Raw genomic sequence first — 498,919 nt, forward strand, 5'->3', positions numbered from 1 at the left:
TGGAGAGGGTTCAGAGGAGGGCAGCAAAGATGATCAGGGGACTGGAAACAAAGCCCTGTGAAGAGAGACTGAAAGAACTGGGCATGTTTAGCCTTGAGAAGAGAAGACTGAGGGGAGATCTGATAGCACTCTTCAAGTACTTGAAAGGTTGTCACAGAGAAGAAGGCCAGGATCTCTTCTTGATCATCCCAGAGTGCAGGACATGGAATAATGGGCTCAAGTTGCAGGAAGCCAGATTCCGGCTGAACATCAGGAAAAACTTCCTGACTGTTAGAGCAATACAACAATGGAACCAATTACCTAGGGAGGTGCTGGGCTCTCCCACACTGGAGGCGTTCAAGGCGAGGCTGGACAGCCATCTGTCAGGGATGCTCTGACTTGGATTCCTGCATTGGGCAGGGGGTTGGACTCGATGGCCTTGTAGGCCCCTTCCAACCCTACTATTCTATGATTCTATGTGAAAATGTACCTTTTTTGCTGCAGCAAAATACAGCCACCCCTCTAGAATCTGGCACCAGGAGTAATTTCAGTACTTCAGGTTTCCCCCATGTTCCATTTACTGGGCCATTGGCTCCTAGCACTATCACTGGGCCAGTCACTGACTCCCAGCCTAACTTCCTTCACAGGGTTGTTGTGAGGATAAAATGGAGAGGAGGAGGCCCATATAGGCCATCTTGAGCTCCTTGCAAGAGGGGAAAAAGCGGGATATAAATGTAATCGTCAAAAGGCATTGTGCTGTTATTCCGTCTTTCCCTTCTTAACAGATTTTTTGTGATAAGAAAAAAGATGGAAGCAGCAGTGGGAAAACATGGGAGAGTTACAAATGGAAGACATCATCTGTACTGGACCTCCATGGTTGAAACAGGGCAACTGCACATAATAAAGAGCTTTATCTGAAAGCACTCTTCATTAGAGAAATCTGCCCTGTCTAGCTTGGCTCAAGGCTCCCAGGGGAGCTGATCAGAAGCGGCTGCACTTGCTAGAAGGGTGAAGCAGAGTCAAGTCCAGCTAGGCAGGATGGCAAGGCAAAGCAAGGTCAGGCCAGACAGGGTCTTTCAGGTTCCTGGACAGATCATTATGGCAGGTATGGGCTGGAAGTCACTCAAGAAGAGCAGTTGTCTCAGCAATAGGCAGAAGTGTTATGAAGGCAGGTCTGAACCCTCTCTTAACTCTGCCCTCTCTGAGGAGCTGTCTATTCCTTAAATGGCCGTCGGCAGATTCAGCAGCTGCTGGCTGCTACGGTGTGGGGGCGGTGAGGACTATATCAGAGGGGTGCCCGCTTCAGTCTGGTAACGCCACATTGCCTGGACGGTCCTGGAGTAACACAGGCCTCCTCTCCCTCTGGTTGCTCCTCTGAGCCAGAGGTGAGATTGAAGCCAAAGACAGAATCTGCGTGTATTGTCCTGCCCTCAGACCTGCCAGTGTAATCCATATGTATCCCATCTGTTACGAAGTATGCTTTAATTTACATAGACATGCATCTCACATGCATGTAAACCAAACACATACCTGAGGGATCTTTTGGCGTTGAACTCTGGGCACTTGGGAAAACCTGATACCCCCCAAAAAGTTGATAGAGTCAGAGACCACAACAAGGTCTTTGAAAGCAAATCTTTATTAAAGGGGAATTTTAAATGAATTAAAATCACACATCAGGGAAATTAGAAGTATACATTTGGGGAATTAGATTCATACATTAACACTCAGAAGGTTAAAGATAAGTATCTAAATTCAATAGCGAAGTACCTTGGAATCCATAGAAGTGTGTGTGTGTGTGTGTGTGTGTGTGTAGGAGAGAGAAAGTCTGGGGGGGACTTTCAGTTTGGGATGATTTGAATGGGGGATTAACAGATTGGGTGGATTGAGAGAGTTTTAGAGCAAATGCAGGGTTTGGGGAGAAAGTGGATGGAGAAAGAGCTAAAGCCTAGGAGTTTTGGAGTTTGGTATTGGGTGGAATATTAGGAAAAGGGAAGAAAAGAGAGAAGGGGAAGAAAAGATGATGCAAGGATTTATCTCTGCTTATCTGCTGGCTTGTGAAGGGAAGGGAAGCTCTGTTGACTTCCTTCTCTGGGAAAGAAGGGGAGAAGAAAGGGAGGAAAAGGGGGTTGCTCTTCTGAGCAGAAAGAAGGGTCCTCTTTCCTTCTTTCCCTCCTGCTTGTTCTGTGAATTTGGGTTGCTGTTTTTATCCTTTTTCTCTCAGGATGTAATAATCAGAACAAAACAAGTCTTTCTTCCAAGATTACTCATGGATGTTGTAAAATGGATTTTTAGGTGTCAGACATTAAGGGAAGAAAGAAGACAATGGGATTCTCTTTCTTTCCTGATGTGAGGAAAGGATGGGAGTTGATGGGTGCATATCTCCGGCTTTCACAGGTCCAGGTGAGCAAGATAGCCAGGGGGATCTTGATGATGGTCTTAAGCAAAGGTGACAAAAGAGTCATGTAGGCATGCTTGCTTACACAGTATTGGGTTTTCAGGGTCTTACAGCTTTAAAAGGCATTGAATTATTTATTTTTCTTTCTATTTGGCTTAAACAGGAAGGTTAGAAATCAGCATAAAATATTTTCATGGTGGGGGCTTCTGTAGTTGTCCTGAGGCAAGACCTGAAATTTGCAAGTGTTAACACAGAGGAATTAAGGCAATCAGAGCACAGTGGCTGGCCAGAAGGTTTATTCAAGAAGTCTGCATCTCCTTCCTCTTGGGTTGTGCAAGGCCTTAACATCCTATGGGACCTGTTTTTCTGCCCTTCTCCAAGACCAAAAAACCTTAGTCCCCGTCCAGATACAGCCCACATTTTCCCAGATCAGCAGAATTTGGGGGTACTTCGTAACACATCAGATCCTCCCTGTCCTGCATACCCCCACACAAACAAATAACTTAGTGGACAGACTGGCAGAGGAGGGGCTGCCCCAACCAACAGCAGGAAAATTATATGCATATCTTTTTGGGTGGGGAGGGTCCAACTGAGACAAAAAAATTACAGTGATGGAGGGTTCAGTGTGACATGGGGAGGGCTCAAAAATATTCAGCACTTGGGGCTTTAAAAAACTTGGTGTTCAATAGTGCTTACTCCGAAAGTCGGCGTGCATCAGATTGCAACCCTCTTGGCCAGGCTTCGAAAAATCAAAAAGGGATTTGTGGTCCCTCCTTTCTTGGCTCATACAAAATAAAGCTGCACACTGAGTACTTTTACTTGGGAAAAAACCCTTTGAACTCTGCTCTACCTCCTTCCAAGGGAACATACATGGGAGACCAGGCTGCAAGCCAGCCTTCCATAGATTCACATAACATTTCTCTCCTGGGTGTGGTGGCAGTCTACTTATGCTGACAAGGCTGCACAATTCTTACTATTCTCCTTTTCTTCCTCCAGCTTTTAATCTTTTTAATGATTCGATATCTGTACTAGACTGCAAGCCCATTTGGCCAAGGCCTGTTTTCTTGTACGTTATGTGTCCAGTGTCCTGTTTTTCAGATGCTCGAAATATAATAAAGTGAGATTCTCTTACTGTGTTGTGGCTAATTTTAACTCCTGCTTGGAATTAGCTACTACTTGCAAGGTCAGTCGTTGCTGTTCCTGGGCAGTATCCAATGTTGCCGCTCCACTTACACAATTGACATAGTGCTAGCTTATGCAACCCCTAGTCCTACACCAATAGCACAAGCTGGCGTGCCACTTTTCCCTGGAAAACCCTTTGTACCACCTTACACTATTGGTGTAGCACTAGAGGTCACTTACACTAGCGCTGCGTTAATTGTGGAAATGGAAAGCAGTATTGGATACTGCCCCCCGTTTCCAGTAACACCTTCCTAGAAACATTCGTGAATACACATATATGAAGCTGTGTTAAAAGGTGGGAGCAGGCTAGTTTCTCACAAAATGAATAGGCAGAATAGTGGCTGCACCTTTTGCCTCATCTCTCAGGTCCTATGAGAGCTAGAGATTTGCTTTCTTTTTTGATGAAACCCGGGAACCTGGAGGTTACGACTCATCCCCAAGGGGATGAGTTGCCCCTTCTTCCTGCTTCCTCCGGATGTCCATGAGCATGGATGAAATTTGGAATGGCTCTCCTCATAATGTGACAGTTCACCATGTCTCCCTTTCCCTTATGTTCTCTTTCCGCACTTTCCCAGCCTTTGTGGGTAAAAACATAGGTTTTAAGGTGCTTTCACATACCAACACTTGCACTGGAAAAATGAGAAACCAAGAGAAACCAAAACTGACAGATTTGTCCATCCATAGGTCCTCCTAATATTTAATACTTGACATTAAGTCATTTAGAGCTGCGAGAAAAAAGGATCCTATAAGGTAGGCAATGAAGTTCTCAACCCTCATGGTGGTCCATCAACCAAAACATTTGAACTGGCAGGCTTACAGACCTGTAGTGAATTGCTATAATTGACTGTTTTCCCTTTACCCTACTGATGGGGCTGGATTTCATTATAAACGGGAGGAGGAGGAGGCTGCCCATGTACCAAGAATGCTGAAGGGAGTGCTGCAGGTGACACAAGGACAGCAATAGTGTATGCCTCTTTGGGGAAGGAAGAACACAGCTAACCTGTCCATGTAGCAACCATGGAGTAACAAACACAGTGCTTCCTACACAACCACAGGCCTTTCCTGCCTCCTCATTCATATGACTGCCTCCTCACAGCATTAGATAAATCTATACCTGCAAGGGTGGAGTAGCTTCTCTAAATCAATATAATACAACAGAAAAAATAGTATGGTGAATTAGAACAGATAGTCAACTGTAGGAATGTACAGTATGTCTCTTGTTTGTTTATTTATTATTATTTATTACATTTATATCCTGCCCTTTTTCCTACGTAAGGAACCCAAGGCAGCGTACATAATCCTCCTCTCCATTTTACCCTCATAACAACAACCCTGTGAGGTAGGTTGGGCTGAGAGTCTGTGACTGGCCCAAAGTCACCCAGTGAGCTTCCATGGCCAAGTGGGGACTAGAACCCGGATGTCCTGACTCCCAGTCCAACACTCTGACTACTACACCACACTGGCTCTCTTGTTTGGAACATTTCTTTCTTGGAAACCTCATCTGTTGCTGTAGGGCCCTAAGCACGCAGATAATATCTTTTGAAACACATGTCTGGGAATTACAATTCACATTTATTTTCATAAACATATACCACTCTTCAGTAAGTACCCCCAAGGCAGTTCACAAAAGGGCAATAAAATGCAAAAGGCACAATAACTCAACAATGGTCAAGAATACGGCAGAAAAAGATATAGCAGCATTAAACTAGTCACATCAGATGCTAAAATCTCAGCAGATGTTTAAAAGGCCCAGGAAAATAAAAAGGGCTTGGCCTGGGCCCATCAATTTAGGCACCGGGAAAATCTCCCTGGGGAGAGAGTTCCACAAATGGCCGCCACAACGGCAAATGCCTTCTCCCCACTTGCCACCTGCCTCATCTTAGAGCCCAGGCAGGTTGCGAAGGAAGCAGAAGGTCCTTTGGGCACTCAGGTCAAGCCACATACGTCTCTAAAGGTCAGCGCCAGCACTTTGAATTAGACGGTGGTGGTTATCCTGCAAAGCCAGGCCTCCCTTCACTTGTTTTCATACACACGTTTTCAACATACGGCATACCCGAAGTGCAGTACCTCAAGTCTGGGGGCAAAGCCAGCCCTCTGGGGGCAAAGCCAGCCCTCCGGGGGTCCCCAGAAGGCCACTCCCCTTGGCCCCATCCTCTTTCCCCCAACCAAAGTGGTTTCCCAGATTTTGGCCCCTGGGCCTGATCAGCGGAGGCTGGTAGCTCCGATGTCAGTGGGGCTGTGAATCCACTCTGGGTTATTGTCTTTCAGTGACTAGGCCTCTGGAAACACAGGCATCGAAACACTTCTATGAGAAGAGAGGTGTCAACCTGAGCCCTTCCCAGGACCAAGCCACAACAGTTGCCCTGCTGGCATCTCCACCCTTTATCCTCTTCCAAGATCTGGAACAAAAAACATCCCAGGGGATAAGCTGATGTTACAATGTCCCCATTCACCATTCCATAATAATAATTATTATACGCGGAGATTATCACTGTTGCATAAGCAGGGCTAATCGCACCCACATAATGTCACAACTGTACCAAGAGCAGGCCTGATTTCCACAGTCTTTCCACCTCCAAATGGAGGCACAAGAACTGAGTATTATGCACACAAAAATGTATGCATGCTACATCCATTGCACGTGGGTGGGCCTTATAACCCCCCCCCGTCCCCGCCCCCGCCCAAATGCACACAGGTCACATTTCCTGTGCACTGGCCAGGCATGCTCTGAACATTCTTTGAAAAATAAGTTGAGCCAGGACCCAAGACTCACAGTGTAGACATGTGCCAAAGGCCACTATGGTCATGGTGGATGCATTGGGCAGCATTCACACAAAGGCTGTTTCACACAACGAATATCCCAGCATCTCTGCTTACCCCTAAGCAGGGAGGCTATTATTTCCTGGCCACCTGGAATCTGAAGTAAAGACTTCCAGAGGGGTAGCTGTGTTAAGTCTACTGCAGCAAAAAGGGCAAGAGCCTTGTCGTTTGCGAGCCTTTGTTAGTCCTTCAGGTGCCACAAGACTGTTGGATTTTGCAGGGCATCAAGATGGGAGATCACGTACCCTGCACTTAAATATCACCCTCCTGCTCTCAGGGCAATCATGTGAAGCATCACTAAGAGTGTTCTTATGAAGGTGGGCAAAGGCCTGGGAGCCCTGGCTTCAAATTCCTACATGGTCATGGACTCACTCAGCCTTGAGACTTAGAGCTGGTGTGAGGTCAGACAAGATAAAGCCGGGCTAGGCAATCTGTGGCCCTCTAGATGTTTTAGCCTACAACTCCCATCAGCCCTAGCCAACATAGCCAATGGTGAGGGATGAGGGAATTTGTAGGCCAAAGCATATGGAGGGCCAAAAGTTGCCCACCCCCAAGATAAAGATTATAAAGCTCTCTACACACTGTACATGTTACATACCCGACAAATATTCATGGCTTGCATTGGGGGACATACAACAAAATGTTGCCGTGTATCCTCACCTCTTTCCATTTCTTTTCTTTTCCAACAGACATCCAGCCTTCCACAGCTACTGAGCATGCCAAGTCCTCATTGGGCTGAGGATTTTTTCCCAAGGGGCAGGGCTCCATTAGGCTTTGCCAGGAGCTGCTGATCTATTTGGAGCTGCTCTTTGTGTTGAACCACGGAACCGCAAGTGGCCGCGTTCACAGCAAAGTACCTTCATGTCCTGGACTGACTCCACCCACCCAGGCTGGCTACTGAGTTCTTCCGGGCAGGAGGGAGTGCAAAGCTCTTGCTTGAGCAGCAGTGGTCTTCCTGGATCCTGCCTCCTGGTTAGTTCTCTGCAGCACAGGCTGGTGGCTCCAGTCTCAGGGGGGCGGTGAATCCACTCCAGGGTTCAGTCAGAACCAGTCAGAACTCTCAAGGAGATATCCAAGGTGCTTCCGCACCTTGCGAAAGGTTGTAGTCCGACACATGTTGAGAGCACCAGAGTAGGGAAGTCTGCTCTAGTCTCTCTTTGGAATTATTTTCTTAAAGGAGGAATGCTAATCCCCAGGTCAGTAGTAGAGTGTCTTCGGCATGCTATGGTGACTTTGACGGGGAAACCTTGCCTACTTCCTGGGCACTGCCATGGGGAAACCCATGGAATCTTCAGCCCATCGAGAGCCTGCTGCTGGTCACCCAGGGTAGGACTGCAGAGAGCTCAAGCCAAAACATTGTAGGTACAAGAGCAGCTGCAGAGCATATGGTTTCATGCAGACGGTCCCAGGCCCAATCCCCCCAGCATCTCCAGGTAGTTCTTCACCTTTTTGCATGCCAAAATGGCCCATCCCGAAAGTTTCCAAGTACCCCTAATATGGGACAATTGAGGGGGCCTGTCACAGGTTTTTTACGCCCTTCCCCTCAGCTGTGATGCAGCCTTCATTGCCAGCAAAGCAGGAGCGAACCACGAATTGATCCACACATGGAAGCTTTCCTGAATGAGCCTTTCAGGTTCACAAATAGGTGAAATTCACATTTTTAACTCACTTCCTATCATATTTCCATACAAAGGACACAAACTGCCACAGCAATGACAGTTCCTGTAAACTTTGAAGTAATTAGCACAACTATGATACTACAATCAAACCTGGAGAAGCAGGAAGAATCTAGGATATCTATTCTCTCTAGCAAATCTCTCCCTTGCCCCATTTGGTGACCTGGGAGAAGACGAGTTGGTGGAAGGACAGAGTTTAATGGGTTAGCTGAAGAGCAGAGTTTATCTGAACAGAAGAGTTAAATATGTGGAATGGCTCAGCCCCAGAACTTGTTGCTGGATTGGGCCCAGGAATATATGCAGTAATAATTAAGAATAGTGCCAAATGCATGCACAGAGAGCCTTCCCCTCATTCCCAGTATCTTCCACCTACCACCACACAGGATCAAACAGCAGGGATTCCAGGGCAAATAAGACCTTCCTGGGTGGGTGGATCAATGCCTAAATCAGAGGCGGTCAGCCTTTATGGCCCAGACGACTACATGTGTGTTGGGTGGGCAGCCTGGAGCCACTCACGTGTGCAGGCACGTACAAACGCGCACACACAAAACATACACACGCATGCATACATGTGCACACAGACACCCATACACATTCCTCCCCCCCTCACCACGCCCAACCACACATCCTGATCTAGGTCACCGGGATGGGGAGGAGGTTTTAACCTTGCCTGCATCCTGGTGCAGAATTTTACCCTTCTGCTGGGCTTGGCCAGGGAACAGACACCAACTTTTTGTTTGAGCAGATGTTTATTACCAGAACACCAAGCTGTGGTGCAGTCAAGCATTGCCAACGTGGCCCCTTGGGACTGAACCCAGAACAAGAAGAGACTTTGCTATTTACGCAAACAAGTAAACAAGGCACATGACGTGAGCTTTTGTCAGTATTTGGTGCAGTGCTAAGTCAAGGGGCTATAAACTTCCTTCAAAGGAAGTTTTCTGGTTTCCAGAGACAAGGGCGCTGCTAGACATTGTGGCTGATGTGCAGTAAGTTAATCAGCCGCCGTCCTCTAGCACTCATTCCATCACTACGTCCTTTTGCCTACGTGACTCTGAGCACCTCAGCAACACATCCCCATGCTAACAATGCAAGTGGCATTTTTTCTACTTCATTCCCAATGATGTGGAGTAGGACTGCTGGGATGGTGGTAGTTAAAGCCACCCCTCCATCACAGTGACCCTGCTAACATTGCTCTCCACACCCACAGTGATCCTGCTGGGGAAGAAGGTACGTGGAGATGCATGCCTTCTTTCCCAGCATCCTTGGCTCTGCTGAGAAACAGGGTGCATGAGGGCAATCATCCCCACACACCTCTCCCAGCTGGATGCTGGGGCTGTTTCGCAGGAATCCAATTCTGCTGGGACTCAGTGTGCACCCCCCGGCATGTGTTTGTGATGGCAGCAGTGTGTGTATGTGTGTGCACATGTGGGAGAATTGGGTGCTGCCTTGTCCATCCGACCTAAATTCAAGCACTGTTCCAAGCCACTCTGATACCTCTTTTGGACCTCAACTTTGATTTATTGCATTATTTCATTTATTACATTTCCATACTGCCCAATATCCAAAGCTCCTTGGATGATTTAAGGTGAGGATTGCCCTGTCATGTTCCATGGCCTCAGACCCATAAAAACACCATGGAGGAGCATGAAGGAGATGACTCTGAAGGAGTTGTCATCCTCTATGTGGAGGCCAAAGGGCGTTGCTTTTCTGAACATTTCGGATTCAGAAGACTCACTTCCAGGACAGCCCTCATCACCCCAAGAAGCCAACAGCGCACAACGAGGCAGCAGCCCTTTAAGGGCACAGGCAGGGCCTCAGAGGAGTGGGGCTAGGGATGTGCAAACCAGCAAAATGCAAGCTCACCACAGTTCTCTGAATTTCTTCACAAAGCTCATTCTGACTCGGGTCCGTATCAGATTGCGAGCTTTTTCTTTTTGCATGAAAATCTGTGCGTATTTTCCCAAATGTACGCATCAATTGTGCACATCTCTGCAATATATGCATCTTCTCCTATTGATTGAAGAATATTTGTTGCATTTTTCAAAAGTATGCATTTTTCATGCGCATTTGTCAAATGTACACATGCTGTCAAACGCATTTATTTTGGTCCGCAAATCACACTGCAAACTCAGGAATGTAAGGACTTCAACTGCAGATTGCATCAGAGTCCATGTTCAATCTGGAAGGTATGAACTGGGTGAATTATGATAAAAAAAACCCAAGCTGAAATGAATTTCTCATACAGCCTCCATACAACATTCTGGCCAGCATTCAGAAGACCAGTACCCTTCGCTGAAGCAACAGCTCCCTTTCCACAGGTGCTCTTTTTCTCACATGCTCTGTCCAAGGTGCTGACCACTTCTGTCTTTTCTAAGCCAAATCCTGTCTTGACCTGAACTTACTGGATGTGACTCCACTTTGCTGGCTGTTATGCTGACCTACCAGTAGGTGCACCTGCTGGACGTGCGCTTCCCTCAGCCCACCCTTCTTCAACCCATCTTTCCAATAGCAGAAAACTAGATTTTAGAAGTAATAGCCAACAAATTTATCAGTCTAATTGATGAGATTGTTTTCTTAATATAAAGGGACTAGGATCCAGATCAACCCTAGGATGCCAGATCCAGATCAAAACCAGTTTACCTGACTAATCTATGAAGGAAAATATCTTTGCAAGGACTGGGACCCAGCCATCAGTATTTCTAAAAAAAAACTTCCAGGGGAAATATCCTTTCCTGGGGCCTGGCTATTCATTAACCTTGGTACCAGCTCGCACACTTCGCCTACTGGGACCAGAGGTCAGGTGTGTCCCTTTAGGAAAACAGCTAGGGTGGAGCCTTCTATTTGCTCTGCTTGACAATGAAAGATCTTATTTTTCCACCTTCCTCTCATTACAGAATCATGAATAAGATGTCACTGCTAATTGGACTGATTAAATAGGCGCGTACAGTTCAGGCCCACCAATAAATTGGGAAGCCAAAGGGCAAAAGATCTGTTTGGGTGCTTATAAACTCTTTGGTTTAGTAGCAGAACGTGGAAGGTTGATGTAAGCAGGCTGCTTGACTGTCGCGCAGGCACTGTAGGCTCCTTATAGTATTTGGCAGCCACCGATATGGTCTCTTTAAGAAACTCTGCCTAAACAAAGCAAGGCAGAGGCGGGGAAGCCGACAGCACAAAACCATCTTGCCTAAAAACTCTGCTGGTCACATATGTAAGGCACCATTCTCATAAAACTGCACCTATTCAGAAGCCCCAGGTCGGGCAAGCACGAATTTAATTATATAGGCATATGCCAGGCATGATGTAACCCTGCTAATACAGGCTTGCCTAAAGGGGTACCCCAAATGCACTTTTCGTTGCAGAATTTACACAGATGTAGACCTACAGCATAATCCTCCAGCAACATTGTTTTCTCTCACCAGCATAACGTCCCCAAATTTCATCCTCTTACCACTTACCCATTTCTATCTGGAAAAAAATGCCCAACAGGCATACAGTAATCCCCAGAATCTATTGATTTTTCCATTGGGGTGCCTTCATGTCCTAAAGACCAGGCAACATACCAAGAGTATAAAAACATCCCATGTGTTTTCCAAAGAAAACTGGGCAAGTACTCTTAGTACTCTGGGCATCAGTGGGTTGACACAAACCATGGGATTTCATTGGGGAACATTTACCTCACCAGAGAAAGATTTGTTATTGTGGTAGAAAAATACCCCTCAACACCAAAAACCATTTGAGTTCTCAGCAAGAAAAGCTTTACCCAAAGTTGTACCTTGACAGTTTATTATATTTTTCTAATATTTCAAGTTTAAACATGCTTCTGACACCATAGACACATTTCTGGTTGTGAGGCATTTCACCACCACAGAATACCTTGTAAAATGGTAGTAAAATCCATGTTTGAGTATATTTCTTATGACTGTTGGATCACTGGCCCAGGTGCAAGACCGAGAATTTCTCAACTTTGAGGAAAGGTCACCATTTTGAATAGCAATAGGCTCTGCATTTTCTTGATTAGTATGCCCACCCCAAATTGCCTCTTTTGACATATACAATAACTCTGGCAAAAGTTTCTGAACCCAATTTCCCCCCCACTCAGAATTTCTATTGATGCTACCTGCGTATCACTGTCATGTCAGGCCGGACACCTGTTGTGTCTTTGAAGCTTTTCTAAAAATAGTAGTTTCCTACATGCTTAATTTCTTGACCGCATAATCTGACTGTGCGGCTTGACTCACTTTCACAAGTTACCTAGTGTGTATGCAAGTTATTTCCTGCTTTCTGCCTGTGGCACACTTGGAAGGCTGGGGCATGTCCTCATCTTTGGTGGCCTGATACCATGCCTGGATGGGCACTGCAGGGCGGCAGATAAGCACAAGTGACAGCTGTACCCAGCTGAAATCAGAGCATTTTCAGTACGTGCCACTTCCTGGCCCACTCTTCAGGCCCCAATTGTTCATTTCAAGAGTTAGCAAACCCACTGGTGCCACCTGGCCCTGGACTCCAACACCACAGCAAGGCAGCTCTTGTCTGGATCATGACCTGCTTTTATTGAGCCATCGAAACTACCGCAGAGTCAATTTCAGTCTCTCCTCCCTTATCTGGATGTCCACAGAGTAGCTCGGACCACATCACACTTGCATGGGATTCGATACTGGGGGAGGAACTGGTGCCAGAACCCCACAATGGTTCCCGCAAAAGCCAGTTTCATCTAAGAGGCTCCTTCTGTTCATCTGTGGCTCCCATAAGCATTTTTGGAGGGCGGACACTCCCTCCACATCACCCATCGCCCCCAGAAGTCACAGCACAGCTGCTGACATCCCTCGGGCAAAAAACGTGACGTTCTTGTCCTGGATCTTATACTGGAAAACCCGGAGGAGGTCCTGCTTGGCTTTGGTCTCCCATGAGCTCTGTTGGACAATTGTTAACTGTAACAAAGAAGGGGTAGGGGGAGACTTTCAGCTTAGATCTGCTTCAGCTTCTTTCTTAAAGGGCCGAAGAACTATAAATGCAGCCAGAAGTAACCCACCTCATCCAAAGGTTCGGGGTGGGTCTCCCCATACATATAAATATAAAAACAGAGCCAAAATACTTTCAGCTGTAGGATGGCAACATTAAAATGATCCTTTCCCAAAGTTTGTTGAGAGGATGAATGAGATAAAGTTGTATAATTTACCTTCTTCTGACTAGTTTACCCAATGAAAGTTTGGTGATGGATTGTGTATGACAAAGGTGGCAACTTGTGGACCTCCAGAAGTTGTGGGCCACCACTCCCATCAGCACCTGCCAGCTGTAGCTGATGGGAGTTGTGGGCCACCACTTCTGGAGGGCCACAAGTTGCCCGCCCCTGGTCTATCAGATAAGGTTCCACAGATTACTGAAGAGGTAGGTGGCTGATTTTCTTCCAATTGCTGACTGACTGCATTAGCTAAACTGGAGAAACAGTATTTCTTGGGTTCTGTTGTGTTCTGCATTTTAACTTGAATGGGTCTTATGACTGTAATAAAGAGATAATGATAATAATTAAGAATGAGATAAATACTGTAAGGATGCAATCCTATGCATGTTTAGACAGAAAAAAGACCTACAACTCCCAGCATTCCCCAGCCAGCTTGGCTGGCTGGGGAATGCTGGGAGTTGTACGACTTTTTTCTGTCTAAACATGCATAGGATTGCACCCTAAATGCACACACAGCCAACAAAAGAAGCTACATATATTTTAAATACCAACCCCTTGCTCTATGCAGAAAATCCAGAACTAAGAAATCCAGGACAGATGGCTGCCCAGGCCAGGTTGCCTGAGGACCTCAATGCGGGAGAAGAGCCGGGGGCAGAACAACTCACCTGCCCATGAACGTCCTTACAGAAGCCGGTCGCCAGCCCTTCTGCCCTCAGGACCCAGCTGCTCTGATGATGGAGGGCCTTCACCAGCAGCTCATTCTCCTCATCTTCTGAGTCGTCGTTGTGCTGCACCATTACCACCAGGTTCCCCTGAGCCAGAGAACAGCACAGTGAGTGAGCTGGTGACACTCAAGCCCAGTTTTTAGAACAGATCAGGAGACACTCGCAAGACAGTTCCCAGACCACATCATATCTCCACCCGCCTGGGTTTTAAACTTTTGAACGTAATCTGCTGATAACCCATCAGGCCTGGGTGTTTCATTTTCTTCACTAATGTTACTTCTGGATTTCTTCTTGTCCCTCTTCTGACTGGTAGTCTAATACTCTGTTTTGGAGAGGAGGGGGGGCTAGCTGGTGAGCCAGAATCCTGTCAGGCTTATTGTGACTTTCAAACAAACCCTCTTGGTTCTCTTTGCAGGAAGCCCTGCTCTGTAACTCCTCGTTATCCAAAATCAGACTGTGAATTACTAGGACTGGGGCTTTCTCTGTTGTGGCCCCCGTCCTGCGGAACTCGTCACCCCTTAGGAACCAATGCCACTGGTCCTCGCTCTACCATCACAAAAGCTGGAGGTGGTACAGCACCAGACTGATGACAGTGCAACAGCGCAAAAAAAGGACTCTGAGGGCAACAAAGGGGCCATCAAAGGCTAACACTTCAGGAAAAAAGCAATGCGGGCAAAGCACAGGGTGCTGTGGGGATGTGCCAGAGGGATGGCACCATCATCTGCTGGCTCCACTGCAGCCCTATTGATCTGTAGAGCTGTTGCGCCAGAGACCTTATGAAATCCTTCCTAAAGGATACTGGCCAAGCTTTGCACAACAGGGAAAGCAAGTGCAGAAGAAAAGGCTGGGTCAGAGGGTCAGGTGAAGAGTCCCACAGAGGCCAAGATCATGGCGGGGAAGGGAGAAAAAAGACTGGGGCAGGAGCCGAAAGGGGCTGAGCTGAGAATTACCATACTAGGAAGAGGAGAAAGGGCCGGCCGTGTGGGATGACGTGTCCATGCATCTGCGGGCATGGGTCGGGAGTTGGGGGGAGATCTATGTTCAAGTTGATTATTTGCCAAGGGTGATGTGGCTTAAAACATTTCAGAAGCCAAAAGACCTGGAGGAAGAGCTGCCTGCAAAGATACCAGGAAAGGACCACCTAGCCTCGTAATGACAGACTTGGGTGGGCACAGTGGAGGCTGGTGGCTCCGATGTCAGTGGGGCAGTGAATCCACTCTGGGTTGAAGCCATTAGTCCATCAAGCCCAATATTGACTCTCTCCAGGTCTTGCCCCTTCGCAGCACCTGCTGCCCATGTAGGAGATGCTTGGACTGGACCCAGAGCCTTCCTCATGCACAACATGCCCTTGTGCTCCCCCACTGAGCGATGGGCCTTTCCCTAAAGCAGCCTGCCCCAACCTGGTGCCCTCCAGATGTGAAGGACTTCAACCCCCATCCGCCCCAGTCACAGTGGAGGCTGGTGGCTCCGATGTCAGTGGGACAGAGAATCCACTCCGGGTTTCACTCAGCCATCAGCCTCCCCTGGGAGAGACCCTCCAGAGCCATTACCACTCACACCAGAGAATATGGGGTGAGAGCAGCCTTCCCCAACCTGGTGCCCTCCAAATGTGGCAGAATGCAGTTCCCATCATTCCCATGGCCAATGGCCATGCTGGCTCAGAATGATGGGGGAGTTGCAGTCCGGCACAGCTGGAGAGTGCCAGCTTGGGGCTCGATGGAGGAACAGCTGACCTGAGCATGAGGCAACTTCCTACAAAGGTCTGGAAATGTTAGTAAGTCGCCTGAGATCGGCAGGAGAGGAGCAGGAAAAGCTGCAAGGGGGGACTCAAGAGCGAAGTGGGATGTGAAATTGCCCAGTGCTTTATTTTTCTGCAGAAATTTTTCCGTTTCGTATGTCCGTTAGTAACAATGAATGGATGCTAATTGCAAATACAACGTTAGGCAAATTTGGCTGTTTCCATGTTGCAGATGCGTTGCTGTCAGAAAATCATGCATAGCTATTTGGGTTGCTAAAATGTATGCACGCGTTAACTGTTTTCAGTACTTCTGTTTTTATCTAACATTTAAACATGATACTGTCTTAAAATTTTTACATGTATTCCATTTAAAAGGTCTACATAATATAACATTTAAATCACAGTAAGTGTGCTTTAATTTTTCCCTCTAGCATTTCAGGTCAAATACTTGTGGTGTGCTGGGGACAAAAAATTAGCTTCTTTTTTTTTTTACTAAACATGCTGAATTAGATCACTCTCTAGGGCTCCAAAAAATTTCAAAGGCAAACAGAATTTTTCCCGATGCAAATTAATCTAATCTGCATTGGACTTTTTTTCTGGAAAATCCACATCACTAGTACTCAAGAGAAAGATCTCTAGATGAACAGGGCTTTCCTCCAAACCACAGCTACAGTGGCCTAGCAAAAGACAGCAGTGTAATACCTGGAAAACATGGAAAAATTCAAGGATATATATAGTCACCATGATACCTTAAGCTGAACATTCACTGCGACCCTGCAATAATGGATGAAATCGAGAGCGTCCGTTGGCCTCACCCCCAGGCTCAGGAAGACACTGAGGTTGTCCACGAGAAGCACAGGGCACTTCCACATGTCACCACCAGCAGCTGGGCTGAGGGCTCTCTGAACAAACTCGTAGAGTGCTTTCAGGCTGGATCCATCTCCACTGCAAAGGATGGAGGGAAGAGAGACGAGGTTACCAGTCAAAGGTAACCTTGGAAAACAGGAGGTAACCGTGGGAAACCCTTTGGGAAACAGGAAATGGCTGCCATTTCTTCTACTCCTGGTCCCAACCTTCTTAGTTGGCACTGGGATGGACCACCCGACCGCCATTTGACGGCTAGTTCCACCATATCGCCTGGGCCTGGCAGCTGTCGCTGACCTACATTTTTCATTCCCACATAATTAATACCATGGGTGGACCATTTTCATGTCAGATGCCAAGGTTTTGGGGGAACACAGTGTATTTACTGTACGGTTTGGTTCATATATGCTTATACGTTCAGTTTATATGTTCAGTTCAATAATGGCCATGTGCAGAAGATCACACCTGTCGAACTCCAGATCCATAAAAAACTACCCTCTTTTGCCCCCGTGCTCACAGTCATCAGCGCAAAAGAGAATGACTTCTCCACTGAAATGTAGGCACTGAAGAACTAAAAAAAAACCAAATGGAAAATCCAGCCCCTTTGTCTCTCTCCTTCAGGGTAGCTAAGGAGCAATCAAGAATGACTGAAGGATATTAAGGAGTGAATCATCAGGCCGGTGGCTTCGATGTCAGTAGGGCAGTGAATCCATTCTGGGTATCGAGTCCTTGGGGAGCTCCTTGAGAGTTCTGACTGGTTCTGATTGAAACCTGCAGCAGATTCACTGCCCCACTGACATCGGAGCCACCAGCCTCCACTAAGGGGCCTTGAGTCTGCACCGGGGGTCCACAAACTGGTTCCCATCAGATGTTTTGGATTAAAACTCCCATAATCCCTGGACATTGGCCATGCGGGCTGGGAATGAGGGGAGTTGTAGTCTAAAACATCTGGAGGGCACCAGATTCCCTACCTGTGGTCTACACCCTATGGTTGTTGGCTCCTCACTCGCAATCTCTGGGAGGTTCCCCCAATCCTAGACCCCTCGGATATAATGGCTGGTTAACAGCCTCCATGCAGAAGTTCCACATTTATCACATGTGCATTCTATGAACATAAGAAGAGCCAAGGGTCCATCCAGTCCAGCATTCTGTGCACACAGTGGCCAACCAGCTCCCTGTGGGTAGCCCACAAGTAGGACATGAGTGCAACAGCACTCTCGCGCACATGTTCCCCATCCTGCTGTTTCTCCAAGTACCTCAGTGTAGCATGTTTATTCCTCCCTCCCATTTAATAATTTTTTAACAGATCTATATACCGCTTCACCATATCTGAATAATAACTCTAAGCAGTTTACAAAGAAAGACTGAAATGCAATAAATGCATAATATACTCAGAAACACTTATTAAAAACATTAGAACCAAATGCTCAAAACCCCATAATTACCAAACAATTCTCACAACAATCCTGCAAGGTAGGCAGGGCTGAGAGACTGCAACCGACTCAAGGTCAACTGGAGAAGCTTCATCACTTAGCCAGGCTTTGAGCCCTGGTCCATGCAGTTCAAGCCCCATATTCCATCCACCACAACGCTACTGGCTTTCAAACAGCCATTCTGCACTGGATTTTTCCTCAGAGCCTTTAGAGCACAGCCACTCATTTGTGGATGGGGGCGACGGGGGGGGGGTCTTCCTCATGACTGGCTCTCAGGGTCACCCTTTTTCTGCTGAATCCAGCTCTTCCTAGCTAGTAAACTCAAACGGGGCTACCTAGATACATACGTATACACGCACACGCTTATAGAACAGGTGGCGTGGGCAGACCCAGACCCAGGCTTTGGAGGGCCCTTGGGCAAGACACCATCAATGGGCCCGTCTCTCAGCAAATCTGCCTTCTCACCAGCTATGATTGCTCCTCAGCCGCTCTCTCTTCATTGCTACCACTTGCTTGCTTGACAGACAGAGAGCCAGAGGGCAAGCAGCAAGTCCGGGGGGTCCTTGTCAGTGGGCCCCGGCTGGGATGTGGGCCCAGGGCAGGTGCCCAATCCTGCCTGCCCTTGACACCAGTCCTGCGTATGGTGCCCCGCCCCTGACACAGCCAGAAACTAAGGCCAGTCACCTGATGAAGTGGAAAGGGCTGGCTTCACCTGACTGCCGCTGCTCACCAAACAAGATGTCGTTTGAAGATTTCAGCCCCTCTAAGAACACAAGCTGGCCTCGTTCTTTGGCTGCAGTTAGACTGGTTCCCTGGAAAAAGAGAAGAGGCCAGATCCAAACCTCTGTTGCAACTAGGAATGTTGTCCCTGGCTCCTCCAGGGCGTACTTGGGAGCCAGAACCTTCACACCGTTTGCGTTTCCCCATCCACCACTGCCAGTCACCTGGAGATGGTGAGTGTCGATGTGATAACCCAGTTATGCTCTCTACATTGTGGCCCGCCCCACGGCTTAATGGCCCAGAGCATCGCTGTTATGGGTGCCTGTCTATAAAATGTTTGCAATAAATTGACGTTTCAACTGCAACTTAAAGGGCACCAGGCAGAAATGTCAGATTTTCGGTGCATCTCAAGTGAGGCGAAGCTGATGGCGACCAGAGATGGATAAGCTCAACAGAGACATTTTAATCTATAATTGAAAAAAAGAGGATGTGTGCCTGTCTGTCCATCTATCCGTCAGCACCAGAGCTCCAAGACCGTGAAACCTAGATATTTGAAAGTTGGCATGCATACAAAGGGGACCCTAGGGGCATACACCTCAGGGTTATTTTGTTTTTAAGATGCGTGAGTGAATTTTAATGTGTCCATGCTATTGAAGCCTGGTGTGTCGATTCCACATGCACAATATGTAAATAGGAAAGGTTTGTATAGATGCATGGTGTCTAGTATGTATCTGGAATGATTGAGAGACGAGTGTGAGGCGGGGGTTTGGCAGAGTGTGGTCAAGAATGACAGTTTGGCAAGTGGAAGAAAGGGGGAGTGGCTGAGTGAGAGTGGAACACAGCGTAACTGGATAAGAGCTTGTGCAGAAAAAGGTGAAGGGAGTGCTTCTAGAGTCAGGTAAGTCTGGGAGGAAGGTAGATTGCGAACAGCTAGATAAGTCTGAGATTAGATTGGGGGATAAGAGTGAGAACATCTAGTGAGACAGTCTGTGGGTTAGGGAGTGTGTCAGATAGCGTGAGAGAGGGTGTGGGAGGTTCTGAATACAGCACTAAAAGCAGAGTTATATTGTTCCCCTCTTTTAATCATCATTCCTGATATCCTTGCCTCATCCCAATGCAGTTCCTATTTCCAGTCCTGCTGTACCAAATAAACCTTCTTTGTTTTCAATTTTAAAAGACAGTTTCCTTTTTAGTTGTTAGGAAGGGTTTTGTGGAATCGTCCCCACGTGCCGGATGCTTGGTCTGTGCTACCAAAAAGGAAGAAAGCTGCTCTAAAAGGGTTCTTGGTGGCAGCAACTGAGAGAGTGGTGAAGCATCACAAGAGGGTTGTGGGTGAGAGCCTAAAGGTGGCAGGGTGAGGAGAGACACTGACCAAAGCACCTGACCTGGTGACTAGAAGTAGGATCATGAGGTGGTCAAAAAGGCCTCAGGTCCTCACACCTGGATAACATCTTCAGCCACTAGGCAAGACTTCCCTAACCAGTGCATAGCTTTGCCGTCCATGCAGTCTGAAGCCATGAGAGATTAGTAGGATGGGGAATATACACCCCCCCACCTCCGCAGTATGCTGGACAGACCCCTCCCTAGGGGTGCCAGTCGGGGTGGCTTCACTCAGGCGGGGTGGGCACAAAGTGTCCAGCATTTGACAGCTGCGTCGCTTTGCTTGAAGGCTTCCCTGTATCAAACTCAGGGCTATTCCAACCCATGCAAAGTCAAGTGTGTTCGCTAGCTCATGAATAGAATAAAATAAAATCCTGGTGGCTTACCAGCTTTTGGGCCACAATGCTGTAGTGACTGAACGACTGGACAAGGGCCACAAAACAGACTTTACAGCCAGCTGGAAAAGACGACAAAAACAGACTTTTCCTTGTTATTAGGCATTCCCGTCGCCAAGGTCATTACAGTACAGAACCAAGTAACAAAACATTGCTTCAAAAAGGCTTTCTAAGAAATGGGAGCTACTGTGCCTTTGTCTTTGCCATCGTCATCATCTACGTTCAAGGCTTTCCCACTCTCATGGGGTTGGATCCAGATTAATACTGGGTCAACTCCCTTTCCACGGCCACCCCTCCAGCCTTCTGCAAATGCTATGCAGAGACCCTCCTCAATGGGGTGAGCTGCAGTGTGGCGGGGATGGGATGATCCCAAAAAACCGAGTGGAGGGACCTTCCGCAATCGGAGCCTTTGCTCTCACAGAACGTCCCTTTCTCTTGCAGCAGGCAGATCCTGGATCCCACCCTTTTGTAAGGACTCAAATCCTGCACTGAACAATGAAGTTTGATTCTTGTTCCCAGTTCCTTACTGGCATAGTGTTTCAAAACACAGCTCAACTCATTAGACATAATACGGAACTAACGTTTATCTCCCCCTGCACCACAAAATAACCTTTGGACTACCCTACATCGCGATATATCTGCATGCAAGGAGAGGGCTTTGCTGCACCCAAGGAGGCCAAAAAATGCGAGATGGGACAGCCCCCTGTGGTCCTGTGCTGCTGTGTAGTGCGAACAGTCCAGGATTACATGCGATGAGCCCACGCTGGAATTTCTCCCCACACTTAAGTTAATCCCACATTCAGTACAAGAGATGTTTATTCCTTTTTAAAAAAATGTACTTGCCCAAATTCACATGCTTTGTACCAAACCAAACCATGGCTGTTGAGTGTTTGGATGACTGAAAACACACAGACAATGTCTGCAAGAGTCAGCCACGCTTGGGACGCACTTCTTCCCCTTCCATGGCTCCTTCCCTCCTTCCTGTGTGATTTCCAGCCATGTTCCCTGGCTGATGGATTTCTTCTGCCTCTCCCTTGCACCTGAGCCTGCATACAGCTACAGTCAGGAGACATTTGGTTAAGTATCGGTGCCTGGCATCTCCTTAACAAAGCTTAGATGGTTGGTCCTATTCCTTAGCTGTGCTGGCTGGGAATGATGGGAGCTGCAGTCCAACACATCTGGAGGTCCCCAGATTGGGGAAGGCTGCCACATTTTGAGACTGTGGACTCATTTTTTCTTGGCATGGAATGGGGTAATGCAAGGAGGGGCCATGGCTCCTGGTACGACGCTATGGTTGCATGTGGAAAGTCCCAGCGCTACTGCACACAGTGGGACTGGCTTCTGAGTAAACATGCAATGGATTACACTGTGTGTCCCTGGCATCTCTAGTTAAACTTTAATTTGGGGAGAGGTGAGTAAGCAGGCCAGATGCAAAGTGCATCTCCCTGCAGGCCCCATTCACAGACTCAAAGGATCTGAAGGAGCAGGGCTGGGAGAGAAATTCTGCCCAAGACTTTGGTGATTTGCTCCCAGCCAACATGACCACACAGGAGGGAGAGAAGAAGCCATAGAAGGGAAGAAGCGCGTCCCAAACTTGGCAGTCTCTTGCAGACATTGCCTGTGTGTTTTCAGTCATCCAAACACCATGGCCCCATCAACAGGTAAAGCCAGCTCAGGGCTAGGCAAGGTGGAAGGCCCATAGCTCGGTGGTGGAGCACACACTTTACATGAAAACAGTTCCAGGTTCAATCACCTGCATCTCCAGGTAGGGCTGCCTGAAGCCCTGGAGAGTGTCTGGCAGTCCACTATAGGATCCATCTTCCAACATCATGCCTCCAACTTTTGGCTGACTGTATACCAAGAATTGAACTTTATTCTCTTTCCATTGGTCTATGATTACCAGAGACGTGGCCTTTTCAGCTGTGGCACCCTGTTCTTTTAATGCCCTCCCCAGGGAGGTTCATGGCGCCAGCTGTGCAATCTCTTTTGCACAGGGCAAAGACATTTTTATTTCTCCAGGCCTTCTAGCATGGGATGTGAAGCAGCTGCATAGGTTTCAAGTGCTCAGCTGACTTTTTATGCTGAACTCTCTGTGCTCTGTGCTGTCCTGTTTTGTGTTTAATTGCAATTTTATATGGATGTTTTACCATTGCATTGTAGACCACCTGTTTGTTTTACTGAAGGGCAGCCTAAACACAAACCCTTTTCATAAATAAGAAAATAAACACACACACACACACACACACACACACACGATATTCCAGACTTCTGCCCCCAAAGAGGTGTATAGATTACATACCTAAGTTCACACACAACACACACACACACACACACAAAACACCTGCCCCATCAGGAAAGGAAGTTCAAACTCATGCTACCATTCTTTCTGTGATATTTGCAACCAACCTGCAACCAGCCTTCTATTTGCAACCAACTACTTTACAACCTTCTATTTGCAACCAATGATTTTGCAACCATTTGCAACTTATTATTTGCAACCAACCATTTGCAACCAACCTGCCCCATCAGGAAAGGAAGTTCAAACTCATGCTACGGTTCTTTTTATATTTGCATCAGGTTTGTCCTAGCCTCAATGCAGTTTTACATGTTTAAAAATAGTTTCCCTGCATACCTTTCAAATAAAAGGAGAGGAAATGGTGGACCAGGAAGCTGGCATCTGTCTTGCTGGCACACAGCAGAGTCAGTTTGCCCTGAAAAACGGTATAAGCAAATAAAGGAGATAGGATATTACAATCCCAAACATGAGTGGATGCAGTCCCACAGTGCTTGGAAGTCATGCAAAAAGCCCCCTTTCCCATCACTGGGCCTCACTTTGGTCCCTGCGATTTGACACTGGACCAACATTCTGACATAAGGCAGTGCCCTATGATCCATTGTGGACAGACAAATGAATTTGGAGGCAGAGTTTCAAGTCTCTGCTCTGCCATAAAGCTCATGAGGTTGTTAAAGGCAAGTCTCTCTCAGTTCTTCATCTGTAGTCTTCCTCACAGGGTTGTTGTGAGGACAGAACCGAAGACTGCAAAGTACTTTGTGATTACAACACATAAGTGATATTAAAAAGTAGCATGAGGCCTGGACACCGGGAGGCTGCATGGAGAGGTAGCTGGAGCCAACACAGAGCCATGGTGGGAGGCAGCACATCCATCCCAGAACTAGTGAGCAGAAGCAGAAGGAGCCAGCTCCAGGGATGCAGAGATCGGCAGAGTGGGCAAAGCAGCAGGGTTTTTCTCTGTATTTCCAAGGATGGAAGCATTGTGATACAACATTCCCAACCTGGCGCCCTCCAGATGTGTTGGACTACAATTTCTATCACCCCTAGCCAACATGGCCATTTTTAATATCCACATGAAACATCTGGGAGAAATCGTGCGGATGTTTGCGCTGAAGCGTCATCAGTATGCGGCTGATACTCTGCTCTACCTCTCGTTTCCATCTACACATCCCAGGGAGGCTGTGGAACACTTGAACTAGGGTCTGGAGATGGTTTGGGGGTGAACAAGCTGAGATGTAATCCAGACAAGACGGAGACATTGTGGAACAGGAAACCAACTACCCTGGATGAAGGTTTGCATCTGCTCTTAGATGTTGCACTCCCTGTGAAACACCAGGTATGTCGTCTGGGGATCCTCCTGCACTTTGTGCTAACTGGGGAAGCCCAGGTAGCTGCAGCATCCAGGAGTATGTTTCACCAGCTCAGGCTGGTACAACAGCTGCAGCCCTTTCTAAATAGGACAGATCTTACTGCAGTTATCTATGCACTAGTGACAATCAGGCTGGACTACTGCAATGAGTTCTACATGGGGCTGCGTTTAAAGACAGTTTGGAAACTTAAACTGGTGCAGAACGCAGCCACCCGACTGTTGGTGGAGGCGAGGCGGTCAGATTATATGACATTTAAAATGCAGCAGCCATCTCCAAGCCCCCTTTAAAAATGCTGGGTTTTGCCTTTAGCTGGTTGGAACCAAGTTATTTGAAGGACCACCTCCAACCCTATCAGCCTGCCTGCAAGAGGTTTTCTCACTCGCCCACCTTTGAGGGTAGGTAAGTGGGCAAATATATGAGAGAGGGTCTTTTCTGTGATGGCCCCACTTCTCTAGAATGGGTTGCCATCTGGGGTGCATCAGAGAGACAGTGTAGTGTGGTGGTCAGAGTGTTGGATTGGGATTCAGGAGGTCCGGGTTCTAGTCCCCACTCGGCTGTGAAGTTCACTGGGTGACTTTGGGCCAGTCACTGACTCTCAACCTACCCTACATCACAGGGCTGTTGTGAGGATAAAATGGAGAAGAGGAGGAGGACCATGTATGCTACCTTGCAAGAGGAAAAAAGGTGGGATATAAATGTAATAAAACATTTGGAAACTTTCAGGAAGGCCCTGAAGGCTTACTTTTTTTCTCTGGCCTTTCTCTATATTTTATTGGACCGTTCTTGGATGTTAGCCGTAACTGTATTTTAGATTCTAGGTGGTTTCTAGTCTGGACCAGGTGGTTTTATTGCTGGTGTTGGTTGATTTTATTCATTGTTGCTGTTTTATCATTGCATGGGATTTTATTGTGTATAATGGCCGTGCTGGTTGGGAATGATGGGAGTTTTAGTCCAACACTTGCTGAGGGCACCAGGTTGGGGAAGGCCGCTTTAAACCCACAGGCACACACGTTTCCAACTTGGGAGCTGCTAGAAGGCAGCTGGTTCCATGCTACAGCTTTATGATAGGAAAGAGGGCCATCCATCAGCCAGAGAACCAAGGGCCACCTCCCAGAAAGAACATCATGGCAAGAGGGAGGCCACCTAGCCCCGTACATCCAGCAGAGAAGGAACAACTGCAAGGAGCGAGTTCCGCCCTCCCCTGCTAGAAAGAAGACCTAAAGGGCGCGATCCTATGCAGGTTTAGGATTGCGCCCTTAGAACGTTAAATCTAAGAATACGCGCCTGAGTTTCGCTCCCTGTTTCTTTCCTCCTCCCTCCCAATCCCTTTTCCTTTCGTGCTGTGGCTTTTAGCTTGTTCGCCTGAGGGCCTGTCTCATTATTAATCTTTGTAAGCCGTTCTGGGAGCCCTGAGGGCCAGAGAAAACTGGCTGAACAGCAGGATAAAAATGCTGCAAATTAGTTAATTAATTACAGGACATTTCCTTAGCCGACGCCGGGGGGGAAGGACTACAAATCCCGGCATGCCCCGCTCCCAAGTGAAGCGCGCGCTGCCTCTTGGGAGCGAGCTCGACGCCTCGTTCTAAGCGCCCTCTGCGGCGGGCGCAGAACGGGAGCCGAGGGGGGCCAAGCCGGGCCTTCTAGAACGCGCTCCTCACCTGCTCCGGCTTCTCGACGGAGACCCCGAGCAGCTCGTTCAGCTCCGCGAACATCTTTTCTCGGAGCTACGGCGTCCGCCGAGGGGTGAAAAGGCCCCGCTCTGCAGGGTGCGCGGGCGACGACGGGCTGGGGCGGCGGGTTAGCGTACGACGCATGCGCCTCTCCGTCTGTCTCCGCCGCGCAACCCCTTCGGCGCTGATCGAGCTTGAGTCGCTCGCCGCCTGCCGGCGACTTGTTAGTGGTGTGGGCGGGCGCCTAGGAAAGAGAGTTGAGAGGGCGGGCAGGAAATTGTGCAGGAAGAGATTTGGGGGAATGCCAAGTTTCATTTTCATGGGAGTTACTCCCGAGTAAGCCTGCTGGGGGTGCATAGGCTTCAAAGCCGAGATAATGCAGGTATACTCGAAAGTAAGCTCAAGTAATGTCAACGGTCTTTACTCCCAGGGGAATGTGCATATTTTCTTGGGAGTAAGAGCCCCTGAGCTCGGTGGGAGTTACTTCTGAGTAAACGTGATGTAATAAGAGTGGGCTGCTCAGCTTGAAGAATTTATCCCAACCTTCCAGATGCTTTGGACTTCAACTCCCATCAGCCCAGCCAGCATGGCCAATGGTCAGGAATGCTGGGAGTTATAGTCTAGCACATCTGGAGGGCACTAGGTTCATAGAATAGTAGGGTTGGAAGGGTCCTACAAGGCCATCGAGTCCAACCCCCTGCTCAATGCAGGAATCCAAGTCAGAGCATCCCTGACAGATGCCTGTCCAGCCTCATCTTGAATGCCTCCAGTGTGGGAGAGCCCACCACCTCCCGAGGTCATGGGTTCCACTGTCATATTGTGTGGTGTAGTGGCAAGAGTGTTGGACTAGGAGCTGGGAGATCCGGGTTCTAGTCCCCACTCAGCCATGGAAGCTCACTGGGTGACTTTGGGCCAGTCACACACTCTCAGCCCAACCCACCTCACAGGGTTGTTGTTGTGAGGATAAAATGGAGAGGAGGAGGATAATGTAAGCCACCTTGGGTTCCTTGCAAGAGGAAAAAAGGCGGGGTATAAATGCAATAAATAAAAAAATAAAAAATAAATTGCTCTAACAGGAAGTTTTTCGTGATGTTCAGCCGGAGTCTGGCTTCCTGTAACTTGAGCCCATTATTCTGTGCCCTGCACTCTGGGATGATCGAGAAGAGATCCTGGCCTTCCTCTCTGTGACAGCCTTTCAAGTACTTGAAGAGCGCTATCCTATCTCCCCTCAGTCTTCTCTTCTCAAGGCTAAACATGCCCAGTTCTTTCAGTCTGTCCTTATAGGGCTTTGTTTCCAGTCCCCTGATCATCTTTGCTGCCCTCCTCTGAACCCTCTCCAGTTTGTCTGCATCCTTCTTAAAGTGTGGTGCCCAGAACTGGACACAGTACTCCAGATGAGGCCTAACCAGTGCTGAGTAGAGGGGAACTAGTACTTCCCGGGATTTGGAAGCGATGCGTCTATGAATGCAGCCCAAAAGAGCATTGGCCTTTTTTGCAGCCACATCACATTGTTGGCTCATATTCAGCTTGTGATCGACAACAATTCCAAGATCCTTCTCGCTTGTAGTGTTGTTGAGCCACATATCCCCCATCTTGTAAGTGTGCATTTGGTTTCTTTTTCCTAGGTGCAGAACTTGGCATTGATCCCTATTCAATGTCATTCTGTTGTTTTCTGCCCAGTGCTCCAGTCTATCCAGATCACTTTGAATTTTGTTTCTGTCTTCCAAGGTACTAGCTATCCCACCCAATTTTGTGTCATCTGCAAATTTGATCAGCATTCCCTGCACCTCCTCCTCCAAGTCATTAACAAAAATGTTGAAGAGCACTGGGCCCAGGACTGAGCCCTGCGGTACCCTGCTCAATACCTCTCCCCATTTGGGAAGATTCCATTGATAAGCACTCTTTGAGTCCGATTCTGTAGCCCACTGTGGATCCACTGGATCGTTGTTTCATCTAGCCCACTTTGAGCTAGTTTGCTCATCAGGATATCATGGGGCACTTTGTCGAAAGCTTTGCTGAAGTCGAGGTATATTATGTCCACAGCGTTCCCACAGTCCACAAGGGAGGTTACTTGATAAAAAATCAGACCAGTTTCTTCTGGCAGGATTTGTTCTTGACAAATTCATGTCAGCTTCGAGTAATCACTGCATCATTTTCAAGGTGCTTACGGATCGATTGCTTTATCATCTGCTCCAGAATTTTCCCAGGGATTGATGTCAGACTGACTGGTCTGTAGTTCCCAGGTTCCTCCTTTTTACCCTTTTTGAAGACAGGGACAACATAGCCCTCCTCCAGTCATCTGGCCCTTCCCCCGTCCTCCATGATTTCTCAAAGAGAATAGACAGCGGTTCTGAGAGCTCTTCTGCCAGTTCCTTTATGACTCTAGGATGCAGTTCATCTGGCTCTGGAGATTTGAACTCATTCAAAGTCATTAGGTGTTCCTTGACCGTATACCTATGAATCTCAAGCTGCAATCCTGCCCCTTCAGCCTGGACTTTGCCTTTGCCAGGGGGCTCATAGACCCTCTTTCTGGAGAAGACTGAGCCAAAGTAGGAATTGAGCACTTCTTTGTCATCGGTTATCATTTTGACATCCTTATTTAATAGTTGCACCACCATTTCTTTCCTCTGTCTTTTACTATGCACTGAAGAAAGTCTTTTTGTTACTTTTTGCATCCCTCGCTAACCTCAGCTTGCTCTCAGCTTTAGCCTTCATGACGCCATCCCTGCAATTTTGTGCTACCTGCCTGTACTCTTCCTTTGTTACTTGGCCTTCCTTCCACTTCCTATATGTGTCCTTTTTTGTTTTCAGGTCATCCCTAAGTTTTTTGTGAAGCCACACTGGCTTCTTCTGTTGTCTTCCACCTTTTCTTCTTGTTGGAATTGTTTGTAATTGTGCCTTGAGAATTTCCTTTTTAAAAAACTCCCACCCATCTTGGACTCCTTTTCTTGTTACAGTCACTTGCCATGGGACCTTACTTATCAAGGTTGGGGGAGGCTGTTTAAATGTAAGCCCCCTTGAAATCAAAGGGGTTTCATTCCAAGTAGATATGGCTTAGGCTGGGAGTGGTGCATATGTGATGTGGCTGTCTGAATGGTCCAAACCAGGTCTGGCCCTTCATCCGGCTTTCCCCAACCTGGCGCCCTCCAGATGTGTTGGACTACAACACCCATCATTCCACCATGGCCAATAAAAGTATTTCCATTTTATCTGTCCTGAATCTCCCACCGATCACCTTCGTGGGATGACCACTTTGGGTTCCAGTATTAGGAGAGAGGGAGGAAAATGTCTCCCTATCCCAGTGAAGGCTGGTGGCTCCAGTTTTGGTGGGGCTGTAAATCCATCCTGGGTTTCAGTCAGAACCTACCAGAACTCTAAGGGAGCTATCCAAGTTGCTGGATCTATTTTGGGGATAGGGGTCAGCACCTTTGAGAGCTCCTTTAGAGTTCTGGCTGGTTCTGACCGAAACCCAGAATGGATACACAGCCCCATTGAAATCAGAGCCACCAGCCTCCACTGCCCTCTCCACTTTCTCCACGCCATGCATAATGGTGTACACCTGAATCATGTCTCCTCGTATCACCTTTTCTGGAAGCCAAACAGTCCCAGACGTAACTTCCTCACAGAAGTGCTCTAGTCCCTTGATCATTTTATGGTGCAGTCCTAAGCATGTTGGGTCCTTGGTCTGATCCAGTAAGGCTCTTCTTATCTTATGTTTATTTATTTATTTACAATATTTATATACTGCTCCACATCAAAGATCTCGGAGTGGTGAACAGCAAGATAAAATAATAAAATCCCACAATGAAAACATTTTAAAAGAACAGATACTGAACATAGTAAACCGCAGCTGATCACTCAGGGAAAGCCTCTCAGAATAACAACATCTTCAGGAGGCATTGAAAGCAACACAACGTTGATGCCTGCCTGACCTCCAAAGGCATGGAATTCCACAGGAAGGGGGCCACCACGCCGAAGGCTCTTTTCCTGGTGGACTCCAACCAGGCCATAGGTCCATGTCGAACCACCAGGAGCAAGCCCTCCAATGATCTCAGTGACCTGGCAGGTTGGTAAGGGAGAAGGTGCTCTCTTGGGTATCCTGGTTCCAAGTTGTTAGGGCTTTGTACACTAGTACTAGAACCTTCAACCTGGCCCGGTAGTGAATAGGCAGCCAGTGCAGTTCCCTCAGCAAAGGAGTGACATGCTGGAAAGGGGCAGCTCCCGGCAACAGCTGAGCTGCTGCGTTCTGCATGAGCTCCGGCTTCCAGAGCAAGCTCAAGGGCAGTCCCACAGAGAGTGCATTGCAGTAATCCAGTCTTGAGGTTACTAGGGCCTGTACCACTGTGGCCAAACTATCCCTGTCCAGGAGAGGCTGTAGTTGGCGAACCAGCCGAAGCCGAAAGGTCCTGGTGGCAGCGAAATCCAGTGTGTATGAGAGAGAAGGTGGTTCCTGCTGGAGATGAAAAAGGCCTTAGAGAAGGGGAATTCTCACTAGGTGAAGGCATGTTAAGCTCTACAATATCCTTTTTTTGGTGCATTGACCAGAACCGTACACAGTATTTCCATGCGTGGTCCACCGCAGATTTGTCATACGGCAGCACGATCCATCTTTGCGTTTTGATCTTCAGTTCCTTGTCTAATCATGTCCAATGTGGGATTTGCCTTTCTCACAGCAGCTGCACGCCGGGTTGCCTTCATGCCCTGCTTGCGAGCTTTCAGGGGAAACAGGTTCACAGGCTACATGGACCATCACAGACGGCTGCAGGTTCAGTCCCCAGCCTCTTCTGATAAAAGTAGGGCCCTGTGACATGCCTGTCTCCTTCTGTTCCAGCAGGGGGCAGCCTACATAAGCAGATCCTTTGGGAAGCTGGGAAATAGGAAGGAATCAAAGGAGGGTGGGAGAGATCTAAGGAGGAGAGGCATTGGATACCATAGGGATTCAGTAAAACCAGTGAGATGGAGCTGTGAAATGCCCCTCCTATGAGGTACAAATTCACGTATACAAAAAGGGGCATCTATTGCAGGGGTGTCAAACCTCTTTTAGCCCGAAGGCCAAATGACTGCTGGGGAGAGAAACAGCAAATGGGGGGGCGGGGAATGGAGCGGAGTGCTTGGAATCCTGAACAGGGAGCACGCCACACCACACCGCAACATTTTGTTGCAGTTTCCACTAGCCACTTCGAAGCCAGGCACCAAGAGTAACAAGGGTATGTAGCCAAAGGAGGCCCGATCCAAATCTATCTTACAAGAGCGTAAAACAGACTTCTCCAACCTGGTTCCCTGCAGATGTGTTGGTACTGGATTCCTCATCAGCCCCAGCCAGCATCGCCAATGGGCAGAGATTATGTGAGTTGTAGTCCAACACATCTGGGGAAGGCTGAGGAAGGTTGCCCTGGACTGTACCAACTAGGAATGCCATGAGACAATTCCCCAAACTCCAAAGCATTTCTTAGTCGGCTCCCTTGCTGAGATGAGGCGGCCTTGGCAACGTGGGGACCACCATGCTCTGTGCAACTAGCTCGCAGTGCACAAGGGATCCGTGGAGGCTGGTGACTCCGATGTCCGTGAGGCAGTGAATCCGCTCCGGGTTTCTGTCGGCTCTGCTCAGAACTAAAGGAGCTATCCAAGGTGTTCCGCACCTTGGAGAGCTCCTTTAGAGCTCTGACTGGTTTTGAGTGAAACCCGGAGTGGATTCACCGCCCCGCAGACATCAGACCCAGCAGCCTCCACTGCAAGGGAGAGATTCCAAAATGTCTCCACCAATTTTAAAATGGCAGCCCTAGTGATGAGTGAGACATGGGCAAGATTTTGTGGGCCTATCCATCATGCTGGGCAGTTCCTGTGTGACTAATCCCCTGGTTTCCCAAGCATCTGCAGTTCCATGGAGTTCAAGTCCCTTTGGGTTCCAAACCGGACCACCTCCCCTCTCTGTGGCTGCCTGCCATTTATTTTATTTTATTTATTACATTTATATCCCACCCCTTTCCTCCTTAAGGAACCCAAGGCAACATACATAATCCTCCTCCTCTTCATTTTATCCGCGCAACAACCCTGTGAGGTAGGTTGGGCTGAGAGTCTCTGACTGGCCCAAAGTCACCCAATGAGCTTCCATGGCCGAGTGGGGACTAGAACCCAGATTTCCCGGATTCCAGTCCAACACTCTAGCCACTACATCACATTGGCTCTCACCGGCTCAGCCATGTGGTCTGAGGTTTGGAATTCTTCCGTTCTGCTCACCTGAAGCCATGGAAGGACAAGACGCTGATCCTTTGACCCCTTTCCCTCCTTGTTTAAAATAGCTTTTCCTGGCCTTTCCCTACAGCCTAATTCGGCACTCTTCCCTGCTGGGGACGGGGGCCGCGGGCAGAGCCAGGGAAAGAGAAGGGACTGACTTTGTTGGTTTTGATCTTGCTATGTGTGTGTCTGAGAGTGGCACAGACAAACAGATCTGGTTCATATGCCAGCTCCTTCCTTCCCACAGTCTTTTTTCCCCACCCTTCTTTCCTCAGCCAGCCCTTAGCTTCTCACAAAAGCAGGCAAGCCTCTCTCCCTTTCCTGGGCCAACTAACCAAGCATTGACATTTAATAGCCTGGCCATTTCAAAGTGATGAAACCTTCTGGTGACAATGTGCAACTTGCCACAGGGAGCGGCAAGGCAATTCATCCAAGGCAAAGTGGGGGGAGCGGGGGGGCTGATCCATGCAAACATTTTGCGACGCAGAGGGAGGGGCACTCTGGATAAACTGGGCCTGTATCACGTGTGCTCACTTCCCAGCCACACTCGGTGGCAGTGGGGATTTTTCCCAAACATGAGGCTTGATTTGCACAGCTGTGGCTTGCCCTCCGTCTTGCCTCTGGCGGATGCCCTGCTGCGGTGTAGCAGAGCCAGGGGTCACAGGGACATTCTGATTAGCGGGGATGCGGATGCCATCAGAATTCCCTGTTCCCTCTGAGCACAACTGCAATCCTCACAGGAGCTGGAGGGGGTGGGGGGACATGAATTTTCCCAGCAGCAATATATAATTCCTTGATGCACTGCAAAGTATTTGGGGGTGGTTTGGCCTTGAAGGGGCAGTTGGGACCCATTAGCTGTATGAAAAGACCTTCCGGTGGAGATGAAAACTGCGAGAACAGGCTTGCTTGTATGGGTCAACACAGCTGCCTGCAGTTTTGGGACTCTCCTTGGGAGTGTAGCTATGGGGACTGTCACGATGAGAGTCTGCACTGCAAAATGTACCACTCCACCACTGATGCTCTGCCTAATGCTGGTCAGTTTGATAATCTCGACTTCTTTGTTCTTCTTCTTCTTTCGTTTCAATGTCAAATTGCGAAGCCATCCTCAGCCCTGGGAGGAGAGAAATCCCCCCTTCCACATGACCTGAACTTGCAGGCTGTGGTGGTGGCTCACAAATGTTGACACATCACAATATGCCGGGGGGTCTCAAAGGTACCACTGCACCCTCCCTACCCCTGGCTTCCTGTAGGTACAGATGTACAAGGCCGCTCTTCTGGATGTGTCAGGGAAAGAGGCCCATCGCACACTTTGATGGCTGTGCTGGAGAACAGTCAATACTGAGCCGGGCTCTGGTTCCCCGCTGCTGACCACCAAAGCACAGCGTGAGGCCTTGGGCATTGTGACGCAAGGAGGGAGGTTCGCCAGAGGTCCTGGCTTTGTTCCCTTCACTGCCGTCATCCATTCAAAAAGGCAAATGCTGCAAGCTGCTCAATGCATGGGGGCGGTGGTGGGGCAGCCTTAATGAGACCCACAAGTCCCACCCTTGACTTCTTTCCATTTTAGCCCAATGATGCCCTCAGCCACCTGGGAACCTTCGAAAAACAGTGTTTTTATTTCCTTTAAAGCACTGTGACACTACCCCATCAGCCAAAAGGGCTCCCAGTGCAGCTTGCAAAGTTACGTTGTACAGCAGTCCCTGCCCACACAGGCTTACAGTCTAAATGGCACACAAGGCAAAGGGGGGGAGGGGGGAGGATCAAGCTCAGGCTCCCAAAGGCCTCGTTCTTATCATATCCAGCTGGGATGGAAGCAGTTCAGGCAGCCTGCTGGAGTGGCTTCCACGAGGTGGCAGTGGAGGGTGGACCAAAGGCAGCTGTAGCTGAGGATGCTGCCACAGAAAGGGGGCCAGCCCCCTTCCCCCGCCCCCGTCCCTCTGCCCGCTGCAGCCCATTTTAATTAAAACATTGATCCTGGGTGGATCTGCATACAGAGTTTGAATAAACCAAGCAGTGTAGACCTGGAGACCAGACTTCCCTCCTCTGAAAGTCATGGTGGAGAGTTGGGGGCCGGCGTCCCCCCCCCCCAACACACACCACCTGTAATTCTAGCACTGGCTCTATGCCACCATCACAGGCTGGGGAGGAGACACATGGAACTGGGAAAGGTAAGCCAAGGAGCACCGGGAACACCTAAGAGGGCATTCCTTACACCTGAGAAAGCAAGGGTTGCCTCGCTGGATCACTCTGCATCCAGCAGCAATCGTTGGCCATCCAGATGCCTCTGGAAATTCTCCTGCAGAGCATGGTCATCCTGCGGTTGGCTCCCAGTAGCTGAGATATACTGCCTCCAGACATGGAGGTTCCATTTAGCTAACAGCCATGGACACATCGATCCTCCACATTGTTCCTCAGCATTGCCCAATTGCTGTTAAGGGCTGTTGCAGGTGGCAATGCCGGAGGTGCCTCAGGAGTTCCCCCGGGAGCAGCCAGCCCTTGTGGGAGCGGAGCTGCGATCGGGGCGGCAGTGCTGAGGGAGGTGGCGGGGGGGTGTTGTCCTTTCCCACCCACCACTTTCCTGATCGGGAATTGCCTCCGGAAGCTGCTGCTGCCCCCGGAGGAGAAAGGGAAGCCCTTGCCCCTGGCAGCGGAGGCTGGTGACTCTAACGTCAGCAGGGCGGCGAGCGGGCTCCGGGTTTCAGTCGGAACCAGTCGGGACACTCAAGGAGCTCTCCGAGCCAGCCTCCGCTGGCCACTGGCATACCTGGGGGGGGGGTTCTCTGGGCTTATTCTGTGATGTGGGAAGAGGTAGCTTTGCTTTGTCTGCCCATGTACGCTGCTGAGCATCTGCAAACAAGTGATCAGAGTTCTAGAATTCTACAAAAGAGGCAAAGGAAAGGTTTCCCTCTCACTCTCTCTCTCTCCCATCCATCTATACAAATAAGAGGATTGGTGTCTGTCCATCCATCCGTCAGCGTCATAGCTCCAAGACCGTGAAACCTAGACACCTGAAACTTGGCATGCATGCTAAGTGGAGCCTAGAGGTCTGCACCTTGGGGTAATTTTCTTTTCAAAACACATTAATTTTAATTAATTTAAATTGTCCATGTGGTTGAAGCCTGCAGCAACATCTTCCCTAACCAGTGCCTAGCTTTGCAGTCCATGCAGCTTGAATCCATGAGGAATTAGCAGGCCGAGGGATGCAGTTATACACCTGCCCCCTGCCTCCTGTGGTGGGGCAGCCCCACTCAGAGGAATGGAGTGGACAGACCCCTCCCTTACGGGGTTGTAGAGGTGCCCAGTGGCAGGCACCGTGCCTAGGGGTGCCAGTGCGTGTGGCTTCACTCAGACGGGGAGGGCAAAATGTGTCCAGCTCTGTTGTTGTTCAGTCGTTCAGTCGTGTCCGACTCTTCGTGACCCCATGGACCATAGCACGCCAGGCCTTCCTGTCCTGTGCTCTCTCCCGGAGCGTGCTCAAGTTCATATTCATTGCATCCGTGATGCTATCTAGCCATCTTATCCTCTGCCGTCCCCTTCTCCTTTTGCCTTCAGTCTTTCCCAGCATCAGGGTAAGAGGACATCTTTTTTTGGTGTTAGTTCTAGAAGGTGTTGTAGGTCTTCATAGAACCGATCAACCTCAGCTTCTTCGGCCTCAGTGGTTGGGGCATAGACTTGAATTACTGTGATGTTGAATGGTTTGCCTTGGATTCGTACTGAGATCATTCTATCATTTGCATAAATTTGCTTGAAGGCTTTGCTGCTTCAAACTAAGGGCTGTCCCAGCCCATACGAAGCCAGTAATCTCATAAAGTGCAAGCTGTCCTTTTTCTAAACCAAAGACACTTACAGGATGTTGTCCTGCCTTATCTTGGAAACCACTGGGAAAGGATATCCCTTCTGTCTGCCTAGTCAGCTTATTCCATAACCGAACTACTCTCATATGCTAGAATTTCCCCTACAATTTAGTCTGTGTATCAGATCGTGCATTATTTGATCCCATTGCTTTGTTCAGTCTTCAGTGGATTGTGGCAATCACCCCCCCCCCCGCCCTTCTTGGTAAGAACTGCTTAAAGTGTTAAGCTCCTTTACTGCAAACACACCCACTTCTTTCAGCCTTTCCTCGTGGGATTTGTGTTTCAGACCCTTTGACATCTGCTGAAGCCTGTGCCACTTCTCACTACACCTTGGTCGGTTTTATTTTATATTCAAATATTTATAAGCTGCCTTTCAGTGCAAATGCCCTCCCAAGGCGGTTTCCAGAAGAAAGTTAAGATGCAACGAAGCACCCAAATGAAAGGCAATGCAAAGAAAAACACGCACCCGGTGGTACCCAGGGGTAAGCACAGGACTCCACATGTGGTCCTGTCAGTGCTGAGGAGAATGCGACTGTTGATGGGGTGACCAGCTACACGTTGCTAAAAGAGAGGACATGTATCACTAAAAATGAGGATTCATTTTCATAAAATTTGCATAGGCTAATTCGGACTTCCCCAACCAGATGCCATCTAGATGTGTTAGGCTACATCTCCCATAATCCCTCAGCCAGCATTATGGGAATTGTAGTTCAACACTTATGAAGGGTGCCAGGATGGGGAAGGATCATATATATCTTATATATATAAATTCAAAGTCAAGAGTTAGATGGGCATCCCTTCTTGACTGCCTTCTTGTTGGCTGATTCTCATGAAACACACTTCGTTGGAAGCTCTTGACACACAGATTCCATGAACAACAACAGTTTTCACTATAATGCAAAGTTGGGAGTTTATTTATGTTCATAAAGCTTTTTTTTGCTTTTTTTTTTTTAAAGAATTAGGCTATCTTCTATAACAATGTATTATAAAGTTTTATTTTTAATATCAAAATGTCAAGTATAATTAAACAAATATAATTAATTACAAATGGGAGCAAAATGAAATATGAACACAAAAAAAGTCTCTGTACACCTTTATAAACACAGGTGCAGGCCAAAGTACAATGATATGCCAGTAACATACGGCCTGTAAACAAATCATGAAGGGATTAAGAGACATTTACACTTTGAATGTTTCAACAAATGCAGTTAGTTAAATTAAACCTTTCATTAGATTTGATTTTTCTCCATGAACTGTGTTCATGGGGAACCAATTATTGTGTGTGTGTGTGTGTGTGTGTGTGTGTGTGTAGATAGATGGATGGATGGATGGATGGATGGATGGATGGATGTAAATAGAAATGCTGTACTTCTCCCCAAAGAGACGTGTTTCCAGGTGCTAACTGCTGATGGGCAACCTCATGGCCCTCTCCTCTTCCTTCTTAGGGTTCTCTTGAACTTGGACTGGCCAGCCTTTCAAATAGAGGACAACTTCAAACAGTGGAGAGTTCCCTGTAAAGTAGGACACATGGTCTGGTCTTGGAGACCAATAGTTGCACCACCCTGAAAACATCCAGTCTCATCTGATCTTGGAAGCTAAGCAGGGCTGGGCCTGGTTAGCACTTGGATGGGAGGCCACCTGGGAATACTGGCTGCTGTAAGGGAGTGGCTGCAGCTCAGTGACAGAGCCCCTGCTTTGCATGCAGGAGATCCCAGGTTTGATCCCCAGCTTCTCCAAGGAAGGCTAGGAAGGTTCCTGCCTGAAGCCCTGGGGAGCCGCTGCCAGTCAGTATCGACAATACTGGGCTAGATGGACCAAGGGTCTGACTCTGTATAAGGCAGTTTCCCATGTACCTGTTAATGCTACTGAAAATGGTGCTGGGCTTTTGGTCCACAATATCCCATCAGTTTCTGCTTTATTTCTTAGGTCAAATTCAGCGTTAAATCATCAGAGACAATGACACAAAGACTGGCAGGACCTTGGGGGAGGGGGCATCTTTATGTCCCAAATCAGAAGGACTAAATCACAGGGGGCAGGGAAGGGAGATAAACACAGGCCACCACTTCCTGAGATGCCCACCCCCCTACTATTGGGTGGGAGAGTTGTAGCTTCAGTGTACCGAAATAAGACCTCTCCAAGCAGTTACTGAGGAGTCATGTAATGTTTGTGAACATTTTAGCTGCTGAGAAGTGTGTGTGTGTGTGTGTGTGTGTTTTAATGTCAGCACACAGGTCTAGAGATAAATGGTGCTGTGTGCTCTTGGTGGGACGCAACAGAGAAGGAAATGACTGCTGTCCCAGTATGTGTGTTAGACTGCATTATGTTAGACTGTTGGATACCTGGTCATTCTGTGTGAACAGAATGCTGGACTAGATGGATCCTTGGTCTGATCTAGCAGGGCTCTTCTGATGTTCTTATGTGTGCAAATCCTGTGTGTATGTGAATGGCGTGTGTGAATAGTGGGTGTCCATCATTATTGTGTGATAATAATGTGAATAGGGAAATGTGTGAGAGATGGAAGATGAAAAAGGGCCATACTGTCATGACCCCCAGTCCAGTGTGTAGCAGAGGATTCTGCTGAGGACAAGGCACAGACTACTTCTTTGGGGGTAGGATAGTCAGTGCCTTATTCAGGGCCCTTCCTGCAAGACAACACAGCCCTGCCATCTCTTTTGATGCAGAGGATAAGTTGCCTGCAAAACCTCCATTTCCCCAGCCTTTCGGACTTTTTAGGCTACAAAACCAGGTAAGGGCCCTTTCACAGTCCACTCAGCTCCTTCAGAAGAGGCAGAGCCGACTGCACTACAGGTCTTGTCTGCCTATATAAGGCTCCAGTTGTTTTCAGCTCTCTGCTGAGACAACATCCCCCTATTGCCCTAGTGGGAGAGAGTTCCAGCCAGCAGGACCCACTGGGAGCTATCCAAGGTCCTGTCTTCCTCCTGCTTTGATCTGGCTACCAGCTTTCATAGAATCATAGAATAGTAGGGTCCAACCCCCTGATCAATCGAGTCCAACCCCCTGCTCAATGCAGGAATCCAAGTCAGAGCATCCCTGACAAATGGCTGTCCAGCCTCGTCTTGAAGGCCTCCAGTGTGGGAGAGCCCACCACCTCCCCAGGTAATTGGTTCCATTGTTGTATTGCTCTTACAGTCAGGAAGTTTTTCCTGATGTTGAGACGGAATCTGGCTTCCTGTAACTTGAGCCCATTATTCCGTGTCCTGCACTCTGGGATGATCAAGAAGAGATCCTGGCCTTCTTCTCTGTGACAACCTTTCAAGTACTTGAAGAGTGCTATCAGATCTCCCCTCAGTCTTCTCTTCTCAAGGCTAAACATGCCCAATTCTTTCAGTCTCTCTTCATAGGGCTTTGTTTCCAGTCCCCTGATCATCTTCGTTGCCCTCCTCTGAACCCTCTCCAGTTTGTCTGCATCCTTCTTAAAGTGTGGTGCCCAGAACTGGACATAGTACTCCAGATGAGGCCTAACCAGTGCTGAGTAGAGGGGAACTAGTACTTCCCGGGATTTGGAAGCGATGCTTCTATGAATGGAGCCCAAAAGAGCATTTGCCTTTTTTGCAGCCACATCACATTGTTGGCTCATATTCAGCTTGTGATCGACAACAATTCCAAGATCCTTCTCGCTTGTAGTGTGGTTGAGCCACGTATCCCCCATCTTGTAACTGTGCATTTGGTTTCTTTTTCGTAGGTGCAGAACTTGGCATTTGTCCCTATTAAATGTCATTCTGTTGTTTTCTGCCCAGCGCTCCAGTCTATCCAGATCACTTTGAATTTTGTTTCTGTCTTCCAAAGTATTAGCTATCCCGCCCAATTTGGTGTCATCTGCAAATTTGATCAGCATTCCCTGCACCTCCTCCTCCAAGTCATTAATAAAAATGTTGAAGAGCACTGGGCCCAGGACTGAGCCCTGCGGTACCCCACTCGTTACCTCTCCCCAGTTGGAGAAGGTCCCATTGATAAGCACTCTTTGAGTCCGATTCTGTAGCCAACTGTGGATCCACCGGACCATTGTTTCATCTAGCCCACTTTGAGCTAGTTTGCTCATCAGGAGATCATGGGGCACTTTGTCGAAAGCTTTGCTGAAGTCGAGGTATATGATGTCTACAGCATTCCCACGGTCTACAAGGGAGGTTACTTGATCAAAAAATGAGATCAGATTTGTCTGGCAGGACTTGTTTTTGACAAATCCATGTTGGCTTCGAGTAGTCACGGCATTGTTGTCAAGGTGCTTCCAGATGGATTGCTTTATGATCTGCTCCAGAATCATACAGACTGGTCTGTAGTTCCCAGGTTCCTCCTTTTTACCCTTTTTGAAGATAGGGACAAAGTTAGCCCTCCTTCAGTCATCTGGCACTTCCCCCGTCCTCCATGATTTCTCAAAAAGAATAGACAGCGGTTCTGAGAGTTCTTCTGCCAGTTCCTTTATGACTCTAGGATGCAGTTCATCTGGCCCTGGAGATTTGAACTCATTCAAAGTAATGAGGTGTTCCTTGACCATATGCCTGTCGATCTCAAGCTGCAATCCTGCCCCTTCAGCCTGTACTTCGCCTTTGCCAGGGGGGTCATAGACCCTCTTTTGGGAGAAGACTGAGCCATAGTAGGAATTGAGCACCTCTGCCTTTTCTTTGTCATCTGTTATCATTTTTCCATCCTTATTTAATAGATGAACCACCATTTCTTTCCTCTGTCTTTTACTATGCACGTAGCTGAAGAAAGCCTTTTTGTTTTTTTTAGCATCCCTCGCTAACCTCAGCTCATTCTCAGCTTTAGCCTTCCTGACGCCATCCCTGCAATTCTGTGCTATCTGCCTGTACTCTTCCTTTGTTACTTGGCCTTCTTTCCACTTCCTATGTGTGTCCTTTTTTGTTTTCAGGTCATCCCTAAGCTTTTTGTGAAGCCACATTGGCTTCTTCTGTTGTCTTCCACCTTTTCTTCTTGTTGGAATTGCTTGTGATTGTGCCTTGAGAATTTCCTTTTTTAAAAGCTCCCACCCATCTTGGACTCCTTTTCTCGCTAGCATCGCTTGCCATGGGACCTTCCTGATCATTGTTCTGAGTTTATGAAAATCAGCTTTCCTAAAATCCAGGGTACGCGTTTGACTACACTCGGCTTTTGCTTCCCTTAGAACCAAGAACTCAAGTACAACATGGTCCCTTTCCCCCAGAGTTCCCGTAACTGCTACTTTATCCACTAAGTCATCTCTGTTGGTTAGGATCAAGTCAAGGATAGCCAATCCTCTAGTTCCTTCCTCTACTTTCTGTAGGAGGAAGTTATCCGCCACACAAGTTAGGAATTTCCTGGAGGGGCCATGTTTTGCAGAATTTGTCTCCCAACAAATATCAGGGAAATTGAAGTCCCCTGTTACTACTACATCATGCTTCCTTAAAACATTGGCTATTTGCTTTTCAAAATTTTTGTCCTCGTCTTCTCCTTGATTGGGTGGCCGGTAGTAGACTCCGACCACCAGGTTCCTTTTATTCTTTGCTCCATTTATTTCAACCCAGATGCTCTCGATGGGGCTACCAAGCTCCTCCTCCTGTATTTCTGTGCAGAGATATGTATTTTTCACATACAGTGCAACCCCACCTCCCTTTCTGTTCCTCCTGTTCTTTTTGAACAAGTTATATCCTTCAATTGCTGTATTCCAGTCATGAGAGTCATCCCACCAAGTCTCAGTTATACCTATCAGGTCATAATTTCCCTCTTGTATTAAGAGTTCAAGTTCATTCTGTTTGTTTCCCATACTCTGGGCATTAGTATATAGACATCGAAGACCATGTGCTTCATAGTCTGGCTTTCTTCCTACATGTGTCTGAAGACTATTATTGGGCACTATCAGAGCTGTTCTCTCCATTGCGGTGCATGCGCCTATGTCCATTGTTACCCCCAACATTACATCTCCCTTCCCCGTAGGATTCAGTTTAAAGCCCTCCTGATGAAGTTCTTCATGCTGTGGCCAAACACATTCTTCCCATCCTTTGTGAGGTGCAACCCATCCCTAGCCAACAACCCATCTTCCAGGAAGTATAGCCCGTGGTCCCAGAATCCAAATCTCTCTCGTCAGCACCACCTTCGTAGCCAGTCATTCACCTGGAGTATTTTTCGTTCCCTTTCTATCCCTCTTCTAACTACTGGAAGGATGGATGAGAAAACTATCTGGGCCCCAAAGTTCTTGAGTTTCCTTCCCAAAGCTTCAAAGTCTGACGTGATCTCTTCGTAGCTCCGCTTGGCGGTATCATTTGTTCCCACATGGATGAGAAGAAAGGGATACCTGTCAGTGGGCTTTATGAGTGCAGGCAACCTTTCAGTCACGTCTCTATCTGTCCTTCCGGGAGACAGCATACCTGGCGAGTCCATGGGTCTTCGCGACATACTTGGGTCTCGATCCCACGCAGCACTCCTGTCTCCCACTACTACCACTCTTCTCTTCTTCTTCTTGTAGGCCTGGGTTTCATCGCCTCTGTTTGACTGACCTTTAGCCTCTTGCTCACTCTCATGTTGGTTCCCCTGTGGTTCTTCCTCTGCAGGCTGTCCTCCAGTCTCATCCGCAAGTACCTGGAATCGGTTCCACAGCTCCACTGCTTCCACTGGTGCAGAGTGGCATCTAGTTCTTCTTCTCCTAACTGTCACCCTTTTCCAAGGAGTATCCTCTATTCCATTTTTCTTCACCTCAGCATTTCCCACTGCCTCATCTTGCTGTTGCTCTTCAAGCTTCTGGTCTTCCCTTTGCTGCTGTAGTTCCCCGATTCTGTCCAAGAACTCTTCGTGTTCTCTTATTCCCTGGCAGGTCGACAGTCGCCGCTCCAGTCCACTTACTTTTTCCTCCAGCAGCATGATCAACTTGCACTTGTTGCAGGTGTAGGCCATGTGGTTCTCAGGCAAGAAAACAAACATTGCACACACCTTGCAGGTCACCACCACTGGAGAGTCCTGTCCTTCCATTGCCTCTTTTCCCTTTTTGTGTCTAGCTTTGTGATTGTTCTAGACTAGCCTGTGCCTGCTCCTCTACTCAGTAGAGGTTAAAAGCAGAGTCCCACTGGTGTGAAAGTGTGTGCTCTTAGCCTCTGTCTCCTTTGTCTCCTTTGTCTCTTCAACCACTGCAACTCCCCTGGCCAACTCCTGTTTGCTCCCCCTGTTCGCTCGCTCTGTTCGCTCGCTCTCTGGGAGCTTGCCTGCTTCTGTAGTCACTGGACCAGCTGGAGCAGCTTGCAGCCCAAAAGAGCAGTTGCCTTTTTTGCAGCCACATCACATGGTTGGCTCATATTCAGCTTGTGATCGACAACAATTCCAAGATACTTCTCGCTTGTAGTGTGGTTGAGCCACGTATCCCCCATCTTGTAACTGTGCATTTGGTTTCTTTTTCGTAGGTGCAGAACTTGGCATTTGTCCCTATTAAATGTCATTCTGTTGTTTTCTGCCCAGCGCTCCAGTCTATCCAGATCACCTTGAATTTTATTTCTGTCTTCCAGGGTATTAGCTATCCCGCCCAATTTTGTGTCCTCTGCAAATGACACAGCTCACAAGGTTTCCCTGTGAGCCTTAAGGAACCACAGAATGGGACAATAGCTCAGTGGTGGAGTACATGCTCTGCAATCATGCAGAAGGCCCTAGTAACTCTGGTTGAAAAAGATTCAGGATTCATGGGAGACCAAACTGCATGTACAAGTCTGGCCTGGCAGATTCCCCATTGTTTTAGGCCAGGGGTGAGCAACTTGTGGCCCTCCAGATTTTTTTTGGCCTACAACTCCCATCAGCCCTAGCCAGCATAGCCAATACTGAGGGATCATGGGAGTTATGGGCCCCAAAATCTAAACTCCAAAAATTGCCCAGCCCTGTTGGGCCAATGGGTCTCAATGGCCAGCAGATATTGGAACAGATGTCTCTTCTCCCACTTTCCCTGAGGGGTGTGCTAATGCAGAGGTCTGTCTATGTGTAAGCAAGAAACCAAAGGACAAGCGGCAGTTTTTGGACTGAGCCTGAAAGAGACAGAGAGCGTGCTGAGTTGCTCTTGGCAAGAATCCTTTGGTGCTGGTGGTTCCCCTAAAAATCTGATGGGGAGCAGAAATCTGTTAAGAGTGCTAATGCTGTGAACCTTATGCTCAGCCTATATATCGGTTGGATCCAGATTAAGGTGCATGCAATTGGGCTGGCGGGAGTGGAATTCCCCTACCCCTTTCTCCCCACAGCAGCCCCTCCAGCCTTCTGAAATGCTGCACATCGGGCAGGGCACCCCTGTCTAATCAGGTGAGCGGGCGGGGGGGGGAGATTCCCCAAAATCGAGCAGAGGCACCTTCTGTGAGCAGAGCCCTTCTGTCAACAGAAGGCAATTCCTGGATCCAACCCAGTATGTGTAAATAAACCATGCATCACAACACCACCATCAGTCCCCAGTGACCTCATTCCAAGGAAATTAATTATTTAAGGGGAAATGATTAGCCTCCTGGAGTTCTCACCACTCAAGAGAAGTGGTGGAGGGAACTCTGAACAAGATGTTCACAATGGAGTAAGGGGAGGGATTGTAGAAACACACGCCTGAATCTACACAGGTCTCCACTTGTACCCCCCTTGGTCATTTGGTTTAAGAAATCTCAACGTATTGATTGTATAGTTTTAGTCCATAATTGATTAACTGGGTAAATCTGTATGCGAAGGAAACGAATGATTGTTCCAGAGAGAGAAAACATCCTTTGTTTTCAGATGATGCATGTAGGTACCACCTATGTTAAAAACCTTTAATGCAAACGGCCAGTGGTAAGCGCCATCTTAGAAGAGGTGTGTAAGAGAAGGAGGGTTGCCCCCTCCTTCTTTTACACACCTCTTCTAAGATGGTGCTTACCATTGGCTGTTTGCATTAAAGGTTTTTAACATATTAATATAAAGGGAATAAAGTGTGGGTGGGGAGAATGGATGGAAGGAGGAGGGACCAAAACCCTCTGCAAGTGATCAGTTCAGATCTCTGGCAAAAGTGATTGGTCCCTCCTCCTCAGGTTGCTGGGTCTAGAGGAAGAAGGGAAGAGAGAGAGAGAGAGAGGATAGGGGGTGTCAGAAAGAGTCAGGAAAATGGGTTAGAGGGAGAGAAAGAAGAGAGGATGCATTGTCAGAAAATGTGAGAATGAGGGGGAAAGGGGTGTCAGCAAGAAAGAGCGAGAGAGAGAGAGCATGGGGGTGTCAGAAAGAGAAAGGGGGTGTCAGTGAGAGAGAGAGAGAGAGAGAGAAAGTGTTGTCAGAAAGTGTGAGAGCAAAGGGGAAAGGGTGACAGAAAGAGAGAGAGCATAGGTGGTGTCAGAAAGAAAAGGGGGTGTCAGAGAGAGAGAGAGAGAGAGAGAGAGAAAGCGGGGAGAGAAAGGGGTGTCAGCAAGTGTGAGAGTAAGGGGGGAAAGAGTGGCAGGAAGAGAGAGAGAGAGAGAGAAGATTGCCCCTCCCATGTTTGGTCCAGGCTGCAGCCACAACCCGCACGCAAGCCCCCACAGATTCCCCTTGAAGGAATGCCGTCCCTGACAGAAAAAAAAGGTTCCCCTGCTCTACCGGGTTAACCAAGCAAACATCGCATCCCTGCTCGCTAGTTTCTGCTTCCCTCCGTAAATGGATGCGTGCGGTTTCGCAAATGATTTAAAGAATATGCCCGATTGTTTGAAGATGGGCTGAGCCTCGTCGTGCCAGCGCCACTCCGGGAGGCCAAAGTCCTCGCACAGGTCCCCGCCTTGTCGGGAGTGTGTGTGTGTGTGTGTGTGTGAGAGAGAGAGAGAGAGAGAGAGAGAGAGAGAGAGAGAGAGAGGCGGCGGGGCGCGCGGCCTTGGCGCTGCCCGGGAGGCGGCCGGCCGGAGGGGCGCCCCGCCGGGGGCCGGCGCGGAGCAGCCCCAGCCCGGCGCCGCTCCGGATCTGGCCCGGGCAGCAGCGGAGCAGCGGCGGGGCTGGGGGCGGCGGGGCCGGCCTGCCGCTGCCTGGCCGGCGCCGAGGCCGCGGGCGCCCCGCTGGCCCCGCGGGGAAGGATCGGCGCCAGAGCCGGCGGAGCTCCCGTGGAGGAGGGGCCCGCGGCTCTCGAGCGGGCGCCCGGCCAGCCGCGCCAGCTGCAGCCTTCCCGGGGAGGGACCGCCCGGGCACGGGGAGGCCGGGTCAGCGCAGCGCGCTCCGCCGGGGCTTCCCGGGCGGCTCGTCTCGGAGCGGCGCGCGGCAGTTCGGCCGCTGAGCGGGGCAGCCCGGCGCCACCGTGTCACGCCTGGGCGCGGAGAGCCGCGCCGGCCGTCGGTACGTTCTCGGGCCAGGTTCAAGGGGATGCTGTTGCCGTGTGGGACCCTGAAGAGCTCGCGTCTCCTATGTCGAGGCCATCGGAAGGAGCGCCCGCTGCCACATCAGCCTGCCCCTTCACTGAGACCTGCAGGCCAGGGCCTCGCGGTTGCCCCAACACCCGCGCAGGCACGTCTGATGGCAACCGGGCGGAGGGCCGCTGGGGCAGTGGCACTCTGCCTTTGGAACCCTCTCCCCCGCGCAGTGTGGCGGGCACCATCCTTGCTGGTGCTTCAGCACCCGTTGAGAACTCATCTGTACACCCAGGCCCTTGCTGATTTCAATACCTAATGTAGTACATTCTCTTTGTTGTTGTTATCTGGGGATTGCATTCGAATTGCTGTTTTAATGCATTTTGTACACCACCCTGGGATAATGGAGGGCATTATATACAGTTTTTAAATAAATACATGATGCCAACCCCACCCCCACCACATCAGACACCAGTTCCTGCCTTCATCTACCCCACCCCCACCCTTCTTCGCGGTGCTGCCTGAAGCGGGTTGCTTCACCTTGCAGCGACATGAGGTCAGCCCCAGGGCGGGGCCTGTACACATTTGAACCCCTGCAGCCCCAATCCATCCATGATTTAATCTCATGACTTTTCCAGCAGCCAGACTGTTGCTCGAGGCTGTGTGATCTCTGCAGAGGTGCAAATGAACCCACAGGCTTGCAGATGGATGGATGGCCCCAGGATCTCTCTATTGCAATGCATCCAAGAAGGCTCCAGTGTAGCAGAGAGGTTGGCACTTTACATTGCCAAAGAGAAGGGGAGCTGCAGGAATGGCAAGCCGAGGTCAAGCTGCCCTGTGTTGAGAATCCCAAATCTTTAATCTCCACGCAGCAAGTTTGTTATTGTGGACGCATCCGTGTCTAGGCCGTCTTAATCACACTGAAGACAATGGGGCCACGGGCTTTCTTTGTGACACAGGCTGGGATCAGATGACTTGCCTGCTTCTTTGCAAGCACTCTCCAGAGACTGTGTATTTTAATTCTGGGGGGTGGGGGAAACCCCTCTGGCTGGGGGGATGCTGTGAGTTGTAGTCCAAGACATATGGAGAGCACCAGGCTGGGAGAGGCTGAGTTAAGCAGTCTGCATCTCTGGCTGTAAGATTTATTAATCTAATCAGGGCTTCTCCAAAGTAGGGTCAGCAAAAGGGGAATTCATTTACGAGGGGCTCGCATCAGCACCCAGCTCCTTAGGAACTGTGGGGAGGAGGGAGGGAGGGAAGCTTGAGGCCAGCAAGAACATCCTCCTAGTTGCTTAGGCGGGTGGGAGTGTCTGACACGGACATGTTTATAGGGGTGAAGGCTGGGGTGTGTGTGTCAAACCTCTTTCAGGCCAAGGGTCGAAATCCCACTCTGATAAGCTCTTGGGGGCCACAGTCCAGTAGTGGTGGGGGCAACCCCCCCATTAATACCAAAAATACCAGCATATTTTAGCTTAACGCTGTTACTGTCAGCAGGTAAGCCTTAGGAGAGGCATTGCAGCCTTTTAGAATTGGGGGGGGGGGACGACACTGCACAAAAGCTGGCAAGCCACCACATGATCAGTGGGGGCGGGGGATGGGGGACAGAGGAAGAAGGCATGACCATCTAGGATATGGATCTGGCCTGAGGTCCAACACCCCAAGTTAAGGAGCATAATCTGACCTACTCTGACCTATCGGTGCTAGGAAGCTGCCTTCCCCTGCCTCCCTGCAGCTCCCGCCTCTGGCAGGCTTTGGGTGGTGGCACCCAAGAGGCATTTCCCACTGGACATCACGTTACTGCAACACCTCCGTTCTCCAAGTGCTGATCCCTATGCAGCCCCTAAAACAGCACCATCCGCACACAAGAGGAAGGCATTGGCAGGGCTGGGAAAACTCCAAGGTCTGCAGAAGTACAAAAATCTTTAGGGGGAAAAACCCCTGGGGTAAAAGCTCCCCAAAGACAGCCCAGTGAAGCCCTGAACATGCTCAGTGGGCGTGGAAGGCAGACTGACTGTGTGTGTGAGAGAGTGATGGGGGAGGAGGGGGAGGGAGAAAGAGAAAACAAGCGCAGGGATGGATTGAAGTGGCTGGAAATCCTGAACAGAAGCACTCCATGCTGCAATATTTTGTTGCAGCTGCCCCTTGTTATTCAGGTGATCAATTCAAGACATGCTGCAGGTTCCAGACATTAATCAAACAGGACACCCCACTTGAGGCTCAGGGCAATATACAGTTGCTCAGTTACACTATATAGCTTGGCTTATTTGCTCGAGCCATCTGAATCCTGTTCTTCCTTTAATTGTGTTGTAAGACTTCTTTTTCACACCAGAAAGTCCTCTGGTGTCTTACAGTGCAAACCTATGCATGTCTACTCAGAAGTAAATCCTGCTGGGTTCAATGAGACATACTCCCAGGTATGTCTGTACAGGATGGCAGCTTTAATGACTAATGACTCTATTGTAGTCCAGAGCTCCCTGAAAATGCTACAAAGGGAATCAGGAAACCCTGCAGAATGGGGGTAGCTGTGGTGTCGGGGGGGAGGGGAAACCCAAAATTAGAGAAAGGGACCTTCTACCCGCGGAGCTCTTCCTCTTGTGGAAGGCAGATCCTTAGATGATTTTGTATGACGCCTAGAGGATTTGTTTCATAAGGCATCTAAATGCATAGCTAACTATTACAAGTGTGCTTGTTGCTGTTCAGAAGACAAAATTAATGATGGGAGTTTTGCACAAGGAAGCTTACAGCAGGTGCTAGATAGACAGACAAAACTAGGATGGTGGGAAGGTGGAGGAGAAGCTGGTGTGTCTGTGGGAAGTAAAACTGAGACGCAGTGGGGCGTTGGTGGGTTCGACGTTTTGCAAAGGGGGTGTCTTCCTAGCGCTATGTTGGTGCTGCCCACAAACCTGGTTTGAATGCTCTGCTGCAATCGGATCACCTCACTGCCACAGCAAAGCCAGTTTGGTGTGTTTACAGAAGAACCAGGCAGCCTCAAACCGCCTTGCTGCAAGGGAGCTGACCAAAGTTCTGATTCCAGCGCACCCAGTAGGGTTAGTTCTCCACGCACAGAAAAGTAGATCCTGAGAAGAGGATTCGAACTGAACATTCTCCCCCTGACATGGTAGGTTTCTTTCTATAGGGTATTTATTTGCTTGGAGGAGCATTCAGTCATGTCTCCAAGTGCTGTGACTGCACTGGAAAGGTGAGATATAAAATTTCTAAATAAATAAATATGCGTCCCCATCTGCAATCTGAAGTGGTACAACCCAGACACAGCTGGAATGCCTCAGTGAGGGCTAGAGCCTATGGTCAAGCAGCGTTTCCACTGAGGTTGGGCTTACCAACACTGATGTAACTGTTGCCTGTGGAGACTGGTACTGTGGATGTCCCATATTAACACATCTGGTTGTTTAAAACATTTTGGACCACTTTTCCTCAAAAAGAGTGCAAAAAGGCTTATGATCTGTAAGAACACAAAACAGCAACATCATATAATTAGAAAAATCCCCTCCCCCCCTGGGCAGCAAATATGAAGAGCATTGGAATAAAAGTACCTATAAGAATTGCCCACTAAAACCATTTCCATCAGAGTTAAAATGCCGGAGGGGTCAAAGGCCAAAAGGTTTTCACAGTGTCGTGAAAAGGAACTAATTTATGAGGTGGGGGCAATATCCTGGCTCTGATCAGAGGCATTTGGGCCATGCAGAGGCAATTTTGGGTTTTCAGTCTCCCTGGAACTTTCCCACCTCCCACCTCAGACTCTGCTCTACAAATTCCAGATGGCAATTATGCCAGCTCCATTTCATCTTTTCCTGTATTACTCCTCACAGAAACAAGGCTAAATTTGCAGAGCTGCACACATTACGATCGAGGGAAAGGCGTGGGAAGAGATGCTACGGTGGCCGACCACCTGTTTGCAGTCAGAAGGTGCAAATGAAATGAGCTGTCGCACGTTACATTCACAACATTTCTGCACTTCCCACATTATCAGGTGGCGGCGGTGGATGCCGTTGTTAAAAGGGGAGGAGTGATGCTTCTGTTCAACCTGATGGTGGCATTTTTAGACCCGGAACTCCACATCCATTACCAGGCCTGTGTGTATTATTTTTTCCAGGGGTGGGGGGACATCGCGGTCAGCAAAATAAATAGTTACTGAGAAAGCAGGAGGAGGTGAGCGATATAAACAATGCACATTGTGCCAAGTTGCGTAAATATACTCATGTTTTGCAAGTCATGAAAAAAGAGGCAAGCACTATGCAGGGAACTGAAGCTCCACCCCTTGTGATTGGGTTCCGCCTCCCACTGAGCTTCTGAGATTTTTAGCAGGCATGGCTAGTTCTCACCTTAAGGGCTAGAAACGTGGGATGGCTTTGTTTTTAAAACAAAAGCTGTGGGTTTCTGGAAGCTGACTACTAATTTATGGGACTGGAACACACAATTGTGGAATAACTACAGACGATGCCTACAGCCATTCCCATCGCAAATCAGAAATGCATAACATTGTAGACAAGGCTGATAAATTGCCACTGAGGAAGTAATGGATCTCACATGTCGCTATGCATCGATTTGGGTATGGAAGTGATTTGTGACAGTGCATCGAGGGCCCTGATCCAGAGGGCATTAGTCACACTTAAAAAACCCTCTGAAATCAATGTGCTGTACGTGGGGTAACCCTTGAAGACGGTTCGGAAGCTGCAGCTGGTACAGAACGCGGCGGCTCGCCTGATTAAAGGCAGCCGCCAGCAAGGTCACAACACTCCAGTGCTGAAGGAGTTGCACTGGTTACCAGTTGTTTTCCAGGCCAAATTCAAGGTGTTGGTTTTGACCTTTAAAACCCTATATGGTTCCGGCCCAGCCTATCTTAAGGAGTGCCTCCAGCAACACCAGACAGGCTGCTTAACAAGATCAGCCTCGGATGGCCTTCTCTCTGTCCCATCAGCCAGGACAGCTAGACTGGTGGGGACGAGGGAGAGGGCCTTCTCTGTGGTGGCCCCCACTCTGTGGAACTCCCTCCCTAGGGAACTCCGCCATGCCCCTCTTTAATGAGCTTCCGTCGTGCATTAAAAACATGGTTGTTCAGGCAGGCATTTGGGGTGGGTTAGGGTATTCTAGAAAATGTTTTTATTGTAGAATTTTATTGTTTTAAACTGTTTTATTATATGCTGTACAATGCCCAGAGTGGCTGGGTGACTGGCCAGATGGGCGATTAATAAATTTAATAAATAAATAAATAAATAAATAAGTCTCCAAACATGATTAACTTGGCCTGCATTGGACTCCAGGTCTTTACGGTAGACAAGAAGCTAAAGGGTTTGGCCTGCATCCATTGGGTTGCAGCCAATGTTAGTCGAACGGAACTCCCATTCCTTTCAGTGGGTCTGTTCTAAGTGGGATTCACACTGGGTACAACCCCTTAGGTTTAAGGGGCTAGGAAGGGTCTGGGTCTCGGAATGAGAACTGCGACTGCCAGGGAAAAGAGCCTTCCTCTCTGTGCCACTGCAGCAGCCAGCCAGTAGAGGGAGCTACTGGCACATTACCTGTTGTACCCGGGCAGCAATAATGCCAGCCGCCTACCGATTCGGTGGTGGTCAGGTGACACACGCGACCAATGGCATATCATCTGGCCCTATAAAGCTGCAGAAATTGCCCCCAGCTCTCAATTTGAGCAACTTGCCTCTAGTGTAGCACAGCTTCACCCAACTGGATAGTGTCCTCCAGGTATTTTAGACTTCAAGTCCCATCAGCCTCAGCCAGCATGGGCAATGGTCAGGAATGCTGGGAGTTGTAGTCCCAAACACCTGGAAGGCACTAGGTTAGGTGGACCACATGTGGGCAACTCGTGGCCCTCGAGATCTGCGGTGTAGAGGTGCACCTTGAGGTGCAGGCACTCATCATGACAGTCCCTGTAGCCACACCCCCAAGGAGAGGCCACGCCAGTTCTAGGAAATTTCCTCTGAACCAAGAGCAGGTCCTTGCAAAGCGAATGGGTCTTAATTGCTCATTCCAGACCGAGCCACCCCAAAGTACTTTGCATCGCAACCAGGACCAATGTATTGCTGCTGGGGATGCCCGTTCCTCCACAGCGGCTGTGAAGGGTGCAGCTAAGCCCAGAGGGAACAGGGACGTCTGGCGGGGCTGGCAGGTGACATTAGCGTCCCCGCTAATCAGTCCGTGCCGGCACTGGCTCCACTACACCACTGCGCCAGATATTTTGGCCTAGAACTCCCATCAGCCTTAGTCAGCACAGCCAATGGTGAGGGACGATGGGAGTTGTAGGCCAGAACAACTGGATGGCCACACTTTGCCCACCCTTGGTGTCAGGGCCGGCCCAAGGCATTTTGCTGCCTGAGGCAACGGACAAGATGGCGCCCACTCTATACTACGTCCAGAAGCCGACCGGACAGGCCGCTGAATCTTACTTCAACAGTAGTAAGGGGATAGGGCCCCCACCCCACCCCGAGGCAGCAGTCTAACTTACGGGTGCAGGGCAGGCTGTGCGGCACATACATTTCTTTCCCCCAAGAAAGGAGAATGCCAAGGAGGCTCAGGAGGAACGGCTGGGGGGGTTGCCTACTGCTCCCAGCAGCTGCTGCCTGAGACAGTTGCCTCACTCTGCCTCATGGCAGGGCTGGCCCTGCCTGGTGTAAGGATGTTTTTCCCCCTTGGTTTTTTAAAGTTAGCATAGAGATATTATGAGGGGTATGCATCTATGGGGTGGGGGCACAGCTTATGTGGTGCAGGGGAGCTTAAGGGCTGTGAGAGCTTATTAGCATGGCATGCTGAAGGGGGCTCAAGGGATAGAGCTTATAAGTGGGGGTAACACTATAGGGCTTAAGGGGGCAAGTAGGGAAACACTGAGGCACAGATCCAATGTATCAGAAGCTTATTCGAAGCAATACATTGGCTGATAAGAAATGTTTTATTGCTCTTCGAATTGTGTGAGGCCTTGTATGTACGAAAGTGACCAGTCAAAAGTTATAAAAAGGAATGCAGATGCTGCAGAATCAGCTTTCTCCTTGTCCAGAATCGCTGATATTGTAGTTTTAGATCTCCCTGTGTCTAGACAGGACCAAAGTATAAAGCGATTCATTAACCGCAAGAAAGCAGAACTTAGGCCCATTTCAGAGGCAACACTTTACGTCAAGGAGAGCGATGACTTTAGGGACAAAAGGGTGGACTTTCTGGGAATAGGATGACCTAAAAGATTTTGTGGACCGACAGATTTGAAGATTTTAGAATATACATTAAGGAGGTCACCAATTTCAAAAATGTTTTACGCTTAAGCATGATGGGACCTGGGGTCCCCTCCTCCTGACTGCAGGGCCTCAATGGAGGTCCTGTATTGTGAGAAGGTTCCCTTTGCCAGGGAGAGAAGAGCTTTCCTTTACTGGTAAATGGTGGCGTGAGCGCTGCCCAGACAGCCGCTAGTGTGGCACGTGTGTGTTCAACTTTTGCGTTCATCCTTTAATGCATGCATTTAGCTTATGTTGTTGTTTAGTCCTTATTTGTAGAATTTAAGTGAATGTGAGTGTTAGCATTCTAACGTGAGTCCTCAAAGGAACCTCACCTACAACATCATGGCCAAGCTGAGGCTGTTTGGAGTAAGTGTGCCTATATCCAACACCAGGGACCCTGAAATCCGAGCCTCCAGTCTTTCCCTTCCACTGGTGGAGATACACAAGATCAGCCCTTGCCCACCTGGTACCTTCCTGATGTGCTGGACTGCAATAATTCCATACTTCACCAAGCAAAGGCCATGCTGGCTGGGGATTATGGGCGCTGCATTAGGCTGCTCAGAACGCTCTCAGATTGCTTGCATCTGTTTACCTGCCTGTCAGTTCACCAGCCCATAGGCCTACTAGCTAATTTGCCTCCTTCTTTAGTACCTGCCTTTCTCATCTCCCCACCTTGACTCCTCCAGCCCACCTCCCCGGTGTCAACTTTTCCCTGTCTGATTCCTGAGGCAGGTGTGCCACCAGGACACCCTGCCACGCCTCACAGCAAGTGACACATGGCAGCGGCTTAACTTTTAAAAAATGGGTTTTTATTTTATTATTATTAATAATTATTATTGTTATTATTTCAACATCTTTAATTTTTTTCACATTTTAAACTTGTTTCTCAAAAAAGGCTGGGTAAAGTACAAAAAAAAGTCAGTCGAGTCACAGCAAAGGTTTAGAAATCACAGAAGTGAGTGAGGGACGGGACGGTGTGGGGGTGACAGGAGCAAGCTAACCCAGGCAATATACAGACAGGGACATACCATACAATCCAACGCACACAATTCATCGAGGAAAACTTGAGGAGTCATTGTCTTGTCTATTATTATTTCTTTTCTTTTCTTTTTCTGTACAAAATACACCAAAGCATGCTATGAAGTCAGGGGAGAAAACAGAACAATTACGAGAAATGAGATTTGTACAAGAGGAAATGGCTCCCATGCTCTTGCTCCTTTTTCAAAATCCAGCTCCTTCTCTCGCTTCATGTCAGGTTGTTCTGCAAGCAATTCACCTCAGAGTCATCCGGGTCCCCTTTCCCATTGTCGAGCTTGGGTGACACGGAGTTCTGAATGTTAAAGGATTCCTCTTCTTTTAGGCAGGATTTCAAGGGGTCTTGAAGCTTGTGAGGTGCATTGGGGTCATCCTAAATGGAGTGGGGGTCAGGGAGGGGAGGGGGCATGAGAGAGGGAAGGAGTCAGCACTAGCAGAGATGGGAAAAGAATCTTCCTCTTCCCTCCCCACCTCTTTTTCCTTTGGTGTTGTGTCTTTTTAGATTGTGAGCGTGTGGAAAGGGGCTGTCTTGTTTTTATTAATTGTATTAGCACACGTCAGCCACTCTGGGAGCCTTTGTGGATGAGAAGGGAGATAAAAATGCTTTAAGGGCACAATCATATGCATGGCTGGGGAGTGCTGGGAGTTGTAAGACTTTTTTTTCTGTCTAAATATGCATAGGACTGCACCCTAAATAAATAAGTAATAAATAAAAGAAACTTTATTATTGTTATTATTCTTATTGTTAATTTACTTTTTAGATACCTTTCTAAAAAAGACTCTATCTTACCACAAAATTAAAACATCCAAAATTTAAAACAGCTAGAAACAGCTATCCCCTAAACTACCACCGACCCATAATGAGGATGCCAGTGAGAGCCAGTGAGAGCCAGGGAGATCTGAGTTCAAACCTCGACGCTGTCATGAAGCTCACTGGTGTGTCTTGGGCACGGGTTAGATTTATCCAAGCCAGAGAAAAATTCAGGGCTTCTAAATGTTCATCTCTACTTCAAGGTAAATGTTACAAGTTCCCGAACCGATCAAGCAAGCTTCACGGGCAACTTCAGTTCCCGGCACCTGGGTGAAGGGTACTGCCGAGGGAAAATAAGGCAAATAAGGAAAATAATGGGGGCCAGCATGACTGCGTGAACAACAGGCTCGATGTTCTGGGGCGTGTCAATGAAATCAGGTATAGTCCAAACAGAGCACCCCGAACCGTTGCAAAGGATCCAGAGAGGCCCATCCCAGCTCAATCAGCACATCCATGTGAAGCGGCTAAGTATCTCGCGCCAGTCCCACAATAGTACTTGAATGCGGACAGAGCAGAGAGAATGAGGAAGGGCGGAAGGCAGGCCAGGCTTCGTCCAGCTCGGGTGGGCTGGATGCGGGCGTGTGGCCGAACCTCGCAGAGTAAGGAGAGTTATGGGGTGGGGGAGAAGCAACTCAAAAGATTTAAATCAGGTGTGTTGAACCTCTTTCTCTTTGAGGGCCGAATTCAATTCCAGAGAAGCTCTCGGGGGCCACACTCCAGTGGTGGGTGGGGCCAAAGGCAAAGGGGCGGGTTGAAAAATACCCCACATACCAGCATCTTTGAGCTTAAAGCTCTGACTGCCAGTCACGAAGCCGAATTGGGCGTGAGTTTCTGCACCCCTGGTCTAAACGCTAGAAGGCCGAATGTTGTCAAAACTCCTTTGGTGACGGAAGAGAATCCGCGCTCAGAACCCAAGGAGCATGCAAAAGATGCATTTGCTGCTTTAAAACGTGGCAAAAACTATCCTGCTGAGGACAGAACTGGAGCATGGTGCTTACTACAGCACAGATAACATATATGGCACAGGAGCGGACCCTGCTGCGAACCACTGCTGCAAATACAGACTGTAATTTGACATCATCGGGCCTTGGAAGAGGCTGACATTTCAAAACTACTCAGCAGAGCCTAGCCCTACATCAGCCTTCCCCAACCTGGCACCCTCCAGATGTTTTGGACTCCGGCTCCCAGCATTCCTGACTATTGGCCATGCTGACTGGGGCTGATGGGAGTTGAAGTCCAAAACATCTGGAGGGCACCAGCTTGATCAGGAGTTAAATGCCTTCTGGAAGAGGGCAGTCTTGACCTGTGTAAAGTGAAGAGGCCAGGTGGATCTCCCTGGGAAGGGCATTCCGAAGATGGGGCCACTACAGAGAAGGCTCTTTCCCTCATCGTCACTCATTGCGCTATTGTGGGTGGTGGCACCCAGGGAATTGCCTCTGAAGACAAAGAACAGCAGCGTGGCTCTTGTGCAATAGAAGTCCCCTTCAGAGAGAAGCCAAGTAGGTCGATATGCGTTTTCACAAACTGGTTAAAATGTCCGCTTGTTTCTTGGGGAATTTGGAGAAGACTCCTTTGATCGTCAGGCCAGCCCGTGAGTCTTGCTTTAGCAGCTGCCACTGAATTTTAATCAAAATCAATGAGCATGTGCATGTTTTGTTTTTTTCAAACTATGCTTTTATTGTCATTGTTGTCCAGGACTTTTAAATCTCTGTTTTTAATTTGGATTTGATCTGGTCAGGTTGCTGTTGTGTTTTGTTTATTTCAGTTGTCCTATTGATGCCTACTTAGAAATAAATGCCATTGGGTTCAATGGGGCTTACTCCCAGGTAAGTGGGTACAGAGCAGCAGTCTTTATTAGTATAAATTTTATATTGGAAACTGCTCAATCTTCCCTTTTTTTCTTTCTTACATGAAGAGCAGGCTATCAAATTCCTTAAATAAATGAATATTTTTAAATACTAGAAGTAAAAGAAATGAAATAGAGCAGTCCATTTCTACCAAGTCCTGGCTGCTCAAACCAAAGCTTTAGAACAGCAGCCCCAACCACGAGTATCTTCCAGAAGTGTTGGACTACCACGTCGGCCACGCTGGCTGGGAATGATGGGTGTTGCAGTCCAATGCTTCTGCAGGGCACTCGCCTGGGGACAGCTGCTTTCGGAGATGCGCTCACGCTCCAGCATGGTTCTGGTTCTCTGTGCATGCTCTTGCGTTCTCAAGTCGTCCCCCACTCCCACCCCCACCCCGCAACAATGATAGCAGTGCAGAAGGGCAGTCAGCAAAGGCATAGCTGCCCGTGCCCCCTAATCCTTTCCCCCAATCCCAGCCCCCTCCTCTGCACTGCCTCAGCCAGAAATGTGCGGTCGCTCACACGCAGACAGACAGACACCACGGCAGACAAGCTGGGCTCAAGCCCGGATGAGGATGGACACAGCGAGGTGGGCAGGTGGGCTGGGGAGCGGGAAACATGGAGGGAGAAGTGCATGGAGCAGTTACCACTCAAAGCAACAACTGCGCCAGTCGAGAGAAGTGGCTTTGCGGTACGGCACACAGATCTGGACTAGGGTGTCCGGGTGTCCTGCTTTACAGAGGGCTGTCCTGAGATCGATTGCATTCAAATCATCGTTGCTATTTCTGTATTTGCATTTTTATGTCTACATTAGCATATGCAAATGTTACACAAATTGGTGTCCACTTTTATCCTCTTTTGAGGGGGATATGCTTTCTCTTTTTGGCAATGTGTAAGTGGCCACGCTAGACGCACCCCCCCCACACACACACACACACCGCCCCTGCTCAGTAAGAGACACCATCCAGGACACTGGGGGTGGCAGGGCACTGCTCAATGGGTGGTCTTGAACCAGGCCCCCGAGGGCACACCGGCACTCTCCAGAAGGCTGTTATTCGGAGTGATCCCAGAGGGCTGTTATTCGGAGTGATCCGAAAGAGACTCTCAGGGACCAGGAGTCCATCTACGACAAGGAGCCCATCTGCAGGCTGGAGAATCTGCCGCTCAAGTGGTGCTGACCCCTTTACGTGAGTTACTTTTAGGCCACCTTTAAGGGAAGAAACTTCTCACAGCCTGTGTAACCTGCGTGTGGCCTGGAGAGCTCGCTTGAAGGGAGTGGGGTGCCGCCAGTCTGCATAAGGCAACAGCACAGGAGCCTCCTTCGGCCCCAGGGCCAGATTCTGCTTTGGAGACGCTCTCAGGGGCTGCATTCTCGTGGTGGGTAGGGCCGGAGGCAAAGGGGGTGGGGCAGAGGCAAGGCAGCGGGGCCAAACTACAAAAATCCAGCATGCTGTGGTTTACAGCTCTGATTGTCAGCAACTCAGACTTAGGAGAGGCATTTCAACCTTTTAGAATGGGGGGCGGGAACACCCCATGGTAGACCTTTTTCTCCCTCTCCCATAACCCTAGGACCCAGCACCCCATGAAGCTGATACATGGGAGATTTAGGACAGATGAAAGGGAGGCCTTCCTCACTGCGTGCAGAGTGAAACGATGGGATTCCTCTTTAGTGACGGCCACCCCTTTGGATGGCCTTAAAAGTGGATTGGACAAATTCCTGGAGGGGGAGCAAGCCCTTAATGGCTACTCGTCCTGACGGCTCTATGCTCCCTCCAGGATCAGAGGCAGGATGCCTATGTGCACCAGTTTCTGGGGATTGTGGGCAGGAGGCATTATTGCTCTCCTGTCCTGCTTGTGGGCTTCCCGTTGGGACATCTGGTTGGCCATTGTGAGAACAGAATGCTGGACTAGTTGGGCCTCTGGTCTTACCCAGCCAGGCTCTTCTTATGTTCTATATGGCAGGGAACCACCAGATCCCTGGTCTCAGTTAGTGGTATCAGAGAAATTGGCAGTGGATTCAAATGAATTTGGATTTCTCCAAATCTGACCTGTGGATTCCACAGGGAACGGGCTTTTTCTGAGTCATGCAGATTCCACCAACTTGAGGACCAGTATTTAACTTTTGGGGAGGAGTTGCACTAATTTGCATTAGCACTGATTGGCATTAGCACAAGTGCACACTTGAGCAAACACACTAATCTGCATTAGTTAATCCGTATTACCACTACTGCACATTAACTAATGCAGATGGGCATATTTGTGCAAGCATTTGCATTAATGTGAATGAGCAGAAGTGCAATGACGTTCTGTTTAAAACAAAGCCGATTCTGTCAATTAGCACACAAAACATCGATGGAGGGTACTTAACAAAATCTGCACATCCCTAGTCCCATGGATGGCGCACATCAGCAGGGGCGCTCACCGGTGTTGGTCCGGAGCAGGTGGGGAGGGGGAATGGGGGCAGGGGAGGGCGGAAGGCAGAGCCTGAGGCATGCAGAAGGGGAAGACGTGAAGAAGACAAGTTACCTGACAGATAATGTTATCATAGTAAGCCAATGCACGGGCATGAGGGGAGAGGTTACACGGGGTGTCGCAAAATTTCCTTACATTTGGGTGGGAGCCCTCGGCAATTGTGGACAGCGAGAAGTTGTCATTGTGCAGTTCGGAAGGAGCTCGGTATCTGCCGGTGGGGAGAGGAGATAAAACCAGGAGAGGGAGAGAGAGGAGAATCAGAAACGCCTGTGACGCTGCCTAGCCATTCCTTCCAGGCCGCTCCGCACACGACAGCCGGAGCTCAGGAGGTTGTCAACCAAGGCTGGCGCCCAGGTCGAGCACCTGTGCCCATGCCCCATCGGGGCCATTGGCAAGCACCCCTGGAGCGGCCCCTTCTCCTCACCGCTACAAGCTGCTCCCTCACCCTGGCCCGGACAGCGGCGGGGGCGAGGAGGAGGAGCAGGAGGTGCTGCGGCCTCCTGGCTCCCTGGCCCTCAAGCAAGCAAGCGGGGCAAGACGCGAGACCAGGATGGGGAGCGGGAGCGGTGAAAGGCGGGGTGCCTCAGTGAGGGAGGGGGCTGGCTGAGGGTGTCTCACCCTCAGAAACCTGGAGCTGGCCCTGGTTTTAACCCCAGGGCTGCTTCTCAGTGCGATGGCTCAGGGCTGGAGCATATGAAGTCATGAAAGAGAGTGCCTCTGAGCAGGTGCAGAGCACCTCCCGCTCACTTCTAATCAGACATTTCATGTCATTTAAGTGTGGCTTCCGCAAGGGAACATCCCAGGCCAGTTAGGAAAAGCCTCCTGCCAACTCTTCTGCTTTGACATACCTAACTGCATACATTTGACACCATTTGTGTCCTCTTTTAATTCATTTTGACTGAAATGGTTAGAATGTATTTTGATTAAAATAATTCATTTTTTTATTATGGAGGGATGTGATGAAAATCATAGCGATGTTCACTACTGTTGAGGACCATAATTGGTTCAGGGCTGCCTTAAGAAATAGGGTACAAAGATATTTTTAAAAGATCACATGGGGTGGGGGGTGTGTGGAACCAGTTTATTGCCTCCAATGTGCTAGAAGGACCAGAACAGAACAACTAGAAGGGACCTTTCATGTATCATGTCCAGTCAAGTCTTGGATCCCTCAAAGTTCTTGCTGCTTTCACCATTTTGGGGAGAATATTACACCTTTAGAGAGGAAAATTCTTGTCCTGTACGTCTTTTACAAAATGTCTGAAAACCCGCTCAACGAATTCCTTTGTTCTTAATTGTTCTACCTGGAAGTTAAAATGAATTACTTATTTATATATATATAAAGAAAAGAAAGAAAATGTGTGTCTCGGCTTAACAATATCTTCTTTCCCTCCTCCTTTATTTACTGTCCATATCCCACCAAATCCCACAGGCTCAGAACAACTCATGGCAATTTCACCTAAGTCATCACTGGCCCCAGAGGGCCAGCAATGGCTATGGATGGCAAACGGCATTTGTGTGGGACACACAGGCGTTGGGCGCAGGATGAGGAAGTGGCCATTCCCTGCCAGTTGGGGCTGGGCGGGGCCGGGGGGGCTCCTTCCCTGGAGGCGCCTGGTTGGCCGTTGCCAGAAGCCGACTGCACGCTTCCACTGCCGGATCCAGGCAGGCGCGGCTCGTGTTCTCACCCGTTCTGAGGCTAAGCTACTTTTGCAGTGCCGGCCCCCCTGCCCCCGCTGACCCGTGGCCCAGAAGATGCCAGTGCTGGAATCTTTCCTTTCCAAGACCCTCCCCCCCCCCCGTCCCCTCTGAAGGACAATCCACCATCTGCTGTTGCCAGGCTAAGAGGCCCACATGCTGAGAGGCAGCTGAGAAGGTTTCCCACCTCGGGAAAGCTCTTTAAGGGGCTGGGGGGGGATTGCGGCTGTGCACTCAGGCGGCTTCTGGGGCCCATTAGCATTTGTTAGCCGCTCGCAGAAGACAAGGGAGCGCGTCGCAGGCACTGACACGCAGGCCGCTCCCATGACCCTGCAGAAGGGGGAGCCAGTCCCTCGGGAGGGAGGGCTGCGCGGTTCCCAGGCCGGCTCCCTCCACACGGTGTGCTGCGAACGGCTGGGGGGCCATCTCCACGGGGTGGGCCGTGAGCCCGCCAGCAGCCCCAAACCTGGAAGGCTTCCCCACGGAGCATGGCTGGATTGCAGCGACAACGTGGCCGGGGACGATGGGAGTGGGAGTCCAGCCCGACTGGGCTGGGAAGGCGGTCTGAGGATGATAAGCCGCCGGCGCGGCGCGGGGGTGCGCGTCGAACCTCCTTCGGCCCCGGGGCTGCATTCCATTTCAGAGGCGCGCTCGGGGGCCGCAGCCCTGCGGTGGGCGGGGCCAAAAAGGGGCGGGCCAAAAGGCCCAAAGAGCCCGTGTCACTTAGCTTAAGGCTCTGACTGCCAGTGCCGAAGCCTCAAGGGAGGCAGTTCAACCTCTTAGGCTTGCGGTGGGGACTGCACCAAAGCCACACAGCTGTGGGGAATGGGGTGTGTGGCCAGGAGAAGGGGGCGCCCCCATCCGGGGAGTACCGGAGGGCCAAAGCTGGACGCTGGGCAGGCTGGAGCAGTGGCGGCTGGTGGCTCCAATGCCAGCGGGGTGGAGAATCCACTCCGGGTTTCAGTCAGAACCAGTCAGACCTCTAAAGGAGCTCTCCAAGGTGCTCTGCACCTTGGAGAGCTCCTTTAGAGGTCTGGCTGGTTCTGACTGAAACCCGGAGTGGATTCCTCGCTAGACTGGGAATCATTGGGACGGGTCGGGGGGCCAGGACGGAGCAAGCCCCTCATGAAGGTAGGCAAGAAACCTTGGAGCCTCTTCCTGGATAAAGCAGGATGCCGTGATCAAGGACTGAGGGAAAACGGAGCTGTGCAGAGAGCGGAATAAAGAGGAAATGCTACTTGGCTGTCTCATTAAAACATCCAAACTGCGGGTCACCCAGTGACAAGGAGGGGTGGCTGGTTCCAGAGGCGGCGGCGCCCACGGAAGCCCTTCTGCTCACAACCCGTGATTAAGTGAAGTCACCGAGGGGATTCATGACAGCGAGGTGCCCTAACAACCACAAGTGCAGAGGGCTTTGGAGGACAAATCCAACCAGTTCAGAGCTGTTTGTTCAAAAGCAACCTTCCCAGCCCTCTGGCACCCTCCAGACGTGTTGGACTACATCTCCCATGGTCCCCAGGCAGTATGGGGGTTGTAGTCCAACATGGCCGGAGGACGCTAGACTGTGGGACACTAGCCGGCAGCATCAGCAGCTAATGACCACAAGACCCTGCCAAACCAATTGGACTTCAGCACCTCCCCCCACCCCAGGGTGGTCCAAAGTTCTGCACCATGGAAAGCAACACTCTGCAACCAGCTGATGATGCCAGGTGGGCGGAGCCGCATTATTTCCGTGACTGCGCAAGAAGACAGAATCTGCAAACTGGGCAGGGGGCTGCTGCATTAGACTCGGAGCGCCGGAGAGCGCTCTGGATTCAGATCCCTGCTCAGCTCCAAAGCTCCCCTTGAGCCAGTCCCACTCTCTCAGCCTGGCCCATCTCCCAGGGTTGTTGTGAGGATGGGAAGCGGGGAGGAGCTGTGCACGCCACCCTCCTGCACTCCTTGGAGGAAGAAGGGTGGGGCTGAAAAATGTGAGCCGACCAACCAATAAACCTTACTGTTTACATCACCCTTCCCCCACCAGGTGCTCTCCAAAGGCATTGGATTACAGCTCCCATCATCCTGCCTGGGGACAATGGGGTTTGTATTCCAATGGAACTGGAGGGTGCTAGGGTGGGGAAGGCTGGTTTATGTAATCTCTTCTGGGCTTGCTGGTCGCTGTGAGAGGCAAGAAGCTCAACCGGGAACGGAAAAGGCGCCTCCTGCTCTTCAAACTTTATTCAGCCACCAGCCTGAGATTTCTGCTGGTCTGGCCTGAGCACCTTCAGGTATAAATTTGAGTCCATCCCAGTTGGACCTTTGCTTTTAAAACCAAATGAATGCCGAGATTCCCAAGAAGATGAATTCTGCATGCAACACATTGTTTCTGTGGGATTTTCCATGCAAAATCCTGGCACACGAACAGTGCTGACAATAGCTAAATGGAACCTCCACAAGCAGAAAGGGTGTACCTCTGATTCCCAGATGTCGGGTGCAAACAAGAGGAGACACCTCTGTCCTGCTCGTAAATGTTCGCAGGAATCTGCCTGGCCGGTGCTGGAGACAGTACAATGGGTTAGATGGACCTTTGGTCTGAGCCAGGATGACAATTCCAATGTTCTTTAATGTCAAGAAGCTTTGAAAAACAATGAATCACCGTCCATATAGCCAGAAAGGAGAAGCTGGCCGGGACTCTCAATGGGGGGGGGGCAGAGCTTTGTCCGAAGCAGACCCACCATCACTGCGCACTTTCCTAATACTGCTGGACCATTTGGCTCCTGGCGCTTGACATTAGCAGTGTCAGGGTGACGAAAAAGCGACACCCCTGAGATCTGACGACACCCATTTTATCTGGCTGCACGCCCGAGGCACAAGCGAAACGGAACGCCTCTTCTGGGCTGCGTACGTACCCTTGTCTCCCAGGGGGGCAGCTCTTGCTGGGGAAATGTTTGAGACCAGACAGAGCCAAGCGCTCCTCAATAATTACTGCCGGCACTTTACAAAACAGTAATTAAGCGCTCATTAGGGGCCTGGCCTGGCCAGGCCCAGGAGGAGAGAGGAGCCGGAGACAGGAATCCGCCAGGCTTTTTCATCGCCAGCAGCAACGTGGGGCACGTGAGCTCGTGCTCTCTGCCAGATCCAGACGCGCACTGGGCAGCCTAGTGACGGGGGGGGGGGTGAACGGCAGCCAGCACCTCGCTCCCTGGCCTTCCCTGGGAAGGTTTATCCAGCCTCCCTCCACCATCGGCCGCACCGGCTGGGAATTATGGGAGAGGTAGGCCAACCCATCTGGAGCACACCAGGATGAGGAAGGCCAGATAAGCATAACATTACATCTGCACCATTCTGGCTGGGGGATGCTAGGATTTGTAGTCCAACACAGCAGAAGGGCCCCAGGCCGGGGAAAGTTGCTATACTGGAATAACAACGTTGGCCTACCTTTCAAGGGTGTTGCGAGAATGACTGTGCTGTGGCACTAAGAACAAGCACGATGTAAACACTAAGGACGGGCCGACACGTGCAGGTTCTCCACTCTGCCAGAGTTATCGCTCGATTACTCGACGATTCCCGGCTCTTGGCCAACTGCTTGAAATGGCAATTTCTCTGCACTAGTGGGGAAAGTTGGGTGCGTGATGCAGAAACCAGCCCTGCGTTGCAGCAGCGACAGCAAGAACAGGATTTGGGATCGGCGCACAAGACGCAGCACGTTGTCTCAACAGCTGTTACAACAACCTGTAAGGTAGTCTGGTCTTATCGTAAGACTAACAGTGGAGGAAGCGGAGGCTTAGAGAACGTGATCCGCCTCAGGGTACCTTAGGGAGTACTTGGCAAAGGCGAGACGGCAGCCCCAGAGACACACATTCACAGCTCAGTCTATGAACCCAGCTGCCCCAAGCCAGTGCTGGAGATGGTGGCTGGGGATGGTGGGAGTTGTAGTCCAACACGTCAGGGGGACATCAGGTTGGGGAAGCTGACTTAGCTCCACACTACAACCATAAGACAGGGGTGTTGAACATCTTTCCGCCTCAGGGCCAAATGCCATTTTGGAGCAGCTCTCAGGGGCTGCATTCCAGGGGTGGGCGGGGCTAAAGGCAAAAGGGGCGGAGCCAAAAATACCAGCCTATTTTAGATTAAAGCTGTTACTGCCAGTGACTAAGCCAGAGAATCCCCTAATGATCAGCAGTCAGAGGAGAGGAGAAACCTTCCAAGACCAGAATCGGACCGCAGCAGTGGAGGCTGGTGGCTCCGATGTCAGTAGGGTGGTGAATCTTCTCCGGGTTTCAGTCAGTACTCTAAAGGAGCTCTCCAAGGTGCTTCCGCACCTTGGAGAGCACCTTTAGAGTACTGACTGAAACCCGGAGCGGATTCACCGCCCCACTGACATCGGAGCCACCAGCCTCCACTGGACTCCTGGCCTGCCAGATTTGGCCCTCGGTCCTGAGGTTGAACACCCTTGCTATGAGAGCGGCCCTGCTGGATCAGGCCAAGGGCCCAACTAGTTCAGCATATTGTCCTCCAACTCTGGCCCGCCAGACGGTTCCGGGAAGTCTGCAACGACAGCAGCTCCGGCCTCAGCTTCGACTCCACCACAGCTCTTAGGAGACGAGTTGGGCACTGTGCACAGATGGCCAGGATGGCACCGTGACCTCACCTCCCCCAGCCCTGCCACTCTGTTTCACTTTGCCCTCCCGTCTGCGATGGCACCCAGGAAATTTACAGCCTGGCGAGAGGCAAAGCGTCAGCAGGCAGAGGTGTTCCATCTTGCTGCGCGCACACTTGGCGTTTTTCCCAGGAGCCAGAAGGCTCCCCCCATAAATCACAGCTTTGGGCAGGGAGAGGCTTTCCCCCTCCAAGCAGGGAACCCACTCAGAGCGGGCGAGCAGGTGTGACGACTGTGGGTGCCAGCAGGCCCAGGAAGCCTTTCCTAAAGTGCCACTCCTCCTGCACATGGCGCATGTGCGCAAAGGGCTGTGTTTGCAAGGGATGAGGCCGTGGGAGGTTCCCCTGTTGAATTTCTGCCTGGCCCACAGTTGTTAAAAAGAGCAAAGCCTCTGCCCACACAAAAAGCTGGCCACCCTGTCATCCATCGGCATGCCAGGGCTTGGGGCCGGGATTCCAGCTAGGCTAGCGGCCATCCACCACACACCGGGTCAGCAGGTTTCATAAATGAGTTAGAACTATGTTGGGCGGGGGAGGCCAAGAGGTCCACCAATCCCAGCCCTGCTCGAGGGCAGAGCCCTCCCCAAATCACCCCCTTTGGGACAAATGGACAGCAGAACAAAACCAGGCGATCTGCTCCAAGCTACCCCCGGAGCTGGGGTCACTCCAGCCAGCTCCAGGGGTCAGTCAAGGCAAAGTCTCTAGACACTCTGCTGCCATTCCAGAGAGCCAAGCTTCATGGCATGGGAAGCAAGCCCAGGGATAGCAGTGCAGAACCACGGCGGGAGCTCTCTCCGGGACTCCCAGATGCAGCCGTTGGTGAGGCCCTAGGCACATGTGCCTGCAGCACTCGCAGCACGGCCCAGCGAACTGCTGCAGAGAGCCATTAACGTTACGAGATGGCCCGGCAACAAGAAGTGGCAGGGGTGCATGCCCGCTTCCTAACCCCATCGCTCTCATTCAGGGCTCCAGCCCTGCCTTCTTCCGCAGGCCAGTCCTTCCCCCGCCCCCAGTTTTCCATTTGCCCAGTCCTCACTGGGCTGGGTTTGGGGGAGGGGGGGTTCCCCCCTCAGTTTGTACTTCTACAAACCTTACAATCCCCCTTAGCAAGCCGATACCTCCCTCTTCTTTTGAAGTGGCCCCATTTTGGCTCCATTTCTGTCGGCACTCACCACTGAGTGCGGTATTAAGGAGCAATTCCTTTTTAAAATCGTGACAAGATTTTCTGTTTGCAGTGCTCAAAGCAACTTTCGATGTGGATGTTTCCACACCCTGCCAGAAATGTATGGATTTTTGCCATGTCGCTCCACCCATCAGGAGGGACGTTTCTATGACAGATTAGTGCCTGCTGGAACCTACGTTACTGACAGGGTACATTCAATGCAGCGGCGGAGTGGAGCGCCACGAGGCCCCTGGCATGCAGCTCCCAGCAGCGTGCGACGGAATCAGACCTCAGCATGAAGCAAAACATTCATGGGTCACTGGGATGAACGGGAGACTTGAGACTTGAGGCAGCCCATGTTTGGGCAGCTGCCCCACCATGCCCAGCCTTCCTCCTGACATGGTAGCTGGGGAGGTCACAGGACTGCCGGGGCCTGTCTAGACAATCCCTGCCCACCCCTGCAGCTTGGGAGGAGGGCTGGCTGCTCGTCACACTTTCTGGGGGCGACGCCACACTCGCCTTGGCGAGCAGATCTGCTGATGCCCAGGGGTGAAAAATGCACACGGTGCCACGCCTCCTTCTTGGCTGTGGCAGCCCAGGACATTCCGAGGCCAGGGATCGATCGGGGCTGGTGCCCAAGGTCGGCAGCACTGGGCACTGGCTGGGGCCCAGGAGCAGATCCACCGCCAGTCCCTGGAGCCTCCTCACGCTGCCGCCGCCCGCCTACCCTGTCCCAGCCAGCCCGCCAGCAGAAGAGCGAGGAGGAGGGGTGCTGACCTCAGCCTGCCCTGGCCTCACACTCGCAGAGGGGTTGTGGATTGGGGCCCGAGGGAGAGGCAGGCGAGCAGCGAGGCACCCAAGCTGGGGCAGGGGCCCTACGGAGAGCATCTTGCGCAAGTGCTCCCCAAGACCCGGAACCGGCACTTCTGTATCACACTGCATTATACTGTGTTCTTTTAACCCTCTGTAAAGTATTTTATTCTTTGAGTTATTGGATTTGTAGCCTGCCGTTCTACCAAGAAAAATGTCAATACGAATACAATTGGATTGTATTTTCTTCTTTTAGCTATCTGTAATCCGCCCAGGGAAGCCTTGTTATTGGGCAGATTAAAAATACGATCCAGTTCAGGAAAGAGTTCTGGGCTCTGCTCTGTTCTCCAGATGGCTATCTGGGGGTTGGGTATCTGGCCGCACAGACTGAACTCCTAGCGGACGGTCATTCTCTGTCCACGACATGGGCACGGCCCACCCGCCCTCTCCCCACCCTTTTGCCCAGGGGAGGCTGCTGGCTCCAATGTCCGTGGGGCGGTGCATCTGCTCCGGGTTTTGGCCAGCGCCAGTCAGAACTCTAAATGAGCTATGGGAGGTGCTTCACAAGCTTTCCAAGAGGCTCCTGTAGAGTTCTGACGGATGCTGACCAAAACCCGGAGCGGATTCACGCCCCCCGTGGTGTCGGCACCAGCAGGCTCTACGGCTGTTGCCCACCCCAGAGTTCCCCGCTCACTTGGTCTTGCGCAGCTTGCTGTTCTCGGTTTTGAGCAGGTAGAGCTTTTTGGCAAAGAAGACCGTCATCATGAAGAGAAGCAGGACCACCAGTGCGGCGGAGCCCACGGCCACGCACATCACCTGGAAGTCGGTGATGATGGACTCGCAGCGGATCCCCTTGTGCCAGATGTAGTCTTGGGTGTTGCACCTGCAGCGGGACACAAGTGAGGGCTGCTCAGCTGAGGGACAGCCCAGCCCCCTTCCCCAGGCCCCGAGTGCCATACCCTCCTCCAACTAAAACAGAAACCTCCACATGCAGAGACGGTCTACCTTAGGAACAGGTACTGGGGCGGATGCTACTTGTTTGCATGCGTCCCTGGGACATCTGGCTGGCCGTTGTCAGAGGGGATGCGGACCTAGACGGGCCTTTATAGCACACTTCAAGTGCTCCAGCCTCTTCCTATACATTATTTCAGTAAATCCTACAATAGCCCTGTAAGGTAGGCCAGTGTTGTTTCTGCACACTGTGTATGGTTAAACTATGGAATTTGTTTCCACAAGATGCTGTGATGGCCACCAACTTGGGCAGCTTTAAAGGGGTCAGAGAAATTCATGGAGGAGAAAGCTATCGATGGCTACTAGTCCTGATGGTTATGTGCTACTTCCAGTATCAGAGGCAGGATGCCTGTGTGTGCCAGTCACTGGGGAACATGGGTGGGAGGGTGCTGTTGCACTCGTGTCCTGCTTGTGGTTTCCCACAGGAGCCGACTGGCCACTGTGCGAACAGGATGCAGGATTAGATATGCAGAGCATTTGGTCTGATCCAGCAGGGCTCTTCTCACGTTCTTATTACCCGCGTAACACGCCCAGCGTGGGGAGGGACTCAGCTGCAAGGGACAGCAGCTCCAGCCACTTCGCGACTCTCAGCCAGGCGTGTGAAGTGCCTCCTCTGGAAATGTTGCTTCTGAGTTGATGCCGACAAGCAGGAAAGCAATGGGCACCGTGACTAGCCACTGGCAGCTCACTCACACACGCGGGTCGCACCTCTGGGGCCACCCTCCATGCGCGAGCAGGTGCCACAGCAGCAGCAGCAATACCATCTAGCATTTGCTGAACGTACGTAGCACACACGTTTCTTCCCGATCCCTCACATAACAACAGCATCTGAAGGCAGGGCAGGATTCTCATCCTCGTCTTGCTCTGGGCCGGGAGCGCGATGTGAGGCTGGCTTTCTGGAGACCGTCCAGTAAGTTCATGGCACGGATAGGGACCACGGTCTAAATGTAAATGTGGGAGGGGGATGTTGGGAGTTGTAGTCCAGCACCTTGGGAGGGCAGCATGCTGGGGAAGGCTGGCCTAAAAGGACCAGTCGAGCAGCAACACAACCCCAGGGCAGCAGAGGCCTCTGGAAGTCCACGTTTCCCATCGTCTGCTCTGCCGGGCAGCCGTTCCAATCGACCGCACATCGACTAGCAGGAGAATACATGAATTGCAGCCAAGCAACAGGGAAACTGGGAAGAGATGAAGCAGAGGAGAGTCGGGCCCAGACCGGACGGCATGGGAAGTCTGGCCAGCTTGTGGGGGTGCCGCCTCCCTTTTGGCAGAGCCTCCATGCCCTTAGCACAGGAGCCCCTTTCACCCCAGGGGCCAAATTCACTTCCAGAGAAGCTCTTGGGGGGCACATTCCAGTAGTGGTGGGCGGAGCCAAAGGCAAAGGGGTGGGGCCAACATTACCAAGAAATACAAAACATACCAAGATATTTTTGCTTAGAACTCTGACTGATGGCAACTCAGCCTCCGGAGAGGCATTTGAACCGTTCAGTATCAGGAAAAAAACTAGACAAAAGCCGGGAAACCACCAAAAGATTGGCAGCTGGGGGAAAGGGGTGGGGCCAAGTGAAGGGGTGTGGCCACCTGGGAAACCCTGGAAGGCCAAATTTGGCCCCAGGCCTGAGGTTTCAACCCCCCTGGTTCAGTGGCTGCATAGCAAAGAGAAAACACGAAGAGCCAAGACGGATGGGATAAGGGAGGGCTCCTTGTCCCTCAGATGCTCCTGGGAAGCCCCTGCAGGCCATGCGGGTAACAGCTCTCCTCCCTTCCTTAAGCCCAGCATAGACTGCCTATAAACATGGAAGCTCCATTTAGTTATCACCAGTAGCTGTTTTACAGGCCTGTCCTGCATGCGAGGGGCAGCTCTTCCTGCTTAGGGGCTGTTCCACTGCGCGGCCGTTTGTCTTTTAATTATGTCTATTATGGGTCGTTTTACTTTTAGACGTTCCGACTTCTAAATTGTGTTGGTTTTGTATACATCAGGGGTGTTGAACCCCTTTGAGCTCAAGGGCCAAATTCCACTGCAGAGAAGATCTCGGGGGCCACATTCCAGCAAGAGGGCCGGGGTCAAATATCCCAGCGTCATTTAGCTTAAAGCTCTGACTGCCAGTAACTAAGCCTTGGGACAGGCCCTGCATCCTTTCAGAATGGGGGGAAAACTGCACTAAAGCTGGGAAACTACCCAATCACTGGTGCTTGTACAGAAGAGGAAGGGGGCGAGGTGATCTGGGGACCCCAGAAGGCCAAACTGGGACCCTGAAAGGGCCAGATTTGGCCATGGCCTGAGGTTCAGCACCCGTAGTATATATGCTTCACATTGCCAGTTTCATACACACACAACATTCAAGCATTATAATTCTTAGACTTCCAGGTTAAATCTTTTTTTAATAAAAAAAAAAAATAGCTGGAGCAATTTTGTTTTAATTTTGCTCCGAACGAGATTGTATTTCACTTGATTAGATTTTATGTCTCATTTTCTGATTATCCCGTTCTTTATGTGTAGTATACAGTGCCTCTGAAGAGGATTTTCTAAAACGTGCTTAAGGCTTAGCCTTAAATAGAAATCTTTCTTTCATCGTCTGGAATTCTCCCCCTCCCCCATCTTTTCTTTCTGTTAAAAGTCTTCCCAGAAAGATAACAACCCTATCATTCGATCTGAACTTCTTAAATGATGCAGTGGTACCAGCGCCAGAATCTGAGAGGGGCTCCTGTAACCTCAAGAATTTCTAGAGGGGTAACCGTGTTAAGTCTGTTGCAGCACCAATGACAAGAGGCTTGTGGCATCCTGAAGCCTGATACATATCTCATGGTGTTACCCAGAAGAGAAAATGCTACCGGGTCTTGAACCGCACCACTGCAATGAGGAAAGCCACATTCTCTCCTCAACAATGTGATTCACTGTGGGAGATTCATATTTTCTCCAACACATTTCCAAACATCGCTGGGGGAAAATGCAATTCTGCTTGGAAGTGCCAGTTGCCAGACACGACTGATCTTGTTCAGTCCTCGTAACATTCCCCCCCACCCCCGCGTGGCAGGTGAGGCCTGTCAATGCTTTCCGGCCAAGTGAGGAAGTGGACTGGGTTTTTCCTGGGCCCAAACCCCGTGTCTATTTATTTATTTGGCAGATTTCTATCCCACTTTTTCAAGAACAATTTTTAGGGTCACTTACAAGAGAAAACAACATTAATTAGTCGCTCGCAAACACAGTTAAAACCCAACTGAAGTGCAACAGCAGCAACATAAAACTGCAGTAAGGCAAGAGTCAGCACAGCAATAAAAACAGGAACAGCAAATAAAACCTGAGTGGTGACCATTATTACGAGCCTGGCCAAATAGTCTCAGCCTGCCGCCTAGAAACCCCTTGCCAGGAAAGAGCGCCTCAACGTCAGGGGCCACCAAGAAGGCCTTCGCCTGACAGCAGGGGTGCTGGAAGAAGGGCCTCCAGTCCACAATTACTGGGCTGGTTCTAGCCACTGGCCCACACAGAGACCCACAGCTCTCACCCTAAGAGGACCCTTGTCTCGCCAGGCAATGGTGGATACACCCTCCTAAGGAGGAGGCGCAAGGGAGGGACTTGTATCTCCAGAAACCCAGCGTGACCAAGGGACGCGCCGAACCCATGAACATGCCTATAAATATATAAGTCGGACCTGCAACAAAAAGGTGCAGTGCAGGGGGCTCCTGTTCAGGATTCCAGCCACTTCATTCCATTCCTGCACCCGGCCAGAATGTCGGGCAGCATTTCATGGCCACCAAGCACGGTCATGGGGTTGTTTTCCCCACACTTAGGGGATTTTCCCCCTAAAGATTTGTTATACTTATGCAAATCCTGGGGTTCCCCCAGCCTGCTGATATGCCCATCTTTTGTATGGGTGGTGCTGTTTTGGCTACATAAGCATCGGCACTCACAGCCTGAACATTGGGAATAAAGGGACCTGCAACAGAATTTTGCAGTATATCCTCACCTCCAAACAGGAGCATTCCCTGTTTCTGGCCAGCCATGCTCCCCAACAGCCATTTTCCATTTTTTGTTCTCCAGCTGACACTCCGCACTCCGTGGTAACTGAGCATGCTGGGCTTGGGTTTTTTGGAGGGGAGACGGCCCCTTGGGGTTTTTTTCAAAGACAATTTGTACTTTATTCCTCTGAGTGTGCTGACCCCTCCCCTCTTGTTTCTCAATGTCCCCATGTGAGTTCCATTTCTGTCGGCGCTCACCACCTGAGTTTGCTGTTAGAGGGAGTGCTGATATATGGCCTGGTCTGCATAGGGATCAGAATAAGGTGGGAAAGAGTTCTGGGGTGATAGCATTCTGGACTGTACCACTTCAGGCTGCTGCAAAAGATGCCCCTTTGGAAGGTTCTGTGATATAAACCAAAACCAAACTCCCTGTAAAGTCAAAACTCAAAAACAAAACACCCAGCACATCAACAGTAGGCTAGGTGAAAACTCTCTCTCTCTGATGTACTAGATTGCCTTTCGCAACCTGCTGCCCTTCTGATGTGTTAGACTACTACTGATGTGTTAGGCCAGCTATGGCAGACACTGGGTTGAGGAAGGCTGCAATACACTATGCATTCAAAAAGGTGATCACTAGCATGAATTAAGTCTGGACGTCTGATCACCTCAGAACTGAACTCGCTCATTCTGCTGCCTGTGTGTACTGTCCCATTTTTTGGGTGAGGGGAGAGTAAGGGGCCCTTCATGAAATCCACAAGTCCCAATCCCTGACTCCCTTCAGGTTTGGCCAAACCATGCCCTTTCCATCGCCTTTGAAGAACTGTAGCTAAGGGGGCCTTTGCAAAAGATAAGGGGCCCAGACCCTCTTTCAGCCCCCTGTAATTTGAGCACTGGGCACAGGTATAGAACTGTGGCCCAGATGAGTCCTTGGATTCAAACTCACTTCCCACATGCTCCAGGCTTCGTCTGCTGGGTCACATGCCACACATCTCCCCCGGGGAAGCCGATCTACTGCTGACGCATCCAGGGTGCACCTTTGCGCCTTGCACCCAGACCCTGGCCCGTCGCTGGCTGGTGCGGCTTCCCCGTGGCGCTGTGTGCCAGAGCGCATTAGCGACAGGGAACGTCGTCCCATCAGCACAGCTCTGACCTAATTCCAGCTCTGCTGAGCAGCACGGCCCTGTGGGGGCCGAAAGAGGCCGGGGAAGTCCTCTCCTCGCCTGCCTGGCACATGGAACCGAAATGCCAACGGCCGTGAGGGCAGAGGGCGTGAGCCCGTAACGTTTAATATTGTATTATTCTGATCCTTTTATTTTATGTTGCTGTCGCTTGGTTTTACGATTGTCAGCTGCCCAGAGGGCATCTGCCAGTTGGACAGTACACAAAACTAATAAATACATAAGTAAACCCATGGACGGACCCGTGGCACAGACGGTCACAGCCTCTCCAGGGGTCAGTCATTCAGGCCAGTAGGGGCCAAGGGTCTGGAGAGCATAAGGCTGCCCTCTCAACAGCTCCGTCTCACCTACAGCCCCACTCCGAGGCACAGGGCTTCTGTGCCCCCCTCCCCCAACATAAAGAGCAAGAATGGGAACGCCAGCATGGGCCACTGTAGAATCATGGGTTAGGATACTGAGCTATGAACTAGGGACAGCATAAGGAGAAACCTGCCAGATTGGTCCAAGGGTCCATCTGGTCCAGCATCCTGTCTCTGACAGAGGACAGCCAGATGCCTCCAGAGAGGCCCACCGGCTGGCCTGGATGAAGCAGCTTTGCTTATCCCCAACATCTGGTACTTGCAGAGAAAGTGCCTCTGATCCCAGCAGTTTTAGCTACCATGGCTAAGATTTGTTGATGGACCTCCCACCACCAGCTCCTTCTTCTCTTTGCATTTGCCCAGTCCCCTGGGAGAGCCATCTAAGGAGTCACCATCCCTGCGGCTTGCAGCAGCAAGTTCCACATATTCATTACATCAGTCCATCAGCCTTGGACTGCAACTCCCATCATTCCCAGCCAGTATAGCTGTTGGCTGCATTACGTGTTGCGTGAAGAAATCATTCCTTTTACCTGTTCTGCATCTCTTTGCCAGTTTCACTGAATAACCTTGAATGGTGGTGTAATGGGAGAAGAAGGAAAATGTCTCTCCGGCCTCTTTCTCCACACCCTGCATGATTTCATAACCCTCTCTATAGTCTCACGCTTGCCGTCACGCTCAACTTCAACCTCCTTATCAGAAAGATGGAGCTACTGAAATGAACCTACCATACAGGGTTGTTGTAAAAAGTACTGACAAGGCACGCGATGCGCTTCGCTTGGAGAGCTCGTATCCTGCCGGTCCCTATGTAGCCAAAGCAGCACCACCCGTGCACAGGAGGGAGGGCAGGGTACCTGATGTTGCTGTACTTCAGCTCCCATCATCCCTGATCACAGACCGCTGTGGCTATGGCTGATGGGGGTTGGAGTCCAACAACATCTGGATGGCCACAGGTGTCAGGGTGGACATGGAGCCCATAGAATCCCAGAGTAGTTCTGATTCTGAGGAAGAGCAGTCGCTCCTGGGAAAGGAGCGCGCTCCTCTTTCCCAGGACCAACAGCTGACGGAGATTCCTCCCACCAGCATTCCTAGCTTAGATAGCAGTCCAGGGAGTGACAGAGCGCGGGAAGCAGACTTGGTGAATGCGCGACGCAGACGCAGAGAGCGGCGCCAGATGGAGGGCGCGGAAAGGAGGCGCAGTGCCCGGTTGGCGCGCAAACAACGGCTGCGCCCAGAGGCTCCAAGGGAAAAGGGGAGGGACTCTCCCTAGTCCTTAAGTTCAGGGGTCTGCCAGTAATCCCCTTTCAAACGGGGACCAACTGTTCCAACGTAGGGCACAGGTGCTGTGCTGCTCAGATCTAGTTGCAATCAGTGTAGTTGTTAAGTTGTAAAAGAGGAATAAAGCTTCGAAAGGAATCCCTTTGTCAGTGTCTGGACTTGGCTACTGGATGAGACTGAGAGAGGCCTCCGAGGAGCCCGTGACAACAGGATCCTCCAGATATTTTTGTGGCAGGGTGGTGGGCGCGTGATCCAGCAGGGGAGGGCCGTCTGGGGAGGACCCCACAACACCCCTCCTCCCCATCCCAACCCTGGAATGGCACTGCTGCCAGCCGCTGCTGCCAGCACTGAGCCAGCAGGGCCAAGGGTCTGACTCCGCTGAGGCAGCGTCTGATGTTCCGATGTTTCTAAGTAAGCCCACTGAGTTCAATGGGACTTACTCCCAGGTAAGCAAATATGAGATTGCAGCCTAAGGCTGGGGGTAAATCCCACTGAGTTCAATGGGACTTTCTTCTGAATGCATGGGATTGTGCTGTGAGACTCCCTTTGTCGCAGACCAACGAGAGAGCCTGACTTGGAAGTTCTTCTAACGAGGGACGCAGCCCAGTGGTGGAGCCCTTGCTTTGCATGCAAAAGGTCCGAGGTTCGAGCCAACACTGTGATGTGGCTGCAGAAAAGGCCAATGCTCTTTTGGGCTGCATTCATAGAAGCATCGCTCCCAAATCCCGGGAAGTGCTAGTTCCCCTCTACTCAGCACTGGTTAGGCCTCATCTGGAGTACCGTGTCCAGTCCTGGGCACCACACTTTAAGAAGGATGCAGACAAACTGGAGAGGGTTCAGAGGAGGGCAACAAAGATGATCAGGGGACTGGAAACAAAGCCCTACGAGGAGAGACTGAAGGAACTGGGCATGTTTAGCCTTGAGAAGAGAAGACTGAGGGGAGACAGGATAGCGCTCTTCAAGTCCTTGAACGGTTGTCCCAGAGAGGAAGGCCAGGATCTCTTCTCGATCATCCCAGAGTGCAGGACACGGAAAATGGGCTCAAGATACAGGAAGCCAGATTCCAGCTGAACATCAGGAGAAAATTTCTGACTGTAGCCATGAAATTAAAAGACGCTTGCTCCTTGGGAGGAAAGCTCTGGCAAACCTAGACAGCATAGTAAGAAGGAGAGACATCACCTTGCCAACAAAAGTCCGTCTAATCAAAGCTATGGTTTTCCCAGTAGCAATGTATGGCTGTGAGAGCTGGACTATCAGGAAGGCTGAGCGCCGAAGAATTGATACTTTCGAAGTGTGGCGCTGGAGAAGACTCTTACGAGTCCCCTGGACTGCAAGGAGGTCAAATCAGTCCATCCTAAAGGAAATCAACCCTGAGTGCTCATTGGAAGGACAGATACTGAAGCTGAAGCTCCAATATTTTGGCCACCTAATGCGAAGAGAAAACTCCTTGGAAAAGACCCTGATGCTGGGAAAGACTGAAGGCAAAAGGAGAAGGGGCCGGCAGAGGATGAGATGGCTAGATAGCATCACCGATGCAATGAATATGAACTTGAGCACGCTCCGGGAGAGAGCGCAGGACAGGAAGGCCTGGCGTGCTGTGGTCCATGGGGTCACGAAGAGTCGGACACGACTGAACGACTGAACAACAACAACAAAGAGCAACACGACAATGGAACCAGTTACCTAGGGAGGCGGTGGGCTCCCCCACCCTGGAGGCATTCAAGACGAGGCTGGGCAGCCATCTGCCAGGGATGCTCTGGCTTGGACTCCTGCATTGAGCAGGGGGCTGGACTCGATGGCCTTGTGGGCCCCTTCCAACCCTACTATTCTATGATCCCTGGCTTCTCCAGGCAGGGCTAGGAAAAAGCCTACCTGAGACCCTGGAGAACCGCTGCTGCCGGTCAGTGTCGACAACACTGGGCCAGATGGACCAAGCAGGGTCTGACTCAGCATAAGGCAGCTTCCGGTGTTCCTCTGCTCCTAGCGGCCCGCATTTCACCTGCTCTCTGACCAGGGAAGATCGGGTTCTTTCCAATGAACAGGTGGATGTGGGAGCCAGAGGCCTTGTGGCCGGTTGGAGTTAACGGAGATGCCTCCGTGACTCCACTCGACACTCGCTCCCTATGCACTGAGGAGCAAGTTCCATCAAAGCCCACCGTTTCCCCAAAGTCTTTCAGTCAGCCCCTAAGTTTTCAAACGGTGAGGTGGGAGCAGGCGCTGGGGAGGTGAATGATCCGCTGCTGCTGCTGCTGCTGCTGCTGCTGGCAGACAGGCAACACTGGAGGGTGCCCCTCCCACTTCTTAGAAGGAGCGTTGTTCGAAAGATTGCCTTAGCACCCGAGTCCTCGCTCCCGAGCAAAACAGAGATGACCCTTGTGCGGACTGCCTTTCATCCACCCGTCCCACCTTCCCTCTACTCCTCCTTTAACCACGCCCATTTATCAGCCCCCCATCTTTGGCCACACCCCTTCTTCAAAGAAAGAGACAGGAAGCAATGCTATACAATGCAGAAAGGCATCCCTGAGCATGTACAGAGCGCTTCTCCCTAGTCACTGAACCACTGCCACTTCTCCCCACAATGTCAAGAATTCTCCTGCCAGGTCTGAAAGCCTGAGCACCACTCCTTCTTGGAGGAGACCGAGCCCCGCGCCCTGGAGGAACACAAGCAGGCTCCCTGGGCCACAGCTGGAACCTCCACGGGATGAAGGTCACGCTTCCCTGTTCCAGAAGTTCAGCACAACCTCACTGTCCTTTGGCAGCATTCTGGGGATGCTGTCCCAATGTTCTTAAAACACGCAGAAGCCAGGACGAGTACTCCCCTACCACTAAACTTCATGCTGGTTCCCTGCACCTGTCCATATCTGCTCACTTTCACCACTGATGAACACTGAGGCCTGGTCTACATGGGTAGCCAAATGAGGCGGTAGAATTCCGAGGTGGTGCCGCTTCAGGCTTTAGGCTTCAGGCTGCAGGTGTATGTGTATTGCGGGGGGGGGGGGGTGATTACATGTTTTAATCCTTGTCCTTATCAAGATAAAACAGATCCCTGCAAGCAGAGAACTAGCTCATCAAGGAGTGGGCTAAGTGATCTTCATCACAAACCTGCTAGCTTTTCTTATTTGCAAGGAGTTGTGTGTGTCTCTTACACAGGGCAGGTATGCTCATAAACAGCATCTCCCCACAGCCCCATGATTTGAAATGACACCAGGACAGGCCCACAACATTTTGCCACCTGGAACAAAGGCTAAGATAACAGACCCCCCTCCCATTCCACATACAAAACCCGCAGTTGAATCTTTCTTCAACGTCAGTAATGGCACAGCATCCTCCACCCTACCTGAGGGCAGCAGACCAGCTTAGGGGGCACAACGCAGGCTTCATGGGGCGCAGATCCCTCCTCCAACACTTTGCTGCCACCTCCCAGCATCTTCTGCCTGAGGCATCCAGCTCACTTTACCTAATGGTGGGGCCGGCCCTGAACAGCACAATCCACTCCGATCACCTCAGGCTTAGACCATCCTCACTCTGCAGCATGCCGTAGGCATCTGCCACCCTCCAAAACCTGAGCGCGGGTGGGCGTGGCCCATCCCTGCTCCAACCTTTCTTGCCGCTCCCCTCTCCCATGCCAGGGAAGACCCCCCATGCACCCCACTTCAAGGGAGCTGCTCACCTGCAGAAGGCTCCCAAATTCTCCACCAAGTAGCACTGTCCCCCGTTGTGGCAGTAGCTGGGGAAGGTCTCGCACACAGATCTGCAGGAGGCGTTGTGTCGCACGTACCCACTCCGGCACTCGGTGCCATTCTCGACGCTGCTCGAGTCCCTGCCTGGTTCCGCCGGACGGGGCCTGGGGGTGGCCACACCGCTCCCCCCGGAGATGATGAACGGTGGGATAAGGTAGCGGCGGCTGGTGGGCTCTGCTTCCTGAACCACGGTCTGGATTCTGGGGGTAGCCAGAGTGGGGATCCGGTAGTCATTCTCGTCCACCAGGTCCCTGGCCAACCCGCCGCCCCCATCTTCCTCCTCCTCCTCCTCCTCCTCCTCCTCCTCCAGGTCCTCCTCATCCCCATCTGCATAGAAGGAGGTGGTGGGGTAGAAATCGGACTCGTCGAAGGGTGTGAAGTCGTCATAGAGGTCGTGGAGAGACCACGGCATCCCTTTGTCATCCGAAGGCTTCCTCCTAGTGGAGTCTGGACCGGGCCCCCCCAGGCCCTCCCCATCAAACAGGTCATAGTAATCAATGTCGATGATCTCAGAGGCCAAGGGGTCTGAGGAAGGCTTGGGGCTCTGGGCGGCCTTGCCCGGAGGCGTGGCCGCCGACTCGGGTGTCGGTACATCGTGCCAGGTCTGGTCAGTGAGGCCTTGTGTCCCCTCAGCCAGTGTGCTGCTGGAGGAATCCACCCACAACTCCAGAGGCTCCTCCTTTGGGGCCGGGTTTTGGTCCAGAACCTGTCCTGCCTTGCTTGATGTCTGGATGGGGCTGCTCGCCGTGGGAGCCGGTAGCCCTGCAACCCCAGACGGGTCAAGCAGAAGGTCTGTCTCGGCAGAATCGTGGCTGAGGCCTTGTCCCAGGGTTGAGCTGGTTTCTGTTGTCAGTGGAAGGGAGGGGGGGACCGTGGTCCATTCGGCAAAACCTCCCTGGCCCGGGGAGGTCTTGGCATGCTGGTCCCCACTCCCGGCTTCCTCTTGGCTTTCTGGGATGGGGGACGGGCTCCCCGGGATGCCCTTCGGGTCAAAGAACTTCCAGGTCCCGTCCTGTCCCTGGACTGGCTGAGCAAAGCCCATGACCGCAGACAGTGCTTCCATGGGCCCCTTGGCATCATCGTGGGGTCGACCCAGCCAAGGCTCCCAGGGCTGAGCGCTATCCTGCTCTGTCCCTCCTGGGCAGCCCAAACAGAGGCCCGACTTGTTCTCCTCTTCGTCAAGCTCCCCAGAAAAGTACCTCCTGGAGATGCCTGCCCCAGGGGGGCTGCTGGCGGCTGGGGCATCAGAAGTGCCAGCAACGTCCCCTCCACCTCCGCCACCACCGCCAGGGAGAACAGCAGGTGGCTTGAGATGGGATGCCTTTGCTCCAGCTGCCTGCGAAGAGGCCTCAGCTGCAGAGGCATTTCCCCCTGGCCAAGCACCACTCTTCGGAGGTGCGGGACGGTCCTTCCCCGACTGCTCTCTGTTTACAGTGGCCGGCGGCCGGCTGCCCTTCCAGGCAGCTCCTTGGATGTCTGTGGTGTTTGGGGCTTTCGGGTGTTGTTCCGAGGCTGGAGGGAAGAAAGAAGAGAAAAGCAGAGATGTGACTCCTGGGATGTGGGCAGCACAGCACGGAGGTGCCCTCATCCCTACAGGTGCATTGCCAGGGCCCCATCCTCTCGTTCACTCACACCCGCCAGTCATCCCATGACACCCCTCTGCTTTCCCAAACCTGAAACACCCCCCCGACAATCTCAGTGACACTTCGAGCCCAGTGGGGTTTTCCCAATCAGGGGGGAAAAGAAGGCTTCCTTCCTTCCTTCCTTGCCACAGCATCCATGGCAAAAATAGCACCTGCCTCAGCCCCCAGTCCGTTCCCACACATTCTCACTCTCTGATTCATCTTTTTCTCCATCCCCCTCATTTCAAGTGTAGTAGAGCAGAATTAACCACTGGGAGGCACCGGGCTGCGAGGCAGAGAGGGGGCCTCGTTGTAGTGACTGAGGTGTAAATATGGGAAACTTCCCTTTGTGGTTCCAGTTTCCTCTGCTAGCACAGCATCTCCAAGCCCCCCCAAGGAAGGCACCATTTTCACGGTCAGGGAGAAATCCTTGGGCGAGGGTGGTGGTGGTGGTGGGAGTTCTCTTGCACACCCCCTCCCCCAGCATTTTGATGTTGGCTTCTCAGGGAAAGATCGTTTCCAGGGCTTCAGACAAAGCGAAGGGATTGGAGTGAGATAAATTCCAAGAGAAAAGAAGGAAAGAAGGTTTTGGGGTGAGTTGGGAAAACCACCTTCGCCCCCCTAAAAAAGTGGGCGGGGGGCTGGGCACAAGGCGCTGAAGGAACAAGTCGATGCGCTGCTGATGTGACTGGGGTGTGTGCCTGCAAAAAGAGGACTGCAGCCAAACCTAGGCTGATCCAGTCATCCCAGAGAACAGCCATCAGCTCTGTGCCCAGTTCGAGAGTCCCTAAAGGGGCACCTGCGTGACCATTGCTGGATCCTGGGCTGGATGGACCTTGGTCGGATCCAGCAAGCCTGTTACAGCAAAAACCGTACATTATATCATCCCCGGTGCGTAAGGCTGGAGTAGCTGGTTTTAGTGGCCCTGTGACCTTAAAATCTATAGATTTACACATCTGAACCTGACAGCAGCGGCCAGATTAATTCCTTCTGTCCCTCCCCAAAAGCGCCTGAGGGGACTTTACAGGAACTATACAGACATTTTCTGCCATCATCTGTTGTAATTCAATCAAATAAAAGGATCCCTCTAAAAAAAATGTTGGTCCATTGATGGAGGAAGAGGCAAAGAAAGGCGGAGGGTGTCTATGCCCTGCGCCCCTGCCACGCCTCTGGTCCGCCTGCAACGGAATCGCCAGGAGCGCTCCGGTTTGATCCCGCATTTCACTGCGATTCTGTCCCGTCCCCCCAAGAGAGAGAAAATAGCCCGGGGTGGGGGCGAGAGAGGCGAGCGTGTGGATTTTGTAACACGTGTCTTGCATGACAACTACGCCGCCTCAAAACGCTCCCATCATGTCCCCCCTTACAGGGGGTTCGCCCTACAAGGGGCTGGGGGGGAGAGAAAAGGGAAAAATTCGCGGGGAAGGGGCTCCCTCCCCGCCCAATTTCCTCAGCCCCCCCCCCCCGCTTTTGCAGGGCTGTCTGCCTCTGCCCCTGCCCAGCTGGGTCTGGAGGGAAGAACCTTCCCCGCCCCTCCGCTTCCGCGAAGCCCCCCCGAAAGCGTCGGTCCGCCGCGCGGGTGCCGCCCCGCCCCGCCCCGCCCGGCCGGACTGCTCGTTTCTGCGAGGCCGGCAGCGCCCCGGGCCGGGCGGAGGCGCGCGGCCCCTGCCCGGCCGTGTGCCCGGAAGGAGGGCAGCGGGAGGAGCCGCGGGCGGCCCGCCGCGCGCGCCGCTTACCCGCCAGGAGCGCCGCCAGGGCCAGCAGCAGGGCGGCGGCGGCGGGGGCCCGCGGGGCGGCGGCGAGCGGGCGCCCCATCACTGCGCCGTCGGCGGCGGCCCCGCGCCGCGTCCCGCCGCCTCGGCCGAAGGCGCTCGCCCGGCTGCGCTGCTCAGCGCCGGCGGCAGCCCCGCGGCATGGCGCGCCCCCGCCTCAGGCCCGCGCCGGCTCCGCGCCCCGCCGCCCGCCGCCCATCGCCCTGCCCGCCGCCGCCGCCGCCGCCCGCAGCAGCAGCGCCCGCCTCCCCGCCCGCCTCCCTCCCCGCCTCCGCGCTCTCGCCGCCGCCGAGCCAGGGGGCGGGGACGGGGGCGGGCGGGGGCGGGGAGGCGCGTCGGGGAGGGATCGCGCTTGCAGAGGGGGAGATGCGTGTGAGCCGGGGGGGCATCTCGGGTGGACAGGTGGGATGGAGCGGCCCAGACCTGGGCAGCAGCCTCCCCCAACCCGGGGTCGCACCAGATGTGCTGGACTGCAGAACCCACCATCCTCAGCCAGCATGGCCTGGCTGAGGATGATGGGGGCTGTAGTCCGACACGTTCATGTATTTGTTCCATTCATATTTATGTATTACATTCCTATTCCGCCCAACAGCCGAAGCTCCAGCCTTTTTCCCCTCTTGTTGGCTTACACGGTCCCCCTCCTCTCCATTTTCATCATCACAACAACCCTGTGAGGGGGGTGAGGCTGAGAGTCGGGGACTGGCCTAAAGCCCCCAGTGAGCTTCATGGCCAAATGGGGACTAGAACCCAGATCTCCTGAGTCCCAGTCCAGCACTCTCACCACTGCACCACACCGAAGTGCCTCCAGGTAGGGCGAGGCTGCTTCATGTTAGAGGCCCTTCATGGAATGGGTGGGCGAGAGAGAGTGAGAGCTGAGAGTTGCTTTGGCAGGAGATGCTTTGGCAGACCTTTCCTCCTCCGATGGACCCTCCCGCTCTCTCAGTCAGAGATGGAGGCAAAGGGCTCTCTTCCCACCTCTGTGTGAGCAGCACCAGCAGAGCAGATGAATAGCCACAGGGGAATAGTCTACAACGGCCTCCAAGCACAGGGTGGGAGGGGATTTCGGAGCCCTTTGCCTTCGCTGATCTGGGAGCGAGGCCTTGGCTGGAGCCAAAGTTGCCTGTCTTTCATCCCAGGCCCAATTCAAAATAGGGGCCTGGCTAAAAAGCAATCACCGGGCAAGCAGAGGTGGTTTCCAGAGCAGGCCCATTCTTGAGCAGAGGTGTTGATTCCTCCCTAGGGTAAGAGGGCTAAGGGTAAGAGGACACAGACAGGATGGGCTAAGAATCTCCCTCTTGGATCAGGCCCAGGGCGTGGAATAAAGCTTTGGAGCAAGATCAGTGGAGGTCTTTTGGAGAGTCTTGCACTAGCATAGCCTTTCCCAATCTGGTGCCCTCCAGATGTGTTGGATGCAACTCCCAGTATCCTGACTGAGGGATTCTGGGAGTTGTAGTCTAACGGATCTGGAGGGGAAGGCTGCACTAGGGAGTAAGCCTGATGGAGATTAGTGGGAACAGGACCTACTCCTGAGTCAACAGGCCTGGGGTCGTGCTGCAGGAGTCCCATAATACACGAAAGGGAGTGTGCCAGTGGGGCGCAGCAGTTGGTTCACTTGGAACAGGAGCAAGGAAACATGTAGAGCTGTTTCAAGTGAGACCGACAGCAGTGTTAGAACACCTGGGCCAAGCAATGCATACAGAGCTGCAACGCCATCATTCCCGGTGCTCTGTGCTCCACAGGGCCTAGTGCTATGTAGCATTTCCACGCAAAGAACATTATATAGATCCAACGGTTGCTCATGAACAACACGCCGGTTCGAGATGCGCCAGGAAGCCTCCCTTCCCTTCTGATTTCCGTTTTGGTTGCGTGTGGACATGGCGCGCAGCCTGACCCTTGTGCCGTGGGAGCGTGTGTCACAGCCACATGCCCGCGATGCAGGTGCTAGCTTTGCACCGCCCAGCCTCCACTGCCTGCTTCCGCCACATGAGCAGCTCTCTGCTGTGTGTGTTTTGCCCGAATACAGAAGACAGGTCAGGATGATTATTTTCCGTGAATCTGGGACAGCCAGATTCCCTCCATCCTCCCTCAGCAAGGCCGGCTGCCCAGCCAACAGCGTTCATATGGGTTCTTGCTGCCCCTGCTGGGCAAGCACTCATCTGTGATTCATTGCTGGGTTGCTCCAACTGGCTCTTGTTCCTGCATCCAGAGTGGAGCAGACCAGAATGAGGGGTTGCAGTGCTGATTGGGGAGGGGGGGGGAGGCTGTTGGCATGGTAGGGCGGGAATGCGGGCCCACAAGTTTTATCCCTCCAAAAGCAAAAGTTATTCTTTGCAGCATAAATGCACAAGAAAATGTGCCCCAATACAGCTACGCACCGTAAGCTCCGCCTTCACACCCCTGTCAGCCCCCCCCCCCCCCCGTCCTGCCTTCCTAGCTGCTGAAAGTTTCTACCCAAGAGGCAGTGTGGTGCGGGACAGAATTCTCCTCCTCCCAACTTGGGAGAGGTGGACTTGACCATTGAAGGGCAGACTTTAATGCTGTAGGACAGCTTTCCCCAACCTGAGGCCCTCCAGATGTGTTAGCCCAACCCATCTGGAGGGCCCCAGGTTGGGGAAGGCTGCCACAGGAAAACCTGGAGTGATGCAGGCAAAAAGACTAATTCCATGTTAGTCATAATGAAGAAAGGAATTGAAAATAAAATGGCCAAGATCATACTTCCCTCATACAACTCTTTGGTGCGACCACACTTGGAATGCTGTGTACAGTTCTGGTCACCACACTGAATAAAGGATATTGTAGAATGGGAAAAAGTACAGAAAAGGGCATCTAACATGATCAACAGGCTGGAGCAACTCCAACTCCCCTATGAGAAAAGGTTACAACATCTGGGACTGTTTAGCTTAGAAAAAAGGTGAGTGAGGAGAAACATGATAAAGATGTTCAAAATTATGCATCGTGCAGAGAAAGTGGAGAGGGAGACATTTTTCTCCATCTCTGGTAATACTAGAACCCAATGGGGTCATCCCATGAAGCTGATTCAGGACAGATAAAAGGAAATACTTCTTCACACAGCACATAGTTAAACTATGGAATTTGCTACCACAAGATGTGATGATGACTACAATTTGGATGGCTTTTAAAGGGGATTGGACAAATCCCTGGAGGAGGAGGCTATCGATGGCTACTAGTCCTGATGGCTCTGTGCTCCCTCCAGTACCAGAGGCAGTGCGCCTGTGTACACCAGTTGCTGGGGAACCTGGGCGGGAGGGTGCTGTTGCACTCGCGTCCTGCTTGTGGGTTTCTTGTGGGCTCTGTCTGAACAGAATGCTGGACGAGATGGACCTTGGTTTGATCCAGCAGGGCTCTGCTTATGTTCAGGGAGACTGACAGGCCTTTGGTCAGCACCAGGCCCATCAGGCTCAAGACAAGCACTAGCCTCATGGAGCAGCAGGAGCAGCTCTATTCCCCTTCCAATCCGCTTCGTGGGGTGGCTCCTGCTGGGCTCTGGCATTAGGGGAGCAGTGCCTCCCTCTCCACTTCCTCCGCATCTGGCATAATTCTCTGCCCCTCCATCATGTCTCCCAATGGAGGAGGGAAAGCAGGCTGTACAAGGGCAGGGATATCCTGTGGAGTCCCAGCCAACCCAAGAGGGAAGAGGAAGAGTTTCAGCTGCCAGCAGTTCCAAGGTCGGGTGCAGCTGAAGGGCAGAGGGGAGGGTTTTCATATGTTGCTGCGAGTGCCAGGCACTCAGGGCCAGCCTCGCCTGCGCGCTCATGCCATTTCTCTGGCTCAGCAGCCTCTCTTCCTCGCTTGGAGGCCGATCCCCTGGGAGCCTTCCGGACCCTTGCCAGAGTGGATCCTCCTCGATTATTAAACAGCTAGTTGAAACCCGAGCCCAGCAACACTTTTGATTTTCGGCCCCTGCTCTGGCCGCAAACTTCTCGCACGGCTCCAAGCACCTTGGGCTGCTCAAGGGCCAGGTGGCTCTCCTTCGCCATTTCTTCTGTATTTAATTTATTATTATTTTGTTCATTTATTACATTCCTATACTGCTCAGCAGCCAAGGCTGCTGGGTGAGGCAGCTGTGGAATGCCACGCTTCTACAGAGCGGGCTACATCCATCACAGGCAGAGAGGCCCTAGCTTGGCCAGCAGATGCTCGGAGCTGCTTTCCTTCTGCCCATCTGCATCACCTCCCACTGCTGGATTAGACCAGAGGTCCACCTAGCCCAGCACTGGGTCTGGCACACAAGACAGAAGCTGCAGAATATTCTTCCCCCTTGTTAAGAGCCGGCAGTTTTTAGTCCAGTGGTGGAGGCCTTACTTTGAGCACCCCGAATTCCATCACTGGTATCTCCAGTTAAAAGGAGCCGAAGGGCTGGGGTGGGTGAACTCCTCTTAGAGGGCCACTGGGACTCTTGAGCAGACAGTTCTGGGCCACATAGCCCAGGAGTCTGACACAGTGTAAGTCAGCTGCTCGTGTCTGATGTGTGCATGATGCAGAGAGAGCAGCCCCCATTAGGAATGGGGAGAACCGGGGCATGGCTGGTGCTCACTGGGGCTGGCGGGGTGGAAGACAGGGCAGCTGCTCAGTAGTCTACCGAGGTTGCTGGAGGGCAGAAGACAGTGTGTGGAACTCAGCAGCTGCATGCTGGGCGTTGGAGCAAAAGTGCCTGTTCAGGGGATCGCTCTGCCACAAGCGGGACCGGGACCACTGCCCCCTTGCCCCCGCTAGACAGCCGCCTCTGGTCTGAAGGCATACAGGGCTGAAGCTAAGCAGGTTTGGCTCTGGTCAGTGCCTGGACGGGTGTCCTTACTGGGACCTGCATGTGCATGGTTGCCTTGAGTTCCACAGAAGAAAGGTGGAGCATAAATACAGTAACCAGGAGTGGAAGCTATTCCGGCTTAAGAGAATAAGCCGGGATCTCATGCACAGGGATCCATGAGATATTCTGTTTGTAAAACGTGCCCATCATTGCAGAACACTACAGCTTCAACTTGACACTCATTCCTGGCTTTTTAAACCTGTGTCCCTAGGGGCTAAGCAGAAAGAAAACACCTGTCGAAAGGGTGTGAGGGTATCACGGTGCAAGTGATCTACTAAACAGGCTACACAAAGAAAGCAAAGGAGGTAAGGGTATGTGCATGAAAGAGAAGGAACCCTCGCTGAGAAGGGAGGACTATTGATTATAGTTCCCTAGAAAGCATCTTTAGACAGACCATGAAACACACCATAAAGCCCTCCCCCGCGCACGCGCGCGCGCACACGCACACACACACACACACAGCCTGCCCTGAGAACCCCAGACCCACGCTTTGCAAAGGCAGCCACAAAGCACACCCCACCATGACAAAGGGAGCGGATGCCCTCGTTTCTTAAATAAATCTGGGGAAGAAGCTCTCCCTTTCCTATACAGAGGGGCCCATCACTCCGTGGCAGAGCACGTTTTGCATGCAGAAAGCACTGGCTACATCCCTGGAATCCCCAGTTCAAAGGGTCAGGTTGCAGGGGTTGGAAAAGACCCTCCTCTCTCGGCCTGAGTCTCTGGAGAGCTGCTGCCAATCAAAAGAGGGAATACTAAGCTGGATGGACAAATAGTCTTGTCTTGGTATGAGGCAGCAAACAGCCCCCAGAGCACATCAATGTACGATGTCCAGCCATGCCCTAAAACAAGCTTCCCCAAATTTCACGACGACATAGAAACTGCCATGCAGGGTTGGACAAAGGTTCATCTTGTCCAGCCTTCCCCCACCTTGTTGTTGTTCAGTTGCCCTCCATGTGTTGGACTACATCCCCCAGTATCCCCAGCCAGCCATGTTGGATGGGGATGCTGGGAGATGTAGTCCAACACACCTGGAGAGCACCAGGTTGGGGAAGGCTGATCTTGTTCAACTTTGTTTTGCTTCTGGGACGCTCACAAGATAGGTATGAGCATCAGAGCCCTGCTGGATCGGGCCAAGGTCCACCTAGTCCAGCATTCTGTTCACACAGTGGCCAACCAGCTGCCCACAGGAAACCCACGAGCAGGACATGAGTGCCACAGCACCCTTCCACCCATTTTCCCCAGCAACTGGTGTACATAGGCTTAATGCCTCTGGTACTTGGAGGTAGCACGTAGCTATCAGGACTAGTAGCCATTGATAGCCTTCTCCTCCAGGAGGTAAGAGTCTGCCACTGTCGTCCTGTCTATGGAAAGTACAATAGCTCCATTTAGTTGTCATGGATAGGCCTTTAATGAATTTGTGTAAAAAGATTTAAAGCCACCTATGCTAATGCAGTTATGTGTCATGTCGTGTGAAGCACTTTTATTAGCCTCGAACCTACTGCTGATCATTTTCACTACCTGGGAAGCAAAAACCAAACGGCTGGTATTAGGCCAGCATGTGATTTGAGCAGTCATAAGCATGTAGTAGCACTCAGCTCACTCCTGTGTGGCTAAGCAACAGGTGGCTCTTCCCACTGTTAAAGGTGCCACAAGTTTTAATATTGCCATGCCACACGTGGCTATTCCACCTTCTGGTAGGTGGGCTTGAGATCCAGGTGAAACACCAGAAGAGCGAGGTAGGTAGGTTTATCAGAAGTAGCAAAAATGGGTATTAGTTGGCTGGAAAGATGGGACAGGATTTTTAGCTTCTTCTCAAGGTGGGAGGGGATACGAGACCATGCCAATGGGGAATCTCCCAAGAGTTTTTGAAACAGGAGGAAAATCAGTACATTTCTAACTCCTTCCAGCAGGAACCCTAGTGGGTATTTCGATCCAACTACCCAGCCAGCAGCCCCCCCCCCCCCGTTAATCTTAATGTTTCTGAGATGCTCAGGCTTGGATTTTGTCAAGTCTCCAAATGAAGAGGTGCTTCAAAGTTGGCCATCTTCAAGCACTACTTTTCTCTGTGCTTTTGGTGTCCAAAGCTGGCCCCGTGGAAAAAAGATTTTGGATCAAAATGGGATGAGAATGCATCAGTGTGGCTCACTGGCTCCTCTCTCTACGGTTGTAGTCCCTAAACCAAGCACCCCCAGAGGATGTCTTGTGTTTTACAAACACCTCTACTACTGAAATGATTCTCTTATTTAATTTTCTGAGTGGGGTGCTGGATAGATCACGTACACTTAAACCTAATGTGAGCGTTTACCTGGACAACAAAGCATTCTTGTATTGAACCTCCTAAGCTCTCTGATGGAGGTATTGCTGAGCAGCTGAAAAGCTGTGTGAATTAGGAGTGGTGACTCACAGTAGCAAGAAGCCCAATTGTGAAGAAGGCTTGTTGCATTGCACATGGCGGCACAGACAATGGGCAGCGCTGTTCCTAGAGAGCTGAGCAAGGGCTGGGCTTGGGGTGGCCAAGAGCCTGAGTGGCTGACATGAATATCAAATCAGAAGAGACCCCCACTTGCTGCCTCCTCCTGCCCTCCCATTCAACAGCTCATTGTCCATGGCACCAGGACTTGGTCTCTCAAAGCAAAGGATTAGTTCCGTCCGGGAGCCGAGGTGCTCAGCATCTTAATGACTGCAGCCAAATTAAGTTTCAAGCAGAGATGAGAAGAGGGAAGAGCCTTAGCCAGTTTAGTAATGATGCTACTCTTATTCTCCGTAAAACACATTCACAGATGGGGGGGCGGGGGAGAGGAGCTACCAACTCCCGCCTCCTGTGTTAGGTCCCCATACTACAGCACAGGGGTTGCAGTAAGATGCAAGAGAGGAGAAAAAGTTTTAAATGGGAAGTAAAAGAACTGATGGGTGAGTAGTAACAAAGCTGGGACAGCTCAAGAGCCCCTCTTGTGCCCAGCCCCACTGACCTCTTTCTTTCTGAAGCCAGGTTTATTAGAAGCACGGACAGCCCAGGCATTGCCTGCCTCTACTAGTAACACAACACGACATGGCCACTGTCTGATCTTCCCCTGCAACCCTTTTGAGCATGTAATGAACGGTGCCTGACAGGGAGGTAGATGGGAACGAGGTACAATCCACCGAGAAGTTCTCTTACACAAGACGCCTTGAAACGAACAGGAACTGCGCAACACGAATAGGTGACTTGTGTCCTGCGGGATAGCATTTGGGTTGAGTGCAGTCATTCATTTCAACTCATTCCCAGAATCAGAACCAACCTGCTTGTTCATCTCCAAATAAATACACTGACCACACATTTAGTTGTTAAAAAAAAAACACCCGCATTTTTATTTCACAAAATTGAGTGGCTGTGCTGCAGGAACAAATGTCTCTCTCCCCCTCCCCCCCCCCCCAATACAGGACAAGATTGGAGAAAAAACCACAAATATCCCACCTCTTCTTTTTCATGTGTACAGAAACCCAATCGTGTTAACAATTCAAGGGTATGCTGCAGGACACAGTTAACAGAGTAAAAAAAGGCAAGTTCTCTATTTAGAACCCTGACATTTGAAGTGGATCTTGCTAAAAACAACCTGAGGTTATTAGTCTAAAAGGACCATGTTCAGAATCTCAATTCCATGCTGCTCCGAAGACAATGGGGATGGGACGGGAGGGAAGTGGGAGAGTTTCCTTTCTGAGTGTGTCTTCTGGGGAGGGGTGGGAGGGGGGAAGGCAGAGACAGACCATTCGTAAGGCATGGGGCTCCCCATTCACCCCTGGCCCAAGAATGAGCTGATGAAATATATTGTGCCCTTGGTGCCTTCAGCGACAGGGCTACGTTTGAGTGGAAACCTGGTGGGACAGAACAAAACTATTGCCCTCATCTCTAGATTGCCTGAGCATCTGATTTTTGCAATCCTTGCATCTGGAGCGCAAAGGCAGCCCAGAGAGGGGTCCTGTGGGAGAAGGTGGTGCAGTTTTCAGGGCAACCTTTGCTCTTGCAAAGATTGAGGCAAATAACTACTACAGACAACCCTTCTTCGTATACAGGCATATTAAGAAGGACCTGTTTCCCCCCATATGTGAGCAAATGAGGGGTGATGCAGTGAAGTTGCACACTGGATCTCCCCCCCCCCCATCCATTTCTAGAAAGGGCTGGGAAGTCACTAGGGCGGCCCCAACCAAAGTTGAAGTCACGCATTTATATGAGAACTCCTTTGCAAGCTGAACGGAGGGAAGACAGACTGGCAACTGGATGCCGAGGGAACGCTGAAGACCTGGGCGAGGAGCAGGGGTGCAGTGATCCAGGACCTGGTCTGTACTAGTCGTAAATGGATGGCTCTCCTCACCCCCCCCGCCCCACAGTATCCAAGCGCAAGTGTTATCCCTGCCAGAGTCCAGTGAATAGCTGGAATGTGTCAAAGACAGGCATGCTGGGATTGTGGGGCGCAGGGAGAAGTGTGTGTGAGCGAGTAAGGAAGACAGGAGTGTTGTTTCCCAATTCCCATCCAGACTGTTACAGAAAGGAAACAAGCACTCGGTTTGCTGGACCTGCTCCCCACGCAGCTGTTTGCAAGAGGTAGTTCTAATAGCTGCACACCCAGCCATTCCGACAAGATCCCATAACCTAGCACTTAGCACTGCTGTCTACAGCGAAAGGAACAACACAATATACGCTCCAAGAAAGGAGAGAAAAGGAAGTGGGTTTTATTTCTTCTGCGGCTACTGTAGTGACCTATTTAGAAAACAGGGATGGGGGAAGGAAGATAATGTGGTGCACCAACCACCCCTCCCACTGAAAAGGCTGGAGCAGGAAACACTCACACCGCTGCAGCGGGCTTCTGCCAATTGATTCAGCTCCTGGCTCTTGTCAGGCGAGATCAATATTTCCTTTTAATAAGTTTGCAAAGCAACCCTAGGGCTCCACAAGCCTCCTGAATAATTGCCCACCTGCAGCAACTCTGGTCCGCATTAACCAGGATGCTTGGGCCAGGGTGGTGCTGAAGTCTTCCTTTGCCCCCCGCCCTTCTACTCTCGTGACCAAGTTGTAGTATCTTGGTGCTGAGCCTCACAGACTGAAGGGATCCAACCAACCCTAATCAGCTCCCAGTTATGCCAAATCTACCATGTGGGGAAACAGAAAGAAGCCAGAGACTGAAAGCGCAAAGCACCAAGATGAGGCAGTGCCAGCTCTGGTGTGGTCCTGGCAGGAAAGCGAGACACAAACTGTTGCTGCTGCACCTGGCTCCAAACTACATGGGCTGCAAGTCTGGGTGTGCACCAAGGGGAACAGAGGCCAGGAGAGGAAGGAGCAGGAAACTGAGGAGCGATGTTTTTGGTTGCCACTGTCACAGCTTGTGAAGTTCCTTGTTGCTGGACCACTCAGGGAGCTGTGGAAGCTGCTGGTGCTCCGGCAGGAGGCGGAGTTGCCCCATCCACTGGAGGGGGCGCCTGCTGGGGTGGTGGCGGATCTGCAAAGGAACATATTAAATACAGAATTAGAACAGGCAGCTTGAAACTTACTGTGTATTCCTGTCCTACGATGAGTCCCAAGGGCCATCTTTTCAGCTGGGATGACGCCACCACTAGCCCAGCTGGAATGTGGGGCAAATTTTCTGGCTGAGAGGCCCCCGCCACTCTCCCAGTCCAGAACTGGGACAGCAGGAAAACTCTGTACCTCTTTTGCTGAACTTTATCAACACGAATGTTTGATCAACGGACAAAGCTGTCCAACTTAATGATAAATCGTGGAGGCAAGCAAGGAACATCCTGCAGGGCCCCACCCACCTCTCCTACACAGGCATGCGAGTGAAGACAAGCCACAACATCCATCACTGGGAGGGCAAGTGGCTCTTGGACATACAGAAGAAAAGGAATTTACAGGAACTAGAAATTCCTCTCTGCCAGGTGTCCAGAGGGCAGTCTTTACATTCTGGATATACAAAACCAGCTGCATCCTCAAGACTGCTCCTTGGACAATTAGGGGGATCCTCTGCCCAAAGACTGCATTGGCCAAGGACATTGTTTATTATTGTATTGTAAACTGTATTGTTATCCTTCTTTTCAGAAAATTACTGTCTCCCAAAGCACTTTACATCAATACAAAGAGAGAGGCCTGCCATCAGGCTTACAGACTAACATGGCAAGACACACGAGGGAAGGTGAGCAGAGAGAGATCAGTTGGACCAAGAGAGCCCCTCCATCTGCAAACTGAAGTGGTACAAGCCCAGCACATGTTGACCACTTCAGTGAAAATCAGGACTCGGTGAACTGGTTATTGGACCTTTTGTATATTGTCCTGTAAGCGAGGCTTAGCTTCAGTCTTATCTGGAGTTTAAAGCAGCTAGTGAGGGCTTCCCACTCATTAAAAGATGGGCTGTAAAGCTACCCTCTCTTCTGGCTACTCTTCACTCAAAGTAACTCCTACTCTAGCCCAGCCTCCCCCAGCCTGGTGCCCTCCATGTGTTGGACTACATCTCCCATCACCCTCCAGCCATCATGGCCATTGGCTGGGCTAGTCTACTAGTTACAGCAGATCTGGTTGCTGATACATGTTTGGCCCTTGAGGCAAGAAGTCTACCTATGCTTAGAAGCCACTAAGGACAAGCAAAACGTTCTTATGGATGTGATCTTTCAAGGCTCTGAGGTTTTCTTCAGCAAAAGCAAACCAACAAACCAAAACTACACTCATTTCTGTGTGTGTCCTGCTTTTTGTAGGGAGATCAAAAAGCTAGAAAGCTGAGAAACAAAATAAAAAGTGTAAAGAAGCCAGCAGGAAAGAGACTCTGGAAAGCTCTAAACAAGAATGCTTTATATCCAAAAGACAGGGCCAATCCGGGGGGGCAGGGGAGACATCCTCACCTAGTAAAGTCAGAAGACCAGGAGACTGCATTACCCAGATGTACAGGCTGCCCTCTGAACAGGGCAGCCTGTACATCTGGGAGAGAAAGAGGCTTTTAAAGTAAAAGCATGTTCTTTTACAAATCAAATTCACAAAAGGCGAAAGAGGAAGTGTCTCAAGCCACCACATGCTAGGAGGACTTTTGAAAAGGATGCCTCCTACTGGTCAGGGAGGGATTGCTGGATGTTTTAAAAAGGAAGGCCTCATAACTTAAAGGAAGGCTGTGCATTTCCAAGATCAGACAGGCACAATGGCTCTCTGAACTGGAGAGGGACCTGCAGTAAGGAAACCCATGTGGGCTCTTCCACTTACACAACCCATTTGGAGAAGCCAGGGGTCCCCGGGGTCCCATGATATTTCCTGCCATTGGTGCTGCACTAGATGGGGGAGCGCTGCTGCTGCTGCTGCTGCTGGAGAGAGTGCTGGCTGCTCCAGCTGGCATTATCCGGCCTGGTGCGGACTGCCCGGGCATCACGGAGCCTGGACCAAGGATCTGACCTGTGGGAGGGAAAGATGGTGATTACTGGGTGGAAGGCTGTAATGCAGAGCCAGCTGGGGGATTATGGGAGTTGCAGTCCGTCACATCTGGAGGGCACCAGGCTGGGGAAGGCTGCTGTAATGGAACAGCCTTGGGAATCTATATAAGTTCTAGGCAACAAAACTGCATTCACTAGAGTCCTTGAAGGGGGCTGCAAAGTAGAGTGGAAAGGAAGAAAAACTCAAGGAACAAAAAACGAATACACCAGCTACCTCAAACGTGACACCCACATTGTGCAACTGTACACAATCCAGTTCTAGCTAAGCATCTTCTGCAGCGGCTGGGCTCCTCCAGCACTGAAAACACAATCGGGGTGTCTCTACACACACTTACCGACAGTCAACAAAAGCCCTCTCAGAAGGACTGGTTGGGCTTCCTCAGTAATTCCCACCTGCTCGCACCACTCCCCCGAGGATCCACAGTCACGCCTTGTGCTCATATTCCGTGGTTGAGACTGGGTAGGTAACACCGTCACCCAGCTGTAGATGGATGAGAAACACCAACTGCACAAGTGCTCAGAAAATAGGGACCTGTTGGTGCTGCAGCTGCAGCAAATACCTTCTTCTCATGAGAGAGGGGAAAGTTTCCATGCAAAAGGAAGAGAGGCGCTCTAGGTATTGTGCTGAAGGAAGACCTGAGTTCATGTCAGAGCTGCTTTGTTTGTCTGAGATTATTAATATAGCATCATCAATGTACACGTCAGAGAACATCAGCGAAAACGTTCTAGGGCCCAGACACCTTGCAATGCAAAGGGAAGACAAAGAAGAGGGAGAGGGGGCACACCTGGAGAACGAGGTACCAATGTGTGCAAATGCACTTGTCAGGCGCTTCAGCTTTGCCGCAGTGGCAGGGCCGAAGTCAAAGACAGGTATGGTCAAGTACCTGCTGAGGGCCCACGCCCCAGGAGGGGCCCACTGACAAGAGCCTCCTGGAGTCGGTCCTCCTCTTCACCATGGCAGCCTGCTTGTTCACCTGCCTCTTGTCTGGGCCAGACAACACCGGTGGGGGCGAGGAGCCGCAGATGCTGTGGCCTGCTTGCTCCCTGGCGCTCTGCCTGCCAAGCAAGCAAGTGGAAGCAATGACGAGAAAGAGGAGGAAGAGAAACAGCAGCTGGTGACAGTGGCTGTGAGAAAGTAGACTCACAGAGGGAGGGGGCCCATGGAGGGTGTCCTGCCCAAGGACCCTCAAAAACCTGGAGCCGGCACTGCTCAGTGGGGAATGACAACTAAGGGGCAGGGAGCTAGCCTTCACAAAAGAATCAGGTTTTGAAGTAGGTAAGTGGCAACGCTGGGAAGTTTGGGGGAGAGTTCCAGGCATAAGGGGCAGCAAGGGGGAATGGCTGGAGTTATTATCTAAGAGCCACTAACCTCCACCAGGTAATTGTGGGAATGGTTTAAAACTATTGCTCATGAATAATCACACCATGTGCTGTTCAGGTACAGCCTGAAGTGGCATTTTACTTATGGCAACAATTGCCCAGTGAGGAGATTCTGATGAAACCACTGTGTGAGAGGCAGGTCCACAGCCCAATTATTTTTAATTTCACATGGGCTGCAGGTATTTATAAATGTAAGCTAGGATTCCTCGGAAAGGGGGCCCTTAGCCTGGCTATCCCCAGGTAATTAAGACTGAGGCAAGGGGAAGAACAAGACGTTGAACTTCTTCACCATCACACCCGCTGAGCACTTTGGTCTCTTCTAGCCAAGGATGCCTATTATAAATGCATTAAGGCCGTGGTGGGATCTGAAGCCAAGGAAATTCCTTGCTAAGCTGATGAGGTGAGTGCTGCGTGCCAAGTTATCGACTGCCAATCCTAACACCCACTTATGGCCTGTTACTTTGACAGTTTTATTAGTATCTTGTTAGCATCGAGCACTTTTTGCTTTCCTCATTAAAACACCAAGCCTATCTAGAGACATAAAAGCCGGAAGCTTGGGAGAAAGCTCCCATACCTCATATGTGCAACAGCACAAGTTCCCCAGCAGCTGAATTTTCCTCACTACGAATTAGGCAGGGCCCCCCCAGAACCCCAGGTGAACTGAACAGATCCCAAGGACTGAATGTCCCCTTTAGGTAGGAGTGCTCACAGCTGAGTGTGAAGAGCCCATAAACTAGTTTGGGGGTGGAGGCATGAAGACTCACAGCTGAAATGAGCAAATGGGATTAAGAAGGTCCAGCTGGGCTCCTAACTTTCCTCTATCTAAGACAAGCTTCCCCAACCTGGTACTGTCGAGAAGTGTTGGACTGCAATTCCCATCATCTCCAGCCAGCATGGCCATATTTTATCAGTCCAACTACTCCTTGCCCAGCACTCTAGACAGCTTGCCACATATCCCACCAAAGAGAAACCCAAATTCTTAGTTATGAACATACTTCATATAATTTGTTCCATTTTGTTCTGTGCCAAGGACTGGGGTGGTGATGGTGGGTAAGAGGAGAAGCAGAAGGGGGCATCATTCTCCTGAGAACAGGAGAAAGGGCAGAGAAAGGCGTCAGTTACTAAAGGCCTGCTTCTCTGTTGATCGACTGGAGAAGTTTTTATTTTGAAGGCATCCTTTTGATTAGGCATTTGCAATCATATTAACACACCCAACTGGCTGACTTTTGGTATTTAACAAAAGTGAGATAAATCTTAAGGAGGTTTTATTGTTAGGGAAAGTTGCCTCCTACAAGCTCCACCAACCTTTTTCTCTAAAGCAGTGGCCTTTCATCTGCCTAGCCCTCAAACTTTCTGAAGTAGAGACAGATCTTCCCCTCACTGAGGAGCTCCAAATCCTAGCAGCCCACTCCACTCAAGGGAGTAGGCTGGTTTCCCAGGAGCCTTTGTCAATTCAGTTTTCTTCCTGCTACCGTTAATGGAATTGGAATTCTGCTATGCTATGCCTATATAGACACACATACACCCACACCCACCCTTCTCCATAGTAGGGTTCAGCAACTGGAATTTTTAGCTGTGCAGACTATTTGAGTCTTGAGGCAGCCAAAGATATAAGCAAAACTATGGCATTAGTGCAGCAAGGCAGACTGAAGATCTCTACCCACAGACTGGGCAAAGTTTCGCCGAAGGATTTCCCAACCAGCGATGAGACGGATTGCGAAGCCCATCCACGCACACGTGGAGCACACAGCCTCCCGCCGGTGCTCTTCAGTGCACAGCTATGACATTTCTGTCATTTGCTTAAGGAGCAGCAGCAGCAGCTGACCAGAAACTCAGTGAAGAGCAGAGACTCACCTAAGCAAAAACGGCTTCCACTCTGATGAATGTGGCAAGCGTTTCCTCCTCTAACAGAGACCCAGGGAGCGCCCCCCCCGCCCCCCCGGCTTTTGCTACTGAATCACTGATGCCCTCAACATTCCAGACTATCCGACTGGGTGAACACAGGGCACGTCACCCTGTGCCACAGCAGAAACTTCCCGTGAAACCTTTTCCATCAAGTTCAGTGGGAATTACCCAGGTTAGCTCACTCCCCTCCCCGTGTCAGGAGAGCAGACAGCAAATGCAGTGAAGTGTCACCCTCCGTCGGCACGCATAGGGTAAATTAACTGATGCTGGCATCTGCCTGCCTGTCTTGCTCCAGCTCGTTCTCATGAGAGCTGAGTTAAAGTCACAAGGCCAGATCGGGGCTGGCAGCAAGAGGACACACCAACCCATGGGGTTTCCAGCCTGATGCAGGCACAGCACCCCATCAGAATTCAAGCCAGCCAGGTCAAAATGTGAAGAAATTAGGCAAGGCCAGGGGTTAATAGGGTGGTCCAGTTACAAGTCCAATACACAGGAGATGCCACACCCTACGTGAGACCTGCTTGATCTCAAAAAGACCTGAGTGGAGACTATAACCCTAGGTGTAAGTAGAGATCAGAGGCTGTATTGCCTCTGAATTCGCCCCTGTGAAATTTCAGTTGCCAGCTCAAGGAGGAAGGCTCCAACAGAAGGGAGTCCCTGCATCTTTCCTGCAGAGCAGACTGTGATCTGGTTCGCATGTAATGGTGGCAAATCATGGGTTAATGAACCCATGATTTGCTGTGGCGCATGCTGCTGTCTCTTTAAATATCCAACCTCCAAATGGAGGTTGCTCTGTGATGTCCAAACCCAGACACTACGGGTTAATCGTGGGTTAAACAACCTCTCTCCAGTCCTCTTCCCACCAGAGAATGAGCAGTACAAATTGCGCCTTAGATTCAACTGAGGCAACTTCCTTCCTTTCATTCAAGAGGCACCTTTTGTGAAGGCTTTAGATGCAGGACGTCACGTATTAGGACAGGAGGCCTGACCATAATATGGCCTGACCATATAAAATGAGCTAAAATGAGGGTATGGCCTGAATTGTGGTAACTCAGGTTATTGGCAGGCACCTTGGCTTGGTTCCTGACAGCAGCCCCAGGGAAACATCTGGGTAATTTATCGCTCCAGGAGAATGGGGGGAGCGCAACTGTCCTGGCTGTTACACAAAACTCAGGCCATGCTGGTCTATGGCTTTCTGACTCCCAACTGCTGTTCCAGGCAAACCCCAAAATGCTTCAGTCCATGATTTCAGTTTGTCTTCAGCATCCTGGCTGTTTATCCCCACCCCAAGGAGCTGTAAATGTTTCAGGTCTGGATTACACAATTTCTCTTCTCAAGAACTTCTAAGGGCATCCATTGGGGCCCAGCTCTCCCTCTGCTAAACTGACAGATTCGTTCCAGGTAATTTAGCATTGGACACACATAATCTGCATTAACCTGGCAGGTGCCAGAATACTGATTGTACTATACACTTGATTCAGAAATTGTTACCTCCAAATACAAAAAAAACCTAGAGTCAATTATTTAAAATTATTTATACAGAGACTTTGAAGTCCTAATAATTACTTAGGCTTCCTTTTCTAGGAGTATTAACTTTTCTACCAGGACATTTTCAAAGTGATTGCTCCAACCACAGGGGCCAGAAACTTCTCTCAGCCTCACATGTGAAGTATGGGAAAACAATACTGACTGACCTTACAGGTGTTTTAAGAATTACTCGGTGCCTGTGAAGTGCTTTGAATTCTCTGAAAGTGCTATTTAAGGGCATTATTCTACCCTCTCCCTCCCCAGGAGAAAGGGAGTAAGCAAAAAGCTTGGGATGCACTACCCTGCCCCAAACCTGAGCTGGGAAAAGCTGAGCTGTATTTCACTGGCGACTGTGTCCATTTTCTGCCTGCCAATTTCCAAACCTACATGGCAGCGCCCAACAAAATGGCTTCCCACCTTCCTGCTAACATTATTCTTTTAGCAGAGACGTGATGATCTGTTAAGGCAAGAGATGCTCGCAGAAAACTCTCCAATCACAGCTGCTTTCAACCTGACAAATAACACAGCAGAGACCATCCAAGCCGGCGGGGGAGAACCCAACTAAAAACATGAATTAAGCATTTGGGCATTCCAGGCAGCAGGATGGGGGGTGGGGGGGGGGACGGACGACAAAAAAACAAATATTGCTCTTGGGGACGAAGCGAAAAATATAGCTTGAAACTCACAGAGGCTAAAGCAGAAAAAGCGGTGAAGCGTGACCTACCTAAGGGAAGGGAAAGCTTAAAGAAAAAGGAAAAAAAACCCTAACAGCAGATGTTTCAGGAGGTAAGGTGGGAAGACTCACTACTGCAAGAGGCAGGCTACTGAAAAATCCTTCCACATTTAGCAATTTTCCTTACCCAGCCTCTGAAGACATACGGAACAACAACACTCTTGCATATGCGGTATGACACAGACGTGGTCTTTGGGTTCGGCAGAAAGCCTGAGTGTGGACAGGCCCTTGGGGACTGTCCTGACACGTTTACTGACTGCTCCCCTCTGTTAACAGCCACGGGTTGCATTTTGTGAAGTGGAGGAGGCCGGGCAGAAGGCTTGGGAGGTCTCCAAGCGTTCCTGGATCAGCACATGCCCAGCCCCAACATTCAGGATGGTGTCCACGTAGTTTATTTATTTAAAACATTTCTATCCTGCCTTTCCCGAGCTCACGCTAGATTACAAAAACCAACCGTAAAAACAAATGTATATTACATCAAACCACTTAGTGCTTTCTTCAGTGTGCAAAATACTTACAAACATGCTTTCTTTAATCTTTACTCTCCTCTGAGATAATCTCATTCTCATATTACAGACGGGGGAGCTGAGCGCTAGTCACTTATTTAAAGTAACCCTGCAAGTTTATGGCTGAGCTGAGTTGAAATTGGGGGCTTTTTGCTCACAGCTCTCATGCTTAGCCAATACACTGCCCCCCCCAATCTGATCCTCAAAGGATGAAAAGCAGCTAGCTGCCAACCATCCACCCCACCCAACAGTGATATTCTAAGGTTGAGCCGAAAAGTAGTGCTGTGTGTGGTAATAATCCACTTAGATACAAAGGAAGCTCTCTATACAAACGCAAATGTGTCTGCTGGAGCAGGGAGGGCATGCAACCACAGAGGAGCCCTGTCTGCAGGGAAACACAGCGCCATTGGACATGGCTGCACTCCCCCATGCCCCAAATTATGAATGGATCCCTCAAAGCAGGACTGGAAGTCTAACACCACCAGCCAAGCTCCAGAATCTACCCTTTCTGCAGCACGTCCTCCCCAGGAGACCCACCGAATCGCAGCGCCAGGCCCTGAATAATTAAGCACAGCAGCTAATTTAGCACTGAGTCTCAAGCTTCCCGCTCCGCCTGCCGAGTGCATTTCCATCACTTTTCCCCAGCATGGTAAGCCATTCTCTGCTGGTCAGAGAGGCACCAAGTCCGACTGCCCCCCTGCCCCTCAAATGCACCGCGAGGGTATTTTCTGGGCCACGATCAACCAGACACGACGTCCTGGAGGCTCAGGCTGTAGCTTCTTCTGAACACACAACACAGCAGGTAACATTATTTTGCAAGACCAATGATGCTGTGACATAGAACAGACTAAGCACATGCCATGACCACACTGATTACTTTCAAATAGTTATGGTTCCTAAATAAAATATTTTTGTCAGGATTTACCAAGTACTGAAATTCCGTTGAATGTCTTCCACTGACATAAAAAGCCTCAACAGCTCAATGTGGTTAAAGCAGCCTTCCTCAGCCTTGTGCCCTGCAGATGTATTGGACTGCAACTTCCATAATTCCCAGCCAACATGGCCAATGGGAATGGTTGGTGAAGGCTGGGTTGGAACATCCTCAGGCATCCACAGGAGAGCTGATGCCCCCTGACTAACTCCCTTTACTGCTAATTCCAGCATCGACAGCTTTTTGCAGAGCCAGGTGTTAACTGCTGGTGCTACTATGCTACAGTTGAGCTAATGGAAACCACCTGAACTTGCTACCTCCAGCAGCAACCAGGGTTGGTCTGAAGTGGCTGCACTGTACATTTGGAGGGGTACATCCAGGATTCCTTTAATGTTTGCAGCAAAAGACAGTGGGACACAACTCCCAATGGTGTGGACCCAAAGACTGCTGGCCAGAAAAGTGGCTTCACTGGGACTCAAAACAAGTTGCTTGGGTTGCGTCTATAGTTGGGCTTGTGCTGATGGTAATTTACAGTGCAGTACAAGACAAACTGCCTTTCCCACTGCTGTGCCAATGGTTTTTACCAGTCAACCTTGAATGCTCTAATAAGCCAGTCTTCAGACAATTCTACTGCTGATCTCATCCTGACAAAACAGGATATAGGACACTCATCTTGCCTCTTGCATTCCAAATTGAGAGGGGCAAAACTGATTTCAATCAGCTAAAAAGACAACGTTTAATTTAAAATGTAAAAACCCTGAGGTTTTAACCTGGTGCTGAAAGGAGTACCTCCCACGGGAGGATATTCCAGAGTCAGGATGCCACCATAGAGGAGACCCTTCTCTTTTGTAGATGATAAATGTATTTCATTCACAGATGGAATATACAGAAGGGCCTTATGACCTTAACGCACAGGCAGGTTGATATGGGAGGAGGTGTCCAGATATTGAGGCCCCAACCTGATTAGGGTTTTAGTGTCTAGTTTGGTGCCTTTCTGTTCTGAGCATATGAAAATTTTGCAGCTAGCAAGCCTGCGATACAGTTTAAAGTAAAACTGCCCCACTGTTTGCTGATGGAAGGGTGCAAGAGATCTCCCTCCTGAGGGCAAGCCCACAGCACACACTAGATTTGGAAGAGAAGAGAGCCCACTTTGGTTCATCACCCAATCAGCTGTGATACAGGGATGGGACACTTCTTTTGAGTTTAACTAGCTGACTGATATTCCTAAGTCAATGAAGCATCTCTTCTGGAGACTGTCACTCAGTGATTCAGAGGAGTTTGTGGCACATCTTCTGTAATGATGTGGAAGGATCTCCAAGATTATATGGTTCAATGTGAAATCAGAAAGCTTTGAACTGGTTCTGTAAAAGGACTGGTTCCTTCAACACTGCCTCACTCTGTCCAGGTGCTTCCCACCTTCTTTTGCCACCATGCTCTTTTGCCTTGCCTCTGACTGCTGCTTCTAGACCTCCAGTTTATCTCAGTGTCTTCTCTGTGCATCTGATGGCCTGTGTAGGATGAGCTTGTGCCTCATCCATTCACCTGCAAAGAGCCTGCCAGAAAGAGCTATAGCTTGCCTGGCTGGTGGATTTCTGCAAGAGTGATCCAGACTGCCTGATGGGATGGGGACGCCACTAGCAGTGATTTAGCTGTGACTTGGGAGCCTTCACAATTGTCATAAGAACAAAGTAACAGAAGAAGAGCCCTGCTGGATCAGACCAAGGGTCCATCTAGTCCAGCATTCTGTTCACACAGTGGCCAACCAGCTGTCAACCAGGAACTCACAAGCAGGATATGAGCGCAACAGCACCCTCCCACCCGTGTTCCCCAGCAACTGGTGTACATAGGCTCACTGCCTCTGGTACTGGAGGTAGCGCATAGCCATAAAGACTAGTAGCGACTGATTGCCTTTTTCTCCTGGAATTTGTCCAAACCCCTTTTAAAGCCATCCAAATTGGTGGCCATCATGACATCCTGTGGTAGCGAGTTTCATAGTTTAAATATGCACTGTGTGAACAAGTCTTTCCTTTTTATCTGTCCTGAATCTCCCAGTCAGCTTCATAGGATGACCTCTGGTTCTAGTATTTTGAAAGAGGGGAAAAAATGTCTCCCTGTCCACATTATGCATAATTTTGTAGACCTCTATCATGTCTCCCCTTACCCTCCTTTTTTCCTAAGCGAAACAATCCCAGCTGTTGTAACCTTCTCTCATAGGGGAGATGCTCCAGCCCTTTGATCATTTTAGTTGCTCGTTTCTGCACCTTTTCCAGCTCTACAATATCTTTTTTTAGGTGTGCTGACCAGAACTGTATACAATATTTCAAGTGTGGTCGCACCACAGATTTGTATAAGAACAGTATGATATTGGCAGTTTTATTCTCAATTCCTTTTCTAATTATGCCTAACATGGAGTTTCCTTTTTTTTACAGTGGCCACACACTGGGATGACATCTTCACTGAGCTGTCCACCACAACCCCAAGATCTCTTTCCTGGCTGGTCACTGCTAGCTCAGATCCCATCAGGCTATACTTGAAGTTGGGATTTTTTGCCCCAACGGGCATCAATTTACACTTGCTTACACTGAACTGCATTTGCCATTTAGATGCCCATTCTCCCAGTCTGGAGAGGTCCTTTTGGAGCTCTTCACAATCCCTTTTTGTTAACCACCCTAAATAATTTGGTGTCACCCACAAACTTGGCCACTTCACTGCTCACTCCTAATTCCAGATCATTTATGAACAAGTTGAAAAGCATTGGTCCTAATACAGATCCCTGTGTGGGACCCCACTATTTATTGCCCTCCACTGGGAGAATTTACCATTTATTCCTACTCTCTGCTTTCTGTTCTTTAACCAGTTACTGATCCATAAGAGGACCTGTCCTCTTATTCCATGACTGCTAAGTTTGCTTAGGAATCTTTGGTGAGGGACTTTGTCAAAAGCCTTTTGAAAGTCCAAGTAAAGAATGTCTACCAGATCACACCTGTCTACATGTTTAGTAACACTCTCAAAGTACTCTAAAAGGTTAGTGAGACAGGACCTATCTTTGCAGAAGCCATGTTGATTCTTTTTCAGCAGGGCTTGTCCTTCTATATGCTTACTAATGCTTACTGGATTGGGCTTTAGCAGGTAGTTCGGACACACAATTGAGGGAGCTGCTTGTTGGGGGGGGGGGCTTGGAGGGAAGTTCAGAGCGCTGAACTGTCCAGCCTTAGTCCCCAGAATCAGGCTATAATTAAATAGGGAAGGGTTCCCTTTTGAGCTTTCCTCCTCCTGGGCTTGTTGGGCATCTTTCAAGTATGATAGTATTAAGTATGATAAAGTGTTGATATGAGTAAAATATTTAGTTTTCCACAGCCAAACAGGCCTTCCTTCTAATGCTAGCTGGACTGCCCCCCCCCCCCGGGGGGGGAGGAGAATGTCTTGTATCAAGCTGTTTCTGCTGGATGCAGTCATCACATGGGGGCATTTTGTGTTCCTGGTTGTCTGGCTGTAACTGCCAGAATTGCTTTTCCTGGACAAACACTTGTACATGGGGGTATTGGAATAATCCTTTGCTTTGGATTACTGTTTTAGTATTTCCTTAGCCAGGTCAGAACAGCGCCGTTTATTCCTGATAAAAAATCCACTGGTTAGAGGCTTACTCACACAGTTCATTTGTGGTTATGACTGAGAACAGATCTGTCATGATTTCTCTGTGATATTCACATATTACACTTCTAAGTTCAGACCTCTCATTACCCTGTTGGGCAGGTGATGTTAGCTTAAAGCTGTTCACTGAAGAGAAATTAGTAACTAGAATATGTAAACGTTGTGGCTGGCTGGCTAGATGCCTCATTTGTTGACACTACATTATATCCCGCTGCATACTAAAGCACAACCTGTGAACAGAGCTAGTTATAATAAACAGAAAACTGACACGCATGGCTGAAAGTGCCAGCTCCTGCTTTCTAAAGCTGTAGAAGTGTCTGTGCAAATACAGGATCCATACTTGTGAAAGCATAAAAGGCCACTCAAAGATAATTAGTTATAGATAATCAACCTATCTTAAGGCCTGGTTAAGTATTCTGTCCTGTAGTTCTCTGGGTGTGTGTGTGTTACTGTATTTATGTTTAAGATATATACTATTTTTATAGTAACAATTATCTGAATTTTGCCCTGAAATCCTCTTCTGTATGAAGGTGTGGTCTATACATTTTTTGAAAAATCAATAAAACTTTCAAAAAGTTCACGGCCAGCCTTTAAGCTAAGATCCTAAGGGGAGATGAGAGCAAGTCCCTTTCTCTCTCTCAAAAAAAAAAGAGTGGTGGCAGGGGGAAAGAGGGTAGTCAAACAAAAACTAAACATACTACAGCACCCATTACAATTAATAATGTATACTGAATTTTCAGCACACAAGCATCTTTGCAACCTGTGTTGTTCATTTCCTTGACATTGTTCTGAGGAAGATACTTGTCACCACCACTCATTTGGACAATCACAGACCACCATTAAGTCTGTGCCAGTAATTCAGGGGAAGAAGGTTACTAACAGGGCATTTTCCCGACTATGCCTTCATTCCATGTTTTAATTAGTTTTGCTAGAGGACTTGTATTTGATATTGCTGCAGACTACTGGGGTACTGGAGCAAAAGAGGTTGAGCAAGATAAATCCATCCAGCTCAATTGCTCATGCTTTCTGACATCACAAACCTGAAAGCACAGCACAACTGATGAGAGGAGACAGGCCTGAACATTTAACACCACACAACTGTTTATCCAGAAAGAAGTGCACACTTGATACGAGTTACCTCTCCTGCCCATCTCACTTCGGCTACTGCCCTATCAGAATGGCCTCCTAATCTTGCTATGGTGCTCTTTGCTGCCTCCACATTTTAACTACTTGGAAGCACATCCTTCTCTTTATCCAGATGCCAGACTTCAACGTTCTGTAAAATCCATTCCCATATTGCCTACTCCTGCATCCCCTAAAGTTCTGTTCATCTTTCTTTCTGGAGAATAAGCCATTTTAGTCTCTGGAGGTCTGCAACATCTTGCCAAAAGAGCATTCCTAATTTCAGCCCAAAGTATCCTGGATGTCTGTACCAACAGAAAGCAGTCTAGATGAACACTTGCACACAAACCGTTCACATATGAACAGCCCTGGCCCATCTGGCACTGGTGCTGCTGGGGAAGGGCGAGATCAACATGCCCTCCTGCTTCAGGAAACCAAGGCGCCATGTGCCACTCTCTTTGCCTTTAAGCGCAGTTCTTGGCATACACAAGAGTTTAGTTGCTTGTCTTAAGGTACTTTCAAGAAGTGATGTGCTGTTTAATTCATGCCTGAGAGGTTCTGCGAAAAGGCTCAACGAACGTCTCTTGAGGCGATGCCTCTGGTACAATATTTTTACGGCAGAGCTTAGAGTCAGAGTGCTTCCACACCCCTTTAGTGCTTTCAAATTTGACTTCATGCAGCCAAGCAGACTCTGCCCTGGTACACATGCATATCACGCCTCATCTAGCATGGGGCAGCTAAGCAGCCACAACAGGATTGCAGCCCCTGCTTGGAACCTCACTGCTCTCAAAGTGTACTTTGACCCATCTCCCTCTTCAAGCCTCCGGACTACTGCCAGATTGGCTGATGAGAAGCAGCAGGATAAAAAAGTAGCCCTCTTACAAAAAATCAGCAAATGAAAGACCTCAGCTGAAATCCCGAAAGGCTAGAATGGAGACTTGTCATGTAAGCGAGCCAGTCAATCTGAAGCCAGCCACAAGGAAAGGTGCCCTGCTATATTGTTGCATATCTATATACAGCTATCACAGCATACTGTTTCATGCATCTGATGAAACGGGCTGTAGTCCACATGAGCTGATGCCATAATACAACTGTTAGTCTTTGATTTCTGAAAGAAACTTTGTTATGAAGCATTACTTGTGAAGGCATCCAATAAAAAAGGAATGTCATTTAGAATTTATAATGCATTATTGACTATAGATGACTTTATAATGAATTTATGAATACTTGAGGACAATGGCCCAATGTTTCCTAGTCCTTTAAACCACCCTTCTCCAAGCTGGCACCCTCCAGATGTGTAGGACTACAATTCCCATCATCCTCAGCCAGCATGGACATTGGGGGAAGCTGCTATAGACCTAGGACTTGAATGGTTTGTGTCCTATGAACAATGAATGACATTCTCCGGTCCATTATTTGAGAACTTCGGCTATTGGGCAGTATAGAAATGAAATGAATAAATAAAATATCTGGCTGCTTAAGAACACTCAGATCTCATGAGTGGGGGCTTCAGGATGCAGTAAAGCCCCCTCTCAGTTATATCTTTATGACCCATTTATTTCCCAGGTTTTGCCATAATGGGCTATGTGCAATGTCAGTTCTACTTTGAGTACACCCACTGAAATGAATAGGACTAACATTGGATACACCCCAATGCTACAAATTCTGGAGGGGAAATGCAAAAAATGAAAAACTGCTGACAGAATAATCACACTTATCTCAGTTTCTTGTGAGCCCATCATTTCCAGCACAGACTCGAGTCCACTTTAACTCTCCCTGATAAGGAAGATGTCCAGCCCTTACCTGGCTGTGTGGGGTGAGGAGGAGGCATTTGGTGGTGCATCATGGAATAGGGAGGAGGTTGCTGGTGGGACATCAAGCCTGGATAATTGGCTGTTCCAAGAGGGTTCATGCCAGGACCGCTGGAATGCTGGTGTGACTGCTGAGCATTCTGGCTATGCTGCTGCTGTTCTAGTTGCTGGCGTGCTCGTAACTCAGCGTACTTTAGCTGCTCCATGTGGAAGTTCTGGCGTTCTGTCAGCAGCTGCTGCCTCTGCTGCTCCAGCTATAGAAAGAGGAGCGAGATTCACATCATAAACATATCAATTAGTGCCAAGCCATACAAGCCCATCATTCTTTCCTTCCACACAATTGTCTTTACAGCATTTCTCGATGATCGCGTAAAATAAGGCTCAGAAACATCCTCCAGTCAGGCACATGTTGGCTTTTACATTAAGCACCTCGAAGTACAGTGTAAGACAGGAAGAGGATAAGGACAGCCCAAGTGCGATTCATTTGATGCCCAGGACAAAGCCTGATCGCAGCGTCCCCACCCCATATGTATCACAGGGACACTTTCTCCCATGCTGAGATGAAAGGAATCACAGTAGGCAAGACTGTTGGCATTTGCAACTGGGAAGGGCTACCTCAAAGTGGCCTTCAGGCTGCAAGGGTCAGGCTGTCTAACCCAAGGTGGAACATTCTCTGCTGCACCATAAAACTGCAAATGCTGTGTACCAAGACAAGGATAGACAGATCTGACAGTGAGATTGTTGTTGTTGTTCAGTTGTTCAGTCATGTCCGACTGAGATAGTTATGTGCAAATCACAAAAAGTAAAGCAAATCTGCACAGATCTGCTTGCTTTGCATAAATTTTAAATAATGTCATTATTATAATCGTCGTCATCATCAAAAGGATAACAAATGGCAGGCAAGTGGGCTGAAGGGCGGGGGCAAAGAAGAGCAACTCAGGGGAAGACAATGACCAGATACTCCCCTGGGTATTCTAAAAATTTTATCTGAAGCTTCAATGAAAACAGAAAACACACCTACACAAGAACTGAAGATATAAAATGCTGCATAAAATTATCCTGAATTTTGTTCATGCACAAAGAAATCCCCAGTACATGGAGAAGGTACAAGCCAGGTCTAACCCACTGTACATTCAACTGAAATAATGGCTGATGGAATTCCTGTGCATGATGTGTGTTGGATCTCAATATGGGTTCAAATTCATTGGGTAGCTTTATACATGTAAAAGCCAGTTGCTTAAAATGTTATCCTGCAATGAGAAATATTAACAAAGCACGGTAGAGGTTTGTAAAGCACCGCACCTGTTAAAAGGATAAAGGAATTGTAAAAGAACAAAACCCCCCGATATCACTGCCAACTATACATTAATGCACGCTGTCACAATTTCTGGATTAACAAGGCTCTTATTTACGTAATCTTGACTTGAGCACAATTAGGGCTGACAACACTAAAATGGCTTTGGTTCATACATTAAATCATGTTATGTATAAATCTGTCGACTTCCCTTCTCTACTCCCCACTTCCCAACAGTAAGGAGGAAGCAACCTTTATTATGGTATGAAAAGGTTTGGGCAACTCACATACAACAAAAAACAAAAGCTGTATTTTTAGCCACTAGGAGCTTTTTGGAAGGAAATTGGCAAACATCTCTCAAAGGGAAAGAAGTCAGCATGTGGTGAGAGTGGCTGCAGCACAGTATTTCCCTTAATGATAAGGAAATCCAGGGAGAACCTCCCCCTTAGCAACAGCCCTTGCCTTATGTGCCAATCGGCAAAGGGTTTTGTTTGCATGCAGGCAGCTGGCGGGGGTGGGCAGGACAGACATATATTCTCAGCTCCTCTGCTGTGTGATTCAAGAAAAGAACAAAAACTCCTGCCGACGCATAGCTGGGGCAGAAGGATGCCGTTTGTCATATTCCAATCCGTTGATACATCTGATGACTGCCAGCAGGAAAATGTGGATTTTGTTAAACTCACCTGTGAGGGGACAGGACAGAGGAACCTAGAAATTACTATGGCTCAGAATTCTGACAACTACTCTCCCTTAAGCATTACCTGTCCCTTCAAAAGAATGGCACTATCATAGCAAAGAATTCCTCCTAATGTGCACACAGACAGCTGTTATCTTAGCAATCTGGTGTTCTGCTGCAGCACTGCTGATCTTCCCAGTCCTGGGCAAGCTGGCTTGCTGGGTATATTGTGGGATGTCCTGAGAGAGAGGAGCTACTAGCCTTTGGCCCAGGATGCCTGCCATGCTTCGACTGCCTTCCTCAGCAGCAAACCAGGAGCAGAGGCAGTCACCCTCTAGGAAAGCCCTTGTAATGTCTAAACAGAGAAGCGAAACAACCAATAGGGTTAATGTCAACCGTCTCAATATGGAGGGAGGTCTTTCCCAGCAGGGCACAAGATCCTCCTTGCCCCTAACACTCCTAGCCGCTTCAGCTCTTGTGGCTGCTTGCCCTCTGGCCAGCTGGGATCTACAGCAGGGATGCATCCACAACTGAAAGGAGGAACCGGGGGGCTTGGGCTGGTGGCAGGCCCTGTAATGCCCAACTATGCTGACAACATGCAGCTTTCCTCACTTATACCCTCTTACCATCTCACCAAAGCCTGAGTCTACACACCTCTCCAAAGCTTTTTCAGAGATCCATTCAGGCTGACATTTGGAAGTTAGGAGTGTGTGTGTGAGAACAAATTTCTAATGACATATCCCAGGACTCACAAAACTGCAGCTAACCTAAGAAGAGCCATGCTGGGTCAGACCAAGGGTCCATCTAGTCCATTGCTCCGTTTCCACAGCAGCCAACCAGATGCCTTCAGGAAACCCTGAAGCAGAGCACGAGTGCGACAGCACCCTCTTAGTCCTGTTCCCCAGCAACTGGTATAAAGAGGCATATTGCCTCTGATACTGGAGGTAAGCATATAGCCATTATGACTAGTAGCCATTGATAGCCTGATCCTCTAGGAATTTGCCTTTCCCCTTTTAATGCCATCTAAGTTGGAGGCCATCACTACACCTTGTGGTAGCAAATTCCATAGTTTAACTCCGAGCTGTGTGAAGAAGTCCTTCCTTTTATCTGTCCTGAATATCCCACCAATCAGCTTCATTGAATGACCCTGGGTTCTGGTATTATGTGAGAGGGAGAAAAACTGCTTTCTACCTATTTCTTCATGCCATGCATAATTTTATACATCACTCTCATGTCCTCCCTTACTCACTGTTTTTCTAAGCGAAAAAGACCAAAATGTTGTAAACTTCCCTTATAGGGGAGTTGCTCCAGCCCCTTGATTATTTTGGTTGCCCTTTTCTGCACTTTTTCCAACTCTACAATATCCTTTCTGAGGTGCAATGACCAGAACTGTACACAGTGTTCCAACTGTGGTCATGCTATAGATTTTGTATAAAGGCATTATGATACTGGAAGTTTTATTTCTGACTCCTTTCCTAATGATCCCCAACATGGAATGTGTCCTTTTCAGAGCAGCAACGTATTGGGTCAATATTTTCACTGAGCTATCCACCACAACCCCAAGATCTCTTTCCTGGTCAGTCACTGCCAGCTCAGACCCTAAGAGCATATACACAATTAGGGTGGTTTTTTTTGCCTCAATGACTTTACACTTGCTTACACTGAACCACATTTGCCATTTTAATGCCAATTTCTCCAGCTTGAAGAGATCCCTTTGGAACTCTTTGCTGTCCCTTTTTGGTTTAATTTCCCTAAATAATTTGCCATTGTGAACAAACCTGGCCACCTCACCGCTGACCCCTAACTCCAGATCATTTATGAACAAGTTAAAAAGCACAGGTTCCTATACAGATCCTTGGGGGACCCCAACATTTTTACCCCTCCATTGTGAGAAATGCCCATTTATTCTACTCTGAGGTTGTTCAGACAATTAGTGGGGAAGCAACACAGTGTCATTTCTTTCCCCTGCTGGTCGCATGACCAGGATTACCCAAATTACCTGTGCTGGGTTGCTGTGTCATCTGAACCTGGTGCGCAGCACGGGCATAGTGACTTTTCATCCACCCTACAACCCCTACTGGAAGCTATAGGTTGTAGGGTGGGTGAAAGGTCACTACACCCGCGTCACGCTCAGATGACATGGCAACCTGCAATGCGGGCACAGGTTATTAGGGTAATCCTGGTCGCATGACTGGCACACGGGGGCAACAACCAACATTCCGTTGTTACCCCCACTGATCATCCGAACACGGTCTCTCTCTGCTTCCTGTTCTTTAACCAGTTACCTATCTATGAGAGGACTTCTCCTCTTATCCCATGACTACTAAGTTTGCTCAGGTGTCTTTGGTGGGGGACTCTGTCCAAAGCCTTTGAGAATCCAAGTGAACAATGCCTACCGGATCATCTATGTCGACGTCCTTGTTGACATTCTGCAAGAATTCTAAAAAGAATTAACTTTGCAGAAGCCATGTTGATTCTTCTTCAGCAAGACCTGTCCTTAGATGTACTTGATAATTTTATCTTTTACACTTTTACAATTTTAAATTTTAACACTTTTCACTAATTTACCCAGAACAGATGTTAAGCCAACCAGCTTGTAACTTCTCAGGTCCCCCCATGATCCCTTCTTAGTAACTTAAAAACTTTGTACTCTCTAGTCATCTGGTACAGAGGCTGATCTTAGGGGTATGTTATATATATTTACATCAGCAATCTCACGTTTGGTTTAAGAATTCTCAGATGGATGACATCTGGGCTTGGTGATGTTTGTTTTCAGTGTATCAATAATACCTAGAAATGCAGCTCTTGTCACAACTATTTGCCTCAGTTCCTCAATACCTTATGTTGTATTGTAGATGAACCCTGGGAATTTGGGAAAAGAGGCTTGACGAAGAGGAAGGCTGTCTGGGAGCCAAAATAGCATACTCCATTTTGCACCAACTATCTTGGGATTCTTCATTTCCAAAATCCTACTTTAGTTTATCACATGCCACAAGCAAAGTACAGGCAAGTTCGACGGGCATGTTGTCATACAGGTGCATGACTGGTTTAAGAAATCACTCCATAAATACACATGCAATCATATGCTTAAAAAAACAGAGATATACTTATCAAAGCAAATACAATTATGGGTGTGTGTGTGTATGCCACTGGCTGTACTTCCTGAATGGGTAGTGCCCCACTTTTGTCAAACCCCTTGAATTACAGCGGAAAGTCCTGACTTCGCTCCCATCTGGGTGTGTTTCCTTTCAACTTCAATGTGGTGGTGTACAGAGGCCAAATGCCAAAACAGTTATCCTTGTTCCAATATTTCTGGCCCTGACTGTAGTTATCAGCAAACTACGGGATTGATGCAGGATAGAGTTAGTAGGAGGTTGGGTGCACACCTGAAACAGCTCACTGGTACTTGGGTTTAATATCGATTTAGTGCATTTTTGTCCTGCCTTTCTGTCATCATGGAATTCAAGGCGGCACATACAAGAGGGTTCAAAGGCGGTCTCCCATCCATGCACTGACCAAATTCAGACCCGCTTAGCTTCAGCAATGTGGCTGCATCATTTGCGCTCAAGGTCATGTTCTGGGACTCAGAAATAAAACCTGCATTTGGACACTGATGAAGAGCTAACATGAACAGAGCCCTCGACCTGCAAAACCCCTGAGTTCTCAGAGGAGGGCATGCATTTAAATAAACAGCACGCTCCCAGTCTTACCGCCTCTTTCTCTCTATCCATGATTGTTTCCAGTTCCTCAAAGTGACGGAGTTTGATCTCCAGTTTCTTCATTTGTGTTTCCACCAGAAGGGCCACCAAGGACTTGATCTTCCTTTCCTCAACTGCTGCTAGATGCTGAGGAAATACACACATTTTACCAACATGTAAACTATACAATTAAGTGCTCTGCAGTATCAAACAATTAGGAAAGGCGGCCTAGGTGTTTCATTTCTACAAAACATTTATTATGCTTTCATGTTCCATCTTTTAACCTGACAACAGTATTCATTCCTGAAGCCTTACTGGCAAGGCCTTCTTGGTGGCACCACCCTGGCTGTGGAACTCCCTTCTAGCAGAGACTCGGCTGTCCAGAACACTGCTGTCATTTAGGTGCCTGTTGAAGACATGTTTATTTGTACAAACTTTTGTTGGACTATAGGCAAGTGCTTTATTTCTCTGATTGACTGTGTTGATGGTTCCATTGTATTATAGTAGATATTTGTGATTTTGATGTTATGGCTTTAAATGCTGTTTATGGGCTAGACTGCATTTTATGTAGGTTGCTAGCCATCCATGGCTCTTCGTGAGGAAGGGCGAGATATAAACCAAATAAATAAATATCTGATCTTGCTTTAAAATCTGTGAATTAGCTGGTGCTGTGAACTAGTTGATACTGAGATTATATCAGGATGCAACAGGAAAGGCAGGTGTGAAGCCTTATTTCTGTGTTGTCTATAGTGCTGCTGTAGTATTTGCCTGGGAAAACGTTCAATGCCAAGATTTCAGAGTGGGCAAAAGTAGCCATAGGCATATCCTCCTCTACCAGAGGTACTGACCTATAGCCTACTAAATAATTAAATCTGAAACTACATAACTACTTTAAGCGGGAGCTTATTACAACAAGGGAATAGATTAGATTTCCACTAATGTCATAACCACTTATTCTGATGTTACCACAAATTGAACAATTCATGTTTACACGTCCTGAAAGATGAATCTGACATTCAAGCTATGAGGACCTCTGGGACAGTTGTCATGCTGACCTGGCATTATTGGGGTACATTTTGATAAAAATGTCTGACTCGCATCCCAGACACATAGCTTGCTGAAGGACATAAAACTTTTCCAGATATTTCTAATGCAAATCAAGAGGGAGATTGGTTGCCCTACCATTCTGTTTTGGAGTGTGCAGGTTCTAATTGTATGAAACGACTCCCTCTTTTATGAGCTCAGAGTGCATGTGTCATTATGGAGTTCAAAATCATCAGTCAACTCCCATTCTCTTTAACAGCATATCTGTCTCCAACGTGCAATGAAAAGGAAGCTTAGCTAGAGCAAGAGATCCCCATCTGTCTGGATGAGAAGGTCAGATGTCTGACAACTTGTTTTTTATACAAGGTCTGTAAGGCGTCCCAATGATAAGTCAAGGTTTTAGAGATGGTAGATTTGAGGAGCAAGCAAGCAGGCATTGCCCCCAACCAAGTCAGGCTGTGAGAGTACCCCCACTCGAAGACCTACCTTTGCCCAAAGAGCTCGAACATACTCTTTTGCCTTGGATTTTCCCATCTTCTCTCTTCCCTTCTTAGCGTTCATATTTCAGTTTTTAAAAAAGGAGGGCATGGTTCACTTGGTGGCAATGTGAGAGGGGGCCTTCTCAGCAGCTGCTCCTCGGCTGTGGAACTCCATGCCAAAGGAGGCCAAGTTGGCTCCCTCTCTGTTGTCCTTTTGTCAGCAGGCAAAGACATTTTTATTCAAGCAGGCCTTTGGCATGTAAGCTGGTCTGTTGGGTTGGGTGCTGTTTTTATTCTGTTGTTGTGCTTTAACTGTGTTTTTAATGTGTTTGTTTTATTATTATTATAATCAAGTTTTTATTTTTAAAATAAAAATAGTTCCTATGCTCATTAGCTGCCTTGAGTACTATTTGCTTGGTGGAAAGGCAGGGTATAAATACATTAATTAAATAATAAATCACAGTGCCGTTCCGTGAAGGCGTCACCATATGAGAATAAAGTGATTGGCAAATGCAGTCCAACCACACTTTTTAAGGAAGCAAAACCCAAGAAGCCAACAGTGGGAGAAGTGCATGAACTTTGGCAAAGGGCGGGAGGTGCTCTGTTCATTAGCTTGGAAGCCAGAAAACTAAGGGCCTTCCAACCCTACTATTCTATGATTCTAAGAATGGAACAGGAGAAGAATTGCTATTTTGTGGACAGCACTGAAAAATGAGGAAATTTCTTCTCCTGTTGTGTAAGTACTACACAAGAGTTTGCTTCAGCCACATATTGGAATGTGTTAACCTCCTCCTAAGTGACTGTTAATGGGCTTGTGAGGAAGGAATGCTCAGCTCAATTCTTGAGTCTTCAAACTACCAAAAGAAACAGCCCATCAAACACTGAAAAAGAAGCTGACAAACTTTCTGGAAGGGCTCTCTCAGTGTGCCTTTTAGTAAGCCTACAATAACAGCCTTAAAGTATTCAGAAGGAAAGAAATTTCACTTAACAATAACATTCGTACAGCTGAAGCTGAGGAGCACAAACAGCGCATTTTAAGGCACAAGAAATAGAAACAAGCCCAGTGCTTTGTAACAACGGCATCATTTGAAAAGCACTCCCCGAACAACACCGGAAATCAGATGCAGTGGAAATCAGATGCACGTGACAAACCTTGGCTTTGGTTGCAGCCGAGGCCAGAGCAGCAGCTGCGGCTGTCGCAACGTTCCCTTCAGAGATTTCGTGCTCCACTCTCCTTTTCCCAGAGTTGCCTTCCTTGTCTTTGCAAACATCAAGGTTCTCCTTGTTCTCTTCTGCCTCCTTCTCATCTAAACAAAATGCTCCCAGTTAGCTTCACACATCGCTTTGTTACCACTGGGGTCATTATCACTGCATCCTGATAATTCTAGCATAAAAGAGCACGAGCCACACTTTCAACTTTGTTGTCAAGAATACACCACTCTCCTGCAACTGCTGCCTTGTATGCTCTCCTTAGAAGATCTAAGGAAATGGACACCTTGTGACTCTCTCTACATCGGCCCTAAAATTAAAAAAATAATGCATTGCGTTCATTGCACCCATCCAAAATGTTCCCTTCCAACTGAGAAAGTAAGCCAGTCACTTATAGGTTAAAAGAAGGAAACCGCTGCACTGAGGCTTGGGTTTCCTAATGCCTGTGCTTCCTAATGGCACCCAGAACCAGCTCAAAGGGCACCTTTGCCTCCCTTGGCTCACTTCCTGGACTTGTGGACTAATTTGACCATCATCCTGGACTTATTAGCAAAGTGAATGATGCTATTTTCAGCAAGGGCTTTGCTATTGTGCCTTCTTCTCACTGTGCAAATTGATAACCTCCCTCTGCGTCAGTGCTAAAAGCATAAAGAAAGCTATTCAGATTTTTTTTGAAAGCAAGATTCAAATACAACAGACTCAATTCAAGTTTGGAAGGGCAGCAAGTGCCCAGGCTGCCCACCTATTCTTCCAGATTAGGGCTGAACCAATGGCTCAGCAACAGGAAGTAACATGCCCCATTCATATTAGCCTGGGCTGCTTTAGCTCAGCATCCATCTCCTGAAGTATACAACCAAGATGAAAAGAGTTCCTAATTGAAGCATGAAAGGATTTCAAATCAAGATTTAGTGCCTGAGCTAGGCTTATGAGAGGAGGCCGAAAATTTACTGCTGCACTCCAAAGAAGAGGAAGACATCTGTTACAGCTAAATTTATGGCACATTGGTAGAACAACAGGGAATGCCTTTTAAAGCAGATGCACAGCTGGGAGGGTGAAGCCGCAATTCTCTACCTGGTTTGGAATCTGAAAGGACTTCGCCTTCTTGCTCCTTTTCTGCATTTCTCTCCTCTTCTCCTTCTTGTACCTTGTTTCCATCTCCTATTTCATTTTCTGTTTTCTTTTCTACCTAGAATGAGTGAAAGGAGAAAAAACAAATAACCTCCAACACAATTTTAAGGTTCCCTCAAAGTAGTGTTTTTTAAAGATTCAGCTTGATAACAGTGGCCTACAACTAACAGTTAGCAAGCATGAAAATAAATGACAGCTTCCAGAAAGGACAACAGCATATTAGAAATGGGTAACTTTAACTGCCAGAGGCACAAATCGCAAGTGATTTCATACAAAAGAGGAGGGTGGTGGCAATTGTTCCCTTGTTGAGAAAGACTCCAATCTCTTCCCAAAGTCTGGGCTGGGAGAAGAAACGCCTTGCAGTCCTCAGCTACTGTTCATTCAGTTTCTCTCAACTGTGTTAGCCTCTGATCAAAGCGGGACTGAATATAATGAATAACAAATTCAACCTGTCATATGCATGAGTATGTACACACACGCACATACTGAATCATCCAAATCATAAAAGGATTCCATATTTTAGACTGGCACTTTAAAGAAAATCAATTATTTCTGCTACCAGTGCATATGAAGCTACAAACTAAATAATGTGGAACAGGGGGTACACTCTCTACACTTTGTGGGCTCTGCAACTATATTCCATATTCACAATCATATCCCTACCTAGCCGAAACCATATTCCCTGTAGTCTGGAAGAGGAGAAAAATAGTTTTGGCACTTCACACCTGTCTCCTCAGTAGCAAATGAAAAGAACATATTCCTATGGTGTTAATTTAGAATAAAGTGTATTCTTAATTTAAAAATAAAGTGTATTCTTAATAATTTAAGAATAAAGCGTATTCTTAATTTTTGTTTCAGATGGAAAAGTCTTTCCATTGTGATTTTGTGAAGCTGGACTTTTCCCCCACTGAGACGCCTCCAGTATCTACCACATTAAAAATATTAATGAGCTATTAATTCAGACTCATTCAATCATTGAAGGCCTGCATGATAGAAAATCTCGCTTGAAGTTGTCAGACCTTAACTTTTTCTGCCTGTGGTCCATCTGTCTCTGTCTCCATTTTTTCTTCTTCAGCGCCATCTGTAAGGCAGAATGCCAACACTTAATATGAAGTAGCCCACATAATAATAGGAATGGTTTACTGATATAACCCATCACAGGACTAGTGGAAGTTCCTTTCTTCAGAGCACTTCCATAAAACATCACTACAAAGAGCAATGTGTTCACGGCTCAAACCCTGATTCTGCCTTGGGTTAAACAAATCAAGTCTTCAAATCAGAACAGTTTTAAAAACTATCCTGACCTGGGGAGCAGCACTGCTCACTTATGCAATAATTTATTTATTTAAAAGATTTAAACCCTGCCTGCCCTGACAAGGCAGCTTACAATATTATAAAGAGATGAACATACAAATTACAATTACACATACAGCAGCAGCAGCTAATCATTTTTAAGCACCAACTGCAGAGTGGAATAAATGTGTCTTCAGGTTTGTTTTTTAAGCCAACGGTGATAATGCCATGCGTACTTCCCTGGGGAGGGAGCTCCAAAGATGTGGGACCATCATTGAGAAAGCCCCATCTCTGGTACCCACCAGCCTAATGGCTCTTGCCGGTGGACCAGAGAGTATGGCCTCTGATGCTGATCTTAATGTTTGGGCAGGCCCATACAGGTGTAGGCAGTCATTCAGATAACATGGTCCCAAATCATTTAGGGGTTTAAAGCCCAAGCCGATCATGAACAGCTCCAGCCTTTGTGAGAGGGTGGTTGCATCTGTCAAAGCAGTAATTCTGGACTGCTCATCCTAAAGGTAGGTAGCAGGTAGGCAGATTGAAGTTTATGGCACAGCAGCTATCCTAGGCCACACTGCACCACACACTAGTTTTATTGCAAATGCAGAACTCTTTTGCCAGTGACATGTTCCCAATAATTCAAATTTTTAATTCAAGTCTTTAAAAACAGAGAGCCAACCAATTTAGCTCAGGAACACAAATAAAATTTGTCCGTGCCGTCAACATTATCACCCAGAATCGAGGCCAAGTTTGGATCATGAAACTGGGTATATAAAAAGGCCTGCCATGCACTTAACTGTGGATGCTCCAGCAAGATGTTTTTAATAGTGAGGGGAACACTATAAGGGATGTACTTGGGTGGGGTCTCCCCCTCAATAGATAGGTAGCAACTCTGTGCCCAATCCTTAACTCAGCTGGGACAATGTCCTTCCTTTGGTTTTTAAAGTGATGCATTTTACCACAACTGAAGTACTGACCTCAATTCAAGAAGCTTATGGTTGGTCTGCCCTCTCTAGAGCTCTTGCTACTGATCCAGCAGCTTGGACTCAAAAGATGGGGGTAAAAATCACTTGATGGTACTTTTGTATGTTTAAAAGCAAGGTTGCTTCATCCTAATGCAACATGGTATCTAGTAAACAGCATTTCTTCCTTGTGCCCTGAAAGGTTGGGGTGGCGGAAATGCACTAAAACAAAACGTTTGCACTTTCCTTTTCGGAATCTTTTCTTATAGAGCCTGTAATCTAAACACTCCAAACTGCCTTTCAGCTTCTCTAACTTCAAAACGCCACCGTGGTATTTGACCTGAAATCAGTTTAAAGGCAAATTCTGACTAGTATTGCACAGGAGTGTACACCAAGGCAAGGAATTCTCTGTATGGTTTCCTTTCAAATTACTCTTGTGCTTAACCTCCAAATGGCCTCTGGTGAGTTTACTCTGTAAACTCTGGTGAGTTTACAAGGAAGGATGAGGGGTTTGATGGGGCATCTCACCTGTCCATTAATGACTGCAAAATATGCAGTAGCCCATGGGGTTTGATGGGGCTGCAGATGCCCCCCAGGACCTGGAGCCTGTGGCCAGTCATCATGACTCCACTTGGCCCCAATCACCTGCTGAGCCCTGACAGGTTCTCCTCTATCCTCTGTCCTCACAGAAGTCTTACCTAGCTGTTCACCATCTTCCCTCCACACCAACAGCAGCTTTAGGAGAGGACAGCACAGCATTTTCCATTTACTGCTACCCTCTACCCACACATACCTTGAAGACCCCCAGATGTTGTTGGACTCCAACTCCCAGAAGACCCAGCCAGCATGGACAATGGTCAGCAGTGATGGGAGCTGTAGTCCAACAACATTTGGAGGATCACAAATTCCCCTGTGCTGCCCTAGAGAGAAGCTGTGAGAAGGTCATGTTCTCAGAAGTCAGTCACTCCCATACATGTTACTCTCTCCAAAAATTAACTTTCCTCCTGCAGTGGACCAGTTTACTGAGAACAACTCGATGTGGGCCCCACTGAATTGAGGCATGCATAGGAAGAGATGTTCCTGGCAGATTGCTCCGATTATAATTTTACTAATGGAAATAAACACGTGGAGCTTGGCAATGCAAACCTACAACAACACTGGAAGCATCCCTCAATGTGTTCCTTAACATCCAGCTCCTGGAAGCTTGAAGTAAGCTACAGGGATCTGTAATTATTCTTCTGAAGCATCGGGTCCCAGCTTCTGTTGGGAGGCTTGGATGCAAAAACCCAACTCTGCCAACGAGAATAGATTAAGCAAATTATGTGCGTTTATGCACATTTTCTTAATTGCCATAATTTATAGACCCAGGATTGAATGTCTTGGCACAGGGTAAACAGTCCTAAGTAATTGCTACTCAACACCTCCACACAGCCTGTAAAATAAGTTAATTAGAGATATAAAACTCTCACAGCGATCAATTAGAAGAACATCTCAAGGCAAAGACTTGTTAATGGGTAGTTCAGGGAAGCTTCCCTTAGTCAGGCCCTCTGTGTTCTCAACAGTGTTTCATATTATGCTTACAACAGAATGGGCAGTGCCTGGGAGCGTTTGGGTCTCTGAGTGGAAAGTCGTCTCCCTCAGGGCCCTGGGTCGTTCAAGTGGTGCACTCATAGAATCACAGAATAGTACAGTAGGGTTGGAAGGGGCCTACAAGGCCATCGAGTCCAACCCCCTGCTCAGTGCAGGAATCCAAGTCAGAGCATCCCTGACAGATGGAAGGGACTCCTACTCCTTTACCTCCTTCTTTCCAGAACTGATCCAGCCAGTTGCCCCCACCCCCGCAAGAGACTGCAGTTTGCCTGCCCTTCCCCCTTTTCAGTAAAACCTGCTCCCCAGGTGGCAGCTGCTCATCTCTCTACCAGCCACTAGATTCCCTTATATTCCCCCTGTCAAGATCCCTTGGCGTTACCTGCTGCTTCTTAGGTCTACCTGCAGAGCTACTTCGGCTGTCTGCCCACTCTGTCACCTCCGCCCACTTCTGGCTCTATGTCTTGTGCTGTGCTGCCCCATATTCTTGCAGTCATCTCTCCTCCTCTAGCAGGATCAGCACCGGGAGGGACCTGGTGAATCATCTAGTATAAAACCGTATCCCAAGCAGGACAACCTGCACAGAAACATGAAGACACTTGGACAAAATAAATCTCCATTTGCCAAGCCACTTCTCTCTAAGAGCATAAGAGCCCTGATGGATATGGACCAAGGGTCCATCTAGTCCAGCATTCTGTTTACACAGTGGCCAACCAGCTGCCCACAGGAAATCCACAAGCAGGACATGCTTGCAATGGCACCCTCCCGCCCATGTTCCCCAACAACTAGCATAAAGAGGCTAGTAGGCCTTGATAGCCTACTTATAGGCCTTGATAGCCTTCTCCTCCAGGAATTTGTCCAAACCCCTTTTAAAGCCTTCCAAAATTGGTGGCCGTCACTACATCTTGTGGAAGTGAATTCCATCGTTTAATTCTGTGCTCTCTCATCTTTCAAATTTCATGTGTTTAGCCAAGCCTTTCAGGAAGCCCCCTGCCCTGCTCTTTCAATGTCAGCTGATCCCCCACCACTCACCCACCCCTTATCCCTGTCTTCTAGGTAAGGACCGGGTAATTCTGTGCTAGTACTGAAAGATAAAAATGGAAATATGACATTACCCTACCCCAACCAAGCCACCCATCCCCCGTCTGTCCTTTGCCCCTTGTGTTCCTGAGCTGCAGAAGCACATGCCCAAGGAAGGGAACATCTCTTACTTCTGTCACAAAAGAGCCCTAACCCATTGTCTAGGGGGTTAGATCTCCAGATATTTTGGACTTTAAATCCCAGCGTTCCTGACCACTGGCTATGCTGGCAGGGGCTGGGGGGAGTTGAAGTCCTAAACATCTGGATAATCTACCTTCTGCCCACCCCGGTCTAGGGTTGCCCAGTGGTGCAGCTGGCCACAAATATTTTACAACAACCCTGTAAGAGGAGGTAAGAATAAAAGCTGCCCTGAGCAATTTGGGGGATGCATAAATGATAAAGGCCCTGAATTGAGGTTTTCTGCAATGGAAAATATCTGGATCTGATGTTCAGTGTAGAGCCCGCTATCTACTGCAGCTCAAACCTGTTATGCTCCAAATAAATGAATTTGCAGGCTCTTCTTCCCCACTTCCTGGAAGAAACCTTGAAGCTCAATGAAAGCCTCAGATATAGCACAGCCACTGGGAGCTTTGCAGACAGAAACAATGGAGTTGCATCCAGGCTTCCAGCACAGCACTAGCTCAGATGCAAGAAGCCACGAGCCACGAAAGGAATAAAGATTTTGTGACAAGTCACTAAGTAAAACAGAGGCTGCAGGGAAGAGACACAACCAGTACTCCCATTTATAATGGACGTCAAACAAGCAGACGTCACACAAATGCAGCTGTGCTCCTGCTTTAATGAATTGCTTTTCAAGAATGGGCCGATTCATATCATCCATTTTATCTAATAGTATGATGGCTGCATGAAGATTGTACCTGTCCACGCGGGTAAGTTACCACTTGAGAGCTTCCAGTCATGTGAAATTAAATATTTTCTTCACCTGTCCCTGCAAAGATCACAGTAATGCAGTCTGCTATTTCCATGAGGCATTCACTACAGACCAGTTCCTAATGCGGAGCTGTTGCACTGGGAAAGGAAATGGGCAGGCTTCTTGTACCTACTTGTCATGTACAAACCCCATACAGGAGCCTCCCCAACCTGGTGCCAATCTATAGTAACTGGCTATGGATAAAGGGAGTTGTAGTCCAACACATCGGGAGGGCACCAGGTTGGTGAAGTCTGCTTTGTTAGTGGCCAACGCTGTTGCGCAGTCCCGATGGGAACTGTGCATAATACAGACTTGTTGTTTGCATACATTACCTATTTGTTACACGCAAAACATCTCTACATGTAAAGCGTGACCCTTAGCCCATGCTGCCTTCTCATGGCTCTGCTGAACGACTCAAAGATGGGAGCTGGACTTGCCAGCTAGCAAAACAAATGCAGCAGCTCCTACAGGGCAGAACTGCAAATAAAGTATTACAAGCAGCTCCCAGGCCAGACTCCACCATGTTCCATCGTATAAACACAGCTTTTTGTTTTAGACAAAAATGAGTGGGGATGGCTGCTAGTTTACTCCTCAACTGCATTGATCAACCCGAAGGTGCATCGCCAAAGAAAGCATTTTTAGCTCTCTAGAACAATGAAGTTTTAAGTAAAATCCATCCGTTTTCATTGTACAAATATGTGAGGTGTATTTTGGGCAGGCATATGCCATGCAGCTCTGCTGTTGCACATTTGTACCACCCTAAGCATGCACGGGCTCAGTAGAGGCCTGTTCCCTCTGGTGAAAAACTGTTTCGACAGGCACTGCAGACCATCAAGTGACCCAACTCAATCTTGCCAAGCCTCTCCCCCAGAGAGAACCATCTCCTCCCACCCTAATTTATTCCATTAGTCACAGATCAATATAAATCACATTACGTGTCTAACGTTAGTTATAGAACTCAGTTCATTTCTGTCATTCAGAAATAATCTGCACTCCGTGTATTATCATTTCAGCCTGGGTAAGGGTCTGCAGTCTGCATTTGCAGGTAATGGGTGAAAGGGGAAACTAATTGATCAGCACCCAACACTAATGACGTTAATTGACTTCACTGCTAGATACACCACATACAGGCAACTTCACCTCCTGTTCCCTCAAAGCTTATTCATCAGACTAAGAAATCCTGCACTGTGGATACTCTGGACCATATTCCCTTACAATATATAAACATTACTAAAATGTTCGCAGAGGGCTAAGCCCAGCGGCTGAGCACATGCAAAAGCCCTCTAGTTCAAATCCCTGACATCTCCAGTTGAAACACAGATCTCAGGTAGCAGAGTTCTGCCTGGAACCTTGGAAAGCCATCCCCAACCCAGTGCCTTTCAGATGTGTTGGACTAGAAGACCCATGATCCCCAATGAACATAGCTATTGGCCATGCTAGCTGGGGATGATCAGAGGTGTAATTTGACAGATCTGGAAGGCACCAGGTTGGGGAAGGCCACTTAAGACAATGGGGTTAGGACCACTAACGGTCTCATTCTGTGTAAGGCAGCTCCAACAGTGTATTTGCTAGCCAGTCATGTGCTACTCACAACCTCAGGTGTTCACCTGAAGCCAAGGAGAGAGGAAGATGGGAAATGAAACCAGAAAAGATGCTTACAACAGTGTGGAGCCCTGAGCTTGGAGGACACCGTTCAATATTACTGCAGCATGTCTGAAGGCCCCTGTTCTCTAACACTGGGATAGAGGGTGACAGTGAAGCAGTTGCTACTGAAGTATGAACTGTGATCTGTGTGGGGGTAAGAGTCTGATCGACACTGGGAGAAGGAAGAGGACAGCAGCAATCTGTAAACTCGAAATATCAAGCAACTACTGACAATTTTGGAAGGCAGCAGTTCAGTCTTTAGTGACAAAAAATGTTGAGAAGCCACAGCTGAAGAAGGCTCAAAGTACTCACATGTTCATTAGTCAGATTGCATGCTCCCCTTTACCATGCCTGCAGACGTGTTAAAGCAGAGAATACAACCTACAAATAGAATAGTGTGCTGTGGACACAGCATTGCAGCAGTAGGGTCTTAGTAGGAGATTGAATTAAAAGGATGGGGCTCTATAATTATATTTTGACAAAGTGGTAAACTTCTACCTGTTTTATTGTGTACGCATAAGATGGAAGTATGCCCTACCATACTCTCAAGCTGCAGACACCAACACAACATTTCTCCTCAAACATCACATTCTGTTGAATTGTACAATCTGCTTATATGTGGGAGCTATCATTTTGCCCCCAAATTTACCATTTCCTGGACTTGCACCTGTCACTTACTCATCTATTCTAGTGTGGTATTTGGGCTATTATTCTAAATGGGGAAAAATCCAATAGTCTTATTCAAACCCTTAAGCATAAACGGAAAACCTCATACTATGAAAGCCTGTCCTGGGAATAAATATGGCACTTGCAAGACAGTCCAATCCCCCTGAAGTACATCTTTAACATTTTTTTTCACATCTTACAGATCCTCAAGTGAAGTATTAATGGTAATTCTAACTCTTCCATTGGGATCAGACATTTCATTTTTCTCAAATTGATAAATAATGTAGGAAATAATGATTACAGGGTATGGATTTTAATGTGATGCTTGGAGTCACAACTACATATGGGTCTTTTTCATCAGTCAAGGACCAGAAATGAATACTGTGACTCTTACGTTAAAAACCCAGTCCTCTTACTTACACACCCCTCAAGGTTTTTTCCAAGGCTGGCCATGTTCTATTATGTGACCACTGGAAGCGATGAGCAGCTTTCCTTCAATTGTGATTACTTCTGATAGATATAAAAAGAAATTGCAGGTAAGCTTAATGGGCTGAAGCCTCTGGTGTCAACCCTCGGGACTTACCAAGCTTCTCTGGTTCATCTGGGGTTGTTCCGGCAATGCAGCTGCTCTCTAGCCCGTATGTGGGATCCACTTTTCCAGAGACTCTCGCTGCCTCCTGCACTTTCTTGACATGGGCCTCAACCAGTTCCAATGGCACCTCCTCTCGGACCCGGGAAAATTCCTCTATCAAAGAATCAAAGTTTGTTTATTATATTTTTGATCTGCTAAAATGTTTGTACTTAGTGGCAAGGGTTTTCAAAGTTATGTATCAATAAAACAAAAAAACTTAAATATGTCCCTTCCAGATGATCTGATTGCAAGTTTTACTATCACTGCTGCTTTTGTTCACCGACTATTTATTGAACAAGGGAGCTGTGAGTCAGAAACCAAAACCAAATAAACCACGAGGTGTGAGAGTAGGGGATAAAAGGAGCTGACAGCAGGTTAACAAAAGTTAACCGGACAAGTTAGCAGATTAGCAGAACAAAGGGAGATGTGGAAAAAGAGATTGAGTCAGGGCAGACAGCGGACCCCCAAAATTAATGACTAGAAGCTTGAAGCAGAATCAACAGGGAAGCACTGCAAGTCTCTAAAGAGGGGACAGGAAGAGGGAGACATAAAAGGAAGGTAATTTTAGCACTGGCATTTTGAATTGACTGATCAGGAAAGATGACAGGTAGAGAAGCTTATGGGGAAGGGTGCTCACAGCTGATAGTGACAAAGTTGCTGGAAAAGAAGAGTAATTTTCAAGTTTTTCTGACCTCATTAAATCTTTAAAAAGCAACATCACACAAACGCACACCAATCTCCCTCCCTCCCAACTTTAATGCACATATTGCTATTGTAGAGCAATTAATAATACAAAGACGACTTTATTCACAAATCTTCTGTGAAGCATCTTGAGAAAGGCTTCATAAAAACAGAACCAAGGTTGGGGGATGACAGGAAAACTTGAAGTATTCATAATAGGTGAGGTAAGGGCTTCTTCAAGTTATTTGTTGAGCTACAATGATGACAAATTAATGCTTGGCATTTAGGCAGCACTTGGCTCAGGCAGTGCTTTACTAACATTAACCAATTAAAGATAAATGACAGGAGGCAACAGATGGGAGAAAGCATGAAAGCAGGCTTCAATCCGTTTCCCTGATCAGGCCTGCCAGCCTGTGTACAGGAGCAGTTTTGTTCAAACCTTCCAAAGAATGAATTAGTATCTTTTCAGACAATTCCTATCTAAGTATCTTTGGTGAATATATGATGGATGAACCAAGGAAATATTGGAGGCTTTTCTTTAAGGCTAAGATTAAGTCAGCACCAAGCATGGAATTAAGACCTTCTCGGATGAGATTGTAAGGGGGAAAAGAAGGTGACACCATACCTAAAGCTGCTTTAGCTGCAGCAGATGCCACCCGGGGATCCACAACAGATGCCAGAAAAGCCACTGTGCTCATCACTGGGTTTCCAGACTGGCTGAAAGGCACAGGCTGGTAAGCCAAAGGGCCCAGGGAGGCATCTGAGTTCTCCAAGTAAGGATCCTCGATGGGAAGCCGCAGGAAGTGGAGAATGCACTCGTCCTGGGTGCGGCTTCCTACATGTTCAGAAACTTTATTCCAGTCATCTTTGTACATTTCCAAAGCCTAAAAAAGAGGGAAAATCAAGATTTGAGAGAGACAGACACACATCACCAATGCAAATGGATTCATAAATGTTTAACTGCAAAATATACCAGGAGAAGAGCAGCAACTAAACACTTGCTCAAATAATCAAAAACAATTTTCAGTCCTGTTGAGATTAGAAGCAAGTGTTAGAAATGTTGGCTTACATAGAACCAGTTTTTCAAAAATGATATTTTAATAGATTTTCTTTAATTTTCACACAGCATTAAAAAATAGCAAATGTATATAAATAGAAACAATTTAAGATCTGAGAAATCACAGCAATATATACTCCAGAAAGGTGAGTGCAAGATAGTCATACAAGCAGCTGGAAAGCAAATTACACATGTCAAAGCTGTTACACATCCAAACAAAACAACATACATTCTGGAGATCTGTTTGGCAGTAGGATTCATTAATGTAAGAGATAAATGGGAACCATCTTTCTATAAAGCAAGCAGTGAGAGTGAACCAAACCACTGAAGACATATTATCTGCTGTTTGAGCTTATCCCTAAGCGCCACTCCCCACAGTCTTTGGTGGCACTGGGCCACCAGTGAAAGTTCTGAATTCTTCCAGTGGCAAGAAATTTCTAGCCTGATTGCCAACAGAGGCACATAGCCACTCTTCATTCCACAGTCCTGGTTATGAAACCTGAGAGAAGGAAATGAGCTCTGCCATTAAGCTGACTGCTACTCATCTTAAGAATTCATGCCTATAACTAGCTGATTTATTAAAAGACAAAGCAGATGGGATGGTACCTTCCATGCAAGTTCCCTTCCCACCCATCTACTGGGCATATTTTCCTCAACGGTACATATCGAAAGAAACTGAAACAATACACACTGTAAACCAATGGGATTCAGCATGCACAAAACATGCTTCCTTGGATTGCAGCACAGCTCACACAACTGTTAAAAACTAAACAGGGAGAAAAATAACTAAAAAAAATTATGTGCAAGTAATTGCAGACAGTTTATTTGAAGTAGCCCTGAGAAGGGACAAGTGTCCGAGTGGAGAAAAACACCTGTAAAACAGGGATGGGGAACATATGGCCCACCAGATGTTGTTGGACTGCAACCCCCATCATTCCTCACCACTGGCGAGGCTGGCTAGGGCTGATGGGAGCTGCAGTCCAACAACATCTGGAGGGCCACATGGTCCCTCCCCTGCTGTAAACGAAAGGAGTCAGGGACTGGACAAAGGAGCTGGAAAGGAACTGACAGTTGTGCCAAATCAGATTTTCTTCCTTGCTTATAATGCAAACAGACAAGTTATCAGGTTTTGTTAGCAACCCCGAGGGCTAGAAACCCACTGGATGTGGCAGGGGCCAACAAATGAAGCTGGGGGCTCCCAAATTTCTGTTCAACATAGACTGCACCCTCTATGCAGTGTGATCACAGCCATGCAAATTTCCAGGATCCTGCTGATGGGGCATAGTATCCTGATATTGTGCCCCATACATTTTTGTACTAATTCTACCTCTTTAATGATAAACTGGCCCATACGCTAATTTTCCCCATGTCAACATTTATTTCAACATTTACATTCATAACTACTTGTGTTCTGTTCAGCTAATAATGTTTACTTTTCTGTCATGTGGAATTTTCTTTTTCATACCTATGTAAAATAACTATATGAAACCATCTGCTAAGATCTGACAATGATTAATCTTGGGGGAGGGGATAATTCTGCTCCTTGCCAAACAGTCCAGAGGCAGGCAGGCAAGAGACAGCGTGGAAATTTATTTTTTTTAAGCTCTGTGGCATATGTATTTGCTCAAAGGCACTGTAAGGATTTCTAGGGGACTTGCTTTATACACAAGAGGTTTAAACACAAACCAAGATCCTTTTTATTATTTCATCTAGATGTTTAACACAAAAATGAAAGGAAAAAGTAATTGCATACAGAGCACGGAATTGTAACACATATTCGGGCTCTCTTTGTCAGATGAATTAGTTGAATGGTCCTCCTATGAATTAGCAGTTTGGAAGCTTCTTTCTCATCTTGCCTAGCAACAGTCCAATTTGAACCAAGTACTTCCCATATCACTGTCTCCTCCTTTCAAATATGGAACATTTAAGATCAACTGACTTCTCTGGGTTGCTATTAAACCACATTATTATACCTTTCTGGAAATCACTTCTCTATGCTCTTCACACTATTAGCAACAATAAAACTAACATACAAGGCTGATGTAAATTATCTTATCAACATGAATTCTTAAACAATCAGACACTGTCAGGTGCATTAAATGGTATTATTCTACATATTACATTCCTGTGTAGATAATCAAAGCAGTGTCAACTTTTCCTGTTTCCTATGCAAGTAGAATCATATCATGCTATTCTATGCAACAACAGTGTTCCAACTTTTTATACTGGAATTCAGAAAGATACAATGGGATGCACCATTTCCAAGACAAATCACACAACGCTTTTTGCCAGTAGCCTAACCTCCAGGCATTTATTACGGGAGAGGCTTTACTGTAAGGCTTACGCCTCAAGGCACACCATGCCACTACATCTCACACAGTAAGTAAAGTTTGCTGTACAGAACCACCTCTCTATGGTGTGGGTGAAATTTGCCACTCAATGGTGAATCTTGAGATAACTAATACGATGCAGCTCTCCTCAGCATAAATGCATGTCTAATTTGTTTCCATCTAAGGAAAAAGGGAAAGGCTGTGTGTGCCACAAATAGCTGACTGCAGTAAACAGAAGCTGCATATACTGTGAATTTTTTCAGGCATCAGTGTTAGGAAGAGAGCTGGAACCTTAGGGAGTGCCTTCTCCCCTACGTTTCACCAAGGTTGGCCGTAGAATCCCTGTCCAAATGTCTGGAGACGGTGAGTGGCTGGATGGGGAGGAATAGGCTGAAGCTGAACGCTGACAAGACTGAGGTACTTTTGGTGGGAGACAAGAGGAGGCTAGGGGATGTTGACCTGGTGTTGAATGGGGTACGGCTACCCTTGAAAGACCAGGTCCGCAGCCTGGGGGTCATTTTGGACTCCCAGCTGTCCATGGAGGCTCAGGTGTCAGCTGTGAGCCAGACAGTGCTGTATCAACTCCATCTGATACGGCGGCTGCGCCCCTTCCTTCCTGACCATCTGCTCCCATCGGTAGTACATGCCCTGGTCTCCTCTCGTTTAGACTACTGTAATGCGCTCTACGTGGGGTTACCCTTGAAGACGGTTCGGAAGCTGCAGCTGGTACAGAATGCGGCGGCTCGCCTGATTAAAGGCAGCCGCCGGCGAGATCACATCACTCCAGTGCTGAAGGAGTTGCACTGGTTACCAGTTGTTTTCCGGGCCAAATTCAAGGTGTTGGTTTTGACCTTTAAAACCCTATATGGTTCCGGCCCAGCCTATCTTAAGGAGCGCCTCCAGCAGCACCAGACAGGCCGCTTAACAAGATCAGCCTCGGATGGCCTTCTCTCTGTCCCATCAGCCAGGACAGCTGGACTGGTGGGGATGAGGGAGAGGGCCTTTTCTGTAGTGGCCCCCACTCTGTGGAACTCCCTCCCTAGGGAACTCGGTCATGCCCCCTCTTTAATGAGCTTCCGTCGTGCATTAAAAACGTGGCTGTTCAGGCAGGCATTTGGGGTGGGTTAGGGTATTTTTGAAAATGTTTTTATTGTAGAATTTTATTGTTTTATTGTATGTTGTACATCGCCCAGAGTGGCTGGGTGACCAGCCAGATGGGCGATTAATAAATTAAATAATAAATAATAAAAATAAATAAATACGTCCTAGTCCACCGCCTAAGGTCCTCTGAGGGCTCTCTGCTGCAGCTGCCTAATGTGAGATTGGCAGCCACATGCAAGAGGACCTTTTCCTTCGCCACCCCTCAGTTGTGGAATGATCTGCCAGTTGAAATGCACCTGCTGACCTCATTGAAGGTTTTTAAACAGGCATTAAAGACTTTATTATTCCGGCAGGCGTGGCACAGAGTGTTAGGTGGCAGTATTGCAACCGAAACTCTCCCCATGACCTGAGTTCGATCCCAGCGGAAGCCGGGTCTCGGGTAGCTGGCTCAGGTCGACTCAGCCCTCCATCCTTTCAAGGTCGGTAAAATGAGTACCCAGCATGCTGGGGGAAAGGTAGTCACAACAGGGGAAGGCAATGGCAAACCACCCCGCTATAGTCTGCCATGAAAACGCCAGCACAAGCAGGTGTCCCTCTAGGGGTCAGTAATGACCCGGTGCTTGCACAGGAGAAACCTTTCCTTTTTCCTTCCTTTTGCTGACTTTAGTATACTATTTTAAAGCAGTTTTAAGCTGTGTTTTATTGTTGGATTTTTTTAAAAAATTGTTTTTAGTTCAAAATTGTTTTTAGTTATATGTTGTTTGTCCATGTTTTTATGTAAATGGTTTTTAAACTCTGGATATTGTATTTTAATGTTTTAACTCTTATAAATCACCCAGAGAGCTTCAGTTATGAGGCGGTATAGAAATGTAAAAAATAATAATCCCACTTATTTATTTATTTGATTTATACACCGCTGAACATATTTAAAAGTATCCAAAAGCAGTAAGCAAATACCACCAGAAAGAAAGGGTCAAGAAGATTTGATGAAACCAAGTGAAAGCACTACACTAATTTTATCACAGGACCAGGGACTGATCTAGCTGAGCAAGAGGGAGTTTATAAGTGTCATATAGGATTGTGTACACTTATACACTGTAAGTGTCAGTATTGGAGCAATCAACAAAGGAGTGTGGAGAACTATAATAAACAGAGCAGAAGTTTAAGGCTGTGCTTTGCTCTTCATCAAGACCATTTTTAAAGGCTTCATCTTAAGACCAAACACACCCCTCAGCACTCCTCATAACTCAGGGGCTTTTGCAAAATCACCACCCACCCTCATGAAGACCACTACACAAATGATTCAGAGGCAAGCAGTATGAAGCTTATGTGGATTTAGGTCTGATCTTCTGAAATATCTAAGGCAAATTCTATTCAACAAAGAAAAGGTTTATTGAAGGAAAACTGAAGGGAACACAAAATCATTCACAAGAAAGCATAACTTTGTGTGCACACATGTGTATTTAACATTGTCCTAACTTAGATGCTGGAGGCTAAAGAACATGGGATAACATTAAGCTGGACAGCTCTCCCTTGCTCTCCAATTCCATCCTTGAATTCTCTTACTTAGGTGTGGAGCCACTCTGTTCCATAGACAGGAATCCTCCATGGTGTGGGCTGAAATATGCCTTGTGGGGTCAAGGTCAACAGTAAACAACTCCACTATCCTAGTCACTGAAATCTCATTAGCTCCAAGTCCTCTAAATAATGCCCCATCTCCCCTTTGGATGTGGATATTGATTTTAGGATCCCCATCCTGGCTGCCATCACAAGACTAAATGTAAAGAGAAAGAGGATGCTTCACTATTAGGAAAGCAACCAGACCACCCACAGTGAAGAAACATGCTGGGCATGGTGATGGAGAATATTAGCGGCAAATTACATTTCTGTTGGTGTCTCCTTAGTAGTTTGAACCCCAGGGAAACATGTCGTGAAGTTTGTCCTTGCTCTGTTTGCCTTCCATGTTTTTTATCTCTATCTTTCCTTAGCAATGACCAGAGGGTGGTTGGGCTCAATTATTCAGATGGTTGTGCTTTTTTCATAGGATACAGTTATAACCCTTAGGCAGCCTCTTCCCCATCCTGTTACCTCCCAGATGTGATGGGCGCCAGGTTGGGGAAGGCTGCTGTAAGGGGTGATATATTTGTCCTGTGACAAGGGGAAAAACTGAGCCTATTCCAGCTGCTTTCCTGAAACTGAAGGTTTGCTTAGCCTGTAGGAGATGTTGCACTCCTAACATGAGCTGGACTAGGAAAGACCAAATCTGTAAGCCCCTGCCAGCTACACGACTTGATTTATTCAAGGACAGCACATGCTTTGCAGCCAAGGAAGAAGCTGCCTGCCCTGTCAGGAGTCAGTGGCTACCATTTCCCTATTAACACACCCTGGCAAGAGGGCTTCTGGCTTGCTCAAATACGGAAGCCAGCCAGCAACCTCCACATTTGTATTACGCCATGACATCTGTGAATATAGATCTTGGAAGGCTTCGGTGTTGAAGAAATACAGGGAAAATTAGCCCTACTCAGAGAAACAACACAGCTGGTGTTTACTAGTAGACTGAGGCTGAACAATGAAAAATATGCAAGGGTCGTAATGCTGCAAAGGTGCCCCAGGAGGCTGTACCCCAACAGAGGAATAATTTCAAAGCACAGATGAATTGCAGTGAACCATTCTGTCAAGTTTCCCAGAAGACTCCGATTTCACCACTCAGCATGGTGACTGCCAGGGCACAAGCTCGCAGCAGATCCTGAACAAGTCTTGGTGACATTAAGTAGCATACATTTGTGAGCTCTAGCCAAACGTGGGAACTGCAGATGGATCCGCAGATACTGAAGAACCACTGAATGTCCCTAAGAAGGCCAAAACTGGTCAGTGCCTCCTGGTCAGCCATGCCTTTTTGGGCGGAGCAACTCCACCTGCTGCTGCTCCCTGCCACAGACCTGCCTCACCCATTTAACTGGCGGCCTTTCTCCACATGAGCCTGCCCAAAACATTTGTTCATCAGAGGATCTCTTCTGGACCCCCCACCATTTGAACTTAGGTGGGTGGTGACTAGGGAGAGGACTTTTTGGGTTGTGGCTAGAGATGAGAAGGCCCGGAAGAAGGGAAAAAAAGAAAAATTCAGAACAACAAAATTCAGAACAACAAGCTATTTTCCCCTGGTCCCCCCACCCCAAGAGCTTCGTTTGTTTGTTTTTCTGAGAAGCTGAACAGCTTTGGATTATGAAATATTTCTTTTAGAATTTAAGTCAAGGTGTTTATATATTGTTACCCTAGAAAGACTAGAGAGGTAAAATGTCTGTAAATAATGAAGCCATGGGGGAAAATATTTTTTTTTAATCTTCTCTGTAAGATTCCCAACATGGGGATTTCTTCTATCCCTTATTAAAAATATTGTATATTTCACTGACAGGCATTTAGGATGCTACAAGTCATGCTCAGTTTCCCAACATGTGAGAAGAATCACCGTATCATAATATGGAAGAAATCATACATTCTTGACAATTTGAGTTTTGTTCTACAGAGTCCTGTGATTCCGGGCTTGTTCTGATTAGATGCTGTAGCAGTCAATGACCGCAGTTCTAATCTAAACCTCACATGTGAAAAAAACATTGTAGGTTATCCCACCACTGTCACCAGATGCAACATAATAGCATGTTGGTTATTCCATCTTTCTTTTTAAAAAAATTAACTTTGAACCTTGAGTCCATAGCACTCACTGCCACAGTTTTTAATAAAGTTCTCAATTAGAGACCTCACTGCTAGGGAATGCTGCCTCAGCTATAAAACCGTTAACTACTGCCACTAGAAGAAACCCGCTCTACCAAAAAGAAACTCAGTAGTCTGGCTCCTATGCCGTTGGCATGGGATTAACATTACTGCTAGAGACAACCTTTCAAAAAGACCAAAAAGATGGAAATTATTTACAAAAGTGAATAAGATGTCACTCTTCAAGTAATAGGTTGAGATTGTTTAAAGGTTCTTAAATTAAATATAGGGGGCCGCGGTGGCTTGGTGGTTAAGACGCTGAAATGCAGACTGGAAGGTCGGCAGGACAGCAGCTCGAGACCCGAGTGCTGCGTGATGGAGTGAGCTCCCGTCTTCAGTCCCAGCTTCTGCCAACCTAGCAGTTCGAAAGCAAGAAATTGCAAGTAGATAAATAGGTACCGCCTCGGCGGGAAAGGTAACAGTGTTCCGTGCACCTCGGTGTTCAGTCATGCCGGCCACATGACCACGGAAGTGTCTTCGGACAGCACTGGCTCTTCGGCTTAGAAACGGGGATGAGCACCGCACCCTAGAGTCGGACACGACTGGTTGGGGACACCTTTACCTTTTTTAAATTAAATATGGTTGCTTACCATTCCTAAGACGAGTCTTTCCTACCTAAATACAATCTCAATAGCTTTTTCTTCAGGTCAAATTTCCCTAAGCTCAACCCCACAAAAGGGAACAAGTTTAGGAATTTCCCTAACTTCCTTACAAATAAGAACAAATGCTGCGCACCAGTCTTCCTCTGCCTAGAGTTCTTCTTGCTTCTAGTATGATTCAGATGTTTCAGGGACTACTTGCAGAAGAACTAATAAACTGTCATGTATAACTCGGTTTGCTCATAAAATTATGAATTGTATATTAAATTGAAAAGTATAATTTGTTCAGACAATAATTACAAATTTACTGAGTTCACCTTTAAATGTTTTTAAGTATAATGATAATCTTATGAGCAACCCAAGTTATATATAATATAACTCTAGGAACATAAAGACTGCTTTATGTTCCTAAAGCAGCATTCTCCAACCCCGGTGCCCTCCAGATGTTTTGGACTATAATGCCCAGTATTCCTGACCACTGGCCATGCTGCCTGATGCTGAGGGGAGATGAAGTCCAAAATACCTGGAGGGCACCAGCTCGGGGAAGGCTGTCCTAAAGCAGCTAAGTGACTTTCGATCTGTAAGGAGTAAAAAAAAAAAAAAGAGAGAGAGAGAGAGAATTGCTTATCCACCCCCCCCCCCTTTTCTGGAAAAAAACCATTTTTCCCAAGGCTGAAAAATTTCCAGAAATTTTACATCTGTAGCTGTAGCGCTTTATATTTGGAACATCCACCACAGTTTACCTGGAGCCAGCTTGGATGCCTTCACAGTAATATATACGCATATATATGGCCCGATTTGCAAGATCACAGGGTGGTTAACAAAGCATGGTGGCCTGTTAACCACCCTACATGTGCCAGTTGTGTGCCAGCTGATTTGCCAGGCACGGCTTCTTGTGTCGTCCAAATCCAGTGAGGGTGGCTTTCTGGGGTGGTTAAGAAATCACCCAGAACCCATGGTCTGTTGTAGGGTTGCAGGGTGGTTTGTTAACCACCTCAACAAGCCACCTGCTGCAGGGGCTTGAATCAGCAACCTGGCATCCACAGGCACTGCAACCCACTGTGGATAATAAGCCATGGTTGGGTGCAGGGATTGTGCAAACCAGGTCATTTGGTTGCCTGGGCATTTCAGCATGTTTTAGTATTGTGTTTATAGCTCTGCTGGATTTTACTGATGTTATGGCTATGCTTTTCATATTCTGCATGAGATTTTATTGCCTTTCTTTCTTTCTTTCTTTCTTTTTTATTTTATTTATTTCATTTCTATACCGCCCAATAGCCAAAGCTCTCTGGGCGGTTCACAAAAATTAAATCCAAGCAACACACAATAAAACAATTTAAAATATACAGAACATTAAAACCACAATATAACAATAATATATGTTTAAATTGTACATTGCCCAGGAGTTCATCTCCCAGGGTGGCCTATCGATAAAATACATTCCAGTATACATGTAAGCAGCTTTGAGACAAAACCCCTGGCTTATTTCCCAGACCACAGCAAATAAGAGTTATCTCTACAATATTACATCATCAAATGTCTTAAGTGTTATCTTACATTTATTCATAAGAACACAAGAGCAGCCATGCTGAATGTCTAGTCCAAGATTCTGTTTACTCAGTGGCCAACCAGCTGCCCCACAAGCAGGACATGAGTGCAACAGCACCCTCTTCCTCACATTCCCCAGCAACTAGTGTAGGTAGGCATACTGCCTCTGTTACTGGAGGCAGCATACAGCCATCAGGACTAGTGCCCATTGATAGTCTTATTCTCCATGAATATTTCAGATTCATTCACAATTACAAGAAAACACCACATGGAATACTGTAGCCACACAGCCAACAACCAAGCGCTCTTGCTTTCTTAGTGGGCTTATACTGATCAAGGGACTGCTAATGTTGGCTTTGCTCTGTAGCTAGCCAATATATGAAGTGGCCACCGAACTTCCTCCTCTGTATCCTGTGGCCTACAGAGGTCTTGGAGTGGAGGGTAGGGACCTCTCTGTCGCTGCATCTACCTCCTCCACAGCTCTGAGTAAGATGAGGGACCTCTTTGACATTCATATAGAATCTAGAAGAGGAGATCTGTGTGCTGCTGGGCATCTGTGCCAGGACATGGGCCGTCGCACTGGGGACTGGATTTGTAGAAGCCCGATATTGATATACATGAACTTGCCTCCATAAAATGAAGCAGAAAATCCTGTCATCTTAGAATTGGTGCTTCTGTATGTCAGAAATAGCTATGCTTCAAGCGCCAACATTAGCAGCTTCCTCTGACAGGCTCCAGCATTGCTAGAAAGCTGTAAGCGTCACCAGAAACTCACAAAGGGTCACTTTGGCAGGTGCAACCTCTTTCACAGAAATTGTTAGCAAGATCTAATTTGCTGTGACTTGCACAGTAAAGACAAGTATAAGTGCAAGATTTACATGTTCTGACATATACAGCAACGTTTCAGATTTCAGAGGTTCAGATGCTAGTGATGTGAATTAGAAATCCATTTAGAAAGTTCTTGCTCATTTGGGATGAGCTGCCACCATCAATTGTACAATGCAGGCTCTCAAAAGTCTGTTTGTTCTATGCAAGCGACCTCCCAACACAGAGACAAGTGTATCCGATTTAAGTTAGGAACTAGATTGTATTTCAAATTTCACTCAGCAGCTGGCTTTTCTCTGCATTCCCTCTAATCACGATTCCCAGTTCTACAGTTTCTTACCTCAAGTAGCAGCAAAGTCTCTTGCTCTGTCCATTCTCGCCCAGCACTAGCACTTTTGCTCTGAAAAAAGGAGGGGGAAACCTATTTACTTATCGACCCAATGCACAGATGAGTAAAAGACTGTTCTCCTGGAGAAGTGGGACCGGTGGAACTGTTCACTCTGCGCAGCCAAACATGCTCTTCATAGATCTTACTTGGAGCCAGGGGCCAACCTAAGTGCAAAACAATCCAAGTGATGCCCATGCAATCTGCGAAGGGAAGTCCACGAACTCATGCATGATGAAGAGAAGGCTGGAGCCCACCTTTCTGACTGCAGCTGCTTGGGTCAGCCATGCTTGCACCTGAGGCATGAATCTCCTGTTGCAGTCAAGATCTCCTTAGCAGGAAGGCTGACCAGAGTAAAGCAGGGGTAGGCAACCTGGTGCCGTCCAGATGTTTTGGAATAAAACTTCCATAATCCTTGATCATTAGCCATGCTGACTAGGGCTTATAGGAGATGTAATTCAACACATCTGGAGGCCACCAGGCTGCCTACCCCTGCTTTATGCCCTGGAGTAGGGCATTAGCTATTTCCAAGGTAACCTATTTGTATAAAGGAAGAACGGCTTCATGTACCTTATTTCCCTTACAAACTCAAAAGAGTAAAGTGAGCTGCAGGAGGCCTTCTTTTAAAGTGATCCCAGAGAGGAGAGCAATCCGATGGAAAGACCGTAGGACTGCAGAGAAGGAAGGAGCATACAAGGATCATCTCACAACACTGAGATTGCAGTGATGCGGGATACCCTTGTTAACTCAAGTACTAAGAACAGATTAGTTTATTTTCAATTCTCTGCAATGAGGAGATAACAGGAATGAGCAAGTTGCACCATGCAGTGATGACTGTAATGAAGGGATCCAGACAAGCCCATATAAGAAAATAAGTCATGGTGCTGGGAAAGGAGAGCAAATGCCTCCATCTGCTTGTTTGCCTCCCAATCTGGCAACCAGAAGGATATTTAGATTGCACATAAATCTCCCAGAATTCTTTCCAGGTTTTCATAACTACTGAGTGCTCAGAGAAAATATCATCCCAGTCTTAAAACTACCATCAACACTCAATGTAGATATTTCAGAAAATGTTTATACCACTTTTCATCAAACAAAAAACAAACAAAGCAGTTCATAAAAGGGAGATCAATAGGTACTCATGTAACAGCTCTCTGAGCCAAACACACAACATTTGAAGGTCTGAATATATCGAAACTCAGATTTGTACACGGTACACAAGCCTCACTGAAGGCAAGGGTCTGTATATTAAACAGTAGTTAAGCATTTCCCTTGAGCTGTAATGACAATGGATAACAATTCAAGACGTTCTTCGATCACATGCATAACGTAAGAACATAAGAAGAGCCACAGTGGATCTGATCAACAGTCCATCTAGTCCAGCATTCTGTTCACACTGTGGCGAACCTCCTGCCTGTGGGAAATCCAAGGACATGAGTGCAACACCAACCTCCCGCTCGTTTTCCCCAGCAACTCGTATACATAGACATAACACCTCTGATACTGGAGAAAGCATACAGCCATAATCACTAGCAGCCAATGATAGTCCCATCTTCCAGGAATTTGTGTAAGCTCTTTTTTAAAGCCATCCAAATTGGTGGCCATCACTACATCTTGTGGTACTGAATTCAATAGTTTAACTATGTATTGTGTGAAGAAGTACTTCCTTTTACCTGTGCTAAAACTTGTACCAATCAGCTTCATGGGAGGATCCCGAGTTCTAGGATTATAGAGAGGGAGAAAAACATCTCCCTATCCACTTTCTCCACCCCATGAATAATTTTGTACACCTCTATCATATCTTTCCTCCACACCTATAACACCTTTGGGGATTTTCTGGAAGAGAGAGAGAAAATCTAGTGCCTTGCCTTTGCTAATGTTTTCTTCGAGTAAATGTCTGTGCGAAGCCCAAAGTTCTGTAGGTCAGTAGGTTTTTCCTTGTTTTTCTCAGGAAAACTTAACATTTGCTGAGCGGCTGGGATCTAAACAAAGAAATGTAAAATGATTAGAACAGGAGGGATGACAAGAAAGTATCAGAACAGCCAGACCTGGGGTAGGCAACCTGGTGCCATCCAGATGTTTTGCATTATAATGCCCATCATCTACAATCAGCATGGCCAGTGGTCGAGGATTATTCGGTGTTGTAGTCTGAAGAAGTCTGAATAGCCTGAATCTGCAGGCCTCCAGGCAGGGATTGTCTTAAGAAATATATTTGTAAGCCACCTTGGAAGCCTTTTTTGGCTCAAAGGAGAGATAAAAATGCTATAAACAAACTCCCACCCTCTCCAGCCAGCAAGGCCAATGAGCTAGCTTTATTTGTCGTCATCCAAAATATCAGGAAGGCACCAGGTTAGGGAAGGCTGCCTTAACATTTCCACAACTTTTTCCAAGTAGGGAAAAGGTAACGCAGATGTCCCTTCTCAAGAACCACTTTCTACTTACTGTCTACAAGAATTGGTCCCACAGAGAACAGGGTGATGCTACAAATTTTACAGAAACACAGACTGTACCAAAGCAAGTGGGAATGGGACAGCATGCTGAGCTCAAGAATTATTGTGCACAGATTAGGTTTATACTAGCAATGTTTGAAGGATATTTACCTGAGGTGCACGTAGGTGAAGAGGCATGAGTCCAGAGGGCGTGTCAGCAAGCACATTGAAGTGTGGTGTGGGAGGAGGACCCATGGCCATGGGACGGCTTTCTGGATCCACCTGATAATTAATAAGCCCCCACTGTTCCAGAAAGGCATGCACCCTAGGTGGAGACATCACAAGAGAAATAGACAGACTAGAGTCATACCCCAAAAGCTTCCATTTGTACAGAAGGAACCTTTTCCCTCTAAGCCTAACTGTGGTTAATCATCTTCTCCTTGTGTGCTGCCACCTCCCATAAAATCCCCCCTGTAGTGCTGCAGTTGGGCTTAGGGGGAAAAGGTCCCATTCACATGAATGGGGCCTTTTTTCTAAGCTTAATTGCTGCAGGGGGAGGAGGGAGACACAGAAAAAAGGGGGTGGCAGAAAGAAAATGGCTGGCCCACTGCCAGCTCTGGCCACAGCCACTGCTGACTCCAGCCTGCCTACACCTAGTACCTGTCCATTCCACCCCAAGGTTCCCCCACCTCTGCAGTACAGAATGACCAAGCTGAATACCAGCACACTGGTGAGCCAGCCCTGCAACATCCTACAATCTGATAGCAGGAAACAAAAGACACTGCACAGATTTTCAATAGAAGCCATTAAACTGCACTCCAGCACCTAGTGAAATCAATTGTCAGTTTCAACTACTGGGATGCCAGACACCACACTATCTAGATTGAAAAGCTGAATCTGTACCTACAGAAATGCTTTTGGAAGAGACCTCTTGTGCTGGCTTCAGAATGATAGTTTGATTGTTGTTTTTTACTATCTACTCAAGCTGCTTCTATGGTTCTTCCAGAAGGAGAGAGAGCTAGCTCAAGACACTTTGGTGCCAAAGGACAAAATCCACATGGCTTTGCGTTAACTTACCCAAGGATGCAACCTGCTGGGACCATGCTCTTGCGCACCTCTTGTTTATTTCACTGGGGACTGTGCAGAAGAATTTCCCCCACAGGATGCACCCCCTTGTGCCCTTGGCAAGTCTGTCTCGCACTCCGCTGCCCTCCACGGCCCATGGAGTCTGATCCTTGAGGCTGGCAGAGCACCGTGTCAGGGCCACCTATCTGCTGAAGGCTGCCAGAAGTCCCTCTGTGCTTGCTTTTAGGCAAAAGACACTATTTTTGTGCCAGGCTTTAATTGGAATTTTACCCCTGCTATTTTGGTTTTATCCTACTCTGCTTTTTGTGGCTTTATGGCTATATTACGTTGTTGTTATGCTCTACTGATATTATTATATTGTTGCTTATCGTTAAAATGGTGTTTTAATCTTTGTGAGCTGCTTCAGCCAAAAGGTGGGACATAACCATTTTAAATCAATAAAAATAAAGCAATTTTATTCAATGAGGATTCAGTAGGAAGGCACTACGTAAAGCTGACATGGTAAAACGCAACTTCCTATTAGCCAATGTGCGCCTCCTGCTTGAGCTGGGCCACAGGACATTGCTGAACGGGAAGGGTCAGAAGAAACAGTGAGTACTGGGGAAGCCGTTTGCCAAGCACATCACTGCCATCAAGGACTCAGAACCGTGTCAGCCTTCCCCAACCTGGTGTCCTCCAGATGCACTGGACTGTAACTCCTATCATTCCCAGCCAGCATGGCCACGAGGAAGGCTGATGCGCATCATGGCTGGGGAGCGAGTGGGTTGATCGTACCAGATGGTCTCTACCTTTCCAACCAGCCCCCATTATTTCTGGGATAGACACTCTGCCTCTGACCTGGCCCCATCCCCATTGGCTATGGCAGCCAGGTGTGGTGTCTGAAAGGAGATGACAGGACCTGACTCAAGGAGTACCCTGTAGGAAAGGCAATAAGGGACAGAAGCAGGAATAGCCTCTTCCTTCCATTCGCCATATTGCCTTGGAGATGCTCTGCACATGAATGTTCTCCACGCTAGGTTGCTAGATCGAGGGCATGTAAGAAATGCATGCCCATATTTGTGCACCGAGCACATCCTCTTGATGTGGTCTACTTTCAAGCATCCCCTTTCCTCCATATTTTCTCCACCCCTTGTGCTGTCACACAACAGGATTTTTTTTTTTAAAGCAAAAAACAGGTGATATTAAAAAAACAACAACTTTTGCTGGATTTAAGACACTTTTCCATCCGTAGTCAAGGGCAGCAAGACATACCTCATTACTGCACAAACATCTCCAGTCAAGTTCCTTCTGCAGGCAGTGCTAGTCAAGTACTCTTGAGGGTTTAAGCGATAGGTATCGATCATGAAATTGCGGTAAGCTAGGTATCTGGAAAGAAATCCACAGACATGTTATGGATGTGCTCCCCCCACCCCCATGTGTCACTTGAGAAACGCATCCAAACCGACCAGGCTTTTTTAGTCCTCCATCCTTCAATGCAAACATACCTCCATCCCACTCAGTACTGACTCCTACTTTCCTTTGCCACACTGATCTGCCTCTAATTAAAGTGACAAACACACTGATTTTGCCTGCTCCAGTTCACTGGAGCATTTAATAGAAGCCAAGTCACACATTTCACGTAGAAAAGCAGAATTCTTTCACAGAAAGGAAATCAGCAGAACAATCAGTTTCCTTCCATCCAAATATAGAATATCAAACTGTGGGAGACCTGATAGGTCATCTGGCTCAAACCTTTGTCAAACACGTTCCTGTCAGCCCTTGTTTGCAATACTGCACAGAACCATACTCCAATCAGCCCCAGCTAGCATGGCCAGTGTGCAGGGGTGATGGGAGTTGTAGTCCAACATCTGGAGGATCACAGGTCCTCCACCCCTACTTTACCGCAGAGTGGGCAGACTTCAGGCTTACAGGATCTACTTTTTTTTTGCCACAACCCCAAGATCCAACAATCAGACCTAAATGAAGAATAGTGGCTTAGGGGCTGGGCACACACTTTGAAATTAATGAACAGGGTACCTCTGAGCAAATGGTCAACCTAGGATTCGTTTTTAGTACCAAAAATGAGCTCTCAGTTCTTTGACCCACAAACCCACACCTGGTTTCCCCGCAAGCATTCTTTATTTCAGCAGCCTAATTTGGGGAGGAGGAACCATTTTTCATTTGCTGCTATTGTTAAACAAGTGGAAGTCAGAAACCTTTACCAACCTACCGCAAATCAGTTAGCGGTGTACCAGTAGGTCCCAAACTGACCTTCTGCCTACCCCTGCATTAGAGTATATCAGATACTTAAGAGATTCTCTCATTTTATCTTCAGCCACTTGGTAAGGTCAGAGTAAAAAAAGAGAAGCTTGCCAAACACCATCTGGTGAAATTCATGGTTGAGCAGGGATCTTGAGTTGGGGTCTCCCATACACAGGCTCACCACTGCACCTCACTACGTCTTAAAGCAGGGACAGGGAACTTGTGGACCTCAGGATGTTTTTGGACTCCAGCTCCCATCAACCCCAGCCAGCATGGCCAATGGTCAGGGTTTATTATTTATTCATTGCATTTATATCCCGCCTTTTTTCTTCCAAGGATAATGCAAGTTGTAGCCCAAAAACATCTGGAAAGCACCAGGTTGCCTACTCCATACTAGAATGTTTCCTCTGAAAACTGTCATCACATGAGATCATCTACCAACAACCCTAGACTTCTTTTTTTTAAAAAAAAGGAAGACAAAAAACATTTATTTTGAAGGCAAAAAATACTAATTGTACAGAATGCTTCTTCAGTGCCCATTATTCAGCCTTGGTTGATCTAAATGTCAGAATTTTCAGGAAATGAGCGGGTAATTGATCAGACACTTGATAAACTGTGAAGGTACGTGATTTCTTTACTATTAATAGAGTGATGATATTATCCATTCAGTGGTGTCCGACTTTTGGCGATTCTATGGATCATCTCTCTCCACGTATCCTGATCTTGTACTATTTCTTTGAGCTGTTCCATGCTCTGGTTGGTATCAATTTTGATGGTATCTAGCCATCTTGTTCTTTGGCGGCCAGGTTTCCTTTTGCCGCTAACCAATCCGAGCATAACTGCTTTTTCTAGTGAGTTCCTCCTCATAACATGGCCAAAATAAGTCAGTACTTGCTTATTTGTTGTCTTAGCTGTCCAAGGAATGTGCAGGAATACTAATAGAGTACTTAGTTAATAAATAATTAATAGAGTACTTAGTAATAAAGACTGGGGTTGTGTAAAATTGATAATGCATGTTATGTCCTCTACCATGAAGACTGGTAAAGGAGATATTGACAGGAATCTTATGCATCTGCTGGGAGTTGTAGGACTTTTTTCTGTCTAAACATGCATAGAATTGTGCCCAATCTGCTTGTGGGCTTCCCAGAGGAATCTAGTTGGCCACTATACAAAACAGGATGCTGAACTACATACACCTCTGATTTGATTCAGCAGGGCTTTCCTTATGTTCTTAACCAAGCTAAGAATTTCAGGGCAGTCAGAAAAAGGAACACCTATTTCAGGACCGGTCTACAGAGGGGCAAAACAAACATATTTTCTGAATGTTTGAACACTTTTCTGAACACTCTCACCTAGGTTAAAACAAAACTAATTACCATTATGCTCAAATAGCTATGACTGACTTTAATTATTGACTAAAGGGAAAAGAGAAATTAAGCATTAAAATCTTTATGCACAGCTATGCTGTCATGTGTCAACTTCCTGGGTGTCCTTCCTTATCAATAGAGCACATGTCTCCAGGCATCTGAAAAAGCCGTTTTGGCTCAGTGGTGCAAAGAGACACCAAGGAGGGCCCCTCTGGTGCTGAAATGCGCTGGCCATTCCAAGGCCACTTCCTCTACACAGCAAACTTGAGAGGGTTTTATGCATGGAAGAGCAGCAGGGGAGGGCTGCCTAGGACTCAGCCTGCTTCTTTTTGCAGTCTTCCATGCATAGCAAAAAGAAAAAAAAGGAACAACAAAAAGATAAAGGGAGATCACTGCACACGCTGAGAAAAAGGAGAAGGACAAGGGGACAAAGAAGGCAGTGGAAACTTCCAGGAGCAAGAAAGAAAGAAAGAAAATTGCTTAGGCTCCTGACGTTGTCCATCAGCTATTTCCCTTGTGTAAGGCATAAAATACAAGAAAGGGTTGTCTCACTTAATGATGCATCTCCTAAACACTCCTTTTCCAACAGAAGAAACAAACTAATAGAAAGTATAGCCCAGGTGAACCTCTGACTCTTACCACCTCCCTCCGGGTCTCTAATGTCTCAAAAGACTCCTACCTAGTTACTACAGATGCTTAAGCATTCCTTTGGATGCAAGCCAGAGGCCTGGAAGCAAAATCTCCAGGCACAGTCTTCTACGGAGGCAGCTTTTTTTCCCATATTACCGGATTTAATACCCCAAGTCTACAGCCTCAGGCACAGTATCCTCTATCTGGAGTTCCAACCTACTCTGGAGGCTTAGGCCAGGCAAAAAGAATCCAAAGCCATTCAAGTATAATTTTGAGGGGAGGAAACCTGATACTGGAATTGAACTTTTATAGCATAGAAACATGAAGGATGCTAGGTGCCCAATAACAAAAGTTTGTAGCTCTGTTATGCAGGACAGAAGACTAGTCAGTTTACAAGCCTGATCAATAATCTAATGAATCACAAAAGGGAGGGAAGGGGCAGATCCCTTATCCAAAAGGAAAGAATCCTGATGGCTCCTCTGCTGCTATCCAAAACCTTTGATGTTTATTGGTCATTACTGGGGAAGGATTCTTAGAAAAACCTGACACCCCAAAATTGAGGACTGCTTGCAAAGTAATAGTTGTACTCACTTTATTTGTATACCACTTTTTTGTATACACAATGGTCAAAGCAAAAATTACAATCTATACTATCAAGTTCTGCACTCAAATTATTAAATGCTCTTATATGCATTTAAGATTTTGTGGAATGATCTAAAAACTGAAGCTTTCTCTTTGCTTGTAGACTAACAGGATGTCAGCATGGCACTTGCCAAGCTAATATTGTGGCTTCCAGTCACAGGAAACTTCATTTAGCAAAAACAACCAAGAGACATGTGGAACCTGAAAGAACCTGAAAATAGATTTATTCTGCCATATGCTTTCATGGGCACTGTCTACTCCATCAGGCACATCAGAGTAAGACTGATAACGCAGGGCTCCTGATCGCAGGGAGGATTCAATGCACATTCATCTGAACCTTCAGCTCAATGCAGGAGGGCTGGGGACGGAGCTGTCACATGTGGGGAAGCTGTGGGTGGGGCTGGTGTGTCCCCCCACACGTGTTCTTTGAACACCTGCATAGGACTTCAGTGTCCTTTCCTTTGGAGAGTGTTTAAAAAGATTCCTAAACTACATCCCTGCAGAATTATTTCCAGGGCAGCAAAACTTTCTTCAGTACTTTAATTTCATAAGCTAGTTTCGCCTTTTCCCCTCTCAGTTTGCTGTGCCAAACTAGTTTTTTTAAAAGAATTTACCAATCCTCCATAGACCTAAGCCTCTGACCACTTAACAGACTGGAATCAAGGCCATCCTTAGGTTGGTAAAACTTATCTGTTCTCTAGCAACAGAGAAGTATCCAAAGGACACCTTTGGGCTTTAAATGTTTTTTCAATAGCATTCCAAAAATAGCCCAAAAAAGTTTAGGTCAGACAGAAACCAGAATTTATTTCAAGAACTTGTGAATATATATTTTTCTCCCCCCTCCCCGCCTTTAAAAAAAAAAAACCTGTGTGAGGTAGATACCTGTATGACAATTACCGACACCTCTGAGAATGATGCAGTCAGAGTAGACAATACAGAGCTAAATGGATCAATGGTCTGGCTGAGGATAAGACAGCTTCATATTTATTTATATTTAAAACATTTAATATCCACTCTTCAGCCACGGCTCTAAGCCATTATTTATAAAACAAAAATACAAGTAAATCCAGCACTGACAAATTACAGCAGGTAGCTAAAAATCCAGCATAAAACAGATAAAAGCTAAAAGGTTCATGCTGGGTTCTTTAGTTGTTGGACAAGTGTATACCAAATCTGGCACGTCCTCCAAATCGGCAATGCTTGGCTGATAGCCCTAGACCAATCTAGGGTGGCATTAACAAGGAGAAGAGATATGCTGCAGTGTCTCAGTAACTTCTGAGGGCAGCTATGCTGCTGGCACAAGACATGGAGGCTTTAAGCTTGTTTGTGCCACTGCAAGCAATCCCTGGATAACAAATTAACAAGTTTAGCCAAGGCCCCAAGAGGACCACAAAATACTATTTGTTTTTGAGAACAAGGGAGCCTGTGGTTACAGCCAATGTCCACCAGGCAGAAGGCTCCTGAAGCTGTTTTTCCATCTCTCATTTGCCAAGGAAGGAGGTAGAATATTGGGCACCACAGAGGTTTCAGTTCAAGGCTTACCTCGGTTGCAACATTTATTTATTTATTTACAACATTTGTATACCACTCCACATCTAAACAGATGGAGCAGTGAACAACAAGACATAAAATGAACAAAAGATAAAAAGAAGAAGAATGAAACATATTGAAACTATTGTTTAAAAAACATAGCGCCAATAACACTGAGGCTGGTCAACCAAGGAAGGCTTCCTGGAAAAGAGCTGTTTTCAGGAGGTGCCAAAAACAACCCAGTGTTGGTGCCTGCCTGACCTCCAGAGGCAGGGAGTTCCATAGGAAGGGGGCCACCACAATGAAGGCTCTTCTCCAGGTGGGTCATAGATCCATGTGGAACCACCAGGAGCATCCCATGTGATGACCTCAGTGATTGGGCAGGTTGGTAAGGGAGAAGGCATTCTCTCAAGTATCCTGGTTCCAAGTTGTTCAGGGCTTTGTACAATAACACCAGCCTTGTATTTAATAATTTATCTACTTGCCATAGGTGACCAAGAATCTCATGCAGGCAAGTGAATATGCTGGCAGAGGAGAGATGGAACACTCTTTTCCTCCTTTGCCAGCCCACTAGGTAAAAGGCAACCTTTTTTTTACTGGTCTGTTAAGAGGCTAGTAGCCTGTGTTTCTATGCTAGCTGTGGAGGGGGGGCTTCCCCTCCTCTGTGCCTAACATGGAAATGCAAGCTATTAACCTCTTAGTAGGCTAGCAAAATTTTTTGCAAGCTAGCAACTTTTGTGAGCTTATTTACAAGGCTGCTTTGTTGCCCATTCCCACTCACCATACTCTGGCAATCAGGAGTATACCACTGGTTCATGCCCCCCCCCTCCTCTGACATTTCAATTTTTTAGCTTTGGAGGTAACTATGGTTACGTACGTATTGGCATTTCCACTAACCTTAGTGCCAGACCACAGTTTGCAACCACACTTAGTAGGAGGATTGAACATTCTTGTTTGGGCCAATTGTGCTTTGTGAAAATGCCATTGCAAATGTAATGCTAATCAGTTGCCTCACAGTGAGAGAATGCACGGTGCTCCAAAACAAGGTTAAGAGATTTGGCAGTGTTATATGTGCACCTAGCCATAATGACCTTGAGTGAACTGACTGCACTGAAATTGAATCTGTGTTAAGCAAAGAGAAGAGCACACCACATGGCTCCATTTTTCTGCTTTTACTTACATTTCTGGAGTCTTTGATTTGTTTTTCCCATTGAAGAATTCCGGAAGAGCACGGCGTTCAATTACATGAATGCTATTAGAAAGCAAACAGAATATGGTCAGACTGTAGAACAATTCTACTCTACCTCCCAAATGCACACTATGAGCTATGCAATCACTAATAACATGACACCCCCCTCCCTCCCTATCTCTCACTCACACATGCGCACACACACACAGATTAATTAAGCAATCCAGGCTCTGAAGAGAAAAACAATTTATATAAAAGCAACTTTAAAATAGTTATTTAACTTTAAAGCTTTAAGACTACTAAGGGACACAAGACTCTTGAGATTCTGCAAAAACAACAACCTTTTTGTATCTGTAGCTGCGAGCAATTAAATGTAGAAAAAGATGCAATATTGGTCACAACTATAAAATTGATTTACTATTCTAAAGCTATATACCAAAACATTGTAATTGTAGAATTGTGGGAGATATGGCATGCACAGAGAAGAGAACCACTTGCTTTACACATACATGATATGTAGGAGATAACAGAAATGTTAAAGCTAAGAAATAAATAAAACCAGTTTTTCTTTCCTGTGGGTGGGGGGATCATCTCAACATATACAGATTTTGATCTTTCAGCTCAGCTCCCAATTCCTTTAATAAACTGAGCACTTCTGTGATTTATATGCAATATGTCACAATGCAGAGTGTTCTGGATATAATCCCTTTACCATCAATTGAATTATGAAATGAATTTTCTATTTCAGAGAATAATCGAAATGCTACTTCATTTTTTTTAAGATCAGCTGAAAATAATTGAGTAATATGAGCTTTCTTCCTCAAATTAAATAGTCTCTGCGAGAAACTGCTGTTAATACAAGTGCACATTTTAAAGGTCTTCAAATGCAGTCTACTTTAAATGTCCTCAATTGCTCCTCTCCCACTAAAGTGATATATAGAAACATCTCTCCAGATTTAGGCAAATATCCAAAGGACCATGTGTCAGGAACCTTTTTGCCTGAGGGACCTTGACCACTACCTTTTGACACAGGGTCAGAAGAACACAGAAGTCCTGTTTGATCAGACCAAAGCCCCATCTAGACCAGCCTCCTGTTTCCCTCAGTGGCCAACCAGATGCCTCTGGGGAAGCCCACAAGCAGGATAGGAGGGCAATTGTCCTCTCCTGCTGCTGTTTCTTAGCAATGCATATGGAGAGGCATACTGATCCAGAAGGTTGCGTATAGACATCATGACCAGTAGCCATGGATAGCCTTGTCCACCATGAATTTGTCTAATCCTTTTAAAGCCAAATTCTGTCAATTAACTATGCACCACGTGAAGAAATACTTCCTTTTGTCTGATCTGAATCTCCTACCAACTAGCTTCATTGGATGACCCCAAAATGCCTCTTTTGGGATTTACCACATAATTGTTTCACTGGTTTTGTTGAAATTTTACAAGAAATAATAATTCAAAAATTATAATGGTTTCATTTGTTACTAGCATGATGAGTTTCCCGGGATATCCAATTTGCTAACAAGCGCTACTGGTGTTGTGCAAGCCTTTTTCTCTGCTAGTGCAACATCAATAGTGCTAGCAGACCGTTGGATCCTTCCTTGTATTTGGAAGGTCAAATCATAGCTTTGATTCTAAACTACAGATATCATAATCCATGGTTGGGCATGATGCCTGAACTGAGCATGGTTTTATTGATGCTACTGCTGTTTGTATTTATTTATTTGTGGTAGCTGGTTTTTATGAATGGAATTGTTTTATGACTTAAGTTGTTTCTACAGCACTTTGAAGACTTATTAGAGGAAAAGTCACCCAAAACTATTTTAAAGAAATTGTCCCTAGCATAAAAAGCTGTAAACTGAAACGAAAAGCAATTAAAAATGGCTACTAATTATATTAGCAGGGTGAGTAGCAAAGATACCTAAACATTCTACCCTTAGGAAGAAAAGGAATATTAAATCTGGCATGTTGTGTCTGACTGCTGAAGCATAGTATTTAACATTTAAAAGATGCACTGTTGAAGTGAGGGCAAGCAGGCAGACGTGGATGTAAAAATTCCTCCTCCTTTTTGGCAGCAAGATGACGCAAGTCTCAGAACAGCAATTATACTAGACCAATTTGCATTTGATTTGAAGGTAGCGTCTAGCCTAGTTACGAGTGTTTAAGCATGCTTTGGATACGAAAATACTTTCCCCAGACAGCTATCAGAGTAGCTGTGTCTGTATATGTCAGAGCAGCACACTTCGGGCCCAGAAGATTCTCAGACATAATTTTATTCCTCCCTCTAAAACTGTGTGAGGAAGACAAGGCCAACAGCACAGAAGAAGCAAAAATGCTGATCAAAATTTGGGGTGAGCATTCAGTGCACCATTCGATTTCCTAGAAAGGAATTAATATGGAGGAAAAAATTCTACTTGATATACCCCAATCCCACAGTGAGCAGTTTGCTATGGCAACTTCAATGGACAGAGAAGGTCTACCCTGACCCTTGTGTAGGAAAATAAATCAGTCTAACAAAATCCAATGTGGGAGGACTCAGGTTCTGGGGCCTGACACATAACACATATTAAGCACTGAGGTAGGTTCCTCTACTGTTACAGCTGGGAAAGTGACCTCACCACATGAGCTTGACTATCGAATATGCTGGATTAATCCTATTCTCTGGTCCTGCATTTCACAGAACCAGCTCCAAAGGGTAGATGAGTGATGGCTCATCTAGTCCAATCTGTAACCAAAAGCATAGCACCCTCCATATAAAAATCATGGAGTGGGGAACCATGGGCCTGCCAGAGCCTTCTGTTCCAGCCCACCCCTGAAATGTGGCAATGATGCTTCTGAAAAACTCCCATTAGAAGCAATGAGAAATTTTCCCTACAAGTAGTTGCCACAAGGGGTGGGGACCATCACTGCGACTGCAGCTTGGGAAGGAAAGGTGGATGCACTTCATGTGCTGCAATGTTGACAAAGTTCCCGCACAACTCCTACTGGAGCCACAGGGAGTCTTCTTTCACGCCTAACTGCTGTGCGAGAGGTGTGTGTGATTTTCGCTGAGATTGCAGTGCGAGGGGAGGATTAACCTTCAAAATCATGCTGTGATTTTGAAAACTGTCCCACCCACCTCGCACCAGCAAGCAGGCTTGAAAAACGTCTCCCAATGGTTCCAATGGGAGACATTTTCAAGCCTACCTGCTGTGAGAGGGGGAGGGGTGCGTGCATGTGTGTGTGTGTGTGTGTGTGGGGGGGGGACTGGTGGTGGCTACACCTACCTTTTGCTGCTCTCACCACCACCAATGACATTACTAAAGCATCCCTGTATGGTATCTACCCAACCCATTTGAACATCTGCAAGAACAGAAATTCTATCACTTCTCTAAGCAGTTTGTTCCACTAATGAACAGTCCCTCCAGTCTGGAAGCTGTTAACCTAGACCTGCCTTTATATGATTTAAACTAGTATATGGAAACTTTATAATACTTAAATCTGCAAGGGGAAAATAAATGCATACAAAAATGCATCAGGCTTCCTGTCAAACTAAAGAGCTGCAGTCCACAGCCATACACTGGTCTTGGTCCATCCTATCAAGACAGAAAGTAAGGTGGCCAGGCATTAAGTCTAGGTAAGTTTACTATTCTTGGGTTAGACCCAGGACAAATGACCTTTTTTCTAGAATTGTTTGTAACAAATGTTGTATACATGCCTATCCTGCGTATTCATTTTGTAGCTATCTCAACTGAAAAAACAGCCACGTAAAGTGTCAAAGGCTGCAAATACCAGAATTAAGCATTTGTTCCTGTGATGTACATCATGGAGGGGCCTCAGAGAATGATCTTAGCTGTGGGCAGGTTCATGTAGGAGCAGCAGTCACCCAGAGTAGCCCCTGGACCCATGACAATTTTGAGGTGGTTGAACCTGCTGAACCCCCTTCTTCCCTGCTCTAGAACTTACCAGTTATAGTCAAACCAGGATGCATAGCTGGGGATAATAATGTGATTAGTCTGTTCTGTGACATTGTCTTCTCCTGTATCTATTGAGCGGTTCTGGTCACCTTTGTTGGGATCTTCATCTTCCTGGAGGACGAAAGACATGAAGTTATTTTGGAAGTAAGCAATTGGCTGAAGACAGCACACATACAAAGGGAAAACCAGTTACCATGACCGTTGGCTAACATACAACCAATTTGTGTAACAAGACAGAACCAACTGTTGAAGCCATCTGTCCTTCAGGAAAGGTATAATGGGATTGAACAGAACACCCATAAAGGTCTCCTCCAAGGAGGAAGTATTTGTGTGCCAGGGAGACTAAATTATATGGTTAAGATAGCAATTGGCTGGAGCTCTTTTTGTGATAGTTCCAGAGGGATAAACCGGCTAAGATTAAACATTCACAAAGTATATCCATAACTTCATTGAGGCACAAGCAGAATAGGAAGTGAATCCAGAGCTTGCTTAAAAATCAGCAGCTGTGCATTCCTTACCGTTGATTCCACCTTTGATTCCTTGCTCTCAACTGCTTATGTGGCTGGTGCTGGCAATATAAGCTAAGGGTCTTTATATTGGAGCCTAATGATGAGTAATCAGGTGTTAAGTAGTTCTGTCTGAGTAAAGTGTCTTCCTTTTGCCAACAGGTGCTATGTCAGTGAAATAATCATGGGATACTACTTTGTTAAAAACCTTTATGTTTTCTTTTTGATTCCTATACCGAATAAATGCTTCTTGTTTATGTTAATATTTCTAGAATATTCTGTGTCCCTGTGATTGCCCAGTGCTTTGGTTATGCTACTGGTAAAAAGCAGTAGATACAGCTGTACAGTGGATGGGACTGGAAAGCCTGAAGGTTAAAGTCGAGTAACTGAGACAAAGATCCTTAAACCACATAATGTCATCTCAGACTTCCACTGGCTTGAGATAAATAAGGAATCCAGTGAATGATGAGTGACTCCAGGCTTTCCACCATGGTAAAAATGGTACACTCAACTCATTAGGAAATCTAGAATACAGCACAGCAAAGAATGTCTACAGTGGGGCAACAAGGTAAAGACACAAAACCACTAATTCCTTTCTTTCCCCATTTGAATGGCCCACGTAAAGTTCACACAGCAATTAAGCTTCCTGGGAGACATGTGTGTTGTTGCAAATGGTGGCAGCAGCAACAGGACCATCTCTTTTCTGGTAAACACCCACTTAGGACCTGGCAAGTCAACCTCCTGAGAATCTCTGTGAAGCCAGAGGGAGATCTTCAGCATCTCTACAGCTACAATGTTTTGTACAACTGAGGGAAAAGGAAGAGTCTGCTTTCAAAGGTGCCATTTAACTCCTGCCAGAGACTACCTAGCCACATAAACTTCAGTTAACCCAAGAACCCCCCCCCCACTCCAAATATGTAAATAAACATTCCTGTTGGGAATCATAAAATTAAATCACTGGAAGGCAGATTGTGAGTTCATTTCCTAACCACTCTTCTCTAAATGAAAAGCTGAGTGTTACCTTTCCTCCTGTAGCCACCGCCTCCTCATCCTGCTCATCTGCAAGACAAGAACAGAGAGAGGAATTCAACTCATCTACACCACTAACACTCCTTTACAACTATATAATCACAAGTGGACCTGCAAGAAAAAGTTGCTGTATGGAGTGCTCCCTGTTCCAGCTTCCTGCTATTCCTAGTTTTCATTTCCCCTGGTACCAGTTAGGCAGCATTCTGTAGCTAGTGAGCATGATCAGTCCTCGTTGGTATCTTGCATGTGGGGGTGGCTGGATGGTAGTGGGTTGTTCTAAATCTTTTTTGTACTTTTTGAACTTCTACAAACAAAAGCTCTCCCCCAAGCCTGGTGATACCTCCCTCTTGTGTGTGGGTGGTGCTGTTTTGGCTATATAAGCAATAAGACTCACAGCCTGAACACTAGAAAAACAGGGAATGCCTAAATGTCAACAGGGCAGTGTTTGGCGCAAAAATAGGAGAAGAAAAATGTGCCTACGCCATTGCTGCAGCATAACCAGAGGTCTTAACCAATGCTGACCCTGTCAACAGAGGAAAGATGAGGATAAGCGCTGCAGATGAGGACATCGTACACTGGTAATTATTGAAAGACTTCATATAAGATAGCTCGTATTTACTGGCTTAAACAACAGCCTTGACTGTTAGAAAAGGGACTGTGTCATGTAAGACTCAGGAGAGCTCAAGCAGAAGGCCAACTCACCACCGTCATGCCTGTTGCAGATTCAGCTGGGAGTGACCCCTTTCCTGCCTACAGTGGGCATTGTAGGGATTAGTGGCCCTGTGGGGAGCAGAGGAGAGATGCCCAGGTGAAATCTGAGGCTAAGCAAGTTTTGTCTTGTGAAGCTCTACATGGCCTGTTCTACCATCTTCTCAGTAATGCCTCTCCTGCTATGAGGCCATTTGCCCATTAACAGCAGTAGGAGAAGCAATCCCTCCAGAAGATAAAGCAAATTGGGTTTTAATGTAGGGCCTTTTTGAGTTGCCCCAGATTTGTTAATACTCTGCCTAGAAGCACATGCCTCAGCCATAATCTGCAGATATTTAGGAAACAATGTAAGGCCTTCTTGTAAACATCTTACCCGATTTGTTTTCATTAAAAAGATTTGGTTCTTAAATCCTTCAGAAAAGGGGATGGCAACTTATGGCCCTCCAAGATGTTTTGGCCTACAATTCCCAGCATCCCTCAACCATTGGCTATGCTGGCTAGGAATTGTTGGCCAAAACATCTGGAGAGCCACAAATTGCTCACTCCTGCTTTAGAAGTAAGTGAGTACCAAGTGCCAGTTTATTTTGTAAGGCTGTGATTTGTAACTGTCAGACAAGTTACATAGGTTCAGTTAGTGTTAGTAGTATTGTTTTAGGGAACTATGAGCTGCCCTACACATTCTTTCAGCCAGACAGGACGTAAAAAGACTCGCCATTGCATTTTGTCAGCTATTTTATCAAGGACTAGTCCCTCCCCCACCATTTTTAAATGCCTAACAGCAAAAGGCAGTTACCAAAAAAGTGGTAATGGATGTCAGTTGTTTGGCAGCCTTTGGGAGACTTCTTTCTTCTGCTTCCTCCTTTAGAATGAGCACCCTGAATGGAATAAGGTTCAGCCTCTACATAAAATTGCTATTACACACCCTTGGAAAAGACTGAGTTACAAGGCCAGGAAAATATAGTTGCCAGTCTTAAAGAAGAGGGAAGAATTGTTAATTAAAAACCACGCGGTCATACCTAGGTCTGCCACTGTCCCTCCTTTCACTGGAGTGTTTTCACTGTCTTTCTTTGGATTTACTGTAAAATTAAAGAAGATTGGAAATATGTTAAGCTGTGCATCCTCTACTATAACAGTGCATAGGGCTGTTACACTGTGCAATGCCTGCCTAATCACCGCCCGACTCACCCTATAGCCAGCCATATGACTATGAACTGCATGTTTTCATTGGGTTGGATCTAGATTAAGGCACGCACAACCAGACTAGGGGAAGTGGACTTCCCCGCCAGTCCCACAGCAGCCCCTCCAGCCCTTAGAAAATGCTACACAGAGGGTTGGGGGACCCTGCTCAATGGGATGAGCTGTGCTGTGGGGGGGAGAGAGAAGGGGGATTCCTGAAAATCAGGAAGAGGCACCTTCTGTGAGCAGAGCTCTCCCACTCACAGAAGGCAGATCTTGGATCATGCCCAGTACCTGGATTTGCATAAAATAAGCAGCATCAAAAAATAACAAACGTACTTTGCATTGAGTTGATTTATTCAATCTGCTAAAGAGCACAGAGAGGTTATCCCATTTATCCTTAATACTATGAGCTAGATTGGGCTGTGAGACAGTGACTGGCCCAGGATCATCCAGCAAGCTTCTTGTTGTGTATCCCCAGCCCCAGTCAACATACCCATTAGTCCAGACTGGTACTGAGCTAGGACAGACTACACATAAGCTGAGGCGAGGTGACAGAGGCCACCATCTGTGTGATCCAAGTCCAGCTTGTTTGCAAATCTAGAAATTTGGGGGGAGGCTGCCTTACTATTCCAGAACTCTATATCCTTAAGAAACCTTTAGGAACTTTATCACAGCCTTCTAGCCACACTTTCTTTAGGTGGCTACCTTGAAAAGCAACTTCTTTAATGGAAGGCTGAACCATTTTGACTGTCAAGGGCCATTTCCCAGGACCTCAGAGTAGAGGCTGCTAAACATCTTTGCCTCTGACTGCATGTTGCAACTTCTGGGACAGAACTGCGAGAACAGCAGCCTGTCACACTTGGACTACATAGGGGAAGCCTTTGCAGTGAGAGATCGCAGCTTTAACCGTGCACTTTTCTGTTTTGTGGCTTGAGACTGAAGTGCCACACAATGCAGAGAAAGCAGGTTGTACTGTAGACATGAGCAGCTGCTGTGCATTCATGCCGTGCTCCTCCTTTGCTAGCCCAATGAGCCATTTTTAAATTCCATGCTTATGACCAAAATGGGGGAGCCCACAAGGGCACAATATCGGTAGTAAACAGCAAAACATAATAGCAAAGAAAGAAGCAGGAGCCACTTCCTTGCTCCAGATCTGCAGGACAGCAAGGAGGAGACCATGGCCATCAGTGTGGAAGCAAGATTCCTGCATCTGTATGTGTGTTCATGATATGCTAAATTAACTGTTCACTTCACTGATCTCTCAACAGCAGTTCAGAAGAGGTCAACTGGAGCCATGCTCCCTGCAAGCCCAAGAGGGCACTGCTGTCAGCCCACGGCCCAAACTGATTTGCTTTCTCAGAAGACTTCTTTCTGAATTAACAGCACTGAGCTTTTATTCTTGCCTATTCTGGAAATTGTCCTTTTCCTAGGCAATAGGCAAGACACAGCTCACTGTGCCCACTGCTACACACATTCCTCACAGCTACTACTGCCTTGATTCCATTTTGGACTAAACATGATGATGGTAGATAACACTTGCTGCCTTCAGAAACCAAACATGCAGCTCCAAGACCAGCCAAGTATTATGGCAGTACTTGTTTTCAACATACACTGTGCTGAGGAAATACACTCCTCTCTCCAAGACCTAGTGTATAAAAAACCAAATGCAATCCCCCAATATGTTCAGAGGAAACACATTTGTGTTGGTAGCTGGGGAATCATCAGCTGGGAGAAAAGAAGATCTTGGAGAAGGGCTGTGTCACGGGCTCCTTGGAGGCCTCTGTCAGTCTAATCCAGTAGCCAAGTCCAAACACAGACAAAGGGATTCTTTTCGAAGCTTTATTCTTCTTTTACAACTTAACAATTTTACTGTTAGCAACTAGATATGAGCAGCAGAGTACCTATTCCCTAAGTTGGAACAGTTGGTCCCTGTTTGAAGGAGAATCACTGGCTGAACCTGAACTTACGGGCTAGGGAGAGTCCCTTCCCTTTTCCCTTGGATCCTCTGGGCGCAACCGTTGTTTGCACGCCAACCGGGCACTACGCCTCCTTTCTCCACCCTCCATTTGGCGCCGCTCCCTGTGTCGGCGTCACGCATCCAGCAAGTCTGCTTCCCGCGCTCTCTCACTCCCGGGACTGCTATCTATGCTAGGAATGCCGGTGGGAGGAATCCCTGTCAGCTGTTGGCCCTGGGAAGGATGAGTGCGCTCCTCTCCCAGGAGCAGCTGCTCTTCCTCAGAATCAGAACTACTCTGGGATTCTATGGGCTCAGTGTCCACCCTGACAGGCTGATCAGTTAACCATGAACCAATGATGGGTCTGAAAATGCAGACAATATGGCAATTTTAGAAAAGAAAGGGAAGCACTGGATAGCTGCCTTGCTTCAAGAGATTCAAGAATAGGAGAGCTGGATGCTGAGCCAGGCACTTTGCAGCAGGTCAAATTGAGCTGGGACTTGAAAATGTTGCTTTAAGACTCTTAAGATGAACATTTACATTCAAATAGGTAAAGGAAAGACTGCCTTTAATTTTCAAAATAATCTTTGAAATGGTTAGGGACTTGAATCATTCCTACTACCATGGGGGCACAGCATCTGAACACCAAGGAGTGAGAACAGCGCCATTATGGAGATTCCTCCGTGCAGAAAGCAAGACTGGATTAAGACCTGTGGAAGTGGTCGCTGACACCCAGTTATTCACTGAGTGGATTTAAACACAGTGAATTGATATTTGTAAAAGGACCAGCTCAGTTCCAGCAAGACTATCCAGAAACATCAACCAAACAGTATCAGACAAATGCAGGGCTTGAAAGCCAATTAAAGTCTTGGGGCAAGACATGGTACGGATGTTAGACACAGCTGAGTCATGCAGTTAATATTTGGAACACCGTACCATTTTTAGGCAGTACCACTTCTTCTATGTTAGGCACTGGGGTTGGATCCTCCATGTCCTTGGTAAGATCTTCTTGCTCATCGTCTTCCTTTTGCCCTCGCCTTTTCCCGTACAGACTTGCTTGTCTATGACAAATTAACCACAAATAACCATCTTTCCCAACAGTTATCTGTATCAGCTACATTCTGTGCTATCATAATATTGTGCCTCACCTATATATGGGCAAAGCCAATGTCCCCATTGGAACCCTCTGGGGCAGGGATATTGCCCTGGGCAGGCCAAGGCTATATGTGACCATCTGTTGTACGACCCTGCTATTGCTACAAAAAAGGCTGCTCAAATGTTTCACACTTGCTTCACAGAAAGTGTAAAAACTGTATGTAGATCATTCCATGTAATGATCACTTTCACTACAGGCACATACGGCATACACATGCATACATTTTTTACTGTTATATGTTACTAGTATTTATTACATTTCTTAGATGCCATTCTCAAAAAAAGGCTCAAGGTGACATGACAAAATTAAAACATACAAAATTTAAAACAGTTAAAGCCATTACCCACAAAATACAAAAATACAATAACTGCATAATACAGCTAGAACATCAGTGACAACCATAAATACAGTCAACTGATTCATTAAAACAGTCCATCATGTGACAGGGAATAGAGGAAAGTCTTAACCTAGCACTGAAAAGATGACAATGTCAGTGTCAGGTGGATCTTGATGGGGAGAGCATGCCATAAAGCAGGCCACCACCAAAAAGGTCCTCTCCCTTGTTGTCATCCTCTGAACCTCCTTTGGAGGAGGCACCAGGAGAAGGGCCTCAGATGTTGATCATAGGGCACAGGTAGATACGGGAAGAGTGCTCCATCGGGTATTGCAGCTCCAAGCCATATAAGGCTTCATGGATTAAAACTAGCAACTTAAAACTGACCTTGAGAACACATAGGCAGCCAGCGCAAGCAGGCTACAATCAGTATTATATGCTCAGACCTTCTGATCCCCGTTATCAATCCGGCTGCTGTGTTTTGCACAAGCAGCAGTTTCTGAACCATCTTCAAAGGGAGCCCCACATAGACCGTACTGCAGTAATCTAACCTGAAGGTTACCAGAACTACTGAAGCCAGTTTATCTCTGTCCAAATAGGGGCATAGCTGAATCACTAGCTGACATTGATAGAAGACACTCCATACCACTGAGGCCACCTGAGCCTCAAGGGACAGTAATGGATCCGGGAGAAACCCCAAGTTATGAATCTGCTCCTTCAAGAGGAGTGAAACCCCACCGAGAACAGTCTGAACACCATTCATCCAGTCAGAAAAACTACCCACTAACAGCATCTTGGTCTTGTCTAGACTGAGCTTCAGTTGATTACCCCTCATCCAGCCCATGGTTGCGGCCAGGCACCAATCTAGCACCTCCACAGCCTCACCTGGCAAAGAAAAGGAGAGACAGACCTGTGTGTCATCAGTGTACAAGATCAGATGACACAAAATTGGGCGGGATAGCTAATACTTTGGAAGACAGAAACAAAATTCAAAGTGATCTGGATAGACTGGAGCGCTGGCCAGAAAACAACAGAATGACATTTAACAGGGATAAATGCCAAGTTCTGCACCTAAGAAAAAGAAACCAAATGCACACTTACAAGATGGGGGATACGTGGCTCAACAACAGTGCAAGTGAGAAGGATCTTGGAATTGTTGTCGATCACAAGCTGAGTATGAGCCAACAATGTGATGTGGCTGTAAAAAAGGCAAATGCTCTTTTGGGCTGCATTAATAGAAGCATCGCTTCCAAATCCCGGGAAGTACTAGTTCCCCTCTACTCAGCACTGGTTAGGCCTCATCTGGAGTACTGTGTCTAGTTCTGGGCACCACACTTTAAGAAGGATGCAGACAAACTGGAGAGGGTTCAGAGGAGGGCAACAAAGATGATCAGGGGACTGGAAACAAAGCCCTATGAGGAGAGACTGAAAGAACTGGGCATGTTTAGCCTTGAGAAGAGAAGACTGAGGGGAGATAGGATAGCGCTCTTCAAGTCCTTGAAAGGTTGTCACAGAGAGGAAGGCCAGGATCTCTTCTCGGTCATCCCAGAGTGCAGGACACAGAATAATGGGCTCAAGTTACATGAAGCCAGATTCTGGCTGAACATCGGGAAAAACTTCCTGACTATTAGAGCAATACGACAATGGAACCAATTACCTAGGGAGGTGGTGGGCTCTCCCACACTGGAGGCATTCAAGATGAGGCTGAACAGCCATCTGTCAGGGATGCTCTGAATTGGATGCCTGCATTGAGCAGGGGGTTGGACCCGATGGCCTTGTGGGCCCCTTCCAACCCTACTATTCTATGATTCTATCAGATAGGGCTCTGTGACTGCATTCAACTGCAACAGAGAGGTCTGTGGTGGAAGAGGCAGAACCAGAGTGCGAGTCCCTCTCGACTTTCATGCATACAAAAATTGAACGCCTGAAGCGGGCTAAAGAACCCTCATAATCCTTTACTGCTACCTTTTAGCTATGCAAAGTATCACTGGACATGGTGCCCAAGTGTAATTCAATTAACTTTCCACAGGAAGAGTAAATTAACTTAGACTGAAACCTTGCACAGCAGCAAGAGGGCAGATCTAAGCGATTCAGTATTGGAGCATGGGGAGGCTGAGGTTCAATATCCGCAGTGACTTGCCTGATCATCCCAACACAAGAACGCAAGACAACTCAAGTTGAGTGCATTTCCCCACCCCACCATCAACACAAAAACATCACTTGTGCTCTGGACCCTGTTTGATAGAATAAATATCCAGCAGGGCCTGTAAAACTGAAAGGCTTGCTGGAGGCAGTGCTGTCAAGCAGGTTGTGGTGGGGGTGGATTAGTCCCTTAAATCTGGGGTCAAAAAAACCTGGAGAACATCCAAAATAACCCTATGGAATGAAGAGACAAAGTCTCAGGACGTTGAAAATATATAGTTTTATTCCTTCTTCAGGGGTCAAATTCTACAAAAAATGCCTGCAGAGATCTCTGAAAAGATATGTCTCCAAGATGAATCCTGCAACCTATCTTTTCAGAGATCTCTGCAGGCATTTTTTTTTTTTTTAGAAACATGGACTCCTGCAGAAGGCCCATATACAGTCAGGGCCAGAAATACTGGAACAAGGATAACTGTTTTGGCAGTTGGCCTCCGTATACCACCACACTGAAGTTGAAAGGAAACACACCCAGATGGGAGCGAAGTCAGGACTTTCAGCTGTAATTCCAGGGGTTTGACAAAAGTGGGGCACTACCCATTCAGGAAGTACAGCCAGTGGCATACACACACACCCATCGTTGGTGGCTCATAAGTAATGGAACAAACCAACATCATTTCAAACTTAAGGATCGCCTTTAATACCTGGATGAAAATCCTTTACAGTCAATGACTGCCTGAAGTCTGGAACCCATGGACATGACCCAATGCTGAGTTTCCTCCCTCGAGATACTTTGCTAGGCCTTTACTGTAGCTGCCTTCAGCTGCTGCTTGTTTATGGGTCTTTCTGCCTTCAGTCTTGTCTTCAGTAAGTGAAAAGCATGCTCTATTGGGTTGAGATCAGGTGACTGACTTGGCCATTGAAGAACATCCCACTTCTTTGCCTTCAGAAACTCTTGGGTAGCTTTTGCTGTATTTTTTGGGTCATTAGCCATCTGCAATATGAAGTGGCGTCCTATCAGTTTGGCGGAATTCGGCTGAATCTGAGCAGAAAGTATAGCCCTATACACTTCAGAATACATCCTGCTGCTTTTATCAGCAGTCAGGTCATCGATAAACACCAGTGACCTGGCTCCATTGGCAGCCATACATGCCCATGCCATAACACTGCCTCCACCATGTTTGACAGATGACGTGGTATGCTTTGGATCATGAGCTGTTCTTTTCCTTCTCCATACTTTTCTCTTCCCATCATTCTGGTACAAGTTAATCTTGGTTTCATCAGTCCAAAGAATCTTATTCCAGAACTGGGCTGGCTTTTTTAGGTGTTTGCTGGCAAAGGCTAATCTGGCCTGTCTGTTCTTGAGCGTTACCAGTAGTTTGCACCTTGTTGTGAAGCCTCTGTATTTACATTCATAAAGCCAGCTATTGACTGTAGATGTTGACAATGACATGCCTACCTCCTCAAGAGCATTCTCGACCCGGCTAGATGTTGTGAAAGGGTTCCTCTTCACCATGAGCAGAATTCTGCGGTCATCCACTTTAGTTGTCTTCTGTGGTCTTCTAGGCCTTTTGCTGTTGCTGAGCTTACCAGTTAATTCCTTCTTTTTCAAGATGTTCCAAACCGTTGCGTTGGCCACTCCCAATGATTTTGCTATCTCTCTGATGGGTTTGTTTCTTCAGCCTAATGATGCCCTCTTTCACTCACATGGACACCTCTTTGGACCTCATGTTGGGAGCTCCAGTGAACAGCTACCAAATGCAAATGTAACACTCAGAACCACCTCCAGGCCTTTTATCTGCTTCATTGGTCATGGGGTACCCAGGAATCAGGCCACACCTGGCCATGCAGCTGCTTGTCGGCCATTCGTTCCATTACTTATGAGCCACCAACGATGGGTGTGTGTGTATGCCACTGGCTGTACTTCCTGAATGGTTAATGCCTCACTTTTGTCAAACCCCTTGAATTACAGCTGAAAGTCCTGACTCAGCTCCCATCTGGGTGTGTTTCCTTTCAACTTCGATGTGGTGGTGTACAGAGGCCAACGGCCAAAACAGTTATCCTTCTTCCAATATTTCTGGCCCTGACTGTATATGATACAGGGCCGAAATGTGTTGGGCCACTTCAGGGAATAAAACTATTTTTTTTCAACATCCTGAGACTTTGTCACTTCACCCCATTGGGCCCTTTACATCCAACAGTGGGCTTGAGTATGGAATTTTTGTAGCTAGAATGTTGTCCCATGGAAATTTGGAATTAAAGTTAACTTTGAGCCTTTGGCATGTTAATTTGGGTATGCCCAGTGAGAGTGGAGGATACCTTCTTAATAGGAAAGTTTTGCATGATGAGAGTGGGCTACCTTTTATTTTGACAGAAAGCTCCATGATAGTTGTCTTCCTATTTTCTCATACTGCTGTCCCAGTTCCTTATGGATCAATATTTGGACAGTAACAGTAGTCATTTTGTTGCTGTTCTGGCACTCAGATGGGGCTGGGAGAGATTACTGATTGCAAGCAAGTGCATTCTCCATTTGTTGCATATGGGGAGGGCTGATAAGTTATGATATAATCTAAAGGGCTGTTTTGGTGCGTATTGCCGATACCTAGTGGGATGAGGCAGGGGAATATGCTTGAACCCAGCTGCTTTCAACAGAGTCAGTGGAAATGAAAGGCAGGTTTGCTGTGGTCCATAAGGACACAATCACTCTAAATGCTCAGGCCAAGACACAGTTCATTTTGAGTATGTGTACCTGCTGCTGAGGAATCAGGAAAGAATAAGGCTTCTGTTGCTGTATTGTATCAACCACCCAGCTGCTTAAGTCTCCATGACTGAACTGACAGAGGAAGACACTGATGTGGTGTTGAGGACTCCCAGGCTTATAAGCTCGGAGGGGATGGGGGACAAAACAAGCCCTCCTTAAAAGGTGCAGCTCAAGTATTCATGTGCCAGGACTTCCGGTTGGGACCGATGTTGCTCTGGTATCTTCCCACAGGGTTCCGTGGGAGCTTTCTCAAACAGCTTTTTAAAAGGTTGAAAAACCTTTTCATCTCCCCCCTGGAATGGAAAGTGGGGGCAAGGCAACAGCTCTGGACAACATCTTGGAGAAAGGTAACTCCCACACGCTAGTGGGGGGGCTGGATTCCAGGATTATCTTCCCAGAGCTTTACCAACGCAAAAAGCTGTACTGAGACTCCTATTTTATAGGAGAAAACAGGGCTGACGTGTTCCATATAATTTATGCTTTAAGAAATACCAAGACTCTTTGAGGGATGATTTTAACAATATTTGAGAACATCTGAGGACCTGTAAGATCTGCTTGAGAGAAACATGTCTGCGCCAAGGAGAAGGAGCTTGCATCTACTCCTCCCGAATCCTCTGTGTCAAAAGTGTCAAGAAGAGAAGATAGAGGTGAATTATTTATGCTGATAGAGACCTTATCTTCGTAATTTACGGAGCAAGTCAAGAGGCTGGATTTAATCCAAAATTCCATCACCGCCCTGCAAGGAACTGCAGATTTGATTAATGTGTCATGGGAAAAAATGGAGTCGAAAGTTAATGAGCTTGAAGACCGTGTGGCTGGAAACGAAACCACAACACAAATTTATTTTTAAAACACCTCTGATAGAATTTCTCAACTGGAGGCCTTCATGAAGAGATCCAACGTACGTATTTTGGGGATTAAAAATTTGCCTAATGATGTAAAATTGCTTGCTTTTGTGGACAAACTTTTGCATGAAAAACTCCCTATCCCATCTGATTATTTACTTGATATTGAGCAGGCATTTCGTGTGCCAAATGATAAAGGGACTGATTACACCATCGTAGCTCAATTTGCAAAAGTCTCCACAAAGAATTTTATCCTGCATCTAGCTAGGGAGGCTCGAAGCCTTTCCTGGAAACAAGATAAAGTTATGTTGTTTCCAGACTACATCAAAGAGGTGGCAAATAAAAGAAAGCAATTTATCAAAGCAAAGAGCTTGGCAAAACAAATGAATTTACAATACTACTTAAAATATCCTGCTACTCTTTGTATTGTGTCTGAAGGTCAGATGAAGAAGTTTCAAAATCATGAAATGGCGGAGGCTTGGGTGAATGTAAAAAAGCGTGAGAATTTTGTTATAACCCCATGAACTGGAGTCTTTAAACAAGCTTTGTTAACTGTTTCTATTTAGCCTATATGATCCAGGCTAACTCAGAAGATAAATGATTATATATATATTTGCTTACTTTCTTTCATTTCTTATTTTTTCTTGCTTTTATCTTAAAATACATAATATATCTAGTATAAAATATATTACTGAATGTTGAAGGTTTATATTAAGTTTTATTATTACATAATATTTTATATATATATATATATATATATATATATATAAAATAATTACTAATAATACAAGGCTTTTGGGAATGAATTCTAGACTTTTTTTTATATAAGATTGATGATATGATATAGAAATGTAAGGTTGTTTATTAAATTGTAAGATTGTTGTTATGTCTTTAACATAGAACGACATTGGAGACTGGGGGGTGTTGGAGCGTAAATTCAATTCATTAGGAGGGAGGGAGAGGGAGGGGGAGCGAGGGGGAAGGAATTATCTTTTTTTTTTCTTCACTTCTTTTCCTCCTCCCTTTTCCCTTTATCTTTATCTTTTTCTCTTTCTTCTTTCTTCTCTTTTTGTTATTGTGGTGTCCTCATCAGAATATTGTATTCCTGGGAAATTGAAGCATTGATGAGGTTGTTGGTAATTTGGGTACAGTTTATTTCATCCATATAAAATAAATAAAAATATATTTTTAAAAAAGTATTCACGGCTGCCACAGGCCTCACATGGGCTGCAGCTCATACAGTGGATTTTTTTTTTGTACTGGACAAAAAGGGGTGATGGAGGGCTTATAGTTTCTCCTTTGTTATGATCACATCAGTAACTGGTTAAGACGGGGCTTATTCTATTTCTGAACCTTTGCAGGAGTGATGGACTAATTAGGACAGCTGGTCCCCAGATCAATCAGTGGATCCAGATGATTTTGAAACGGCCTTAGGAGAATGTCTGGCTCGCTGATCAATATTGTGCCCATGTTTGAGGACTCCTGTGGTAGGGAACTCAGGCAACTAGCAACAGTTCCTCATCACATGAATGCCTGAGGTCCCGTGATCCAAAAGAGATGTTGACTTTGGGGGGGGGGGGGATGCAACCCAGTGCTGACCTGGATGTGAGGAATATGCCAGTTCTACATGGGGGTCACACACCTCTTTTACAGAACAGGTTAGCAGCTTGGGAGTACTTCTGGTTCTGGTGTTTTCATGATGTCTGGGGGAGGTATTCTTTATAACAGCTGCACCTGTCTTTCATGCTCTGTGAAGATATTAACTTGACTACTGCAATGCACTGCACATAGTGCTATCTCTGAAAACAGTGTGGAAATTTCTGCTGGTCTGGAATGTGGCAGTGCAGTTTTTGTCTAGGTCTGATTCTGGAACTCAGATGTATAACCTCTGCTGGCTACCCATTCATAACTGGGTTATATTCAAGGTGCTCTTTTTTTTTTTTACTTTTAAAGCCCTCAATAGCCTATGCTCAGGATACCTTAGGGAATGCTTCATCCCATATACAGCCTTAACTACCATGAAAAGGCTGCTGTCCTAACCAATCATCTTTTATTCTTTGAACTGAGTATATTGTGATGATGTGAACTGTAGCTGTTAACTACTTAAAGAATACGGCAGAAAAGCAGCCCATAAATTTAAATATAAATGATGCAGTGTGCAATAGTTTAAATTTAGCTTCTAGAAAAAAGCAGCTGTATTTAAGTTTAGCAACTGCAAAATTAGACAACTGTATTAAGTTAATCAAGTTACATCACGATAGACTCTGCCATATAAAAAGTGAATTTGCTTATTAATGGTCTCTGCATGTCAACTGTGAAGCAGTCATTAGATTGGAAGTAATGACTGCACCAAGTTTGCTTCCACTGGCAGGAGGCACATTCCCCTTCGGTGACCAAGGAAGGAAGCGCAATGTGCAGCATCAAAGGTTCATGCAATCCACTCAAGGAGATGGCATGTTAACAGGCCACTGAAACATTGAGTCAAGTTGCGCTGCTGGCTTATTTCTCCCCTCCTCTCCCCCAAAGAGTTCAGAAAGAGAAATCATCTCAAGCGGCAGGAGCCTCCAGCTACTTACCCCTTCTTTCCAGCTTTTTTCCTCGGTTCCACGGGGGTGGGAGGAGGTGGTGGTGAAGGAGAGTGCTTTCTTTTTCTGGCACCTGTGGCAGCCTTTCTATCTCGCCGTTCAGGGCTACGGACCGGCTGTTCAGAGAATGGAAATTATCAGCACCAGTCATCCATTTGCTGTGACTCAACGTAACCTGCACAGTACTGCACTGCCAGCTTTTACTATCCTTGCCAGGCACATGTGGCTTCAGAGGGAAGCTGTCACTACCCTGAGAATGCTTCCTCCTCCCCGCAATAACATTCTGCCAATTGGGGGAGGGGGAGGGAGAAGACCTAGCACAATGCTATGACTGCTCCTGATCTCCCCACTCTCCCCCATTCCAATTTGGCAGTTTCATGCTATGATTTTCATCTTCTTTTCTTTTTCTATTTGGACACTCACTGAATCATATGGTATATGATTTGTTTAAGAGTATTCTTTAAATTATACTCTTCCATTTTTTCTGTAGTTCATCTTGCACATTATTGTATCATTTCTTAAATCCAGTATTTTAATTACAACACTTACAGATTTCATTTACTGAGTTTGTGTGCTGCATTAAGTCTTTACATTTTAGAATTATTGGGTTATATTACATTTCTGTTGGAATGTAAGATCAATGAATCAAGGTAAGCTGGAGGTGGTCAAACATGAGATGGCAAGATTGAACATCGACATCTTGGGAATCAGCGAACTAAAATGGACAAGCACAGGCGAATTTAACTCAGGTGACTATTATATCTACTACTGTGGGCAAGAATAGGGATGTCAGAGAATTCCACCACGGATCTCAGTGAGGCTGAATGCCAGTGTGTTCGGCCCCCTGAAATCCGTGGTGGAATGCCTGCCACCCCCCCGCGGATGCCTCCTGGGAAGAGACTTACCTGGGGCGGATGTTCCGGACAGCGGCGGCTCCGGCTGGTCTTCTGACTGGCCACCGCCGCCATTTGCAGTCTGGTCTTCTTCTTTCTTTTTTTTACATAGATGTGATAGCCTACGTAAAGACTTACGTAGCCCATCACATCTGGGTTAAAAAGAAAAAACGCATACGCAAATGGCGGCGGCTACAGCTGCCGCCATTTGTGTTCCTTATTTTTCGCCATCTTAGTCTACGTAAATATTTACGTAGACTAAGACAGTGAAAAATAAGGAACGCAAATGGCGGCAGCCGTAGCCGCCACCATTTGCGTACGCTTTTTTTACCCAGACGTGACAGGCTACGTAAGTCTTTACGTAGCCTATCACGGTTGAATACAGGGACGCAAACGGCGGCGGCTACGGCAGCCGCCATTTGCGTCCCTGCTACCCAGTGGCCGGATGTCCGGCTGCTGGCAGCTCTGCGGAATCACCGCGGAGCGGAGCCAGCCAGGCAGGACTCCAGGGGGAGGGACAGAGCGCGTCCCCCTCCCGTCGAGCATTCCAGGGGGAGGGACGGAGCACCTCCCCCCACACCACGAAGCAGATCCACGAAAACAGTAAGTAACTTTCGTACATCCCTAGGCAAGAATCCCTTAGAAGAAATGGAGTAGCGCTCATAGTCAACAAAAGGGTGGGAAAAGCAGTACTGGGGTACAATCTCAAAAATGATAGAATGATCTCAGTACAAATCCAAGGCAAACCATTCAACACCACAGAAATTCAAGTCTATGCCCCAACCACTGAGGCCGAAGAAGCTGAGGTTGATCGGTTCTATGAAGACCTCCAACACCTTCTAGAACTAACACCAAAAAAAGATGTCCTCTTCATCATAGGGCATTGGAATGCTAAAGTAGGAAGTCAAGAAATCACCGGGATAACAGGCAAGCATGGCTTTGGTGTACAAAATGAAGCAGGACAAAGGCTAATAGAGTTTTGCCAAGAGAACACGCTGATCATAGCAAACACTCCTTTCTAACAGCACAAGAGGCGACTCTACACATGGACATCACCAGATGGTCAATATCGAAATCAGATTGATTATGTACTTTGCAGCCAAAGATGGAGCAGCTCTATACAGTCAGTCAAAACAAGACCTGGAGCTGACTGTGGCTCAGATCATGAGCGTCTTCTTGCAAAATTTTGGCTTAAATTGAAGAACGTAGGGAAAACCACTAAGCCATTCAGGTATGACCTCAATCATATCCCTGATGAATATACAGTGGAGGTGAGGAATAGATTTGAGGGATTAGACCTGATAGACAGAGTGCCTGAGGAACTATGGACGGAGGTCCGTAACATTGTTCAGGAGGCAGCAACTCATTCCATCCCAAAGAAAAAGAAATGCAAGAAAGCCAAGGGGCTGTCTGATGAGGCTTTACAAGAAGCTGAGGAAAAAAGGGAAGTGAAAAGCAAGGGAGAAAGGGGAAGATATATCCAACTGAATGTAGAGTTTCAGAGAATAGCAAGGAGAGACAAGAAGGCCTTCTTAAATGAACAATGCAAAGAAATCAAGGAAAACAATAGAATGGGAAAGACTAGAGATCTTTTCAAGAAAATTGGAGATCTCAAGGGAGCGTTTTGTGCAAAGACGGGCATGATAAAGGACAAAGAAGGCAGGGACCTAACAGAAGCAGATGAGATTAAGAAGAGGTGGAAAGAATACACAGAAGACCTATACAGGAAAGATCTGAATGTCCCTGATAGCCATGATAGTGCGCTCACTGAACTTGAGCCGGACATCCTAGAGAGTGAAGTCAAGTGGGCCTTAGGAAGCATTACTAACAACAAAGCTAGCGGAGATGACAGTATTCCAGCTGAGCAATTTCAAATCCTAAAAGATGATGCTGTTAAAGTGCTGCACTCAATATGCCAACGAATTTGGAACACTCAACAGTGGCCACAAGACTGGAAAAGGTCAGTTTACATTCCAATTCCAAAGAAGGGCAACGCCAAAGAGTGTTCAAACTACCGCACAATTGCGCTCATTTCACATGCCAGCAAGGTGATGCTCAAAATCCTACAAGCTAGGCTTCAGCAGCATGTGAACCGAGAACTACCGGAAGTACAAGCTGTGTTTCGAAGAGGCAGAGGAACTAGAGATCAAATCGCTAATATTCGCTGGACAATGGAGAAAGCAAGAGAATTCCAGAAAAACATCTCTTTCTGCTTCATTGACTATGCTAAAGCCTTTGATTGTGTGGATCACAACAAACTGTGGCAAATTCTGAAAGAGATGGGAGTACCTGACCACCTTACCTGTCTCCTGAGAAACCTGTACGAGGGTCAAGAAGCAACAGTACGAACCAGACATGGAACAACTGATTGGTTCCAAATTGGGAAAGGAGTACGACAAGGCTGCATATTGTCGCCCTGCTTATTTAATTTATATGCAGAGTACATCATGAGAAACGCCGGGTTGGATGAATCACAGGTCGGAATTAAGATTGCCGGGAGAATGATCAACAACCTCAGATACGCAGACGATACCACCCTAATGGCAGAAAGCAAAGAGGATCTCTAGAGCCTCTTGTGAGGGTGAAAGTGGAGAGTGCAAAAGCTGGTCTGAAACTCAACATTAAAAAAAAAATCAACCCTGAGTGCTCATTGGAAGGACAGATACTGAAGCTGAAGCTCAAATATTTTGGCCACCTAATGCGAAGAGAAAACTCCCTGGAAAAGACCTTGATGCTGGGAAAGATTGAAGGCAAAAGGAGACGGGGATGAGAGGATGAGATGGCTAGATAGCATCACCGATGCAATGAATATGAATTTGAGCACACTCCGGGAGAGAGCGCAGGACAGGAAGGCCTGGCGTGCTATGGTCCATGGGGTCACGAAGAGTCGGACACGACTTAACGACTGAACAACAACAACAACTACATTTCTGTAACTTAACACGTATATATACATTTCTAAAACATTCACAGCATTGTGCAAATGTTTTCTAATTTCTCAATTAAATTTAATTAAACTTCCTTCACTGTTTGGCATTCCCAAGAATCCCAAAAGGTTAAAAATCCAGTTTTGAAAATGCTTCAGGCCACCATCTGTTTTTAAATATCCTTTGGGAAAACTGTTCCCACACATTTAACCATTTGTATAATTATTGAGTATATACCTTTATCCAAGCAATAGTTTTTGACTCAGAGTGGAATGCCACTGGCTCAGCCCAAAGCTCTGACACAGGTATGGAGATCCTGCCCATTAATGTCAAGGCTGGGGAAGTTTTATGTTTGCGAAAAGAGAAGGCCAGCATTTAGTCCTAAAATTCAGAGAAACTCAGGAGGATGGCATGATTTTTCCAGATCAGCGTTTGCAGCCTCAATATGCCTATTCAGAACCAGGCATATGCTAGGCCTTTAGGCACTCATCTGTGACCCTTAGGCACACAGGCCTAGTTCAGGCAGATAGCAGATGAAGTTTGTACTCCTTTGAGGTTGCAGACAGCACACGCTCTACGAAAGAATTCCCTCAGTGCACAATGAAAAACAGCACACCAGGGAGAAGGCTAGGCTGAAACTCTGACATACATACTACTGACTGTAAAAACCGACCCCAATCAAAAGGATCCAGGCAAAAGGACAGATCTGAAACCATTTTCTCAGTTCCAGCAGACTAGAAGATGGGAAATGGGTGGGTAAACATAGGGTCAACAGAACTGTCTCCTGACTGCCCCTGAGCCAGCTCCACTTAGATTGCTGTCCTGCCCTTCCAGAGAACATTTCAGTCATAGATGCACACCCACATTATTTCCAGAAGGACACTGCCATTTCCTGGAGGCTCAGCCAGCCCCACTATAATAGCTTTGAGTCAAAGAAAGAACACACAACTGATACTGCTCTGCATGAACAGTGCATGAACCACTACAAGTGTCAGGGAAGTCTTACTTCTTCACTCTTCATATTCATATAGATCCGCTGGCGAAAGCTGACCAGCTTCTTGTTTTCATCCACCTCATAATCTTCTTCATTCATCCATTCATTGAACACATCTGTGTCCAGAATCCATTTGGCATGAACCTACAACAGTAAATGCAAAGACACGTTCAGAATAATTCCCTCATACTGATGTTGCCACATACAGTGAATTCTGGAGGGAATCTCCTCTGAATTTGGAAATACATGCTTACAAATGGTTATTTGACTTCTACCTGCTTTATGAACCATGCAAGAAGCCACACAGAAGACAATGGCATTCCTTACTTCTGTCACCCCCTCTCACGCTGCCTTCTGTCTCCTCCCACTTCTGTCTATATCCTATCCAGTGACTTACTATTTCTGAAACAGCCTCCCCACATTCTGTATATGAAGCAATCCTCTTTGCCTTCAAGGTACCTCTTCTGGAAGTGCCTAGAGGTTTTTGGTACCAAGACTGGTGCACGTGCTGATCAGGGAGGAAGAGATTAAAAGCAACTGTAGTTACATAATGGAACTTGCTGGTGCTTGAAAATCAACTTGCACTGATGGTTTCTGCAGGATTCGGATGGAAAGAGCTCTTGCCTGAATTATGTCTGCACCTGCTGGTACAACTCTAAATTCTATGACCACTTTACAATGTCTAGTACCATAACACTTCTCAGTTGCTACTAATAGAGGCCACTTATTATTGGCAGTGTCTGAACTATAGCCTTGATAACGTAACTGTGACTTGTGAGAACTAAAGGTACTTAAGAACAAAACTTTAGAAATTCCTCTGTGTAACTAACAAAATACATTTACAGTTGCAGAAAAGACTATTTATGGAGATCCTGGACCGCATCCATTCTACCTCAGTGTGGGAAGGGCTGCAGGTCAGCGGTAGAGATTCTCTTTCCATGCAGAAGGTCCCAGGTTTGATCTCCAGCATCTCCAATTAAGGCTACAAAAAGTTCCTGCCTGAAACCCTGGAGAGCAGCTGCCAGTTAGTGTTGACAATACTGAGCTAAACCAAGGGACTAACTCAATATAAGGCAACCTGCTCTGTCACAGAGGTCATCACATGGCATGTTCCTGGTGGTTCCACTTGGACCGATGGCCCGGTTGGAGTCCACCAGAAAAAGAGCCTTCAGTGTGGTGGCCCCATTCCTGTGGAACGCCCTGCCTTTTGAGGTCAGGCAGGTGCCAATGTTGTGTTGCTTTCAGTGCCTCCTGAAAACATTGTTATTTCAAGAGGCCTTCCTTGAGAGACTAGCCATGGTTTACTAAATTTGGTCTTATCAGAACTTGTTTCTCTTAAAATGTTGTAATTGTTTTAACATGGTGTTTTATTCTTTTCTCTTTTTTGGCTGTTCATTACTCTGAAATCTTTTGATATGGAGCAGTATATAAATAATGTAAATAAAAATAAACTTCCTGTGTTCCTAATATTGCCTCTACCCACATTCAGAATGAGAAGATTGGGAGATGACCAAAGGATAATTTTCTCCAAGAAAAGGAAAAACTGGAAGGAGAGAAGAGGGCAGGAGGAGAAATTAGGACGAAACATCTAGGAGACTTCTAAGGAATAGCCACAGCTCAGGGGTTCAGGCACATGCAGTTCAGGCAGAAGGTCTCAGTTCAGTCCCCAAAATCTCCAGTTAAAATCTCAGGTAGCCCTACAAGCACCACCTGAGACGTTTGCGAGGACAGTGTTTCTGTATAAGCCAACTGTGCATGTTCATACAATTTAGATGGGGATAGTCCACCATATCCAGTTCAGCGTGAGCGAGGGGGCAAAAGGAATGGGGAAATAGAGAAGCATCTACCTCTGTACAGCTTTCTTGAGTATAACCTACTGCAAAAGCAAATACTTTCAAGTTTCTTTTGCTTTTTAAAATGTAAGATGGGAGTCTGAGAGCAGTTGATACGGCATCAGGTAAGTGAGCCCAGTCTTCCCAGCCCATTGAAGCAGCCATCTCCTCTATACTTTCACCTTAATTCTCATCACACAATACTCCTCTTCTGCTGATGATAGGGAAATGAATTTATGAATCTAGGAAGAATGTTTCATGCTGTCACACAAATAAGTAGAGCAATTATCTGAAAAGAAACACTTCTATTGTAACGGTTTCCTTATTTTCTCTTAACAAATGAAATCAGCCTCAAACTGATTTTCAGATTTGTGCTGCACAAAGACCTGTAATCATTCTGAAGGGATTAATAAGGCTGCCAGTGTTGTTCTGCCTCTATGTTCAACAGACCCCAGAAAATTATGAATCTTGTCATAATTAATATGTGCTCCAAACCTTTATTCAAACTGACCTCCTCCTGCCTAACAAACGAGTTCTTATTTCCAGTATTAGGGCTTTTAAAAGACATGCCAGCCCTTAAAACAGCAAGCTTTTGTAATACAATAAAATGCATTTACCAATTTATTATATCCTTCATTCAAGGCTCTCAATGGAAAATAACCGTTTATGAAATGCCATTTCAATATTGTAGTGATGTGATGACCTATGTAGAGTTGAAGTCCAGATAAATCTCTCCTGCCTTGCTTTCGTCTATCTCTACCAGGAGAGAAGAGAGGTTTCTATCCCTTCCCTCAGATGTCTCTCTCACACTCCCTGCAGAAAGAAGCTGCAAATGCCTTCTAGCGCAATGGCTGCAAGAGGGCTCCTGGCTCTGGACTGGAGCCGTTGCAGTCTGGAATGCCTGCATAAAATTTGACCACCCCTCCTTCAGACAGAGAAGCAACCACAAGCAAATAGTATGCCTCTAGAAGCAGAGCTCTGACAAGATGCACAAATTCTCAGGTGCTCCCTTAGACAATATAATTTTAGCCATGGCAATTTCCCACAATTACAAGGCATTATTCCTTCAACCAGAACATTTATTATCTAGCAGATAATGCTGCACCTTGGGACATAGGTTCACTTGTTTGCTCAAGCTATGAATGCTCTGGGTGACCCTTGCTAAGTCTCATATACACAGCTTCCCCTCTGTGAAATGGGAATACACGATCTACTTCAGTGTTGCAAGACTAATCCTGGTGCAAAACTCTGCAGCTTGCTTATTATAGAGGTGGGCTGCAGAAAACATATCACACTAGTTCCCAAAATGCTTCTGGTCTCAGTTCATGTAATAAATGTCTTGAGCCTCTATACCTAATGAATCATCTTCTTCTATATGCATCTCCCTATCCATCTATATAATTATCATCTGCAGGCGATGTCCTGCTCTACCCCATCATTTCAGATATGAAAACAGGAGGAGTGCACAGTACAGCTTCCTTGGTAGTGGTGGCTCAACTGTGGGCTGCCCTTCTCAGATATATCTTTGCTTAGTTTCTGCCACATCAACCTTTTTAATTTTCAACGGCTTTGCAGTAAAAGGCCCAATTTTAACTGCCCCTTTCTGCACTTTTTACATATGTGCTTTGTACTGTTTTGTAACACGGTTTAAAAATATTGGTTTTATTTAATACTGCTTGCACATCATATGCATTGTGATAAATACTAGTAAACAAATAAACAGATAAACACATTAGTAAACAAAGAAAGGGGCCTTTTCCTGCTTCACTTATATCACTGGAATAATGATTTTCTTTCTTACATGGTTGGCTTTAGTAAGGGAGGTGGTAATTTTAAATCTAGTATTTGCCATCTTTCTTACTTTGCCTGTGTGAAACAAGGTATTGGATTCTTTTAAAGACAAATACACACGGGGATTAAATATTCTGAAACTATTATCACTTCAGAGCAACTGTGAGAAGAACACACTCTCACCTTCCATGGTTTTTCTGGAATTGGAGGTTCTTCGATTTCTGCTTCTATATCAGTAGCATGAACCCAAGTGTCATAGCTAAAAGTAAAAGTGAAGATGTGAATTCGTTCCTCACGCATAACAGCACTAGTATAATAGAACTGTCAAATGATTTTGTTTCAAGTGATTTTGCATCATGTTCACTGTATGGGTTTTTTTTTCTTTAACCCCCCCCCCCCTCATTTATTTGATAGGAGGTATGCTTACTATTCCAGGTATACACAAAACTGCCAGAAAATGGGTCAGATTGCATGAAAATTGGGATCAGAGTGTTGAAATAAGTGTCATGTAGCAGATTCAGTGCTAATATATGTAATGTGATATATTCTTTGGACAAGGCAGTAGAAACCCAGCGCTTCAGTAAAAGCCCTTCCCAGCCACTACTTCAATGGAACAGCTACTCACATTACAGAACCCAGCACCCACAGACCAAAGGGTGCAAGAACTGACTCAGGGGAATATAATGTGTGCCTGTGTAGCAAGTAGTAAGTTTCAGTCAATTATACGAGAGTTTACTTCTATTTTCACTGTGGATTTCTCAAGATCTCCATCTATCCATATTTACTTCTCTCAATAGGAGATGGTTCAAAACATAACTTGCAAAGCCAAATCATGGTTTGTTGTGATATGGGAACCAACACCTAACCAAGAAAAACAACATACGGTTTGTGAACATCCACCAGACCAGGTTCTGAAACCACAACCTGAACCTGATTTGTACACCACAGTTTGAAGGTGTTGTTACAAACCATGGCTTGGGATGTTGGGGCAGCTTCTTCCAGTAGTTGCCAATCCTGGGACCCCAGATGGTTTGGACTGCAACTCCCACCATCATCAACCAACACAGCCAATGGCCAGGGATGATAGGACTTGTAGTCCATTATCACTTGGGGATCCAAGGTGATCTAGGGATTCTCAGGGAAGGTGAGGGAAGAGGGAAAATACATAAAGGCTTGCTGTCTGGAACACTAATCATGGTTTGGAGTCTACACTATAGTTAGTGCAAACAATGGTTTGGTGTTACCTCTGAACCAGCCCTTGTATTTTCAAATGTCAGGATATTTCATTGCTCTAACAATAGATGGACACAATGGCAATTTTCTGGGCAAATGTCAGAACACCCAGAAACCTTACATTTCAAACAGTTGGGAAAGAATTTCTCCATTCTTTCTGGTAAGCAAGGGGGACAATATCTGAAAAAAGGACATCAGCTTTCCATTCATTGTCATTACCTGTCTGGGAAATACCCCCAATGCACAAGAACCTGCTTGTCTTTTTTCATCACAGGTCTTAGCCACTCATCTGCAAAAGAAAGAAATGCCATCATGGTCAGAAAATAATCTAGTTAAAGTCACCCCAACCTTACAAGCATCAGAAGAACATTCACTTGTCAACCCAAGGAAGGTTAACAAGAGGCTGCATTGCAGATCAATTTCCTTAATGGAATATCCAACTACAGAGGGTTCAGGGTAAACAACAAGACAGAATTAGCAAATAACGGATGCTGAGACTGGTTTGAATAGCTCATTTCTGACTATTCAGGTAAGAGTTGCACAAGGGTTAAAAAATGTCAGCACACTTGACATTAGACTAAAAAAGGGCAGAGAGCACATCCCATGCACATAGTGAGAAGAAGATACGTTGCCATTCTGTCTAATGCATGTCACAGGTTTGTGACACGTGCCTGCCAGAGCATGCCAAGGGATGCGACCCTGAGTGCCTCCTGCAGTATTCTCAACAATCCTTTCTTATAAAACGTCGAAATTGCTTGCAAAGGCTTCGGTTCTCAAGAAGCAACGGAACCTCCAATTACTCGGGTGGAGCTAATAAATCTGGCTAAAGTTCATTACAGAAATGGTCAAAAAGTAAGTGGGACGTTGCTTTTGCCATATTGAGGACAGTTATCAAAGTTGCATCTCAACACCTCACCCCCACTTTTTTGTCTACAAACCCTATTCAGCAAGATTTTAAACTGTACTTTAATGACGTTTCCACTGTGTTAGCCAGTTGGGGTTCCTGAAGGGGATATACATTCTAAATAAATGTACAGCAGCTTTTCAAGGTCAAAGGCATTTTACATTAAAAAGGATCCTGTGGATTCTGCACTTTGATATTGTTAACTGCTTTGTGCAATTTTGAATTTGTTAGCTCGCCTTGAACATGCCAAAAGGCAGGCCTTAAATACTTCCAGTCAATAATAACTGTGCTTTTAACCAGCAATTCTGAAAGATCTTTAACAAGAATATCTCACAATCTTGTAACGCAAAAGTATTTGAGATCAAAGAAGGTAAATATACACATTTGCATAGCTTTAGCTGCACTACATTATTCTGATAATAATCTAGTAATCATTAAGCAGGGTTGGGGGAAGTACTGGGATAGCACACACTGGGGGGGGGGGTGTCAGGTCATGGAGAGTTCAGAGGGAGGAGAGGGAACTTCAACACACCAGCTCCAGCTATTGCTTCCAGCCAACTTCCGCATTTGTGACCTTACTCTGGGTCCTAGTGCCTGCTTGGTCCCTTCCTCCTGACACCTGTTTCCTCAATTAAAACTGCTTTACCCCTCAGGACTTTCTCAGGTTGAGAACCAGGCCAAAGCAGCATCAGTCTGCTTGCTACATTTGCTCTTTCATTGTTATTGTTCAGTCGTGTCCGACTCTTCGTGAACCCATGGACCATAGCACACCAGGCCTTCCTGTCCTGCGCTCTGTCCCGGAGCGTGCTCAAGTCCATATTCATTGCATCAGTGATGCTATCTAGCCATCTCATCCTCTACCATCCCCTTCACCTTTTGCCTTCAGTCTTTCCCAGCATCAGGGTCTTTTCCAGAGAGTTTTCTCTTCGCATTAGGTGGCCAAAATATTTCAGCTTCAGCTTCAGGATCTGTCCTTCCAATAAGCACTCAGGGTTGATTTCCTTTAGGACTGACTGATTTGACCTCCTTGCAGTCCAGGGGACGCGTAAGAGTCTTCTCCAGCACCACAGTTCGAAAGCATCGATTCTTTGGTGCTCAGCCTTCCTTATAGTCCAGCTCTCACAGCGATACGTTACTACTGGGAAAACCATAGCTTTGATTATATGAATCTTTGTCGGCAAGGTGATGTCTCTGCTGCTTACTATGCTGTCTAGGTTTGCCATAGCTTTCCTCCCAAGGAGCAAGCGTCTTTTAATTTCATGGCTACAGTCACCGTCTGCGGTGATCTTGGAGCCCAAGAAAATAAAATCTGTCACTGCTTCCATTTCTTCCCCTTCTATATGCCAGGAAGTGATGGGGCCAGATGCCATGATCTTCGTTTTATTAATGTTGAGTTTCAAACCAGCTTTTGCACTCTCCTCTTTCACCCTCAACAAGAGGCTCTTGAGATCCTCTTCGCTTTCTGCCATTAGGGTGGTATCGTCTGCGTATCTGAGGTTGTTGATCATTCTCCCGGCAATCTTAATTCCGACCTGTGATTCATCCTACCCGGCGTTTCTCATGATGTACTCTGCATATAAGTTAAATAAGCAGGGCGACAATATGCAGCCTTGTCGTACTCCTTTCCCAATTTTGAACCAATTGGTTGTTCCATGTCTGGTTCTTACTGTTCCTTCTTGACCCTCATACAGGTTTCTCAGGAGAAAGGTAAGGTGGTCTAGTACTCCCATCTCTTTCAGAATTTGCCACAGTTTGATTATTATTTATTTATTATTTTATTTTATTTCTATACCGCCCAATAGCCGAAGCTTTCTGGGCGGTTCCCAGAGTTCGTTGTGATCCACACAATCAAAGGCTTTAGCGTAGTCAATGAAGCAGAAAGAGACGTTTTTCTGGAATTCTCTTGCTTTCTCCATGATCCAGCAAAAGTTGGCGATTTGATCTCTAGTTCCTCTGCCTCTTCGAAACACAGCTTGTACTTCCGGTAGTTCTCGGTTCACATACTGCTAAAGCCTAGCTTGTAGGATTTTGCGCATCACCTTGCTGGTATGTGAAATGAGCGCAACTGTGCGGTAGTTCGAACACTCTTTGGCGTTGCCCTTCTTTGGAATTGGAATGTAAACTGACCTTTTCCAGTCTTGTGGCCACTGTTGAGTGTTCCAAATTCGTTGGCATATTGAGCGCAGCACTTTAACAGCATCATCTTTTAGGATTTGAAATTGCTCAGCTGGAATACTGTCATCTCCGCTAGCTTTGTTGTTAGTAATGCTTCCTAAGGCCCACCTGACTTCACTCTCTAGGATGTCCGGCTCAATTTCAGTGAGCGCACTATCATGGCTATCAGGGACATTCAGATCTTTCCTGTATAGTTCTTCTGTGTATTCTTTCCACCTCTTCTTAATCTCATCTGCTTCTGTTAGGTCCCTGCCTTCTTTGCCCTTTATCATGCCCGTCTTTGCACAAAACATTCCCTTGAGATCTCTGATTTTCTTGAAGAGATCTCTAGTCTTTCCCATTCTATTGTTTTCCTTGATTTCTTTGCATTGTTCATTTAAGAAGGCCTTCTTGTCTCTCCTTGCTATTCTCTGAAACTCTACATTCAGTTGGATATATCTTCCCCTTTCTCCCTTGCTTTTCACTTCCCTTCTTTCCTCAGCTACTTGTAAAGCCTTCTCAGACAGCCACTTGGCTTTCTTGCATTTCTTTTTCTTTGGGATGGATTGAGTTGCTGCCTCCTAAACAATGTTACGGACCTCCGTCCATAGTTCCTCAGGCACTCTGTCTATCAGGTCTAATCCCTCAAATCTATTCCTCACCTCCACTGTATATTCATACGGGATATGATTGAGGTCATACCTGAATGGTTTAGTGGTTTTCCCTACGTTCTTCAATTTAAGCCAAAATTTTGCAAGAAGCAGCTCATGATCTGAGCCACAGTCAGCTCCAGGGCTTGTTTTGACTGACTGTATAGAGCTTCTCCATCTTTGGGTGCAAAGGACATAATCAATCTGATTTCGATATTGACCATCTGGTGATGTCCATGTGTAGAGTCGTCTCTTGTGCTGTTGGAAAAGAGTGTTTGCTACGATCAGTGTGTTCTCCTGGCAAAACTCTATTAGCCTTTGTCCTGCTTCATTTTGTGCACCAAGGCCATGCCTGCCTGTTATCCCAGTGATTTCTTGACTTCCTACTTTAGCATTCCAATGCCCTATGATGAAGAGGACATCTTTTTTTGGTGTTAGTTCTAGAAGGTGTTGGAGGTCTTCATAGAACCGATCAACCTCAGCTTCTTCGGCATCAGCGGTTGGGGCACAGACTTGAATTACTGTGATGTTGAATGGTTTGCCTTGGATTCGTACTGAGATCATTCTGTCGTTTTTGAGATTGTACCCCAGTACCGCTTTTCCCACCCTTTTGTTGACTATGAGTGCTACTCCATTTCTTCTAAGGGATTCTTGCCCACAGTAGTAGATATGATGGTCACCTGAATTAAATTCGCCCACTCCTGTCCATTTTAGTTCGCTGATTCCCAACATGTCGATGTTCAATCTTGCCATCTCATGTTTGACCACCTCCGGCTTACCTTGATTCATTGATCTGACATTCCAGGTTCCTAAACAATATTGTTCTTTACAGCATCGGATTTTCTTTTCACCACCAGACACATCCACAGCTGAGTGTCCTTTCGGCTTTGGCCCAGCCGCTTCACTCTTTCTGGCGCTACTTGGAAATACCCTCTGCTCTTCCCCAGTAGTATATTGGACACCTTCCGACCTGAGGGGCTCATCTTCCAGTGTCATCTCTTGTAGCCTTGGGATACGTTCCATGGGGTTTTCTTGGCAAGAATACTGGCGTGGGTTGCCATTTCCTTCTCCAGTGGACCACATTTTGTCAGAACTCTCTGCCATGACCTGTCCGTCTTGGGTGGCCCTACACGGCATAGCTTATGGCTTCCCTGTGTTATGCAAGCCCCTTCGCCACAACAAGGCAGTGATCCATGAAGGGGGCTCTTTCATTAGAGCTCTGAATATCCAGCCAAGAGTTTTTGGAATCTGCACTCAGACTAGCTCAAAAGAATTGTGCTTTCTTCCAGAGAAAGGAAGCAGAATGCAGCTTTTAAGTGATACTTCATTCCCAGAAAAAGGAACCGCTGTTTTTGAAGTGAGAAATTCTATCCTCCCCTGAGGAAAGAAGCAGGCTGATACCGCAGAATTTCAAGGCCACGCAGGTCTCATAAGAGTCTAGACATAAATGTGCTTGTCATTGCTGAAACAGCAGCAAATAACTCCTCTGCCAACTGCCTTCAAAACTATAAACCTTTTGCGCACACTGCATGATAGCGAAGTTTTGATATGCAACTGCTTTTAAGGGGATACTAACAACATTTGGGGGCAAGAGGAGATTTTTTTAAACTGACTAAAAGCAGTATTTTCCACTTGCCAAAGGAAAAAAAATGATACCATAAAATACATCAGCATAGAGGAACCTACCCAGATCAGCTAAGTATATTTAGAACCAGGGCACGGAGGAGCTTCCCCCCGCCCCCAAGGATGGGTGATGTAAAGATGAGAAGACCTCCACTCTCCCAGGGGGAATGAACTTAGTCTGAGGTGCTCTGTGACCCACGCAGCAAGGACAGGGGGAGATGGACACAGTGCAGGCACACATCATTCTTCATGCTGTCATTACAACAGCTCTACTTGTGCTTATGCAAAGAGAAGTGATGGATGGTGACCAGAACAAAAGATTACTTTAGGTAGCACCCAAATTTCATTCAAGCTTTTCTGGGAGCTACATGTAACGATGGCTTAAATAGAGCAATTAATCTCATATCCAATATAAAACACATGGGCAAACTCACAAAGAATTCAGCGCACAGGAAAATTCAGTGCAGACATCACCAGATTGCAACACACGCACACTGTGCAAGGAAGCCGCCGGAGCACTGCACGGAAGGCTCTGCATTCTGCAGGGATAATACTGCCATCTACTGGACTCCTGGTGTGGTAATAATCTATTATTCATTTACTAAATCTGTATGGCTGCCCATCAACACATGCTCTCTGAGCTGCTAAAAGAATGAAATCTAGTGAAACTGAGGGCATTTACACACATGCAGACCTGCACGCGTAGACCGTTTTAACAGCATCAGGATACTATCCATCTAGGGCTCCAAAAGTTCAATTCAGAGTGTCACTGGATTTGTGCGAACCATGGTTAATATCAGAACTAATATAACCCTAATATCAGAAACCACATTCCTGGTTTCTCAGCTCTAGCTAAAAGCCAGCAGGATGTTAGGTCAGCTCTGACCCTTCCTTGCCTTCTTGCCTGACGTTTATGACAAATCACAAGGACCTCAGGTTGGGCTGCTTTCGCAACATGTGCAAGTACTGAACACAATCTAGTGAAATTTGCCACACATTGCCTGAAAATATTTTTCTGGGAGTGCTTCAATTCCAAGAGATTAGGGGTGCTTCCATATGAAGCTGTTATTCCAGAATAGCCACAATTTGTTCACTTTTATGGCGCATCCTCATGACGTAGCCATTCAACTGCGTTTTCCCCATTTTTCTTCCATTCCTCCTGAGACTGCAGGAAAATCCAACTTTTTAAAAGGAATACGGCCAGCTCACCATGGATGATTTAAACCACGATGAACTGCAGCACGTGTGGCTGCCGTTTTCAGTGTGCAACCCCTAATCAGGGGTTATGCCATATTGTATGAACCTGGCCACTGTGGGTTATTCGAGGGTTAAACACTTGCATAACCATCGACTAGTAGTAGGGTTATGTGAGGGTTGTTTAACCCTTGAATAATCCATGATTTTCAGGTTTGCACAACACAACGCAGCCCACTATTGCGCCCGCTTGGGGTTTGCATATTTAAAACGGAGGCCGCACACACCACAGCTCATCATGGGTTATATAATCCACGATGAGACAGCTGAATTTGGTGAACCAGCCCAGAGTGGACCAGAAAAGGAACAACTGTGTGGGATGAGTGGTTTATTGAGGACAGGTCAGTGATGCTGTGCCATTTCAATTTGCACTGCCAGTCCCTTCCTTTATTATTTTTCAACATGAATTTGCTGACTCAGAGGAGCGCCTGAGGGAAGGCACAGCTGGGGACTCTTAGAACAGTTTTATCTGTGTTTAGAATGCTCTGTCTAATGCAGGAGATGACAAATAAAAAAATATGGGAAGGGGTGGGCTGCTTTCCATACGTTAGTGAACAACTCAAGCCTATGAATGTTTACTCAAAAGTTACATAATAGTAAATCCCACTGCATGCAGTAGGATGTACTTCCAAGAATATGCGTCGGATTGGGGTGTAAAAGCAGCCATGGCTGCTGCTCTATGCCCAGGAGAAGAATGGGACATCTTGATGACTTGTGGCAAGTTCCCACTCTTCTCCATGGAGATCTTGCCTAACAGCAATTTAGAGAGGCTGAAGGGGGAAGGGTGTGGGAAGGCAGCCACAGCAAGGTGGAAGAGAGGTGACAAGGGCAATGGAGGGAAACAATGAGGAAGGGAGCTTGCATTACTTCAGCGACTGGAGCAGCTCAATGGCTGGTGACAACGAACAAGCAACGCCATGTGCTAAGGCCTCGGAGATCTTCCCGAGGCCACTTTTTCCTGGTCTGTTGCTGGGGTGTTAGAGCAGAACTGTTCTAACTCAGGAAGTGACCCCCCTCCATATTTCCTTTCAAAAGTATGCCCTTCCCCCCTTTGCGGTGTGGATAAGCACTGCAGATTTTCTTCAGGGAAATTTATTCAGTGCCACGTGGAATCATTTTAATTCCGCTTCCAGCGGACTTGGGAATGTGAATATTTCAGCCACATTGAAAGGCCATAGCGTGGAAATGTCCTAGGGCAAAACACAAAGGTTTAAGAGGATGAGATAGGACTGTGGAAAAAGCTGTATCCAGAAGGTCCTAGCTTTAATGTATTTACATATTTGATCACTATATGCATTTCTTGGACAACTCCTTTGATCACTATACAACTCTATTTTGCAGATTTGGTTTGGCCTGTGCAAGATGGTCCCAAACTGCAAGGAAGAATTCATTGCATAATTGATACATTAAGGCCTCCAAGAATTTCTTCTTCTACCCATCAAATGTCAGCATATGGCATGGCTGCCAGCATCCAAGATATGGTTGCATATATGCGTTACATCTGCTGTACAAGCTCCCTAGTTCTTAAGAGAGCAGCAAGAGTAGTAAGTACAAATTAGTACACTGGAAGAGTGAAGAATGCAAGACTTCTGACCATACTGTTATATTACAGACATTAAGCTGTTGTGACAAACATTTAATTTATAACCCATTCAAAAAACCCCAAACTTTTATTTAGATTTATAATCCCTTGGGCTTGGTAACCATTTATAAGTGTAAAATCGCTTTAAGGTACTGACATACAATTGAGACCCTTCCCAAATGAAACCTCCTTCAAATTCAGAACTCCCACCCTTCCTCCCATTCTCTCAAATATTACTATCTGTTTTGTACAGCATTGTGCACGTTACCAGGACTCACTGTAATACCACGGCAAACACTCATCCAGCCACTGACGTAATTTATACCCTCACATTCTTTCAACAGTCAAAATACAACATTATGCCCTTACATGGAAGGCGTGACATCTAAAAGGCATATGCCGTTCTAATTACTACTTTGAAAGGTACTGCTCTATGAAAAGATTCGTGGTGATTCTACCATTCTCCCTCACAGTCTCTTATGCTTGGCATCTTCTCTCAGATCAGCAATGTGGTAACACATTCACATCACTCATAAAAACCCACCTTTTCTAGAAAACCACTGACCTAATACCATAGTCCTCATACCAAATTAAAACAAAGTCTGAATACAACTAACTACATGTGTTCAGATTTGTCTTCCTATCTTTGCCACTTCCCAAGACACAAATATTGCCTCCTCCACTGTCAAAATTAAGTCAGTAAGTTGTGTGGGACCTGTCTTTTCCTTATATTTTTCTATAAAGTGTCATGTATATTGACAGCATAATTAATCAACTAAGTTCAGTGTAAACTTCAATAGCCTAAATTTGCCCAGGTAATGCTCAAACTAGTATTTGTGTTTTCCACATTTTTTGGACAACCAAGGAAAAAGGCTGAGGTGAAAAGAGAGGGGGTATAAAAAGGGTAGTTTTTTAAGCAAAGAGGGGTTGGAGGCACGAGAATGATCTTCAGCAACCTGCTTGGATATGTGGCAGGAATCAAAACTGGGAGGCTGTTCTCCCATAAGAGAACAAATTCTGCTAATTTACATGTCCTGCCAATCGGAGCTCAGAGGGAGTAGGAGGAGCAACCAATACGAGGATATCCTCCTCCACTTCAGGAAAAAGACCAACCTGCTTCTTTTTTTTAAGCTGTATTACAATGTGGTGCTAAAGGACATTACCTTAGAATTATTTTTGAAATTGTGGTACTCCTGTAACAAGACCAATGGGACTGTTACAAAATACGTTATTAAAAACATTTTTATCCTGGTTCAAAGACCAGGCAGCTTACAACATACATTCTTAAAACTAAAATAATAAAATACAAAATGAATATGTTTTACCTTCATCCAATGAGGTAGGAACAGGATAAATATGGTGGGTGGCTTTAGATTTATCATCTGTGACTGTGCCCTAGGAAAAAGCAAAAGCAAATATTGCATGAGAAATATATAAAGGAATCTATTTACTCATAACAAAGATCACCTTCCTTTCTCAGGAACATGCCAGACTTGGAAATTGGGTACAACTGGATGCTAGATGACACTGGACAAGTCAGCTCTTGGCCCAGACTCCTCATGGGCCTTATGGAGATAACAGCAACCTAGCTGACTTGGTTGTTTTGGGAGTTACGCACAAGTGACATAACTGTTCTCCAGAGTAGCAGGAAAGCTAGTTAGCAGCCACAGGAACATAACATCTGAAGAAAGTGGTCTGACGGAGGGGCGGATTGCCAAAACAGGGCAGAGCCACTGCAGCCTTAGAAACAAAGTATGCATTATGATTAATGACAGACTTCCATATCTCTATAGCAATTTTGCCAACTTGTTACTTTCCTGACTTATCTTCCATCACAAACATTTTCCCTTACTCTCATATGAACTACAAACATTTCAGGGAGCTTAATGAAAAATGAAAGCGATCGCTTTCAACTATTCAGACCAGGTTTAAGCCCCAGTGAAAGCTGCACAAGTCTGGGTCACTTTGAGAAGAGCCACTTCTGGGGAGCAGTGCTTATTGCCAGCTCCAGATGTATTCATGCTATTTCTACCCCATCTTTCAATCTTACTAAGAAAATGCTGGTTGCTGGGAGAAAACCCTGAAATACTACAGCAAGTACTGAAAATGACAGGATAGGCTACATAACTTCCTTTCTCTTTCAGTACATAGAATATCCGTACATTAATTCACCTGGGCAAATAAACTGGGGGCAATCACCAAGAACTGACCCAGGCATTACATGCCAGTCAATTTTTTTTGTAAGTCTCATTTGACACTCAGTTTCATTTCCTAGTCTTTTTAATGCCATGCTTATTTTAGTATTGTATACTCAAGTGTTTTTATTACTTATTTTGTTTAAACTGTTATACACTTTGGGATGCATGCCAACAATGAAAAAAAAAGACTCTGGTTTTGTGGGTTCTTTTCCAGCTCGATCTTATAAACATTTTTTTTACGCCACTGATTTAGTTTAGATGGCAAGTACTGTATAAACCAATTGTGTTCTATGGTATCTGGTAAATAAACCTTATCTAGCCATTACTCAAGGTATGAAAACCTGGTAACAGCAGAATGAAGCCTTACATGTTTCTGTATTTAATCATTAAACTGTTTCCTACCCTTCAGAGCATTTTTTTATACCCCTACTGGAAACATTTTTATTGAATGCTGTAATTTTAAACTGGGTGGACATATCACTACGTCTTTAACAAAGTTGTAGAGGACAGCACTGACTTCTATGAAGGGCCCTTACATTACACAACTTGCAATCCATTGTAAATTTCAGAGGTTATATAAGCACAACATACTTAATTTGATAATCCATTCTTAGCTCTGCCGTTCACCAACAATAAGGAGGGAGACTACAGTGATACCAACGTTGGCCACGGTGCCTGAAAACTGGGGCAGAATCCAACGTTGCACAAGCAGAAGTCCTCTCACACAACATACCTTTCCCCTGCTCTCATCTCCCCTGCAGGCACCCACAAATCTGCTCTGCAGAGTCCGGAAAGAGCCGCTTCAAATTCATACAGCTAAAGAAGGCACAGGTATACCCTCTCCCTGGTGTCATAAATCAAGGGCTGAAATTTCCCATTGTGACAGAGACCTAATCATAGTCTCACTCCAGGTTTATGAGGCCAGTGGGCCATTCGGCAAGATGTCTCCAGGGGCTCTCTCCAGTAAGAGTAATCCTGGCTGCTGCTCCTTGCTGCAGTCATATTTTTGCTCACCCAGTCTCTCAGAGCAAGGGCTAAGGAGGAACAGCAGCCACCACCCCCTGCTCACTTTCTGACTCTGGCATAGAGCAATGGGGCCCCCAGTTTAGAATGCAGAATCACTCCTAGGCACCTCATGACACGAAATCCCATCCTTACACCCCATAAGAGCACTGTGCACCAGTGAATGCCCTCTCATCTACTGTGATACCTACGTGCATTTTTCACAGTGACAGAGACATACAAAACAGAAATATTACAATGATTTTGCAGGTGAGAAGAGAATATATTTTAGCCACCTGGCCAAAAGCACCAAGCCAAGTTTATACCACAGAGTCAAGCAAGCTACCTCCTCCTCCATAAAGCCTTGTTAGCTCAAGTTTACCCCTTTCTGATAATGCTTATTTTTAGCAACATACTTTTAAAGCAGTGGGTACACAACGTTTTGGTCCCCAAGGGTCATATTCAGTGCCAAATGGGAGGCATGGGGCCACACGTATGCATGCGTGCAACACACATGTACAGCATGCATGTGCGTACACACATATACACACTTTTCTAACACACACATCCCCTGCCTCCCACAAAATAGCATTAAAGGCAATTTCAACCTTTAAGGAGTGATTGCCACAATTTTGCTGGATGATTCATATGGATTATCACTTTCCATATGAAAGACATTCACCCAGCCCCCCTCAGTTTTTATAATAAATTCTTCAGATGCACCCTTAACCAAAGAAGGCAATTTAATTTAATGATTTTAATATCCCATGGCAATTAATTTTTATCATGTGTAGTGCACTCTCCCAGACCGCCTCAGTTTTCAGAATTACAACTCCTTTTCCGGATCCCTCCATCATTCACCCTAAAGTAACTTTCAGTTATCAAGTTAGTTAATACTACTCATTTCACCACTCCAGCACTATACTTCTTACTTTTAGCTTTAAATGTAATGCTCCACTTCTGTGCCAGGAGCAGCTGCAGCAGACAAAGCTGGCTGTGTCAGAGAGCACACACTGAGTCATAGAGCCCTCGGACAGTGTTTCACACGTAGTATTCTAGAATACTACATAGTATTCTAAGAGAAAATCTGGAAGCCACTCTCACAGGGCTCTACGGTTACAGCCATAGATGTCCCACCCCTAGAGCATCCTCCTGGAAGCAGGAAGATGCTGATAGAATTGCAAAGAGAATGCCAGTTTCTCCAAACTGCAAAGAGATGGAGCCGATGTAGAGATTATTGATGGCAGAGAGAAATTATTTTGTTCTGGAAACAGAGTACTTGCTGTCAGCCCCCCGCCTGTCTTTTTGCTGCGGTGGTTTTGGAAGCAATGACTAGGTATCTTGGGGGGCCGCCAAAGAGTGAATGGGGGCTACCTATGGTTTGCAGGTTGTGTACCCTGGTTTTGAAGGAATCATGTTCCCTAAATGCAGAGCCCCTCTGTCAAGTGCCTAGACAGAACAGCATGTAACATACTAAATGTATGATGTGGACATTTTGCCCGTTACCTGGTGACGTTTGACAATGTCCTTAAGCTTATTAGCCAATTTCAGCTCAATGTCTGGAACGAGGTAGATGGTTGGTCTGCTCAGACAGTTATTCTGGAAGAGAAAATTAATTAAAAATAAGAAGCAGTGAATCAGTTATATGAGATCAGATATCACTGGCACAGTTGTGGCGTTCCTTTAGACATACAGCCTTTCCCAAGAGCCACAGAGACCATTTATGTAATGCCCTTCTTTTCCACCAGTAAATAAAGCTCAAGGCGGCTAACAATAAAACCCAACATTTTAAATAAAGACCTTTCACTGCTGATTTGGACTCTGAACTGCTTCTCTCTCAGTGGAAGCCAGACTAACAAGAAGAACATGTTAACTAGGGCTGAATCAGATCAAAAGCCTAGTAGTCTGGCATCCCGCTTCCCACAGTAGCTATCCAGACCCTTAAGGGAGGTCCATAAGTAGAACATGAGGACAGTAACCCTCTCCCACTGTTGCTCCCAAGCATCCAGTACTGAGAGTCACAACTACTGATGGTTATTAACACCAAGGACAAGCTTTTCTATCGGCCCTGCTCAATCCCCTCTATGGGAAATCTTATGAGCATTCTCTGGGGAGGTTACTCCAGCTCTCTTTTGGCATTTTGGGTGGTTTTGGCTTTTAGGGACAAGGAAGGATGTGTTTGAGTGTTAGCTTTTTATGAGGTTTAAGTATGTTATTGAGATATTGCTGTTTGTACGTTGTATTTTATTGTATTGTTCAAATTTGGATTTGTATTAACCTTTGTAAGCTGCCTTGAGGGGCTCTTTTGACCAAGACAGAAATAAATGAAACGCAACATAAAACACACTAGGTAAGTTTGCACAACATGACAACCCACCATGGTGAATAAGCCACGCGGTGTGGGTTGCCGTGTGAACAACCCACAGTGAGCCTGACAGACGATCAGGCTCACCATGGGCTGTTCTCCTTAGTCCTCCAGCTGGTTCCACCCGGTATCCCAGGGAACTTGGCTGCAGAAACTGTGTTGTCTGCTACCAGGTCCTCCATCCCTAGTCTGATCATGAACCTGGTTGCATTCAAAGCTTTTTAATTATTTTTTGTGGCCTGACATTTGCACAAATGGGGCCAGTTTTCAGAGTGGGTGGGTACATGCACAAACATCTTTGGTATTTTTTAATTATTATTTTAGGGGGCAGTTTTTTGCAATTGCAGCTAAAAAACATATGGGCTGCCCTTGCCTATTGCCTTCTGTGTTTCAGTTGTCAGAGTAGGAAGAATAGAAAGTAAATGACAAGACGGGGCTACACATACACAACTCTAACAACCTTTGACAGCTGACAAGCTGGGGGTGGGGGAGAGCAGACCAGATCGGCCCCTTGGCAAAATTACCCTTAAGTTTTGCAGTTTGCAACTTACCTTTGAGGGTCCCCCCTTTCCAGTCCTGTGCTCCCAGAGACTCGTCCAGGTCATTTTAAGGGTGATCTAAGGACTACCTCATTTTTAAGACTTCACTGTTACGATGAATGTTAGCTTCGAAAACGGGGTGGTCCCTAGATCACCCTTAAAACCACTTGGGGGAGATTTCAGGAGGGATGGAATAGAAGAGGGGACCTTCAAAGGTAAATATCAAACTTCAAAACTTAGGGATCGCCTTGCTCAGGGGCCAATCCGGTTCACTCTTTCTGAGCTGTCAGTGGGTAATTTGCACACAATTATGAACTGACAGCAAAGGAAGAGGGGAACAGATTGGCCCCTGAGCAAGGCAATCCTTAAGTTTTGAAGTGTGAAACTGACCCTTGTGGATCCCCGCTTCCATTCCACCTGTCCGAGTCAGCAGCGAACGGTTTTAAGGGTGATCTAGGACCCCCTTTTCCGCTCCCATTCATGCTAACCTTTGACAGCTTTGATCCCCTTGTTAAGGGGATGATCTTGACCCTTAAGGTTCAGATGACATGACAATCCGTGATGCAGATAATTAAGGTAATCACGGTCACGCAACCGGCTCATGTGTGGAAACAACCAGCACTGCGTTGTTTCCCTTGCTGATAATCTGAACCCTAACACTGCCTTTGAACATGGAGATTCCATTTATAGCTTTTATCCCCTGTGAAGTTGTCAAAACCATTTTAAAGCTGTCTAAACTGGAGGCCATCACCACAACTTGTGGTAATGAATTCCACAGTTTAATTACACACCGTCTGAAGAAGTACTTTCACTTGTCTTTTCTGAATATCCCACCACTCAACTTCACTGGATGCTGCCAGGTTCTAGTATTATGAGAAGGAGAAAACTATCTACTTTCGCCACACTATACAAGTTATTTAGCTACGCTTAGGTATGCATTCTTCATCTTGTTCACTACCGGAAACATTACTGCTACATACTTCCACAAGTACAGTTGCGAGAGAAGCGTACAATGGCCCACTACAAGCATTTAGGACTCAAGAGACATGAACAGAAGATTCAAGAGTGTAAAAAAACAGGTATATGTAAACACAACCCTGGCTGATTTATTCCACACCAGGGCTAACTCCTTCAAGATTGACCCCTCATGTTACAGTGTTATCTGCTACTGTAGTTAATTTTAGGATTAAACATATACTTTTTCAAGAGCAGAATGTTACTTGGAATCCAGCCATCTTACAACTAGTTCTACACACCCAAGAGGACTCTGGGCTTATATTTCTCAAATAGCACTGCCCTGTGCCTAGTCCTGGTTTAGTCCATGTGCATGCCTGAAGTAAATCTTTGGATCCCAGCCAATATCTTCTTTAGGCCCAATTTCTGCTGGAAGTGTTTGCAAGCTTTCACATTACAGAAACTTTGTCAAGAAGAACCGAAAGGTACCTGAATCTCAGGTATATATACAGAGAAAAGTTACTTAACAAATGGAATGTTATGGCCAGGTTGTTTGAGATGGGGACCTCCTATAAGGTGTATCATCATCAGAGTCCAGCAAGCTTGATGCTAAATTATCACCAATGAAAGCAAAAATGAATTATCTGGTCACCACTGATTGTTTTGTTTGTCCATATCTCCTCAGAAGTACATTTTGAAGAATAACTTCAAAATGGCTAATTTAGTACTTCTGTCTCCTATTTCAGTGGTTATAAAGGTAATGGGGAGCTGTATGTTGCAAGATTGTTGTGAAGGTAAACAAGATTAAGACTAACAGTTTTTAACGATTAACAGTTCTGGAAGTGATAATCCTGTTTTATAAATTACAGTAAGCGCTTGAGCATTTCCTTTCTTGAACTCTTAAGTACAAATGTTTCACAACTACACATCACCCATTGCAGCATATTCCTCCCACTCTCCTCCTCCTCTATACTTTTAATGGGACAGCAGGAGAATAGGATAAAAATGTACACTCATTTCTACAGATGTTCACACAAGGGTTGAAATTCCTATGCAAGTCTTATTCACAGCGAGCATTAAATCTAGAAAGCCATTTTCACACTGAAAACAATAAATGTTCCAAAATCATGTAGATCATCATGAGCTGAATGCTTGCCTGCACTAATGTTTTTTCAATGTTCATAAACATTTCTACGTTTCGATCCATTCGGGAAGGGCTCTGCAAGTCAAACCTCCGCCTGCAAAGAAAAACAATTCAGCACAACACCACATGGAATTAGGACACTACCAGTTTAGGTAATTATAAGTCAATACAGTACAGTAAGAGACTGTGATCACTCTTCTGCCCCTCTGATAAGGCCACGCATTTTTTCCAATAACACCATCAGAAGGGGTTTTGTACATGCATACAGAAAACATGATTCTTAGCAAGTTGTTAGCAGTTAGGCCAAGGGTGCAAAAAGGGCAGCCTGTAGGCCACATGCAGCCTGCCAAGCCCTTTCTGGTAGCCCCCCACCCCACCCCTGCTGCAGAGGGGGCACTGTTTGAGGCTTCCAGCTAATCTCCATGATGAGAGAATGGATATGGGATTTCCCTTGCTAGTGCTAGCAAGAGAAACTCCAAGGAACTCCACCCTAACTGGTATGTCTGTGGGAAAGGAATACGCAGCCAGGCAATGGACCATCTAATTACCAGCACTTGGCAGAATGAGATGGGATGGAAGGCAAGGAGAACAGCCATAATGACCTACTAAGAACTGAGGCAGGAGAGGTTGGCTACTCCTGAGCAATGCTATGTATCAGAAAGAGTTATCAACAACCCTAATGGAAGTATGTTTTATTTTATCATGGAGGTTCTGAATCAGTGATTGGAATCAGTGCTAGATTGGAGAAGGGTAAGCAAACTGAAACTAAATCTGCACAAGACAGAGGTGCCACTGATTAGCAGGCCTACCAGTCCAGGGATCCACCGTCAGCCTCTTCCGGATGGGGCTGCCCTCCACTTAAAAACTCAGGTTCATAGCTTGAACATTCTCCTGAACCTGGCCTTATTATCAGATGCACAGACAATGGCTTGTGTGTTGTCATCGCCTGCAGAGGCACTCTCGGTGGCAACATGTGAGAAGGCCTTCTTGGTGCAAGCACCCCATGGAAAGCCCCGACCCAAGAGGTTAGGCCATCTTCCTTTTTATCTGTATTCTACTGGCAAATAAAGGCAACTCTTTTTCAACCATTTTTTGACTCTGCTGTTGCTTAATGTTATTTGACAGCTTGGTATTTTTGTGTTTACTGCTGGTGTTTTATTGGTATTGTTTTTGTATTTTGCATGCTGCTTTAAGAGATTCCTATTCTGGAGGGAAAAAGTAGAGTAATTTTAAATTAATTGATAAATAAATAAATATTGTACATAAGCTGCCTTGGGGATCCTTCCAGATAAAAAAGCAGGATAGAAAAGACAAACAAACAGCACATGGTTGGAACCTGTGCCACATTGTATAGAAATGTAATCCAACAATGAAATATTAAGTTTGACCATGTTATTTATTTACAGAATTTCTTGTCCACTTTTCATAATAAAATAATCCCAAAGTGGAGTAAAACAAATGAAATAATACAACATTGACAAAAAACATAATCAAACAGGGAAGAACAGTAACAGATAAACAGTTTACACAATGCAGAAAAAAAGATGAAAATGTAATGTATTTATTTTATTACATTTCTGTACTGCCCGACGGATGAAGCTGTCTGGGTAGTTCACGATCAAAAGCCTGCATAAACTAATATGGCTTTAGCAGACACCAAAAACATGTAAGGCTCGGCACTGCCAGTATATTTTGGGAGGGGTGGAGAGTGTGCCACAGTTGGAGTGCCTGTGTCACGTATGGCCTCTCTTGTCTTGTCACATATCCAACTCCAGACAAATGCAGTACCATCAAGATGGCATCCCAAAGATTTCCCAAACGTGGACCCCCTCCAAGAGTGTCCCTGATTCCTCCCATTTATGTCATAGCATACATGGCTGAAACAATACAAACCATGAGGCTACTGAAGGTAGGGTGCCTAGACAATGGAGTGCCTAGACAATGGAGATCCATCTTCAGAGCGAAGCAGCTATGTGTACACATGTGTGAACAAACCAGCCTTCCCCAACCTGGCATCTCCAGATGTGTTGGACTACAGCTTCCATCTGTCCCAGCCAGCATGACCATAAATTCATTTTCATTTGCCTCTCTAAAACTTACAGACAGGGTGCCAAATACACACACCCTTGAGCAGGAGCTGGGAATTCTGTGGAAATGAAGTGAAGAAAAACATAAGGACTCACCATCCTTGCTCATTTTTATACTTATAAGCAGCACCAAGAATGTGGCATAGCGTTCCTCCAGCTTTGAAATCCATGAAGCACTTTGCCTGAAACACAGGAAATCCCAAGGTCACATTCATATTCACATTATCAAATCAGAAGCAAGCAGTAGCATAACTCAGCACTACAAGTAGCCCGAGGAATGCAGGGGAGATGACCCAGGCTATCGATATGATCACTCCCAAATGTCCTCAATCTAGTTGTGGAACCATATCAGCTCCTTAGTATTCCAATGAGCTGAGGGCAATAAAATGACTGTGTTGATGATTAGAGCACAAATGGCAGAAGACTAGGAACGAATGCAACTGGACACAGGTGAGAATCCATTTGGGATTTGTGGCGGCGGCAGTGATTGCAGTGAAGAAATCCTACTTCACCACCACCACTGCATCTGCTCAGTGTCGTCGAGCAGAGCTCTTTCAGGGTGGTTAAAAGCCTCTTGGGTGTAGGCCTTAGAATACAACAACTCAAATCTTCAAAGGCCCGCTGTGAGCAATTTGCCAGACTTTGAAGATAAAGTCACTCATACTTGTGCTGACATGGATGCCATTGTTTCAACAGAGTCTGAGATGGACAGGGCTAGTGCACCATCGAGTCATGTTTTACCTTGTGTAACCTGAGGATGTGGACAAACTGCATGGAGGACTGAGCCCTACTACTTGCCCTTTAGATCCTTCTCCATCTACCAGAAATCTGTCGGAGCTGGGCTGGGTACCTGGACCTCCCAGGTGTTAAATGCCTCCTTGAGGGACAGTGATGTCCCCGCAGCTTTGAAAGAAGCTGGGGTGAGACCCTTGTTGAAGAAGCCAAATCTAGATCCTATGGTTTCAGATAACCACCACCCTGTATCAACTTCGCCATTCTTGGCCAAGGTGCTGGAATGTGAGATGGCCTCACAACATCAAGCAGTCTTGGATGATACTGATGACTGAGATCCATTCCAATCAGGTTTCAGGCCTGGTTATGGGACAGAAACAGCCTTGGTTGTCCTGATTGATGACTTAGCCCGGGGAATGGATGGGGGCAGTGCAACTCTATTGGTTCTTCTGGATCTCTCAGTGACTTTCGATACCATCAACCATGGTATCCTTCTGGATCCTTTACCTGGATTGGGCTTGGAAGGAATGGTTTTAAAGTGGTTCCTGTCCTTTCTGGAGAAGCTGTCTCAGAAGGTGGTGCTGGGGGACTTCTGTTCCATCCCATGACGATTAGCCTATGGGGTGCCGCAAGGTTCTATCTTGTCCCGCAGTGGTTTCATGTAGATGGTAAAAAGCATGGGGGACATCAGGAGTTTGGGCTGAAATGTCTTACGTATGCAGATGATACTCAGCTCTACCTCTCATTTCCATCTGCACATCCCAGGGAGGTTGTGGAATTCTTATACCAGTGTCTGGAGGCTGTTTTGGGGTGGATGAGGGTAAACAAACAAACTTAATCCAGACAATACAGAGGTACTGTGGGTTGAGAAACCAACTAACCTGGATGGAGATTTACAACTGGTCTTAGATGGGGTTGCATTCCCCCTAAAAGACCAAGTGTGTAGTCTGGGAGTCCTCCTGGACTCTGCACTACCTGGGGAAGCCCAGATGGCTGCGGTGTCCAGGATTGTGTTTAGCCAGCTTAGGCTAGTACGCCAGCTAAGACCCTATCTGGAGAGGACCGACCTTGCCAATTATCCATGCACTACTGACATCCAGGCTAGACTACTGTAATGAGCTGTATGCGAGGCTGCCTTTGAAGACAGTTCAGAAACTTCAGCTGGTGCAGAATGCAGCCGCCTGAGCATCGCTGGCAGTGTGTTTCTGAGCCTAATTTAAAGTGCTAGTTTTGACCTTTAAAGCCTTAAATAGTTTGGGACCAAATTACTTGAAGGACTGCCTTCACCCATATCAGCCTGCCCGCACTTTAAGATCAGCAAGAGAGGCCCTTCTCATTTGCCCACCCCTAAGAGCAGTCAGGTGGGTGATCACACATGAGAGGGCCTTCTATGCAGTGGCCCCACACTTCTGGAACAAGTTTCCATCAGGGGCCCGCCACGATCCAGCATTGCAGGCTTTTTAGAAGGTCTTGAAGATGTATTATTTTACCTTGGCCTTGTTTTGATATGATTGCTGCTGTTGCTTTTGTTGTTGCTGGTTTTATGGCTGTTTTTATTGTGTTTGTGTTTTTATTGCTTTTAATATCTTAACGGTTATGTGTTTTATTATTGTAAGCCACCTTGGGAGGGCTTCTGCCCTGAAAGGTGGCCAAGAAATATTAAAAATGAATGAATGAATAAGCAACCAATTAAAAAAAATCACTACGTGCCCAGTATTGTCAAGCCCAAGCTTAAAACAATGCAGATCCCGCTCCCTCTGCTCCCTGTAAGTTATTTTTAGTTACAGGGTCCTTCACTAACACAGCATTTGGGTATGCTGATTTTATGGTTAAGTATCCAGGAAGACTAGAAACAAAACTAATACCCTGACAACAAATATGGATCTAAAAGCTTGAAAAGCATACTATTTGAGAATCTGCAGCACTGCAAAGCTTTAGTGAAAATATTAAGAGCTTTTCAAGCACCACGTGGTGCAGAGGAACAACTGCCAAGGAGAATGTGAGTACTTATTTAACATTATGAAAGTATTCTTAACAAGTACAGAAAGATCTATGCCAGTCTCTAGGCTTGGAAGACAAAACTGAAACCCTTTATTCTGTTCAGCCGATTTTTATCCTGCCTTTCTTTAGATGAAAATCTATGTGTCCTGTTTCTAACAAGAAACTTCCAAAGCGATAAAATTGGATCGTGCCTTCATTCTCTAAATCCCCTGAAGAGTCAGCTCAACCAACTACAAGCAGATGACATAAATCAGCACAAAGAAAGTCAGGAATCCCACAGGATTAGGTAGCACCAATATCCACCTTGGGTATAATCATCCTATTCCTGATTTTATCCCTAGACTATTGATTTAACCCAACATAAAGATGTGATCCCTCAACTTTCCCCAGGGCTGTAATGAAAAAACTATACACCATGGGGGAGATTTTATTGCATCTTTACGATGGACTGATTTATGAATTATAAAACGACCAACCATAAAAATGACCAATTTCTAACGTTGATTTAAATCGTTTGCCGTTTTAAGGTTCTTAGGGTGCGATCCTATGGGGATAGTCATCTGCCTCCAAACTCGGAGGTGATCGACTATCCAATGCAGGGTGGGAGGAGTGCAGAAATGATCTCCTCCACGCTCTGGCCGCCCTGCATTTGCGGCTAGATGGCTGACTCTGGCTGTCAAACCAGGGCGGCTCGGGGGGGAGGGTGGATAGCACACAGGAAGCATTGTACTGGCGCTTCCACTGCCCCCCTCCCCACCCGCTCCGTGCTGCTCTTGCAAGCGTGAAGCTGGACCACACCACCTACAAGGAGATGGGGGGAGGGGGCAGGGAGGTGGTTCCCAAAAAATGAAAAATCCTATGGCCATCTAGCCACTGTCTAGCAGCCATAGGATCACACCCTTAGAGTTCCTGAACAAATCTAATACTAATTGGTTGCTATAATAAAGTCAGGTTGCTTTCCTGTAACTGTAGTTCTTCAAGTGGTCATCTGTGCATTCACACATATGGGCTCTGCGCCTGCACGGAGACTCGTTCGGGAAACTTCCAAGTTGCATAGATTTTTGGTGGGAACCCCTCCCGTATCATCTCTGGCATATACAGCGTGGGTTCCCGCCTTCCCCTCAGTTCCTTGAGGCCGCAAGTAGTCCCAGACCGAGGAGAAGGACACCTTGGTACCAACAGACCAGTTGACACCGAAGTGGGGACGGTGGGGGGGGGGGGTTGTGCGAATGCACAGATGACCACTCGAAGAACTACAGTTACATGTAAGCAACCTGACTTTCTTCTTTGTGGTCTCCATGCATCACACATATGGGCGAGTAACAAGCCAACTTACTGGAGATTGGTCGGTGTCTCAATGTAGTACGGATGAAAGCACAGCCCTGCCAAAGGCACAGTCCGCTCGAGCTCAGATGTCCAGTCTGTAGTGCTTAATAAAGGTAGAAGGCACAGACCAGGTGGCCGCCTTACACAAGTCTACGATGGGAACCCCTCTTGCACAGGCAGTGGAAGTTGACACTCCCCTTGTCCAGTGCGCTAGGATTCGAGTCGGTAGGGGTTCCCGGTGACCTCGTACGCCAGTGTACGATCCAGGATGCCAGCCTCTGAGAGGAGACTGGAGAGCCCTTATTGGGTCCCCCATAGCATAGGAAGAGCCGTTGTGAGTTGTGGAAAGGCTTGGTCAGTGACTTACAGAAGGCCAGTGCTCTCCCGACACCTAGAGTGTGTAGCTGTCATTCCAAATAAGAAGGTGGGGATGGAAAGAAGGCAGGGAGCACGATCGGTTGATTAAGATGGAAGTCCGTGACCACCTTCAGGAGGAATGCTAAATCTGGCTGCAAGACCACCTTTTCCTTGTGAAATACGGTGTAAGGTGAGTCTATTCGCAATGCAGAGAGTTCGCTCACTCTCCTCGATGTTGTCATGATTATCAGGAAGGCAACCTTCCAAGAGGGCAGCCTCAAGTCCACTGTAGCAAGCTGTTCGAATGGTACCAACGTGAGGGTGTTAAGCGCCAGGGTTAGGTCCCACTGGGGAACGAAGTCTCTCACTGGAGGAGCCAAGTTTTTGAGTCCTCACAGGAACTGCTTGCATAAGAGGTGACTGAATATGGAGCACCCATCAATGTTGCCCCTCATAGCAGAAATTGCTGAAGCATTCACCCTGATGGAGGAGTGCTTCAGGCCCTTGCTGAAAAGATGTTGGAGGAAAAACAATATATCCACTACCGAAGTCATTAGGGTTACAGTTATTGTCGGTCACAAACTGAACCAATGGAGCCCATTTTGCTGAGTATGAGTGGCACGTGGATGGTTTCCTCACTGCATCAAGTACAGCCTGCACTGTCAGTGGAATCAGTGGGGAAAAGTGGTGGGTGGTTGGATCCTCCACACCATGAGGTTCAAGGTGTGGAGATCGGGGTGAAGGATCCTGCCCCAGTCGCGGGAAATCAAGCTGTCTATCCGTGGTAGAGGTAGGAGGCGTCCGTGCGCTAGCTTCAACAGCATTGTGAACCAGGGTTGTCTGGGCCACCAAGGGGCAATCAGGATGCAGTTCATGGCGTCCTGTCTGATTTTGAAGATCACCCTCATGAGGAGTGGGAATGGAGGGAAAAGGTAGAATAGGCGATCCTTCCATTCTAGGAAAAAGGCATCGTCGAGTGATCCATGGCCAACTCCGGCTCTGGAGCAGAACTGTCCACAGGCCATGTTCGCTGGAGTCGTGAAGAGGTCGATCACTGGTCGGCCCCACTGGTTGAAAATTAGTTGCAGGACTGTCTTGGTCAGCTGCCATTCATGGGAGCACTGGAGGATGCGGCTGAGAGAGTCTGCTAACAGGTTGTCTTATCCTGCTATATGGAGAGCAGTCAAGTGAATGTCCTTGGCAACGACCAGTTGTAATGGTGTAGAGTGAGAGAAAGGAGGCGGGAGGAGTGTGTTCTGCCTTCTTGTTTAGGTACCAGAGCACTGTGGTGTTCTCCATAATGATCTGGATGTGTCGATGTCGGAGGTACGGTTTGAAGGCGCTGAGAGCTTTCCAAACTGCCGACAGCTCCAAGAAATTGATATGGTATAGTGTTTCTTTGGAGGACCATAGACCTTGTACTTGAAGAGGGCCCCAATGCACGCCCCAACCTAAGAGAGAGGCATCTGTGGTGAGAACCCTGGATGGAGGAGCAGGAAGGAATGGCATCCCTTAGGTCAGATGCCTGGAGTCCATCCACCAGTCCAAGCTGAGAGCAACAACCTCCAGTATTGAGGGTGTCACAAAGAGAGGGTTGTGGGTTACGTCGAAGTTCCGGATGAACCAGTGTTGAAGTGGTCTCATTCGTAGCCAAGCCCATTCCACGACCGATACCGTGGCTGCCATGTGGCCAAGGAGACAATGGACGTCGTGTGCCTTGGCACGGCAGGCAGAGAATATCAACGTTGTTTGCGCGACAAGGTTTGTGACAAGAGTCATCGGTAGGTATGCCCAGCCCGATTTGGAATCGAGGACAGCCCCTATAAAGTGAACTGTTCGAGTGAGAGTCAAGTGAGACTTCTCATTGATTCGTAGTCCCAACGTCTGAAGAAGATCCAAGACGATCACGATAGTGTGCAGTAGAGCTTCTTGGGAGGAGGCTACCAGTAGCCAATTGTCTAGATACAGGTAGATTTCTACTCTCTGAAGATGGAGGTAAGCGCAGACCACAGCCATGCACTTGGTAAATACACGTGGGGCTGCTGAGAGGCCGAACAGCAAGATGTTGAACTGGAACAATTCCGCTCTGATCGCAAAGCAGAGGAACTTTCGATGTGAGCATTCTACGGCTACGTTGAAGTACGCATCTTCGAGATCGATCGCGGTGAACCAAGAGCCCTTCTGTAGGCATGGGAGAATCGTAGCTAGAGTTGTCATCCTGAACTTCTTGGGGGTGACAAAATTGTTCAGGTCATGAAGGTTGAAAATGGGCCGAAGGCCTCCATCCTGTTTTGGTCGCATGAAGTACCCGGAGAAGAACCCCTCCGTACCGACGTTTGGATGAACACGTTGAATGGCACCCTTTTGTAAGAGAGATTGAGCTCCTTTGTGGAGGACCTCCGAAGGTGAGGTGACCCGGACTGGACCCAAAGGCGGGGGTCAGTTGAATTCTATTCTGTATCCGTGATGGACAATAGCTAGCACCCAGTTGTCTGATGTCACTCTTGCCCACGCTGGGTAATATTGTTCAGGAGGTCTTCGAAAGGTGGATTGTAATTGTCAGTATGGAGGGGAATGGAGCTGAAGTCAAAGATGATGTTTAGAGAATCTCTCACCCTTTACCTTTTGTTGGAACCTGGGGAAGGAGTAGCTTTTTCTCTGCTGGTGCTGCTGCTGTGGGAATCTGGGTGTCCGGTCCCGAGATTGCTGAGGTGGATAGGTCTGGTTTTGGTACCAGTGACACTGCTGGTACAGAGGATGCTACTGCTGTTGTTGATGATGAGCTTGACCAACGCCCATCTTACGAGCAGTTGTTCTGGCTTTCTGCACAGAATCCATCTGATTATCCGTGTTGGCGTTGAATAAACCCTTGCTGTCGAAGGGTAGATTTTCTATCCATGAGCGGGCTTCAGAAGTTAGGCCTGTGGAGCGAAGCCAGGCATGCTGCCTTAGGGCAACTGATCCCATCATGCTCTTAGCATTGCAGTCTGCCTGATGACAGGCAGTGTTGATCTGTTGACGAGAGCTTGGATGCCTCAGCATGAAACATTCTAGCTAAGTTGTGTTGATCCTCAGGGAGGTATGCGATGAGGGAGTCCATTTTCTCCCAGAAAGAGAGCTGATACCTGGCCATCATCGCCTGGTAGTTGAAAATTCTAAGCCCCAATGCCGCTGAGGAGTAGAGATGACGTCCAACAATATCAAGTTTGCGACCTTCCTTATGCACAGGCGAGGCATGTGCTTTCTGCGAGCGACCTTGGGCGGACTCCATAATTATGGAGTTCAGTTTCGGATGTGAGACGAGGAAAGGCGTGTCCGTCTCTTGAACCCTGTACATCGACTCCAGCCTCTTGGACGTCGGGGTCAAGGACGAAGCTGCTTTCCACGTCTGTTGGACTGCACTGAGCAGGGCTGGAAAAAAAGGGATGGCCACTGGTGTGGACAGGTCCGCTGCAACGGCATCGAATACCAGGTCGTGAATCTGCTGGGGAGATTCACGACCTGGTATTCGTGAATCTGTTGACCTTGACGCCCAACGATTACGCCATCCTCAGCCCTCGTTTGGAGAAGTGGCCCATGTCTTCAGGAGGCGAGGCTCTATCTCGTGTCCTGACGACATCATCCAGTGATGAGAGAGATGGAGGAACCGAGGAATATGAGGAGGAGCCAGACTGGTAGTCCTCCCCAGACTCCTGTGATTGAGTAGTTCATTGAACCACAGCGGAAGCATGAGGTGGAACAGGAGGTGGTGGGGCTTGATGGTCCCGACTGGTTTGGTGTATCGCTAGGGATGTCGAGCGCTTTGGTACCGGAGGAGGAGGGCAGAGAATGCCCTGAGTGTCGAAGCCGGAGCATTGTCCAGACTGAAAAGGAGCATTTGAAGGCAGAGTAGCTCCTAGGTAGCAGGGGCAATCGAGGAAGAGATCGTGGTCCCTACGGAGTCTCCAATGCGCATCTGAACGCTGTCGGTGGGGGAGGAGATGACGAGGCTGAAAAACAGTCCCAATCTCGGGATGGAGAACATGAGCAATAACGGTCATATTGTCCCATCCAATGATCCCAATGGTATCAATCTGGAGATCAGTATCGAGAAGGCTGTTGAGGGGAAAGTGTGAGTCGATACAGAGGTGACTGGATGTCATAACGACGTGGTGTTAGAGACCTGGATCTCCGTCCCATGGCTGTATGAGTTGGACAGGGTGGTGGGGTTGGTGTATCCCTCAACTCACCCTCCGAGACCGTAGAGGCCGGTTCCAGAGTAGTCGTGTGTATGGTGGGCACAACACGAATAGGAGAATCCAGTAAAGGAGGAGGAGGTGGGACATCCCGCTCCTTTTCCTGTTTGGAGGGTTTCTTTTTCCTCTTCTTTTCCGGTGCATCTGCCACCAGTTTAGGGTGTTTTGCCAGTTTTGAGAGCTTTTTTGCCACTGAAACGGCCAAGCTCCTTCCCGGAATAGGTGGGTCTACTCGCACCGGCTCAGAGGTGGGCGGGGGGGGGGAGATTGGGTCGCAATGACCTCTTCTGTACTTGTAGAAGGGGCCGCGAAGGGCTGGTCCCTGGGTGTTTGTGCCTTAGGCATGTCGACCGCCTGAAGGGCCTGTTGCCGCAGGATCGCTTTTAGTCCATCGGACCTGATAGTGATTGGCAGCGGTGGCAAGTTTCAACCTTGTCGGATTCCCCCAAACAAAGAAGTGGCCGTCCAAAGAGGGCACCTTACTACCATAGGCCGTGCACCTTCTAAACGGAGGCTTTGGGGCCATAGACCGAGGAAGAAAAAAACATGTCGCTGCTGAGGCGAACAACGCTCCCCAACTCCACCGAGAATCTCCATCTCTCTCTCTCCGCTCTCTCTCACTCTCTTATTTTGAAGATAAAGAAGAAAAATAAGATGAGGGAAGAAATGAGGTTTTAGATAAGATAAGATAGAAATAACAGCGTGACAATGTCGAAAGAAGAGGGTCGAAAAGGAACTGAGGGAAAGGCAGGAACCCACGCTATATATGCCAGGGATGGTGGGGGAGGGGTTCCCGCCAAAAATCTATGCACCTTGGAAGTTTCCCAAACAAGTCTCCATGCAGGCACAGAGCCCATATGTGTGATGCACAGAGGCCATGAAGAAGAACTGAAATGTACTGGTTTGCAAACTAAGTAGGGACTTTATTTAGGAACTTAATCCAAAACAGTTAGGTCATGCAGCCCACAGGCCTTTTGCGCTGCAGAATTTTGTCTGCTTTGAGAGGCAATACTTCTGTTTAGCTTTAGCAAGATCCCTTATTTTAAAAGGAACACAGAAAACTCTTTATACAGTCAGACCATTGACTATCTAGCTCAGTATTGTCCACACTGGCTGACAGCAGCTCCAGAATTTCAGTCAAGAGTCTTTCTCAGCCCCACCTAGAGATGCCAGGATTGACCCGGGGGCTTTCTGCACAGACAGTTTGTGGTTTTCCACTGAGCCACAACTTTACCCTGAAGGGAAATTATGAGCGATAGCATCTTGTGGATTAGAGCTGGTAATATAGAAAGGTGCCTTATACCAGGTCAGACTATTTGTCATCAAGCAAAGGATTATCTACTCTGGTGGGCACAGCCAGTGCATAGAATGGGCTCTACTACTGAGCTTCGGTTTGAAAGCAAAAAGCTGCAATCCATGCACACTTTATACAGAAGTAAGATTCACTAAACAAAGTAAAGCATGCTCCAGGGTAAGCATGCACTGACTAAGCATCCTATCAGCAAGGGCTGATAGTGACCGGGCAAGAGCATCTCTGAACGAAAAGAAAATGAATGTTCAGTGTTAAGTTACTAGAATAAAAAAATGACCACACTGCAGAACTCAGATAGTTGCAGGGCATAGAACAAAATTACAAGGTCATCCACACAAGCTCCTGGTGAGATACCAAGCTGCAGCTCCTTGATCCTAGTGCCTGTAAATGACAAGTTGCCTGTCCTTCGGTCTACTAGGAAGCCCACAACAATAATTATGTTGCTGTGTGTGTCATTTATTCTTAAACTGAGAAGTCAGATACTTTCCTCCATGGTTCTTTGCTGAACAGAAAACCAAGCTTTAACTCAACTGTCTGAAAGATGCTCATGACTCAGTTTTATGGTATTATAAATGTAGGCACTAATTTATTTGTAGTAGATTCTACTTTAAACTAGGATTCAAATAAAATGAGAACAGCAGCGGAGCAAACTACCAAGACGAACCAGGTAAAAATACACATTACTCCAAACTGAACACCTAAATAAAGTGGTATTCACACGTCTCCAGAAAACCAAAATGGAAGAGGCCAGGCAGGCCTCCCATGAAAGGGAGTTCTAAACTCCAGACATATCAGCCAAGACACCCCTGTCCTGCATATCCATCAATCCACCCTTGATTGCAAAGAGAGAATGGGAGGAAGAAAACAAAGCCAAGCCCACAGGGAAGGGATCCTCTAACCATGAACAGAGATATCCAGGAGTGGTAGGGAACTTGGGACGGGATTGCTCAGTAGCTGGAAATGTGAGAACATATCTGATTACAAGGATGCTCAGTGTCAGTGTTTTCTAAATACATTTAGAAAACACCTGCAATTGTCTTGTTGCACTGATTACCAGAATGCTTTGGCTCATGATTCAAGACGCGGGAATTACTTATGAAGTCCTAAGTGGTTTGGTCTCAGCACATCTTTGGGCTCACTGACATGGTTCTCCCCCCGCACCCCCATTTTCAGAATTCTCCAAAGCCCCACTCTGAATAATATTTCCTTACTCTACCTTAGAGTGTTATTACTAGATTTTATTGTACAAGGATTGCAAACCAGAATGAACGCTGAATTCGTCTAACATGTACTTCCAAACCCATGTGAAACAGTAAGAACCCCTTTCTTTCTTGAGAATGGTTGGATTCAAACACAGCCTTCCATTCTAAATGCGGACAACTTCTGTAGAAGCAGCTGTAGATCCATCCACTGAGGATGAAGTATGCTGCAAATGCAGCAGCTGAAGAAACACTGCAAGAGCCTTTTAAATACTCACAGGAAATTTTGTGAAGGCAGGATTGGCGACATGTTTTCCAAAGGCATCTTCCTGAAACTGCAGCAGCTGCACCACAAGCCCAGCCAGTATTTTATTGGTAGGAGCATCTGCTTGTACATACTGAAAAGAAAACACTTCTTGAATCAATAGCGGTGTCCTTTCACATTCACACACAACTTATAGCAACTTAAATCCAATTTACAATTAGTTTGTGCCATGCATTTTTTTTAATTCTGGCTCTTACTGTTATTTTGCAATATGTTAGTAACTAAATATTCAAAGAGCAGCTCAACTGTCACTAGAGTTAAATTTGCCAAGTTCCTTCAGCTGATTTTATTTAGTTTCCAGTATCTTAAATGCAAATCCTCTAGCCCAGCGTACATGTGCTACTGGCAAGGATAGCATTACTTCTGTGTTCAGTACTAAACAAAGCACACACTGCTGGAGCCAAATACTAATGGCACCCCATTTAGATCCATGTGCTTCTTATAAAAGGCATCTGACAATGGACAAAGCTGATGACCATTTGCCACCCAGGATTCGGTTCACCTTTTTTTTTTTTTTCATTTTACAGATGTAAGCGTATGAGTTTGTGCCAAAAACATTAACGTACCATTTCTGTGAACATTACCCAAGTGAACTCAGCCTTCAAATCCCCTTTTTATGGACCCCGTGCTTGCTCTTCCCAACTTTCATTACATAATTGCGACAAAGCCTGTGTAACTGCATTTGCTCACATCTCTTTCCTCCTTCATCTCACCGCAGTCGCATGTTAAGATTCTGACCTCCTTTACACAGGAATCCTGGTGCTGTACTTTTTTGTTATTCTGTAAAGCAGCCTTCCCCAACCAGGTATCCTCCAGATGTGCTGGACTGCAACTTCCATCATTTCAGCCAAGTCCAAGCTTGGACTTGCAACAACAGCAACAACCACCAACCACATTTGTGGACCTGCCCTTTGACAAATTAAGTGTTTGAAATATTTATACCACATCTTCCTACCTGACAATGGGCCTCCAAAGCACACAGCATACATATGATTAAAAAAAGCACGGCTCAGCATTGACGGAAAAAAGTACTAAGCAACTGCTGCTCTTTAAAGGTTCCAAAGTGACCACAGGGGAAACACCTCCCATACAGAAAGGAGTTACCTAGCAACCAGGGCAAGAGAGCACCAATTATTCTCGACCATGGAAGTGGGGCACCTCCACTTGGGCAGCTGACTAGTTTGTGACTCCTATCTTTTCTTGGCAGTAGTGTGGGGACAATGAGGTCAACTGTCCTCTCCCCAAATCTTAGTTGTAGCCAGAATTAGTTTCTCCAAGTGAGAGCAATAATTTTACCCAAAAAGTAATATAGCCTATTACAAAACCCTCTGAAACAGCATTAGTTGACCAGACACCATAAAAAGACTGAAAAAGAGCTTTTATTTATTTATAGTGAAACAATGCTGCAAACTTCTACTGTAGTTTTTCAAGAATTCAAGTAACTCTGTTCCATATCCTGCCACCAAGGCAATCTCCTATACAAAGAGATTCTGTCTATCTTCAAGGTTTGCCTGCCAATTCAAGCCTCTGGCCCAGAAACAAATCATCCTTAATCACGAACACCACTCTTATGGCCACCCCATGAGGTTACTGCAACTTGCTGTTATGTCCCATTCAGTAAACTCTTAACTGGGTAATTGTAAAGCCAAACTACTAATGTTCCCCACACACCTCGACTTCCATTTAGAATTTAAGGTTTTCTGCAAATCCTAAAGCAAAGAGCCAGATTTTAATTATAAACTCATGACTGCTATTAATGTTAACCATGTATTTGAAATTGGTACTCCCATCTTACACAATCATCTTACACCAAAATACCATGCAGTGAAGCCACAGATAAAGTCAAAACATCGGTTTGGAAAAGCCTAAGTAAATATTACTTTACTTGTGTGGGGTATTTTCCAAAAAGCCCCTCTCCTACTATCTCTTTTGCCACTACGAATTCCGCCTCCCCTTGCTCCCTCCCGGCCCCGCATAATCAACAATCTCCTTCCTGTGGTGGAAAGTGAAGCATCAGAAACCCATGTTGTTGTCCCCCCGCTGCCCAAACAGGCCTTCTATGTCTCCAATATATCCGAAGTATGAGAATGTATGACTACTGTAGACCTTTTGTACAGCATCTAGCAAATAAATTACTCCCACATCCACTGGGAGGCTACACCCCCTGCCCCTCAGGAAGTTCATCATGGCAAGGGGGAGACTAACATGGTCCTATCTGCCAATGAAGGTGCAGTTGCTCCAGTACTTCCTTTCCTCGGCTGTCCCTATTATTATTTATTACAGTTCTATACCGCCCAATAGCCAAAGCTCTCTGGGTGTGTTACAAAGATTTTATATGGTATATATGGGATTGTGAATTTGCGGGCAGAGACTGCCTTATCTTTTAGTATCTATACAGAGCTTACAACATTTTAGGTGCTTTATAAACATTAAATAACCTCACAGTTTCTATGTCTTCTTACTATCCCAACTATCCTGTGAGATAGGTTAGGTCACGAGCTAAGGACCTACGCACCATTTCAAGGCTGAGGAAAAAATTAAAAACTACATCCAAACACTATTCTATTCATTGTACCAGCCCTACTAAAAGTAGCAGCCTGGTCATTTTGCAACATGAATAGAAACCAGGTTTATCATCCAACAGCCACAATCTTCATTCTTTGTGGACTTGAACTGGGTTCTGCCAGGTAATGCCATGGTTAGTCATCAGCTGCTTCAGTTGCTGTGCTGCCAACCAGTAACTGAATCTAGGAGCATGCTCCAAAAATATATACGTTGCCACAGGCTTGCATATGAACTAGATGTGTACTACTCCTCAGGAAGTCCACCAGTAAGAGGTGGGATGGGGAACGTGTGGCCCTCCAGATGTTCTTGGACTGCAACTCCCATCATCCTTCATCACTGGCTATGCTGGCTAGGAATGATGGGAATTGGAGTCCACCAACATCCACAGGGCCATATGTTCCCCACCCCTGAACTAGTGGACTCTAAATCCAGTGGTCCCAAGATGTGAGATAAAAGCAATTGCCCACACACTCCTGACCACCAACCATGCCATCCCAAATCCCACCTTGGACGTACAGGTAGAGTAATGGGCCTGCTCTTTTCATTTACACCATATTCCAGATTATATGCTGATGGGACTGAGCATCAGTGGAGACAGTGCCTAGCTTTCATAGGTCTATTTTGCTTCCGTGGAAGTTTTAAAGCAGGAATGGAGAACCTGTGGCCCTCCAGATGTTGCCAGACTCCCAACTCCTATCAGCTACAGCCAGCATGGCCAACCATCAGGGACCACAGGTTTCTCCACTCCTGCTTTAAAGCACTTCATGGGGACTACACAGGGCCTTATTTCCCCCCTTACCTCATGGCCTCCTTTCTGTTCATGAGTTGAGTCCTGCATGAGTGGCAGTGAGACCTGCCAACTGCGGATCACTGTGACATGTCAGAGAAGCTCCAGACTAATGTCTATGCGTCCAGTGCAGCTGCTCATTTCTACAAAGCGAAGTGAAAACCAACATGGCGTACTACTATACAGTTTAGGATAAGCTACTCCATGCTCAGCTATGCACAACTCTGGGTTTGCAGATTGTTAAAAATTTAAGGGAGAACATTTAAATCTGATACAAGGCAATAAACAGGATCTTCACAAGATATTGAAAGAAAGTTTTCATTTAGGTTTCTGACCATTCATTCCTTACAGTCACCACCGAGAGCACTTCTTATATAGTGCCACCAAGAACATCTCCTTCCATGCCCTAAGTACACCACAAATGCATTTTCAGCTCTGTCAGCCCTGTGCACAACTCACCAGGAACATCTTCTGCATAAACCTATTGAAATGAATTGGAGAGTGCACAACAGTGTCCCTATCCAACTTCCACTCATCTCAGTTACATCTACGCAGTTCCTAGTGGATGATACTCTTTAATACCACCTTACAGGAAGGCAGGTTTTACCAAATAACTTATTTCCAAATAAATTTGCTTACATGCACAATCTAAGGACGCAATTCCATACATGTTTAGCCATAGTTGGCTGGGGAATGCTGGGAGTTGTAGGACTTTTTCTGTTTAAACATGCATAGGATTGCACCCTTTGGCCCATTATCTAGAGAATTATTACATCTCTTGGAACCAAATCTCACAGTCTCTCATTTTTAAAAATAGGAAATTCAGTCAGGATTGGAAAAATGCACCATCCCAAGGAACAAACTATTTAGTATGGTCTTCTGCATTTCAGTTTTTAAAAGTTAAAACAAGTTAGCTTTAAAATACGTTAAGAAAGTTAACTTCCTTACTATGGATTTGAGTTCAATTATACCCTTGCTGCTGCAATGAAAACACTTAATCCCCCCCACCCCACAGCTTACTTAACTTCCTCTAATAAAAACATGTCTTTTAAAAACCATTGTACATAATGCCTTATATGGTGTAAACATGAATTGTTTAAAGATATTTGTGAATATTAACCCATTTGGAAAAAAAGAGACAGAAAAATGAGCTTTTCCTAAATTTAAGTTCTATTTTCCTAATCTCTGCAAGGCAGCAAGCAAAGATGTTCAACTTTTTGAATCCACACATTCTTCGGTATCCAAGATAGAATAGATTTTAAGAGAACCAAATGCAGCATTCTAGATTTCAAGACTGGGAAAGACCAATGTGAAAATCTACAAGCCTCCACAATTCAGGTAAACAATTTCTCACATCAGAGACTCCAATCATACTTCCATGTTCCATCAGGCCTACTGAATATTCACATACCCAGCCATTCTCTGAGAGACCTCAGAAAGCCCTTTGTTTCCAAAACAAAAAGGGCTTGTGAGTTACTACCAGGGCAAAAGCATTTCAGAAAAAACCAAGCACAAGAGGATTAGCTACTACAAGCATTTCATTTTAAAAGCCAGAAGAAATTCTAGTAACATAGCAAGTAAGAAGGAAAAAGCTGGTTTTATCCTTGTGACTTACTAATTCCATTATATGCCGTGGGTTCTTGTGCCAATAATGAGAACTGCTTCTTTCTCCTCCTCCATTACATACATGCTTTTAAGCTTCTAAGGGTTTCATTCATCCACCTTTCAAATATCAATGATGCTGCCTGTGAGCTTGTATATTTTCTGAATATTTTCACTTTTACTATGCCAAGCTGTCTCATAAAAAGGGAAAGCCTTTACCATGTGACAGGATACAGGGCTGTTCGGCTATACAAAGAAGCCTGGGGGCACTTCAGGATTTTATCAGCTATGAAACTGAACACTTCTTTGGCTTGTACGTCTCGGCTAGGAAGATAAAAACACTCAAGCTAGATCGTGTGTCCCACTTCGGGTTTAAAAACGAGCAACTTCCTTTCCCCTTGATCTCACACTACTGCAGAAAAGGAGAAGAACAGCACACACTGTGAACTACTGGACAATTTGAACCAGACAGCCTGTTGGGCTGAATCTCACACAAGCCACCGCTGGGCAAACCACGGAGGAGACAGGTGGCCCTTTGTTAGCGCTTCCCGGGGACAGCAGAGGCAGGGCCGGTTCCGCACAGAGCCCGCCTCCTCGCTTCTCACGACAAGCGGTGCCGCTCAGATAGGAAACTGGAAACGGCCGTCCGCCCAATCCAGGTGGGTAACTGGACACCAAGCCTGAACCAGTTTACCGGGCTGCCACCCACCCCATAATCTTCCACTCGGAAGCAACACAAAACCTACGTTGTTCCCTACAAACCATTCCGCACAATCGCCTCCTGTTCAGCTGCCTTCCCCGACCCAGCGTCCTCCAGGTGTGCTGGACTACAACTCTCGCCGGCGGGGGTCAAGGGAGACGCAGCCCAGCACATCCGGAGGCCGCTGAGAGCTTGGCAATCCCCCAACCCCAGCACACGCTGCCCATGCAGCCTCCCGGCACCCTCCTCACATGCAAACGCCCCCGGCCGCGGCTCGCCTCCCCACCACCGCCACACACACGAGCAGCCAAGCCGCAGGCGCCCTCCTTGAACGCCCCCGGCATCCCCCGGCCCGCGCCACGCGTCCTCACGCCCCCCGCCGGCGCGGCGACCCCGTGGCGAGGGGGCCGGAGCCGGCAGCGAGGGAGGCGCCTCCCCTCAGGCCCCGCCCCGCCCCTCCGGAGAAAGGGCCGCGAGGCCGCGGAGCGGCGCCCGCCCCCGCTCCCTCCCGCCCTCCCTCGCTCCCGGCGCGGCCTCACCTTCTTGCAGTGCTTGCCGAGCCAGGCCCGCGCGGCGTCCAGCTGCGAGACGGTCTCCGGGCTCTCCCAGAACTTGCCGGCGGGGCCCCCGTCCTTGCGCCGCGACACCGACAACGGGGTTGCGGAAGCAGCGGCTCCGGCTGCCGCCCCCGAGCCGGGGCCGCCTCCCGCCGCGGGGCCCCCCGGGCTAGAGCCGCCGCCGAGGCCGCCGCCTCCGGGCACGGGCGCCGCCGAGGCCGCCGCCGCCGCCGCCGCCATTGTCCTGCCCGGCCTGCCGCGCCGCCGCCGCCACCGCCGCCGGGGCCCTACGCCGCCCACTCTCCTGGCTCCGCGCATGCGCAGAGCCCGCGGGACGCCGCGGCGGCTGCCACACCGCCGCCACTCTCTCCACCTCCTCCTCCCCGGCTCCGCGCGCACGCGCAGGGAACCAGCCGCCCACTCGCTCTCGCCTCACGCGGCCTTCCCCGCCCGCGCGCGGGACGCCGGCTCTTCTCGCTGGCTAAAAGGCGGTAGGCTAAGCGCGGCGCATGCGCACAAACTTGCGGCTCCGTTTGCCCCCGCCCCATGTCTCCCCACGTACGCGTGCGCGAGGCGTACCCCGCCTCCGCAAGCTCTGCGCATGGCTCATCCTCCTTGGGCGGCTCCGAACGCCGCTTCTCTCTGCGCATGCGGCTCTGTACGGGCGCGACGCCTGCGCACAGGATGCGCTTGCTCCGCTGAGGGCGAGGGCGGAGGCTCGGCTGGGGCCCGGAGAGCGGCTGGAGCAGGCGCACCAGCGCCGCCTCCGCCCCGGCGAACAAGCGACCCGCAGCAGAGGCGCCGCGCGGCAGCGGCGGGCAAGCAAGACCAGCGAGGAGGCCGGCGGCCCGCGAAGCCTGCGCAGCGTTGGGCGCGACCCCGCGCGTCACGCAGAGAAGAGCCCCGCGACCCCAGCGTGCGCCAGCCTGTAGCGCGCTCCGTCAGATGCGTGGAGTGCTGCGGAGAGTGCCGGGTTTGTGGGGGGCGGGGGAGAGGCTGCGGGGAGGTCGAGACGGAACTAGGTGTCGAAAGCAACGAGAGGGGCAGTGATGCCGGCCACAGCGGCAATTCGCAGGGCAGTTGCCGCTGCCGACACAAACGTCCTGGGAGTAGATAAGCCAGTGCACCCACAGACAGGGTGGAGCTCTTCGCCCCTGTGTTGGGCAAGCACCGACTTCTGTCCGAGGCTCCCCTCGCGCCCCCCCCGCTAATAGAAATGCAAAACCCAGAACATTTTAATGGTTTTTAATGTTGTTTCACCGTTTTAGTATTTTAATTATTTTATATGTTTTAATTTGAATTATTGTACGCTGCCTCGATAACATTTGAAGAAAGGCAGTGTATAAACATTAAAGAAACAAGCAAACTGCGTGTATTCACTGCTTTCCCCTTAACATTATGGTTGTCTTTAGCAAATGAATCAATTCAAACCTATATGATCAATTGAATAAATTAGCACATCTTCACGAGTAAAAACCGTGGGTTGGATCCAGATTTAGCCATAACTAGAGTAGATCCATTAAAACAATAAAGCAAGTTAGTTCTGAAGCAAAAGCACACCCCATTTATAACTTTATGCACACATGTGGCAGAGCAGCCAACATCTTGGCTGATCTTTGTATCTGCATTTTTTTTTTTAAATAAATTGCCCAATTAGTTCTGGCACACTTTTAGTACATCCAAAATTACTTTAACCACTTAATGTAGGTAATGCAGCCCTAGTTAAAATACATTTTAAAATGTGTGTGTTTAATGGCTTCAAGAGATGCTCTGCATATGGATGCTCTCTGTATGGGCACTGGGATGTGGATTTTGTAAGTGGCTAGAAAGCACAGTTGCTTCTTATTCAACCAACATTAATCAAGATCAGGCAAACTGCTGGTCCTATCTACCCTGCCTGGCAGTTGCTCTCCAGAGTTAAGAAAAAAGTTCCCTTTCCCAGTGCTGTTACTGGAGATTCTTTCAACCAGATTGTGGCGAGAGGAAGAGAGATGTGTATTAACTATGTCCCCGAGTGATTGATTCTCCTATTTAATATCCCCCTACCAGTGTACCTACTCTCCAGGAGAGAGCGGAGGACAGGAAGGCCTGGCGTGCTATGGTCCATAGGGTCACGGAGAGTCGGACACGACTGAACAACGACAACTGGTGTATCTTGATGGAAGCAAAGTAAAACCATTCTGGAGCTTATTTTAAACATGGCATCTTACTACCTTCTGATGCTTTTTCCTTCAGTAAGTTGTCTACTTGGGACATTTTAAAGACTTGCAGCTGATACTCCACCACTATCCCCTCCAGTCCAACACATCTGAAGGATACCAGGTTAGGGAAGGCTGCAGATAAAGCCTGAGCAATTCTAACAGCTCTCCTCTTTCACCCTCAACAAGAGGCTCTTTAGATCCTCTTCGCTTTCTGCCATTACGGTGGTATCGTCTGCATATCTGAGGTTGTTGATAATTCTCCCGGCAATCTTAATTCCGACCTGTGATTCATCCAACCCAGCGTTTCTCATGATGTACTCAGCATATAAGTTAAATAAGCAGGGTGACAATATGCAGCCTTGTCGTACTCCTTTCCCAATTTTGAACCACTCGGTTGTTCCATGTCTGGTTCTTACTGTTGCTTCTTGACCCCCTTACAGGTTTCTCAGGAGACAGGTAAGGTGGTCTGGTACTCCCATCTCTTTCAGAATTTGCCAGTGTTTGTTGTGATCCACACAATCAAAGGCTTTAGTGTAGTCAATGAAGCAGAAATAGATGTTTTTCTGGAATTCCTTGCTTTCTCCATGATCCAGCGAACATTGGCGATTTGATCTCTAGTTCCTCTGCCTCTTCGAAACCCAGCTTGTACTTCTGGTAGTTCTCGGTTCGCATACTGCTGAAGCCTAGCTTGTAGGATTTTGAGCATCACCTTGCTGGCATGTGAAATGAGCGCAATTGTGCGGTAGTTTGAACACTCTTTGGCATTGCCCTTCTTTGGAATTGGGATGTAAACTGACCTTTTCCAGTCTTGCGGCCATCGTTGAGTGTTCCAAATTTGTTGGCATATTGAATGCAGCACTTTAACAGCATCATCTTTTAGGATTTGAAATAGCTCAGCTGGAATACTGTCATCTCCGCTAGCTTTGTTGTTAGTAATGCTTCCTAAGGCCCACCTGACTTCACTCTCGAGGATGTCCGGCTCAAGTTCAGTGGCCGCACTATCATGGCTATCAGGGACATTCAGATCTTTCCTGTATAGTTCTTCTGTGTATGCTTTCCACCTCTTCTTAATCTCATCTGCTTCTGTTAGGTCCCTGCCTTCTTTGTCCTTTATCATGCCTGTCTTTGCACAAAACATTCCCTTGAGATCTCTGATTTTCTTGAAGAGATCTCTAGTCTTTCCCATTCTATTGTTTTCCTTGATTTCTTTGCATTGTTCATTTAAGAAGGCCTTCTTGTCTCTCCTTGCTATTCTCTGAAACTCTACATTCAGTTGGATATATCTTCCCCTTTCTCCCTTGCTTTTCACTTCCCTTCTTTCCTCAGCTACTTGTAAAGCCTTCTCAGACAGCCACTTTGCTTTCTTGCATTTCTTTTTCTTTGGGATGGATTGAGTTGCTGCCTCCTGAACAATGTTACGGACCTCCGTCCATAGTTCCTCAGGCACTCTGTCTATCAGGTCTAATCCCTCAAATTTATTCCTCACCTCCACTGTATATTCATAAGGGATATGATTGAGGTCATACCTGACTGGTTTAGTGGTTTTCCCTACGTTCATCAATTTCAGCCGAAATTTTGCAACAAGAAGCTCATGATCTGAGCCACAGTCAGCTCCAGGTCTTGTTTTGACTGACTGTATAGAGCTTCTCCATCTTTGGCTGCAAAGGACATAATCAATCTGATTTCGATATTGACCATCTGGTGATGTCCATGTGTAGAGTCACCTCTTGTGCTGTTGGAAAAGAGTGTTTGCTACGATCAGTGTGTTCTCCTGGCAAAACTCTTATTAGCTTTTGTCCTGCTTCATTTTGTGCACCAAGGCCATGCCTCCCTGTTATCCTGGTGATTTCTTGACTTCCTACTTTAGCATTCCAATTCCCTATGATGAAGAGGACATCTTTTTTTGGTGTTAGTTCTAGAAGGTGTTGTAGGTCTTCATAGAACCAATCAACCTCAGCTTCTTCGGCATCAGTGGTTGGGGCATAGACTTGAATTACTGAGATGTTGAATGGTTTGCCTTGGATTCGTACTGAGATCATTCTATCGTTTTTGAGATTGTACCCCAGTACCGCTTTTCCCACCCTTCTGTTGACTATGAGTGCTACTCCATTTCTTCTAAGGGATTCTTGCCCACAGTAGTAGATAAGATGGTCACCTGAATTAAATTCGCCCATGCCTGTCCATTTGAGTTCGCTGATTCCCAAGATGTCGATGTTCAATCTTGCCATCTCATGTTTGACCACCTCCAACTTACCTTGATTCATTGATCTGACATTCCAGGTTCCTAAACAATATTGTTCTTGACAGCATCGGATTTTCTTTTCACCACCAGACACATCCACAGCTGAGTGTCCTTTCGGCTTTGGCCCAGCCGCTTCACTCTTTCTGGCGCTACTTGGAAATACCCTCTACTCTTCCCCAGTAGTATACTGGACACCTTCCGACCTGAGGGGCTCATCTTCCGGCGTCATCTCTTTTAGCCTTGTGATACGGTCCATGGGGTTTTCTTGGCAAGAATACTAGAGTGGGTTGCCATTTCCTTCTCCATTGGACCACATCTTGTCAGAACTCTCTGCCATGACCCGTCCGTCTTGGGTGGCCCTGCATGGCATAGCTTATGGCTTCACTGAGTTACGCAAGCCCCTTCGCCACAACAAGACAGTGATCCATGAAGGGGTCAAAGGCTTTAAAGGTTTGTTAAACAGTAGTTTCTCGAAGTCTGCTGATATCTCCCTCTTGTGCATGGATGGTGCTATTTTGGCGACATGAGTAGCATTCAGAGAACTGAGTTCACTAATCGTTTACATGATAATACACAATATACAGGGTTGGCTGAAGACATTTTGCCACGTGAGCCAAAGGATAAGATAGTGCCCCTTCCCCATATCATGTACAGAAGCCAGGAGATGGAATAGTGTCCTCCACCACACCTGAGTAGAGATGTGAAAGCCCAGGAAAACCTTGGAAAAATTCAGGGGTATGTGTGGAAGGGAAGTTTTTTCACTTGGACCTTTCCCTATACCCCCAAATTGAACTATTTTGGATTATGAAGTATTTTCTTTTAGAATGAATAAAACATTTAAGACAAGGTGTTCATATATTGCTACCCACCCTTTACTCTTCTACAGCAATTTCTAAAAACTACATAATAGGAAAACTAGACATGTAACATTTCTGGAAATTTTGAACCCATGGGGGGAATTTTTTTAATCTCTGAGATTTCCAGTGTAGTTATTTATTCCATTCCTTATTAACATTATTGATCTAATATCTTTTACTGATAATACATTTTACATATGCTCCATGCTCAGTTTCCCAGTATGTGACTAGAGTTATTATATTATAAATACATGAAGAAAATGTGCATTGTCGCCCACCTCCTTGAGGGTTAAACAACCTGCACGTAACCCTATGGACGACATGACAAGCCACAGCAAACCCCAGCCAGATTTGCATAATCATGGCAGATGGCATGCACTGCAGTGCCCCAAGAGTTAATTAACCCACAGTGGACTGTTGTGTTGTCTGAAATAGATCTATATGAGCTCTCCCAATTACTGCCCCCAACATAATTATATCAGAAGGCAGAATGGATAGTAGTTTGAAATATAGACCCAAAACTTCAAAGTGGTGTAGTATGGATAGCTGTGTGCGTCACTTGCTACGTTGGTTAGTTGTAGAGGTGCTTTCTTGCTCTCACTGTCACACCCTACCTATTTACCTTTTGCCTTTTTCCAGTCAACTATGCAAATACCACAGCAAAGACAAGAGGAAGTTCCAACAGCCAGGTTGCCTATTATTTCCATTGTTTGCTTTTTGCTTGACTTGGGAGAGGTTCACTAAACACTTGAGAATCTTTGCATGAAAGAACCCACTTGTTAGGTGACTGGAAGCAGTAAAGCTAACTTAACTTTATGAGCTATGCTTAGCTCAAGGTAAAGTGATCAGATAATAAAATGTGAGTTTGTGCAAAGAAGACAACGACAACTTAGTCAGTGCATTTGTATGAGTCCCTAAGTTTATTTTTCTCCTTTCACAGGTTTGGGCAACATGCTTTTAAGTCATTCCTCAGAAATGAGTCTTTCCCAGCTTAAGTGATTATCAGAATATCATTGTTCAAAATATGAAAATGCAAAAACAGAAGGAAGTCTACAAACAGAACTACATAAAATGTGTTCCTAGTAGACTGTGCTGGCCTCACAAATACTATGTGCTTGCTTGCCTGAATTAAAAAAAATATTAAAATATATATATACAAGGGTGACCAGATGGATTTGGATGGTACAAACTCTCATTTTCAAAAACCATTTTAGAGAAAGGTCATGAAAATAGCCAACCACCTCAAGGTGCTTTAAAGCTAAATTTAATCTCTAACCTCTATGCTTCTGTTGGTTTGCTAATTGTCTAAAAACGTAGTTTATAGCTTCCTGCCCTCAAATCGTATTCAGATTTACTCATACTTTAGCATCTTGTATTCTGTTTCACTTCATGCATCAGTTGGGGCCAGCTATCTTAACCTCCTTGCTAGTATGGCATGATGGAGAAAGTTTTATTTAGTAAAGCCATTCTAGTCAGCTATTTCTGTCCAAGGGGCAGAAGGAGTTGTTTTTAACAACCATTCTGCATGGCCTTAAATGTTGAGTCTTCTTGACATAATTAGGAAACCTTTCAGTAATAAGTAAACTGGACAAGTCTAGAAGTATCAGAAAGGAAATGCAAAACTTATTGCAGCTGGTCAGGTCTAGCAATTAAACCAGTAGCAAATGGTTATTCAGTACTACAGAAACCCCCTTCTGCTGGTGGCAAATATGACTTCAGAACAGAAAACCCTCTCCAGCACCATTTCAAGACCCAAGGGCCCCTAGTAACTCTGCCACAGGCTGACATCTTTATTCAGCTGTTTATTAGTCCGGTAATGTCTTCCGAAAAGATAAAACCACCTGAGTGACTGAGAGAATATTATGCACTGCCATTGCCAGAGACCTCAATAATGATCAAGACTTCCTAAAGCATTCTCAAGGAAAAACCAAGCTTTGCCTGAAACTAAATGACAAGGGAATAGGAAAAAGAGGACGTGTGTGCCTGAGTTGCTTTCACTTTACCTGAACAACCCCTCAAATCCTTTCCCATGAGCAGGATTATTTAAAACATTCCAACTGAAAGCTGTCTCCCAAGCAGGCATGTTCCAAAGAGTGCCTCTGCCTGTCATGCACATGCGCGCGCACACACGCACGCTCACCTTCCTCTTCACTCGAGAGGAATCTAACTGCAATGCTAATTGTGAACTCCACTTTACCATAAAGCATTCCTGGAAGCTTTATATCATGTTATTACATTGTATTTTAGGCTTTTTTGTAAAACATCAAGAGATCTTTGGCTATTGGGCAGTATAGGAATGTAATGAATGAACGAATGAATGAAAATGAATGCTTTAAAGTGGATTCAATTTAAGAACTTAAAAAAAATAGCAAGGCTATTCCAGATGAGGATTTTTATATGCACATGAGGAAACAAAAGATCCCCACTTCCCCTTTCTTACTCTTGAAATGTCCTAATAAAGACATAAATGGCCAACTGCGAGCCTGTTCCATCTGTCTGGTCAGCTTTAGTGTATTGTATTGGAGAGATAAATTAGACTATACAATGAATAGGATTTCCAGTTTCTCTGAAGGAAATGTAAAAACAAGCTTTATCATGATTTGTCATTTATTATCAGCAACAACATTTCTGCAAGGCCAAGAGAACATGATTTGCATGTTAGAAGATCGGTGATTTCAGAACGTTTTAAATTTTTTAAAAAAATATGAAATTAGTACGGAAATATCCATCTTCCCCTGCAGATATTTATTCAGTGCCCACACACGCACACACCAACTATCCTTCAAGTTAAATCCCTCCTTGCTATCTGCGGCTCTGGGACAAAGCCTGTGATCTGTGCAAATGAGTTTCCATAATCAATACTTAACTCTTGCCCCCAAATTGGCATTAAAAACCTTTGAGGACTACATGTTCAATTGACTGGCATCCCTTCAAAGAAGTGTTGCCTGAGTAACAGACACTTACATTGAAACAGCTTAGCTTCCCCTTCTCTGCGCTATCTTTCAAGCTCTTTGCTGCTCCCTTTTTGGGTTACCTTGGGCTGCTGCACTTGGGGCAGCAGCACCTAACCTTCTTGCCGGTGAGGCATATGGGTTCGTCTGTCCAGAATCAACCTGCAAATGGGCTTTTCTGGATGGCACCCTCTTCCCACACTATGGAGGCTCAGCACTTTGCCTCGGCTGCCTGTCCAGCCCTTACTGATCTGGGGGAGCAGGAGCTCCAAGTTCGTAGCTGGACCTCTGCTTCGTGTGCAGCAGTGCTTTCTGCTGCCACTGCTTTGCTAGGCCAACTCACCAGCCAAGCTCTGTGATACCAATCTAGAGAGTATGGGTGCAACTCTACCATATGTTATCATGGGGCCCCAAAACTCATCTGTTGTTGATGAGCATCGGCATGATGCAGTGCTGGCCTGCAAACCCGTCCTGCTGCAGCTGGTTGCCATCTGGCTGCACCTGCCTACTGGACACAAATGGCTCCCTGGAATTAGAAGTGCTGGAATTTATATTATTAGTCCTCAAGCCCTGACTGCTTCCAGAGTTGCACAGCTGAATGGTACTTGTCTGCTTGCCAAGAACTTCACATGATGGGTCCTGAAGAGCTTGATACTCTGTGTCAGAAAGGGGAAATGTGCGAGGCTCCCACGGCTGTACATTCTAGAACAGAAAGAAAGAATGGTAATGTTAATAGAGCAGAAGACTTTATGTATTTGTTTGGTTTGTGCCCTGCCTTTTGAGTACCAAACAACAGCACTCAAGGCAGCTAAATTCCCCCCTGAATTATTTTACATAATTCGGGGGGGAAACACAGCATGCTTCCGTCTTATTGATTCTAGTTTAGATCACAAATCAAGAGTAGAGTGTAGAGAGTAGCAAGCTCCTTCGGAAAGATTGTATCTTGAAACAATTAACAACAATCCCATCAATCCTTATTTGCCAGGTTAATTAATATATTCCACTTTATTTAGAAAAATATGGTGCCTTCCACAGAGAGTAGCTGTGTGAAATTACTGGCAACAAGAATCCAAGGAGCGCATTAAGGCTCAAACTCCGACTTCATGCCAAACTGTGGTTTGTGCTAACTATAGTTAAGAACCCACACCATGGTGTGAGCATCCAAATGTGCAACATGCAAACCATAGTTTAGACCTGATTGTTTGCTTTTGTTTTCCATCTGCTTAGCATTCAGCTTTGTATGTTCACTATCTCCATAGGGAAAAGAGATAGAGCAAAAGGCATAATGGTGGTTTGTTAATTCTAATGTAGTGGCAAGTTAGCCAAAGTTAGCATAAATTACAGTTTGTAAACCAACTTCAAACTGTGGTTCAATAACCTTGTTTAGCAACCCCCACTAACTATGGTTTGTGAGCTAACATAGGTTCAGAAGTAAAAACAACCTGGTTTGTGGCATGCAACCTAAGATACTAACAACCTAATTATTAGGACACTGGTTTAATTGTACTTCCAAATGAAATACCACTTCTAATGACTTTACTGGTACAAGACTAACATTGCTACTCTCCAGAGTACAGAACTGTAAACATACTTCTGAAACACACTGTGACAAAATGGTATATTGTTTGTATTGTATTGTTATAATAGACAATTTAATTGTCTATTATAATGTCTGTTTGCATGGTTACAACTTGTCTTATCTCTTTAAGACTTTGGTAAGTAGGTGGGAGGGGGGAATTGGAATGTTCTGAATTTAAATACTGTTTATTGATTGGCTGTGAGTTTTTACTGCTGGGAGAGGGGGAGAATAACAGGAGCAGGGTTTGTCTTGGGTAGTCAGATAGGGTTTGGTGGCTTGAGGAAGGACTCTGGGCTCTAGCTTTGAGGGGTGGATAAATTCCCTGGGAGGTGGAGGGAGGTTTAATTATTATTTTAAAGACTATTGTTAGATGGGGTAGAGTAGGCAAGGATTTAATAAAAACGTGAAACAACTCTACCACATTTTACACCAACTAACTTGAAACATCCTTTGTAAACATAGTTGAATTTTTTTGTTAATACAAACCATGTCATTCTCGGTCTCGTTATTAACAGGGAAAAGGTTTGATGATAATAATATAATAAGCTAGAGTCACAATATCTACACCCACACAGAAACTGAAGGTTCTCTCCTAGCTAAATTGAGAGTAGTGGCAGTGACAGTTTTAAAGGAAGAGGTTTCCTCAGCAGCAGGAGAAAAACACCTCTGTAGTGGATTTGGAAATTATTATGGTTGTATCCCTTCCTCACACACTTGCTTTCTGGTTTTCCCTAAAGGAAGAGGCTGAGGGAATATTAAGGTATTAGGAATTCTAGAGTTAGAATTTGTACCTGATGCTGTGGAGATTTTCATGAGGAGTGGTGATGAGAGGATAATGAGAAGTGAGGAAAGGGTGTATATGCCACACACACAAATGAAAGCAATCTATGGCACTGACACATTCAAAGCCTGGATTCAGAAGGCTGAACTTATTTTGCATCCCCATCATCCACCACCCAGCAATGATTTGTGAGCTGTTTAAAACAAAAGCATTGAAAACAAGCAACAGGTTGTTCTCTGGTCTATTGTGGCATCATTTCATATTCTCCATCTCTACTAAGAGTGAGCAATCATGGTGGGCAATGGAGACACTACCTGATAATGGCTCCTACGCATTTTATGTCCATTGTTGTTGTTCAGTTGTGTCCGACTTCGTGACCCATTAGCCACTTCAAATATTCATGGACTGCCAATTAAACAGGACAATAGAGTTCTCTGAATAGAAGAAGCAGTCCTCACCTGGACATCATCATCCATATCTGAGATGGAGAAACTCGTGTCTTCACTAAAGGATGAACCTCCTCTGCCTCTGCCTTTTATAAGGAGGGGCTTCAGGACACTGGAAAGCTCTGGGCTGAGAGACCCTGTAGGAGAACTTGCACACTGGAAATGGTTAAGATTATGCGATGTAGTATCTGGAGAGCCTGGCTGAGGTATCCATCGGCCATCTGCTTTGTTGGAGCTCCTAAAATAAGAACATGTCACAGAAACCAACAGTGTCACAAACATGGAGTAACACAGTGAAAACTACTACATATGATATATGAGTTAGGTCAAGTGTAAAATTCAAAGAGTTCACATGAAGAAGTAGAGAGGATGTAGTGTGGTTGTGCAGCAAAGTATCAAAGTGAATTCTTTAACCATACTTGTGCACTGGAAGCACATGGGGGGGAGTAAATTTCATTTAGGTTTTCACTATACATTAGCAAACAGCTGCCTGGAAGCATCTCACGGTGGCATTAAGTCCAAGTTATTTTCCTGGATTGTCAAGGAGGGATTAACTTAGAAAAGCTACCACTGTTCGAGAGAAATTCTGCAGGGTTGAAAGAAGGGAGTATGGTGTAAACACAGAAGCTTGAGAATCTCAACTGCCCCATTTTACAGTAATTCTAGCCCTCAGTGTTTGTGGGGTGAGGGGTGGAACTGACAGCAGCTTAGACCAAGGTTCTGAAGCTAAAAGAAGTCTCAGTGGGGGCTCCGTACAGTTTGGAAATAAGGCTCACATAGAACAGCTTCCAATCCTGTTGGGCCATTATGATATTTCCATATCTCCATGATTCCCAACTCTCTTCTTTGTTCTTACCAACCACTTTCTTGAAATACCAAGTCTTAAAATCTCCACAGCACATTTTTGGAGCACTTTAGACTGAACTATAGAAACTTTAACAAAAGCTCAATCATTCCTATTTTAAATATCAATGTGATGCAAGGGGAGTAAACTGACCTAAGGTCATGTTAGGAGTTCCTGGCTAAGCAGAGGCTTAAATCTTGGCAGGCCAATGTTCCTACACCACTCAGCCAACTACAGTTCACTGGCAGCTTCACTTAATCTTCATTAATGCTTTGTTTATAAGATATGCAGGAGACAAATTAACCAATATAATTGGCTTGGGAAGGACTATTCCGCAACACAGAGCTACCAGGAAATTAATACCTGTTCCCCCGCCTGTGGGAAATGCTTCCTGCCCAGGAATCCCAGCGAGCCCGTTCCAGCTCTTCAAATTTTTGGTGATGATTCAGATATGTCTCATCAGAAGTATCTTCCAGCTAGGACAAGAGAGAGTTTTTCTCTGCATACTTGAGAGTCAAAGCACTTTCCAGATACGGTTTTTCCCCACCCCAAGAAATAAGGAGCATTACCACCACATTATCTGCACAGGTCAAATTCATTATTGTAAAATCATCACACAATTTTTGGAAGCTGTGACTGTTTCCCCTTTTCCCAGTCTTTGAGTTGCTAGGTCAATACAAATAAGCAGAGATAGAAATAATAGCTTAAACCAGAGGTGTACAACCTGTGGGTCCCCATGGTCTTATATGCGGGCACCACAGAGCTAGACTTCACCCCTCTCCCAGTGATCCTTATACAGACTACTCTTTCCCCACTGCTGCTGTCATGAGGAAAGAGCCATCTGTATCAGGAGAGCTGGGGGAGGGGAGGGGAGGGAGAGATGATGCTCCACGCCCTCCCCAAGAGCTCCTCATACTGATCACACGTGGCTTGAGGCATGAGATAGCAACCAGATCACCTCCTTACCTCTGAGTCCACTTCTCCTAAGGTCTTCAGCTCTTTGAGATCCACCATTCTCCAGCTGCAAAACAAACAAACAAACCTCCCAGTTAGGGTAATTCCTACACATGCTGCTTTACAACCAACTTCATCCATCAAGACCCATAGTCCCTGGTCATGCAAGTTTCACCTCTCTCATTTGCTGTTAGCAACTGGGTGTGCTACATCTCAGCTGTTGAAATGAGGCTCTCAACGATGTTGCTCCTGCAGCGGTGGAAGAGAAACCGAGGAGCCTTGCCCTTTGGGCATGTGCAGAAGTAGGATAGGGTGGGCTTCCCTCCTAAATGTTTCAGCTCTAAAAAGTTCCAACAAAAGCTCTGTGCAGAACCCATATCTGGGTTCTATGCAGAACCCATATCTGCGATGCGCAGAGACCAAGAAGAATGTGCAGGATATATCAAGGGGGAAAGAATAAACGTGCGCGCGCACACATGCACCTCCATCATGAAACATAACAAATCTTCCCTTATCCACAGCCATCTGACTTCTGTAATTCTGCACCCCAAGTATCTGTTGATGTCCAATCCAGAACTCAATTCCTGATTACCACAATCTTGCTGCTCCTAATTATTTATTGCACAATTCTAATAGATTTATCCTTTTTCACATTTTAATTATTGGTAAAATTGACTTGAGTGCTATATAGCAGAAAGATGGCATTAAAATGTTAAAAACTGACTTTTTAACAAGGACATTTCTAGCCCCCATACTACGGAGCTATCAAACAGGCACTACTTGCATTCTCATCTGTTCACCATGGGTCAAGGAATTTTGGCTGGCCTTACTGGCAAAGCACAAGTTCGTTATTATTTAAGAGATTTATATACCGCTTACTGTCAATGGTTATTGCCAGCTTCCCCCTCCCCCAATAGGCAGGGTCTTATCCCCGACCTTGTGCTACATCTTTGAAATACCACACAAATTCAGAAGGAAATCTCCTGTTCCTCTTTCCAGCTTAAACCTGCGGGGGGGGGGGGGAAGAGGAAACGAATCCCTGCCCCAGAACAGTTCAGAGCTGGAGACATGTCAGCTTACTCCGTGTCTGCACACAGTGGCTGCTCCACTCTCAGATCAGCTATCAGGTGCAAAGCACAAGCCCATATGTCTCCATCTCCCCACTCCAGCTTGTAATTTTTATTTTTTTAATTGTTTTATAATATTTGCTGTTATTATCATCCTGAGGGCTTTGGCTGTAAAGTGAGTCATAAATCGAATAAATGAAATGAATGGGAGGCAGAGGCTTGTTTGGGCTCCCAACAAGTTCAGAACCAAAAGAAATCCCAGGCTTCACCCAAACCTTGGGGCTGGGAAAGGGTGGTGTCCATCCCTTCTCCTCTTTAGTTCCATGTTCAGAGGAAGTATTGGGCTCATCTAATTCACCAGAGCCTTATTCCTCTCTCAGCATGATAAAGGTATCTAAGTAAGAATATGTTAGTGTAATACTTATTACTAGAGATCTACCAGACCAATTTTACTCGTTTTAAACTGAAGCTAGAGCAGCATAGACATGCAGAAAATTTTGAAAGTTCAAAGAAGTTCAAAGCTTGAGCTTTAATAGCCAAACACCTACCATTCTCGTCCTTCCTTTCCTCTCCCAGTCTGAATTCCCTCACCATAGAGAAGCTGGCAAGAGCATCAACTCCTCCAGCGCCTCCCATTGGCTTCCTCTAACAAACCCAATGGGCGCAGGAGGGGAGGGGAAGAGCCTCGAACTTACTGTCTCATTATCCAGCCGCAGAACGGAGAAAGAGAGACAGGAGGCAAATGCGCATGCTCACAGGGGTTTTATAAATAGGAGGCGCCACACGGAGCAGCTCACCATTTTCTGCTGTGTGCAAGGTGGTTTGGGTGTCTGTGGCGGGCGAGGCTGGCTTTGAGTTGGGGAAGCAGGGGCTGTCTTGGCTGCATCATAAAGGGCTGGAGGCAAAAATTGTGAAGCCTCTCCTTTAAAACCAAATGAATGTGGCCCTTTCTCATCATACACTACTATGACAGCATGTGCTTTATACTAGTCAAGCAAGATTGCTGAACCCTGCCCCTCACAGACGCACGCATGCGCGCACGCACACACACAAATGTGCCTCTACAACCATGAAGGCTAAGAATCCACTCTGTGGCTGCAAAATTAAATTTTAAAAGCAAGAGTTTGCAGTGGCTGAAGAGGAGAAATTATCTCTATTTTTTATCCCATTTTAGGCAGAGCCAAGGACACACAACTCCTACATGGAGTCATATTAAGAACTTCATCCTCCTGTCCCATCATCTGGATGTGGACACAGAAATGGGTTCCACACCACCACTCACTCCTACTGCAGTACAGAAGACAGCCATTATGCATTTCAGGAGAGGCCACGTCCATGGTATTCAAGTTCTTCCATATCTGGAAACACAGCTGCTGCTGCTCCTCCACAATACACAGTCTTTAGGAAACATATGTTGATATGACACAATATCAGGGACCTCAAAGAGAAGAGTTCAGGTCAACAGGAACTCCAGTTAAGCTGGACTGCTGCACTTATGGAAGTTGTGCCACTGAAGTTAAATCCAGCCTTGCGTTTGAAGAGCAATAAGTCATTTGGTATAGCATGCTACATTCTTAAGTCTTGCCAAAGGACAATGGGATTTCTTGGTGTAGTAGCTATTTGTATTTCTTCATGAAAGACAATGCCCTTGTGCATATATGGACAGATTCCAGCTGCTCTGTAAACTCACTAAGTCTCAAAAACTTCCAAGCAGACCCACCTTGGTGTCAAAATCTCTTTATACTGCAGCTTCTCCACCCGTGTAGCCGCAGCCATTGACATTGGGATCACAATATTGTTGATGTCATAGGAACATTCCACTTTTTTCTTCTTTGCAGGCTGCGGAAGCCACATAAAGACCATAAAAAAGAATACAAGAACATGGTATTGCTGCATTTCTTCCTAACTAGCACAAGCACCCCATGGTTAACTGATGTCACCCAATCCCACTGTCACTGTATTTGCAAATAACATGTCCAGGATTCGTTCCAAGTACTTCTACACCAGCATATTACCACATGCTATGGGATCATGTTGGTGGGACCTAAAAAAACTGTGACAACACAGCACTGAGGGTCACTACTGATATGCCTGCAACAGCATCACCTATTACTGACCCAGTTTTCCACATAGACTCAGGCTTGCTTGACAAGGATCCTTATGTTTACTATATTTTTGCAGGGCTTTGTCACAATTGCTTTCTGCAATGGTGAGCATGTTAATGGAACGGTGGGATAAAAATCTTTTTTAAATCAACTGTCACCTGACATTGCACGAAGCTTTTTATGGAGCACAGAATGGGATAGGAAAAGGGCTACGACAGGGTTGGACTAGGGGACAAAGTTATCTAAGCAGAAGCACAAAAGGTATTTTGCCTACCATGCAACTACAACTCTATGCTCCTGAGGGAGGATATCAAAGTCACTTTGACAGGACAAACACATCCAACTTCATGCCCTACCAAATCGATGCATGTCTTCAAGATCAGACTGTTTATTAGTAAGTGCAGAGGGTATCTGAATTCAGCTTTTTAAAAGTACACCAGAGAAAAGTAGGCAGATGTAAAATGGACAAATGTAAAAGAATTTATATAAAAACAAGACCCAAGACAAAACAGTTAAAGGACATGGGAATATTTCATCTAAAGGAAAGATTAAAGAGGAATGAGAGAATAGTCTTCGCCTCTATTTCAACTGCACCTTTTTATTCAGCCTTTGGGTCTTGCTTTTTAAAAAGTTTATTTAAGGGTTCATTTTGTGTTATTGCAGTAATCTGAATATCAAAAAAATAATATTCTTAAAAGCAAAAAGGGGATATTTTTGAAACAGCAAAGCAAGTTAGGAGACAATTCAAGGTTAGAATGGCACATCCTTTAAAAGTGGTTTTGCACTCCCAAACATGCCTTACTTAGTGAAGGAAGGTCACTCAGCAACATTAGATCATGATTTCCTCTCTTCAGTTCTGTTTGCCAGAGGGATCATGTTCCAACTCACCAATGCGGAGCTGCCGGCAGCCATGAAATTGCCAGGGACTTGGTTGGAGTGTGTGGTTGGAGTATTTTCCAGGCACAGAGATGGCACATGATGTAAAGAACTAGGCTTGTGGGTCTGAGGGCTAGGAACAAACAAGCTGTGACTGGCTGACCCTTTCAGAAGAGAACCTGACAATGAAACATGAAATTAGCGGAACACAGAGAAAATCCAAGTCATTTAGTAAGTTACAGCTATTCTGTGCCCACCCATCAGGACTAACAGATAACCAGAAGATGCTAATTCTGCAATGTCTGTTCAACCACCAACAGGGTGGATGGAAGTTCATTTTTCTGGTATAATTTTTGGGAATAGCTTACTTTTTAAAAAATATAGTTCCTCCAATCATCAAGCAGGAGTGCAATGCATGAGTATTAATACTTATTTATTCCATTTCTGAGTCCCCCAATAACTGTCATTCTCTGGACGATTTACAAAAATATTAACACAATTTAAAACCACCAAATCAACACAAATACAATTAGATAAAACAACATTAAAACAATCATTATAAAAAGGAAAACTAAAGGATCGTACCAGATGTCAATAACAAGAAGCCTATCAAAACTTCCAGGATTAAAATAGCACACTGAAAGAGCAAAATGCAGAGGTTGAAAATATCAAATTTAAAAAGTGTTTCAGAATAAAAGGTCTTTGCCAGGCATCAAAGGACCTTTGTTACCCTGAAATATTGCTCCTGTTGCCACCTAAACCAACAAATCCCCCTGTCAAATTGATACAAAATTATGAGCAGAGTGGACAGGTATTTTTTTCCAGCTTATTTACTACTAGAACTTGTAGTCACTCAATAAAATTGATCTGTGATAGTTTCAGCTTATGGAATTCACTATCACAAGATGTGAAGATGACCACTCAATTAGATGATTTTAAAAAGGATTAGACAAGTTCACAGAGGACAGCTATAACATGTAATAGTTACTGATAGACCTAAGCAGAACCTCCACATACAGAGGCAGCGTACAGCTGATTGCCAGATGATGAAGACAAGCAACCTGATACATCCATCACCATTGGGCTCTGCTGGTGAGTATCCAGAGACAACTGGCTGGCCACTGTTGAAAACTGAATGCTGGACTAGATGTGAGCCTTTGGTCTATCTGATACAACAAAGTAACAATCCTATGTAGAACCACCCCTGCCCACAACTGCGTTTCCCCACTGAAAAAGGATGTGGCGCCTTTAATGGGAACTAGTGCCAAGAGACAAATTATGCTTCTCATATATCTTCTATAATTTACCAGCTGCAGAGAGAGAAGATGAGGAAATGTTGTTGGTAAGGTCTTTTAGCCCCCAGTGGGGTATCTTCAGAGTCTTAAGTTTATGGTTTAGCCTGTGGTCCTCTCTTAGCAAGGCTTCAAAGTGTAAATGAAGAGGGTTGCCTATTGACAGAAGAAGAAAACAAGGTCCTCTGAAATACACATTTCAAAGCTACACTTGTTAGTATTTATTATTTACACTATATTCCACCTTTTCCACACCACACCTAAGGCAGCTAACAACAACAATGAAAACAATCAGATTAAAAGCAAGGTAAGAGCAGATTAAAAGCAAGGTAAGAGCAGATAAAAAGGAGTCCGTCAATAAACAGCAGCAAGTGAATTAGAATTACCACTAACTCATACATAACATTTCTATGGTTCAGAGGTCATTACAATCTACTTGTCAGAGCTTATGATTTGTCAAGCGACAATGGCTGGGATGAGGGATTCAAGGACACACCTATACACATACACAAATACAATACTGAGTCAACACTAGAAGTTGTGAACACTTGGGGCAAAAAGACAATTCAAGGAGTGGGTGGTTTCCCCCAAATTTTCCAAATCGGGGGGGGGGGGGTCTAATTTTTTGTGCCCCCCCCCCCATCCTGCCCACTTTTTTCTGGATTCTTTCCAGGCTTTCACATCTCTACTCAACACACTGGGTTATTATATCAGTCTTCACACTGTGAGATCATGTCTTCCTTATTAAATCACCCCTCACTGTTTACCCCCAGCAGCTGTATTCAGAGGTATAATTTCTTTACATGTAGGAAGTTCTAACTATCATGCCTAATAAAGATCTCTGTCCACACACGTTCCTTTACACAACTACATTTTTTTCATGTCTGTACCACTCCGTCCTCTCTCTTGCTACACTTGATCCCCTTCTAAGAAATGGCGAGTTCACACATCACGGTAAGTCACCCTGCAAATAAGCCACAGTGAGTTCGTTGTTTGCTGAACCCACGGTATGCCTGACAGACAATTGGGCTTGTCATCGCTTTTTCTCCCTCTCCTTCCCCCTCAGTCCTCCAGCTGGCTCCAGCATGTAACCTGGGGTGCTTCTGCGGAAGAGCCTGTCTTGTCTCCTCGCCCCAGCCGCCTCCCCATTCTGATTGCTACCTCTCTTCGTTTGCCATTTCTTTTTTCGGTGCTTCAGGAGTACGGAAACGTGGTCATAATTTATTATTCTTTTTTCCCATTCTTTTGCAAGAGCGCACTTTTGGCTGCCCAATGTGTGTAGTCTTTCCTGGTCAATATCCTTGTATGTTTCTGCTGTCAAGGGGTGCAGGAGGTGGAGTAGGTAACATACAAGGAAATTGATAAGAGGAGGTGTGTATAAGCTAATTTGGACACAGTTGCGAAGTCCCATTTCTGGACTTGCTGGAGACTCGAGGAAGTGTCGAATGAGAGAAGGACACTGACAAGTGTCGGTTCAGCACTTAAAAGTGAGAGAATGACATTGCCAAGGGGGAGATATTGTTGATGTCATCCCCCTTTTGGTGCACTTACTCCATTTGCCTTCCCCCCGCCATTTTCGGAGCTTCTGAATTGCAATGCTGAGACTCTCCTTTCTCTTACTATAATTTCTCCCCTGGTCTTTTGCAACTGCTCACAACTTAGCCTATCGAACCCATAACGACCCGCGGCCTTACAAAAGTAACGCCATTTAGTATTTTTGTGAGTCATTAGCAGCAATTTTAGCACACTGTATTCCGTTTGCAAAGACTGTCTACACATCTACATTTCTGCTTTCAAGTAGTTTGTGTACATCAGGGGTGGGAAACCTTAATTTCATTGAGTAGCTCTCGCCTTGCCAGGGAGGCGAGACAAGAGACCAGTTGGATGCCATAGGTGGGGGAGAGGCCATATGGGTGCCATGGGTGGTGGAGTGCTGCATGCTGCTGCTGGAAAGTACTCCAAGCACCTTCTAGTAGCAGCCTCCCTCCCTCCTCCACCCATTTTTCCTGCACCAGCAGAAATATTCCCTGACAGAAAGAACAGATGTGTGTATTCATCTGCCTCCCTTTTTAGTAATAGTTGTAGTATTGTTCCTAATGGTGGATCACCACCTCAGTACCCAGAGCTTTGAGAGATGGCAACACCCCAGTACTCTCCCCATAGACATCAGAGTACTTTTATTTATGATCATTATATATATATAGGTTACATACAGTGGTGCAGCTAGGGCTGGACCTTGGGGTCAAAGTGCAGGACCCTGCAGCCCTGAGGGACCTCAAATGATCGCCCAGAGAGTGACAGGCGATGGGGTGGCAGCAAGCAGGCTCAGCATCAGCACCTGGGCCAGGTTGGGCATACTGAGGGCAAGGGGGCTGATGCTGGTACCTGCAGCATCCTTTCTTTATGTTTAAAAACGTTTTATAGTCAAGGGCCAGGTAGAGATATACGTGGATACTGACATACTTTTTATTAATTATACTTAAATATATTATCCTCTTCTACAACAAAAGAAAATGTGATTAGCATTGGGGCAGGAGAAACAAGCTCCCTTTTATTCCCATAGTCAAGATGGTCACATGATTTAAGTGGATTTAAATTGCAAAGCTGCACGTGTTCAGAATATTGCTTTTAAAAAAAATCACTGTGGACGAAAAGGAATATTACCTGTGTGCTTCATGACTGAAGTAAAACACGAGGCCATCTAAAGCCCCCCACGTCCCATTAAGTCCAGGGTCTAAGACTGCCAAGCTGCATCACTGGATATGAATGGATAGGGGTGTGTGTGTATGGTAATTATTTTAACTATACCATTAAGAATGTGACACAATTAATTGTATGATTTAATTAATGTCTGACAGCCCACCACACGTCCTTTTTTTCCGTGGGTCCAATGTCCTTGATAAAAGAAAAGTTGCCCTGGGTGTATATGGTAGTCTTTAGTGCCTTAAAAAGATGTGATAGTAATTCTTCGAAGAAGCTCTCCCTCTACAGATGTAGCAAAAAAAACCCACCCTTCCTATATGATAGAAATGTAGCTTCCTCAAATGTGGCAGATGAGAGAATAGCAGTGCTGAAAATCTCCCTTGAGAGATTATTGAAACACTATGTGGCAAATACACTTGCTTGTGCAGGTCAAAGGAAGAAAAGCCACCTAAAGAGGCAAGATGCCAACAGCCACTCGGTCGAGACCCTGGTGGGTGGGTGGAATGCCGCAATGACTGGGGCATTAGACCCTGGTGGGTGGGTGGAATGCCGCAATGACTGGGGCATTAGATCAGGTGGCTCCGAAACGCCCTCTCCCCCTGAACAGGGCTCGGACTGCACCATGGTTCAATCCGCAGTTACGAGCTCTGAAACAGGAGGTGAGACGGCTACAGCGCTGGTGGCAGAAGTCTCGCTCCAAAGACGATCAGACACGGGCTAGAGCTGTATCTTCAGCCTATCACGTGGCGGTGAAGGCAGCAAAAAAGGAATATTATGCTGCCTCTATCGCATCTGCAGAGTGCTGTCCCAGGAGGCTGTTCCAAGTGGTCCAGAGTCTGGTCAGTCCTGTGGCTCCTGAACCACTGGAGGCCTCACTCCTGTGAGGCCTTGGCAAGGCACTTTGCAGATAAAATTGATCAGATTAGGAGTGTTACTTTGCACGCTGTGGATACAGTTAGTGAGCAAGAGGCGGCCTGTGGCAAACCGGTTTTGTGGGATCGGTTCCAGCTTCTTCCTCCTGATGAAGTGGACAAGGTGCTTTCATCTGTAAGGCCGACCACCCGCTTACTTGATCCTTGCCCATCTTGGCTCATTATGGGCTGCAGAGAGAGACTGGGTGAGGGGATCAGGGCGGTGGTGAACGCCTCCCTTGAGGAGGGAGTGATGCCATCAGCCCCCAAGGAGGCAGTGATAAGACCGCTCTTAAAGAAGCCCTCCTTGGATCCTCAAGTTCTGAACAACTTTAGCCCAGTCTCAAATCTGCCATTTTTGGGCAAGGTGATTGAGCGGGTGGTGGCGATGCAGTTGAAGGCACACTTGGAAGAAACTGATTATCTAGATCCATTTCAGTCGGGCTTCAGGCTTGGGCATGGGACAGAAACGGCCTTGGTCGCCTTGGTGGATGATATGAGGAGGGCTCTGGATAGGGGTGAATGCTCCTTCCTTGTTCTCCTCGACCTCTCAGCGGCTTTTGATACCATTGACCACGGTATCCTCCTGGACCGCCTGGAGGGGTTGGGCATTGGAGACACCATACTGCGGTGGTTCCGGTCCTTCCTCTCTGGCAGGTACCAGAGGGTAGCACTGGGAGAGGAGGTTTCAGACCCGTGGCCACTCACTTGTGGGGTGCCACAGGGTTCCATCCTCTCCCCGATGCTATTTAACATCTATGTGAAGCCGCTGGGGGCTATCATCAGGAGGTTTGGGGTGCGGTGTCATCAATATGCAGATGACACACAGCTCTACCTCTCGTTCAAATCTTCACCAAGGTTGGCCGTAGAATCCCTGTCCAAATGTCTGGAAACGGTGAGTGGCTGGATGGGGAGGAATAAGCTGAAGCTGAACCCTGACAAGACCAAGGTACTTTTGGTGGGAGACAAGAGGAGGCTGGGGGATGTTGACCTGGTGTTGAATGGGGTACGGCTACCCTTGAAAGACCAGATCCGCAGCCTGGGGGTCATTTTGGACTCCCAGCTGTCCATGGAGGCTCAGGTGTCAGCTGTCAGCTCAGGTGTCAACTCCATCTGATATGGCGGCTGCGCCCCTGCCTTCCCGACCATCTGCTCCCATCGGTAGTACATGCCCTGGTCTCCTCTTGTTTAGACTACTGTAATGCGCTCTATGTGGGGTTACCCTTGAAGACAGTTTGGAAGCTGCAGCTGGTACAGAACGCGGCGGCTCGCCTGATTAAAGGCAGCCGCCAGCGAGATCACATCACTCCAGTGCTGAAGGAGTTGCACTGGTTACCAGTTGTTTTCCAGGCCAAATTCAAGGTGTTGGTTTTGACCTGTAAAACCCTATATGGTTCCGGCCCAGCCTATCTTAAGGAGCGCCTCCAGCAACACCAGACAGGCTGCTTAACAAGATCAGGCTCGGATGGCCTTCTCTCTGTCCCATCAGCCAGGACAGCTAGACTGGTGGGGACGAGGGAGAGGGCCTTTTCTGTGGTGGCCCCCACTCTGTGGAACTCCCTCCCGAGGGAACTCCGCCATGCCCCCTCTTTAATGAGCTTCCGTTGTGGATTAAAAACGTGGTTGTTCAGGCAGGCATTTGGGGTGGGTTACGGTATTTTAGAAAATGTTTTTATTGTAAAATTTTATTGTTTTATTATACGCTGTACATCGCCCAGAGTGGCTGGGTGACCAGCCAGATGGGCGATTAATAAATTTAATAATAATAATAATAATAATAATAATAATAATAATAATGTTTTTCCTTTCACATAAAGAGGCTGCAATTTTACTCACCATTAGAAAACGATAGTATGGGATGAAAGCCAGAGTCCAACAGAGCTACTCGCTCCTCTAAAGACATTGTTTCTGGGTCTATGGTCTGAACAGATGCCTTACAATCACACAAGATGCAGGATTTGGGCTGTTCACAGTTACACTTCATGTTGAGAGGTTTCTGTGGCTGGAACAAGAAGCAGATGAACACAAAGCTACTTATTTACAGTGGTAAGAAAGTCACTCTTTGTTTCAGACATAAGTTAAAGGTGGCTGTAACCCAAGCAACCCAAAGACCCAATACTTCAAAAAGGAAAAGCACTGAGAAGCTGCACGAAAACTTTGCTTCTCCCTATGGGAATATCGACACTCCAGAGAACAAAGACAAGCAAGTAGTTCTTAATGCCAAAAATTCATCAACAGCAGCAGGGGTGGGGAATAAAAAGTACAATTGCCACTTCCTTTCAGACGTCTTCTATTCAGAATCCTGGTTATTCCATATGCAAACATTGGCGTAAACCCAACAACACACAGACTTCTGCAGCAGGACTTCCCTGTCCTCTATTCCCCCCACAGCCCCCAGTGTGTCCCTCAAATCTGCTCTGGAGGGTCCCTCCAATCCTCCAGAGAAGTTTTGGAATATGGGGGGCAGCAGAGGGGGGAGGGGAAATCCATTTTGCCAACAGTTACTGTTCCACTGGCGGAACAACACTCTTGGATCCAAGACATTCAGTTTTTACTGGTTCTCATGATGCAGCACAAACTCTGAGCTGAGAAAATATGCATTATTGTTTCCTCTATTTACAATTCAAGTCTTCCCATGCTTGTGGAACTACAGCCAAAACAGCAGCACCCACATACAAGAGGTTTCCTGAGGTTTGCAGATGCCCAAAAGATCTTTAAAAAGAAATGGGGGGGCGAGGCGGGGCGGGGGGGCGACAGCCTAATGATGATTCTATGGCACAGAATGGTCACTGAATTGGGAAAAGGTGAAATGGTAGAAGGTGGGATGGAGTGGCTGGAAAGGGCGAATGACACAGAGGTTTAAAAAAAAGAAAAAAAGATCAATCTCATTATCTGGATCAGTCATTTTTGGGTTGCCACTGAGAAACTATTTCAAAATGTTCCCAGAAACATTAAGTGAGAGCTGACCATCAATGGAGAAATCCAAGACTTAATGTAGCTAAGACCAGTGATGTGAGTTTTCCAGAAAATTTTGAATTAGAAAATTTTCCAATACAAATTAGATTAATTTACATAGGGCCATCTGCAAACGATTTTTTTCCAGCTTGCATCAGAACATCTTCTGATGCCCTAAAGCAGGGGTGGGCAACTTGTGGCCCTCCAGACATCTTGGCCTACAACTCCCATCATCCCTCATCATTGGCTATGCTGGCTAGAACTGAAAATTTTCTGCCCCACATCACTGGCTAAGGCTACATTTATGGCTTAGCCTGTGGTCCTCTCTAAGCAAGGCTTCAAAGTGTAAATAAACTCATATCACTGACTAATACTGGGCAGAAATGTGTCCACCCCGCCCCCAACAAAAAACAAAAGTGGAGAAAAAATCCCCATCAAAACTGCCCAATGAGGACTGAGCATACTCAGTAAGCACTAAATGTTCTTTCTACCAGGGCGGGAGGGGAGGGGGGAAGAAAACCAGTGGCAGGAGATGGAGCAGAGTGGCTGGAACTTTGAATAGGCCTCATTTGTATTGCCTATTTCCACAGCTATCTCTGTGCTTCTAAGCACCTTTTTGGCAGAACATTCAGCAATACCAGAATGACTAGAACTGGAAAGACCCAGGTTCAAACCCCTACTCAGTCACAAAGCTTAGCTCACAAGTTGACTTGTCTCTCAGCCTAATCCACCTCACAAGATCACAGTGAAGATAAAAGTGAGGGAAAGGAGGGGGGAACCATATATGTCATCCTGGGCTCTTTGGAGGGATGAGAGGATAAAAATGTATTTAAAATCCTCCCAGTTTATTATTTCACTAATTTCTTATAGCAAGAGTGCAGAGCCTCTTTCAGTCCAAGGGATGAATTAAATTTCAGAGAAGCCAGCAGGGCCACATTCCAGTGGTAGGCGGGGCCGAAGGCAAAAGGGGCAGAGCCAAAATACCAGCATATTTTAGCTTCAAGCTCTTACTGCTAGTAACAAAGCCTTAGGAGAGGCATACTGACCTTTCAGAAGGGGTGAAAAAACTGCACAAAAGCTTGGAAGCCACCAAACAATCGGTGACTGGGAATGGGGATATGGCCTTCTAGGTACCCACAGAGGGCCAGACTGGGAACTTCAGAAGGCTGAATATGGCCCATGGGCCTGAGGTTCTGCACCCCTGCCTTATAGGATCCCCATTTTAAAACATTTTTTCCTGTTAACATACTTTGACAAGTATGATTAAATAATCATATATACACCAGGGGTGGGGGATTTATTTTAGCTCGAGGGCTGCTTTTATTCCCTCAGTTCCTTGAGAGTGACATTGTGGCTTTGGAAGTGAGAAGAAATATCTTCAGGACCCAACATCAAACTTGAGTATGATACCAAAGAGGGGACGGTGGGTGGGTTGTGTGAATGCACAGATAACTACTCAAAGAACTACAGTTACAGGTAGCAACCTGTCTTTCTTCTTTATGGTCTCAGTGCATCACACATATGGGTGAGTAGCAAGCAAAATTACAAGGAGGTGGGTCGGTGTCCTATTACAACACAGAGAAAAGGACAGCACGACCAAAAGTACAATCAGCTCTAGCCCAAACATCCAGTCTGTAATGTCTAATAAAGGGAGACGGTATCGACCAGGTTGCCGCATAGCACAGTTCAGGGATGGCAACTCCCCTGCTGAATGTGACCAACATCACTACCGCATGAGTACAGCGAGCTTCGACTGAGGCAGACAGTTCAAGTCCAGCCAGCTCATACAACAACTCGATAGTCTTGATGATTCAGGTAGTGAAGTGCTGAGTCAAAAGCGGCTGGCCTTTATGCTTGCCCCCATAACAGATGAACAGGCGAGGCAGAAGTTGAAACTGCTCAGTCCTCAACTTGTAAAAGGCCAGTGAATGCAAACATTGAGTGAATGCAAAGTTAACTCCAAGGGCACAGATGGAGAAGCAAAGTATGCAGGCACAGTAATGTCCTGATTTCAATGAAATTCCAATACAACTTTGGGTAGGAAAGAAGGGTCTGGTCTGAAGACGACCTTGTCCCCTGGGAAGGGAAGGGAAGGGAAGGGAAGGGAAGGGAAGGGAAGGGAAGGGAAGGGAAGGGAAGGGAAGGCTGATCTACTCTGAGCACACAGAGCTCACTAGCACGTCATGCAGACGTAACGGCCACCAGAAAAGCAACCTTCCAGAAGAGAAGGCATAAGTCTGTGGTCACCAAGGGCTCAAAGATTTTGGATGACAGTGCCTTCAGCACCACAGACAGGCTCCAGCTCTTGAGTCCTTTCTCAAAAAGGGACAGAAGAAACTGAAGGATTTGGTGCAAGGAGCACTGGACCGGGTAAAAACTTTGAGCCTGAGCAAAAGACGAGAAAGGTGCCCATTTCCTTGCATTGCATACAAGGCTTCCAAGCGGCACTGAAAATCCTCAGTATCGATGCGGGAACAGAGTCAGTCTCAGTCACCCAATCTTCCAGTCCATCAAGAAAAGAGTCACAACGCCTGGGTTCTGGACCCTCCCGTTCTCCCGGGTGAGGAGGGATGGGCGTGATGGGAGATAACGATATTGCCCTTGTGCCATTCAGGATAGCAGAAGCCACCACAGCGTCACGATGATGCACTCCGTACCGTCCATCCCAATCTTTGCCAGAACCCTCATAATCCAGGGAAAAGGAAGAAAATGGTAATACAATGCTCCCATCCATTGGAGAACAAAGGCATCTCTCAACGAATCTGTGCCATGGCCTGCCTGACCACAGAAGGCTTGGCAAACAGCACCATGTTGTATGGCAAAGAGATCCACTTCTGGTGTGCTCCACAGGTGAAACACATCCCTCGGGACCAATCTGTCAAGCTCCCATTCGTGGGAGGTCAGCTTCGTTCAGCTGAGTTGGTTGGCCAAAACATTGTTCACTCCGGCAACATGGCTTGCGACCAGTCCGATCAGACGAGATGAACACCACCCAAAGACCTCGAGTGTAAGGTCAAGAAGTGGAAGCAATCTTGTACACCCTTCCTTGTTGGGGTACGCAACAACTATTGTTGGAGGTAACCTAGGCCTCCGCCCACCAGGACCAGCTCAAATGCCTGAAGAGCCTTTTTTACCAATCTGCGTTCTAGAAGGCTGATATGCTGCGTTGCTTCTGAGGCCAACTATTGCCCATGGTAAGGCTGGAGCAATGGACTCCCCACCCGAGAGTGACACATCTGTAGTTACTAGTCGGGGTGGAGAAGATTGAAGGAAGGACACACCCAATGACAAATTGGCTGGCACCATCCACCACCTTATGGAGTTCCTGACATCCCTTGGAAGCTGCAGCTTGGTCTGGCTGGTGTCCTACTCGGTATCAAAGTTGCATACAAGCCAGTTATGAAGAGGCCTCAGATTCAACCAAGCGTAACGGACCCAGATGTTGTCACAGCCATAAGGGCTAATAGCCACTAAATCTTGAGGGCCGAAATGGACTTGCAGAGATTTAGCTCTGCTGCCAATGAGATCAGCACCTCCATTCAATCCTGGGGGAGGAACGCTCTGCTCGAGCAGGAGTCTAGCAGTGCCCCTGCTGAATTGTAGAACTTGGGTAGGTTGCAGATGAGACTTTTCGAGATTTAGGCAAAGTCCCAGGCTCTGAAGGAGAATGAAAGTCACCTCTATTGACCAAAGAAGATGGCTCCGCATCGACATTGCCAGAAGCCAATTGTCGATATATGGGTACACCTCAACACCTCTCATCCGAAGATGGGAACAGACCACCACCATACATTTGGCGAATACCTTCAGAGTGGCAGCTAGGCTGAAATGTAGCACCCAGAACTGGTAGTCATTGGTACCAATGACAAAGCGGAGGTAACGCTGGTACGATTCTTCATGGCTATGTAGAAGTATGGTATGGCCTGAGTACTCCGAGCAGTTGTGTGGGCAGGAAGTTTCAGTCTGTTTCCCACCTCCCAGGTGAGCAGAGGAAGCTGCTCCAGCTGGTCTAGGGACTACAGAAGCAAGCAAGCTCCCACACAGCGAGATATCAGAGCGAGCGAACAGGGAGAGCAAACAAGAGTTCGCTAGGGGAGCTGCAGTGGAAGAGGAGACAAAGGCAAAGAGTGGGAGTCTGTTTTTAACCTCCAGTGAGTAGAGGACCAGGCACAGGCTACTCTAGAACAATCAGAAAGCTAGACACAAAAAGGGAAAAGAGACTATGGAAGGATAAAACTCTCCAGTGGTGGTGACCTGCAAGGGGTGTGTAATGTTTGTTTTCTTGCCTGAGAACAACATGGCCTACACCTGCAACAAGTGCAAATTGATCACATTGCAGGAAGAAAAAGTAAGAGGACTGGAGCAGCGACTGTTGACCCTCCAGGGACTAAGAGAACACGAAGAGTTCTGGGACAGACCGATGGAACTACAGCAGCAAAGTGAAGAACAGAAGCTAGAAGAGCAACAGCAAGATGAGGCAGAACAGGGAAATGCTGAGGTGAGGAAAAATGCAGTAGAGGATAATCCTTGGAAAAGGGTGACAGTTAGGAGCAGAAGAACTAGAAGCCACTCTGCACCAGTGGAAGCAGTGGAGCTATGAAACTGTTTCCAGGTACTTGAGGATGAGATTGGAAGACAGCCTGCAGAGGAAGAATCACAGGAGAACCTGCATGAGAGTGAGCAAGAGGCTGAAGGTCAGTCAAGCAGAGGCAATGAAACCAAGGCTTACAACAACGAGAAGAGTAGTAGTAGTGGGAGACTCCTTACTGCCTGGGATCGAGACCCAAGTATGTCGTAAAGACCAGTGCACTCGCCAGGTATGCGGTCTCCCGGGAGGATAGATTAGAGATGTGACTGAAGGTTGCCTGCACTCATAAAGCCCACTGACAGATATCCCTTTCTTCTCATCCATGTGGGAACAAATGATACCGCCAAGTGGAGCTATGAAGAAATCACGTCAGACTTTGAAGCTTTGGGAAGGAAACTCAAGAACTCAAGAATAGTTTTCTCATCCATCCTTCCAGTAGTTAGAATATGGCTAGAAAGGGAAAGAAAACTGCTCCAGGTGAATGACTAGCTACGAAGGTGGTGCTGACGAGAGAGATGTGGATTCTGGGACCACGGGCTATACTTCCTGGAAGATGGACTGTTGGCAAGGGACGGGCTGCACCTCACAAAGGCTGGGAAGAATGTGTTTGGCCACAGCATGAAGAACTTCATCAGGAGGGCTTTCAACTGAATCCTACGGGGAAGGGAGAGATAAAGTTGGGGGTAACAATGGACAAAGGCTCATGCATCGCAACAGAGAAAACAGCTCTAATAGTGCCCAATAATAGTCTTCAGACACATGTAGGAAGAAAGCCAGACTATGAAGCACATGGTCTTCAATGTCTATATACTAATGCCCAAAGTATGGGAAACAAACAGAACAAACTTGAACTCTTAATACAGGAGGGAAATTACGACTTGATAGGTGTAACTGAGACTTGGTGGCATGACTCATGACTGGAATACAGCAGTTGAAGGATATAACTTGCTCACAAAGAACAGGAGGAACAGAAACGGAGGTGGGGTTGCACTGTATGTGAAAAATACCTATCTCTGCACAGAAATACAGGAGGATGAGCTTGGTAGCCCCATCAAGAACATCTGGGTTAAAATTAACGGAGCAAAGAATAAAAGGACCCTGGTGGTCAGAGTCTACTACCGGCCACCCAATCAAGGAGAAGATGAGGATGAAACTTTTGAAAAGCAAATAGCCAATGTTTCAAGGAAGCATGATGTAGCAGTAATATGGGACTTCAATTTCCCTGATATCTGTTGGGAGACAAATTCTGCAAAACATGGCCCCTCCAGGAAATTCCTGACTTGTGTGGCAAATAACTTCCTCCTACAGAAAGTAGAGGAAGGAACTAGAGGATCAGCTATCCCTGACTTGATCCTAACCAACAGATATGACTTAGTGGATAAAGTAGCAGTTACAGGAACTCTGGGGGAAAGCAACCATGTTGTACTTCAGTTCTTGGTTCTAAGGGAAGCAAAAGTCGAGTGTAGCCAAACGCAGACCCTGGATTTTAGGAAAGCCGATTTTCATAAATTCAGAACAATGATCAGTAAGGACCCATGGCAAGCGACTCTAATGAGAAAAGGAGTCCAAGATGGATGGGAGTTTTTAAAAAAACGAAATTCTCAAGGCACAATTACAAACAATTCCAACAAGAAGAAAAGATGGAAGACAACAGAAGAAGCCAATGTGGCTTCACAAAAAGCTTAGAGATGACCTGAAAACAAAAAAGGACACATATAGGAAGTGGAAGGAAGGCCAAGTAACAAAGGAAGAGTACAGCATGTAGCACAGAATTGCAGGGATGGCGTCAGGAAGGCTAAAGCTGAGAACGAGCTGAGGTTAGTGAGGGATGCTAAAAGCAACAAAAAGGCTTTCTTCAAATGCATGCACAGTAAAAGGCAGAGGAAAGAAATGGTGGTTCAACTATTAAATAAAGATGTCAAAATGGTAACAGATGACAAAGAAAAGGCAGAAGTGCTCCATTCCTACTTTGGCTCAGTCTTTTCCCAAAAGAGGGTCTATGAGCCCCCTGGCAAAGGTGAAGTACAGGTTGAAGGGGAAGGATTGCAGCTTGAGATTGATAGGCATATGGTCAAGGAACACCTAATTACTTTGAATGAGTTCAAATCTCCAGGGCCAGATGAACTGCATCCTAGAGTAATAAAGGAACTGGCAGAAGAACTCTCAGAACCACTGTCTATTCTCTTTGAGCAATCATGGAGGACAGGTGAAGTGCCAGATGACTGGAGGAGGGCTAATGTGGTCCCTGTCTTCAAAAAGGGTAAAAAGGAGGAACTTGGGAACTACAGACCAGTCAGTCTGACATCAATCCCTGGGAAAATTCTGGAGCAGATGATAAAGCAATCCATCTGGAAGCACCTTGAAAACAATGCCGTGATTACTCGAAGCCAACATGGATTTGTCAAGAACAAATCCTGCCAGACAAATCTGATCTCATTTTTTGATCGGGTAACTCCCTTGTGGACTGTGGGAATGCTGTAGACATAATATACCTTGACTTCAGCAAAGCTTTCAACAAAGTGCCCCGTGATATCCTGATGAGCAAACTAGCTCAAAGTGGGCTACATGAAACAATGATCCGGTGGATCCACAGTTGGCTACAGAATCGGACTCAAAGAATGCTTATCAATGGGATCTTCTCAAACTGGGGAGAGGTAACGAGCGGGGTACCGCAGGGCTCAGTCCTGGGCCCAGTGCTCTTCAACATTTGTATTAATGACTTGGAGGAGGAGGTGCAGGGAATGCTGATCAAATCTGCAGATGACACAAAACTGGGTGGGATAGCTAATACCTTGGAAGACAGAAACAAAATTTAGAGTGATCTTGATAGACTGGAGAGCTGGGCTGAAAACAAAAGAGTGACATTTAATAGGGATGAATGCCAAGTTCTGCACCTAGGAAAAAGAAACCAAATGCACACTTACAAGATGGGGGACACTTGGCTCAAGAACACTACAAGCGAGAAGGATCTTGGAATTGTTGTCGATCACAAGCTGAATATGAGCCAACCATGTGATGTGGCTGCAAAAAAGGGCAATGCTATTTTGGGCTGCAATAATAGAAGCATAGCTTCCAAAAGGTTGTCACAGAGAGGAAGGCCAGGATCTCTTCTCAGTCATCCCAGAATGCAGGACATGGAATTATGGGCTCAAGTTACAGGAAGGCAGATTCTGGCTGAACATCAGGAAAAACGTCCTGACTATCAGAACAATATGACAGTGGAACCAATTACCTGGGGGTGAGGGTGGGCTCTCCCACACTGGAGGCATTCAAGACAAGGCTGGACAGCCATCTGACAGGGATGCTCTGACTTAGATTCCTGCAATGGGCAGGGGGTTGGACTCAATGGTCTTATAGGCCCCTTCCAACACTACTAGTCTATGATTCTATGAAGTATGCATCCTTCAGGTCGATAGAAGATGCTACCCTGACATTTATCAGTTAGAAAAGAATGCGATCTCCAAGATTTTCCCTGTGCAGCCTCTTCCACCATCGAGTTTGGAGCAAGGTGCTTGAATAGGTATTCTGTGTTGGCTTCTTGCAAATGATACATTCCCTCCAAGCACTTTGACGTTGGTGGCACAGAAGATGGCGCCTTCTAGGACTGTTTTATAGTCTTGTCCAGGGCAGGAAGGAGGGGTGTGGCAACAGGCTGAGACAGTTCAGCATTCTCTGCATCAAAAAACAGTTCCTGCACCATGGAGGTTACTTCTTGGGTTTCCAAACCAAAAAAATGAGCCATTTCCATCATCTGATTAGAAAATTGTCCCAGGTCCCCTGACAAGATGGGGTCATCCGACTCAACAACAGCATCATGTGAGGAAATGAACATCAGGCAGGAGGACTGAGACATGGTGTCAGACTGATAGCCTTCCATACTGGAGAACAGTGATTCCCCCAGCAGTGCCTATGGCAAAGCTTGCTTGTCACCTTCCTTGCAGGGAAGCAAAGATTCATCACCCGTGTTAAGCTGTAACTGTGGGTTAGCATGGCCGGTGGTTGCATTGGTGGCTGTAGTGTGGCCAGCGGTTGGTTGTGAAGCAAGGGTGTTGGTACCTGGCTTGCTTGCTATGCGGAACGGCATTAGGGACCGAAGGAGGCACTTGAAAGGTATCCTCTCAATTCAGAGGTTTCAACAAGGTAGCTGATGGGCGCCAACGGTAGTGATTCCCACCCCAATATGGAAGGTCAGGATGGCGAGGAGGGTAGTACAGATCATATAGATCATACTAATCCTCATCCCAATCACAGGGTCTCCTGTAACAAGAATCCAATGTCAGACGTTTCTCCCAATCAGAGAGGGGTGATCTGGACTGATCTCTATCCCGGTTCTGCTCACAAAGACTAGGGGGATGATCTCTGTTGGAGGCAACCAAGTATAACAAATCCAGAGATCCCTGACGTCAGTCTCAAGATGTCCCATACCATTGAGGCCAGTACAAACAAGGTGGTAAAGTGAATGGATCAGTTGGGGATTGATCCCTGATCTCACCCTCTGATGCAGAAGTTATCAGAACGGATTCTGCCAGAGGCGTCAAGTTCACTGATGGAATTGAAGAATAACACTGGTGGAGCAGGAGGTGTGGTTGTGGGGACAGCTGACCGTATTCAGTCCCAGGCACTGGTGGAGCAATGGGAGCCACGGGAGGTACTGGAGGTCAGTGCTGACCCCAAAATGTCGAGCCAAGATCAGGAGGAGCGGTCGGAAGCGAAAAATACGCTCAATCTGGAGGTGGGCTGCTGGGAGATGTGGCCAGTACGGAGGTCACTGTCGATCCCCAGATGCCCAGGCAGGATCACGGAGAGCAGCAGAGCCCAAGGGACATGCTCAATCCCAAGTAAAGTCATCTGCCATTTTACAAGTCTTTTTCTACTTTTTAGGTTCCGAGGAAGCCAGACTAGCCTGTTTGGAAGCTTTAGCCTTTTTGGTTTGCTTCTTAGCCAGTGAGAAGGAATGTCAAAAGTCAGCCCAGAGTGGGAGGATCTTGTGTACCCAGGGGAGTACAACATTGAGGGGGCAATATCTCCAGCACTGGGGCAGGCTCCTGCTCAGCACATGAGCTCCCTGAGGGTGAGGTTGGCTTCTCCACCATACCTTTTTGCTCCTCAACTGCTTCCAACGCTCATTTCCAAACAGTGTCTTTTAATCAGTCAGAATGATTCCACCTCGCCTGCTTCAAAAAGGCTTGGCAATGAGGATAAGCCTCAACAAAGTGCCCTTCTCTGAGGCAAAAAAGGCAAAGAGCACACCCGTCGGAAGGAAATAACTTAGCCCCACAATGGACACACTTTCTTAAGGGCCATACAACCATGAGGGCAATCACGAGATCGTGAAAAACAAATAGAAACAAAATGAACACAAAGATTAAAGAGAGAAATACTTTGATAGGTAAGAAGAAAGACAGACTAAAACCTCAGCTTTGAAAACGCTTTCAGATTGAAGTGAATGCAAGAGAAGTTCCCTCATGAGGCTACCACAATGGCGGTCAAAAGAGAACTGAGGGAATAAGCAGGAACCCACTAGGGACATGTGCACTGGGATGGCAGGGGAAGGGTTCCTGCCAAAATTCCTCAGCTACAGAAGTTTCCTGAATCAAGGCTCCTTGCAGGCACAGAGCCCATATGTATGATGCAGAGACCATGAAGAAGAATATTGTTTAAAGCAAAAAAAAAAAATTCTGAAGGGGCTGGGGGCAATGCTTCACAGGTGCAGTTGGAAGACTCCCATGGCACCACACTGGAGACCCCAGGCTTATACAGTAATGTGTTACATGGATCAATGGTCTGACAGTGGGCTTATTCACACATAACGATGGCAAATTGTGGGTTAATTAACCCACCATTTGGGGGAGGCATGCACCGCTTCCAGTTTCTGTAAACAATCTAAAATCAGCTCCAAAGTGTCCAGGTTCGCACATCGCACTAACGAAGTTTGAACGACCTGATCGTGGGTTACTGTTTGAAAGCTCATGCTTAAACCATGGGCTGCTTTTACATGTGGATCAAGTCAGTATAAGGTAGCTTCACATGTCCAAAATTGCTGACATGAAAAATGTGGATGGGAGAACTGGGAGGAAAGGGTTTGCAAGGGCAGGCACTATAAGTACTTTTCAGCCCAGATGAGCAAACAAATGGCAAGCTACAAGGTGAAGTTGGCCTGAACCAGCTTCTAAATCCCTTGTTTAAAGGTGCCACAAATTCCTGTAGGTGAAGTCTTTCAATATTAACTGAACAAACTCAAATAGCTCAGGAAAGCAAGTCATGCCAACAAAGCAGACAGCAACATTATAATCACGTTCCTGTTGAGGAATACTGTTTATGTATTGCCTCTACTGCTGAAGAGTTTGGTTTCTCAGATGTTCAACTAGAGGGCACTCCTCCCATGAAATTCTAAAGAATCAGAAATCTGGCTGGAATTTCTAGAAGCCCAAAACATAAATGGAACAAAGCTGCCACCATTTAATTGCTCCCACTAGAGAGAATCTTCCCTGCCTTCTCTTAAACATTAAGATAAACATTACAAAGGCCTTTTTCCAACCACAGCTGCAATGGTGAAACCTCACACTTACCTTTCTACTAAGGTGAGAGACTGTGTTGACTCTCACCAGCCTTCGTTTCCTGTATCTGCAAATTGGACGGATTCTAGCAGCAACACAGCTGTTGTCAAGGGCAGATGGTGTAGCAGGCAGGCTGTTGTTCAGTTGCTTCGGTTTCTTGAGAAGCCTATCAGCATCCACACCTTCCCTGGAGTTGCTGGTAGAACATGTGTTGAAACTGCAGCCAAAACGAAAAAATTCACAGACTGAGAATTGTTCTGAAAAAGGAATGCAGCAATTCAATGTTGTAATTTAGCAGATTATCTCACAGCACATATTTTTGGATAGTTTTGTTCCTTGTCACGGCCAACCTATCCAGTTTCACTTCTCCTAACAGGGCTAGATATAAAACCCTAACATTGACTATACTATCCCAATCAGAGTCAGCAAGGTCTGAAGGAACACTCATTTTGGACAGAGCTGTGGTAGATACTACTTGTGCCAGTTTGGCTTTAGTACAACCAGAAAAAAACCAAAACAAACTGACAACATGGATCTTCAGAGAATTAGCAGTACAATTGTAAGCATCTGTGTCCTTCAAGCAGTGCTGTCGGTTTTCCAGAGAATTTCCCACTGCCCTAAATTGATTGGACTCTGTGTATGTTTAGTATTACATATATTTAGCTAATCAAGTATGCCACGTTAATTTAACATTCTGTAAGTTTTTTTCAACAGAAATAAGTATTTAACCTGAAATTTGAATAGGCAAAAACATTCAATTAAGTACACTTAATCAATGGGACTTAAGACGATTGATGTAAATGGGTCTACTCCAAGTATGACCAACTCTGGGTCCAACCAACTGTAAACATTTTAAGACATGACAATACCTCATACATTTCTTATATTTTTTAAGTTTTAAGGGGGGAAATGAAGGCTCTGACAATTATTAATATTAATTTTAGCAGGCCCCCAAAGTCAAGCCTTTATTATTTATTTATTACACTCTATTCCATCCAACAGCCAAAAGCTCTCTAGGCAGTTCACAAAACGAGACATTAACCCATACAATACAACAATATAATATAAAAAGTTTAAATAATTAAAACAGAATTTAAAAATCTTTAAATGTTAAAACATTTAAATTACATTGGCATACACACTTCTTAAGAAGAGTCACCTGAAGAAAGATCAGTACACTATTTGAAACTGCCTAACTTAATTGGTATTGCATCTATTTATTACGTGATTTATTACCTGTAAAAAACAATGGGGTGAACCCAAAAGACTGTCCAAGTGGAAGGCTGCTTTTGCAACAGATATGTCCTCTCCCCTCCCACCAAAGGAGTCAGGGGCCCTCTGAACAGTGCACACTTTATCATGGAGGGCTGCCAGGAAATCACTCAAACTAAACAGCTCGCATTGTTCAGGGAGGTCCACTGACCTTAAGTGAGATTTTTGGAGGGCACAGAGGGGGGGAAATGAGTGACCGGCCTTCTGCAACCTTGAAATCCAACCAAGTGGGCCTGGAATCCACAGAACTCTTTGAGTTGAAGGAGAAAATGGATGGGTGCTATTCTGTGAATTCTCATATGATAGCAGAAGACAAAAATTAGAAACATCAGAGCTAAATTCCAGGCAAAAATGGGTATGATCAAAAACAAAGATGGCAAGGACCTAACAGAAGCAGAAGAGATCAAGAAAAGGTGGCAAGAATATACGGAAGATCTGTATAGGAAGGATAGTAATATTGGGGATAGATTTGATGGTGTGGTCAATGAGCTAGAGCCAGACATCCTGAAGAGTGAGGTTGAATGGGCCTTAAGAAGCATTGCTAATAACAAGGCAGCAGGAGATGACGGTATCCCAGCTGAACTGTTTAAAATCTTGCAAGATGATGCTGTCAAGGTGATGCATGCCATATGCCAGCAAATTTGGAAAACACAAGAATGGCCAACTGATTGAAAAAAGTCAACCTATATCCCCATACCAAAAAAGGGGATACCAAAGAATGTTCAAACTATCGAACAGTGGCACTTATTTCACATGCCAGTAAGGTCATGCTCAAGATCTTGCAAGGCAGACTCCAGCAATTCATGGAACGAGAACTGCCAGATGTACAAGCTGGGTTTAGAAAAGGCAGAGGACCTACAGACCAAATTGCCAACATCCGCTGGATAATGGAGAAAGCCAAGGAGTTTCAGAAAAACATCTATTTCTGTTTTATTGACTATTCTAAAGCCTTTGACTGTGTGGATCATCACAAATTGTGGCAAGTTCTTGGTGGGATGGGGATACCAAGTCATCTTGTCTGCCTCCCGAGGAATCTGTATAATGACCAAGTAGCAACGGTAAGAACAGACCATGGAACAACGGACTGGTTTAAGATTAGGAAAGGAGTACGGCAGGGTTGTGTACTCTCACCCTACCTATTCAACCTGTACGCAGAACACATCATGCAATGTGATGGGCTTCATGAAGCCAAGGCTGGAGTTAAAATTGCTGGAAGAAACATTAACAATCTCCGATATGCAGATGATACCACTCTGATGGCTGAAAGTGAGGAGGAGCTGAGGAACCTCATGACGAAGGTGAAAGAAGAAAGTGCAAAAGCTGGGTTGCAGTTAAACCTCAAAAAAAACAAGATTATGGCAACCAGCTTGATTGATAACTGGCAAATACAGGGAGAAAAAGTGGAGGCAGTGACAGACTTTGTCTTTCTAGGCGCAAAGATTACTGCAGACGCTGACTGCAGCCAGGAAATCAGAAGACGTTTACTTCTTGGGAGGACAGCAATGACAAATCTTGATAAAATAGTGAAGAGCAGAGACATCACACTGACAACAAAGCTCCACATAGTTCAAGCAATGGTATTCCCTGTAGTAACCTATGGCTGCGAGAGCTGGACCATAAGGAAGGCTGAGTGAAGGAAGATAGATGCTTTTGAACTGCGGTGCTGGAGGAAAATTCTGAGAGTGTCTTGGACTGCAAGAAGATCAAACCAGTCCACACTCCAGGAAATAAAGCCAGACTGCTCACTTGAGGGAAGGATATTAAAGGCAAAACTGAAGTACTTTGGCCACATAATGAGAAGACAGGATACCCTGGAGAAGATGCTGATGCTAGGGAAAGTGGAAGGCAAAAGGAAGAGGGGCCGACCAAGGGCAAGGTAGATGGATGATATTCTGGAGGTGATGGGCTTGACCTTGGGGGAGCTGGGGGTGGCGACGGCCGACAGGAAGCTCTGGCATGGGCTGGTCCATGAAGTCACGAAGAGTCGGAAGTGACTGACTGAATAAACAACAACAAGCAGAAGACATCTTACAGTGCCGTACCACAATGCGTCAGGAAGTTAAATTACAGATTAAGAAACAGTAAATAAGGAAAATACAGGACGTACAAACTCTAGCAGGCCACATTAAGAAGCCTTGATAATTAGCTTCTTAAAGTCTTATACAAGGGCTTGCAAAAATGGAGGAATTTCCTTCTGGGTCTAGGGCCACCTTTCCCCTACAAAGCTCTTCCACGAACTTTGAAGTAGCTCTTCTGTGAGCTGAAGAGGCTTTCCTCTAGCAGAAGGGCATCTCTGGATCCAACCCAATGCATTTGAAGAAAAACATGATCTAGTTCACACGACACAAGAGCCCATGAGTTTAAACAACCCATGGGCTACCAAGCAGGAGAGAATGGATGCACTGTCTCCAGCATGCCTGCCACTTCCGCTTTTAATCAGCAACACACAAGCAGCTCCTTCGTAGGCTGCTTAGCATGTCATCCAAAACCAGAGTGCTGGGTTATTTAGGGGCTGAACATCCCAGTGATTAACTATGGTTTGTGGTTGGATTAACCAGGTTCAGATGACATGCTAAGCAACTGGCCCGTTACGTTGAAAAATACAGAAGGGAAAAGTTTTCTGGAATAAACTCCATCTCACAAAACTGCCTTCAAGCCTTAAACAGCTATTCACTTAAGCAAAATCCAGCAAGCTTCAGAACTACATTGATGCATATTCTCATTTCACAACCAAGCTGAATAGCTGTTCATACCGCTTACAACAAGTGACTTAAGATATTTTTCATACATTCATGAGGTTTGCAACATCTTCTCCTGAAGCCCTAGGAAGGCAGTGTGGAAGAGTGAACACATTATGCACAGCGACAGAGCCCACACACGAGACACTTCTTTCTCTGTCACAAGGGATCTCAAACTTCAGCATGTTAGCTTCTCCAAGTGCATGTGGTGAGGGGAGAGAAGAAAACAGGCAAGAACAAAGACTGAAGCCATTTCACATTACAAAAAAGCCCTTATTTCCCAGCCACACAGTGGCCATGGATTATTTCTGGTTCCAGACCTGGGATGTGGGAGACCTAGCAATCACAAACAGTGACCCACGGCTGCCAAGATGGTACTGATACACACCCAACTGTATACAGGCCTTCCAAGTTCCAACTCCTCTATTTCAAGAACATCTGGCACAATGCTACTCACTTGCTAGCATGGCCCACCCATTTCATGCAAGTTAGCAGTGGTGGCAGAGCTACAGGAAGCCAGCAACACAAGAACCCAGATCGAGAGGGGAGGAAAATGTTGACTGAAGTTAGTCATAGTTATCTCTTACATACCATCAATTTAAATGAGTCTACTCTAAATAAGACTAAGTCATCATTATGATCATTTATTTTTAGTTTGCATTTATAACTTGCCTTTTCTCCTAGGCAAGACACACGGTTCCCCCCACGCCTTTTAATCCTCATAACCACTCTGTGAGGTAGGTTAGGCTAAGAGAGCACACACACAACTGGCCAAAGTCACCCAGTGAGGTTCACAGCTGAGCCTAACAGTCAGATGTCCTGTTTTTCCTCCTGCACTTGTAGTGCTCAATTGGTCCAATATTTGTAGGGTTTTTGTTTTTTAAACTTAACAATTGAAATGAACAATGTTACATACTTTAGGGGTTCCAAACTAGAGATGGGCTGCGCACTCCTCACTGGACCCGCACCGCCCACCCCTGTTCACTGCACCAGGCGGTCCACGAACATCCCTTGCTAAGCCACCATTTTGCATAAAAATGGCAGCTCAGCCTTTCTCATAAAAGCCGATTTTATGCAAATGGCAGCCATAAAGCGGTCATTTATGCCTGTAACCTTGCATAAATGGCCACTTTACGGCCACCATTTGCATAAAATCGGCCTTTACGAGAAAGGCTGAGCTGCCACTTTGTGGCTCGATGAGAGATCGGGGATCCCCGCACTTACCTGACTGACTCAGTGTGCACCAAGTTGGGCAAGCACGGAAATCCACGGACTGACATCTGGGAGGCTGAGTCAGTGATTTCTCACCAGGCCTTGAGCCCCAGCCAGACACCTGCAACATCCCTACTTCAGACACTTGTTTGCTGATGCACACCCTTGAATACCATAAAGAAATAGTTTGCAAAGACTGCAGCCCAAGGAGGAACAAGAATCTCTTTCATCAACACTAAACATCTTCAAATTAAAAAGCTTAAGAAGACAGGCAAAACACTGCTGTGTTTATTTAGTTTCACAGCCCATTATATTGCAAGGTCTAACAGCAGGTGCGTAACGTAACTTAAGCCAAAATGACCCCATCATAACAGAAACACTCCTCCTTCTGGGCAGCATCATACCACCATAAACAGGGAGGCGAAAAGCTGGTTCCAATGCATACAGACAACATTCAAGAGGGAATAATGTTGATATAGCTTACATTTTGAGAAGCTATTTTCTACCACCGTACAGGATCATACACAAAACACCACGGTCCGTTTCATACCTAGATCAAACAGGCTCTTGATTACAAAAAACCCTCATGAAACAAAAAGCAACCCTTGAATTGGAGAAGAGATGGCATACCAAGAATCTGGTGTCTGACCCTTTGACCCCAGCCAGTTAAGAGACCCCATAATTTAACTAGCTGTCTGCTTCAATGGATATTACCTTTCTGTATGCTCCATTCTAAAAAATATACTGGTCTACAGTACCCAAGCAATGACCAATATCAAAAGAGTTACACTCTTAGGCAACAGTCACTTTAAACATATGACAATGGCTGCATTCGTTACAACGATCTATGCTTTGTTGTGCTGAGAATGCACTGAGATATGGCTTGGGCAGTCCCTCTCTCTTCTTCTCTCCTTTGCGCACCAGGGGAGGAGATGTAAAGCTTTCTGAAAACCGTGGTCTGTAAAAAAAGAAAAAAAAATGGTAAAGAAAACAGGATATCACATCAGGACAAGATCAGATCCTGGCTATGAAGGTGATGCCTACGAGAGAGATTTGGATTCTGGGACCATGGGCTATACTTCCTGGAAGATGGGCTGTTGGCAAGGGACGGGTTGCGCCTCACAAAGGATAGGAAGAATGTGTTTGGCCACAGCATGAAGAACTTCATCAGGAGGGCTTTCAACTGAATCCTACGGGGAAGGGAGATGTAATGTTGGGGGTAACACAACGGACAAAGGCTCATGCACCGCAACGGAGAAAACAGCTCTAATAGCGCCCGATAAATAGTCTTCAGACACATGTAGGAAGAAAGCCAGACTATGAAGCACATGGTCTTCGATGTCTATATACTAATGCCCAAAGTATGGGAAACAAACAGAACAAACTTGAACTCTTAATACAGGAGGGAAATTATAACTTGATAGGTATCACTGAGACTTGGTGCGATGACTCTCATGACTGGAATACAGCAGTTGAAGGATATAACTTGCTCACAAAGAACAGGAGGAACAGAAACGGAGGTGGGGTTGCACTGTATGTGAAAAATACCTATCTCTGCACAGAAATACAGGAGGATGAGCTTGGTAGCCCCATCGAGAGCATCTGGATCAAAATAAATGGAGCAAAGAATAAAAGAAACCTGGTGGTCGGAGTCTACTACCGGCAACCCAATCAAGGAGAAGATGAGGATGAAACTTTTGAAAAGCAAACAGCCAATGTTTTAAGGAAGCATGACGTAGTAGTAATGCGGGACTTCAATTTCCCCGATATTTGTTGGGAGACAAATTCTGCAAAACATGGCCCCTCCAGGAAATTCCTGACTTGTGTGGCGGATAACTTCCTCCTACAGAAAGTAAAGGAAGGAACTAGAGGATCAGCTATCCTTGACTTGATCCTAACGAACAGAGATGACTTAGTGGATAAAGTAACAGTTACAGGAACTCTGCGGAAAAGTGACCATGTTATACTGGAGTTCTTGGTTCTAAGGGAAGCAAAAGCTGAGTGTAGTCAAATGTGTACCCTGGATTTTAGGAAAGCTGATTTTAATAAACTCAGAACAATGATCAGTAAGATCCCATGGCAAGCGATGCTAGCGAGAAAAGGAGTCCAAGATGGGTGGGAGCTTTTAAAAAAGGAAATTCTCAAGGTACAATTGCAAACAATTCCAACAAGAAGAAACGGCGGAAGACAACAGAAGAAGCCAATGTGGCTTCACAAAAAGCTTAGAGATGACCTGAAAACAAAAAAGGACACATACAGGAAGAGGAAAGAAGGCCAAGTAACAAAGGAAGAGTACAGGCAGGTTGCACAGAATTGCGGGGATGGCGTCAGGAAGGCTAAAGCTGAGAACGAGCTGAGGTTAGCAAGGGATGCTAAAAGCAACAAAAAGGCTTTCTTCAGCTATGTGCATAGTAAAAGGCAGAGGAAAGAAATGGTGGTTCAGCTATTAAATAAGGATGGCAAAATGGTAACAGATGACAAAGAAAAGGCAGAAGTGCGCCATTCCTACTTTGGCTCAAAAGAGGGTCTATGACCCCCCCAGGTAAAGGCAAAGTACAAGCTGAAGGGGCAGGATTGCAGTTTAAGATTGATAGACATATAGTCAAGGAACACCTAATTACTTTGAATGAGTTCAAATCTCCAGGGCCAGATGAACTGCATCCTAGAGTAATAAACGAACTGGCAGAAGAACTCTCAGAACCGCTGTCTGTTCACTTTGAGAAATCATGGAGGATGGGGAAACTGCCAGATGACTGGAGGAGGGCTAATGTGGTCCCTATCTTCAAAAAGGGTAAAAAGGAGGAACCTGGGAACTACAGACCAGTCAGTCTGACATCAATCCCTGGGAAAATTCTGGAGCAGATGATAAAGCAATCCATCTGGAAGCACCTTGAAAACAATGCCGTGATTACTCGAAGCCAACATGGATTTGTCAAGAACAAATCCTGCCAGATGAATCTGATCTCATTTTTTGATCGGGTAACTCCCTTGTGGACTGTGGGAATGCTGTAGATATAATATACCTCGACTTCAGCAAAGCTTTCGACAAAGTGCCCCATGATATCCTGATGAGCAAACTAGCTCAAAGTGGGCTACATGAAACAATGATCCGGTGGATCCACAGTTGGCTACAGAATCGGACTCAAAGAGTGCTTATCAATGGGACCTTCTCAAACTGGGGAGAGGTAACGAGCGGGGTACCGCAGGGCTCAGTCCTGGGCCCAGTGCTCTTCAACATTTTTATTAATGACTTGGAGGAGGAGGTGCTGGGAATGCTGATCAAATCTGCAGATGACACAAAATTGGGCAGGATAGCTAATACTTTCGAAGACAGAAACAAAATTCAACATGATCTTGATAGACTGGAGCGCTCGGCAGAAAGCAACAAAATGACATTGAATAGGGATAAATGCCAAGTTCTGCACCTAGGAAAAAGAAACCAAATGCACAGGTACAAGATGGGGGATACGTGGCTCAACAACACTACAAGCAAGAAGGATCTTGGAATTGTTGTCGATCGCAAGCTGAATATGAGCTAACAATATGATGTGGCTGCAAAAAAAGGCAAATGCTCTTTTGAGCTACATTAATAGAAGCATCGCTTCCAAATCCCGGGAAGTACTAGTTCCCCTCTACTCAGCACTGGTTAGGCCTCATCTGGAGTACTGCGTCCAGCTCTGGGCACCACACTTTAAGAAGGATGCAGACAAACTGGAGAGGGTTCAGAGGAGGGCAACAAAGATGATCAGGGGACTGCAAACAAAGCCCTATGAAGAGAGACTGAAAGAACTGGGCATGTTTAGCCTTGAGAAGAGAAGACTGAGGGGAGATATGATAGCGCTCTTCAAGTACTTGAAAGGTTGTCACAGAGAGGAAGGCCAGGATCTCTTCTCCATCATCCCAGACTGCAGGACACGGATTCATGGGCTCAAGTGACAGGAAGCCAGATTCCGGTTGAACATCAGGAAAAACTTCCTGACTGTTAGAGCAGTATGATAAGGGAACCAATTACCTAGGGAGGTGGTGGGCTCTCCCACACTGGAGGCATTCAAGACGAGGCTGGACAGCCATCTGTCAGGGATGCTCTGACTTGGATTCCTGCATTGAGCAGGGGGTTGGACTCGATGGCCTTGTAGGCCCCTTCCAACCCTACTATTCTATGATTCTATGAACTACGGACAAATGGGAAATTGTGGTTTGTTCAAAATTGCTTTAAATCTCATCCCTTAACGCATGGCGGGAGAATGGGGAGCATGTGAGCCCAAGGCTTATTGGGATGCACTCTCATTATGGATGCAGCCAGTGAGCAATATCCAACGCTGCTTGCACACTAGCAGGACCCACCACTTGTGCAGCAGGAAGCTAGCAGATCCTGAAGCATACATAAACAAGCCAAAACACTTATTTCCAGAATGGGGCATGTCAGTGAAGCTTGCAGAAGGGAGCTCTACTGACCTGTCCTGTTTTGGAAATGAGTTTTCAAAACAAAAAATTTCCGGGGTTGCTTTAGGAAGCATTAATGGTAGGTCCTGCTGGCCTAACATAAGCAGCGGAAGCACGGCAGCAATAGTGGATACTGCCCAATGCATCATATTACACTCCTGTTTTATATTAAGCAAAAAGCCTCTCTTTTTTAAAAGGCTCATTTGGAGAGTCCAAAGTTCCTATTGAATTCAAAGTATAAGTGCATTTGGGATGTGAGAAGTTATATGTTGAATGTATTAGGAGCTCCAACAAATGAAGCCCTTTGTTGTTCAGTCATTAAGTCGTGTCCGACTCTTCGTGATCCCATGAACCATAGCACGTCAGGCCTTCCTGTCCTGCGCTCTCTCCCGGAGTGTGCTCAAGTTCATATTCATTGCATCGGTGATACTATCCAGCCATCTCATCCTTTTCCATCCCCGTCTCCTTTTGCCTTCAACCTTTCCCAGCATCAGTGACTTTTCCAGAGACTTTCTCTTCGCATTAGGTGGCCAAAATATTTGAGCTTCAGCTTCAGTATCTGTCCTTCCAATGAGCACTCAGGGTTGATTTCCTTTAGGATTGACTGATTTGGCCTCCTTGCAGTCCAGGGGACTCGTAAGAGTCTTCTCCAGCAGCACAGTTTGAAAGCATCGATTCTTCGGCGCTCAGCCTTCCGTATAGTCCAGCTGTCACAGCCATACATTACTATTGGGAAAACCATAGCTTTCGTTATGCGGAACTTTGTTGGCAAGGTGATGTCTCTGCTTCTTACTATGCTGTCTAGGTTTGCCATAGCTGTCCTCCCAAGGAGCAAGCGTCTTTTAATTTCATGGCTACAGTCACTGTCTGCGGTGATCTTGGAGCCCCCGCCCCAAATCTGTCACTGCTTCCATTTCTTCCCCTTCTATATGCCAGGAAGTGATGGGGCCAGATGCCATGATCTTCGTTTTTTGAATGTTGAGTTTCAAACCAGCTTTTGCACTCTCCACTTTCACCCTCAACAAGAGGCTCTTTAGATCCTCTTCACTTTCTGCCATTACGGTGGTATCGTCTGCGTATCTGAGGTTGTTGATAATTCTCCCGGCAATCGTAATTCCGACCTGTGATTCATCCAACCCGGCGTTTCTCATGATGTACTCTGCATATAAATTAAATAAGCAGGGCGACAATATGCAGCCTTGTCGTACTCCTTTCCCAATTTTGAACCAATCGGTTGTTCCATTCCTGGTTCTTACTGTTGCTTCTTGACCCTCGTACAGGTTTCTCAGGAGACAGGTAAGGTGGTCTGGTACACCCATCTCTTTAAGAATTTGCCAGAGTTTGTTGTAATCCACACAATCAAAGGCTTTAGCGTAGTCAATGAAGCAGAAATACACGTTTTTCTGGAATTCTCTTGCTTTCTCCATGATCCAGCGAATGTTGGTGATTTGATCTCTAGTTCCTCTGCCTCTTCGAAACCCAGCTTGTACTTCCAGTAGTTCTCGGTTCACATACTGCTGAAGCCTAGCTTGTAGGATTTTGAGCATCACCTTGCTGGCATGTGAAATGAGCGCAGTTGTACGGTAGTTTGAATACTCTTTGGCATTGCCCTTCTTTGGAATTGGAATGTCCTTTTCCAGGCTTGTGGCCACTGCTGAGTGTTCCAAATTTGTTGGCATATTGAGTGCAGCACTTTAACAGCATCATCTTTTAGGATTTTAAATAGCTCAGCTGGAATACTGTCATCTCCGCTAGCTTTGTTGTTAGTAATGCTTCCTAAGGCCCACTTGACTTCACTCTCTAGGATGTCCGGCTCAAGGCCAGTGACCGCACTATCATGGCTATCAGGGACATTCAGATATTTCCTGTATAGTTCTTCTGTGTATTCTTTCCACCTCTTCTTGATCTCATCTGCTTCTGTTAAGTCCCTGCCTTCTTTGTCCTTTATCATGCCCGTCTTTGTACAAAACATTCCCTTGAGATCTCCGATTTTCTTGAAGAGATCTCTAGTCTTTCCCATTCTGTTGTTTTCCTCGACTTCTTTGCATTGTTCATTTAAGAAGACCTTCTTGTCTCTCTTGGCTATTCTCTGGAACTCTCTTGGCTATTCTCTGGAACTCTCTTGGCTATTCTCTGGAACTCTACATTCAGTTGGATATATCTTCCCCTTTCTCCCTTGCTTTTCGCTTCCCTTCTTTCCTCAGCTACTTGTAAAGCCTCATCAGACAGCCACTTGGCTTTCTTGCATTTCTTTTTCTTTGGGATGGATTGAGTTGCTGCCTCCTGAACAATGTTATGGACCTCCATCCATAGTTCCTCAGGCACTCTGTCTATCAGGTCTAATCCCTCAAATCTATTCCTCACCTCCACTATATATTCATAAGGGATATGATTTAGGTCATACCTGAATGGTTTAGTGATTTTCCCTACGTTCTTCAATGAAAGCCGAAATTTTGCAACAAGAAGCTCATGATCTGAGCCACAGTCAGCTCCAGGTCTTGTTTTGACTGACTGTATAGAGCTTCTCCATCTTTGGCTGCAAAGGACATAATCAATCTGATTTCGATATTGACCATCTGGTGATGTCCATGTGTAGAGTCACCTCTTGTGCTGTTGGAAAAGAGTGTTTGTTATGATCAGCGTGTTCTCTTGGCAAAACTCTATTAGCCTTTGTCCTGCTTCATTTTGTACACCAAGGCCATGCTTGCCTGTTATCCTGGTGATTTCTTGACTTCCTACTTTAGCATTCCAATCCCCTATGATGAAGAGGACATCTTTTTTTGGTGTTAGTTCTAGAAGGTGTTGTAGGTCTTCATAGAACCGATCGACCTCAGCTTCTTCAGCATCAGTGGTTGGGGCATAGACTTGAATTACTGTGATGTTGAATGGTTTGCCTTGGATTCGTACCGAGATCATTCTATCGTTTTTGAGATTGTACCCCAGTACTGCTTTTCCCACCCTTTTATTGACTTTGAGAGCTACTCCATTTCTTCTAAGGGATTCTTGCCCACAGTAGGAGATATAATGGTCACCTGAATTGAATTCACCCATGCTTGTCCATTTTAGTTCGCTGATTCCAAAGATGTCGATGTTCAATCTAGCCATCTCATGTTTGACCACCTCCAGCTTACCTTGATTCATTGATCTTACATTCCAGGTTCCTAAATAATATTGTTCTTTCCAGCATCAGATTTTCTTTTCAACACCAGACACATCCACAGCTGAGTGTCCTTTCGGCTTTGGCCCAGCCACTTCACTCTTTCTGGCGCTACTTGGAAATACCCTCTGCTCTTCCCCAGTAGTATATTGGACACCTTCCGACCTGAGGGGCTCATCTTCTGGCGTCATCTCTTGTAGCCTTGTGATACGTTCCATGGGGTTTTCTTGGCAAGAATACTGGCGTGGGTTGCCACTTCCTTCTCCAGTGGACCACGTTTTGTCAGAACTCTCTGTCATGACCTATCCGTCTTGGCTGGCCCTGCACAGCATAGCTTATGGCTTCACTGAGTTACGCAAGCCTCTTCGCCACAACAAGGCAGTGATACATGAAGGGGAAAATGAAGCCCTGCCCTCTCTTTTTAAACATACCTCTTAAAATCACCTTTGAACTACCTGCAAAACAGTATACCTATGCCCTCGAGGAAGGCATCTCTTCTCAATCATCCCAGAATCTCTTCTCAATCATCCCAGAATGTGGGACACGGAATAATGGGCTCAAGTTACAGGAAGCCAGATTCTGGTTGAACATCAGGAAAAACGTCCTGACTGTTAGAGCAATACAACAATGGAACCAATTACCTAGGGAGGCGAGGGGCTCTCCCACACTGGAGGCATTCAAGATGAGGCTGGACAGCCATCTGCCAGGGATGCTCTGACTTGGATTTCTGCATTGAGCAGGGGGTTGGACTTGGTCTTGTAGGCCCCTTGCAACCCTACTATTCTATGATTCTATGAAATTACTCCAAATGCACAAAAATTAAACTTGTAGACAAAATTTTCACATTCACTTATGCATTCTGAAATGGCTATGAATCAACAGGAGTCATATATGTATACACAGTTCTTCTCTGCAAAATCACAAAGATAAATATGCCTTGCAACCAAGAACAGCAGGAAAGTCCAAGATGTGGAAGAAGCAAAACCACAGTAAGTTTACTTAAGGGGTGATCTACAACAGCTGTGAAGCTGGATTAGGCCAAGATGGGTCCCTCTAAACCAGCATCCTGTTTCCCACAGAGGCCAGCCAGATGCCACAAGAGGTAGCTCACAAGTAGGATAACATTATGGACCACATGAGCTTCCTCTAACAAATGACATTAAAAGCCCCAGTGCCTTCAGGCCATTGTAACTACGATGCTGGCACAGTACAAGGGGTGGGTTCTTAGCTTTCAAGGAATAGTCCACTAAATATTGCCTTTTTTGAACTTCACGTCCATCTGAATTTTGTATTCAATGGGTACAGCAACATCTCTTCAAATGCCTGCACAACATGAACCTAATAATGTTGCTTTGTAACCCTCCTGCCTTCAAGGGCAATGCTGGAGTGGAAAAATAAGAGTTGAGAAACAGGCATTTATACAAAATTTTTAACGTTGCAAAAACACTAAGAAACGAATAAACAAATATCTACAATACAATGGATGATAACAAAAATAACAAGTAAAGCAAACTGAAGAGGCTCTTTCATTTCTAAACATGCAACAAATCTGAACTGGAAATCTGAACCAGGTCCAGCACAAATAATCACCATTCTTGCATTGAGAAACTAAGACAAAAGGTGATATTAAAAACAGCAACTCTTTCATAAGGAGCCACTACTCTTCGCTTACAGACCCTGAGCACTCCATCCAGGTGGCTCTCAGGGGAACTACAGATCGTATACCATTCCCTGCACGACTCTGCTAAAGAGAATGTGAGGAGAACACATAAGAAAATAGAGACGTTTCAGACTAAAGCCAAGCAACTCATAGGGCTCCATCTATGCCTGGCAGTCCTGAACTAGTCTAGGAGTAGCCACTTTCCCTTCCTGAAGTCAAACTAATGCCTTCCTCGCAGTCCAAGAGAAAAGATTCTATTCTCTACCATGACAGAACAGCAGCAATTACAACACCTGAAGTTGTAGTCGATGCGCTGCCCCCTTCAAAAATGGCAAAATAGTAAAATTGGAATTTTATTCCATTGTGTTGGATAAAAACACTACACGGGGCTAAACTTGACCAGTAATGGAACAGCATCTGTTTTGAAGAGATATTTTCATGAAAGATCCAACTCTCCATCACTGCTTGTTAAGAAGCTTGAGTGATACCAAAAAGGTGACAATTGAGTGCTTTTTCTTAAACCTGAAAATAGCTAGGCAAGAGAGTTTGCTCACCACAGAATGAGACCCCTTTCCAAACCAAAGGTTCTCCCATGGCTGCAGCTGAAACTAAAATTGTACAGAAGAGATACAGAAAGCCTTGGCTTCCCACACTATGACATACAGATAAGCTATGACCAATCCCAGATCATGACCCAAACACAGGTAACCTGCATCAACTTCTCACAACTAGCATCACAAAACTATGTGTTCTATTTTAGGCCTGAAAACATTTAAAATTACAGTGATCCAGATGAGAGAGACCTTCTCTCAAAACACCCAAGTTTTAATTTTGCCTCTTTTCATTAAAAACGGTATTGGGAAATAATATTTACTCAACAAGACAAATCCCCCAAAATCATACTGATCAACCTGTAAGAAAAGGAGGACTAACCAGTTACTTATTCCGTTGACTTGATGGGGTGACGTGCAGGCTTTTGGGGGCTCTGGAGACCCATTGATGGGTGTACAGGAGGGATTTTGACACACAAGGTTTCTTAAAGACTGCGCAAGGCGAGAATTCTGCAAGAGAAAAATAAAAACTCAAACTCAAGCAAGCCTTGTGACACAATGAATCAGAAGACTCGTTTGTTTGGCGGTCTGGAAGCAGGGAGAGGAAGGGGAAAGGAATATAAAAGGAGCAATTTAACCAAGCTCAGAGAAGTTTGCCATCTCAGCAGGGGTAAACCAGAAACACCTCATATCCCTTTCCATCCATCTGCATTCAAAAGATCCATGAATACTTTGCAGACACCAATTTAAAAATGAAGAGCTGTGTTTAAATTTATCCACAAACTGAAAGAGCGCAGGATTTGCTTCCCCTCAATAATGACTTAATCTCAACCAAAAATGCCAATGACTTAAGAATTGAGAAAGTATCCCTTAAAATGACAGCCAAAATCCTATGATACAACAATGGCACAATCCATTCAAATCTTTTAAAAGTCTCTCAAGATTTTAGTTCTCACCAATATGGTTTTTAACACATTCATTAATTTCCAACATGCTACATTAGGTGTCTTGGGGATGAGACTCCCAAAACACACAAACAAAATCACACCTGCCACTTAGCTGTACAGCTGCAAATATTACGACAAAAGCTGTCAGGCAATTTTTCTCTAGGCATCTTTAAAATCAGGATGCTTTCAGAATCATGTAGTACCAATTTGAGTTTTTCTACCTTCACATCAGAAGGCAGCACAGGAAGCTTAGCTATCCATTTTTAGCATTTAAGAAAGTAGGTCTCGTAAATAGGGAAGATGCATGAACAGTCACTTAACAGGAAATGCATAAACCTCAGTGTGTATTATACAGGAAAGCTATAATCAGGGCCACATGTTTCTATGCCTCCTGGTGTCTGTTGAACCCATGAATAATCCAGTACAGATTTTGGCATCCTGAAGGTTTTTTGAATTTGTTTTTAAATTTCTAGAGTAACAGTCCTAGACAACCACACTTGAGCAAGTTTAATTAAACCAAAAGGACTGACTTCAAAGTAGACGGGATTGGGCTTTAGCTTTGCAGGAACAAAACCTTGAAATTCAGGAGCAGGCCAGGGATAGAGTGGAGGTGGGCGGAGGAAGAGATGTCTGGCTTCTTCAGAAGCCAGCAAGGGCAGGATTTCCAGCATCCATTGAAAGGGAAGGCATGCATCTTTCATGGCCAGCTTCTACAGCCTTCCCTAAGAAACGCCCATTTCGTCAGAAGAGGAGAGACTTCCTCAAAAACCATAACCTAAAAATACAACACTAGCGACAATAGTAAAAACATATTTTATTCAAAACTTTAACATAAAAAATTCACATTGAGAACAGAACATAAAATTCAAACTGACCAAAAAGAATGTCCCTTAGCATACAGTTCCAAATATAACAGAAGATACATAGGTGATATGTGGAAGAGTAAAACCTGAAGAGGGCTCTATAAGTCTACAGGGGTTCAGGTCTAATCACTGGGCGAACGTATTAGCTGACAGCCAGTCATTTCAACCATTTCAAGGAATCATCTTCATGACCCCCAACTCAATATAAAGCCTCAGCATAGATGTAGCAGTTCTCCACAACTCATGAGCTGCTTGCTCATGAGACTGTGACCAGAACAAAAAAACTCTTTACCCCTTTGGGGTGTATTTACATCCTTCACTTAAATGATTTGTTCTCTAATAAGCAAATCACATGGCAGCTATTGAAAGTATAAAGACATGTTGCAATCATATTAACAACTCCCAAATAATTACTGAAGAACTTAGTTCCATAATATTTATTTACTTAGGGTGATATATGTACTCCTATTGACCTGTATTTCTCATAGGCCACAACAGACTCTCCCTTGAAAGACCAGACAATTTTTTTGCCTAAATTGACATATAAGAGTCCACTCTCAAGGATCAACAGGTAATGCAGCAACTTCCCTAATGCCTAGCCACCATGGCCATTGGTTGGCTGGGAATGATGGGAGTTGCAGTCCAACACATCTGGAGGGCCCTAGGTTGGAAGGCTGGAGCAATGCTTCACAGCACACTCGGAAGAATGCCTCACTGTGTTCAATGGGGCTTACGCCTACGGAATTGTGCACAGTATCGTAGTGTTTGACTTAACATGTCATGAAGGCTTCAGTCAACTTTGCTTTTACTCTCTATATAGAAGACTGTGCAAAGCATGCATCAAGCTGTTTAAATACTGGGATTAATAAATTTAGCCATGGCCTACAAACAGGAATTAGAATCTGTCCTACTAGGCCTACCACCTGAAGTGACAAATAGGAGTCACCTTTATCAACCCAAGTAATAATCAGAAACAAGATATCACATTTTTTATTCAAAGAGAAAAAGCCATCAAGTATGAAGAGCTTTCCATTTCTGTACAAGCTGTAGCAGGATGAATGGGAATGATACTTTGGAAGAACTGGGACTTTGTTGTGTTAAGTGGGAAAGCCAACTAAACAAATTCCCCCAGGCTGCTAGTTCATGGGCACCATCACTATGGTCCCTAGCATCCATCAGACACACAATGGCTGCGAAATCCAGAAGAAAAAAGAACGCATGGTGAAAATCATGGACTAGCAAGAGATAGCTCAGAAGAAATAAAGTAAAATAATGGGCAGCCCTGGAAATCATGCATCAAGAGCTAGGAGAGAACACTCATCTCCCTCCAGAAAGCCAGTGTGAAAAAGCTAGTGTAGTTTGGGGGAAAGGCTTCTGCATCTCGGTTCAAATACCAGTTCAGACTCAGATATATTAGCTACCCTTAGATAAGTTACCATGTCTCAGCTTCAGTTCCCCATTTGCAAAATTAGAATAATAGCTACCAGACTGTTGCAAAGAAGCAGAGAAGGAAGCATTATACACTTTGAGCATTAGGATTAAGTAAAGTGTAAAATCTTTAAAAGATGTCCTTGGGTAAAATGGTTTCCAAAGAGAAAACAATTACAGTTCATCCAGAACTCATTTATGATTTATCTCACAAGACAAGCAGTAGTCTAAGAGGTAACAACCACAGGAGGTCCAGATAGTCCCTCTGACAGTAATGAAAATTCTATATGTACAGAGAAAAGGCCAAGGTCAAAATTCACCAGGAACTTCACCTGTGCATGCCCGATCACTCCCATTGGATTGGATCATAAATCAGTTATCAGATGCAGAATATAAACTAAGATTTTATTTGTATTTAATCAGGGAAATAACAGCAAGCAATAGAGGCCAGATGGAATGAAAAGCAGCTGTTTGTGAACAGAGCATATAACAAGACATTTCATAAAGGCTTGGAGGAAAATATAAATTCTGAGTTCTTTGGAAACCAGCATTAATTTATTTATTGTTTAGCCAAAGGTGATCTACACATGGCCTGCCAGCAGCCCCCTCTACTACTGCCTCTGAAATCTGCAAGCAAAAAACTGCCAATTTAATGGCATCTTTTGGTGGCAAATCACTATACAGGGGTAAAAAGAACTAATTTCCTTGGAAACAAGCTAAATTTATCTTTTACAACCCTTCATAGTGTGTAGCCGCTGACATTTGTCAGCAAACCACTGATTTTTTTGCTGCTGCCAAATTCAGCGGAGTGGTGGCAGTAGGACTGTGGCCCACAGGAGGAGTTGGAAGTGGCTTCTGGAGCCCCTGAAGTTGCTCACTCCTGGTTTATACACTAAGCCCTTGGCAGTTAAATTTTTTAACATCAATGTTAAATGTCTAGACAGCCAGCAATCAAATACATGAGTTTTTTCAAGCCCCAAGCCAAGCCAATGCAGATTTTAAGAACTAGACAATCCTTTTTTTGGATTAACATTCCTCACTGCAACAGAAGCATATGCATTCTCTGTATACTTACCTGTTTCTCTGCATTCTGCAGGAGGTAGGAAGGGATGCAGGGAGGCAAGTCACACTGCCTGTCTCCTGTAGGCACCTTCAGGTGAGAGGAGGATGGTGACAGTACTTTGTTTTTCTTGGAGTTTGCCACTGCTGCGGAGCCCAGTCGACCCTGCTGTTTCATCACATCCTCATGCTGGAGATCACCCAAGACAACTGGGCCCTAAGGAATAAGATGGACATTATTCACATGTATGAAGCTCTTATAAATGACCTAAAGTACACAAGGCAGATAACACATTTATTCAAAATCAAAACATAAAAATATAAATAACAATACAGATGTATTTTTGTTGGTTAAATAGGATTGTACAACCCTAACCATTCTGGAGGTCACTTTTATATTTTCACTACATTAACCACCACATGAAAGCATTTTATTTTTTTTTACAACTTCAACTTAGTCATTCATTTCTTTTTAACCCACATTTCCTCACTGCGCCCTACAGAACACATCGAACTACCATCAGTCATCAGGGCTTGGAAATTCCATCTCAACATTTGTGGGACGGTTTAAAATCCTATGGGGAAAAAGAGAGACTAAGACCATGCTAATCCTACTGAAACTTTGCAGGACGTAACACACTATAATACACACACAAAAAGGGAAACAGCCTTCAGCTGGTTAGCAATCTTTAGAACTCTCATGCGAATTTAAAATAACCTTTTCTAGTCTGCTATTTTGCAGAAGTGGCACCACAGGGAAGACAGAAAGATGGCAAATTACACTCCCATGATACAGTCCAGTAAGATCCCCATCACCTTGCCCCCCATAATACGCACAACCCTGAATACAGTTTGCACTGGAACACAAACTGATTAGTAAAAATATATTAACCTATAGTTTTGAACCAACCACTGACAGAAGTCTGGAACAATCAACAGGAAGTCTAAGGATTTTGACTGACAGAGGTCTGAGAATCAGGCCAGGGAGATCTGCAACCATATCTTAGCAGTTCCTACTAGCTGCCCCTTCTTCAACCCCAATCCAGCACAAGTCTGCTATTTTGGAGAAAGGAAGAAAAAGCAGAAGGGAAAGGATGGTCAGAGATGTAGTTGTAGCAGATGATTGATAGGATTAAAGCACAGAAGCAGGGCCAAGGGTGTGCATACCAAACACATGGAATCAATGTTCCGCAGGAGAAAACAAAACAGCAGGAAACAAACAAGAGACAGAAATGAGCTATGTTCTACCCCAACCACCAGGACCTCCGGGGTGGCAACATGGATACTGCAAGCAGAAATACTGAAAGATCATACAGGATTTCATTGAGGAGGAGGATTTGGAAATCAATGGCTGCTAGTCATGATGGTTACATATTACCTCCAATACAACAAAAATGCATCTGCATACCAGTTGCTGGAGAACATGAGCAGGAGGGTGCTAAATTGTGCTTCTATCCTGCTTCTGGACTACCTATACGCATGTAACTGGCCACTGTGCAAACAGAGTGCTGGACTAGATAGGCCTTTGATCTGATCCAGCAGGGCTCTTATGTTCTTAAGCACAACTTGGGTTCAGAATTAGGGGCTCTCCAGTTGTGCAGTGGGGAGATTTTTATTCACTTAAATTCCCACCCTTCCTACCTCCTCTTTCCCTTAATCTTCCAAGAGCAAGTATATTTGTCAACAGCAGAATATCTGCAGTTGGGCAAACTTCCTGTACGTTTTTGTTTATTTAGTGCAAATGGTGCTGCAGCCAATGGATGCCCTTAATCCAGCCCCAATCAGCGCCAAATACCCACCACAATACATTTTCTTTGGGACTCAAGAATGCTTCTGATGGTTCCACTCTGCCAGCTTCTATTCCAACATGAATATAAGAAAACTCCCTTGTGCCAAGTCTTATGCGGTATCTAACATGTTATTAACTTAGTTTTGATTGGTTTAAAAATCATACTGTTGCAGGAAGTATCGTGGTGAATGAGACCACACAGCTGGCCTTTAATTATGCCAGAGTGTGGGCCCTAACTTGCACTGTACGTTAACTGCATCATGGTTATCATGGTCCTGAACTCACAAGATTAAAAAAAAAAACTGAACAAAACCTATAGTAAATATCCATAACTGTTTTGGAAGTCTCGTGGTGATCCAAAAGTGCCTTGTGAAGGCTACAAGTGCCTTGTGAACTGCCAATAACTCGAGTGCATTTATGTGAAGGCCTTCTCCTTCTGCGACCATCATGTATGGACTCGATAGGGACTGCAATGCACTCCCCATCCCAGGTTGGAAGCATCTGCTGTTACTATCTGAGAAGGTTGCTCTTGCTTGTTACTATCCCAGAAGATTGCTCCCGCAGATAGGTTCAGCAACAGTTCATGCAACTGTGCTTATCGCGTGACAGACATGGTCACTGCCATCAGTCCAAGTAAGCATTGGATTGCAGAAATGCAAACTGAGTGTCAAGAAGCAACAAAACAGGCATTGATATTAGAAACTCTGTCTGCTGGAAGAATGTCCTGCCCAGCGTGGAATCCAGGACTGCCCAAATATATCGAATTCAGGTAGTAGGAACAAGGTGAGATTTGGGCCCACTGACACAGAGACCAGTGTTGGAGAGAATCATAGAATCATAGAATCATAGAATAGTAGGGTTGGAAGGGGCCTACAAGGCCATCGAGTCCAACCCCCTGCTCAATGCAGGAAGAAGAGGGTGATGTCAATGTGAATCTGAAGTAGCAAATTGGATGGGGCTACCATCAGCCAGTTGTTGATATTTGGAAATACCATAATGCCCTGCAGCCAAAGATGAGCGGGGACTATTGCCATACACTTTGTAAACACCCTGGGAGCGCTAGCTAGCTAGACTAAATGGAAGAACCCAAAATTGGAAGCACCATTCCCAGATTGCAAGCATAGATATTGACAATGGCAAGTACAAATGGAAATGTGGAAATAGTGTCCATAAGATCCACAGACGTGAACCAGTCCCCTTCCTGAAGCAGGGGAAGGATGGTATTCAACGTCACCATGAGAAAGTTCTTGGGCTGAATGAAGTAATGCAGTTCTCATAAATCCAAAATGGGACAAAGACCTCCATCTTTCTTCGGGACCATGAATTAACAGGATATAAAACCTGGACCCAAGTGACTCAAGTTGGGGGATACTTTTACAGTCATTTTATTCCTACTTGGATGCCTCTTTCCAGAGGATAGTGCTGGGTGATTAATGATCTGTTCTGTGGCAATTATGTCACAAGTTTCTGCAGGTCTCAATATTATCACCTGTGCTAGTCAGCACCTACATGAAATGGCTGGGGGAGATTATGCCAGGATGTTGGCTGAGGTGTCATCAAATTACACCCGTTCCTGGATAGCGACAGCCTACCACAGTGATCCATGCACTGGTAACCTCATGATTATACTACTGTAACGTGCAATATATGGGGCTGCCCTTGTACCTGATTTGGAAGGTGCAGCTAGTGCAGAATGCACCAGCTAGGGTGCTCAGTAGGACACCAGCTATGTTCACATAACACCTGTGTTAAAATAACTGCACTGGCTGTCTGTTAGCTACTGAGCCATGTTAAAGGTTATGTTGTTGACATACAAAGCCCGACACAACTTGGGACCAGGACACCTAACAGACTGCCTTCGCCTATATATACCCAGCTGACCTTTGCGATCTTCAGAGGTGGCCTTGCTGGTCACTCCGCAACCCAACAGAATGTCACCATGTCATCTTGAAGGTGGACCTCCTTGGTCACAGTGCCCACCCCCTGGAACACCCTCCTCCATGCAATTCAGGGGGCAGAAAATAGGTTTCAAACACCTCCTGAAAACGCACTTGTTCACCAAGGCCTTGTCTAGCTTGTAAATAATTGCAATTAATTATATGCTGGTCCTTGTACTGTTCTGTACTGTTATTGTAGTTTTCATTTTTTTAAAATTATATTTTAGATATATTTGTATTGTTATTGTAATTGAAATTAATAGTGTATTTAAACGTATTTTAATATTTATATATTAACTGCTTTAGAGGTGTTTTAAGCAGTCTATAAGTATTATTAATAAATACATTAAACAAAAATGCAGGTGACGCTTAGCTTTACCTTTCCTTTTCATCTAACCCAAGTGTAACAGCGGATGTATTGAATCAGTACCTGAGCAGGGTAATGGACTGGATGAGGACCAATGAACTGAAGTTCAATCCAGATGAGACAGACGTACTGGGAGAGAGTGGTTCACTTGTCCAGCTGGACATAGTTCAACCTGTTCTGAAAGGGGCTGTAGTCCCCCTGAAAGATCAGGTACGCAGCTTGAGGGTGCTCCTGGAGCCATCATTATCACTTGAGGAACAGGTGGCCTTGGTGACGAGGAACGCCTTTTAACAGCTTAGTGTGACAGAGCAGCCGCGACCCTATTTGGACAGAGATAGCCTGGCAACAATCCACAGTGCTCTGCTAGCCTCCCAGTTGAATTACTACAATGTGTTCTACATAGAGCTACATTTGAAAATGACTTTGAAAATTCAATTAGTTCAAAACAGAACTGCTAGGCTACTAATTGGGACTGGTTGATGTGATCATGCAGTGCCAGTGCTTTGTCAGCTACACTGTTTTCCAATATATTTCTTGGCCCAGTTCAATGTGTTGCTGATGACCTTTAAAGCCCTAAGTGGCTTGGGACCAGAGTATCATTCTAAAGGAGTATTTCCTCCCATATATACCTGCTCAAGCCCTTAGGTCATCTTCAGAGGTCCTCCTCCAGGTGCTCCTGCTGAACGAAGCTAGGCAGGTGGCTACAACCAGGAGTCCCTTCTCAGTTTTGGCACCCTGCTTGTGGAATACCCTCCTCAATGAGGCTCACCTAGCACCTACACGGTTATGTTTTTTATGCCAGGAGAAGACCTTTCTTTTCTCCAACGCATTTTACATTTTATCTTGTATGTATTATAGCTGTTTTATATATTTCATATTTATCCCTGTGCAAATTGTTGTTTTCTATTGTATTTTATTCTTTTCGCTTTTGCAATGCGCCCAAAGAATTTATGTTATTGGGTGGATTAACAATATAAATGGAATAGGTGTATTGCCTAAATATCCGCTGAGAAAGTAGAAAGGATCCTCCTGAAAGGAATGAAGCTGCCCTACCTTGTTGGCACGAAGTTGCTTGTAAACGTCTGTCTGTTGCCTTATGCGATACTCCAAATCTGAAACTTGAGCCTGCAGCCATGTCCACCGGCAGATAATGGCCGCTCTCTCCATTGCCCACTGGCGCTCTGCTAGGCGTCGTCTGAAAAGCAAACATTTGCATGTTGTTAGTACCACTTTCTCACACTTCAATCTGATTTTCTTTATGTAGCTGACATTACAAGGAACACACAAGTGACAGAGTGTACCTATAAATAAAAAGCCAGTGCTTCCAGTCCGTTAAGGGAGCAATCCTATGGCCCTAGACAGTGCCTGAGGGGCCACAGTATACTTCCAATTCCCAGCTCCAAAGTTGGAGACAGCGCTCTAACCTCAGAGGGGGGAATCGAAGCTCCGACCCCCTCTCTCTCAGCACAGAAAGAACTGCGCCAGCTGCACTCTGAGGTCAGGAACTCATCCTCGGAGGAGGTATTTTGGTGAGTGGGGAGGGGAGGAGACTGAGGAGGCCGAGACTGAAGAGGCCAGGGTACAAGCTATCCGGAGGCCTCTCCAGCCTCCTTCCCTCCCCCTCTGAAGCGCCATCACTAGATGGGTATAAAAGCCTGTCTAGCAAAAAATGCAGGGCAGGAGGACTGGGAGGTGAAGATCACCTCCACTGGTACTCCCGTTCTTCATAGGATGACTATAAGCCTCTGAGTTTGGAGGCTTACAATCAATGCAATAGAATTGCGCCCTAAGACAGTTAAACTCTGGAAGTCACTGCCACAAGATGTGGGTTATGACTATTAACTAAGAAAGCTTCAAAGGGAGATTAGATAAATTCATGGAGTATAAGGCTATCAGTGGCTATTAGTAACAATGTCTATATGCAATGTCCAGTATCAGAGGCAGCAAGTGAAAAGGGATAGCGATCACATTAGGGAGAAGGAGACAAGATGAGTTTGGCCACGAAGTCCCCAGGATACATGCCAAAGCCGGATGGAGAACTGGGGAGAACAAGCCACTACAAGCCTGGTCGTCTGTCAGGCATACTATGAATTGTTCTGTGAACAACCAACCCTCTATGGCTTATTGTCATGTGTGAACCTGCCCATGTAACACAATCATTTATTTAATAGCAGGCCATAGGCCATTTCCCCATCATGGATCACTGCCATGTTGTGGCGAAGGGGCTTGCGTAACTCAGTGAAGCCATAAGCTATGCCGTACAGGGCCACCCAAGACGGACAGGTCATGGCAGAGAGTTTTGACAAAATGTAGTCCACTGGAGACGGAAATGGCAACCCACGCCAGTATTCTTGCCAAGAAAACCCCATGGAACGTATCACAAGGCTACAAGAGATGACGCCGGAAGATGAGCCCCTCAGGTCGGAAGGTGTCCAATATACTACTGGGGAAGAGCAGAGGGTATTTCCAAGTAGCGCCAGAAAGAGTGAAGCGGCTGGGCCAAAGCCGAAAGGACACTCAGCTGTGGATGTGTCTGGTGGTGAAAAGAAAATCCGATGCTGTCAAGAACAATATTGTTTAGGAACCTGGAATGTCAGATCAATGAATCAAGGTAAGCTGGAGGTGGTCAAACATGAGATGGCAAGATTGAACATCGACATCTTGGGAATCAGCGAACTAAAATGGACAGGCATGGGCGAATTTAATTCAGGTGACCATTATATCTCCTACTGTGGGCAAGAATCCCTTAGAAGAAATGGAATAGCACTCATAGTCAACAAAAGGGTGGGAAAAGCAGTACTGGGGTACAATCTTAAAAACGATAGAATGATCTCAGTACGAATCCAAGGCAAACCATTCAACATCACAGTAATTCAAGCCTATGCCCCAAACACTGAGGCCAAAGAAGCTGAGGTTGATCAGTTCTGTGAAGACCTACAACGCCTTCTAGAACTAACACCAAAAAAAGATGTCCTCTTCATCATAGGGGATTGGAATGCTAGAGTAGGAAGTCAAGAAATCACCGGGATAACAGGCAGGCATGGCCTTGGTGTACAAAATGAAGCAGGACAAAGGCTAATAGAGTTTTGCCAAGAGAACACACTAATCATAGCAAACACTCTTTTCCAACAGCACAAGAGGCGACTCTACACATGGACATCACCAGATGGTCAATATCGAAATCAGATTGATTATGTCCTTTGCAGCCAAAGATGGAGAAGCTCTATACAGTCAGTCAAAACAAGACCTGGAGCTGACTGTGGCTCAGATCTTGAGCTGCTTCTTGCAAAATTTCAGCTTAAATTGAAGAACGTAGGGAAAACCACTAAACCATTCAGGTATGACCTCAATCATATCCTTATGAATACACAGTGGAGGTGAGGAATAGATTTCAGGGATTAGACCTGATAGAGTGCCTGAGGAACTATGGACGGAGGTCCATAACGTTGTTGAGGAGGCAGCAACTCAATCCATCCCAAAGAAAAAGAAATGCAAGAAAGCAAAGGGGCTGTCTGATGAGGCTTTACAAGTAGCTGAGGAAAGAAGGGAAGCGAAAAGCAAGGGAGAAAGGGGAAGATATACCCAACTGAATGCAGAGTTCCAGAGAATAGCAAGGAGAAACAAGAAGGCCTTCTTAAATGAACAATGCCAAAGAAATCAAAGAAAACAATAGAATGGGAAAGTCTAGAGATCTCTTCAAGAAAACTGGAGACCTCAAGGGAACGTTTTGTGCAAAGACGGGCACGATAAAGGACAAAGAAGGCAGGGACCTAACAGAAGCAGATGAGATTAAGAAGAGGTGGAAAGAATACACAGAAGAACTATACAGGCAAGATCTTAATGTCCCTGATAGCCATGATAGTGCGGTCGCTGAACTTGAACCGGACATCCCAGAGAGTGAAGTCAAGTGGGCCTTAGGAAGCATTGCTAACAACAAAGCTGGCGGAGATGACAGTATTCCAGCTGAGCTATTTAAAATCCTAAAAGATGATGCTGTTAAAGTGTTGCACTCAATATGCCAACAAATTTGGAACACTCAGCAGTGGCCACAAGACTGGAAAAGGTCAGTTTACATTCCAGTTCCAAAGAAGGGCAATGCCAAAGAGTATTCAAACTACCGTACAACTGCGCTCATTTCACATGCCAGCAAGGTGATGCTCAAAATCCTACAAGCTAGGCTTTAGCAGTATGTGAACCGAGAAATACCAAAAGTACAAGCTGGGTTTCGAAGAGGCAGAGGAACTAGAGATCAAATCGCCAACATTTGCTGGATCATGGAGAAAGCAAGAGAATTCCAGAAAAACGTGTATTTCTGCTTCATTGACTACGCTAAAGCCTTTGTGTGGATCACAACAAACTGTGGCACATTCTGAAAGTGATGGGAGTACCAGACCACCTTACCTGTCTCCTGAGAAACCTGTACAAGGGTCAAGAAGCAACAGTAAGAACCGGACATGGAACAAACGATTGGTTCAAAATTGGGAAAGGAGTACGACAAGGCTGTATATTGTCACCCTGCTTATTATAATTTATATGATATAAATATGATATATATGAATATATATTCATCATGAGAAACGCCGGGTTGGATGAATCACAGATCGGAATTAAGATTGCCGGGAGAATGATCAACAACCTCAGATACGCAGACGATACCACCCTAATGGCAGAATGCGAAGAGGATCTAAAGAGCCTCTTGTTGAGGGTGAAAGTGGAGAGTGCAAAAGCTGGCTTGAAACTCAACATAAAAAAAAGAAAATCATAGCATCTGGCCCCATCACTTCCTGGCACATAGAAGGGGAAGAAATGGAAGCAGTGACAGATTTCATTTTCTTGGGCTCCAAGATCACCGCAGACGGTGACTGTAGCCATGAAATTAAAAGACGCTTGCTCCTTGGGAGGAAAGCTATGGCAAACCTAGACAGCATAGTAAGAAGCAGAGACATCACCTTGCCGACAAAGGTTCGTATAATCAAAGCTATGGTTTTCCCAGTAGCAACGTATGGCTGTGAGAGCTGGACTATAAGGAAGGCTGAGCGCTGAAGAATTGATGCCTTCGAACTGTGGTGCTGGAGAAGACTTTTACGAGTCCCCTGGACTGCAAGGAGGTCAAATCAGTCCATCCTAAAGGAAATCAACCCTGACTGCTCATTGGAAGGACAGATACTGAAGCTGAAGCTCAAATATTTCGGCCTCGTAATGCGAAGAGAAAACTCACTGGAAAAGACCCTGATGCTGGGAAAGATTGAAGGCAAAAGGAGAAGGGGACGGCAGAGGATGAGATGGCTAGATAGCATCACCAGTGCAATGAATATGGACTTGAGCACACTCCGGGAGAGAGCACAGGACAGGAAGGTCTGGCGTGCTATGGTCCATGCGGTCACGAAGAGTCGGGCACGACTGAACAACATATGCTATTTACATATACAAAGCAGCTAGAACAAATTAGGAAAAATACAGCCTGAAATCAAAATCTAAAATGGTTAAAACTAAAATAGATTCACAATAGATTTAAAATTAATTTGGATCAAACTGCTTCCATATTTAAATGGTTAATTATAATCTCACGGTTCAGACAACTAAAAGACCATTAAATCAAGGCATCCCCAGAATAGTAAACTGCATTATCAAAGATAAATTTTGCATGAATTCTCAATGCTGCCAAAGCAAAGAGTGAGACCTTGTGCATTGTAGTGGAATCTCTATCAGAGAAAAGAAAAAATCTTCTCTGGAACAGTGTTATAGTACAGGTAAGACAAAATAAAACCCAGAAATTTAGACCTTGGTTAAGAATATAAAGGGCAGGACAGCAAATAATGTGGCAGAACTTCAATGCTAACACAATATTCCCCCACCTCAAACATTCATCGTGCAATTACTTTGCAAACAACACAAGCAGGACACGTCAAAGAATCTGTGTGCCTGTGAGATCATTTATTTATTTGTTTGATTTCTACTCCACCTTTCTATCAAAACACATCACTCAAGGCAGCTTACAGGAGCAAGTGAAACTGATTAAAACAATACAAGCCAATGTGGTATAGCGGTGAGTATTGGCCTGGGAGCTGGGAGATCTGGGTTCTAATCCCCACTTGGCCATGGAAGCTCACTGGGTGACTTTGGGCCAATCACAGACTCTCAGTCCAACCTACCTCACAGGGTTGCTGTTGTGAGGATAAAATGGAGAGGAGGAGGACCGTGTAAGCTGCCTTGTAAGCAGTCTTGAAAGAAGGGCCTCTCCAAAAGATCTTAAGAACCAGGCAGGCTCGTATGGGAGAAGGTGTCTTTCAAGTAGCCTGTTCCCAAGCTGTATATAGGGCTTTATACATTGTAACGAGCACTTTAACAACATAAGAAGAGCCATGCTGGATCAGACCATACACAGTGGCCAACCAGCTGTTGACCAGGAAACCACAAGCAGGACACATGTGCAACGGCACCCTCCTGCTCATGTTCCCCAGCAACTAGTGTAAATAGGCATACCACCTCTGGTAGTGGAAGCAGCACATAGCCATCAAGACTAGTAGCCACTGATAGCCTTTTCCTCCAGGAATTTGTCTGACCCCCCATCCAAGTTGGCAGCCATCACATCTTGTAGTAGCGAATTCCACAGTTTAACTATGCGCTGTGTGAAGAAGTACTTCCTTTTATCTGTCCTGAACCTCCCACAAATCAGCTTTAAGGGATGACCTCAGGTTCTAGCATTATGAGAGGGAGTAAATTCTCCCTATCCACATTCTCCACACCACGCATAATTTTGTACACCTCTATCATGTCTCCTTGTGATACGTTCCATGGGGTTTTCTTGGCAAGAATACTGGAGTGGGTTGCCATTTCCTTCTCCAGTGGATCACAACAAACTGTGGCAAATTCTGAAAGTGATGGGAGTACCAGACCACCTTACCTGTCTCCTGAGAAACCTGTACGAGGGTCAAGAAGCAACAGTAAGAACCAGAAATGGAACAACCGATTGGTTCAAAATTGGGAAAGGAGTACGACAAGGCTGCATATTGTCACCCTGCTTATTTAACTTATATGCAGAGTACATCATGAGAAACACCAGGTTGGATGAATCACAGGTCAGAATTAAGATTGCCGGGAGAATTATCAACAACCTCCGATATGCAGACGATACCACCCTAATGGCAGAAAGCGAAGAGGATCTCAAGAGCCTCTTGTTGAGGGTGAAAGAGGAGAGTGCAAAAGCTGGTTTGAAACTCAACATTAAAAAAACTAAGATCATGGCATCTGGCCCCATCACTTCCTGGCATATAGAAGGGGAAGAAATGGAAGCAGTGACAGATTTTACTTTCTTGGGCTCCAAGATCACCGCAGACGGTGACTGTAGCCATGAAATTAAAAGACGCTTGCTCCTTGGGAGGAAAGCTATGGCCAACCTAGACAGCATAGTCAGAAGCAGAGACATCACCTTGCCGACAAAGGTCCGTCTAATCAAAGCTATGGTTTTCCCAGTAGTAATGTATGGCTGTGAGAGCTGGACTATAAGGAAGGCTGAGCGCCGAAGAATTGATGCTTTCGAATTGTGGTGCTGGAGAAGACTCTTACGAGTCCCCTGGACTGCAAGGAGGTCAAATCAGTCCATCCTAAAGGAAATCAACCCTGAGTGCTCATTGGAAGGACAGATAATGAAACTGAAGCTCCAGTATTTTGGCCACCTAATGCGAAGAGAAAACTCTCTGGAAAAGACCCTGATGCTGGGAAAGACTGAAGGCAAAAGGAGAAGGGGACGGCAGAGGATGAGATGGCTAGATAGCATCACGGATGCAATGAATATGAACTTGAGCATGCTCCGGGACAGAGCGCAGGACAGGAAGGCCTGGCGTGCTATGGTCCATGGGGTCACGAAGAGTCGGACACGACTGAACGACTGAACAACAACAATCATGTCTCCCCTGACCCTCCTTTTTTCCAAGCTAAACAATCCCAGCTGCTGTAACCTTCTCTCATAGGGGAGATGCTGCAGCCCCTTGATCATTTCAGTTGCTCTTTCCTGTACCTTTTCCGGCTCTACTTTTTCTACTTTTTTTAGGTGTGGTGACCAGAACTGTGCACAGTATTCCAAGTGTGGCCACACCATAGATTTATGATATGATAAATATGGGCAGTATGATATTGGCAGTTTTATTCTCAATTCCTTTTCTAATTATGCCTAACATGGAGTTTGCCTTTTTACAGCGGCTGCACACTGGGTTGACATCTTCACTGAGCTGCCCACTACAACCCCAAGATCTCTTTCTTCGTCAGTCACCACTAACTCAGATCCCATCAGGTTATACCTGAAGTTGAGATTTTTTGCCCCAACATGAATTCAACGTCCACTATGAATTCTGCCTGGAAACAGACCGGTATCCACTGAAGCTGTTGTAACAAGGGAGTGACGTGCTTCCTAACCAGCCCTGGTCAACTATCTGGCATTCTGGACTAGCTGAAGTTTCTGAATACTTTTCAAAGGCAGCCACACATAGAGTGCATTACAGTAGTCCAAACAGGATGTAACTAAAGTATGCATGACTACAGCCAGATCAGACATCTCTAGAAACAGGCACAGTTGGTGCACTAGCGTCAGCTGTGCAAACATACTCCTTGCCACAACAGAGACCTGGGCATCCAAGTTCAAGGACAACTCCAGGAGTACACCCAAACTTCAAGCCTGAGTCTTCAGGGGGAGCATAACCCCATCCAGAGTAAGTTGAATTCCTATTCCTTGATCAGCCTTTCGACTCACCAAAAGTCTTCTCTGGAGTAAGCTTCAAGTTGTTTGCCCTCATCTAGTCCATTACCAACATCAGGCACCAATTTAGAACCAGAACAACTTCCTTGGATTTAGATAGAAAGAAGAGCCAGAGTTGGTGCAAACCCCAAAACTACAGGCAATCTCTCCCATCACTTTCATATATATATGTTAAGTGATACGGAGGATAAAATGGAACCCTGAGGGACACCAACGGCCATGGTATCGAATAAGAATCTTCCAGTACCACCTTCTGAGATTGTCCCTCCAAGAAGGACCAGAGCTACTGTATAGTAGTGCCTCCCAGTCCCACTTTAGACAGACGCCTCAGAAGAATACCATGGTCAATCGTATTGAAAGCCACTGAAAGGTGCAACAGAACTAACAGGGACACACACACCCTGTCCAGTTCCCGGGATTGATCATCCACCAAGGCAACCAAAGCAGTCTCTGTCCCATAACTAGGCCTGAAGCCAGACTGAAATTGATCTAGATAATCCATCTCATCCAGAAATCCCTGGAGCTGAGAAGCCACCACAAACACCAGCACATTGCCCAAGAATGGAATATTGGAGACCATCTGGAAATTATCCACTACAGTGGGATTCAGAGAGCTTTTTAAAACAACAATAGCAAAGTTCTTGCCAGTGTCTTCTTAAGGCAAGAGAAAATCACGCTTTGCCATAAAGAGGTGTTCACCACACTACATTTACCCACTCAGCCAGTTCCTACCCCCGACTATTCTTATAAGCCAAGAAGGGCAAGGGTCCAGCATACAAGTAGTAGACCTCACCTCTCCAAAGATCCTGTCCACATCCTCATAAATTGAAAAATGGAAAAGGATCAATTGTAACTGGACAAGCAAGAGCCGAAGTGATGGTATCCAAGTCGGCACAGATACTATCAATTTTATCTGCAAAGTGTTGCACAAATTGGTCACAGTGGGCTATCAAGTGGTCCACCTCTTCTTGTGGGCCAGAGCATAATAGGCCTCTAACCACACAAAAAAGCTCCACTCAGGGCAACTCTAAGCAGATGCAATGATGGCAAAGTACAATTTCTTCGCTACCCTCACTGCCACAGAGTAGGCTTTCAAATGAGTTCTAGCCTATCTATGTTTGATCAGACTTGTTCCAAGTATTCCACCAATGGTGTACTAATCGACATCCCACTTGTTTCATCACCCACAGCGCCCTTAAAAACCAGAGGGCTCCTTTGGCTCCACTCCATGGCAGAGCGATCGTGTCAACCACCCGGGCCGTTTCTCCATTCCAGAGATCAACCAGGGCTTTAACAGAATCGCCAGCCGAGGCAACAGGAAAATCCCCAAGAGCCATCAGAAAGCCATTCGGATCCACCAGTCTCCTGAGGCAGACCATCTTAATCAGTCACCCGCCCCTGCAGAGGTTCCAAGTCCCAACAAGTCTAAACCCCTCAGTTAGTGATCTGTCCATGACTACAGAAAGTTCCTTCATCCCCAGATCACCATCATCCCATCCTACACAGAAAACCAGATTCAAAGTGTGCCTTGCTGAATGAGTGGGGCCAGATAGTAATTGGGACAGATCCATAGTTGCCATGGAGGCCATGAATTCCTGAGCCATTCTGGTCAAGGTGGCCTCAGCATATATGTTTAAGTACCCCGCACAACAAGCCACCAAGACCCCAGCACCAACCACAAGTTCCACACCAGTTGCTGGGGAACATGGGTGGGAGGGTGTTGTTGCATTCATGTCCTGCTTGTGGGTTCCTAGTTGACAGCTCGTTGGCCACTATGTGACCAGAATGCTGGACTAGATGGACCCTTGGTCTGATCCAGTATGGTTCTTCTTTTTACCTTGGCTAGCTCAGGACGGGAGACTGATGAGCAGCGGGACAGTCAGTACACCAACAGAATCTCTGATCTGTTCCAAACACCCACCTTCAGATACACACACTCAGAACTACAAGACTGCAGGATGGGGCACTTGGCCAGGGGGATAGAATCACGACAGACCACTGCAACTCCACCTCCCCACCCCCTAGATATTGCCTGCTACAACATGGAGAACCCAGGCAGGCAAAGCCGAGAGAGTTTTACTCCCCCAGTCTCATCCATCCAGGTCTCTGTGATACAGGCCAGGTCAGCACACTCTCCCAGGATCATGTCCTGGATGGCTGTTGCTTTCCCATTCACCAACCTGGCATTCAACAACAGTACCTTCAATCCAGGGGGACTATCACCAGGGCTACTCATGCTCTCTGATATGGGAGACAGCTTGTGAGCACTGATCAGATCTCATCTATCCTGCAGAAAGGTTACACTAAACTCTAAACCAATTTACCTGGTCACCTGAGTAGCAGTCATTCTGGCTGGAAACAGACGGACATCTAGTCCCCAATGTTGCCAGCCTTACTTTAACCTGTCCTGAACATCATTTAATCTATTTATGTCTACTCAGAATTAAGTCCCAGTGAGTTCAATAGGGCTTACTCCCAGGTAAACAAGAATAGGATTGCAATGTAAATTAGATTTAAAAGACACACTGGACTCAACAAGGAAAAGAAAAACAGGACTAGGCAATATTCTAATTCTGATTCTTTCCCCCCTTTTTAATCAAATGTTATTTTCCTGCCTAGCCATCTAATTGCCGCTAATGTTTCTAGACATCAGTCCTCTGTGGACTCTAACATAAAGACAAGTTTAAGATAAACAAACCTTTTCACTCTCAGTAATGACTTGTACCAGTACAAGAAAAACTCAATGAAGATTACAGAATCTACTACACTGGAGAACGACAAATAAACACATCTCAAAATTAAGCAACCCACCAATGTAAGTTGGATCATTAACTGTTTTCTACTTTACTAGATAAATGTCTTGGATGATGATTTGGAAAGCAAGAATAAATAGAAAGACTGACCAATAGTAAGTCTTGGATTGTATCTGCACTATGCTATACTGGCTGCCTTCTGTGGTTTGTTGTTGTTTTGTTACTGCTGCTTATGACACATTTGGCCTTTTGTCTTCTGGTTCCCTTGTGGATTTCTCTGCATTTCCCATTACATCTGCACACAGTGGATTATTGACTCATTTCTAGAATTTCCATCCCGCCTTTCAAAATTGTAATCAGGTTGGCTAACAAATGTAAAAAGTACAACAAAAATCTAAATAGCTGTGACAACTTAAAAGTAACAGTAATACATCATGTGGCTGCAAAAAAGGTGAATGCTATTTTGGGCTCCATTCATAGCAGCATAGCTTCCAAATCCCGGGAAGTACTAGTTCCCCTCTACTCAGCACTGGTTAGGCCTCATCTGGAGTACTTCGTCCAGTTCTGGGCACCACACTTTAAGAAGGATGCAGACAAACTGGAGAGGGTTCAGAGGAGGGCAACAAAGATGATCAGGGGACTGGAAACAAAGCCCTATGAGGAGAGACTGAAAGAACTGGGCATGTTTAGCCTTGAGAAGAGAAGACTGAGGGGAGATATGATAGCAGTCTTCAAGTACTTGAAAGGCTGTCACAGAGAAGAAGGCCAGGATCTCTTCTTGATCATCCCAGAGTGCAGGACACAGAATAATGGGCTCAAGTTCCAGGAAGCCACATTCCGAATGAACATCAGGAAAAACTTCCTGACTGTTGGAGCAATACGACAATGGAACCAATTACCTAGGGAGGTGGTGGGCTCTCCCACACTGGAGGCATTCAAGGCGAGGCTGGACAGCCATCTGTCAGGGATGCTCTGACTTGGATTCCTGCATTGGGCAGGGGGTTGGACTTGATGGCCTTGTAGGACCCTTCCAACCCTACTACTCTATGATTCTATGATCTTTAAAAGCAATATTTTGAGAAGGCCCACTGAACTAAAACTGTTTTGCTACTAACCTAAAAATGAGCAGCAACAGAGCCAGACATACCACTCCAGGGAAGCTGTCCCAACTTCTGGATACCACAACTGAAAAGGCGCTATCTCTGGTGCCTACTTGCTGCACATGAGACAATGTGAGGACCTGGAGAAGGGCTCCTGAGGTGAAACAGGAGTTCCCAGGCAGACTGATATGAGAAGTGATTCCTCTGGTCCAGTTTGTTTAGGACTTTAAAGTCAAAACCTTAAATTGAACCCAGAAGCTTATTGGTAACCAGTGCAACTGGTAAAGTGTAGTAAACTGCATCAGTGTAGTATGATTACAGGGGGTAACAAGGTTGCTTCTGAGGGGGTACATGGATAGATTGCTTACATTACGCTAATTCGGGGAGGGGTCACAGCTCAGTGGTAGAGCACAGGCCTTGCATGGAGAATGCCTCAAGTTCACCCCCAGCATCTCCAGCTAAAAGGATCAAGTAGCAGGGGGATGGGAAAGATTTGCCTGAGATCCTGGAGAGTCGCTGCCAATCAAGAGTCAAATGTACTGAGCCAGATGGACAAATCACCTGAACTGGCATAAAGCAGATTCCTTTGTCCTGTAAGAATTTATTGTAGTTGTGCCATAGTGTTCAAGATGAGAAACACGTAACATACATAGGCCCTGCTTCACACGTGTCTTACAATTCCCTAGACAGACTTTTCCTTCCACCACCAGGCAAAGATGTTTTTAGTCAAGTAGGCCTTTGGCATGTAAAATGTTCCGTTGGGTTGAGTGCAGTTTTTATTATTTTATTGTTGGGTTAAAAGTGGGTTGTTATGATGTGCAAATGGGGCCAGTATCTATTTCTGCCTATAAGACTGTTCACTTAAAATTCACAACTAAGTTCCTCACAACCTGTTATTCTATTCGTCAAAATTTGTCTTGGTATTTCTTGGACATTTATTTGAATATTTATTAACAGCCCTTCATCAAAAGAGATCAGGGCAGTGAACAATAAATATAACCCACACAGGTTAAAATTCTGGGTTGTTTGTCCTGCAGCAACCCAGAGTTCTGGGTTCTGACATCATGATAAACAACCCAGGGACAGGGTGTCCCTAGATTTTTTGTCACAGCAGGAGCAGGCGGACGGTGGGAACCAGCATGCATGCTTGCTCCTGCTTGTCTTTTCAACAACCCACGGGTTGCTATGACGTGCAAAGCTGGTCAATGACAGTAGATGCTGCTACAGACTATAAAAAGGAATCTCTTCTAATTAGAAGCAGTGGCTGTAGTTGGAATGTATACTGTGAAACAAAAAGGTCTTCTAACCACTCTGAAATGATCTCCAGATATTCAACTAACCACACAAGAGTTAAGGCCATTTCCCCAGAGAAACACATTTTTACTGTAGGAAGCAAGCAACTAGAACAGTAATTCGACAGTGACTTGGTTGCAAAAAACTCCCCTCTGCTACAAAGATAATTTGCTCATGACTTTTATATATAAAGCACATTAATATTGTACTAGATGCTGTACAAATTAACAAGGGAGATAGAAATGACCACTTGCTTCAGGGCTAGTCCGCACTCTACAGCAGGGATAGGCGATTTTTTTTAGCCTCAAGGGCCACATGAGGTACTGGGTGATAGATTGGGGGCCACACACACACACACAGGACGGGATCTCTGGGGAGGCTAAAATCTCCCCCCACCCCAGCAATCCCAATTGGGATTGCTACTACTCCACCACTTTTAGCAGTGGTGTAACAATGATCCCAGTTGTATGGGGACTACTGGGGGGAGGCTAAAGGCTCTTTCTCTCCACCCCCACCTCAGAGATCCTGATTCTAATTGCTGTTTCTTTGCCACTATACCAATGGGGAAACAGCAATCCTGGCTGCATCAGGAAGCTGACTGTGCTGGGGAAGAGTACCCACAGGGATGACTCCCATGCACCCTCTGCCCCAGTGCAAAAAGGCTCCTGACAGCCCGCTAAATGTCAGAAGTGCAACTGAGCTGAGGAAGTGGGCACATGGGTAGTCATCCCTGCAAGTGCTCTTCCACAACACAATTGCACTGCCTCAGTGCAGGATGGGTAATTGGGGGGAGGCACCTTGGGTTCCTGCAGCATGGTGCAAGTGGCCCGCATGTTGCCCATCCCTGTTCTATTGTAATTGTTGCATGCGCAGATATTCCTGAGGGGCTGCACACTGGAGGCTGCTGTTTCAGCCTGACTGGAACCAGGGTTGCTTGTAGTGGGAAATTCTGCGTTTCTGTACCATGAGAGATTGTTATAGTAATAGCAACACATCAGGTACTGTCATGTAACATCCTAGACAGCAAACAAGAACTTTAACTGTACGGCGCTTAGGACACAATCCTATGCATGTTTAGGCAGAAGAAAGTCCTTCAACTCCCAGCATTCCCTAGTCAGCATGGCTGGCTAGGGAATGCTGGGAGCTGCAGAAAGTTTCTCTGTCTAAACCTGCATAGGACTGCAACCTTAGCCTGTGCTGTTAAAGCAAAGCTGCAAAATTAGGAATAACTTCCCAGATCTGAGAACTGTCATTGTTATAATAAACTACTACATGCCAGGCCACCAGGTTAATAAACTGCATATAATCATGCCAGTTCTATAGAATTATTTAACATACAATCAGTTTTATAATCTTGTTGTCCTCATCACAGGGACCTTGTTAAACAAGTAAAGCTGAGTTAGCAATTTGCTCAAAGCCATCCAGATCTCTCAAGTTCAGACCCAACAGACCATCAGAATACACCACGCTCATCCCTGCAACCCACACAATATTTTTCTAGCACTGTAGCCTTTCTATACAATCTTAGTAAGTAGAGATGGTACCGACAGATCTTTAAGCAAAAAGCATTAAACTTTTCCGAGGAGACTTCTTTTGCTCAATTGGCCACTGATTTTGAGTCTTCCACAAGTGCACATTGCTCTAGCCCAAATGTAGAAGGTCCTCCCAAAAAACAGGGAAAGCCACAGATGCTCTTTGTTTCACTTTAGCACATACTTGCTGAAAAGCATGTCACACAGGGGTTGAATATATGAAGTCACACAATCTGGAACCCTAAAATAAGTTGTGTCAAAAGGAAAAGCTACTTTCTAAACTTGAAAAGCTGGATAACTTCAGTTCAGCCCTGTGCAAAGACTTTAGTTGACAATCAGAATGTAAACTATTACAGATCAATTCACTTCCAAAAATCTACAGCTGTAGGTGCCCTTCAGAGTCAGATGGAAAGAGGTAGAATTTAGAACTGGAGAGACCTTAGTTCAAACCCTGTCTAGTCAGTTGATTGCACCAGGTGCAATCCATCAGTACCACTGCTGCTGAGTAAACGTCAATTATAATGGGGTTTTGTCTTAAGGTTTGTTTACATGATCAATAACGCCTTCACTCACTCCAATGCCTGATCAAGGAGTGAAACAGAGGCTACAAGAATGAAGGAACCCTTGGTAAGATGTGGGCTCTTGGTTATCCTCTCTTTCAACTCAAAACAACGAACAAAACAAAGATTGCAACCTTCCAGCTGATTCATTAGCTATTCCCTTTTCTGGATGTTCTGATAACCTCAGGCTTAATTATTATAATGCACTCTACCTGGGGCTGGCCTTATAAAGTGTTTGGAAACTTCAATTTGTATAGAATGCCACCAGCCTGTTGCTCAGGCTTGGTCAGTGGACACACATTAATCTTTTTTTATTTACACTGAATACAGGAACAGCTAGGTAATCAATTTAAGCTGCTGATTTTAAGTTTTAAAGCTCTCAACAACTTAGAACACTCCAGGAGAGAGTGGAGGACAGGAAGGCATGGCGTGCTATGATCCATGGCGTCATGAAGAGGCGGACACGACTTAATGACTGAACAACAAAAAACAGAAAGACTGCCTTGTCCCGTATGTGCCACCCTACGTGTTCCGGTCATCATCTGCGGACTTGACTCCAAATGCCTCTCCCTAATGAAGGATGGCAAGACTTCTACAAAATACAGGCCTATTCAGTTGTGTTAACACTGTAGATTGCCCTCCCACAGGAGGCCTACCAGACTATACAGCTTCAAGAGACAAACTAAAATCCAGCTTTTTAGCAAGTTTCTCCTGAAATGATGATTGCTCCTGTGGTTATTGCTTAGTACTTGCTTTCTGTTGATTGTATTCCAATGGTGGTCCAGAATTTTTTTTATCGCCCAATTTGTGATGATATTGATTTCATTTTTGCTGCTGATTTTATGGTCGTTTTTGTTTTTTGTGTTGTTTTTATTGCCTCAATTAGCTGCCCAAGTTGAAATGAACGACAAGATAATTTTAAAAAACAAAACAAACTTCTGACAGTTCAAGTATCATGCAATCAGACAGCGAGCTGTGTCTACCTACTAATAAGGAATTGTGTCTGGAACACCCTGAAGATCTTGCTCTCTGAATGCAAGGGTTGGCAATTCAGGGCAATATTCCTAAATCAATTATGTACATTATCTCCAATTGTGTAACCTAATCGTATATATGTGTGTATAGTGCCTTCATCCAAAGGACTGCAGGGTGGTGAATAGCAAATACATTGTAACATACCAAAATATACAATCCTTAGTGAATTCCATGACAATTTCTATTAGCTCAGTTTCCCTATTTGCATAAGATGAACTGAAGTGATGCTACAACCCTTCTGAAGTAATAAGGATGATTTGGACCAGCTCACCAGATGGGAACTGCTTCCCTGCAGCAAAATCCCAGATGCTAATGATCTCTACCGAATACAATAACATGACTCGAGTGATGCGCTTACTTCCCATGCCAATGTTGCCTACCCCCCAAAACAAGTAATGTCAGCATGGGCAGTTACCACAACCATTGTCTGACCCTCATGACTGCCTCTATTTTATCTTCTCACTCTGCTATTTTTAACCAGATCATTTTAGCATTGGAGGAAGCAATCCTATGGCCACTAGTCAGCAGCTAGACGGCCACAGGATACATCAGTTTCCAGAAACCAACCTCAGAGCCTGTGCTCTGAGGTCAGTTCCCAGAAAACAGACCTTTCCCCCTCCCGCGCTCCCTCGCAGGCAGCGCGGAATGGCCCTGCACTCAGAAGAGGAGCACGGAGCAGTGAAAACAGGGCATTCCGGGGCAGGGAAGGCGGAAATGCTGGTACAACACATCGTATGTGTTGTCTGGCAGCCGCTTCCCCCACTCTACCTTCCCACAGCTAGACAGCTGAAATCGGCTGTCTAGCCTCCAATGCAGGGTGATCCCCTCTGTGCTTCTCCTGCCCTGCATTGGATAGGCGGCTGCCTCCGAGTTTGGAGGCAGCCGCCTATCCCCATAGGATTGCACCCTTGTTTTTATTTTGTTAGCTGCTCCAAGAACCTTCAAACTGACAAGCAGGATATAAATAAAACAACAAGCTTCAATAGAGAAGGGAGAACGGGCAGAACTTGCCAAAGAAGCTCACAGGTTGGATGGGGAACCCCTATGGGCCAGATTTGGCCCACAGGCTGGAAGTTCCCCATCTCTACTATAGGCATTACTAAAAGAAACTGGAATCCATTCGCAACGGTGTGGCAGTAATTAAGAATGTGCCCTAAAATAAGAAAATAGTTGTTACCTGCACAGAGGTTAAAACATGATTCATTTCCCTCTCTCTGTTAACACTAAGCCTCCAAAGGAGTTCAAAGCAGAGTACAAAGTTCTACCTTGCCCCATCTTATCCTCACAACAAACCTGTGAGGTAGATTAGGCTGAGGGAAACTAGCCCACAGTCACTCAGCTAATTTCATGCTAAACAGATTTGTCTACCACTGCCGCCCTCCTCAGCATCTTCCCATCTTAGTCCGACATTTAACTACTACGCAACACTGCCTCTACCTTGCTTATATACAATTACTGGACTGGAATTTGTTCAACTAGTTTTGAGTGCATTGAAATGAAAACTTGCTCTGTGGTGGCCGCCAAAGCTGGCTTCAACTGTAGCAAAGACCAGTCATTCAGAACATGAGACCACAAGGTGGCAAGTTTTAAGATAGCTCCACAATTGGTCAGAAATTCAGGGAGGAGGAAATGTTGGAGAGGAGTGGCAAGATTTGCCTCATCCCATAGCCGGAGGCTACAGCCTTCTATCCTCCATGCAGTTGGAGGTGCCACATGGTGAACTGTTAAGGGGGCACCACAGAAGGATTTTTTTTTTACCTTGGGCAAGTCAAGTTACCAGCCACAATTCTCCACCTGTTAAAAAAAGAAAGAAAAAAACGAGGGGGTGGAACAAAAGTGAGTAACCTTCCTCACAGGGTCGCTGTGAGAGTAAGCCACGATGACGGCGGCAGAGCCAGTACAGAGCCTTCTTTGGCAACCAGAGCGGGGGACTCCCAAGCGCAGGGCAAGAGCTCCGCTCCGCTCCCATCCCCCTACCCTAGCGGCGCCAACCGCGCCTCTTCAGTTGGCCCCGTTCCAGGCACTCACCGCGCGTCGACGGAGCCGCGCTCAGGCGGCGCCTCGGGGCTCTCGCTGTCCGAGGAAGACGAGCAGGAGGAGGCGGCGCAGGAGGAGACCGACGACGAGACGCTGGCGCTGTCGGTGGCGTCCGAGTCGCAGGCGCGCTGGGCGGCGCGGAGGCGGGCGGTGGCGTTGGCGGCCAGCTGCCGCAGCTCCGAGCCCAGTGTGGCGGGAGAGGGGGCAGCGGCGGGAGAGGGGGCCGCGCCCGCCCGCCCGACGCTCCGCGCCAGCCCAGCCAGCTGCTGTCGGACGTGCCGCTCCACCTGCCGGGCCTGCAGCGCCCGCAGCCGGCGGCACAGGCTCCGCGCCCGACCCCACAGCGCGGCCTGCCGGGCCCGCGCTTCCGCCTGGCGCCGCCGCCGCCGCTGCCGCCCCTCCTCAGGCGCCGCCGCCATGGCGGGCCCAGTCGCAGCCGCCGCCGCCATGAAGGGAGCCGCCGCCTCAGGGCGGGCCACTCCGCCGCCGCCGCCGCCTCAGGGCGGGCCAGGGCTCTCCATGGGCTCCCAGCCGGGACAATGCACGCTCGCTCGAGATAGCGCGCGCCCGCCCGCCCGCCGGCCAAGATTCGCCTCAGCCGCGGCGCGCGCATGCGCGGAGGGCGAGGACGGCCGCACCAAGCTCCGCGCGCGCTACACACGCACGCACGCACAGAAGTCCGCGTGCGCCAGCACCAGGTTCATGCTGCGCTAGCGGGCCCCAGCGGCCGACAGGGGACAGCCATCACTCGCGTTGCGCGTGCGCATCCCGCAGTCGGCCACGCCCCCAACCGCGCATGAGCAAAGGGCTTTCGCAGGAACACGTCCAGGCCAGCCAGCCACGCCTTTCCGACGCAGAAGACCTCGACGGATACGCATGCGTACAACCATCGCGGCCCCACACCAAGCCTCGGCGCAGGCATTTCGAACAAGCGCGTGGGAGTAGCAGCGACAGGCGCCTCGGCAACCTCGCCGCATTCTCGTGAGAACGACTCCCAGTGCCACGCATGCTTGTTCCCGACTGTCATGTCGCGGGACCTGCACGTGTGGACGCGGCCCGCAGCAGTGGCAATGCTTATTTCTTCTGGTAGGGCTCCTGGGGCTTGAATAGGCAGCCATTCAGAAGGGGAAGCCTTTCCCACAAGCTTCACGTTCTGAATTTCTTTCTGTTATGCACCCACAGGAAGCCTGCTAGAAAAAAAGATAAACAGCAATACTGCTCACAGATTCTTCCTCCATAATTTAACCATTCAAGCAAATCATCTGCATTATGGAGGGAGAAAACAAGCACAGGAAAAAGCCCCAAAATCACTAGCCAATCATTCTAGCAATAACAAGCAAGCTTCTTTTTAAAAGTGATGCTAGCATTTCTGGGAAAGGGTTATCCTGGCAAGCATGATTCCTCTTCCAGAGAGGCACAAGCTGTCCAGCCCTGTGTTTTAGCCATGAATACTTATTTTCAAAGGATCTACTATGGTCACCTCGCTCCTTTTCAAAAACCCAGGATGTTTACTCACAATAAACATGTCAAGTTGTTGTGCAGACCAAGAGGCTGCTAGCTGCTGAACATCATATTCTAAGGCTTTTCTGCTTAAGCATTTATACTATGCTAATGTTATTGCTTTAGAAGAGAAGATTAATAGCAAGTTTCCTATGCTCATCTAACAGGTTATGCAAATAAGTTTATAATAAAATTTAAATTATATAATATACATAGTTTTTCGGCCAAGGTCAAGTCAAATTAATAGTAACATCTTATACATGACTACTTAGCAGGGCTTACTCTCAAGTAAGGTGGGTACAGGATTACAGCCTAACTCAAACTGATTTCCACAGGAAAGGTTCTCTCCCATTAGGAGTTAGAAGTGCTTAGCTATGGATGAATAACAAGCTTTGAATTTGTAGCACCTCAAAGGTTAAGGCTGCAATCCTATACTGACTGAGAGTAAGCCCTAATGGATGCAATGGGATCCATTCCTGAATAGACATGTATAGGATTGCACTGTAAGGCTGCAATCCGAAACACACGTACTACAGAAGATATTCTGCTTTTCTGCCTCAAGATGAAATCTCATTGAACTCAGTGGGACTTGCTTCTGGGTAAACATGCAGAGGACTGGGCTGCACCTTCTCTTATGCTGCAATCCTATCCTCACATACCTGGAAATAAATCCCATTGAACCCAATGCAGTTTACTTCGGAATAGGCATGCATAGGATTGCACTGTTAGTTTACAAAACCTCACACTCTTAAAACAATGTATTGTTTCCTAAACACTTACATGTATTTCAGAAAGTAATATATTCTAGCAATAACTGAGGAAATTGCTAGTAAATTTCACTTTGCAACATCTGAAACTTCAAGAGGGTTCCTTTTTCAAATTTACTTATTCAAATTGCATACTTATTTACAAAAGAGAAAAGAAGGAATAGAGGTTAAAAGGAAGGAGATTATTATATACAAGGTGAAGACAAAACTCTTGTTTTCAGGGACATCTAATTTCTACTTCTTAGGTACTGAGCAAAGTTAGCATGAATTTATGTTGTGCTTTAAAAAATAGAAAGTAGTAATTTTGGTTATTAAAATGTGGCAGAAAAATAAGAATGCAGCCTCCCAAGAGACTTTACTCTCACCTTCTTCTCTACTTCCTTCTAAACATGCACTTAGGGCACAATCCTATCTTGATAGTTAGCAGCCTCCAACTTCGTATCCAATGCAGGGCGGCTGGAGCATGGAGGCGATCCCCACCTCTGTGCTCTAGCCGCCCTGCATTTTCCCTAGACAGGTGATTTTGCCCATCTAGGCACAGCTTCAGGGATGAGGAGAGGAGGAGGCTGGGACATGCATAAGAAGCTGTGTCAAGCAGCTTCCATGGTCTCCTCCCTTCTGCGCCCCCGGGACCACTCCCTTTTCGCCATTTCTGAGCGTGGAGACATAGCCATTGAACCATGCCGGCTCCGAAGGGGCGGGGGAGTGCAGTTTCTGGGCTCTGAGGCCAAAGCCTTGGTTCTGACCTCGGATCCCAGAAACCAAAATATCCTGTGTATCCCCAGACACTGTCTAGGAGATATATGCATATTTAAACAGAAAAAGTCCTACAGCTCCCAACATTCCCCAGCCAGCCATGCTAGCTGGAGGGATGCTGGAAGCTGTAGGCCTTTTTCTGTCTAATCATGCATAGGACTACACTCTAACACTGTTTTATTCTGGTGAGCATTTTTTAGCGAGAGCCTCTAGATAATGTGTTTTCTTTCTGATGTTTCCTGGGGTGTTTTATAGTTGCTATTTACTATTATTTTAAGATTGTACTTTAGTTTATTTGGTTGTATCTTTTATAGTCTATAGACACCACCGTGAGCATGTACAAATACAGAAAAGCAGGATATAAATATTAAAGGAAAGTAATGGCATAGCAGTTTTAAAGGAAGAGTCGTATGAACTCCACTAAATACTGATGAAATTAAAAATGAAGTATGCTCATCAGCATTTAGTGGGGTTCACTGACTTCCTATTGAGTGGGTTTGGACAACACACTGTAGTCTGTCTTGGGTTATTTAACCCATGACAAGCTGCGGCACCCGCAGGCGTCATTTTACATATCCAACCCCCACTTGGGCGTTGTCGTGTCATGCGAACCCGGTGAGCATGGGTTACATGAGGGTTAAACAACCCTCGCATAACCCTAAAACAGACCACGGTTTAACTGTTGGTTATCATAGAATAGCAGGGCTGGAAGGAGCCTACAAGACCATCAAGTGCAACCCCCCACTTAGTGCAGGAATCCAAGTCAGATGGCTGTCCAGTTTAGTCCTTATATAACCCATGCTCACTAGGTTTGCATGACATGACAACTCCTGACCAGAGGTTGCATATTCAAAAGGGCGGGCACACACACCCTGCACACATCGCAGCCTCACAGTGGGTTAAATAACCCATGGTGGGCTGTCATGTCAGGCAAACGCCCCCACTGTAAGAAATGGCATACCATTTTGCTACACTGCTCTTTGCTATATAAAACATGCATGTAGACTCAAGTCTACAACAGAACACTCAAAGAGATGTGTATTTTCCAAAACTTGCCAAATACTGTAGGCCGTTATTCTGCCTGCCTCCTGAAGATCTAACTAGCTCTTCCTTGAATGTAATAACTAGGACACTCTTGAAACTGCACTTACTTGGGAGTAACTCCCATTAATCTCAGAGGGACTTATTTCCATGTCAACACGCATAGGATTGGGCTGCATAAATGCATGCCAAGACCACAAAAGAGACCTCTGGGCTGAGACTATGCTTGCTCTTCCTTCTGTATAGCACTAGCACTCAGGTAGTGCTATGTGATTAAAAATAGCAGCAGCAGCAAGAGAAAATAATAACCACCATGGGGAAACAGATTTTGTCCTCCACTGCTTCCTTGAATACTCCAGCTTGAATGTATTACCGTGGTATGTTTAGAACAGTTGCAACATGAATACTTTTTTGTGAAGCATTTTCAGTGAGATGCCAACAGTCTTAAGGATTCTTACCTTCATGTGACTTCCCTTTCTGACCCATCCATTTCTGAAGGTTTGAAAGAATTGCAGCACTGCAATCCAGAATGAGGATATGAAAATAAGCTGCTCCTTCAGGTTCATTCTCATTTAATCTAGAAGGATATTTTCAAAACAGAATTTTAGGTTTGGAAACACATGTGCAAAAAGAGTATTTTACACAGGACCAATAAAACAGAGAAAATGGTAAAGCACAACTTAATTAAACTAATGGAGGAAAATGCTAAGCTCACTCAAAGAAAGGTACATGGCAAATATTTCAACATAAAATTTAAATTTAAAAACTAAAAAAAACAAAACACTGAAACCACAAACCCTGTAAACTGGGCTTCTTGCCATTCTGCTTGAGATCACTTCAATTCAAGAATAAAAATATGTATAGTACAAGGTTGGTTGGGGGTGACTGGAGTTGCAATCTAACACAGGTGGAGGGCAACAAGCTGGGGAAGGCGGACTTAGTTCTTGACACAGACATGGAGGTGCTCTATCCAAAATGAAACATAATACAATCACACAGAGCCAACTGAAACAAATGCCACGAGGGTACAGCCAAAATGTAGTTCAGAAGTTCACTTTTTAACAAGGCTCCCAAAAATGTGTCCAGCTTAATGGTGTTTTAAAGTTAAAAAAAAAAAAGCAACCACAAAAACTGGAAATGCCTGAAGTGGGATTAAAACACAACAAAATCCTTCCATTTAGAAAACATTTTTTCTTGAATCCCTGTTTGAATCCTCTCAAACACTTACTGGGCATTATATTTTAGAAAATAAGGTTTGAAATCTAGAGAGATGTGTTGTGATTCTATATATACTTCGCTGGAAGGAAGTCCCATTTAGCTTAATATATCTTACTTCTGCATAGTCACCTATAATAGTGCACTGTTATGCACACTAAACTCTCTCCAGATTTTGCCCAAAATATACCCTCATCTATGATATTACTGTCTCATGTAAAGTGGACAATATTGCATGTGTGCCTGAAGAATCAAACATCCTGTATCACAATACAAAATGCACAGTAGACTACCCTCCTATCCCAAGAGAGGATGGGATTCACAAGAGCCTGAGACAGAGCCCTGCAGGAGGATGCTGAGCTATTAATGGATCCACCTAACATTTTACCATCTTGTCAACAAGGATATCATATGAAACTTTGTCAAATGCTTTGCCAAAACCCGAACCATACTGTGTTCATGACATTCCATGATCTCCCAAACTAGTAACTCTGTTTTTAAAAAGGAAATAAGGATAGTCTGTCATCACTTATTCCTGGCAAACCCATGTTGACTCCTAGTAATCAATGCATTATTTTTTAGATACTCAAATTGACAGCTTAATTATCGGTTGTAGAATTTTGCCCAGCCTTGACACCCTTTTTTCCATTCTTGAAGATGGGGACATTTGCCAGTCTCCAGTCTTCCAGTATCACACCCATTCTCCAGCAATTCTCAAAGACTGCAGACAGCAGCTCTGAAATAATGACCACAAACTCCTTCAGTGCCCAGGGAAGTAATTCACCTGGCCCTGCAGATTTGAACTCATTTTGAAGTAGCTAAGTGTTCCCTAACCATCTCCTTACCTACCCTGGGCTACAAGTTCCTCCTTATACAGTATCACTTGTTCTATCCCCACCTTCAAGAAGGGAAAAAGGTGCATCTAGGAAGTTACAGCCCAGACAGCCTGATGTCAATACTGGGCCGAATTCTAGAAAAGATTGCCAGGAATAAATGATGGCAGACTAACCTTGCTTCCTTTTTAAAAATAGAGCTACCAGTTTGGTGGATCATGGGAATGTCATGGACATGGTACGATTTGATTTTACCAAAGTATTTGGCAAGGTTTCATATGATATCGTTGTTGATAAGACAGAGGAGACCCCGCTTGGCGGCAGTTTATGTGAAAAGGGCCTAGGTGCCTTAGGGCACAATCCTATGCATGTTTAGACAGAAAAAAAGTCCTACAACTCCCAGCATTCCACCAGCCAGCTTTTTTTCTGTCTAAACATGCATAGGATTGCACTCGTAATGGATCACAAGCGGAATATGAGCCAGCAGTGTGGTGCAGATGCTAAGAAAGCTAATGCAATATTTTGCTGCATTAACAGAAGCGTAGTATCCAGGTCACCAGAAGTAATAGTTCTGGTATGTTCAGCATTAGTCAAGCTGAATTTGGAATACTGCGTTCAGTTCTGGGCACCCCATTTTAAAGAGGGCATTGACAAGTTGAAGCACATCCAGAAAAGAGCGACCAGGATGGTGAGGGGTCTGCAAACCAAGTCCTATGAGGAACAGTTGAAAAAGCTGGGTGTATTTAGCCTGGGGAAGAGAAGATTAAAGGGAGACATGATTGTGGTCTTTGAATATCTGAAAGGCTGTCCTGCAGAAGATGGAGCAAACATGTTCTGTTGCTCTAGGGGACTAGACTAGAACTGATGGATGGAAATTGGACAGCCAGCTGTCAGGGATAGTGTAGTTGCATCCTGCACAGCAAAGCCTGCACTGAACAGTGTGTTGGATTAGATGATTTCTAAATTCCCTTCTAACTCTATGATTCTATAAACTCCCATCATCTCCAGCCACTGGAGATGGTGGTAGTTGTAGCCTAACACATCTGCAGGGAAGAGGTGGGGGAAGGCTGGTTGACAGTAATTCACTGAACTCAGAAACGGGCAAAACACATTTGTACAGAAGCCATAACTATTCAAGAACAGCTTCAAGTAGCCTGACTTTTCATTAATGAAAAGCCAAGAGCTCAGACTCTACAGCTGAATATGACAACCACACCTTATTTCATTTCCCCCAGAGATTTAATTTTAGTGCACCAGATTTTCTCTGTACTTCAGAATATTGTATGGAAAATAGAGGGCGAGGCACAAGAAAGAAGGATTGGGGTTATAATATCTCCTCCAGCTCGTAATAATGTATTTTTAGGTTAGCAGGCAATTTATCACTTCAAAGAACAGCGTAAATATTTTAATTATTACATTTTATCTCACCTTTTTCCTCTTACAAGGTACCCAGGACAGCTTACATGGTCCTCCTTCTCTCCATTTTATCCTCACAACAACCCTGTGAGGTAGGTTAGGGTGAGAGTCAGTGACCCAGGGAGCTTCATGGCCAAGTGGGAACTAGAACCCAGGTCGCCCGAGTCCCAGTCCAACGCTCTAATGACTATACCACACTGGCTCTCAATTCCCTGCATTATTTCCTACATTTATTCTTGACTGTACAAGTCCTCAAGATACATCCTTGGATTCTTTACAGGAGGTGAACGAGAAAGGATAGGCAATTTTGTTTTTTAAAATTGTAAGCTCCTCAGGATAGGGTGGAACCTATTTTTTCGCTAGTTCTTGTCATGCACCCTGATGGTGCTAAACACCTAAATAAGCAGATTTGCCCAGGGCACATAGGATTGTAACCAAGTGGAAAGACACCTGAAAGCTACAGCTTACTTCATCACATGTTTGAAGTCATGGGGGGTATCTAGAGGGGTCCTCAAATTTTGGCTAGGATGCCCAGCTCATAATGATTTCTAGTAAAAACCTGTAGCAACGCCTCCCTTTCCAGCCATGACACTGATACTGAACCCGAGCACAAGATACAACATCTAGCCATTTCGAAAGAGCCACTTTTCAAAAGACACATTATTCCTCTGGTGGAGTATACTAAGAGACCTTCTCTGCTAGTTGCCGGAATTAGATTTATGGCTACTACTTGTGACCAGACAACTCTGTTTTGGGGATACCTAGTAGGGTTGCCATGTATTCTACTGACCCTGTTCCTGTGCCTTTTAGAGCAGCCTGCCAAAAGAACTTATCTCCATCTGAGAAAAAGCTTCACTTGCTAAATTTCCATCTGGCAGGCTGTGGCGAAAGGAACAGGAGCAGGGCCAAAAAGATACATGGCAACCCTACATATCAGCTTTGCTTAGGGGCTCCCTCTCACTCACTGGGGTTCAGAATTAACCTATGCAAAGGGTCACCACCTGATTTTTCTCAACACACTTTACCTTCAATAGGTACATGACAAGTAGATAGTCAGTAGAGCAGCCTCCCCCAACCTGATGCCCTCTGGATGAGCTGGACCTCAACTCCTAGCATACCTCAGCCAGCCATGGACACAGCCAGGTTGAGGAAGGTGATGTGGGAAAGCTGCACTTGTTGAATCTCTGCCAGGCTCCACCTAAGAAGGAACAAGTGGCAATGCATTTGTTGAAAACATTTATTTAGTCCATTATGCAGACTCTAATGGTGGCTTACCACATTTAAGAATTAAGCAATACAATATAAACTAACCAACAGAAGGAACAACAGTGTAGATTATATTAAAATTATGTAAAATGCTTGGCTGAATAAAAAGATTTTCAGTTGCCACCTAAAAATCAGGTATGAGAGTATAGATTACTGAGTATAACATGCTGATGATAATGAATGGATGATGATGATAATACTACCTTGATAGGTATCATCAGATCCCCTCCTGGGGATGCCCAAGATTTCAGAGGTTTGGTCCATCATGGCCCGGAATAGGCCCTTTAGTATTGTAGTGCCCAGTCTCTGGAACTTGCTGTCACTATAATTAGCCAGGAATTGACCCTTCTGGATTTTTAGCACCTAGTGAAAACACACCTTTTCCAACAGGCTTTCCCAGGAAAGTGATCTTGCCCTCTGAAGTCGTCTTGTGGGTTTCTCTGTACATCGATTACAAGTTTACTTCCACATAAGCAATTCATAAATATCATTAAATAAATTATCTTTAAATAAATAAATTGGGTTTTTTTTCAAAACTTCCACAGGAGGTGGGCTTGCAGACACCCAGCAAGAGAAGCTTTTCCTGACAGAGGGAAAACTTCACCTGCTGCATTTCTGCCTGCCATGCGGCTGAGAAAAGGGAAGGGAGGTGACAGCCCAACAGGTAAAGCCTTTGGCCGGTGTTGGACGGGAGGCAATTGAGGGGGTCAAGAGCCTCTGGCGACCCCGAGGGCCCGCGTTCACTCACCGGCGGCGACACCGCGCTCCTTCCCTTCCCCCTCGCGGGAGGGCGGTTGGGCCTGCCCATCACCCTTCCGCCGCCCCGCCCCCTCCGCCTCCCATTGGCGTGATCCGTTGCCTTGGAGAGAGACAAGCCCCGCCTCCCTCTCGCCCGCTTCCCCTCCCGGCTGAGAGTTCTTGTTCACCTCACTTCCGTTTGCGTAGATGGACCGGAAGTTGCTCTCGCTGTGGTGCCTGCTGGGAGTTGTAGTGTCGGCAGCGGAGAGGGAAACGAGCGGACCGGCCGGTCTGTGAGCAGCCACCCGCCGTCCCTCCTTGTCCCTCATTACGGCCGCCGCCGCGAGCGGAGAAGACCTGTGGTGGGAAGGAGGTCGGTGGTCGCCCAGAGGGAGGGGGAATAGGCGCGCGCTCCTGCTGGGCTCGGTCCGCGAAACGGGGCGGGGGGAGGAGAAGGGGGCGCTCAGAGCCGCCGCCCCCATCTCTGCCCCCCCGCCGCCCCGCTGCCGCGGCGGCTGGGAGGCTTGGCTGGGAGGAGGGGGCGGGAGCAAGGGGGGAATGCGGGAGCGGGTTGAGACTGGGGCGAAATAGGCGGAGGGATTGAATGGGGCCAGGTCGCAGTGGTGGGGAGGGGGGCTTGACAATGAGCGAGGAGAGTGGGGGCCATCTGGTGAGAGGGTGGGGGCGGGGGGCGTCATGTGCGACGCTGAGAGAAAGCAGATGGGGGCTTATGTGGGGGATGGTGGGGGAGGCAGGGTGGAGGCATGGCGATGTGGGGGGGAGCAGAGCTTTGTGGGGCTCGCACGAGAGAATCCGAAGGGAGACTGAGGTTGGAGGGGTGGGGGGGAGTGGCAGAAGGGGGTGAAGCCCTCATCTTGAGAGCGGTAGCCATCCTGGGGGGCCACCTGATGGGCGAGGAGGAAGGATGGGAGGAGGCGCCGGTTGAGGAGGGGCGTAGGGGTGCAAGCACTATAGCGAAGGCAGGGCAGGGGGAGAAGGTGCTGGTGTTTTCACAGGGTGATGGGAAGAACTGTGCATCTGAGATCTGGGGCCTGGGGGTGGTGATCCAGATGAAGGCAGCAACAGCTGGACATGGTAGCAAGTTAATAAAGGGGAGATATGAGGGGCAGAGAGAAAGAGGCAATGAGTACAGGATGGTGATGAGGAAGGATACTGTGAGATACAATGAGCAGCAGCGGTGGAAGGTTATGCTGAGAGTTGCTGTTGGAAAGAGGCGTGGAGGGGAATTAGGGGCAGGGATGGAGGTGAGCAGCTGGGCAAAGGCTGGTTTGGTAGGAGCCTCAGCTGAAGGGGCTGTGAAGAGCCTAAGACAGGGGTGGGCAGCTTGTGGCTCCCCATATGTTTTGGCCTATAATTCTCATCATCCCTCACCATTGGCTATACTGGCTAGAGCTGATGGAAGTTGTAGGCCAAAATATTGGAATGGCTACAAGTTGCCCACCCCTAGCCTGAGATGTGCCATGGTGGGTCAAATTCAAGCCTATCTTCTGGGGCATCATTCATTTTTCAGCCAGATGTCTCTGGATGCTCACAAGCTGTTGTGTTTTCTGTAGTTAGGAGCAGGTAAACAGCTAACAGGAAATGGCACATCAGGTCGCATGTAGGTAAAAATCCTGTGTGATGATAATGAAACAGGATGGGGATTCAGGCTCATGGAATCAGGGAGTAAATGCTGGGGACTGGGTTACAGGCTGTAAAAGTCTTGTTTTAGCACTGCAGTGAAAGCTGCAAGCCCTAAGATGAAAAATACTGGGGTATCCCTAAGGGGGAAATCTCTTAATTGTATGTGCTTTATTAACATTGCTTGTTAAATACATGCTTCTAAGTGCAGGAAGCACCAGTTAGTACAATACCTGGATGCTTCCTTGATAAAGGTTGGTTTGGTAGGAACGTCTCTGATAAGAAATATAGTTATGCGTGACAAAATCTGCACTGTATGTACATGTTTGGTAGCCAGCAATCCCAGGACTGTAAAGTATTCCTCTGGACTTAGAATGACATTACCCTACTGGTCTGAATAAGGAGACTTCTAGTGTGGATGTTAAAAGTCTGTATTTTGGACATTATCTGTGTATTTATATTTATTGTATAGTAATTGTATTTATTCATTCATTCATACAATATTTATTGTATAGTGTATAGTAAAACTCTTGTTGCTGCTTTGCAAGATTGCAGGGAGTGGCCCCAAGTGTTTATCATCATGGTGAGGGGGTTGGAAGAGAAACATAGGCTGGGAGATTATAAGTTTACCTGTGAACTGATTAGGGAGTTCTTCAGGATGAAAGAGAGCAAGAACAGATTGAAACTGTTATTGTGCCTGATCCTGAGCACAGTTAGGTATTCTTAAGCCCATTGATTTCTTGGGTCTTCGGTGCACTTTGTGTAGTATAAACTGTTAACTGCCAGGCAGTCAAGAGCTCCAGAAGCAGTTCTTTCTGTTGTTGTTGAAACAAAAAGTTGCAGGAGAGCTCAAGTTGGCAGCATTAGTTGCCTTACACCTCTTGGGTTATAATAAACGCAGCAGAAATGGATTGGGCATTGAAGTCTAACCACAGAAAAAGTTTACTGCCAGAGCTCAGTTCTTGACTCATCAGACCAATGAAGATAGCCTAGCTCTGGAGTTGTGCCAAACTCCCTGACATGGAGCCTAAACAGGCATCTTCACAACAACTCTGAAATAGGTTAGGCTAAGATTTGCAGTGACTTGCCAAAGGCCACACTGTGCTCCCTGGGGTTCAGCAGAGATTTTAATCTGGTTTCAATAATCAGCCCCAATCTTAGCTCACAATTACCAGCACTAGCCGGCTGTTCTGTACCAATTATTGGTAGAAAAAGATGTAGTAACCCCTTACTTCAGCTGGAGTAGCTGTGATGGAGGAACTCTGGAACAGCTGGCTCAGTGCTGTTCAGGGTGTTTATTGCAGGGGTCTTGGGCAGCAGTTGCTTTCAGGCAGCCAGTGTGCCCTCCTGGGGATTTGGGATCTTGACTCTATATGAGCTTTGGAGTGGGTTTGCAATAAATGGCAAAAGGGGAGAAAGACTTTCAGGATGGCACAGGAAAGGTCATTGCAGCTGGTGCAGTTTCTTCCCTGCCTGACAAGTGTCACCTGCCAAAACTCATCTACACAAAGGCACTGGAACTGTGTCTTTCTTTGTCTCAGATCACACTGACTATGGTGATCCTGAGAAATGCATCTTTTCTGTGAGCATTGTGTCCATGGACTCTGAATTGGCCTCTACACAAGCCACCCTTGGGTGGTTACCAAAGATGACTAGGTTAAGTGTTGCCCATGCTTGCCTTAGCCTGTAATTAGGGATGCTAGCTCCTTTATTGGCCTCTGTTCCTGTGCCTTTGATCACAGATGGATGTGCAGGCATTAGCAGGTGGCCATGTCTATCTCCATGTCCTGGAAAGCTTAATCAGCTGATCTCATCCAGATCAAGCTGCAGCTAAAAGTACAGGCACAGGCCAGTGTGGTCCTTTTCCTGGTCTCTTGGGATCCCTGCAGGTTATACATTGTTATAAGGGTTCAGAATGGCTCTGAGAAATATCATATGGCTTTTCAGCCCCTTTGATTCTATTGAATCTTCATTAATCCTAATAACCTACATACTTCTGCTTAGAGCCAAACTACTTGATGGCTTAGTTTTGCAATGCATAAGTTAAATAGCAGCTGGGGAGGGATCAGGATCAGGGCCACAGCATGTGGGGTGTGTGTGCTAGGTTTAACCCTTTCCCTGCACTCCGTTCCTGATCTCCCTATCTCCAAACCTGCTATTTGGCACAGGAGGAAAGCTTCCTTTGGCACCAAATACCAGCCGGGGAGGCAAGTGATTTTCATCAGTACCATGGTGAGTGTGTGTGTGTAGGGTTACCCCACCCCTGCTGCTATTTCAAGCTTTAAAAATTAGTTTGCATTGTCAAACTACACATTTGATGTAATGTGTTACTTTCCCCTTAAGTGTGCAACATGATACGTTTCCTGCTAGAAGAACCTGTGGTTCTATGGTTGAGAAAGACCACCCTCTATTTGAGAGCTTTTGCCTGTCAAAGTAGACTTAAAATATTGTGCCCCCGTGTCAAAACCAAGCTGGAAATACCACTTATGCCTGTCAAAGTAGACTTGGGATCAGACAGCTTCATATGGTTCTAATCCATTTCAGAACATGGTACTGTGCCTCTCCTAATCTAATATGCCATATGTCATCCTTCCCCAACCTGGTGCCCTCCAGATGTGTCAGACTACAACTCTTATCATCCACAGCCAATGGTCATGGCTGATGCGAGCTGTAGTCCAACACATCTGGAAGGTGCCAGGTTGGAGGAGGCTGCCTTATGTCCTGTCCCAGAAATCAGTTGTGTCTGGTTTCTTAAAAGAGGAGGAAGATTAGTACAATAAAACAAAAAGCAGAAGTATGTAGTCAAGGATCTGAAGAGAACAAAACTATTTTAAAACAGCCAGAAACCTATTAATTCAAAATATACATAATATTTGTTAAACAAAGGAAGCAGAGGAGAGCTACTAACACCCTGGGGAGATGCTTTCTTTTGTACTTGGTGGGCAGCCTTTGGTCACTCTCAGGTTCCTATTGCAAAAACTAATGACCCCTTTACATCTCAAGGTAAAAACCTTCCAAAAATGGTAGTAATATTATAAATTTATCTTCTGTCTTTCCAAATAAGTTACTGATAATAGCAGCTGCATGAATCGGGTGATAGACAATGGTCCCCAACATTGAATGTAGTGTGGGGTACAAAGGCTTTAGCATGTTTTTGTATTTTAAAATATATTTGTGAATGCCAACTAAATACCACTGCAATCAATGTGGCCCTAGATACTAGGCAGATATGATTGACATCTTTGAAATACATGTATGCATGTATGTATAAGTCTCCACCCACCCTGCCCCATGGTTTTTAAAGGTTAAAGACTTGATTAAATAAAATGTCTTGTTTTGCTTCCAATTTTGGCGGGTCTCAGTCAAAGGAAACTGGGAGGTAGAAGCAGTTCTACCAGGTCCAACTATTGGACCACGTTCCTCGTCCAAGGATTCTTTTCCTCAGGCTTTTGCTACTTGTTCTTAAAATGTGGAGCCTTTATGCAAACGGATTGTAGATCTGCACAGCCCAGGCTCTTAGTAGCCAGAAGACATAAAACCACGTGGTAGTTTGGTTTTTGTCTTTTGACTACAACTGGACCAAAAAGCAGCTTGGAAAGCAAATGAGCAGCAGGGTCCATGTCTCTTCCTCCCACTGGACATGAAGGGAAACATTCATCAATTGTGCAGATCTTTATTTCAAAGGTGAGGCATGTACAAGTGAGAGTGTATGCTTCTTTCCATGTTGTGAGAGCTAAAGTAAAGACGTCAAATGTTACATGTACTTTGCAGAAGGACCCAGTAACTGCTTCTAATTTGAATGAAGCTGTTATTGGGAAACTCGTGATGTTCAGTGAGGGCTGAGGGGGGTTATTATTTATTGATTTGATTTGTACCCCACTTTTCTACCAAAAAATGGCACTCAAATCTTCCAGTAATTGGGATGAATTTGTGGAGATAAAATAGTGTTTCAGTCCTGTGATTTTTATAAGACTGGTAGAAACATGTCCTCGCGGAAAATGGATAAAAATGAAGCTGCCTGACTCCAGCCAAGAAGTTTGGCTGCACTTCTAATAGGAATGTAACCACAAGCCATTTGGCTTCATATGTGTCTCACAAAATAAGAGTTATATAAAAGTCCTGCTTGGAGGATTGATTAAAAAAACCTGGTAAGGATCTTCTTGAGGTATTTTACTTCCTGTCTCCTCACCCTCTTGTTTTTCCAGGATCTGGCCCATTTTGCTCTGTTAGAGATGTTCTCCCTGAATTCATGTAGAAGAGGTAAGAAACTGACTGACTGCAGTGGGAGGGGGCTGTGGGGGGCCACTACCTCTGGCCAGTTGATCAAAAAGCTCTAGAACTTGGTCTCTCTCCAATCAATCCAGCCCTTCATGAGACTTGAGCCTCCCAGTGTGGCATTGAATGAAAGCCAGGCATGCTCTCGCAGCATTGGTTCCAGTGTCTCATACTGTGCTTGCTAACATGGACTGGTAGTTTTTCAAATGTGCTATCTGAAAATAGAAAGGGACCAGTGGGTTAGGAAAGAGAAGTTGTGGGTCACCTGTTGAGTTGAAAATTATCTCATGCCTAGTATCCATTGGTCCATGATCCCAGAAGTGTTTTTCAGATGTTCAGTCAAGGCACCATTCAACAAAATGATCATTACTAAAACTATCTGAAAACATGTATCTGTGCTCATTTTAATAATGTCAAAGGTTCTCTTTGTAGACTTTCAGTAGCTATGCTGGTGTTGGCTCACTTCCTCCCTGCAAAGATCCAAGTGGCATTCTCCCAGGACTTATATAAAACTCCTGACGTACATTGCAAGTCCAATTCTCTTTCCATGCTAGCCTTTACATTGTTTTGCCAAACTAGCTCAAGGGTGCAATCCTATGCATGTTTAGACAGAAAAAAAGTCCAACAATTCCCAGCACGGCTGGCTGGCTGGAGGGATAATGGGAGTTGTAGGACTTTTTTCTAAACATGCATAGGATTGCACCCTGTTTGTTTTTTCACCTAATTTGAAATAGCCAGAAAGGTTCCCTTTTATAACCTATCCTTTGCTCTTAGTTGTACTGCTTTGTGCCAACTTAGTGAGACTGCTGTCCTTGGTGTTGACCTCTTTACAGCATGTTCTCATCTATCATGTTGTCTCTTTCCCTTGTTTGCTTAACCAAACTCTTCATTTAGCTCATCCATAGTTCTCTACACTATTCACGCCAGCCATCAGTCATCCTTGTTGCTCCTCCTGAGCTCCTGCTGTTGATCTTAAAATGAGGCACTTGAGCAGGAATAAAGAATTCCTGGTTGGGGCTACAAGAGGAATGAGGAGGGAGCCACTACTGTGTCTGCTCAATGAAGTCCCGTATCACCTTTGCAGCCTTTTGACATAAAAGACACTACAGATTCTCAGCACCAAGCACAAGGCATTCAAGGATTATTTTCCTAAACACCTGTTTGGCACACTTGCCAAGTGAGTTGGTCTGATGAGGATGACAATGGCTGAATCAACTGCAACTGCAGAATCTGAAAACTTAAATCCAGATGGTGGGCAGAGAGCCAAAGCAGAGCAGGAGTTCTCATAATGAGGCTAGTGGTTTGTCATGGATCCCACGGTGGTGCTGTGACTGGAGAGGAACGTAGTGGTTGCCCTCCTGTCTGCCTCAGCAGGGCCCGATCAGTGCTGGTTCTGCCCCCTGTGAGATGAGAGTGGCCAGTAGTGCCTTCAGCCTGACCTGCTGGGCTCTAGGACAAAATGTAGTAATTCAATGCTGTTAAATGCTTTACATTGCTTAATAAAAAGTTCTGTGACTTCAGACGAGAAGAACATTGACTTTTGGCATCTTTCCGACACATTGCGTGATCAGCGCTGAAAGCTTTTTATATAGCTTTCCGTGACAAACCACTAGTCATCCTCATATGTAGATGGTTGTCCATTCTCACTCTTACCCTTTAGTTCTGCATTACTGTTCTCCCACTCTTTCCTTCTCTCCTGTCAGAGATGTGATTCTAGCTGCTGCTCTTCTCATAGTTGTGTTCTACATACCTGGTTCCTTTTTCTCTAGAGTAGCTATAGAAATACAGTAAAAAATGTAGTGGCCCATCCTTCCCCTTAACTGGTGGATCCTGACTGCTGAATCATCCCATGCCCAAAGCCTACCCCTCTCCTTGGTTCATTGTTTCTCTCCCTTATATACCAAATTTCCCACATCCCTCTTACCCCACAGTTTCCACTTCCTGTACTTCAGCCTCACTCTTTGCACTCTCCTTCCAAATGGCTGCCCTTGGGGACAGAGACCCACAGTCTCTTCCCCCTCAGCAACCACCTCCTTTTGGCAGTTTTGATCATGTATTTCACTCCTGCACCTCTAGCCCTTCCTTCACAAGTTAGGCTGGGAGAAAAGACTTGTCGTTTGGTAGTTTGTGCTGACACCAAAGTGCCTGTTTATGGTGTTTGAGCAGCCCTAACGATGACTTGGGATAAGCAGAAAAGTACCTTGTTTTGTTTGTCATTAGCAGCAAGAACATACAAACCAGCCATGTCACCCCAAAACAGTAGCAAGAGCAGCCGGTCAAACACACAGTAAAACACCTGTACAGGTTCCATTTTAACTGTGCAGCTGTTCCACCAGCCTTGATGGCACACCTGGGCAACACTCCTAGCAACCACAGAAGACAGGCACCAGTTAACATGCAGCAATATGAGTCTTGCATTACTTGCATTGACATATTTCTCCAACCATTGCCAGTGACCATACACCAGCCATCTCTTCTGGTTGTTGGGGCCTGCCCAGTTATCTTTATTTGTGGGTGATCACATGCTGGGAACATATTGAGCCCTACTTTTCCTGTTTCCTTAAGCTCAGGTATTCTATTGGGAGAGTATCCCACTGGGAACACAAGGCAGGCACTTATGCTCTCAGCTGCCATGGAAAGAGGGACACCACTGTCTGTTCACCTGGTCCAATCTATGCACCAAGTGGCTTGTTGTCTTTCAGAGGGTGGGTGGATTGGCTGTGAATGGGTTGGATGACAATAGTTCACCTTTCCATGGTGCTTGTTGCCTTGGAATTGGTCTTCAATCCTGGGCTGCTCTGCTGCCTTTCCCCTGGCAAGGAAGAGGTAAGTGTCCAGCCAGCTGTGTCTATAGATGGAGTGCTTGATGTCTTGTCCTGTGGCGTCCTGTGCTCTCCATTTTCCCCTGTGCCAGTGGAGGGATCTTACATAGACTTTTCCTCTGTTTGCCTCCATGGGGTTCCTCAAGGGCTCTGTTGTTACTTGCCCTGGAGTTGCTTTTTTGTTTTTGCTGTTACTACCTGCTCAATGGTGGAACAGCAAATAACTTTGATGAAGGCTGCTGCACCTGCCAATCTGAGATTGGACTTGTCCTCATGTGAGAGGATATAAAAACAAAGGAGTCAAATGGCTGTGCCCATCTGTCATATCAACAGGGGGGGAGAGTAGGCAATCGGGCAGCTGCTCCCTCCCGTACTTCCCTGTGTGGTTAGGAGCGAGGTGGCGTGTCCCTGCACCCATTTTCCTCAGCTACAACATTGGTGTTCCTTTTGGCCTGGAGCAGAGCTCCGGTAGGGCAAGGGTGCAGAACCTCAGGGCCAGGGACCAAATTCAGCCCTCCTGGGGTTCCCCAGCCCTCCAGGGTTCCCCAGATGTCCACATCTACTTCCCCTGGCTCCACCCTTTTCCTTCAACCATCAATCATATGTTGTTCTCCTGGGTTTGGTGCAGTTTTTTCCCCATTCTAAAAGGTTGAAATGCCTCCCCTAAGGCTTAGTTATTGACAGTAACATCTTTAAGCTAAAAAATGTGCTATTTTTGGTATTTCCCCCCCCCTTTGACTTTGGCCCCGCCCACTCTGGAATATGTCCCCTGAACGCTTCTTCGAAATGCAGTGCTGACTGAAAGATTCTATACCCCTTCTGTAGGGAATCTGAAAATGTGCAGATGTTGTGTCATGAGAACACTTCCCTTTGTACTTAGTGCTTTGTGCTCTTTCAACATTGCTCCCCAACACCAAGTGTTCAACCACCCATGAGTACTCCAGTTTGTTTCCCTGTTGACAGCATGGTGTGTATTGGTTCACCCTTCATGTGGAAATAGTGCTGTGGCTATCATGTCATGAGCCATAGCACAACCTTGCCCCAATGCAAGAGTGTAGGTACAATCCAATCTGTGCATTGTAGTCACAATCATATCCTGCACGCTGTGCATAGGCTTCTCACACTGGGGTGGAACTTATGATCCATATGTGTGCATCGTTACATCTACATCAATGGAGTTCTTTATGTAGGTGCAGTGCGGTACTTAACGCTATCAGCTTGACAAATAACAGAAACTGTGAAGGCAGGAGGCCTCTGTCCTTGGATAATAGCAATCTACCCTTAGATATTGTAAGAAGTATTATGTGTCAGAAGAGACTTTGTTCAACCTGGCTTCCTTATAAGCAACTTTTTACCTTCATTACCAGTTGATGGAGAGACTATAGGTAAGTCCAGTTGGACTGTGACCTATTAATGCCTCCATACCTCTCAGGAGCTGCTCTTAACTGTGTTTGTATTTCTCCCATGAAGGGTGGATTATCTGTGTAAAACTAAGTAATAACTTATGACCCAATCCTAGCAAGCTCTGCTCTAGCAGAGAAGCATTCTGGATGAGGCACAATGGCCAGCGGAACAGAACAGCATTGCTGCTTGAAGCAAAGAAGTGGCATTCGCAGTCTGCCTGGCAAGTTTTGCAACAAAGCAGCACTGTAGAAGGCTGCTAATAAAAAAATCCATGTAGGCCAGCCTTCCCCAACTTGTTGCCGTCCAGATGTGTTGGACTACAACTCCCAGCACCCCATTCAGCTGGGAGATACTGGGAACTGTAGTCTTACACAGCCGGAGAGTGCTGGGCTGGTATAGCCCTGGGCAGAAGAACTGTTTGCGGAACTGGTGGTGGCTGACCTACGAGCTGTTATATGTATATTTGTTCCTGTGGCTCCAGCCATATCGGCCCAGCAGAGCACCAGCCATCTAGACTCTTGAACCTCAGCTGGCTTGTTGTTGCCGGCTCCATGGAGCAGCCTTCCCCAACCTGGCGCCCTCCAGGGGCTTTGGACTTCAGCTCCCAAGAGCCCCATCCAGCATGCCCAATGGTCAGGAACGCAGGGAGCTGTAGTGCAATAACCTGGAGGGCACCAGGTTGCCTGCCCCTGCCGTAGAGACTTCTGCCGTGCGGAACGGCGGCCGCTCGGCTGGCTGGTCTCCGCCGTCTGTTAAAAGGGCTCTGTGCAGCTCCTACGGGCGCCCGCTAGGCGGCGCGCTAGCCGCCGGCGCCCCTGTGAGCGTGCGTGACGCTCCTCGTGCCTCGCTTGTCTGCTCCGGCAGCCGGCGGCGCTAGTCTCCTCCCAAGATGGCGGCGCCCAGCCGGCTCTTGCAGGCGTTGCTGCTGAAAGGCGCGGCCGGGCCGCTGTGCCGGGCGCATCCCCGGCTGAGCGGCTCGTGGCGGAGAGGCCTGTGCGAGCGCGTCGCTGGGGCGCAGCAGCAGCCGGAGGACGGCGAAGGCGACAGCGACGGCGCGATGGGCTGTCAGGGTGAGCCGCTTCTCCCTCGGTCTCGAGAGGTGGGCGGGGGCAAGATGGAGATGCTGGGAGGGGAAGGGCCGGCTTGGGTCGGAGGGCGGTTATTGCGCGCCTGGGAGAGATGCATCCCTTAAGGGGGGGAGTTGGCAAGGCGATGCCGCGGGGGCGGCGAGCCTCTCTTCCTCGCGCCCCCGCGTGTGGGCTAGATTCCCCCATCCGCAGCCCGTGCAGCAGGCTAGCACGCGGAGGGCCTCATGTGAGCCAGCGATCAAGGTCAGCGCGGCTCCGTCGCGCTTGAGCCGGGCCGCGAGAAGTCGGCTCGCACCGCGTGTGCTGGCTTGCCATGCTTCCCTCCTAGGCCCCGGGGATGGCGCTGAGCCAGCGGCCCTGCCCCCCGAAGGTGACGTTCGGTTTCCCTAGGGGGTGCTTTCATTTAAAATCTTCTAGAACACCTTTCTTGACCCAGAGAGCGCTCAAGTCTTTTCACAAAAAAGCAGTAACAATAAAGCCACCACCTAAAAATGTTACGTAAAGGCACCAGGAAAACCGTCTAACAGCAGTCAGTTCTTGTGTGAGAAGAGCTACGTGTAATCATCGCCGTTCACATCTATATATGTGCAGTCCGTCTGTGCCTAATCTTTGTAAACCACCCAGAGAGCTTCTGCTATGGGGTGGTGTACAAATTAATAATAATAATAATAATACATTGGTGGAACAATAGTACTGCAACTAAAGGGCCCTTTTCTCTCCCCTCTATTATCACTTACAACAATGACTGATTTTCTCCAAGCGTTTCTGGTAGGAGTCGTATATATTTTACCTAATATGCTAAATGACTTTTTGGAACAGCTTTTAGTTTGTTCACTAGCCCAAGTTGTAACCACTGAGTTAATGTTTAAGAAAGAGATCATGTCTACTAAAGGACAATTAACTAGTATAAAACCCCAGAAGCTCTTAGTTTTGCTTGGCTCTAGCTGCAAGATGCTTTATATAGATTTCTTGTGCTTTGTTTTATTTAATTGCTGCTTGTTAGCGTAGTTTAAAAGTGGAGGATTCTCTTTACTGTGGTAATAATGTTGGATGCACTCCAGGAAGTGAAACTGAACACATATGCCTTGTACTGAATCAGACTGGTTGCTCTAATAGTTTTATATAAGGGCTTGGAACCAAATTTAGGCATGTGCAAATGGGCTGGGGGAAGTAGATTTTGCCACTGCCCCCTCATCCCCATGGCAGCCCCTCCAGCCCCCTGAAAATGCTACATAGAAGGGTGTGGGACCTTAGTGAATGAGGGGTGCTGGGGGGTGATTCCCCCCCCAATTGGGATATTTTGGGGTGGAGAATGCTGGGAGTTTAGTCCCAACACATCCAGAGGACACCAAGTTGGGGTGGGCTGGTCTAGATTCTGAAAGCACTGCATTCTTCAGCACCCCAGCAGTCTTGGCTTTTTGGTCTGCATCTGGGGAGGGCCACAAGTTCCCCACCCGTGGTCTACAACTGTAACTGTTTCTTTCAGCAAATACATTTACTAGAATAAAATATTTATATGTGATCCTAGACAGAAGAGCACTTGTGAACTGCACTGGCAATACTTATTAAAGGGCGGTGTCTATATATTTGTTAAACAATGGATACATCTGAACAATGCATGACTGTCTTGAGATTTGAATGTAAATAAGTTAGTGGATGTGCTGTCTGTTGTAGGTTCATACCTTGTGCTGACCCATTTAGTATTAAACACTTCCTCTCTCTCTTTAATCTGAAATGCCTTTTACACATTGCAAGATAATTAAGGGTTTAACTTGAATTTATTTGATAAGAGTACTTCTGGTAAATCCCATTTTCCACCCACCATCATTCAGCATGGATGTGAACAATCCCCATCCATGGTTCTTTGGCATCTCAGGCTGCCTATGCAAGATCTCTATGTTTGGGTAAAGAGGTCTGGCCCTTTATCCACACCCTGTTGCACTTACAGTCAAGTTGCTTAAGGCATAGAAGAAGGTTTGATGTCCCCACCTTTTTCAACAAATAAATGGAGCATTCTGCTCAATGAATAAGGAATCAGTGGAAGACGGTTGTTCTGCCATAGAGCACAGTAAAAGGCTGTGATATGATATTGTATATGAATGTGTCTCCTGAGACTCCACTCTGAAAGCCTTGTCCTTCAGAGGCTAGGCCGGTGGCTTCAAGAAACATGGGTTTTCTCAGTGTTGCTGACTTGCTGCCCATCCCCTGGGTGTTCCTTATTATGGAGGCCCAGAAGGACCATTCACTGTTGGCTTTTGATGATCGGTAAAGATTTTAATTTGAAAAGGCCTTTGTTAATCTGAGCAGCCTGCTGCAGGGTTTATTTTGCTGGGTTTTATTGTCTTCCAGTTTTAATTGGTCACTGTTGTATGCTGAAATGTTATTGCATTGGTTTTCTGTTGGGCACTTCCTTGAGGGTCTGATGTAGGCCAAAAGGTGGGATATAAATTAACTAAAAGTATGCAGCATCACTGGGGAGTGTTGCAGCTCTTTGTAGTGGTCCTAAATGATTGTATGTTGTATTCATGGGATTGATGGGGCTGGTATTGAAGGTACCCCGGTGGCTACATTCATCTCTTTAAACTTCAACTGTTTTCTCAGTAATCTTTTTTTATTCTGGATCTTTTCCTTCTTGCTTTCCTCTTAGATAGGACAATGCAAGTAGGTGAGTTACTTTCACTTTCACTTGGTTCTCAAATCTAGTTATTGCAATAGTGGGGCAGGGGGGAGAGATGTGTGTCTCTTTCCAAGGAATGCATCTCTGCGACCTAGAAAAGGTTTCTGGTGATCTCTTGTGTGAAAACATTTAAGGTGTTTTTGTGGAGTCCTCAGTAGAAATGCATGTGAAAGGTGAACTGAGCAAGCGCACTTCCCGAATGAGAGGACCACTTGATATAACGTGCCTCGCACATAGAAAGCTCACCATGCATTGTACAGCCAGGAATTTCGTTAAGTAGCGCCCCATAGGGGCAGTTAGTTGTGGGAATCATGGTAGGACGCCTGTTTCCTGGTAACCTAAGGGGAAGTCATTTACATTTTATGTATTCTGCCCTCCGCTAAATTGGGATGGGGCTGACCTTGGGTGGATGCTAGATGCACTGCATGTTTCATTCTGTGAAATGCCACTGAAACTGACAGGAGTTTAATTTCTTCTGCTCTTTTCTTTCAGATTCAAGAGATTTGCTGAAGGAATTTCCCCAGCCTAAAAATCTGCTCAACAGTGTAATTGGAAGAGCCCTTGGTATCTCCCATGCAAGAGACAAGCTGGTGTATATCCATACCAATGGGCCACGGAAAAAGGTAGCTTGTGGTGAAAGACCCATGACCTTCAGTCGTCCCCACTCCACCCCGGGGGGAGGGGGGGGCAAATTTTAATAGATTTGAGATGTGGTTCTATAGGTATCATTCTATAGGGAAAATCTCACATGGGGCAGGGGGGACAGAAGTGACTTCATGCTGCTGGTGGGAAAGGGTGTGGAGAGGTGAGTGGAGAGGGTAAGGACTGTATCTCAGAAGCAGAGCATAGGCTTGGCAGGCAAAAGGCCCCAGGTCCAATTCCCACCATCTCCAGGAAGAGCTAAGAAAACCCCCTGCCTGGAAACCCCAGAGAGCTACTGGCAGTCAGCGTAGACCAGCCTTCCCCAACCTGGTGCCCTCCAGGAGTGTTGGATTGCAATTCCCATCATTCCCAGCCAGCATGGCTAACTCCCAGTGTGGGAATTGCAGTCCAGTACATCTGGGGGGCAACCAAGTTGTAGAAGGGTGGTGTAGAAAACACTGGCCTGGATGGGAGAAGGTAGAGAGAGAGAGAGAGAAGGTAGCTTCTTCTGATCTCTTCCTTGGGTAGATTCCTTGCCACCTCGACCATTTACCCCTTCAGTCTCTCCCCTTTGCCCTTTCTTCTCTCAGCACATTGCTTCTCCCACCACCTGCTGATTCCTTCTTTCCTCCACTTTTCCCCCTAGATTCCCTGTTTTTCTTTATCTGCTGCTTTCTACACTCTCTACAGCTCTTCTTTTCACATCCATGACATTCTGACTCACTTAATCTGTCTGTGACCACCGCCTCCCCTTTTTCTTTTCTTTTTTCTTTTTTCTTTTTTGGGGGGCAGATTTTCATAGTGTTATTTTGGGGGAAATCTACATACAGTGTACTTTACTTTGACACCTAATTCTTGGTTCTGCAACCACAATAAGTGTCATAACAGAGATTTTATTTGTTACATGTTTATGTTGCCCTTCCTCAGCATGCATAATACCCCATTTTATCTTCACAACAACCCTGTGAGATAGATTAGGCTGAGAGATAGCAACTGGCCCAAAGTCACCCAATGAGCGTCATGGCTTGAGTGAGGATTTGAACCTGGGTCTCCTCTGTCCTAGTCTGGCACTCGATCTACACCAGATATAGCTCACCCTGGCTTTCAGAATGTTGATGTGCAGCTTCTGTGTGAGAAGTGAAAGATGGCAGAGAAAGAAACTTCACATGTGGCTGAAGAACAAGAAAGGGAAATAGCACTGGAAACGTTCAGTGGGAAGATGGTCCTGAAGGCGGTGAAGCCAGAGGCAGGGTAACCAAAGGACGGGGGCAGATCAGCAGTGGACCAGTACTCCAGTTGATAGGAGTGGTGGCCAAGGGTTTCTGTTCTGTTGTGGATGTTTAGCTTTAGGCAAGCAGGCAGCTTTTATCTGTCTTTCCATTTCTTTGCCTGCAAAACAGGTCCAGGAATAAGCTCCACATGAATATAAGCCCTAAAGGAGAGTTGTTGCTATATATGGTGAGGAGCCCTCCTTACCTGGTATCCTGAGCCTTCCGTAAAAAAGGAAAAGGTGAGTTCAAAGTTGCATACACTGTGTCTGACATCCTGCTCATCTTATCCCTCTGCAGAAAGTCACGCTGCTCATCAAGTGGCCAAAGAATGTGGAAGTGGAAGGCTACGGGACCAAAAAGATCGATGCCGAACGACAGGCCGCAGCTGCTGCTTGCCACCTCTTCAAGGTGATCACCTTCTTCACACTTCCCATCTCAGTTGATGGGCAGCCACAGCCTCCAGTGTGCTCAGGCCTAGCTTCATGGACTGTTTTTCCTTTTATTTTCTCAGTGACTTCTTAATCTGGGCACACAAGTAACAGGATGCCTTTGTGGGCTTGTTAGAGGCCAAGGCCCATTGGGCATTAGAAATAGGAACTTCCATAACACCTGTGAAGAGGCCCCCAGCTTTTTTGGGTCAGTGAACACATTTGGAATTTAAAGGGAGTGTCATGGGTGCTCTCACAAAATGGCTGCCATGGTGGGCATGGCCAGTTGCAAAACGTTCATTTCCCAGAAGCCAAACAAGTGAGGCTAAAAGAAACATAACTTGCCCAAGAACAAGGCAGAGGTGGGGTCTGAGGTCCAAAATGAATGAGGGCAGCAAAAATAGGTTAAAATATATATATTCCAGTTGTTAAAATGTTAAGAAATAAAATAAAAACCAGGAGGGGCAGAGACCCTGGCAGGCACCAAGGGAGGTGTGTTGGTACCCATAAGCACTCAGTTGGAGACCCCAGGACTGGGCCATATTGTCGAATGGGATTCGGGGGGGTGTTATGTACCTCCCCCAGGAGGTTTATCTCCTGGCTGCAGGGAGATGTTTGAGCTTTTCCTGCCCTTTGTGCCTTGCCATAGTTGGAGCCAGAGGGTGTGCATGGCTGTATGATCTCTTTCTTTGGAGTGGCTTTTGGGGATATTGGGGTAGAGGTCGGCGGCTGTCGTTGGTTTTCACTGATTGCCATGGTACCTGTCCCCACGCTTCTGAACTTGAGCCAGCTGTGAATCTCAGTAAAAGTAGATCAAATGTCACTTCCCCTCTCCTTCCACTGATACTACTTGTGGGGACGGGGCACCATTGAGAGAGCGAAGAGGAATCCTGCTTCCTCATCAGTGGTTCAGATCCCTTGCAACTACTCGGGAGCAACCTCTGTCCCAGGCCAACTCATGTGTTCAACATGCTGCCAGCGACTCTGGGCCTATGTGCTAGTCGAGCGTATCAAAGGCGCAAATCCCGTTTCTTTTCTTTTTAAGTGATTTGCAAATGAAATTATTTATACAGGTCATGCATAGGATGAGATATACACAAAGTATCCTCCCAAACACCATGTGTGGTGGTGTTTTTTACCAGTTTCATCTTGAATATATCCAAGATCAGCCTTCCCCAACCCGGTGCCCTCCAGATGGGCTGGACTGCAACTTTCATGGCCATTGGCCACGCTGGCTGGAGGTGATGGGGGCTGCAGTCCGATCCATGTGGAAGGCACAAGCGCTGTCCCAGAGCACACGTTTGAAACCTGCTTTAAATGATTCCTCTCCCTGTCACACTTCCCTCCACCTGCCCAGTGTCTGGGTGCTGCCAGTCCCATCATTGCTCTTCACTGAAGGTTGTGGTGCTCCTTTTAAGTCCAAGCAGGAGAAGGTCCGCAGCATGATTGCTTCACATGCCAGAAGTCCCCAGTTCAGTCCCTGGCATCTCCAGTTAAAAAGGACCGGGTAGCAGGGGGTGAGAAAGGGACTGATTGTCTGAGATTCTGAGGAGCCACTGCCAGTCCATCTAGGGCTAGACGGACAAACGGTCTGGCCCAGCGTCAGGCAGCTTTATACGTGCAAAGTGGTGAAAACCTTCGCGGTTGACCAAGAAATGGAACTGGACTTGAATGGCAAGTCCACGCTGGGGCTCTCAAGAAGACTGAGGCAGACGATGGCGGGGTGCAAGCAGAGAGCAGGTGGAGCTCAAGGGCACCTGTCCAGAGAGAGCACGCAAGCAGTCGAGAGAAGCCTCAGAAAAGATGTTTCCGTCTAGCTTGCTTCTTGTTCTAAACTGAAGGTGCCCATCTTTCCCCTTCACCTGCTCCAGTGACTTTGACTGTCTTGTTTTCCCCTCTCCCAGGGCTGGGGTTTGCTGGGGCCCCGGAACGAGCTCTTTGATGCTGCCAAGTACCGCATCCTTGCTGAGCAGCTGGGCTGCCCCGATGAGAGGTGGTACTCGGAGGGCAGGTGGCGCGCCAAGTCTGGCCCTTCTTTGGCTGACATCTCAACCTGCTGGAGGCGAATGGAGCCTGATGAGCCCATCCAGTCCCTGGAGCACAACCGGCCACTGAAACCCATCAGGAAGGAGGAGCTGGAGGAGGGGGAGCTGGAAGAAGGGGAACTGGAGGAGGGGGAGCTGGAAGAAGACACAATCGACGTTTCCGACTACCTCTCCATGACGCCTTCGGGGGCTTGCACCCCACCCAGGGACATGAGGTAGAGCCTTGGGTGCTGAAGGAGAATCCGCCACACGTGGTTGTTCATTTCCAGCAGGGTTCAGCAGGGTCTTGGTGCCGTTGTTCCTAGGAGGCTCCAGAGTCCAGAATGGTAGAGAGCAGCATCTGATGATGGCAAATCAGGAACACAACGTTTGAGTTGAGCCCTGGGGGTCGAGACCCCATCAATTCCCCAGGCTTTTATGTCGCTGCAGTTCATTGACCATTCACATGTTAGCTTCCTCTAGTCTGGAACGCAGCCCACTGGGGCCAGGGTAGCCGTGGGGTGCAAATGCAGGGGATCCAAGCAGGCTCTCTGCTTTCTGTAGTGCTGTGACCATGACCTCTTGCTGTGCGAATGCAGCCTCCACCTTGGGGTTGGCGTTCTCCCTAATCAGTTACAGCACACAGAGGGAGGAGCAGGATGTCAAGGGCCGTGTTCTAGAATGCCGTGGATGTTCCGTGAATCAGTGTGATGCAAACAGAGCAGCACAGAATAGCAGTGCCTTTGGGAGTGCGGGGTACCTGCCAAGGTGCCCTCTGGGTGATCGTCATTAGGCACCAGCCGTGCTGAAATGTGTGGCCCTGTACAGCTCTTTGTTAGGAATGTCAGCTTTCATTTTACTTTTGAAAGGACACAAGAAACAGAGGTCTAGCCCTGTTGGCTGCAGAGAGAATATTGAAAATCAAGAAGACCATGCAACTAGGGTAGGAGCAAGTGTGGCTGCTCGTGGTTAGGGAATGGGGCGCCTGGTTTCACCTGGTGTCCGGCCCCTCTTCATGGCCCTCCGCTCACATTCCTCGGCCTCCGTGTGTCTTGTTATCCACTGTTCGGAACCTGTCCTCAAAGTATTGTGAATTATATACGCACGCACGCACCCACCCACCCGAAACCAAAGCAAGCAGTGCTGCCTGTAATAAAACAGGAGAATCGGTTCTCTCATGCAGCTGTGCCCAAGTACTGCAGCTGTGTTCCAGGGGGTGGAGGTGGGTGTCATTCTGTGGACTCACACGCGCCAGCTGATGGAGGCAAAGCAGCAGCGCTTAAAAAGAGAAGATCGAGTGGTTACCTTTCCCTTCTCTCTCGTGCTCCAGGGATGGGGTCTCCATTGACATGACCGACGACAACACTGCCCTCCGTGCTCTGACCCAGTTTCCTCTGCCCAAAAACCTCCTGGCTCAGGTGATCCAGATTGCCACCTCCTCATCTACAGTCAAGGTGAGTTGCCCCAGGAATGGACCACTTCATCTCCTGAGGAGGGAGGCTGTTCTGAAAGCAGCCAAAGGGGTATGACTGAGCCTGCCGGCCCTGAGCAAGAGAGAAATGGACAATAGCTCTCCCAAGCTTGTAAGTGTCATGATTTGAAAACGGAGCTGCCAGAAGCAGAGAGCAGCTTTACAGTATCCAAAGGGGCTTGTAAGACAAAGGGCTCTAGGTGACTTAAGCCTGCCGCTCCCATCATCCCTCATCATTGGCTATGCTGGCTATTGCTGATGGGAGTTGTGGGCCAAAACTTCTGGAGGGCCACAAGTTGCCCACCGATGACTTGAGCACATGAGCCTCGCCTCACGCACTAAAGGGAAAACACACATCTGCAGGAGCACTCGCTGATCTGCCCCAGGGGAAATTCTTCAGACAGCCTCTCTCTCGCCTACTCGGTGTTTCTTCTCTGGAATAATCCTCTGGAAAGGGCCCGTTACTGCCTTTTGTCTCCCTATGCCAGGATGCCCATGCAGCAGCTGCCTATGCAGCAGCTGCCTTGCTGTATCTAGCACTTGCTAGGCCTTCAGACGAGCCTTACTCAACCTAAGGCCCTCCTGCTCTGCTGGCTGGGGGATTCTGGGAGTTGGAGGCCAACACATCTGGAGGGCCCCAGGTTGGGCAAGGCTGGTTTAGACGGGGCAGGTGGGCATGGTGCCTCCTCAACAGCAGTGCTGACTCCCTCGGTGCTGTTGTCCTCAATGCCTGTCTTCCCCCGTGTATTGGTTCACGGGCTGGGTGTTCCTGGCCACTACCGAATTGGGAGGGGAGCAGTGGTATGCACTGCAAGGCCCTCGTGCCGACTCTTCCCTTCCCTCCCCCTCCAGGAGTACATGCAGTTCCGAACGGTGGGCACCAAGACCAAGCTGTGCAAGCTGACGCTGCGCTGGCCCTGCCCCATGACCTTCGCTGCCAAGGGGCGTCGCAAGGTGGAGGCAGAGAACAAAGCAGCCGCTCTGGCCTGCCAGAAGCTGAAGGTGAGTCCCTGGCATGGGGAAAACGGTGCAAGAAGGAAGGTGCCGGGCACCAGTGCAACGCCGCTGTCATGCCAAACCCCCATACTCGGTGGACAGAGGCATGCTTTGTATCTTCAGGGCCCAGAGCTTCCTTTTCCAGCCTCTCCAGTTTATTTGTTACATTTTTATCCTGCCTTTCCTCCAAGAAGCCCAAGGAGGTGTACATGATCCTCCTCCTCTCCATTTTATCCTCACAACAACCCTGTGAGGTAGGTTAGGCAGAAAGTCTACCATTGAGCTTCATGGCCGAGTGTGAACTTGAACCCATGTCTCCCCAGTCCTAGTCCAGCACTCGAACAGACCATGTTCTCTAGTAGCTGAGTAGGGAACCACATCTGCCAGTCTCCCTCTGAAATTTTCCACAAGGATGTGCCCAAAGGAACTCACCGCGTATTAGAGGAATAGCAGTCAATAGAACAATTTAAAAGGGACAGAATTACAGATCCTGTCAATACCTAAATTGCATAATTTTTAAAAAAAACAATCCATACAACATTGGATAAAACAATACAAATGAACTGACCTGATCCAGCAGCTTAGGTTGGGGAAGGCTGGATTAGAACTGAACAAGAGAGAGAATAAAACCTAATGCAGAAATAAAAATACACTACATGCAAGGCCAAATCAGTCTTATTCCCCAAAGGCAGCATGGGGTTCTCTGCAATTAACATGCACAGATTAGTTGGCAACCTCTCCCTTGTGGCAGCTTTCCTTCCAGCTCTCACCTGGGTCCCCTTTCTCAGCCTGTCTCCTGGGGAGGTAAAGACTGACAGTCCTTCTCGAAGCCTGCAGACTCGCTGTCGGGCAATACTCTCGGCACCAAGCCCCCCTTCCAGCACTCCCTTTGAGGCCGTGGGCTCCATCAGGCTCCAAGACAATGCAGCAAGACAGGCAGAAATGGGCGGCCCCAGAACGGTAGTCTCCCCACAAGCACCTTTCCCCACCTTGGTATTGCTTCCTATGGGCTCCCCCACCTGTCCCTTCCCTGCCTGCCTGGGCTTTCTGTTTGCCCCTCCCAGCCTCACAGTGTCCTCGCTCCCTTCCAGAGCCTCGGCTTGGTGGACAAGAACAACAACCCCCTGAGCCATGCTATGTACAACATGACGTCCCTCCGGGAGCTGGGTGAGAACCAGAGGAAGCCCTGCCATATCAAAGTGCCCGAGGCCACGCTGCGCAAGATCGAGAACTACCTGAACCATGTAAGCCTTGGGAGTGGAGCTTGGATTCCAAACTGGAGCTAGCCAAGGCGAATATTTGCATGTGTGTAAACCCAGGATTCATGTATGAGTGGAACTGGGAGCGGCAGAACATGGCATTCCTTTTGCTACCAGCCTGCAGAAACAATTGAAGAAATCTTGCCTTGGCCAAAAGTCATCGCCTACTTATTGTTTGTGTGGTTCGTCCCCACATCATTGGCTGAGCTGCTGTGATGTCATGGAATGTTTGTAAACATTCTAACTGCTTGGGATGAATGTGATATTGGTGACGTTGACTAATAGCACAACTTCTGTGAGAGAAGTAAAAGGTCAGTTTGGAATCCACATTTTGGATGGGAGAAGAGCCGCAGGCCCTAGGGAGAGGAAGAGCTGTTGGGCTCTTGGAGAGACTAGGGAGCCTGTCTGTAGGCAAGGGAGCTTTGGAGCATTGTGGGGTGGGAAGACTCATGGGTCAGGGAGGCTCAGGCAGGTGGCCGGAGGAGGGTGGGTGATGGGAGTTTCACCTATTTGAATTTTGCCAGACAAGGGTTCAACTCCATGTGTCTAGTATCAAACCTGCCCTCCAAGCCTTCTCTTCCCCACTCAGAACTGCCTTTTAAGCTTTTGCAGCATTACTGGCTGCACCTTCTGCATTGCTTTATTAAATATCCTCCTCTCTGCAATAAGTTTGCCAGCTAGATGACAAATGTTCCCAAAGAATCAAGGCTAAGAGTGGGCAGCCCGAAGCCCACAAGTACGTTCACAGTTGATCCAGCTCCTCTGCTGGAAATGAGGTTTTGCTCTGATTTCTGTCTAGCATGCTAAACTTGAAAGGAGACTCCAGGCTAGCAAAAGTTATGCAGCAATCTGAGAACAAGGCAGCACAGCTCCAGCCCACGGCACCCAAGACTCTCCCCTGCCTCCCAGTTGGTATTGCAAATGTTAAATCTGCCCCCAGAGAACCCTGGGAACTACGAGGGTGCTTTCTCCCTGGCTGGGAGCCATGATGCTTAAACAGGTGTTTGTTTTTAGCATGGCTTCAGTGCATAACAGAGGCCTAACACTGAAGAGAAGCTCCGTGCTGACTTTCTCCTCCCTCTCAGTTCCCTGTGGACTCCCGGGAGTCCAGGCCGAGGCTGGCAGATGACATGATGAACCTGAGCAAGGAGACGGGGGCCATCAGCGACGCCATCACAGGCAAAACCTACATCCCCGTGTCGGAGTCGGAAGAAGTGCGCCTCAGCCAGAACCTCCTGGCCCTCTGGAAGCGGAGGGGCACCGCATGGCAGGAGAGCCACCCTCTGCCGGTGGACTCCCACAGGGAAGCAATCCTCTCGGCCGTGGAGCAGAACCCAGTGGTGGTGATAGCCGGGGACACGGGCTGTGGGAAGACCACCCGCATCCCCCAGTTGATACTGGAGCACTGCATCCTGGAAGGGCGGGGTGCCCAGTGCAACATGGTCATCACACAGCCGCGGCGGATCAGCGCCATCTCCGTGGCCCAGCGGGTGGCTCAGGAGCTGGGCCCCAACATGAGGAAGAACGTGGGCTACCAGGTGCGGCTGGAGAGCAAGCCGCCCACCCGGGGGGGAGCCCTGCTCTTCTGCACCGTGGGCATCCTGCTGCGGAAACTGCAGGGCAACCCCCGCCTGGAGGGGGTCAGCCACGTCGTGGTGGACGAGGTGCACGAGCGCGATGTCAACACCGACTTCCTGCTCATCCTGCTCAAGGGCGTCCAGAAGCAAAACCCCAACCTGCGGCTGGTGCTGATGAGCGCCACGGGGGACAACCAGCGCTTCTCACAGTACTTTGGGGATTGCCCAGTGGTCAAGGTGCCTGGGTTCATGTATCCGGTCAAGGAGTACTACCTAGAGGAGATCGTGGCCATGCTGGGGCGCCACAGGCACCGGCACTACGAGATCAAGGTGAGCAGAGAGTAGGAATCAATGGCACGTTATCCCAGTGGAGGGGTGCAAACAGTGGGGCCCCACAGGGAGCTGTATTGGGAGGCTTTTCAACATGTTCATAAATGATCTGGAGTTAGGAGTGAGCAGCAAAGTGGCCACATTTGCCAATGACATCAAATTATCTAGGGTGGTTAAAACAAAAATGGGATTGTGAGGCGCTCCAGAAGGATCTCTCCAATCTGGGAGAATGGGCATCCAAGTGGCAAATGCGGTTCAATGTAAGCAAGTGCAAAGGGATGCATGTTGGCACAAAAAATCCCAACTTCAGGTATAGCCTGATGGGATCTGAGCTAGCGGTGACCAACCGAGAAAGAAATCTGGCAGTTGTGGTGGACAGCTTGATGAAAATGCTGACCCAGTGTGCAGCCACTGTAAAAAAAAAATAAAAATAAAGGCAAACCCCAAGTTAGGCATAATTAGAAAAGGAATTGAGAATACAATGGCCACTGTAATACTGCCCTTATACCAAGCTATGGTGCGACCACACTTAGAATATGGTGTATAGTTCTGGTCACCACACCTAAAAACGATATTGTAGAGCTGGAAAAAGTGCAGAAAGGGGCAACTAAAATGATCAAGGGGCTGGAACATCTTTCCTCTGAGGGAAGTTTACAACAGCTGGGCTTGTTTGGCTTGGAAAATTGGATGGTAAGGGGAGACATGATAGAGGTCCACAAAATTATGCCTGGTGTGGAGAATGTGGATAGGGAGACTTTTTTCTCCCTCTCTCAAAATACTGGAACCTGGGGTCATCCCATGAGGTTGATTGGTGGGAGATTCAGGACGGATGAAAGGAAGGACTTCTTCACACAACACATAGTTAAGCTATGGAACTCGCTACCACAGGATGCAGTGATGGCCACCAATTTGGATGGTTTTTAAAGGGAGTTGGACAAATTCCTGGAGGAAAAGGCTGTCAGTGGCTCCTAGTCCTGATGGCTATGTGCTACCTCCAGTACCAGAGGCAGTGAGCCTACGTGCACCAGTTGCTGGGGAACGTGGGTGGGAGGATGCTGTTGTGCTCATGCCCTGTTTGTGAGTTCCCAGTCGACAGCTGGTTGGCCACTGTGTGAACAGACTGCTGGACTAGGTGGACCCTTGGTCTGATCCAGCAGGGCTCTTCTTCTGTTCTTATGAGCAGGCCCCAAGGCTGCTGGGGAGGTGGCAGTCAGTCTCTCTTTCTCCACAGTGCATTCAGGCCTTACTGTTCTTAGCTGTGTGATTAAGGAATTGTGCCATTGGTGATTTCCTTTAAGTTCTGTGGATGATGGGGAACTTCAAGAGGATGCTCGCTGCTGCCTAGTCGTAGTCCTAGGGTAGAGGGATCAGCAGATTGCCAGTGCCTGGTTCATATCCTTTCTGTGGGAGGGGCCATAGCTCCATCGCAGAGCCCCCGCTTTGCATGCAGGAGGTCCCAGGTTTGATCCCCAGCATCTCCAGGTAGGACTGGGAGGACTCCCGCCTGAAACCCAGGGGAACTGCTGCCAGTCAGTGTCAGCAGTACTGGGCTTGATGAACCAGTGGCCTGACTTGGTATAAGGCAGCCTCCTATGTTCCCAGCACAGTGCCAGTTGTCCTTTCAGTTGCAACAACACAGATTAATTTGGTTTCAGATGACAAGCAAGGGGATATAATAAGGCATTTTTGGCAGGTGGAGTATTGTTTCACTACCCCTTGCTACCTTCTCGGAGTAATCCTTCAGCAAAACTAGTTGCTGACCAGGGCCTGAACCCACAAATGGTAGCTCAGAGAAATAGGCATTGTAACAAAGCGCTCTCCATTGCATATATTGCTTGCGCAAGATCCACTGAAATGAATCTTATTTGGATAGCTAAAGTTTTTGCCTCCTGCCAGAAAGGAGAAATTGGAAGTCTGCATCAGCTTGAAAATTGTGGCAAAAATAATTTCTGTGATAACCTTAAAAATGGACATAAAATAATCTTCAGGCGTCATCAGAAATGTTTCCTTAAATTATTTTTCTGGTACAGCACAGAATACCCTGCACTCACGTGGACTCAAAGGGCAGTAGCCATCTTGACGCAGCTAGCTCCTGCTAAGCTGTCGCCAGATCTGTGTAGATGCTGTGATTCCACAGGAGCAAACCCACAGTGTGGTTTGTGGGGACAGAATCAGCTGCTGGAGCATCTCAGCTTTCATTTCAAAACAAAAGCAACCCCCCAAAACGTCTAGCCCTGCTGACCACAAAGGTGCCCCTGGAAGTGTGCTGGCAGTGCCTGTTGAAATCGGAGAATGAGGTTTCCACAACGGGGTGTGGGGCTTTGAAGACTATGCTCTGCTTGTGACTAGTTTCTCTAGAGTACATTGTGCAAAAGCACTCCGAAATAAATTATGCAGTTAAGAGAACTAAGCAAATAGGCTGCAGAATTTGGGTTTTCGCAGCACATTGTCTAGGTGTGGAATTCTCTCTCTTTCTTTTTAAGTATGGACCACACACAAGCTTGGCTGTAGTTAATCATAGGAGTCTCCCAAGGATATAAACAGAGCCCTGCTGGATGAGACCAAAGGCCTACCTATTCCAGCACCCTGCTTCCCACAGTGGCCAGCTGGATGCTCTCGTGTTCTGCTCCTGGGCATCCTGGATGCAACGGTCTTCGCTAGTCGTTCCTCCTCAGCATCATGGAAGTTCCATTTAGTAACCATGCCTAATAAGCCATTGATAGGCCCCTCTGAATTTGTTTAGTCCCCTTTTAAAGCCCTCTAATCACTTCCGATGGCAGCAAATCCCATAAGTTGACTATGTATTGTATATAGAGGTGCTTCCTTTGGCCTGTGCAGAATCTACGGCCTGTCTGTTAAATTGGGTGACCCTGAGCTCTAGCATTACAAGGGATGGAGAAAAGGGCCTGCCTGTCTGCTTCCTCCTCTCTGCTTTAGCTCTGATGCCTAGACTTCATGGCCACCTGTTGCCTTTGGCCTTGTCCTAATTTTGGAGTGAGAGGAAAGCATCTTGCCAGGGTCAGGTTGACCAAGGTAGAGCCTGTACCAGTGCTGTTTCTTGCTAGGCAATCTGCTGGCTGCTTCAGGCCTCCGGGGCCTCCCTAGCTGGCCTTCTGAGCCTCTGCCTCATCCTCTCCTCCTTTGGCTGCCATTGCCCCTGTGCCTGTTTCGACTGGACTTGGGGAAGTCCTGGCAGCTCCGTCTCGACTGCCATGTTTTCTTATGATACCTGGGTTATGGGTACTGTCAAGAGCAGCAGGGACCAAAGGGGCAGCTTGTGGCTCCTAGAGCAGTAGCCCACTTGACAGCTTTGTGAATGTAGCGCTGCTGCCTGCTGAGAGTTTCCTGAGATTCTTCTCTGCCTGGGTAGACCTGGCCTCCTGGAGTTCTTCTCCCAGGGCAAAAGGCACTTGCTCTGCAGGGCCCCAGGTTCCAGATGCTTACTCTTCTCTCTTTATCCCTCAGCAATCAGATGAGGAGTGTGTCCTTGACCTTGAGCTGATCACTGACCTTGTTCTTCAGATTGATGCCCACGGAGAATCAGGTAGGTGGTGGTGGCAGCTCTCGCCCTCGTCCATCTGTGCTGTTGAGCGGGGGTTGATTGATTTGCCAAAAGAGACCCAGTGCAGAGAGGCAAGTCCTGGGATGTGGCCATTCCCAGTTCAAAAATTCACTTAAGACAAAAGCTGGTCCGTATCAACCTAAAAACAAAGTTGGAGGGAGAGAATTACAGTGTACAGGGTCTGTAATTGCAACATCTAGCAATCACATGGAGTAGCATTCAAATAATAAACCTCCTAATAGACCTCGTTCTCAAAAATCTATAACAAAACAAGTCTTGAGGCTTCATCAGTGGCCTAGGAACATTAAACCGAATCTGTGAAGAAATAAAAAACAATTTGAAGTCAGCATTACCAAAATATGAAAAACACAAATTATTCAAAAGGCTTTAACTCTTATATGCAAAACTTTAAATGAAGGAGAACTAAACAATTCTCTTTAAATTATTTTAGTTCTTTGGACATCTGGTTTGATGTTCTTAGGCAACTGATAAATGTTTCTATATTGAAACTCATTCTGTTGCAGATTTTAAAGAACTAGTCCTACTAGGGTTTTTATTACTTGTGTGCTGTTATATGTTGTTACATTTTTTTAATTCAAGACCCTGTGCAGTGTAAAAATATTTTCCTTAACTTTGCTTTTAGATATAGGATTTCTGTTGAAAAATATTCTGTGTTTTGGGGGCAGGGGGCGGGTTGCATAAGTACCAATCCAAGCCAGAAAAAAGTGGAATATGAACAAAGCATAGAAGTTCAGTTGATCCGCTTTATCTGCAGAAGGGGCGGAATAATTGGCATAGTGCTTACAACTCTGGCCATAACCAGTGTAACCAAAGCCCTGTCATCCGCAGAGCATCAAGTGAAGGGAGTTAAGCGTGACTTTAAATCCCTTCTCCCTTACCTGCTGTTTGGAAGGTCAGGCACTCCTTGAGTCTGGAGCATTAGCCAGAGGCAGCTGAAAGATAATGTAACCACCTGGCCTTGGTCTGGCCTTAATCAGGCCTTGGTCTGGTCATTGTTTTGATGAAATGTGAGCACCATTTTTGGCAGAAAGGCAGGATATAATTTAAATAAATTAATAGAAGACACCCCACGCCTGCCACATCACGCTCCCTGGAGGATAGGTGGGGAGATAAATGTAATAATGAAGGTGTGACTTCTTTTCCTTGCTCATTGCAGGTGGAATCCTCTGTTTCCTCCCTGGCTGGCAGGAGATCAAAGGAGTGCAGCAGCGCCTCTTGGAGTCTCTTGGAACTCACAACAGCCGTTACCTTGTCTTACCAGGTGGAGAGGCCATTGATGCTGTCCCTGTCTGTGGGGCTTGTTGGCGGGGTGGGTTGGGGCGGGAATTGGCCAGCACTGGGAGAAGAACTGTAGTATTCAGCATTTACTACAGCCTCTCCCAACCTGGCGTACTGGTTGGGAATGATGGGAGTTGCAGTCCCAACACCTCTGGAGGGGGCCAGGTTGGGGAAGGCTTCCCTACTACTGCCAGGAAGTCCTAGAATGTAGTGATGTTCCTATGGAGAGGATGGGGACCAATGCTGACTGATGATCCTCTCCTCCTCCCTCTCACTCACCGCCCGCCCCCCAATTAGTTCATTCCAACATCCCGATGATGGACCAGCAAAGCATCTTCCCACGTCCCCCTCCTGGTGTGCGGAAGATTGTCCTGGCCACCAACATTGCTGAGACCTCCATCACCATCAATGATATCGTGCATGTTGTGGACAGCGGGACCCACAAGGAGGAGCGCTATGATCACAAGACCAAGGTCGGTTGGCTCCCGTTGATCTTCCCAGCCCCTCCACACCTCCAGGGCTTTAGAGTGGATCATAGAGCCCTTGCTGCCCTAACCCTTCATTCCCAGATGCATCTTTTTAAATTATTAGGCTTGGGGGAGCATATGAGATCTAAAGGGGCTGTGGTGGCTTAGTGGTTAAGACGCTGAACTGCAGACCAGAAGGTCGGCAGGACAGCAGTTCGAGACCCGAGTGCTGCATGACGGAGTGAGCTCCCGTCTTCAGTCCCAGCTTCTGCCAACCTAGCAGTTCGAAAGCAAGAAATTGCAAGTAGGTAAATAGGTACCGCCTCGGCGGGAAAGGTAACAGCGTTCCGTGCACCTCGGTGTTCAGTCATGCCGGCCACATGACCACGGAAGCGTCTTTGGACAGTGCTGGCTCTTCGGCTTAGAAATGGAGATGAGCACCACACCCTAGAGTCGGACACGACTGGTTGGGGTCACCTTTTTACCTTATGAGATCTAGCAAGAGTCGGGGGGTTCTTACAGATAAGGGGATTGGACACAATTCACCACCCACTTCTTGCTCTCCCAGTTGTCCTTCCTAAGTCATTGGGGCAACATTCAAATGCTGCAGTTCCCTTGGAATAGTTTCTCCAGTCGTCTGTTCTGTGAATGTTGGGTTGGGACTGCAGAGGGGCAGCAGCAGTACAGGACGTCCTGCCATTTGAGGCGGAGGGGCCAGGGGAGGTGTGCCTCTGTTGCCTCTCTCCTCAGTGCCTCGCATTACAGGGGTCATTTCTCAGAACAAGGCATCGTGGGCGAGGTGGCCCAAGAGGCGGCTTGGGCCACCTCACTTTTGACAGCACGACACAGGCGAGCTCCAGAGTCACTTTGCCCACAATGCCTTGCTCCAAGGAAGGACCCCTCACAGCGAGGCATTTGGGCCTGGTGGGCTGTCTGGAGAGCCATGCCAAGCTTGTCACTTTCTCTTTCGCCAGGTTTCATGCCTGGAGACTGTGTGGGTATCCAAGTCCAACGTCATCCAGCGGCGAGGGCGTGCCGGCCGCTGCCAGTCAGGCTTTGCCTACCATCTTTTCCCTCGCAGCCGCCTGGACAGGATGCCCACCTTCCAAGTGCCTGAAATCCTCCGCACCCCCCTGGAGAACCTGGTGGTTCAGGCCAAGATCCACATGCCAGAGAAAACGGTAGGTGGAGTCCTCCTACTAGGCCTGCTGGACTCCTCCTCATTGCTGGATAAGCAATACTGGCCTTTAGTAAATGGCACAAAAAAATCCCTGGCGTTGATCGGAATAGCTGCTCTGACCAGGGCGCAATGCCTTCTTAGAGTCAGTTGAAGCCAAAGGCTTTGTCCGGTTGCCAAAGCGCTCATTGCACTTGGGTAAAAATTGGGTGTCCATGGGCAAGAACGGTGGATATACTTCTGCCTGCCAGGTCCCAGCCTTCCTTTTTTCTTCTCATTCCCCACCACCTGGCCCTGGATGATACTAGTATTGTCAGAGGTATGCAAGTGTGACTGTAGGTTGGCCATCTCTCTCTCTCTCTCTCTCTCTCTCTCTCTCTCTCTCTGAAAAGGTTGGCCGCCTACAGGTTTTGTTAGCTGTGGACATAGACCCCAAACTAGATAGTTAATTCTGTTAGTGAGCTTTAAGGCTCTAATTAGAAGGCACTGCTAAGCCATCAGAAGGAAGGCTCAAAACCAGAACGGGAACCTCTGAGCCCTTTCCCTTCCCTTCCTTCCTCGTGGTGTGGGAGTAGAGTGCCCTTCCCCTGGGTTGATCTTCATGCAGTGTGTGGTTTCTGGTCACAGGCTGTGGAATTCCTCTCCAAAGCCCTGGATAGTCCAGACATCAAAGCGGTGGATGAAGCTGTGATCCTCTTGCAGGAGATTGGTGAGTCCCAGGGAGACCGACTCGGGAACGTGGCCTGGGCAGAGCAGCGCTGCTGTGTGTGTCCTGGCCACCAAGGGTGTGCTGCTAACGGGGAGAGCAGTGACCTTTCCACTCCTAGCCAGCTGCATCCAGCAGGCTCCTCCTCCCAAGCATGCCTTTGCTGACGCTGAGCCCCTTTTCAGGTGTGCTGGACCACAGGGAGGCCTTGACCACGCTGGGCAAGCGCCTGGCTCAGATCTCCACGGATCCCCGGCTGGCAAAGGCCATCGTGCTGGCTTCCATCTACCGCTGCATCCAGCCGCTCCTGGTCATTGTTTCCTGCCTCACCCGGGACCCGTTCAGCAGCAGCCTGCAGAACCGCACCGAAGTGGACAAGGTGAGGTGTGCTGGCAAGACAGATGCCGCTGAGGGAGGGAGAGAGAGGACCCCCTGTGCCTCTGAACAGCATTCCTTTTTCCTAGGCCAAGGCCATCCTGAGCCGAGAGAGCGGAAGCGACCACCTAGCGTTTGTGCGGGCCGTGGCAGGCTGGGAGGATGTGCTCCGGCGCAGGGACAGCCGCGCCCGTGACAGCTACCTGCAGGATTATCTCCTCTATGCCCCCAGCCTGCGCTTCATTAATGGTGAGCCTTTCCTGCCCCTTGCAGGAAGGAGTAGGGGGTGCCTAGCCTCTGCCATGGCCCAGAGAGCTTGCACCACAGTTCACAGCTCTGTTCCCGATGCGGAACCCTCCGCTCCAGTGAGTGCCTGATCGTGAAATGTCAAAGTGGGCGTGATTTTTTTAAAATTGGTTTTTAATTGATACTGTACTTGATTAAGGTCAGCCTTCCCCCAGCAGGTGCCTTCCAGATGTGTTGGATTGCAACTCCCATCATTCCCAGCCAACATGGCCAGATGGGAGTCACTGTCCAACACATCTGGAGAGCCAGGTTGAGGAAGGCTAACTTAAGCCAATACTGTCGCTTTAAATATAGAGCAGTCACTTGTGTTTTTTCCCCCCTCTCCCAAACCCATTCAGTTCTGTTAACTAAAACAATATTTCTGCAAGGTGACAGCTTTGAAGGTCAGTTCAGCCATTCTGCTAGCCCATCCAGTACGACTCTTGCAGCAGAAAGCCCTGTTGGAACTGCGTGGTTCATATGTCTGTGTTCTTTTCAATTCCCCTGCTAAAACTCAAGCACTTCGTTCCTTTTTTTTAAATGGATTTTTCAATGTTCCATGTGAGGAACAGCAATACTGATTATAGTGTGGGATTTTACTTTGTATATAATTTGGATAGCATTGAAGCTCTTTTCGACTTTTATTACTGTTTTTTCCTAAGACAATTCTGGGGTAGATTCAGTAGCATTGTTTGTGGTGTATTGATAATTGAAACAGCATTCAGAAACATTGTGTGGCCTTCCTCTTAAAGCCAGGGGTGTTGAACCTCTTTAAGCCCGAGGGCCAAATTCCATTTCAGAGAAACTCTTGGGGGCCGCATTCCAGTGCTGGGCTGGCTGAAAGCAAAAGGGGAGGGGCCAAAAAACACCAGCCTGTTGTACCTTAAAGCTCTTACTGCCACGTACTAAGCCTCAAGAGAGGCTTTCAACCTTTTAGAACTGGAAAAACTCCACAAAAGCTAGGAAAACCCCCAACGATCAGTGCTTGTGGGGAAGGGGGGTGCCCATCTGCAGCACCCCAGAGGGCTGGGTTTGGACCCTGAGCCTGAGGTTCTGCAACACTGCCTTAAAGGTTGGCTGGCAGGTAGAATCATTGTTTTGCTTTGTTTTAGGGAACACTCCGGGTGCTTCCCAATGGGATCCGTTTACCCAGCGTGTGCTCCTGCTTGCTGTCTGTCGACGGAAGCGGAGGGTCTTGGTCCTAGGGAAATTCCTCCTCCGGAGGGGGAGAATAGGGTCATTGCTCTACCTCCACAGTAGAGAGCTGTAGATGTGCAGGGTGGGAAATTCAATGTGTGCCTGCATGTGAAAGGAAGGAAACGGCAGTACCTGGATCCTTCTGGTTCACAGGACTGCCTTGCAAAGGGCCGTGTTGCCCCAGGCTGCCTCCTTGCTTTCCTGCCTGCCTGGCAGCTCCCTTCCCAATATGTCTCTGGCCACGGGAAAGACAAGAGGAGGCCCCAGCTGAATTGGTGCTGGGCACTTTCTCTCTCTCGCTTTAATGCTCAGCTCTGCCCCTGCAGGCCTCGTGAAGCAGTTCTCAGAAAACCTCTACGAGGCCTACCTGGTGCCCACCCCCTCAGACTGCCTCTTGCCCTCCTCTGTGTGCAACCAGTACAGTGAGGAAGAGGAGCTGGTGAAGGGCGTCCTCATGGCTGGGCTGTACCCCAATCTCATCCAGGTAAGAGGGCTGCCTCCCTCGGGTAGCGGGGTGTCTCTTGTGGACGTGTCCTGGCAAAGCCACTCCTGTTGCCATGGGCTTTGCAGCAGGCAGATGCAGCATGAGTCTCTCTCATGGCTTCTGCCTGCTCCCAAGGCCAGTGCAGTATTGGGGGTGGGGGGTGGGGGTGTCTACAGATCGGGGAGGGTTTTTCTCAGAGTGCCTCCTCTCCATCTCCGGAATCGGGGAGGGAAGTTTCTCTTCTCGCGCTAAGCAGAGGTCCTCTTCCATTGTGAGTGGACTGATGGAGGTAATGTGCGAGCCAGATAGAGGCACGCCAGATTTCCTGGGGCCATCCGTGAGGCTCCAGTGCTCTCCCCTGTATGCAGACCTGCATATTGGGTGCTGTGGGAAAACATTTTCTTTTGGTACAAAATATGTGCAGCCTTGTTCTTTGGTTCAGGGACTCCCCATTCAGCCCTGCACCACCAGTCTCCCCTCAAGGGAAGGTTTCTCTTCCAGACTTTCTGTTAATCATCCCCCCGCCCCTCAGGTACGGCAAGGCAAAGTGACCAGGCAGGGCAAGTTCAAACCCAACAGCTACACCTACCGGACCAAGGCTGGGACCGTCCTCCTGCACAAGTCGACAATCAACAGGTGAGGGGGCTTGGCCCCAGCATGTTCTTGGGAGGAGCAGGAGGGATGGGAGTGGTGGGTCAGGCGTGAGACCGGCCCTTCCTTTTTCCCCTGCAGGGAGGCATCAAAGCTGTACAGCCGCTGGCTGACGTACTTCATGGCAGTCAAGTCCAACGGGGGGGTGTTTGTGCGCGACTCCTCGCAGGTGCACCCTCTGGCCGTGCTGCTCATGACGGACACGGACATCCACGTGCGTGGTGAGTGCGATGCCCCCCCAGCTGCCCCCCCAGCTTGTTCTTCAGGGCCAGCTGCACTCTTGACCTACCAACGCTGAACTAGTTGTGGGCCTTACGTGCCCCAAGACCCTCCTCTTCCCCAGTGTCCTGGCAGGATCTTTAATGTCAACCAGGAGTGCTTTCTTAGCCACCCCATCTTTCAGCTTTGGGAAGCTGAAGCCGGGCTGGCAGGCCAGCCAGCAGGCAGGCAGAGAGGCCGTCTCAGAAAGCCCCCCAGGCCTAGCAGTCTCTTCGTCCTGAGGGTCCCCAGAGCTCACACCTCCTTCCATGTGCGTGTCAGTCTGTATCCATGGCTCCCCCACTCCATTGGCAAGAAGTCCACACTGCATGCAGCATGGCCCTCCTGCTCGTGAGTTGTGTTACAAGTAGCCCACATGAGCCTCTCTTCCCAAGGTAGTGTGAGGCCCTCTGATCTCAGGAGACATTTGTTAGCCAGGGCTAGCAAACATTTGGATTAGTGTGGTATGCAGGGGCGGGGGGGTATTTTACCAGGGCTGTAAGATTTCATTGACAGGTGAGGAATACACACATCCCAAGCCAAGTTTTGCTTCTGTGCTGTGTGGAAGGAAGGGGTCTCCTCTCCTCACCATGCAGACACTGAAGCCAAGTGACCTGGACCTGGAGAAACAGATGGTCCTCCGTGTCCAGATCGCACCATTTCTGTGCTGGCAGCGAGGAAGGAAGGCTGCAGTGCAGTGAGCGAGCTCCTCTTCACTGCTGCTCTTGCACTTCCTGAAGGGAGGGGCTTCAGGGAGGGGGAGGGGCCTGGTGGGCCATATGGGGAGGGGCCTGGTGGACCTTATCCAGCCCCTGGGCCAGGGGGTCCCCACTGTTGATTTAATTGATAGATGAAGAAACTCTTCAGTTGGTTGATCAATGGGGCTGAATGTTAAGGTCATGCTTGTTTTGTTTGTGGTGTGTGTGTAGCTTAATTCTGTCTTAATTCTGGTGTGTGAACTCTAAACTATAACAGGGAAAATAATAACCTGTGTAACTGTGAATGGCAACTTTTGTTAAATTATAAACCATTTTACAATTCAACATCTCCAAAAAAGCAAAAGAAACAAACCCTAAATTGAGGTTTGATGAGCAGATTTATTTAAATGTAACGGAGGAATTATTTGCCTTTTAATCAGTTAATTATTTGATCAGTTGAAAACAAGCTTGTGGGGTTTTTTTCCAAAGAAGCTGCCAGCCTCAGGCCAATATGCCTGTGGTGTCTTATCAGGGCAGGGGTGCAGAACCTCTTGCGACCCGAGGGCCAAGTTCCTTTTCAGGAACGAGGTACTTTTGGTGGGAGACAAGAGGAGGTTGGGGAATGTTGACCTGGTGTTGAATGGGGCACAGCTATCCTTGAAAGAGCAGGTCCGCAGCTTAGGGGTCATCTTAGACTCCCAGCTGTCCATGGAGGCTCAGGTGTTAGCTGTGAGCCGGACAGCACTGTACCAACTCCATCTGATATGGCGGCTGCTCCCCTGCCTTCCCAACCATCTGCTCCCATCGGTAGTACATGCCCTGGTCTCCTCTCGTTTAGACTACTGTAATGCGCTCTACGTGGGGTTACCCTTGAAGACGGTTCGGAAGCTGTAGCTGGTACAGAACATGGCGGCTCGCCTGATTAAAGGCAGCCCCCGCGAGATCACATCACTCCAGTGCTGAAGGAGCTGCACTGGTTACCAGTTTTCCGGGCCAAATTCAAGGTGTTGGTTTTGACCTTTAAAACCCTGTATGGTTCCGGCCCAGCCTATCTCAAGGAGCGCCTCCAGCGACGCCAGATAGGCCGCTCAACAAGATCAGCCTCGGATGGCCTTCTCTCTGTCCCATCAGCCAGGACAGCTAGGCTGGTGAGGACGAGGGAGAGGGCCTTCTCTGTGGTGGCCCCCACTCTGTGGAACTCCCTCCCTAGGGAACTCCGTCATGCCCCCTCTTTAATGAGCTTCCTCCACACATTAAAAACATGGTTGTTCAGGAAGGCAATTTGGGGTTGGTTAGGGTAATTTTAGAAATGTGGTGTTCTTAATGTTGAATTTTATTGTTTTGAACTGTTTTTAATATTGTACATCACCCAGAGTGGCTGGGTGACCAGCCAGATGGGTGATTAATACATTTAATAAATAAATAAATAAAATTCAGAGAGGCTGTTGGGGGCCGCATTCCAGTGGTAGGAGGGTCCAAAAGCAAAGGAGGCCAGACCCCAAATCCTAGCCTGCTTTAGCTTAAAGCCTTACAGGAGGCATTTCAACCTTTGGAATATGGGGGTGGGGACTGCTGAAAACTGCGAAAGCACCAAATGATCTGTGGCTGGGTGTATTGTCCCAGCCGTGGGCTTTGAACTCTTAGATTAGAGGTGCCAAGATAGTGATTAATCAGATCCATAGGTTTACTACAAGGAGACTTTATTTGGTAACTTATAGCACACAGGTGTACCCAATGGTTGGATCAGACAGCTTCTCTGAACCCAGAGCCATGGGCTACAATGGGTTTTATACCATACATGTTAGCAATAAGGCAGCACAGCCGCAGCAAGCACGGCCTAGCGTTCATTCTCAGCATAAACTAACAGCACTTGGTTCTCAGCACAGCCACCTGCAGCTCAGCATAAACAAACTTTGCTTCCCAGGCAGGTAAGACTCAGGCTCATTAGTACGGAATGCACTTGGACCCACTGCTATCAGCCCTTCGACTCATCTTCACATGCTCAGAGGCTTACTAGCAAGGAAATGGCACCCATAATGAACTTAAGCAAGGCATTATGGATCTCTAGGCCCCTCTAACACTGCAGGTGACTTGGTTACGCTCCTGGGGCCAATACATTAGGCAAAATGGGTGGGCCTTTCTGGGGGCCCCCGAGGGCCAGACTTGATCCTCGGAGCTGAAGTTTTACTCCCCGATATTATGCTGCAGAATCTAAGGGTTGTTTAGTTGTGGGAAGGCAATTTAGGCTACATGAGTCATTGAGGAAATAGAGGGAGATGTCAAAGTCTCCCTCACTTGACCTTATCCAGAGCAAGGCCACTGTCCCATGGGAGGCAGTGTTCTGTCTCCTGACACCAGCCAGGCAGCAGCTGCCATCAGGGTCACAGGCAGGGCAAAATGGCAGCACATTCTTCTTGTTACTCATCTCCTGCCTGATACAGTGGCAGAGATGCAGTCTCTGGGTGTGAAGGTTGTGCTTCTGGCTCTTACAGCCTGTAGCTGTGTTGCCACCAGTTCCTGGGCTAATGTCTCTAATGTCTAACACAACAACCAGATCTTGGGTGTTTGCCACCAAAATAATCAGCCCAGGTAATTTATTTATTTATTTTTATTTATTTATTTCATTTCTATACCGCCCAATAGCCGAAGCTCTCTGGGCGGTTCACAAAAATTAAAACCAAACAACACACAATAAAACAATTTAAAATATATAGAACATTAAAACCACAATATAACAATACAACCACAATAAAACCTAGCAGCAGTACAGGAGTTTAAAATACAGATTTAAAACAGCAAAGATAAAAATTTAGAAAGCTAAAATGCCTGGGAAAATAAAAAGGTCTTCACCTGGCGCCGAAAGGAATACAATGTAGGCGCCAGGCGAACCTCACTAGGGAGCTCATTCCAGAGCCGGGGTGCCACAGCAGAAAAAGCCCTCCTCCTAGTAGCCACCCGCCTCACTTCCTTTGGCAGGGGCTCACGGAGAAGGGCCGCTGATGATGATCTTAAGGTCCGGGCAGGCACATATGGGAGGAGGCGATCCTTCAGGTAACCTGGCCCCAAGCCGTTAAGGGCTTTGAATGTTAACACCAGCACTTTGAATCGGGCCCGGAAATGGACTGGCAGCCAGTGCAGCTGGAAAAGTACTGTCGTAATATGAGCTCGCAGGCCAGTCCCTGTTAACAATCTTGCTGCCCTATTTTGGATCAGCTGAAGTTTCCGGACCGTTTTCAAAGGCAGCCCCACGTATAACGCATTGCAGTAATCCAGACGAGAAGTTATCAGAGCATGGACAACTGTAGCTAGGCTATCTCTGTCCAGATAAGGGCGTAGTTGGTATACCAGCCTAAGCTGATAAAAAGTGCTCCGTGCCACTGAGTTCACCTGTGCCTCAAGTGACAGTTCTAGATCCAAGAGCACCCCCAAACTACGAACCTGATCCTTTAGGGGGAGTGCAACCCCCTCCAGAACAGGTTGAATATCACCTAGCCGGGCAGACAAACCACCCACTAACAGTACCTCCGTCTTGTCTGGATTGAGTTTCAATTTGTTAGCCCTCATCCAGTCCATTACCGTGACCAGGCACTGGTTCAGAACAGCCACTGCCTCACCTGGTTTTGATGAGAAAGAGAGGTAGAGCTGGGTGTCATCCGCATATTGATGGCACCTCAGCCCACACCTCCGGATAACCTCCCCCAGCGGTTTCATGTAGATGTTAAACAGCATGGGGGATAAAATAGAGCCCTGTGGAACCCCATGGCACAATTGCCATGGCACAGAGCAATAATCCCCCAGCACCACCTTCTGGAATCGGCCATCCAAGTAGGAGCGGAACCACTGTAGTGCAGTGCCTCCAACTCCCAACCCAGACAACCTATCCAGAAGGATACCATGGTCGATGGTATCGAAAGCCGCTGAGAGGTCCAGGAGAATCAACAGGGTCGCACTCCCCCTGTCCCTCTCCCGGCAGAGGTCATCCCACAGGGCGACCAAGGCAGTTTCCGTTCCAAAACCAGGCCTGAAGCCCGATTGAAATGGATCTAGATAATCCGTTTCATTCAAGAGTGCCTGCAGCTGTCCTACAACCACCCGCTCAAGCACCTTGCCCAGGAAGGGGATGTTGGCCACTGGCCTATAATTGTTAGCATCCTCTGGGTCCAGGTTAGGCTTTTTCAGGAGTGGTCTAATTACTGCCTCTTTTAAAGCAGCAGGCACCACTCCCTCTCTCAAGGAGGAATTTACAACCTCCTGGACCCAGCCGGACAACCCCTCCTTGTTTGATTTAATAAGCCATGAAGGGCAAGGGTCAAGCACACAAGTGGTCGATCGGACTTGGCCAAGCACCTTGTCCGCATCCTCAGGCCTCAGTAACTGAAACTCATCCAATAAAACTGGACCAGACGGTGCTCTGAACGCCTCTACCAATGGAACTGCATTAATGGTGGTGTCCAATTCATGACGAATCTGAGCGACTTTATCCTCAAAGTGCCGCGCAAACTTGTCACAGCGTGCTACCGAGGGTTCCACCGTCTCTCTCCCTGGCCCAGAATGTAACAGGCCGCGAACCACTCGGAAAAGCTTCGCTGGACGACACTGAGAAGATGCAATGCTGGTGGAAAAGAACTGCCTCTTTGCCACCCTCACCGCCACAGAGTAGGCTCGATAGTGGGCTCTTACCTGTGTTCGGTCAGACTCAGCACAAGTTTTCCTCCACCTGCGTTCTAGCCGTCTCCCCTCTTGCTTCATTGCCCTCAGCTCAGGCGTATACCAAGGAGCTGGCTGGGCTCTGCTTGGGCGCGATCGTGTCAACCGCCCGAGTCATCTCTGCATTCCACAGAGCGACCTGGGCTTCGACAGGAGCACCAGCCATACCAGCGGGAAAATCCCCCAGAGCCCTCTGGAATCCATCGGAATCCATTAATCTCCGGAGGCGGACCATTTTAATAGGTCCCCCACCCTTGCAGAGGGGGAAGGCTGCCAGAAGTCTAAACCTCAGCGGGAAGTGATCTGACCATGACAAAGGGACAGATGTTAATTCCTCCACTTTCAGATCACCATCCACCTGCCCAGTGTGTCGTGTGTCGTGTGTCCTTTTATATGCGTTGGGCCGATGACATGTTGGGACAGCCCCATGGTTGTCATGGCGGCCATGAAGTCCTGAGCCGCCCCGGATACAGCGGCCTCAGCATGGAAGTTGAGATCCCCCAGGACCATCATCCTGGGGGTCCTCAACACCAAGTCCGAGACCACCTCTGTCAGCTCAGGCAGGGAGTCTGATGGGCAGCGGGGTGGGCGGTACACCAACAGAATCCCTAATCTGTCCCGGGTACCCAACACAAGGTACAGACACTCAAGTTCTGCACTCGAATGAGCAGGAAGCCTGGAGAGGGAGATTGAACTCCTATAGACCACGGCAACCCCCCCTCCCTGACCCTCAAGTCGGTGTTGGTGCTGCACCGAGTACCCAGGAGGGCACAGCTGGGAGAGAGTGACCCCTCCCAGTTCCCCCACCCAGGTCTCAGTAATACATGCCAGGTCAGCCCCCTCATCCACAATCAAATCATGGATGAGGGAGGTCTTATTTTGGGCCGACCTGGCATTCAGCAGCAGCACCACCAGACCCTAGGGCAGACTGGTAAGGCTGCCAGGAACCGTCAGGTTGGGGGAAGAACCAGAAGAGGGGACAGCTGTAAGGTGTCTAGCCCCTCTTCTCCTCAGCTGGCCTGTTAATCCCCCAAGGTAAATGGGCACTCAGTGGTGCAGACCACTGTGAGACAGTTTTTTAAGTCTTTGGACAGGAGAGTGGGCAAAAGATTGATCAGGAGTTGGCAGAAGATCGATCTCCAGATTTTTTTGGACTTCAACTCCCAGAAGCCCCTGCCAGCGTGGCCAATGGTCAGGAATGCTGGGAGCTGAAGTCCAAAGCTCCTGGAGATCTCCTTTCTGCCCACGCCTATTCTAGACCACCTGGCCTCTGACTTGAGTCTATAGGGAGGGCTGTAGATGACTTAGTTCTCAAGAACTCCACCTTCCCCCTGCTTCCTGGAGCAGGAGACTGGCCCGGGGTCTTCCTGGAACTCGCCTCTGAGCGTCTCATTCTTTCCCCCCAAGATGATGGCTGGCGAGCAACCGTCTCCCTCGTTGACAGCGACCTCCTGGTGCTGGAGGGGGACTCGTACACCATCCGGCTCCTGCGTGACTTCCGTGTGGCCCTGTCCCGGATGGTGGAGACGTGCCTTTGCTACGAGATGGCGGCCATTCCTGGAGACCTTCACCAGCAGCACAGCCAGCTCCTGGACATCCTAGTGGACCTCCTCAAAGGGCCTCCAGGCAGCTTTGGAGCCTAGAGCTGGCGGCAGCCCAGCACTTGGACATGGGGACTTGTAATTTGTACAAAGATGTTGACAAAATGTTTATTTAAATAAAGTTCTATTTATCCCTTGTGACATCAACACTCTCTCTATCCCAGAAGATTCCCAGGGTCTGCCCTCCCGTTGCTGGGTTGGCTTGCGGCAGTTTGGGAGGAAGCCCAAACTCCTGCCTGCTAGCAGAGGTGAACAACGAGGGTTGCACACGTTGCGGCCCCCGAACAGTGTGATGGATGCTGCCCCTTCGCTCCCCGTGCATGCGTGCCCTGCCCCCACAGGGTCCAGGTGCAAGGATGGATTTCTCGCCACCCACGTGGAGACAAGGAGGCTGTTGTCCCACCGCGGGGTGTTCCATCCAAATGGATCTCCAGCTTTGAAGATGCGAGCGAGCGCACAAGCAGTCCAAGAGCGCACAAGAGTGCAGGAATGAATGCTGCACTTGGAGGGGGAAACCCACACGGTCTCCTTGCCTGCCAGCGGATGAGAGTTACTGTGAGGTTCCGGCAGTGGGATGGAGCATTCGGGAGACTTGCATCATGCACTTTATCACAATAAAAATCCCATTCAGTTCTAGTTAAGTGAATCCTGGTGCAGATGTAGCCCAGTTCCTGCAAACTGACCTGAAACGAACCTGTTCTCTCTGCTCAATGGAGCTGCTGTTTGCTAGGCCAGGCATGGGAGGAGAGTGAACCCTCTCTCACTCATACCATACAAGCAGGGGAAACTGGGAGGTTGGGGACAGGATCTATACTGAAGCAGTGCAGGATGCTGTAGGTGGAAGACATGGCTGTGGTTCATTCCCCCTTGAGAAGGCCAGGCATGGGAGAAGCCCCGGTGCTAGCACGAGGAAGGGAAGAGAAGCCTGAGGGGGCAGCCTTCCCCAACCTGCTGCTCTCCAGGTGTGTTGGACTGCAGCTCCCAGCATCCCCCAGCCAGCATAGGGCACCAGGTTGGGGGAGGCTTCCCTAGAAAACTCTTGCATCTTCTGGAGTCTTTGCTATTGGGGCATTGTTTGCTCAGAGAACTCTTCTCTCCCTGACCTCTTCAGTTGTATTTTGTTTGGGTTTTCAGTCAGCAGCCCTTGTCATGGGTACAGAGCTCCTGGCTCTTTCCCAATCCACTAGTTTGGGCTTCTCTCCCCACCTGCCGCCCATTCTTTTGCTGCCCAGTGTCTCAGTCCAAGCCACCCCATTTTTCTTAGAATGTTGCCTGTGTCCTCTTATGCATGCACAACATCAGAGGGGGAACATGGCCACGAGAACTGGGACAGCAGCTGTGGGTACAAATTCCCGCCAGTATCGAAGGCAGTATGCCAGTTGCTGGGGGACGTGAGCGGGAGGTGCTGTTGTGCCCATGTCCTGATTGAGGGCTTTCCATGGACAGTGGCTTGGCCACACACCATGTGACCAGAATGTTGGACCAGGTGGACCTTTGGTCTGATCCAGCAGGGCAGCTCCATCGGGAGGAAGTCAGGGTTAATTCTTCCTTGTCCAGGTAGTTCCTTCTTAAGTATCTCCTGAACGTTAAGCCCCGAACAACAAGGCAAAGTAGGAAAAGTGCCGTTTCCTGCTGTACTGCCGTGGGTGTTCCTGCAGGCAGAAAGGATCAAAATTTGGGGGGGCTTCTCCAGGGGGAATGTCGGGGGGGTTGCTCATCTTGGACCCACCTTACAGGACAGTGTCCAGAGAAAGGTGAAGCAGCAGCATTTCTCCCTTTCTGAAGGGCATTTGCTAAAGTTGGTCACCCCTCAGTCCATCCTACCAAGTTTGTACCCTGAAGGCCTGTGCTTGGGTGGATGCTTAGCTTTAGTATGGTGACAGCAGCTACAGTCCCTTGCAAGTTGGAAGTGCCTTTTCCCAACTGGGGGGGGGGGCTTGGATTGTTCACTGCACTCTCCCAGTGCAGACCCAGACCCTGCCCCATCACCATGTCTTGCATCCCAGATGTCCTTCGAGCATGCGCTCTCTGCCTTCGACCCAATGGGTTTACTTTCAACACTAAGCGGCAAGCCCAAAGCAGTGGTTGGAATGGTTCTGAGCTGGTCTGTGACTCTTGATATTGGGGTATTTCAGTGGCTGTTACATGGTGCTGGATCTTTTCACAATCTAGTCTAAAGGTAATAAAAAGAGGGATCAAGTAGTCACTGCCTTGGCTCTTCCATTGTCGGGCCGCATGCACGTGTGCGTACTCCCTTTTCACAGGAGCAAGAAACATATTTTCTGAAATGGAGCACCAAATATTTGCAGGGGGGAGAGCACACTTGCTTCGGGTCTTTGTGTCAGGCAGGGGTGGGCAACATGCAGCCCCCCATGCTGATTTTTAGGGGTCCCTGGTGAATTTGCCACCACTACAGCAGCTGCAAACATCACAGCCATTTTGCAAGGAGCACAGTTCTGCTTGGTGTCTCCTGCTCCCCAGGATGTTTGCTGTCACCATGGCAAATTCGGCGGTGGCAATTTTGGCAGAGGTGGGATGAGGCCCATGGTGGGTTCGGGGGGGGGACAGTATAACCTGCAACCCCAAGATGTTGCTCACCCCTAGTGTGAGGGGACCACTGGATGCTCTTTAAATTCTGTGCCAAGAAAAGCCAAGCTCTGTTGTCTGCACAGCCAGCCCTACAATGAGGCAGAGTGAGGCAGTTGCCTCAGGCAGCAGTTTTTGGGTGTGAGAGCAGCAAATTGTTAGTTATGTACTCCACTGTTGTTGTATTTCCATTGCCAGGGATGGGGAGAGGTGCTTATGGGTTTTTCTGCCTCTTTTACCAAAATTACGTGCCTGGCTTTGGATGCTATGACTAGAGTGGCTGGGAGGGGCCATTTGCAGCTTTCCCTCAGGCAGCAAAATGTCTTGAGCCAGCTCTGGCTGTCTATATAAATTCGGCACATTTAAGAGAAATTCTGCATGTTGTGCTTTCTTGAAAACTTTCAAAGATTTGGCAGACTTTTTTGGTTCTGCTTGTTGGAGAGGCTGGGTACAGCAAAGTGTCATATATAGAACATGAGCACACTTGCACGTGATGGTTTTTAGCTACCATTCTGTCTCCCGAGATGTCCGCAGGTATCGCCTGTTTACTTTTCTCCGGCACTTTGTAGCCACCCATTCTACAAACCAGCTTTTTTTCTTTTTTAATGAAAGCAGAGGTTCTTCCAAAGCTTGGTTCTATGCCCCGTTCCATGGTTATGTTTGCCTACTGGATCTGTCCTTACATGCCCTCCTGCTACTGGGTTGTAGCTCCTGGGCTTTGCAAGAAAGGGGAATAAATTATAACATATACATGAGACGGGAGACCCATTCCTGCTCCATCCAGCTAGGTGTGTCTGTGACACACCTGGCCAAGAGAGAAAACAGTGGCTGTATGGACAGACCCCACTCCACAACAGATGTATGCATCTCAGCTGAGTGTTTCGGGCTTCAAGAAGTGATTGGTATGGGTTGTGGTCCCTGAAACACCCCTCAAGCTAAGTAACACAAAGTGGTACCACAGAATATATATTTATTGTTCAAATGGTATTAGAGGATAACAAAGCTTTGAACTTATAAAACAAGCAAAACATGCAATGCAATTAGGATGATTAAATTTTTACTTCTATACATTTTTGCACTTCAAGCTTACAGCATACACAGCTAATCACTCTGTACTTAGCACACACAGATCATTATGAATAGCACTCCCATGAAATACAATAACTTCTTATCAACAACCCATGTTGCATTCATACTGTGTGACATACACATGCGAAGTCTTGTATGCCAGGAAAATTACTATCAGCCCATGCTCTCTGTAACACATTACTCAGTCCCCAAACCTCTCTCTGGCCGGCCATCTGCACTGTGAAGTAATTCTGAGGATAACCTTGAACATGGCATGGGAGTATCACTTGCGCATCTTTTTACATATCTCTGTGGCCAAAGGAGGGGGGAGGGGGTTCGTGAATCTGTCTTATTCTCTGGTGGTGTTTGGAGCTTGAATTTCACCTATCGAAGACCATCATTAATATTTTTGAGGCTGTAATCCTATACTTACCCAGGAGTAAGTCCTATGAAACTCCATGGGGACTACTTCTGAGTAGACATGTATTGGATTGCACCATTAGTCACTGAAAAATTCTAACATTAGTCGAGATTAGATACATTAATGGAGGATATCATCGATAACTACTGATCGTGATGTACATAGATAACATCGTCTATAAATATCCCATACCTTAAACATAAATGTATGTTTCAAGAGCAGCTAACAAAAAAGAAATAATAAATATACAACAATACAACTAGAAAACAAAACATAGAAATCAACAGCAGCAGTCAAAAACAGTAAAATAAAAAAACAGCTCCAAGTTAAAAATGTGAACATTTTAAAAGCCTGGGAAATCAAACATTTGTGCTTGGTGCGTAAATCATAGCCGCGAGGGTGCCAGGCAAGCCTCCCTAGGGAGACACTCCAAAGGCAAGGAGCCATCCTGCAGAAGGTGGAGCAGACATGTTCTCTGTTGCTTCCGAGGGCAGCACTTGAACTAACGCGTGGAAATTGCAGGGAAGCAGGTTTTGGCTAAATATTAGGAGAAATTAGGAGAACAGTGAGAGCTGTTCAGCAGTGGAACAGATGGGCTGAAGAGGTGGTAGGTTCTCCTTCACTGGAGGTGTTTCAGCAGAGGCTGGATGCTCATCTCTCAGGGGTGCTGTAGCTGCATCCAGCAGTACAGAGCCTGCACTGAGGAAGGGATTGGCTAGATGATCTCTGAGGACCCTTCCAACTTCCTTGGTCAGTCACTGCCAGCTCAGATCCTTACAGGTTATATGTGAAGTTGGGGTTTTTTTCATGTTGGGGCAAAAAATGCCAACTTCAAGGATAACCTGATGAGATCTGAGCTAGCGGTGACTGACCAAGAAAGATCTTGGGGTTTTGGTGGACCGCTCAATAAAAACATTGACCCAGCATGCAGCTGCTGTAAAAAAAAGCAAACTCTATGTTAGGCATAATTAGGAAAGGAACTGAAAATAAAACTGCCAATATCATACTGTCCTTATATAAATCTATGGTGCAGCCACACCTGGAATATAGTGTACAGTTCTGGTCACCACACCTAAAAAAAAGATATTGTAGAGCAGGAAAAAGTGCAGAAAAGGTCAAGTGAAATTATCAAGGGGCTGGAACATCTCCCCTATGAGAGAAGGTTACAGCAGCTGGGATTGTTTGGCTTGCAAAAAAGGAAGGTAAGGGGAGACATGATAGAGGTCTACAAAATTATGCATGGTTTTCCCTCTCTCATAATACTAGAACCTGGGGCCATCCCATGAAGCTGACTGGTGGGAGATTCAGGACAGAGAAAAGGAAGGACTTCTTCACACAGTACATAGTTAAACTATGGAATTCACTTCCACAAGACATAGTGATGGCCACCAATTTGGATGGCTTTAAAAGGGGGTTGGACACATTCCTGGAGGAAAAGGCTGTCAGTGGCTCCTAGTCCTGATGGCTATGTGCAACCTCCAGCACCAGAGGCAGTGAGCCTGTGTACACCAGGTGCTGGAGAACATATGTGGGAGGGTGCTGTTGCACTCATGCCCTGCTTGTGGGTTTCCTGTTGGCAGATGGTTGGCCACGGTGTGAACAGAATGCTGGACTACATGGACCCCTGGTCTGACCCAGCAGGGCTCTTCTTATGTTCTTATGATCACTAAATGACCATCTTAAAAGGTGAGTGGATTGATGCAGGAATAGGTGGTCCAACAGCTGTTTGAGTCCCAAGCTTTGTAGAGCGTTGACCCCTCTTTTACAGCACAAACCTAGAAAAGATTCAGTCTAGGTTAGTGAGTTCAGTGTGACTTGCTCCCAGGACGCCATATCTATGGGTTGTTGTTCAGTCGTTCAGTCGTGTCCGACTCTTCGTGACCCCATGGACCATAGCACGCCAGGCCTTCTTGTCCTGCGCTCTCTCCCGGAGCATGCTCAAGTTCATATTCATTGCATCGGTGATGCTATCTAGCCATCTCATCCTCTGCCGTCCCCTTCTCCTTTTGCCTTCAGTCTTTCCCAGCATCAGGGTCTTTTCCAGGGAGTTTTCTCTTCGCATTAGGTGGCCAAAATATTTGAGCTTCAGCTTCAGGATCTGTCCTTCCAATGAGCACTCAGGGTTGATTTCCTTTAGGATGGACTGATTTGACCTCCTTGCAGTCCAGGGGACTCGTAAGAGTCTTCTCCAGCACCACAGTTCGAAAGCATTGATTCTTCGGCGCTCAGCCTTCCTTACAGTCCAGCTCTCACAGCTATACATTACTACTGGGAAAACCATAGCTTTGATTAGACGGACCTTTGTCAGCAAGGTGATGCCTCTGCTTCTTACTATGCTGTCCAGGTTTGCCATAGCTTTCCACCCAAGGAGCAAGCATCTTTTAATTCCATGGCTACAGTCACCGTCTGTGGTGATCTTGGAGCCCAAGAAAGTAAAATCTGTCATTGCTTCCATTTCTTCCCCTTCTATATGCCAGGAAGTGATGGGGCCAGATGCCATGATCTTCGTTTTTTAATGTTGAGTTTCAAACCAGCTTTTGCACTCTCCACTTTCAGCCTCAACAAGAGGCTCTTTAGATCCTCTTTGCTTTCTGCCATTAGGGTGGTATCGTCTGCATATCGGAGGTTGTTGATAATTCTCCCGGCAATCTTAATTCCGACCTCTGATTCATCCAACCTGGCATTTCTCATGATGTACTCTGCATATAAGTTAAATAAGCAGGGTGACAATATGCAGCCTTGTCGTACTCCTTTCCCAATTTTGAACCAATCAGTTGTTCCATGTCTGGTTCTTACTGTTGCTTCTTGACCCTCGTACAGATTTCTCAGGAGACAGGTAAGGTGGTCTGGTACTCCCGTCTCTTTCAGAATTTGCCACATTTTGTTGTGATCCACACAATCAAAGGCTTTAGCGTAGTCAATGAAGCAGAAATAGACGTTTTTCTGGAATTCTCATCCTTTTTCCATGATCCAGCGAAAGTTGGTGATTTGATCTCTAGTTCCTCTGCCTCTTCGAAACCCAGCTTGTACTTCCGGTAGTTCTCGGTTCACATACTGCTGAAGCCTAGATTGTAGGATTTTGAGCATCACCTTGCTGGCATGTGAAATGAGCGCAGTTGTACGGTAGTTTGAACACTCTTTGGCGTTGCCCTTCTTTGGAATTGGAATGTAAACTGACCTTTTCCAGTCTTGTGGCCACTGCTGAGTGTTCCAAATTTGTTGGCATATTGGGTGTAGCACTTTAACAGCATCATCTTTTAGGATTTTAAATAGCTCAGCTGGAATACTGTCATCTCCGCTAGCTTTGTTGCTAGTAATGCTTCCTAAGGCCCACTTGACTTCACTCTCTAGGATGTCCGGCTCCAGTTCAGTGAGCGCACTCTCATGGCTATCAGGGACATTAAGATCTTTCCTGTATAATTCTTCTATAATCTAGAGGTTCTTCTATATTCTATTCTTTCCACCTCTTCTTAATCTCATCTGCTTCTGTTAGGTCCCTGCCTTCTTTGTCCTTTATCATGCCCATCTTTGCACAAAATGTTCCCTTGAGATCTGCGATTTTCTTGAAGAGATCTCTAGTCTTTCCCATTCTGTTGTTTTCCTCGATTTCTTTGCATTGTTCCTTTAAGAAGGCCTTCTTGTCTCTCCTTGCTATTCTCTGGAACTCTGCATTCAGTTGGGTATATCTTCCCCTTTCTCCCTTGCTTTTCTCAGCTACTTGTAAAGCCTCATCAGACAGCCCCTTTGCTTTCTTGCATTTCCTTTTCTTTGGGATGGATTGAGTTGCTGCCTCCTGAACAATGTTACAGACCTCCGTCCAGAGTTCCTCAGGCACTCTGTCTATCAGGTCTAATCCCTTAAATCTATTCCTCACCTCCACTGTATATTCATACGGGATATGATTTAGGTCATACCTGAATGGTTTAGTGGTTTTCCCTACGTTCTTCAATTTAAGCTGAAATTTTGCAAGAAGCAGCTCATGATCTGAGCCACAGTCAGCTCCAGGTCTTGTTTTTACTGACTGTATAGAGCTGCTCCATCTTTGGCTGCAAAGTACATAATCAATCTGATTTCGATATCAACCATCTGGTGATGTCCATGTGTAGAGTCGCCTCTTGTGCTGTTGGAAAAGAGTGTATACTATGATCAGTGTGTTCTCTTGGCAAAACTCTATTAGCCTTTGTCCTGCTTCATTTTGTACACCAAGGCCATGAGCTTAGACAACACAAAGTTAACTTTAAAGATGAACAAATGTATTCTGGCATAAGCTTTTGTGGACTAGAGCTGACGTCAGGTGCATGAAAGGTTATTCTCAGTTGATAGGAAGTGTGTATATCTTTTTGTCCCCTTCATGGATCACTGCCTTGTTGTGGTGAAGAGGCTTGCGTAACTTAGTGAAGCCATAAGCTATGCCGTGCAGGGCCACCCAAGACGGACAGGTCATGGCAGAGAGTTCTGACAAAATGTGGTCCACTGAAGAAGGAAATGGCAACCCACTCCAGTATTCTTGCCAAGAAAACCCCATGGACCGTATCACAGGGCTAAAAGAGATGACGCCGGAAGATGAGCCCCTCAGGTCGGAAGGTGTCCAATATACTACTGGGGAAGAGCAGAGGGTATTTCCAAGTAGCACCAGAAAGAGTGAAGCGGCTGGGCCAAAGCCGAAAGGACACTCAGCTGTGGATGTGTCTGGTGGTGAAAAGAAAATCCGATGCTGTCAAGAACAATATTGTTTAGGAACCTGGAATGTCAGATCAATGAATCAAGGTAAGCTGGAGGTGGTCAAACATGAGATGGCAAGATTGAACATCGACATGTTGGGAATCAGCGAACTCAAATGGACAGGCATGGGCGAATTTAATTCAGGTGACCATCATATCTACTACTGTGGGCAAGAATCCCTTAGAAGAAATGGAGTAGCACTCATAGTTAACAAAAGGGTGGGAAAAGCAGTACTGGGGTACAATCTTAAAAACGATAGAATGATCTTAGTACGAATCCAAGGCAAACCATTCAACATCAGAGCAATTCAAGTCTATGCCCCAACCACTGATGCTGAAGAAGCTGAGGTTGATCGGTTCTATGAAGACCTACAACACCTTCTAGAACTAACACCCAAAAAAGATGTCCTCTTCATCATAGGGGATTGGAATGCTAAAGTAGGAAGTCAAGAAATCACCGGGATAACAGGCAGGCATGGCCTTGGTGTACAAAATGAAGCAGGACAAAAGCTAATAGAGTTTTGCCAAGAGAACATGCTGATCATAGCAAACACTCTTTTCCAACAGCACAAGAGACGACTCTACACATGGACATCACCAGATGGTCAGTATCGAAATCAGATTAATTATGTCCTTTGCAGCCAAAGATGGAGAAGCTCTATACAGTCAGTAAAAACAAGACCTGGAACTGACTGTGGCTCAGATCATGAGCTTCTTGTTGCAAAATTTCAGCTTAAATTGAAGAATGTAGGGAAAACCACTAAACCATTCAGGTATGACCTAAATCATATCCCGTATGAATATACAGTGGAGGTGAGGAATAGATTTCAGGGATTAGACCTGATAGACAGAGTGCCTGAGAAACTATGGACGGAGGTCCGTAACATTGTTCAGGAGGCAGCAACGAAATCCATCCCAAAGAAAAAGAAATGCAAGAAAGCAAAGGGGCTGTCTGATGAGGCTTTACAAGTAGCTGAGGAAAGAAGGGAAGCGAAAAGCAAGGGAGAAAGGGGAAGATATACCCAACTGAATGCAGAGTTCCAGAGAATAGCAAGGAGAGACAAGAAGGCCTTCTTAAAGGAACAATGCAAAGAAATCGAGGAAAACAACAGAATGGGAAAGACTAGAGATCTCTTCAAGAAAATCGGAGATCTCAAGGGAACGTTTTGTGCAAAGATGGGCATGATAAAGGACAAAGAAGGCAGGGACCTAATACATGCAGATGAGATTAAGAAGAGGTGGAAAGAATACACAGAAGAACTATACAGGAAAGATCTGAATGTCCCTGATAGCCATGATAGTGCGCTCACTGAACTTGAGCCGGACATCCTCGAGAGTGAAGTCAAGTGGGCCTTAGGAAGCATTACTAACAACAAAGCTAGCGGAGATGACAGTATTCCAGCTGAGCTATTTAAAATCCTAAAAGATGATGCTGTTAAAGTGCTGCATTCAATATGCCAACAAATTTGGAACACTCAACAATGGCCGCAAGACTGGAAAAGGTCAGTTTACATTCCAATTCCAAAGAAGGGCAACGCCAAAGAGTGTTCAAACTACCGCACAATTGCGCTCATTTCACATGCCAGCAAGGTGATGCTCAAAATCCTACAAGCTAGGCTTCAGCAGTATGCGAACCGAGAACTACCGGAAGTACAAGCTGGGTTTCGAAGAGGCAGGGGAACTAGAGATCAAATCGCCAACATTCGCTGCATCATGGAGAAAGCAAGAGAATTCCAGAAAAATGTCTATTTCTGCTTCATTGACTACGCTAAAGCCTTTGATTGTGTGGATCACAACAAAATGTGGCAAATTCTTAAAGTGATGGGAGTACCAGACCACCTTACCTGTCTCCTGAGAAACCTGTACGAGGGTCAAGAAGCAACAGTAAGAACCAGAGATGGAACAACCGAGTGGTTCAAAATTGGGAAAGGAGTACGACAAGGCTGCATATTGTCACCCTGCTTATTTAACTTATATGCAGAGTACATCATGAGAAACGCCGGGTTGGATGAATCACAGGTCGGAATTAAGATTGCTGGGAGAATTATCAACAACCTCCGATATGCAGACGATACCACCCTAATGGCAGAAAGCAAAGAGGATCTCAAGAGCCTCTTGTTGAGGGTGAAAGAGGAGAGTGCAAAAGCTGGTTTGAAACTCAACATTAAAAAAACGAAGATCATGGCATCTGGCCCCATCACTTCCTGGCATATAGAAGGGGAAGAAATGGAAGCAGTGACAGATTTTACTTTCTTGGGCTCCAAGATCACTGCAGACGGTGACTGTAGCCATGAAATTAAAAGACGCTTGCTCCTTGGGAGCAAAGCTATGGCAAACCTAGACAGCATAGTCAGAAGCAGAGACATCACCTTGCCGACAAAGGTCCGTCTAATCAAAGCTATGGTTTTCCCAGTAGTAATGCATGGCTGTGAGAGCTGGACTATAAGGAAGGCTGAGCGCTGAAGAATCGATGCTTTCGAACTGTGGTGCTGGAGAAGACTCTTACGAGTCCCCTGGACTGCAAGGAGGTCAGATCAGTCAATCCTAAAGGAAAGCAACCCTGAGTGCTCATTGGAAGGACAGATACTGAAGCTGAAGCTCAAATATTTTGGCCACCTAATGTGGAGAGAAAACTCTCTGGAAAAGACCCTGATGCTGGGAAAGACTGAAGGCAAAAGGAGAAGGGGACGGCAGAGGATGAGATGGCTAGATAGCATCACCGATGCAATGAATACGAACTTGAGCACGCTCCGGGAGAGAGCGCAGGACAGGAAGGCCTGGCGTGCTATGGTCCATGGGGTCACGAAGAGTCGGACACGACTGAACGACTGAACAACAACAGCAACATATTTTTGTCTACCTCCCTCTGCCCCCTCCAACACCTCTATCTAGTGTTATGTTTGGGGTCAGTCTACATTACCGCCAGAGGTCGCTTACCATTCAGTGCTGCTGAGTACAAAGAGACTGAGGATTTCCCTCAGTGCAGTCTGTAGGTTATTTCCCCAAAGGTTATCTTGAACTGGTAACCTTTGTTCTACAAGGCCTGAGGGGGTGGGGGGAAATGGGTCTGGGGGTGGGGGAAGGTAGAGCAGCGTTTGTCTTGGAGAAGATCCCTGGACAGCGGAGATGGAGCAGGGATTGCTTGGGTGGGTGATGTTGCAGGCCTCCATCCTGAGCACAGCGTAAACGAACCTTTATGAACGAAACACAAGTCTCCGTTGCCCCCCTTCCAGGAAACTGGAGTCTGTGGAAGCACTGTGGAAGCACTGACGCCCCTGCAAGTTCTCCCGTCTCAGGACTGGGGAGCATCGCACACGCACACAGCTGTAGACCAGCCTTCCCCAGTCTGGGGCCCTCCAGGTGTTAGGCTGCAGCTCCCATCATCCCAAGCCAGCATGGTTATTGATGGGAAATGTAGTCCAACTTATTGGAGGGCCCCAGGTTGAAGAAGGCAGGCACAGAGTGAGAGAAAACATAAATGATGGAACTAAATGGCCCTGGGATGCAAAAAGCAGAGGGCCAGATGCAGATGCAGTCATTCTGACGTAGACATTCCCCCTTGAAATCAAGGTTTATAATACCCAGCCTAAGTCCCATTCATTTCAACGGGCCTACTCAGAACACAACTAAATCTGGACTCAGTCCAACCTCTGTGACAATTTGTGCCTAAACTCCAGAGTTTAGGTTGCCTAAACAACAGTCACAGGCAAGAAACAATTTCGCAAACTGGGGCGGTTGCCTTACCCGGTGCCCTTCCAGAGGCGTTGGACTGCAGCCCCCATCATCCCCATTGTGCATGCCAACGAGGGATGATGGGAGTTGCAGCCCAGCACCGCTGGAAGGGCACCAGGTCGGGGCAGGCCGCCTTGACGCCTGGGACGTGGGGGGGCGCTGATCCATCCTACTCCAGCACCAGGCGTTCGCCGCCCCCCGCCGCGGAGGAGGGGACCAGGAGACCCTCCTGGCCATCGCCCCTTCGCGACTGCGGCGAGCCCGCTTTCCCAGCGGCAGGACTACATTTCCCAGGGTGCTCCGCCTCCAGCGCCGGCGGGGGCGACTCCCGGGCGGCGCGCGGCGAGGGCGGGCGGCTGCTCCGGCCCGATCGCCGCGTCCCGCTCCGCCCGCTCGGGTCTGGGCGGCAGCCGCGGCGGGCGGGGGGCGCCGGGCGCCGTCCTCCCTGCGAGCCAGCGCGTCTCCCCCCGTCCTCGCCGGGCGGCCGCCGTGTGCTGCGCGCTGGCTGCTGCGCTCGCTCGGCCCTGGGGAGAGATGGCTTCGGGGGCGCACGCCCAGGTGAGGGATGCCGGGGGCCGTGTGCGCGGAGCCCCTCGCGGAGCTCAGGCCTCGCCCGGAGCAGGAGGGGCCGGGCGGGGGCGGCGGGTCGACCCCTTCCAACTCAGAGCTGCGCACGAGGCCCCCGAGCCGCTCGTTCGGTCGGCCAGGGCAGAGCCGGAGCGGCGCGCTGCGGCGAGGGCGCCTCTGAGCAAGTGCGGAGAGCAGCGCCCCGTGCGCCCCGGCCTGTGCCGGGCTGGGCTTCCATAGCAGGGGTCCTCAGCTCACGGAGCTTTATACGGCACAGGCCGCCCCCTCCCCGACCTGCCCCACAAAGGCAGCCTCTAAAACAGCCCGCCTCCTTTTTGCTCCGGAGTAGTTAACCTGGAAGAGCTACCACGCACGCACCCACCCACCCCTGACCCTGGGCTTGCAGTCGGTGGCCTAGGCTGGAGAAGTCTCTCCCGCCCCCCGATTCTGAGAATGACAAGGCGGGAGAGGGTGTCCAGGGGTAACTAATCCGCATTATGTGCTCTGGAGGAAGAACATGGATGTAAAGCAGGCCTGGGGAGCTTGGGGCTGGAGTTTCTGAGACAGCTTGCAGTTGAAGTCAGGGGTCGCGAGTGGCCAGGATGCCCAGCCAGGAGGTGCCTCAGGGACAAGTGGTGCAGAAGACAAGGGATGCTGGCCGGGGTCCCTCCCTGCGGGTGGCTGAAGACGGAGAGAGGCCCATCTGGGCTGGATTAGTTCCAAGCAGTTGTGTTCCCGGGAGCTGGCTTTGCACACCTTTGCACACCTTTGGAACGCACCGCTTCAGCGTGGTGAGCATGGCCAGGCTGCACATTGGGAAGGGATCTGCTCCTGCAGCCTATATGAGTCTGGCGTAGGATTTATGGCTTGCCACTTCCAGCGCCCTCACACTCGGGAAGCGGGCTCTGGATTGCCCGGCGCCTGCCCCGTGGGTCCGAGGCCTCCCCAGACCTTGACTTGGGCACCCCCTTTGAATGCCAGGCAGTGGTCTTGGGAGCAGAGTTGCGATGGCGCAGGATCGGGTGCACCAGCCTTCCCCAGCCTGGGGCCCTCCCAATCTGTTGGACTGCAACTCCCATAATTCCCTGCCACCATGGGCAATGGCTGGGAATGACTGGAGTTGCAGTCCAACACATCTAGAGGGCCCCAGGCTGGGGAGGGCTGTGCTAGCATTATGGAGCAGTGGCAGGGAAGGGGTTATAAATGAAAATGTTACAGTGACGTCTGTTTAAAGGTGGTGGTGCACAAGAGATACGAACTTTTCAGCTCTTTTATTATGATTATGATTATCATCGTTATATTCTCATTCTGCAGGGGGCATTTTAAATGAGAGAGGTGGTATTCAGGCAAGTTTGAGCCCTGTGGTGTCTTTATTTTAAAAACCGGTCACCTTTGATCTTTACCGTTCTAATCCTGTCCGCCAGGTGGTGAAGGATTGTTTTGCTGGCCCTGGATGGAAGCCTGGGCACTTGAGCCTTTCCAGGTGGTCAGTTTATAGCAGCCTTTTCCCAACCTGGGGCCCTCCAGATAGTTTTGACTACAACTCACAGAATTCCTGAGCATTGGCCATGTTGGCGGGGGTTGATGGGAGTGGAAGTTCGAAACATCTGGAGGGCACCAGGTTGGGGGAGTCTGGTTTACAGCAACACAGTTGTGCAGCAGTTACTGATGTGGTTCCTTCCTGAATGGATATAGCTTGGCGGTAGACCCTGCGTTGCATGCAGGAAGACCCAGTTTCAATCTGTGGCATCACCAGTTAGAAGAATCAGGTAGCAGGATGATAGGAATGACCCTTTTCTGCCTGGAGAACTGCAGCCACTGAGAATAGACGAATAGCCCTGGTTCACATGTGATTACAGCTCATGGTTTAAACAACCCATAGTTGGTTGTGCATGAGTGGGAGAGAGTGTGTGCTCTGCCTCCCATGTGCCTGCCACTTCTGCCTTTAATCAACAACCTACAGTCGGCTGGGTCATAGGTTGTTGAGTGTGACATGTGAACCGAGAGCATTGGGTTGTTTAGGGGTTAAACAACCCAGCGATTAGACCATGGTTTGTTGTTGGTTTAACCACTCGGTTGTTTAGCCCCTAAGCAACCCAGCATTTCGGGTTCACGCATCATGCTCAACAACCGACAAATGGGCCAATCATAGGTTGTTGATTAAAAGTAGGAGTGGTTGGCACGCTACCCCTTTCTCTCACTCATCCCCAACAGGCCATGGGTTTAAACCATGGGCTGTCATTATGCGCGACCTGGCCCATAGTCTGACCTGGTATAAGGCAGCTTCCTATGTTGCTTAAGATCCAGAGAGTGTGGTTATGAGAGTTTCGTGAGTGCCTGCACTTCAAAATTTACTACTACACCACTGGACACAGCAGAAGTGCATTTTGAACTAAGATGCATTTCGATGTCTCTCTGAGCGGTGATGACAGTATGGAACAGGAAGCACCTCAAAGAAGAGGTGTTTCCTGTTCCAGGGGTGTCTGGTGGAGACTTTTTTTGATGCTGTAGTGGTTGTGTCATTCTGGTCTACCTGAGAATGGGAATTTGCTTCTTGAATGTGCAGAGCATCTTCTTGATGTGCAACAAATTCCTGGCTACGTGTTGAACTGCAACTCCCATCATCCCCTGCCAGCATGGCCAGTGTCTGGGGGGGCACCAGGCTGGGGAAGCTGGAACAGAATGGGTTATAAATGAAAATGTTGCAGTGGCGTGTGTTTTAAAGGTGCTGGTGAACAATATCTTAGAAATAAGAACCTTACAACTTTAAAAAATTATTCTCATTATCAGCATTATCCTTATGACTGTCATTTTGCATGGGGCATTTCAAATGAGTGAGGTGGCATCCTGGCATGTTTGAGCCCTGTCGTGTCTTTATTTTAAAAATAAAATATTTTAAAAACCAGGCACTTTTAACATCCTGATCCCGCCTTTCCTGGAGGCGAAGAACTGCGTTGCTGGCCCAGGGTGGAAGATGGCCTGGGCCTTTCCAGGTGGTTGGTTAATAGCACCCTTTTCTCACCTGGTGCCCTCCAGATGTTTTGGACTACAAACAACTCCCAGGATCCCGGAGCATTGGCCATACTGGCTGGGGCTAATGGGAGTTGTAATCCAACACTGCAGGGCACCAGGTTGGGGGAGGCTGGAGTAAGCTCTTGCACAAAGCTTGGGGGATGTGTGGCCCTCCAGATGTTGGTGGACTGGAACTCTCATCAGCCGTAGCTGGCATGGCTGGTGGTGAGGGATGATGGGAGTTGCAGTCCAGCGACATCTGGAGGGCCACATGTTCCCCATCCCTGCCGTAGCAGCTTGGTGTCTTTTCAATTTGACTGAAAACGCAAAAGGTTAGGAGGCTGAATGTAGTTGATTGAACCTCCATTGATAGCAGCTTTACATGGACCAGCTAAGGACTCCTCTCCTCCAGTCTCCAGCCCAGAATGGGTTACGAAGCATGTCATGGCCTCGAGTTCTAATTGGTGAAATGCTGCATTTTCCCATGTTTCCAGGAGTTTTGGGTGTAGGCACGCAGCTGTGGAAGCTCTCCCCGTCTAGTCTCCCCAAGTAGGCTGGCCTTCCCCAACCTCGTGCCCCCCAGGTGTGTTGGACTACAACTCCCATCATTCCCAGCCAACATGTCCAATAGATATTGCTTATCGCTTCTGTGTTCCACCTTTCTGCCAAGGACTGAAGGTAGCCTGCATGATGTTATCTGTGATGGCATAACCTCACGCCCTTTTCTGGGATAAGGGCTTCAGGGAACCTGCCCTGCCCTGGTCCACACCCAGATCTTTCACTAGATTTTTGGGAAGCCTCCTCCTGTTGCTGCTACTCTACAACCATTGCTGCCAACAATGTGCAAGGGGATTCCTGGAACACAGAAGCGACACCTGGGGCATGCGGTGCAAGAGCCGTGCTGCATGCGATGCGGAACAAGGTGGCAGAATTCTAGGCTGGACCACTTCAGACTGCAGCTGGGGGAGACCTGATTTAAAAAACCAAGACACGAACCTCCTTGTGTGTAGGAACATCTGAACATCCCACTGCATTTCAAGTCTGCCCTTTTTGCCAATGTTGTTGACACCTTTGGAAGGATGGGGTGTATATGATTTTTCTGGCTTGGGCAGAGCATCTTAAGCAAATGTCTTTTCAAATAATACCTTTGACAGATGACAAAGGCAGCCTAGTCAACAGCAGTGAGACACCCACGTTCTCGCCAGTCTCAAAAATCTGGGACAGATGTAGATTAAAATTAAGTACTGCAGCCTCCTGAATACCTCTAAGCCATAGCAAGCAAATTAATTGGAATGGCGCAGTAGCTAATTATATCATCTGGGGAAAGCGGAGGTTCTGAAGAATATGCGATCATATCCGGAAAGAAAATGTAGTGCATATATGATATCCCCAATGAAGCCACAGAATATGAACCCCCGCCCCCCGCCCCCTGGGATGATTAAAGTGGGACCCAAGCTATATGAAAAGTCAGCTGGAGAAAACGCTGGAGTTTAATTAGAGATGGTTTTGTGTGCATAAGATCGGGAAGGAGAGATTGCAGAGGGAGCAAAGTCACTTCCTTGATATATAATATTCAGTCTTTACTGACTCAAAGGGAAGCAGTTAGAAAATGCTTTATAGATGATATCTAATGCCTTTAATCAGTGGAGGCTGGTGGCTGTGATGCCATCGGAGCAGTGAATCTGCTCCTGGTTTCAGCCAGAACCAGCCAGAACTAAAGCTTCGCAGCTTGGAGAGCTCCTTCAGAGTTCTATCTGAAACCCTGAGCGGATTCTCCACCCTGCTGACATCAGAGCCACCAGCCACTGCTGCCTTTAATTTAGAAGATGTACCACATGTCTGATCCATGTCAGAAATGTGGGCATGCTGGTGTGGATTTTGTGTGCTCTGGCTTGACCTGTGGAAAGATAAATGCACATTGGAATTCTGCTTCGTGTGTGATCTGTGTACCTAGGCGATGACTCGTCCTCTGGCCCTGATTTCCCCAACCTGGTACCCTCCAGATGTGTTGGACTGCATCTGCTGCCTGGGAATGATGGGAGTTGCAGTCCTCCACATCTGGAGGGCACCAGGTTAGGGAAGACTGCTCTAATTCTCCTTGGCTGTGTGAAAGAGGAGGTTGAACATATGAAAAGGGATTGGATGTTTCATTTATTGACAAAGCAGCAGAAATACAACAAAATGCTAATCCTCGGGAACTGATAAGTGTAGAGTATGGTATATTGCTCCATTTGGGTGCTTAGAGAAGGTTTGACTGAGCTTTAACCATGTTTTGCGTAGCTCTTGGGGCAGGGCAGAGTCAGTGCTTCCCATCCCTGCACCATAGTTACAGGCTTGAGTGGCATGTTCCAGCCCCTCCCATCTCGTGCATGAATTTTCCCAGCTTGCCTGCCTTATCCATGCTCAAAGGGTACATTGGCTCCAACATTAATGCTAAACAGGGTTTGCTCTTAGCCAGGACTTTGAACCAGCTTCAAACCCAGTCCTACTTGAAAGCAAACCTTGGCTTGGGTTAACCATAATTGCCACAAAACAAGGAGCTTTGTGGCACCATAAAGACTAACACATTTTTTTCTGGCAGATACTTTCGCAGAAACTGTCCACTTTGTCAGATGCATGAAGTGTTAACCTCAAATTGGCAGATTTATATCTACATACACAGGCTGCGGTGGGTGGGAAATGTAAACACGGTTGTCAGAGGAGAATTGAAATGCAAAAAAGTACAATGACATTTACCTTAATGGTTGCTGGGTGATAACACAGTCATTGCTGGAGAAGACTCTTACGAGTCCCCTGGACTGCAAGGAGGTCAAATCAGTCCATCCTAAAGGAAATCAACCCTGAGTGCTCATGGAAGGACAGATACTGAAGCTGAAGCTCAAATATTTTGGCCACCAAATGCGAAGAGAAAACTCCCTGGAAAAGACCCTGATGCTGGGAAAGATCGAAGGCAAAAGGAGAAGGGGACGGCAGAGGATGAGATGGCTAGATAGCATCACCTATGCAATGAATATGGACTTGAGCACACTCTGGGAGGGAGCGCAGGACAGGAAGGCCTGGCGTGCTGTGGTCCATGGGGTCACGAAGAGTCGGACACGACTGAACAACAACAACAGCCACACAGACATCACCGCAACAATGAGCCGATTAACATATGTAGTGTGATTTTAAAGAAACACCTTTGTCCCTATTCAAACCACAGGAAACAGAGTTGAATTTCTTAATGAATTGTACTTCAGCAATTTCTGTCATTGAAATTCCTTTGTTCAAGAACGGTCACTTTACAGTCCCTGGCTTCCCTTGATTTTCTCCCATATTTCTCCCATATTACAGCTCTCTCTTGGGCCTGTGTGTATTCTGTGCTCCTACTATTGCATTGAGCAGGGGGTTGGACTTGATGGTCTTATAGGCCCCTTCTAACCCTACTGTGCTGTGATTCTGTTATTCTATTGCGCCACTGCAGAACTGAGGGTCCTGAGAATCTGAGCTTTTGCTCTTTTCAAGAAGCAAGTTTCTAGCTCCTATGAGTATTAACATACCCTTGGAAGTGTATGGGCAGTGCCTGGTGGAAATTCTGTTCTAAAGCTATGGGTGGGGTGGACTGTGCAGGATTTCAAGAGATTGGGAGGGGCGTCTCTGCTCTCGTTCAGCTTCCCCTGCCATACTGGCTGGGGATGATGGGAATTGTAGTCCAACATACCTGGAGGCTGCCAGGTTGGGGAAGACTGCTCTAGCTAGTAGAAGTAGACTTAAACTGTGCAAGGGAGCAATGCTTTAATACGCCCCTGGCCCTACTCCGCAGTCCTGTTTCACAGATAGATGGCCCTGTTTTCATTCCAAACGTTTCCCATCCTCCCATGTGTCCGTCCTCTCTGGACAGTTGTTCCCACTTCAGGCCAAGCTAACTCTCACTTCATAAAAGCAAGATCAGGGCCCAGTGAGATCCACCGTCTGCTTCAGAAAGTCAACCGAGAAGTCCAGAAATACATTCTGGGGCCACTTTCTTGTTCTTCCAGGTGATGTTTGCGGACGTGGCCGTCTATTTTTCGCCAGCCGAGTGGACGGAGCTGGCGGAATGGCAGAAGGACCTGTATCGGGCCGTGATGGTGGAGAACTATGAGGTGGTCGCCTCACTGGGTAAGCATCTCTTTTTGGCCATTGCTCAGAGGCCTGTGCTGTTTCCAGGGCAGCTGCAACCAACAGGCATCACAGTTGCCAGGTTTGGAGGGGGCAATCTCTTCAGTGACCTCCTGATTTGTGGAGCTGAAACTCAAGATGCTCCAGTCTAATAAGGGTAGCCCAGGCTCTGGTCTGAAACCTATTATTTCACCATAGATTAGCCAGGGATGCTGGGAGTTGTAGTCCAACACATCTGGAGGGCACCAGGTTGGGAAAGGCTGCCCTGGACATTTCACCGGTTTCTGTGGGGCACCAGAGGTGATGGGAAGCCCAGCACCAAGAAATAGAAATAATGGGGTAGAGCTCTGGAGGAGGAAGCATGAGGGAACTGGAGCCTGCAAGAGAAGCGATTTGCGAAAACCAACATGTGGGACGCTGAAGGGACAAGAACATGGGCCAAGCGTGCTTCTCTTAAAACTTCTGAGGTGCTTTTCTCTCTTAAAAAAAACTCCGGAATCATATACAAACTTGTAAAACTTAAAACAATAGTTGGCTAAGTTAGCAGCGGGGCATGCTGGGAGTTGTAGGACTTTTTCCTGTCTAAACCTGCATAGGATTGTGCCCTAAATGTCCAAGTGTAACTGGGAACTCGAAACCGTCAGGGCCAGGACAGACCGTGGGGCACGTTTTCACAGAAGGGCTCCCTCAGGCTACGGCGTATTCCTGGGCGGCAAGTGCCCGTTCCTGGGTGTCTGGATGATGAGAAGCTTTGGGTGGCCCACAGTCCTGGATTCTCACTGCGTTCATGTTCCATCCAGAGTTCCTCACCCACACCGGCCTTCCCCAGCCAGCTGCTGGGGATGATGGGAGCTGGAGTCCAGCCCATCCAGAGGGTGCCCTGTTGCAGCAGGTGGCTGTCGAGCACCTGCCCCACTAGCCACATCAGATCCCAGCAAAACCCCAGCGGGGCCTCTGGGCGGCCGGTGGTGCTCCTTCTGGTTCAGCAGGGGGCCCCGGGCCCTCCCGCAAAGTCAAACAAAAGGTGAGGGGAAGGGGGCAGCTCTGGCGCTGGGCTTCCTGCCACCCCTCCTCTTCCCTCCCCGCCTTCAGCCGAGGGGGTGCGGAGGCTCCCTGTCCCGTCCGGGCATCCTGCTGCAGCCAGCGTCCGCGCGCCTGGAGCGCGGGTCCATCGCCTTCCTTCAGGCCCGGCCCGGCCCCGCCCCGCAGGGCATGGGTGCAGCGCCCTGCGAGGGGCTCCCAGAAGCCCTTGGTGGATAGCAAAGGGCGGGCCTCCCATCCGGCTCAAGGGGTGGACGACAGAGGGAGAGCAGCTGGGCAACAGCCCGGTCCCTCGAGACCACCCTGTCAGCATCAGTGGGGGGTTGTGGGGCAGCGGGCGGAAAAAGGAGAGACGCGGAATAACCGAGGCGAAAGACCCAGTGCTCCGCTCTCCCCCAGCTCGGCTGCAATTCCTACGAAGCCTTTGGGTCGCCCAGCATTGCCCCCATCGCGTTAGGGTCGCGTTGCGTCCATCGTGAGATTCTTGGGTTCCACTGCGGCAGAAGTGGGTTGGCTGTGAGGGGGTGCGCTCGGGCTCACACGGTGGACAGATGGCGGAGTGGGGCGGGGAGCGGCAACGGGGGCTAGGGCACTTCCGATCGGGCGGGGAGTTAAACATCTGAGACGCACCCGAGCGCCTCCCCCCCGCCCAGCGCCCTCCGGATGTGTTTGAGTCAGTGCAGGCTGGTGGCTCCAATGTCCGCGGGGCAGTGAATCCGCTCCGGGCTTCAGTCAGAACCAGTCAGAGCTCTAAAGGAGCTCCGCACCTTGGAGAGCGCCTTTAGATCTCTGACTGGTTCTGACTGAAGCCCGGAGCGGATTCACCGCCCCGCGGACATTGGAGCCACCAGCCTCCACTTGTTTGATTACAACCCCCATCATCCCAAGCCGGTGTGACTGGGGATCGTGGGCATCACAGTCCAACACATCTGGCAGGCACCAGGCTGGGGGAGCCTGGCTTCAGCCGTTACTCGCGCCTAGCCAGAGGCCTTGATCACGTCCTGCAGATTGCGGCTGTTGGAGCCGTTCTGCCTTTCGAATGCCGTTTGCAGGGCGGGGCGGCATCAAGGGGGGCGCAGCTCAGGTCTGAGCCCTGCTTGGCTTTGGCAGAACAATGTGAGAGGGTCTCTAGATCCTAGGCATGAGAGAGCGCCGACGGGCTTTGCTGCACATCAGGCGTGGGCAACTTCTGTGGGTCCAGGGACCAGCTGCCCCCACCCCGAGCCCACCAGGGGTCGTGCCCCACCAGAGCTGAAATGGGTGTTGAACAGCTGATTTTGCTGCTGACATCTGGGGGCACGGCAGCCGAAAAGCACCCCTTTCTGTTCAAAGCGTGGGGCGCGGGGAGTTTTTAAAGGAAAATCGCCGCACTTTTTTGCCTCTGCCACTGAACGTTTGGTGGCAGTGGAGGTGCTGCAAAAATGGCCGGGTCGTGTTTCCCACCCCTGCTGTACATTGTCACAAAGCTGATAACAGACGATCAAGGGGGGGTGCTGGGGGAGCTTCCGAGGGGGCATTGGAGGGCCAAACAGCAGTTCATTCACGCCCCTCTGTGGGGCCAACACGCCGGGCGACTTGGAGGCTGGCTCCAGGAATCCGAAGCAGCCTTTGTACCCGCCCATCACCCAGAAGACGTGGGCAGGGCTCAGTTGTGGTGCCCTCTGGGATTGCCTGGCAGCCCCCGTCCCTCCCCGCCTGGCTGCACCCTCGTCTGCGATGCTGCCCTGCGGTCGGCACAGTGAACGCCACTGCGATCGGGCCCCCTGGCGGGCCAGGAACAGCTGTCTTGGCGGCCCTGGGGGGGTGGGCAGAGTGAGGAGGCGGGGGCAGGTGGGCGGGGTGGCCCGAGGTGCTCTACGCTCTCTTCTGCTCCTGTGGCAGGACTCCTGTCCGTCAAGCCGGAGCTCATCTGCAAAATAGAGCGGGACGAGGCGCCGTGGACGGAGGAGGCCCTGCAGCCCCCAAAGTGGAGGAGGCCCCAGAGCCCCTGGCTGGGTGAGTGGGGGGGCATTCTGGGGGCTGGAGAATGCCGCATGGGGTGCTCCGAGGAGCCGGGGAATGATTTTGGCCCAGGCTGGAAAACCAAGGGCCAGTGCTGGGCTGTTCTCGCATCCCTGGCATTCCCACGTGTGCTCCTAGTTTAAGAGCGTGGCCTTCCTGCAGAACTGCTCCCCCTTTGCCGGGGAGCCGGGCGTCTCCCTCCTCTTGACAGGCTCGCTCACAGAGGGCCGCCGTCTCGCGGCCGTCCGCCAGCCGGGCCTCTCCAGTGTCTTGGTGCTGAACTCTCGTCAGCCCCGGGCAGCGGCCAGGCATCCTCCGAGCGGTCGCCCAAGCCATCTGCGAGAGTTTTGCCCTGCAAGGTGGTTTCCAGATAATGCTGAATCCATAAAATCTGGAGCATGCTGGGCAGGGGAGGTCTGTGGTACAGTCTCTGGCTCTGTTCAGCTGCACAGAAGTCAAAGGGGAAGGTGGTTCTTCAGCAGAGGGCAAGGCGGGTGGAGAAGGCCTCAGGACCTGCCCCGGCTGGACGCCCGCCCTGCCCCTACAGGGTCATCTGCTGCCCTGTGGGCAGGATTCCAGGAGAGGGAGGGAGTTGAGGGTGACCCCGGGCGCCGGATCTGGTTCCAGCCGGCTTCTCCGGGCTCCCAGGGCTGGTCCCCACCTGTGGGAAAGATCCTGACGATTTTTCAGAGAATTGTTGATATTGTCGAAGTGATTTAATTATTATTTTTATGTTACTTGTTAGCCACCTTGGTAGGATCTGCATCATGAAAGCCCGCATATATAATTGCAGTAAATAAAATAGAGAAGGCTGTGTGGAAATTTGGGGCGCTGCTCCCTCTGAGATTCTAACCACCAGCGGGAGCAGGGCTTCCGCATCCCGGAGTGGATCCTTCCTTCTGCCCGCAGCCAAGTTCCCAAAGAGCCCCCGGAGGCTCCTGCCTTCCCTTCTTTCTCTCCTCCCGCCGCTCGCCTCCCTTCAGGGACGCCCCGTCGCCTGGGGACCCCTGAGCCTAGAGGCTTCCTTGTGCTGAGGAAGCCACTGACTCATCTATCCCAGGATTGGCTGGCTGGCAGCAGCAGTCCAGGGCCTCCGTTAGAGAAGGCCTTTGCTACTGGAGATGCCAGCCTCTGAACTGGGGGCCTGCTGCATGCAACGCAATGGCCCCGCTCCGAGGAATGGCCTTCTCCCAGGTCAGGCCCTTCATGTCCCTTTGCCTGTATTGTCTGCTCTTAGCTGGCAGCAGTTTGAAGGCTCCGGGCAGAGGACCATTCCAGCCCTGCTCCCGAATACTCTATGCCTCGTTTCCCTCTCGCTCTCAAAGTGGGGGTGGCAGGCACTGCCTCTGAGGCTTTCCCCCAAGCCCTCATGGTGGGACACTCTCTCTTCTCCTTCCTTCCCAGCAGGAGATGGAATTAGGATGGCAGACGAGGAAGAGGGCGAGCGGGCGGGCCCGGCCCGGCGGCACGCGGCCCGGCGCAAGAGAAGGAAGAAGGCCTCCTCCCCAGGAGTGGAGAAGCCGGTGACCCGGGCAGCCAGTGCACCCCCCAAGATGGAGGGTGGCGGTGGCCTCCCGCGGGCGACGCTGAAGATGAACCCGCCCAAGTGCCCGGAGTGCGGCAAGAGCTTCCTGAGCAACGTGGCCATGACCATCCACATCCGGACCCACACCGGGGAGCGGCCCTTCAGCTGCCACCTGTGCCCCAAGGGCTTCCCCTCCATGGGGGACCTCAAGCGGCACGCCAAGACGCATCTGCGCAGGAGGGAGCCCCCGGAGAGCGGCGCCTCGTCCCCCAAGGCCAAGAAATGCCTCACGGCCAAGCTGCAGCTGCTGCGCCAGCTGGGGGCCGCCCCAGGCCCCCGGAAGCCCCACACCTGCGCCCGGTGCGGCAAGAGCTTCGGCAAGAAGCAGGACCTGCGCAAGCATGAGGGGACCCACTCCACGGCCCGGCCCTTCCCCTGCCCGCAGTGCGGACGCCGCTTCCGGCTCAAGCAGATCCTGGTGGCCCACATGAAGGTGCACGTCGGGGAGCGGCCCTTCGCCTGCGGGCGCTGCGGGAAGCGCTTCAGCCAGAAGCACCACGTGGAGAGCCACCAGCGGGTGCACACAGGCGAGAAGCCCTTCGCCTGCACCACCTGCGGCAAGCGCTACTCCCAGAAGCAGCCCCTCATCAGCCACCTGCGCGTCCACACAGGCGAGCGGCCCTACGGCTGCGCCGAGTGCGGCAAGGCCTTCCGCAACCAGGCCACGCTGACCATCCACACCCGCATGCACACGGGCGAGCGCCCCTACCGCTGCCTGCTGTGCGGCAAGGCCTGCAGCCAGCTGCAGCACCTCAAAAGCCACCAGCGGGTCCACCGGGGCGAGCAGCACCTGATGGCGGCTGGCGGCGGCCAGGCCCTGGCCCTGAAAAAGGCCCGCGAGGTGGCGGAGAAGCCCCACCAGTGCGCCAAGTGCGACAAGCGCTTCCGGGACGAGAGCATCATGGAGACCCACCTGAGGACCCACGAGGAGAAGAGGCTGCCCAGGGGCGGAGCCCTCCCCAGCCCGGCGCCCGCCGGGCAAGCCCCGCCCTGCCCCATCCTGCCGGGGCGGAAACCCGCCAGCCGAGGAAGAGGCCCCGGCAAGAAGCAGCCCACCGCCCTCCAGCCGGGCGCGGCGACCGGGAAGCGATCCGTTGCGTGTGCCGACTGCGGCAGGAAGTTCACACAGGCGAAATACCTCACCCTGCATCGCCGGAGCCACAGATGAGCAGACTGGTTTCCGTTGGAAGGGAGAACCTGGTAGTGCATTTAAGGGAAACGGTGTGGGCAGAACCTTTGTTCCGAGCAACTCGTCTGTAAAAAATTCAGGATGCACCCTTTCAAGTTATACAGCAATCTTCCTCTGGCCATATGCTGAAGATAACAGGGCTGGAGAGAAGTATGTTTCTGGCTAGGGTTTTGAATGGGTTTTAAAAATGCTCTGCCACAAACTTCCCTATTTTTTGCCTTCCCTCTTTGGCAGGGGGAAACATCCAACCCGAAGATTTGTGTGTAACATGCAAGCTTGCATCTTGCATTTAGGGCCCCAGTTATTCCCAATGAAAGTCTTTTCTCAATTTCTCTGTCTTTTATTCTGTGGATCTAGTGTGGCTACTATAAATCTGAACTCTTCGTCTTAGCTCTGGATCTAGCAGGACACCACACAGCAAGCCTTGGTGACTTGCTGCAAAGGCTTAGGGGCAACTGTGCTACGTGGAAAATGCCCACTGCAAAACCACCAAGCCAGTATAGCTGCCCTACCAAACCCATCTGAGCTGGCTACCTCCAAAGAGCCTTCGATAGGAACAGGACACAACATGGAGTTCACTGCCACAGGAATGGAAGATGGCCAGTAGCAGAGGTGCTGTCTTAAAAGGGTTGCCCCAAACTCCAGAGGATAGGACTATCATTAGCTGTCGATGCCTCAGCAGGAACATAGGATGCATAGGAAGTCAGGCCGTCAGGCCCTCTAACTCCGCTTTGTCTGCAGCGGCTGGCAGTGCCTCTGCAGGGCTTCAGGCTGGCATCATGTCCAGACCTGCTCAGAGATGCTGGGAGTTGAACCTGGGAACTTTTGCATGCAAAGCAGGTGCTCTGTTGCTGGGCCTTTCCCCAGTGTTCAGAGGCAGCGTATTGCATATTACCAGATGCTAGGAACAGAAGGTGGAGGATGCAGTCTTTCAGGTTGCACAGCAATCTTCCTCTGGCTGCATGCCACAGAAAACAGAGATGGGGAGAGGAGATTAGGGGGCCCTGGCCTTCATGCCCTCTGCTGTAAGTGATTATGGTTTTCCATGGTGGAATCTTCCAGTGCTGCTGTGGCATTGCAATCTGCTGGAAGTCGAATTAAAGCAGTGGTCCCCCACAATGCTAAATGCCATGGTGTATTCTCCTTTGAAACATTGGTAACGTATGTTTGGTAATACATGTTTACTCAGAATAAGTCCCTAATGAGTCAATTCCTGTTCCCTGCAGGGGAAGAAAGGTTACTAGTTACTGGTTTTCTCATAGCAGCCGGAGCAATTGCTTATGAATTCATGTTTTGTTTTGCAGTCTTAAAGGATAACTTTAAAATATGAATGGAGAATTGCCCTGGTTGCAAAGAAGAAACCAGTCACTAAATCCCCACCACCACCACCACAGGGAGCAGGAACTGACATATAAAGGGCTGGAGCAGGAATGCTACAACTGCATGAGTGAACAGGAAGCAACTAATTTAAAGTGCCGGAAGTCAAGAAACAGAAGCTGCTTAAAAGAAATGGGAAAGGAGGAAGCAACTACTTAAAAGGCCAGTTGCAGGGAGAAGCTTTAGTGTGCAATCCTATGCATGTTTAGATGGATGCTGGCTGAAGAATGCTGGGAGTTGTAAGATTTCTTTCTGTCTGTAAATGCATAAGATTGCGCCCTCAGTAGGGCTTTGCCAATCCACGCTGCACAGTCTAGTTCTGCTATTGCATTTTACAACCAAAAGATTGCTGCAAATTGGGTCTGCAAAAAAGATGGGAGGAGAACATGGAAAAAAACACTGAAATGCGATGGTTGGTAGTCGCATCATCTGGATTCTCCATAATAAACTAAATGAGTAAATGAATGATATGCGTTTGGGAGAAAACAGCAAGTATGGGAAGAAGAGCAGGGTGGACGTTTTAGTCTCACCCAGTGCAGGGTTTCTAAAAGTATTCTTGGGGTTCCAGTAGTTAATAGGCAGTTAAGTACCTGAAAATCTTGTCCTTAAAAGACACTGTAGTTGATTCGCTTTTCGGGGGGTGAAGTTGATCATTTGTGTGCATGTCAGAGAGGCATTTCTGGTGTTTAATCTGTGATTATGTAAACCCATCCCTTCCCAAAGCTGCAAGGATGTACTGCTTCAAATTCGGGTATGAACAGATGTCTGAGCTGACACTTTTCTACACAGTTATCCAAAGAAGAATTCTTGAGGGGAGTTCACAGGATCACTTAGCACAAGTTAATCCAGGTTTACATAAAGGCTTTACCCCAACCTTCTGTGACACTTGCTAGGGGGGGCATGAGCTTTTGTAAGTTGGATGTTTACTCAGAATAAATCTCACGGAGTTAAAGGGGGGTTACAGCCAGGTAAGTGTGCACAGGATTGCAGCCTGTTCTTTTGTTTTTAAGTTGAACCGTGTAAGCCAGATAGTAAATGTTGTGGATGAGTACATTTTGTGTAACTTTTGTTTACAAGGGCGAATTAATTCCCTGTGGTATACTTTAACTTTACTTCTCTTTGCAGTAGCTAAAGGAGGATGAGAACCCCTCTTCCAAAGTGCTCTTAAAGGCTGGCGCTAGTCCCAGTCACCAGTACTCCTTATGTGAGCGCTCCTGCGTAATTTAGCTAGCATTGGCGGTCGTGGTCTTGAGGGCATTGGTTTGAACATGCTCTCCAGCCCTGTTGCTTCTGTGATCCACATTTTTTAAAAATGTCCCATTTCTCCAAGTTGAAGAGTGATTACAGAGTAATGCTAACCCAGCTGAAGCCATCTGGGGTAAACCACGTGCAACTGTTCATAATCCACCTCGGTAGTCAAGAGAATTGAAATGTTAACTGGTAGTTATTCCAGATCAGTTAATACATAATAATAAACGAACATGACAACATCAAAGAACGAACTCTCTGATTAATAAAGTTTGGGTTACTGAAGATCTCCCCTTGCTGTTTACAAACTGCTTGGTGGATTTCTCTTGTCCACATTACCTCTTTCTCTTGCATAGAGCTTGCTCTTCACTGTGAATTGTCATTGGTATCGCATTTAGCCATTCAGATTACGTTGGGTCTCAGCAGTGCCACTTGGGAGGTATGGCTTTATGGTTCTCTTTTTACACATGAGACTGTGAACCCCAGGACCAAATGAGGATTCCATGACAGAGGTAAGACTTGAGCTCTGAGCTCGGTCCTGCAGGCCAACTAGTGGCCCAGCTGGACTAGGGGTGACCAAACTCATCTATGTACAAAACTATGTACACATGACTATGGTCACAGATGGAAACTGCCAGCCACTGTGGATCAAGAACCTATATGGTATAACTGAATAACAACTCTACTGTGATTTGTTCCTTCTCTCTCTCTCTCTCTCTCTCTCTCTCTCTCTCTCTCTCTGTCTGTGTGTGTGTGTTTATATACCACATCTGTGCCAAACCTCTCAAGACGGTTTTCAGCTCAAACTAATGGTTTAGAACAGGACCGAATGCAGCCTGTGGAGGTTCAGCATCCAGCCTCTGGGGCTTTCTCTCCCATGCTCCACCCCTCTCCACAGCTGTTATCTCTGATGACAGGTTGGAGATAACAATGGAGATTCCCCTTTGCATGCTGATCAAGAGTAAGGGGGTGTTTGGCCTGGCTGGGCCTGAAGGAGCTGCCCCTCCAGGCACCGGCCAAGTCCCATTCTCTGTGCAGAGAAAGACAAAATGGGGGGAGGATAGTGTAAAGGGTGGGGGTTGGGCTTTGGGATGGCGCCTCCCCCTGATGTCATCCAGCCTGCCTCATTAGTCTAGGGGGGCAATCAGCCCAAAAAAGGTTCCCTACCCCTTGCTTACAATCTAAGGGACCCAACACACGAAGAACAAAGAACAGGGAGGGAGGAAGAAGGTAAGCAAATTCATGTACTCAAAATTTCCTACTATTTTATTATGGCCAAGCGGCTGCACAAGGCAGTTCTAAGAGGGAAGGTGCCAAATGGCAGCTGGTCATACGGGGCCCGGCTGCCCCAACTGTGCCCGCCTCTCTCTCATATTGGCTCAAGTCTCACGGCTGCAGATATCACTCAAATAATTCAGCCACTCATTGAGCAGCCACACGTGCTTCCCTTCTTTAAAATCCCCAGTCTGGCTTGGTCAGACCATTCAGAACTATGTGACGGTTCTGTCACATGATGATGGCAACGGGGGTCAGGGGGAATGGGAAGGTACAGGACCGGGGCAGGGGAGGGCGTGTCTCAGAGGTGGAGCCCCTGCTTTGCATGCAGAAGGCCCCAGGTTTGATCCCCGACAGCATCTCCAGGTAAGGCTGGGAAAACAATCCTGCCTGGAACCCTGGAGAGCCGCTGCTGCCGATCAGTGTCGACAATACTGGGGTAGATGGAGCCAGGGTCTGACTGCATAAGGCAGCTTCTGATGTTCCTAGGAGTTGGTGTTGTAGCGCTGCTGTAGTTTCTTACTTTCTGGCACCTATACGTAATGCCCACACATCCCAGCTACAGTCACCAGCATGTTGTGATTTTGCAGAATGTCGCAGGGAAGAAGGTGAATGAAAAACCTGCAGAAGCCCCTTAAAAGGCACAGGCCACCATGGGGATGATGGAAGTCGTAGTCCAACACACCTGGCAGGCACCAGGTTGGGGAAGCTGGCTCTGGGTGTTGTAATGATGAGACAGTACAGAAGGCCTTTTCCAAAACAGGGTTCAAGGACTGTTGTTCCCCCTGAACCTTTGACGCTGCTAAGCACGCTGAGTTGTCCGCTTCCAGCAGGGCAGCCGTCACATTGGGCTGTTGCTGCAGGAACAATGGAGAGACGTGCTCCCTGAAAGATGAGCTAGTACAGCATGAGCTTCCATGGACTCACGTCCACTTCAGAGTTCTCACTAGCTGCCGCAGCCGAGCCAGTTCAAAACAGCGATGGCTTGGCTGCATTATTGGGCAGCTTGCTTTTTTAAAAAAAATAACTGTGTGTGTTTTTCAATAACTGAGAGGGTTTTTAAAAAAATAATGGGGAGGGTTTTTTAATAACTGGGAAGTTTTGATCTATGGAGTTACTGATCTGTTGTTACATTTAGACATTCTTGCCCATCGTGTGTGGATGAAATTTGATTCTTGTTTCTTTAGGCACTCAGATTGTGGGAGGCTGGAATCCCCCCGCCCCTGCTTGTTGTGGCCAGGTGAACCCACCCCAAGTGGAGAGAAGGGGTGATCCCTGCCAACCAAGCAGATGCCGACATCTCCGTTGCTCAGTCAAGGCCAGGATCTCCACGGTAGTGGCTGACTGAGGCTTCAGCAGGCCCCAAAGTGCCTGCGATGACCCCCGCTCTCTAGGGCAGGGGGACCAGTGGAACCTTCAAATGCAAAGCAGAAATAATGCTGCAGAAATCCAGCCGCGCCTCTCCAAGCACTACTGTGGAGTTTGCGAGCCCTTTGGCCCTTTCTTTTTTGGAATCAAACCTGTTGTGGCTCTTCTCCCCCCCACCCCCCAATCCTTGTTCCCCCTGTATGGAGAGCCTCCATCCAACCTCTCGGTAGGCCAGGTAAAAGAGAAGTCTCTGGAAATGGCGGAGGGGAGTCCTGAATGGCTGAGGGGCACGATTGGGGAACCTCCAGCCCATGGGCTGCATCCGGCCTGCGGGCTCCCCCATCCAGCCCACCAGCTCCTGCGAGGATCCCTGCTCCCTCTCTTTCCTCAGGTCCTCTAGTGCTCAAAGAAGGCTGCCTTTCTGTAGCACTAAGGAAGGCAACCTCGCTCTTCTCTCTAGTCACTGCTGGAAAAGAAGAGCGGGGTTTCCCTTCTTGGGGTTCCAGAAAGGCAGCCTTTCTCTAGTGCCGAGAAGGAACAGGCTGGCCCTGTCTTTGTGCACAGAGAGGAACAAAGGAATGGCTCTGTGCTTTGGTGTGCCTGGCGGTAGGAGTCCTATGAGTGGGGCTTGAGGAAGGGGGTGGATTTCCAAGAGGGAGGGGCCACCCCAATGTCATCTGTACCCCAGAGGGTTATTCTGGGAGGCAATCCAGCTGCTGGGGCCGCAACAGTTCCCTGCCCCTGCTGTGGAGTCTTGGTTGCGACTGGAGCTAACTGTCCAACCCATCTGGAGGGCACCAGGTTGGGGAAGGCAGATCTATTGTATCCGTGATTTCTGAGGCCAAATGATAGAATCAAATTTGGTTCCGATAGTCAAGAAAGTCCAGCAAGTATTTCAACTTCCCCCTAAATGTCCCTTTTTCTTTCCTTCCTCTCCCATACCAAAACTCCCCCATGGCGACATAATTTCCACCATGTTTGGGAACCAAGTGAGTTGCAGACATCTGTGACATGGTGCTGGGCTCCTTTGCAGTGATCACTTGCACTCCGTCCCCTTCACCTAGAACAGCCTCCCCCAACCTGGGAAATTATGCTGGCTGAGGATGATGGGAATTGCAGTCCAACATATCTGGAGGGTGGGGAAGGCTGACATATCAGTTTGGGGAAGGCTGACCGAGAATGTGACCGCCACCCTTTCTACCAGCACCCCTCTCTAGGAACATTTCCCCCACGTGAAAAAACTCAAGGAAATGAAGAGCTTCCCCCCCCCTCTCTTTGTGTGTCCCCACCAAGGGTCTGTCCGGCTTCATTTTTTTTATGTACGGGCTGGTGCATCAATGGGGAAAAGCCACATTCAATAAAGTATGAATTTAAAACAAGACCAAATTGTTTTCATTTTCCTTTTGTGGGCAGTGGAAGAATTCTCTCAAAAGACATCTCTTAGAAGTAATGAGCTTTGACTTCACCAGCTTACCGCAAAGGGAAGGGTAGCTAAGCGTCTCCAGGATATTTGACCACGCAGATACTGCTTAGCTCTGCTCTTTTGCCCTCCATGTCTTGCCTCAAATTGTGTGTGTGTGTGTGTGTCTTGTGTCTGTGTGTATATACATACATACATAAAATGAATATATGCACGGTGCTTTGCATAAGCATTCACCCCCCTTCTCTTTTCCACATTTTGTTGTGCTACAACCTGGAATTAAAATGGATTTCATTGGCATTTTTACCATTTGATTTACTCAACATACTTAATACTTTGAAGGTGCAAAATATTTTTATTGTGGCGCAAAAAATAATTAAAACAAAACTGGCATTTGTTGGTTGCATAAGTATTTACACACACACACCCTGAATAAATATTTGGTAGAAGCACCTTTGGCAGCAATTACAGCTGTGAATCGTTGGGGGAATGTCTCTTATCAGCTTTGCACATCTGGATCCTGCCATTTTTGCCCATTCTTGGCAAAATCGCTCAAGCTCTGTCCGGTTGGATGGGGACCATTGGTGAACAGCAATTTCCAAGTCTTGCCATAGCTTGTCAATCAGATTGAGGTCTGGCCTTTGACTGAGCCATTGTAAGACATCCCAGGTTCTTGTTTTTAAACCACTCCAGTGTAACTTTGGCTGCGTGTTTAGGGTCATTGTCCTGCTGGAAGGTGAACCTCCATCCCAGTCCCCGTACCCTTGCAGACTGCCCTCTATTTGGCTCCATCCATCTTGCCCTCAATCCTGACCCGGTTTCCCAGTCCCTGCGGATTAAAAGCATCCCCACAACGTGATGCTGCCGCCACCATGCCTCACCGTGGGGATGTGTTCTCAGGGCAATGAGCACTGTTGGCTTTGCGTCACATGTGGCGTTTTGTGGCAAGGCCCAAAGTTCAGTTATGGTCTCCTCAAAATGGAACCTTTTCCCACGTTTGCTGTGTCTCCCACATGCCTTCTGGCAAAATCCAAATGGGATTTGATATGGGTTTTTTCAGCAATGGCTTTCGTCTCGCCACTCTTCAATAAAGCCCAGCTTTGTGGAGCATCCGCATGATAATTGTCCCATGGACAGTTTCTCCCATCTCAGCTGTGGATCTCTCCAGCTCCTTCGGCATTACCATTGGCCTCTTGGTTGCTTCTCTGACTAATGCCCTCCTTACCTGGTCAATGAGTTTTGGTGGACGGCCTTCTCTAGCTAGAGTCGCAGTTGTGCCATATTCTTTCCATTCTGTAATAATGGACTTAACAGTGTTCCAGGGGAAGTTCATAGCTTGGGATATTTTTTTATAACCCAACTCTGATTGGTGCTTCTGCAGAACTTATTCCAGACTTGTTTTGATAGCTCCTTGGTTTTTATGATGCTGTTTGTTTAGATATGCTCTCCCACAAACACTGGGGCCTTCCAGAAACACATGTATTTAATCTGAGATGATGTGACATTTGAATTGCGCATGAGTGGACTCCATTTGACTAATTATGTGACTTCTGAAGGCAGTTGGTTGCACCAGAGCTTATTTAGGGGTGTCGCAGCAAAGGGGTTGAATACTTATGCAATCCAGACTTTTCTGTTTTTTCTTTGTAAATCGCTTTGTAAAATATGTAGATTTCCCCCACTTCAACATGATGGACTATTTTGTGTAGATCAGTGACAAGAAATCCTAATTAAATCCATTTTAATTCCAGGTTGTAATACAACAAAGTGTGGAAAAGTCAAAGGGGGTGGGGTGAATGCTTATGCAAGGCACTGTAGGTATGCAGAACACCCCAAAAATGTATGCATAAAATACAAAGACCTACTTCAACCCACTCAACTGCAAGCCAGATTGTTCCTTTATTGTATGCCCACACAATGCCCAAAAGACCCATCGCCTGGAATTGTCCACTGTCTCTTGACAGCAGTTGTTACCTGCCTCCTCCGCTCCGCTCCGTGCTTAATTTCTCTAAAGAGAAGTTCAAAGGACCAACCCTCTGTTTCAAGCAGACAGTCCAATCTAGATGTCCTATTCCTTAGCCTGATATATTTGAGAGACCTGCTGTTATTCAGCCATGAAGGAATGGCACTCTGCACATGCTCTGAGTCCCTCATCAGTTTTCGGAGGCTTAATCTTGCCATGTGGTTGGGGGGGGATCTGGGGGAGGCCCAGCCTTGAATTAAGCTCTTGTGACTCCTTTTCCTCAGCCTGCTGCTACCTCCTTAGGCCTATCAGGGGCAGCTGTGCCCTCCCCCTCCACCCCCCTGGGGATGAGAGGCCAAGCATGAGAGGCCTGGGGAGAGGCCTCTACCTTAGACAAGAAAAGAGGCGAGTGGCACATTGTGGGTGTGGATCAGTGCCCATTGCTGGATGGCCTTTCCAAGCACATGGGAGGCTGAGAGGCAACACAGGCCAGCTGGGTCCTCTGTCCATTACATTTGTATTCCAGAGGGGTAGCCCTGTGGGTCTGCAGCAGCTAAGGCATGAAGAGTCTTGTGGCACTTTAAAGGCCAGGACATGTATTTACTCTGGCAAAACCTGTAGCGGACACTGTGCACTTCGTCAGAGGCATGAAGGGTCAACATCAACTTGGCCAATGTATGTGCACCTGGGATTGTTTAGCTTTGAGAAAAGGTGAGTGAGGGGAGACATGATAGAGGTGTCTGCTGTGGAGAAAACGATGCCTGCTGTGGAGAAAGTGGACAAGGAGACACTTTTCTCCCTCTCGCCTAATACTAGAGCCCAATGGGGCCATCCCATGAAGCTGACTGGTGGGAGATTCAGTGCAGACACAAGGAAGGACTTCTTCACTCAGCACAGAGCTGAAGTGTGGAATTCACTACCACGAGATGTCGTGATGGCCACCAGTTTGGATCACGTTAAAAGGGGATTGGACAAATTCATGGAGAAAGAAACCAATGGCTACTAGTCTTGATGGCTATGTGCTACCTCCAGTACCAGAGGCAGTATGCCTGTGTACAGCAGTTGCTGGGGAACATGGGCAGGAGGGTGCTGTTGCACTCGTGTCCTGCATGTGGATTTTTCGTGGGCAGCTGGTTGGCCACTGTGTGAACAGAATTCTGGACTAGAAGCAAGCAAGCTCCCAGCGAGCAACCAGAGCGAGCGAACAGGGGGAGCAAACAGGAGTTGGCCAGGGGAGTTGCAGTGGTAGAAGAGACAAAGGAGACAGAGGCTAAGAGGTAAGTGGGCTGCAGGAAGCCCAGGGGGCTGCCCTTTATCCTTCTGAGTGGCCGTGAGCTCACCAGGTGCTTCTGAGAGCTCCAGCTGAATTGGAGGGGTGTGGCCTGAGTACTCCCAGCAGCTGAGTGGGCGGGAAGCTTCAGTCTGTTTCCCACCTCCCAGCTGAGCAGAGCAGAGCAGAGCAGAGCAAGCTGCTCCAGCTGGTCCAGGGACTACAGAAGCTCCCAGAGAGCGAGCGAACGGAGCGAGCAGACAGGGGGAGCAGAGAGAAGTTGGCCAGGGGAGTTCAGCAGGGGAGGTCAAGGGGGAGGCCCCTAACATTTTTTTTGTTTTTTTTTTCATTTTTTTATTTTTTAACTTTTTCCATTTATTTGTCTTGTAACACGCACTTCCAAACCAGTGGGACTCTGCTTTTAACCTCTACTGAGTAGAGGAGCAGGCACAGGCTAGTCTAGAACAATCACAAAGCTAGACACAAAAAGGGAAAAGAGGCAATGGAAGGACAGGACTCTCCAGTGGTGGTGACCTGCAAGGTGTGTGCAATGTTTGTTTTCTTGCCTGAGAACCACATGGCCTACACCTGCAACAAGTGCAAGTTGATCATGCTGCTGGAGGAAAAAGTAAGTGGACTGGAGCAGCAACTGTCCACCCTCCAGGGAATAAGAGAACACGAAGAGTTCTTGGACAGAATCGGGGAACTACAGCAGTTAAGGGAAGACCAGAAGCTTGAACAGCAACAGCAAGATGAGGCAGTGGGAAATGCTGAGGTGAAGAAAAATGGAGTAGAGGAAACTCCTTGGAAAAGGGTGACAGGAGAAGAAGAACTAGACGCCACTCTGCACCAGTGGAAGCAGTGGAGCTGTGGAACTGATTCCAGGTACTTGCGGATGAGACTGGAGGACAGCCTGCAGAGGAAGAACCACAGGGGAACCAACATGAGAGTGAGCAAGAGGCTGAAGGTCAGTCAAACAGAGGCAATGAAACCCAGGCCTACAACAACAAGAAGAGTGGTAGTAGTGGGAGACTCCTTGCTCCGTGGGATCAAGACCCAAGTATGTCGTGAAGACCTGTGGACTCGCCAGGTATGTTGTCTCCTGGGAGGATGAATTAGAAACGTGACTGAAAGGTTGCCTGCACTCATAAAGCCCACTGACAGGTATCCCTTTCTTCTCATCTATGTGGGAACAAATGATACCGCCAAGCAGAGCTACGAAGAAATCACGTCAGACTTTGAAGCTTTGGGAAGGAAACTCAAGAACTTTGGGGCCCAGATAGTTTTCTTATCCATCCTTCCAGTAGTTAGAAGAGGGATAGATAGGGAACAAAAAATACTCCGGGTGAATGACTGGCTACGAAGGTGGTGCCGACGAGAGGGATTTGGATTCTGGGACCACGGGCTATACTTCCTGGAAGATGGGCTGTTGGCAAGGGACAGGTTGCACCTCACAAAGGCTGGGAAGAATGTGTTTGGCCACAGCATGAAGAACTTCGTCAGGAGGGCTTTAAACTGAATCCTACGGGGAAGGGAGATGTAATGTTGGGGGTAACAATGGTCGTAGGCGCATGCACTGCAACAGAGAGAACAGCTCTGATAGCGCCCAATAATAGTCTTCAGACACATGTAGGAAGAAAGCCAGACTACGAAGCACATGGTCTTCGATGTCTATATACTAATGCCCAGAGTATGGGAAACAAACAGAATGAACTTGAACTCTTAATACAGGAGGGAAATTATAACTTGATAGGTATCACTGAGACTTGGTGCGATGACTCTCATGACTGGAATACAGCAACTGAAGGATATAACTTGTTCAAAACGAACAGGAGGAACAGAAAGGGAGGTGAGGTTGCACTGTATGTGAAAAATACATATCTCTGCACAGAAATACAGGAGGATGAGCTTGGTAGCCCCATCGAGAGCATCTGGATCAAAATAAATGGAGCAAAGAATAAAAGGAACCTGGTGGTCAGAGTCTACTACCAGCCACCCAATCAAGAAGACAAGGATGAAACTTTTGAAAAGCAAACAGCCAATGTTTTAAGGAAGCATGACGTAGTAGTAATGCGGGACTTCAATTTCCCCAATATTTGTTGGGAGACAAATTCTGCAAAACATGGCCCATTCAGGAAATTCCTGACTTGTGTGGCAGATAACTTCTTCCTACAGAAAGTAGAGGAAGGAACTAGAGGATCGGCTATCCTTGACTTGATCCTAACCAAAAGAGATGACTTAGTGGATAAAGTAGCAGTTACGGGAACTCTGGGGGAAAGCGACCATGTTGTACTTCAGTTCTTGGTTCTAAGGGAAGCAAAAGCCGAGTGTAGTCAAACGCGTACCCTGGATTTTAGGAAAGCTGATTTTAATAAACTCAGAACAATGATCAAGAAGGTCCCATGGCAAGTGACGCTAACGAGAAAACGAGTCCAAGATGGGTGGGAGCTTTTAAAAAAGGAAATTCTCAAGGCACAATCACAAACCATTCCAACAAGAAGAAAAGGTGGAAGACAACAGAAGAAGCCAATGTGGCTTCACAAAAAGCTTAGGGATGACCTGAAAACAAAAAAGGACACATATAGGAAGTGGAAAGAAGGCCAAGTAACAAAGGAAGAGTACAGGCAGGTTGCACAGAATTGCAGGGATGGTGTCAGGAAGGCTAAAGCTGAGAGCAAGCTGAGGTTAGTGAGGGATGCTAAAAGCAACAAAACGGCTTTCTTCAGCTATGTGCATAGTAGCAGACAGAGGAAAGAAATGGTGGTTCAGCTATTAAAGAAGGATGGCAAAATGATAACAGCTGACAAAGAAAAGGCAGAAGTGCACCATTCCTACTTTGGCTCAGTCTTCTCCCAAAAGAGGGTCTATGACTCTCCCGGCAAAGGTGAAGTACAGGCTGAAGGGGCAGGATTGTAGCTTGAGATCGATAGGCATATGGTCAAGGAACACCTAATTACTTGGAATGAGTTCACATCTCCAGGGCCAGATGAACTGCATCCTAGAGTAATAAAGGAACTGGCAGAAGAACTCTCAGAGCCGCTGTCTATTCTCTTTGAGAAACCATGGAGGACGGGTGAAGTGCCAGATGACTGGAGGAGGGCTAATGTGGTCCCTATCTTCAAAAAGGGTAAAAAGGAGGAACCTGGGAACTACAGACCAGTCAGTCTGACATCAATCCCTGGGAAAATTCTGGAGCAGATGATAAAGCAATCCATCTGGAAGCACCTTGATAACAATGCAGTGATTACTCGAAGCCAACATGGATTTGTGAAGAACAAGTCCTGCCAGATGAATCTGATCTCACTTTTTGATCGAGTAACTCCCTTGTGGACCGTGGGAATGCTGTAGACATCATATAACTCGACTTCAGCAAAGCTTTCAACAAAGTGCCCCATGATATCCTGATGAGCAAACTAGCTCAAAGTGGGCTAGATGAAACAACAATCCGGTGGATCCACAGTTGGCTACAGAATCGGACTCAAAGAGTGCTTATCAATGGGACCTTCTCAAACTGGGGAGAGGTAACGAGTGGGGTACCGCAGGGCTCAGTCCTGGGCCCAGTGCTCTTCAACATTTCTATTAATGACTTGGAGGAGGAGGTGCAGGGAACGCTGATCAAATTTGCAGATGACACAAAATTGGGCAGGATAGCTAATACTTTGGAAGACAGAAACAAAATTCAAAGTGATCTGGATAGACTGGAGCGCTGGGCAGAAAACAACAGAATGACATTGAATAGGGATAAATGCCAAGTTCTGCACCTAGGAAAAAGAAACCAAATGCACAGGTATAAGATGGGGGATACGTGGCTCAACAATACTACAAGCGAGAAAGGTATTGGAATTGTTGTCGATCACAAGCTGAATATGAGCCAACAATGTGATGTGGCTGCAAAAAAGGCAAATGCTCTTTTGGGCTTTTGAGAGCCAGTGTGGTGTAGTGGCAAGATTGTTGGACTAGGAGCTGGGAGATCTGGGTTCTAGTCCCCACTAGGCCATGGAAGCTCACTGGGTGACTTTGGGCCAGTCACAGACTCTCAGCCCAACCCATCTCACAGGGTTGTTGTTGTGAGGATAAAATGGAGAGGATGATGATAATGTAAGCCGCCTTGGGTTCCTTGCAAGAGGAAAAAAGGTGGGGTATGTATGTATGTATGTATAAATAAATGGGCTGCATTAATAGAAGCATAGCTTCCAAATCCCGGGAAGTACTAGTTCCCCTCTACTTGGCACTGGTTAGGCCTCATCTAGAGTACTGTGTCCAGTTCTGGGCACCACACTTTAAGAAGGATGCAGACAAACTGGAGAGGGTTCAGAGGAGGGCAACAAAGATGAACAGTGGGCTGGAAACAAAGCCCTATGAAGAGAGACTGAAAGAACTGGGCATGTTTAGCCTTGAGAAGAGAAGACTGAGGGGAGATAGGATAGCGCTCTTCAAGTACTTGAAAGGCTGTCACAGAGAGGAAGGCCAGGATCTCTTCTTGATCATCCCAGAGTGCAGGACACGGAATAATGGGCTCAAGTTCCAGGAAGCCACATTCCGGCTGAACATCAGGAAAAACTTAATGACTGTTAGAGCAATACGACAATGGAACCAATTACCCAGGGAGGCGGTGGGCTCTCCCACACTGGAGGCCTTCAAGACGAGGCTGGACAGCCATCTGTCGGGGATGCTCTGACTTGGATTCCTGTATTGAGCAGGGGGTTGGACTCGATGGCCTTGTAGGCCCCTTCCAACCCTACTATTCTATGATTCTAGATGGACCCTGGGTTTGATCCAGCAGGGCTCTGCTTATGTTCACCAAATTATGTGTGTGGGTGGGAGAGGAATAGAAAAAAAAAATCCTTCTGTTTACATGTCTCCCCCATCTATAGATGGGCTACTTTGTGATTGCCCCTTCACGCATCTGAGAAGAGGACAATGTCCGCGAAAGCTTATGCCAGAATAAATGTGTTAGTCTTTAATGTGCAAGAAGACTGCTGTTTAACATTCCACCCTCAGTCATGTTCTTCTCCTTTTATTCTTACAACAACCCTGTAAGCTAGGTTAGAGAGAGCGCGCGAGAGAGAGAGAGCCTGGCCCTAGGTCACCCGGTGTGCTCCATGGCTGAGTGGGGATTCAAAGCCAGGTTTCCCTGCTCCTAGTCCAACATTCTAATCGCTAAACCAAGCTGGCTTTTGAACTCTTTGCTCGCTGTCCTTCGAAGGCTTCCGTGTGCGGCCGCTTAGCACCGGCACAGATGCTGCCCTCTCTCACACGCCTATGGTCATGCTCACGACACTGAATCGTCCAAACATCTTTGCACTGTAATGTACTTTACAACTTCTGTTCTAAATGTAGATGTTCTTTTTACACCTATCACAGAATACCCCTAATATAAACCCCCTTCAGGAAGTTGTAATTTTTATTGTGTTGCAGTCGGTCCCATCTCATCCCCCACCTGCAATCTGAATTTAAAACAAAAACAACATTCTGTGTAGGCCTGGATGCTGTAAAAGTTTATTGCTACTCTGGAGGGCTGGATATTAATACCCTTTGGAAATTAGATGACAGATGGGTTAGTTTTGAGCAGACTGGCCTTGCTGGCTGGGAACTGTGGGAGGAGCAGTCCAACACATCTGGAGGGCATCTGGTGGGGGAGGCTGAGCGACAAACTGAAATGGAAGACCGAGCGCTGTCCAAAAGGCTTACAGTGTACAGAAGGTCCAGCTTCTGACTCTGAACAGACTGGAAATATACTGGATAGATGAAAGGTGGGCAACTTGTTGCCCTCCAGATGTTTTGGCTTACAACTCCCATCAGCCCTAGGCAGCACAACCAATGGTGAGGGATCATGGGAATGGTAGACAAAAAAAAAAATCAGAAGGGATAGACTGATCTCTGGCCTCCATGGGCCTGTTACTGGGCAAACTGAAGAGGAACCCAACCACTGCAGACAACATCTGCTCACCCACATTGGCCATATCCCATTTACCTGACTTGCCAAGCCCTATTGCAGCCTTCCCCAACCTGGTGCCTTCCAGAGTTTTTGGGACTTCAATGCCCATCAGCCCAGGCCAGCAGGGACAACAAGTCAGGAATGCTGGGAGCTGTGGCCCAAGACGTCTGGGGAGCACCAGGCTGGGGGAGGCTGTCTCAGGGCTTCCCTTAGCATGAAGGCTCACAAACGTTTGTCGCATGGGCCCCGAGCCTTGCCAAACCAAGGCCCCTTGTCTCTGTCCAAGAAAGTGTCCCAGCGCTGCAGAATGGGAAACATTCCCACCCATCTGCCTCCTAGAGACATTCCTCAGAGGCTGTTAGGCTGGCAGGAAGTACGAAAGCTGGGGAAGGGCAGGGGAGGGTGGCAGAATGTGTGGGGCTGGAGCAGAGCTCATGTCTCCCCTCCATTTGCCTCAGGGAGGCTTACTCCCCAATTCAAGAATGGTGTCCCCCTCAGAAATCCCACAGAAACACTTTCATTGAGAAGCTTGCCTGTGGAGAAACCCCCGGAAGATTCCGGAAGGTGCCAACAACTCTTCCGGTGGAGGAGGCTCTTGGGAAAAGCAGGGGTGTTGCAGTAAACCAACCGTCCCTGACTCAATGCCCTCCAGATGGGTTGGACTATGAGTCCCATCATGCTGGATGGGGATGATGGGAGTTTTAACCCAACACATCTGAAGGGCACTGGGTTGGGGGCGGTGGCAATTATCCATGTGCCGGCCGTCTTTCCCTCTCTCTAGCAGCCCCTGAGGAGAAGCTGCATAGACCCCTTGTGCAGAAGGGTGCTTCTTCCGCACACGCTGCTAATTCCCAGGGGGGAAATGGCAGAGAGCTTTCCCAGCGTTACTGTCCAAAATGACTTGACCACGATCCAGATTTCATTTTTTAAAAAAATTGCTGCCTAAAATGCCTTGGTAGACTCACAGCACTATACATAGGAATCAAGGGTTGGATCGAGAAGCTGCCTTTCGTAGAAGGGAGGCCTCCACTCATAGACGATGCCTCTGTGCAGTTGGGGAGCCTCCCCCTCCCACCACACTGCAGCTCACCATGTTCTGCAGGGTCCCCCAACTCTCTCTGTACCAATTTCATGGGGCCGGAGGGGGTGCTGTGTTGAGGAATGGGTGGGGAAGCCCACTTCCACCAGCCCATTTGGCCACGCCTAAATCTGGCTCCAATCCGACGACTTGTATGAAGAGCTACCTTTTGACTTCTGGCTCCGAATCATTCTTTGCTCAAGGCCTTAATCTGCAGTCCTTGCAGGTCGGCCAGAGACATCCCATGAACCATGTCCTCCAGCTTGTAGAATGCCTGGAACACTGTGGACGGTACCGAGTGGCACTCAAAATAGCTCCTCAGTTTGGCCAAACTCTCCAGGACTTCTGTCTTGGAGGGGCAGGGGAGCAGAGGCAGATCTTCCCTCTTCGGCTCGTCCTCTGCCGTCGCACAGGTTGGGTCTTGACACGGTTGGATCTCCTTGACCGTCTCGGCCCCATCTTGGTCCCCAAAGCACTTCAGCCCCTCATCCATCAATACAAACCGCTCAAATTGCTCTTGGGTCTTAAACCCCAGTGCGTGGACCACGTCTGCCGGAGGAGTCGGGATGCGGGAGTTCGAGCCAAAGCCAGCGGCTTGGAAGCCGTTTTTTATAGTCTGGGGGCTGATCTCTGACCAGGCTTGGACAATCATATGGATGGCATCCAAAAGTGTCAGGTGCTTGGAGAGCTGACTTGTTGGCAAGGAAGCTTTGCTGTCGAGTGCAACAAGGAGGCGGATTAGCATCCTCCTCCGGTAGTGGCACTTAAAATTCTGGATGACCCCTTGCTCGAGAGGATGGGTCCAGGAAGGGCCAGGAGGCATGAAAACCATCTTAATGTTTGAGCACTCGGCATAGGGATGCGCTCCACACTGGACCAGGAAAAGTGCCACACTCCTCCGCTTGCATTTCATGTCGTCATTGAATTTCTGAAGCCACTCGGTAAAGATGGAGGCAGTCATCCAGGCCTTGCCGTTGGCACGGTAGGTCACAGGCGGGAACTCCTGGGCCTCGGCCCCTTGGACACCAAACGGTCTTTGCATCTTGCCGACAATCAGGGCGTCCCGTTTATCTGAAGCATCCATATTGATGCAGAGCAAGACGGTGAGCTGGTCTTGGCCTTCCTCTCCCCTCTCCAAAGCCAGATCTCCTGGAGTGGCTCGGAATAAGATGCCCGCCTCACCGCAAGCATAGATGTCGGGAGGCTCATACTTGCTCCGGATATAGGGCAGGACTGTGTTTTCCCAGCACTCCACCTCCGATGGCTCGCCGCTCTGTTTCTCAGCAAGAGGCCTTCCAGGGGCGACTGTCTGCCTCACGCTGAAGCTGCTCAGGCAGCCTGGGCTGGTTTCCAACTCTGGCCTCCCTAACATCTCATTTGGAGACCTGGCTGTGTCTGGGAGATGCCTCCCATTGGCCAGGTTGCCAGGAACACTGCTGCGCTCAAACCACTGCAACAGGGCCGCCTCACTGGCCGTGCCCTCGTCTCCTGACTTGCGCTTGCGCCCCGGGTTGGCATTCTTACACCACTCCGCAAGGATGCGCTCTTTGTTCTTGATGATGCGGCAGATCTGGGGCTGGGAGACGCCAAACCGTTTCGCGAGTTCACTCTGGGAGACCTTGGGCCCTTCTAACATCTCCAGCACCCGGACCTTCTCCTGCAGGGACAGCTCCTTCCGCTCTTTCCTCTGCACAACAGTCTCACTTGACAGTGGCAAAATCCTCCTCCTGCACCCAGCGGGGCTGAAGGAACTCCCTGCTGCTGCGCAGGCGCCCTGGCGCGTGGTGAAGGCCACGTGCTCCACAAAGCTCCTGCCACAGTCGCTGCAGATGTATGAACATGGCCCAGCATGGTTCAGCTGGTGTTTTTCTAACTCGGCCTTTTGGCCGAAGTTCTTCCCACACTCCAGGCACCAATGCGGCAGCTCTCCCATCTGGGGCCTGCGAATCCCGAAGGCAGGCGCACCAGAGCCGTGTCCCACATGAGGGTCCACCGGCAGCCCCTCGTCCCTGGCAGTTCCAGGGTCTGGCCGCTGGGGCTCTAAGCGGTTCTGCCCAAGGACAGGACGACGGAGTCCGTTTTCTCTGCTTTTTCCAGGCAAGGCGTTGGGAGGTGCTTCCTGCCTCGTCGGACGCGGCTCCCAGCCCACCTCCTCCTTCACCCTTTTTGGCTGCCAGTCCTCTCCTGGGGAAAGAAAGTGTGGGAGGGTCACTTGAGCGGCCAAGGGAGGGATGAAGGCTTCTGCACGTTCGTCTGTGAACAGTAGCAGAGCCTGGGGTTCAAAATCCATTCCTGATTTTGTGGCACCTCCGCCAGAATACCCCACTGACAGATGGAACCCAGAACCTGTGCCTGAGATACTGAGGTGAAAGCCTGTTGGAAAGATAGGAAATTCTTCTGCAAGCAGAACAGCCTATTTACTGAGATGTTTTTTTAAAGTGCAGGAGCCCAGTCTGTCATGCCTGAGGCAGGGGTGCTGCATCTCGTCTGGATTACTGCAGTGCATTATACACGGCTGCTTTTGAAAACAGTCCAGAAACTTCAGCTAGTCCAAAGTAGGGCAGCAAGACTGTTAACAGGGACTGGCGAATGAGCTCATATTACGCCAGTACTTTCCCAGCTGCACTGGCTGCCAGTCCACTTCCAGGTGTAATTCAAAGTGCTGGTATTAACATTCAAAGCCCTAAATGGCTTGTAGCCAGGTTATGTGAAAGACATATGTCTGCCCAGACGCTATCCTCAGTGGTCCTTCTCCAGGAGTCCTTGCCAAAGGCAGTGAGGCGTATGGCTACCAGGAAGAGGGCCTTTTCTGCTGTGGCACCCCGGCTGTGGAATGAGCTCCCTAGAGATGTTCGCCTGGCACCTACGTTATACTCCTTCCGGCGCCAGGTGAAGACTGTTTTATTCTCCCAGTATTTTAGCATTTTAGCTTCCTAATCTTTTAGCTATGGTGTTTTAAATCTGTATTTTAAACCTCTGCATTGCTGCTAGGTTTTATTCTGGTTGTACCATTATGTTGTTCTTTTAAGTGTTCATATTTTATATTGTTTCATGCTGCACTTTGTGGTTGTAATTGTTGTGAACCGCCCAGAGAGCTTCAGCTATTGGGCGGTACAGTAATAAATGAATGAATGAATGAATGAATGAATGAATGAATGAATGCCTCCAGGGCTACCCAGATGGGCACGCTCCCTGTCCCTTCCTCCCAACTGCCAATCTTTTGGTAATTTCCTGCTTTTGTGCAGATCTCTCCTCCCCCCACCCCCGGTTCTAAACGATGGAGCTGCCCTGCTAAGGCCTAGTTACTGGCAGGAAGAGCTGTAAGCTAAAATATGTGGGTGCATTTGGTATTTTTTGGCCCCACCCCTTTTGTTTTTGGCCACGCCCACCACTGGGATGTAGCTCCTGAGGGCTTCTCTGAAATTGACTTTGGCCCTTGAGTGGAAAGAGGTTGGCTACACCTGCAGTTGAGGCTACTGATTGGAGAATTTCGTTACAAAGCCATCACCAACATGGTTGTCAGGAGAGCCCTAGCTGCCTCTTACAGTCTACTCCAATAGCCAACTCAAGACACAGACAAAAAGATTCTTTTCAAGGCTTTAATCCTTTTACAGCTTAATGACTCTTTCAGATGCTAATCACCAGCGAGTAAGCAAGGAACAGCCGAATAGCCTATGCTCCAGGTTAGGCAGTTGGTCCCCATTTGAAGGAGAATCACGGGAAGACCCTGAACTTAGGAGCTAGGGGGAGATCCTCCCTCTTTCCCTTGGGTCCTCGGGACGCGACAGTTGCTTGCGCGCCAAACGAGCGCTACGCCTCCTTTCCGCACCCTCCAGCTGTCGTCGTTCCCTGCGTCTGTGCCGAGCATCCAGCAAGCCCCCCTCCCGCACTCTCTCACTGCCAGGGTCACTATCTATCCCAGGAATGCTGGCAGGAGGAATCTCTGCCAGCTGTTGTGCCTGTGAGAGATGAGCGCACTCCTCTCCCACGGATTGCTGTTCCTCCTCAGAATCAGAACTGCTCTGGGGCTCTATCGGCTCAGTTTCCACCCTGACATCAGTGTTTTCCAAACATGTTGGACTACAACTCCCATCACCCCCTGTAGGCTAGCACATCTAGATGACACCCACAGGATGGGAAGGTTGACACAGGGAGTGACGGTGCCAAACACTCTAGTGCGGCTTTCCCCAACCTGGCTCCCTCCAGATGTGTTGGACCGCAACTCCCATCATTCCCAGCTGGGGATGATGGGAGTTGCAGTCCAACACATCTGGAGGGAGCCAGGTTAGGGAAAGGCTGCTCTAGAATTATGGCACAGTAGCAGAGAATCCTCTGCTTCATGATGCCACTGGTTTAGCCATTCATACTGGAGTAGGTGGGGGGGATGCAGAGCAGTGCTTTCTCCAATGACCATTTGTAGAACTGGCCTTGCGTGGGCTCTGAGGACCCCTGCCAAAGGCCAGGGCAGAAGAGGGAAGGGCCGCAGCTCAGTGGCAGAGCCCCTGCTTTGCATGCAGAAGGTCCCGAGTTCGATCTCCGGCATCTCCAGGCAGGGCTGGGAAAACTCCTGCCTGCAACCCTGGAGAACCACTGCTGCCAGTCACTGTCGACAATCCTGGGCTGGGTGGACCAAGGGTCAGACTCAGTATGAGGCAGCTTCCGATGCTCCTATGACTTCCCAGATCACCAAGGACCCTGGACTCCCCATGGCCAGATTTTTGGAACAGCCTCAGCGCGCTGAGCAAATGGACGGTGGCTCCTCCAGAATTGCCACGCTGCTTAGTGTGACGTCTCCCCCGAGGCCGCTGGGCCTCAGCGCCAGGGGCAGCGTCATGGGCCGGTGTGGTCGGGCACCTGTCGAGGGCCCGCTCCACAGCAAGAGCCCCGGAGTCGCCGCTCCTCCTCCTCCTCCCCCTTCCCCATCACAGCCGGCTTGCTCGCCTGCCTCTTGTTCTCACCCAGACAGCGGCAAGCAAGTGGCAGCAGTGATGAGAAAGGGGAAGAGCAGCAAGAGCAGCTAAGGGCAATGGCAGTGAGGAGGCAGACCCGCCGAGGGAGGGGGCCACCGAGGCTCTCCTGCTCTCCAAACCACGCAGCTGGCCCTGCTCAGCACTAGCCACCAAACCATTGTGCTTTTAGAGCAGCAACATGCCACCAGTGAGTCACCCACAACATGCATAAAAGGGCCTTGCAGACAGGCCACTTCACCTTGGAGTGCCCTACTGTCCTGGTCCTGGTTCTTCTCCTTCATCATCCTCACTGGAGCTGTCAGGAGCGCTCCGGAGGATCTTCTCAGGTCCCTCACGCCTCCCGGGGGGAAGATGCCAAGATGTCTTCAGACACCGCTGGGGCCTGCAAGCAGCAGTAAAGCACCACATTCAGCACCCTTTGCTGCAATCTTGTGCTCCAAGCTTAATCATAGAATAGCAGGGCTGGACGGGGCCTATAATGACACGAGGGCAAGGGAACAAGCGGGCTGTTGTGCCAAAGCCTATTGGCTGTGTTCACACATAGCGTTAAACCATGGCTTAAATTAACCATGGTGTGTTGCTTTGGTCATTAATTGTCTTGCAGATGAGCAAACAAACCACAGATTGTTTTCCCTGTTTCTGGTTTGTTTCTCTCAAGCCCATTTTGCCAGCCTTCAGAGTGGTTTCATTTTCAGACTGCTCTTGCTAGGCACTTCTGTTTCAGAGCAGACAGCAGCACAAACATGCCAGGGATAAGCCAGAGTTCTGGGTTCAGACATAACAACAAGCCATGGTTTAGACAAGCCAGACTTTGTAAGCCAACAAAGCATGGCTTCAGTTTGTGGCTTGTAGCTAGTTAACAAACCATGGTTTGTTGGCAAAGATGGGTTTGAACACAGTGACAAGCCAGATTTCAAGAAGCCACATCATGGCTTAGCCTTATGTACAAACAAGCCCTGTGGTGTAACTGAGGACCGACATAGGTTTGCCAAGATAACATCTAGTTCAGACCTAAGATGGAGCACTCACTTACTACAACCTTTCCCAACTGGGCACCCTCCAGATATGTTGGATTATAACTCCCATCATTGGCCATGCTGGCTGGGGACAATGGGAGTTGTAGTCCCAAACGATGGAATTCGCTACCACAAGGCATCATGATGGCCATCAATTTGGATAGCTTTAAAATGGGGTTAGGCAAATTCCTGGAGGAGTCGGCTATCAATAGCTACTCGTCCTGATGGCTATATGCTACCTCCAGTATCCGAGGCAGTGAGCCTATGTACATCAGCTGCTTGAGATCATGGGCGGGAGGGTCCTGTTGCACTCATGTCCCTGCTTGTGGGTTTCCAGTTGACAGCTGGTTGGTCACTGTGTGAACAGAATGCTGGACTAGATGATCCAGCATGGCTCTTCTTATGTTCTTATCTGGAGGGCGCCAGGTTGGGGAAGGCTCTTCTTATGAGTTGCCCATGTGCAATTCAAGGGTCTCTTTCACCAAGGACCATCACCCAAGTTGTTTTCTGCAAAGCTAAGCAACAGGGAGAGCAAATCTTTCCATCCATTTGCAAGGCATGTTGGAGTCAGAATAAATTCTGTCATGCAATAGTTGTACAATTCCCACCCCTACCCCGCAAATTCATGTTGAATTGCTTGATCAATGGGAGAGGGCAACCCAATTTCTTTGTGGTGATGCTCTCACTGCTCTTTGGGGAGAGAATCAAAAGAATGGTTATCCTACTGGATAAACTCCCCCCACGATTCCACGCATGTGTGGGCTGGGTGGTTACTACTGGCTGGTGGTGAGTGAAAAGCACTCGGCACATGCTCACGGACTCTCTCTATTACTTTCCACGTTGCAGCATTGGAAGCGGGTTCCAAGACCCATCCGTGTCACCCCCTGTCTCCAATGGATCTCTGGCGGCCCAGCCCCACACTCAGCTCTCCCACACCCATCTGCTCTGGCCTTACCTGGGTCTGCCTCGGCATTCTCCTTTCAGCTCATCCTTTGCGATGAAGTGGTGAAGCGTCGTGGGCCTTGAGTCTCTGCCACCTCCAGCGTCGTGGGCCTTGAGTCTCTGCCACCTCCGACTGAGCCTAGAGCTGCCCTTGCTTCTGCTCATAGCAGCTGCCCAGGGGCTTCAGCTCCACCACCAGCACTGGGACCAAAAGAGGATGCTGGGAGCAGGGCATCTCCTGGGGAGAGAGCGACTGCAGTGTTGCCCCGCACTCAGTGACCAAGCAGCCATGGGGCAGCTGGGACGAGGCCTGTGCGGTGCTGGTGCTACTGTGATGCTCAGCCTCTTGCATCCAGGAAAACCCCCACCCCTGGCGCCCCATCCTCTGTCTGCTCTATGTTCACCTCTCCAATTGGTCCTGCATTTCTGTTAGGATCTCTTCTTGGCCTGGATTGGACGGGGAGCCCTCCAATGGGCAGGGAGGAGGGGACAATGGTTTATTGAAGAACCAGCAGCGACATCCCCAGAGAAAGCTGAAGGCTGACTGGCTGGGGCAGGAGGATGCTGGAAGAAAAGCTGGCCCATCTTCTCAAAGGCCAGGTTTCACATCGAGGGGCATTGCAGCACAGAGGCGTGGTACAAAAGAGAGAAAACACAGAGTAAATATATTGCAGAGCTCTGATCCCCCCTTATGAGGTGCACGAGACAAATGGTAACATCTCCGAGTGTAACTGGGAACACTTAAAAGGCCCTATAAATTGCAGCATGTGACACAAAGTAACAGCCATTTGCACCCACAAACACGTAACTCTGCAAGGTGTGAAACAGCCACCCAAACAAGAGTGCCTCTGAGCAAGAGCAAAGTGCCTTTCTAATGAGCAACCGCAACCCTTTTGGCACACATCTGAGGTTTGGGGAAAGCATTTGCAGATCTGTTAGGCCTCAGCCTCTCTCATTTTAGAAACTGGGGAAGGAACTAGACATTACACAGTAAACATCTCCTAACACTAACACAAGGGCAATTGCAGGAGAAAATCAGCAGGCAAGATGGGGTGTTTAAACCTTCCCTTGCCTGCAGATTCTCTCCTGCCCATATGCAATGACCCTGCCCAGCAGTGCAATTAAGTAATTATAGATTCTGGATTTAGAGTCGGACACAACTTAATGACTGAACAACAACAATTACGCCCCCCATCAATCTCTTTAAGTGATATGTGCATTACTTCAGTCACTTCAAAATGGGATACATCAGTCCTGTTATGTTTGCGGGGCCTATTCCTTCAGGGCCCCCAAAGTCCTGCCCTTACGCCACCACTGACCCCTTTAATTGTTTTCCCCACATCTGGGTTCTGAAGGCATCGGTAAGGCTGGCTGGGAGGAAAAGCACCTGAAGGGACATTTCCTGCATGGAGAAGAGAGTTGGACTAGATGGATGCCTACAAGGACTCTTGTGGCTCAACGACATTTGCAGGGGAGGACTGTCGGCATGGGAGAAGCTAAGCATCCCTCCTTCCAAGCCACCCTCACAAGTGCCCGCCCCACCCCACCCCACCCCACCCCACCCCTGCATCCCTATCTCCTCAGCTAACTTTTGCTTTGGAACACAGGGTTGCAAAGAGAACAGCCTAGTTCAGCCTTCTCCAACCTGGTGCCCTCTCTTTTCTCAGGTATTTGGCAGCATATGATGAGGGCCTGGATCTGTTTTATGGTTAGTGTTGACTGCTTATGTTGTCTCCGTGTATAGTTTTTGTGTGTTTTATGTAAATGGTTTTCAAACTTTGTATTGTATTTTAATGTATTTTAATCTTTGTAAGCCACCCAGAAAGCTTCAGCTATGGAGCAGTATAGAAATGCAAACAAATCACCATCATCATCATCGTCGTCGTCCCATTGTCCCTGGCCAACAGTGGGAGGCTGGCCTAGTTCCAACCTAAACATGGCCTCTATTTGATCCATTCCAGAAAGCTTCTCATCCAACCCCCTCTTGAAAACATGCAATGAAGGAAACGTACTCCATCCTGCCAAATTATACTTCTAGTTAGGCATTTTTCCTTAAAACCCATGTATGTGTGAAAGTTCTGGTTCCCTGTAATTTCTTTGAAACTGCAGAATGCTGACACCTTCCCCCAAGCAAATATTCCACACCAATTGCTTGTTTACGTCACAATGTGTTCCTGCTTCTTTGTCCCCCCCCCCCCCATTATTCATGGGTAACCTGTGGTCTCTGGAAACTAAACTGCTGACAAAGTGGGCTCTAGTCAATGAAAGGTTATGCAACAATAGCTTTAGGGTGCTGCAAGACTCTTGTTTTTGCTGAACTCTGTATTTAGCCAAAGGAAGGCACTGTAAGCTGAAACATCGTTAGGGCCCAGTAATTCTGTAGCCACCCATACAGTCTTTGACAAGAGTGGGACCCAACCAGGGTGGCCCATGGTTGACCATCAGCATTGCAAGAATGCAAATCCCTATGTTATAGTTATTTTATATTTGCTCTGCTTGGGTGATTGAGTCCAAAAATCAAGGATTCTCATGTGAATCCTTGTTCCCCCTCCCCAAATCAGCATGAAAATGGACAGTGCCAGCTCCAGGCCTCTGAGGGCCCTTGTGCAAGGCATCGCTGGCTGGGGGTGTATGGGAGTTGTAGGGGCCCTTTTCAGTGGTGGCACCCTGGCTGTAGAATGATCTTCCTGGAAAGCCTTGCCTGGTTCCTACATTGTTGTCTTTTTGGCGCCAGGTGAAGAGTTTATTTTCCCAGGCTTTTTTATCTCTTCAGTTTTAAAAATGGTGTTATTGTGTTTTTAGACCTTTGCACTGCTGCTGGCTTTTTATCTTGATTATTACTTTGCTTTTATTCTGTTTCAAATTTATGGTTTTATATTAGGTTTTACTGCGTTATTGCGTTTTATGGTTTTAAGTTTTGTCTTTGTAAACCACCCAGAGCCCTTTGGCTAATGGGTGCTCCAGCAATGTAATAAAATACATAAAAGTCCAACACATAGCTGGCTGGGGCATTTATGGGAGTTGTAGTCCAACACATGCCAGCAAGGTTATGCTCAAAATCCTACAAGCTAGGCTTCAGCAGTATGCGAACTGAGAACTACCAGAAGTACAAGCTGGGTTTAGAAGAGGCAGAGGAACTAGAGATCAAATCGCCAACATTCGCTGCATCATGGAGAAAGCAAGAGAATTCCAGAAAAACGTCTCTTTCTGCTTCACTGACTACGCTAAAGCCTTTGATTGTGTGGATCACAACAAACTGTGGCAAATTCTGAAAGGGATGGGAGTAGCAGACCACCTTACCTGTCTCCTGAGAAACCTGTACGAGGGTCAAGAAGCAACAGTAAGAACCAGACATGAAACAACCGATTGGTTCAAAATTGGGAAAGGGGTACGACAAGGCTGCTTATTTAACTTATATGCAGAGTACATCATGAGAAACGCCGGGTTGGATGAATCACAGGTCGGAATTAAGATTGCTGGGAGAATGATCAACAACCTCAGATAAGCAGATGATACCACCCTAATGGCAGAAAGCGAAGAGGATCTCAAGAGCCTCTTGTTGAGGGTGAAAGTGGAGAGTGCAAAAGCTGGCTTGAAACTCAACATTAAAAAAACGAAGATCATAGCATCTGGCCCCATCACTTCCTGGCATATGGAAGGGGAAGAAATGGAAGCAGTGACAGATTTTACTTTCTTGGGCTCCAAGATCACCGCAGACGGTGACTGTAGCCATGAAATTAAAAGACGCTTGCTCCTTGGGAGGAAAGCTATGGCCAACCTAGACAGCTTAGTAAGAAGCAGAGACATCACCTTGCCGACAAAGGTCCGTCTAATCAAAGCTATGGTTTTCCCAGTAGCAACGTATGGCTGTGAGAGCTGGACTATAAGGAAGGCTGAGCGCCGAAGAATTGATGCTTTCGAACTGTGGTGCTGGAGAAGACTCTTACGAGTCCCCTGGACTGCAAGGAGGTCCAATCAGTCCATCCTAAAGGAAATCAACCCTGAGTGCTCATTGGAAGGACAGATCCTGAAGCTGAAGCTCAAATATTTTGGCCGCCTAATGCGAAGAGAAAACTCTCTGGAAAAGACCCTGATGCTGGGAAAGACTGAAGGCAAAAGGAGAAGGGGACGGCAGAGGATGAGATGGCTAGATAGCATCACGGATGCAATGAATATGAACTTGAGCACGCTGCGGGAGAGAGCGGAGGACAGGAAGGCCGGGCGTGCGATGGTCCATGGGGTCACGAAGAGTCGGACACGACTGAACAACAACAATCCAACACATAGCTGGCTGGGGGATTATGGCTGGTGTAGTCCAACACATAGCTGGCTGGAGAAGTATGGGAGGTGTAGTCCATCACCTCTGGAGGGCACCAGGTTGGGGAAAGCTGTGTAATAGAGGGTGGGGAGCCTCCAGCCCCATCGGTCCCAGCCGGCATGGCCAGGGATCACGCAGGCTGCAGTCCACCGCCCAACCCTACCCGAGCCAGCCCCCGCCCCGCCCCGCCCCGCCCCGCCCGCCTCCAGCGCCGAGGGGTCTCCGCTCTTCGCGAGGCCGCTGCGGCTGCGGCCTCCGGCCGGCAGGTGGCGCTGCAGGGAGGGCGCGACGCTCCTCGCCCCGCTGCGGCTGCGACAGCGACAGCGGCTTCCTGGAACTGGCCCGGCGCGGCTGCCCGGCTGCCCGTCTGTCCCCGGCCTCCGCCGCGCGCCGCCGCCCGCCCGCCGCCCCGGAGTTCCCGCCGCGGGAGACGCCCAGAGCGACGCGGGCCATGGCCGAGTGGAGCCCCGCCCAGGTGGGGCGCCGGGGCTCGGGGACGGGGCGCCCAAGATGGAGGCGAGGCGGGCGAGGCGGGGAGGGGGCCGCGGCGGCAGCGGCGCGCTGCCTCGTCTCCCCTGCTGCTGCGGAGGCGGGCGGGCGCCTCGGCCGCCGCGGATCAGGCCCCGCTTCGGGCGGGCCGACGCGCCCCTCGGACTGGGGCCGGACGGCTCCCCCGCCCGCGGCCCGCTTGCGTCGCGTCGCGCTGCGCTGCGCTGCGCCGCGCTGGCGGGAGCCGCCGCCACAGGCGCCGTCGCGGAGCGGAGGCGGCTGCCGCGCGGTGAGGCGCCGCGGCCCGTCAGTGCGGGCGCAGGGCGCTGCCTCCGCGCCTGCTGCCCGCCAGCGCAGCGCTGCCTCCTCTCCGCCGCCCCCGCAGCGCTGATGTTCCCGCAGGGCCGAGGGGCTCCGCCAAGCCGCAGGCCGGCCCCGGGGCGAACGCTTCGCGCGTGGCGCGTTCGCTGCCTGCGTTGCTTCCGCGCGACTCGCGGCGGCATGAACGGCGCCCGCGCGATCTCCCCGCCGGGCCCTGCCCGCGCCCGCCTCGGCTGCCTCTGCGAGGCTGCTGCATCACGCGCCTTCAGACTTGCCTCGGGGCCCGAAATCTTTGCGCTGGACTCCTGATGAGTAGGTGTGATACTTGCCCTGCCAAACCTTAGCAAGGGAAGGCTGCCCAGGGCATTTAGTGCTGCCTCTTGCCCAAAGCAAGAGGCAGCACGAAACGCCTCTTTTGAACGCTCTTGCCTTGGAAATGGTTCCAAATTCCTTAAAGGCAGCTTCGTCTTCCACATCCCAGGGATTTTTGTCTAAAGTATCCCTGACAGAAGCCCACCAAGTGTTTTCTTGTAATCTTCAAGGGTGTGGGGTGTTGCAACCTGCTTAGGCATTCTATTCCATTGCTAGATTGCTCTTGGAGTTAGATTTTTCTAAAGGTTTAACCAAAATCTTCCTGTCTGTTACTTTAAACAGAAGATGAGAGGGGATGCAGGGCTGTTCCACCAGCCCTGCTTGGAAGTGTACTTACGTTTTTCCTCTTCCCTCCCCACCCTTGCTTCCTGGTGTGTCATGTCATTTTAGATTGTAAGGCTGCTGGTTGTTTTGCTGATTGATTGTAAGCTGTTCTGGGGGCCTTTTTTTGGCTGAGGAGCAGGATAAAATACTTTCAATAAATAAACCAGCCCTCCCCAACCTGATGCCCTCCAATGTGTTGGACTACAACTCCCAGCATTTCCCAGACAGCCATGCTGGCTGGGAGATGCTGGGAGTTGTAGTCCAACACATCTGGAGGGCACCAGGTCAGAGAAAGTTGCTTTTAGACCTATTGCATCTTGTCCCATCCTCCTTGGTGGATAGGGTTTACCTAAAAGTTTGCAGAACCTTCTCTCTAGTCTGTACATGACCAGGTTTATTTTCCTCCTCTGATTTGCCTTCATCATCCTCAGAATTCTTTCCTGGTTTCTCAGTAATCTATCTTGAATTGTGCCAGTGGAAACAGAAATGGGAAAGGAGTGGTAGCTTAGTAGTGTAGAGCACTTGCTTGATATGCAGAAGATCCCAGGTTCACCCCCACCCCCCCAATCTCCAGGTAGGAAGGACCTTGAGTAGCAGGGCTAGAGAGCACCTGCCAGTCAAGTAACACTGACCTAGATGGACTAATGGGCTGACTCGATAAAAGCTTGATATATTCAAATATTTGGCAAAGTGGTGGAACTTGATCTTAGATGAGGAAATTATACTTCTGCTGACGCAGTCTAGATGCCTTGCTCCAAGGCCTTCCTCTTGTTAGTCTTTTAACAGCCAAATACACAGCCTTACTTTTCCATTATAAAACCTATTCTTTATGAGTAATGAGTAGGCAGCCCACATTATAGAACCAAATGTGGCAGTTAAAAATTGAGAGTCTTAGCTTTCCTGTTTTTTTTTTAAAAAAAAATTCTAGACCTGTGGTTGCTAAGAGACATTTTGAAAATGTCATGGCACAAATCTGAAATGTTAGAAACAAGGAAGCAAATAAAATGCAGCCCAGGTATGTTAATTTCCTGCATCTATCAGAACTCCTATGCTCTTTAATGGTATTAGCACTTTTCAAGCACTGGCAAGGTTGTCCCTCTTGAGTGGATCAGTTTCCACGTAGGAATGTTGTAGAATGCGTGTGTGATATCCTTTGACAATTGGTTGGCTCTCTGAGCTTGAGCCTCCTTTGGGATAGATGCGTAGAGCATTCCTTCTGTTTGCACTGGCCACTGAGGGGGGGGTGGCCTTAAGCAACCAGGCAGTTGGGATTCTTAATTTTGTTTTGATCCGATTCGTTTTCATTCTATGCAGATATGATTTTCATTCTATTCGAAATGCTTTCCTCTTAGCATCTTTGTTGTGGCCCCTAAATCCAGATCTATTTCTGATATGGTCCTGAGTGCTAAAAAGCTTTCATAAGAAAATAAGAAGAGTCATGCTGGATCAGCCCAAGGGTTCATCTAGTTCAGCATTCTGTTGACACAGTGGCGAACCAGCTGCCCAGTGGAAACCTGCAAGCAGAACAGGAGTGCAACAGCACCCTCCTGCCCAAGTTCCCTAGCAACTGGTGTATGTAGGCATACTGCCTCTGAAACTGGTGGTAGCATTTCCTGTGCTCTCACTTCAAACATGCCACAGATGTGGTTGCCAGATGCCTGAGGAGAAAGATAATGACAGAGTTCTTTCTCTTTGTCCAGACTGAAGCTTTGGCCATCTTGGCTATGTGAGGAATCCGTTAGGGGTGGGCAAAATATAGTTCATGGACCACTGGCCCATTTCTGATGGAAAGATGACAGAAAGGGGGTTGATAAGGAGCAATTTTTGAAAGTAGTTCCTAACACATTTTGGCTTCCTTTATCTGCAGGATCTACATTGTATCCCTACAGATACAGACTATGGCATTAAAAAAATCAGAATGTTAACAAAGCCCCAAGAGAAAAACCCAGAAGTGTTACTCATGTCCATGTATAACTGTTGTAAACCTAAAAATTAATAAAGCGCCAAAAAGTCCGTTTTCCAAGACACGTCAGGAGTTGCTTGGGTAATAAAGTGCCCAGTGGCCGTCTCTCTTGCATCTTTGCTGCTGTTGGTGCCACTTCACTGTTTGCCATTTCTGTGGACCACCTCGTGCTTGCTTGATCCTGGGATTTTTGCAAAGAATGCTGGGACCAAGCGGGTCCTCTGCTTGATCCAAAAAGGCCTTCATCATGTCCTTAAGTAAGATAACATTTCTGGATAATTTAATGCAACTTATTTATTTTATTTGTTTTATTGAACCGTTATCTCCAAGGCACAAATTAGCACATAATATAAAAACTGCCCAAACTAATAAAAACAGTGACATTCCAGCTAACAATGGATTTAACGGAAGCAGCATTCAGTTGTCATACAAAACTGTCAGCCCATCCCAAAGCCCTTGGGCTTGCACCTCAAGGTCAACGAGGAAGGGGTAAGGCAGTCTTCTTTAGGGAGGGAGTGCTACAGTTTAAGTGACAGCACAGAAAAGGTCGTATCCTGCGCCACAAGATTGGTCTGTGCTCCTGCAGCCTGCACCAGCCAGCACCCAAGCAGCTGTACACAGAACCAGGCACTTGCTGGAAAGAAAAGATAGAAATGGCTTCTTGCGATGTAGCCTAGTGCAGAGTGCAATGGCTGATGGGTTGTTCTTGAATTGGGGGGTCCCAAATTAGGCAAGCCTGCACTTGTTTACTGAGTGAGGAAGCAGGAATGAACACCTGACTGTCCAACCACAACCCCAGGCCAACCTGGAGGGCCACAGAATCCTGTCACCTGTGACTTCGGTTAGCCACCCATGGCCTAAAACACCCTTCCTTGATCTGCCGCCTGCCAGAGGCTTTAGACTACAAACCCCATCAGCCCCAGCCAGCATGGCCAGTGGTCAAGGGTGATGGGAGTTGTAGTCTAAAACATCTGGAGGGCAACGTGTTATGGAAGGCTGGTCTAAAAAGTACAGCTTCTGCATGACATTGAAAACAGGATACTATGAGCTAATCAGCTGCCCATCACCAGATGATAAGTTTTTTCAGCTGCCCAGGACTTGAACAGTCAGCAGACCTGCTGAATGCAACACTGTGGTGAGATTTAAAGGAACCACAGTTGAATATTGCCCAATAAGTTATAGCTTCTGCAGCAGTGCCATACATTCCCCCCCCCCCCCCCCGGCCCAGCCTAATCTGCTTACCTACCTAATACTGTACCTGGAGCTGCTCCATCTTTCATGTAGTGCCCCATGATTGAAATTCCCATACGATCACACATTTGCTTCTCAGAAACAGGACTGTGTTATGATGGCCCAGGAGAGCCCCCAGGAGTGTTGAGCGGTGGCACAGAGCAGCCTTCCCCAACCTGATGCCCTCCTGATGTGTTAGACGACAGCTCCTAGCTTGCCCTAGCCAGCATGTTCTTTACTTTTGTTTTATTGAGTTTTAAACTTTTTAAGTTTTTAACATTATGTTTAATTAGTGTTGTTTTTATGGTCTTATGTTTTGTGGCCTGCCCACGGAGCTTCAGCAATAGGGCGGTATAGAAATGTAATAAGTAACAAATAAGTAAGCATTATATTTTACCCCCAGCATTGGAGCCAGTATGCCTGTGTACACCAGTTGCTGGGGACCATGGGCAGGAGGGTGCTGTGGCACTCATGTCCTGCTTGTGGGTTTCCTACAAGTAGCTGGTTGGCCACTGTGTGCACAGAATGCTGGACTAGATAGACCCTTGGTCAGATCCTTTTGCATTTATCTGTGCCTGCGCTACAGTTCTCTATTGGCTGGTAACTGTTGCTAGGGCCGTATGTGTGCAGCATTTGGCCTTAGGCACAGATTTCATTATCCTGCGCTTCTAGTCCTTATGGATTTGGAGGTCAGTTGAAACCTGATGAGGATTAGATGTCAGAGGTGGGCAAAGCAAGCTTTCCAGTGTTCAAGAGAGCTCAGCACTCTGCACGTCCTTCCCCCTCGGCCAGCAGGAGTGGAAGTATGCAGAATATACAGATATATCTTTTCTTGACACAGAAAAGGGCTACTCTCCCTCCCCTGCCCCACACTTTTAACCTTCAGCTCAGTGTTCATAATGGTCCTTAAGAAGTCAGGGCAGAGACGGCAGGGCGCTGCTGCTTGATCCCCAGACCATTCAGGAATGTGACTCCTTCCCCACTTCTCTCCTCGCCTGCAGGCTCTTCAGTGGGATGTGGAGCCCCAGCCCATGGCAGCCGCTCAGCCCCTCGGCATCCCCGAGCAAACGCCCATGGGGGACATGCTCCCCGAGACGGCGGAGCTCTCCCTGACTGTCGTGGCAGAAATCCAAGCGGTGGAGAGCAAGGTGGATTCTTATGCCGCGCAGCTCATGAGCCTGGAAGGGAGGATGGGAATGGCTGAGACGAAGCTGGATGGCTGCGAGAAGACGGCGGTTGAGTTTGGGAACCAGCTAGAGAGCAAGTGGGCTGCTCTGGGGACCCTGATCCAAGAGTATGGGCAGCTCCAGAGGAGGCTGGAGAACATGGAGAACCTGCTGAAGAACCGGAACTTCTGGATCCTCCGGCTCCCCCCAGGCTCCAGGGGGGAAACCCCCAAGGTCAGTGTGTGCTGGGAGACAGCGGCAGTGCTCGGCCAAGTAGTGAGCACAAATAGGCATGGCCATATCCACAAACTATGGCGTTGTGAAAGGCGTTGTAGAGATTCTGTGATCGGGGGCGAGGGGGGGCTCATTAATAGCGTTTTTCTTACAACATGGTGGGGCAGAATGTGTCCTGCATGCAGCCCACTCAGCCTTTTTTGCATCCCCCCCCCGCCACTGAATTGCTACTGAATTTCAGTGGCATTGGCAGTAAAAAAGCTGCCTTTTCACTTTAAAATAAAGTGTGCCAGGGAGCGGCGCGTGTACCAGCAGGACTTCTGGGAGTTTGTGTAAAAGGGAGTACACTCCCCATGCCCTGTGTTTTAAAGTGAAAAAGATGCTTTTTTGTCACCACTGAATTGCCGGCGAAATTTGGCAGTAGTGATTTTGGCAGCGGGGTGGTGGTGGTGGGGCTGGGCAGCCCCCACTGGGTTCCAAGTGTTGGAAATTTGCCCCCAGACCCTGCCTTATAGTTTCACTTCCTGGGTTAACACAGTTGTATGTATAAAATGGCAGTAAAATTAGCAATGAAATGAAACATCAAGAATAAATACATCCATTAAAAGCTCAGGAGAATAAAATTATCTTCAACTTGCTCCAGAAAGCTTATGATACCAGCTAGGAATCTCTGGAGAGAGCGTTCTATGACTAAGCGTTCTGCCACCACTGGAAAGGCCGTGCTTTTGGTCATCATCCACCTGGCCTCTAGAACGCATGTGTTTTATTTTTGTTTGCTTCCATTTATAGCCAACAACGGATGGTTCTTTACAGAATAGATGACAGGTCTCCTGCTCAGAGAGGCTTACAATCTAACGTTCTACTTGGGCGAGAACACAGAGAAAGGGGAGGGAGATTTTTGCAGGACAGATGGAAGGATGGGTATTATTTCATAAAGGGCTGGCTGGGGGTGCTGGGAGTTGTAGCCCAACACATTTTTTTAATACTGACCAATAGCCAAAGCTCTCTGGGCAGTTCACAAAGATTAGAATACATGATAAAGCATTGTATAAACCCTTTGAAAAGTCCTAAGGGGCAGTAAGGAAAAAAGAGCAGAGTTGCTTGAGGGAGCAGGTGTTGCAAAATTCACAGGCAGGGATGAATGTGGATGTGAGAGCAGGGAGACAAGGGATTGGCAAAGTTGTGGAGGGCTTTGAATTTTAAAGAGGAGGAGTCTGTGCAAGATCTGGGAGCAGAGAGGAAGCTGGTGTGGAGATGTCAGGGGGCGTGTCATGTGATCAGAGTGACAAGAGAGGTGGATGACTTGGATTTAAGATGGCAGTACCTGAGGTTCTTCCTCTGATCCAGATTTTAAAGTGTGGGCAAGTTTATTTGGGAGCAGGCAATCCTTCAGATGCCTTGGTGCCAAGCTGTCAAAAGCTTTATAAGTCAAACCCTTGAATTGTGCCCAGACACTAATTGGAAGCCAATGAAGGTGAGTTTTCCCCCTAATACTGGCAAGATGTGTTCAAGTGGCCCGTACCAGCGCATAATCTGGCTGCCTTAGTCTGAGGTGTTCAGCTGGCTTATTCTGAGATGACAACCCTTCAGCTCATTCTCATCTTCAGTTGTGTAGTCAAGGCTGATGGCCTTTGGCCATGCTCCCTGGGAATTTTGGGAGTTCCAGTTCCATACATCTGGAGGGTGCCATGTTAGGGAAGGCTGCTCTATTGTATGTGGATGGCTGTGGAGTGCAACCAGGTGGGAGTGATACCAGGGCCAATTCCCTGTCGCAAATAGATGAGTGGACTCTACTGTAAAGTGGGTTCGAAATTGGTAGTGTAACCAGATCCAAAGCCAGAGGCTTGGGTTTGGGACCGAGGCAGAGGAGCGGGGGTATGACTTCTCACTTTTTTTGTGATTGTAGGTCCCATTGCTGTTTGACGAAGCCTCCTGTAGCTTCTCTGAGCAGGAGTGGAGGAGTTTGGATGAAGGGCAGAAGGATCTCTACCGGCACATCATGAAGTGCAACTACAAGGCCGTGGTCTCCGTGGGTAAGGGCCTGCCTGGCGTGGACAGCAGAGCCTTCCTTCTGCACTTGGCCTCTAACGGCAGCTGGGCTGGCTATGTGGCCTGAGCTTCATTGCTGAAGCTACATAATCCAGACTGTGTGGTGCTCTGAGCACAGAACCGGGGCGTTGGACCCAGGACTCTGTCGTCTACCAAGGCAGGCCACTGATCTCTCTTGTGCAGTACTGTCCTGCTCTTCAGCAGGTCTCCAGCAGGAGTCTCTGCCATCCCAAATGGGGACGCCAGGGATCGACCCTGGGAAGGGGTGTATACAGACCAGATGCTCTTCCGCTGAGCTGTTATCAGGACCTCAGAAGAGCCCTGCTGGATCAGACCAAAGGTTCTTCTGGACCAGCATTCACACAGTGGCCAACCAGATGCCTCTGGGAGCCCACAAGCAGAAGACAAGTGCAACAGCACCTTCCTGCCCGTGTTCCCCAGCAACTGGAGTACATAGGCATACTGCGTCTGATGCTGGTGTTCGCATATAGCCATCAGGACTAGTAGCCATTGATCGCCTCCTCCTCCAGGAGAGGATATCTACTGTAACACGTGCTTAAAAAGCCAGTATTTTCCAATAACATGTGCAAGTAATCCAAGCTGCATGCAACAGGGGAAGGCATAGAACCTGTGTGGTCATTGGCCACATTTCCCTGGCAGAAAATTCTTTTCCAACTCAGATAGGCTGACCAGTCTAGTTCCCTTTATGTGAGCTAAAGCCACCCCCAGAGTCATTCCCAAGGGAAAGGGAAGTGGCACATGCCCACTCCCCCTAAGATCCTGCCTGGAGACCCCAGGAAAGAGCTGTGTGAGGGCGAGGAGGAAACCCAGTAGCCTTCATCCTGGGTTTTGGACAAAAGGAGAATCTTAACCCTGATAATATATGTTCTCTTCCCACCTGCAGATGCTGCTATTTCCAAACCTGATCTGCTCTCTAGGATGGAGCAAGCAGAAATTGCAGATCCGGGAGATCATGAGGAAAGAGAACTCCTTAAAGAGTCCACCCTGGGTGAGTAACTGAGCTGGCAACTATGAAGCCCGCTAGGGGTGTGTGTGTGTGTGTGTGTGTGTGAGAGAGAGAGAGAGAGAGAGAGAGAATGAGAGAGCACGTGACAGCACGTGACTGAGAGATTCTTCACAGCCATAAGCACTAGAAACTTGCTAGGTGTTGTTGTTTTTCCCCCAAGTGGAAGCAGACGTTCTCAGGATGTGGCATTCTGTACCCAAAGCAAAATATCCACGCTTTCCTTGAGTTTGTATGCAGCTGCTGAACACACTCAGCCCTTGAGTGGATGAAGGAGACAGATGACTCCAAGCGTCAGTGCAGGGGAGGAGGGCAGCATAACTTCTTCTCCTTGAATCGTCTCTGCTAGGATGCCCATTTGAAAACCTGCCTGGAATGTGGTGGTGGTGAGAGGTTGTTGTACCTTCTTCTTCTCCCCTTTAAACAGGCTCTCCAATTTCTGCCCTCAACGATAGTTCCTGGATGGAGCAGGAGGAGATGTCCCTTGTCAAAAGCATGGGGGACCTGGACGAGAGAGAAATCCCAGGAGACTCCGCGATGGGTACATTGGGCGGAGGGGATGGGGGGCGGGAAATCTGTATAATCAGACTGGGGGAAATGGGGGATACTCCTGCAGAAGAGGGGTGGAAGTGGGATGGAAAGGAGAATGCTGCTGGAGGATGAGATGGAGAGGCAACTTGCAATACAGCACTGAGCGTTTCTGAGTGGGGGAGTGGGGGATGTATCACACTGCTGTTGCTCCTGGGCTTCCCTTAGCTCTGATCAGAGATGTGAAGCCCCCTCCCAGGAAAAAATGGGGGGGTCATAGAATCATAGAATAGTAGGGTTGGAAGGGGCCTACAAGGCCATCGAGTCCAACCTCTTGCTCAATGCAGGAATCCAAGTCAGAGCATCCCTGACAGATGGCTGTCCAGCCTCGTCTTGAATGCCTCCAGTGTGGGAGAGCCCACCGCCTCCCTAGGTAATTGGTTCCATTGTCGTATTGCTCTAACAGTCAGGACGTTTTTCCTGATGTTCAACCGGAATGTGGCTTCCTGTAACTTGAGCCCATTATTCCATGTCCTGCACTCTGGGATGATCGAGAAGAGATCCTGGCCTTCATCTCTGTGACAACCTTTCAAGTACTTGAAGAGTGCTATCATATCTCCCCTCAGTCTTCTCTTCTCAAGGCTAAACATGCCCAGTTCTTTCAGTCTCTCTTCATAGGGCTTTGTTTCCAGTCCCCTGATCATCTTTGTTGCCCTCCTCTGAACCCTCTCCAGTTTGTCTGCATCCTTCTTAAAGTGTGGTGCCCAGAACTGGACACAGTACTCCAGATGAGGCCTAACCAGTGCCGAGTAGAGGGGAACTAGTACTTCCCGGGATTTGGAAGCTATGCTTCTATTAATGCAGCCCAAAATAGCATTCTGAGGTTCTGAGGAACATCTTTGTTTTTTCTGAAAAACTGAAAAGCTTTTGATTATTAAATATTTTCTTTTAGAATTTAAGACAAAGTATTTCTATATTGTTATCCAGCCTTTGCTCCTCCCCAAATGATTTCTAAAAACTATGCAATAAAAACACTTCTATAGAAAGACTAGAGATATGAAATGTCTGGAAATAAGGAAACCATGAGGAAAAATATTTTTTAATCCTGTCTGTAAGTTTCCCAGCATACATAGTTCTTCCATTCGTTATTAAAATTATTGATCTAAAGCATATTTTACTGATAGACTTTTATGCTCACTTTCCCAATACGTGAGTAGAGTCACCATTGTGCATTCTTCGCAAGAAATGTGCATTGTTGACAGCTTGGTTTTTGATCTGTAGAGTCCTGTGTTTCTGATGCTGTAGCAGTCATTTAATTTAGTTCTAGTCTATTCAGACAATGATTACAAATTTACTAACTGAGTTTACTTTTAAAATATAATGATAATTTTATGAGCAAACTAAGTCATACATAAAATAACATCAGGAACAAAAAGACTGTTTTTTGTTCCTAATGCTGCCCTCCCAAACCTGGTGCCCTCCAGATGTTTTGGACTACAGTGCCCAGCATTCCTTATCTTTGGCCATGCTGCCTGAGGCTGATGGGAGCTGAAGTCCAAAATATCTGGAGGGTACCACGTTGGGGAAGGCTGTCTTAAAGCAACAAGGTGATTTTAGAACTGTAAAGGGTGCTAAAAAATAACTATTGCTTATTTTTCAATTTTTCCAAGTTCTCAATTTTTTTTAAAAACGGAAAACGGGGTTTTTTCCCATGGCCTCAAAATTTCCAGAAACGTTACATCTCTAGCTCTGATCCAAGCCATCCATTATAGGAGGACTGGAAAGGTGTCGGGTCAGAGACCGCTCCCTTTCTCTCTTATCTCCTTCTGTGATTGTGCATGTAAAATTGGGCTCCTGGCAATGTGTGGGTCTGTGTGTGGTAAGAACTAGCACTCAGATCTACAAGGGTGGCAGAGGGAAATGGGACTGGGAGTCCTCAGGCATGGGTAGGTATGGGATTTTTCACAACAGCCCTGTGAGGTAGGTTAGACTGAGAGAGAATGGGCAGTATCAAAGCCTGCCCATGTACCAGTCGGACCCATCGCTAGTACAATGGAGAGCAAGAGGTTCTAAAAGCAGCCCGAAATGAGTGGAAATGCTTGTTTCTGGAATGGGGCAGGTCAGCAGTGCTTGTAGATGAAAGCTCTGCTGACCTGTCCTGACCCAGAAACAAGCCTTTCCGCTTGCTTTTGCGGTGGCTTTTTGAACCGTTGGCTTTCTGCTGCATGGGCAGTGGGTCCTGCTTGTGCGGCAGATCGAGCAGGAGTGGAGGGGCAATATTGGATACTGCCCAGTGACTGGCCCAGAGTCACCCAGTGTGTGGGGATTTGCACCCTGATCTTCTCAGATGCTCATTGCACCAGGCTGGTTCTCCATGCAGTGTGCTCGTGGGACCTCTTCCTGGCACAGAATATGACCAGGTCAGCTGAGAGCCTAGGATCTTGAGCTGCACTTGTGATGGAGGGAGGCACACAGATGTGCCCCAGGAGTATTCCCTCTGGGAAAACTTGTCTGGCAGTGGGTTTTTCTCATGCCTGTCACCTGACTTGAGTGCCCTGTTCAGGGTCAGGAAGGCATTCCCCAAATTCAGAATGATGGGACCCCAGCTGAGAGACCAAGTCTGTAGTGAGTGTTCTGGCATATTGGCTGGAGTCCTTTGGAGCTGTCTGCTCCGCAGTGAATCTGCTCTTTCTATGCGGTGTGGATTAGCAGTGTGTGTGTGTGTGGGGGGGGCACTGTGTAGATGGCCCTTTCCACAGCAGGGCGGCTTTTTGGTGCCTTCCTCCTCTGTTGTCCCACATGCCATCAACATGCCTGTTTTTCTGTCTTTTTGCCAGATGCTCCCCAGCTCCTGGAGGAAGATCCTGAAAACTTGGAGCTGCCTGGCATGTTCCCCAGAAAATGGACGGAGGTTTTCCAGGGCCCAGGCGAGGAGCTGCTCTGCGAAAGCCAGCCCATCACAGTTGCCCCCCCAAGGAAGCCTCCAGGGGGCAGCCTGCGACGCTCTGCCCGCTGTGTGGCTGACACACGGAAAGAGGGCTCCCTGGCCTCCTCTGTGGAAGCTCACACCGGCCCATACATCTGCTGTGAATGTGGGGAAGGCTTCCTGGACAAGCAGCTCTTCTCCACCCACCAAAAGAGCCATGGTGGAGGGGGCACCTACCCTGCGATGGACCCTGGGGGAGGCCTGAAGCCGAAGCCCCATCCCATTGCGCTCCAGAGAGCCCCGACGCCAGCCCGGGCCAAAGCCCCAAAGCGGCCAGAGCCCCAGCGGAGCTCTGGGCTCAAACCCGGTGCTGGGAAGCGCCCGGGCAACCACATGGTGGAGAGGCCCTACACCTGTACCCAGTGCAAGGAGAGCTTTAAGCTGGAGGTGAGCCTGGTCCTCCACCAGAAGCTCCACACGGGGAAAGGCGACGGGCCGCTGACCTGCACCTACTGCGGCAAAGACTTCCGCGACCTCTCCAAGGCTGTCCGCCACCAGCGGATCCACACGGGTGAGAGGCCCTACCAGTGCACGGAGTGCGGCAAGAGCTTCATCCGGCGGGATCACCTCCTCAAGCACTGGCGCGTCCACACGGGCGAGACGCCCTACCAGTGCGCCACCTGCGGGAAGAACTTCCGCTACAAGGAGTCACTGAACTGCCACCAGAAGATCCACACCCGCAACCCAGCTGCACACCATCTTGCCCTTGCGACGCCGGCCGGCCTGGTGGGCTTGAAGCAAGAGCAGCCGTAGCGTCCCTTGTGCTTGCGCTGAAGTGGGCCGTGCCCAGCATGCTGAAGAGCGGGCCGGTGTGCCCCCAGGTGCCCCAGGGCATGCTGGGGCCTGGGGGTGGGGCTCCTCTTTGCTGACTGTTAGAGCATTGCTTGCCCCTGTGCTGTGCGAGGGGCTCGCATGAGGTCAAGTCGTAAGCTAAGTCCTGCTTCTGGCTGGGTAGAATGCTGATTGCACTTGGGCGGGCCTTCGTGGCATTTCTGTTGGCCTGTCCATGCCTGTGTCTGTTCCATTCCATGGAGAACCGACCTGGCGGGTGTGTGTGTGTGTGTGTGTGTGTGTGTGTGTGTGTGTGAAGGGGAGACACCCTTCAGCAAGTATTCACTGCTTCTTCCTCATGCACACACAGGGCCCCCAAATCTCCCATTCACTTTTCTGCTTCATCTTATTGCTGTGTGAGCCCACCTTGAGGCGGATGTTCACACAACACATGCACGCACACACGAACCACACAGCAAGGGTCCGGCGTTGGGAAGGTGGACGTGCAAGCCTGCAGTGTATAAATTCGTCTCTCCCGGGATCCTGCCCAGAGGGCCCCTAGTTGGAATTCTGGCCCTGTGAAGCACCTTCATGGAGCTGAAATCAAAACCATCCTTTTTCCAGTTAATTGTTGTTAGTAAAGGTGTGCGTTTTTGTTTCTTAATTTTTAAACTGTGTTTGATTACACTCCCAGGTCATGTGTACAAGTGAGAGCAGCTTCAACCAGACTCCATATCCGGTTGGTTCTGGTTGTTATAATCCAATGCCCAGAGCTCTTGTAGTGTTGTTTCACTGTGTGAAGTTGCAGCAGGACTTGCCGCCTGTACCATAGCGCCCCAGTTCTCCCACACTCCAATGTGTCGGAGAACTGCCCCCCCGCCTTGTCGTCTTGTTGTTGCTGTTACTCTTCTTTTTTTTTTTTACAAAACGCATCTTTGTAAATATTGGTTGAATTATATATGAATTTCAGTGTTGTTGAGCTAAATGTTAGTTGAGGTGACTGTAACAAACCAGCTTTTTCTCTGTGTGATGTCAGGTGTTTGGTCTGTGGCTGCGTGTGTTTTTTGTAACACCTTCTTTTGCAAAATCTGTCAATACAAGTGTGTCTCTTCTGAAGCCTCATCGTCTCTCGGTAGCTCATGAAACAGCCTCACCGAAGCAGCTCTCGATTGGACATGGGGGAATTTGTCCTGGGAGCGTCCCGTGTGGGCAAGACTGTTTCCTGGCTTTTAAAGCCTTGGCAGGGATGCCAGCCAGGTGGGCTGAATGCCAGGGTCCTGGGGCATAAAGAGGAGGCCTCAGACGAAGGCTGTGGCAGAGTGTGGGTTGGTCTTGAACCCAGGTAGCCTGGCTGCCCTTTCAGTGTTCCCCAAGCACTGTGGATGATGCTGCTTTCATCACACAGATTGTGATCCTGGCCAGGCAGCCTTTTGAGGCAAGGAACTGTGTTGTTGGCCCCCCCTCACTGCAGCTGTGCTGGGAATGAACCATCAGACAAGCAGCTTCCAAAGGTGCTATTGCAATGGAAAGGGACTCCCAGGAAATGGAAAGAGAGGGAGCTGGATCATGACTCCCAGTCAAGTTTTTTTACTGCTGTCTGTTCACTCAGAGCAAGGCCTGATGGATGGGTAGGACATGGAATAAAGAAAAGTCTTAAGTCTGCAGGCCAGCTGGGGGGATGGCCTGCTTCCTCTCTGCTCACCGTATCTCCCCTTGCAGGGGGCAGGGGGGAGGAATGCTTCTCTTTGCATTCAGGTTTGCGCCGTAAGTTGTGCAAGCCTAACAGTCGTTGAATTTCCATCCCTGTGCAGTTGTGAAAACTGTAGTACCTTAAATGTTTTTATTGTCCCTTCCGGTTTCTTTTCCTCACCTTATCTAGCTCTTTTCTCCCCAAGTGTGCTGCAGAGATAATGGTATTCCTGCCAGCTTCTGTTACAGAATCCATGTGGTTCTCTCTTCCTGGTGCCAACCCGTGGTCCAGACACTGCAGTACTTTCCACCTGGCCCAATCAAGTCGGAGACAGGGCCTTCCTCAACTGAAGACTAGCCTGAGAGGCTGGGCTAGGAGGCATCTCTCCCTTCCTTCCTAAGGCCAGATTTGCTCCTGCCTCTGCAGTGTTTGGAAGCAGGTTATCTGGGTCTGCCACTTAGAGCAGGCCTGAAGGAAGCCTAAACAGGAAAGAGGTGCTTACTTCAGTGGGTTCCCATCGCCGCCGTTTGGCTTCCCCACGTAGGCCTTTTGAGGCCTAGAATAAATCAGTGGGGCTTGCCATTTCCTCTCCCCCGGACAGATCAGTCTCCATAGTTGGGAGATGACTTAGGGCTTCGGTTGTCCACTGGGGACAGCGCAGGAGTGATTGAAGCAGAACTTTAGGCCACCAGTTGCAGCTGCCCAGCCCCCCTGCGTCAGATGCTCAGCCCTGAAGAACTCTTGAGTCCTGCAGGATGCTTGCAACAGCCTATTAATATGGCCACCTCATGTGGGAGGTGCACCAGCACTGTTCTGGCTTCCCACAGGCCATAGGACTGCAAGGGAAAATGAACGGAGCTACTGGAACAGGCTGAGGTGTGTGTGTGTGTGTGGGGGGGCTTTGCTTCAGCCCAATATAGTGAGGATGTAACCGCATCATTCCTATCACTACCTTTGGGAACAAACCTCACCTTGCTAGCTGCTCTTGTTTGGCAGGCAGCGGAGCCCCGGGGTCCCCCCGGTGGAGTCTTGTCTAACCATACTCCCGTTGTATTGCTTACTAGGCATTAGGGATGGCCGTGAATTTCTCCACGAATCTCGGGAATCCCCCGAAATTGTTGGTGAAATCCCCCCCCCCCCCAGGATGGGACTTACCTCCCTCGGATGTCCCTCTCGGCGGCGGGTCCCGGTGGTGCTTTGGCGGGGGCGGGGGCAGCGGCCAGTCTTCCGACTGGCTGCCGCCGCCGCCATTACAAGGTGAATGAAAAAAAAAAACACCTGTGATAGGCTACGTAATGATTAACGTAGCCTGTCACGGCTGACTTTGGAAATCTAGCCGTGATAGGCCACATTAATCGTTACGTAGCCTATCACGGGTGGTTTTTTTTTTTCATTTTTTTATTTCGCGGCCGGGGAGACGGGGCGCTTCTCCCCGGCCTGAATTTCAGCCGGGCGAGGCGGGGCGCCTCCCCCCCCCCAGCCTGAACTTCGGGGGGAGAACCGAAGCGCCTCCCCCCCACCGCGAAGCAAGTTGCGGGACCAGGTAAGTGACTTTCGTACATCACTACTAGGCATGGACCCTAAGAAATCAGCTTTTAAAAGGCTTTACTTGCTTAAGACAAACACTCCTGCACCGCAGAAATGGCTGGGCAACAATCTGATGAAGAGATCTCCAGGTCACCAATCTTTCCATAGGATCACAGTCCATAGTTTTTATGCCTTAGGTGCCCAGACCCAGGGCTGCCACCCCGCTTGTCCTGGTTTTTAAACACATTTTTACTAAATTGTGGGACAGGCCAAATAAGATACCTCCATATAGCAAAGTCCTGCTAGATTTCTACTCCTACGTCTATGACTGCAAAGGATTCACATTCCCGGAGGTACAACAGCTGCCTCCCTTAATTTCCTAGAGGACACCTCATCCTGTTGTCTGATGGGCCCTTTGGTGCTGTCTGCTACACGGGTAGCCGTGGTGGCGGTGCCCAGGAGATCTTTGATTTTGCAGCTGCGATGAGCCTGCAACAACAGAGGCTGACTTTACGTCTGCCAGGTTTGAAAGACATGTGAGAGTGTGTGTGTTTATTTAACCAATTTATATGCTGCTTACCATATCAAAAGATCTCTCTAAGCAGTTCACAGGAACAGATTAAAACACATCCTAATGAATACAGCAACCCAGTTAAAACATCCTAAAACGTTTTTGTTACCAAAATGCAAAGCACAATACTTAGTAAGCCTAACTGGGCAGCACAATCATTTGGGGAAGGCCTGGGTGAAGAGATAGGTCTTTAACAGGCGCCTAAAATGCACCACAGCCAGCACCTCCTGAATACCGGGGGAAGGTCATTCCATGCAGTGGGTGCCACCATGGAGAAGGCCTATTTCCAGGCTGCTGCGAGATGGCAATCTGCACGTCATGGTACAATCAGCAAGGCCTCCTCCAGCGAGGCCTCCTTAATGGTCGCACAGGTCTGTATCAGGGAAGGTGACCTGGTCCCAAGCTGTTGGGCTTTCCAGGTGCTCCACTCAGCATCCTGGCTGCTGCATTCTGCACCAGCTGCAGCTTCCGGACCAAGCTTCCTAAGACTCTGAGCACCATGTCCCTTTTATTCTTTGCTCCAAAGAGAATCTGCCTTTGCTGGTTTCTCATTCTCAAGTAGTATAGAGAAGCTAGAGCGATCCTATACCTCCAGGGTCAACAGATTTCTTTGGAGTCTGCTGCATCAAGATGGAGGTTCTGAATTCCATTCTCTCTGTGGCTTTGGGCAAATGCCTTTCATCCTTCAACCTCAGAGATGCCTATCTTCACCTTCCCTTCCGACCAGCTCACCACCATTTCTTGTGGCATACTTACTGGCACTATCAAGGTGTGCTCTGCCCTTTGGCTTAGCCACATCATCCAGATCTTTCACTGAGGCCCTAGGGATGGCAGTTGCGGATCTCAGATGACAGGGTATACAAGCTCATTTGTACCTGGATCAGGGCACCTTCTTCCGAGGAAGTGGAGAGACAGATTGTATTGGCAACAGTATCTCTCTAGAGCAGGGCTTTGTTAGCAATAAAGCCAGCCTTCCCCAATGGGTGCCCTCCAGTTATTTTGGACTACACCTCCCATCAGCCCTAGGCAGCGTGGTCAATGGCTGGGGATTATGGGATTCATAGTCCAAAACATCTGGATGGTGCCAGGCTGGTTAGACCCTTGGTCCATCTAGCCCAGTACTGTTGGCACGGACTGGCCGTGGCTTCCAGGCTTTCTGGCAGGATTCTGTCCTGACCCTACCCAGAGATGTTTGGGATCGAACCTGGGACCTTCTACACACCAAGCATGTGCTCCACCAGTGAGCTGTAGCCCTTCCCCACTAATATGCTACCTGCGACCCTCTCGCTGTCAATGTCACCTAGGGGGAAACGTTGACACAGGGTGGGAGAAAGTGTTTTGTTCTCTGGAGCAGACTAGGTCTCTTGAGTACCATACTCCTATTTTGGTGGTGAGATCTCTCTCTCAAATTGCCTCCTTTTTCTCTGTCTTTCTCTCGGCTGCTGAGCAAGCTCGTGCCCTGTATAGACCTGGTATCATGGGATGGGCAGTCATGGAGGACATGGCTACTAATGGCTACTAGTCATGATGGCTGTATATTCCCTCCGATATCACAAGCAGTGTGTCTTTATGCCAGTTGTTAGGAACATGACTGGGAGGGTGCTGTTGCTCTCCCGCTTGCAGGCAACTTGTGGGCATCTGGTTGGCTGCTGTGTGAACAGAATGCTGGACTAGGTAGACCTTTGGTCTGATCCAGCAGGGCTCTTCTTTAAAAAAAATTGCAACTATAACAGAAACAAAAAAATGGGGGGGAAGAAACAAAAACAGTGACAGGAAAATAAAACATATCATTCACAATAACCATTCACAACAAGTTCAATAAAAAAGGAATAAAAAATCTGACACTTCTATTTCAGATATATACATTAATATAAGCAGATATACACAATAATATAAGCAATCCCTTTTTGTTTCAACTACCCTAAATAATTTGGTGTCATCAGCAAATTTGGCCACCTCACTGCTCATTCCTAATTCCAGATCATTTATGAACAAGTTGAAAAACATTTCTCCCAATACAGATCCTCGTGGGACTCCACTGTTTACAACCCTCCATTGGGAGAATTTATCATTTATTCCTACTCTTTTCTGTTCTTTAATCACTTACTGATCCGTAGGAGGAGCTCTCCTCTTTTTCCATGACTGCTAAATTTGCTCAGGCGTCTTTGGCAAGGGAGTCTATCAAAAGCCTTCTGGAAGACCAAGTGTACAATGTCTACTGGATCACCCCATCCACATGTTTATTGACACTTTCAAAGAACTCTAAAAAGTTAGTGAGACAGGGCTTACCTTTGCAGAAGCCATGTCGATTCTTTTTCAACAGGGCTTGTCCTTCTGCGTGCTTACTAATTTTATTTTTAATAATGCTTTCAACCACTTTACCCGGAACAGACATTAACCTAACCAGCCTGCAATTTCCTAGTCCTCTCCACTTCCCACCCCCCAGATCCCTTTTTAAAAATTGGCATTACATTGGCCACACTCAGGTCCTCTGGTACAGAGGCTGAGCTTAAGGACATGTTATGTATTTTTGTTAGAAGATCAGCAATTTCACATTTGATTTCTTTAAGAACTCTGTGATAGATACTATTTTGGTCTGGTGACTAATTAGCTTTCAATTTGTCAATAAGGTTGAGAACATCTTTTGTCTGAGGAATGCCTCAGTTCCTCAGACTCCTTTCCTGAAAACATCAGTTCAGGCCCAGGTGTCTGCCCTATATCTTCTGCAGTGAAGACAGATGAAAAGAAGTAATTCAACTTCTCTGCAGTCCTCTTTTAACTCCATTGTCATCCAGTGGTCCAAATGCCTCCCTAGCTAGTTTCCTGCTTCTGATATATTTAAAGAATTCTTTCTTGATGCCCTGGATGTTATTAGCAACGTGCTGCTCAAAATGCTATTTTTACATCTCTTATTGTCTGCTTGCACCTCCTCTGTAGAAGTTTGTGCTCCTTTTCATTCTCCTCATTTGAGCAAGACTTCCATTTTCTGAAGGAAGCCCTCTTTTCTCTAATAGCTTCCTTGACACTGCTCGCAAACCATTCTGGTGACCTCTTGGACTTGGTGCTACCTTTCCTGACTTGTGGTATATCTTTTAGCTGAGCTTCTCTTATTGCAGTTTTGACTAAATTCCAAGCTTTTTGAAGGGATTTAACCCTCTTGACTCCCCCTTTCAGCTTCCTTTTTACCAGTTTCCTCAATGTAAAGAAGTTTCCTCTTTCGAAGTCAAGTGTGGCTGTGCTGGACTTCCTGGGCAGTTCCCCACTTAAATATATATAGAATCTGATAGCACTGCGGTCACTGTTTCCACTTGGTTCTACAACATTTACATCTTGCACTAAGTCCTGGGCGATACCACTTAGGCCTAAATCCAGGGTCGCCTCTCCTCTAGTCAGTTCCATGACCAACTGTTCTAGGAAATTTAGGGCATCGAGACATTTAACCTCTTTGTTGTGGCTGGAACATGCATTTATCCAATCAGTGTGGGGGTAACTGAAGTCACCCATCATTACAAAACTTCCCCATCTGGATGCCTCCCTGATTTCATTCTCCACCTCAAGATCACCCAGAACATTCTGGTCTGGGGGACAGTAGCGCGTTCCTAGTACTAAATTACTTTTGGAGCCTGGTATTGTTACCCGTAGCGTTTGTATCGAGGAGTCTGGCTCTTTTAGGTTTTCGAAAGGATGCTGAGAGCTTGTGGCACTGGTAGGCTTGTGGTCAGGGGTGTGTGTGAATGCAATGGACGGTTCTGCATACCTTGGTTTGTTCAATTAGTTACTAGGAACAATTTGGATTAGTGATATTCAGAGCACCTAAAGGCCCACGCACAATGGGAAGCATGCAGCTGGTCTTCGCGTCGCTTATTCAGGTTCTGGCTTCTTATATTCCTCTCTCCAGCACTAGCCTTGGTTCTTGAAAGACACCCAGACATAGTTAAGGCTGGGACAGCCATGCAACGGGTGCGTGATAAAAATCAAATGAAACAAGGAACACCATATTGCAGCCCCACTCTGTTGCTGCAGCCACCACAGTGGGGCCTTTCACCGTTTTGACAGTATAAAGGTGCAATGCTCTGCATGTTTAGACAGTGCTAGCAGGGGCATGCTGGGAGCTGTAGGGCTTTTCTCTGTCTAAACAGGCAGGGGATCGTGCCCCAAATCAGCCTGTATATTTCCTTCTTGCCCCTCGAGGCCGCATTGTGAAATGGCCTTCAAGGTTTTATCCGAACTTTGATCAAAATGAGGCTGAAATGACACAGGCAAATTTCCACCATCTTTTCATCATTTCTAGAGGTGATACAGAGCAGGGTTTGGACATGTAGTTCCAGAAGACCTGTTATGTCCACTGCTGTCTCCCAGGCTCCCCCGCCCTCTGCTTTTAGTCCCAGGGAGGCAGCACCCACCAGAGGATCATGCAGAGGGGCACTTATGTTTGTTGTGGCATCAGGACATCTTAAGGGGGGAACCACGAACAGCTCAAGGGTGGAATTCAGTTGTGGAGAAGCGGGATCCCGGTGGTGGGTGGGGGTAAGGCAAAAGGGGGGAGGCTAAAAATACCAAACATTCCCCCCGCCCATTTGAGCCTGAAGCTCATACTGCCAATAAGTAAGTTCAAGGAGAGGCATTTCAACCTTTTACAAGGGGGAAAACTGCACAAAAGCTGGGAAGCCACCCATCGGTGGTCAGGGAAAGGGGCCCGGCCTGAAGAAGAAAGTATATATATATCTAGACACACACATGCATATAGTGAGGCTAAAAGGACAAGCAGTTCAACAGGCAGCAGAGGATATGTGTTTGTACCGTGCAGAGCACAAACGAATACAGAATCCCAGCGAATGAGACTGAGAGGGTGGATGCCTTCCTTGCCTGCCACACTCAGGGTAGCCATTTGGGGGCACTGGCCTTTGCCCCACGGTCCAGCTCTAACTGCACCAATGCACCTGGAGTGCACCCATGTTCAAGCACCGCACAGGGGCGATCTTGGCATCCTCACAACAGCCCTGCCAGGTAGGCAAGCAGTATTAGTATCATACTTCAGCTGTGAGGCTGAAAGTGTCTAGACCACCAGCAGAGCAGTCCTCTCTGCAGATTTACTTGGAAGTAAGCCCTTCTGTCCAGTGGGGCTTCCTGAACTAGCCACTTGTGTTTCGGACTGCCTGAGCCTGCCATCTCTATATAAACATACTTACTAGAAAGCGAGTCCCATCAAACTGAGTAAGCGTGCCAGGGAATTTCAGGACAAAGGGCGAATGTGAATGGGGCCTTCCCCATGGGGAGCCTAGTTGGCCCTAAAAATGCACAGTGGTGCAGCCCTGAGCAGGTACAGAGTGCCTCCGCCTGCCAGGCCTGAGACATCCCCCGCAGCAGCACCTGCAGTTAAGGGTTTGGTTGGGCTTTTCCTTGGGGCTGGCCGATCCCAGTGTAGAGGGCCAGTGTGGTGGAGGGGTTAGGGTGGACTGGGCAGACCCGGGTTCAACACAGAAAGAGGGAAGGACTTCTTCACGCAGTGGACAGTCAAACCATGGAATTCGCTACCATGAGATGTGGTGATGGCCACCCGTTTGGATGGCTTTAAAATGGGGTTGGACAAACTCCTGGAGGAAAAGGCTATCGATGGCTACTAGACCTGATGGCTATGTGGTACCTCCAGTCCCAGAGGCAGTGAGCCTATGTACACCCTTTTGGTGGGGCACATGGGTGGGAGGGTGCTGTTGCGCCATGCCCTGCTTGTGAGTTTCCTGTGGGCAGCTGGTGGGCCGGTGTGCGAACGGAATGCTGGTCCAGACGGACCCTGGTCAGACCCAGCACGGCTCTTCTCATGTTCTTGCGTCCCACCGGGGGACTTCGGGCCAGCCCCTGACTCTCAGCCTAACCTACCTCGCGAGGTTGTTGTGAGGCTAAACAGGAGAGGACGAGGAGGAGGGCCGTGTAAGCCGCCTCGGGCTCCTTGCGGGAGGGGGAAAGGCGGGCTACGCACGTGGCCAGGCCGCAGCGATTTGTTCTCCAAATCTCCTGCTCCCCGCGCCGCCCGGCCGCCGCCCCTGCCCGGTGTCCCCGGGCGGCGGGGCGCTGCGGCGCTCCCGGCAGGCCGGCCGGCCGAGGCGGGCGTGCTGCGGGTGCGCAGCTCCTCCTCTTCCCTTCTGCCCCCGGCAGACCGAGGACGCCTCCGCCTCCGCGCCCCTCCTGCGCGCCTTCCTCGCAGGGATCCGGGTTCCGGGCTCCCTCCGGCGGCTTCTCCGGACCGGGGGACGGCGCTGCCTCGCCTTGCCCGCGCGTCTGCGGCGGCGGCTGCATCTCCTGCGAGCGCCGCGGAGGCGGAGGGAGGCGATGGCTACTGAATGGGATTCCTCTGCCCAGGTCGGGGGGGGGTCCGGGCAGGGGGCGGTGAGCGTAACGGGGAAAAGCGCCAAAGAGCGCGGTCCTTTGGCCCAGCGGGACCGGGGCCGGCAAGAAGTGAATTTCGCGGAGGAAGAGGTTCCGGGGCTCAGGGCTGCTGCTAGGGAACCAAGCCCTTGAGCTGGAAGCCTGCACCCCACCGACCCTTCTGGATTGTAAGGGAGTGGGTTGTATTGTGTTGCGGTTATTCAAGGCACTCTGCTCAAGCTCAGGGGCTCACGCGCTTTGGGCTCCAGCAAAATTCGGCCGGGGGGCCGGCGCAGCCCTCTGAAGGCAGCCGCGGGAGGTCTTGGGTTCCCTGCACAGGTTCTCAGATCGATTTCTAAAAACAACGTAACAGGAAGTCTAGAGATGTAAAAATTCTGGATATTTTGAAGCCATGGCCGGGGTGGGGTGGGGTGTGTTTTTAAAAATCCTCTCCGTAAGATTCCCAGCATGTTTACTCACTAGTAAGGCCCATTGTGTTAAATGAGACCTACTCCCAGGTCAACGTGCGTAGGAGTGCAGCCGTAATGTATCTTTTCCATTAGAATGAATAGATGCGCCAGTTCATGCTCAGTTTCCCAAGATGAGACTAGGGTCACCACATCATAAGAGGTGAAGAAAATGTGCATTCTTCCAGTTGGGTTTTTTCTATAGTCCTGTGGTTTGGGACTTGTTCTGATCAGATGCTGTAGCAGTCAACAAATGTACTAAAACGCACAAGTGTGAGAAACACTGTAGGTAATTCCACCACTGCCATGCAACGGAACATGTCCCAATTATGTTCCTTTAAAAAAATCAAAGGGAAAAAAAGAAAGAAAGAAATGAAACATTGAGGCTTGGGTCTATGGAACTCATTGCCACAGTTTTTAATAAAATTCTCAATTGGACCTTACCACTAGGGAATGCTGCCTCAGCTAGAAAACCTTTAATGGCTGCTACTAAAATAAACCATCTAGACCTAAACGAAACTCTGTAACCACAAGGGGCTGACAATCAAATTGTGTTGCTGGGGTGGGGAGAATCAGAGGGCAGTGGAGAAGCAGGTGAGGAAAGATGGTTCCAGAAATGTTTTACTCAGATTGCAGGCAGGACTGACGGATGAGCAACAACAGAGGGGAGAGGGGAAGAAAAGAGATGTTTTGCTCTGCTGGCTGGGGGATTGTAGGAGTTGTAGTCCAACACATCTGGAGGGCACCAGGTTGGGGAAGGCTGTACCAGTTACATCTCTTCTAGGGATGCTTCAGGAATTGAATCTTCGTTAATTCGAATAAGAACTGATCTCATCTGCATCTCTTGGACATATGTGTGGATCAGAACCTTGTTATCCACCATTTTTCTTATTTCTGGCCTGTTCCGAGGTAATTCTCAGCTCCAGAAAACAGATCAAAATAAGAGACAGTGTTTAGAAGCTGCCTTGAGTGCCATTTTTTGGTAGAAATCGGGGCACAAATCAGCTAACTAAAGGTGCAATCCTATGCATGCTTAGCCAGAAAAAAGTCGTACAACTCCCAGCATTCCCCAGTCAGAGCTGTAGGAGTTTTTTCTGTCTAAACATGCATAAGATTGTGTCTTAAATAAATAACAGGAGTGCACATTTTAGAGAAAATGTTTCCAAGTGGATATTTGGGGAGAAAATACATTTAGGGAGCAATCCTATGGCCACAAGACACCGTCTAGAGGGCCATAGGATATGCTCATTTCTGGGAACCGACCTCAGAGCCCGTGCTCTGAGGTCGGTTCCTGGAAAATCAGCCGCCACCCTGCGCTGCTTCCAAGGCAGCGCGGAGAAGTCCCATCTTCCGCACTCGGAAGAGGAGCGCGGAGTGACTGAAAAGGGGCTGGGGGCATTCTGGGGTGCGGAGAGCGGAGCTGTGTGTACAACACATCCAATGTGTCATACGGCAGCTTCCTCTCCTGGGTGCCCCCCCCCCCGCCACTACGACAACAAATACCGCTGTCTGCGAAAAATAGCAGGGCAGGAGAGGCGCGGAGGGAAAGATCCCCCCCCCCCCGTGCCTCTCCTGCCTTGCTTTGGATAGGCAGTCACCTCCTTGTTTGGAGGCGGCCGCCTATCTTGATAGGATTGCACCTCATTCATTCATTCATTCATTCATTCATTTTTATGCTTCCCAACAGCCAAAGCTCTCTGGGCAGTTCACAAGTCACAACTTAAAACATAAAAAATACAGTAATATAGTATCATTTATTTATTCCGTTTCTGTACTGCCCAATAGCAGAAGCTCTAGTAAATAGCAAAACAGTAAAATGTAGTATAAAAACCTTACGTTCAGAACAGAATAAAATCAAACTAAAAACCAGGGTAAAACCCAGCAGCAGTGCAAAGGTATCAGAACACGCTAAGGTAATTTCTAAAACTGAAGGGCTAAAAGCCTGGGAAAATAAAAAGGTCTCTTCACTTGGTGGCAAAGAGGCTACAATGTATGTGCCTGGTGAGCCTCTCTGGGGAGGTCCTTCTACAACCGGGCTCCCGCCACTGAAAGGTGTTAATATGGTTTTTATTATGAGCTGCCTTAAAATTCTTGGGACAAAAGGAGCAATATCAATATTTTAATTTGGTAAAATCCTGCAGAGACAATCAACAGAAGCAGTGCACCAGGGCCGATGCAGGATAGGATGGGCTCCGAGTCTGGAGTGTAGAAGACTCTGATGTGAATACGTTCTGGTATATTAGAATAATTTTCTTTATTTATAAAATGTATTAGTTGCCTTTACAATAATTTAGTGCCCAAAGTGATACACAAACCTTCTTTTAAAATATCCTACAAGCCTACTACAAATAGGTGTAGCAGTAAAAACCAAAGTAATATGCTCATCAGAATCCTGACAAAAGCCTTTGTCAATAAAAATGACACTTGCTGGTGGAAAATTAAAAGCAAGGGGCCAAGTCAGGGGAGTTGCAACAGCAGGGCCCATGGAGTCTAGGCCCCGGATCTATTTCCCAGGGCCCCGGATTTATTCCACTGAGCCCTGAGGGTACATTGGTGCCAATGGAAGGTGTTTTGCTCAGCTTAATTGCCATGGGGTGGGGGCAATTTTTAAGTGGAACTGCAGCTGGGGACAGAAGGGTTAATTCTTCTCTTCCTATATGCTTCAACCCCCCCCCCCCACACACACACAAATCTTCCCTTTCATAGCAATTAAGCTTAGAAAGAAAACTTTTCCCCACTGGTTTGGGATGATCTGGGTCGGGGGCAAATTCATTGATAAATCTGTTTTATTTGAGATGATTTGGATGAGAAACTAATTGGCTGGCTTTGCCTCCTGTGAAATTTCAGTAAATCCTAGTAATTCTCAGTTTGCATATAAATTACACAAATAGATATAAATTAGCACATGTGGGTTTTATGCAGATCTGTGTCCCATGAGCCTGGGTCTGAATCTTTAATGCCTAGCAACGCCCCTGGATCAAGTCTAATCTCCCATGGAAGGGAGTTCTGCCCTGTGGACGCCACCATCACAGAGCAGGCCCCTCCATAGCTGCAATAGCAGTGGGTCTTGCGATACATTGGTATACCTTCCGGGGGTTGATTCTTCCTTTGTTTCCAAGCTTCTGCCCTTCCCATTCTTGCCAGCAGGATCTGGAGTGGGATGTGTCCCCGCTGCAGCCTCCTTGCTTCCTCCCCAAGCAGACCTGTGAGGAGGACCCCCACCGGCAGGCCACGGAGATCTCCCTTTGGACTGTGGTTGCCGCGATGCAGGCTGTGGAGAGGAAGGTGGATGTCCATGCCGGGCGGCTGCTGACCCTGGAGCGGAGGACGGGGTTGGCCGAGAAGAAGCTCTCGGGCACGGAGAAGGCCATGAGCGAGTTCAGTCACCAACTCGATGCGCTGGGGACCCTGATCCAGGAGTACGGGCAGCTCCAGAGGAGGCTGGAGAACATGGAGAACCTGCTGAAGAACCGGAACTTCTGGATCCTCCGGCTGCCCCCGGGCACCAGAGGAGAAAGCCCCAAGGTTGGTGTGTGCTGCGGGGGCTTTTCAGTGTGGCTGAGGGCTTTTCCACAGCCCAGACTGGTGCTTTGTTTGGCCTGGAGCAGGAGCGTTGAACCTCTTTCAGCCCAAGGGCCGAATCCCATTCCTGAGAAGCTCTCAGGGGCCGCATTCCAGTGGTGGGCAGGGCTAAGGAAAAAGGGGTGAGGCCAAACCCTCCAAATAGCAGCATCTTTTGGCTCAACGCTCTTGCTGCCAGGATCTAAGCCTCAGGAGAAGCGTTTCCAGCTTCTAGAATGAGGAAATAACTGTGAAGAAGCTGGGAAACTACCAAATGGTTGGTGAAAGGGGGTGGGACAAGGGGAAGGAGGTGTGGCCATCTGGCAAACCCCATTGAGCCAGATTTGGCCCCCAAGAGGGCCAGTTGTGGCCTGCAGGCCTGAGGCTCAGCACCCCCGGCCTGGAGCCAAATGGCAGCTACTGTAGCTGTCCTGCTGTCGGGTGTGTGTGTGTGTGTGTGTCCCAATTCACAGGAGTTCTTTGCTTCCTGGGTTGACACAGTCATCTTAGACTTGTTTAGCACAACCAGAGTGATCCTGAGACGATGCCCCTTTCGCGTTGTTCTCAGAGTCTTTTCACAACGAAAGCTGAAGCAAGTTAGAAGGGTCAAAGCAGGTGGCGGGAACCTGTGGCCCCACAGACGCTGTTGGACTGCACCTCCCATCATTCCTGACCATTGGCCGTGCAGGCTGGGGCTGATGGGCACTGTAGTCCAATGACACCTGGAGAGCCACAGGTTCCATCCATGGGTGAAAGATAATTTGGAGCTTCTTTCCTCACTTTTGCTCCACTTGGGGTAAGGGGCCATGTCTTAAGAATAATAATAATAATTATTATTATTAGTATAGAAGTATAATAAAGATAGGGGGCCGCGGTGGCTTAGTGGTTCAGACGCTGAACTGCCGACTGGAAGGTCGGCAGGTCAGCAGTTCGAGACCCGAGTGCCGCGTGACGGAGTGAGCTCCCGTCTTCAGTCCCAGCTTCTGCCCACCTAGCAGTTCGAACGCAAGAAATTGCAAGTAGATAAACAGGTACCGCCTCGGCGGGAAAGGTAACAGCGTTCCGTGCACCTCGGTGTTCAGTCATGCCGGCCACATGACCACGGAAGCGTCTTCGGACAGCGCTGGCTCTTCGGCTTAGAAACGGGGATGAGCACCGCACCCTAGAGTCGGACACGACTGGTTGGGGACACCTTTACCTTTTTATAATAAAGATATAGAAATGTAATAAATAATAATAAAAATGATAATGATGATATAATAATAGTATTAATAGTTAGGTTTTTATTATTTATCATTATGATGGTCTCCTAAGTGCTTCACATAGAATCCTTTCAGTAACCCTTACAACAACCCAATAAGGTAGGCCAAATGTATTGGAGAGGGGGAGTAGAGGCTGAGACAGAGCAGCTTGCTTAAGGTCATGCTGGCGCTGTCCTGCAATTTGAAGATGCTCTGCTAGGCTGATGCTATCAACGGTTACACACCACCTGCTCTGGACCATACCTGACCCAGTTTAGAGAGGAGGGCCCTGGCTAAGCTGAGATTCTATCCCAAGGCCAAATTTATGTATTTATAACATTTGTATACCACTCCACATCTAAACAGATTCCACAGTGGTGAACAGCAAGAGGTAAAATGAAGAAAAGAGAAAAAGAATGAAACATGGTATTAAAATTATTCTTTAAAAAACAGAGCGCCAATAACACTGAGGCTGGTCAACCAAGGAAGGCTTCCTGGAAAAGAGCTGTTTTCAGGGGGTGCCAAAAACAACCCAGTGTTGGTGCCTGCCTGACCTCCAGAGGCAGGAAGTTCCATAGGAAGGGAGCCATCACACCGAAGGCTCTTCTCCTAGGGGGACTCTAGTCGGGCCATAGGTCCATGTGGAACCCGCAGGAGCATGCCCTCTGATGACCTCAGTGACCGGGCAGGGTGGTAAGGGAGAAGGTGCTCTCTCGGGTATCCTGGGACCAAGTTGTTTACCGCTTTGTACATGAGTGACAGAACCTTAAACTGGGCCTGGTAGCGAATAGGCAGACAGTGCGGTTCCCTCAGCGAAGGAGTTGCATGCTGGAAAGGGGCAGATCCTGGCAACATCTGAGCTGCTGCGCTCTGCACTAGCTCCAGCTTCCGGAGCAGCCTCCAGGGCAGCCCCACGGAGAGCGCGTTGCAGTAAACCAGTCTTGAGGTCCCCAGTGCCTGGACCACTGTGGCCAAGCTATCCCTGTCCAGGAGAGGCCGTAGCTGGTGAATGTAGCCTTCTCCGTCCGGTCACAGCAGCCCTCTCCTATTGCTGGCCGGCCCTCTCCAGTGCGAACCTCGGTCTTGTCTGCTCCCAGCCAGCATAGCAGCCTGCTTCCGCTTGCCGTTCCAGGTGCCAGTGACCTTCGACGAAGTCTCCGTCTACTTCTCCGAGCAGGAGTGGGGGAACCTGGACGACGGGCAGAAGGAGCTCTATAAGAATGTCATGAAGGGGAACTACGAGTCGTTGGTCTCGATGGGTAAAGAGCCCCTCAAACAGCTTACAGAGTGTGATGGGTCTTTGTTGCCCTCTGGCCTGGGACCTGGTGTGAAGACATGTGAGTCGGAAGCCTGGCTCAAGTTCAGCGGGACTGGATCTGACCGGAGCCTGGATGGGGGACCACTTGGGTACACCACGGAGCCGTGGAGGCTGGTGGCTCCGATGTCAGTGGGGTGGTGAATCCGCTCCGTGTTTCACTGTGAACCAGTCAGAACTCCAAAGGAGCTCTCCAGGAGCACCTTGGAGAGCTCCTTCAGAGTTCTGACTGGTTCACAGTGAAAAAAGGAGCGGATTCACCGCCCCACTGACATCGGAGCCACCAGCAGCCACTGCCACCAGGGTCTGCTATGGTAGAAAAGGGTCTGTCAGCGGCTTTTAGCTATGCGAACCTCCGCGTTCAAAGGGAGGAAAGCCCTAAATGCCAAGGGTGTGTGTGCGCGCATGTGCGTGTGGAACCAGCAGGGGAGGGCTGTTGCTTTTATGCCCTGCTCGCCAGTTTCCCAAAGGCATCTGGTTGGCCACTGTGAGTAGGACCGGATAAGCCAGGGGGAACCTCTGGCCCGTGTGTCTCAACCGGCCCACGAGACTCCCCGGTCTGGCTCTTGGGCTGCTTCCAGCTGGGAATGCCCCCCCCCTTCTGTGACATCAGCCCCTTACCTTTGATCACGGTGCCCTGGGCGTGAAGGCCAGGACTTCTCCGCAACTCGGCTAAGCTGCAGAGAGGTCCTGGTTTCCATCTTCCTTATGGTGTGCTGGGCGGAGGGAGGTGTAAGACATGATGGCAATGAAAATGCCCCCTCCTCTGCTGATCTGCGTGGGGGGCGGTGGTTTGGGAAGGGTGTGTGCGGGCGCGCACACCTGAGAGAGAGAATGGAGGGATGGGGATGAGTGAGGGAGAAATGTGTCCCCCGACAGATCATCCACCAATGGAATGTAGCCTGAATGGAAAAAGCTCCCAGTGCAGGGGAGTAAGTGAATTCTGCCCATTAATTTATTCCACTTCCAAGATCCAAGGTGTTGGTTTTTTTACTTGTCTGGGAAGGAATGGAATGGTATAACAATGGGGAACGGAAGGGAAGATATGAATGGGCATGAATGCTGGTGTTAGACAGGTGTGGGCAGAAGACGGTAGTGATGGGAAATAGGGGGAAAGAGCTGTGCTGAGGTCTCTCTTGGATCATCTCAAATCCTCCCCTCCCTTCTGTACCTGCATCAGTTGGTGCTGTCTCCCTGCCATGGTTTGGCCTGTAAACAAATGGGCTAGCAACTCGCTTTAAAAACTACATCTTAGGATCTGAAGATGCCGTGTTCTCTGGCAAGTGTCCAGGTTCATATATGTCCTTGGTTTTGTCCGTGCCCCCCAGATTATGCCATTGCCAAGCCTGACCTACTGTCTCGGATGGAACGTGGGGAGGAGCCGTGCGTTGAGAATCGGGGATGTTCTGAGGAAGAAGAGGCCCCCAGGCACATCAGTGCAGGTGAGTGATGGGGTGGTGATTCATCCCCCAGTTTGGGTGGGCTGGCAAAGGAAACCTGCCCTGATCCCAAGGGTGCTGGACAGATGAGCTGTCCACTTGCTTGCTCCTCAGCGATGACGTGTGCTTAAAAGGTAGCAAGAGCAGCACAGTGTTCAGATGTGCGCCGTGTCCAACTTCTTGGCATGCTGTTGGGGACCTCGATAGAGAAGAATCTGTCATCTGACAACCGTAACCTTTCTGATGATCTGGCAGAAGCAAAGGGTGTTGAACTGAATCCAATTTCAGAGAAGCTCTTGGGGTGGGTGGGGTGCATGCCAGGGGTGGGTGGGGCCAAAGGGAAAGGGGTGGGGCAAAAGCACCAAAATCGCCAACATATTTTAGCTTCAAGCTCTTTCTGTCTGTAATGCAGCCGCAGGGGAGGCATGTCAGCCTTTTAGAAGGGGTGTGTGTGTGCAAAAGCCAGGAAGCCTCCCAGTGATTGGTGGTTGGGGGGAAGGGTGTGTGGATTTGGACCCCAGAGAGCTGGATTTGGGTCCTGGGCCTGAGGTTCGCTACCCTGGCCGAGCGAGGCCATCTTCTGGGTTCCCCTTCTAGACCAGTAATTCTAAGGCGACATCTCTGTCTCCGAACTCTAACTGATTTGTGCTTCTGGATGGGCAATGAAATCTCCCCCATGCATTCTTCTCGCTCTTAATGCACAGAATTCTCACCCGCCACGAATGACACGATCGCTTTCATCCCGCGGGAGGTGGCTCCTTCTGGGGTGAGCGAGTGGGATTCGGAGGAAGGAGGCACGCCCGTGGACAACAGCCCAGGCGAGTTGAAAACAGAGCAGGGGGACTCTGCAGGGGAAAGGGTCACCTTCATGCCTCCGATGCCATCTCTGCAGAATTTCCTTATGGCTAATCAACTTTCCCTGCAGGCTTAGTGAGGGCAGCTGGCTAGAGAGAGTGGTAACATTGCCACAGCTTTGGATTGGTTCTGTGCAGCCTAACACACGAAGTGTGCTCAGCCTTTGAATTCTGCGAGCGGGAGAGGAGAGAATCAAAGACAGGTGACTCTGGCCATCTGGTGTTGATTGGAGAGCAGCAGCAGCCTGTCTGAACGCTGAGAGCTGGGGACTTCACAGCAGTCCGCAGCCCCAGCCAGCATCACCTGTCTCACTGGTCACTCCACAGAAAGGGGACTCTAGTGGTAACGCCCATTGTATTCTCTTTTTGTACCTTATTACACACACAGTCACCCACATGATAGCACAACTTTTTGAATTTGAGTGACTCCAGGCTGGGGGAGGGAGGGCAAAAAATTGGAGGTTTGCCTCAGGTGTAGAAACTACGGCACTGGGGAATATAAGTATAAAATGTGAAAAATTAAGTCTTGTTTAAATCTCAAGAAAAATACAAAACAAAAGGAGCCGTGCTGATCGTAAGAAAAATTCCTAAATCTGTATTGGTGTAATACCGTTATTAGGCCAACTCAAAAGATCATAGAAAATGTGCAAGCTTCGGAGATCTCCAGATCTCTTCATCAGACAGGACGTTACAAAAAGCATGTGGGCGGCGGGGAGGAATCAGACTTGATGATGAAGGTACAGCGTCTGCATGTTCAGAGTCCCCAAAATGGGGGGTGGGTGTGGGGTGTCTCAGACATTTAGATTAGGCTCTGCAGGTCATGTGATGGTTACAGGTTTGACCTCCAGCTGCCTCTAGGATTGCTGGGAACCAGAAAGGAAAAAATGTTGGATCCACCATTTTGGAAATATAAAATTGCACTGTTATATTGTTTTTTTATTGTTTTAAAGATTTGTATTATATTTTATGTTTGAACTGTGTTTTAAAACAGTTTTAGATTTTTAACTGGTTGTAATCTGACCAGAAAACAAAATGCTGGGTGGGTGGGTGGGTGGGCTTCCATGCCGGGCGAAGCAGATTGGCCCCTTTTACCAGACATTTCCTTTTTCCTTCCCAAGCTCCTGTCTCAAACCTGCTTTTTGTAATATCTTGCCTGATGAAGAGATCTGGAGATCTTGGAAGCTCACACATTTTAAAATCTTAAGGCAATTGTGATTCTGATTTGCCAGATCAGTACTTCTGTTTTTATTTTTGAGCTCCCTGAATCCACAAAACACAATTTTACCAAAATAGGGTTTTTTATTTATTCATTTATTTTGTTGATATCCCACATTTGCCCCCCAAATGGCACTCATTATTATCAAATAATAATAATATGATGATGATAATTTGTTATTAAATTTAATACCATGTTGGTTCAAAAACCTCAGAGCAATTTATAAAATCAGGAGAAATAAACTCAGTTTTCCCCCCAGCACATTCAAATTAGGAGAACTCCCTGGCAAATTTCTGCCCACAAATCCATTTCATCTCTGAGCCAGTCCTCTTCCCCATACAGATGCGTCCGTCTTCCCCCGAACACCTCCCAGGGCCGAGACGGGGCCTGGAGACGTAGAACTGTACAGCGCATTGCCTGAGACGCTGGATCAGGCCGTGTTCCACTTCCCCGAAGAGGGCTTGGCGTGTGTCGATGGGCAGACGGTTGGCATTGGGGGCGGCTTGGAGGATCCAGCCGAGTGCGGGGGAGACTTTGCCGACTTCACAACCATCATTGTCCAGGAGGGCGCTCTTCCTGGCGAGGCGCCGTACGTGTGCCCGGACTGCGGGAAGAGCTTCCTGTACGAGGAGCAGTGCACGTTGCACCAGCGAACCCACCCCCGAGCTGCTCCCGAGCCTGGGGGGAGACCCATGCTGAACCTTCAGCCAGGAGCCAAGGTGTACGCCTGCCCTGAGTGCGCACGGTGCTTCCCGCACCAGGCAAGCCTGAGCAAACACCGCCTGTGGCACTCGGGCGAGCGCCCGCACACTTGCGCCGAGTGCAAGAAGAGCTTCCGTCTGAAGATCAACCTGCATCTCCACCAGCGGACCCACGCGGCGGGGGGCAAGGCCGGCTCCCACATCTGTGGTGAGTGCGGGCGGGGCTTCAACCACCACTCCAATTTCCTGCGCCACCAAATGATCCACACTGGCGAGCGGCCCTTCGCCTGTGGCGAGTGCGGGAAGACGTTCATTCGCAAGGAACACCTCGCCACCCACGGCCGGCTGCATACCGGAGAGCGGCCCTACAAGTGCCCCCACTGCCAGAAGAGCTTCACTCGCAAGCAGCACCTCGTGGGACACCAGCGGCTGCACGAGGGCCAAGTGCCCTGGCTCGAAAATCATCCGCCACAGAAACGCCTGCATGGCCAGCAGGGCAGAACAAAGCTGCGGGCAGAGGCCAGCATGCCCCGGCTCAGGCAGGAGCCCTTCCCCCCATAAACGGTGTGTGAGATCAGGGGTGGGGAACCTCTTTCTCTCTGAGGGCCAAATTCAGTTTCCGAGAAGCTCTCAGGGGCCGTCTTCCAGAGGTGGGCGGGGCCAAAGGCAGAAACTGCACAAAAGCCAAGCAACCACCGAACGATTGGTGGTTGGGGGCAAGGGGGTGTGACCTCCTTGGTAACCCCAGAGGGCTGGATTTGGCCCCTGGCCTGAGGTTCCCTACCCCTCTATTAAATGTTATTGGGGATCTCTGGCTGGGACAGAGAACCATAACTGTATGCTGGCTAAGCACAGTGATGGCGGCCATCTTGGAGGGAACGTCTGGGTCTTCTCCGATAACACTCTGAGTCTCTGCAGCTGGACACAGAAAGCAAGGCCCTTTCACTTGGAATCGTGGAAGATTTCTGTGTACTTTCTCAAGTCACTGGGCAAATCATTGGACTTCAAGGATTACTCACTTTTGTTTTCCAACAGAAAGCCAATTCCACATTCTGGAACTATCTTATGACCTTTGCTACGGCCAAGAAGATGATGGTACAGGCCCTGTATTTCTTTTGCTAACTCTTGGTGGTAAAGTGTGGTTTTTCATCCCGCCGTTTTCTCAGCATCTTGCTTGATACAGGTTCTTAGGGTGCTTCCAGGCGGACGGCTCCATAGTGGATTTTCTCGGGTAAGAAAAAAGATGGAAGAAGTGGTGGGGAAACACGGGAGGGCTATAAATGTAAGGTGACCTTGTCTGACGCCCCCCATAAAATTCCATGAGCGAGGCCGGGCGGCGGTACAATAACAGCCTCTTCTGGAAGCACCCCCACCTCAAGAGGGAATCCGGGTGTGACTTGTGCACAGTCTGTTGCCTCTGCCACCGTTCCCCACATGGTTCTGGGGCCTCAGCTCGGTAGCCTGTCACATCTTCCCAAGCATTCAGGTGCAAGGTGGGGAGGGGGAGTTAATTTGTTGCTGTGTTGGGGTTCAGAGAGAAAGAGCGAGAGTGGTATAAAGTGGCACAACAGCAAAGCAACAAGGAGGCCCTGGATCCACTATGGATGCCATCCGTCTTAAGGTAAAACGTATCAGAAAGATGGAAAGACTAACAACAGAGTATTCTAAAAAATAAATTTTGAGCTAAAAGTTTCGGCTTCTGCCCTTGGCAGTAGCTGTGCTGTTAAATGGATACCAGGAGTGACAGTTTGGAATGCCCGAAGAGGAAAGTTCCTTCGGAGAAAAAGCAGAGAAATGACGAATTGTCCTCCAAATTAAGGCCATTTGGACCAAGAGTTCTGAGTCTGTACATACAGAACATTTTCCTTTTATTACGCATGTCAGTGTCTCTTGTTTGTTGTACTGGAAGGAACTGTGAATCCGAGAGACTGTGTACAGGTGAGTTTATTTATTTCATTTCTATACCGCCCAATAGCTGAAGCTCTCTGGGCAGTTCACAAAAATTAAAACCACAAAGTGCAGGATGAACAATATAAAACAATATAAAAAATGGAAGCTTAAAACCACAATATAGCAGTGCAACCAGAATAAAACCTTGCAGCAATGCAGAGATTTCAAATACAGATTTAAAACGCCAGACCTAAAAGATTAGGAAGCTAAAATACTGGGAGTTGAAGTGTTTAGCTCAAAATATATATTTTTAAAATACTCTGTTGTTAATCTGTCTTTCTCTCTCTCTCTCTCTCTCTCTCTCACACACACACACACGCGCGCGCGCTTAGAAAAGAAAAAAATGCCCCACACCATGACACAAAACAAACCAAAACGATCAAGATGGCAAACTATGAAAAGTGACATAGGAGACAACACAACTGTGGCAAACCAGTACAAAGCTATTAACAGGAAGGCCTCAGCAAAGGAGCGGTCCAGGTAGGTAACCCCCAAAGCCTCCTCCAGAAGCCAGGGCTGAACCTGGGCGGAACAAGCTTAGGGATCAGGCAGGCTTCCCTGGGGAACCTCTTTCAGCTGCAGGCCAAATTTCATTTCGGGGAAGCCCCCAGGGGCTGTATTCTAGGGGTGGGTGGGGCCAGAGGCAAAAGGGGTGGGGTCAAAATGCCAGCATATTGCAGCTTCGAAGTCTTCCTGCCAGCAACTCGGCCTCAGGAGGGGCACTGTAACCTTTTAGAATGGGGGGGAAATCTGCGCAAGGGCTGGGAAACCACCAAAAGATTGGGAGGTGGGGTGTATGCCTTTCTGTGGAACCCCAGAGCCCCAGACCAGAGCCCCAGACCTGGGGTTCTGCACCCCTGTGCTAGAGAGATCTCTCAAGTTCTTGTAATCAGGGAGGGGAACGAATGGTACAAAGCCAAGATGGAAAAGGGTGTACAAACGCTTGGTGCTCAGTGAGCCTGAGGGAAGAGCTCATGTTCTGTGCTGAGGTCTGGTTTGCAGTTCTAACAATATCCATTCTGCTTGAGATGGGTCTGTGTTAAATGGATTAAATTTCATACTTGCGTACTGCTTTTCCTACAACAGTCAACTCGCCATGGTTAAAAAGGCATCAAAATGTATTAATAACTTCTCAGTCAATGCGCTAGAGCCAGATTTAGCCCGGCTTAGGGTAGACCCCACTGAAATCAGTGGGACTTAAGTTAGACTGGTCCAAGTATGACAAAAATCTGGATCCAGCCCAATATATCCATGTTGTTGTTGTTCAGTCGTTCAGTCGTGTCCGACTCTTCGTGACCCCATGGACCATAGCACGCCAGGCCTTCCTGTCCTGCGCTCTCTCCCGGAGCGTGCTCAAGTTCATATTCATTGCATCCATGATGCTATCTAGCCATCTCATCCTCTGCCGTCCCCTTCTCCTTTTGCCTTCAGTCTTTCCCAGCATCAGGGTCTTTTCCAGGGAGTTTTCTCTTCGCATTAGGTGGCCAAAATATTGGAGCTACAGCTTCATTATCTGTCCTTCCAATGAGCACTCAGGGTTGATTTCCTTTAGGATGGACTGATTTGACCTCCTTGCAGTCCAGGGGACTCGTAAGAGTCTTCTCCAGCACCACAGTTCGAAAGCATCAATTCTTCGGCGCTCAGCCTTCCTTATAGTCCAGCTCTCACAGCCATACATTACTACTGGGAAAACCATAGCTTTGATGAGACGGACCTTTGTCGGCAAGGTGATGTCTCTGCTTCTTACTATGCTGTCTAGGTTGGCCATAACTTTCCTCCCAAGGAGCAAGCGTCTTTTAATTTCATGGCTACAGTCACCGTCTGCGGTGATCTTGGAGCCCAAGAAAGTAAAATCTGTCACTGCTTCCATTTCTTCCCCTTCTATATGCCAGGAAGTGATAGGGCCAGATGCCATGATCTTCGTTTTTTTAATGTTGAGTTTCAAACCAGCTTTTGCACTCTCCTCTTTCACCCTCAACAAGAGGCTGTTTAGATCCTCTTCGCTTTCTGCCATTAGGGTGGTATCGTCTGCATATCGGAGGTTGTTGATAATTCTCCCAGCAATCTTAATTCCGACCTCTGATTCATCCAACCCGGCATACCAGCATAATATATTCAAAAGAACAGTAACATATCAAAGCAAGGATGTTTGCAGAGGTGTGTTTATTTGGGCTCAGGACGTCTGTTGGGATCGGGTATTGGAGACGGGTTCTTCCCATAAGCTGGGGGAAATCCTTGTGTTGTGTTTGCTGTGGGCGCCCTTTGGATTGTGAAATGTGGTTTCTCCCTGCCATACCTTCCATTCAAGGACCTGAACTGTTTTGTTCCCTGAAGGCTTTTTGAGCAGCTTCCCTTCCAAATCTCCAGCACGCAGATGCAAATCCAGAAGATAAGCAACAAACCTTTTATTCACCAAGTGCCATTCATAAGTAACTGTAATGGAGCCAGATTTCTGTGATGGCCCCGCTAAAATGTAGGCTGGAAATCTGCATCCTGAGAATTCAAGCAGTGGGGGTGGAATCAGAGCCCTCAAGGTCATGAAAATGGGCTTGAAGATGCATCTGGGGGAATCTTGGAAGAAACGCTGGGAGGGAGGGAGGGAGGGAGGGAGGAGGCCACCCAGCAACCATCCTGGGTTAGAGTTCTTTGCCCCCTTCCGTGTCCGGCAGAAGCAGTGGACGTTATGTAAACTAGACAAAGATACGTACATTCATCTAATTCAGGGGTGCAGAGTCTCTTTCAGCTGGAGGGCTGGACTCCATTTTGGGGAAAGCTCTCGGGGGGCCTCATTCCACCAGTGGACAGTGCCAAAGGCAAGCAGGATGAGGCAGCCCCTCCCGCCCCCGGAATGCCAGCGTACTTTAGCTTAAGGCTCTTAAGTAAGCATCAGAAGAGGCACATCAACCTTTTAGAATGGGGAAAAAAGTGCACAAAAGCTGGGAAACCGCAAACCACTTGGTGGTTGGGGGAAGCTGGTGGGACAAGGGGAAGGGGGCAAGGCCTTCTGGGGACTCCTACAGGGGCAGATTTGGTCCCCAGGGCTGAGGTTCTGCAACTCTGGTCCAATTGGTAGAACTCAGAAAGCTGAAATCAGCTGCTCTTCACGCAGAATGTGGCTCATTTTGCCCGGAATAAGGGCTGGTCTCTTACGCACCAGAGCAGGTCCTGCAGCTGTAAGTCCTGCACCCTGCTTGTCGCAGGAGGAGGGCCTGTTGTGGGCTGGGCACCCGCAAAGAAGGCTGAGCTCATGCCAGCATAAACAGCTCCTTTGTGAGCGCTCCTGTCCTGGGGACTTTCTGGCTGCCTCAATGACGTCTTTGTTCAGTGAGAGGAGATGCAGCAGGGGGAATGCGTCGAGTGTCACCCACAAGCACCCCCGGCACCAGCAAGGTCACCGAGACATTTCTTCCCTGCTACAGGGACTAGGAGCTGACACAGCAGGGAACCAGTTTACCAAAGAGGGAGCATTCCAGATCCCTCTAGGGTTGACCTCCCTGGCCTAGAGCCCCCAGATGTGCTGGACTGCAGCTCCCATAATTCTATAATGCAGTCTAGCACATCTGGAGGGCTCCAGGTTGGGGAAGCCTGAGCCAGGACTACAGAGAAGAGTTGAAGGAACTCTAGCCTACCCCCCTGCCAAGTCAGGGTCCCTCACCTTTCAGTGGATGCACACACGTGCTGCAGAATGAGGGGAAAGAATGGACTGTGCCGCTCAGGCTACAGGTGGGGGATTTGCAGTTTTGAATGTGCTCCCACAAAGCTCCCTGCGAACAGAAAAGGAGCACGGCTGGACCTTTCCCCTTTTCCCCTAATGCACTAGTTTTCTGCCTGCAGGAGCTGGTGGTACATGGGGATTTCCACAATGGTACGTCCTCCCTGGGCTCGTAGGGGGTGGGGTCCGTGGCATCAACTCTGCATCCTGCTGCTGGTGTAGGCCATGCTGCAGCCACCAGGGAGCAAATGAGGTAAGTTCCCCACCCCAGGCCATGCGCCACGAGCAGAGAGGCAGCCTGAGGCGAGCACTTCAGGCAGCTGATATCGCGTGGCATTGTGGCAGGTGCATTTCACCCACGGGGCACCATGCGTGGTGCAGAAGCAGCCCGTGCCTTGAGAAGGTGTCGTGCAAGCAGCATGGTGGGCAGTAGTCCAGACGTCTGTGTGCCGGTGGCAGGAGCCAGTCCGCCAGTCTATAAATCTGCCAATTTGAGGTTAGCACTTAATGTATCTGATGAGCTCATGCTGCAATAACTGTTAGGGCACCATCCTATGCATGTTTAGACAGAGAAAAGTCCTTCAGCTCCCCGCATGCTCCAGCCTGCCACTGGACTTCAGGCTGCCGCAAGACTCTTTGTCTTCATTGAAAACAGATTTGAAGACTGAACTTGTTTTTCAAGGCTGCCCTGGAATAACACATACACCCGGGTTTGAATGAAGGATATTCCCCTGTTCATAGCCCTTTCTGCCATTCTATAGCCACTTAGGAGGCTTCTAGTCGAAAGGCGGCTTACAAAGAGAGTAATTTTTACAACAATCACTCTTGAAATGCCCCCTCCGCCCTGCAGGGGCCGCTGCGGGAGAGTCCGCCTGCTTCCCACGCGCAATCCACTCTCCCCCCTGCCCCTCCCGACCATAGAGGTAGGAGATAGGAAGAGACGCTCTCGACCAAGGGGAGTAAGGTCAAGGACTCCATGAAGGCGCATCAACACTTCCGGTTTCCCATTGATCGCGAGGGGGCAGTTGATGAAAACGTTGGCGCGGGGCAACCATAGATGTTTGAGGGGACGAGCGGCTCCTTGTTCCGGGGCTGGCGGGGAGGCCTCTTGGCCTCCAGCCTGCCGCGCCCCCTGGAGGGGAGAGCCTGAAGCATGGGCTGCATCCCGACTGCCCGCGGGCCGAGGAAAGCAGCCTCCCAGCCGGCCCGCGCCCTGACGGGGGCCGCGCGCCGCCTCGGCCGGGAGCCGCTCTCGGAGGTGAGGCGGCCCGGCCGCGCGCCGCGCCACCGCTGTCATCCCGTCGGTCACCACCATTTTGGCTACTCCTGTTTTAATGACCATGTTATTTACCTAAAGTGAACTGTCGGCTGCCCTTGAAGGAAAGAACGGCCCTTTCGCCATCGCCGCGGCAACGGCAGTAAGATCGGGATCGCTGTCGTTCCGCGCGGCATAGCGTTGGTGCCGCGTAATCGTCACCCCAGCCGCCGTCGCGCTCGCGGCTATCGCTCGCTGGCCCGCGTATCGCCGCGCGGCGCCATCGGCTCATGCGTGGCATCCATTCGCGGCCGCGGCAGGCGGGAGCGGCGCGGCGCACGAGCGGAGCCGGAGCCAGCCGGCGCCGCGCCCCGGCCCGGCCCGGCCCGGCCCCGCGGCGGCCAGGCGGCCGGGGCGCCGCACGGGAACCGGAAGCGCGGGGCCGCCCCCCGCCGCGCCGCGCCGCGCCGCGCCGCGCCCTCCGCCTCCATGGCGGCGGCGGCGGCGCGGCGGCGGCCGCCCGAGCAGGAGCGGGCCGGGCCTGCGCGCATGCGCGCCCCTAGCGCAGAGCGGCGCCGGGACCGCCTGACTCGCTCGCTCCTCGCCGCCTGCTCCTGCTTCGGGCGGGCGGGCGGACCCCGCGGAGCCGGCGCTTCCCCTGCCTCCCGCGCCCCGCCGCCCGGAGCCTCGTCGAGCGCGGAGCCCGCCCGCGGGCCGCAAGCCGCGCGGGCCGCCCGCCGCCCGCCCAGGTGAGCGGTTAACCCTGTCCGGCCCGCGCGGCGCGGCGCGGCGCGGCGGCCCTTGACAGGCGCCGCGGGGGCCGCCCGCGCCCCGCGCTGGAGGGCGCGGGGCCCCGGGGCGCGGCGCGGCGCGGCGGCGGCGGGGCCGGGCTGGCTGCGCCCGAGGAGCCCGCGGCTGCCGCGGCCGGCGGGGGCGGCCGTGTGGGGAGCGGGGCCTCTCCCCGGGCGGCGGCGGCGGCGGCGGGCGCCCCGGGGGCTGCCTCCGGCTGCCGCCCCTCTGCCCCCAGCTCCGCGGGCCTGTCAGAAGCCAGCCAGACAGCTGCCGCCGCCGCCGCCTGCTGCAGTCCGGGGGGTGCCGGCCGCCTGGCGGGCCGCCCCGCCTCTTGCTCGGCGGTGGAGCGCTGGGCGCAGAGGCGCGGGGCGGGCGGGCGGGCTCCCCTCCCCTCCCCTCCCCTCCCCTCCCCACGCTCTCTCAGGCGATGCTGCCCCAGTTTAGTAGCCCCCCCCCGCTTCTTGGTACCATGCAGACGCACGGCAGGCCATTTCTGGCCTGAAAGGGGGGGCGCGCGAGAAGGGATTTGTTTACATCAGGCTTTGTTTTCGGCCATCATGGGGGCTTGGGCATTTGCCTTCCCAGGAGGGTCGGCCCCACGAGCGCTGCCCCGGCTGGCTGCTCTCGCGCTCGCCTTTCTCTCCCTCACCCCCAATATGCTGGAGTTCCCCTCTCCAATGAGGTGGTGCTGATCTTGAGCAGGAGGGACGGGACGGGACGGGACGAGCGAGGCTTTCCATCCCAGCCCATCCGGCTTTGGCGTCCTTCGCGTAATCTCTCCTCCCGCCCAGCTTGTCAGAGAGAGAGAGACTTGCACCGATTTCGTCCAAAGTGTGGATTTAGAACCGTGGGCCTCAGCAGCATTGTGCTGATCCTCTGGTTTCTTTCTTTCTTTTTCCTTGAGGAGCCCGTCGCAGAAATTGGATTTGTCTCCTACTGCAAACTTTAATTAGCTGTAGGTTGCTTTGAAGACAGGGTGAGATGGGATGCAATTGTTAAAAATTATTTTCTTCTTCCCCTAGAGATGATGATGATGAATTTGCATTTATATCCCCCCTTTCCTCTCGGGAGCTAAAGGGGGCATAGATGGTACCCCGCCCCTATTTCTCGCCTGTCTTTGGACAGAATCGTCAGCTCTCTTTGGTTTAGACAAATTCAGATAATGGAAAGTCATTGTCGTCATCTTGGTTTGGGGGGGGGAATATAAACTACAAAATGCTTAGGGGATTCAGCAGTAGCCCCCCTTGTTAGCCCCCCTTTGAATAATCTCCAGTTCTGGAGTCCTGTAGTTCAAACCAAGAGTGAAATCCAGGGTGAATGCTTGTTAAAAAGAAGGAAAAGAACTACTCCAGAGTAAATGGGCAGGGGCTCCCATGTTCTGCTGATCATGTTGAAGAATTAACCTTCGGAACAGTACCATGGCCAGGGCCCCCCCACAATGCACGGCAAGCCCTGACAGTCATACACACACAGCCACGAGCCAGGGTGTATGGCCTCAGGGAAATAGTGCGAGTTATGGCTAAGCAAACCTGAGGCAAGGATGCTGCATGATGGGATACCAGCTTCTCTCTTTAGTCCTATGCAGTATAAAGGTCTTGGCTATACATTAGCTTTGAAGGGGTGTGTAGATATCTCATGTCTTAATTTAGGGTTCCCTAGGATAGGGCACAGGAGGTGTAGTGTCCACATCATGAGAAATACTGGTAACACTGCATTCTGCTTTGGTCAGGCCTTGCCTGGAGTAACACAATGTCCAGTCCTGGGCACTGCAGTTCAAGATCCATCTTGTAAAACTGGACTGGGTCTAGAGGATGGTGAGGGGTCTGGAGACCAAGTCCCATGGAGAACAGCTGAAGGATTTTGGTATGATTAGCTTGGAGAAGAGATGATTAAGAGGTGATATGATAGTCATCATCAAATATTTGAGGAGTTTGTCCCATAGATGACAAAGCAAATTTGTTCTCTGTTGCTCCAGACAGGAGGACCCGAACCAACAAGTTCAAGTGACAAGAAAGAGGATTTTGATTGAACATCAGGGGTAAATTCCTGGCAGTATGCACTGTTCGACTGTTGAACAGGCTGCCTCAGGAGGTGATGGACTCTTCTTTGTTGGAGGTTTTTAAGCAGAGGCTGGATGGATGCTTTAGTTGTGTATTTTCTGCATCAGTAGGGGGTTGGACTGGATGATCTTTGAGGTTACTTCCAATTCTCTGCTTCTATGATTCTGACTTGCTGGCCAGGAAGTGTGGTTTTGAGGGTTCCAGGGGAAACTGCAGTTACCAACGCCTCCCTGAAACACCACAGACTTGGCTGAAGGTAGAAGGAAGAGAGCCTGAACACGCCTGTCGTGTCAACTCATGCTGGCTTCCATCATGGCTTTGTTCTCTGTTGCCTTTACAAACCAACCAACTAACAAACCAACAAACCACAATTCCCAACCTGAGGTTGGGAGAAGTCATGGAAGTTTAACTGGTTTTGGTTGATAGTGCAGAGGTAACTCTTGGTAGATTCCTGCCTTGTGTCTCCCCTCCCACCCGCCGGCTCACATAGAAGGCCTCTCTTGACTGGAAACGAATTTCTGATGGGAGAACCTGGGGATTTGCCAACATCAGAGCCAATGGCAGGGGGTGGGGGTGGGGAGGTAAGTTGGGGCACTTGTTTTCATTTTTTACACTGTAAGATTTTTTTTTAAACCCTCTCTTTGAAGTATCAGAGTATCAGTGAAAATATGTGTTGTGTGTATACTAAGATACATATGTGTCACTTGTGGTAACTAAGTGTAGATGGTTTCCATGATGGTGCCTGCAATCCTTACTTGCAAATTTAGGGAGTGAAGTTTTAAGCTTTTATGTTTTATATTATTTTATGCTGTACTTGTGGTTTTAATTTTTGTGAGCCGCCCACAGAGCTTCAGCTATGGGGCGGTATAGAAATGTAATAAATGAATGAATGAAACTTTAATGTTAACCGTCTGTCCTGGTTTTGGAGGCATTTGTGGAGATGGAACTTGGCTGGAGTTTTTCTAGACTTCTGTCGTCATCACAACTTTAACATTAATGAGAAGTGCAATATGTTGTTAAATACCAGCAAGGTATTGGAGCGCTTTAAAAATGTTGAGCCGTATTTATTTGTTTGTTTCTTTGCTGCGTTTCTGTCGCCTTTCTGTAAAATACTCAAGGCAACTTACAGAGAATTCTAATATAGAGCCAGCAATTTAAATAAGAGCAGAAAATCAATTCTAGAAGCAAATCAATAAGAGCCTGCACTGACATCAACAATGTCAGGGAATATTTTGCTAGCTCAGTTCTGTTCCAGAGCTTTCTTTAATGGTGTTTGGAACCGAATAAGGCAGCCCAAGCCTTTCCTGTAAAGCTTTTGCCTCTGGAATGTCCATTTAGCCACAGGAGCAAAATAGAGCCTCCAGTTTTGGAGGCAGTATACCGTAGATCACTAAGTGTTGAGGATAAACAATGAGAGAAGGGCATTGCCTTCATGTTCTGCCTGTGAGGACCAAGGGGCATTTGGCTTTCAGCCAGAATGCTAGACTAGATGGAACTTTGGGCTGATTCATCAAGGCATATGTTTTTATGGTCGTAGGTCATTGTGTGTCCTTTCAGTGTGTGCAGATTCATGCGATCTAACCTGCCCTGTTATTGCAACTGTGTGTGTGTAAGAATTGGTAACGTATGTACCCTGCCTGTCAATTAACCCACAAATCAAGCCACTTCCAAATATAATTTGCATGCAATGCCCATTCACACAAAATGTTTGCGTGCGTATCCAGCAGTGGGAAACTTTCATTATGAGAATGGAAAGTGTGTTTGCGCTAGCATTTTGATGCTGTAGGGATTCCCATTTCCTTTGGAATCTGCTCTTGACCTGCTGTAATCAGGTGTTACTTTGCATATGTTATCTGAGTAATCTGAATAATTCTTGCAACACCTCTGTACATTCTGTTGTGGTCACACCCATATTTTAGGAGTGTGGAGAGATGGTGGCTTCCCTAAGGCCATCTAGTGAGTTCATGACTGAGGTAAGATTTGAACCTGGAATACTCCGCTCATGTTCTTAACCACTGTCACAAAGCCAACCATATCCAGCTATAGCTCCAAGTATCTCAAGGGAAGTAACAGTCAAGGGATGCTGTGTGCAGTTCTGGAGTAGTGTGTATGTTTTTCTGGCCTCCTGGGCAGAGAGAGACTGTATTTGGACAATCCTATCTTGGCTTAACAAGTTGAGATATGAATGAGCCTTTTGTTTGAGCATGCAGTCGCTTTGTTCCTCTCTTCCGGGTGCAAGCAAGCAGTCCAGGGAGTCTTCGATTAACCATAGATTCCTGTATTGTTTGAACTAGGAAACTATGGTTATTGGCTTTGGAGCAAGCCATGATTTAAACCAACTTGAAACCATGGTTTAATATCCTGGCTTGTTCTGAAGCTGGTAATCATAGTTTCACTGTTCGAACAGAAAACTATGGTTAATTTGAAGCTTCCTGGTTTAATTGTTGCTCATGCAAAAGGAGAAGTGATGAGGCTGCGTGCATGGGGGAAAGCCTTATTCGTATCTTGGCTTATTAAGCTGAGATATGACAATGTGAACCAACTCATAGTTGGCTAGACTTCCCTTTTCTAAGGCCAAATCCTCTATTTTGCCATGATTCAGTGCAAGAGAATATGTATAGCCATTGCTGGGGGCCGGGGGGAGGTTGGTTACAAAGCAAAGAATGGCAGCAGTGGTTTACTCTCCAGTTAGCCATGTAAGCAGCAGAGAAGGAACATAGGAATAAACTGTTTTTTAAAATTGGGATGTAAATGCAATCCTGACTAACAGTAAAACCAGCAAAAATAACATTATAATTTGTATGGCCTTTGTGAGCTCCTGGTGTTGCAAAAACCCAATCCTTTAAATGAGATAATGAACCACTTGGCCTGGGTGGGGCTGTGCATTCACAACTTCAATGTCTGTCCTTCTCAGCAGGCACCAGAACTGGATATGGAATCTGAAGGGCGGCTGCCTTCTCGGCTCCCCACCGACCCCGACCAAACATTTGAAAGAGAAACGCAGACGGCCGAGATTTCCCTCACATTAGTGGCGTCATTCCAAGCTATGGAAAAGAAGGTGGATTCTCATGCCACACGGTTGCTGGATTTGGAGGGGAGGACGGGAACAGCTGAGAAGAAGATAATAGACTGTGAAAAAACGGCTGTGGAAATTGGGAACCAACTGGAGAGCAAATGGGCTGCCCTGGGGACCCTGATCCAGGAGTATGGGCTGCTGCAAAGGAGGCTGGAGAACATGGAGAACCTACTGAAGAACCGGAACTTCTGGATCCTCCGGCTCCCCCCAGGCTCTAGGGGGGAAATCCCCAAGGTCAGTGGCCTGTCAGCATTGCAAAATCATGGTATATGCTCCATCTACGTCCATGATCGGAGCATGCAGACACGATTGTATTTGTCTCCTGATTCATTCAGTTGCAAGATGCAGTGGCAGCTGTTGATTTAGATTACTTTAAAAGGGGATTCATGGAAGAGGAGAGTCTGTCCATGGCTACGAGATCCATCATGGCTCATGATGGATCTGCAGAACTTCCAGGTTCAGGGGCAGTATGCCCTGAATACCAGCCACTGGGAAGCAACAACAGGAGTGCGGTGTTGCGTTGATGGCCTGCTTGTGGGCTTCCCAGAGGCACCTGTTTGGCCACTGTGGGAAGGAGGAGGCTGGACGAGATGAGGTTTAAGTCTGACCTAGCAGACCTCTTCTTGTGGACAAAAGAGAACAGGCAGGGAAGACTGGGGAAACATGACCCTGGGCAGGGTGGCGGGCATAGCCTTGATCATTAATAAAAACAAAGGTAGCCATGTTGACCATAAGAAAAGCCCCCAAATCCATACTAGGTGTGATGCATTTATTAGGCCAACCATAAGATCACAAAACATGTGCAAACTTTTGAGATCTCCAGATCTCTTCATCAGCCAAGATGCAATATTTTTTCCCTTTCTGGTTCCCAGCAGCCCTAGGAGCGGCTGCAGGTCCGCCCTTGTAACCAACATATGCCCCACAGAGCCTAATCTGAACATTTGCAGACCCATAGGAACATTGGAAGCTGTTCTGTACTGAGCCAGATCCCCCTCGGTCCACCTAGCCCAGCAGTGTCGACACTGACTGGCAGCAACTGCTCTCCAGGGTTTCAGGGAGGATTCTTTCCTAGCCCTATCTGCAGATGCCAGAGATTGAACCTGGGACCTTCTGCATGCAGAGCAGGGGCTCTACCACCGAGCTGCGGCCCTTCTTCCTCCACTTAATCTTGGGAGTCTGAACATGGTCACTGACTTCATCAAGTCAGAGTTTCCCCCTCCTCCCCATTCCCTCTCCCTCACCAAACCTGCTTTCTGTAACTTCTTGCCTGGTGAAGCGAAAGCGGACATCTCACAAGCTTGCATATTTTTTGTGATCTTTTGGTTGACCTGATAAAGATATTATGCTAATATGGATTTGGGAATTAGTCATTAGTGTTAGTGATGAGAGCAAAAGAAATGACTTGAACCTTCATTTTGTTTTGTCTTGATTGTACTGATTTGGCTTGTGGAGAGAAGCATTTGCAGAAACATTGGGCTTGCAAGAAGAAATCTATTTTAAAATTATTTTTATTTATTTAAAGGCAAAATAAAACAAGAAAATTGTCGAGAAGAATAACATAGTTTACACAGAGATGGAATCTAGTTTTCTGCACTGTGAAAATCCCAATTTCTGCAGTTTGAAACAGATGATGCATAATTTGCATCTTTGCTTAATTTGTGTCCTTTATTGGGTTGCGTGGCGGGAGAAAGATTCTCCTGTGTCAGGCGTGCTGAACCCCTCTCGGCCTAAGGGGCCAAATTCCATTTTGGAGCAGCTCTCAGAGGCCACATTCCTCTGAGTGGTGGGCAGGGCTGAATGCAAAAGGGGCGGGGCCAGAATGACAAAAAATACCTGCATGTTGTACGTTAAAGCTCTTACTGCCACTCACTAAGCCTTAGGAGAGGAATCTCCTTTTTGTACTGCAGTACTTTTGTAAAATCAGCCTTTTACAATGGGACCAAAATTGCACAAAAGCTGGGATTGGTGGCTGGGGAAAGGGGGTGGGATCAGGGGAAGGAGGCATGGCCAGCTGGGGAACCCAAGGTCCAGCCTGAGGTGCTGTACCCCTGCTCCACTGGATTATTCAAGTTGCCCTCCAAGGCACATTCCTTTTGAATGAGGGGCACTGAATTCAGTGAAACTTACTGCATAGGATTGGGCTGCTGGGAATCTTTAAGATAAGAACTGGGGGAGACCTCCATCCATGCAGTCCTTATTGGGACTCTGCCGTGGTGGTCTCCCAGTCACTTCACCACATGGCCAGGTTGCAGCTCACCCATAAGTTCCCCTAGCAAGCCCTGTGGTGTGAACTGGCCTGAAGTACATACGAGCTGCCACCATATTCTCCTGCTGCTGTCTCTGCAATAATGATAACAAATTGTATTTTAAACAAATGAACCATAGTTCCTCAGGTCATTGCACAAGCTATTCTTGCTTAGAGGGCTTATTATGTGTATTGAGAGGTCATCAGACCCACCGAAGGTATAAGAGCATACAGTTCTCCTGCACGAAGATGCGTCTAATTCTCTGTGCAAGTAATTTGCATGTCTCCCTTGGGACAGTACAGATGTGTGTGCTCCAGTTTCCCTAGAGCTGTTGGTCATTTGGATGAACTCTGGTTTAAATCTGCCAGTTTATAGGGCCACGGCTCTATGAGGTCATCAAAATCAGTCTCACAGGCTTCATTCCTAAGTGAGAAAGGCATTGGTATCCAGTGAAGGGTGTATTGGAAGAATCATCCAACAACTACTGTCTGGGTGACCTTGGATAAGTTGCTAACTATTGGCCTCAGTTCCTCAGCTGTGGAATGGGAATAATTTTAACTAACCCTGGCTTGTTGTGAAGATGAAGAAAAGGATGCTGAGGATACTTTACATAAGGAAAATGATAACTGTTTCTTTGGGCCCTGAGGTTTCCAACCTTGATCTCAGTTCCTGCGAAGGCAGGTGTAAAATGTGTGCTAGATGATGAGTAACTATAAGCATGCAACTCTTGTGCTCCCAGGTGCCAGTGACATTTGATGACGTGTCTGTCTATTTCAACGAGAAGGAATGGGAGAAGTTGGAGGAGTGGCAGAAGGAGCTCTACAAAAACTTGATGAAGGGGAACCATGAGTCCTTGATCTCTCTGGGTAATGTTGCCTGAGGCACTTCTGGCCACCAGCCGGCTTTGCTGGGGCGTTTTCCTCATCATTTTGGTTTAGGGTGGATTGGATTTGGGTGCTCAACCATCCTCAAACCATGTGCCTTGTTTGTCCCTGGGTTCAGATAATCAAGGTGCAGCCTGCTTATGTTATCCCTGCTTAATCCGGACAATCTGCTTAATCCGTTTGAAGCTATTTCCACTCTCATTAGTTCCAACATTGTGGACCACCTTCTGCACAGCTGATTCCTTGACTGGAAAATTTCACACACACACACACACACACACACACACACTTGACTGGTCTTTCCTTGGTTGATCTTGTCATGTTGATAAGCAACTGAAGTTGTGATGGGCTACAGGGGTGTGTGTTAGCTTGCACTTCAGAACATGCAATTAATTCATTAAGGAGGGAATTGAAAGGAGATGACCTCCATTTTAAAGATTTGAATAAAAGCTGCAGGGTAAGATGCTTGATGAGAATAGTTTTAAGGGACGGTCCTTATAAAGGTCATACTGAGATTGCACAGATCCACTCTAAGTAGGTAGACAGTTGTATGACTTTGGTCATTCTTCTCAGCCTGTAGGATGGAACTTGATGGCAACTTCTGCTGCTTCTAGAGTGCAGGGAGTATGTCTTGGAAAGATCAGTATCTTGTTCCATGTGGTACCTTGGCATTGTTTGCAGGTGATTGACTATGATTGACTCTGGCCTGGAGGTGTTAAAACAGCACTCCTGGTGACCAAAATAATACCCGTGTGGGTATGCCCCAAGACTCTGGGTGCTTCAAGATGGGGGGTTCCTACCGCTACCAATCAAAAGGCATTGTGCAGTGATGGCATCTTTTCATCCTTAATTGAATTTTGTGGGAAGAAAAAAGATAGAAGCAGCATGGGAAAACAGGACAGAACAGAAGTCACCGACACCTGGAGCATCCATAAAATTTCCCTGTTTGAGGCAGGACGATTGCACAATAAAAACCTTATTTGAAAGCACCCTCTGAAATGGGGAACTGTCACTTCCAGAATGCTCAACTCCTGAAATATTCCACCTTGAAAACATATAGTCAGAAAAAAAAATACTTCACATCTTTTTCTTCTAAATATGAAATCATCAAGAACAAAAAGTGTTCTTTTAAAGCAATATCCAGAATACAACAAACCCCTTTCCCCCTCTGGCCTTTTTATTTCAGTTTAAAAAACAATTACAAATAGAAACTTGCTTTGCTTCAAAATAAACACTCAGGGTTCCTGATTAAATGCTGGAGAATGAAGAATTAGATACCTGTCTCCCACTTGGGTGTTTCTTCACACAATGATTAGATACTGCATGGTTGGGGAACTAATAATTAAAATGGTCCATCCCCTTCTCCTTTGTCTTGTTACCTCTGCAAACTGGTTTTTCGGTCTTGCCTTTGTTCTCAAGCATGGCCACTGCTTGTTCTACTCATTCCCTACAACTGGCTGCTCCAAGGCAAAAGGGCCAAGGAGAACGAAAGTAAACCACAGCAGCCTCTTGTGTACAAGCACCTTTGAAATGGGTTTGACTCATGTGGAGGTTATGGCAGGTAGTCCTCAAAAGATGATCCTCCTATTCTCTCCCTCTGTGCAACAGACTATGCAATTTCTAAGCCAGGCATTTTAGCCCAGACGGAGCCAGGTACCGACTCATGTCTTGGAGATGAGCGGGACTCGGAAGAGCAGGGAAGCCTTCCTGATCCAACTGCAGGTAAGTGTTATTAACTCGGTAGTGGGGCTCATAAGCAGAGCTGGTGCTGTACAATTTGCAGTGCAGGTCTGTCTTGGGCAGGGTGGGGAACCACTTTCATTTCGAGAGCCAAATTCCATTTTGGAGACGCTCTCGGGGGCTGTATTCCAGTGGTGGGCATGGCCAAAGATAGAGGGGGCAGGCCAAAAATACCAGCATGTTGTAGCTTAAAGCTCTTCCTGCCAGTAACTTAAGCCTTTGGAGAGGCATTTCAACCTTTTAGAAGGGGGCGGGGGACCACAAATACTGGGAGACCACCAAACATCGGTTGGGGAAAATGGTGGGGGCCAGTGGAAGGGGGCCTGCCCATCTGGGGAAGGCCAGATGGGGCCACTTAATCCAGATTGAACTGCTTCAATATTATTTCTCACTTTTACACATGTGTGCGTGTGCACGCATGCACGCACACTCACACACACACCACTGTCACAAAATAGGTGTCATGTGATGGTCCTCCTGCTTCTCAAACCCACTCAGTGGGAGTGCAGTGGCTTTCCTCTATCAACTGAAGCTTCTGAATAATCTTCAGAGGCAGCCCCTCATAGAGAGCATTGTAGTAGTCAATCCTCTAGATTACAGAGACAAAAATTGTAGAAGTAAGATCCCCATTTCCAAGTAGGGATGCAACCAGCATATCAAGTGCAGTTGTTGATAAAAGGCCTGTCTGGATGCTGCCACCACCTCTTTCCTAGCAGCAAAGCTGGGTTCTGAAGGATTCCCAGACTGCATGCCTGTTAGTAAGATTATAGAATCATAGAATAGTAGGGTTGGAGGAGGCCTATAAGACCATCGAGTCCAACCCCCTGCTCAATGCAGGAATCCAAGTCAGAGCATCCCTGACAGATGGCTGTTCAGCCTCATCTTGAATGCTTCCAGCATGGAAGAGCCCACCGCCTCCCTAGGTAATTGGTTCCAAGATCTACTACTCCATCATGTTGCTGGTAAATGCCTTTCCCTGAAGTCTCTCAACGTTAACTAGTCTGAATTAAGCCTGTGTCTGCTAGCCCTTATCCACCATTTTCAAACACTGCTTCAGGACTGCAGCCAAACAAATAGAAAGGGAGCTAATAGCATTCTGCTATTAAACAATAGAGGTAAAAATACAGAACCCTGTGGAATGCCACAAGCAAGATTCCAAGAGCACACCTGCCACAGACCCACTTTCTGCATGAGTCCTGTGAGAAAGTACAAGGCATTCTAGAGCAGCCTCAACCCAACCTGGTGCCCTCCCAGTGAGTTGGACTATAGCTCCTCATCCTCCCCATGTAAGCCCAGTGACAGATGATGATGTTGCTGCAGACCTTTGCTGTAGTGTATAGGATTTCTCCAGCCATTAAAGAGCTGCCTTTTCTCTGAATGTTTCCCACTGCAGCAGGCATAAGGGTAGTGATCAAAACGGAGGAGCCCCATTCTGATGACTGCCCAGAAGACCTAGAGCAGCACCAGATGTCGGGGAGCTCAGAGGGGGATTTCCAGGGTCTGGACCAAGAGGCCCCCTGTGGAAGTCCGTACAGTGCTGCAACACCTCTGGGAAACTTTGCAGGGAACAGCCTTGAAGAAGTGAATGAGTATGACGTAGGCTTTGGGGAAATCAAGCGAGTCACTGTCCAACATGGCAACTGCACAGGTAAGATTGCAGAGCACCATAGGAGCTCCCCGGTCCCCCACTTTCTAGCCTGTTGTAGTCTTCTGACTCAGGACAAACAGCATCACTTATTTCTCATCCTCAAAACAGCCTAGTGGGGCATGCCATGGTCACAGTACAGGTGGAGCGTTGAGGCTGTTTTGCATGCGGCCATCAAGAGCTCCTGGCTGAGCTAGGTTTTGAGTGCAAGTCTTCCAGTCCCATCACGCTTGTCCAGGGTATATTGTGGCTCTTGGCACCCATCCGTTGATGCATGATTGCAAACTCTGAGTACCTCTGTGACTGGGAGCATTTACCCCAGATAAAAATCTCCCCGCACAGAATCCTTCCCCTCAGTCAGTGGTCTACCCAGACCTGGGGGCAGTCTTTTCCCTTCCCCTCAGTTTTGCTGATGGAGCAAATTCAGTAATCCCTAAAGCCAAATGAAGACTCCAGTCAGGGAATGTTGTGCAGACTGCAGAACATGCTAGGTTTTTTTGTTTTTGTTTTTAAATGCAGAATTCCAGAACTTCTGCATTCAGAGGGTTGTAGCAACTCATAATTATCAACGGGCTGGCTTGCTATTTCCAGGAAATGTTGAGAATAACTTAAGCCCCAAATATTTTTCTTCTCACCAAGTGATGCATGCAGTGCCCTGATATTTTGCTTTTGTTTTCCCCCTGAAGAAGATGGAATCGTGATAAAAATGGAAGAGGAAGAAGAGGAGGAAGAGGAGGAGGAGGAAGACCCCGTCAGCTTAGAACCACGTGGACTGTTCTCTTCAAGAGCTGAGCCCCCGTGCTCCATGAATTGCAATGTAGAAGTAAGGCGGGAAGATCAGCGGGTCACGAAGCCCACCCGAGCCACAGTGGGGATCTGTGCCCCGCTCTGTGAGAGGGACAATAGTGCTGAGACACGGCCTGTCACGCTCCAGCAGAGGAACCGGACACGCGAGAGGCCGTATATCTGTCCAGAGTGCGGCAAGAGCTTCATGCTGCGCATCAATTACATCATCCACCAGAGGAACCATCTCAAGGAGGGCCCCTACGAGTGCCATGCTTGCGACCTCAGCTTCCGCATCAAACAACAGTTCCTGCTGCACCAGCGGCTGCACACTGCACGGCGGGGGGTGGCTCCTCCACCCCGCCGGGGACAGGCCTACCCTGACAAACGCAGCCTCAAGCCACAGCCCAGGCCACCTCCGCCTCCTGGAAAGCCCTACAAGTGCAGCGAGTGCGACAGCAGCTTCAGCCACAAGTCGAGCTTGAGCAAGCACCAGATCACGCATGTGGGTGAGCGGCCGTTCTCCTGCAGCGAGTGCCGCAAGAGCTTCCGGCTGCAGATCTCACTGGCAATGCACCAGCGGGTGCATACTGGCAAGAGCGAGCTCTCCTTCATCTGCCCGCAGTGCGGCAAGGCTTTCAGCCGACCCTCCCATCTCCTGCGGCACCAGCGGACTCACACTGGGGAACGGCCCTACAAATGTAGCCAGTGCGACAAAACCTTCAGCGAGAAGTCCAAACTGACCAACCACTACCGAGTGCACACCCGGGAGCGGCCGCATGCTTGTGGTGAGTGTGGCAAGGGCTTCATCCGGAAGCACCACCTTCTGGAGCACCAGCGCATCCACACTGGGGAGCGGCCGTACCACTGTGCTGAGTGCGGGAAGAATTTCACCCAGAAGCACCACCTGTTGGAGCACCAGCGGGCACACACGGGCGAGCGGCCCTACCCCTGCACGGAATGCGCAAAGTGCTTCCGCTACAAGCAGTCCCTCAAGTACCACTTGCGGACACATATGGGTGAATGAGAGCTGTCCCCAGCTTGCCCATCAGCCTAAGCCCTGGCATCCGGGGAGAGAGGACTGGCCGGGGAGGGGAGGAAATCCTCCGCGCATACCCCTCTGCCCCCAGGAGTGCAGACTCATGGTCTCTTCCTTTCAGTAAATAACGGGTTTCAGAATCAGGCTAACCACACCTGTTGGCACCGTGACATTTGCCAGACCTGGACTCTTCTCCTTGCTTCTGCCTTCCTTGCCCCATTCTGTTCTTTTTGATAATAAATGTGGAATCTGATTTTATTTGGTAAGCAAATGCTTCAGGTTTTGGGTTTGTTTCATTAGCTGTTGGGATGTTGCATCCTGGGAAAACATCTGGGTGAACCGAAGAGGATTGGGGTGGGTGATAAAGGAGCAATCGCTGAGGGTGGAGTTGTAGAAATCGAGCACGATTAGTCTTGAGAGACAATTCTAAAGGAACCTGTAGAATCCCCACAGTCCTCAACTTTGCTGCCAGAAAAGGTTCTTTCCAACGTGTTGAGCAAATGGGGATGTCTTGGAATACGTCTCCTTCGCATTGTAGTTGCACAGTTTGGGTTATCTTGTACACTTGGCACAATTTGAGATTTTTTTTTTCCTGGAAGAGAAGGTAGGATTTGTAAATACTGCGGAGAGTGGGGAATGGTGTGCTCTATGAAGGAACCCCCTCATAGTTATCTGGGAAACCTCCATAGGTTTCCTCCTCTGGCTAATAGCAGATAATCAGCAGTCAGCAGCACAGATGTTAGCTTCCTTGAGTCAGATGATGGATCTATCTAGGCCAGGATGGCCTGCTCTGGCTGGCAGCAACTTCCCAACCTGGTGCCCTCCAGATGTTGGACTGCAACTCCCATCATTCCCAGCCAGCATAGCCAATGGCTGTTCCAGGGTCGCTACCTAAGATAACTAGAGATGCTGGGGACTGAATCTGGGACTTTTGGAATGTACATCGTGTGTTCTACCCCTCAGCTGTGGCCCCTATGCCTGTATTCCAGGTCATTTTGGCCATGAGGGCAAGGAATTGGGTTCTCAGGATCTGGAAGATGTTATTATGTGCCACTTGCACCATGATGATGTGCTACATAGAATCCTCTGCTTTCAAGTGCCAAAAAGGGAGCCAGCCCATTCTTCTCCATGACCTCTGAGGATGAAACCAGGGAGCAGGGAATGTAGTGGTGGTTTCATATATCCCTAAATCCAATTCCTTCCCTAGGCTCTGAAGTATTAATTGGTGGCGGTATTTGGTCACTTTAGCCAAGACTTAACATATGTATGATAATAATAATAGTAGACTCCACTAACCTTACTATCAGCTAATATAACATTTCTTCTTGTTGCAATTCTGCAGCCAGGCATAGGTTCTTGGCTGTCATGTACAGCCAAGATGGCTGTGCTTTAAACTAAGGCAAACACTGATGTTCTTTGAACTGCACTATGGCAGCGTTGGGGCAAATGTTTGCTGTCTTTGTTTTCCGCTTCCCTCTTTGCCTCCAGGTCAGATGCGAAGCATAGTAATCCGAGATCGGAGCTATGCACTTTCCTTGCGTCACCTTCCATTCTTCTCTCAGCTTTACAAGGTTGAGCAGCCATACCTTGTCAGTTGTATGTATGGGTTAGCATGTCTCTTCCTCAGCTGCCTTTCAGTGATGCTGGGTGTCTACAAAATAGCAAGCAGATTCACTCTCTTTCCTACCCATAAGCCTGAGTATGCAGAACTGAGTAGGTCTTCCAAAAAACTTGAGAGATGCTGCTGAAACTCCAGATTTCATTTAATGCCCTCGTCTGGGTTGCCAGATTTCTGATCAGGAAATTTGGAGATCTATTCTGACCTCGTCTGCAGTGTATGTGGTGTGATAGAGACCGCAGTGTGGTGGCTAAAAGCCTTTACCATGAACCGGAAGGCCCATGGCTTAAAATTTTGGTTTAAATCTTGGCTCTCTGCCTTAATTTTCCTATGGGGCCTCAGATGAGTCCCTCTCAGGCTGCCAGCAGCAATCTGGGGTAGCCCTATTAGCTCACCTTGCAGGGCTGCTGTTAAGATTAGCAGAATGTTTGTGAAGCATACCACGTGCACTCTCCAGTGGTATGTCCATGTGAAATGTACTATGGATGAGGCCCCTGGCCTATAGCTTGAAGGCTAGTCTGCTAAGAAGGTATCAGTGGCTCAATGCAGACCCTTTGGCCCAAATGACCTTCAGTAGTTCCCTTCGGGGTTTGGTGTGCTTTGCACTCTTCCCTTTAGTCCAGCCAAACCCCGAATTCCTTTATGCCTCCCAGTAAGGGGCTGTGTTGTTCGCAGGGCCTGGCCAAGTGGTTTTGCTGCCTGAGGCGGAGGTGCAAACGCCCTCCTCTGCCGCAAGTCAAGATAAATAGTGGCTAAGGCCAGCCGAGTTATTTGGCACCTGAGGCAGAAAACCCCACAAACGCCTCTCTCCCTCTCCCCAACTGTAAAGCAAACAAAACCCCCAATAATAAATAACAATTTGCTGCCTTTTCACAACACCTAAAGTTTTCTGCCTGAGGCGGCTGCCTCACTCTGCCTAATGCAGCCTGCTTCCACCGGGTGCCGGCCAGATGTCTTGGGCGGCCACTCCCATGATTCCTAGCCAGGATGGCCATGGCAGGGCTGGCTAGGAATCATGGGAGTGGCCGCCCAAGACATCTGGCCGGCACCGGGTTGAAGCGGGCTGGATGGCGGGGCTGGCCTTGGCTGTTTGCTGGGTTCTTTAGCTGCGCAGAGCCCTGGTGCGCGGAGGAGGAAGGCCTCCCATCCTTTTACACGCACCCTGCGGGGATGCTCCCATCGAGCAGGGGTAGCGCAGCCAGGCCTCGGGGTGGGGGGCGGGAGCGAGCGTGGACACTCTGGCCGCGCACTCCTCCCTCCACAGGTGGCGCCACGGCACCTCAGGACACAGGAAGGCGCTCTCTTCTGCTCCTCCGCTCCTCGTGCGCATGCGTGCTGCTGTGATTTTTTTTCTTTTAAAGCACCCGGAATCGCGCATGCGCGCCGCCCGTGTAAGTGAGACGGCTCTGGTGGGTGCCTCTTCTTTCTCGCCCGACGCCCCCCCTGCCCGGCGTTCCTCCTTCCTCTCGTGTCCCCGCCCGGCCCGGGCGGATTCAGCGCGCGCCTCGCCCTGGGCCGCCGCCTCAGAGGCCGTCGCGTCCCGCCCATCCCCCACCCACCGAGCGGAGGGAGCAGCAGCACGAGCCTGATTGGGCCAATCGGCCGCCCCGCCCCCTTTCGCCCAGGGTGGGGGAGGGGAACAAAAGGCGGCGGCGGCGGCGGCGGCGGCGCGGGGGGGGGGCGATGGGGGACACCGCCGCCTGAGGTGAGGCTAGTCGTGGCTCCCCTGAGGGGCCTCCTTCGCTGCAAGGGCGCGGAGGGGGGTCTCTCTCTCTCTGTCCTGAGGGGAGTCACCATGGGGGGGGAATAGGGTCCTCCCCGTATCACAGCTTCCCCCCCCCCTGCGGGCCTTCTGGGAAAGGAGGCTTAGGGGCGCTGCTGGGGGTGGGGGAGGAGAGAAGGGTCCTTGGGGGCGTCTCCTGAGGAAAGATATGGACGCGCCTCCAGGCTTCCTCTCAATTTAGGGTAAGGGTGCCTCCCCCCTCCCCCCAGTTTCTCCTGGGAGAGCAAGAGCAGCTTGAGAGCAGTGTTGGTAGTGGAGGGACTTCGGGGGTGGGGGGAGAGGGGAAAATGGCTGTTCTGTTCCTCATGGCCAGAAAGGGGGGGCGGGGGCGGGGGCGGGGGCGGGGGCGGGGGCGGGGGCGGGGGGCCCTTGGTCAGTGTGTGTGTAGGGGGACTTGCAACATTGGCAAAATGGGGCAGGGGGCAGAGAGGAGAATGTCCCTCCCTGCAGCAGCCAGGTCCAAAATGGGTTGCTTTGCATGGGAGGGACGTGAGGAAAGGTGGCTGTGTCAGTGGTATTTAGTTTGATGGGAGATATATTTCCCCAGGTATGTGGGTTGCCCCTATATACGGGGCTGAGGAGATAGTTAAAATCCTTTAAAAATCCTTTGGGGAGACAATGGCTTAGTGGTATAGGCACCTGCTGTGTATGCAGATAGTCCCACATTCATCCACCTGCATCTCCACTTAAGAAGGATCTTAGATGGCAGGGTTGGGAAAAGATAGAGCAGCCCATAATCTTTTCAGGTCTCAGAGCCACCCTTCACCCCAGCCTGCAAGGTGGGGATCCACCTTGAATTTATCATTCTTCCTCCATCTTCCTCCTTGTCTGTCTAAGGTGACCAGATGGAAAGAAAGACAGGGGAATCTTGTCGTTATTTAGGGTGCAATCCTATGCATGTTTAGACAGAGAAGAGGCCTACAATTCCCAGCATTCCCAGGCTGGGAATGCTGGGAGTTATAGGCCTCTTCTCTGTCTAAGCATGCATAGGATTGCACACTTATTTACTTATTTCTTAAATTTCTATAATTGCTAATATGCTCCAGGTGTTTTTTTTCCATTTGAAATAATGGCATGTACCCTAATAATCACAATATGAGAGAAAAAGAGGATGAGGGAAGACGAAAATAGCCAAATTCAGCTACGGATTCTTACATAATGTTATATAATTGTTATAAAGAGCAGGTGGAATAGCCTTGAAGGGGACAAGAGGAGTCCAATGGCAGGTGTCCTCAGTCAAGATGATGGAATGGATCTCACTTTCTTATCTCTTCCTTTAGATGCAGCCAGGTTGTGTAGAAGAGAGAACTGTGGCAGCTGCCACTGTCATGCAGCTCTGAGGAAAGCTGCACCTGCTGAAATTATCTCTTCTATAAACTATTTCAGGTAAAGGGGCTTGGTTGTCTTTGCACTTGTTTCCAGGTCTGTTTCCTCTTCTCTTTCTGCTTCTCTTAAAATACATAGAAACCATAAAACAAGAGCAATAACAAGAAAAACATGGTGTACTTGTGGTGAGATTCATCTTTAGGTCAGGATATAACTCACTTCTGTGTGTCCCAATACACTAGTCTCAGCCTTCCCCAACCTGGTCCCCCCCCCAGATATGTTGGACTACAACTCCCACATGCCCCATTGGAATTATATTTCAACACATATGGCAGCCACCAGGTTGGGGAAGGCTGAACTAGTTGAAGATTAGTGCCATGGACAGTATTGGGCTAGCTGGGCAATGGTCTGGCTCAGTATAAGGTAACTTCATGAAACTTCTGTCATGTGGGATGGGAAGAAAGTTAATACGCCTAGACTCCTGCACTGTGTTTTTGGGCATCTTGACAATAAGATGCCTGGGGTTGGTCCAGCTCTGCTAAAATGCATGTAGGAAAGTGACGGGGATGTATGGTTTTGTAACTTGTGAAGGCTTAATTGCCTATCTTAGGGAGATGTTTGGTAATCCTCCTGGAAGCTGAGAGACGGGCTGTGAATTTCCAACATGTGTGTGTTTATCTTAATTTATGGATTTATACCCCGCCCTTTAGAAAGTCTCATAAAATGGCTTGCAAAAAAGTATTGTATCCTAATTAAGATGTACATTTTCCAGTAACTTTTTATTTATGTGAAAATACACCCGTCTTCAGTCCCAGCTTCTGCCAATCTAGCAGTTCGAAAGCAAGAAATTGCAAGTAGATTAATAGGTACCGCTTCGGCAGGAAAGATAACAGCGTTCCGTGCACCTCGGTGTTCAGTCATGCCGGCCACATGACCACAGAAGCGTCTTCGGACAGCGCTGGCTTTTCAGCTTAGAAATGGAGATGAGCACCACACCCTAGAGTCGGACACGACTGGTTGGGGACACCTTTACCTTTTTAATGTGTGAAGGAGCATGAGAGCTCTTACCTCTTTCTCCCTCCAGCTAATATTAACTATTAAGGTTGGCCTATGGGCTCAATGAGATGAAGTTGCTACATCTCACCTGGAAAATAGGCCCTTACTGGTTTATCCAAACAAGCCGTGTATGTTTTCTGGGCATCTATATGCACACTGGGCACACTGAGGGTATACATCTGTGTGGACAAATGGGCCCACTTAAAGCATGGGGGCACTACAGCGTTTTCACTGCAAACTGTACCTGAATTGCGTAGGGGAAAAAGTCAAGCATATGGGAGAACCAGTCCTGAGGATTACATTCGTTCAACTGTTTGATGTAGCTTGAGACTCAAGGTGGCTTATAAGCATAAAGCTCAAAAGATAACATCCTATTCTTATATTAATATTGGAGAACTTGCTTGTGCCTTGGGCCAGAGCCGGCCACAAGCCAAAATAAATGGGACATATTGGCCGTTTTTCTCTCTCTTTGTAAGCAGCTTCAGCGTTGTAACATGGAGCCCCGGCAGCCGGTGCCTTTGCTGCCTGAACAGAGTTTTGTCCGAGACGCCAAACAGAATATGGCCGAGCTCTCTCTGTGGACGGTGGTGGCCGCAATCCAAGCTGTGGAGAGAAAGGTGGATTCTCATGCCACAAGGCTGCTCAACCTGGAGCGGAGGATGATGACCAACGAGAAGAAATATGTGGACTGTGAGAATGCAGTGGTGGACTTTGGCAATCAAATGGAGTGCAAGTTGACTGCTTTGGGGACTCTGATCCAGGAGTACGGGCTGCTGCAGAGGAGACTAGAGAACATGGAGAACCTTCTGAAGAATCAGAATTTTTGGATCCTGAGACTCCCTCCAGGCTCCAAGGGGGAAACTCCCAAGGTAAGAGTGCTCAGTGTATACACTCTCGTCTTTTTTTATAGCATTGTGCAGGGTGTGAATAACTCCTCAACCTAGAAGGCGTGTGGTTGCCTCGATCATCAGGAAGGGCAACTCTTGTAAACAAGAAAGGAGTCTGTTCGTTATTTCAGGCTCTCAGTGTGCCACAAATGACTCGTTGTGGCCCAAGGTCTTGTAAAACCCGTTAAGATGAGAACCATGGTTTACACTGATGGAGATGTGATGGTAAACTTAAAGGGCGACAAAGGAAGGGGGAATTCATGCTGGGGAGAGGATGGACCATGTTGTGTCTGCACCAAACTATAGTTGCGTGTGGACAGGCAGGCTTGTAACCTTTCTGGCTTTGTTTGTAAGGCTGGCATTGTGTAACAACAGAGCCATGAGGTTTGCTAGGTCTTGATTCTTGCTGCATAATGGTTTAGATACTTGTAATATTTTTCAGAATGACAGGTGAAGCTTTTGTGTTGATTTAAATAATATTCTATACTACTGGTGATAAAACTCTATTTCCAGGATCATCTTCCCCATTTTCAGACAGATCTTGAGTTGTGATAAGTGTTAGGTTGTGTGTATGCATGAGTGTTTCCTTAGCACAGGGGTGGAGAACCTCAGACACAGGGATTCCAATTGGGTCTCTGGGGTCCCCAGATGGCCACACCCCCTTCCCCGGGCCCCACCTCCTTTCCCACAACCACTGATCATTCAATGGTTTCCCAGCTTTTGTGCAGTTTTTTTCCCCATTCTAAAAGGTTGAAATGCCTCTCCTAAAGCTAAGTTACTGTCAGGAAGAGCTTTAAGTTACAATATGCTGGCATTTTCTTTATTTCTTTGTACTTTTGGCCCCATCCCTTTTGCCTTTGGCTCCAACAATCACTGGAATGTGGCTCCTGAGAGCTTATCCAAAATTAAATTTGGCCCTCGGGCTGGAAGAGGTTCCACACCTTCACACTCTTGCCTTAGCACATCTGACATGTTTGGATGCTGTGTGATTGCAGTTGTGGAATAGTAGGGAAATACCTTATCGCCATTTTAGATTAATGAAAAAAGTATTTTCTGTTCAGCCAGAGGGATCCGCAATCTCTGGAAGCTAGGGATATCTTATGTGATTACCCTTTAAAAAGAACTTTTCTCGGGCCTTCATGGGGGAAGAGAGTGGTGCAAACAGTCCAACAGCCAGTAATAAAATGTTAACCAACAGTGTTGTTTCCTTTTGGATGAAATAAAAAGTCAGTTTTGACAAGATAGCCCTGGAGGCACATGATGAAGTAAAGGTGGCTAGGTTGGTGGCCCCAGGAAGGACTGACCTTCACATTGATTCAGACTAACCAGCCAAATCTCTGGCTGGAGGTATTAAAAGATTATTAGCTAGGAGGGTCAGATTAACTCCCTTGCTTTAATGTTGGGGGTAGGGGGAGGTTGGGGCACAAGTTTCAGCTGCTCAAGGCTGGAGGTGGATGACAAGGAATGGAGTGCCTTCAGTAAGGACCTGATGTGCTCCTGTGTCATTCCTATAATATCCAACCTGGTGCCCTCCAAATGTTTGAGACTACAGCCCCCATAAACCCCAGTCAGCATGGCAAGTGGTCAGGGATTATGGCAGTTGTAGTCCACAACGTCTGGAGAGTACCAGGTTGCCTACCCCTGGCTGATGGATCAGGCTTTGCATAGATAGGGCATCTGCTTTGGATACCCAGGTTGTTTCTCAGTTGATTGTCAAGGGAACTCTGCTTCTCCTCTCAAGATCACTGATAACAATTTGCTTATGTGTTTCACATTGTGTTTTGGCTTTTGTAGAATTTAGAAATGCTTGGCAAGGAGCAGCGTGGGGACAATAAGATGGCATTGTTTGTATTTTATTTTATTCATTGATTATGTATCTATACTGCCAAATAGCCAAAGCTCTGTAGGCGATTCACAATAACTAACACCATAAAATACAAGATGATGAAATACAATATAAAAATTTGTAAAGCATAAAAATAATAACCAAATAGAACCTAGCCACCGTGCAAATAGTTAAAATACAATACCAGATTTAAAACAGGAACTGAAACACTAAGATGCCTGGGAAAAGAAGGTCTTCACCTAGTGCTGAAAAGAGCACAGTGTACCAGGCGAGCCTCTCTGGGGAGCTCATTCCACAACCAGGGTACCACAGCAGAAAAAGCCCTTTTCTTAGTAACCACCCACCTCACTTCCTTTGTTGGGAACTCCTGGAGGAGGACCACTGAAGTTGATCTGGTGTATATGGGAGGAGATGATCCTTCAGATAACCCGGCCCCAAGCTGTTTAGAATGTTCTGAATATTAATACTGGCACTTTGAATTGGGTCCAGAAATGTCTGGCTGTCACTGCAGATGGAAAAGTACTGGCATAATATGGTCACATAGGGCAGCGAGATTTTTAACAGGGACTGGCCAATTTTGGACCAGCTGAACATTCTGGACCATTTTCAAAGGCAGCCCCACATATAACACATTACAGTAATCCAGAGGAGAGGCTATCAGAGCATGGATAACTGTAGGTAGGCTACCTCTGTCCAGATAAGGACATAGTTGGCATATCAGCCTAAGCTGATAAAAGGTGCTCTGTGCTACTGAGTCCACCTGTTCATCTAATGACAATGCTGCGAAGAACATCCCCAAACTATGAACTTGATCCTTTAGGGGGAGTGCAGCCCTCTCCAGAACAGCTTGAACATCACTTAGCTGGGCAGACGAACCACTTATTAACAGTACCTCTGTCCTGTCTGGATTGAGTCTTAGTTTATTGTTCGTGATATACCTGCCTCTGCAAGACCAGTGCCTTTTGCAAAATGCTTCCTGAATATTACCAAACACATGCCCACAACCACAAGGATAAGAAATCTTTGCTTAAAAAGTACAAACTGGGAATCCAGCTTGTGCTTCGATAACTAGGTTCCTTGTGCAGAACACAGACAGCTGATCCCTGGCAGTGGGTTATAGTAAATTGGGGCAGGCCAAGAGGCAGACCCAGGCCATGTTGCATAGGTAAGCTGTGAAACATTCAGTCCCTGCTACCCCCAGATTCTCGTTCTGTGGTTCTAGATCATTCATGGCATAGGATGTGCATAGTTGCTGGTGCAGGATCAAGATGTCTCCTGTCAAGGAAGTCTTTCTGTTCAGGGGAAGTCATGTTCTTGCCAGCACTTAAGTAGCAACTTACTGTTTTCCTAGCTAGTTGGGCTGCTGTGATTTAGGACATGATTGAGCAAGTGTCATGTGCATCTCTTGGATAGTAACTCTGATATCAGTAAATATTAGTAATATTTTTATCATTTATTTTATAAAGTGCTATCTGTGTGCTCTGAGCTTTACAGAATAAGACAGGCCTCAGCCCTGAGGAGCTTATAACATTTGACATAGGGGAATCCCCAGAGGGAGTGGGGAAGAAGATGGAGTTTGGGTAAGGTTGGCACTTCCTCTGAGGACTGCTTTTCTCTCCCCCGCCCCCACAGCTTTTGTTCAGTTTGCAGTGAGGGGATTTTGTACAGGAACTGAAACTGAGTAATCTCAAGACAAGTTATGGGAAAAGCCTCTGTCAGTTTCACACCTTCTCTCAACCCATCACATCTATTGTGTGCAGTGGATAATGGATATTGGGCTGTTTGAGCTGAAATTTGCTAAAATGTGGTAGGATTTCACTTTACACAGCTTGCTTCGATAACTCTTAAGTATTGGTCTGGAGGGGAGCACAAAGAATGGCTGGTGAGTCTGCTGGTTGGGGAGAGGATGCACAGCTTCTCAGTCCTCCTTGAGCACCCCCCCCCCCCCAGCTATAGCTGAGGACAAAGGGGCCAAGCAGTCACGTTCTGGCACTGCACAGGGTGCTGGTTTTGGAATGGAAAGGGAAACAGCTGAGCATTGGGTATCCACCCAAGAAATTTCAAGTCTGTGACTGTTGTGATTCCAGGTACCAGTGACCTTTGAAGACAACTCGGTCTACTTCTCTGAGCAGGAGTGGGGGAACCTGGATGAATGGCAGAAAGAACTTTACAAGAATGTGATGAAGAGCAACTATGAGTCATTGGTTTCACTGGGTAATGATTGAGTTTTGTTCCTTTGTTAGCAGTTCATTGATTTGCTGATGTAAATCTTAAGACTGAGTCTCCTGCTTAACATCTAGTTCAGGCTTTAGTTAAATTAATGCCTCCTCCTTTGGTGGCTCTAGGATGCCTGGGAGCTCCCTCTTGAGGCTGTTGTGCATGCTATGTTAAGACAGGATAGTTTAAGCATGGTCATTCATCCACGGCTCCTAATCCAGCTTGCCTATTCTTTGGCTTGCTTTTGTCTTCTGCTGAATGATGTGGCCACACAGTAGTTCTTGTTTGTCTGCAAAATATATAAACCACTCTACATATAAAAAAGATTCCCAAGTGATAAATAGTGAAGGAAGAAAAAAATACACAAGAATAAAAATACTTAAAATCAAGTTATATCACTCAAGCTATGGGTGGTCATTCAGGAGAAGCTTGTTTAAATAAAAATGTCATTATCAGATGTCTAAAACAAAGCAACATTGGCATCTGTTTGATATCAACTGGCAGGGAATTCCACAGAGAGGAAGCCAATACATGAAAAGCTCTACTCTGAGTGGATTCTAAATGGACCTCAGGTCTGTGCAGAACCACCAGGAGCATCTCACCCAATGAGCTCAGTAGCTGGGCAGGTTGGTAAGGGAGAAGGCGCTCTCTCAGATATCTCTTAAACAGCTTCCTGGTTTGCTGCATGATGTGCCACATACGATAGGCCACATGATGATGAGTGTTTCACTTAGGTACTGGGGAGACTAGACTGGAATGGGGTTTATAAAAGAGCTATTACTAAGCAGGGTTGGCTGTGGGCAAGTAGCTTAATACCACTATCTTACTGAGTTTTAAAGCAGGGAGGTGGCTTTATGAGGTTATTTAATAACTATACTTTATTCCAATTACTTAACACTACATATTCCATCCCAAGGGACTCCCAAAACAGTTAACAGGTGAAAAAATAATAATAACAAATTAATTAAATAAAACAATAAAATTTTACTAGTAGAGCAACCAAAAATCTCAAATGTCATAATTAAAACAATGTTGAAAAGAGGTCCAGAAGAGGTGTCATTTGACAGGATATGGGAATTTAGAAGCTGTATCCTGATTGCTTTAGGAGAAGGATGGGCAGAATTTGACCATAATGCACCTGCCAATATCTAATTCCCATGTTTCCTTTTAATACAGCGAAGCCTCAGCAAGGTGATCTGACTGGGTAGATTTTGTGGGAGATCAGTAACATATTTCTAGATGTATGGAAACTTGTAACTTTTATTTTTGTAAAATCTGAAAAGTTACCAGTAAAGATATAGTTTTAAATTATATATGCACAAACCTCAGTGGTGGTGGTGGGGTGTGTGTGAATATGGTGTTCCAGTATGCTTCATGTGGTAGGTGCCAGTACGTCTGACAACCGAGTGAACCTAAAATAGTTTACTTTGCTATAGGAAATACCAGTTCTTGCCATATGAGAACTTGTTCAAACAATGCATGCATCAGGTAAAATTATTTGTTTTAGGAATTTATATAATCCCAATATCTGGTATTTATGTATTTGGATTACCTGTCACCTATAACAAAATGTTATCAGGGCGGCTCGCACTTAAAGATTAGTAACTAGTTCCACAAAATCACTTGCTGGTAGTTTTTATTGCATCAAAAAGTAACAGCAGGATTGCTTTTGCTTCCCATGTTATGGCTTCATTCACGTTTTTGATGCCAGCCCAGGGCATCTGTTTCGTTTCCATCTCTGCTTTTTGCTCCTATGTTTGAAAAGATCTTTCTTTTCTCCCTTCCAATCCTTTTGTCAAAATACTTCTGTTCCTTCAGCACCCTCATTCAAATCTTTCCTGAACAGCCCTACTTTAACCTTAACTGTGCTTCCACTGCTTTCCCCCTGCCAGGGACCACATTTATCCAAGGTCTCTCCTCCTCCACTTTGTCCTTCCATTATAGATCATAACATAGAGGTCTATGTTCTTCAGACCATCCAGCATGCTAGTGACACTATTTAGTGACCAAATAAATGTTTAGTAGGAATAATAGGGCTGGTGCTATCTCCCTCAATCTCATTAACAAAGATATTTCCTGTTCAGTGCAACTAGTTATCTTCTTTCTCCAACAGACTATGCAATTGCTAAACCTGACCTTCTGTCCCGGATTGAGCAAGGAGAACGTCCCTGTGAGGAGGAAGAGGAAGAGGTCTCTAAGGACAGAGAGATTTCTTCAGAACCTAGCCCAGGTATGAAGCAGATGGGAAGGCTTTGACCATGCTTAACTAGAAAGGGTTGTTGAATAATGTGGATGATCCTATCTTCCTGTCTAACCTGGAGGGTGATTCTTCATCTCCTGCCTCCTTAACTTCAAAATATTCAGAAGAATTACCTTTCTTGAAGAGATCTGCCAGGATTTTCATTCATGGTGAAACTGAAGTTCATCTTGGGTGTGGGTCTTTGAGACCTGTGGAACGACAGGGCAAAGTCCATGAACAAAAGCTGGTATTTCCGCTATTGGTGTGGAATTATGTATCTAGTGTTATTGCTGTTGGAACAGAAGAGCATGAAAGACCAGCTTTGAGCACCCTTGCAATTTACAATCAAGTTAAATGGAAACAGATCTTAGTAAGTAGTTGCTGGGTGCAAAGTGTGTAGCCAAACACCCTCTCATTTATGTCTCCCAAAACAGAAGTGTTGGTTTTTAGGCCAGGCTTGGCCTCCCAGATGGAAGGAGGAGAAAATGTACAAGTTGTTGGAGACCAGGAGAAAGCTGAAGGGCGGGCAGCCCCAAGTGATCCCAGTGTTGGTGAGTGAAAGACTTCAGCAATCTGTTGGTTTGGCAGGTTCTTCAGAGTTCATGGCTAATAAGGTTCTTTCTGCAAAGGGAATGTCACATGCAGAATCCATTCGGAAAAAAATCTTGTCTGGATTTTCCTCACATGTTGGATTTTTACCATGAAAATATACTGAGCAATAATGGCAGTAGCCAAGAGAGAAATAACTCTTGCAACAGGAAGATACAAGAAAACATTTTTTAACTTGTTGAGAGTGAAATATATTTTGGCTAAAACTAAAAATACAGTTTAAATAGTTGCTCAGAAATAGGAGGAAGGACTTTATCAGTTCTTTCTCTTTTCATGTGATGCTGCAGAGTAAAAGGGGGTAGAGATGTTTGGCTCTGGTCTGCCAAGGGCCCTGTTCCTGTTGCAACATGGGAGGAGGACATTGCCTCTGAGGGAATATGCCTGCTTCTTGACAGAACATGTGCATGCTGCACCCTGCAAAGATGCTTCCTAAAATCCTGCAGAGACCCAGCTGAGAACCAGTGCATATATTGCAGCTCAAAGTGGGGGAGGCCCAAAGGTGAACTGCCTCCTAATTTGCTTGTTTGTTGAACAGACTATGGAACTGCTGAGTCCTCCTTTGGCTCCCAAGTGAAACAGGATCAAGAGGTGCACCTTGAGGGCCCTGAGGTCTCTGAGGAAGGCGAGCTGCGTATCAAGCCAAGTACGGGTGAGTTATGTGCCTGGCACTTAGATGGAGGAAGAGCAGTAGTACAGTCCAGGTTCCTGGGGTGGTAAATGAACAAGAATACCAACCCTTCAGCCACCACACTTGAGTCTGCAGGGTGGCCGAAGCAGAACCCTTCCCCACCCCCACCTCCCTGCCCTTGTTCAGTGTCACTGGCTGAGGCTGGTCTCCTCTTTCTGTTGCATTTAAGGACATCAGAAGAGACATGTTGAATCAAACGCAAGGCCTATCTAGTCCAGTATTCTGTTCACGTAGTGGCTAGCCAGCTGCCTGTGGGGAAAGCCTACTAGTAGGACATGAGCCAGTAGAACCCTCCAACTTGAATTCTCCATTCACTAGTACACTGGAGGTAATATATAGCCATCATGACTAGTAGGCATTGATAGCCTTATCCTCCCACTTTGTACTATGCATGGTTTCAAAGCCTGAACCTGGAACAAACCAAATCCTACTCATGCCCCCTTCTTGTGCCTGTTCAGGTACAGCAGCATATTCCAAGTTCAGGGCTTTACCTCCACCCAGGAAAAGGTTCTTCTGTTTTAAGACTCTATTCAAGGTATTTTATTGTAAATGATCTTGGGCCTTCTTTGGGCAAAGCAGGGTAAAATTCAAATCAAGTAAGTCACACATTGCTTCATGCGCCTTCTGCCCAAATTACAAGCTCTGTAAGACGAATTGCCACTTAACTCTATGCTGTCAATCTTTCCAGGCCCTGCTTTCCAAGGTCCTTGTACTAGAGATGCTGGGGACTGAACCTGTGGGCTCATGCAAAACATTCATTTATTGGGGAGCACCCCAATCACCCTTGACCTCAATATAATGTAAGACACTGAATACAAAGGGCTAGGGAAGAGGGCAGTACACCTAGAGATGTTGCTTCAGCCAGGTTATTGTACCCTTCGGTCATGTCCCACCAGTTTGAAGCCTTTCTATCTGTGCAGTTTGCTTCTGACTTTTCCCCCCTTTCTGCAAATTCTGTTGTAATGTTCAGATGAACTTGTGTCTTCTGTATTGCTGGCTAAAATATGCTGGGTGCTTTTCCTCTCTCCTCCTTTTGGCAACACTGTGCAATAACCATAGAAATATTTAGCTGAACCACCTAGAAGTGACGTTGCTCTCCCAACCCTCCAATGATGCGACTCCTCTGCTCATCTGTATGATCTCTCACTTGCCCAGTGGCTGCTTTCCAACTGGCTGGGTATTGTTTGGTGTGCAAACAGAAGCAAGGATGGTGGTGCCCTTGCCCTGATGTTATGGCCCAAAAAGGGATTATCTATTTTTTAAACAAAATTGGCCAGGGTTTCTCTTAGGCAGAGATATGCACGGAGGGAAGGTGACAGGAAGGGTGGCATAAGGGAGCAGGCATGCATAAGGCTGTTGGCACTCTGCTAAGTTGTGTGCTTTGGTGAGCACGTCTTATGCTAAGAAAAGCCAAGTGCTGCAATCTGAGTGAACAAATCCATGCAAATGAAAAGTGGTTTTTGTTAGCCAGGTGGGAAGGCCAAACAGAAACGCAGATACGCTGAAGCCCCTTTCCCCTGAAAGTCCTGCTCAGCCCCACTCCAGATTCAGGGATCTTGTCTGGCATCTCTGAAGCCATTTAAGGTTCACTTCCATGGTTCATATTCTAGGCCTTGTTCTAAAATGAAAATGTAAATGGGGAAGTCACTTGCTACAAGGAGACATGGCAGGCATGTCTGCTGTGCCTCATGTCAGCTGCCCTGTGGGCTACTCCAGCATTTTGAGTGTGCAACGAGTTACATGAACCTTGTCTCGCCATTCTTGCAACAACACTTTTGTTCCCATTTCACTGGTTGGGAACTGAGGCTGAGCGTGGGTGACCTGCCTTCCACTGCCAAGTATGCTGGTGGCAAAGTAGGGGCTTGAACCCAAGTATCTTGGATCCAGGTCCAACACTTTGGGCCACAACCCCAATTGTGGAGGTTCCTGAATGCTTGTCACCAGTTTGGCAGGATTGATTTTAGGATCTTTCCCCATATCCATAAATTCCAGGCCTAGGGGTGGTCTATTGCCTGCCTGCCTGCCTCTCTGCCTCCCCGCCTCTCCCCCCACCCCCATTCTGAGATACTCATATTGTTAAGGTTTAAACCCTGCCCCATGATCTCCTAGGCCTGCAGAGCAGTTTGCAGTCAAGAAAAGTGATGCATGCAAAAATAACCACAGTGTTACAATTAAAACTAATGCAAAGTGATAACTTCTCAACAAGTTTTGGCTGGCCTCATCCTGGCCCACCTGGTGCTGGGTGGGGCCACCTGTACTGCCTCCAGGCCACTGGTCAAGCAGCCTTGAGGAGGGGAAATGTGCTTGTCCTGTTTGACTAGCAAAGGACGAAGGAGAGCCAACGCCTGGGAAAGAGAAGGTGCTTTCACGAGTCGGAGGCTGATCCATTTTGTAGCGGAGGAAATCCAAGCAAGTGTGTTGCCAGTGCAGAGCTGTTCCCAGGGGGTAATGCTGGGCGCTGACAGTGCCCCCTGGCCCCTCCCTCCAGGATTGCAAAGCGACTTGGAGGGCTCTGAGGTTCTGAACATGGAGAGGGGGAGAGGCTGGTTTAGAGCCCACCTGGACAAAGAAATGGGCTGGAAAGATGAGCAGAGCTGGCTGGCGAGGCTGAGAGGAGACGCTGAGAGAGCGAGCACAAGCCCTTCATGTAAGACCACAGCTACTGCCTGTTCCCCTTTCTCACTTGTTTCTTGCTCTCGCCTAGCTGCCGTTGCTGCTAGGCGGGGGTAGATGCTAATCACATTTCCATGCTTTTTCTTTGCTCTTTCAAACTATCAGTCACTTACGTAAATACGCCCAGACCGTAGCTTTATTGAGGGTGGGGGTGGCAGGTACCCCCTTGTCCTCTGACACGAGGGTAGTTATTGCAAGAGGGGAAGTTTGGGTAAGGCTGCAGTAGTAACTGAGTAGGGGTGGGAAACATGCCTTGAATGTATATTAGAGAAAAGCAATTTTTTCCTCAGTCCAAGCCCTCTAACCTACTAGGTCAAGGAGACTCGGGGCTCAAGGGGAAGAAGGGAAGGGAGGCCTTCTGTGGTGAAGTGTGCGTACTGTTTCAGCACGAGCGCTATTCACAGTGAATGACATTTAGCATTGAAAGCAAGACATAATGGGCCTCGTCAGCCCCCAGATCTGGGCTCTTTATTGAATCTAGGTAAGAAAGCCAGGGTCAGGAAGGCTTCCTTTACACCCAAACTTGCACAGTCAGACTGCGCCAAGCAAAGAGTCATCTCATGGCTCCTTGGTACTTCAGTCCTGACCAAGGAAGGGGGGGGGAAGAGAGAGAGAGAGAGTCTCTGTCCTCGTGGTGCAGGGCAGAGTGGCTGTGCTGGTCAAGGCCGCCTTGTGCAGTGGTCAGGCAGGAGTGCGGTGCTTGCTGTGCAAAGTGGGCCTCCCCACAGCCTCTCTGGCTCATGCCCCTGGCTCTCAGGAGGTCAGCAGTGCAATGTGGTCCTTTAACAGCTGTTTCTAAATGGCCATCTGGACTCGGGGGCAGTGGGGCATCTTCTAGTTCTTTTCTGGTTTACTTTGGAGAAGCATGCATACACATTTCTACTTTAAATCCACCAGGTGACGGGCTCGCCTTCAAAGCAGAAGTCCTGCAGGCTCAGAGAGCACTGTGTGAAAGCTTGGGACTCCAGTGCACAGATGAAGCCGTCCTCCACAGTTCCCACCCAGGAGCCTCCCTTGGGAGTCGGTATAGTGCTCTCATGCACCAACGCAGGCACTCAGAGTGCCAACTGGATGAGGCTGTTCCCAGCGAGGGAGGCTTTAGCAGCAGTGGTCCTGTAGTGGCATACCAGCGCGACCGCCCTGGTGATAAACTGTTTGTGTGCCCCGAATGTGGGAAAAGCTTCCGGCTTCAGAAGAGCCTCTTGATCCACCAGCAGAGCCATGCTGCGGGGGGAGGCTACAGGCCTCAGTGTGAGAAAAGCTTCACCTACAAACAGCAGTTCACCCTTCATCAGCGCATCCACACTGGTGGAGGAGCATACACTTCCGTGGCGTGTGAGGAAACCTTCAAGCAGAGTCACAACCTTAAATCTCTTCCTCGGGTGCCGGCGGGAGACAAGCCATACGGCAGCACCAAGTGCGTGAAAACCTTCAACCTCAAGTCTTCCTACCGGCAGCACCCGAAGAGCCATGGGCGGGAGCGGCCCTACAAGTGCAGCCGGTGCCCCGAGAGCTTCTCCCAGAAGAAAAGCCTGGTCACCCACCAGCGGCTGCATTCTGGGCGGGGCAGCAGTTCTCTGGCATGTCTGTACTGTGGCAAGAACTTCAGCCACCCCTCAGACCTGGTCAGGCATCAGCGCATCCACACGGGGGAGAGGCCCTACCGATGCGGGGAGTGCGACAAAAGCTTCACTCAAAAGCAGCACCTCCTGCAGCACCAGAAGATCCATCTGCGGGAGCAAAACCGGCTGATGGGCACAGCAGTCCGGGAGGCCCTGCTTGATGCCATCTTCATCTAGCACCCCCCCCCCCCCGCAGTGTTCCCCCCGGGGGGTGGGGTGGGGAGGGGAGGGGAGGGGAGGGCAAGGCAAGCTAGACTGTTACCTCAGAAATGGACCCTCAGGGCGTTGAGGGAGCCTCTCTGGAGTCTCCCTCCTAGCCAGGAGGTCAGGGCCCTGTAGACTCTGGTACTTGATAGCAATTTGATTTTTTTTTAAGGGTGTCTAGAGATTGTTCAGAGTTGCTAAAACAATGGAGTGGGTAGTAACAAAACACTTCTGGGATTGTCCTTTTTCTGTCTTGTTTGGAGTGTACAATACTGTAGCTGTCCCTTCCCAGTGTAGCCCCCATTATCAGAATATTTTCACTTCAAAATACTCAAGACAGATGACTGTAGGTCCAGAGATGGTGCACCCCTTCACCTTTCTGTAAAGACAGATTTGTCAAAATGGAACACTTTTATATCTATTTTCTGGAATTTTTTTGTTCTGTGGAAACTGAAAAAATAAACTAGAGATGTGAAAAAATAGCTGTGTGTTCTGATTAATTTTTCTGTAGAAATAGAAACTTCTGGGCGCACGTGTGTATGAAATGTTTAATTACATATAGGGATGGCAAAATGATTTCAGCTTTTTAATGCTGTTAAGAAAAGGTTCTCTACTCGATATTCAAGTACTTAGAAGTAACAATGTGCTTGATACAGAATGGAAGACAATGAGGCCTGCTCAAAGACTTCCAATCTAAGTAAAAGTGAGGCAGAATGGAGGACCATCTCGGTTTTAGCCAGGCAGTCTTTCTGCCACTTGCATCTGCCTTTCTGGAGAAGCAGCAGGAAAGTTTAAAATTCAGATGTTCCCCAGAGCACCCTTCCAGAATATCTTTGACACCTGGCCTGTAGAATGCTTTTGAATTTCTCCAATAGCTCTGATACATATGTTGGAAAATGCTCTGCGAACATACTTTTACAAATTAATACTCCACAACTATTGAAAACAAGGCTGTAAGCTCTTCAAAGCTGAAACCATTGACACCGGCCTTTTTAAAGCACTAGCACTAGACTTTTTTAAAATTGAAAATCATTCCTGGAGAGGTTTGGTGAGTGCTGCCCCCGCCCCATAGATGTCAGTCCCCTTTCAAGGGCAGCACTGTCTATTGCAGCCTTCCCCAATCTGGTGCCCTCCAGATGTGTTGGGCTGCAACTCACATCATCCCCAGCTACCATGCACATTGGATGTGTTGGCTATGGATGATGGGAGTTATAGTCCAACACATCTGGAAGGCACCAAGTTGGGGAAGCCTGGTCTACTGTGTAGTCTGCAGCACTGATACAGAACCAGCCCACACCATACCTGGATAGATGCATTAAAGGTCCCGTTGTGTGTTTGTGGAGAATGTGGACTTATTTATAGGAACATATAGCACCTTTTGACTCCCAAGGCAGGTCCCCAACAAGAAGAACAGACTCTTAAGAGAAGTAGACCATAAGCTAAGTTTGTTGTTGTTGTTCAGTCATGTCTGACTCTTCGTGACCCTATGGCCCATAGCAGGCCAGGCCTTCCTGTCCTGCACTCTCTCCCGGAGTGTGCTCAAGTCCATGTTCATTGCATCGGTGATGCTATCTAGCCATCTCATCCTCTGCCGTTCCCTTCTCCTTTTGCCTTCAGTCTTTCCCAGCATCAGGGTCTTTACCAGAGAGTTTTCTCTTCACATTAGGTGGCCAAAATATTGGAGCTTCAGCTTCAGTATCTGTCCTTCCAATGAGCACTCAGGGTTGATTTCCTTTAGGATGGACTGATTTGACCTCCTTGCAGTCCAGGGGAATCGTAAGAGTCTTCTCCAGCACCACACTTCGAAAGCATCAATTCTTCGGCGCTCAGCATTCCTTATAGTCCAGCTCTCACAGCCATATATTACTACTGGGAAAACCATAGCTTTGATTAGACGGACCTTTGTCGGCAAGGTGATGTCTCTCCTTCTTACTATGCTGTCTAGGTTTGCCAGAGCTTTCCTCCCAAGGAGCAAGTGTCTTTTAATTTCATGGCTACAGTCACCGTCTGCGGTGATCTTGGAGCCCAAGAAAGTAAAATCTGTCACTGCTTCCATTTCTTCCCCTTCTATATGCCAGGAAGTGATGGGGCCAGATGCCATGATCTTCATTTTTTTAATGTTGAGTTTCAGACCAGCTTTTGCACTCTCCAGTTTCACCTTCAACAAGAGGCTCTTGAGATCCTCTTCGCTTTCTGCCTTTAGGGTGGTATCGTCTGCGTATCTGAGGTTGTTGATCATTGTCCCGGCAATCTTAATTCTGACCTGTGATTCATCCAACCCGGCGTTTCTCATGATGTACTCTGCATATAAGTTAAATAAGCAGGGCGACAATATACGGCCTTGTCGTACTCCTTTCCCAAGTTTGAACCACTCGGTTGTTCCATGTCTGGTTCTTACTGTTGCTTCTTGACCCTCGTACAGGTTTCTCAGGAGACAGGTAAGGTGGTCTGCTACTCCCATCTCTTGAAGAATTTGCTAGTTTGTTGTGATCCACACAATCAAAGGCTTTAGCGTAGTCAGTGAAGCAGAAAGAGACGTTTCTCTGGAATTCGCTTGCTTTCTCCATGATCCAGTGAATGTTGGCGATTTGATCTCTAGTTCCTCTGCCTCTTCGGAACCCAGCTTGTACTTCCGGTAGTTCTCGGTTCACATACTGCTGAAGCCTAGCTTGTAGGATTTTGAGCATCGCCTTGCTGGCATGTGAAATGAGTGCAGTTGTATGGTAATTTGAACACTCTTTGGCGTTGCCCTTCTTTGGAATTGGAATGTAAACTGACCTTTTCCAGTCTTGCGGCCATTGTTGAGTGTTCCAAATGTGTTGGCATATTGAATGCAGCACTTTAACAGCATCATCTTTTAGGATTTTAAATAGCTCAGCTGGAAGACTGTCATCTCCGCTAGCTTTGTTGTTAGTAATGCTTCCTAAGGCCCACTTGACTTCACTCTCGAGGATGTCCGGTTCAAGTTCAGTGACCGCACTATCATGGCTATCAGGGACATTCAGATCTTTCCTGTATAGTTCTTCTGTGTGTTCTTTCCAACATTCGCTGCATCATGGAGAAAGCAAGAGAATTCCAGAAAAACGTCTATTTCTGCTTCATTGACTACGCTAAAGCCTTTGATTGTGTGGATCACAACAAACTGTGGCAAATTCTTAAAGTGATGGGAGGACCAGACCACCTTACCTGTCTCCTGAGAAACCTGTACGAGGGTCAAGAAGCAACAGTAAGAACCAGACATGGAACAACCGAGTGGTTCAAACTTGGGAAAGGAGTACGACAAGGCTGCATATTGTCACCCTGCTTATTTAACTTATATGCAGAGTACATCATGAGAAACGCCGGGTTGGATGAATCACAGGTCGGAATTAAGATTGCCGGGAGAATTATCAACAACCTCCGATATGCAGACGATACCACCCTAATGGCAGAAAGCGAAGAGGATCTCAAGAGCCTCTTGTTGAGGGTGAAAGAGGAGAGTGCAAAAGCTGGTTTGAAACTCAACATTAAAAAAACGAAGATCATGGCATCTGGCCCCATCACTTCCTGGCATATAGAAGGGGAAGAAATGGAAGCAGTGACAGATTTTACTTTCTTGGGCTCCAAGATCACCGCAGACGGTGACTGTAGCCATGAAATTAAAAGACGCTTGCTCCTTGGGAGGAAAGCTCTGGCAAACCTAGACAGCATAGTAAGAAGGAGAGACATCACCTTGCCGACAAAGGTCCGTCTAATCAAAGCTATGGTTTTCCCAGTAGTAATATATGGCTGTGAGAGCTGGACTATAAGGAATGCTGAGCGCCGAAGAATTGATGCTTTCGAAGTGTGGTGCTGGAGAAGACTCTTACGATTCCCCTGGACTGCAAGGAGGTCAAATCAGTCCATCCTAAAGGAAATCAACCCTGAGTGCTCATTGGAAGGACAGATACTGAAGCTGAAGCTCCAATATTTTGGCCACCTAATGTGAAGAGAAAACTCTCTGGTAAAGACCCTGATGCTGGGAAAGACTGAAGGCAAAAGGAGAAGGGGACGACAGAGGATGAGATGGCTAGATAGCATCACCGATGCAATGAATATGAACTTGAGCACAGTCCGGGAGAAAGCGCAGGACAGGAAGGCCTGGCGTGCTATGGTCCATGGGGTCACTAAGAGTCAGACACGACTGAACGACTGAACAACAACAATAATATGGATGTGTACGCTGTGTCGCCACCAAACTTTGAACTTGAGAATCTTGGCTTTTGTTTTAATTTCGAAAAGTATTCTAGTCCTCGTGGGTGTGGAACAAAGTTTTGAAGTGGTGGCAGAGTCTGGAGAAGGCTGAAAGAGAAGGGAACCAAGAAGTGCTCCATGGGGGCAGGAGGGGTGGGGCTTTGATGTCCTATACAGTTTTGTTTTTAATGGCTACTCCCTTTTCTACCTTCCTCCGCTCTGTCTACTTATCCAATCTCTGGCTGTGTCCTTTGACCTCCCAATCCTTGCCACAAATTGTCAATACTATAGACACCTAACCTTTGGCAGCCAACCCTGTAAATTTACCTCCTTTTTATAATTGCTGTTCTTGTCTACCACTCTTTTATGTGAATAACATTTCCCGCCCACACATCTACTTGCACATAGTTGACAAAGATGTATCTTGGAACAGGGTGCAGATTTTCCAGCAATCCTCCTTCCTCCCCACCCACCCCGCCCCCTCCACCAACAGTAGAATTCTCCACCAATAGTTCTAAAAGAGAAAACGTTAAGTTCGGTGTGCATCATTTTGTGGTTATTTTGAATCTCGTCTACCATTCTCCTGCCCAGGCATCCAGGCTGGAGGGATCCTGTTGGATTTCGCCATCCCAAATAACTTGGGTGTCATCTGCAAATGTATCAGCTTAACAATTCACCCTTCACTCCAGGTTGCTTATGAATGAGCTGAAGTCAGACAAAAGTGGAGAACATTCAAAATTGCACAGTGAAAAGGAGAGACACAGTCTCAGGAAGTAAAAAAAATAGAGTTTTGGGGGGCTACGCCAAGGACTGAAACTCTGTTTTGTACATCCTTGGACTTTGTCTTACCTTATGAATGAGCTACACATGTTAATTTAAGACAGAGGTATTGAACCTCTTTCAGCCTGAGGGCCAAATTCAATATCTTATAAGCTCTTGGGGGCTGCATTCCAGTGATGGGCAAGGCAGAAGGCAAAAAGGGGCAGGACCCAAAATACCAGCATCGTTTAGCTTCAAGCTCTTATCGCCAGTAACAAACCTTCAGAAGAGGCATTTCAACTTTTCAGAATGGGATAAAAAATGTGCAGAAGCCAGGAAACCACTAAATGATCAGTGGCTAGGGGGAAGGGGCGTGGCCATCTGAGGAACTCCCAGGGGGCCAGATTTGGCCTGTAAGCCTGAGGTTCTGCATCTAATAAAGCAAATAATGTTCCCCAATCTGTTTCTTCATAGATGGTGCCCTTTCCAGCTTTCCCTTCCTGTTCACGCTAATGATAAGAACAAATGTTAAGTGTTTCAGGGGTCAGGGAGAGTTGGCAGAAAAATTCCAGCACAGAATCTGACCCAGTCTAGCAGGGGCTGGCTGGATTTCCTCTTATTATCACAAGCGTTAACTTAGAATTGCTTGAAGATATCTGACATATGTGTTAGACATCCAGGTTTACATATCCCAGGGTCCAGATGTCTTTGTGGCAGCAACTGTACACAAATTAGGTCCTACAAAGACATCCTAATTATTAGGATATGGTCCTTTGTGCAGAATCTGGCAGCTGAGAAAAGAAGTCAAATTTCTAGGTCTCATGGCTGTGGTTAAAAACTACAGATAGGTGGGCAGTTCTGCTCACACCATGGATCTGGCATATTTGCAAGTGTAATTTGGGGTAATTGGGTTCAGGTCAGCAATGGAGAAGTTGAACTTTTAAAAAGGGAAAAAAGAAAATGCAAGTTTCTCACCTGTATGATTGAGGAGTTGAGCTTGCAAATGTCTCGACGAGGCCTGACAAGTTCTTGGATGCTGAGGAACAACTCCCTGGGACTTCATCCTGGAAACCTCAAATTTTGTAAACATGCAAATTGGTACTGAGATGCAATTTAGCTGGCCTGAGACATGTAATGCAAAATGTTAGCCTGCTCCCCTCACCTGACCCCAATGTTTCTGTGCCAGGGCCCCATGATCATAGATTAAAGGTTTTCTGTTGTATTTCAGAACTGGATTCATTTTGCGTTACTTATGGGGCTCTATTTCAGGTTTTAGTGATAGAACAGGACAAGGTTCAAAGGCCTACTCTTGGATATAATTGGGAATACATGGCTAACAAGTTGTGCATTTTTAGAGCGTTTGTTGTGGTCACTTCTTAAATATCTCATAGTAACCAGAGTTTTCTGAAGAATGTTTATTTCTCTTGAATAATCTCTAAATGGCACTTCCTCTGGGCATGATGTTCACTGCCTCCATTCCCATATGTCAGGCTTCCCCAACCTGGAGCCTTCCAGATGTGTTGGACTGCAACACCCAGCATGCTGCAGCCAGTGTGGCCATTTGGGCCCTTGGAAAACCTCAGACAGATCCTGATTATCTATGATGGCAGCTCCATTCTATCTTGGTTTCTTCTTTGGCCTTCCCCAAATCTCCGCAGGCACCCTTGTTCCATTCGTTTAGCTAGGAACACACCAGGGCTGGGAATGCCTGGGAGACAGCCTCCTCATTGTGAAATGTGCAGGGCGAAAGGCAGACTTTCATCAGTGGTAGACTGGTCATATGAGAACAGCCTTCCTCAACCTGATGCCCACTAGATGGATTGGAATCCCATTCCTAGCACGCACACAGACACCCAGCCAGTCATGTTGGCTGGGGGGTATGTGTGCTGGGAATGGGTGTCCAACCCATCTAGAGGAAGGCTGCCCTGTGTGGATGGGAGCAAACAGTGATGTGAATACGGGGTTCTCAGTGTCTTTTTTTATCCCCCCCCCCCCCCCCCGCAGCCTTCCCAATGGACAAGGAGTTGATGAAAACCAAGCAAGAGCGGGATCCCCAACCCCTCGAGTCATGGATGCCGACAGAACCATCTGGGGAGAGCACCCTTCAGGGCAAAGCTTCCCTTTGCCCTGAAATGTGGCTGGGCAGCCCTCCCGGAGAGATGAGGAGGTTCAGTCCTGTCGAAGCCAGCCTGGCTGAGTGGCAGAAGCATGGGGAAGCAAGGCCATACGCCTGCCCAGATTGCGGGCAGAGCTTTGGCTTCCACGTCGGTCTGCAAGAGCATCGGCAGAGCCACGGCAGCCTCTCCTCTCCAGGGTATCACCTCTCCTCTCCCCCAAGAAGCAAGAGCCTCCTGGCACACACACTCGGTTGCCAGCCACAGGAAGAGGGGAACGGGGGGCTCCCTCCTGTCCAGGCAGGGGAGAAGGGATGGTCTTGTCCCTGGTGCCAGCAGTGCTTCCGACTCCGGGTCAACCTCCTGATCCACCAGAGCAGCCACCTGGAGGCAGCCGCCCAGCTGAGCAGCAAGGACCGGCTGGCGTGCCGCTTTTGCCCCCGGCGTTTCGGCCGCTCCGACCACTTGCTGCGCCACCAGATGAGCCACACGGGCGCCCGTCCCTACCAGTGCCCAGCCTGCGAGAAGAGCTTCACGGACAAGAGCAAGCTAACCAACCACTACCGCACCCACACGGGCGAGCGCCCCTTCTGCTGCTCAGCCTGCGGCAAGCACTTCATCCGGCGGCACCACCTGGTCAAGCACCAGCGCACCCACACCCGCGAGCGGCCCCACCAGTGCCCCATCTGCCCGAAGAGCTTCATGCAGAAGCACCACCTCCAGAAGCACGTCCGCACTCACACGGGCGAGAAGCCCTACCAGTGCAGCCGCTGTCCCAAGGCCTTCTCCTGTAGGCAGCGCCTCCTGCAGCACTCCTGCGCGTCAGCCCAGGGGGGAGCAGTGGAGGCTGCAGGCGGAGGAGCAGGCCCTGCCCTCTGACCAGGAGATCTTCTTCCCCTTCCTTTGAAAGGTCGATCTACCTCCTCACCCTTTGCGAGTCAGATGCGCTGCCTCCAAGTCCCTTTTCGTCGGGGCCATTTCGCTCTGGAAGTGTTGCAGAAAGCAAAACTGTCCTTGTGACCCAGGTGTTTAACTCCCCTCGCAGAACCCCAGCTTCTCTGCAAATCCAGCCGTGCTGAGCAAGTTGCAGAGCCTGAGCTGCTCTGGTAAGGTGGAGCCTCTTGCCAAACACTGGCTCCTCTGCAGGTTAATGTTAAATGAACCAGGTACAATTTGTTGGTGGTCAGTAGTAAACCAATACAGTGTGGGACTTCCAACAAACCAGCTGAATGAAGATTTTGGTCAACTGTCTAGCCTTGAAATATGACACTGGAAGGGTCTTAATGGTGCTTTTAACATGTGTTTAGGGAAGTGTTGTGAATGAATGTAAGTATTAAGAAACCTTAGAGGTTGCCACTGACTTTGTGTTTTGCTTTTATTTTACATAGCCCCAAGGAATATGGTATTAGAACTAAATAAGGTCGTGGCAACTCTTAATCTAATTTTGGAGGCTTTCAATGTTGGGCCAGGAGTAGTAGTTGATGGGGAGGGTGGGGATTAGATTAGTAGGATTTTTTTTTTAAATGTAAGAAGGTGGAAACGTAAGTGATGTATGCCTTGTTACTTTGCCCTGCCTATGAGGGATATTTAAATTGTCTGCAGAGTTGAATTCTGTTTTGCCTCATGCAATCTGATTCTATGCATGTCTGCTCAGGAGTAAGGCTCACTGAGTTTAATGGGACCCAGTTCCTAGTAAATATGGCTAGGATTTACAGCCTTGGTCTGATCACCGCTGGATTGGCTGTGCCAGATCTGGAGTCCAGCAACGTCCCTTTCTCTCATTTAGATGTACAAAAGGTCCAGCATGCATATTGCACTGTGCATTATAATTTCCACAATGCTTTTGCTGAGCTGTTTGCTTTGGAGGCCCTGCTGCAAAGCTGGAACCAAGATGGGCACCTACTGAGGGAGGCCGCTGCGCATGACCTGAGATCCTTCAACACACGATGGGGCTAGAACGGCATCTTCCATGGAACACTACAGTTGGGACTGTTTGGGAGTTAGTTTGGTCTATTTTTTAAATCCATTTTTTTTAAAGTTCTTTCTGCTTTTCTGATTTGTTTGCTTCTATTGGGGGATGAGTGGACGTTCTGTTTGGGGATGTAGGGTTTTTGTTTTGTGTCTTGGTTTTATTTTCCTTTAAAAAAAAATTTAATACTGCTATAACAGGTTGTTTGGGAGGAAAGGCACCCATTGGGAAGGGAGAGTGGGAGGTAATCTATGTATTTTAGATCATGTTGTCGTTTTTCTCTCTCCTCGTGTTCTGTTCACTGTTCCATGTTCCCCTTTTTAATTATTATGAGCTTGTGAGAAGGAGAACTATTCTTCTCACCCGCCCCCTTGTACCTGTACAGGATTGCTACTCACCCTGGCCTCTTGGTAGGGGGCAGGCTATTAACTGAAATAAATGCCATCTGCACAGACGTGAGGGGAGCCTGCGAGTGTGTGTGAGTGAGGAGAGAGGAAATTCGGTGCTGCTTCAAACCCCATTCTTGAACATTTCTCTCCTGCTTCACTGTCTTTGGCACCTGTGGTATGCAATGCACTCCGAAGAGCAGGAAAACTGAAAACTTTGGATGTGGCTCCGAGGGAGAAAAGACTGAGATGGGGAATGGTGTGTTTGTGTGGTGGTGGTGGTGGGGAGTCAGGGACTGAGAGGCAAGGCTAGCCAAACAACAAAAAGAGCCCACCCTCTCTTCTTATTTTGCCTGTGTGAGTGTTTTCTTGTGATGCCAGTGATGAGACCTTTGTGATGTCACAGAGGAGGCTGAGTGCAAATCTTGGATGTTGTGCTTTGGAGTGTATAGTGGAGTGTATTTTCTCGGTGAGAAAATGTCTTGGTCTGGCCATGCTTACCTGAGTTGCAGCCAAAAACCTTCAGATTTCACTGAGAATGCCCCACGATGACCCCAAACCATCCTACAACATGCTCTCTGCTTTCTTGAGTGATGAAGAAGTCCAGGCACAGCGCTCCGTTCATTGGCTTCCCCTTGGAGGGAGAGTCCACTGAAGACTTAAGTCAGCCTTCCCCAGCCTGGCGCTCTCCAGGTGGATTGGACTGCAACTCCCATCATCCCCAGCCAATGGGTGGTGGGAGTTGTAGTCCGACCCATCTCAAAGGAGCCAGGTTGGGGAAGGCTGACTTAAGATGTGTTTCTGATAGTTGTTCTGCTAGCAAAATATGTATGTAGAGCCTGTGTGGAGCAAGCAGCAAAAGTGCTCCTGCCTGGCATCTGAGGTGATCTTCTACCCCACCTCATTTCCCCAGAGAGGAAACCTGCGCCCAGAGCTGTGCGCAGCCTCCAGCTAACTCTCTCTCTCTGACCCTCTGTCACCAAAATTGCTGCCATTGGCCTTACACATACCCACACCTACACCTCCTTGCTTCCCATAGGTATGCCACCTTCTCCAAACTCAGCTGGCTTTTTTTTCATTCTGAAAATTCCAAGAGAAAGCTGTGCATCAAGAAACCATCTTATACCAATTAGTTCTTATGAAGAGAGTCCCCCGGCTGTCCTGGACTACTGAGAAATATTGACATTCTCTTGTCAAATGCTAGAAAGTGATCAGACAGTCTTTACTATGGCTTTGCCTTAGCCGGACACACCTCTCCTTCCTCTCTTTTTGTTTTTGAAACGACATTCATCCCTCCCTCTCGCCAAGAAGACAGAAGTGGGGCATGCGGCAGTGCTAAGCCCCCATATGATCATATAAATAGTGATCTATCCAAGAGGCTGAGCACTAGCACAGCGCTCATCAGGCCTGGGCTGAGCAGCATCTTTGATTAAGGCACAAGACGCCGGGTGTGCAGTAGCAGCGCAGCTGTACACAGCACATATAATAAAGCTGTGTTATTACTAGGACTCTGCGATCTCTTTGCACATAGCAACAATGAATGCGTGTTTGCAACTACTGGATCACGTACCAGCTGATGCTAACTCTCTTGCTGCTGCATACGCTAGCTCTTTATGTTGTTTGCGCCATCAATGCCCTATCCTGGCACTTTCTAGCATAACATAAGAAAAAAAGGACGATCTCGGCCTTCAGGAACTTACAGACCATCATGACCTGCAGCCCCCAGGCCTCCCAGTGCGCAGCAGATTATTGTGATTCTGACGAGGCACAGGCTACTTAGGGGTAGGACAGCTGGTGCCTTATTCAGGGCCTTCCCGGCCAGAGGATGCAGCCCTGGCATCATTCGCCAGATGAGAGGATGAGTTCCCAGCAGAACTTCCATCTCCGCAGCCTCACGGAAATCTCAGACTACAAAATCAGTTGAGGGCCCTTTAACAGTTCAGTCAGCTCCCCTAGGAAGGGTGGAGCTGACAACACTGCAGGGTTTGTCTGCCTACCTAAGGCTTCAGTTGGCTTTAGCTCCCTGTTGAGACAACATCCCCCTATTGTAGTGGGAGAGCCAGGAGGAGCTATCCAAGGTCCTCTTCCTTTGTTTTGCCATCAGATGCTACCAGTTTCTCCTGCGAGCCTCAGACCACTGAACAAGGAAGAAATATCTATGAATGTGGTTTCACAGACTTAAGACTTGATTTCTGTGCAGATGAAGGCTGAGGGGGTTAAGCCAAAGGCTTAATGGAAAAGGTGGGTTTTGAGAGGAAGGGTGTGTACCTGTGTGACACATAGAAACACAGCAAGCTGCCTTCGTCCATCTAATCCAGGACCGTCCTCTGTAGGGTCTTGGGCAGAGTGCAGCCTCTGCATCTCCTGGGAGATGCCAGAGATTGAACAGGAGATAACCTGAACACCGTTTCTCCCCTAATCCATGTTGGTTCTGCCTGGATGTTAGATTACAAATGCGGGACAAATGTATTTCTGTGCTGCTTCCCGCTGATTGCCCAGCTGAACCTACTTGGCCTCAACCGTGCTACTGCATCAGGTGTGCCCAACCCATTCTTCTGGGGCAGCTTTTTCCCTAAGCTGGTACTCTCCAGACGTGCGGGATGGCATCTCCCATCATTCCCAGCCAGCATGGTGGGCCTTGCAGTCCAAGACATCTGGACGACACCAGCCCGGGAGAAGGCTGCTCTGGGTCTCCCACCCTGTTCAGGCGAAGCATCTCGCACGTGCAGGCGGGAAAACAATGTCGCGCGCAGAGGGGCCGTATGGGCCACGTAGGGCGAGGCCTTCTGCCCTTCAGTGGCCCTGCACGAGAGGCGATTCCAGCCAGAGCAGCTTCTCAGCGCACCGTGTGCGGGGGAGAGGGGGGCGCAGGCGCCTTTCCCCAGCCGGTGCGCCCAGCCGCTGGAGCACGCCCGTCCTTGGAGCGCTCCCACGCGGGCCGGCTCCCTTCACTGCCCCTCCCAGCCGCAGGGGGCGGCGTCGAGTCCCTCGGCGGGGGGCCGCTCCTGCGCGAGCCGGGCCTCCTCTCGCAGGCCCGGCCCTGGCGGGCATGCGCACCAGCGGAGAGCCTGTCGCCTGGGACTCTGCAACAAAAGAGGTCTGGGGCTCACCTTTCAGGGGGCAGGAGGAGGGGCCGGGCCGGGCCGGGCCGGGCCGGACAGGACAGGGGGAAGGAGCGAGGCGAGGAGGTGGGGAAGCCTCATGCTCTTTTGGCACAGCAAATTGGTTGGCTGGGCGCATTGCTGCTTTTGCAGGGTGGTTTGGGGGGGCAGGGAGGGGCCTGGCCTGGCCTGGGGGCCTTGAAAGGGGAGCTGGGCCTTGCTAGGTGGCAGCCTGCCCGATCCCGGCCCTCCGGAGTTGTTGGGCTACAACTCCCACAATCCCCCAGCTGGGGGATTGTGGGAGTTGTAGTGCAGCACCTCTGGAGGGCCCAGGTTGGGGCAGGCTGCCAGATAGGAAATGAAGGCGGGCGGCCTCCAGTATCTGTGTGCCCCCCCTTCTCGGTGGGGTCTGAGGTTTCTTCGAGCTTCATCCTTTGCTAGGGCAGGGGTAGTTTTGGGGTCCCTGCAGATGCACCTCCGCCAACGTTTGCCCTTTGGCTTTGATCAGGGAAACCCGAAACGAGAGGCTGCAACGCTCGGCACATGCAAGGAGGATCGTGACGGCCAGGATCCCATCCCCAGCGTGTGGAGTTCACATCTTTGGCACAGGTGAAAAAAGCAGACTTAGAAATGACACCCTGAAATGTATGCTTCTCCTCATAAGGCTCGTTATATGATACTGGATTGCAAATTCTTGAACTCTTAAATTTAGCATGTTATTTCTGAATATAGAAGCTTTTTGCTCTCTCTTCTAGTGGTTCCATAATCTGGAAACCTTGGTGAGAATTCCAAGGAATTTCCAAGAAACCTTGATTTATTTTTAGTATAGCTTTCTTCGTGCATTAAAATGTCTGTCTCAGCCGTTAAATGAAATAGATCTGTGATAAGTTTGGGATCAAATACTTGAAGCATTCCATGGAGTTCACGGTGGGCATGCATGTTTCTTTTCTCCCCACACCCCCATTTCATCCTCACAACAGCCCTGAAGGTAGGCTAGGCCGAGAGAACATGACTGGTCTAGTGTCCCCCGATGAGCTTCTTGGCTGAGTGGGGATTTCAAACTATGCCTCCCAGCTCCTAGTCTCAATGCTGTATCTCAGCCTTCCCCATGTGTGTGCCCTCCAGATATGTTGGCCATGCTGGTTGGGAATGATGAGAGTTGCAGTCCAACACATCAGGAGGGTCACTGGCTTGTGGAAGGCTGTTGTAACCACTACACTACACTGATGTTGTATCAAAACCAGATGGTGTGTCAATTTCTGATGCACTGATTGTGTATCACTTTCTTGTCCCCCTCTGTCCCATCAGTTTTGAAGTAAGAATAAATTATCCATGATTTGATGAGGTTCTGTCTCTGCTGAATTTCGGATGTTTTTAGTTGGGGAAATACAGACCTCCGGGTTAACCAACGATCTCCGTTTCCCCACTAGCCCTCGAAATAGACTATGGAGTACAAGGCCCCGGAATCTGGCTGTCACCTGCCTTTGCAACCTGCAGCAGCCTGCCAGTCCATGCTTAATGGAGAGATGAAGATGCAAACCTTGGAGCCGCCTGTATGGGTTGGAGTTGGAGCTGGGGATCACGTGATGGATTCTCCCAGTGCCCGATTGCTGCGTCTGGAGCGGAGGATGGCGGCCGCTGAGCAGAAATGGGTCAGCTGTGAGCAAAGGGTGACAGAGATGGGGAGCCAGCTGGAGAGCAAACTGTCCACGCTCGGGACCCTGTTTGAGGAGAACAGTCTACTCCAACAGAGGCTGGAGAACTTGGAGAACCTGCTGAAGAACCGCAACTTCTGGATCTTGAGATTTCCTCCAAGCGTTAAAGGAGAAATCCCGAAGGTAACGCTGGGCCTGATCCAAAGCACAGCAATGGGCGTTACATATGTGCGTAGTTGGGGGTCCACAAATTGTAGCTCAACTTCCTGGCCAAGCCTTATTATCTATTAGCGAGCTGCAAAGTACAACCTGACCTCACTTTCAGTGATCCATAGTTCGAAGCAAAGGTATTATTTATTATTAACATTGAGAATCAGACCTTCAGTCTCAACTCTCCTTTCTGCAATTTCACAGAATGAAAGGTGAGCTGGAGTGGTTTTTTGTTTTTGTGTTTGCTAAGAATCTCAGAATCTAATTTCTGGTAAGTTGGAAGCAAGGGCATTCCCCACTGAGGTGTCAAGTCCTTGATTTGAGAATCTTGTGGCCCTGATTCTGATCTTCTGAAAACTATGCAAGATTGATCTATTTTTTGGACTCGCTGAAAAGCGGAGATGGTGCTAAACCATAGTTTAGTCATATTTGCATGAGCCTGCTCCCCTCTCCTCCAGTGGGGCTATGAAGACATTGGAAGCATCTCTTCCATTTTCAACTAACCACAGTTCATCATTTTGTCCAAACGTGGTTGTCTTTTCTAAAAGAAGCAGCAGCCAGGATCAGGAAACCAGGGTTGCTTTTGGCTTGTTCGGACAAGCCATATCTTAAACTAACCACAGTGTGCCCTGGTTTGGATGAAACAGCAAGCTGGTTGGTTGAAAACCAAAGAAGATGCTTCCAGCCTCCTGCTTGTGGACCTGCCGGAGGAGGAGAGGAGAGTGTATGATCCCAATTCACAAAGCACTAAGTCATCTTTCCCCAACATTGTTCCTTCCAGATGTGTTGGAGCACAGTTCCCACCATCCCCCAGATGGCATGGCCATTGGGGATGATGGGAATTGTACTCCAACTCAGCTGGAGGGAACCAGCTTGGGGAAAGGTGTACTAAACTATGGTTTAGTGTTGCGTGTGAATGCTTTTTTTCCCCTTGGTTTTCTTAATAAAGCAGAGCTGTTCTCTGTGCACACTACACATCTCTTGGCAGTGCAATATTAGCATTCTGCTCTCTTTGGGCCTTATACATTGAGCATCTAAATATGGGGGAAGAGCCATTGATGTTTCCTAATGAGGCAGCCACTTCTGAGCATATCATCCTTGCTATTCCAGGTGCCGGTGACCTTCAACGACATCTCGATCTACTTCAGCGAGCAGGAGTGGCAGAACCTGGGCGAGGGGCAGAAAGAGCTTTACAAGGCCGTCATGAGAAGCAACTATGAGATGCTGGTCTCGCTGGGTAAGAGCTTTGCCCCACCAGTTGCTGTCTTGGGCTGCTTCTGTCTTAACCACATCTGTTTTTATTTTATATAATATTTATATCCCGCCTTTTTTCCTGCAAGGAACCCAAGGTAGCTGACATAATCCTCCTCCTCTCCATTTTGTCCTCCTCCTCCATTTTATCCTCACACCAACCCTGTGAAGTAGGTTAGACTGAGAGTCAGTGACTGGCCCAAAGTCACCCAGTGAGCTTCACGGCTGAGTGGATCTCCCAAGCCCCAGTCCTGCACTCTAACTACTACATCACACTGGCTCTCTATGCTATTTCGTCCCTCAGATCTGTAGTCCAGTGCATGTGTACCTCCACCATCCCCCCCACCACCTCGCCACTGCTTTCTGTTCTTTGCGCACGTCTTCTGTTCCAAATGGGATTGCTTCCCGGTGACGCCTCTCCTTTCCTGTGGTCAGACTATGCCATTTCCAAGCCCAGGATCCTGTCCCAGATGGAACGAGGGGAGGAACTGTGCACGAAGGAGCCAGAAGCCTTGGAGGGGAGGGAAACTTCTCCGGAGCCCAGCTGCAGGGGTATGTCAATGGGGTGCTGAAATGTCAAGCCCCTTTCCTGTGAATGGCTCTTTCCACTTTCCTGGTGCAATCGTTACTGTTCGGTGATGGAAGGAGAATGATCCAGTCAAGATGCAGAGAGAAAGAGAAGGGAGGTTGATCCAATCCTTTATTCAGCCTTGCCCAATCTGGTGCCCTCCAGATGTGTTGGCCTACAACTCCCTGCTCTGCTGCCTGGGGGATGCTGGGACTTGTAGGCCAACACATCTGGAGGGCATCAGATTGGGCAAGGCTGCCTTTACTGATTTCTTACAGGAGCTGTCCGGAGCTGTCCAGTTTTTTGCAACCAAGCACTTGTTTTGTTTTCTTTGGGTAGTGGCTATTAGAAAGCAGTGTGGCATTTCCAAATCAAGGCTGCCTCTCCCACCAGGTGGGTGTGCCCTCCCCCTCTTTCAGCCACTGTTGCTGCCTGCATCAGCATCTTTCCCACGTTTTAGGCTCCGATCTCCATTCCCTTGCAAAGCCTGTCAGCCCCAGCACTGCGGGCGAAGGGTACAAGGGCTGTGGAACTGTGCTGTTTCTTGGATTCCTTGAGGACCATAGTTTAGCCATTTGGGAAGACCACACGTGATTCGTGATCCTCAGCTCGGCTGCCTCCCCGCCCCCCCCTCCCTGCTAAGGTCTGTCGCAGCCTCCTCAGTTTTGCCGTGCTTTGCTGGATCAGGCCAAGCGCCATGGAGTTCCGCCCACAGTTTTGAGCAGAGCCGGCCAGTTGCTTTTCTACGCGCACTCTGTTCCTTCTGGATGGACTGGCCAGGGCCTGAGTATGTCTTCCCACACTCTTCAGTTTGAAAACGGCTGTGCTGAAGAGTCAGGCTGTCCCTTGGGCTGAGAGAACCCCCTGCAGAGGCGGCTCCTCCCATGGGTGGGCTCAGCCTGCGTTTGGCTCCTGCTTGAACCATCATCTGCGTGGTGGGTGGCTGGAGAGCCAGCATGGAGAAGTCAGGTGAGTTAGGGCCCTGAGGGAAAGTGTGCAGAAGCGCTACGCTGGTGACATAAAGTGGGCGTTCTCCTTTCCCCTGTGTGCAGGATCCCCTGTCGCTGCCATGGGTGCTTCTTCCTCAGGTAGAGAAGAGGCCAGGGATGAGGCAAAGCTGTTTGCCGATCGGGAGAATTGCCGTGAAATGAACCTCGCTGGCGGACCCAGCCTGGGTGAGTTCTCTTCCACAATATATAGTCCAGCCTTCCCAAACCTGGCACCCCCCAGATGGGCTGGACTACAACTCCCATAATCCATCCCCATCCAGGCCCCTGCATTTCCTTATGATGCAGGGCCTGTATTGCTGGTCAATGGAAATACACTTTACCCTGCCCATGTGAGTTAACATTTGGTGGCCATTTGGCTGTCTAGAAAGTTCTGCTGCGTTTGCAGCATACTGTAAGGAACTGTGCGTGGAGACAGACGACCGTTCAGCAAGTCACCCCGCAGCAAGCTGGTCCTCTGCATTGTCCTGTCAAAGGGTGAGGTGCATCTTAATCCCTCCCTTGCTTCTTTGGATGTCTGTTCAGGGTCAGAACCATGATGTGTTTTTCCTCCCTGCTTGACGGTGCAGGTGATGGGCTTACTAAGGGATTACATGCACACACCTTGTTGTTTTAAATAGTTAAAAACATATATTTGTGTACTGCACGAATCGACCTACCAGTTTAGATCTGCATCTGAGGTTCTGCTGTTGGTCCTGCTCCTATGTGAGATGGGTGGGTTCTTGAGTTGGGGTCTTTCCAGTGGTGGCACTGAGCCTGAGGAATACCCTCCCATGGAGACCTTTTTTTTTGTTAAGGACACAGGGAGGGGCCATGGCTTAGTGGCAGAGCCCCTGCTTTGCATGCAGAAGGTCCCAGGTTTGATCCTGGGTAGCATCTCCAGATAGGGCTGGAAGAACTCCTGCCTGAAACCCTGGAGAGCCGCTGCTGCCAGTCAGTGGTGACAATACTGGGCTAGATGGACCAGAGTTCTGACTCTGCATAAAGAGCTTCCTATGTTTCTGTGTTCCTTTTTCTTTCACTATGTGACTGTAATCTGCTTTTAATCTATTGCTGTGTTTAATTGCTTTGCTTTTAGAGTGCTGTGACTGTCTTGTATTGTTTGCTGTTTTTTGTAAGCTGCTTTGTGTGCTTTCGTAAAAAAGGTTATGTCTACTTCCGCTAGTAGAAACAATGGAGGAAATAGGAAGAAAACTATTTAAAAGCAACCATAACAAACTAGCAGCAGAAGGCTGGCAAAAGACAAGCATAGGAGCAAAATGCCTCAATAAAATACCTTTCTGCAACTCAACAGATTTGCCAAAGGAACCCCTTGATTTAAAAAAAAAAAACCCCAAACCTCCCTCAAATGAAACCATTTCAGCTTGGCAGCAAAAAGCCAGCTGAGGGGATGAAGCAAATGTTCCTGCAAGGGAATTCTGTGGTCTCAGGACTGCTACCAAAAGCCCTGTTCTCAGTAACCCCTTGTCATAGTTCAGAGGCGGAAGGGCTTATTCCTCACCCAAACTGGATCCCTAAAGCAGGGTGGTTGAACCTCCATCCTTGGGCCAGATCCAGCCCCTTGGCATCCCAGTCCAGCCCTCCAGGGTTCGCCACATGGCCACGCCTCCTTTCCCCCGATCACCAGCGTTTTGTGGTTTCCCAGCATTTGCGTGGTTTTCCCCGCATTCTAAAAGGTTGAAAAGCCTCCCCTAAGGCTGACTTGCTGGCAGTAAGAGCTTTATAGCAAAATCAGCTAGTTTCCTGCTCCCCTTTCGTCTTTGGCCCTGCCCACCACTGGAATGTGCACCCCCCTTCTCCAAAATTGAATTTGGCCCTGCCCTGAAAGATTGTGAGCCAGCATAGGACCACCAGTGGCCGCTGCAGGCAGGAGCCGCAGTGAAGGGCAGGCAGCTGTCGCAGGCATGTGTTGCTGCCTCCATTGCAACAGCAGAGAACCGTCCAGCCCTGGGTGCGCACTGAAGAGGCGCTGGAGCTTGCGTGGGTGTAATTCTCCTTGTTCCACAAAGCACTTCAGATTGTCCAGCATGATGTGGCGCTCCAAGTTAAGCAAGAAATGGAGGAAACACAGATCAAGGCAGAGCCATTGTCTCCCGGCAGCACTAGCAGTGGTGAGTGTGAGGTGACACAGTGGGAAACATCTTTGGCATCGAAGCAGAAGCGCTTGCTGAGTCTGCAGCAGGCCCAATTCTCCAAGAACAAGAGCTTCTATGGTTTGGGGATGGCTGAGGTTTGACCCCTGTCTCTGCCGTTTGACTTTTTACATGGTTTTGGGCACACCAGCATTTCATCGTTTGGAATGGGAACAGCGCCAGTAGGGCAAACACAATAAAGTTTAAGCATGTGGTGACTAGTTGCATAGATGAACAAGGAGCAGGAATGCCCCTCGGGGTTTTCCTCAAAGAAAAAGGCGATGGAAATTAGGCTGCAGCAGGGATGAAAGTCAGCCTCCATCTCTGCTGCAAACGTTTTGAGCTATCTTGGCTTTTCGCCTGGGCCCTCTGAGGCGGCTGAGATCCCCAGAATCCTCGCAGGTCCCCATATTCCTTGGGGGGGAGCAGGGGGAGAAGGAGTGCAGGGAGGGGATGAGAACCTTCTTGATTTGCCTCTCTTGCACACAGAGTCGTACATTCCTGTCTACATTAAGGAAGAGGAGGAGCAGAGTATCGAGGGTCAACAGGACTTGGTTTCACTTGGTGAGTGCTGAGTAGCAAGGAGATGGCTTTGGTTTACAGCAGCCTGGAACAAAAGTGGTGGGTGAGTCGGTGGTAGATTCTGGAAGTGCCCAATGATCCATTAAAAGAATGGATAGCACATCTGCTGGGCCTCATCCTGACATAGTCCAGAGCTGATCAGACTGGGAGAATGTAACAAAGATCCCGCAAGGGATGCTTCTATATTGTTGTATGCATTAACTTTATGTGATTATTTTCATTTTTAAATTGTAAGTCTATAATTCTTAACTTTACTATTAATTTACTATATCCAGCCGAACAGAGAAACAGAAATAAACACAGAACAAAATAATTCAACAGCCAATAATTATTTATTACCTTCATCAAATTATACATTTAAAAACTCATTCCTATTAAGGATTCTATTTAATTCCCAGGCTAATATTAAAAGAAGTATTCATATCAGCCATACCATCGACATGTTATCTTCTCCCTTCTGTATATTTTAAATAATAGGTGAGTTTGAGACTCTTTAATATAGTCCAGCGCTTAATCTCCAAGGATGATATAGTGAGCAGATGATATTATTTTGGCTGGGAGATGGTATCAAAGACCCAGTAGATGAGACATTAAACACAGTGAAGCACCATGTGAGGTAGCTTGTTCAGACAGGTCCATATCCCATTGAATTGGATGGGAGGGTGATTCTCCCTTTTATCCAGAATTGGGAAATAAGCTGGGATAACTTAAAATGTACTGAACATACTTCATGTGTTAGATATTTACTAGAGTTGTTTCTAAGCACGCAAAATGGTGTATACCAGGAATCCCCAGCCATTTGAGGTCCGTGGATACATTTGGAATGTTGAGAGTGTGTTGCGGGCACTCTCACAGAATGGCTGTCCTGGGGGCTGGTTGGCTTGCTCATTCACAAAATGGCAGGGGTGGCATCTGAACTCCAAAACACAAAACCCCTCTTTTGAACCCACAGTTTTCTGCTCCAACACTCATTTCACAGAAGGCAAACTCTTTAGGCTGAGAGACATGACACCCAGAGGCATTCTTGGACATACAGTTGGTGCTGGAGGCCGACACTTCACTTTGCAGCATGCCAGCCTCCAGTTATTTTTTTTAATTAAAAACGTCTTTACATAAAATAAAAAAATCAGGAAAGACAGGGCTGCAAGAGGAGTGTCCACAAACACACTGGTACCCCACGTGGAGCTGCATATATTGGTTGCATCCAGTATTTATCTAAGTCCCATTCATTTCAGTGGGTCTATTCTAAGTAGAATTAAGATTGGATACAATCCATTTATTTCTTTGTTGTAAGGGTTTTAAGTATGTTATCTGCCCTGAGGCTCTGGGCAAGTTAAAAAGTGGATTTCAGAACTCCTACTTCTGGAGTACTTATTGTGAATTGGGAGCTCTTGAGCCCTGGGAGGTTTCCCCCTTTTCTAAAGGCAGGTTCCTTTTTGCTTCAGCTGCACACCAAATGCTACTGGAGGGGGAGGACCAGAAGCCTCGGCCAGCCCCGGGCTGTTACGGAGAGACTATTCCGCAGAACGCCCTGGAGGACTCTGAGCAGAAAGAGGCTTACGCAAGAGGTTGTCTGGTCCAGTGCGGCATGTGCAGCTTCATACACCAGGAGACCTTGGCCGACCACCAGTATAGCCGCAAGCGGAAATTTCAGTGCACGGAATGCAATCGGAGCTTTGCTTTCCAGGGCCAGCTGTCGCAACACTTGCTAATCCACACACCTGGGACGCAGTTCCACTGTGCAGAATGTAACTTGTGCTTTTCCAGCCAAAAGGCACTCGGCATGCATGAGCGGGTCCACGCTGTGGACTGGCCGTTGCACTGTTCTGCCTGCAACAGGAGCTTTACGGACACGGCGGCCTTTGAGCGACACCAGCAGTCTCACGCCCCGGGCCAGGTCCGCCGCTGCCTGGAGTGCAACGTTTACTTCACTGACCCGGCGGCTCTGGCGGAGCACAAGCGGATGCACTCCCAAGACTGGCCCTTCCGGTGTGCCCAGTGCGACCGCACCTTTGTGCACGAGGGGCTGCTGATGGAGCACCTGCAAAACCATAGCCGGACTCGGAGCCGTCGGTGCCATATTTGCGGCTCGTGGCTTTCCTACAAGGGGCTGCTGAAGCATAACGGGGCCCAGCTGTACCACTGCAAGAAGTGTAACACTGCTTGCCAGGTTCAGGGGGTGCATGGGACCCAGAGGGTGAACTTCGAGGATGCATGCAAACCAGGCGAGAGCAGTTCATAGACCTCCGTGCCTCCTGAAGATGCAAACCCCGTATGGCAAGATCAGACATGAAAGCCATTATCCTTGCTGTCCCCTCTCCTTTGGCTTAGTGCGCAATGCAGCAGTTGAGAAAGCTCTCATGGGATAGGATAAGGGTTTTCTCCCAGGAAACCCAATTGGGGGAAAGTATCTTAAGTCCCGCAGTCTGGCGCATGCTTCCTTGTGTGAAGATGTGGAAAAATGCACCTGGGAAGGATGAGAATTGGGTTGAGGTATGCCTGGAGCAGGGAAAGGGGTCTCTCTCTGCTCATGTAAACCTCAACGGGTTCGGCTAGGATTTTGTGGGATAAGATTGTGAGGCTCTCCTGGTACCCCTGCCCACATTAGCAGTGGGGAAGTAGAGGATGACTCATTCTGATCTTCTGTCCCCTCCTCTCATTGGCCTGTTTCACACATAAGCTTACCCACGGCATGGATTGTTGAGTTGTGGGTTGTGATGTGTGAATGTGGTTGCACTAAGAAACCAAGGTTTGTTAACCACCAGCAACCCAGAAAGAGAACCCTTGGTTTATTGTTGGGTTGCGAACTCTGGGCTGTTTAAACCCTGGATTGTCATTACTTGTGAACCCAGAACCGTGGGTTGTTTTGCCAGGCTACAGAGATGGCGGGCAAGAGCAGTCAAAAAAGCTAACTGCTCTACATGCCAGTACTACAGCACTGCAAAGTAATTTGGGATACAGGGGGAGAGCGGTCAAAGGAGGAGGAAAATGAACAGGGTTTGAGGGGGGGGAAACACAATTTTATTGTCTGTCAGACAAACCCTGGGTAGGGCAATAAATAATGGGTTAAATATGCCATGGGTTAGCATTATATGTGAACCAGGATTCTGTCTAGGACCCCAGCCTCCTTACCCATGTGGACCCAGTTTGGTTTTCCTTGTGATGGGGCTGGCAAATTTTCCTTTTTTCACCATTGCCTTGACCAGGCTAGCTGTCAATATAACAGCTTCTGCCCAATTCAGTCTTCAGGAAGTCTCCCTTGTGCTCTAATCAGTAGCTAGTGGAGGCCTTGAAATGGGAAGAAATTCACCACCAGTTAAAAGTGGATCCTGTGGGTGTATTCCCCCCAGGTTCCTTGGCTCTAGTAGCAGCTATGGAGCCCCAAAAGTCAAATCTAGCTTGCCAACAAGTTAGATTTGACCTTTTCGGCACTCTGTAGTGCTCCTAACACCCATTTTTTTCCTGCAAAAAAAAAATTAACTTTTTTTTCAGGATGGGGGGAGTAGTGCGGGTGGTGGGGGCTGCTCTAGGGGGTGGCGGGGGCTGCTTTGGGTGATGGCAGGGGCTGCATGTTGCCCACTCCTGCCCTAGAGTCTGTGTTGATGGTTCCTTCCACGTAGCATCCTCATGGCAAACCATACCCTTAACGGGGTGGTGATTATTTGCTCTGAGGTGCAACAGGGATTTCTTACTTCGCCTCCATCAACCAGTGTAGTCCTTTCGTGGGTGTCTTGGCACTTGCTTCAGTGTTAGCAGATGATTTCCCTCTAAAATTTTGAATTTGGACTTTTGAGGCATTTTTACATATCCCCAATTTGGAATTATGTTTTACTTGAGGAATCGTCTGTAACCTGTTTGCTGTGGAGTTAATATAAGAGTTTGAGCTTTGTTGGAACTGTGCAAGTAAAAATTACCTAGTTCTCATTATAGAATGGTGTCCAATGTGTGTTCATGTGCATAAAGCATCCTGGCTGTGAAAGATGGGAGTTTTAGTCCAACACATCTGGAGAGCACCAAGTTGGGGACGGCTGGTACAGACAATAACTGCAAACGTTCGGGCAAATGTATTTGTCTTCAGGTTCTTGGCGGTGGGCTTAATCCTTTGTTACATAAGAATTTAAAATGAAAAGCCCATTGTAATCTTTCATTCATCCTCACAACACGCAAGTGAGACAGTCATTTGTTTTAGGATGAAGACCTGAAGCTGCAAGGCAGTAGTTTCCTCAGCTGGCCAGGCTGCTCAGTCCAGGACCCAGCCTGGGATTTGAAGAGTTGCTCATTTCCAAGCTGAAAGTTCAGTTCAGTAGAATGCATGTTCGACTGGTGGGTTGACATAAGATGCGTTGTACCACTGGCACCGCAACATTTGATTTTTAAAAAACCAGAAAGACAAGAGGAGAAAGAGGGAGGGAAATGTCTGTGCTACACATACATACTAATTCTATACAAGTTCAAGCAACATGGCTCCCCTGATTCCAGATCCTTGGAATTGTAGTTTGGTGCACATTTTAAGAAGTCCCTGTGAGCTCTATCCCACTGCCCTCTGGACTATAATTCCCAGAGTTCCCCAAGACAAATTAACAACTGTCAAATTGGTATGTCTGCAGTATTTCCCATATGTGTTTCTTACCCCGGCCCTCACATCTTTATTCTGGGCTCTCTTGCTTGTTTGCATCTTAAAAATTTGAATCAAAATTGTAAATGGCTTAGGGCTGGCCCTCTCACGGAGTAGGGTGAGGCACTCGCATCAGGTGGCAGAGTGGGAGGAGCGGCAAATTGCACTGTTCCCTGCCCCCAGTGGGTGCTCTGGGGAGTCCCGCCAGCCTCTCTCCTGCTGTGGCATTTGCCATAGCAAGAGAGCAGTGCCACAGCTCTCTGGAGCAGCCGCCACCCTCTTGTCATGCCCCCCCCATCCCTAGTTTTGCCACAGTGTTGACTCTATGGAGAGCTGTAGAGCTGCAGAGCACTCACAGAGTACCTCAGCCACTTCTTCTATCCATGGAGATCTCCACAGAGTGAACAGGGCAGAGGCAAAGTGAAGGAGAAGGTGGGGGCGGGGTTGATGCAGCAGTAGCTCTGCCTCAGGCAGCGACAGAGCTTGTACCGTAGCTGGAACTGCTCGAACATGAGTTGCCCAACCCTGGCAGGACCAGGGATTCTTGAAGCACCACTTTGAACGTAATGCTCAACCAGGGGCGGGCAAAAAGCGGCTCTCCAGACATAGTTGGACTGCAACTCCCAGCATTCCTGACCATTGGCCATGCTGGCAGGGACTTCTGGGAGTTGAAGTCCAGAACATCTGGAGATCTGTGCTAAACCATAGCAAACTTGTGACCCTTCAGTTTTGGCCTTTGTTGTTGTTCAGTCATTAAGTCGTGTCCGACTCTTTGTGACCCCATGGACCATAGCATGCCAGGCCTTCCTGTCCTCCTCTCTCTCCTCGAGTGTGCTCAAGTCCATATTCATTGCATCAGTGATGCTATCTAGCCATCTCATCCTCTACCGTCCCCTTCTCCTTTTGCCTTCAATCTTTCCCAGCATCAGGGTCTTTTCCAGTGACTTTTCTCTTTGCATTAGGTGGCCAGAATATTTGAGCTTCAGCTTCAGTATCTGTCCTTTCAATGAGCAGTCAGGGTTGATTTCCTTTAGGATGGACTGATTTGACCTCCTTGCAGTCCAGGGGACTCGTAAGAGTCTTCTCCAGCACCATAGTTCGAAAGCATCAATTCTTCGGCGCTCAGCCTTCCTTATAGTCCAGCTCTCACAGC

General features: G+C 47.9%; 13 protein-coding genes across 63 annotated transcripts; 8 read left to right on the plus strand and 5 right to left on the minus strand.

The window, feature by feature from the left end:
* Window positions 1–1,602: 1,602 nt before the first annotated feature.
* Window positions 1,603–25,970, minus strand: ELP6 (elongator acetyltransferase complex subunit 6). 4 transcript variants are annotated; one of them, XM_084859595.1, is made up of 7 exons: window positions 25,808–25,970; window positions 23,119–23,197; window positions 20,478–20,548; window positions 18,676–18,803; window positions 16,444–16,639; window positions 13,897–14,043; window positions 1,603–2,414 (listed from the first exon to the last, which is right to left on the minus strand). In XM_084859595.1, exons 1-7 carry the CDS (start codon window positions 25,859–25,861, stop codon window positions 2,268–2,270), a joined length of 822 nt encoding a protein of 273 aa, XP_084715721.1. In that variant the 5' UTR covers window positions 25,862–25,970; the 3' UTR covers window positions 1,603–2,267. The 4 variants fall into 4 exon arrangements, with proteins under 4 accessions (XP_084715721.1, XP_084715724.1, XP_084715723.1 ...); XM_084859598.1 differs by lacking the exon at window positions 1,603–2,414 and adding an exon at window positions 8,792–10,231; XM_084859597.1 differs by lacking the exon at window positions 1,603–2,414 and adding an exon at window positions 9,554–10,245.
* Window positions 25,971–54,196: 28,226 nt separating this feature from the next.
* CSPG5 (chondroitin sulfate proteoglycan 5) lies at window positions 54,197–83,005 on the minus strand. Of its 4 annotated transcripts, none has more exons than XM_084859601.1 (5): window positions 82,749–83,005; window positions 79,324–80,905; window positions 68,571–68,759; window positions 59,707–59,779; window positions 54,197–54,815 (listed from the first exon to the last, which is right to left on the minus strand). In XM_084859601.1, the coding sequence occupies exons 1-5, from the start codon at window positions 82,825–82,827 to the stop codon at window positions 54,654–54,656; spliced, it is 2,085 nt and encodes a 694-aa protein (XP_084715727.1). In that variant the 5' UTR covers window positions 82,828–83,005; the 3' UTR covers window positions 54,197–54,653. The 4 variants fall into 4 exon arrangements, with proteins under 4 accessions (XP_084715727.1, XP_084715726.1, XP_084715725.1 ...); XM_084859600.1 differs by having other exon boundaries at window positions 54,203–54,519; XM_084859599.1 differs by having other exon boundaries at window positions 54,203–54,815; window positions 59,626–59,779.
* Window positions 83,006–90,927: 7,922 nt separating this feature from the next.
* SMARCC1 (SWI/SNF related BAF chromatin remodeling complex subunit C1) lies at window positions 90,928–215,724 on the minus strand. 3 transcript variants are annotated; one of them, XM_084859603.1, is made up of 28 exons: window positions 215,298–215,724; window positions 209,058–209,177; window positions 197,714–197,799; window positions 195,543–195,624; window positions 192,035–192,127; window positions 188,654–188,723; window positions 179,381–179,450; window positions 178,112–178,187; window positions 174,318–174,449; window positions 169,483–169,607; window positions 160,608–160,732; window positions 157,554–157,613; window positions 155,822–155,859; window positions 154,284–154,405; window positions 150,334–150,405; window positions 143,995–144,108; window positions 141,829–141,982; window positions 141,097–141,210; window positions 139,184–139,243; window positions 128,241–128,499; window positions 126,887–127,048; window positions 119,160–119,221; window positions 118,084–118,198; window positions 116,956–117,110; window positions 114,293–114,427; window positions 108,605–108,866; window positions 94,823–95,008; window positions 90,929–93,080 (listed from the first exon to the last, which is right to left on the minus strand). In XM_084859603.1, exons 1-28 carry the CDS (start codon window positions 215,631–215,633, stop codon window positions 92,992–92,994), a joined length of 3,474 nt encoding a protein of 1,157 aa, XP_084715729.1. In that variant the 5' UTR covers window positions 215,634–215,724; the 3' UTR covers window positions 90,929–92,991. The 3 variants fall into 3 exon arrangements, with proteins under 3 accessions (XP_084715731.1, XP_084715729.1, XP_084715732.1); XM_084859606.1 differs by lacking the exon at window positions 215,298–215,724 and adding an exon at window positions 212,469–212,590; XM_084859605.1 differs by lacking the exon at window positions 94,823–95,008 and having other exon boundaries at window positions 90,928–93,080.
* Window positions 215,725–215,893: 169 nt separating this feature from the next.
* LOC146345307 (uncharacterized) lies at window positions 215,894–223,088 on the plus strand. The gene is made up of 3 exons (XM_084859618.1): window positions 215,894–216,288; window positions 217,365–217,549; window positions 221,556–223,088. The coding sequence occupies exons 1-2, from the start codon at window positions 215,917–215,919 to the stop codon at window positions 217,422–217,424; spliced, it is 432 nt and encodes a 143-aa protein (XP_084715744.1). The 5' UTR covers window positions 215,894–215,916; the 3' UTR covers window positions 217,425–217,549; window positions 221,556–223,088.
* LOC146345308 (KAT8 regulatory NSL complex subunit 1-like) lies at window positions 221,557–303,285 on the minus strand. Of its 10 annotated transcripts, none has more exons than XM_084859612.1 (16): window positions 303,252–303,285; window positions 302,882–302,943; window positions 302,356–302,435; window positions 298,232–298,350; window positions 275,701–275,842; window positions 270,571–270,771; window positions 266,640–266,767; window positions 251,237–251,441; window positions 238,961–239,126; window positions 233,526–233,666; window positions 232,231–232,397; window positions 230,958–231,076; window positions 228,183–228,237; window positions 227,580–227,692; window positions 226,385–226,610; window positions 221,557–224,268 (listed from the first exon to the last, which is right to left on the minus strand). In XM_084859612.1, the coding sequence occupies exons 5-16, from the start codon at window positions 275,812–275,814 to the stop codon at window positions 223,984–223,986; spliced, it is 1,920 nt and encodes a 639-aa protein (XP_084715738.1). In that variant the 5' UTR covers window positions 275,815–275,842; window positions 298,232–298,350; window positions 302,356–302,435; window positions 302,882–302,943; window positions 303,252–303,285; the 3' UTR covers window positions 221,557–223,983. The 10 variants fall into 10 exon arrangements, with proteins under 10 accessions (XP_084715738.1, XP_084715742.1, XP_084715741.1 ...); XM_084859616.1 differs by having other exon boundaries at window positions 302,263–302,435; XM_084859615.1 differs by lacking the exon at window positions 302,882–302,943.
* Window positions 303,286–303,446: 161 nt separating this feature from the next.
* Window positions 303,447–344,758, plus strand: DHX30 (DExH-box helicase 30). 2 transcript variants are annotated; one of them, XM_084859620.1, is made up of 20 exons: window positions 303,447–303,614; window positions 309,088–309,142; window positions 317,641–317,771; window positions 319,359–319,469; window positions 321,394–321,749; window positions 322,844–322,967; window positions 323,837–323,986; window positions 325,072–325,224; window positions 326,325–327,146; window positions 330,612–330,690; window positions 331,886–331,990; window positions 332,305–332,480; window positions 333,449–333,655; window positions 334,279–334,360; window positions 334,543–334,736; window positions 334,822–334,981; window positions 336,541–336,698; window positions 337,231–337,334; window positions 337,431–337,570; window positions 344,420–344,758. In XM_084859620.1, exons 2-20 carry the CDS (start codon window positions 309,115–309,117, stop codon window positions 344,653–344,655), a joined length of 3,516 nt encoding a protein of 1,171 aa, XP_084715746.1. In that variant the 5' UTR covers window positions 303,447–303,614; window positions 309,088–309,114; the 3' UTR covers window positions 344,656–344,758. The 2 variants fall into 2 exon arrangements, with proteins under 2 accessions (XP_084715746.1, XP_084715745.1); XM_084859619.1 differs by lacking the exons at window positions 303,447–303,614; window positions 309,088–309,142 and adding an exon at window positions 314,217–314,453.
* A 12,708-nt stretch (window positions 344,759–357,466) lies between these two features.
* On the plus strand, window positions 357,467–373,536 carry LOC146345310 (uncharacterized). Of its 6 annotated transcripts, none has more exons than XM_084859627.1 (4): window positions 357,467–357,699; window positions 364,737–364,857; window positions 367,780–367,893; window positions 369,304–373,536. In XM_084859627.1, the coding sequence occupies exons 1-4, from the start codon at window positions 357,676–357,678 to the stop codon at window positions 370,650–370,652; spliced, it is 1,608 nt and encodes a 535-aa protein (XP_084715753.1). In that variant the 5' UTR covers window positions 357,467–357,675; the 3' UTR covers window positions 370,653–373,536. The 6 variants fall into 6 exon arrangements, with proteins under 6 accessions (XP_084715753.1, XP_084715751.1, XP_084715752.1 ...); XM_084859625.1 differs by having other exon boundaries at window positions 357,478–357,699; window positions 369,307–373,536; XM_084859621.1 differs by lacking the exon at window positions 357,467–357,699 and adding an exon at window positions 358,230–358,499.
* An 11,993-nt stretch (window positions 373,537–385,529) lies between these two features.
* TIGD3 (tigger transposable element derived 3) lies at window positions 385,530–394,926 on the minus strand. Of its 2 annotated transcripts, XM_084859628.1 has the most exons (4): window positions 394,549–394,907; window positions 393,833–394,108; window positions 392,816–392,959; window positions 385,987–389,791 (listed from the first exon to the last, which is right to left on the minus strand). In XM_084859628.1, the coding sequence occupies exons 3-4, from the start codon at window positions 392,859–392,861 to the stop codon at window positions 387,795–387,797; spliced, it is 2,043 nt and encodes a 680-aa protein (XP_084715754.1). In that variant the 5' UTR covers window positions 392,862–392,959; window positions 393,833–394,108; window positions 394,549–394,907; the 3' UTR covers window positions 385,987–387,794. The 2 variants fall into 2 exon arrangements, with proteins under 2 accessions (XP_084715755.1, XP_084715754.1); XM_084859629.1 differs by lacking the exon at window positions 393,833–394,108 and having other exon boundaries at window positions 385,530–389,791; window positions 394,549–394,926.
* Window positions 394,927–399,121: 4,195 nt separating this feature from the next.
* Window positions 399,122–415,258, plus strand: LOC146345312 (zinc finger protein 783-like). 6 transcript variants are annotated; one of them, XM_084859658.1, is made up of 7 exons: window positions 399,122–399,979; window positions 402,227–402,579; window positions 404,554–404,952; window positions 406,859–406,985; window positions 407,906–408,010; window positions 408,453–408,566; window positions 411,391–415,258. In XM_084859658.1, exons 3-7 carry the CDS (start codon window positions 404,584–404,586, stop codon window positions 412,290–412,292), a joined length of 1,617 nt encoding a protein of 538 aa, XP_084715784.1. In that variant the 5' UTR covers window positions 399,122–399,979; window positions 402,227–402,579; window positions 404,554–404,583; the 3' UTR covers window positions 412,293–415,258. The 6 variants fall into 6 exon arrangements, with proteins under 6 accessions (XP_084715784.1, XP_084715783.1, XP_084715785.1 ...); XM_084859657.1 differs by having other exon boundaries at window positions 399,122–399,975; XM_084859659.1 differs by having other exon boundaries at window positions 399,122–399,328.
* A 2,650-nt stretch (window positions 415,259–417,908) lies between these two features.
* LOC146345313 (zinc finger protein 783-like) lies at window positions 417,909–438,235 on the plus strand. Of its 3 annotated transcripts, XM_084859652.1 has the most exons (7): window positions 417,909–422,455; window positions 425,070–425,162; window positions 426,076–426,453; window positions 428,863–428,989; window positions 430,374–430,487; window positions 431,189–431,302; window positions 432,897–438,235. In XM_084859652.1, the coding sequence occupies exons 3-7, from the start codon at window positions 426,193–426,195 to the stop codon at window positions 433,814–433,816; spliced, it is 1,536 nt and encodes a 511-aa protein (XP_084715778.1). In that variant the 5' UTR covers window positions 417,909–422,455; window positions 425,070–425,162; window positions 426,076–426,192; the 3' UTR covers window positions 433,817–438,235. The 3 variants fall into 3 exon arrangements, with proteins under 3 accessions (XP_084715778.1, XP_084715776.1, XP_084715777.1); XM_084859650.1 differs by lacking the exon at window positions 425,070–425,162 and having other exon boundaries at window positions 428,863–429,067; XM_084859651.1 differs by lacking the exon at window positions 425,070–425,162.
* Window positions 438,236–439,891: 1,656 nt separating this feature from the next.
* On the plus strand, window positions 439,892–459,201 carry LOC146345314 (zinc finger protein 777-like). Of its 15 annotated transcripts, XM_084859643.1 has the most exons (9): window positions 440,939–441,919; window positions 442,694–442,860; window positions 442,940–443,055; window positions 445,939–446,334; window positions 449,086–449,212; window positions 450,839–450,952; window positions 452,364–452,618; window positions 453,302–454,699; window positions 459,119–459,201. In XM_084859643.1, exons 4-8 carry the CDS (start codon window positions 445,957–445,959, stop codon window positions 454,423–454,425), a joined length of 1,998 nt encoding a protein of 665 aa, XP_084715769.1. In that variant the 5' UTR covers window positions 440,939–441,919; window positions 442,694–442,860; window positions 442,940–443,055; window positions 445,939–445,956; the 3' UTR covers window positions 454,426–454,699; window positions 459,119–459,201. The 15 variants fall into 15 exon arrangements, with proteins under 15 accessions (XP_084715756.1, XP_084715757.1, XP_084715763.1 ...); XM_084859637.1 differs by lacking the exons at window positions 440,939–441,919; window positions 442,694–442,860 and adding an exon at window positions 440,082–440,921 and having other exon boundaries at window positions 442,940–444,997; XM_084859642.1 differs by lacking the exons at window positions 440,939–441,919; window positions 442,694–442,860 and adding an exon at window positions 440,082–440,921.
* On the plus strand, window positions 457,441–482,716 carry LOC146345315 (zinc finger protein 212-like). Of its 4 annotated transcripts, none has more exons than XM_084859647.1 (9): window positions 457,441–458,020; window positions 459,119–459,224; window positions 460,700–461,089; window positions 465,041–465,167; window positions 467,284–467,400; window positions 467,844–467,960; window positions 468,554–468,667; window positions 471,195–471,353; window positions 472,277–474,651. In XM_084859647.1, the coding sequence occupies exons 3-9, from the start codon at window positions 460,715–460,717 to the stop codon at window positions 473,176–473,178; spliced, it is 1,911 nt and encodes a 636-aa protein (XP_084715773.1). In that variant the 5' UTR covers window positions 457,441–458,020; window positions 459,119–459,224; window positions 460,700–460,714; the 3' UTR covers window positions 473,179–474,651. The 4 variants fall into 4 exon arrangements, with proteins under 4 accessions (XP_084715773.1, XP_084715772.1, XP_084715774.1 ...); XM_084859646.1 differs by having other exon boundaries at window positions 457,441–457,760; XM_084859648.1 differs by lacking the exons at window positions 471,195–471,353; window positions 472,277–474,651 and adding an exon at window positions 480,181–482,716 and having other exon boundaries at window positions 457,441–457,760.
* Window positions 482,717–485,698: 2,982 nt separating this feature from the next.
* Window positions 485,699–498,578, plus strand: LOC146345316 (zinc finger protein 212-like). Of its 3 annotated transcripts, XM_084859653.1 has the most exons (9): window positions 485,699–485,742; window positions 486,255–486,355; window positions 487,177–487,584; window positions 488,722–488,848; window positions 489,298–489,414; window positions 490,483–490,605; window positions 492,447–492,548; window positions 493,059–493,133; window positions 494,597–498,578. In XM_084859653.1, exons 3-9 carry the CDS (start codon window positions 487,192–487,194, stop codon window positions 495,391–495,393), a joined length of 1,734 nt encoding a protein of 577 aa, XP_084715779.1. In that variant the 5' UTR covers window positions 485,699–485,742; window positions 486,255–486,355; window positions 487,177–487,191; the 3' UTR covers window positions 495,394–498,578. The 3 variants fall into 3 exon arrangements, with proteins under 3 accessions (XP_084715779.1, XP_084715780.1, XP_084715781.1); XM_084859654.1 differs by lacking the exon at window positions 489,298–489,414; XM_084859655.1 differs by lacking the exon at window positions 489,298–489,414 and having other exon boundaries at window positions 490,519–490,605.
* Window positions 498,579–498,919: the final 341 nt, after the last annotated feature.

Source organism: Heloderma suspectum, chromosome 5 (genome assembly GCF_057233095.1).
Source record: "Heloderma suspectum isolate Gila_16-S chromosome 5, 16-S_ref, whole genome shotgun sequence".
In the NCBI taxonomy this organism is placed as follows: domain Eukaryota; kingdom Metazoa; phylum Chordata; class Lepidosauria; order Squamata; family Helodermatidae; genus Heloderma; species Heloderma suspectum.

Coding starts and splice junctions, on each gene's coding strand:
- LOC146345313 (XM_084859650.1), top strand. CDS start 422,426: ATGGCTACTGAATGGGATTCCTCTGCCCAG. Junction 430,488..431,188: donor CCCCAGGCACATCAGTGCAG/GTGAGTGATGGG, acceptor CTTAATGCACAG/AATTCTCACCCGCCACGAAT. Junction 431,303..432,896: donor GCCCGTGGACAACAGCCCAG/GCGAGTTGAAAA, acceptor TTCCCCATACAG/ATGCGTCCGTCTTCCCCCGA.
- LOC146345312 (XM_084859656.1), top strand. CDS start 399,305: ATGGCCGAGTGGAGCCCCGCCCAG. Junction 408,011..408,452: donor CCTTAAAGAGTCCACCCTGG/GTGAGTAACTGA, acceptor CCCTTTAAACAG/GCTCTCCAATTTCTGCCCTC. Junction 408,567..411,390: donor CCCAGGAGACTCCGCGATGG/GTACATTGGGCG, acceptor TCTTTTTGCCAG/ATGCTCCCCAGCTCCTGGAG.
- ELP6 (XM_084859595.1), bottom strand. CDS start 25,861: ATGTTCGCGGAGCTGAACGAGCTGCTCGGGGTCTCCGTCGAGAAGCCG. Junction 18,804..20,477: donor GCATTGTGGCCCAAAAGCTG/GTAAGCCACCAG, acceptor CTCTTTTTCCAG/GGAACCAGTCTAACTGCAGC. Junction 16,640..18,675: donor AGCCCTTTCCACTTCATCAG/GTGACTGGCCTT, acceptor CATCCTTTGCAG/TGGAGATGGATCCAGCCTGA.
- CSPG5 (XM_084859599.1), bottom strand. CDS start 82,827: ATGGGGCGCCCGCTCGCCGCCGCCCCGCGGGCCCCCGCCGCCGCCGCC. Junction 80,906..82,748: donor CCTGGCGGCGCTCCTGGCGG/GTAAGCGGCGCG, acceptor TCTTCCCTCCAG/CCTCGGAACAACACCCGAAA. Junction 59,780..68,570: donor AGCAAGCTGCGCAAGACCAA/GTGAGCGGGGAA, acceptor CCCCACCGGCAG/ATACCGAGCTCCTTCCGAAC.
- LOC146345310 (XM_084859621.1), top strand. CDS start 358,311: ATGCCCAGCCAGGAGGTGCCTCAGGGACAAGTGGTGCAGAAGACAAGG. Junction 358,500..364,736: donor GAACGCACCGCTTCAGCGTG/GTGAGCATGGCC, acceptor TTGTTCTTCCAG/GTGATGTTTGCGGACGTGGC. Junction 367,894..369,303: donor GCCCCAGAGCCCCTGGCTGG/GTGAGTGGGGGG, acceptor CTTCCTTCCCAG/CAGGAGATGGAATTAGGATG.
- LOC146345307 (XM_084859618.1), top strand. CDS start 215,917: ATGGCTCATCCTCCTTGGGCGGCTCCGAACGCCGCTTCTCTCTGCGCA. Junction 216,289..217,364: donor AGTGCTGCGGAGAGTGCCGG/GTTTGTGGGGGG, acceptor TCCCCCTACCAG/TGTACCTACTCTCCAGGAGA.
- TIGD3 (XM_084859629.1), bottom strand. CDS start 392,861: ATGATGAAGGAGAAGAACCAGGACCAGGACAGTAGGGCACTCCAAG. Junction 389,792..392,815: donor GGACAGTAGGGCACTCCAAG/GTGAAGTGGCCT, acceptor TTCTTTCCCCAG/GAGAGGACTGGCAGCCAAAA.
- LOC146345314 (XM_084859630.1), top strand. CDS start 440,071: ATGGGCTGCATCCCGACTGCCCGCGGGCCGAGGAAAGCAGCCTCCCAG. Junction 446,335..449,085: donor CTAGGGGGGAAATCCCCAAG/GTCAGTGGCCTG, acceptor TTGTGCTCCCAG/GTGCCAGTGACATTTGATGA. Junction 449,213..450,838: donor TGAGTCCTTGATCTCTCTGG/GTAATGTTGCCT, acceptor TCTGTGCAACAG/ACTATGCAATTTCTAAGCCA.
- LOC146345316 (XM_084859653.1), top strand. CDS start 487,192: ATGGAGTACAAGGCCCCGGAATCTGGCTGTCACCTGCCTTTGCAACCT. Junction 490,606..492,446: donor CGCTGGCGGACCCAGCCTGG/GTGAGTTCTCTT, acceptor TGTTCCACAAAG/CACTTCAGATTGTCCAGCAT. Junction 492,549..493,058: donor TCCCGGCAGCACTAGCAGTG/GTGAGTGTGAGG, acceptor TCTTGCACACAG/AGTCGTACATTCCTGTCTAC.
- DHX30 (XM_084859619.1), top strand. CDS start 314,273: ATGGCGGCGCCCAGCCGGCTCTTGCAGGCGTTGCTGCTGAAAGGCGCG. Junction 323,987..325,071: donor TGGCCTGCCAGAAGCTGAAG/GTGAGTCCCTGG, acceptor GCTCCCTTCCAG/AGCCTCGGCTTGGTGGACAA. Junction 331,991..332,304: donor CCGTTACCTTGTCTTACCAG/GTGGAGAGGCCA, acceptor CCCCCCAATTAG/TTCATTCCAACATCCCGATG.
- LOC146345315 (XM_084859647.1), top strand. CDS start 460,715: ATGGAGCCCCGGCAGCCGGTGCCTTTGCTGCCTGAACAGAGTTTTGTC. Junction 465,168..467,283: donor TGAGTCATTGGTTTCACTGG/GTAATGATTGAG, acceptor TTTCTCCAACAG/ACTATGCAATTGCTAAACCT. Junction 468,668..471,194: donor GCGTATCAAGCCAAGTACGG/GTGAGTTATGTG, acceptor CCCTCCCTCCAG/GATTGCAAAGCGACTTGGAG.
- SMARCC1 (XM_084859603.1), bottom strand. CDS start 215,633: ATGCGCGGAGCCAGGAGAGTGGGCGGCGTAGGGCCCCGGCGGCGGTGG. Junction 157,614..160,607: donor AGTGGTACTGCCTAAAAATG/GTACGGTGTTCC, acceptor TTAATTTTACAG/TAAATCCAAAGAAAGACAGT. Junction 117,111..118,083: donor CCTTTCAGATTCCAAACCAG/GTAGAGAATTGC, acceptor CATTTTGTTTAG/ATGAGAAGGAGGCAGAAGAG.
- LOC146345308 (XM_084859607.1), bottom strand. CDS start 294,158: ATGGCGGCGGCGGCTGCGACTGGGCCCGCCATGGCGGCGGCGCCTGAG. Junction 251,442..266,639: donor GTCAACGGAATAAGTAACTG/GTTAGTCCTCCT, acceptor TTTTGGCTGCAG/TTTCAACACATGTTCTACCA. Junction 228,238..230,957: donor AAAGAGATTTTGACACCAAG/GTGGGTCTGCTT, acceptor TTTGTTTTGCAG/CTGGAGAATGGTGGATCTCA.